The sequence below is a fragment of the Anser brachyrhynchus genome (genome assembly GCF_964034855.1).
Source record: "Anser brachyrhynchus genome assembly, chromosome: Z".
NCBI classification, from domain to species: Eukaryota; Metazoa; Chordata; class Aves; order Anseriformes; family Anatidae; genus Anser; species Anser brachyrhynchus.
The window spans coordinates 17,992,459-18,514,293 of NC_137697.1; the positions used below are offsets into that span (position 1 = coordinate 17,992,459).

The window sequence follows — 521,835 nt, forward strand, 5'->3', positions numbered from 1 at the left end:
TACCTAGCACGTGCTTGATCTTTGATGCACTGTTTTCCTGGGACAAAAAGTGCAAGGGAAGCACTACACATTCAACATGCATAAAAGTCTGATCACTTAGGCCAGAGGCTAAATACAGAAGTAAGTGTGCATATCAGTTTATAATTTGCCTCTAAAATGCTGTTCGTCAATCTCTTCCAACAATCTATTATTTGTTTTTATGACTATAATGCTTTTTTCCACCTTCCCAGCTTTGTGTGTGGCAGAGTTTGCCTTGCACCAAAACCTATTGTTGAGAAAATTATGCCCCTTTCTGATTCAGACTAATTTTGTTCTGGGAACAAAGGACTGGATGGTATGACTACATGACTGGATATTTATGGCCTGTTTGCACAGTTATTATTATTATTGTTAATATTTTCACTGTCACTGGCTTGGGAGCAAGTGGTGGGTTATTAGGAAGGAAAGCACAATAGTGCTCACTTCGAAGGGAGACCCATAGCTTTATTATTATTATTATTGTTATTGTTATTTTCTGTGGAAATAGTTTTTGTAGTATTTTAGTATTCTCCATCTGGGCCTGGAATGCAGGTTCACCCACAACACTTTTAGACTTCCCCTGAAGGGTCCAGTCTGCAGTCCCTGTGCCGTGATTACCAGGGTCAGTTTTCCATTGTTTTTCCTTCTTCATACTGGAACCCAAGGCATTTTTGTGTAGCGGTAGGCATCTCCTGTTTGGACAGTTTTGTACAGTAATCTTCTGACAAGTGTTCAGCTGAAGGTGGGAGAAGAACAGCTGAATGATCCACAGAGCTAACCAAGCTACCTGCGTCTCACCTCAATCCACAGCTCCTCTCTCACCTTGGCAGCTCAGGTGTACACCCCTCACAGCCAGTTTGATGTTTATGCTGATGACTTGCTTCTCTGGAGTCAGCAATAAGTGGCAGATGAGTAGCCTTAGGAATTAACTCCCCAGTAGGTGTTGGTGTGGTGTCTGGATGAAATACCTTACAGACCTCATAGTTTCTTGGAATGCAACTGTTCGTTTCTGCCTAAGGAGACTTCCAATGGGTTTCCTGGAAGCTGGGCATGGGAAGGAGATGCATCTGAAGTGTATTCATCTCCTTACTCTTTGCAGTAGCAGCCTACTCAGAAGAAGGCTGACTGTCCTAAACAGGAAGGCAAGTGAAGACCCAAGAAAACTCCCAGTTAAATAGATGGTCTCTTACAAGGCCGACTCTTTTTTGGGATGATTAAGGTATGGCATACTGAGCTGCTGGAAGATCATGCTATTCCCATATACCTTCTAATGTGTTGGGAGGCATCCAGACTTTCTTCTTTTTTATTTTTCATATTGGGCCTTTTCCTTCTAACAAGATTCAGTGAGATCCTGTAAATTTTCTTTCACTGTTTTACACTGTTTTACACTTATCCTTTAATTATTGGGAAATATAACTAATAGTCCCATGTTTACAGGGAAGATTTTGGGAAGCTCTAAAAAGGAAGAACATGTCCTGAACTGAATTATTTTTTCATTAATTTGAATGAAGAAACACTGCAGGCAGTGGCCTGCTCACAAAGCAGCTAAAGCTCTGCATCTGGTAAACTTCTTGATGGGAAAGGGACCATTTTTCGCCCCTTAACTTCCTCTGGATGCTTCTGTAAGAAAAAGGCAATGCATCCCTCAGAATTGCCTCAGAAACCAAATGAAAATATTTTCTGAGTGTATTAGCTTTGAAGAGAAAATCTTCAGAGCTAGCTGTGCCACAAAGAGAGTGTCTGGATAGAGGCTCAGAGCCAAAGATAGGTCTGTTTTCAGTTACAATAGGGCTAGGGAACACCCCGTTGAGAATACTGCTTGACCTAGAAGGTACTGAGTAAAGTACTGACTTTGGAAGAAGAAAGGGGAGAAGAAAAGAAATAGAAAACAAAAAAGAGAAAGTCCAGAACAAAATATAGGGAAATACATATGTTTGGAGGAAGGTAGAAAGAAGAAATAGACACAAAAACTCCCAAGCAAATCCATTGCATGATCTTTTTAATGGTATGAGCTAATGGCATGACCATGCTAGAACCAAAAAAATAAAGTTACTTTTTTTTTTTCCAAAGAAAAATGCCATTTCTTACCCTTGATTCTATATGCAATATATTAACTGAGGCTTTAACATCGGAGCATATAACATAACTGTGTTATAATTTAGTCTACTAAAAGGCCATACAAGTGCTTGATATATTGAGTAGTATATAAAAACAGGAGCATACTGTTTGTTCTTGATTATGTTTCAATACACCTAAATGGGAAAAACCTTGCTAAAACAGATCAGTCACATCATCTCTTCTTTAATTATTAAACATTTTAGAAAGGAACAGGAATTATAAACAAAATCATTTCTATTTTAATATCAAGCTGACATATAAAGTACTAGTAAAGCATTAAGGTGATTACGTACTGTTAAAATTTAGTTGAAATGTCCTGTTAATGAACAATGCAATTTTGATCACCGTGGTATTGTCAGGAAATTTATGCAAAGGATTTCCTTAACAATCCAAAAAGCAGGCATAAATCTTTGAAATAAAATATTTTCATAGCATGACAAAACATAAAATAAAATCAATATACTAAAACTAGTCCATTTGGCCTGATTCAAACTGATTTGTTGCATACAGACTTTGTGTAGTTTGCTAATAATTTGCTAAATTCCTGTATCTGTGATTTTTTTTTCACAAAAGCTGATCCTTGACATAAATATGCATACTGATATTACTTCAGTATCATTTACTTGACTTCCTAACTGCTAAAAACATATGTTTAAAAGTGAAACACATGAAGGCCTTCAGTTTGATCATTTCAATCTCTAATATTTTCTCATTGCTTCTGCTTTTTACAGTCAGCATTTTGTTTGTGACCCTGCAGAATTAAGCACATTCTCATTACCTTACAGTACCGACTGGACAAATAGCAGCTTGAAAACAGCCTTACAAAAAAGTTTGATCTTCACTATTGGTTGAACAATCATGACAATGTTGCTTTTGTACAAGATTTGTAATCATTGCTGCTGCAGTGGTCAAAATTGGGGCAGTTTCAGCCTGTATGTAGTCCTTTCTATAGCGGAAAAGAATTGCATCAGGAATGAATTTGGCTGAGTAAAATAACTCTCTGTAGATTTAAGGTGAAGATTTACATCTAAGTCCTGATAAATCTATGTAGGGTTAGCTGTTTTTTTTTTAGGATATTTCTGGCATGGTATAGGGAATATCTCATGGTAAGTACTATTCCCATCACTCATCCTGCTGGGGCTCCGTCTGTCCTCTCCCAGTTTCATTCAGTTTGTGTGACTCTTTGCTCTCTAAAAAGTGCTGTTTCTATTGTGGTAATGCAGAGTCAATAAAGAGATGAAATATTTCATAAAATTAGTATCTGTGTCACATTATAAAGTTTGAATGCTGCTGCAGCTACACTTTTCTTGACGTAGAACAGTTGCTGTTTGACTAATTCAGTCAAGACACAGTTGTTATTCTCAAGGTCAGTTTCAGTGTTCCTGAACTGTAACCCATATGTGAGAGCTGGCTTTCTGAGTTAATCATCTCCAAGTCAGCAGTCAAGAGACTTGCAAATGTTTTTAAGTTCATGTGTTACTGCCATGCCAGCTCAAGCTGTAGGAGGAAAGTTGCATATGAACTCATATGTTGCTCTTAGCAGAATTCTGCTGAGACCCTCACATATGCAGTTATGATACTATTTTTACAACTTTGCCAGCTCTTCAATATTTTATCTTCACAAATCACAGACTCCATGCAAGGTTGCCAGAATCCTGTCATATATAAGGGACTTTGATCAGGTTACACTATTTTTGTCAAGCTTGTGCTTGGTCAAAGAATGTATCGACTGCACAGTGTTAGGCTTCCTGCACAAAGAGCATCAAAACAAAGCTCTTGTTAACAGTCAAGGGTTGCCCTGCAAAGCTCAAGTGGCTTGGGAACTACCTGATAATATCATTCTGATAAGCATTAATTGGGTGATACTATTAAGCATGCCTGTTCCGTGATTTTTACAGTAATTGCAATCAGCAAGACAAGTCAGCACATGTCCAAGTACTTCTGAGTTATACCCGTAGTGCACACATTTTATGGCGTAGCAGGTCTTCTTTGTGTTCAGTAAAAGAAGAAAAGCATCACAGAGTAATAAAAATATTGATTTAAGTTAGGTTAAACTCTGTATCTCTCCTGTAATTGATCATATTGTATGATTATAGCTCCATTGTCTAAATTATATACAACAGCAGATTACAAAGCATGTCTAATTTTAACAAGAAAAATAATCTAGGACTCTACATCTATGTGAAATCCAACAAGCTTGCCATAACAAAGGGTTCTGCCCTAAAAAGCTTTCAACAATGATAGCTAAATTTAGGTGAATTTTGAATTTGCAGAACAGGTAGCAGGACCATTCCGAACAGACTATGTAACTTGAAATTCAGCTCAGTTGACTTGTTTCAGCTTTCCACAATGAAACACAGATCCATTCCCTTTCTATTAAGCAATTTTAGTCATGTCTACCTCAGCCTTTGGATTCTTTTCTTAAATACAAAAAGGTAATTACCCATTTTTCCAACGTTGCAGGACTGTAACAAACATATTCCTGGACCTATCAAAATAAAACTTTTGATGCAATGATTTTCACAAAACAAAATGCTCTCATAGTGAAATAGATGCAACTCAGAAAGCAAATGATAATAAAATAACAGCAGGTTGCACATTATAAAATAAAAAATATAAAAAAAAAATAGATGCAACTGTGTAATGTGCCACTTGCTCTTTGGCATCATTTATTAATATAAATTAATAATTTAGCCACATTAGCTTCACAGTCAGTAATTCAAATACACAGAAAAAATTAGCAGGTCTCTTAAATAAAAGCTAAAGAAGTACCAAACATAAAAACATGAAATGTTAAAAGAGATATCAGTTTTAAGCACTAAATAAACATATATACATATACATATTTTGAGGATAAATCAGTATTCTGCAAAGATGACTTTAGAAGATCATGACACCAAGAGCAATGTCTTGCCTTGTCACCAGTCAGAACTCCACAGTGTTCTATTAAACAAAATTAAAGCACTTTATTTTCTTAAGGAAACTTGAGCAACTGGTTGTCAGAGAAAAGATTTATTATAAACAGTAAAGGATTGGGGTTTTTGTTTGTTTGTTAGTGTTTTGTTTTGTTTTGTTTTTAATCAAGTGAACGGCAACTTCAATGTAGTTTAATTTGTATTTTAAATCTTTCTGTCTGAAACAGTCCCCAGCAACTCATCTGAATGCAACCTAAATTACAATTACAATAGAAATACCACCAGAAACATTTGTCTTGGCTAACTGTAATCCAAAAGCTCATTTGGAAGCACCTGCAAGCAGTATTTGTTGCCAAATAGAGAAGGCATGATTATGTTTCATTTGACACAATAAATTTTGTAAAGTATGGAATTTAAAACTTTTGCAGAACAAAGAACTTTTTGTAACCATGGCTGATTATAATTATGAGTAGTTCGGTGCGGCTGAGGTACCTTGGAATGATCATTGTTTAACCTGGAAACAATCTGAATTAAAACATAGTGTTAGCATTGCCTGAGAATATGCACAAAGAAAAAGAGTCTCACTTGCTTAATCACTAAAATTTCACCCTTGGGAATGGGTAAAAGTATTGTGATCAGACAGTTATTGTGCTGAAAGTTTGAAGCAAAATAAATAAATAAGAAAATAAAAAAATCCGTCAAGAAAAAAAAATGCACCAAACACAGTAAAACAAACCAAAATACTGAAAAAAAATTATTTGATCTCAGAAAATACATGGATTGGCTATCTTTAGTGAAGAAATAACTGATAAAAGATGTATTGGAGACTTAAAGTTACCAGCTGCAAGGTAGGAATACCTTCCCTGAATAAGTTTTGTATGATGTTAATTTGAATATTCCTTATGTTGTTTAAAAACAAAACAAAACAATACTTCGAATATAAGATACAGAAAATGTAGTGTTGTTGTAGCAAAATACTACAGAATGTTCTGTTTCAAGGTACACTTATTTTTCAAAATGATATACTATATCAAAATTAACTCTATCCCAGCCAAAACCAGAACAACCATAACAGTTCATTAGTACCACATTTTCTCCCTCAGAAATACAAGCAAAAAGCTCAGGTGTATTTCTGGCTAAACTTCATAGAAACTTTTAAGCCAGTTTTTCAAAACCATGATTCTTTTATCTGCAGCAAAACACAAACAAATACAATGATTAACTCTAATGCCATCATCACAAGTTGAAGAACTGTCCAGAACAATTTAGTTAATTGGGTAGTAAATGATGACAGAAAATTTGTACCAATCAGTCTTTTGAGTTTGTGGGAGCAAATGTGGTCTCTGCTTCCTTGTAATCTTATAATACCTACAAGAAGGTGTTGAAGTTGCTAGATCAATTTCTTTGCTATATGACTAGAAGTATGCATTCTGAAAAGTGAGAAGCCCAGTCCAGAAGAATTATTACTGTAGGATGAGTCATTTTTTCCTCTTCATATGTGCGCCAGTTGGGATCCAATAGGCTGAATGGCAAGAAGCACACCCTCAGGTTGAGAGTTTCTACTGAAACAATTAAAACCTAAAGCATCGTTGTTAGAGTTTTGGCCTCTGACTCAGCAGGTGATCATTTATTTATTCATGAATATATCCTGGATGGTGACAGGGTTGTGACTGACATCCTCTTCTTGACCATGTTAGAGTACAGCCACCAGAACTATACTGGGAGAATATATTGGGTAGATGGAGAAGCCTCTTGCTTACTTGATAATTTTGAAAATATTTGATGATTAGCAGAATCAGAGGTGTGACAGTTTTTAATCAGTGTCAATACTACAGAGATATGGGCCTAATCAAATAAAGTCAGCCAAATACCACACTAAATAGTCAGAAACAATCAAAATCAAAGGAATATGTCCTTACTGCTTGTTGCTATCATGGCATGTATCCTGATCACTATTGGTTACTATAGAAAAGACAAAGATTCATTTTGTTTTACTATGAAGCCCGGTCATTGCATCTCAAGATTGTGCTGTTATGATCAGCCAATTGTCTAGATATGAATCGATAGAAAATGTTTTAATTAAGATCTCAGAATCCAAGGGCAGTTCAATATGTCAGTAAAATTGGCTCAACAGTAAATCACAGGTACACTTCTCAAAGCTTACATGGACAACAACCTCCAAGCCAAAAAGGTGACTCTGAAATGACGGAAGGAAGTACTGCCATTCAGAAGCCATGTTAACACACATCGTGTTCAGTATCCGGTGATCTAGAATGTTATGAATTCCCTCTTCTTCAGAATAAGGATATAGGAATTTCTGCATGCACTTCTGCATGCTGTCTCCTACAACTCCAAATTAAAGCACTTTTTCAGAGCAACCACTTCTTTTATAATAATTTATTTGAAAAGAGTTATTGAAGAGTGAGGTGCAAAAACTGCCACAGGAGCACAGAACGTGTTTGCCTCTGCTGAAAATGCCTACCGCTCACAGTCTCTGACCATGCTGAGTGGAAAACAGCTTTCCAACAGTGAGCGCCGGGAAGGTTTTAATGTGAATCATACTCGTGTCATGAGACTGTAGACAAGACAATCAATTAAGGACAGACAGATGAGACACTGTCCTCAGCTGCAATCCCAGACACTTTTAAATAGGTGTCTGAATTGTGACTCCTGTGGCCAAGGATCAAGCACACTAAGGACTCTTTCATTAGTCAGTGATTCATACAAACACCGAAGAGATGATGATAAAGACACAAATAACCTGAATACATACTCTTGGATCACGACTGCTTTACTTTTAAGCTCTTAATTATTTTCAGGGTCCACTTGTAGAAGATCTGTCGGTTATTGACAGGCTGACAGAGAAAATGCATGCGTCTGAGAAATGGGAGATTTCCTGAAGTGATGGGAAGGAATGAATTTCCTCCTGAGCCACATTTGTCTCCAACAAGATTCCTCTAAACACAGTAAAAACTGAGTAAACGTCACCTGTGGGGGTGGGAAGCACTTTATTTTTTTATTCCCCAATATGTGTGTCAGATCTTCAGTTCAGGACATAAAGAAAGGAAATTCTCAAGGACACCAACAGTTATGGCCATCCACAGGTGGTCTTTGCCATCACTCATGTTTTGGACCTCACTATGGGATTTTTTTTTTTGTGTGTGTGATTACTACTGCCATATCTGCTGTGTGAAGACGGACAAAGTGTTTTCAAAGATACTTTGTTACCAGAAACAACTTATCTAGATCATTATGCTTGGTCTCAACATTGAAACCTTCTTTCTAAATTATTGCCCCTCTCATTTGTTATTGTTTCACAAACATTTTAATGAATTGGCTTGGTTTGTCTTTTCTCTATAGGCTGGATGCATTTGTACTCATTTATAAATATGGCACTAGGTATATGAAACTGAAAAGGTGATCTCTGTGTTGTGGTTTAACCCGGCTGGCAGCTAAACACCACACAGCCGTTCGCTCACCCTCCCCCCTCCCTCTCTGGGATGGGGGGAGAGAAACGGGAAAGTGAAGCCTGTGAGTTGAGATAAAGACAGTTTATTAAGACAGGAAAATAATAATAACAATAATAATAATAATAGTGATAATGGTAATAGTATTAACAATAATAATGTGTAAGAAAACAAGTGATGCACAATGCAATTGCTCACCACCCGCTGACCGATGCCCAGCCTATTCCCGAGCAGCCGGCCCCCCCACCCCGGCCAGCCACCCCTATATATTGTTTAGCATGACGTCAGATGGTATGGAATACCCCTTTGGCCAGTTTGGGTCAGCTGTCCTGGGTCTGTCCCCTCCCAGCTCCTGCTGCACCCCCAGCCTGCTCGCTGGCAGGACAGAGCAAGAAGCCGAAAAGTCCTTGGCCTGGTGTAAACACTGCTCTGCAACAATTAAAACATCAGCATGTTATCAGCGCTCTTCTCATCCTAATCCAAAACATAGCACCCTACCAGCTACTATGAGCTACTTAACTCTGTCCTAACTGGAACCAGGACACTCTGTCACAGGGATGATGCTGTTGAAATTAACATCAAAGTCATAGACTCCAAAGTGCAGCTAATTAAAAGTTGATACATGTTGGTATCAATGGTCACAATGCTTTTCATATTTCCTCCTATTGGAATTACAGATACCTTTGAAGTAATGGTAATTGTTAAAGTTTCCTAAATGTTGGCTGAAGAAAAGTAACAGATCAGCACCTGAGTATTCATGTGGGATGACAGAGAGCAAGAGCAATGGCTGTAATGTTTGTCAGGGATGTGTCTTGGCTTTTGGGATATTTACCTGCTGTGTTTATTGACTGATGATGTAAAACAGTTATGACAGACCAATTCTAGTCATTATCAGTAACTGATGGAGGGGAGAATATCTGTGTCTATGCCTGAGTGTTCTCTAACTTATGGGGGGAGAAAGGATCAAAAAAAAAAGTACTTTTTTCTTCAAAGAAAGTAGTTGAAATTACACTGATCCAGACCACATCCCCTTGCCATGAGTAAGAGTTTCAATGTTATCCTGACATTTCCCTTGTACTAACACATAAGGTATATATATATATAGCCTTCAGAAAAAGCTATTCACAAGTTTATGAACTCTTGGTAAAAAAGGTATGTACAATGGAATCTACACTGAACCATACGCAAAATAGATTTTTTTTTTCCACAAAGCCAGACAGCATACTCAAATGACACATTTAATACTCAGTGATAGATTTAAATCCACTGTGTAGGTCTGCCCTTTCTGCTGAGGTCTCACACCACTGAGACAACTTATCTTAGGAAGCAAGAAATGATGAAAGTAGCCTGGGGAACACTGAGCAGGGAGGAAGAGGGTACGCAGCCTTCTTTACCAGCAGGCCAGAGAAAAGGGGTACCAAAATGCACCTTAAAACAAACCTACTGTGTAGGTCTCTCTACTGCAAGTTGCCTAAGGAATTCACTTAGGTAAAAATGAGCCCTAATATAAAATGTCTATTGGTATTATCTAGGGTAGGTCAGTATTGTACCTGGTAAACAAATGGATATTCTATTTCACACTATAGGTAGTTAAATTATGAAGCTATTTGCCACAGGGCATTCTGGATGTTAAAGAAGCACAGGGATTCAACAAGTGATTCACAAACGTACAGGAACTTCAGGTAAGAACTTTGTATTGATAATTTTAAAAGGTTTGTCTCTCTTCTTGGTCCCTACAGTGGAAATGGAACATAGGTTGGTTTATTTTTGGAAACCCAATGATGGATTGGAAGCTAAGCACTTGCTAAGCTGTTCCAGTCCCTCAGTTGTGCCACGGGTGGAAAGCTCACCTCCTCCCTCTGATCCTTTGTGGCTTTTTCACAGTGCATTTTCTTAACTGCAGCAGTGTGCATTAAGCATGAAGTGTGTATTAATTTCTGCACAGCAGCAGCTGTACTTGATATACTTATGTGAAGAAAGAAAATGCACGTTGCTTGTTGTTGACCCTTGACTGGGCACAAAATAATTATTGTGGAGTGACAGAGGGGTCCAGCTAATTGAACCCACCACGATCTCCCCTCTAAGAATACTATCCTCTAAATGTCCCTGTCAAAAACAGGACTAGTGGCTAGATCAAATTTAATCTTACTCAGGCTGGTAGCTCTGAATGTTCGTCGAACATTTATATCTTTTCTAATGTTGTTGTTTTGGAGCTAAAATTTGAGATTATGATAAACAAATCCTTATTTCATAGAATGTGCATAGGTAGAGTCCCAATATTCACATTTAAAAATATTAAGTCCAGTTAAACAAATGTGAATTAGACAAGCAAGGGGGGAAAAAAAAGACATATTACTCTACTCTGTCTGCAGAACTCCCTAACTTTCCTGAGTGTTGATAAGACTGATGGACAATCCTCTTCCAGGCTTTTCTCATAAGGAAGATCTGTTTTTCATTACTGCCTTGAACTTCTTCAGTTTACTTGCCAGGTTTTGAGAGCTACAGCTTGTTTCAGTCCAAACCAGTTTCCCTCAAAAGCTGGTAATACATTTTAGGCCATGAGAAGAAATGGATTATGGATTTCTGCAGTTTTTCTCTTGCTGTAGTAAATGACTTAACTGAGCCTAAGGAAATAGCTCTACATGGAAGGATGGAGTCCTGAGCACATCTGAAGCTGAAGCACAAGGGTTTTCTGGAGTGACAGTGAGTTCCATAATTTAATTTAAAGTTAAAACACCACTCCAGGTGGGGTCTCACAACAGCAGAGCAGAGGCGCAGAATCACCTCCCTCGCCCTGATGGCCATGAGAATGATGCAGCCCAGGACGCGGCTGGCTTTCTGGGCTGCAGGCACAGATGACCGACTCATGTCAAGCTTGTTTTCAACCAACACCCCCTGGTCCTTCTCCTCAGGGCCTCTCTTGATCCATTCTCCACCCAGCCTGTATTGGTGCTTGGGAAAGCCCCAGCCCAGCTGCAGGACCTTGCACTTGGCCTCGTTGAACCTCATGCGGTCTGCACAAGCCCACCAGATGGCATCCCTTCTCTCCAGCGTGTTGACTGCACTGCTCAGGTTGGTGTTATCAGCAAACTTGCTGAAGGTGCACTCAATAATAGTGCACTTGGTAAAAAAAAAAAAGGTATGTACAATGGAATCTACACTGAACTGTATGCAGATTAGACTTTTTCTCCACAAAGCCAGACAGCATACTCAAATGACGTTTGATACTCAGTGGTTGATTTTAATCCACTGTACAGGTCTGTCCTTTCTATTTATGTTTCACATCTCTGAGATGCAGCATAACCCAAAAAGAGGCAGTTAAGGAAATACACAGTTGTAGAGTTAAATGCTCAACATCATCAGCCCTTTGCACAGAAAGATGTGTCAACTTTCCACAGTGTATATCTTAAAAGCAACATATTTATTTGCAAAGCCTCTAGGCAACAACATGTTGTTCACAAAGGAGTCAAGTTACTTCAGATCTTCACTCTACAGAGTGCAAAGAAATACTAAAGGAAATTGAGAAGAGTTAAAAAGCACAGAATAGTCACATACAAAATATGACTTTTAAGGTAAACAGATTACTAAAATTCTCTACTGATCAAGTTGCTGATACAAACACATACATTCATCATAAAACATAAGTATGTCTTCCCGAGAAGAGGACTGGCGCTGTGCTCTATTTTAAAGAAAAGAAATCTTCACACTATTGGTGAAAGTCTTCTAGGCGTATCCTGTCTGGATCTTCTGGATGTCTCAGGGCAATTCCCCATCGCAGAAGCAGCTCAATATAAGGTGGCCAAAATGAGTCGTTGACTGTTACATAGGGTTCATGCGGTGTCCTCAATAATTTATTTATAAGGATCTGGAAGACCAAAAGTACAAGATTTAGAACATGATGTAAAAATTAGAACTGGAATTCTTTTATCCAGACTAAGTTTTTCACCGTCTATCTAAAATTTTTATTGGATTTTAGATGGTGTAATTGTAAATGCCTAAAAAATATGAACATTAAGACAGTAAAACCTTACATAATTAATCTTTAGCCAGTATCTGTTAATACGGGGTTAAAAGCATCAAGTAAGAGAGAAAGCCAGTTGTTTGGAAATAACTCATATCAAAGCTATAACTGACTACCAACAAATAGTCTTTCTCCACCAGTTCTTCAGATTCTAGAAGAATGTCCATCTTACAATTTTTTTAAATATCTTCTCACTAATAAGCTAAAAAAAGAAATGTCTTCCTAGATTTAAACGACTTTTTTTCCTGTATTTTGTGTCCTACTGTAGGCAGTGTTAGAAACAAAAAACTTTATGCCTATGAGAAGTTAAGCATCACTGTGATCGTTTGACAGTTTCACTGCTTTTACATACCAAAATCCTTCTGCCTATATCATAAGTTGATTATGCAAATTCTTATTATCACTTCTTGTTTGGGCATGGCAAGCATCTTAGAAAAATTCAGCACCTATTCAGCACCTCTAAATAACTCCTTACTTCTCATTCTTTCTTTATCAAAGTATATCGTTAGCTAATAGACTTAAATGCAAACCCCAGTTTTGATGTTCTTTTTGTGTTTTTGAAGACCACATTCTTACCCTTGTAATACTGATCACTTGGAATACATACCTACAGATGATTTAACTTTACCTATCCCATGGTGCTTTCTCTCTTCACCCCAGATATTACATCTTTCTATTAAGATACTGTAAATGTCCTAGCTTTCCCAGTTTTAATAGGTACAAAATATTCTGCCGACCTCTCCTCTTTACTCCTGAAGAAAAAAATGCATCAAAATCCTCACTAACAGACTTTATTTCTCTGCCCAAACACTTAATGCTATTTTCAGAACAAGAAACGCTCCCTTTTTTTCAGAACACTTCAAAGAATTGTCCCAGTTTGTCTTTTATATTCATCTGCTCCAATTCTGAATATTTACTCCAATTACATTGTTTTAGATGTTTTAGTCCTTTCTGACATCTGATACTCCAAAACAGCCTTTTATAGCTGTTTACATACATTTGTATTATAAGCATCTTTCAAATCTTAAATTAGTTTCACTAAATCCTGAATCCAATAGGAAAAATCCTCAAACTGTGTAAAAGGAAAAAAAACCACTACATTTATATATTAAAAATTATAGCTCATTAATGGAACAAAATTATTGAAATAAAAATTCTGAAGCTTAATGATAAATGAGATTACAGCTTGCTGAGGTGTCTTATGCTAATTTAATGAAGCAGATATTAATGTATGTAAATAATTTATATGTATGTACCTAGCCTTTATTAAAAAATGTACACTTCTTATTCAAAAAGCAAACAGAGGGATTAAGGAGACATGGTCAGGAACACATACATTGGTTGCAATTCTGGGAATCCATTACATTCGCACAACAGCAAACCCTAAGTCTGTAATTACAATACAAAGACGACTTTTAATTTGTCTCTTCAAGAAACTATTATCTATATCTAAGCAAACAGTTTTGAAATTTAACAGGCACTTGAAACTAGAACCAAGTTGCTCAAGAGAGAAAAAAAACACAAAACATAAAAGAAAGATAAGGGACATTCACAATTTGGGCCAAAACAGTTAAAATTAAGAATAAATCTGAACTGCTGGAACTATTATGTTCTTCCAGATGGAAATCTGATATTACTTGCTGGAACTATTATGTTCTTCCAAATGGAAATCTGATATTACTTGGATGTGTTCACGTTTTAAAGAGATTAATATTATCAGAAAAATAAGAAGGACAATTTTAAAGCATTAAAAGAGCTTTAAAACTTGATTTCTGTAAGGAACGTGCCTATTTCAAATTCTGATTTGTTTTCAAGGTCTGCCTAATCTGGCATTAATAGGCACACTGAGATACTTGAGGCATGTAAAATGATTTTGATGATATAAGTACCAATTCACTGTCTGGGCTTTAAACTAAAGTACAACAATGTCATAGTGACCGGATCATACCATCTTAACACCAGAATGTTGTTATTCGTCAAGTTTTCCCTCAACAAAACAAAACAAAACAAAAACACCCTTTAAAAATTGTTTTATTTTTATTTTCTAGTTCTAGGGAAGGTTTTACACATAGATGCTTACAAGCATTTGAAGAGTAAGGATGGAGGAGGAATAGGAAATTACATTTAAGACAAGAAGGAACAATGCTAGTGAAAAGATATTTAATGGTCTTTTAGAATTACACTTTCTAATTCAAGATGGTAAGTTACACTGAAATGAAAAATACACATTAATCAGTGTGTATCACACTTAATCCACTAGATTATACATGAATAATATACATTAACACATGAATCAAACTCACCAATTTCCTCATATGAAATATTACAATCTGGTTAATACAAGAGACTATATATTACTTAGTTCTCTAACTGTTACCGTACTACATTTCAGAAATATTTGTATTTACATTGTACAAAACAGAGCATGGAACAAGAGCAAGAAATGGAACTATTTGATTTTTTTTCTTAACCAAAGTATTTCGTTCCCTCACATGAGCCACTAAGGCTCATAAAAGTTCTTTAAGAAAAACATATATATGTATATATAAATATAAAATATTAAAATAAAATAAAATAAAGAAGTAAGGAATAATCAATCATTCTCCAGATCAAACAGAAAATACAGTTACCTAAACTACTGCCAAGATTTTGGTAAAAATTTGAGGGTTTAATTTTATAGGAATTAAAATAGAAATGTAACATTTTTAAACATTCTACTTTTTAAATATCTTAATTGTATGTTGTATACTGTTATCTTATTAATATATTGTGATCAGATCTGAGTAGTAGAAAATCACGTGAATCTCTATATAACAAAATCATCTCACCTCTAAAATTTCATGCAGTGTTATCAGTTGCGCATCTGGCTCTTCAGACTTTTCCTGCAAAGATAACCACACCAGCTAAATTAACAAAGCCCCCAAACTAAATATTCGGGAAATATCATAACTGACAGATTTAATTAATTTAAATTAATGTAGGACAAATAAATCACACAACTATTTTATTGCATAGAACAGAACACTTGAAGATGATATACTTTTTTGTTTAGTTATAATACAATTACAAGGTAGGATTTAAATCATTAATCTATCAGTGCAATATCATAAACTTTAATATTGTTAATCATAGCATCATTGAATCACAGATTCAGTGTTGGAAGGAACCCACAAGGATCATGGAGTCCAACTCCTGGCTCCACACAAGACCACCCAAAAACCAAACCAGATGTCTGAGAGCGTTGTCCAAACGCCCCTTGAACTCCATCAGGCTCGGTACCGTGACCGCTGCCCTGAGGAGCCTGTCCCAGTTCTCAGTGCAGAACCTTTCCCTAACACCCAGCCTGACCCTCCCCTGTCCCAGCTCCATGCCGTTCCCTCGGGCCCTGTCGCTGTCCCCAGAGAGCAGAGCTCAGCGCCTGCCCCTCCGCTCCCCTCGTGAGGGAGCTGCAGGCCGCCATGAGGCCTCCCCTCAGCTGCTCTGCTCTGGGCTGAGCAAACCAAGGGGCCTCAGTCGCTCGAACATCTTCCCCTCTAGATCCTTCACCAGCTTTGTAGCCCTCCTTTAGACACTCTCTAACAGTTTTATGTCTTTCTTATACTGTGGTACCCAAAACTGCACACAGTACTCAAGGTGAGGCCGCACCAGTGCAGAGCAGAGCAGGACAATCCCTTCCCCTGACCAGCTAGCAGTGCTGTGCCTGATGCACCCCAGGGTACAGAGTTAGCCCCTTTTGCTGACAGGGCACACTGCTGTCTCAAGTTCAACTTGCCATCAACCAGCACCCCCGATCCCTTTCTGTGGGACTGCTCTCCAGCCTCTTGTCCCCTAGCCTGTACATATATGCAGGGTAGCCCCGTCCCAGGGGCAGAATCTGGCACTTGCTCTTGTTAAACTTCATATGGTTGGGGATTGCCCAGCTCCCCTAGTCTGTCAAGCTCTCTCTGTAAGGCCTTTCTACCTTTAGCAGAGTCAACAGCTCCTCCTAATTTAGTGCAAACCACAAACTCACTTAGCATACCTTCAAGTCCTGTACCCAAGTTATTCATGAAAACATTAAAGCAAACTCGCCCTAAAATGGAGCCCCATGCAACCCCACTAGTGACTGGCCACCAGCCTAATGAACCCCATTTACTATGGCCCTCAGGCAATTGTTCACCCATCATATTGAAAGCTTTTCTGAAATCCTGAAAATTACATCAACTGTCTTCCCTTGGTCAACTAGGTGGTTGACCTTGTCCTAAAAGAAAATTAAGTTTGTTAAACAGGACCTACCCCTCCTGAACCCATGTTGGTTATGACCAATGACTGCATTGTCTTTCAGGTGTTTTTCTTGCCCTTTGTGGAAAATTGGGACATTTGCTGGCTTCCAGTCAACTGGGACCTCTCCAGATTCTCAGGACCATTGAAAAATAATTAAGAGAGGCCTTGCAATGACATCAGCCAACTCTCTGAGTTTCCTGGGATGAATCCTATTGGGCCCCATACATTTATATGCACCCAGCTGGAGCACCAAATACTGCACAAATTGAGGGCTGGCTGGGAGTTTATTGTTACCACAGTCATGGTCCTCCCACTCAGGGCTCTGGGGGTCCTAGAGCCCACCTTTCGTGTTAAAGACAGAGGCAAAGAAGGCATTAAATGTCTCTGCTTTGTCTACGTCTCTATTTGTTAGCTGACCATCCTCATCAAGTAATGGACTAGTTTTCTCTGGTCTCCCTTTTGCTGTTAACATATTTTAAAAAGCTATTTTAATTGTCACTCACAGTACTGGCCAACTACAACTCTAACTGAGCTCTGACTGCATGAATTTTCTCCCTGTAATGATGAACAGCATCCCTGTAGTCCTCCCACATCACCTGGCCTTGCTTCCTGCGGCCACACTTTATTTTTCCGCCTAATTTCTAGAAGATCCCTGCTCAGCCAACCTGGCCTTCTGCCCCACCTGATTGACTTCTATCATTTTGGAATTGCCTGTTCCTGTGCTCTTAAGAGGTGGTACTTAAAAATTTACTAGCAGTGATGGATCCCCATTGTCTTCAAAAGCAGTTTCCCGTTGGACATTACTAACTAGTTCCCTGAGCAGCCTGAAGTCTGCTCTTCCCATATCCAGGGTTAAAGGTTTGGTGGCAGTTTTTCTCCTATCACCAGAGATTTTAAACTTAACTACTCCATGATCACTATATCCAAGACAAACACCAATTGCCACTTCACCCATGAGACCCTCTCTGTTTAGAAGCAACAAATTTAGAGGGCACCCTTCCTAGTCAGCTTCCTTAGTACCTGTACCAAGAAGTTATCATCAAGGTGTTTTAATTAATGATTACTTTAATAACTTATTATTATTATAGTAACTAAGAATTGCTTTAAAATAGTTACATTTAATCTTAGATAATTAAGTATACCTCCCTATGTCTAAGATTTAAAACACAAGATAATTCTGACTTCAATCCATATCCATACCAAAGGCGTCAGGCTGTGGCAACAAAAGCTAACTGATTCAGTCTCTCTGCCTGCTCCCAGTCCCAGGTGCTGATCTCTGGTAACATGAGGGTGGAACCAGAACAGGTTCACAGCAGCTCACGTTGCTGTCAGCCCCATAAGCACGTTCAGTCACACAGAACTACTGAGAGCACAAGAAGCATCCATGATGCGAAAGAAAACTACTGACAGAGTTAAGAGTTAGGTGCTTCAAGAGCATTGAACCAAGCTGGTAAGAGATGTTATCAATGAGTTCTGAACCCACCTAGCACCATTCTATTGCTAATGCAAACAATTTGTACTTCTGACACATTCAGGCAAATAACATAGGGGAAAATGGCTGTCTCTCCAGCCTTCACAGTTAATCACTTAGATGCAGATTATGGGGGACCAGTAGCTGAGCCAGGGAGATCCAACTGAGTTTAAAGATAAAGCAGCTATGAACTCACAAGGACCAGAAATACAAAAAATGGAGAGAGAGACAGAGAGAGAGACAGAGAGAGAGACAGAGAGAGAGACAGAGAGAGGACTGATCAGAAAATAAACTGTATTTAAGAACTCAAGAAATGTCTAAATAAAATTAAGACAAGATAAGACCTTGTTTATATATCAAAATAAATTTTTACTTTGAAGTAAAATCTTAAAAGGTAGAAGGTGAGCTTCTGTGAGGAGGGAAAGGGCAGACTGATCCTAAAGACCTCGTGTGATCCTTTTTTCTCTACATTTTAATAAGGAAAATTGCATGGAAAAGAGACAAAGGCAGTGTAACCAATAAGTTCTAACAATCTGTATAACAAAGGCTGAGAAAATTCAAGGAGTTGAACTTTGCTCTGGGGTGAGAAATTATAAAATAAAGTCTTCCTCACAATTCTGAAACACACACACAAATTCACTGTTTCACATATTTAAAAATTCACTGGATATAACTATGAGCAACTTAATCCAACCTTGAAACTGGCCATACCTTGATGATTGGGTTGGATTGGAAGAAATCCAGAGGCCACTTCCAGCCTGAATTTTTCTCTGACATCACATATATGGTAGCAAATCAACTAATGTATCTCATACAAAATATATTTTAAAATAAATCATAATGACATCCATGGGAAAAAAATGGACAACTGCTTAAAATGCATCTGGGAAAGTCATTGGCACTTGAAATGTCCTGGAAAAACTATAATAAGAACCAGCAAACAGGGAGATGACAGATGAGGCTGAAATGAGGAAATAATTGATTGAAAGAAGACTGTTAATTAAGTCCCTGAAATTTATTTTCGTAATGGTTTCACAAAATGTAGGCACGATCAATACTTAGTAATAGCAGGATACTGGAAGGCACTGATATATAGAAGAATTGAAATACACTACAGGAACATGTGTATGACTTCAAAGACAATCATTGTGCCTCAAAGGGTGGATTTGGTATTTCTATGTGCTAAGTATGTAGTTCGGAGTGAAACCAAGACTTTTTAATAGAAGCTTAGGGCACATCAGTTAGAAATAACAGCAAGAAAAAAGACAAGGGTTTAATTTGTTGTTTTTGTGGTGATTATGAGCTAGTAATATTTTGTTTATAATACTGGTTTCTACCAGATTCCAACAAAAGATGAATCCTAGAGGAAGCAAATATAGAAAATGGGTATTAGGATAAGCCAAGGAAATGAAAAACTTACAAAAGAACAGGAAAGCTATGTTAGTTCTATTTGCAAAGCAAAGAAAGAGAGGGGATAAGATTGCTGTCTATAAATACATCAGGAGGAGTAAACACAAGAAAGAAAAAGAACTATTCTAAGGACAATACTGGCATAAGAATACATGGATCTGTGTTAGACATGAATAAATTTAAACTGTAAATTAGGAGACAGTTTCTAACCAGTGCATTGAGGCACTAGCACAAACTCCAATAGGAACAGGATTAACAACAACAACAAAATTTTAAATTAAGCTCAATCATAATCTAGAAATTGTATTATGTGGTTGTCTGCAATAACAGGGAACTAGATTCAGAAATCTATTTCTGTGTTCTGAAGTGTGTCTGAAATGCAATTCAACCCCCACTTTTTTGCAGCATTTTGTAACTAGTCTTTCAAATAGTAGTGGTAAAAGGTTTATTTTTACTGCAGACTTTGAATTTGTTATGCAAAATACTCCCTGACTGCCTATTTTCCCTAAAGTTTAAGATAATTTTTGGCCGAGTTTGTCTGAACAGAAACTGATGGTTAACATTCTAAACTATGCTGTAATTATAAACACTTGTCCTTATTATTGTTCCAAAAACATTGTTAGGCAATTAAAATTTGCTTTGCCAAGGAAAATATGAATCCACTTGCCTAGTCCAGTAAAAAAAAAAAAAAAAAAAAGTGTAACGATTTGGAGTGAACCCCTCGCCATTTCCAAATCTGGCACAGACTGCAGTCCAGTAAGAAATACAATACATCACTATGAATCTTATTGGGTAAAGGCTATGTGCATTAAAAAAAGAAAATATCCAGCTGGGAACAGCCTTAGATAAAATAAACCAAGCTGAAAAATGTTGATTAAACATCAAGGATCAGCTGTAAGAATATAATTATTTACCTATTTTAGAATATAGCAGAAGACTCTCTGCCAGTGACTTTTAAAAAGATATTATATCTAATTAAATAAAAATTGAACATTACAAATTCAATACTTAACAAAACAAAACAAAAACACAAAAGAAAACAACCCTCACCGTTTTTTTCTTTTTAGCTCTTCCATCTTCCTCTGGAAGGGGAAAATGTTCTTCTAGGAACACACCCAAAGCATTCAAGAGTTCTTCTTTATATGCCTTTACTTTAAGGATTTCATCTTTCAGTTTTTGGAGTGCTCTAGTATCCAATATAATAGTAAAAACATACCAATAGAATATCAAATTCAACAGAAAAATTAACATTTTTCTCAATTAAAAATTGCTTATTTTCTATTGTGACAAAATCATAATCCTATTATTTGATTTATTTTACAAAATAAGTAGTACGTTTTTTAAGAATTCGTTTGCTCACTTGCTTCTCTTGAAATTTAAATTCTTCAAGACAAAAAAAAACAATATTATAGCAATACCTTTTTTTGGAATGTGATACAACTTCATTTTCCACGTTTTTTTCAATTTCTTTAAGAGCATCTAGTATCTTCTCCTGTTCGTCATGCCACTGCTGTTCTCTTTGAAACATGAAAAATATCAAGTGGCACAACTGATACATAGAGTTTTCCTTAAACAATCAGAAGAATAATTTGTGGTAAAAAAAAAAAAAGCCTTGCAACATTCTCAAGTCCAAATTACTGTATTACCTTTCCAAATCTTCTTTCAGTTTCTTATTCCTTGACTGAACTGCTGACAGCACCATTTCAAGATCTTTCTTTACTTTCTGCAACTGTAAAAAAGTAAAAATAAACCTACAGTTTGCAGATAGTCAAATCCCTATTATTTGTTCTATGTAAGGTTATATCTGTAAAACTGTTTTCATATATTAGGTGTAGAGGGCATATTATCTGTAATTTCTTAAGAAATCAGACTATAGAGTGACATACTATTTTTAAATGTGTTTAGAGCCATTTAAAATGTCTCTAATCCAGACGCTCATTAACATCTTATTGAAGCTCTGTAAAACAACAAAGTTCTTCACAGCACCCGAAGCAGATCATGAAGCACACACATGAACTGCCTACCTGAAGAAACACTGAAAACACCTACAGCAGCAGGGCTGCATTTTTTAACTCACTGAAGCTGTTTGCAAGAATGAATCCATGTTAAATACACTATTATAAAAGGTATAGCATTGAAAAACGAAGATGCTGCAAGAAAGACTAAGTGCTTACATGAATTATATGGTCCTCAATAAGGACCTACACAGGAGAGGAAAGAGGAAGAAACAAAGATACTGCAGCCAGAAGCTATATGTGCTCCCAATGATAGGAAACATACATCTCAGAGGATTGGGTCTTTCAATAATGCGTTATGTTCTAAAATGCAATATTTCTAACATTTTATGTCTTTTAATAAAAACCTATGATTTGGGTGTATTTTGCCTCCACAGACAGTGGAAACTGTTTTATAACCTGCTCAAACAAAAATTCTTCTACAGATGCAAGTGTGCCCTGTGTATGCGATACCTGAAAAAAGATTGGAACCCTCAACAATACAAGCCACAAAATGGAGTATCAGATCAAACATGCTAGAGCAATACAGTCAAATCAGTTTGTAACCAAACAACACGTTAACTCTGGCTCTTAACTGCAGTTGGGTTTTCTGTTGTCAGTGATTCCAGAGGGAAGAAAGCTGCTAGGAGGAAGAAAACCAAAAGGTACTTTTTAAAAAAAAACACACATAGTAACATGCACATTATCAGCTACTGTTGCATAGCAGTGTCCAACTAATATAGTGTAATGCTACCGCTAACATATTCTTGATTTGCCCTTTCTTTCAAGTTTGGTAGAACTCAAAGATATATTTGCAGATTATTTGCACTGAATGCCAGATCTATGAATACCAGCAATTCTTTGTAACATATAATGTTACGCTATTTTATACCAAGTATGAAAAGCAATACATTGAAAACTTTTGCTTAAAAAAGTCATTCATTGCAACTAAGAAATTTCAGTAATTATAATTCAGAGGAAGATAAACATCAGAACAAGCACAATGCCTAAAGAAACATACAAAATAGCTTATCAATAGACCACCACAGGAGCAGTTGTAGTTTTTCATTTTTTCAAAAAAATGATATCTATTAACAAACAAAGAGACTTACCTCTTCTTTTCCTAATGTTAGCAGTACCTCTGGATTAGTCGAAATTACTGAAAAATATAATGAATTGACTTTTATGCACTGTGTGATATAGGTTTGTTCTTACTGAAAAGCAGTCTGTCTAGAGAGAAACTATTGTAGCCTCTAAAATGCTGGGCTAATATTCAGTCACTTTGGAGTGAAAAAAAATGTTAACACTTTTGCATTACTTTTTTATACATGAATGAGCACAGGCACGTAACACTGAAATGTGAAGTATGTACATCAAGGTAAGCAAGCCTGATTTTTCGGTGGAAAAGATTCCATCAATATCAATGTGTGGAATCAAATTGCTCCATTCTTCAAATTCACTGTAACACATGTTCATCAGATAATTAAGGAACCCTGAGAATGATCAGTGTTATCTTAATTTTACTTTAAGAGCTGACACACACTGGTTTTTCCATTGCATACCCAACTCATTTTATGACATTATAAAAACTTACTTCATCTGAATGTTTGGCCACATTTTCTACAGTCTGTATCCCCACACTTTGCAAATATCAAATCTAAGTTATGCAGAGAATGACAGTTTCACAGGGTCACAGACTAGTTAAAGTTGGAAGGGACCTACGGAGATTTTGTAGTCCAACCCTGTAACATAAGGCAATGCCAACTGCAGCAGGACGTCCAACTGCATTTTCTTCGGATCACAAGTGAACTGGATTCCTGTATTGTAGTAATAAACTAAAATGTTTTTTACCTCTTTTCTTTATCTAGCTTGTATTTAAAGGGGTCAAGGAATTCAGTTATTTTAAAACTGCTCTCATGAGACACACTTGAAGTCCTGCATTCCCAGCACAAGAAGGACATGGGCATATTCAAACAAGTCCTGAGGTGAGTCCAAAAGGATGAACAAGGGGCTGGAGCACCTCTCCTGTGAAAACAGGCTGAGGGAGTTGGGGTTGTTCAGCCCGGAGAAGAGAAGGCTCTGGGGAGGCCTGCCAGTACCTAACAGGGGCCTACAGAAAAGCTGGGGAGGGACTCTGCCAAGGAGTGGAGTGATAGGACAAGCGGTAATGGCTTTAAACTACAAGAGGGAAGGTTTAGACTAGATGTAAGGAATAAGCTCTTCACTCAGAGGGTGGTGAGGCACTGGCACAGGTTGCCCAGAGAAGCTGTGGATGCCCCATCCCTGGAAGTGCTCAAGGCCAGGCTGGATGGGGCTTTGAGCAACCTGGTCTGGTGGGAGGTGTCCCTGCCCAGGGCAGGGGGTTGGAACAGGGTGGTCCTTAAGGGTCCTTCTAACCCAAACCATTCTATGATTCTACTTCAATAAAGACTTTTCCAGTAACAAAAATGAAAAATATTAAACCTCCCATAAAAGCATTTTTTCCTAAATACAATACAGTGGATTCCATTAATTTCTAAAGATACATTTTTGATAAAGTAATTTTATAGTAGTTTTACATTCTCTACAAATTTTGAGAAACCTTGTATTAGTAATTTTAAGCAGTATTTGTTCAGTGATGAAAATGTAATCTGCCAAACCAGTGAGCTCAAAATGCAATCAAATTACATCTCAGAATAAAATTTTTACTTTGAAAATTATTGTCTCTAAATCTCAAAACAAAATATGAGTATAGCACTCCCGTATTGAGCTCATGTTTAAGAACTGTAGGAGGCAGCCATCTGTGCTGGTTTTATTAGACCAATATTTTTTTTTAAGGACATGATTATCCTATGTGAGGATGATAACGTTCCATGTTGAGTTACACCCACATTAGAGTTCCTTTCATTGTCATATTTGGAGAAACCTATTCAACGCCTTCCCTTCACCCCCCTATGATTATAGTGAGCATGTATTTGCCAATATTGTGCCCAAAGAAATGTAAAACTGCCAAGTTACAGCCTCTGAAAATAAGGCTCAAAATTGAAATAATGTGACAGGCCCTCATTTACAAGAAATAAGCTAGCCATTACTAAAAACAAAATCCAAAGTAACAAGTCAGCCTGACATTCACACCATATTAGCAATTAGCAATTTCTGTTACTCCTATTTAGATTAATTCAGACAGTGTTTTCAATCAAGTAATTTCTCCTTCAAAACAATCAATAGTTATGCCATGGTGTTGGCTGGGATAGAGTAAATTTTCTCTGTAGCAGCTGGTAGGCGCTTGTCCTCGTGGGGGACTTCAACTTCCCGGACATATCCTGGAAACACAACACGGCACAGAGAAAGCAGTCTAGGAGGTTTCTGGAGAGCGTGGGAGATAGCTTCCTGACGCAGCTGGTCAGTGAACCTACCAGGGGTGGTGCCCCGCTAGACCTTCTCTTCACAAACAGAGAAGGACTGGTGGGAGATGTGGTGGTCGGAAGCTGTCTGGGGCAGAGTGACCACGAAATGGTAGAGTTCTCTATTCTTGGCGAGGCCAGGAAGGGGACCAGTAAAACTGCTGTCTTGGACTTCCGGAGGGCTGACTTTGAGCTGCTCAGGATGCTGGTTGGCCGAGTCCCTTGGGAGGCGGTTCTGAAGGGCAGAGGAGTCCAGGAAGGCTGGGCGCTCCTCAAGAAGGAAATCGTGATGGCACAGGAGCGGTCCGTCCCCACGTGCCCAAAGATGAGCCGGCGTGGAAGAAGACCGGCCTGGCTCAACAGAGAGTTGCGGCTGGAGCTTAGCAGAAAAAAGAGGGTTTATAATCTTTGGAAAAAAGGGCGGGCCACTGAGGAGGACTACAAGGATGTAGCGAGGCTGTGCAGGGAGAAAATTAGAAAGGCCAAAGCTCATCTGGAGCTCAATCTGGCTACTGCCGTTAAAGACAACAAAAAATCCTTTTACAAATACATCAACGCGAAACGGAGGACTAGGGAGAATCTCCATCCTTTACTGGATGCGAGGGGAAACCTAGTTACTAAGGATGAGGAAAAGGCTGAGGTGCTTAATGCCGCCTTTGCCTCAGTCTTTAGCGGCAATACCGGTTGTTCTCCGGACACCCAGTGCCCTGAGCTGGTGGAAGGGGATGGGGAGCAGGATGTGGCCTTCGCTATCCATGAGGAAATGGTTGGCGACCTACTATGGAGCTTGGATGTGCGCAAGTCGATGGGGCCGGATGGGATCCACCCAAGGGTACTGAGAGAACTGGCGGAGGATCTGGCCGAGCCGCTTTCCATCATTTATCGGCAGTCCTGGCTATCGGGGGAGGTCCCAGTTGACTGGCGGCTAGCCAATGTGACGCCCATCTATAAGAAGGGTCGGAGGGCAGACCCGGGGAACTATAGGCCTGTCAGTTTGACCTCAGTGCCGGGGAAGCTCATGGAGCAGATTATCTTGAGGGTCATCACGCGGCACTTGCAGGGCAAGCAGGCGATCAGGCCCAGTCAGCATGGGTTTATGAAAGGCAGGTCCTGCTTGACGAACCTGATCTCCTTCTATGACCAAGTGACGCGCTTGGTGGATGAGGGAAAGGCTGTGGACGTGGCCTACCTTGACCTCAGTAAGGCTTTTGACACCGTTCCCCACAACATTCTCCTCGAGAAACTGGCTGCTCGGGGCTTGGACTGGCGTACGCTTCACTGGGTTAGAAACTGGCTGGATGGCCGGGCCCAGAGAGTTGTGGTGAATGGAGTCAAATCTGGTTGGAGGCCGGTCACTAGTGGAGTCCCCCAGGGCTCGGTACTGGGGCCGGTCCTCTTTAATATCTTTATTGATGATCTGGATGAGGGCGTCCAGTGCACCCTCATTAAGTTTGCAGATGACACCAAGCTAAGTGCGTGTGTCGATCTGCTCGAGGGCAGGAAGGCTCTGCAGGAGGATCTGGATAGGCTGGAGCGATGGGCTGAGGTCAACTGCATGAAGTTCAACAAGGCCAAGTGCCGGGTCCTGCACCTGGGCTGCAACAACCCCAAGCAGAGCTACAGGCTGGGAGATGAGTGGCTGGAAAGCTGCCTGGCCAAGAAGGACCTGGGAGTATTGGTGGACAGTCGGCTGAATATGAGGCAGCAGTGTGCTCAGGTGGCCAAGAAGGCCAACGGCATCCTGGCCTGTATAAGAGGCAGTGTGGCCAGCAGGTCGAGGGAAGTGATTGTGCCCCTGTACTCAGCTCTGGTGAGGCCGCACCTCAAGTACTGTGTTCAGTTTTGGGCCCCTCGCTACAGGAAGGACATGGACGTGCTCGAGCGAGTCCAGAGAAGGGCGACCAAGCTTGTGAGGGGTCTGGAGAACAAGTCTTACGAGGAGCGGCTGAGGGAGCTGGGCTTGTTCAGCCTGGAGAAGAGGAGGCTCAGGGGCGACCTCATCGCTCTCTACAGTTACCTGAAAGGAGGCTGTAGAGAGGTGGGGGTTGGTCTATTCTCCCACGTGCCTAGTGACAGGACGAGGGGGAATGGGCTAAAGTTGCGACAGGGGAGTTTTAGGTTGGATGTTAGGAAGTACTTCTTTACCGAAAGGGTTATTAAGCATTGGAACGGGCTGCCCAGGGAGGTGGTGGAGTCACCATCCCTGGAGGTCTTTAAAAGACGTTTAGATGTAGAGCTTAGGGATATGGTTTAGTGGAGTACTTAGTGTTAGGTCGGAGGTTGGACTCGATGATCTTGAGGTCTCTTCCAACCTAGAGAAATCTGTGAATCTGTGAATCTGTGGTATGATGCAATGTTTTGGATTTGTCCTGAAAAGTGCTGATAACACACTGATGTTTTCAGTTGTTGCAGAGCAGTCCTTAAACAGAGCCAAGGACTTTTCAGCTCCTCGTGCTGCCCTGCCAGCGAGGAGGCTGGGGGTGCACCAGGAGCTGGGAGGGGACACAGCCAGGACAGCTGGCCCAGGCTGGCCAAAGACATGCTTCATACCACACAACACGCTCCAGAATAAAAGCTGGGAAAAAGAAAGAGGGAGGGACGTTCAGAGTAATGGAGTTTGTCTTCCCAAGAAACCTGTATGTCTAATGAGCCCTACTTTCCTTGAAGTGACTGAACACCTGCCTGCTGATAGGCAGTAGTGAACGAATTCCCTGTTCTGCTTTGCTTGCGGACAAGGCTTTTGCTTTACCTAGTATACCATCTGTCTCAACCCATGAGTTCTCACACTTTTACCTTTCTAGTTCTCTCTCCTATCCCACCCAGGGATGTGAGCAAGCAGATGTGTGGTGCTGAGCTGCCTGTCGTAGATAAAGCAGAACAAGGTAGAAAGAAGCCACGAAGAACATGAAAAATTTAAGCACAGTAGACCCTCCATTTTCATATACCCACTGTAACCCTATTTAAATTCTTAGCGGCAGCTTCTTTCTTCAGTCTCTTATAAAAGTAGCCAAAAAGGCAAAGCTCTGACTGCAGAATGATATTATTTGTACTATAATGTGCATAGATCATCTTTCCAGTATAAAATTAAGATTTCTAATAATAAATCTTATCACCTGGGAACAAGTATGAATGGTTGAGTGAAGCAACTCAGCAAGCCAATAAAAACAGGTCAAGCCCCAAGAATATTTTTAAACAAACAGCCTGAAGTTTAAAATAATTGCATGTTTTAGTAAAGAAACCTAACATCTCCAGGTATTTTATCCAGATAAAAATGAAGAGTGTTTTCAGTTCATTTCCTTTCAGCCAGCAGCTTATTCATGAACAGCAGCCAAGAACCAGTATTTCCTAAATTTATTCAATGTCATACTTTTGGTCTACATACCTCTACTCTAAGAAGCATTTGGGACTGACTACTCTCACAGGCTTGCAAAGCACATGAACTATAAATTTATTCCAACAGCAAAACAGCATCTATTTATAAGAAAAGAGAACCATTTGTATTTTTTCTAACTCCTATTACTTGTTCACATGCTATGCAGCAGTTACCTGAGCTTTGAAAGAAGCTAGAGAAGTGACTTTAATGTTCACCCAGAAACGCATTCCAGTGCGACCAAACAGAGTATTGAAAATCACCATTTGCTGTCTACATTGGGTTTCCAAAATGCTAGGTATGTTAGGAAGACCAAGACTCGTCTGGCATTAAAAAATTCAAAAGAGTTGAGCCAATGTACGCATTTAAAGATAAATGAACAGATGTTACTAGGCTGAGAGGTGCTAACAGGTCCTTGACATGGGACATAAAAATGGATGCTAACAAATACTAGTGACGGTGCAGTGTAAACTGTCTTATGAGTCTCTAAACGGGACATCTGAAAGAGCAGATTACTTTACTCACAGTTAGATACTGAATGGTTACTTTCACATTGTCTGGTCACATCAGCCTTAAAACAGAGCAGAGTCAGTTAGCACTGATGCTTACATACAGAAGACATTTGGAAGAACTGAGAAATTTGTTTGTTCTGACAGATATGCTGAACAACTATGAGACCTACCACTTGTCTCAGTGGTTTGTGCTTCTTAGGATCACTAAGTCAGCTCGATTCCTGTACTGTAGCAATAAATTAAAAGGGTTTTTACCTCTTTTTCTTTATCTAGCTTGAATTTAAAGGAGTCAGGCATTTCAGGTATTTTAAAACAGAGTAGTGGGTTTACCACTAAAAGTTCACTTCAAGATTTCAGCTAGTAAATGATAATAAAGCACACTTCTGTACAAAATTAATTGAAAAAAACCAAAACAAAACAACAAAAAAAAAAACAAAGAAGTACAGACAAAAATACATCTGGATAAATTACAATTAGGTATTTAGCCACACTTGCAATGATTAAAAATATATCAGCCTCTTTTATGACAGCAAGAAGACAGAACTAGCCATTTACCAAAGCAGTTCTGTCCTAAAAAGGAAGTACAGATTAAAGAAATGGGGGAGAAATATGAAAGGTGACAGATGTCATCTACCTGAACTTGTGCAAAGCATTTGACGCTGCCCTGGACAATATCCTTGTCTCTAAATTGGAGGGACATGAGTTTGATGTAAGACCACTCTGTGGATAAGTTATTTGCTTGGTCGTCACATTCAAAGAGTTGCAGTCAATGGCTCAATGTCCAGGTGTAGACCCGTAATGAGTGGAGTCCCTCAGCAGTTTGTATAGGGACTGGTATTATTTAACATCTTTGTTGGAGACATGGACAGCAGGCTTGCATGCACCCTTGGCAAATTTGCCGATGACACCAAGCTGTGATGTGGTCGACACACTGGAGGGAAGGGATGCCATCCAGAGGGACCTCAGCAGGCCTGAGAGATGGGCCTGTGTGAACCTTGTGGGGTTCAACAGGGCCAAGTGCAAGGTCCTGCACCTGGGACTGGGCAATCCCAGGCACAAATAAAGGCTGGGCAGAGAATGGATTGAGAGCAGCCCTGAGGAGAAGGACCTGTGGTTCCTTGATGAGAAGCTCACCATAAGCCAGCAATGTGCACCTGCAGCCCAGAAAGCCAGCCGGGTCCTGGGCTGCACCAAAAGCAGCATGACCAGCAGGGCGAGGGAGGTGGTTCTGCCCCTCTGCTCTTGTGAGACCCCACCTGGAGCCCTGTGTTCACCTCTAGGGCCCCCAGCACAAGAAGGATGTGGACATATTCGAATAAGTCCTGAGGGGGACCACGAGGATCACCAAAGGGCTGGAGCACCTCTCCATGAAAACAGGCTGAGGGAGTTGGGGTTGTTCAGCCTGGAGGAGAAAAGCCTCAGGGGAGACCTTATAGTAACCTTCCAGTACCTAAAGGGGGCCTACAGGAAGGCAGGATAAGGACTCTTTGTCAGGGAATGTAGTGATAGGACAAGGGGGAATGGCTTTAAAAGAAAACAGATTTTGATTAGATATATGGAAGAAGTTCTTTACTCAGAGGGTGGTGGGGCATTGGCACAGGTTGCCCAGAGAAGCTGTGGATGTGCCATCTCTCAAGTGTTCAAGGCCAGGTTTCATGAGGTTTTGGGCAACCTGGTCTGGTGGAAGGTGTCCCTGCAGGGGGCTGGAACTTGGTGATCCCTCCCAACACAAACCATGATTCTATGCTTCTGTGAAACAATCACAGAAAGGAAAAAACAAAAAACGGGTGACAGCATAACAAACTTTTGTGATCAGGGGCAAGACATTTTAGGAAATCTGCTAACAACTATTTCCCATTTAACTGACTGATGGTGGTAGGAACTATGCGTTCTTGTCCAGAATCATACGTTACAGTAGACCTTGCTTTGAGAGGAACTGAAATGATAAAAGAACATGGCATAACAACTATAAATTAAACATACATGCTATGGTGGGAAATGTTACATATTAACTAGTTTAGCATGGTAATACAACAAGACATACATGACTTATAATACAATGAGAGAAAAACGTACATGGCATAAGACGCTTAGATAAAAGACCTTTCAAAAGTTAATGTGAGTAAGCCTTACGTGTAAGCAGCTACTTACTTTCAGGACTTTTTTTCTGCCATTGAGTAAACTCCACTGTTAAAGCTTTCATTCGCATCATTAACAAGGTAAGCTGTATAACAAGAAATTAAGGATCTGTTTAAGTGTGTTGAGTTGTTCCAGAGTAAAATAAGATAGATTGGGATAAAAATTCATTTATTAGGTTTATACAGAAAAAAAAAAAACACACAACAAAAGAGCACCTATTGGAATACACAATTTATACCTTCAAAAGGATTAAAAAAGCCAGTTCCAGTGATCAAGAAATGTTTTCATTCTTATTCCAAAAGGTGGAAATCAGAAGTACCCTGAATTGGTATTTTTTCCCTTAACTTCCTCTTCAATATCTGACAATCACCACAACTGAAGATGAGCCACTGCAAGCCACAATAATATTTCACACCCTCGTTACTTCTTAGATGCATGGTTGATACACATGTAAGGTTAAGTAGACTGATATTGATAGGCGTGATGACTAAATAAAAGAATGTCTTCCCCCAAAAAAACCACAGCACAGCCAACCAGTAGTCAAATTATCTATCAAAACTCCATATGTGGACTCAAGAAAAAATGTTTTGGACTACTGCTCTAGCTCACTGTAATCACTGAAAATATAGCAGCAATAAGACTACACATTGGTTCAGAAAAGTTTATGAAAAACAAAACAACAACAACAAAAAAACTAAACAGCCACAGATCCATAAAAAATGTACTTAGTTTAAATTAAATGTATTTAGTTTATTACGCTTTACAGAAAGAATATATGCATTATTACTATTCCATTTCCTGAAGCCGGGGACTGCACCTATTATTTTTCTTCAAATACACCTATATGTAATATGTATTATCATACGTATGTATCATACGATGTCTGATAGGAAGTTGACCTATCATTGAAATGCAGCAAGTACTGCTGATATAGTCAAGCATTCAATGCATTCAGTAAAAGGCACTGCAGATTGCATTTAGCTTTTCCTCAACCGAAGGAAAGAGAAAGAGAAAAAAGTGCTAAGAATCATCAGGCAAGATCTCATAATAAATATATCAAGAATCAAAAATGTAAGTGTTGCTTTTCACCACTCAAAATAAATTTGAAAATAACTTTGAGAACTACATCTCTAAAAGACAACCTTTTAAAGTATTAGGCAGAATTGGGAAAAGCAAAACAACAAAAAACTCAAACCAAAATAAATGAACTACCATACAGATGTTTTTTATTTTGCACATCAGATGGTGTCAATCCCTTTTGTAATACTGGAGCACCACTCTTGACAATATCATCACTCTGCTCTTTCATCTTTTAAACTCAATAAAAAGGATGTACAAAGTGTTCTAGTTGTTCCAGTAACTGGACATCAGATATACAAATAACTTAACACTACCTTTCAGCAGCTGTAAATCAAGCACTCTTCAACAGACAAAGAGATACAGCCGGTCTTCATATCAGGTGTCTCTCTCATAAACTATATATATTCCCAGCAAAATACGCTGCTCAGTAAGGAAACCATGACATTGTAGAACAGAATCATCCCCAAGCTTAAAGAATAAAACTACATGGAGTACATTGCAAGATTATGATCTTGAGGTGATTAAGAAGTGAACATCAGTGACAAGATCAAGAGCAAGAAAAAACCCACAGCTTCTTTGCCAGCTGCAATGAAAATAGAAGTGCCTATATTAGGGATTTAATAAGATCATAACAAAATTGCTGACAGAAGGTCCAACATGACCTTTTCCTCTCCTCCCCATTTTCTGTCATGAAGTACAATATATCCTTGCAACTCCATTTAATCATTGTCTTGCTATAAGGGTTTTTAAGAAAAGCACATCTTCAAAGTTTGAGTATTAATTACAAGGCTTTTACAAGGCACAATTACAAGTATACAAGGTGCACTACAGTAAAGCTGGAAGGAAGCATAAAAACTCTGCGCCTACACCTAATGAAAATTATACAAGAATTATTTCTGCTGTTAGGATTTTATCTAGTCCTGTAAGAAGAAAAAGATTGTATTGTATGGATGTAAATATCCATCTTTACTTACTATTTACTCTGATAACAGTTTAGAACACAGTTTATTAGTAGCAAGAGATAAACATTAGTAATTCAATATCCGAATGTGTTCTACAAATACACCTCTGAAAAAAATACTCTGTTTCTGTTAATCATTCAAATATATTGAATGAACTATCTGAATATACTTACCGAAGTCCTGTAAGATGAAGATTTATAAAAGGTATGTATTTCACTCACCCATCCAATATATTTCCAAATTTACGGTCCACAAACAAATTCCATTTTAAAAGTTTGTATTAAGAATTTACAAGCAACTGAACAGTGAGCCAACAGTGCCTTTTTCTGTGTTCCCCAAAAATTCAGGATATAGAAGCTCATGTTCATGCAGTCAACATCACTCTAATAATTTCTAATTCAAGCATATCAGTTTTCTAACGATATCCACAAATCGAGAACAACTCTAGCTTCCAAAAACAAATTTCCAGAGTAAATCTAAAGGGATATAGTTTTAAAAATACATGTACAATGATTTGCTGCTTATGTCAGTCATACATCAGGTTGTACATATAGGACTGCTCGTAACCTTTTTGTTATACATAAATGCAACTTTTCAGCATTTGCTGGACACTAATATACTTCAAAATAAAGTCTCAAAGTTAATAAGAGTAAAGCTGCCAACTTTAGAGAGTAAGTGAAGATAATTTCCTTTCCTTCTTTTGGAAGCACACCATTTCATTACAGAAAAACAAATATTTTGTGGAGAATAAAAGAAAAATGTCTTACTTTGGCATCTGATTCTCTCAGTGGTTCCGCTCTTATAAGTGTTAGCTTGCTCTGACACTGTGTAAAAAACAAACAAAAGACAGGAAATGTTTACTCACTCATGCCTTTTGCAGCAAAGAAATACGATGTTTAGAAATTCCACCAAAAACTGTTTACTGTAAGAAAAAAAAGCTTTTACTTGGCTCTTACCATGTCCCTTGGAATTTGACCCAAAACAGCAAATAAGAAATAGTTTGAAACCATACTGCAGTAAAAAAGTAGAACTTAATTGAAAAGTAGAAAGCCATCAGCTAAAAAAAAGAGGATGTATGATTTCAGGAAAATGGCAAGTTAAAAGGGAAAAGTTGGTATGGAGAAAGATACTGAACAGATAAAGAGCATGAGAAACTGGGAAAAAATGACAGTCATGGACAAGGCTGAATTGGGGAATCTGCTACAAAGTAATTAGCACACTAAGTGCTACTATTCTAGCTTTCCAAATAGAGATATCACATTATAATACACATTTTGTTTCAAATCATTTAGTAGGGCAATATACTTCAGGTGGTTTTTTTGTTTGTTTGTTTTGTTTTTGTTTTTTGCGTGCAATGTATCAGCTCCCATTGACTGCATTGGGATGTATATCAAGACTGAAGTTCAGGTCACCACAGCTATCCAAGGCTTTAGCATAAGTGACCTGCTAAATAAACTCTTTCTTGTTTTGTAACTGTCAGCAATTTGTTCTGATCCAGGACAGCGCAGGATGCACTCTACTAAGCAGAATTACTAAGTGGTTCTTTGAAATCTTATTGCTAACATTTTGGAACTAAACACAGCATAGGATTTCTCCAGTAAGAGCTGCTAATTGTGACACTATAACTGGAACACTGCATCACAAACCATATAAACTGAGGTACTAATTCAATGATTATCAGTTATTTAAATTTTTTTGCTAAAACATACTTCCATCCAGGATGCAACATCCCTTGCATATAACACACATTATCATCTTCCTGTATTGTTGTGGTCATGCTGGGAATGACATTTTTTTTTCAATGAAATTAAAAATAATAAACATTCTGTTTTTTCCTCTAATTTGAAACTCTCAAAGTTCACAACCTCTGAAACGGTACCAAGCAAAACTTCTGTTGATAACTTATGACAATATTTCAGAAAGCTTCCTAGTACAGGATTCCCTGCCACTTGTTCAGTATTAACATGTGCATTGTTCCAAATTCTTAATAACATGAAAAAGTGTTAGGTTTACACATAAAATCACATTATCCTTTTAAAATCTAATTCTGTGCAATTTATGAACCATGGCTTGTATGTACTTTGTTATACTTTAAGATGAGAAGTATTCTTACATCAGTTTCTGATACTTTAAAGCCTTGAAGTTATAATGTAAAAACACAAGGAAATAAGTGGTACATAAAAACCATGTAAAACTCAAGTGAAGCAATTAAGACACTCAAAATATAATTTAGAACATGAGTTTTCAGTAAACTTAGCAGAATCTTATAGAATGCATAACGTTTGCTCACAACTGTTACAAGTTTATCTTTGCTGGGACTGGCCTAAGTAAAAAAAATGCAAATAAAAACAACTTGCTTTAAAGTGTTATCATTAGCATTTTGGATTGTCTGTCAAGCGAGATAAACTTTATGATTAAGGATGTAACCATCAGTTTGCACAAGTATATGCTAATAGAACCATCCTTCTGAGCCTCTCTTTCTCCTCCCATTGTGTCTTTCCTATAAGACCCTAAGTACTTGTGAACCATAACTGACTCCCACCTTGCATGAGGCTGAAGTAAGAAGGATCTCAGTCTCAGTGTAATCATACTACCAGAATACAACTATTTTTTCTGTTTTCCCTACTTTTAATACATACTCCCATTCTATTAAATATTTAACTCCCACTAAACATTTAGTTAAATCAGCACACTGTAAACAAATATTGACACCACAAAGCATTCTTCATTCCTGCCAGCGTATCTACCTTTGGACTTTTTGAAGGTCTTCTTCCTTATGCTGTTGTTGTTTCTTTGGAGGGGGTGCAGTAAGCATACAATGAAGGAAGAGGAAATAAAAAATGCTCAGTACAGTTAACAACAAATCTGGTCCAATATTCATGATTTACATACCTCTTCCATCTGCTTCCAGATACTCTCACATTCATCCAAGAGTTCATCCTTGGCATCTACAGAACTTGGTTCTTCAGACTATTAACAAGCAAATCTAGTGGTTACTATGCAGATCAACAATAATTATTAATACATTACTGAATCATACCTGCTATGTTAGGTCAAACTCGTACCAGAGCAATCCCTTTTGAGTACAGAAGTTTTTAGTTAACTCCCCAGTATTTCTAGACAGGACCTAATCATTTAGTAACATCAACTAACTTTAATATTGTAGCAAAATTTTGAAAAAGGACACTAAAAACATTTTTAATTGAATCACAAAGACCTGAATTTTGAACACTGCTTTGGATCATCTGCATGTTCTTGCTCTTTTTGTTTTTCCTGACAACTTAAATAAAGAAACAATGAGAGAATAAGTACATATCTTCAAAGCCATAATTTTCTTCATATATCCACAAAGCTCTTAAGGATAGTTACTTCTGCTCTGTCTTACAGTAAGTGTCCTAATCTATTTCTCCTTAGGACACTTCTCAGATGTTAAACAAAAAGACTTGGAATTCAAGTGTCCTGGGGGTTGCTAGAAAAAAACGAACAACAAAAGAACCTGAAAGATATGCAGGCAACTAAATAAAGAGAGCACTTGGATGGCCAACAGAAAAGCATCAAGGGTTAAGTTATAAAGTTTGAGAAACCGTTGGGTTAAATAGAAACATACATATTTAAAAGTGTGATCCCAGTTAAGACTATAGAGAGAGAGACATTAATTGACAATAGCAAGTAAGAGAAAAAACAGAAAGGACAAAATGGCACACAAAGGGAGTTTTTTTTTAAGAGTCAGGACATTTTTTAAAGTATTCAAATGGATCACTGAGCCCACCAAATAGGTAAAGATTAAAAAGAAGCATTAATAAACACACAAAGAAGAAATAAGTGTATTCATCATCTTAATGAGGCAGAAATTCCTAAGTCGACATTTTGTTCTTTTTCAGAATAAAAGTGAGGCATCACAGAAAAATATGCTGAACAAATTAATTTCAAAAGAGTGAAATATTCAACTAGTACTTCCAAAGTTCAAGAATGCCATAGTAGAGTGGTTAAGAAAAAAATGAAATAATCATAATCTCTCCCTGAACACTGACAGCATTCTAGAAAACTGAAAAGTAGCAATACCTCTACTAAGCCTTCCTGGCAAATTTGTTGCATCAATAATTAAAAACAGAACACTAAGAAATCTGGATCACCATGATCTGATAAGGTCTAACGAGTACAGTTTCTACAAAGGAAAATCATTATCTTCTTAACAGTCTTGGAATGTCTCCATAACATGAAAGAGAACTAGCTCATATAATTTATTAAGACTTCTGAAATGCCTCCAGCTAAGTCCCCCCACAGAAAGCTAATAAAGAAGCTAAGCAGTCTTGAGATGTGACTTTTTTTTTCTCTGAGACCAGAAATTGGCAAGGGGACAAACAGAAATAAAGCTTTAATAGATCATATTCACGGCAAAAAGCCAAAGCAGCAGAGCTGAGAGGGCCTGAAGTTAAAGCAAAACGAAACAAACAAAAAATAACATTGGGAAGCTTGAAAGCGGTGTTGAGATCTCATCCCCCAAAAGTCTGATCCCCATTTCACCCTGGACCTCTACTCAGTAATACAGTTCATCAGTGTGAAAATATGATAATGATAATGTGAAAATACGTAGCAAAAGATGTTTAAAAGATTACAATGATTTTAACATTGTTGACCTTCAAAACTTTCCCACCTGCTTTTACAATTACAAAATGTATATATTTTGAGGAGATACTATAGGCCTCTCTCTATACCAGCAACTAAATTCATCTGTGGTCCCTAAAACCCTGCTGTTAATTTTAACTTCTAAAGTACTTACATCAAAGAGTCATGTTTTTGCATACATCTTTCCATGTATCATTCAGTTTCCCCTTTTTCTGTATGGTAAGACAAGGTTTCTGTTTGTACTTCATACCTCAAAAACGGAGGCTTTTTGTCTTGCTTTACCACTCATCTTGGACCTTCGCATTGTTATTCTTGACACGTTATTCTTTCTTGTTATTCAAGCGTTGACATGTTATTCCTTCTTGCCTCGTACACAGGCAACACACAACTAGGTAAAACAGGCAGTACATGACTAGGTAAACTTTTTTTTTTTTTTACTTGGTAAATACACCAATTTCTTCCTTAAAGATTCTTTAAAAAATAAGACCTTCTTAAAAAAGTGTTTAGCTGGTGAAGGAAAATAAATAATGATACCCCCCACCCCCCCAAGGGAAAAATGCTTTTACTTCCAGATTTCACAAGTGCTGCTATTGTCTTTCACATACAGATAAGGAATATCAACAAAAGATGTGCAAACGACACATCTAACTTGTCACGACCCAAAAAGACCACACAGCTGAGATCTCTGTTGAAGGCAAGTGAATTATAGAAATCACAGAATCATAGAGTGACTTGGGTTGGAAGGGACTTTAAGGATCACCCTGTTCCAGCCCCCTGCCATGGGCAGGGACACCTCCCACCAGACCAGGTTGCCCAAAGCCCCATCCAGCCTGGCCTTGAGCACCTCCAGGGATGGGGCACCCACAGCTTCTCTGGGCAACCTGTGCCAGCGCCTCACCACCCTCTGGGCGAAGAATTTCCTCCTTATACCTAATCCAAACCTACCCCCTGCGCGACAAATGCCATTCCCCCTAATCCCGACGCTAGGAACCACAGGAACCACAACTAGGAACCACAACCAACCCTCTGCCTTAGCTGTAAGCCCCATTTAGGCGCTGGAAGGCCACCACAGCCCCCCGCCCCCGAGGCTGAAGGCTGCCCCCATCGCAGCCCCCCATGGCCGAGGGGCGAAGCCCCCCGCCCCACCCCCGGCCGTTACCATGGCGCCGCCGCTCCCTCGGCTGCCCCAGCCCGGCCCGCGCGCGCCCGGCTCCCGTCTGTGCCCGCGCTCCGCGCTGATTGGCTGCGCGCCGCGGCGTCGCTTCGGGGCGCCCGCCGGGGAAGGGGCGGGGGGAAGGGAGGCGGCGCGGCGCGGCGCGGTGACGCAGCGCGGCATGGCGGCCGCGGAGCCGGAGCGCAAGAGGAAGCCCAGCGAGGCGGCGGCGGAGGGCGGGGAGGAGGACGAGGAGGAGGAGGAGGGGGAGGAAGATGGGGAGCGCTGGGTCGGGCCGCTGCCGGGGGAGGCGGCGCAGGCGAAGAAGAGGAGAGGTGAGGGCAGGGGGGTGCGGGGTGGGGGGACCGGGAACAGCTCCAGGGATGGGGCTGCAGCCTCTGTGGGCGGCCCGTGACAGGGCCGCACCGCCTGTCCTGCTGCAGGTGGTGCTGAGAGGAGGCTCAGGGAGACCTCATTGCTCTCTGCAACTCCCTGAGAGGAAGGCGTGGGGAGCTGGGGGTCGGCCTCTTCTCACGGGGAACTAGTGATAGGACTAGAGGGAACGGCCTCAGGTTGTGCCAGGGGAGGTTCAGGTTGGAAATGAGGAGACATTTCTTCTCAGAAAGAGCAGTCGGGTGTTGGGACGGGTTGCCCAGGGAGGTGGTGGAGTCACCGTCCCTGGGGGTGTTTAAGGAAAGGTTGGAGGTAGTGCTTAGGGACATGGTTTAGTGGGTGACATTGGTGGTAGGGTGATGGTTGGACCAGATGATCTTGAAGGTCTCTTCCAACCTTAATGATTCTATGATTCTATGGTTCTTCATTCCCCCAGTCCCCGCTTTTGCCTGCTGCAACTTGGGTGCTGTACCTAGAACACTTGCCAGTGAAGACTGAGGTAAAAAAGTCATTGAGTACCTCAGCCTTCTCCATGTCCCAGCTAACCAGGCCTCCCATTGCCTTCACGAGGGCCCACATTTTTGCTAGCCTGCCATTTATCACTGATGTACTTACAGAAGCCCTTCCTGTAGAGCAAGGCCATTGTCCTTTTGGAAAAAAATGAGCTGTGGTTGATCTTCTGTTTCCTGGCAGGCCCTTAAAAAGTCTTGAAATTCTTTCTAAATATTCAGACAGCCAAGGTAATAGTTACTTTAAAAGGGGGGGCACCTGTATGGGTAAAAGAAGACTTTGGCTTTAGTCTACCAAGAATCAAGAATTCTGAGCACAAAGCCAGAGTGGAAATCCCATTTATGTTTGCACAAAGTCCTAATGTTCTCTTTATTAAAATTGGGAGTAAGGTATTCAAAGGTAATGATGGTGAACAGAAGCTTAACAAAAGTTTTTCTTAAAAACATTCATAAAATACATTTCCTGATTTTCCTTTTATTTTTTTTAGTCCTTGAATTTGAACATGTTTATCTTGAAAATCTACCATGTGCTTCAATGTATGAACGCAGTTACATGCACAGAGATGTCATTACACACGTGGCATGTACCAAGTAAGTCTGTTTGGTTTTTTTCCCCACTGTATGTTGTCATCAGAGATGTGTTCTTGTATATACTGGGAAGTTTTCAGTGCAGAAATTTAATAAAGGAAAGTTATGTGCAGATGTGGCATTTCAAGTTTTTTTGAAAACTTTGAAAACTGAGTGTAAAGGAAAGGACTTATAAGCAAGATAAAAATTGTTTAAATAGATGAAAAGGGGTTCTTAAAATCCATATTGCAAAGTGCAGTATATGCAGCAGTAGGAAGTACTGAATGCAACTGAGTGAAATATGATTCAGCAGAATTGCACAGGTTGAGGAGATCGTTTTCTTGTCTATTGTATGTGTGTATCTATTTTCAAGTGTATGTGGATATACATATATTTTTAATAGTAGCGAATAGTATCTGCTGTAAAACCAGACCTAAATGAGAAGTCAAACTTACATAGTAAAAAACGATAGTATTACATATTTCTTAAATTCAGGCTGTTGACCTTTCATAGATGAATGCAGAGCACATTAAAATAATTATTTCTCTTTCAGGATTAATAGTACCCATTGAGACAGACTGTTACAGTGATTTGTTTAAAGTTCATTTTCTATACTATCTTAGTTCTAGTGTCATAATGCAAATTATCGTCCAAAAGTGGAGTGAAGTATGTGTATTTCTGTAATTCTGTATTTCTGTTTTTCTTCTTTTGTAATTGTAGGACAGATTTTATCATAACAGCCAGTCATGATGGACATGTAAAATTCTGGAAAAAAATAGAAGAAGGGATTGAGTTTGTTAAACACTTTCGTAGCCACTTAGGTAAGAATTTGCTTTTTTTTTATAGAACTTACCCCTGCTGCCCAAGTTTGAAGAGGGAGTGCAAACAAAAAGGAGAGGGGTTCTGGGACCCGCTTACTGCAGTCAGGGATTAAATGATAACTACCTCTCTTCCTTCATTCCCTTCTCCCGTACATTCACCTCCCAAACTGCAGGAGGAATAGGGTGTGAATAAAACAGGTGAGATGACTCCTGCAGAGATCCCCTACATCCTTTGCAATGCCTTGTGCTCTGCTTGTAGGGAGAACGTCTAGGACAGAGAGAAAGTGTCTATTTAAAAAAGACGAGCAGGGTACATAAAATCCAGAGATCTTTAAAAAGATATTACTTTAAGCTATGGTACTGTCATCACCTACCATCTGTACTATGCTAAGCATTAAGGTACTCATTGCTATTACACATGATGATCTGCCTGATGGAAAAAACAGTCTGATAAGCACACTGTCACAATAAGAAAAATAATAGGAAATAGTAAAAGTACTGTTTCTGTTTAGAATTTAAAAAAATGTTATGGCAAATTCTTGATTTTAGCTATCAGCTTCTCATTATGTACAGAAACAAAACATGAGAATGAAGCCTACCAAGTGTAAATAAGTACTGTGAAAAACTTGTTGAAGTCTCAGTTGCAGAGTAATTTCGATTATTATGCATGTTAATGGCAAGATTGTAAGAGTTAGCATTCTGCTGCGTTTTGTGTCTTGAGTGATGCAAGTCTAAGAGCTCATTTATTTCTCATGTAATAATCTTGTTCTCTTTTTTTTTAATGAATATTTTATATTAAAATAATTGTAATCATAATCTCCCCCTTAGGTAGATGGTAACTAGTACATCATCATTACCTGATTGTAAACAGTGATAGCATACAAAATGTGTGGTAGTAAAGAAATAAAGAAAAAGAAAAACAAAAACCCTTAACACAACTTTTTAGTTCAAAAAAGATGGAGAAACAGCTGAAGCAGTTTTAGATGTCTGTATGGTTTTTGTTTTTCTGTGGAGAACTGAAATGAAGAATGTCCCTTTCCTGTGTCTTAATAGTATGTTACGTTGTTTAAACAGGTGTTATTGAGAGTATTGCTGTTAGTTCAGAGGGGGCGTTATTTTGTTCAGTTGGAGATGACAAAGCCATGAAGGTGTTCGATGTAGTCAACTTTGATATGATCAACATGCTGAAACTTGGGTAAGTTGCTTGGTTCTTGAAAATGTTTAGGATTACAAATGGGAATCATTTTACATAAGAGCTAAGTAAATAATTCGTTCTACTTGATTATTTTTTTTTGCCAATCAAATGTAGCTGAGGAAGTTGAGTTATTGAAAATGATGTATCCAGTGAAGACTGCTTGCCTGAGTGTAGAAAAATGTATGACTGTATGTACCCTTCAGATGAGTGTAGTAGGACTACACCTGTCCTCAGCATCTAATGTTAAGCAGAAAGATGTGGTGTTTCCTGAAGTATTTAGCTAGACATCTTTATTTTCTTCTTGTTGTTTGGCACTGAATTTAAAAATTACAGCTAACTAACAGTTCAGCTAGAGAAGAAATCTGGCCTGTATGTATTATTTGTCATCATGTGCTGTGTTAGGGATAGCAATTTCTTCTTCTGTTAAAAAGAATATAGTTTTCCTTAGTCTTGCTATTGTAGAATTGCTGTAGTTACAAAGTATGTAGATAAAGAATTTGGGGGAAACAGGATTGTATGTTACTGCAATTATATCAGTAGCATAGGAAAGCCAGGCACACATCATTGCAGGAATGCATTTGGAAAGTGGGAGGATCAGTGGATGCTGTAATAAGAATGATAGAAATACTGATGTTTCCAAAAGCCTTTTGAAATTTGAAAACATTTATTCCATGTAGTCTGCTATTTGCTGATTAATTGTGACATTGAGTCGAGGTATAAACTCAAAAATGTTCAGTATTGGCATAGTTCTTTTAATTGAAATTAGTGCTAAGATTTCCACTGCTTTGAAGGCTATTGTAACTATATGATATTTGGGTATTTTTCAGAATGTCCATGTAAACACGTATGTTAGCTGTTTTCTGGTTATATTATGAATAACATCATCCAAATAACCTAATTGGCTTATAGGAATTGATTCAGTCTTGTCTGTCTGCTGTGGAAAAATTCAAGTCAGGCGTAGTCATTTGTTTCTGCTGGTGTTTTGTACTTAGCAGCTCTGTATGTCACTAAAAAAACCTGGTAAAACTATACCATGAAATAAAATTAATTTAATATTAAATATATATTTGTTATAATAGTGATTTTTTTTTTGTTTGAGGATTCAAGGGGAATTAAGGTAGATTTTAAATCCATTTTGCATCAAGGATATCCTGAATTATACTTTAAAGTTTGTCTATACTATATCTCTGACATATCTCTAAATAGTTTTTCTCAACAGCAGTAATCCCTTGTATAAGCTTGTATAAACTCCCCTCCCTTGTATACCTTTTCAGAGATAATTGGATTTGACTTAGGGTGAACTTTTTAATGAAGAAGAGAAAAGTATACAACTGTAACACAAGCATTACTGAGAATAGCTTTTTAAATTTAACATTCATTGTTTTATTTTCTGCACTAATGCTTATTGAGTATCTGGTTTCTGTTTACCTGACTGAGAAAATTTTAATGGCTGTTTGCTCAGGCTTGCAGTGGTTAATGTAGAATTCATAAATGCTGTGTGGTCTTTTCACCTTGTATTACCTTGTGTTGTCTGCTGTGATAGGTACATGCCAGTATGTTTCATGGTTGATTAGCTTTGTCTGAAAGTCTTGAGATCCTTTCATTTTTAACTAATTTGTACAGTGTAGCTGTCTGCAGATTCCCATGCTTTATGCTTCCATAAATGGTCTGGAGAAGGATAGGTGTTTCTGCAGGAAGTGTGTGTAACATTGCACAGAACAATGAGACATTGTATTTATTACCCACCACCACCGCTTTTTTTGGTTTTTTTGATTCTGTCCTTTGCAGTGAAAATCCAAGTGATAAGTATCTGTCATTCATCAGGCCTTTGATATCTGTTAGTCTGATAGGATTCTACATATGAGTTTCGTATGGAGACTCATATCATTCCTTCATTGTGCCTATCATTTAGTTCTGGAGTTCCAGTTCTTGGAATCTTTGCTTACGGACATTTTAAAAAAACAGTTTTTATAATGAAACAAAAAAAACCCTTAGATTATTGACCATATTTCTGGTTTGTTTTATTTATAGATTACATTTGCTAGTAGCCAGTGTGTTCCTTCTTAAATACATTCAGAACAGCTACTGAATGTACTGTGATTGTCTTAGTTTTGTTTATATCTGGATAATTAAATTACATTTTTTTTTCAGTTATACTCTTCAGTAGGTACATTGTCTTCATTTGCAGCGAAGCATTAATCACTTAGAGCCGGGAGAGCAATGCTATTGACTCATAAAAATTGAGTAGCAATCTTTAATACTACTCAGTGCTGTTTATTTGGATTTCTATCCTTTTTCTTCTTTTATACCCACCTACCTAACCTGTGCTGGTTTCTGTCACAGCCTCTTTATGAAACAATGCGGAAGCAACACAAATGGGCTGAACCATCCACTGATTCATGTTGCTTGGAAAAGCTTGGTGATAACACTGTTAAATTTTAGCAAGATACGTATTAGCAAGATGAGTAAATAAAGTTCAAAATTTGCTCCAGATATTTGATTTCAAATTTATAGCTTAATTTGATTCTTATATGAGTAAAACCATCTGTTCTTATTTCTTTGTTGTTGTTGTTGTTTGTTTTCCTTCCATTCTTTGTTGCAGCTACTCTCCTGGCCAATGTGAATGGGTATATTGCCCTGGAGATGCCATATCTTCTGTTGCGACATCTGAGAAGAGCACAGGAAAAATATTCATATATGATGGACGAGGAAATAACCAGCCACTTCATGTTTTTGATAAACTCCATACATCCTCTCTTACTCAGATACGGTTGAACCCTGTCTTCAAAGTAGTAGTGTCTGCTGACAAATCTGGAATGATTGAGTACTGGACTGGTACTCCTCATGAATATAAATTTCCCAAGAATGTGAACTGGGAGTATAAAACAGATACTGATCTATATGAATTTGCTAAATGCAAGGCGTACCCATCCAGTATAAGTTTTTCACCAGATGGCAAGAAAATGGCCACTCTTGGGTCTGACAGAAAAGTTAGAATTTTCCGATTTTTGACGGGGAAGCTCATGAGAGTCTTTGATGAATCTCTGAGTGTGAGTTGGGTCTTGCTTCTCTTCTTTGAGACTTTTTCTCTGTTTGACTTCACTAACCAGCACTTTTACCTACATTATCATCTTCATTTAAAGCTGAACTCAATTGTTACGTTTTTCTTGCAGAAGAGGTTTTCCCTGTTCTCTTCCTTGCTTCTTACATTGCTTTGCCCTGAAATTCTCATTGATTTGTTAGCTATTGAGTGATACTGAGTTGTTAATTTTCATTTATGTTTTCATGTTGCTAGATTTCTTTTTATTAGAAAGTAATTAGAAAGAGTAATTAGTGATTACCATTTCAAGTAATAATTGTAATAATGAAACAAATTTATAATCTTCTCAAAGCTCTGCTAGACAGCTACATACTTCTTTTTCTTTGCTTGAGCCTAATACAACAGCATGGCTATAAGGTCATTAAAATAGTATTACTTGTTTTTATTTTAACTCTTCAGGTAGTTTGAGCTGTGTAGTCTTGCTTGGTCTTTGCTTTCTATGCATGTGAATTAGTGTTTAACTGTGTCAGAATTTTGAAGTATGTTAATGTGATTTTTTTTTTTTTCTTTAGATGTTTACTGAACTTCAGCAGATGAGGCAGCAACTACCAGACATGGAGTTTGGCCGACGCATGGCAGTTGAGCGGGAGCTGGAGAAAGTGGATGCAGTAAGATTAATTAATATAATATTTGATGAAACTGGACACTTCGTTCTCTATGGAACAATGTTGGGCATTAAGGTCATAAATGTGGAGACTAACAGGTAAGTTTTAGTGGAGATAGATAAATTTGTTTCAGAGTCCATACTTAATCACTCATATTTAAAACAATATAACTGGATGTTACTAAGCTTTTTGTTGTTATTTGGGATCCTTAAGTTAGACTGTTGATTAAAAATATTCCCATGATTATTACTGGGTCATTTCAGTTCAGAGCTTGGTAAAATGAGAAAATACAGCAAGCATATTCATATTAAAGATGAGAGATGAATTAATCTGTGGCTGACTGGATATAACAAAGTAAATGTGGATCATGCAGTTTGCTTTTTTATAGGGTAGGGAGTCTGACTAGAAAATTACGTAGCAAGTTTGAATAGAGAAGCATTATAATTACAATTAGTAAAAATTGTTTAGAGGGGCTTTTGGTTGCTTTACATTTCTTGCAGTCAGAAAAGAGATACTGTCTGACTGTGAGCAGCTAACAGTTGTTACACTTTTCTTCTTCTCGTACTTCAGGTGTATTCGTATCTTGGGAAAACAAGAGAACATCAGGGTGATGCAACTAGCTTTGTTCCAAGGAGTAGCAAAGAAACATCGTGCTGCAATCACTATAGAGATGAAGGCATCTGAAAATCCTGTTCTGCAGAATATCCAGGCAGATCCAACAGTAATCTGCACAGCATTTAAGAAAAACAGGTTTTACATGGTGTGTGTGGTGTTCATTTAAGTAACTCTATTCTTCTATTGATGTTTTCTCTATATTATTTTTTGATTTTCTACTTGTGCATTTTCCATGCTGGTTGTCTTTAATACTTGCAAACACAACTTTTCTAGAGGTGTCCTTTTAAATTGCAAGTACATTCTAGAATTTTTAGTTTAAGCTAGCCAAAAATTGTCTGGAAATAGCTTCGTTGCCTCTAATTTTGTTTTCACTGTTGCTCAAGTAGTTAAAGAAACTTGAATCCTTTTAGCTGTCTCAGTTACAGTTCTCTGAGAAAGGGTGCAGACTTCTGGTCTAGTTTAAGAAACTTACGTAAGAACATTTATAAAAAAATAACGAGGTATTGTAGTGATAAAGGAACAATGATTAGCTATGTATAAATTATATAACAATAATTAAATTCTGGGTAGCATCAGGACGCAGTAGCAGTAAGTGCTTTATGGGTAAGTGAAAAAGACAGATTCAGAATTTAGATTTTAGTTCAGATGCAGTGAAAAAGACAAGCAGATCTGGAGTAAGTATGTAGTACTTGGTCTGGGATGTGATCAGAGCAAAGGTTAGAGGTCAGTCTGTCTGTTGTTAGTTGTGCTTGAATTTGAATCATGTTTGAATCATGTTTTCAGTTGGAGCAAAATAGTATATTTTCTAAACATTCATGTGGTTAGTATAAAGTATATAATGGAATATACCGCTCTGAACAGTTTAACAAGAAAGGAAGAAAACTTAGAACCCATATGGAAACATCACTCTTTCTGCAGAAAGCATGAGTACATGGCGAGTGAATGCATGCAGAAAATTAGTGATTGTCATTTGGTACGTAATTGTACATACTTCTGTGGATACTTGTGTACTCTGATATTTATTGTATGTCTTGCTTCTTTAAGAGGTGCTATAAAACTTTCAGTTCTGAGGTTTCTCTTAGTTTAAGTTGAATTTGCAGTTTTTCTTATAGTTTTGCATTAATACAGTATTGGGATAAGAGAATTTAGTTTGACTTTGTAATGAAACCAGCAATTTTATGATGAAACCAAAAGTTTTGTCTGAATGTAGTAGAACACAATGATTCTCCATTACTTTCTAAAGAAATGGTGCTGAGCTACTACTGTGGGCTTTATTTGGGAAAGGGGAAGTTTAGAAGATAACAAATTATAAAAAGTTATTTGGACTTACATGTATCCGTACTGGAATTTGTGACTGGAAATGCTGATAATGAATGACGGTCAAATGTAGTCTCTGAATTCTGAAATGAAAACATCTCAAATCTAGTTGGCTGTCTAGGAAGTTAAATCTTCACATTGATGTCTCGGGTGCAGAGTGCTTTGTAAGATAAGGAAAAAACAAAAGAGAAATACAAACTCTTACCTTCAGTTCTTTTGTTTTTCAGTTTACTAAACGTGAACCAGAAGATACAAAGAGTGCAGATTCAGACAGAGACGTCTTTAATGAGAAACCTTCTAAAGAAGAAGTCATGGCAGCTACCCAAGCAGAAGGTCCCAAAAGAGTTTCTGACAGTGCCATTATCCACACAAGCATGGGAGATATTCATATCAAGCTTTTTCCTGTTGAGTATGTATTTGGCAGTTTTCCTGTTGCTCCATTTTGCCTTCCTTCTGTGTTTTTTTGGTGGCAGTACCCAAGATTTAACTTCCAAGCTAGGAATGATTCTTTTCCTCATTTTTTATTGTTCTCATTCCTTGACAGTTTTGTAATACCTCAAGCTACCACAGTGTGGCTCTTGACAAACACTAATAACGTGTGGCAAAAATAGGTCAAAGCATCAGTGGGATTTTTTTTTAATGTTTTTTGCTCTTTTATTTATTGGTTAAGGAAGTTTCTTCCTGAACTTTTGTTTGTTCTCTAAATCTCAGATGTGGCTAGGTCATGATGGTTTGCTGTGGCTGTGCAAGCTACATATTTTTGTAATGCAGTGCTGTTCGATTTCTGGTAACAACAGACAGGGAGAAGGCAGAGGCTGGTGACAACAGGCATGGAGATGGCTGAGATACCCAGCAAGTTCTTTGCATCAGCTTTCAGTGCCGTTCAGGCTTCCCACATCGCATTTCCCTGACCCTCAGGGCAGGGGCTGGGGGAGCAAAGTGCCTCCCACTGTAAGCAAAGAGTGGGTTCAAGACCACCTGGTGAAACTGAACAGGTACTATAGGGCCCAATGCAATGCATGCCAGGGTCCTGAGGGAACTGGCTGGTGGAATTGCCAAGCCTCTCTCCAGCACATTTGAAAAGTCCTGGCAGTCAGGTGAAGTCCCCAGTGACTGGAAAAGGGGAAACATCACTGCAGTTTTTAAAAAGGGTAAATAGTACTGTTTGCAACTTCCAAACGTGGCAATTGTATTACATCTTAGAGTATTGTAGATCCTTCAAGATCAACTTAAAATTATTACTAGCATATAGCGTTAGTGCAGTGTATATCCCAAACTGGGCATATAATTTATTAAGTGTTTTGTGTGTGATTATTGAAGTTTTTGTGTCAGCATTACTCCATGATACTAATACATGCAAAGATTTTTTTTATGCAACAGTAGATTTATATATGATGCCAACTTTGCTATAAATTGAAACCTAGCCTATCTAGGTGTAGTCCATGTTTCTCCAGAAACAACTGCACATTTTGTCATAACCACAGTTAAGGCAACACAACCTTTATTCTAACCTGTAGGGCTGTTAGCCTTCCATTGCTGTATTAACTGATTTCTCCTTCCATCAAAACCTAGTTCCTGTAATTCTTACTTGTAGCATATAGATTGCAGAAAGGGTACAGCATATACTAGTGAGTGACAGGCCAAGCTACGTTATTTATGACTTTTTTTCTAATTCTTATGACAGTATGTCAGTGTATTTGCATGCACAGTATTGTTAAGTTCATTGCAATGTTTTTTTTAGATTGAATACAAGAGTAATATCAGTCTTGGTTATGGTTATGTTTGTCCTTTCTTTTCTGATATTTCCTGTTGTCGGAGCTTTGAAATTAAAATCTCTTCAAGATAAAAGTGATTCAAAAATTAAAGTACAGAATTGAGGATGTGGCTTTGTACGCCCTTTAAATCTCTGCCCATGTGCTCCTAGACTAATATGAATGACTACTTCTGTACTGCTTAGCAGGAGCTGGGAGTGAAGCCTGTCTGTTCCATTAGTTACGTTATTGGTGCTGTTTAACAAGATGCTTTAGAGTATGACTTAAGCCCAACTAATGTTCCTTGTCACAGCTAAAGTAACTCCACAACCATGGACTTAACCTGGCTGTTGTCTGGTTTACTGGGAAAATGTGGGTTACTGTAAATCTGCATATGCAGATCTACTGTGGCTACTAATCCATTTCCTAAAACCAGTGAAAGAACTAGCAGAAAGAACTGCAGCTCTGGTAGCATCTACTCTTGGGAGAATGGGGGGAACACACAACAACAAAAAAATCACAAGGTGAAAGGTTTTGGTTTGGTTTTATTACATCAGTATTGAATACCTTTTCACCCTAGTTCAGAACAGTGTTTGTCAGTAATGCCAAAGGAGGAAAACTGGCTTGGTGTTGACTGCAGAGTTGCTCTGTAATACTAAAACAGTGTGGTTTCAGATTTTACTTTTTGTACACAGCACTGGACACCTTACATACATGGATTAAGAGAATTATAGGGTTAAAAGTAGTAACACCTTTCTGCTTATGGAGCTTATATTCCTTAATTGGTTTTGTGTATCGAAAATATGTAAACAAAAAGCTGGAGAAGGAATATGCAGTCAGTAGTGTCTTGACTTAGGCTTTGAGAAAGATTTGGATCCTGACCATGCTTCTGACTTCCCGTGTAGTCATGCAACCTTATACTCCTCTCAAGTTTTGTTTCCATCTCTGGGTTTGAGAAAGTGGGAGGCTGGTTTATCCTTATTTGATCCCTTTTGTAGTATGCTGAAACAGTGCTCAGCACAACAGCATCTGAGTCTCACCTGAAATCTTTATGGCCTTGCCACAATACGGTTAAATATGTATTGTAGCCTGTATTTTCTGTTACGTGATTTTAGGTGCCCTAAAACCGTGGAAAACTTCTGTGTGCACAGCAGAAATGGCTATTACAATGGACACATATTTCACCGTATTATCAAGGTAACTTGTAAAAGGTTTTTGTTTTTTTTTTTTTTTTTTTTTTAAGTTTTACAGAATGTAACTTTGTGGTCAGCCCTCTCTGCTAGCATTTTTATTTGACCTTTCACACAAGGCTTTCTGGAACGGTTTCATAGTTTGCTGAAAGGTGTCAACAACACTTGAGGTTCTAATGACCTTTATCATCACTTCATGAAGCTTTTTAATAGGTGTCCCGCAACTGACAAGGTGGAAAAAATCTCAAAATTGAGAGAAAGATCAGTTCGGCACTCGTGCTTGAATTATGATTTAGTTTCATCCCAGAATGGCATTTCTTGTAAGGCTTCTTACTTCTATTGCGCTAGAATTAATACAGCCTAAGTCATTGCAGAGGGTAACAGTTATGTTTCTACCCTTCACTAACAAGAACAATGAGTAATCTTGTTTGTTGTTGTTTTTTTTAAACTCAAGTAGTTAATTACCACCTTTAGCCCTTATCCACAGCATTTTAACACTCAATTTTGTTGAAAGATGTAATGCAAGTTTGAAAAAAAGCAAGCTTAGCATAAGCCATTTTTGCTTTTTTGTTCTGTGGGATGATGTAATAACATTTAACTTCTGTGCAGGGTTTCATGATTCAGACTGGTGACCCAACGGGTACAGGCATGGGAGGTGAAAGTATTTGGGGAGGAGAATTTGAAGATGAATTTCATTCAACTTTACGACATGACAGACCATACACACTCAGCATGGCTAATGCAGGACCAAATACTAATGGATCCCAGTTTTTCATAACAGTAGTGCCAACTGTAAGTAATATTAAAAGTTTGGGTTAAGGCCTGAGATGCTAACTGCATAGTAAAAACACAGTAACTTCTCTGATAGAAAAAGCAACACAATACTGTTGAAATAACCTTTTTCTTGTTATTTTGCAAGTGGATGCTGCACACAAAGATGTACAATGTGTAGGCTTCACTGAAATGATCATCTAAAAATAGGAAGGTGCTGTGATCACAAGACCTTTTGACTTGGGGAGTAAGGGCCTTACCCGATTCTTAGTAAAACACTTTTTTGCAATTGTTTATTACTAGAATATTTTAGATTAATGTATGTGTTCAGTTTAATAGTCTTTAGATATAAAATATATCCATGTTCACTTATTCTAGGTCACTTTTCTTCTTTGGTTGGTACCTAACCCACATATATGTCTTTTCTTTCTCCTCCTGTACCTCAGCCTTGGCTTGACAACAAGCACAGCGTGTTTGGACGGGTGACTAAAGGAATGGAAGTTGTTCAAAGAATCTCAAACGTAAAAGTCAATCCCAAAACCGACAAACCCTATGAGGATATCAGCATCATTAATATCACAGTGAAGTAAGCTAAGAGTTGAGGGTTCCAACTTGAAAAGAAAAACCTCAGCATTGTGGGACACAGAAAGGACCTAGAATGAATAAAAAACCTTTTTGATAATTCCTGGATGTAAGAAGTGGCAGGACAAAGCAAACACCAGTTCCACTGTTTTTCATGTACCTGAAGTGCCCTAAGCGTGTATTTCTGGTAACTCTGTCTTTTAAAGTAAAAACATTTGCTTGTTTCTTACAAAGTCTAGTGTTTTTCTTGTCTCTTCTATACAAGATTGAAGATGCAAGTCTATACCATGGCTCATGATAGTGTTTTTAGAATATAATCAAGGTATAGTTTGTACCTTTCTGATATTTATTTGCATCTTCCATGTCTAAACCTTCTTATGCTAGTGACATCTTTGACAGAGGAAGAGGTCAGAACCCTTAGGCTATGTCTGTATTGCCAGCACTTGTCCTCATGGGGGACTTTAACTTCCTGGACATATGCTGGAAATACAGTACAGCCCTGAGGAAGCAGTCTAGAAGGTTCCTGGAGTGCGTGGAAGACAGCTTCCTGAAGCATGAAATGGTGGAGTTCTTGGTGAAGTCAGGAGGGGGGTCAGTATAACTGCTATCTTGGACTTCCAGAGGGCTGACTGAACTGTTCAGGGCACTGGTAGGGAGGGTCCCTTGGGAGTCAGTCCTGAAGGGCAGAGGGGTCCAGGAAGGCAGTCTTAAATGCGCAGAAGCAGGCTGTCATTGTGCGCTGTAAGATGGGCTGGTGGGGAGGAAGACCCATGTGGCTGAACAGGGAACTTTTGCTGGGCGTCTGGGAGAAAAAAAGGGTTTGTCTGGTGGAAGAAGGGACAGGCAACACAGGGAGAGTACAAGGAAGTTGCCAGCATATGCAGAGAGAAAATCAGAAAGCCAAAGCCCAACACAAGCTCAACCTGGCCACTATGGTTAAGGACAACGAAAAATGCTTTTATAAATATATTAACAGCAAGAGGAGGGCCAAGGAGAATTTCCATCCTTTACCGGATGCCGGGGGGAACACGATACTGAGGCAAGGAAAAGGCTGAGGTTCTTCAATGCCTTCTTTTACATCTGCGTTTACTAGCCAGACCACTTATCCTCAGGATACTCAGCCTCCTGACCGGTAAGTCTGTGACAAGGAGCAGAAGAAACCCCTCCCAGTTAAGGTGGAAACAGTTAGGGGCCTGCTGCTCCACCTGGACTCTGACAAGTCCATGGGGCCAGAGGGGATCCACCCGAGGGTGATGAGAGAGTTGATGGATATGATTGCTGGGCTGCTTTCCCTCATCTGTCAGTGGTCATGATCATCTGGAGAGATCCCAGATGACGGGAGACTTGCTTATGTGCTGCCCATCTACAAGAATGGTCATAAGGAGGGCCTGGAGGACTACAGGCGTGTCAGCCTGACCTCGGTGCCAGGGAAGGCGATGGAACAGGTCATCTTGCATGCAGTCACACAGCATCTGGGGGACCACTGGGGGATCAGGCCCAGCCAGCATGGGTTCATGAAAGGCAAGTCCTGCCTGACCAACCTCATCTCCTCCTATGACCAGGTGACCCACCTGGTGGATGAGGGAAAGGCTGTTGATGTAGTCTACCTAGACTTCAGCGAGGTCTTTGACACGGTCTCCCACAGTCTTCTCCTGGAGAAGCTGGCAGCCCAGGGCTTGGACAGGCCAGGGCTTGGACAGGTACACTCTTTGCTGGGTTAAAAACTGGCTGGACGGCCAGGCCCAGAGAGTGGTGGTGAACGGAGTGAAGTCCAGCTGGCGACCGGTCACCAGTGGTGTTCCTCAGGGGTCGGTGTTGGGGCCTGTCCTCTTTAATATCTTTATTGATGATTTGAGTGAGGGAATTGAGTGCACCCTCAGTAAGTCTGCAGATGACACCAAGCTGGGGGGTAGTGTCGATCTGCAGGTGGGTAGGAAGGCCCTGCAGAGGGACCTGGACAGGATGGGTCAATGGGCAGAGGCCAATGGGATGAGGTTCAACATGGCCAAGTGCTGGGTCCTGCACTTTGGCCACAACAACCCCATGCAGCGCTACAGGCTTGGGGCAGATTGGCTGAAAAGCTGTGCAGAGGAAAAGGATCTGGGGGTGCTGATTGATGCTCGCCTGAACACGAGCAGGCAGTGTGCCCAGGTGGCCAAGGCGGCCAACGGCATCCTGGCTTGTATCAGGAATAGTGTAGCCAGCAGGACCAGGGAGGTGATCGCCCCCTGTACTCTCCTCTGGTGAGGCCGCACCTCGAGTACTGTGTTCAGCTTTGGGCCCCTCACTACAGGAAGGACATCGAGGCCCTGGAGCGTGTCTAGAGAAGGGCTACGAAGCTGGTGAAGGGCCTGGAACACAAGTCCTATGGGGAGCAGCTGACAGAAGTGGGGTTGTTTAGTATGGAGAAGAGGAGGCTCAGGGGAGACCTTATTGCTCTCTGCAACTCCCTGAAAGGAAGGTGTGGGGAGCTGGGGGTCAGCCTCTTCTCACAGGTAACTAGTGATAGGCCTAGAGGGAATGGCCTCAAGTTGCACCAGGGGAGGTTCAGGTTGGAAATGAGGAGACATTTCTCCTCAGAAAGAGCAGTCAGGCATTGGGATGGGTTGCCCAGGGAGGTGGTGGAGTCACCGTCCCTGGGGGTGTTCAAGGAAAGGTTGGATGTGGTGCTTAGGGACATGGTTTAGTGGGTGACATTGGTGGTAGGGGGATGGTTGGACCAGATGATCTTGGAGGTTTTTTCCAAACTTAATGATTCTATTATCAACAATTAGAGTGTTGTGAATGTTTTGCTATGACAATACATAATCTACCTCTTCAAAGGTGGTCCACATTCATTTGGACTGAATGAGCAAGTAACCAATTTATTCAACTGCAGTTTATGAAGTGCTGTGCAAAATGTGCCCTTTTTTTCTTTAAATGCTTCCTTTCTCATTATTTTAGCCTTGGGTATCTGTTTTTGGCCTGATTTTTCTCTAAAAGCCTACAACCGTCACCAGATCTGCTGAAAAACTCATTTGAGATAATTGCTACGATTTATTTCAAACTAAGCTCATGTCCAGTGTTTTGATGTGGTCCTTAGTGAAAGCTTAGATGCCTTTTAAAGCTGTTGTGAACCTGTGGCTAAATAGGGTCCTGTATTATAGTGGACAGTTAAGTCTACTGTAAATACTGTATTGTTAACTTTGAGTGTTTATGTTCACATAACACCACAACACTCTGCAGTTTACAACTGTGGCAAGTTCACAAAAACAGATATGTGATAAGCAAATTCAGTCCATTGAAAGCTGTTACCCTGAGGAGGCTTACTTTATTGAGATAAAAGGCTACCTTCAGGCATCAAACAAGAACGTTTTAGTATGTTAGATGTAGCACACCTCTGTTCTTAGATAACTATCAAAAAAGGCAAGTTTATTAAAAGAAAACTAGATCTCCAAAAGTTTTAGATACTTTTATTGAAGAAAACAACTCATTTTTCCAGACAACTCTGCACCTCATGAATTGTTTCCATTAAAAGAGCCCTTTCTTTCCAAAAATAATTATGTAACATCCATCGGTTCAGAATTTGGAACCATCTCAGAAGAAAGCCCTCAAGTACCACCCATTCCACTATAAATTTGAAGGTAACATACAGAAAGACCACATTGTGTGATAAAACATGATTTTTGCAGTTAGCCTAGACATACTATTTTTGAGCCAAGATTATTTAAAGAATGCCACAACACTGTCACTAGATGTTGCATTTACTCAATTTCACAATTAAGTCAAAATCTTATGAAACGTTAATCAGCCTTTTCAAATAATCCTCATAGTTAGTAACACTTGAATAAGTTCTAGTTGAGGAACTACTTCTTTGCATAAGTCAGAACATTAAAACTGAAGTTCAACAGAACTGGTGAAACAAGCTTAAATTTTTAACTGAAGCAGTTTATATATAGTATTAACTTATAATACAAATAAACCTCTCAGTGTACCTGTTTACACTAAAGAGTTCACAGACAAATGCAACACCTTCACAGTTACTTTAAGTCATCTTAAATAAATTCCACTAAAAACACTGTATGGTAGTATTCCACGTATGTCACAAGCAAGCAATCCTTTGTACTCAAAAATATGCACGAGTGAGTGTATTTCCTCTGCCCGCAAATATACTGCCACAAAAAACAAAAACATTCCACCAACTCACGAACTGGTCACCTTGAGCATTTTTTAGCAGTAATTAGAAACGTAACTACGGAGTATGAGGGCACTGTATAACTGACACAGAAACCAACTATAATAAAGTTACAGGTTCAGATTTTTCTTGAGAACAAATGTCTTCCTGGAAAAAGTATCTACCACACTAGCAGACCTTATTAATGTTTTAAAAAGAGCGCTACGAACAGACAGTCAGCACTAACTATATCTGGAACTGCTCTGCGGTACAGGCTGAGCAGATGCTCAAGTCAACAGCAGCCAACTGTGTATCGTGCAAGATGTTGCAGGCTGGGAAGGATGATTATTTTTTTTTAGTTCGGTGGTGCAGAAAAAATGCCCTTCAGCCCAATGTAAACTATTTCTAGATTAATCAGGTAATCTGCAGAAAGAGTAACTACCCCTTCTCAGTACCTATGTAGGCATTGAAGCTTGTTTCACAAACATTACTATTTTAAAGCTTAGTGTTCTTTCAGCTACTATTCAAGTAATTAGACCTGCTTAAACTGAAGCTCCATTTAACATCATTTACATGAAACACATGTAACAAGAGAAAACTATGAACAAGTGTCATTATGAGGAAGTAGTTCTTTAACTACTTCCTCTTGAAAAAAGTGCAAATGTACTAGAATTTTTGCTTATACATTCTTGGCCTTACCTAAAGTATGTAGTTGGAAAACATCATAAAGCTGACAATACAAAAAAGCCACAGCCACAGACCATGCGATTATTCTTCCTCACTGGGTGAGAGTCACAGCCTTCACAGGTTAATGTTTTTCAGTGTGTCAAAAAGATCTGTGCAACAACGCTGCTTGTTTCTGCTGCGTGATTCTTCCTGTTTACCTCTACTGTGGTAAGAAAAGATGCTCTGCAGTTTTGATCTATTGGCTATGCTCTTCCTTGCTCTTTTACTGATGTGAAGAGGGTCGTGGCATGTCTTCTTCAATGGGCAGTGGCTGTGCACTTAGGAGAAGACCAGAAGTTTCTTGTATGCATACCAGTCAGATAAAACTTAACAGAACTGCGTGCGCAGCAGAAAAGGAGATACCACTAAGTGACCACAACCTTTTCTAAACTTAAACAGTGCTACACATATATCACATGGGTTTGTGAATGAGTGACCTTTGAAAACAGAGGCATTGGTGACAGCTGCATGTAGAAGATGTAGTAAGAATTAAAAATCTTAATACAGAAGGTTTACATCACATTTTGCTATCAGCTTTTGTAAGTAAGAGTTATAATTAGTGAACACTGTTTTTACATTATGTTATTTTAAGGCCACTACCTTTATCTGGAAGCTTGGCTTCTACATAAGAGTACATAGGTGGATTGATATTACACCACACTGCTTCTTTGAGGTGGTCTTTTTTTTTTAAGCTTCATTTGACTTCTTGAGGAGCAATCTTAATCTCTAAAGGCAGATTATGTCCTCAAGAATTCACAAAACATTTTCACCTTAATATCACTATAGTCTGTCCATAAATAATTTAGCATGTGTAGACTTTCAAAAAAAAGTAAAATAAAAAATAGAAAACAACCAACTAAACAATGTCACATCCAGTTAGTACTACATTGTTCCCGATTCTCGGTTTTCTTTGCCATTATGCTCCCATCTACTAACAGAGAGGTTAATAAATAACAGGGGAAGCATTTTCCTTTTGCAGTGTATTTGCATGTAATTTCCAATGCCAGCTTTAGCTGAATGCATTTTTTAAGATATTAAAAAGTAGCATAATTTATTTCTGACTAATGACCTCAGCTGACTATTCTAATAACCTAAGATGGATTTTGGAATAGTTTCTTGGGAAAGCATTTCTAAACCGCTCAAAGTTTTTCTGACATTAACTTCCGCAACCTTATTATGATTGTTAGATGAACTCTAATGCATATTTTACCAGGGAAGAACTTTAAGTTTTAACAACCTAATTTCAACAAAAAGAATTTTCAAGGCCCCTGTGTAACTAGCCCATTTCATCACTTGTACATGTATCAAATGTCAAAAACACTAACTGTACAAGTTTACTGAACCAATTATCCAGTCTTGAATAAAGGCTTGTATTTTTCTGTAACCATCAAGTTTAAATAAATTCCCCCCTTCAGAGGGCAGACCTGGTTACAACATCCTAAATCATGCAAACAAAACAGTGAACAACAAACACGACTGTTCTGAAATTAAGCCACATCCAGGACACCAGCAGCCACTAACTGCCTTGAAAGCCAGTCTAATCCTTCAAAAAGTCCTGTACCACTTCGGGCATCACAACCCTGGATATACCAGCTACGGCCACAGCAGAGTTTATGGAGACTCAGCAGTTCCGTAATTTCTTCCACTGAAAGCGCGCCTGCTACATCCTGCAACAGAATCAGATATACAGACTCAATTATTTTTCCGTACTCTGAAGCTTTTTTAACTGATGGCTTAGATTAAGGCTACAGATTACATAAAAGCTTTCCAAACCTCAAAGTCAAATGAAACAGTGACAAGTTCACTACTTGTTATCACAAAAACAAAAACTGACTTAAATCTACTAGGCCCTTTAGCATTATTTTACCAAAATTAAATATTAGGAAAACATCTATATTTTATCCTTTCCATATTACCATTCCCGTTCCTGTAGGGGAGGATTCAGGAAGTTTGAATTTGATACACAAACTCAGGTAAAGAGTAGCAGAATGAAAAAAAAGTCACAAGTACCTGTTTATTAGCAAAGATCAGGAGCAAGGCATCCCGCAATTCCTTCTCTGTTAACAATTTTGCGAGTTCACTGTGTGCTTCACTGACCCTGTCTCTGTGACTGCTATCAATAACAAACACAACCGCTGTGAAAGAAAAAAAAACATTTTACACACATTCACATACAAACTGTCAAGTTAGCTTTCAGCTAACATTTTTTTTCCTAGCAGTCCTTTACATGAAGTTTCTCAGCAGCACACAACTTCAGTTTCAGGAAGACATTGAAACGCCTTACATACCTCTATACTTTTGACAAAAATCTAGAATTCACCTTGAAACAAGGAAGAAGTCTGCAGTTTTAGGCCTAGTTTAACACAAAGGCTGTGCAAGTTTTAACTGCTTTGGTCTAAACCAGATTTACCTTGTGTGGATCGAGTATCCCCGTGCAAATCATTTTTGATCCATTTATGTTCAGACTCACACACAATGGTTTCATTTCCCTTAGCTGGCTGCAGAACGTACAGTTAAGCCAAATCAGCACAGCTTTCCTGAGCTATGGACTACATATTACAGAGAAGACTACAATGGACTCGACACAGAGACAGTAAGTTTTACTATGCACCACAGAAAGTAACCAAGGTACCAGAAAGACCAGAGAGTTAGGTGGACAGAATTCAAACTCACTGTGTTTTAAATACATGGAGAGATAAATAAATAACACCACCAAAACCAAACAAAACTTACTGCAAGGATGCACCAGGTTAATTGCTTAGATTGTTGTCTCCAGCTTACAATTCTTAAAGGCTGACATAACTCTATGCTACTGGTATTTATTGGGTAAGATTTAATAGATCAACAGAAACCCAAGATCAAATTTTTAAAAGTTTGTGAAGATGGGGGTGATTGAAAATGTTAAAGTTTGCAGTGAAGGCTAAATAACGCACAAAATGCATTTGCAAAACTCAAAACTAATGTTTTCTCATTCCTAAGTATTTCAGGCAATCCACAGTGAATTCATGAAGAGAAGCCCCTTTCTAAGTTGGAAAACAACTACAGAGCACTTACAGAAGGGCAGCGTTAATTTCCAAGTCAGCATCATTTATAACAAATTTTACTAATAAAGTGCTTGATTCTGAAATCTAGTCCACAAGTAGATCTAAGACTGCAATGCAAAGTAAGAAATCGCAGAACTTTGTAGAATTTAGAGGCTCCTAAGACTGAGTATTTTAATTTCAAGTGCTATTTAAACTTTGCACCGGACAAGTACTACTTCTCACTACACAAACTTTGGAACACTGCACCTTGACTGTTGTCAGACAAAACCAGATTTAACAGAAATTCTAATTTTGTTTGGCATTTCATGAACTGTCTGATGGATTTATGGAGAAGACACCCTTATCATACAGCAGACACAATGAACAACTAGATTAAAATATGTTAGCTCATGAATCTAGCAGCTGAACTTTGTATTAGATGAAAAATGTTCTACGGTTATACATGATTTCTGTTAATTACCTTTTTGGCTCTGAAATACAAGTCAGAAGACAAAATATGGTTTATAAGTTGTATTAGTCTCACCTTGTGTATTGAGATAATAATGCTTCCACAACGGCCTCAACTTGTGCTTCCCTCCTACATCCCAAATAGTAAACTTCAGATTCTTGTATTCTACTGTTTCAACATTAAAACCTAAATAAAAACATTTGAGTTTTATAATCTTGTCTATGGATATAAGCTAGTCAAATTCTACAGATAAGTCAAACATTCAGAAAATCCTTACATTTAAGTTGTTGCGACTAACCTATTGTTGGAATTGGCTGCATGAATTCGTCTTGCTTTAACTTAAACAAAATAGTTGTTTTGCCAGCTCCATCTAATCCTAGAGTGACAACCCGAATTTCCATTTTTGGTCCAATATGTACTCTGTTGTCCTGGAAGAAACAGCATACACAAACAAGTTTTGGAAATTAATGTTAGAAAACCTGTATTTGTAAGATACTTATGTTCTCACTATTTGTGAAGTCATTAAATGGATGGACTGTAAAAGTGCAAGTCAGTTCTGTCAATAATATGGATCACCACTACAGAAGTTACTGGATGTTAACTTTGGATGTTAACTTGTAACTTCTACCTGTGTTATCACATCTCTTAAAAAGCCATCCAAAGACATCTCATGCTTGTACATCTGTACTTAACATTTCAGATTTTTTTTTTATTATCATTTGTGGCTCAAATACCACAAGTTGCTTATAGCAATTAAAATTCTCTGACCAGCAAACTGTTGGTTTTGTAGCTTTTCCACTACGTTTTGTCACATCAATGTTCCCAGCTACAGTTATTTCATTGCAGAAGGCTCCGCTGCTATACTTCTTCACCTCAACCTATTTCCAGACCTTTGCAACTTGAAAACAGCAACATTAATTGCTTTAAGCAGTAATCTGAAATAGTGATTTTAAAACCAAACATATCACAAAATAAGTCTTGGTTTGAGGCAAGGAAAAGAATCCCTATTTGTAGTTCAGACAAAGCTACCATAAAAACTGAATGAACTGAAGCTCACGTTATGAACTGAAATATACAATAGATTTTTTTGGTTTTTAAATACAGGTTTGCAATATTCAAGAAACATAAGCATTCTGCAAGAGTTATGCTGCCGTCATGAAAAAGCCAAGAGACAGAAGGGGTAATTTCATAGTCTGAGCTAAACATACAGCGAATCAGGGACATTTCCAAAGAAAAGTGCTTCTAGCATTCACAAATACTAACTGAATATTTAAAGGAAAGCAGCTGATGTTCAAGGAAAGCTACTGATGTAGCCAGTCATTAAATGTTAAATTATTATTTCTCACACTAATTATAGCACAGTGGTTTTGTTGCTCAAATACCAGACAGTACTCATCATCGGATAAAGTACTGTGGCTTGATGCTGAACTGCCTGAATTTGCTGCAACAAATACAGTATCATAGTGAAGATATATTATTCCTGCTTTCTTTAAAATACACTTTGGCCTTCATAAAGTGGATAGCTGTTATTTCCATGAGATTAAATATACCTTTGTAAAAGTGACAGGAATGCTAGCATCCAGCTGTACATGATCTGCAAGCTCTGTAAATTGTTGCTGCTGTTTCTGTAATGTCTCGAGCAATCTTGTAATTTCCTGTTTGGCCAACACTACTCTACAGTCATCCTAAACAGACAAAAAAACACAAAACCATGCTTTTCTCTCAGTAACATACTTAGTACAAACAAATCAGGACATAAGTAAATATGATAATTGGAAATGAAGTATTTTAAATAGAAATACTCTAGTTAAAGAAACACCTACAAAAAATGTATTTAAAATCATGATACAAATACATAGGCCGTGTCATTCTTCCTTAATACTAGGAGACACTAAATGGTTCTGTGGTTGTAAAAAAAAAAAACCTTTAACCTTTCTTAGTCCTCTAAGAATAAAGATTAGAAAAGAGAATAATATAATACATAAAGAATATTTATATCATTCACATATCATTCCAGCAGCTGGACTACAGCTGCTGCTTTGCAGCCAACGTACTTAACACAAGATCAAAATCCACTGTTAATAAGAAAACTTGCATAGTTAAAACATACATTTGACTAAGCCACCAGACACTAGTTCTAAACAAATTTTAAAAGTTTGTATAAATATCACATTAATGAAGTGATTTCTCATACTCAATTTACTGTTCACTACATATGCAATTTTGTTATTGTTAAATTAAGAGAATAAAGCACCAACCAGATATTCTTATGTAGCCACTTTTTTCACACATTTAGTATGATACTGAATTGCCCACACTGCAAATGCTAGAGACAGTTATTTAGTCCAAACACAGTTTGTCCTACCAACCTTGCATGACAACTATCTTCAAACATGCATATTAGTAATTACAACTGTAAAATCCTTCCCATTTTTTTTTTTTTTTTTACGTTTTCTTGTTTCACTTTTCTCTCTCCTCCTCCCCACAAACCTCAAAAACATACTACTCTAAAGAGTCATGTCACAAAATTTATAGCAACTGGACAATTTGATGCTGTTGTACTGACTATCCTTGTTTAACACCCCCTTATAAAGAACATTGGCAATCTCATGTTATATAATTATTGTCTTAAGACAAATAGTCTAAAGGAAAATAAATGCAGAGTACCACACACACTTTGTTTGTAGCCTAAACTTAAATCACGGTGCTAGGTGTGTTATGGGATGTTATGGCTCACTTGCCAACTTACCTGTTGTAGAGTCTTTTCACAATGAAGGCAAGCTGTTGAAACCTGTGACAATAGGATGGTCATGTCTTCTTGCTGTTGCCTAAGCCAAATCAATTTCTCTCTCACATGAGCATCAACAACGCTAAGAGCCATTTCCTCCTGACGACAAAGGGTTTCATGAAGATCAGAAAAATAGGCTCGGACACATGAGCGAGCGTTCTCTGCAGTCCCTGGTACCTACAGTGTTACAATCAAAAGAACAAGAGCAATAAGGACACCAGTTGATTGCAGAAGCATATTTTTCATTTCATTCTAATTTCTAAATTATGTTCAGGTCTGCTGAGCTACATCAAAGTTCAAGACCCAGTTATACAGTCTTATCAGCATTAAAACCAAGATCCTCCAAGAACTTACTCCTATAATCAAGTAGCTTATTCATATATATATAAATATTATACACACACCCTACTAGAAATTTTCTACTGACCAGATGTTACTGACCCAGTAATATCACAGCACTCGAGGACAGACATGCAATCTGTCACTGTACTTCAATATTACACTTGTAATTATACAGCTTTTCCTACTGCCTCTCTATTTTCGTGCAGACTAAGAACTACTGTGATGAATTACAAGTTCCCTGCTGTCTCAATAGTGATAGAGAACTTGGTAGAGACAGTAGTCTCATCTCTTGGTAGAGAGAACTTAAGGTCTTGTCTTACTGAGCCTATGTATAATTTTCAAAGCAATTCTTCAAAATGAAAGCATTGTAATAAGGTATGTTATAATTCACTGCTCTGAAAAAAAATTCATTTGTTAGAAGCTTAAGAACAACCTTATAAACCATATTTGAGTTATTATAAACAGCAATTATGTAAAAAAAACCAACAAACAACATAGCATACATGTTCTGTATGGGCCATTCCAACTCCATCTTCAACTATTTGTTCTCCTCCTTCTATATGCTGAACTATTCCAACTAATTTTCTTGAATAATCTGAGATTTCTTCTGTGAAAGTTCGTATGCAGTGGGCCATGTCTAAAATGGATGCACGTATCTGGTTTGCTTCTGGTTCCAAGACAGAATGCTATTAATTAAAAAGCAATGTATCAAAGATCAAGCATAAATATCTTCCTTATTCATCTTCTATATCCTTCTAAATATTAAAATCTACATGTATTATATGCATTAAATAAATTACATAAATGCATTAATCAGGAGTTACAGATTATGCTGACACTAAGATACATATCTAGCAATTACACAAGTACATATATAAATTTGTCTGTTTACAATAATTACTTCTAAAAAAAAACAGGTGGTTGGACCAAACCAGGTTGGGTGAACCTAGTGTTTACACGATGAATAACAACTTTCAGGACAGCTGATTCAATACCATAACATGTTCAGAAAAGCATCAAATAAAGGGACAGTCCACCTTAATATTTAAGTAACTTACTAAGGTCATAAAAATAATGTTTTTTCCTTGTCATTTTTACTATGGAAGTTATCTGAAATGAAGGAAAAAGGAAAGAACAGCATGGTGTTATTTCTATGAAGACATATCAAGAATCTATCCTTCTCTACTGATAATCTTTCATACTTGAACTGGATAAAAAAATTATGCAAGCCATCCCATGGCATGACACAAAACAAATTCTTATTAGTACCTTATGACCTTGATGCTTCCCATATTCTTTGCAGACACAACACATAAGAGGACTGGCCTGACAGCCCTCTTCTAAACAAACAAACTCAATAGCATGCACTTGGTGTTGGGAGCACATGGTCTTCTCATGAGGCTTATCAGCAAGAGGTACACGCTTGTGTTTCGCTAGTGTCTTTGTAGAATGAGTAAGCTGGGAACAGTCTGCACACAGGTGAGTGGCACAAACAGTGCAATAAACAGATGCAACATGGGCTTCATCTTCATCGCAACGAATGATACTCTAAAAAAAACAAAGAAAAAAGTTGTTAATATTTCATGCCAATTACTGGGAAAAACAAACAAAAACAAAGACCTGTCACCAATATAGACTGCTTTGAAAACTTGATTTTAAGTTCCTAATAGATCTTTACAAAATAAAAGTCAGTTTTCTTTACCATAAACTCCAATATATTATTCTCGGAGTGTTCAGTGATTCTATAATATAAACTTCAGTAGAAGTTGTAAAGATTTGAAGGCTAAAATAAATCAGGCTCCAGACATTTCCTTCAGAGAGAAATTTACAGAGAGACAAAACACCAACAGAAAAATATATACGTAGAACTATCACCTACTCCTAGAATACCTTCTGCATACCAGTTGTTAATAATGAGGTGCTAAATCAGTCAATTTTGATAATGAACTGCTATCACATGATGTAGTCATATCAAAAGACTACAGAAGGCAACTATTCGGAACAAGGAGTTGCTGTGAAGTCTTTAGGAAGAGTTTAGAAGAGTTTTCTAGAACTTATTAGAAAATTACTGTAAATAAAATATCTAAATGAGTAAACTTTTAAAAAATCTTAGAAGTCTAAAAAAGGGGGAAATACACATGCTTCATGTAACTACTACCTTTTTGATTTAGTCAGTGCATATTAGAATTGAATTATGAAGGAATTACTTAAAACCTTAATACTAGATACTAAAAGAAAATAGCTTTAGTCGTGAAATTACATTTGCCAAGGAAGTTACTTTTTTTTTTCCTATCTAAAGAATATTTTAAGCAAACTTAACAAAGTTGTTTTTTTTTTTTTTTTTTTTTTCCCAAACTCAGTACCTCTCCAGAGAGACCAATGGCTTCTTCTGCTGTCCCACACTGCCCAGCAGGTCCATTCTGCAAACGTTCCAAGAGTTCCAACAGAGCAAAATTCTTTTTCAAGCCCCAGACACCAGAATCTCCTATTTTTGAGGAAGAATTAAATGAGGGGGAGGAGAGGAAGAATAGAATCAGCATCTCCACAATCCACAGGCAAGATTCTGACAAATACTAGGACATATAATTATGGTGAGATACCACTATCACACTTTCTATCTAAGCTCACACTACCTTTCTATCCTCTTCTTTCCTTCCATCATGGAACTATTTATTGTTTATGCAGATTTTCCCTACTTAAGAAATGCCAAGACTATTAAATGCTTATAAAAACTCAGTAAGAACACTTGTAAAATGATCTGTGAAAGCTAACAACTACGGACTATAAGGAACACAAACTATAATGCATGTTATACAATTTAATAAATTTTGCACATCATTAACATTTCTACTGTACTAACAGAAGCTATGAAGAATTCACACTGACCAACCTCATATTCCCTGATCACAAGATGCAACACCTACTGCAGACCTCATCCCAGTAAAAAAAAAAAGAAAACTAAAACAATGTTTAGAACTATTTGATAGAGAAAAAGATCTACTTTCCTGCAGGGAGCATGAGAGAGAGAAGTCTATGTCTACTGCTGCATCACCCTTATTTTGTAGAGGTTAATAGGAAGCAACACAATGAACATCAAAAACACAATAGCATCCTGGAGACTGCTGCTAAATGCTACCTCAGTAGGCTACGTAGCATATGAAAACCTTAGTGATTACTTCTCCAAGAAAATATCACCCACTGACTTTTTTCAGCAACAGTATCATTAAGACATTTTCTCCGTTGAAGTACCACCTGTGAGCACTACTAGATGTTTACTTTTTAGTCATTACAAAATCACCGAATGGTTAAGGTTAGAAGGGTCCTCTGGAAGTTATCAAGTAAGGCTACCTACAGCAGGTTGGCCAGGACCATGTCCAGATGGCTTTTGAAGATCTCAGAGGAAGGAGACTCCACAACCACTCTGGGTAGTCTGTTCCATTGTTCCATCACCCGCACTGTGAAGAAACACTTCCTGATGTTCAGTGGGAATATCCTGTGTTCCATTTTGTGCCCATTGCCTCTTGTCTTGATGTTGGACACCACTAAAAAAGAGCCTGGCTCTATCTTCTTTGCACCCTCCCTTCATGTATTTATACACACTGATAAGACCACCTATTTCCCCCCACAACCCCATGCCTGAACAGTCCCACCTCTCTTCATCCTCTCCTCATAGGAGAGATACTCCAGTCCCTGCATCATCTTTGTGGCCCTTTGTTGGACCACCTCTGGTAGCTCCATGTCCCTCTTGTACTAGGGGCCCAGAACTGGACACAGCTCTCCAGGTGTCTCACCAGTGCTGAGCAGGGGGAAGGATCACCTCCCTCAGCCTATTGGCAACGCTCCTCCTAACGCAGCCCAAGACACCATTAGCCTTCCTTGCTTCAAGGGCACACCACGATGCCAAAGTCCTTTTCTGCAAAGCTGCCCTCCAGCTGGTTGGCCCATTCTCTTCTGTCATTCTCTTCCTGAGAGAGACATAATTACTTTCTTAAGTGGAAAACCTCTAGCATCTTCCTCACAGCAAAGAGGTTATATATATTAGAAACGTGATAGTACACATTCTAGTAGGATGCCATCAGGTATTCCTCAAATGGGCTGCATGCTATTTTCAAGGACCGAGTTGTCCTTGTTTCAGCTGGGATAGTTAGTTTTCTTCCTAGTGCTGTGTTTTGGATTTAGTATGAGAATAATGCTGGTAACATACCAATGCTTTAATACAAGTATTTCTCAGCCACAACTAATTCGAGGACTTTTCAGCTTCTCAAACCACCCTGTCAGCAAGGAGGCTGGCGGTGCAAAAGCTGCGAGGGGACAGAACCAAGACAGCTGGGCCAGACACAACACTGCTCAGGGTCTGCCTGGGCATCGGTCAGCGAGCAAGTGCATTGTGTATCATTTGTTTCGTATATCCTTTTATCATTAGTATTCCTCTACCTTCCTTTTCTGTCCTATTAAACTGTCTTTATTTCAACCCACATATTTTCGCCCCCTTTTCCCCCTCTGTTTCTCCCCCCCAAACACACTGGGGAGTGTGAGGAGGTGGAGTGAACAAATGGCCACGTGGTGCATAGCTGCCTGCTGGGTTAAACCACAGCACAAGTATACAGAACCCAATGTTTTTGTGATTATACATCTAGAGAGTTATTTTTGATTAGCTACAATAGGCTCACTACCACAGCTGAATCACAACTATATATTTCCAGAAACCTGGATGATCTGACAAGAGTTATTTTTAAAGGAGCTGTGTGTTGAATTCACTCAGGCTCTCCTCACAGAAGAGATATTAGGGTACCATTTCTGTATTCTAGAATATTCTATATTCTATGGTTTCTAGAGTACCAGAACTTGAGTACCATTTCTGTATTCTTGTTGTTTTTAATTTCAGGGGCAGATCAGTTTTTGAGGATATCTACAGCCTGAACTGTGCATTATTACTACACAGTTTGGGATCAGTTTAAGTCCTAATTAACACTAACAAGGCTGTTCATATACAGCACATATAGCCAATCCAGGTACAGGTTGTAATTATTTGTTAATGGTCCCTAATTTGGAAGGGACAAATCAAGAAGCATGTGCTCTTTCTCCAGCCTCCACACTATAATAAACTCAAAGAATATGTCTCCTGCTGTTGGTATATGGACTTTATTATGATCTGTTCACCAAAATTGGTGACATAGATAAATATTGGTCTACAATTACCTTAAAGGAGGGTATAGTGAGGTGGGGATCAGTCTCTTCTCCCAGGCACCAACTGATAAGATGAGGGGAAATGGCCTCAAGTTGTGCTGAGGGGAGGTTTAGATTGGATGCTAGGAAAGATTTCCTTACTGAAAGGGATGTGCAGCATTGGAACAGGCTGCCCAGGGAAGTGGTTGAGTCAGCATCCCTGGAGGTCTTCAACAAATGTGTAGATACAGAGCTTAGGGACGTGGTTTAATGGTGGACTTGGCAGTGCTAGGTTAAAGGTTGGATTAGATGATCCTGGAGGTCTTTCTCAGCCTAAATGATTCTTTGATTCTCAAGCTAATAAGGGAAAACCAATCCCCATTAAACCTCCAAATATCCTGTTTTCCTAAAAAGTATCATAGAATCCATGAATGCTTATGATTTCATAATAAATTATTTTCCCCAGCACTTGAAACCACCTATCTATGATCAAAGACAAGCTTAAAAAGTTACTTAATTATACCCAACATGACTGCTGAATACAAAGAGAGCACTTCTCTGGGCACTGAAAGAAAGGCAAAGTTTTCTCACGTAACATTGATGTTATTCAGATGTTTACTGAAGAACACAGACTGTTTACTGTAGGAAAACAAATATGGGGATTTTGCTAGCTTTGAGTACAATGATAGAAACTACAACACTCGCAATGCTACAGGCAGAGCAAGGGTACTAATGTGCATACTTTTATATAACCAACGACACATCCAGAAGTGCCTTGTTGTATTTGTACATAACCTGTATTAGCTGATATTGACTCATCTATTTTATTACCTTTTGAACTGTGTTCACAAGAAAAGATAGAAGCACTTGTGACTGCCTTAGTTAACTTAAATTTTGCTTCAAGCATGATCTGGAAAATACAATTTTAGAAAGCAATGCCAAATCCAGAAGAAAGCTGGGCTGCCTCTCATAATTCAGATGTAAAGATTAGCAGAACAGCAACTGGAGCCAGAAGTTGGTTCAGAGATCAGGTGGTCTCTAGAAGCTCTTGACATTTTCAGTCCACATATTTCGTGTCTGACAGGAGTCTGCATCTGACATGAACTCTCAGAAACTATATCCCAAGTGTCTACTCAAAGAGAAAGTCCAGGCCACTTGAACTGTCTGGTTCTGCTGAGTGTTTCATCTCTTCTGAATTATGCTGCCCTGTGGTGGCCTGGTAGCTGTACAACCTCTGCATCCTTCAGGAATTCAGATGTCATCTCAATGATCCTATACAGGCATTCGGCCTTTCTCGCTCAGCACTGAGATCTGGCAAACACTCCATAAATTTTGGTGTATAGTACTAGTGAGAGTAATGTTCCAAACAGACACTGACTACCGTGATTTGCATGCAGTTATAGTAACCAGAAGAACCATCCACCCATCCCAAATACTCATGTTTCACTGCTCCTCAGCTTGGTACCCACAGCTAGACAGTAACCAGCATTTTCATCATTGGGATCTCCAGCTCCCAAGCAGTTTGGATTTGCAGCACACAGAGATACAAGTCAAAAAGGATCTTTGTAGAATTACACACATGCTTCAAATATATTCACCACATAAAGGGCAATGCTTTTAAGGGTCAGATGTGTCACAATATTGCTTGCAAGGAAGGGTTCCACAAAGGCGACAACAACAGATCCGCAAGTTCTGTTCAAACCCAAACAATTGCATGATTCTGTGATCAGCAAAAGGCCACACATTTTAGCAAGTATTCTGTTTCTGGAAAAAGGGCCTATCAGGAATTGGCTGGTAACTTTGAAGCTTGGTATAAAGCAAGGGCATGTCACTGATCTCTGCACCTACCAATTCCACAACAGAAGCTTTTTCCACTACAGGTAGCACTACCAACACCCAGTCTAAGCCAAGTGTTCTTCCCAAAACCAAATGTGAAGAAAACCCCTAATTCTTGTTTAAGTTTTTGTCTGCCATAGTTCTTGAAGGAGTTTCCAAAGATTATGTTCTGGTCTTCCACAACTACAGTGAGCACAAGCACAGTCATCTGCTTTGATATATTCTGACTTCAGAGCCTAGTTACATTTTAGCTCCAGTACTCCCACCAGGATCACTGTGTTTTGAAAAACGGAACAAGGAAGAAAGTAATCTCATTACAAGTTGAAGAAATACAGAGTGCAACATCCTTTTTTTAAGACCTAAATTCTTTCAAATAATTTTGTAATGAGAACCTGGATTTTCTGACCCTGTATCTAGAAAGATTTCTGAACACTAACTCCTAAAGAACAAACCAGAGAAAAGTGGCTAGATGGTTCTCTTTGCACTGTTTAGTACAGCACTGTCCCATAGCAAAATGACTGTGCACAACCCTCAGTTACTACAGTATATAATATGCACTGTCAATGTGAATCAATATGATTGCTGATGCAGACCTTAAAGATCCAGATTAGCCATTATTCCAATACTCTTTAATAGCAGAGTATGCTATATACATGCACGCTCACCAAAACAATAAACCTACTTATCAAACAGATATATAGCAAATTAACCCTTAAGTAAACATTGTTTTTAGCCTTTAAGCAAACACTAGATAAGGCTGAGAGAAGACAAAGGTGCAGAATCATTACAGAGCTCCTTATAAAACTACTTCCTCTATGTTTATAAAAAAACAATCTAGCCTTGATAAAAAGTATTCCCCGTGGCTTACATTCTAGTGTCTGATTTTAGTCACATTAGTCTTCTCCTGTTCCATGTCTAACATGAAGAGAAAGCCAAGCCATAATAGGCAAAGCAGAATTAATTTATAGAAACATAACCAACAGAAGAGATCAGAAAAAAACTCTGGAGGTATTCTACCTTACAATCTATTTTCTACTTTGTAATTGAAATAAAAATTAAACTTTGGGAGAAACAAAGTCACACTGATTTTTACAATCTTACTATACTTTTAAAATTATATATCCTGAAATTTGCTAGTATACGTTAAGGATCATCAGTGTACTGTTAATCTTGGGCACAGATGGAAGAACAGGAAAGCTTACAAGTATAAATCTCCACTATTAATCTACTGTAACAGAATTTATAACCAGTAAGCAACTACAAAACATTCTCTGTTATACAGAAAGTCATATCTCATTTCACTAGTATCTACCATAAAGTTTACATGTTTGAGGAAAAGCCACTTTGCTTCTTTTTATACTAAACCTACTATAAAAATGCTGTGTACTCAGCATATATTTTCAACACAATTGATCAAGTATTTATTTTATATTAAAAAAACAACACTAAAACATGAGTTGTGTAAATACATCTGTTTAGTCTCTTAGACTTCAGTTCAAATTCTGCTTTGGTAACAAGTGTAAAAGAGTCTAGTGATCTCATCCTCATGCCTACAAGGGATGTTTGTGCCCATTACAAAACCATCGCACAATCTGACTGCCTCTTTTCCAACGAAGACGATGACATGAATAGCAGGAAGTATGTCAGCCAGGAACGAGATAGCAACAGAGCTGCATGGAGACACTACGATGGAGTCCAGCCAGCAACACAAATGCCGTTTTCAAATGCATGAAGCTTGTCTGGGGAAGGATTATAAATAACACCAGTAATAAAAGAGCGACTGGTGTCTAAATACCTGAACAAAGCAGAGAGAATGGTATCAAAGCAGAGAGAATGTTATGTTATAGCCACATTTTCTTGTACAATGTTTTGAAATTTTATCTTAGCACTCAAACACTAGCAAAAGAATATGTAAGTGTAAACAACAATGGGATGCATTCCCTGAAGTATGCCAAAGTCTGCACACATCAGCTGAACAAGTTTTAATGACAGAAAGTAGTTCAGGTTCTGTAACATGATGATCACAGAAGAGTTTACCTGAGCCGTATTACTAAAGGCCTCCTTAGCAGAGCTGCTTGGCTAAAGTGAAAAGCCAGTCTCCGACATAAGCACACCCTTCCTAACAGTTCTCTGGTCTACGTACTTTGCAAAACAAACAAACAAACCAAAGCACCACCCCACACACACACACACAAAAAAAAAAAGCACAAAAAAATCCAATCCCACATGGGATAGGGAAGAGAAAAAGCAGGTTGCTAGAAATGAATCACCTCTTCTCCCACATAAGAATATTCCGAGGGAAAAAAACTTTCTAAAAGGAGTCTTCTTCTAAAGAGACTGTTACATAGATTATGCTGTGTAAATAAACAATATCCAGAACATACGGCTTCAGACATCTGAAAATTGAAAAATTTTTTCTATTACATCTTTTTTGTTGTTAAAGAATGTTAATTCAGTTGACAGCTCACATACCTTCAACAAGCATACGCTCACTTAAAATTGTCCATTGGAAGATTGGTCACATTAAAAAAACTGTCTCAAACAAAAAATAAATCTATTTGGTCTACTCTGCAAGTAACGTGGTTTGGACAGGCTTCAGTATTACCAGTTCTTTACTAAGTCAAGCCTTTACTAAGCCTTTACTAAGCCTTTTCCATGATGGCAAGATTTTTATGAACTATCAGAATATTTTGCTGAACACGTAAACACATTGCCAGTTCTTAATCGTAGACTTTATGTATCCTGACAAAATACTTCTAATCCTGCCTTCTCAAATGGTGACATACTCATAGAAGAAAGAGGCCAGCAAATTCAAACCAAGCATCCACTTCAGAAGGGGGGGGGGGGGGGGAAAGACAGCCTTCATATAGCTCCCTGCGTACCTCTTAAAGGTAGGATTAAAGGAAGGATTCTCAAGAATCCTTCTGAAAAGCTAGAAAAATGTAAAATTAAATGATTTAGTAATACAATTTAATATTAGTAAGAGCAAGGGAAAAAAAGCAATTCTATCTGCTTAATTATAGCACAGGTTAAATGACTATTAGATTAAAAGCATCCATAAAATCCACAGCTACTGACTAAGGAATTTTGTTCAATGCACATAGCCTTATGCCTCGTTTATAAAACTTCTCTTTTGACAGAACTTTCTTTTGACAGCAGTACTATAAGCTAGGTTTAGATACTACACGGCTGCCTGAGGCTAACTCACTAAAGCGCAGAACATCAATTGCAGAAATGTGCGAAAACAGAGCTTGTTTCCTCACTGGCCATCACATGGACAGGAAGGAAGAACGAGAAGTTGCTTTTATCATATCCAGGGTTGACGTACCTCCCTCCCACCTCCGCTCCTGAGCTCCCTGTTGGAAAAAGAACCACTAGCTCTGCAGGTGTAACTAACAGCAGCAACAATGAGGTGGTTAGGACAAGACAAATGCACAGACTCCTAAAAAAGGGATCACGACAAGATGCCCTCTACAAAGCACATTTTTACATGCTGTAAACAATATTTCATGAGACAATTCTTACAGAGCTGGTGAGCTGCAAAGTAGATGGCCCAATTCTGCCCCAGATCATCAAGCAGAACATGTTTATCCACAGAAGTATTTTTACTCTTGAGCTGTTTTGCTAAAGTTTTTTTGAGCAACTGCTGGTCATAGCATATCATTTGTCTTTTCAGAACTAGCCATTTCTTCCCTCTTCCTCTGTATAGAAGCACTACTAAACTTCTAAGGCTTCTATTTCATCAGAAGCTCCTAATTATTATATAAGATGAAGCTTTTATAAAAACACTATGTTTTTTTCAACTATGTTAAACCTAAAGCTCAAAAAAACAAGACTCTACAGGATACTTTCAGTTGTCTGATAAAACAGACAGTAAAAATTACTCAGTGACAAGTTCCCTATTACAGTAAAAAGAGTGTCTGCTTTTAGTTTACAAGATACAAGCAGAGGTCTTAAACAGAAGTTTCACAAGAGCAAGTTTGATTCTCGTGCACTAACTTATTCCTCATAAAAGCACACTTTCAGCTGTACAATCATAGATAAAATATATGTTGTAACTCTTTTAACCACATACCCTCCTGCTGTCTTCCCCCACACCCCAAACTCCTCTTTCATATGATATATGACCCTGGTAATTCTTTTCCTGACTTCTGTTTCCATGAAAGTGTCCCAGAATGTGCCTTAATATTTCGTCTCACTCTAGCAAATTCTCTCACTTCAAAGTAAATTCTTATTCAAGCTAATTTGATAATTATACATTCCTTTCACAGACTACTGTTCTAGAGATCTCTCACTCTGAGGATTCTCCTCCATCCAACTCTTCTTTTCCCACTCTGGTATTCAAAGCTACTGTAGCCAGTTCTGTAAACAAGTTCATCTTGGTACAAATTCTTCTGATAACTTGTTTTCTCTGTAACCCTATGCTCACTATGCAATTCCTATTCTAAAGGAATTACAAACATGTGTCATCTTTGCCTAAAATAAACTCCAACTGTGGGATAAAAGCTGTTTCTTATGCTTTCAAGTACTCGCTGCATACACTTCTGCAATAATGAAATTCCTGTTCAAAGTATGAGTTTCAACCTTGACAACTCCAGTATGCGTTACTTCATATTTAGAACTACTCTACATTTTAAAAGGAGGTTTGTTATTACTGGTACTTTCCCGTATATCACTTCATCATGAATCTGGACAAAACTGTTTGTCAAAGAAAATCTATTTAATTGCATAGCTTATTTACTATTTAGGATAACAGGAAAACAATGCCCACACAGGAACCTGAAAACGCTAGCTTAAAATAGACTGGCCACTTTGTAAATAGAAGTTTACAAAAATGCTTTAAGGTATGAAGCTTGTAAGCCCAAGTTCAAGAAGAAGATAATGTTCAAAACTTAGGACTTAATTTTTCTGAGATACCTATCTCACTAATGCTTAACAGTGCTACAAGCTTCTCTGAAGGAAAAAGAACATACCACATTTATTAATTGGAAATATTAAAATACATCACTAGGAAGGTCCTCCACTGTAAAAAAAAAAAAGTCAACACATTTAGCTCACCCATATTATTGAGTCCTGTGCACTATCTACATATGCCATCTAGCTATTCATTTTAATGTATATCATCAATTTTCAGCAGAATCAAAGCAAGAAATTGTAGATTCTGACCAAGTATACGACTGTCTGCAGGCAGGCCTGTAACAGAAATCAGTTCTTGTTCTGCTTTTGGTACAACCTCACAGTACTCTAAATATCCTGGGCTGACCGCTTTTAAGAACTTTAGACTTAATTTTCCTTACCTAATTCAGTAACTTGTCGATCAAAAGGACAACGAACTGCTCTGCCATGAAGGGGAAGCCGGGTTAGACAGTCATGGCAGACAGTATGGCCACACAGAAGCAGTCGGGGAACTTTGTCACCTTGCAGAGAAAACACATCTTCACAGACTCCACACTCGAGAACCTACAATTTAAGAAGAGGCCATATTTGTTTTCAAGCTGATGAAGAGGGGAAGACTTCATACAATAAGCCATTTGACACATTTTATTTTATAACAGTTTCTGCAATCACAGCAGATAGGCTGATTCATTAATTTTGACACATAAAGAATGATCATAAGAGTAGCAGAAGAAGAAAAGAGACCAGAACTCTCCAGCATCCTCCTGCAAGATCACCCCTAGTTCACTTCCATTTCATGCACCACCACAAGAAGATCCCACTTGTCAATCAGCACACCTAAGAAAACCGATGCTTCCTTACAGAAAAAAAAAAAGGAAACAAGGGGCAAGACCCTGCCAAAGCAGACAGGCAGCTGGTGGAGGAAGTTTCTATTCACATCTGATCCACGTAAAAAGGTCAGTCATACCGAACCAGCCACTTATGAAGCTACAAACGCAGCATCGAGGTAGCAGGAACAAACAGCGGGGGGGAGAAGAACACCTTAAACGGCTGACAAAAAGAGCAAAATCGATCACCGTGTGGAAAAAAACAAAAACAAGACAACCCGTAATACAACAGCGCCAGCTAACCGCGCGTCTCCCCGCCGGGCCGCCCTCCCCCAGGAATGCGACGCCTGCTCGCTCCGGGACAGCTCCCGGCTTCGGGGCGGCCTCCCCCGTCCTCGCAACCCCCTCACGGCGACCCCGGCCGGCCGCAGGAGGGCACAGCCCGCCTCACCTTCACGGCGGCTCCCGCCGAGCCCCGGCTGCCGCCGCCAACAGTGCTGGAGGCGCGGCCGCCGTCCTGCGCTGCCCCGGCCCTGTTTACAGCCAGCGCCGCCATCTTGAGGGGGCGGGCAGCGGGAAGGGGCCGGCCGCCGCCCTGAGGGCACCGCCCCGCTGTGCGCATGCGCACCGCTCCCCTCCGGCTGGCGCCAGACAACCACAGCTCCCATCGCGCCGCTCTCCTCGAGGACTACACCTCCCGTCATGCACCGCGAGGCGAGGCACTTCCCCGAGCCCCATCCGTGAGCTGGGGGCGGAGCCAATGCCTTCTGGGAGTTGTAGTCCCTCCCCGCAGTGCCGGTGACGGCGGGCCAGGCGTTTCCGGGTTGAGCGGTGCTGGCGCAGGCACTTCCCGGCCTGCGCTGCCCGCGGGGGGACGGTGGGCGCCATGGACGTGGCGCAGCCCAAGCAGGAGCACCTGCTGGCCCTGAAAGGTACCGGCACCGCGCAGCCCGGGGGCACGGGCCCCAAGCCAGGCCCTCGGGGGCCGCCCTCAGCGGCAGGGCCTGGCTCCGAGTGGCGGGCGGGAGGGTTTCAGCCTTTATTTTCTTTCTTTGTGTGCTTTAGAGGTCTCCTTTCCCTAGTTTAGTTATTTTTTTTCCTTATAATTTGAGGCGTTTGGCCTCAACGAGTGGATGTTGGGTTTGTGTCCTTGATTCAAGAGTGATTGGTAGTGAAAATAGAGAAGTGGATGGCCCCCGTGTGCCTCCCAGAATTATTAGTAATAATACTATTATACTAAAATAATGCATGAAAATCATGCTATAAAAATAATCAGCAGAGAAGCTGGTCATACCAACTGGCAGTAGGGATACCAGTACATTAGTAACTCAGACGCCAAAAAACCTGAGTCTAATTGCCCCTTGTTTCAGTCAACAGGAGTAAAATCTACCTTCTGTCTCTTGGACAATGCTTGGCTTGAAAATAAATATTCCTCATTAGGTAGTAGCAATAAATAGTTGCAATCTCAATTTTGTGTGTGTTCTAAACGAGAGGGGCTGCTCGGGTGCATAACGCAGTGCTGGTGCAAAGCGTTCGTCAGCGTCCATTTTCTGCCCGATCTCTACCTTCCAGCATTCCTGGGGACAGTTCTTATGGTGTCAGCGTCTCACGGTGAAATCTGTTAACTAAACGTAATTCAGTGATCAACAACCGCTTTCACACATGTACATGCACACAAAAAATCAACAGCAAACCCCCGAGAACATGAAACAATGTCAGGTGCCATTGCAAGCACATTTTGGTAGTGATTAATACAAAGGAACACGTTCTGTGATGTTTTTGTGAGGTGTCAGTTGAACACTTGGCTTTGTATTGAATTTGGTACAGTGCCCAGGCCGTAGATTTTGCAAATAGAAGTGAGAAAGGTATCTGAATTTCTTTGCATTTTGTCTATTTAAAAATATATATATATGTATATAGACAGTGCAATGACTAAGCAATGCTAGATTTTACTGATTTGATGTTAGTGTATGTTGCTGATGTTTGATAGGGAACCTTAAATGATTGCAAAATTGTTAGGGGGAGGGGAGAAGCTGGAGAGAAAGAGAGGGCATGTTTTAGTGCATATTATATCATGTTTCATAGTAGTATGTGTAGGTGTTTTTTTTTTTTTCTCCCCTGAATTTAATATAGTCATTGTATGAAAGAAAGAAATTACAGACACTTTCAGAGGATAAAGTCTTCAAGAACTTACTGTGTCTGTAAGTTATTCCAAAAGAATACCTGCATGTATCGCTTGGAAGCTTTGAGATCAAAATCGAACGTGCAGTTCTGATATGAGTTGGAAGAAAAGCAGACAACTTTAGCTTGTCCATAACACTTCCCTGTTAGCCTGAGACTTTAAAAACTGCTACATCTGTCTGTACTATTTGAGGAAGAGTTTTTGTAATGCATAGTATATTTGCTAGTTCATTTATATGCCCTGACTTAGCATGTTGAAATTTTTGAAGGAAAATTCTTGGTTAAATAAATAACAGTTTTGATTGATGAGTTTGATAAAATAGGTAGTGGTATATCATATTAAAGAAGATAAGCTTTTAAATGATTTTTTTTTTTTAATTTTACTTCATACCCTGATACATGCTTGTTAGTAAATGGTCTCTGGGATCAGAGAATAGAATCTCTAGGAAAAGAGAATTATTGCTTTAATATGTAGAATTGGACATCTGAGAGAACTTCTGAGGTGTGTGATGGTAAAAAAAAAAAAGAAAAAAAAAAGATGTAGCAAGAATAATGACAGGTGGGATAGGTATGAGAAGGTAACAGTAAAAGGATTAGTCTTGGGAGGGATGCTGTTGAGTAAACTGCTCATACGGGTAATTTTCGGTGTAATGAAGTTATGCTGGCAATGATGAAATACAGTTGCTATAGTCAGCCTGGGTAAAGTAGAAACATTCTCATATATATGTCTATACCTAGACATCTACATCTATCTTTTTTTTTCTTTTCTTTAAAACAAAACAAAACAAAATATCCTAGCACTGTTGTTTGTAATATGGTAGTATCTTATTTTTTTATAATACTTCTGCTTTAGGTCCTGTTTTCCACTGATCTTTGCAGCACGGGGGAAGGAAATTCTTGTAAATAAGATGTTTCAGTCTAGATTTATGAATCCTAATCAAGAGACTGTTCCTTTTATTAAGAATAAGTGGTTTTCTACTGTACAAGCATGGAAGTGGTCTTGCATTATCGACCACATCAGAGAGATCTAATAGAACTGCAGAAAATTGCAGAAGCGGCAGTGAAGGACTTTCCTATTCGTCAGTTACCAAGATTTACACCCTGGTTTCCAACTGATTTGTGCAGACTTCCCCTCAAACCAAAAAAGCAACCACCTGTTATTTCTTCTGAAGAAGCAGAAGAACTAAAACAACTTTCTTCACCTTCAGAATACATTGTAGGATCTCCTAATTATGACTGCACAAAAAATCTTCCTGAGTTTCAGTCTAACACGAATCATGGTCAGACTTTAATCCAAACACAAAATGTTCACAGACCAATTAACTTGGATAATCAAGGAGAACCACCATCTAACGGAAAACAAAAGTTGAAAAGGTCTTGGAGTGTCTCTGTCCATAGCCCTAAGCTTAAAGAAAAGATTCTTCCTTTATCTCGAGAACTGCAAAACAGTTTGGAAAGACTAAAACTGCATGCATTTTATAGAGCAAAGTGGACAATCGAACAGTCTACTTGTAATAATCAGGACTTGGAGGACGTCTGGATAAAATTGAACAGACTCATCAAACATAATGAACTGCCGTCTTGCAATGCTACTATTCAAAGATCTGTGGGAGAGATATGGATTTTCTGTGATATATTATACTGTGAATATGTTAGAAATATTCTTAGGGAGAAGCTGAGTCTTACTGATAAAATGAATTTACTTGTACATAAATTTGGAATTATATTTAGTTTATAAATGTACAGTAGTTTCATAATAATATTGCTGTGTGAAGTACTAGAGTTTTTAAGCAGCTTATAATATATAAACTTTAGAACAACTGATGAATTAACAAGCAGAAAACTATTTAATATTAATTTGCTACAATTTTTAAGCTGTAATAATATATTTGTTTTGCCAGGAAACTCATGAATGGTTCTAATAAGATTAGTACATTTATTTGGTTTAGTACTCTGTTTTGTAGCTTTTTTTTCAGTTGTCTAAAGAAAAAAATTAAGTTTCCACACTTAATTTTTCCAGAAAAGTAAATAATTCCCTTGGAACTTGTGTTTTTCTTGGCATGACAATCATATGTTAGAATAATAATAATTTATTGTAGGCATTACATGCCTTGTTGTAGTTTAAATTCAAGGATATCTCTTAATTTGGGTCATTGACATGTATTATTAAACTTTGACTGAATGCTAAACATCCTGTATTGACATTTGGTGTGTTTGTGTGAGATTTAATATTACCGCTTAGCAAAACTGATACAAAATTATGGCTGGAGTAACTAATGGTCATTATTAGTTTTAAAGTTTGTATAGCCAAGTTATTTCACTGAAATTATTTTTCTGATCTTAAAGACAGTACTAATGAAGTTACTTTGTGCTGTCAGAATTTTAAAAAATATAATGGAGTAGAATGCAGAGTGATTAGGATTTTATTTAATTTTATATTTGTATCTAGGATGTGAGAAGAAAAGCAGGAGATGATAGGTAGTCCTGCAAGGATAAAATACTTCTTAATATTTTCTAATATTATTTTAGTAGTCCCATTAAATACAAAAATGTACGTATCTTGATTTATGTGTTTTGACTTCATTTGTCGCTGATCTCTCTTCCCTGCTGGCCAGGGACAGGACCCGAGGGAACGGCATGGAGCTGGGACAGGGGAGGGTCAGGCTGGGGGTTAGGGAAAGGTTCTGCACCCAGAGGGTGGTCGGGCACTGGGACAGGCTCCCCAGGGCAGTGGTCACGGCACCGAGCCTGACGGAGTTCCAGAAGCATTTGGACAACGCTCTCAGACATCTGGTCTGATTTTGGGGTGGTCTTGTGTGGAGCCAGGAGTTGGACTCGATGATCCTTGTGGGTCCCTTCCAACTCAAGATATTCTGTCATTCTATGATCCTTCTAAACTGGAGCAGAGATCAGTGTCACTGTTCAGTAGTAGCTGTCAGCTTTCTGCTGCTTTGACTTGGCTGGTGTATACAAAGGATAATGATACACACAGTGCTTGCTGGGCACACCTCAGCTGGAAACTGTAATGTACTAAAAGTTGAATGCCACATTTTATTTCTCTATAGAATTACTGGTTTTGGGAGGCACCGACGTACAAGCAATAGTACAATGTGCAGTATAAAACTTTTTTTTGAACTATTCCAGAAATGCTTAGTTAATATGTACATATAATTCAGTATCTCCTTAATTTTCAGTGTTGACAGAGGTTCTCCATTTACTCTGTTCTGTGCGTTTTTATTTACCTCATGGCCTTCAGACTTCACACTTTTCAACTTTTCGCCATATCAATGAGAATGTATTATCATTATTATCATTATTTTTTATGTGAAAACTGAGGTTTCTTCATGTCAATACTAACTTGTGTAGGTTTGCTGGGTGATAGTATAAATTACTGTGAGCCAATACAACCCACTACACCCTAATGTATATCAAAACAATAGAATATTTTATGTAGTTGCAAATAGCAAAAGCTGACTGGACGTATTAGACAGCATATAAGGTGTATGATGAAGGTAAAAGCACCATATTTCGGTGCAAGGTTGTTGATTAACTACTTGCATTCATGAGAAATCCCTTTTTTTATGTTTGTTTTACTTTACAGAAGATAATGTGGTTTTATGTTTCATAAGTTTAGAAGAAAAATGAATTAGTGCCTCTTTCATATTCATATCACATGCAACATCTCAGGTTGCAAATGCTCATATGCAAATAATTTTCATGTGATTGCTTTCATGTGAAGCAATATGCAAGTTTGGGAACATTGATTTATATGAGTAGGGAGGAATTTTTTTTAGAATTCTTTAAGAATATGTAATGCAAATGTAAATCATGCAACTTTAAGTGTTATGAGTTAAAATAGAACCACAGAATGGTTTGTGTTGGAAGGGACCCTAAAGCCCACTAATTCCATGGGCAGGGACACCTCCCACCAGACCAGGTTGCCCAGAGCCCCATCCAGCCTGGCCTTGAGCACCTCCAGGGATGGGGCATCCACAGCTTCTCTGGGCAGCCTGTGCCAGTGCCTCACCAACCTCACAGTAAAGAATTTCTTCCTTATATGCAATCTAAATCTCCCGTTTTAGTTTAAAGTTATTTGCCCTTGTCCTGTCACTCCACTCCCTGACCAAGAGTCCCTCCCCAGCTTTCCCGTAGGCCCCCTTTAGGCACAGGAAGGCTGCTCTAAGGTCTTCCCAGAGCCTTCTCTTCTCCAGGCTGAACAGCCCCAACTCCCTCAGCCCGTCTTCATAGGAGAAATAGCCTTAGAAAATACCACTTTCTTGATATAGAGGTTTTATTTTTGTTTGTTTGTTTTGTTTTGTTTTTTAATAGCAGGGAGTTAGAGTCTTTTTAATAGCAAGATCTCAGTGATTTTGATTTTGGCAGTATTGATAAAAAAGTGTTTTGTAACTAGGTTCCTCTTAAAGTTTGTGATCACAAGAAAAAAAACAGTTGTGTAAATAATCGGGGGTCTCAGACTTGCGTATCTTGTGGAGATTAGTATGTAAATGCTATTCTTTATGTCCTGGAGTATATGGCTGAAAGTGTCCAGGTTAGTCATTTTGTGCAGTTATATAGCAACCAGGATCATAGGACAGACTTTTAGCCTAGAATAGTTCTGTAAACTTCTGTACTGCTTCTGAAGTCCACAAAGCACTTTAACAGATAAGACCTTAAGCAGATCAGATTGCCAAGGGGGGCGTAATAACATCACCGATGCTCTTGGATCTCAGGGTACAAGGGAATTTGTTGTATTAAAAATGACCAGATGATCTATAAAGGTCTTACCATCATTCAAGCTGAGGCTTGGAGTTTGTTGTTGTTGTTTATTTGGTTTTGTTTGTTTTTTTATGTGGGAGGAGAGCAAGACAAAATTATACTTCAAACAAACAAACATTTCGTTGACCTGTGGTTTATTTTCTGATTTTGCAGTGATGAGGCTAACCAAACCTACCTTATTCACTAATATTCCGGTGACTTGTGAAGAGAGAGATTTACCAGGTATGTCTTCTATACTGGCATATTATTGTGTACACATTGCCAGGCTTAACCAATGTGAGTGTCTGAGACTTAGATATCAAAGGAGTCTTAAGACATCCCAGAGAAAGTAGCCTGAAACAGCAATATATATTTTTTTGGCAATAGCTGCAGGAAAATGCCCAGGTACGCTGTGCAACGCTTGACCTACAGCTTTGAAAATTTGGTAATTACATTGCACACGTGAACTCAAAGTCTGAGATACTAAGATTATCCCTATAGATGCTATTGTGACTTAAGGAGCGTGCTGTTATTTTAAAATGGAAAACAACTATAACGGAAACGTGTAATTGTAGAAAACAAAAGCTTGGTGTTAGTATCTGCTTCATCTGGAGAAAGAAAATGCCCTGCTAATTGTAACCAGTGCATTAATGTTTTATGGCAAATGATTTTGCAAGAATCACAGCTTTCGAATGGCATAATGCTTGGGGTATAGTCATGAATTAGAAGTTCCTGGGTTGTTCCTCAGCAGTAGTTGCAAGAAGTAGCTAGAAGCCAAGTAAAGAAAGAAGAAGAAGAAAGATCCAGGAAGGGAGGGCTGTGTGGAAATGCAAAGCAAGCAGGGGAAGAAAAGTAAGCGGGACTGATTAGTTCTGTTATGTAATATGCTCTATTCAGGCAGAATTTCCCTTATAGGTTAATTGTTATTTGAGAATGCCTTTGGGATTAGGCCCTTCCGCATGTGTACAGAATGATTTATTGAACACAAATGCCTGGAAGTAGGTTATAATTTATAAGCAGGTCATATAGATTTGAATAAATAAGTTGCTTGTAAAATAAGTATGCCAAATATAAGTTACATCTAAATAAGTGTGTCATATCTTAAACGTAGGCAAAGCTTTAGGCTTGGCAAATATTTGATACTAGTAATTTGATATTTCTACAGGTAATCTATTTAACCAGCTCATGAAAGATGATCCTTCTACTGTAGAAGGAGCAGAACCTTTGATGCTAGGAGAAATGCTGACTTTGCCTCAAAATTTTGGGTAAGAATGAATTTGTTGTAACATTTAACGCGCAAGTTATAGGATTCATTTAACAGCAATGTAATTATTACTTGTCTTTCTTTTTGAATATCGTTGTTATTCAATAAAATGTTCAATCATTTTAAAAATAGGAACTTGACTATTTATAACTGGAAATGATTGATTTATAACATATAAATGTATATTGCCTAATGCTTGTTGTCTGTAGCCTGACTGAATATAGCAAGTATGCAAAGTTGAAAGAAATTTACAGCTCTGGATGAATTTCTGACATAAAACACTACTATAAACCACGGCTTATACTGACAGATTTTTGTGTGTGCTGATACGTTTTTTTTCTTATGAAATTTTCTCTTAGGATGACATTTAGAAGAATGGGAGTAAAATTGCCAACATACTTAAAGGATTTGATCTGGCAACCTCCTAAGCTCTTCTTATATTTGAATTTTAGTAAGAAGTTGGTTGCCTGCTGTTTACTAGAAATATATAAAAGAAATTAGAATGTTTTTAATTACTGTGTCCGATGCAGCTCTGTAACTACAGCAAATAGGATTCCCATAATAGAGCTTGTTGCAATATAGTTTAAGCACAGTATTTGACTAGGAGTACTCTGAGCAGGGTTTACTGCAACTTCTCTGTAAGTCTCTCTTCTAAGACTTTCACAGACTACCTTTTCGTAGCATTTTAAGAACCGGGTCTAGTAGTTGGCATTGGCAAGGTTGCTGAACAGCTTAGAATAAACAAATAAAAAAGAATTTAAAGGGGCTTTAGTGAAATATTCTTTTGTTGTTGTTGCTAAACATACTCTTTTTTTTTTTTTTTAATCACAGAAATATATTTCTGGGAGAAACGTTTTCCAGTTACATAAGTGTACATAATGACAGTAACCAAGTTGTGAAGGACATACTGGTGAAGGTATGTAGAGATAAATTTATATACTGGGTTTGTTGAAAAATAACACACAAAAGTTAAATAAATTTTCTGATAATATCTGATGCATTTAACGTGTTTTATACACAGACTTTAAGAAATATCCGTCAATTTTTTTTATGACCCAGAAAATATCTCTGGAAACAAAAATACATAAAAACAGAAGTGATGATAGAAATCTTTTAAGATTAAAGTAAAAAGATAGGATTGTTTCAAAAAATGGATAAGTTGTAAAGCTTCTCTGGAGAATTAGTGTAGCAAAACTTCCGCAGCCAAAACAAATTGAATTTGTATTTTTACTTGCACTTTCAATAAGGTAAGCCAATCCTTGACATAAAGTCTCTTTAAGGCATGTATTGACTTGTATTTTGCTTATATTTCAAATGACTTCTTTCCTACTGCATCATTTTTTGCATTTGCTGCTGAACAAATAATCCATTGAGAAGAGAAATTCTAGAATTTGTGGAACTCAAAAGTAAATGGAGATTGTATAAGCTGCGTTTTAAAGGAAATGGTTTTAAACTACAAGAGGGTAGGTTTAGATTAGATATTAGGAATAAGTTGTTCACTCAGAGGGTGGTGAGGCGCTGGAACAGATTGCCCAGGGAAGCTGCAGATGCCCCATCTGTTGAAAGCCAGGCTGGATGGCCTTTGGGCAACCTGGTCTGGTAGGAGGTGTCCCAGTCCATGGCAGGGGGTTGGAACTGGGTGATATTTATGGTTCCTTCCAATCCAAACCATTCTGTAATTCTATGATATGTTTTAGAAATTATCTTTTACTTTGACAAGTGACTTACCTTCATTGTATTTTGTGTATAAAAGCATACAAAACCCTAAGTGAAACCTAATACTTTTCAGCATACCCTGTTTCTTCTTGGATTGCCTTAAGCAGCTATAGTTCTAACTAGTGCTTTGTTTTTTTGTTCCTAGGCTGATCTTCAGACAAGTTCTCAGCGTTTGAACCTTTCAGCTTCTAGTGCTGCAGTGGCAGAACTTAAACCTGACTGTTGTATTGATGATGTGATTCATCATGAAGTGAAGGAAATAGGAACACACATGTAAGGTTTTAAATCTTCTGACTTGCATTTTTATCTGATTATTTATTTATCTATAGCACTACAGAGTTTTAATAAAGCTTAAAAGAAACTGCAGCACACGCATGGTATTTTATTTCTGCTTTGATATAGTGCAAAATTTAAAGTAACTCAAAATTATTTTTTAAAATGTTTCTTTCAGCTTAGTTTGTGCAGTAAGTTACACTACACAGACAGGGGAGAAGATGTACTTCAGAAAGTTCTTCAAATTCCAGGTATTGTACAAAGTATTCTAGTCTACTTGTAATAAGTGGGTAGATATGGAAAATAATTTTAAAACATTTGATCCTTTAAAAGCATTGTTACATACTAATATTTGACATTTGAAATAGAACTGGTAGAACTTTGCATGAACTGAGGATTTCTAATTACCATGCAGATAAACATTTCAGAAAGAAAAATCAATTTAAAAAGATGTTTTCATAGCAGTCAGCTTTATGATTATTTTTAAACAAAACAAGTCAGTCTGACTTTTAATACCTCTAACCTTTGAGTTTAGATTATAAAATTTTGATTTTTCTTTTAGTGTATGTAACCGTTTAAAAATGGAACATAATGGTTTGTTTTTCAAAGGAAAATAAGAAAAGAATTCTAATATATTGTATCTTACGTATATATATATATCAGTAGAAGTAATTGATGGAATTGAAACCCTTTGTTCCACCACACAGGTTTCAAGACTTGATTATAATAACTGATGAAAGCAGGAAAGTACTATCATCTGTGGACTGGTTCTGGCAGGAAAGTGTACTTTAGCTGTATACATAATGGATGTTTATTTTTAGAGAAATAAACTGGGACTTGGATAACTGTGGGATAATAAAGGAGGATTAGGTGATGTGCTTTACTGAATAAATTTTTGGATTCTTTCATAGAGTTCTCATCTTCTCTTCCCTATTTAAACTTCTTGGTAGAACCTAGTTCAAGACTGTCAATTTTAATTCAAAATCCTTTACACTCGATACAATTGCTTATTTGGAAACATTTTTAGGGGTCTACATGCATTTTTAATTTCTATATAATTTATAACTTAATCAAACACAGTCAACTTTAATCTCAGAGTAGCTCAAGCAAGTTATCTGTCAAATTTGAAACTCATCCTTTAAAGAAAGTTATCAGAAAGTGTGTGTGTGTATACATGTATAAATATCACTAGATATATCACTTTATCACTGTTCTGTAAATACTCTCAGATTCATTATAAGAAAAATACGTAATACTTTGGTTGTTATTTTTTGCATTTGGCGTGGAGATGCTAGCTACAAAATGTGAGAAGAAACAAACAAAAATGTTAAACACAACTGATAGTGACATTACAATGGCAACTGATGGCTTCTTGGTGAGAGAGGTGCCACCAGCTACTTTATAACATAAAAATGTTTACTGTTTGACAGAGGCTGACCTTTTTCCATTATATTTCCTAGGCTCTTTTGGGTTGAACTGGTGTTACAATTTGCTTTCAAACAGCATCTTTTTTAGCAGTTATGTGCTTTAATATTGATGAATAATGCCTATTTTTTCTAGAGCTATCACTGATTAATTAAGACCATTACGTTCCTGTGGATTCCTATGATTCTGTTTAGAGTTTTGTTGTTGTTGGGTTTTGTTTTCTTTTAATTGGGAACATTAAAATAATTATTTTATTTTTACTAATACTTCACTTGAAATTTACTGGAATGAACAGAAGGACTTTGTCAGAAAGAGATAGAAAACATCAAAATTTAGAGAAATTAATAATAAGACGAACACTTAAACAAAAAACAACCTCCAAACCTGACAAACATATAAATTAAAATTGTAATTTTTTTTCCTGGCTACAGAGAGAGGTAGTAATTGTTACTGGAAAGATTTGAACAGTTTGCCTTTTATGCAGAACTCTCTGTGAAGACTCTTTTTTAACCTTGAATTCTTCAGGGCTAAAAACTTAGAAACTTCATTCACAACTTGGAACTTTAGGCATCTCTCAGGATGCAGTACACTTACTTGTACATAAAATAATTTTTTCCATATGTGAAGCAGAAAAAATGTCTTCAGCAAGATAATTTAAACTTGCTCCTTACAAGTATAATAGAAGTTTATTTCTTTCAGTTGTATCAACATATATCCACTTCATATATATTAACTATTTTGAGTTAAGTATAGTGGCTTTATGCACGAAGTTCAAGCACTTAAAACACAGCATTTAGTTATCCCTTTTGGTAGTCTATTTTTTTTCTGTAGATCAAATTTTACATGATTAAAATGTGTGTGGTTTTTTTTTTTTCACTTCTTCATAATTTTAACGATTGTACTTTCAAGAAGGAAGTCAAGGCTAGTAATGGTTCATTGCTTAAACTAATCATATGGATAGTTCTCTTTCATTTATTTTTTTAGAAGTCCTCAGCAACATTTGTTTGCTGCAAAATGGTGTGAAGGACTTGTAAATATTATATTGCTCTTGTTCCCACTTGAAAGCAAGCGGAGAGCACTTCAGGATGTGAGGTGGATGTAATGTTATTGTAAAGACATATTCTGCTCACTGCATTGTATTTGTCTCATTTCTTAAGAAGACAGTGGAGCAGTATTTTTTATCAATATGAGAAAGCTACTCAAAGTAACAAAGCAGCCAAGTGTGTTAATAAGAAGCAGAATATAGTTAATTGTGAGATTTTACCAGAGTTGATTCTGTTGTGTCTTCCTTTATGCATCTGTTCTGCTTAAGATCAAAATAACAGAATCAACACAATGGAGATCCTGACACTTATAAACAGTTTATGCTGGAGTTGTCTGAGAAACCAACTGTCGATCTGTCCTTTTTCATTTCATTCAGGTTCTCAAACCACTAGATGTCAAAACCAAATTCTACAATGCGGAGGTAAGTGTGAGCTATTTGTATTTGGGTTTGGGTTTGGTATGCTTGTTTTTTTATTACTTTATGTTAGGTGGTTAGGTGAAATTCAAAGAACTTTTTAAGCACCAGATTTCTTAGCAAGATGATCTGTTCTGAAGTGAAACATTTACGTGGTGGGTTTATGCCATTAGTTTAAAAACAGATATATTTATGATGAAGGGGGAAGGAGATGGTATCTAAGCCAGGACCTTAATGCAATTGACTGTTTTTTTTTTTTCATATTTTCTGCTTTCCCATAATCTCAAATACTTCCATTTATGTCCTGTATTTTTAGTTTGATAGACTACCTACTGTGAGGGAGATTAATTGTATGCAAAACAATCAATAGTTTACCAGACTGGGGAAATTTAAATTTATTTTTCTCCAATGTAAATATGACTTCTCTGTAACATAATTTATTTTTTTAGGTTTGTGACAGTACTGCAAAACGAAATGATAGTAAATATTTATTTGGACATACTTAGGTATAGCTGTCTACAGCTATTTCCAGGAAGAATTGTAAATGAAAGTATTGCTGATAGTGGAAACTCTTACAAATTACATACATCGTTACTTTCAATTTTAGACATTGTCTGCATATATATGTATTGAATTGCCCAGGGAGGTGGTGGAGTCACCATCCCTGGGGGTGCTTAAGGAAAGGTTGGACATGGTTGGACATGGTTTAGTGGGTGATATTCGTGGTAGGAGGACGTTTGGACCAGATGATTTTGGAGGTTTTTCCAACCTTACTGATTCTATGATTCTGTGAACAATTTTGTTGTAGAGTGTACAAAAACTATATTTCTTTCCCTTCCTAACAATATCAACAGAGAAAACAGAAGGGAGAAATAGCAGACAATTTCTGATCTACAAATGAGGATTCCATGTGCAAAGATCTGTCATGTTCAGCATTGCATAGGAAATTCCCCATCAAGATTTTCTCTGTTGAGAGTGAATAGCATGTAGATCATGAGCCATTTAATATAGAGAGATTTATTTAGAGGGAGGTGTAGATCATAAATAATTTAAATATTGAACTACAGAGGAAAAGGAAGGAAATGTTTTCCTAAAAATACCTGGCTACATTAGGCTACAGGCTTCAGTTCTTAGGTTTACTAAGAGTGAGATACCTGAGAGATACCACGTACCAGTAGTTGAGTGCTTCATAGATCTGGTGTTATCCATAAATGCGAACATCTGGAAACATCTTCTGCTGTGATATAAAAACAAGGTAATTCCTTTGGGAACGAGATAAAACTCCATTTTCTCCGTGGATTTTATTGCAGGTGGATAATAGATGGTGGGTGAAAGAGGGACAGGCATCTTAAAGTAAATGTTGCTGTCTCTCTGTACTTTACATGTAGATTTTGTTCTATACTGGAACACTTCCTAAAAAAGTAGAAATAAAAGCCACTTAAAGTAAATTTTGGGCAGACTCGATGTAAATCAAAATTATTCTTTTATTGAAAAGATGTTTTACTGTCTGGCCTTGATAATGGACTGAATAAAGTATCTCCATTCTTCAATTAGCAACCAATTTCTCATGATACAGATTCATGAGAAGCTGTGGCGTTTGAGCTGGTGGTGTTGCGTTTTTTTATTTTTATTATTTTTTTTAATCCATAAAGGTTTAAAAAGGCCGTGTTTTTGCCTTTTGTTCTTTCTGTCTGGTTGTTTATGCTACTGCCATTACCATAGTATTCACATGATTGATTAAAACTTTTTTTTTTTAAAATAAACAACATTGTGGATGATATTAAGTGAGAGATTTTCATTTGCCTAGCAAGCTGATTGTGATTTCACTTCTGAAAGTATATAAAGTGCTGCTGTGTGTTGTGATGGTAGAAGATGAATAAAATAATAATAATAAAGTAATTATGTAAATGTTGTACGTACAATTACACTTCTGTCAGAAGCATCAACACCATGATCCTGAATTTTAAGAATTTAAGAATTTCCTTCCTACTTGGGAATAAGGAAGGGAAACAATCGTATGTGTCAGTTACTGATGTACTAAAGGTCTTTAAAGGTTTTAAACCATTATCATTAACATTACAAATGTGATGCTATCAATTCATAAAATTTGTCACTAAAATTATGGATCACAATTTCTAGTAAATTTTTTTCATCTTTCTAAGACAAAAAATAACGCTGAACTTTAATCTTGCTTGTTGCTCATGATGAAGTAACATCCAAATCATGGTGGTCACTGAAATCCGTGTATAGAATGCATGCCCTGTCATCCTAGCTTGCAGCAATCCTTTGATCGAGTTACCTGCCACAGTCTGTAGAAGGTGCTTCACTGACTTTGGTGTGCCTTCGAAAAGGCTCTATAAAAGGTTCTGTTCTGGCAAACAAGACAAGGGAGACAAATGCACAGCCAATTAAGAAAATAAATTTTGCAATTAATGTTGGTTTCTTTTTGAATGATGGCTATTCCCCCCCAAAAAGTTTTTTTTTTCCCAGTTAAATTACCCCAAATCTTGTTTTAATCTGTAGTATTGTGGCTTTGCTAGAACCCGTTATCACTCAATTTTTATTTTTGAGACCTTAAAAATACAAGTACTTCACATTATCTGTAAAATGACAAGGACTGTTTTTCCATTTCATATACAACTGATTGCATGGATTTAAACTGAGGACAAACTTTAAACTTGCTCCAAAACTAACTGCTTTTTTTTTTTTTCCATCAGTATATTCTACCATGCCTTATGTGTGATTTGTGTGCCCTAGGCTCTATTTTGGATTGGTTTTACAGTTAGTAAAATCTGAAGAAAAGCTAGTAAACCATGTAACAATACTAGCTACAACTTATTAGAAATGTAGTTGTCATCTTTGTTTGCATCCATTTTAATTTACATTTCTGTCTTACTAATGCTCTCTTGTTTAGATGGTGCAAAAAAATGCAGAAATGCATTTTGTTTGAAAGTTAGCCTCCTTTTTCTTTAACATTTAACCCTAATTTCTCTAATGTGTTCTTTTTTATTTTCCCATTAGAGTGACCTCAGTTCTGTGGTAATTTTTATTTATTTTTTTATAAATATATATGCTTTTTTAATTGTCTGTCTGTCTCTGTGCTTGTTGTTGACATTATTTTAAAAACATAATGGAAAAGCAATGTTTGTTCTGCATATCACGAACTGATGTTTTGTCATCTGTCCTGCATATGTGCAGCTAATCATTTAAATGGTTAGCTCTTTCTTTAATACCCATTGTTGAAACTAAAAGTTGATTATTTTGAACTCTTGTTTGTGTGGGCCGTTCTTTAAAACATCTCACCAAAATTTGACGACATAGAAGTTTCCTTTTTAACTGGACAAGGGGATTCATTATTTGAAAGTGGGAGTTAATCCCTTTTAAAAAACCTTATTGGTACTGAACCCTGGAAGTGTAGGTTTAACTACAGCACTGCTTGTGTGAGCTGTGGCAGAACTTTTCCCGTCCAGTTGGTGGAGACAGTGGGTTTGAGGAGAGAGCAGCGGCTGGATGTTCTTCCTTTCCCAGGCTGGAGCTGTGCTTTCCGACTTTTAACTGCATGTAACAGGCGATGAGTTAGTATGGTACTTCAGCAGTCTGATCTCACTTTAAGGTGTGCGTTGTATTAAAGCAAGCTGCATTCTTGTGAAGTACTTAAGTGTGTTTTTTTTTGTTGTTTTCTTTTTAAAAACGTGATATTTAAACAACTTAGGAGTAACATGAAGCTAACTTGCTTTTTCATTATGCTGCTTGTTTTTTCTTTTCCCTTTCAAACTAGCTTTTTCTAAATTTTTGCCTATGGTTGCTGCATTAAAACAACTAAAACTTGGGTTAATGGAGATTTTGAGCAATGGATTTATGGGATATAAACAATACCAATTTAAGTGACAGCTAGGTGGTGTTAGTAGTAATGACTACTAGGAGCCATGTTTTAGCTGGGGGTATTTCCAACTCCTTCTGCAAGTGCGAGGTCTGTCCATAACCTGTTAAGCTTGCACAATTTTCATTCCTATATGTATATACACATGATTAGTGTATAACATGTTTGTAAAGCACAATGTATAGTTCCAGTACCATTCGGTATTTCTCCTTGTGATACAGTGCCTTTTGAGAGTAATAAAATTCAGACTTCTATTTTGTAATTTACAAGCAGGAATTCATTAGCATAATGAGGTCACTTATTTACAATGATTAAAAAGAAACTGTAAGCTTCCTTCCACCTTCTTCATAAAATACATCTTTTGAAATTATCATAATAAAACACCTAAACTGGTTCTAATTGTATTTATCAATAGCTTTTTTGGAAATACAGATTTGGTATTTCCACAAACACTTTTTTTTTTTTTTTAAATAATTGGCACTTCTCCAGGGGCTTATATTTCTAGTAGGCTGAGCCTTCAATAATTATTCTGTCCTGAGGTTTTAAAGCTTCAAAGTGACTTTAATGGTCTGCAATTCCACAGAAGCAATGAGGCAAAAAACACCTCAAGTTTCATGATTTTTCAGTTTATTGAGTTAAAAAGTCCGTACCTCTCATTCCTGTGCTAGAATTGGTTCTTGTATACCATCTTCAGGCACTAGCTTCATTTGCACAGATGTGTCCTATAGGACATTTTGAAGGTAGAGCACCAATTAAACTGATGGATGCATATAATGCTGGTGACCATAGGCATGATGAAGCTGATGAGAGAGGAGGCTGTTTTATTTTTAGCTGGTGCATAAATGTTCCAAAATAATGAGAAAATCTCAGAGCATGTACCTGAACTATTATACTTCAGTTCAAGCAAAACACACATACTTTACATTTTTTTACACAGCTTGAGGCACTAGTAATCTGGCATGGCATGGCATTAATATGCACTGCGATTCCTTTTTTTTTTTCTTTTAATATTTTGTATTAGAACTTGAGTTTTTATTGAGTTGATGAAAGTCTTGGGAAGTGGCAATCTGAAGTGTTACAAATACGCAATAGCTAGAACATAGAAAAATTATCCCACATCCATTGTTTGGCAAGATATCTGTTGACTAACACTTTTGCTCCTATTAATTTTAACTGGGATTAAGGTTTTTCTTGCATTAATTACTTTAATTTGATTTGCAGGCATGAACTAAACACACATGACTTATTTTTTTTTAACAATAGGACTGTCTTCTCTTTTTAATAACATCAATCACATTTTCATGATCTTGGTCTTCTGTTTTTTCAGACAGATGAAGTGTTTCTGGAAGCTCAGATACAGAATATCACTACCTCTCCAATGTTTATGGAGAAGGTTTCTTTAGAGCCATCCATTATGTACAATGTTGCGGAACTGAACACAGTTGACACAGCAGGGGCAAGGTATGTTGATATTCAGAAATTAGTTGGTATTTGGCTTTAAAACTTTGCATTATGATTTCATGAGTTATAAGCATTACAATTAGTGAGTTGTCTGTAACTGTAGGATTGTACTTCTTTGCCTGATTAAAAAGGTGAAATTTCTGTTAGGAATTCAGCTGTAAATGTTTTAATTTTACGGAAACTATTCTTAAAACTTTGTAATTCTACCTAGTATCTACCTAGTATATTTTGCAGTATCACCTTTAAAAAATTCAGCCCCTGTCTGTTTCTGACTCGATCTGTTTATGTATATGTTTAGCAGTAAAACTGTTGAGGACACAAAAGCTTGTAATGTCTGGGTGGAGGTCAACTTTGGCTGTTTGTGCTTTGCAGTTGCTTGTTTTTGTTTTTGTTTTGAGGAGGTGTAGTGTGGGTGCTTTGTAGTGGGGGCTAAAATGAAAATTCTGTCTTCTCCCTGACTGTCAAAGCACTCAGCTGCAGCACAGGGGAGTGCTGTTCATACAAAGTGTTTGTGTCCACTGTAGTGTTTCTTGCCCTGAATTGGAATCATGAGCTTGTGAGACTGTGAGAGTCTGAGATTCACTGGAAAGGATCCAAATAGCAGTTTACGTAGCAGAAGTGTTTAGAAAGACATAGAATTAATTGATTTTTTCATACTGAGATGTAATGAATGTGGTGAATGAGCTACACTTCTGCACTTGTGGATCAAATTTCACATGATGGTCACTGCCATCTAGTATCTAAGCAGTTAAGAAAACCCTATCAAGGCTGGCAGCGGTAGTAGAGAGAAGATTAAAGAACGAGGGAGCCAGGGAGGCTAAACAAAATGTTTTTGTAAGATACTGAGGGGACTGTGAGTCTTGATGGAAAAAACTTGAAGGTCTGTGCTTAAAAAATGGAAGAGCCTATAGCAATTACATGAAATTGCAGTGCGTCAAGTTCTTGTCACAAGTAGCTTTAGATGAAATGAAATTCAACGCCAAAATAAGTTCTATACTTCCTGGCAGTCATAATTATCTGTTTCTTTAAAGATTTAATGCTGAGAAGAACACTGAAATATGAATAAGCTGCTGGTATTAGGTTCATTTGTGGTCTGTGGAAGGGATTGTTTTTCTTAAGAATATCATATTTACACGCCAGCTTTCCTCATGCTCTGAAGCTAAACACCATTGGTTCCCAGCATCTGGAGTACCTTCCTCCCTTTTCCTAATGTGTGAGAAGATGGTTAAACTGCTGTTTGAGTGTGCAGTTGAAAGAACTCTTGAAAAAATAGGAAGCTGAATCTGACTTTAATTAATCTTCGCAGTTGTCCTTCCCTTCAGGTTATATGATAGTATCCTAATCTGTTCATTAAGTAACATTTCAGCACATTTCAAGCAGTAAACTTAGTTTTTTGTAAGTAGCTCCATTATACTACTGGCCTTTTAATGCAAATTTTTCAGCATTTTAACAGCACTTTAATGAATGTATTCAGCTTTGTAAAGCAGACTATATGACCCTTTGCCATAAAACCCATTCCACAAGGGATATACAGTCCTTGGTATATACCTCTTAAGTGCTTGTTTTCTGGATTATTTCATTCCGTGAGTAAGTTCTAAACTCCTTGTCATTATTAAAATGAAGAACTGTTTACTTCAAAATGCTAACACGCCCAGGGAGCCTGAACTACAGCAACTGCTTTTTCTACTCTCATCTGTCTGGGTAAGCTCCAAATTAATGCGAAAATCAGAGTAGGCATCCAGATTCATTTTTGTTTCTGTACCAGTGCTTGCCTCTCCCTAGATTCGATACTCAGTTTACTCAATTTCTGTATAGCTGTTTTTGATTTTTTTAGTGATTTTCTTGATCTTCTTAGTGAGGGTTAAAAATACATGAAATAATGAAGCTGTTTTTGCACTTTGTTTTACCTCAGTCCGTCAGTATCTCAGGCAGAAATAGAAGTTAAGTTTAGTGTATGTGTTTGAGGTAGATGAAGCATTGCTACAGTTGATTTTTTGACATAATTAAATCAATATTCTAACATACTATTCTAAATTACAATTATTGTGGTTTACTTTTTTTTTTTCAGAGATGCATACTAGCCTTGACTAATGAGATTAAATTACTTTTTCAAAATTACAAGCACTGTTGTTCAAATGCTAAGATGCCAGATGATAATAAACTGTAATTTAGCAAAGTGGATTTGTACCTGTTTCCTCTGGCTCAGCTGAGTTGACTTTCTTCTCATCTACAAATGGTCCTTTCGATGTACATAAATTGTATAATTGTTTTCTGTTGTGAAGATACAAAAAATAGAATGTAGACTAGAATGATGTAGAATAAAATACCACACACACAGTAAAACTGGGGAGAATGGAGAAGAAACGTAGGGTTCTTTTTAAGTCCTCTTAAAAATAAGTGTTTAAATTAAGGCACGATGTTTTTTGTTTTAGCGAGTCCACTTTTGGCTCAAGGACTTATTTACAACCTATGGATACACGTCAATACTTATACTGCCTAAAACCAAAGCAGGAATTTGCAGAGAAAGCTGGAGTAATAAAGGGTGTAACAGTGATTGGAAAACTAGACATCGTATGGAAAACGAATCTAGGTGAACGAGGAAGGCTGCAAACTAGCCAACTCCAAAGAATGGTAAGTCTTTAACTTAAGCATTGGTTTAATTTAGCATCTGTTTGTAAGGCAACCTATTGAACAATTCAGTAATGTCTCAAAGGAAAAGTACAAGCTGCTTACTTTGTGAACCTCATTCTGAATTCACGTCTATGTATATTTGGGAAAGTTATTTGATACAAATACTGAGCACACATTTGATCTATGAAGTGTGGCAGAAGCACTACTTGGAGGAACTGTAGCTGAACAAAAGTATTCCTTTTGTTCTTATGAATGGCAACTTTTTATTGTTCTTAAGGATTTATTCTGCAATACATAACATGTCTTTTCCTTTTCTTCACAGCACTGAACAATGTAACTTAGTGGCTTGTACGCTTGAATTGACAGAATCAATAACAAGTGTAGTAAAATATTTCAATTAGAATAAAAATAACTTCTTGGACGCCATTCAGCAGCAAACTGAAAAGCAGTGATAAAAGAACTCCGTTATGTATGCCAACATTTGACATAGAAGTCTGCTCCATAATTCATTCAGATATTTTAGCTTCTTTGAGTAGTAATTTTTGCGTATAGAATATATAGTATATTCAACTTTCATATCTGTAGTTTTGATTCAGTCTATTATACCTGGTTGATTTATGAGTTTATAAATCCAAGGTTGCAATTTCTCCCTCACATTGTTTTATCTTCTGAGTGCTGTCAGATTATTTCATGTCTAGATTCCACTCACCTTCTGTCATTTTCCTCTTAATCCATTTACCAGCCTTACAACCATTATTTCCCTCACAGGCACAGAATTTTAGTGTACTGTTACTTTCTTTCATTACTTTCACTACTTCTTTCATTACCTGTTTCAGTCAGGAATGTACTTTTGAAACAAGTATCTTGAATCTTCTACTTAACGTAATCTGGTTGGTTTTGTGGAGTGCTCTTGGAATTCACGAACTACATTTTTTTGTTGCAAGTTTCCAAACTTACATTGCTCTACTGATAGGAAATTCTTTGTCAGTTTTGATATCCCTCTACTGTCTCTAATGTATAATTTAATATGCTTTTTAAAATGCCATCTGTCTTTAGTATGTAAGGAGCCAAATATAACTAAAAACTGTTCACAAGCTGTCAAATCACTGGTTTTGGGGGGCTCTTTGGCCTTTTAATCAAGTTGTAAATGTAACTTTTACCACAGCATTATTTATCGCTGAATTTGAACATGCTTCACAACTACAGCTTGTCAGGCAGGACAAAATTTTCCCTTGTTTTTGCCTTAGGATCTATTATTTGTGGAGATTGTCAACTATCAAATTTTGTCAAGAGCCAAATACATTCCCTGTTATTTACTAACAAACCCTAGTTACTCTGAACTTGGGCTGGTTCAAGTCAGTAACTTGCTTTAGATTTTCAAAGTGTAATTATCATGCACCATTCTTACTGGTGGCAGCTGATTATTTTGGCAGAGGCTTGAGGGACTGAAATGGTAAGGAGAATGAACAATCTAATTTCTTAGGAACGATGCTTTTTCTAAAGGTAAAGAACAGTGAAGGACTAATGCAGGAAAACTATACTAATATTGTCCATAGTTTCTCTGTTATCCATCTGATAGAGAGGTCTTAGAATGAACACTGATGTTTCCAGGAGCAGTATATAAGTATTTGGACTCTGAAGATGTGAATTATATGAAAAACTTAAGTGTGTATCATTCCCTATAAATAATGTCATCATCCTTGATATGCGGATCATGCTTGTCGAATGAATTGTTACATCTCTCATGGTGATGGTCAGTAGCAGATGGAGCACTGCTGTGATATGGGTATAAGTCAAAAGCACGAAGAGTTATCTCCTGTCTTCACATTCTTGCTATTCTAAGCCTGTTGCAGTAAATGAAAACTTGAGTAGTAACAACTCCAGCTTTGCTAGCCAGCATTTGAGAAATCTGCATTCTTGTACCTCCCCAGGCACCTGGTTATGGTGATGTAAGGCTTTCTCTGGAGACAATACCAGACACCGTAAATCTGGAAGAACCTTTTGATATTACATGTAAAATAACAAATTGCAGGTAATGATGTCACGTGATGCTTATGCTTTTTTCCTGAGTGGGTAAGTTGTGGCCATTACATTTTTGTTGTGGTTTAACCCGGCCGGCTACTAGGCTACTAAGCACCACACAGCCGTTCGCTCACCCCCCCCCCTCCCTCTCTGGGATGGGGGAGAGAAATGGGAAAATGAAGCCTGTGGGTTGAGATAGAGACAGTTTATTAAGACAGGAAAATAATAATAATAATAATAATAATAGTACTACTACTACTAATGTGTACGAAACAAGTGATGCACAATGCAATTGCTCACCACCCGCTGACCGATGCCCAGCCTATCCCCGAGCAGCCGGCCCCCCCACCCCGGCCAGCCACCCCTATATATTGTTTAGCATGACGCCAGATGGTATGGAATACCCCTTTGGCCAGTTTGGGTCAGCTGTCCTGGGTCTGTCCCCTCCCAGCTCCTGCTGCACCCCCAGCCTGCTCGCTGGCAGGACAGAGCGAGAAGCCGAAAAGTCCTTGGCCTGGTGTAAGCACTGCTCTGCAACAATTAAAACATCAGCATGTTATCAGCGCTCTTCTCATCCTAATCCAAAACATAGCACCCTACCAGCTACTAGGAGGAAAATTAACTCTGTCCTAACTGGAACCAGGACAATTTTTCAGTGATTTCTCCTGAAACAATTCAGACCTGGACTTTATTATGAATTCTAGTAACACCAAACTGTTGGTTCATTACTTTAAACATATCTTTTAGATTACAGTGATTCTAAATGAATGAACAAATCTTCCACCATTATATGTTAATACTATTTGAATTAGGAGACTGTCAAAAATCAGTAGTAGAATTCTGTGGAATTGGCTGCAATATCATGCAAGATTTCACGCTTAAATTGCATACTTACATCAAAAGTCCTCTTAGTTCTTAAGTAGTTGTTGGGGCTTTTTGTTTGTTTTTAAACTACAGGTAATTTTTGTTAGAATAAATGCCATTTGTATCCAGTCTGATTTTACTGCTAGTTCTGTACCACTCCTATGTCTGCTGAACGTTGTCAAAGTAGTCTTTTGTGTGTCTTTATCAATGTTTTGACTTTCTTTGTATTTACACTATGATCTACAGTAGTCTGTTATAAAAGGGTTGCAAGAGTGATATTTAAGTAAAGTAATTCTAAATAAAATTTGAAGCCAGGGACTAAAGCAAATACCTGGTCTGCAGTTATTTCTCCCAGAAAATCTTGAAGGCCATCCAAAATGTGACTAGTATTATGGTCTCTGGTATAACTGAATCCATGACAGAAAACTCACATATCAGCCAAAGGTATATGCAAATAAATTGGTGCACATCACAGTATACCTTACTTGCCTTCTTGTAATTATATAAATTATTAAGTGCTTGATTAACAACAACCTGAATAATAAAGTAATCTAGCTGTTACATGTCTGCAGTTCTTGAATGCTTAAAAATAGCCCACAGGTTTATTCTTGTTTTTCTTTTTCCTCTAGCAGTGAAAGGACTATGGATCTGGTTTTAGAAATGTGCAATACGAATTCCATCCACTGGTGTGGAGTTTCAGGAAGACAACTTGGAAAGCTGCACCCAAGTACATCTCTCCATCTTGCACTTACGTTATTGTCTTCAGTGCAGGGATTACAAGTAAGTCTTCATGGCATAGCTTTGTTATAAAATAGCTGTCTTATAAGCTTAGTAATTCTAATAACTCTTATAAATCTTTTCCCTTTCTAGAGTGTTTCTGGCTTAAGACTTACAGACACATTTTTGAAGAGAACATATGAGTATGATGATATTGCACAAGTCTGTGTAGTTTCTTCAAAAGTCAAACAAGAAAGCTGAAGAAAAATCTTATTCCTGCTGGTTTGGGATTTTTTTGGACCAACTTCTTATGTTTTTGCAGTTGAATCATATTAAAAGGTGTAAAGACAAAAACTCCCTATATATTCATCATCATAAGTATGCTTATTTAACGTCTCTCTGAGCATTTTTCTGAATGTTTTAAAATCATTTAAATAGATGCATATTCATTTTATTTACTGAAAATAAAGCCTTTGAAAAAGGTGTGGCTCTAGCAAATTATTTTGCATTAATGTCATGTTGGGTGAGGGGAAAGATTCATAGGCAGTTTCTTTCAAATAGCAGCACTCTGCTGTTATTATTTTAAAAATATGTGAAGTTATTAAATTGTGGTTCTGACAAAACTATTTCAGGGTGAAGGAACTAACCTTTTATGGACAAGTAAATTATTTTAGACTTACCTATATCCCGAATCTTTCAATTTTAAGATATTAGATAAATTTATGACCAGCTAACTAAATTAAGGAGATGAGCTCATACAAAAAAAAATGAAACCATACCTTACACATTTAATAAAATGCATACCAAACAACATAAAAGGTATTAAAAAAAACACACAGTATAATCTGTTATTCTAGTTGTACCAACAGACTAAAACAGTAAAGCTATCAACGCAAAAAATGTAAATAACTTTATTTATAATCTGTTTTCAAGTTAAGTTGACATAAATTGAAGGAGATGTGACCATGTGGTAGTAAGAGGTAGGAGAGATACAGAAATGGTAGCCAAGTTGCATTTTGCCAGTATGACTATCTGTAGCTTCAAACAGTATTATGATGATTTCTTCAGAACTTGCAGATTTAATTCTGTCTCAGGACAAATGAGTCTACTTTATACTCATTACAAAACCAAAACTGCAACTGAAACAAGTTCTACGCTGAGTATTTCATTAGATGTTTCTCTGATCAGGCATACTTAGAATATATATCCATGCAAGCAGGTTACAGGAGTTTACAATTTGAATGCAAAACACTTTCTTTTCTAACCATTATCACACTTAAATATTGATGGAACAGTAATGATACAAAACCAGTTAGGTGATAAATGCATATTTGTTCAGTTAAAATGATGAACTGTAACTGACCTTAAATTAAAGGAGTATTTACTGGGATTGGGATTTACCACTTGATCAAGCAGAATGAAAAATTTTAGTGCAAAACAAAAGTGCAGTTATCACACAGGAAAAGATTCCTTCCTCACCCTGTGATTGAGACGTATTGCGTGACTTTGTGAAACAATTTAACCTATTCAAGGCAAAATAGATTTTAGCATAAATGATCCCTCTGTTCCTGACTTCAATGGAAAAGCACACCATGACAGCTCCTGTTATTGGTTACGCTGTCTTTCTTTTTACTGAGGCTATAAAGCCCTTTTTGTTAATATACAAGAAACAATGAATGTTTACAAGTTAAGTATTATGCTAATTGTAGCACATTCCAAAAGGGTCAGCTAATGCCATCATTGTAGTGAATGTTCTGGTTACATATGATCTGTACTGACTTAAAACCTAAACATGACAGTATTTTAGTATGCAAAATTACATTGAAATCATCTTTAAGTTCAAACAACTAACCAATGCTTCAATTCCATTTTACCTTAGGGATTGTAATCCCATAAATACAGTAAGCTCTAGGGCTGCACATGTGAACAATTACAAAGAAAAAAGTATGTTTATGGAACACAGTACAACTTCTACAGCAGATTTTACGTCTTATAATACAATTATCATTGCAGTTCTTATGGAGCTCTCAAGAGGTTCTTGACACTCTTGCTGTTTTGAATTAGAAAGAAAACTGACTACAGGAAGCTTGCTGTCAAAGCAAGCATAAGCTGAGTGTGAGAGATCTTGATGTGCTGTCCAGTCCATTCTGGATTAACTGGTTTCCCCTCATCAAAGCTAGTAGGACCCATGTTAGTTGAGAATATGAAAGAAAAATAAGAGGAACCAGAAAGGTTAATGCAAAGAGATAGGTGTTAGGAGCAATGCTTCTCTCCTGACACAACACACTACTTCAAGTAATGTCTCTAGAGTAGCTTTATCCTACTTTGCACCTCCACTGACCCTTCTTGTAAATGGTATCCTGGCCTCTTAACTGTGACTGAACTGAAGTCACAGTTATGTTAGATTCAAAATCTGAACTACCTCTGATAAAAGATCATGTTAAGAATAAATTTCTTTGTCATCAGATGTTATAAGTTCTTATTTGGAAATGTATTTAATGTGAAGCTTGAAGATCTCTACAGCCTCAAAAAAGCAGCTACAGCAACACATATGGAAATTAAAAAAGAGAAAGCATCTCAATGCTGTATGTAGGCAAGCCCTGTTGAAACTATGCATGTCTTGAAGTTGCTGTTTTAAGCTTTACATCTTTATTCAAAAGATGATACGAGTTTCCTGGGTTTTGTGTATTCACCAGTTCTGTTCATTTTCCGTTGGACTCAGCTGCACTTTTTCCTTTCTTAATAGCTGAAGGCTCATACAACAGATGCACAACTAGCATTTGAAGTCCTAGACTTAGTCCCCATCTTTTATTTGCCACTACCTGAGGTGTTTTTTTTTTTTTTTTTTTTGACCACACAGTGAGTTGGATATAATGTATAAAGTCTAGGAGTTCCTGTGTACTTCTCCATTTGGGAGTCTCTGTTTTACTCGTCCACATACTGTTTCCAATCTGACTGGCCAGCAGAGGTCACTTTGTCTTAGGAATCAAAGCAGGCTCCTCAAATCAATTTTGATATGCAAAGAAAATTTTGAGTGTTGAGAACTTCCCTGGAGACAAAAATATGTACCTTGTAGCAGAAAGGAATGTGAACACCAGGCAGAATTAAAAAGAAAAGGTAATATAATAAAAATACAGAAAAACAGTGGTCTCTTTCAGAATAAGATGTGCTAAGCAAAAAAAAGATGAAATAGAAATATCAAAGACAGCAAAAATCTTTAGCTTGACCACACACCCATTGCTTAAAGGAGATACATACAATGAAACTGAAAAAAATCCTTAATTGTTCAGGCCAGTGATTTATCACACATGAATAGAAAGAGAATCCTGCTAAAGCAGCTATTTTGGGATAAGTTTTCAATACTAGTTATACAGTCATTGAATCAGTGTTAGCTTATTACAGTTATGACTGTTAAGCTTATGTTAAATCCTGCATACATACAGAATGTAATACAGTTTGACATCCCTACGAAAATAGTGCCACACTGCTAACCTCCAGGGCAACTATGATGATTTGAGAATGTATATGGTAGTAGAGGTACCTGAAACTTCTTAATGCTATTTCCTTTCCCTAGCCAAGTAGCATTTCGATATCTGTGGTATCTACTCAGGATTTCCATCCTTTCCAACTACAATTTATGGTACTCCTTCATTCACAATCATTTCCCTCCCTTCTACCAAATGAAGTTGAAGAGTATTTCATGGTACCAATGACAGCCCCTCCACAGATATAAGCAGACTTCAGACATGCGATTTAAGTACGCTATATACTCCAACACTGATTTATGCTCATTATAGAAGGGCACATCAGATGTACATCAGAAGAGCTGATGCATCTATTGTTTCAATAGCGTATCTGACAGGGAGTTACAGCTGTAACAATTTTCACCATCAGAATAACATGTCTTTTGCACTAGGATTTTAGAATTAAGTTGTTACACAAAGTCAGCCCACTCCAAAACTCCTTGACACTCGACATCTCTGCAGATCAATCTAATGCACATACTGAAAATGACTTGTACATAGGGATTTTAACAGGCCACTGAATGTATTTAGTGTATTAATTTTCAGAGGATTAAGTATACATAAATGATATGTTCCAAGTTATGTGCAATAGATCTGTTTAACAGATTTATTATTGTTTGCAAACACACACAAAGAATTTTCTGTCTTCTATTCAAGCAGAAGAGTTAACAATGGTGCTTTTGCCACTAACTATGGTATGCATTTTGAGGTTATATACCATTCCAATTCACATGCCTTCTTTAAGTCAGGAATGCTCCTCAGTGCTGCCGCTGAAGGATCGGCTCCGGACGTGATTTCTCAGTTGCTCTATGAGCTCTGGATTCTGCTGCTGTATCTGTTGTGCAAACTGCTGCCCCCTGTGTTGAACAGTTGTAAATAAAATCACCAAGTGAAAAAAATTGACATGCAGCTTTTGTAACAAAATAAGACATCCAAATGTAACTGAAAGCTGCACTATATGAAAGTTGAGACTAAAGACACCTTGATTAAGACTATACAGCAAGTTAGTTGTAGTATTATGACTATCTACTTAACGTCTCTCCAAACAGGATCTTAATCATCAGGTCTTAATTCTTTCAGACTACTGCATCTACTTGGTAACATGGAAAGTATTACCTTACTCGCTAAACCTAAAATTTTGCAAGAAATCTATTCCAGTGATTTGCTCCCTTCTCTTTGAGAGGATGCACTCCAGTAGTTAAAGGCAACTACTCTTCTAGTTGAAGTGCAACTTCATGTTAGTTTTTCTAGAAATACAGGATGTGGGTGGCAACTCGTATTTATGAGCCATAGGTCATTAATAGAAAGCATGCATACAGTTACACTGAAGTACACCTGAAGTGTGCTGACTCTTCCAGATGCATCATTGTTATCTTATATTAAAAGATTTGGGTCCTGGCTTTTGTAAAACTCACTCCTATTATACTTAGTTCCCTGAAGCCCTTTTAGTCTAAATGGAGGGATGCCAGAGCACTGTCAGTCAAGAGAAAACTTTAGAACTTGTTGCAACCTGCACTGAGTAGACTCATAGAATACAATTTGAAAGCACATGTATAAGCAACTAAAGGTTTCAAGTAGCACTTCTAATAGGTGACATTTGAAAAATGAACAGTGCATGAGAACTAAAAAGTGAAACTGAGCACACGGTCACTCCAATTGATGGAAATGTACAATGCAAACAAACAAGATGGAAAGTCTTTAAGATCTGTTTTAATAATAATCAGGCATACAATGAGTAAAGGCCACAGTTTAACTGGTCTGACACTATCCCTCTTAAATAGATGATGCACAATAATGTTTCTACGAATGTAACAGTAAACTGTGTGATTCGTAATACTTACGCATGGATCAGGCTGGACAAATCCGACAGGCCACCAACACCTGCAGCAGGGCCACCGATGGCATTTGACATCATCCCCGACATCCTGGAACAGTTAGCACAGTGTTGGCATTGGGGTATGCAGGAACCTTTATAGTAAGCAATAAACTGTAGTTCTTTGTTGAATTGCTGGGAGGAACTAAGCTGTAAGAAGAAGAAACTGCAGTAGTTCTATTTACAGTAAGCAAAAACAAGATTAAATTTTCAGGAATTCAGTACCATCTACCTTTTCTCTTTTAATTCGAAGCCCTGAAGATATTTGTTTTAATGGTACTTCATTTTAATACTTACAGTTGTTGAACTTGGGGATTCTGCATTAAGCTTGCTGCCTAGAATAGATAATATATAGCTGAAATTATAACACATTAACTACTTAGGTATCACTGAAGGAATTCTACAATTTATTACAAAATCAAGCTAAGTTTATGTCCACAGAGATGAATGGTCCCAAACAAAAATAATAATTGCAGGGAAAGGTGTTTTTTTTTTTTTTTAATACGTTAAACAACAAATTTTCACTGGACATGAAAAATATGACAACAAGACAAACATAAAACCCTGTACTCTAAAGCTAAAAAAAGATTAACATAAGACTTCTAGGCACTAAAGTTTTCAGTAGGGCTTTTTAGACAAAAGTCTGTGTTTTGTTGATTGCCAACTGGATAAATCAGTTTTCCAACTGTTATTACTAGTAAGAATAAGCTGTTGAGACTACAGAGACAAACCAGGTCGTGGACTTACTTTGTACTATGATTTTGCCGTAACGTGTATCTTCTTTGATAACTTGTCTATCTTCTTACTTTGTAGTAAGCATGAGGTTATTCATATTTCTCATTCATAAGGTACCTCAAAAATTCTGTTGTGTTTACTGTAGTGTAAGAGTGTATACGGATAGACACTACTGAATATGTCAGGTGATGGTTTAAAGTTAGCAGTGTAATTCCTACAGAAATTAGTGGCTGCAGAAATCAACAGGCATGAAGCTGTATCTGCTCATTCACTATCTTATTAAATGTAGTACAAAAACCAGACATGCATAATATCAGTTGGCCAATATATCTCCATACAACTTCTCGAAAGTCATCTGTTTTCTCTAGTCTACATTTGGATAAATAAAATGCCAAATAAAGATCAATTCTGAGGGAAGTATGGGATTTTTTCTCTCTCCCATCAGTAACAGTTTGATCTGGCTCAAAAGGAGGCCAGAAATAGCTTTCTCGAGGTCAGTAAGTCACTTTTTTTTCCCTTAAAAGAACAACAACAAAACAACAACCACCACCAGCAAAAAAGCCACCCCCACCTCCCATCAGAACCACCACAGGAAAAGTTTGTTAATTAATTCCTGGCTGAATGCCCTGTGTTCTATTCACTTGATCTGGCATCTTCTGGAAATGATACAAACAATCATTTCGTCATAGCTCCACATTAGAGTACATCTTCAACTCTAAACAGATACAGACTGTCTGAGTAAGTCATGTGGCCAGTGAAGCTGTACACAGAGTTCCAGTGTTATTTCATCACTAATGCCATTGGCGAATTCACTTGCTTCTTCCTTTGCTTACCATCTCCATACCACAGTATCAGCTGCATTGATCTGTTTTCCATGTGGGAGCACTGGTTGAAATGTCCTACCCTAGAGAAGCTACCAGAAGGCTAGTAAAGTTTTAACTGGAATCTCAAAGAAAATAAATATTTTTTTGCAGTTTTTTTTCCTTCAAGTTCCATTCTTTGAAGTTAATTCACACAAACTGGGTCAGACAACCATGCATGGAGAAAACTATTGAGGGACAAAATCACAATTTGCCAGCACATTAGAAGTAAAGGAAAGCATTATGAGTTACTTATATTCACTATTTTTGCATTTCTTGAAGTATTAACAATGTCAGGGAGAATTTGAAAAGGTAAGAACAATAAGGTATTCTGGGTAGTTCTCCCCAGGAAGTTACTTAAGCATTTGGTAGACTGCATCTGAAACAACAGCTATTCATTTAAGAAGCTATTACAGCTTCTTAACAGCTATTCTGTAACAGCTATTCATTTATTATCTTTGTATTCACTGTTAATTATTATGTGGCGAATAGAAAAGATATTTCCACCATACTGTTGACAAGTGTTTTGCTGTTCATTCCATCTGTAAAAACAGCATAGCTATCTACACATATCATTGTTCATAAGTAGGACAGAGTCAGTTGGAAATCAGACAGGCATCAGAGCATATTTATCCTCCACTTCTCGGTTTGAGTGTAAAATGCCTTTGAAAAAATTAAATTCAGCATAGTGCAACTATTGCCCATTATAATAAACATTAAAATCCCTTGTGTTATTGAACAAGAGTTGTTGTTAAGAATTCAGTCTTAAAAGCAACGTAAAGCTTGAAATATACTCACCATACTAATGAAGGCAGGATTATTTATCAAGCTTGCCATGTCAAAACTCAGTCCAGTTCCAGTCTAAAAACAAGTAAAAATTGAAGGTAAGTTTACCTCCGAAGTCCCAGTTAAAACAATTGTTAATAAATAGATGCAGAGCTAACTTACAGGACTGGACATGTCTCTTAGTTTCTGTTCTGCTATTTTCAAATTTGACTTGTAAGAGTCATTTTCTGGATCAAGATCCAGTGCTTTTTGGTAACTGGTAATTGCTTCTTCAAACTTATTCACTGAGGTCAGAGCCAACCTAATGTGAAATAAAGAAATCCTGGGTAGAACATACATGACTATCAAAAGATAATGGTAGATTTTTCTGCTCCAAGTAAAACAGTATCTCACAACTAACTCTTCTCTTAAGCACTAAGTTAAAAGAAGTTTTGCTGTTGTGCCACTGCTGCTTAGAGTAAGCCTTTATTATAGTAGAACAGATGATCCCTCAGGAACTCATTTTGCATCCATATGTATGCAAGTTTCATTAAAAAACTTTGGCATTATCAAGTGATTTAGTCTCTGTTTTAGAGCACAAGTTGGATCCAACATGAGCTCAGAAATTCCTCTAAATGTTTCTTCCATTTCTTTTGATCCAATACATTATTCAGAAGGGTATATATTCAGAAGGTAAGTAGGATGAAGATACTCTTAACGTAAGTTGTGCAGTTTCAAGAAACCAAACAGTAGGACCACAAGTTTCAGTCTAACAGCTTTTTGCACTGGATCAGTTGCAAGGTTCTCTTGGACCTTCTGCTTCACCGCTTGACAAATGGGTTACACAGGATGGTAGCAATATCTGTAAGAAACCCACGTGTCAGAGAAGCCTACTTAATCTTTTGAAAAAGATTCTTCTCCAGCGGCTCAGGAGAGCACAGCATGGATTATCTACTACTTTTGAAACAATGTTTGTTTTCAAATTTGATTAGTTACTACATTTAAAGCATTATCTTTCTTTGAGCTATGCCAGAGGTCCATCTGGTTGCAGTTTCAGTTCTGCCTTCTGCTATGTATTCAATTTATGCTGATCTCAAAGCTAACCCAATTTTTTCCACATTTTGTGGAAGATCTGTGTAATCTACATTCAACTTCTATTCAATACTCCAGTTTCCCTTTAGTATGTGCTGAGATAGATACACAGACTGTGTTGATAATAAGCCTGTGCTAATACCCACTAACAGACCTTAGTCTTTTCATGTCAGGCAAGAGAGCTCAGTGTTAGACACATCGGTCACAGTCATTACTCTCAGTGATAACAAACTCAGTAACAGTACGAAAATCCAGGGTTTTCCAATAAAACTTCTGGAGGAACCCATGCAATATTAATGTTTTCTCCCTTAGCACAGTTGCTCTGCAGCATTCTCCCTTTTGGCCCATTAATTTGCCGAAATAGTTTCTGACCAGAGGAGAAATGCAATCAGGTATTTCTGTGATGCAATTGTGTTTATTTATGGGGAAAGTGTGTTAAATTCCGCTTCTTGGAACACACAACTCAGAAGAGCAGGCAAGTTTCTCTGCTCACAATTTCAGACCCACCTCCTACCCAGAAGAGTGCTCTCTCAGAGTCATGCTGGAAGCATATCTTTAACTGTCTATACTGCTCCCATCTCTGCATATTTCTGTGTCACTTCTGTTCCCTTCTGCAACACATACAGAGCTTCCGTGAAGTCCTCAGAAAAGCTGATGTGCCTCTCTAATGCAGTCAGAAATCCTAGCTTTCTCATAAGGATTTTTTCTGAGATGGTTTCTGCACTTTTTTCCCAGTTATTGCTAAACAAGCACTGTTTCCTCATTCAGCCTGTGCCAAATACATTATTCTTTCAAGCTGCTGAATTAAGCAACAACCTGTAGCTAAGAATATATCCTCTGTTAAAGCAGTCAGACAAAAAAGAAGCTTGAGAATACCTGAGAATGATCCCACTTACACTGCTAATCAAAGTGTACACTGCTCTTACACCCAAAACTATAAAATAACCTCCCATTTCCAATTAAATCAACCTGTGGTTTCCCTCTACCTCACTGAAATCTGGGGATCTTGGGTTCTGCTATATATAGAAACAACCTAAAGAGAGTTATATAGGACAAAAATTCAGAAGTCCTTAAAATTTCAAAGTGAATTAGCTACGCAGTAGATGATCTTAAAGGCTACATTTGTAGTATTAAAATAAACTCTGTCTGGGGAGGTTTTCAAATGATGGAATTCCATCATCTTTGATCTTAAATAAATGCCCCCTGGCACGGTCTTGTCCCAGGCCAACTAGCCCAAACAATTTTAGGGCATGGTTCAGAAGTTAACACAGGCCAAGGCAATTTAGCAATAGGCAGTTTGGATGTGGTCACTCCATACTGCAAACAAGATTTTAATAATATAGACACAGGCTATTTTGTGCCAGCTGACCCCAAAGAACAATCCCAAGCATTTTTTTTAATTTACTAGTATAGATAAAACCACAAAAGCCAAAAGCCTGAAGCAGCATTCAGCCTACACCTTCATAATATGCTCGATTATTGACAATGCAAAGCTACACATCTCAGAAGAGTGTCCCATGACTGAAGCAGACATCTCATTTGGGAGAACATTCTTGAGATTTTTAGATAGCACTTCATCAGACCCTCTGCCTAGGAGGACAAACCTGCTAACCGCTCAGACAGGACTGAGGAAAAAACGCTAACTGGACATAGCTTAGTCTTGCCCAAACATCTGCTGCTTGACAGTTACTGAACAGAAAAATCAAGCCTCAAGTGCTAGCACTGAAGGCCCAGTACTCTTAAGGATTCTGTTTTCTAACAGCATCAACAGATTCACTTTTCCAACAGCATAATTTCTATAACTCATGATTAGGTAGGAGATTAAAAAGAAAAACACAGCATGACTTCCTAAATTTACAATGTTGATAAACTGAAATTAAAAAAAAAAAAGCTAACTGAAAAAGTCTGATATGAAAATGTTGAGATCAACCAACGATATAAAACTTAAAGCCGACAGCACGATAGGGTCATCTTTAGAAAATTGCTACACTTTCAGGATAAGAATGTCAGTTAAGCAAAACAACATAGCTCCATTTATTTCAGAAAATGTATGGTGATTTACATGTGGGCCTTCAGCATTTACCCAGATTTCTATTAGCTTACCCCATTCTCCCATATGCTTTGCTGTACTTCGGGTCTATTGCTATGGCTCTCTCACAGTCCTTTATTGCTTCACTGTATTTGTTGAGTTTACTTTGAGCAGCAGCCCTAGGAGGAGAGGTGGAAGGGAAAAGAGAGAGTTTAGTCAAAAAACAGTAACAGCAAGAACAAAAAAGCTTAGGTATTTGCATGTCAGTTACTGACTTTAGACATGTTTTGTCTTACTGACTTATTACTCATTAGTTAGGCAATGCCTCAACTTTCCTCACTCAAGCAGGACAAGCAAATGTTCTGAATTAGGTCCGTGCTTAGGTGCATTGCTAGACTGGGCTTTGGAGAACAAAGACTCACCTTTCAGGACACAAAGGAGAAATTATTCTAAAACTGTTTTACATCTAGTATATGACTATGCACAAAACACATCGCAAAACCTATTGCATGAAGTGAAACTCTGAATTAGTAGTTGACATTATATCCTTATTTAAACAGAAGTATTCTACACAATTGCATTTTTCCCATAAGGACTATACTTTTGTTGCATTTTGAAGGAATACTGTGATTTTTCTATGCTCTTTTTTTTTTTTTTTTTCTCTTAAAGCAGTTAAGTCTGTGCTTCAGAAAGCACAGAATTGCCTTTCAGTATGAACCATCCCACTTGCTTTCTGAAACTGACTTCAGGATAATGATCACAAGGAAAATAACAGCTTCACACCAATTCTGAACTGAAGCAATATTTCTCTTACATACACAACTGTACCTCAGCAAAACTCATGCTTGCAAATAAATTGGGATTACACTTCTTAATCTCTGAATTACTAAATTAAAATTGTATCTCCACACCAGAGAAATACCGAATGCTGTGGTTATTTATACAATAAGGTTAAAAGACTTGCCCCAAACTAAAAAGGCAATTGTAATAACTAATACTCAAAATTTTCCCAGTTTGAAAAGTCTCAAAATACTCTAATTAGTTCTTTGACTAAAAAGCTATAGAAGAAATGATAATATTTCCCTTGCGTGAAGCACTATTTTTTTTAAAATTAGGAACACTAGATGCTACAGTCATCACTGTATTCAATCCCTTCTCCTGTGATAACCTCAAATTGGATGTTTTCTCTGACTTTGATTAAAATCTTTTCTGAATGGACTACTTACAGCTTTTAAATATTTAGGCTATGTAACAGTTGTCTAGCTCTGTAGGTGCCAGTAAGGTTTGTGGATAAGAACTGGGGACAATGCTTAGTGTCTCATGTGTTTGAACAGAAAGTGTTCTTTCCATGTTTAAAAAAATTGTGTGGCCAGTTACCATTTCAATGGCATCTAACCTCTTCTCTTTACCCCACTGCTGTGAGCAAAAAGCAATGCTGTTAAAGGTGGTAATTCTTGATGGATTCCAAGATAGCTCAAATAAGATAAGGCCTATCTTTATTCAGATACTATATCCCTCTGGGAACTCCAAAGAACTGCCTGTCTTCTTTTAAGTAACTTTGTACAATACTGGGCACACTGACATCAAGATTCATTTTGGTGCTCACAAATGTAGTCTGTGATGATGGAGCACAGAAAAGAGTGAAGTATTTTCACTCTTTTGACAAGTATAGATTTGGTTCCAAAGCTCATTCTACTGAGGAATCTTTCAGTTATTTGGGGAGGCTTTTGAATCAGGTTTTATATTAACATCTGATACCTAAAATCACTTATGCAATCATTCTTAAAGATGTAAAACAATATTAGTATGCTGTGCATTCCCTTTCTCTTTATGCCTGCCATGAAACACTGAGTCATATACTTGCATTTATCACAAACTAAACTCTGGAGTAATGGAAGCACAGCCCCCAAAAAGGAAAAATCCATAGAGTACACTGCCACAAGGCCAGGTTGACTGCACTCCATAAGTCCTTCTGGTAACGGATGCACTGAAGGGTGAAGAGCAAAGGAGCTCTAGAGGCATGGCAGTTTCAGCAGGGCTCATAGATTACACTGTTTTTGTTCTTACGTTGGTCCTCAGGGCAGTATACTAAAAGTGCATGCTGCTGCTAGGGTAACATGCCCTTCCAGAATTCATCTGGTCCAATGTCAATACTACACTGAAAAAATATAATTATACAACGAAACTACAACAACACAGTCTTCTTATTTTTCCAACAGGTCATGCATAAAAATGCTGAGTACTTATACAATCTTTGAAATCTCCTAAAAACTTTAACACATTAACACCAGTTTTTCCAAGTGAAGTCAATACTACAGAAGACAGAGATAGCAGCTGAATCACTAGACCATCGAAAGAAAAAAAAAAAAAGGTTCTTACTACTCTCAACAGACTGGGAACCACAGCCTACGTAGTGATTTAATATAGACATCCTAGCTTACAAAAAACTTACATCGTGTTACAAATAATTTTAAGGCCCGTATTACACCTACTGATACAGATACAACGAATTACCTCACATTTGCTTTAGATGTGTTACAAATTTAATACGTTAATATGTTAATTTGTTAACCTCCGCCTCACACTTAACTCACATTAAATAGCCTCACACTATTTTGATCTACATCATATTTTATCTTTAAAATAATGTTTATTAAGTTTGGGAATAAAAAGTGTGTGTTATTCTGCTTTTACCTGTTGCAGTAATAGACTGCATTGTTTGGATCCAGTTCAATAGCCCTAGTGTAACAATCCACTGCTGCAACAAAATTTTCTTCTTTCATATGATTGTTACCTGAAATAAATTATAAGAAGCTCTTAAGTAGTTAAAAGATACATCATTATGTATGAAAAAAGTAGAGAAACTATATTATTCTAAACAAGGCAGTTTTGATGGCACTTTTGCGAGATACGTTCTTTTAAATACAACTGGCATGGAATAAAGCAAATAGAAGTATCTATTATGTCTGTAAAATTCATTATGCACATTGTAGTCCACCACATATGCCTTCCTCTTCTCTTTTTTTCTTTTTTTTTTCCCTATTCCACACTTTCCAGATAGTTTCTGCTGTTAAGTGAAGATCCCTTTGTTGAGAAGTATAACTGTAATTGCAGTTCCACTCTAATACAAATTCATCGGTTTTAACTAACTTTTCAAGCCTCATAGTCCAATAGGCTATATGTTAATTCCCTTCTGGTCTCACATCTACCAAAAATCTCCCTGTAACTACTCATTTAATATGGGAGATAAAAGCAAAAACCAAGCACACAAGCCCCACTTGTGTGATGTTGTCACATAGTTCATTTATTAAGATAATGAAAAGCATATATAGCACAGGCAATCTAAAGTGATTCAGAGGTGAAATTTCTTACCATCAAAGCTCTGATCTTCTACTCAATAATAAAGTTTCATACCTGATATTTTTAAGTCTACTACAGTGAAAAGGCAGAATAAAGTAACTTCTCTTTGCAAAGAAAATTTTGTAGTAAGTTCTTTCAAAACGAAAGATACCTTCCATATTTCTTCCACCCTGACACAAGGAGTTCGTGGTGGTTTCTTTCTTTGTTTCTCTACTTCTTTGTTACAAGAAAAGTCCTAGTTCAAAGTGCCTGAGTCTAAGGTTGTCCCAGGTGCCACTGCTATAGATCCTTGGCTTGCTAGATCCTGCAGAAGTCTTGGTTTCTCAGCAATGTCAAGAAGTTGTCAGGAAACAACAGACTTTCACTGATTTCCTTGTATTTTGGTATAATATTTCAACCCTCTCCAAGAGTAAGCAAGAGAAGGGACAGGTCAACAGGTTACTACAGCTGTAACTTACTACAGTTATAACTGCACAAGCAAATGCTAGAATATTTCAGTCAGATAGAAAGATTGTGGAGCAAGCAGTTCTAGGTGACAATACTAACTGAAAACAATTATACTTGCATTTATTTGTTACTACAGAACACTTAATAAACAAAATCAGATTTATGTAACCAAGTATCATCAATATATTACAAAATCACCTCTTCTAACAGTGATACACTAGATTGTATCCTACTACTGACTACTGACTAAATCCTACTGGCAGTTTAGCATCACGAGGTAGCTGCACTCAACAAGACTGTAGCAGTTAATGTTTCTCTGAAACAAAACTGTTATTGATGATCATCAAAGCTGGAATTTCTGACACTGCTCTGAAACAAAAGTGACCTGAGATACAGGGCTATGTTGGAGCTAGTTTCAGTGGGTACCAATATTGCTCTCTGCAGCTCAAAATTGGCTAAAGGAAAACAGAAGAACAGATAGACCTATTTCTGCTCAGATTAGGCAATCCCAGACAAAAGAAAAAGCAGCAGTAATAGCTTATTTTAACGCTGGACAAAAAAATATTAAGAAAAAAACAACAAATGGTTATACTTTTGAGTGCATGTCCTTTTACAACAGAAGTATTACCTACTGTTATAATTTATACTGTGGTAATACCAAGCAGCTCTGTTTAGGATTAAGCCACAAATCTGCATATAATCTGTACTCTGTATTGCTTACATTAAGCAAAATGTCAAGTGATATACAAGGGCAGGGAAGTAAATTCAAGTATTTGCTAGTCTGGAGGGTATATCACTCAGGTTTCATAACAACCAAGAAAGAAAACTAAGCAATCTGTTTTTGTTTCACCCTTCATTAGCCAATTTCTAGAGGACAAGTTTGAGGGTGGAGGAGGTACAGGCTGATGGCTGAAAAGGTGTGTGAAGTTATTCCGTAAGTAAGGACATACAGACAGAAACCACAAAATGATAGAATTATAGTATTGTAGAAGATAAGGCTCAAATTGATTTCAACAAGTCGATGTAATTTATTTCACTAAGATCAGGCAAACAATACTCAAAACTGACAAACTTGATACCAGTGATAGATAAACTTATGTGAAAATGAAAAGGACTAATATGAGAGAGCAGCATTTAAAAATAGGATATGTTTTAAATTTATTATGTGAGTTAACCAAAAGCATTCCGAGTAGTCCCAAATTGCTTGTTAGTTCTTTTGATGGCCAACACTTTCAAGTGCCCTTTGTCAAAGTTTAGACCCCTTATTTTTTTTCAGTAGAAACACGAATTGCTTTAGTATCACCACACTAACACACAGCACACATTGATTTTGTTTTCTTAGTCCATTTCACACAGCTCTGAGGACTGACAGATGAGAAGATGGAAGACATTAATTTAGACCATGGATTGCTGTAATAACCACACCTAGAAAGGACTGGATATCCCTACAGTCCCATAACCACAGCAAGCGTTGCAGGTATTTTCTTAGACCCTGAATGGCCCAAGTTACTTAGTCCCCTTACAAAATAACAATCAACAGTGGAAAAAATGTGAAGTTTTTGTATGAGTTGTGTTGCCCAGTCCAGCTGCTTTACTACCACTATCCATGATAACCTGAAAAGTCTTACTCAGAGCACAAGATGCTTATTTCTATGTTAATTTACAAACCTTCATCCTTCAGTTGGTCCGCCTTTTCAATATCCTCTGGTAAAGAATCTGAGAGAGGCAGCATGTCGTTCTGTATGTAAACAAAACAATACTTTTTCATTAAAATACAAGCCCTAATTATAGGTTGGACAACATTCCATCAACAAGCAACAAGATCTCCTGTTTTGCAGAGTATAAAACCTAAAACATCACTAAAACACTTAGAAGAGAAAGATAGCTTGCTTTCTACTACCAAAGAAACGGCTCATCACGCATTTTAAGGAAGCCAAGAAGAGGACAGTTGATAAGCCTCTACAATCCCTGGTGGTTTCTGTGCTTCCTGTACTAGAAACTCAGAGATAACACATATTACTAGCATGGATTTTAGAATTTAGCATTTTAAGGTTAGCACTTAGGGGTAGGTTTTTAAAACTGAACAACTAAGTTATTTCCAGAAGGGAATGAGAAGCATCATAAAACAGTTGATGAGCTCAATTAACTGAGGGATAAAATCCTTTAAGTGAGAACTACACAATCCACCATTCAGTAACATCCTACATTGAATTGTCCTTGTCTACTTCAAATTAATTCCTCCCACTGCCCCTAAAGATTCTTGTTCTGCCAGCTTTTATGGAAATTTCAATCTTTTCCCATTTTCCTTAAGTTTTCACATTTTTTGACCTACATAGCACTTCAAGGTTCTGTATACAATATGAAATTTTATCATATGCTGGCAGAGTAAGTCTAGAATTTAAATTAAATTCTTACCTTGTGGAAAGAATTTCTGAACATTTCTATCAAATGCTGTGGAGGTGCAAGATGAGTATCTTCTGGGTTAATCTTAAAAACAGTCTCCAGACACTGAATTGCAACTTACAAGAGAAAAAAAAATTAGGTCACCAGTTTCACAACAGAAGTTTAATTTCATTAATTTATTTATAAAGCTGTGATTCATTTCCTTATTCAGCTAGTAAGAGCAGCAATTTGAAAGACATCGTAAAATAAAGAGGCTACCCGATCCACAGAGAACTGACTATAAGCTATACAAAATCTTATATAGTTCTAACATTATTTTTAAATTAATTTAAAATTTAAAAATTTTAAAAATTTAAAATTTAAAATTAAAAATATTTAATTATTTTTAATATAATTTTAATTTCAATTCTCTCAATCATTTGATTTTTTAAATATAAAAATAAAAGTATTTAACAAAAGCATGACAACTTAAAATACAAGTATGCATCACATGACCCATGCCAAAACACAGCCAAACTGCCTAAAGTTTGTGTGACACAACAGGAGAAAACGGCTTATATTTAATTACAGAATAAATGTGGGATACTTGTTAATTTTATCTTTTTTGAAGTAAAATATATTCATTTGATGACACTGTCTATTAATAAAATGCTTCATTAATCACTAGTCTTTATCCTGTAAGACAATATATCTACAGTATCCTTTCACACATTCTGTTGTGTAAGGATTAAATGGCTCTCCCAATCCTGCAATAATCTACATACACTCACATGAAGCAATTCTAAAAAAAAGTAACCAAGTACCAGAATGAAGTTTTAAATGTCATCACGTTTCCAGACAAAATAAGATGAATGACAATTAGTAATATATAGTCTTGTAAGTCTGATAGTTATACTATCTCAAATTGTATCGATACTTTCCCTATCATCTTGAGAATGCAGTAGAATGCTTCCATTGAGGTATATCATCTAGATGTTTTAGACTGAAAACTGAGGAGGAACAAAGAATCTTCATAAAGCATAGTTTGAGCAGAAAAAAGGATTTTTTGTCTTATTTTATAGATACCACATTTTTAACCTGAACTAGAGATAACTGAGGACAGCTGAATTCAAACTAAGTATCAGTAAAAACTGAATCTTAGAATCTAAAATGAATTTCACTCCAATGTTAATGTAATAAATGTAACTCCAGTAAGAATTCAAATTATAAGGGACCCCAACGCTGATCTCAAATTAAAATTAAAATTACTGAAAGTTAACAACAGTAAGGCCAGTTTGAGGAGCCTGTTTTCTACACCATAGCTGAGCAAAACAGAAAAAAGTAAACTTGTAAAATAAGTAGTTAAACTTTGAACAAGTATTTTTTTAAACTCTCATAACATACAATAGAAATTATTCAGAAAATGTTTAGTACCACAAAATTAAAGTTGATAATATGTAACAGTAGTTGAATACATGGTTAAATACACATACAACTTGCTCCTATAACCTATAAATGTTAAAAATATATCAGTTTGCCCAATTCTAAATTACTCAGTAGAAGTGGTGAAGGATTTGGGTTAAACTCCTTTACCTCCTGCTATGTAGAAAAACTTATAGTAAAGTGAGCACTGATTATCCCAAATTCTGAATGGTATATTAACAGAACTCCTTGTCAGGTCTATCATAAGATCAGTGGAACTGCATGTCTAGTTTTTCATTACATGACCTAATAGGAAGCTAATGCCCAAAATATACCTACCCTTTTTCCCTCAAGCTTATTTTCACCTGAAGACATTCCCTTTCCTGAATGCCTCACTTCATTTGTAGTTTTACGTGAATTTAAAGTACAATCTTTACCTTTCTAAGGCATTGTCTATAACAATAACTCTATCTGACAGGAGATTTTTTGCAAAGTGCAGTAGTGCAAATCATGTTTAAGCAAAAGAATCCAGAATATATTTTCATTACCAGGAAGTATTTCCATTAAATAAATAACCAGTTGTTACAGCGAAGTCTTTAGTTCTCCTTTAACTGAAAAATGGAACTTATAATCCTTATAATATCTCAAAAGTACAACTAAAATAAGAGGTCTTATGGGATGAATCCATAGGTTAGAATAACAGCCACATCTTAACATGTAAGCCAACGATAGAAACCTGTGTAAAAATTCATTGCCAAAGCTGAAACTTTTCCAAATCAGATGATATATTAAGTTGTGAAAAGATCAATAACTACTTTGTTTTAACACACTCAAGTAAAAACCTGGCCCAGTAAAGTCAAAGGGGTGAAGACATGTTTTTGTCAGAAATGTATCTCACTGTCCTGTTACTTAAGTGAGGCACTGTTAGCTGCCACAGGCTCAAAGTCATCAGAAAGTTGTGTAAGACTTACAGCACCATGTGAGCTATTCACCGATGAGGCCAAAGTTATCTGTTCTCCCTGTTACCTCCACCACCACATACACTTTCAGAGACCTAGGCAGTTGCCACAGCTTGTACAGATCACCTTGCAAACCAGTGCAGATCCCTACCTCCCCACTGAACAGCTCAGAGAACACCTGGGGCTCACACAAACACCTACTATGTGACAACAGGAGCACGTGGACTGTGCTGGAGCCCAGCTCAGCATCCCCAGTGCCACACCGCTCCAGGATCTTTTGCTGTCCATGCACAAGCTGTGAACAACATCAAGGCATAACAGCAGACTTGCAAGCTGTTGATCGCTGAATCATGAATATTAACTGGGCTGCTGAGGTATCCTGGCTTTGGCTGGAATAGGGTTAATTTTTTTCAGAGAAGCTCACACCTGCTGTGTTTTGGATTTTTGATGAAAATCAGTGAGTTAACAACACTGTTTTAGCTGTCACAGAGCAGTGCTTGCACAGCGCCCAGGACATTTCAGCTCCTCGTGCTGCCCGGCCAGCGAGGAACTGGGAGGGGACACAGCCAGGACAGCTGGCCCAGGCAGGCAAAAGGGATGTCCCATACCATATGGGGTCACGCTCAGCAATAACAGCTGCGGTAAAGAAGGAGGAAGGGAAGAACATTTGGAGTGATGCTGTTTGTCTTCCCAATAAATCATTATGCATGACAAGCCCTGCTTTCCTGGACGTGGCTGAACACCTGCCTGCTGATGGGAAGTAGTGAATGGATTTCCTGTTTTGCTTTACTCATGTGCATAGCTTTTGTTTTACCTCGTAAGCTGTCTGCATCTCAACCCCTGAGTTCTCATGCTTTTACCTTTCTGATTCTCTCCCCCATCCCCCCTGGGGAGAGTGAGCTATGCGGTGCTGAGCTGCCTGCCAGGGCTAAATCATGACATGAGGCCCCTTTAGTGCTCAGTGTCAGCTTGCTGCATCTTACACATAACTGTCCCCCAACTCTAGTGTTACACGCATACCTCACCTTAAGGGGTACATTCCACAGTTTTGAGAACTCTGCCTTTGAGGACTCACTGCGGTACAATCATCTCTGAAGTCAGAAAAAAAAAAAATCACAGCCTTGTGCACTTCGTAGAGAGTTTCTGCTTTAGTCCCACAGAAACAGGTGCTACAGATAGGAAAAACTTGTAGATACTGCCAATAGGAAAGGGAAACAACTGCTATTTAAATACACTGTCTCAAGTATAACTTGGAAGAAGTCAAGTTGCCAATTCATACAATAGGGTTGAGCGTTAGAACAGAGATCTGTATCACTTCTCTGGATCCTGGACTGCAGAAGAGTATATTTCTCCAGTCTACCTTACGATTACTCTGATTTCTCAAATTAAGTCATTTTTACTCATTATGTAAGCACAAAATTCCTAGAGGAAAATTACAGTATCATTGACATCATTTTGTAATATAAACATGCAGAATGCAGGAGTTTGAATACATGCTAGACTTATATTTTGATAAGGTCTCAATTTTATTTGTGATGTTCTATCTTTTTGTTGTTTTGTGGGGAATGGGAACTACTTAAATTACTTCTTGGCGTAGATACTTATCATACTGTGTTTTATCTTTTCACTAAGATACATAAGGTACCAATGAAAAACAACAGTCAAATTCTTTCATCCCTTATGTCTTCACCTAACATTAGCCAATTCAACGGGTGAGACTCAGACTATTGCTATTCCATAAGCAATAAAGATATTTTGCACAACTAAAATGACTCATTTATTCAGAATGCCTGCCCCGATCCTCTAACACATAGCATATGGTATCAAACTTCTGGCAGGGTACGGCTCTAAAATTAGGATTTCATATCTGTATTAAAATGGTAAGTTCCATATCAGCATTTAAGCACAAGTGAGGTTTTATAATATTTTTGTTCAGAAAATAGAATCTTAAAATTTTTGATTCTTTCAGATAAACATTGGCTAAGGCTGCTCTACAACAGGTAATCAGGTAAACCTTCACAGGCATAACCCAGTGTTTATCAGCATTATTATAAAAACGAAAGGAAAAATTGTTGTCTCCCCTTATATGAAATACTTTCATGATATTAAATCATTGCTTTCTTTCATCAGCTGAACAGAAATTTATTATCGGAGTACCATGATACCCTGATACTGGTTAAATTCATAGATGACTATCATTTTTCAAGTGTACAAACCCAATCTGTGGAATATCCTTTGAATAGCATGCTACAAATGTCAATTTCTTGCTTCCATTGGTAAATAATTAACTACACTGTAAAAGCAACAGACAGCAGAAGGAAGAACATTCCAGGTTTCCCTTTAAATTAAGCTTATGCCTCTCAGACTCAACTCCTTAAATTTCAGGAAACTCAATAATTGACTCCCTGGATGTTGTTTATTGCCCTGGTAGTTCTAGCCTTCCTCTTTATACCTCCAGTTCATCCTCCCATTGAGTCATACAGACAAAGACTACTTAGAACAGTGCACAGGTCTTTTAAATAGATGCTATGAAAAGCTTATTGCAGAATTAAGAATCTTTTGTTCTTCTCTTGCTTAATTCCACATTATCATAATGCCTCCCATGGAGTGTCCAGGAATTAGAGAAAAGGAATGAGAACAACATGAAGGAGGAAGACACTTCAAACGTTAGTGAATGTCTCACTTTCTCTGTTGGTTGGCAGAAGAATACACACAAAAGTCCATCTTCCTGTGGCCATGTCTTCTGTTACTAGAAGGTATATACTAAACTGAAAATATGCGCTACCGTGTGCTCTTTGGAATTGCTATTTATGTGGAAAAGCAATGCAAAGCATTTATTTTATTTTCCCCATTCCTAGGTTCTTTTAGATTTCCGTCATAAACTACCCAGAATTTTTCTAAGTATGAAACAAGAGTTCTTACCATATGCCAAAACCAATATATGGTTATTCACATCACACACACAAAACGCAGGAGGAAATTAAACATAAAAGTAAAATGAAAATGAATCAGTTGGCAAAAAGTTGCAGGATACATACACAAATCATTCCCATGGCTTGCATTATCGCTTTGTCTAACTTGATGTGGTTCAAAGTATTAAGTATCTGTCACTTAAAATTCAGATAATTTCACAACTTAAGAGCATTTTTTAAATTAGAGATGTTTTAAAATTAGTTATCTCAGAAATACTAAGATCATCATTTATTCTCATATAATATGTTGTGGCAGTTTCAGTTAAGTCACCTCAGTTACTTTCTATACACAGTAGAAATATATTTGGCCATATACACCAAATAATTTAACATATGTATGCATAGTACCTACCCATGTATTACTATCTTCATCACTTACCTTCCAGGCTTTCTTGTTCATCTGGAGTGAAAGTATCTATCTGACTCTGCTCTCTCAAGAAATGGATGACAGCATAAACCAAACGCTTCACCGATGACATTTTGAAATTGTTGAATTTCTCCTATGTCTTAAGAAGAATAGGATCTCCTATTTCTGAAAAAAAAAAAGGAAGAAAAGCTTTACAATATGACAGGATGTATGCTTTGGGCCCAGTCGTGAATTCCTAGAGCATTGCAGCCTCCCACCGACCTCAGTAAGAAACGCACCCAAAACACGAAAAATCATCCTTCAGGAGAAAGCCGAATAAAGCAGTGCCTTGAAACGAGCCATTGAATTTTAAGCGTTATAGGCGAATCCTGCAATCCTCTAGTCTATGAGCAAAAGAGGACAGATTTCCTCAGGCTCGTTCCCGCAGGAGAGGTCACTGAGGATCATTCAGCAACTTATTTTTCTGAAGGATGCAGTTTGGCTTTTATTCCTAAGACATACGCACTTCGAAGCGGGAACACACGCGTAACTCGTAATCAATTAACAATCCACGCTGACAGAAAGATGCAATGACGTAAGGAGGCACGCTTCCATACGCGCCCTTCTGTTTTCCGACACGGTGCTGCCGAAAGGTTCGCCTTCGCTGGGCTGTAGCGCCGTGACCTCGGTGCACACTCGCGATCCGTGACACGGGTGGCTCCGTCCCGCTGGTGGAGTTACATAACTTTGAGGAAAACCTCGTCTCCTCCAACTTTCCGAGTTATTTTTCCACAAACCCTTCGGGTCCAGGCTGGCACCACCTCCCCCTGACCTGAGTGGGGAGGGAGGCTACGGGGGAGCCTCAAACGCAGGCTGGCCACAACTGGGCCGAGACCACGGGGGATTATCTCCCACCTCCCCACGCACACTCAGACTCACACTCACGGTCACACTCACACTCACTCACGCCCCTTCCCTGCCACGGCAGGGACGGCTGAAGGCGGCTCCCGCCGAGAAAGGGCTAAGCCAACACCAGCCCCCCCCACACCCCCCGGATCCCCCGGGTCTCCCCGCATCCCCCTGGGCCCCTCTGGACCCCACGGACACCCCCAGACCCCCCGGGCCGAGCCCCCCGCCGCGACCCCCCCCCACCCCGCCTCTGCCCCCCGCACCCCTCGGCCCCTCCGGGCGCCGCCTCGGGCCCTGCCCCACGGCAGAGGGTCTCGGGGGAGGAGGCGCGGCCCGCCCGCACGGCGGAGGGGGGGGATGGCGCTTACCGAGCCGAGCCGCGCCGAGCCGGGCTGAGCCGAGCCGGGCTCGCCGCTGTCAGCGCCGCCGCTGGGCGGGGAGGGGAAAGGCGGCGGCGGAAGCGGATGCTTGGGGCGGCTGTGGCGGTGCCCGCGGCCGGCGGTGGCAGCAGTGACAGCGGGAGGGGAGCCGGCCCTTCCTCCTCCTCCTCCTCCTTCTCCTTCTTCTCCTCCTTCTTCTTCTTCCTCCTCCTCCTTCTCCTCCTTCTTCTTCTTCTCCTCCTTCCTCCTCCTCCTCCTCCTTCTCCTCCTCCTCCTCCTCCTCCTCCTGCGGCCCCGCCCCCCATGCTGGCCCTGCGCGCGGCTCGCAGGTAGGCGCGGTGGCACCGGGGCCGGTGGGGGGGGGGGGGGCTCGTGGGGCACCGCCTCAACATGGGGGGCGTCCAGCCGTGCCCTGTCCCCTCGGGGGCGGATCTGGGGACCGACATGAGGCTCCCCGGCGTATCGTGGGCAGCAGGGTCCTGCGGGGAACGCGGGGCGAGAGGGCTGCGGCGGGGAGCCGAGCGAGCTCCCGTGGGCTTCGGGGGCACGGCAGTTCCCGTCCCACCTCGCTGCCTTTGTTCGGGGGGAGCCAGGGCAAACAGGACTCGTAATCCTCCCTTCCCCTACGGCTGTGAATCAGTTGATCGACTCTCTGCTGTCAGATTAAGTGCACAAAGACTTTATTTCCCCAACGTACATTTGCATCCTTTTTTTTTTTTTTTTCCGTACAGGCATTTTCGCTGTTCTCCATGTTTTGTGTTGACTGCCCATATTTCTCCTGCAGATTTTTCAGACAAAAAGAAAGAAATGGAGTGCTTGAAGGACTGAAGTTATTCCTTCAGAGAAAAATTAAAAGATCAATCTTTCCAATTTGCATTTTGAAACTAAAGATCCCCCCTTCCTAAATACTAAGGAAGTGTTGGGTATTGATTTAGGCATTGATTTTTATTTTTTCACCACGTGTTGTAAGTACATCAGGGAACGATCACTGCAATTTGTTAATTGCATTATTTTTGTCAGTCATCATTTGAGTGTAACCAAGTAATTGTCCCCCTCCACTCCCCCTTAAAAAAAGAGTGACCCTGGATGCCAAATAGAGACCTCTGATCTTCCAAAGCTAAGCAAATGGCTGCAGAAATGTTGAATAGCAAACACACTCACAATGCTAATGTGAGATACAAATGTCAGTTTTTAGGAAGTTTCAAACATATCTTATATTGACTAAACATTTGACTATTTTAGTTAAGATGGGCAGATTTATGGAAGGAGGCTATTTCTAATTGAGCACCTTTCCTATTAGAATCTGAAAGATTCAAGGAGTAACATTTTCAGTAAAGTGCGTAGGAAAAAAGCAGGCTAACACATAGATTAATTAAGTTGTGACAATAATCTATTTACTCTTTGAGGATATTAGTAGTAATGGGAAAAAAATAAAGTGGGAAGTGTGATTTAAATAATTTCATTGTCCTAAAACGATTCTCCAGGATTCAAGAATTCTGAAGACTTTCCTTCAAAATCTTCAAAATAAAGTTTTGAGTAGCAAAATAGATGTATGTGGGCTCTGGAAGAATGAGAATTTCTATTTAAGACCTAATTTTAGATTTTTGTCTCTGGAAAGAGAATCTGAACACATTTTTTTCTCTCGTCAAGGAAGTAAACTGGCAAGAAACAGGGTTGGTGGGAAGAGGCAGGAGGAGGAGCAGGGAATGGGGATGGAGGTCATAGAACTGGGAAGACCTTTTGTAGTTGCTTTCCTGTAGCATACTTATTGCCCTAGTGTGTGTGTGCTTTCCTTAAACTGTCAGGTCCAACACCAGCGATGGCAAGGACCAGACAGGAAGCACAGGACATCTTTCACTTTCCCTGTGCTCCACAGACTGCACAACCCCATCTGTGTACCCCAGCAGCACTGCTCTCCTGTGGACAAAAGCGACAGCCGCCACCTTTCTAACTGCAGCAGGCTCTAGAGAAACAATTTGGCTGCTCAGCAGAGTTTGCAGAGCAAAATGTTCCCTGGACCTACTGAGTCAAAGATGTCAGCCTCATAAGCATTTTGTGGTCTGAGTTTGTCCTGTAGTGCACTGGTTGGAACACACTAAAAAAAGCAATGAAATTAACATCTTTTGAGGAAATAACTGTTTTGACGTTCTCTCTACGAAGACAGAAGGACCTGAGGGAAAGGCATGGGGCAGGGACAGGGGAAGGTCAGGCTGGGTGTGAGGAAAACGTTCTTCACCAAGAGGGTGGTCGGGCACTGGGACAGGCTCCCAAGGGCAATGGTCATGGCATTGAGCCTGTCAGAGTTCCAGAAGCATTTGGACAACGCTCTCAGACATCTGGTCTGATATTTGGGTGGTCCTATGTGGAGCCAGGAGTTGGACTCAATGATTCTTGTGGGTCCTTTCTGATTTGGGTTATTGTATGAGTCTGTGAAATGTCTGGCTTGGAAAAATTTCTTTTCAATGGTTTGGATTATTTCAAAAATCTGTCCTCTTTCCTACAGAACTCAGGATCAGGATGCCTAGGAAAGCACATAAGAGAAGGCAAACATGCAGCAGTAACTTTTCAGAACAGTCCTGTGCCTTGTTGTAGTCTAGGTTCTGGGGACTTCCCTACACAAAAAGTATTTGCCTTAGGATTTTGTACAAAAATTAGTCTACTAGTGCGTTTTTACATTGAACAAGCTTCCTAAGACTGTTTGATCTTTTTCTTAGTTGTGTCAGAAGTAATAGGGGGAACATTCATCACAGTTCATTCTCTCCATGCTCTTCATGATTGTATAAATTTCTTAAATACTTCCTCTGTTTGTTTGTTTTTGTCCAGGCTGAAGAATCCCCATCTAGTTAGTTATTCTTTGGATGGAATTAATTTCTCACTGCAGCTGATCAGTATTGACTCATCATGACTTGGTAGAAGAGGAAAAGGTTTGGGGCAGGTGGGAGAACAGAAGATGAGGAAGTTTATAACTGTTGGGATGAGCAGAACTGCACATAGTGTCTTTGTGCTTCACATGTTACAGACTGGTATAATAAATCTTTGTGTTCTGTTCTCTCTTCCACTTCTGCTCACTCCTGACATTTCATGTGTATTGTCATGAGTAAATGTAACTTCGCTAATCTCTCCATTAGTCTTTGAAAGCCAAACAGACTACACTAGCTGTGTAGACTGATCTCTCTCTGTTTTGAGTCCTTCAAAGAATTCCAATAGATTGAGTCATGGGTTCCTTCTGTAGAAAAGAATGCAGTACACTTTAAATGTATCTAGCTTTTATGTTACAAACCCTGCTTAATACTTTTTTTCTGTCTTGCAGTACCACTTGTTTTTCAGTTGGAATCAACAAACTGTTCTTAATGCTTTGTATGATTTTGTTCAAGTACTGAACTGTCCTTGTAACAGTGTGTGGTGTTAGCACTAAATAGCATGCGTTTGCTGTTTACGTAGCAGGTATGATAGACCTTTGTTAGACGCTTATGCGGCAGTACCAGAGAGAGCTGGAAATATTTTTTTCTATTGTGTTTTGTATGGTTCACCTGATGGTAGAACCAAGCAAGAAGATAACCTTGATCATAGAATCATGACTCATGTCCTGAGTTGGAAGGAACACACAAGGATCATCAAATTAACTCTTGATGAGTGCCTCCTGCATCAAATTCAGTGTAATTTAAGCAGTTCACCTGCAGTCTGCACGTACGTGTTGAAAAGTCTCTCAGCTCCTTTCTAAGATTCTCCAACCGAAATGTCGTATGTTGGAAATTTGCAGTGACACCATAAGGGTTCAGTTCACAGACTGGATTTGTAGCCCAGTTTAGCAGTCCTAGTAAGAGTTTAACAATGATGGGTACCAGAATGCCGTGAATGGGGAGAGAGGAGATGAGGCAGTCTGCAGAAACCCTGACCTTCCGCACGGTCCTCTCCAGACTACTGCATGGAAATCACCTCTTATAAAAGTCAGTCAGAGCAGTTTCCGAATTGCTTTTGTTTAAGGACTGTTGAGGGGACAGGGATAGAGGATGCAAGTACAGGAAGACTGCCTAGGGATTTGCGGCAGACGTAACACATTATGCACCTGTATGAATTCCTGCTTATGGTCTGCATTTTTCATTAGCCAAGAGTTCATTTTTCAATTACTTTACTGTTGATGTTAATTCTACCGGAGAAACCAGTAAACATTTGTTGCCAGATAATAAGATTATAAAAGTAGAACTGAGAGAAATGTATTTTTCGATAAAGGTTTTAAAGTGATCATGTAACTTGCAGCTTTTTTAACTTACATTGATCTTAAGAGCTAAAAGTGTGTATCTATTATAGAAGTGTAATCAACACACAGCTTACAGTGATCTGAGATGCAAAGAATCTTTTCTTTTCTGAAAGATTTAATGACAAAATGAATTATTTAGTGTTAAAAAGTTCTAGATCTTCTATTCCATCAAACATAGCTTAAGAAAAAAAAAGTTTCTCTCAAGAGTTATGGAACTCAAAATTCAGCAATACTAAGCAAACTGTCCTCTTGCCATACTGAGTTCTGTCTGTGTCAAACTCTGTCATGACACAAAGCCAAGTACTTTTCTAAGGAAAAGGGCCCAAGAATTCAAGGCATGTATTCACTGCTCCAGACACTTGTAGTAATGATTTCAAATGTGTTTGTCCAGCAGGAAAAAGTGCTGACTTAAATTCTGGGGTTGTGGTCTCATTCCTTTTGCCAACTTGAAATAATGTGCCCCCCCATCTTCCCCTCCAATTAGCTCAGTCAGCGTTGAGTTGATATAACTCTTGTTCTGTCTTGGACTTTTTTTCTTCCTTTCCCTTTTTCTTCCTTTCCCTTTTTCTGCCATGGTTTACTCAGTGCTCTGCTGACTTTCCTTAATTTTTGTCCTTTCTTTACTCTGGAATAAAAAAAAAATAATTACTTATTGTCTGAAGCTATGAGTCAAAACTGAAACAGTGTGGAGACGTGTTTAGAATTCAAGCAAGAATTTAGGCTGTCTAAATAGTACAAAGATTTTAGTCTACAAAATTTCTGTCTTAAAATCCATGCAGAGAACAGAGGCCAAGTACCATCCTCTACTATATTAGCTGTTGGTGAATACTGACTGTAGTTTGTTTCTGAAATCTTCTTTTTTTAATAATATAGGTCTTCACTCAAAGGAAATAAGAAAGCCTTACGTTCCACTGACTACGAGCCTTAGCTGTTGTAATGGTTTACATACACCATGACTGTCTGTTATTGTTTATATGTGTTTGGTAACGCTCTCAGGGAAATATTATTCAAGTATTAAATAATTGCTCCTGCGGCAAACTGTCAGTTCTTGTATTGCCTTGGAACTTTTTTTTTTTTTCATTTGAACATGACCGCTAGGTGGGGATAAAACACCGAGTGAGGCCGTGAGAATGCTAGTTGCTGTTCCTGATGAAACGGTCTTCACGCCCACAACGCTGGCTTCCAGCATGCGGTGTTGGTTCTCTTGCAGCCTGTAAGATAAGGAAGAGTTTAACTGAGAGCTGCTGTTTCAAAAGAAATAACGATCCTGTTGCTGTTCTCGTTTCTAAATTAAGAGCTTTTACAAAGCGTGATACAGTAAATTATTAATTGAAAAATAAGTTTATTTATTGTGATTACCAAATCTTCTCTCATTTGCATCGTTGGGAATACCCCCCCAAAGTGTACATAAGGTGCAACAAGAAAAACATCTTTGTATTTGTTTTTCCTTAGAATATTCAAAAACTAGAAGATGACATTTTATTTGGTGGTTTTGTGTGTAAGAAACCTTCACATTTTGATAATTTTATGAAGATGAGAACCATCTTTTCTACTTATGGAAGTGCACAGAAAGTGTAATATTCCATTTTGTTTCAAGGTAATATGTACAAACCTTTAGGAGTATATATTCAGTGCTAAATCATCTTAATGCCTCTGTCTTTTTTATTTTTCTTTTTTCCTTCTTTTTTTTTATTTCTTTTTTTTTTTTTAATCTTTTCTGTCTTGGTTTTCCCATTATCGCCGAAGCTGTTATACCAGACCTTTCACCAGCAGAGGATGTAGTTTTCCATCCTACACTAAGCTGATATACTCTTATATTTATATGGCTATACGGAACTGTCAGATCTATGAGTATGTACAATAAACCTGTCTGTATACATGTTTCCCAGAAATACATTTTAAAATATATTTTATTAGTTTGTAAGATCTCATTCATCATTGTAACTAATACTGTTTAGGTAAAGATTGATTTGAAAACTATCATTTAAGAGTCTTGGATGGAATCAAAGCTATCCGTACTTAGAGATAAATGAGACAGAAGACTTAAATCTTGAGTATATTTTAAAGTGATCATCAGTAGTAGGAGCACCTTGTGACCAAGGTTGCAGATTTTTTTATTTGTATTTTCTAAAGCTGATGCTAACATTTGCTGATTCTGCTTCAAAGACTGTGGTTTCTTATTTTGTTATAGTAGTGCTTTATTACAAAGGGTTGTTTGGCATGTTCCAGATGTGGAAAATTGTTTTTAAACAAAAACAGTCTGACATAAATGTTTATTATGTTTAAAGTATTTACTGTACAAGTTTAAAGTCAACCTGTAAGTTTAATTGCATTGATTGTCTTTGCAGCAGTTACATTGGCCACTATATTACTGTAATAGAGTATTCCAATACAGTAATAGAGTAACACAATACTCTAATGCAATAGGGTATTTATATTATAAAGGTCCTCAATCAAGTCAAATCATATTTATATTTTCCAGAAGCAGCAAGTAATCAAATTGTAGATTTGTTGGCAAAATAAAGTACCTGGCATTCTAGCAAAAATAGCAATGATTGTGGTCTGTAACTTAGAAGATCTGTTTTCGTTTTTAAAATCTTGTTTTAGAAGTCACTACTAAGCGTCATCTACTAATAATAACTACTAAGTTATTATTCAACTTGTACAGCTTTTGGTAGAAATTATCATTAATGACAGCAATCATCTCAAGACCTCAAGACTAAACCCATACATTTCACATGTATCCTCTAGCAGGAGTGCAGGCTTAGGTGGCTGTTGGCACTCCTTTGTGCTCCTTAAGCCAGCACAACTGTTTTGAAGTCACACATCAAATATGGGATGGAAGTGATGAGCTGAAACCCCCCACCCCATTCCATTTTTTGGTCCATTTGTGGAGGACAGCAAGCTGTGTGGTGCGATGGACGTGCTGGAGGGAAGGGATGCCATCCGGAGGGACCTGGGCAGGCCTGAGAGGTGGGCCTGTGCGAACCTCATGGGGTTCAACAGGGCCAAGTGCACCTCAGTCAGGGTAATCCTAAACATCAGCACAGGCTGGGCAATGAGGGATTGGAGGGCAGCCCTGAGGAGAGGGACTTGGGAATACTGGTAGCTGAGAAGCTTGACAGGAGCTGGCGGTGCATGCTTGCAGCCCGCAAAGGCAGCTGTGTCTTGGGCTGCACCAAAAGCAGCGTGGCCAGCAGGGCGAGGGAGGTGATTCTGCCCCTCTGCACTGCTTTTGTGAGACCCCACCTCGAGCCCTTTGTTCAGCTCTGGGGCCCCACATGTGAGAAGGACATGGAGCTGTTGGAGTGGGTCTAGAGGACAGCCCCAAAAATGATCGAGTGGCTGGAGCACCTCTCCTATGAGGACAGGCTGAGGGAGTTGGGGTTGTTCAGCGTGGAGAAGAGAAATCTCCAGGGAGATCTTACAGGGGCCTTCCAGTACCTAAGGGGGCCTACAGGAAAGTGGGAGAGAGAAAAAGAGGGTAAATTGAGATTAGATATTAGGAATAAGCTCTTCACTCAGAGAGTGGTGAGGCACTGGCACAGGTTGCCCAGAGAAGCTGTGGATGCCCCATCCCTGGAGGTGCTCAAGGCCAGGCTGGATGGGGCTTTGGGCAACCTGGTCTGGTGGGAGGTGTCCCTGCCCATGGCAGAGGGGTTGGAACAGGGTGATCTTTAAGGTCCCTTCCAATCCAAACCATTCTGTGATTCATTCTTCACCTGTATGGTACCGTGACTCTCTGAGGTACGATCCTACCAGTAGTTACTCTGCCATCAGAGATGCAGGGGTGCACAAAGGCAGAAATGAGCAGCAGGGGGAGGAATAGGAAGGAAGAGGAATGTCTTAAGCCCATCCTGCTGCTGAACACGGACCTTATCCCTAACCCAGGGTTGTCAACAGTCCTACACAGCACTGCAGAAAGTTGAGTGTAATGACTGAAACAGTTTGAACTGGCCACTACAGACTCTAGCAACACTTTACGCAGAATACACATAACCTTATTTATGGACCTACATTTGTTTATTCTTCTGTCTAATTTAAACTGAATTGTTTTCTGATTGCTCAGTCCAAGGAATGGCTGGCTCTTCTGTAATGTTGCTGCCATTAACCGAAACACAAGCCTTTTATATAATAATTGCAGCATGTTGGTTCATTTACTTCTTGAAAAATGCTCTTTGCTATTGCATCTGGTGCCTACCATAATTAATATAATTTATTTAATTTATTTTCCAAGCTATATCTGGGAAGTTAAAATTTTCCTCAGTGGTACAATTTACAGTAATATTTTCTCTCTAATAATATGACAAATATAGTTGCAAATCATTTTTAAACATTCATTATTTTAGCTATGCTCTCATTTCTTGTTTCTTTTTATAGTCTATTTAATTGTTAATTTTGCATCTGACATGTCTTGGCTTTTTTCATGAACAAAACAAATTATCACTTTTATTATATACTTGAAGTTTACTATATATTTGAATTGGTTTACAATTTTATGTAGATAAAGAATATGAAATACTAATCCACTGAAAGACATAGCAAGACTGAGTTTTCACCTGTGTGTATACTTTAGTTGCATTTTGTTTTTCATTAATCTCATGTGAGTCTGCTCAACTAGTAGGAAGGTAACGGCAGGTGTTTTTATATGTTTATTTGAAGTTTCATGTTATTGTTGCATGTCCTGATGGTTTTTACTTGAAATGTTATGTTACTGTTTTTGAAAGCCTCCATTCACTTGGTCAGATGGAAAGACTTGCAGGTCCTTCTGAGTTTATGCTGGCTTTGTTAATCTATATGAATGACTTCTTCATTGTATCAGCAGGAGAAGACAAGGTGTCAGCATTGCAAAACAAAGCTGGTTTTGTTCCATGTTTAGCTGTCTCTAACAGATACAGTCAATCACTTGATGGCATTCATGGCAATTGTTTATGAAGCTATCAATTTTGTATGTGTATTCCTTAATGCAGCTAGCCAATATACTGAGAAAATCAGGTGGTCTCATCTTTTTTGGTGCTTAAAAGGAGTGCTCTGCAGCAATTAGGGACCCTTTATTAATTAAATTTGTCCAACTTTATTAATTATACTTTTTTGACAGCTGAAGTTAATGTAATCTGTTGTTGCTGTGATTATTTTCATGATTGTTTATGATAATATGTTGTTGGTCAGTGGCAGAGCTGCATTTTCTTCATGTCTGTGTGAAGGTAATGAATTATAGAAATCTGTAAGTTCTCTTTAAAGAAGAATATCTGCACTTTAGCTTAATTGTCAACTTCTATGCTTTTGGATTTATTGTTTTCCTTTGATTCTGTTCCACTTCTAGTTTGACCTTAATTTGGCACATTTTATATTCTTTATGATATTTTCTGGCAGGGGGGAGGGAGTTAGAGTTCAGAGCCTTGAAACTACTTTTATGGAGATTCCCCTTCAGCACCCATGAGGTTGTGCCAGAGCTGCACTTGTGATGTGTGAAAGACTAGATATAGCACAGTCCAGTGGGAAGCGGACTTAATTAAGTACTATTCTTTAATAGATTTGTAGATTCAGGATAGAATTCAGTATTTTGGGAGAATGAGAGACTATCGCATTCTGAGAATGCTATTACATACCCTTTTGCTTTTACGAAAGCAGTTTGATCTATCAGAGTCTTCTAAATGAGATTCCAAGTTGCAGTAGTCTGGTGGTGGAGCTAGTAATTCAGTCATGTCACATCTGAATTCATACTGGAGAGAGAAAGCAGAGATGGAAAGAATATTCTTTATTCAGGCTTCATTTTCAGAGTTAAATTGTCAATATGCTGGACACTGATACTTCTGTATGCTGGTAGAAGTGAAAAGTAAGCGTCTTGTCTACATTGGTGTGGGAGGATTTGAAGAAACTGTAGTAACAAGGGAAATAAAATCTCAACATAAAGATAGGAATGTTGTCTTTCATTTATGTCCTGTATGAAAATAATTTTGGCTAGGCTATATCTAGAAAATTCCTGTTAAAGACCAACAAGACTTTTTATTAAAAGTCTTGCCTTCAAATACAAGCTCTGAGTGCGGCTCCTCTCAGATTGTTAGCACTTCACTCTTGTGCTTTGTTTTTCCTTCAGGCTAAAATTGCCTGTCCTTTTATGTATGCTCCCTGTATTGTATGCCAAAACCTATTTGAGCACTTATGCACATACCAGACTGGTTTTGCAATAAAATGAGTTCATGCACAATGACTGGTGTTAACAGGAAAAGGTATTTTATATAAAACAGTGTAAAGTAAGCATTCCTTTTAGTAGTGAGCTCTCTCTGTGTTTTCTTATATTTCTTTAGTTATGGTTGAAAATCATTGTCATTATTACTGTAACTATATATATATATATATATATATGTGTGTATATATATATATAATATGAATGAAATGTGGAGGCAGATAGTCTCTGCCTGCCAGAGCTGACCTTAGTAGCTCGAAGGTCTAGAATCTCCTTGTTGCTTTTCTGAAGGTGTATGTTGATACTAAACACCGCAGCGCTTTACTCCATGAATGCAAGTTTTTAATTACTGTAAAGTTGTAATATCTCTCAGCAAATAATTCATACATAACTGAGATATTACTGTGTTCTAAAGATTAATATGTTGTTGACCATGGGTTTTCATTAGCCCAATTTCAGTCAGCTGCCTAACTCTAAATATCTCCTTCATACAACAAAGCTGAGTGTTGCTTTTCTGGGCCAGGGAGGTGGGAGTGTGGGAGTCAGTATTTCAAAGTCAGTGTCTTCTTAACTTTGATTTGGATTCATTGCTCCTAGGTACATGTTCTTAGTATTGTCACAAAAATTAGTAAAAAGGCAGCCAGGAATTGCACTGCACACTTACGATGAGTTATGTATGTGAACTTTTCTGCTAGCTAAAGCTGAAATATACTTGATTTATATAATCAGCTCAATAGTATGTAAATTCTTGCACTAAAGTGAAGCTATCTATATAAAATCCATGACAATTAAGAGAATAAATTTTCAACAGAATAGCAACTAGAAGTTTCCCTCCCATGGCTGATTATGGGGCAGACATCCAATATAAATATAAAATTGTTTGTTAAGTGAGCACAAACAAATTACTTTTTTTTTCATCTAGTTGTATACATATTTGCAGCCCTTGGTCTTCATAATCTACAAATCACTGTGTGGGTTTTATTCCTAATTTCAAAAATGCAAATACTGATTGTCTCTGTAGAGCTTCAGTAACTGAAATTCTGTTTTTCATAGAAGATTGAGTAGTAACTGAACCTGTCTATTTTATATTTCTATATTTTTATTATTTCTATACCAAAATTTTTATCTCTGTCTACAAACATATTAGATGGCACTTGTTCATCCTCTAGGTGGATAAAGGTAGAAGACAAACCTCTGATTTATCTAAAATTAAACTTAAATGATAAGGGTGTTGGCTATATGTAGTCCCGCTGTGCAAGAAATACATGGCTCTAAAAAAGACTTTGTTCTTTCTTGAATGAAAACATTCTGTGATTATTAAAGGTCAACTGCTTTTCTGATGTTTACTATAAACTACATCTTCAACTAGAGTCTTCCTATATAAAGATCTTTTTTCTCATTTCAGGTCCATTGGGCCACGGCTTGTGTTGAGAATGACATTAGGAGCAGAAATCACTAGCCAGCTCAAGGCTTCTTCATACATCGCATCAGGCCGAAACCTTTTGAGATGGGACCTCTCACCAGAGCAAATTAGATCAAGAACTGAAGAACTAATCAGGAAGACAAAGCATGTATATGACAGCGTTGGGATGCTTGATATTGAAGAAGTAACACATGAAAATACTGTACGGGCCTTGGCAGATATAGAGGTAGAATATGCAGGTTAGTGCATACTTTCATTGATTCTCTCCATAGTGCATTCCATCTGCACATGAAGAAACTATGAGGAAAGATAGTTCTGGCTTACAGTTCAGATCTCAGCTGTCCTTGTGTAGAATGTGTAGAAGTCTCATCTCTTAAGGGTCCTCCAGTCATAGTCATTTTTCAGGATCTCTCTGCAGTGTGTAACATGATCAGCTATGAAGTTCTGCTACTTTAATCTAGAGGCAAAAATAAGGATTAGAAAAACTATGTTGCTGATCTTTTTGATGACTCCAGAGAACTGCAGTGGTCACCTGTTTTATTTTTTGCATGTTAAGCTCTGCGCAGTTGTATTTTATTTTCAAACTGAGTACAACCACTAGGGGACAGAGTGCAACAGTATAGAGTGTCCATGGGATAGGTATTACATTGAAGCTTGTAAGCAGCGCCTTTCTCAAAGGCTGTATAATCAGACTGAAACAAACAATTCAATTAGAGCCGTGGAAAGATTGATATGGTCTTAGTGGAGAAAAGGTGATGGATCGTGTGGTGGCTGCATGGCATCCCCAAAGTAGTCTGTGTAATAAAATGTCAGGTTCTCTTAAATCCTCTCAGAAAATCTGCTGCAGCAACAGAAGTGCTGAAAACAGGCACCTTGGCTTGGAGCTTAGTCTTCACTTAGCAAAAAAGAGCAGCTTGCAGCACAAACGATTGCACTGTAATATTAGTCTGTGGCTTTTACATCACTTAGAATTACTGTTTGGGCATATCAAATTCATTGACTGAAATCAATGCTGGCAAAAAGACTGAGTAATCTTGATTCAAACAGCTTCCTGTCAGATTCAGTTTTAGTTGTACCAGTGTATTTGGTACAATTATTGTATGCCTTTTCACCACATTATAAATTTCTATGCTTTAAATTAAATTAAAAGGCAAATCTGTTTGATTCAGAAAATAGTGGCCATTAGCCTCTAAGCATAGCCATTGAGACTTGCATCTTCCACAACGTACTTTCTACTCTACATGCCATTGCAAAAGTGGGTCATATCTAACTTGTAGTGCCAATCATCGAAGGTGTATGCAAAATTACCAGGACTTACCTGTGAAATACCTCATGGCATATGATAAGGATATATTACCACAGCGAGGATTCCATCAGGAACCTGGATTTTTAAGTCCTGTGTATCCCTTTCACAGGTACATGAAAAACAGTCTTACTCCAGTAACTGAAACTCATGATCTGAAGAAGCACATATGACAGCAGGCCTTAGATTTTACTTGGAAGCTGCTAAAACTCAGTTCGTTGTTTTGAACCACCTTGGCAGAAGGACAGGAGGGGGAAAAAGAGTTTCCAGTGGTTTTTAAGAAGAGCCATATGCCCAAGCTTGCATTCCAGAGGTTTCTAAAGAGCTGAGAATATCTCAGGGCTTCATAAACAACTTCAGAGTAAATAAAATTAAAAAGCTTTACAGCAAATTGTCCTAGGCTATTGTTACTCTAAAACATGTTTTTTCAAGAGGATGGGGGGATAATTAGTTTTTAACTAAGTTAATTCAGTTAGTCATAACAATTCATTTCTGTTTAGTGCTTCTATTCATTACAAAGTTGCAATATTTGTTTAATAAGTAAGGTTTTACTTAATCTCAGAAAAATATTCTATAAAATGTTGTATTAGCTTATGATCTCTAGAAGTTCAGAATACATAACATCTCTTGTGGTTACCAGATTATTTTTCCTTAAACATATGTAAGAATTGGGGATTTTACACTATTCTCTCATACCAATGTAAAAATAACTTCAGGACAGATGGGCATGTTTGGAAGAATCAGAGTATTTCACTTTAAATACTAACATAGAAGCATTTGTGCCAGCTATGAAAAAATGTCAGTCTTCACTTACAAATGGTACATCTTCCAAAAATCACATATCATATTAGTATACCCTTCAATGGACTTTGTAGAAGTATGAAGGTAAGATAATTAGACTTCGGTAATAGATGGTTTCTGTCAAATGTTTATTTGCCATAATGGTACGCAGTTTTGTTCCTTCACCCATTCATTTTTACATTATTTGCATTACATTATTATTACACTTTATTTGCTTCAAGCCTGATCTGATTGTCAGCTTGCTTTGGGTACGTTTTTTCTTGTATCTTCTATAAATATCATAAGAGAGTGGAAGTTCTTTATCTGTGATGTCTCTAGCCTTCTGTGTAAGTGTTCATTGCCTTTTATTTAAACAGTGGAAAGAAGCATGTTGGATTTTCCCCAGCACGTCTCACCGGACAAAGAGGTACGCTTAGCAAGTACAGAAGCTGACAAAAAGCTTTCTAATTTCGATGTGGAGATGAGCATGAGAGACGATGTATTTCAGAAGATCGTTTATTTGCAGGTAAATCACAATGATATCTGCATAACTTGTAGAAATGTAGATAAAATAGATGAAAAAGCTATTTATCTAAAATAGTTGAAAAGCTGTTATATAAAGTGAAAAACTTTTATCTAAAGAAGTTAATATGCACAATGCTTTTGAAGGTCCCCATCACTCTCTTTGTTTCAACTGTTCCCATACCATAAAAACTTGAGTCAATATAACTTGGTGTTCCCACTCTTTGCCTCTCATCTTTAGGTGTGTGTTTCATTCTCTCTCCATTGCAGCAGATTTGTCTAAATTTCCAATGAACTGGTTCAGGAAGCTAAACCCACAGAAGGAAACTCGTCAAGAAAAATAAAAGGAACTGTTTTCTGTTGGCTAATCCCCATGGGCTGGTTTGCCCAAAGCATCACCTAGTAGGGAGGAAGAGGCTATATAGCAATGTATTTAGATTAACTTATACTGCTTTTGAATTTGTATCCAAAACTATGTTAAGTTATTGAGAATTTTAAAATTGAGTTTTAAGTTATAAAAGTTATTGAGAACATGTAACAGGGAGTGACCTCTGAAGTTCTCTCTTTTGATCTGCTAATTATAGGCAACCCCATAGTAGCTTCCTCCTTATATGATGCTTAAGCCTCAAAGTAAAACTAAGTCAAAAGATACTGTTGAACTAGTTTCTATCCCTTTGAGTATCTGTTGTTACCCTTCTAATTGATCATCTCCATGCATCTTGTATTCTTCATTTGTACTGTTTATTTTGTAGTTTGGGCTCCAAGGTATCACTAGCATCATGAAAAGTTCAGCTTTTCATGATGCTAGTGATACCTTGGAGCCCTATTTCTTGAAGTCATTGTTTGTGCTTTTTCCAGTGTAAACCATGAACAAAAATAATATTAGCAACACCTTATTAAAGTGCCTTTCAGTAGCATTGTTTTCTTTTGCTGTGTTTTCTAGGCGTATTTTCAAGTGTTTTCCTCTAACTGAGTACTGTTGTTTAAGTGTGTATGTAGGTATTTCATAGCCCCATTTTGAGGACCTTATGATGCTTAAGGCACAGATAGTGCCTTAAGTTCAGACTTGGGTTCCCTACCCCCAACCAGTTGCTATTAATTACATGGCTTAATATGTATTTATTATTTTTTGTGATTTTCTCACCCCCCCAGTATAGGACACATTTGGGGATAATATCAGTGTATCCATCTAATTTTAATTTACAGGTACTTCTGATAGTAGCTACTGAAGATAATTGCTATTAATAACTAGCATTAGTTTCTATTTTTTTTATATCTTTTTCATTTGAAGCTTTCCTTCTTCGTTTTCCTTTGAAGCAATATTTTACTTTTGTAACAGTTACAATTATTGCTTAAATCTCCAATTAATGTTTTTGAGATTTTACTTGGTTTAACTGCAGCATGTGAGCATGTTTAGTGTTCAATTAATGTTCTAGAAATGCGACCTGCACTAAGATAAGAGCATATATCAACTTCATAATAACTGTAAAAGTAGTAACATTTTCGTTGTAGAACAGATGTGAAATTGCCAACAGTGCTGGACTGATCAACTCTTACTATTTCCAAATACCAATACAAAGCTCTTGTTAGTTTTTGCTAAACTTCTAACACTTTCTCCCGTTAGAAACTCTGCATTGAAAAGTCAGGTTCCTGGAGAGGAGAAAAAAAGGGACTTCAACAAACAGAATGTTTTGCTGAAATCATGTTATCATTTTAAAGAAGCCAGTAAAAACGTTTTGGCTAAATCATGCATTTCATCACCTCAATGAGGATATAATAGTTCTGAAATGAATAGTTCTGAATTCTTTGTGTGAATTCAGTTTCATGGTACTCTACAGGGGCCAGGTTAAAATGCAGTGAGGATTATGAGGCCCCTCACATTCCCATGTTATTTATACTGCAGTCAATCCACTAACAGATGACTAAATGTGCCAAATCTTTGTGATATCCGGGATGTCTTTGTTCCCTTCAGTAAGGACCAAACTTTCATAAGTTCTTTTTCAAACTTTATGTTTATGATTCATCCTAAGTTCCACTTTATTTAAGTAGTGTTGATGGTGGAAGATGTGTGAGGTTTTTGTGTTTATCTTTAAAAAAGTGAAAATAATCTAGCCTTTTTCTGTTCCCCACAAGTAAGGGGAAGGATTTCTGCAAAATTTCTGCAATTTGTGTTGTCAAGTATGCCCTGGATCTTACCCTTTAGAAAACTAATTTTGGCATCCAAAACCTGGAATAAAGGTGAATTTGGTAGTGAAACTATCCTTTTAAATTTTCTTACACCTAACATCTGCACATGTTGGCTAGCAGAGGCATGCTTAAGAATGTTGCCAATCTTCTCCACCCACACACCCTCAGGAAACAGTCTGATGTAAACAGCTGCTGCAGTTTTTGTTCACAATATTCTAAGTTGGTTCTGTTTCTTATTCTGCGTGAAAATTTCTTCATGGAATAGGGTAGCATGCTTGTTCAAAACAAATATGAGATGGCGTATAACATCATTGGTGATGACCATTTTAATACTTCTGGAAAACTCCAAAATTTCATGTGTAGTATATTTAAAATTAGCAGAAAAATAGCAAACTTAGAGGTTGTTCATCAAAGAAACATTGGACTTAGAGAGCATCCTGACCATGCAGAAGTTCAGAGATGTCTGCAGAGCACACTTGGTTCCTTGGTGCTTGTGAGTGCTTATAGACCTGACAGGTCTTTCTGAATGTGAACTATTCTTGACTTAATCATGTCTATGCTGGAAATAAACTTCACAAAGGCTATCGTTAAAATAGAAGCTATTTACAACTGATGTCTGGTGAAGTGTATGGGAGAGAGAGATGTAGTCACCAAGAGAAGGATGAAGAACACTAATTTAGTTTTGACTTCCTTTTTCCCAACATAATGTATTTCTCTTTCCTAGCTTTAAAAGGAGCCAATATTCACTGTCTGTAAGGCCTTAAAATTAGTATTTGTGAATTCCTTCTTCCTGCCTTAAAATTCTGTTGATTTCAGGCCAGGAGATTTTCAGTAGTGTGTCAGTTCCATTTTTCAAACATTTCTGATGTTGAGGCTGAGAAATCCCTCGTAAGGCCTGCATAACTCAGTGAAACTTTTCACAATCCTCTGTCTTTAATCATTACTATAATAAAAGCAGTATCTTTTTACGGAGATTAGACTGCTCCATGGTTTTTTTTTCCTTATGCATTTAATTTCTGAGCCTTCAGCATGGTTAGCACAATTTAAATGTTAATGTAGAGAACAGTATCTGCATTTTTCACTTATACCGTGGTAAAATCTTGCTTTCTCTATCACACTAGTCTTTGCTAAAACCAAAACAAATCAAAACAACAAACACCTGGAATTATGGGTTGTCTATTAAAAAAACAACATGCGAAAATTCTAATTATTACAAATATCAAACATTTTTCTGCTCAATATCACAGCATTGACACTTCTAGATGTAGTGGGTTCCTCTCTTATTTTTCTCGTAAAGTAAGAGAGGTAATTTGCAGATCATTAGTTGACACTTGCACACAGTTGTGTAACTCTTTCATAAAATTTGCATGTTTCAACGTCCTTACTTTTCAGAGATGGTAGTCAAGAATTAATTGTAGGTAGGTAAGCTGACAAGAGGGTTGTTAAGACAAGTCAGAACTAATTCCACCAGCTTGCTACTTTAAAGATGATCTTGAATATGTTCTTTTTAACAAGTACTATAAATTATACCTTGTTAAAATGTTCATTTTTAGATGGTGGAAGATAAAATTATAATGTAAAATAAAATAATACAATAAAATCACGATTTGTGACAAAAATCACAATTTTCTGAATTACGTAGTTATTCCTTTGTCACCTTCCAGGAAGACCCTCACATTATTGGTTCATGTTCTGTTACAAGCAGGATGTTGTCTCTTTGCTTGCTTTGTTCTTGTTGGTTGATTTAGAAAATGACCATTCGAGAATCTTCATAATGGCATAACCTGACATATAGCTATTGTGTTATTTGTTGCCACCGATTGCTTTGTTCTGAAAGAGGAAGATCCAAAAGCTTGAATTTTATGCTATTTGATAACCTTCAGTGAGCCCTAAATACATTAAATCTTGATTTTTTAAAATCCCTTCAAGTTTTGAAGTTTAATATTACCGTAAGGCACTGATTTCTTCTATTTAATGATATATAAGAGAGCTACTTCTACAAAAGAGTTTAAGTGCAGGGCACTAATAACTAAAAGGGCTTGCTATTACGACAACATCTAAATTTGCTACTTCGGTAAAGTAAAGTGTACAGAGAACACGCCTCCGGTTCTTGCTTCTGACTGAGAAATTTAATAAAAGAAAATTGTTTTAAAACCTTGCTACGTCAGTGTGAGAATACTATAGGGTAACTTTTTGGAACATCCTTCACACTAAAGTCTGGGATGTTGTAGTGTTTTTGTGGTGGTGTTCTAAAGAACTCTGTTCAGACCCTTCTAATGCTTAATGTTTCTCTCACTGTGTTGTAAATTAAATTATCCTATATTGTCATTTCAGCAAACCTGTGATCTTGAAAATGTAAAGCCTGAAACAAAACGGTATCTAGAAAAATCAGTTCAAGTGGGAAAAAGAAATGGACTCCATCTTCCTAAAGAAGTGCAGAATGTAAATATATTTCTTAGTTTATAAAGTAACGGGGACAAATTGTTGAAGGGGTAAAATTATGATTGTGTGCTAAGCATATATTTGAACTTTGTGTCTTTGGACCTGCATAATAACCACTCTAATCTTAACTGTTCTTAGTTCCATATCCATCCTTTAAACTTCCATCATTTTAAGTCTTCAAAATTAGTTTGTTAGACTCTGACTGTACTCAGTAGATAGAATTGGAATGCATCACCACTTTTAAGCTTTTTTGTTTTGTTTTGTTTTACTCCAGATGTCTGTCTGGAAGAGAAGACACAGCTATTTTAATTTCAAATATCAACCATTGGTGTAAAATGAGTCCAAGGGTTTTGCATTTTGACTAAAAAAATGAGGTAATTTAGAGGGAGTACTAAGAATCTTGACCCCATTAAGGGAGGATTTACTCGAGTGTATAAAAGCACTTGTCTCTTCTGAAAATGATGAATTAAAATTGTCAGCATTTGAGATGCTGGTGTAATTTTCTTTAAATTCCAAGCTGATGTTATGTAACAATCTAGATTTGTGACTCTTGGATAGACTTCCTTCTTTGCTGAAAATAATCATTCTTAATTCACATTCTAGTGTTAGTAGGAATATTATTTAGTGTGTATTTGCATTACTTAAATGGCAACCAATATCTTTGAAGGAATTTTTAAATACTTTATAAGGAGATAATAGTTGAGCTACATTTAAGTAAAATCTTGACTAATGATGCCAAATTTTTCATTTGTTGTCTGTTCTTGTTAGTGTTGATTACTATGTTCATGTGAACTTACCTGTAAGAGGTAGAGTCGTGCTATAAAATACGTTAAAAGATAGTTCAGGTAGGTCAATATCAGCATTTTTAAAAAGGATTTGGAATACTTTTGTCTTGTATGGCTATTCTCTTTTTTGTCATATCTGTACTCCATTCAAATAAGTGCTTTTCAACAAGTTGCATCCATTTTTAGTCCTTTGATTCTCAGTGATTTTAGAGGTTTTCTTTACACTTAAAATTTCAAATTAAATAAAATAATTGAATGTTAGCACATTCTGCTCAGTGAACTTGTTTACATGCTCAGTCCTCTCAGAGTTGAAAAGAAATCTGAGATGTTGTTAGAGCAACATACCCAACCTAGGATTCATTGGCAACAGGATTGCTCAAGACCAAAATAAAGGTAAAACTGAGCCTGAGGGAGAGTGAAGTATGATACTACCTGCAGTGTATTATTTGGCCAATGCTAGTACTCACTGTAGACTAGTAGAGCAATCTAGAAGAAAAAAAAAATCTAGAAAAAAAGATGTAGAAGATTTTTTAGTTATATAGACTAGTTTTCTACCAGTCTACAGTAGTCTACAATATCTTTCTAGATAACTAGAAAAATTAAATTCTGTTCATATGGAGGGTGGTAATTGTCAATTGATTTTTTTTTCCCACTAAGTTAAGTTTATACCCAATACAGGAAATAAAGACAATGAAGAAAAAGTTGAGCGAGCTGTGTATAGACTTTAACAAGAACCTGAATGAGGAAAACACATATCTTGTATTTTCTAAGGAAGAACTTGGTGAGTACCATGCGTGTTCGTTCCATTTCTTCAGCCTTCCAGTTTTACTTGAGCAATTTTTTTTTGGTCCACTGAAATATCAAATGAAATTCTGGCTGTATTCCAGTCTTTTCTGTTTCTTTTTTAATTCTTCCCCAAAGTAAGCTTAAAATTACTCTTTGCAAGTGTTTAAGATTTCTTCATAGACTTGTGCTTCCTGAAGTGTTTTGCCTTGCATGAAGTGAACATATCTGCCTTACTGTCTTTTCCATACCATTACTCATCACTGCTTCTTTTCTCAGTTCTCCACTATCGTAATACCCCACTGGGTATTATTTCATTAAAATTATTTGAAAAAGTTTTTTGTCATGCAAGAAATTAAGGCACTTAAGTGATTTAAACTGATCTAGAGGTCATAGAATCACAGAATGGTTTGTGTTGGAAGATACCTTAAAGATCTCCCAATAACAAGTCCCTGCCCTGGGCAGGGACGCCTCCCACCAGACCAGGTTGCCCAAAGCCCCATCCAGCCTGGCCTTGAGCACTTCCAGGGATGGGGTGTCCACAGCTTCTCTGGGCAACTTGTTCCAGTGCCTCACCACCCTCTGGGTGAAGAAATATCTAATATTCAATGTCACATTTTTCATGTGACAGAGGATTTAGGGATTCAGTTTCTGGAGGGCATAGCATAAGATGTACTTTAATAACATGATTTTTTTTTCTTTTAAAATTTTAATCTATTCTTGTCTGGTAGCCTTACATTTATTTCTATTTTCTTCACCAATAAAGTGTTTCAAAATGTGTTTTGCTTGGCTTAGCAATCATTAGCAAATAACATTATTTAAAAATTGTTAGCAAAAAGAAGTGTTGTATTTCCGATGCAGGCAGAACAAATACAATAATGTAACAGACAAGGGAGTGGTCTAGTTAATTCTAGTAAACATTGTTTATTAAATTGTATTCTATAGAAGGCCTTCCTGATGACTTTATTAACAGTTTAGAGAAGACTGAGGAAGACAAATACAAAGTTACTTTAAAGTATCCCCACTATTTTCCTGTTATGAAGAAGTGCTGCATTTCAGAAACCAGGAGAAAAATGGAATCTGCCTTTAACACCAGATGCAAAGAGGTACATCATAAATTGACTTTTCTGCAGGGTAATGACAGAGCTGAAAAATGGAGCTGGGCATTCAGATGTTAGATTTGAGCTCTGTATTTTGTCTAGCGCTATGAAATGAAAACTTACCAGTATGATCTGTAATATTTCCTTGCTCCAGTTTATTCTGATGTCTAAAGAGGAAGTTGTGTGCCTATGTATGTATCTTAAAATATCAGTGGTGCTGTTAATAGAAGTAGGATTTTGGCAACCTGCCACACTTTCCTACAGTGTTCTGTAACTACTTGCTGGCACTTTCTTCCCAGAGAAGGCTGGCTGAGTATGGCTTCTATACTACTTCCTATTCTTCAGAATAACAGTGTTTATTTGAGCATATGTTTTAATTATGAAATGCAAGTGATTAAATATAAAATGAATGCACAGCATCTTGAGGACATCTTTAACTAGATGTTAAAAATTTCTAATTTTTATACAAGATTCATTTAGTTATCTGAAAAATAGCTAGTAACGTACCTTATAGAAAAAAGAAATAATTTCACAAATAATTCATTTGATACTGATGATACCTGCTTGGCACCCAGATAGGTACAAAAATAATGAAAAGGCTAGAAAGGATAGAAGAACTGTCATTTAGCAGGCAATTGTACCAACCATTAGAGAATAAAGGCAGATTTGTGCTTTTGTACTTGAAATGCTGGGAAATGTGAAGAGCACAAGATAAGATAAAATGGTACCAAGAACTGAACGCTGTAAGTCAGCAGAATTAAAGGGATATGCTGTTATAACCGTGGGAGAATCTTCAAACCTAGTCAATTATATGTACCCTGAAAAAAAGTTTTCTTCCTTTTTTTTTTTTTCTGAGAAATCTCGCTTTTCTAGAAATGGAAATTAACACAATTACGTTTTAAGCCTCTCAGAGATCCTCCACCTTATCTAGGTCAGTGCCTGGGGCTTTTGTGTTTCAGATCCTTTTCTCTGACTGCTATTGTCAGAATGGCAAAAGAGGGAAATTTGCAAACAAGGTTTGAAGATAGCACAATGGCTTTGCAGTCTGTCTTAACCACTAACAAGCAATTAAGCATTTTGTCCCTGTTATCTTTTACATTTAAATGGTTGATAAAGAAAATAAACTCTTTGCAACAGTCAAAGGTTTGTTACGCTCAGAAGAAATGGTATATTGTTTGATTAATTGAAACAGATTAATTATAGTAAGGAATGTAATGACTCAGATTGACTAGAAAACTGGACATCTAGCTGCTTGCAGTTAAGTGTTGTGACTAAAAAAAATTACAAAGATCTAGCTAAACTTATGATATTCTATATTTATGTCTCAAAGTGTCATTGTAAATGTGTGCTGTTCCTTATGGTTACAAGTATTTTTCATACAGTCATTCAATAAGATAGTTTTCTTGGTTTCACTTCACAAACTTGCCTCCTTTCTTTTTTAGGAGAACACAAAAATTCTTCAGCAATTGCTTCCACTAAGGGCAAAAGTAGCAGAACTGCTTGGTTATAATACACATGCCAACTTTGTCCTGGAGGTAAACACTGCGAAGAGCACAGATAACGTAACAACTTTCTTAGGTTTGTTCTTATTTATAAACAATACTCTTATATTTGGAATGGCAACATGGCTCCTCAGCCAAGATAATTTAAATAAATAATTCGTCATAGTGTCTGTCATATTTAGGTGGAAAAGGAACTCCCTGTTGCCTCTGTTCTGGCCATAGCTGTACAAATAGAATTGCCCCAAGACAGGGAAGCATAAAATAAAAATCTGAAAACATCTTCTTTGTGACAGTCAGTATAGGCAAACTGTAGTGTCTTTCCCTGCCCCCAAATGCAGTTATCCTAGTTTGGAACCAGAATAACATGTGCAGCCTAAGCATATTCTCTCAGTTCAAGAGGCTGCATAACATTTGCAGCTTTTCATTACCTTAGGTTAGCTGCATTTTTTTGTGCCTATGTAGCCTTAGTGTCTCTTTCTGTCCACTGATATAACTGCATTAAGTATAATAAAAGATTCAAGTATATGATGATGCAGCTTCCATGAGCTGTATAAAAAATTATATATCTGCAGTGTCTTGATTTCTTTGAAGACAAAAGCCCTTTACTGCAATTCTATTTGAAACCTGATATATTTTGAAAATTTTAATGGCACAGATATGTATAGTTATCCTGTTCACTTCAGTGGGCCCATTTTGTGCACAGAGTTAACCTCTGCACTCCAGAATTATACAGTTTCACAGAATAGTATGTGTTCCTTTGTTAATGTGTCCTAACACCAGTTAGTCCTTTTGGTGAAGAGGATTGTATTTATATATTGTATAAATCAGCGGCCCCAAAATTATTTAGTACAGCAATAAAGTGTTTGGTGGTATTGTTTTTTGTTTTCCTGTGTGTTTATACAACAATAAAGAGGTTTAAATGCACCTGTTCCTTTACCTGTAATTCTGTCACATTTCTCATGTTATTGTGTGAGTTCAGCTCCATATTTATCAATACCAATTATCTGCATATTTGTCAATGAACCTATGCTTAGTTTTGATTTATAATTGTTAAAATCACTTCTTTTTTAAGTGCAGTGAAAATATTTTGAACTCTTTCTGCTATGTTTTTGTAATTCTAAATGGACGTATGTAGTATTTTTTTTAATTATTTGTTTGGAAGCTGACACACTTCAAAATTTAGTAGTTATTGTTGTAACTTTAACTTATTACAAGATCATGAATATTTCTATTCAAAAATATTGTGTTTCCTGGTTACTGTGGTAGAGGTAGAATGTCCATCAAATTAATTGTCATCTTTAATTTAGCTTTTTTGATATATATTCAGATACAAGCATAACAGCATGGTTTGCTGTGCTTTGTTCATATATATTATCATAGAATCATAGAATCAAATAATATCCCGAGTTGGAAGGGACCCATAAGGATCATCAAGTCCAACTCCTGGCACCGCACAGGTCTGCCCAAAAGTTTAGACCATGTGACTAAGTGCACAGTCCAATTGCTTCTTAAATTCAGACGGGCTTGGTGCAGTGACTACTTCACTGGGGAGCCTGTTCCAGTGTGCGACCACCCTCTCAGTGAAGAACCTCTTCCTGATGTCCAGCCTAAACTTCCCCTGCCTCAGCTTAACACTGTTCCTGTGGGTCCTATCACTGATGTTTACGGAGAATAGGTCACCTGCCTCTCCACTGCCCCTCGCGAGGAGTTGTAGACTGCGATGAGGTCCCCCCTCAGCCTCCTCTTCTCCTGGCTGAACAGGCCCAGTGACCTCAGCCGCTCCTCATATGTCTTCCCCTCTAGGCCCTTCACCATCTTCGTCGCCCTCCTCTGGACACTCTCCAACAGTTTCATGTCCTTTTTGTACTGTGGTGCCCAGAACTGCACACCGTACTCGAGGTGAGGCCGCATCAGCGCAGAGTAGAGCGGGACAATCCCTTCCCTCGACCGACTAGCAATGCCGTGCTTGACGCATCCCAGGGTAAGGTTGGCCCTCCTGGCTGCCAGGGCACACCACTAGCTCATATTCAACTTGCTGTCAACCACAACCCCCAGATCCCTCTCTGCGGGGCTGCTCTCCAGCGTCTCGTCGCCCGGTCTGTACGTATAGCCGGGGTTGCCCAGTCCCAGGTGCAGGACCCGGCACTTGCTTTTGTTAAACTTCATGCGGTTGGTGATCGGCCAGCTCTCCAATCTGTCCAGATCTCTCTGCAAAGCCTTTCCACCCTCATCTGAGTCCACAACTCCTCCAAGTTTGGTGTCGTCGGCAGATTTGCTCAAAACACCTCCCAGTCCTACATCCAAATCGTTTATAAAAACATTGAAGAGGACTGGCCCTAAAATGGAGCCTTAAGGAACCCCACTAGTGACCATCCTCCAGCCAGATGTGGCCCCATTTACCACAACCCTTTGAGCCCTGTCCGTCAGCCAGTTGCTCACCCATCGTATGATGCTTTTGTTTAGCTGTATGCTGGACATTTTGTCCAGTAGGATCCTATGGGAAACTGTGTCACCAGCTTTGCTGAAGTCCAAAAAGATCCCATCAGCTGGTTTCCCTTGATGGACTAGGTGGGTGATCTTATCATAAAAAGAAATCAATTTTGTTAGACAAGACCTACCCCTCATGAACCCATGTTGGCTGGGACCAATGACTGCATTGTCCCCCAGGTGCGCTTCAATAACTTCAAGGATCATCCTCTCCATAATTTTACCAGGCACTGACGTGAGACTGACACGCCTGTAATTGGTAGGGTCTTCTTTCTCACCCTTCTTGAAAATTGGCGCAACATTTGCCAGCTTCCAGTCCAATGGGACCTCTCCAGATTCCCAAGATCATTGAAAAATAATTGAGAGAGGTCCCGCGATGACGCCAGCCAGCTCTTTAACCACCCTGGGATGAATCCCATCCGGACCCATGGACTTGTATGGATCCAAGTGGAGCAGCAAATCCCACACATGTTAAAGGTCGGTTGGGAGTTTGTCATTCCCACCATCATGGCCCTCCAGCTCAGGGTACCCTGGGTCCCGAAGCCCATCATCAGTGTTGAAAACAGAGGCAAAGAAGGCGTTAAACGTTTCTGTTTTGCCTATGTCATTGTCTGTGAGGAGACCCTCCCCATCTAGTAGCGGACCTGTGTTTTCTTTGGTTCTCCTTTTTCTGTTCACATATCTAAAAAAAACTTTTTTATTGTCTCCCACAGACATGGCCAGCTTCAACTCTAGTTGGGCTTTGGCCACACGAATTTTCTCCCTACAAACATGAACAGCATCCCTGTATTCCTTCCTTGTCGCCTGACCCTCCTTCCAGTAGCCGTACACTTTCTTTTTTCGCCTAAGCTCCAGTAGAAGTTCCCTGGTCAGCCAGGCTGGCCTTCTGCCCTGCTTGCCTGACTTCCCATATTTTGGAATCGCCTGATCTTGTGCTTTTAGGAGGCTGTGCTTAAAGATTGACCAGCGCTGATGGATGCCAATGCCTTCAAAAGCAGTTTCCCAGGGGACCTTGCTGACTAGTTCCCTGAGCAGCCTGAAGTCTGCTTTCCCCATATCCAGGGCTGAAGTTTTGGTGACAGTTTTCCTTCTGTCACCATAAAATTCTAAACTCAACCACTTCATGGTCACTATGACTGAGACGGCCACCAATTGCCACGTCTCCCACAAGACCCTCTCTGTTCTCCAGCAACAGATCTAGGAGGGCACCTTTCCTAGTTGGCTCATATTCGTGTTTTCAATCAATGTTCATAAGCTGATCTTATGGCTAGGAGGAAAAACATTCTGTCTTATGACATATTCTGAATTTAGCATAATTTGAGCTGCAAACTGTTAGTATTTATCAATCATGTAAATGCATTTAGCGCTTTAGAGCCTTTCTAGAAATAGGAGAGGCAATACCTAAATTTTACTCTCTATATACCAATAGTGGCCATTAACCCGAATTCTTAAGGAAAAGTGTTCGGTAGTCCAGAAATGCTACGAATAACATAAATATAGATTGTACTGTATGAGAGCTTCAATTAGCTTAATAATTTTATATTAAATATATTGCTTTCATAGTGCTATGACTCTTTCTTGTCCAAGAGAAGCTATATTGGATAAAACTGATACTTGGTAGGAGAGTAGCTAGCTATCATATAGGCAAGAACTCTTTGGTCTCTTGCTTTTTAATAGGACCTTAGCTAGAAATAGGTCAGAATCCATTTTGAAAAGTCCGTGAAAAAATAGTGTTTGAATTTTGTGTTACGCTTCAGTAACTAATAGTAGTTGTAGTCTTTAGCTGCTTCTGCAGAAACACATCAAGAGAACTGAGATTACATGAGGTAAAACACAAGGTTTCTGGCAAATGTGTCAAGTGTTTCTTTCCATTTCTGGTATCTTTGAATAAGTCTAAAATTTCCCCAAACCCTTCACAGTACTGCTAGGCCTATGCAGATTTGTGTATTATTTATAACATGCCTGCACTAAAACTCATTAAGACAAGAAAGCAGCTTGCTTGCTGTTTGTTAATCAACAAATAGAAAACTCTATAATGCACGTTTAGGGCATGTGCTTAAAGTTATACTGTATAAACCTGAGTCTGTTTTGCAGGAATATACATTATGGTAAGGAATGCACAAGTTGATTCAAAGGCAATCTTTTTTTCAGATGATTTGAGTAAAAAGCTAAAGCCATTGGTTGAGAAGGAAAGAGAATTCATTCTAGATTTGAAGAAAAAGGAGTGTAAAGAAAGAAACTTTGATTATGATGGAAGAATCAATGCATGGGATCTTCATTATTATATGAACAAAACAGAAGAGCTGAAGTACTCTATAGATCAAGAGAAGCTGAAAGAATATTTCCCAGTTGAGGCTGTTACAGAAGGCTTACTGAATATTTACCAGAATCTGCTTGGACTTGTATTTGAGCGAGTAGAAAGTGCCCATGTTTGGCACGACAGTGTTACTCTTTATACAGTAAAGGACAACTCAACAGGAGAAATGTTAGGGCAGTTCTATTTGGACCTCTACCCCAGGTAATTATCACCTAGTGTTTTATGTATGTGCTTAAAATGGAATTCAACTTAGTGGGTTACTGGTGTAGGTGAAATTAAATGCATTTGGAAGTAAATATTTGTCCCACTGGTAAGGCTATTACTGTGTTCATAAAGTTGTCCTCTGGACTGTTTTGGACTGTTTTCAGATCGTTTACTTCTTTTTTTTTTTTTTTGCATTACAACTTTGTTCATCTTCTGTAGTATTACTGACTAGTCAGTTCATCATTTTTCCTTTTTTCCTTCATGGACTTTTCTCATTCCCAACTGTAATACCATGTTTGATTTTTCATTTATGCTGAACTATTACTTTAGTCTGTTCAGATCAGTTATACTCCTATCTGCCAAGCATTTAAGTTTCTCCCAGCTCCTCTTTAAACTTTATATGCATATTTTGTAGCCAGTTCTGCCTTCAGACTGCTAACGAAAGCGTCAAATAGCTCAGGACCAAGAACAGATTCCTGTTGAGCACACCTTGAAATGTACTTCCAGCTTGATCACTGTAGCTCTTCTTTAGCTGTTCACAGCATCATTTCTGTTCATAAGAGATTAGGAGACTAGGATAATTGGACAAGATTTATTCTTAGGTATTATTTTTTGACTATTTCTCACTGTTTTTTAATTATTTTTCAGCAATTTTTAAATGTCATTTTTTAATATAAGTTGATTTAAGGCTTCTCTGGGTAAAGAACATTAGGTGAGTGAATACAGTAGTACATAAATTGGTACATTAAAAATAGGCATGGGTTTTCTTCTTCACTTGTTTTTCTGTTCTCCCCTTTATGCATATCGTGAATTTCTGAAGACATTTGTTAATAAGACTTTTCTGCCTTCACTACCCCATTAACCACTTAGGTTTACGGCAGAAGTTTCAAAATCAGTCTTATTTAAACTTGGATCACACTGAAGATACAGTAAACTGTATTCTTTTGTCTTCTGTAATGAAAGAGAAGTTATTGCTTCAGAGGATAGAACATAGTCCTCTCTGTTAAAGAGTTTGTGACTAGTTTAAAATAGAATTGGTGTCTAAAGTGTGTATTCTTCCAGCATTTGAGTAAAAATCAGATTCTTGTAAGTGCTGCTGGGAATCTTAAACTAGTGTGATTTAAACACTTAAGTTTTTTCCCCCTTACGTTCTTAACAGGATCTTAAGCTTAGTTACTCTTAGAAGTCATAAGCCAACTTTTATATGATCATCCTAATGAAAAGACACAATTTTTTCACGTAAAGCTTTAAAGAGACACCAGCTCATTGTCATTGTTCCTGAATAGGCCATTCCATTCTGGTGAGCAGACTTGTGATTTCCAGATATTTTCTGATATATTTTCTTGTACAGAGAAGGAAAGTATGGACATGCAGCATGCTTTGGTCTTCAACCTGGCTGTCTTCTCTCTGATGGAAGCAGAATGATGTCTGTAGCTGCTCTGGTAACCAACTTCACAAAACCAGCATTAGATCGCCCATCATTGCTGCGACATGATGAAGTAAAGACTTACTTCCATGAATTTGGTCATGTAATGCATCAGATATGCGCACAGGTCAGTGGTGATTCAGTTCCAGTATAAGCCTTCCTTCTTTCTGCACTGTCTCTAAGCAAGGTATAAGTTTATTTTGGTGGTTTCTATTTTAGTAAACTGTATGTGCATTTTTTGGTTATTTTTTTAAAGTGACCTTTTTTTTTAAATTTCCATTTAAAACTACAGCAGTGAATATAACTTTTGAAAAACATTTCTAGAAGAATGTATACCTTTGCGTATGCAACATGAGGGTACCAATGACAAGTAGATAGATCCATCCAAAAAATAAAGCGGGTACTTGGTGGTGACTTGTGTTACTACAGCTGTCAGATGACTTTCTGTTACTCCTACTAGCATGCTAGATATTAGAAACAAAAAGCATGCTGTCCCCAAGAGTGTAAATGATTTGTGAATCTGTGTAGTTATGCCCTTAACTCCAGCACTTTTGCATTTAGTACTCTTGAAAGTTATCATTCTTCCTTTCAAAAGCATAAGCAATTCTTGCCTGAGCTATTATATTTTCTGCTCCCCCATGTGACAGTCAGCATTCTCACTGTGACCGGAATTAAGTGAAGCTAGTCAGCAGATTCTGCATCAAGATGCAAATAAAGTTATAAAATACCTGGTTTCATTTTTACTTGCATCTGTCAGATTCAATTTTAAATGTTGAATTTTTTGTAGGCCTAATGAAAATGTTATGTTTCGGAGAGAGAGGCAAGTCTCTTGTGTTCATTCACCAATTCACGTCATTATCCACCAAATCCAAACTGTGTAGTGTTGCAGTGGTCTTTATAAAGTAGTACCAAATCAAAAAATCAGAGGAATACAGTACACATTAAATTTTAATTTATGACCTCAATTCCAGAGCCTAGGACTGCAAAATAAAGAAACAGATATATAAAAATCCCTATATTAAATCTAGAACGAAACAAGTGGTGCTCAAGCAAACTGAGGAACAAGTAGCTATAAATATTTTTGCATCATATTGAAAGTAGGAATTTGAGGAAAACATGATCATCCTCACTCAAAGACAGTTGTTTCTCAGCTCAGAAATTGAGAAATTAAACCAATTCTTTCTTTTTGACTGCCCGGAAGATGTTTATAAATGAGACATGTTCAACACTAGTGCAAAATTTTGGTAGCTAACAAGGAGATGCCTGGGTATTGCAGAGCCCCTTCTTGGCAACCCATCCAACAACTCAAATGCATATGTATTACTCCACTTGCTATGGAATTCCACATAACCCAGCGAGGCTTTTTTTTTTTGATTGTGTCTCTCGCTGCTGTGCTGCCTTGTGTGTGTGCCGCTACTGTGCTTGCTTCTGTTGTATTTTATGTAAATCATTTAATGGACTAGTATAAACACCTGCAGATATCTTCTCAGTCCCACATTTGAACATCCTGTCCTCTGGGATTTGCATGTACAAAGCGGTATCTTGTTTCATATGCTTATTTGTTTAAGCATGTTAAAACTTGACTTTTAAAGGGTAAAGGGGGATCTGGCTGAGTGGGAATCTGTGAGCATCTGATAAAGGTCAGCTTTTGGAGGACATTACTCCTTCTGATGTGTTGGGGTCTGCTAGAAAGTGAGATATCAGGGCAGGGATGGATCTTTTTATGGTGTTAGAAAAAGAGCTAATCAAGAGCCTGAGTCAAATATTTTTTTATTAGCATGGTATGGTTACATATGGGTAAATGAAGGTATCTGGTGTCCAACAAACTCTTGCACTCCTGCCTTTAATCTATCCACTTCTATCACCATTTATTTCTATCTGATGGTTCCTAGCTTTTTTCATAGCTGCTATTCAGCAGATACAGGAAGAAGGGCCATCCTGTTACAACAATGGATTGGAGTAACCAGGAAGTTTAAATGAAGGCAAATGTTTTTCTTCTTTTCTGCTGTTCTTCTGAAGACGTGAGATGATACGCATGTGACAGAGCCATCAGTTCAATGTATGCCCTACATTATACATGCCTTTTTTGGTAGCCCTGCAAGAAAATAAGTTCTAAAGCCACTCCTCTTGTGGGCATCTATTCCCCAGTGGAATATGTACACCCCTTGAGAGTGCAGTTGAGAAACTGAGAGTTCTTTTTTTCTTTTAGCACTTGGAGTGTTTTATTAGAATGTTGCTGAAAAGGAAAAATTGGGTTGGCAAGAGGAGATAGAGTTATTACAAGTCGAGAGCGAGACAAAATAATTTCTGTTGGTATTTGAGCATGTGTCTTTCAAAAGTGACTATCTTTTTTTTAGGAATATTTTGGGTTTAGAACATATTTTTATGAAGATGTTTAACTGCATAAAACCTTTCTTTAAAATTAATATCTGGTGTGTGCTTTAAACATGAAATGATTGACAACAGTAAAGTGAAATAAAATAAATTAAAAAGCTCTAATGTGCTTGGCTTTCAGAATGAAGATTCTTCTGTCAGTAAATAAGTGTCAGATTTGGAGACCTTTCATGACTAAAGCTGCTAGAGTTCATTTATTTCTGGCCATGAATTACTGACTCAAAAACTGCAATAAGTTAACTATATATGCCTTATGAATGAAGACAGTTGTTAGGAAAAAGCTTAAAAGGAAAAGTTGCTCAAGTAAAATCTTTGAATGAGTACATTAGACTGTAATACAATAAACAATTTTACAAGGGTATAATTGGAGTTTATTTTCTACTTTGGGGTAATATAACACAGTTCTTTAACAATTTACAAATTATGTCATTGTCATAATTCAGCATGAAAACATTTGTACTTCTGTCAAAACCTAAGAAGTGAAATGAGTAATACTAAGAAAATTGAAGTAGAGAATCAATAACAGAGAATGCAGTAAATAACTACTGAATAATCTATTTTGTTGCTTTTTAGTAGTCTTGTATATGAATTTATGCCCTCCTTTCTTTAAATACCATTTTTTAAAATGAAATTATTCCTTTTCCTGTGATTAACACTTCAATTTCAGTCTCTGAAAGTTTATATTATTCTAGAAACCCTGGTTTCTGATTTCATTTAATACAACGGCTTTTCCTTTCAGACTGATTTTGCAAGGTTTAGTGGAACTAATGTGGAAACAGACTTTGTAGAAGTACCTTCACAAATGTTTGAGAACTGGGTGTGGGAAAAAGAACCACTACAACAAATGTCAAGACATTATAAAGATGAGAGCCATGTTGCAGATGCTCTCCTTGAGAAACTTGCTGCCTCTAGACTGGCAAATACAGGTATCTCTCCCTTTTCTCTCACCTAGTATATGTATAAAAATATATAATTAAAAAAACTGGTGGGAAATTTAAGACAATATCCTCTGTAAAACGTAACAAACCAGTTACTTTTTTTCTGTGTGTAAGCTATCACTGTCAGTGCCAATAAGAATTAAGTGAGTACTTCAAAAAGTTCTTTGGATTAATAATTTCTGGTTTTATTTGCTTGGGTACAACCATTAATAAAAGCTATGATGACAGATACCACTGTATGCAGGAACAGCAGCAGCTCTGGTTTTCCAGGCTATCCAAAGGACTAAAATATCTGTATGTTTTTGTCCATGTGACTTTTTCTTACCCAGCAAATTCTCTTACTCAATATTTTGGGTTTCCATTGTTTTTCCATTTTTCATTTTCCCAGGGCAGACACTGTGCATTAATACAGAAGTATCAGATTTTCTGCATGTATATTTTACATTTCACTTGCACATGAGACTTGACAGACATGAAAGTTGCTTGCAAGTATACTCAACATGTGTAACATATCCCGTACAAAAGCACTGTGGCCTTTCATTGCTCAAACAGCCTCTGAACTTCTGAATCCAGAACACTTCATTCAGAATCCATCCAGTCTATGGTCCCCACCTTCCCAGTAGGCACGTTGCCTTCCCAAACCAAGGTTCTCATTCTCTTCTGTTTCTACATCTCATACCACCTTACCTCTATCTCCAAATCAAGACCATAATCCAATGTCATTGCCATCATCTCATTGTCATTCTTACCACTCTGTCCCTGTAATGAGGGCTCCCCTGAAATCATGGCCCTCCGTTTGTGGTACAAGATATGTCATCAAGGCACTGCTTCCCTATCCTGAACAAGAAGTGCCTGTCTTTCCGTCTCGTACAGGCACTGTAGCTGCATGAGAATTTTGTCTGGGAGGAGGTTCATATCTTTTAGCTTCTTCAAAATAGCAGAGCCTAAAGCAGCAGCAGTTCTTGCTACTCTTTGAGGTGTCTTAGTTAATGTCCTTAGATATACTTGCCATCATCTGTGCAAGCCCTGAATGAAATGGTATACTGAAATTGAAGACTGCTAAGAACACAATTTTAAATACTGAAATTTGCTTTTAAAGTACCTGCTTGAATTAGTTCTTGATCTGTAAGGAAAGTAACATTTGAAAATATGGAGTTTGTAATGACAATTCCTTTACTAAAAATATCTATTTTTTTTAACTGAAGCATTCAGATGGAAATGTTTTATAGTTAAAATTCTAATAATTTAGAATGTATGTTGAGATCTTTGAACGAAAGGTGCTAAAGAAACTCCAGCTACTTTGACGTTAGATAATCGAATATTCTTATTCAATTAGGTCATTTAACCCTCCGTCAAATTGTTTTGAGCAAGGTCGACCAGGCACTCCACACAAAGCCATCTCTTGACCCAGCAGATGAATATGCCAAATACTGTATAGAGATTCTGGGAATTCCCGCAACTCCAGGTATATCAGTATGAAACTTCTGTACAGCATGTCCTAATGCTTTATTTAAACATGCTTTCCTTTCCCAATAATGCTTGGCATACAAAACAAAACAAAACAAACAAACAAACAAAAACCAACAAACCACCAAGTTGTTGTTTGTAAAAGAAGTTGTTTGTTGATTGTACTTTATGAAGCTGAAATAATTACTTTGAAACTTGGTCTGATCTTAATGATCTCTTCTGAAGGAAGATGAAGGTAAATACAAAGCTATACTTTCTCAGGTTATATTTTAGAGTGGCATGGTGTGAATATCACATTAGATGTTCTGATGTGTTGGGTGTGCAACTAAATTGAAATAAAATTTCCTTTTTAATACCAGAATATGGCAGTATTTCTAGAGGTGTACTCAGACTCTCTATATTAGAAGTTTCAAATTAGTTGATAAAAATTCCTTATTAATTTCTTCTTAAAGTTGATGCACTTTGTACATCAAAAAAGTGACTGCATTTTATTTAAATTAATTAATGTGAATCTACTTTTCAAGGCACAAACATGCCAGCTACTTTTGGACATCTGGCTGGTGGTTATGATGGCCAGTACTATGGATATCTGTGGAGTGAAGTGTTTTCCATGGACATCTTTTACAGCTGCTTTAAGCAAGAAGGCATAATGAATCCAAAGGTACATGGTAAATACTTTCTACTAAAAGACTCTTATTTACTGAAGACTCTTGTTATTCTTGTCTAAAGCCACAATTTATTACAATTATGATCCATTAGGATAACATCTCAAGTACTTCTACTGTACCCATCTGTGGTGGTTTTACCGTGCTAGGCAGCTGAACACCACAACCGCTCTCTCACTCCCCCTCCTTAGATGAGGAGGGGAAGAAGTAAAGGAAAGAACAACTCACGGGTTGAGATAAGGATGATTTAATTAAAGGAAAAAATAAATAATTATTAAGAAAAGATTATTATTAATTAAACAATTTAACTAAACAATTTAACTAAACAATTAACAATTTAACTAAAGGAGGAAAAAAAAAGGGAAAGGGGAAAAGGGAGGGGGAAGGGGAAAACTAAACAAAACAAGTAAAGGCTATGTGGAAGTGCAGAGGAAAGAAATTACTCTCTACTTCCCACAAATGAGCGATGCTTGACCACGTCCTTGAAGCAGGGCCTCAACACATGTAGCCGGTGTTCAGGGGGAGGACAGACATTTTCACAATGAGAGCCCACCCCTCCCCTCGTCTTCCTTTTTCCACCTTTTGTTGCTGAGTGTGACATCATATGGTATGGAATATCCCTTTGGTTGGTTTAGGTCAGCTGCCCTGGTGATGTTCCTTTCTCACTTTTTGCCCGCCCCCTAGAAGGGTTAGAGAGAGTCCTGATGCAGTGCCAGCACTGCTCAGCAGCAGACACAACACTGGTGTGGTACCCCTGCTGTTCTAGCTACAAGTGCAGAGCACAGCACTGTATGGGCTGCTGCAGGGAAAGTTAACATCCCAGCCCGACCCAGTACACCATCAAGTTCAGATCAACAGAAAAAAGTGTTATAGTAATAATTGCTTTTGAACATCATTGAAATTTCGGAGAGAACTTGGATTTTAATACAGTTATTATACAGGGTCGTATTTTTTTATGACTTTTAAGACATTGCATTGCATTGATTGACACATACTTCTTTAATGTCAAAAAGAAAAAACATACTTCTTCATTGTAAGTACAGATGCATATTCTTCTGCTATGCAAGCTGTATGATAATAGTGCTCTATTTCCATGAATGGTGCCTCAAGTGTGTGGTATTTTTATATAGCAATTATTTAGAAAATTGAAGTTATGCCTCTCTTTCACAGCACAGCATAACTCACAATTTTTTTCCTCCTTAGTTTTTCTCCCAAATGACTTTGGAATCATTGATGGGTTTTAGATTTACTGGGCTTTTTTTTTACTGTTTTGTAATTCTTCAGCCTTTTCTGCCTTTGGCATGAAGGAAGGACAGCTAATAATGTGATTAGTTGTCCTGCCAATTCTGGCAATCTTTTTTATTTTTCAGGCATAGTATTAGACTTGTGACTGAAGATGCTGCATCTCTGTTATGGCAAAGACCTTCTGGTTTTCCTGCCTCCCTTACCTGTCTTCTGGATTCAGCAGCCAGCACTAGTTCTTCCCTTCAGTAAATGTACATACGAGAGAAGTAAAGGAGAGAGTAGAAAGTACTCAGCTTCCCTATTCCTCTCTGGAATTTGCTTTGATTCCTTCCTTTCCTAATCACAGCAACCAGTACTTCTAGAAATGTCTCTCCCTCTAGAGGGTGGAGAAAGAAAATAGAATTAGACTGTGAGCTGGACAAAGACGTCCCAAGAGGAGAGATGGGGTAGAGGCCAGAAAACTCTGGCAGTGATTAGGTGAGTAAGGACTGTGGAAAGAGAGGTTTTATGAAGACAGGAAGAAAACTGAAGAGTTTGGGAGGAGAGATGACTAAAGGTTGTCAAGGTTGATTTTGAAGTGCTAGGGATTTATAACGCGCATGTGACAATAAGCACTCCTGCTTATTTGATTGGAAGGGTCTCACTCATAAATAAAAGCATGGCCACACGTGTATGTCTTGCTCCCTCTCTTACATGCATGCACACACACTTTGCTTGGGTGTTCACATAACTTCAGAAGGATCTCTGGAGATTTGCCCTCCCTTTTCAGAACAATACCATCTTCTTAAATTGGTTCTCTTTTAACTTGTTACTTATACTTGCATTCAATGTAAGTGTAATACAGTTCCACAGGATGGGACAGACAATCTTATGTAAACAAATGCTAGACACCAGTAAGATTTTTGTAGTTGTATTTCATTTTATCTAGATTTAGACTAGTTTTTAGAACAGCAGGAAAGGAAAACAGTTACGGTATTATGACGAGCACTCACTCTTAGAAATTTGGCTTACCTCTTCCTGTTAGAATAAACGTCTCTTCCTGTTTTGAGCAACAGTTATAGAAACTAGTTTAAGTGACTGTATCTATAACAATTCTTCAACAAACACTTAACTTTAGCATTGTTAATTGTCATACTCCTCAGTTCTTGCACGTTATCTGAAATTATCTCTGGTCTCTCTAGAATTGAGAATTCTGCTTACCGGAGACACAACAGCAAAGAATCACATTTACTCAAATAACACTTTTAAACTAAAAGGAACAATATATTCCATTCTGCTAATGTTCAGGAAACAAACACAAATACCAAAATATTAGCAATGTTCAGTGACGTATTATCTTTTTTATTTTATTTTTTTCCATGTGTACTCTCAGGCAATGTGATTAGTAATGCAGTTAAGTTATGGAAGTCTGTCAGTTAAAAAGACCTATGCTTTTTACTGTTTTTACAGTAGCAATCAGGAAACAGTGTAGTCCTCTAATCTCATAGCTTTGACGTGTGGGGGAAGTATATGTGTGTGTATACAGTGACTGAAAGGAAGAACATTGTTTTCTTCAATATTAAGAGTATCTAGGACTTTTACATGAAAAAATACGTTTTTCTCATGGATTCTTATGTCCGAGGCCCCAAATTCTCCAGATACTTTCTTCAAAAGATGACTTCTTGTTAAGAATGTCTGAATTTACTGCTGTCTCAGAAGCTTTTAGATCATTCCTTTTAAAGGAATCTTTTCCTTCTGAAGTAATAATGTTTCTTACTGAAAATGTAAGTAAAGTTCCCATTACTTTAATATATTTTAACAGGGAAATTCTATGTGCTTATATATATGTATATATATATTATATATTGCTATGCACATAAAATGTTTATATGTGCCATGTTATTCCTCAGTGTTATGTTTATTTGTCTCTGAAGTATCATCTCTGTTCTTGAAATAGAGATTAAAGAAAGAGAAATCATCAGTTAATAGAGAATGAATGTTAGGTTCTCTTTGCCTGCCGGTCAGTCATGTTATGCCCTTGAAGAATGTCTTCCAGAACTTTGGCAAGTTGTGTGATTTTAACTTCTAGAACAGTGTAAAACCACAAGAAAAAGGATTTCCTAGGGAATAGGCTAAATTTCTCCTGTCTTGAGTTCTTCCAGCAGATCTAAGTTATATTTGTGGTATATTCTGTTTTGGTACTAAGAAAATCTGGAAAGAGAAGACATGTTCAGACTTTTACATACACAACAGATACAGAAAAATGGCAGTTTACAAGATAAGAAATACTAACATTCTGCTTTACCTTTTATCAGGCTGGAATGAAATACAGAAATCTTATTTTGAAACCTGGAGGATCTTTGGATGGGATGGATATGCTTCAAAATTTCTTGGATCGTAAACCAAGCCAGAGAGCTTTCCTGTTGAGTAAGGGACTATGTGTTCAGTAAAATTATGGTTTCTCTGTAATGGCATATAAGTATGGAATGAGCTGGAAATGTCAGTGTGTTTCACATCTTAACTATGTATCACTTTAGGCAAATCGGGTTGCTTTTTCATGATTTTTAAATGTATAAATAAAAATGTGATTTTTAAATTGCACAGGACTACAAAATTCAACACAACAGGGAAAAAAAATAATTCTGAGATGTGCTGAAGCTGAGAAATTTGGATGGTAATTTTTTTCTGGAATTAATGTGAGATAATGCTAATCAGCATGGGGATTTGATGCCTTGTTTCTCTTTTAATAGATGCACTTAAACTGTCTTGTGATTGAATTTCAAAACTGGGGATAAAAAGAACACTACCAGCAATAAAAAAAAAAAAAACATTAATTTATATTCTGTGTTATTCTCTTGTATTTATGGCTCACAAATGTTTTGGATGGAGTGGAACTGTGTTTGATTTCATCATGATTTGGGTTCAGTCTAGCTTTATGAAAAATTTCAAGACTGAGAGCCTGTGCCAGACAGCTTTACAGCAGACATACTTGTGTACTACTTTTACATTTCATTCTGATGCATGCTAAATTCTTGTATTATTTATAAATTTATATAGTATGACTTAAAAAAAAAAGCCAACTATAATCTGAGCTACATAGAGGATAACCATTCAGAATATGACCTTGTCAGTTCTCCCACTGCTTTTTATTTTTTGTTGATGATCTCAAATCAGATCTTTGTTATATCTTTGTTTTCCCAGCTATACCATCACTGGCACTAAAAAGTTATATACTATAGCAATTATAATGGTTTTGGTTGGTTTGTGAAAATTTTTGAGATATGTATAGGGAAAGTTGTGTCCCCAGTGGGAACGGTAAAAGTCAACACAAGATTTTCTTATTCGGCCTTTCCAGTCTGGCATGCAGAAGTGCTACAAAACAACTTCATAGATTTGATGGTTTCAGCTATGGGAGTGGGAAAGCAATCGAGGAATTATTTTGAAGTTTTTCTGCAAGATCATGCCAATTCTTACACCACTAAAACAAAATTGCTAGTTGAACTGCACTTTTCTTGTCTTTAGATGTAATACCTTACTTTGGGTTTGGTATTGCAACATTTTTTATGATCAAACTTTAACTTTGGTTACTAGCTAATATATTTTAGACATTTGATTCATAGCTGTAAACATGGTTGGTATTTTATTTATTTGTTCAAACACAAAGTAAGAAAATATGCCTGGTAAGCTCAAAAGACTCCTTCCTCTTTTTTCTAGCAAAAGAAAACTGAAAGCATTCACTTTAGGTCAAATCTATGTGTTTGAGAAAAATAACAACAGTTGTTAATGTTCACTTGAAACTTTTTTGTGTTTTTCTTTTAAAGCATTTAAGCTGAGAAAAGCAAAAGAACTTCATTGGTTTCTACTTATTTTTTGTTCCAAGATGGAATATTTGACAGGACTTATTTCTGAACCACACTAGTTATGGATGTGAAGAAACACAGAAGTTTTTAGCCAAAACATACTAATTTTGTAGTTTCACCAAAGCACATAATTAAGTCAGTTCTAACTCTCATAATCAGTTTCAGTTTTAGACTCCAGTTCTGCAGTGTCAAGGAAAAGTGATACATGAAAATCACATATATGAGAACCTCTTGAACAGTATTCAGAACAGCTATAGAGGAAAGCTAAAGAAACTGGTGGGTGCAAGATCATAAAACCTGTAAATTTAGCCTATATGAATTTTCTTTACAGTCGGAATGCATTTGGAAGTATTTTACTTTATTTTTAAACAAGCTTTTAAAATTATTGCAAATCCTGTCATCTTTTTTTTTCCATTCACCCTTTAACGATAGTTCCAATGAACTAAAATGTAAGAAGTTGTTTAGAGATACTATCCAAACATGATCTGCAAATCTAAGCAACAGAATTTTTATTAAGACACAAGGCATGGTATTTCTTTGGAGCTGCCAAACTGACTTCCACATGAGGGAGACCTTTCTCTGCATAAACCAGCAGTCTCATGTAAAATAGATAATTGCAAATGCAGTAATTATAAGCAAAAATATGTAGTGCTAACATTTAAAAGTTAAGATAACGTTTAAAAGCTAAATACAGAACAGTACTGATGTTGATTTGGTGGTAATTTGACTTGTTTATTTTTCCGTTCTTTAGAGTGTGTGTTTAACAAAGTACATAGAAGCTATGAGGAAAATATCTGCTCCTACATGTATGTGGAAACACATGCATGATTGTACAGATACACAGTAGCATCAGCCAGATATTTGTGTACAGAAAAGAAAAACTAAAACTACATTGTGCCCCACAAGTATGTGTGGTATGATCTGTACTTGGCCCAAAGAACACAATTTTCTGCAATTTGGTTTTATAGAAGCCAGCTCCAAAGCCCTGCATCAGGTGATAATTAAGGTAGATTGTCTTACGGCTAAAACTGCACTCAGGAAAGCAAATGTGTAATGTTCTGAAATGTTTCTGGAACGTCTTAATGTGGTAATGTATCAAGCTAGTCTGCTAATTTTTATATTGCCTTTTGAGAGCCTTGTAAATCAAATTCAAGTTCACATTGTACAGACCTGATCTTGGAATGGAAGAGATAACCAGGATAAAGACCTCTTTTCTAGTTTTGCATCTCTCCATTGTACTCAAGGATTTTTTTCTGTATATGAAACAGCTTATTCTGACACTATTCCCAGTGTGTGACGTAAAATCCCCAAAGAAAACAGAAAATATGATCTCAATCTTCTGTTTTAGAAACATTCGTTAATCCCTTTAACACTGCACAGAAACAATTACATATGTTCAAACACACAAGGATATAGGTATCTGGAAAATTAAAAACAAAAAAAAACCAGCTTGTTTCAGAATTACTGGTCTCATGCTTCCATTGAATTCAATTTCAAAATATGAAAAGCCTGTGTTAATTCCAACTCAACTTGAAGTATTCACTGTAATAAAAAAGCAACTTAAAATGTTAGTCTAAAAAGCAGCTGCATTTTCAAGTTAGTAATGTATCCTTTAGAATTTCATTTTATTTATAATTATTTTTTCCTTTGTCATCAATTCAAATTGACTTGGCAACAGAAGCTTCAAATGAAAGTGAAAGAGTGAAATGGGAGACACAGGAGAGAGTTGTGGTAAGCACTAAAGAGCCAATTAACAGGTAATGGCTTTCCCACTTTGGTTTTTCACTGCAAAAGATAGAATAGGCTGGCCATGCAACTGGGTCACAAGGTGGCTAGGTGGTGGCCTCACCATCCCTGCTGCTGGTCATCTGATATAGATGCAGCATGAGGGCTGATTTAGGATTGCTTGCAAGCCACGTTGTAAAAAGAATCTGGAGAAAAAGTTTAAATTTTGCTCTCTGAGCTACAGCGGCTGTTGGTTATTATGCTGACTTAATAAAGAATATATTGAGGGAGTCTTTGTAGATATGGAGTATTGACTCTATCACTTGAGCCACTACAATCGGTTTTCATATCTGGAGAGCTCTGTGTTGCATGCTATTAATATAACAACATACTCATTTTAATCAGTAATTGAGGTCACTCAACTGCTGATCTTGCTTGACAAACAATTTTGTTAAATCATGTTTTAATGGATAATCAGGCAGTGACTATTTCTGAAGGCTGTAGACATTTAGTATGGGAGAAGTAAAATTACTGCAACAAGAAATGAATCACAAAGTCAAGATCTTTGCTTTCACTCCGAAAAATGAAATTATTTCCAAATACCTTTAGAGGTGGGAGGAGGTGGGGGTGGTACGTGGCTTATGTGGAGACTCCTGGAGGAATTTTCTAGAAGTGTAGACCTGGTTGCATAAGGAGCAGAAAGGACAGCTGGCAGCTGATAATGTGCTGAGTGGGAGTTAAATGCGTTGGGGTGTTGAGGATTGAATCAATTACTGGGTGGGTTTAGGTAGCGCTGGGCAGAGGTGCTATGCTGCACCTCATTCCCACCAACAAGGATAGGCTGATGGGGAATGTGAAACTCAAGGGCAACCCTGGCTGCGGTGACCATGAAACGGTGCAGTTTTGGATCCAGAGGGCAGAGAGGAGGGAGTCAGTACTGGGACCAGCACTGTTTAACATCTTTGTTGATGACATGGACAGTGTGGGATTGAGTGCACCCTCAGCAAGTTTGCCGACGACACCAAGCTGTGTGGTGCAGTCAACACACTGGAGGGAAGGGATGCCATCCAGAGGGACCTGGGCAGGCCTGAGAGGTGGGCCTGCGTGAACCTCATCAGATTCAACAAGGCCAAGTGCAAGGTCCTGCACCTGGGTCAGGGCAATCCCAAGCACAAACACAGGCTGGGCAGAGAATGGAACTGGGTGATTTTTAAGGTCCCTTCCAAACCAAACGATTCTGTGATATGATTCTACATGTTGAAGGAAAAGGAAGGAATGCAGTAGGTTGAAGGATGAAGTTGGAGCAGGGTGTTCTGACAATAGCTATGAAGGGGTTGGGGTGAATGTTGGGAAGATTTCATGAAAAGGGCATATAGCTTAATGTACGCTGATTTATAAAAGACTATCGATTGCTTTTTGTTGTTTTGTGATTTGGAAACAAGACATGCTCATATTTGTCTCTGAATAAATTTCTTATATTTTTATTTGCATGCCAAAGAACATGAAATTATGCATCATCTTGTTGCTTGAGTGCTTGTGCTTCTTCCTGACATCTGGAGATTTTTTGTTTCACCGGTATTTTATTCATGAATATACTTTAAATTATAGTTTGCCATGGAAGAAGGAAGAACTGTGATGTTATGGGAAAAGTTCAGATTGCAGGGCCTATGTTGGAAGTCTCGTATAGCTAATCATCAATAGCCATTGTAAATAGTACAGATGATATACAAAACCTGGTACCAAACAGCAGTCAATCTGTTTGAGCATAACTAGCATAGATAAAGATAAATGAATTAATTAAATGAATTGGAAGTTAGTGGTTGCCTAGAAACCAATAATCATGACCTAATTTTATTCAGTATTGATTAACAGAGGATAGAATCAACCAATACTTGCTTGCACTATATTCCTAATGGATTAAAATAGCTGAATATATCACTGCTAAGCAGGCTAGTGAGTAAAATTATTTGGAAGAAAAATTGTGAATGAGAAGTGGTATGTCTTTAAAATGTAATTAGCCATAATATTTCAAAACTTAGAACTGTTCTCTTTTTAAGAACCAATCTGTTCACCAGCAAAAACAGCAATTAAAAATAAACAAAACAGAAGTGGGATCAGGAGTAGGAAACAGCTCTAAAATGAGGAATTGTAAAGTGTTAAAAATGTTAAAGAAAACTAAGACCATCAAGAAAAATAACTGTAAAGGATTATAGTCAATAAGATGTAGAATATATTATTTCTAATAAATCCCATTTGTGTGTCTGACCTTTAATAGATGGAGATGCCAATACTGCTAATGACCAAAAAATAACTTTTTATTTATTTATTTACTGTTTCTCTTCTGCATTTACAAAGAAGCAACATGTTGTAATCATATCATATGAGAACAACGGGGTACTTTCCAGTCCATTATTAAGAGAGAAGGATATTAAGCAACACCTACTCAGAATAAACATCTTCAGATTAGTAGGATTGAGTAACTTGCACTCTACAACCTATGAGAATTGGTGGGGGCAGATTTTTTCCCAGGGCTGTTAATCTTGGGATACCAGGCATATGGCATTGTTCTAGAACAGTGCTGATGAGTTCCAGTGTTCAAAAAAAGCAGAGGGGTGACTATTGGCCACACACCCTGAAATCTGTTCTCAGCAAAACAGTTGGAGAGAATTAATATAATTCTGTTGCTGAAGAAATAAACCATGAGTGTCATTAACAGAGTGCAAGTGATGTTACAAAAAACAAGTTGTTCTCACTACAAGCCTGATGAAGGTGACTGTAGTGAGATTTAGGTAAGGGGTATTTGATTTAGTGCTATATGTTTTTGTCTGGAGTAACATGATACAGTATCAGTATGTAAAATGGATTAAGAAGTATCTAACTGTTCTCAGGGAGCAATTCTTGATCAGATTGATCAGGAAGTCCCTGCAAAGCACAGATGAAAATCAGAAGAATAGCATATACAGCAGCCCTATTCATACTCTTCTAAGGCATCTGCTTTTAGCTACTGCTAGAGATGAGATACTGTATGAGATCAACCTGCTGTTTGGTCCAGAGTGGAAACTGGAGAAAGAGCAGAAAAGAACCACAAAACTTACCTGACAGGCTGAGAAAACTTTTTTAAAGAGAAACTTTTAAAAGCTTTATATTTTCAGCTTAGGGAAGAAAAAAAAAAAAGGCAAAAGATTCTGTGAAGACTTAATTATAGTCTGTAGGTATTGTCATTATATGTTAAAAGGTTCTTTAGTCAAAGAATGTCAGATGGAAGCTGAGGCCAGTCATCTGAAAGAGAAAATAACAGCATTTTTAACAATGAAAGGGACTAACGGAACAAACTGTTCAGAAAATTGGTAGAGTTATCAGCTTTTGATGTCTTCACATCTAGACAAATAAAAGCTGTTCTAGGAGATATGCTTTCACCAAACACAATGTATTAGACTTCATTCAGAGTAACTGGGAGAAATGGAATGGCTGGTGAAATAAAAATCAGATTGATCTCCTGGGCCTTTTTCTTAAAACTCTGCGATTCCATAAATCTTATTCTACTCAAAAAAAAGTTTGTTGGATGGATGTTTCCATAAGGCAGAGTTGTAAAAATACACAATGTAATTCACTGCTGAGGAGTTCCAGCCTTCTAAGCCATTTACAGAAAGCAAAGGCAAATGGACAATGTACTTTTAAATCGAGGGAAGAACTTTAAATAAGTAAATGTGAGACTTCACGGCTTTTGTAAGAAAACTGAGCAGATAAGTCATTTTCCACATGACAAAGGTTAAAACTATACTAAAATTTCTTGTTGAAGACAAGGTTTCACCATACTTGGAGATATTCAAAAGACGTGTAGATGTGCTTAGAGACGTGGTTTAGTGGTAGACTTGGCAGCGCTAGGTTAATGGTTGGATTTGATGATCTTAAAGGTATTTTCCAACCTAAATGAAAATGATTCTATGGTTCTAAAAAGGCAGTATTTTTCTCTTTAGAAGGTGGAAAAGTTATTGTTACAAACAGGATTTTTAACTGGGCAAAGTTTCTTAAAAGTTTCCTCGCCTGTTTCTTATGGAACTTAGTGAGCAAAGCAAGGATTTACCAAGTGTGAATCTGCATATAAGCAACAGCCATACATGAAGTTCTTTTGATTCACTGGTAAATCATCATCTTCTTTAGAATCACAGAATCATTTAGGTTGGGAAAGACCATTAGGGTCATCAATTCCAACCATCACCTAACACTACCAATTCCACCATTAAACCATGACCCTCAGTGCCACATCCACACATCTCTTACATATGCGTAGGGGTGGTGACTCCACTGCTTCCCTGGGTAGTCTGTTGCAATGCCTAACCACGCTTTCCATGAATAAATTCTTCCTGATATCCAGTCTAAACCTCCCCTGCCACAACAAGAGGCTGTTTCCTTGTGTCCTGTCTTTTGACACCTGAGAAAAGAAACTGATGCCCAGCTCCCCACAACTTTCTTTCAGGTAGCTGTAGAGAGCAATGAGGTCTTCCCTCAGCCTCCTTTACTCCAGACTAAACAAGCCCAGTTCCCTCAGCCATTCCTCATAAGTCTTATTTTCTGGGCCCTTCACCAGTTTTGTTGCTCTTCTCTGAACATGACAGCAACTCAGTCTCCTTCTTGTAGTGAGGGGCCCAAAACAGAACACAATATTTGAGGTGTGGTCTCACCAGGGCTGAGTACCGAGGGACAAATCACTTCCCTAGCCCTGCTGACCACACTATTTCTGATGCGGGCCAGGATGATATTGGCCTTCTTGACCAGCTGGGCACACTGATGTGTCATGTTTGTGTTTTCCTTCAGGTTGTTTTCTGTGTACATATTTACTCTACTGAAGAAATCAGACAGCACTCCTTAACCTGAAGGAGGAACTTCTGGTCTAGGATGGCTCTCAAGAACCAAACCACATTTTTTTTCAGTAACAGAGTACTCTGTAAAAGCATGGATGAAGTCTAAAGTGGCTGGTTTTCAACTCTCTCATTGTCTAGGGATGACACTGAGTTTGCAAGTCCTGATGGAAATTCATTTTGTTCATGACTTATAATTACACTTGGTTTTTTGTATGTAGTTTTATCAGTAATGTGTTTCTTTCTGTGTTTGAAAACTTTCTGTACATCTCTTGCAAACTGATACCTCAGTGTAAGCAACAGCACACCTTTGAATAATATATGATTCTTTTGATATGTCTTTAATACATGTAAAACAGCCTTCAGAATAGAGAGTAGTTTAAAGTAACACTTTTGTATTCACTTTCAATCCTATTGTCATTAGAGAACCTGAAACGTCTTAAATTGCAAGTCCAGGTTGAGCACAGAGGTTACAAGTTTCCCTGATGCCTTTTCATTAGTTCTGGCTGTGCCTTGTAGTTTAACAGTTGTGCCTGTGCAAAGCTTCTTCACCCATGTTGCAGCTATTTCCACCTTGAAATGTATTTTGTGTTTTTAAGTACTTTGTCCATTCCATGGACAGAAAAGGAGGGAATAAATCTAAATAACCTCGTGACTTTCTAACCTCGAGTACGAAGTATAACTCCTGTATGTGTAAGTTGTATTTATTAGCAGCATTTTATGGCTACATTGTTACATGTTAAAATACAAAGCCCAAGGTTAGTTATTTAAGAAAAGTTGATTTTCGAAGAAAGAGGAACTATTGAGCTCAACAAGAGAAGTTGTTTAGAAAGCTGGAAAATCAAGCTGTGGTAATTTGCCTGAGAAATTTTATATTTTTTTTCCTCCTCTTATTGAACTTTTTTTTTTGTCTTAAAGCATTTTCTAGAATGAAGAACAATATCCTTTTTTATATGTAAGAAAGAAGGTAAGTATTGTGGTGAGCATCAAACAACAAGTCTGTCAGATCTGAAAAAGTAACAAAGGATGCCTACCTCCGTATGCCATACTTACTGGGAATAATGACATTTCCATTTTCTATAGGGAAACCCTATTCAAGTGCTGCAAATGACTTAATTTGGAAAAACAGAGGAATAATGTTCAGCCAGGAAAGTGGAAGATGTTTTGTATGGGTGCAGGAGATAAGAATATGAGTAGGGAGAAATCTGTAACATGGTGATAAAACCTCTTTTCATTGAAAGAACTGTAAAGCTATAACTTTGACACAAGTCACTAATATAAATGCATCAGATATTGTATATTCAAAATTATGAAATTGAGTCAGCATTTAGTATCTATTAAATATACAGGCATATAAAATACTAGAGTAATTTTCATATGGGGTAAGTAGCAATATTTTTAGATTCTTTGGGGTTGACTAATAGAGTTTTGGTGACCAAAGAGGCCCAGAATGAATTGCTGTGAAAATAATTATTTTTGCACACTCTCTGCTTGATTGAACACACAACCCAACAAGTTTTCAAGTCCACCTTTACTTTGAGAGAGCTTGTGAAAATGCTTTGCTGATTAAAAGAGCCTTGATTTGTAAGCCTTGTAATTCATTGCTTTTGGCACTGAATTTTCTAATAACAAAGAGACTGATGAGCTTAGGTTATAAGAGTTGGGGTGCTTTATGCTGAACAATACGGAAGCTAATGCTATTACCTTCACGGATATTTGGTGCTGGTGCTGTTGCAGTTGCCTGTGAAAGAACAGAACATCAGTTTTGGAGAAAAAAATTGTCCCTGGCAGGGAAGAAAATAATATCTGGTTCAAATACATTTCACAAGGACACGATGATTAAGTTACACTAGGAAGCACAGGGCACAAAGTACATTTTGTTTTTAATTATACATGCACAGTCCATTGAGAACATAAAGGAAATAACAAGATACTATCTGGATTATTTTTTTTTCTACAACACTGATTTATGTGCAACAATTTACTGTAGCTTACAATCTACTGTTTGTGTCTTAGATTTAAGGTCTAGAAAAAATTGTTCAGTCAGTCCCCTCACAGTCTGTTCCCCCTGTGCTAGAATCGGGGGGCCCCCTCCCTCCCACCGCCTTATCTCTTGCCAGGAAGTGGGTTGCTGAGAGCAGACGAGGGACAAACTGCGCTTCTACAGTCCTGCCGGTTTATCTTGCTGTAGCCTGAGCTGGTTACTAGCTGTTGTTATAGTCTGCCCAACTTCAGCCCTGTGGCTGAGGCCCAAAGGCACCCTTGCTTGGGACAAAATGGCTTTATTTGCAGTTGAGTCTACTGTAGGAGCTGTGGGAGATTCAAGCCTTTCAAGGGATTTCGGAGGTCTTAAGCTAGATACCTGCAGCAAGTTTTACTGAACTGCATGTTCCTATAGGTATATAGTCCAGGTGAATGTAAGTGTATTTTCATGAGAATAAAAAAAAGGACATTTGAAAACAAAAAGACATTTGAAAACAAAAGTATCTGCCAAATTTCGAATTTTTGCTCTTAAGCATGGGTGCCAAATGTTTTTAATTATTGAAATACAAAATCAAGGATAAGGTATTATATACTTTAAACACAAAAAAATTATTCAGCTGAAGTTTTCCTCAACAAAGCAGACCAAGGAGTAGATTCAGCATGGAAACTTTCAGCTCAAACAGTTATAGTTTGACAAATTTAAAAGCAATTGAAAGCAGGCTATTATAATAGGAAGTGCTGGGCAACCTAAATTGCAGGCAGGTCTGCAGGCCCAACCTGTAATGTACCGCATGAGGAGAGTAACTTGTAAGGGTAAGATTATAATTTATAAAAGTAGGTGGAAAAAGAGTTTCTTGGTATAAATATTTATACCAATATTTATAATAAATATTATAATATACAATATAAATATTTATACATAGATATATAAATATTTAAATATTTTAATGTCAAAGCTCTGAATTTAAACAGATTTTTTTTTTTTACAACATCTATTTCATTAGATAGTTTTGTATCATTTAGATTTTGGTCAATGGTAAGACCTGCTGAAAAATTCCCTCAGACATCTAACTGAAATCTTACTGAAGAAAATTATTACTTTTTAATAAATTATATTACTACTGCAATGCTTACAGAAATATCCCTTTCCATAAAAAGTGGAGGTTTAATAGAACATTCAAATTTAGAGATTAATTTTACTGTGATATGCATAAGATATGTTTTCAGATGACTATTGTATGGAATTAATCATCAGCTGAGATTCATTGACATAGCTCTGCTACAAGTCAGTGGAGCTATGTTACATGAGCTGTCTAGTCAGCTTGGGTTAGCAGGATAAATGAACTGTGAGGATCATCAAATATTTAAATGTCTTCTAAGGTAACTCAGTGGTTAACTTTAAAAAGAGAAAATATAGTGTTTTCATATAATGGCCACATTTACCTTGTCCGTCACATTATCTAATTGATGCATATTAGGACTACCTCTGGTTTCTCAATTACACCTGAAATCTCACACTGTGTGAAGTGCTGTAAAACATAAACTTGAAAGACATACAGATACCCTTTCTCAGTTAGGGAAGCTGCCAAGGCAATTATTTTGAACAATTGTATGCTTACAGATTGATCGAGGTAACAACTGTCTCCCAGAAGCAAACCCACAACATAACACGACGAAGGCAGAGCTGGCAACTCTTGGTGAGAACAACTATTGACAGGGCTGCTGCTGCTGCAACAAAAATGTGCTAGGTATCCTTGTGGCTTCTCCTCTACACATAACACTTGCAGACCTGGGTAGAAGGATGTCGGGCTGACGGATGCAGATACAGATGTCTCCGACTAAGAAAGGAGTAATGCCATGGGCAGGAAAGCAGCTTACCAAATGACAACAGTGCGTACTTCATTGCAAGACGTGTTGAAACTAAAAGTAGAATGACACTTGACTGTGTAGTAATTATAGGAGTAAACAGGAAGGTGATTATAATCTTTAACTTCAGAGTTAATCCTTCATTGGTAATAAAATCTGATACCATGATGTTTAACTTTTGAAAGTGGAAACATGAAATGATATCAGCAGGACTATGAACTAGAGTAAATCAGATATTAGTGTGAAAAGTTAAGTTTGTGTGTGTTTATAAGCAGGATGTATAAGAGGATAAGGTTAAAAATGTTTATTGCTTTGGAAGGGTGGAGGTGGAGACAACTTTATTGGAAGGCTTGTTTTGTTTCCAGATATATAAGATCTTTAATTTTATTTATCCTGGTGTAATATGATATATCAGATAACCTTCTCCAGTTGTTCCAGGGACACTGAGTCATAACAGACCTGGGTTGTCCAGTGTGATTAAAGGAAGGCAAAAGTAGTTCCATTCCTGCTGCCAAAAGTCTTGCTAAGATTTTTTTGGTGGAGCTCGTGGTGCTGAACAAGAATGCCAAGTGGCATGCTGCAGGGAGGCAAGTACCCTCACTGAGATATTGGATGGAGTGGTTTCCCAGGCTGGTCACAGCAAGTTATAAATAAATTAATCCTGAAACCTGTGGTCTCTTCTTCTTTGGACTCCCTTAGTAAGTCTATAGCACTTTTGCATACAGTGCATTTGTCTGTTAGACATGCATATTTTAAATTTATTTTTCGTTTCTTCTGATTGCAGAAGCTAGAAAGTTGTACAGCTAAGTAAACCAAAACAAGGTCTTCATATGCTTCGCTCAGATATTAAATCTTGAATTTTCAAGTACACTTACATTATAGACCAAACTTCATGATTTAGTCATCTAGTTTTACATGATAAAGAGATATATATTTTAATGGTATCTTTTTAAAAATCAGACTTAGGTTAGCTTGTCATTTGGGACTGCACTTTAGTACCACCAGTGTAATTATCATATAGATTATTTACGCTCATTTCAGACAGCCTATGATTATTAATAGCTAAATTTATGTATTGCTATTGCATTAGTTATTTCAAAAGTATCACTGAAACTATGATTTTACAATGCTTCAAAAGTATGGAGATGTTAATAAGCACCAATTAGGAAGGGTTGCTATTTGCTGCTCACAATGTAAATATTTCTTCATGGTGCTGACATGTGAGTGTAAAAGATGAGTGTTCCGTTCAGCTCTTCAGTATGCACATGAAGATTTACCAGGAAGGTCTGAAAAAACAGCTCACTTTTTTAGCATAAGCAACAGCCTTTCATTCTGTCATGCTATATGCATGTATTTGTGATATGAATTGAGAAACAACCCTTGAAGAGCGTTTCTTGTAGGCTTGGCTGAACTGAACAATGCTTTGTTGGAGCTGGGGTGGGTGGAAGATGGAGGAGGAGGGCACAGAAAGGGGTACCAGAGGCATGATCCTGCTCCCATGTTAGTCAATGAGAATTTTACCACAGAAGTAGAAGCTGGGTAAGGCCTTTTTGTGTGAAAAGGTTCAGTCCTGGTAAGTTGCTTCTTATCATATAGTTAAGAAAGCAGCTCATAAAGATGCTGCATATCAGCAGAGATTTATAAATATAGGCTTTAATACACAAGCCAGACATACAGATCTGTAATTGTTTGCAAATCTGCATGAGAATAGTTTGAGTTGGGGAACTCTGACTTCTCATACCTCAGACACCTCTGTCTCGAGTCTAACTTCACACAGAGGCTTATTGTCCTGGACAGAGTATGCTGCTGCATTTTCCAGTGTCCTCAGCAGGATGTTTCATGGCCACTTGGGCAATGCTGCAGCACTGTGCCAGGGGGACAGTCCTGACACAGGCGAAGATCCCATAGGGAAAAGAAGAAAGGAGGTGGTCATGTAATTGAAGACTATATCGTCAAGGACATACACCAGTGGGTGTAATTATGGTTTAACGTAATTATGCACCTCCTAACCTTATGTACCTTAATTATAACACCTCCTAACTCTTTGAGTGCTTGCCTTGGAACTCAGTCTGGTGCAGCTCTGCTGGCCTACAAAACGCACCATGGCTGTATCAGCTGTGACCCTCTTATGCTTAAGACAGTTACACGGTTGACGCAAACATCAGTGGTTTTTTTTGTGTGTGTGTATATTTGTTTTTTGCATGTGTTTAACTTTTTTAAACCAGCTAGTGAAGAAATTTGGCAGTCAGCTTAGAAGGAAGTAAAGCCGTTGCTGGGAGCTTTGGCCATCTTTTTTTCCTGGGGAATGAGAGCTATTCAGGAGGGCTCAGGGTAGCAGCTACAGAGCCCAGGAATCTTGGAAGCTTCTCAGCACATTTGGAGCAGATAGCATCATTTTGGAAATTATCCAAACCAAGCGCAAGAGAAAAGCACAGTCCTCAGCTACATTACCTACTGCTGGAGTCGGGTGGTATGACCATTCCCTTCAGCACCCTGCTTGGATGGTCTCCACCATGCTTGCCCCTACCTACCTTTGTGGGAGAAAACCCTTGGCCTTCTCTGAAATGAGCTAGGAAAAATTGTGTGTGTCTCAAGTGTGCATGTGTCTCAAGGGCTCTCTACTGGAATGAAGCTGCCCAGCCAGTTACGTCTATGTCATCGTTGTGAAAGCAGGGAAGTATTCCACCCACTGCAATGTTTTGCTTTTAATGGGAGAACTTAGCCTAACCCTCACGTTCATTTGCAAGCACTTAAGAGCAGTAGACAGGGAGACAGACTATGACAAATGCATCTGGATGATATAATCTTCCAACAGTGTTTCTACAAAGAATAACAAAAACTATGAGTAAAATGAACCCTTTGGATTCCAGCATCTCTAAGAGAAATTCCTGCAATGAACAAGCAACAGAAGCAACTTTCTACCTCTCCCAGAACATTACTTGTCATCTTAAAGGGTCCTGAAAATCCAGGTACATGAGAAACAGCTGTGCAACAACGCAGCTTGAAGTGAAAAACAACAGTTAGGTAACAGAGTGAAAGAGCACCTAGTGCTGTTGAATCTTGCTACGTTTTGATGGGGGGTGGGAGGCACAAAGGAGCCTTATTTGCTCTGCTGTGCAGTGGTCAGGCTGTGTGAGAGCACTGAAGGAAGGAGAGGATCCAGAGGGAACAGGCAGGGACTGATGCTCTGGTGCATAGGACCTTTCACTTACACAGAGGACGTCCCCAAGGACACAGCATTGCTTCAGATGGGGCTCACTGGAGATCAGCTCTGCAGCCCAGCCCTGCCTATTTGCAGCTCACAGTCTCATGAGGCCCTGAAAGAATAATAAGAGATGAACAGAAGAAATTAATATCATTTTTATTATGTTTTGATATGTGTTTAGACTGTTAAAATCCACTAGTAAACCAAGAACACTGTTACAAAATTGTGGACGCTATCTTCCCCCAGATTTCTTCAGAAAATTCATCAGTTTCTTCCAAAAGTGCATCTTCTTTCTGCTAACCAACCATAGCAAAAACCTGTCAGGTTGTATCCGGCCAAATGTTAACGCTGTTGGAAGCAGGGATAATTATGCAATCACTTCACTGGCCTCTGAAGGTGAGTTTTGCATCCAACCTGAAGACACGCAGGCTATTGTGTTTCTAGCAAAGCGTGAAATTATGTATCAGAAATTAAAATTCCCTTCTAACTTCTCTGTCGGTAAAGGAGATGTTGCTGGGAAACGTGAGAGACCTTTGTTGGCTGTTGAAAAGCTGTAGAAGCTGGTGCAGATCACAGCACGCGAACGGGTGCACTTCCTGCTTGGGTGAGAGGTTCCTGGTGAGCGTGATGGCCGGGCAGCGCTGCTCGGGCGAGCATTTCATTGCTTGATGCATTTCGTTGAGACAATTGCAGCATCATAAGGAAAACGCTGGCACTTAAGATGTAAGAGCGTGGCCGCTGTGCAGCGTGTCTTTTCAGGTTTCTTCCTCTCGAGTGTCCTGAGACTTGTTGCCATAATGACTCCTCTCCCTTCCCCCTCTTCAGTTCCTTCTGCAAACTTTATTGAGCCATCACTGGGAGCTTCTCTTCACGTTAGTGCCCTTTCTTTCGACTCTGAATTAATTAAGGGTGAAACTGGAACAGTGACTCACAGCAAAAGAGAAGAGTTTCTTATTAGTAATAAGCAAAGAAGGCCACAAGAATCCGCTGTTTCACAGCTCCAACAATGCTCCCCTTTCTTGTGTCATTCCAACATTGATCATCTCCGCTGACTTCCCTCCAGACACTAATCGCTATACTGATGAGTCCGAATTGAACAGATTCACTAGCTGGGGGGGTTTGGGGGGAGCTAATCTCCTAAGAGGTTAAAATGCTAATTATATTGGTAATTACTTTAAAGCTCTTATCCTACTTTTGCCAATGTCCATTTCCATGGTAACAGGAGCAGGTACAGCAGCATTCAGCAGCTCGGAGCTCTTGGCTATGCCAGCGGTGGCTGAGGTTGGGAAGACATTATACAAACTGCACTTATGGATTTTACAAGACTCGAGATATTTCTTTGCCACAGAAGAAATGTGGCTACTAACTTTATATATATATATATATATAAAAAAAAATAAAATAAAGAGATTATCTCTTTGTGAGCTGTACAGGCTTTTCTAAAGCTTTGATTTTACCCTTAGGTGAGCTGGCAGGTCTTCTAAAGGCTGGGCTGCAGCCAGAGTCCTCAGGGGAAATTCTGTCTGACTCAGCAACTATTTTTTTTTTCTGCAGCCTCTTGGGCTGAGAACAACAGCTCTGCCACTTCCTGACGCTTGGGCCTTGTCTGCTAGGCAAATTTCAAAAAAGAAATTCCCACTAGTGCTTCAAGCGTGTCTGAAATTGTAAACAGACTGTATCTGGACTGTTCTGTCATTGACCTACTGTCAGTGTTAAACTTATTTCAGCCACCATCAGCTGCAGCAAATTCCTAGGTATTTAAGCTTTTAGTGTGCAGATGTGTTTTTTTTTCCCCCCACATATTGTAAATACAAATTGTTTATGTTTTCTTTATGAAACTGACATGACTTCAGATTGTGGAGACTCATTATTCATGTGCCAGGCAGAACCAGAGCTCTCCCTGACGTTTCTGTGCACTGCAATGGAACTTCTGATCTGATTTTAGTCATAAGCAAGAGAAAATCATAAGGTATTCTACTTTCTGCCTGGGTGAGCTTCAGAGCTCAAAACAAGCTCCAACAAGAGCACACCAACAATGTGAGCAAAAAGTTTTGGCTTTGCAAACAAGTACCTTTATAGGGTGTGTTAAAAATACGGTATCATAATGAAATAAGGATCACAAGGATTCTGCAACACTGATTCCTTTTCCATTTTTCTAGAAATATTAACATCTAGAAATATTTTTTTTCCCTGTGATTAGCACTGGTACACTTTTAAAAGAAAGTTATTTGCTACTTATTACATTTCTTTTTGTTTGATCTAAATTAAGCTTATTCAGTTGTGCAATTGATATTAAATTTCACTCTTAAGCAAGTCTGCTATGCACAGTAAGATGATATCTATCCTGTTTATTCAAAAGAAGTAAATAAGAACAATAGATGAATCACAGATAAAAAAAAAAAAAAAAACAACAGAAAAAAAAAAGAAAAAAAAGAAAAAGGGTGTATGAGAATTTAAGGAGGAACTGGATGGTCATCAGCTTTTAAAATCAGGCACTTATGTCAGAATGTAGGACCTTAAATATTTGCATTCATTATATTTATTTCCTTTTAGTCTTGGCTTTACTTTAATGACACAGCATCACTTTTGTAACTCTACATATCTAAAATTAATTGTAGTTAATGTATGGGTGTGTTTTATCTTTCCTAATTTCAGGAATAAAAAAAAAAAAGAAAAAAGATTGATTTAAATTCAGAGGACTTTTCCAAGCTAAGAATTATGTCAAGACTGTGAGTTATGATGTCCTCTGCCCAGCAAAATCCTTAGCATACTAGCAAGGGATAAAGCTCAAGTGATGGGTCGTGAGAAAAAACAGGAACCTTGGGCTGTCTAGCAAATGTGGGGACAGGAGAAGGAGGAAGAATTGTGGATAAAAGCCTTCATGCAGGGCTCTTCCTATTTTACTGACAAGTTACATAGTTACTAACCACAGCTAGTCCCTGTATGGGAAAGGGAAAGACACACTCTTGTTTGCAGGATGTTATGCTATAGAGCCAGCCTGCTTTCCTTGGCTCCTTCCTCTCAGTGAAACAAACCATGTTATTGAGCATCAAAGTTTGATAGCCTGTGTACATGGAGGCAACAGTATTAGGCTAAGACATCTTGTGCCATCCTCTTGTCCTCGTTTGGCTTCTTGTTATTTTGCTAAATCCCTTACACACAGAGTTAGAGGCTACTCCTGTGCTTTCTGTGTGGTTGCACATTAGCTGCAGACTGCTTTGTCAGGCAGGGCATGTCTGTCTGACAAACGCTCCAGCTCTGTAGGAGTTCAGCTACAGCAGAGGAGGTTTCTCCCTTGGTTGTTTTGGCCATAATGCTTTACAGAGTTGTTTCTTTTTCCTTTTTTCCTGGGAAACAAAACATGGGAAAACTGATTCTTTATAAATCTCCACAACTGCAAAGACAAAAGTCTACTCTGCATCCGAGCAGGCCAGCTGCAGATCCTGATGCTCCATCTCCCAAAAACTCAGAAAGCTCTCTGCAGTTGGAAAACAAGCAGGGTAAATGAGAGCGCATGATGTTATTTTACATCCTCACAGATGGCTGTCATCCAATTTTCCCTCACAGAGAAATTTAGCAGAGCTTTCGGACCCAGTGTCTCGGGTAAACCAGGGATAGCATACTTAAAAATATCTACATAAAGAAATAGCAGAGTTAAGGATGTTTACCTTAATTGGGTTACACAGAAAACAAAAATGATCTGAAAATGAAATCTGAAAGAAAAGCTTTTCTGACTATATAATAATATATAAATATGAGTATAATATATAAGGCTATATAATAAATATAAATAATATATTCTGCTATTCTTCAGTTGTCTTCTATGGAGAAGGAAAACAATTACAGTCTGGAGACACAGTGTCTAACAAAACAAGCTTGCATACAGTTGGGTTGGAGAAATGGATGACTGGTCTGGTTTGACTGACACCTGAAACTTTTGTGCAGAGTATTTGTTAATTTGACAGACTCGACTCTAAGTCTTTGTGTTCAAAAGCAGAACTCTTACTTAGAAGTAGGGGAGGCTGATGGAAAGTGGTGGTAACACAGGATGGAGTGGAGAGAGAAGAGCATGAAAAGCAAACAAAGATGTGCTTTAGTGAGGTGGAAAAGCTTATGGGCCAGGGGGATGGGAGAAGGTAAGACCTCTTCTTAGCACGTGACGCTGAGTTCAGCACTTCAGAGAACAATTTCCTTACACTGGCACTCATGTGTAAGTTCCCTTCACAGACACACACCAATAAATGCTATCTAGACCGATCACAAATGAGTGAGATCCTGCTCTGCCCACACTGCAGCTGGTACCCCAGTGAAACGTGATTCCCCTGTTTGTATTTGCATTCATTTGTACCTCCAGTAATGAGGCCCTGGAGCTGTTGTGTGCTGTTGACAAAACCTGAGCTGCTTCTGTCCATGAGTTCATTCTCACAGAATCCTTTTTCTTCCCTTCTTGCCTCCTTGGATGCATGGCATTTTGTACCTTTTAGAGGAAGCTGTGCAACCACCTGTTCTTATTGGCATGCTGAACTGGCAAAATATTTCTTTCTCATAGGCCTGTAGCTGCTTTACAGGGAAGAAAACAGCAAAACACAGCCGTGTTGTGCCCTTACCTACCCCTGAGCAATGAACTGCATCATTAAAGGCTTTTGGAAGGCAGGTGGCATGCCAAAGTCCATGCAAGGGCTGTGCCAGGCTGGATAGTTTTGAATGGCCAAAGAAAGAGTGTGTGATCCTATTTTTGCAGTTCTGCCAGTAAGCTATTACCATAATGTTTAGATGTCACGAGCCTGCAAGTGTGGAAACATATCCGGTTTATCAAGCTGAACTGCCTTTTTGTTTGATTTATCTCTTCTCGTTTCCCTGCTAGGTGTATGCAGTTTGTGGTTTGCCCGTGGCCTTCGGAAGGGAGGAGGGGAGCAGCACAGCAATGTTGCTATCAGCCAGCAACTCTGGAGGACTCGTTCATCACGTTCCTCGGACCAAAGGTACTACTATTTCTGTCCCCCGAGGCCAGCCACACTCTGCTGGTCACACCGCAGAGGCCACCAGGCAGCACCACCAGCAGAAGCGATGCTTGGACTGGGCTTGCTGCTGCAGCCTGACGCTGCGCTGGGTAACCAAGCGGCTTCTGTCAGCTACGTTTCCTGCAGGGTTTCGTCAGGTGTTGGCACAAGACCAAGGAGAGTTCAACGACTTTGACAGGTTCCTCTTACGCTACAGTATCTATTATTTGTATTACAATGGCGTAGGGAGTGCTGCTGCACTACAAATACCGAATAAGGGAGGTTCCCTGCCCCAGATTAGGTAGGACCCAAAGCTGGAGGGATTTAGTCTGTGGCAGACGGGGATGCAGAGTTCAGAGCTGCTGAACCCTAGGTCAGTGAATTAACAAGATTATCCTTTCACTCTGAGAACAAGATTGAGAGAGATTTTAGTAACATCAGCCCCCTCCCCTCCAACTAAATTACACTGAATTGCCTGGAACTGTAAAACATTTGGATTTCATTCTGCACATACATTTATTCAAAAAAAACCAACAAAACACCTCTGACGGCAAAATGTAAAAACACCTCTGGAAATGCCACCTTGTTTGTACAGATACAGCCATGTGTCATTTGTGAGGCTGAAGGTCATACTACTGACTCGTCTTTTATTTTTAATAGCTTCCGTGACATTATGAATACTTTCATAATTAGAATAACTTGTTCCGTGAAGGAGCAGGTGTCCTGGTACTTAAACACACACTCCTGCCCTCGTGAATTCTTCTGCTTAATGGCATCAGCAACAGCAGTTTGTCCTGATCAACAGCTCTGTTTTTGTTCTAGACACCGCTGAGAGCCAGAACAGGTGTATTTTCCTTAAGCAATGGTTTTACTCAGATGGGTTTCTTACAAAGGGCTGGGTGCAGGCAGCGCTGCAGAGCAGTTGCTGGCATTGGGCACTGATGCTAGTCTCAGGATTTCTATTATAAACTTCCCTGACGTTTACGACCTGTCTATGTGAAGGATTGCTTTACACACAAGCAGTACTTGATGAAGGCGAGCCAAAATAATGAATTGTCTTGGGGAAAGAAAAGGTCACAGACAAACGCTATGCTTAAAATATATCTTTGGCAAAGAAGACCAGAACCCAACAGTCTTTAGCTGATCTCCCACAGAAAAACAGCCACAAGCTTTCACTAGATTCTCTTACAGTAGAGGTGGTCCCCCTACTCCTTCCTGTCACCACCATTCCCAAGAGACCCATTTCTTTCTTCTGTACAATATTCTCACATATACCTGCATCTTCTATATTTTTTTGGGTCTGCTGAGGATGGAGCAACAGAGTGGCCCCTCAAAGACCAGGTTCTGGCTGGTCACAGTGCATGTTTGTCTTTGAGTGGGTGGCTCCTTCCTTCCCATACAGACAGAGCTGCCAGGGCTAACAAATCCCCACATTGTTCCCCTTGCGGCCCCAGAACATGGTGTGTGGGTACCTGTAACTTCATATGACAGCGTGCTTTTCTGGTTGCCTGGCCTGAAGGTGGGGACACATCCTGCCATGGCTACTTCCATACCCTTGGTGGGACCAAAAGTAATCGTCCCCTATCGGTGTGCCTGGATGTGTGCTCAGCATGAGGTGGGGACTACGAGAGGTTTGGTCATGTCAGATTTAAATCCAGTACGTGCCATGACAGCAGCTTTGTCCATGTGTCCCTCTAGTGTCTCCTTAAAAGCCCCTGTGGGCCTGACGTGGTCTCAGAGTGCCTCGTCTCAGCTCTAGACACCAGTTTTTGAGTACATCAGCGGCTGTGTCCAGAAGCTGCCAGGATTGCATAGCACAGCCCTGAGGAGAGAGGGGAGAAAAAAATGACCTAATCGCAATGGGTTTGCTTGAAACTTGCATGTTAAGAATATGAGCTGTAGAAAAAATGTCTTCAACATGTTTGTCGGACTGGATCTGCACCCCCATCAGTATTTGTCACACTGAAGAACATCCATGCTATCCAGTAAAATTAAGTAGTGAGAATAATCTGTCCTACCTCAGCTCTGTACTGCATTGCTGGATCATTTAGCTTATTAGCATGACTTGCATTTAAAGCAAAACTCAGGCAATGAGGATGAGGGAACACAGAGCTGTACTGATGATTAGTGGCCGTCTCCCAGTGTTAACATCTTTCCAGTGTAAGGAACTTCCACTTTCCCTTGGATTTCAAAATCCATTTTTAGTTGCTTGATCTCACACTTAGAGTGTATTATTCCATTATTTTTTCCCTGGTGTTTATAATTTGTCTACATGAAATTCTCTGTAGGTCAAAATCAGGAATATACAACATCTAGACCACCTTCGAAATGCACTTTCTCCCAGAAAAGATTTGACAGATTTGCGGATTATCCTACCTCAGCACATGGCTCTGTACCTCGCAGGACAGGGCTCTGGCGGAGGGGCTGTCAAGCACCAGCACTGCCCTCGGGCTGCTTCATGCCAGTCCCTGCCTGCTGGCTAAGGACAGGGGCAGGTGTCCCTGGTCTGCCGTGCTGCTGCCCAGGCCTTGGTCAGGGTTGGGGTGAAACCTTGCGGCCTGTGCTGGGAGTGGGCAGAAGATGGGCCTGGTGGTCCCGGCCCTGTGATGGTGGAGGCCTTGGGTGCTGCAACACCCCGGCGACACTCACGTCTGCCCCTAGGCCCAGAACCGAGAGGCTGCCCTGGCTGTTGCAACGCCTTTTGTATAAACCCTGCCTGTGCTGGGGGTTGGAAAAGCTCCCCCTTCTTTTCACAGGGAGTTTTAGCTTTGAAAAGTGTGAGTCGGCAGAGAATAAAGTATGCAGATCCTGCTACTGTAGCCAAGATTTCTGATGCCAGCTTTTCTGATAAAGCATATATACCTTTAAAGTCTTGCCTCATTATGCTCGTTATAGAACTATTTGCATGGGGAGACTTTGATTCTGCATGACTGGATAAACTGTTGGCACAAAATTTCTTTTCTTCTTTTCCAAACCATTGTTATAAATGGTATTAGCACTGAATCTTAAATTACCCTGCATATTTGTCTGACAATTCTGTATTGTGTTCTGGACTAAACATGCCTTACTGCCAGACTTTTTTGTTTGTTTGTTTTCAGTCCACTTGTTAAATTCTCTCTGCTTGGAAAATTACACATGAAAAATGGGGAGAAAAGCCTTAGTTATTTTAAATATATAAGTCATTTAAAAATGGAAGATTTTTAGAACACGTGCCAGAACCAAAGTTCAGTGGGAATGCTGTTATTCATATCTATTGGATTAAAAGAAGTTAAAATATGTTTCTGAAATTCTCTAGCACATGGATATACAGAAAAGAATTATTTCAATAAATTCCTACAATGAGAATGTTTAATAACTGAAGGTGGCAAACAACAGGTAGGAGGCAGAGCACTAAAAATATGTGTTTACCGGTTTGATTATGGAAAAATCGCATACTCTTGAGTATTTTAGGAAAACAAAACATCAACGTGCTCAGGAGTTTCATTAGCTACTTCAGTTCAGCCCATTTTACTTATGTGCAGACTGTTCTGCTTATATGATTGGTTGTTTGCTTATTTATTGCTCACTTCTAGCACACACTTCCCTTAAGGTCTTTTTCTCCTCAAAACCAACAAAATACACCAGTGACATTAATGATGTTTCAAAGATCAAAGAAGACCCAGGACTGGGATGAAGGGGAATTTTAAGCATACTAAAAATTAATCTGAGGTTTTGATTGATTTACAGTATGAGTAGTTGCACAAAGCTGTATCCATGTCTGACACGGATAGAACATGGTCAGTGATCCTGGGTGTTTATCCATGCCGTTTGCTTAGCTTCTAAGACCTTTGCAAAACTCTGCTGTTTGCTCCTGGAGGCCAAGTCTAGCATCACTGATATAGGTAATGGTGGAAACTATACAGTAATACGCAGCAGTTAATAAAGCAGAAAAACAGATTTGGAAAAAAATGCAAAAAAAAATCTCACTGCACAAAGACAAAGGAGCAATAAACATAATGGTGACCTATCTACCTTCGTGCTCCAATCCCTCCTGAACCGAAGTCTAAACGTAGTAGTAAAGCATTAATAGATATTTTTTCTCAAGCCAATAAATGTTAAAATGTATTTGCAAGTGAACTTTTAGTATTTCAGTGGAGCTGAATGATTGAGAAAAATATTCTAGTGTCTCAATTAAATCTGCGGTAATGCTGCAGCGTAACAATGCTATTCCTTACAATATTTGTCACAGGTGATACATGGAATGACTGCTGTATAGATTTAAGGTTTGGAACAGGACTCTGCCTGTTTATCGTAATGTTAAACCTGCCTTCCTGTGTCCTAAACACTTTTTTATGAATAACCTATGAAATCAGATTTCTTGCAATTACACACAAATTTAAGTGTATATTCTGCTTTCTTTCTTCTGATGATCAAAAGAGGAATTCCTGTTCTTGCCACGTTACCTAAGTTGCATTAACATACATGCCACAAGCCTGTATTTTAGCCACCATGAAGGACTTATTGATGATTATTGGTGATAAAATGTTGTTCAAATGCTATATGCATCTAGAAAAAAATCTTTTACTGGAGAAAATAGTGCTGGGGCTTGGGTAACAAGACAAACAAATAGAATGGAATTAATGAATTGCTTCTGGCTCTTTTCAACATATCATGTAGCACCCTAACTTCTGAATGACTACCTGGCATTTTACAGTCAAAATGCACCACACAAATGAACTCTAAGCAAATGCAATTATACTTGCACTGCATTATCCTTAGCGTCATTGCACTAAAAAAGCACATTCCTTCTCCATCCTAGCCTAAAGAAAATCAGCTTGTTAAAATCTAAATATCCATTTTCAGTAACAGACCTAAATGAGTCTACCTTTTGCCAACTAGTAATAGGGTTTAGAGATTCATATTATTTATTGCATAGATGCTTATTACTATAATTTTTTAATTTAATTTGAGATCTATGTCAGCAGGAAATTCTCAGCACTAATGGGTTCTCTCAGAATCTCAAGAGCATGGTTTAAATGAGAAAATCCAGCATACCTTTTTTGAAACAAAATCTTAAATTCTGGGAAACGTAAGATAAAACTTTTAAAATCTCATATTTGTTATGAAAAGTTAAGCTAACAATAGTAAAGTCATAATTGTTTGGGGTTTTCTGGATGAACACTAATGTAATATGCATAATAGTGAACTTTTTCATAACTGATAACATTTTTAACTGGAATTTTGGAAATAAGAGAATCTTCTGATGATTTTACTTTGTTCAGAGAGTAGGCTAGTCTGTCACCTTTTCCATATGAAGTTATCTGAGTTGGAGGGATGGTTGTTTTTAATGAGATCTGGCTGCCATTTTTAGAGCTTCTTTTGAGAACATTTTTTTAGAGAAATAAATGTGGACATACAATAAAAGTTCATCTTTGACCTTTGTTCTAGTATGTTCACCAGATATGGTAGTTTTTAAACTTCTGCATTTGCTCCTTTTCCCTACACCATCAATCTGCTGCAAGGCAGTAACTGTTTTCTATAAGCACATGACACATGCAAAACTTTCTCTTTCTCTTTCTGTAAAATAATAATGTATGCTGGAAATAAACAGCAGATTGAATTCACACGGCCACAGAGCCTTAGAAACTCAATGTTTTTACTTAAGACAGTTTTCTGTATTGTATAAAATACACAGATACAATGATTTTTTTTTTATTTTTTTTTTACCGTGGTATGTCCCACATGAAAAATAACGGTGGTATGTTATAGGAAAATTGAAAGGGACAGACAGACTATATTTGTGTGATTAAATCAAGCTAATTTTTTCACTGCTGTGTTTACTTTGTTCTTTTGTAACTGAAATCTGACATCTATGCAAAAATGCCAGTGTCAGGGAGGGAAACAGGAAAGGATTTCTGTGTATTATTCCCCCAAAGCACTAGGAATTCATTTTAATTTAGGTTTATATGACGTAAATTTCTACCAATGGAAATGGAAATTTATATAAAACAAATATGGACTGTTTCAGGTTGTTTTATAACTGCACTGTGACTTGTCAACTTTTAATATTTTGATCAGCAAAGTTCAGCAAGCAGTAGTAGTATATCACAGACTAAGCATAGACGATGGATTTTACAATGGTATGTAGCATTAGCGGCCTCTTTCAAAAAGATACTTCTCTTTAAAAAAGGTTTAACACTGTCAGTTTCAATATTTATGAAAATGTTCCATAAAAAATGAACAAACTGGGTTTGCCAAAATTTCAAACATAAAGGAATATTTCCACTCTTTTTTAGACTTCTTTAAACACAACCAATTAATTAAAAAAAAAAAAGACAGCAAAGCTCACATGAACTGAGTCATTTTTTAATTATTCAGTAGTTAAGTAATGCCAAATGCAAAAGGTGTGCAAACCATAAAAAAATACATGTATCTCTATATATTTACAGTTTAGTACTTCAGTCCCTTACAAGGCTGCAAGTTACATAGAGAAATAAGATTGTGTGCCAAATGATTCATCTGATTGCCTCAGCTTTACACTTTCAGCAAACAGAAATTATACTTAACACCTGGCTAATTAATTTCAAGCATGAGAGAACAACTGAAATATATTCCAGTTTAATTCTTTAAACTGGGCACTTGATTATGAAAGCAATAGTATATGAGTATATCTTACTTATCTTTAAGTAAAGTATCATTAACTTAGGTAGGTTGTGTTTGCTGCACTACGGCACTGGACAATTGGCTCTCCCTGCAGCTGTGATGAGAATTATTAAGTGGGATAAATTAGCAGACTTCTAGGACTTTCATTGCGACTGTCCCTTCTATGAATAAGAAATCCAGCCCACATCAGAAGAAGTATTTAGGAATTTTACTTCCCCTAGAACAAGCGGAATGAAACGCCAAAATACTTTTATTGGACTTAGGTCCCAGCCTTTTATTCACAAGTCTCTAATACATTTTCAGCCTTTAATCCTCAAGTGGCTGTAAACAACCTCAAGGCTCTGACAGAGCAATGTCAGGCCAAAAATGGGGAAGTACTGAAATCTCATTTCAATCTTCTGCCAGAAGTCCAAAGACTTGATTTTATGTATGCATTTATTTCATTAAGTGGAGTAGGATATTTGCATAGGTCTGGGGTTTTCTTTTTGGAGTGATGTGCTAGTTATTACCTCTCCATCTCTTCTGTTCTCTCCTTACTTTTCCCTTCTCTCTGTTCCTTCATTTCGTAAACTCCCTCTCCTTTGTGGTCTTCCTCATACACAGACTTAATGACTTTTCCCTTCTCCCTCTCCTTTATTTATCTTTACCTCCTTTTCCATCAGACCAGCACTTCTGCTCTTCAATAATGTCATAAGAGGAAAACATTAATCTACCTTGAAAAGGGAGCCAGACTACTTGATGAAGGGGTTGCATGACTGCTGCCATTACAGCCAGAAAGTGGACATGGCAGCTTTCTGCCTAGCGTGGAGTTCACCTTAATTGCATTTCCTGGCTTACGCTGCTGAATGATTTTGCAGAGTGCCTGTACGTTCACAGTCCCTGTGCTACAATATTAGTTCACCTCCTTTCATTTCCTTTTTCAACTGCTCCTTTGTTCTCCCAAGACTTCAAGAAGACCACTGGATGTCCTTTTGCTCCATTTGATATTTATTTTCACTTATCTCCTTCATCTCTTCCCAGCCATACATCAAACATACTAACTGTTCACATCCATTTCCTCTGCAGCCACTAACAGGTTTTACTTCCTAAGAATTACTTCTCAATGTCAGCAGCTCCTCCCTACCTTGTAGCCTTCTTAACTGACTTTTTACTTACATTTCTTTCCTAAGGAATCACTCCCACAATGTTCGGAGTGCTGATCCCTCCTTTACAAGAGAACTAACATCTGCTTTTTCTTCTTTTCCAGAAGCCTGCATATACAGACAGCATGACTGGAATTTGCTAGTCCTTTTATCTACGTCATACATAAGAAAGTAAAACAACTGCTGGGGCATCTGCATGATATTTGGATGTGGTAGAACTGGCCTTTTATCCCACTCATTCCACCACGGTCTGCCTGGACTTACTTTCCTTTTCCCAAGGCAGCATCCTTCACCCGAGATCAATGCACCTCTGTTTATCACTCTATTCTTCATCTTTCAAAGGCCGGTCCTTCTCTTAAGGTCAGTAGATAAACTACTTCATTCAGCTCCAAGAGGAGAGGAAGGTCTTCAGTATTCAGTAGTGGTTAAACACTCCCCTTTTAATTGCAGTCCCATAAATAGGAGACAATGCAACACTGCACTCCAGATGATTTCCTTCTTCATGCAAACATTATGGGAAAACAGAATTCACAGGAAAAGAATGGTTTGCATATTTTTTGGGGGGGAGGTATTGTGACAGAAAGGGTGGTAAGAAGCCTCAGATGATTGTTTGCTTTCTGAAACTAATACATCCAACAGTCTTTCATCTTTAAAACACCCCATCTGTCCTTACTAATTTTTGTAGCATCATGCTGATGATTGTAATCCATCAAATGGAAATGCTTTCAATATTGAATAGTGAGTGACAATGAGGATGTTTCCTGTACACGATGGAACAGAAGCAGACTAACCTCTGGAAGCGTGGTCGCATATAGCTGGGAAGGCATAGATTTCCATGTTGGTATGAGGGACCAGAGAGATGTAAAACAGTAGTTCTGGCATTTTAAATTCCACTTTTATTCCCTAAAGAAAAGCTTCAAGTTTCCAGTGAAGCTTGGTTATTCAAAATCACAGTAGCTAACAGGGGCTTGTGCTTCTTATTTAAGCATTACTAAATTCCCATAATTTCCCTGTGTTTCCTAAACAATTTACATGCTGCTAAAGTGCTGTTGGCTTTGCAGGAAAAACACCTAAGACCACCTCAGAAAGTTAACAGAAAAGCTGTTTTTAGTTACAACTTACCTTCCTGACTCTGATGAGGTATTCACAGCTTGGGAAGGGTGGGAAGGCACCATGTGAAGGTTAGCAAAACATTACGTGTCCCATTTCATGAGCTTCAAATAAGTATACAGGCTTTATGTTATTTCAACAGCTTGAGTGCACAGGAACTGGATCACATGAAATTAAGTTGTTTCAGTGTATGTAGATTTAATGTACTTTTCTGACTCAGTGTAAACAAGCCCTTAGGTCACAAATCTAGAGTGTGGTGCACACCTCTGTTTAAGTTAACAGTCACACTGAAGGCAACAAGCTTATTCACGTGAAAAATAATGCCCCTGTATTTGGAAAAGTAGATCCTTATATTTTAAATCTCCCTGGAAGTATCATGCCTGTTAAATTACCTAACTTTCTGGGATATCACTCATGTTTTGCAAAGTTACGTGTGACTAAAAGAGGGTAGGTTTAGGTTAGGTATTAGGAGGAAATTCTTCACTCAGAGGGTGGTGAGGCACTGGCACAGGCTGCCCAGAGAAGCTGTGGATGCCCCATCCCTGGAAGTGCTCAAGGCCAGGCTGGATGGGGCTTTGGGCAACCTGGTCTGGTGGGAGGTGTCCCTGCCCATGGCAGGGGGTTGGAATTGGGTGGTCTTTAAGGTCCCTTCCAACCTGAGCCATTCTGTGATTCTATGATTCCTATACCTTTCATGCCCATACATTTTTATTGACAATTATTTGCCCTGAAACTAAAGAATAATTAACCTTATACTACAGCGGTTTTACATTAGAAGGGCAAATGCTTATCACTTAAATATTTGTGCATATATATGCCATATTGGTGTACATGATTTATATACACACATATCTCATCTAGCATTTTTCAGATTTAGGCTATAGCAGATTTATGATACATATATATATATGCAGAAATCTACTTATTAATAATTGTATTGAAACATAAATACACAGCCAAACTGCAGGCAAATTACCTATATAGTAAGTATAGATGTGTCATGGAAAAGAACACAACCATATCCTGGAAATTTCCTATTTTTTTTTTCAGAGTTAGCAGGAGAAAACGTCTATGAAAATGTCTCCCTCATACCAATATGCCAATTTGTTCATGAACTACTAATGGGAAGGTGTTTGAGATAGCTGTGCCACCAAACTTAATCTGTCCCTAAAATACACACATCTTTATCACCTGAATTTCTCCACAGATTTCTGCTGCAAATTCAGTATTTAATACTCGTCCTGTACTAGCATATGAACGTCATCTTTCTAGATAACATGGCTGACGAAAAAAATGACAGTACAAATTACCCTGTATAGGAAACCACAAATCAACACACTCTTCACAAAATCAGCCACCATGCAAAACACAGTAGAAAAAAGTCTTTTAAAAATGCTCTGCAAGGCACAGGCTATGCTTTTGAATTAGACAACAGAATACCATCTATGAACCTAACAATGCAAAAAGGAAACCCTAACTGACAGCATGTTCCTGCCTATTACATATGTTTTGATGCCGGTATGTGTATAGAAAATTGTTAAATAATTACAGCACCTACTAACAAACGTCCTTGAAGAATTCTTCCTGGAGCCCTTTTCCACCTCCCTTTTCAAACAATACTTCCACTGTTAAACTCCTAATCCAAAGCAAATTTCCCCTCTACTAACAAGCACCCATCAGAACCAAATCTTGCCAGCACAGCAAATGCAAAACTCATGAATACCAACATATTTAACATAATTGATGCCAGTACCCAAAAGAATTTCCATTGGTCTTGTTTATCCCCTTTTTAAAACGTGCTATATTACATCAAGCACATCAAATACCCTCATGAGAATTATGTGTATGAAACTAATTGACCATTATTTGTTACAATGAACTCAGAGAGATAACTGATTAAAGACAAAACACAGCAAATGATACGAGAATATTTTTTAAATAAAAAATAAATTCCATCCCTTGCACAGTCCAGATCCTCACAGGGGACCTACAAATCATTTTCAAAAAATGATCCTGGGAACTAAATTCTTAACAATGGATAAACAAATTGTGGACTCAGTAGTGACATTGTCTCTAAAGCTTACCATTTTCTTGCTGATTCATCCCTGTACATTCATGTTAGCAACTGTTCTCTCTCCCATGGTTTAATTGAGTAAAATGTTTTATTATACTATGAACAATCACATCTAACTTGTATTTTGTTTGGATTTTGCTACTTGTCAGATCTAATTAATGGATGTCAGTCAAGTCCACAAGCTTGTTTGTTTTCTCCAGTTCTATCAGTTCTTCTAATTAAAGATTATTACCTTGTCTACGAAATTTGCCTCACTTGTACTATAGCAAAATAGCGACAGCATCACAACTGCCCTCTCAAAATACACAAAAGTTAGATAAACTTTTAATTTTAATTTTAATTTTAATAAAGTTTAATTTCAGGTAAAGACAAACAACTATAAAAAGGTTGGAAAGCAGTGCCCTAAGGGCTTCATTGCAACAGCTATAGTTTACACTGAATGTTTTTCCATGAATCGAAAGGTTTCTGTGACACCTGCATAAGGATTTAAATGGATTTGTCTCGCCAATGATAACATATGTCTATTTTTTTTTCCTCAATTAAATTTGTTTTTCTGTGCAAATTCAAGGGGGCATCTTCTCACCAAAGCTGTGGGTTTAATCTCAATGCACACTGTCTAATTACAACACTATGAAAAACGGTCATGAAAATACGTTGAGTTGCTGCTGTCACGATGCTCAAATGTAATCTCTACTATTTGCTAATAGCGTGGATAATCAATCTATGCACTTTCTCAACCTTTGTTCAACAAAGCACGATATTTTAAAGATATTATTTATAGAGATCATATTAAAGAGTAATTACAGCTCTAGGCTAAAGTGCTCTTCTCAAAGCACTTGGTAAAGCCACTTTCTCTGTTGAGAGCTTTTGCTTGTTTGCAGGCATGGAAATGAGTTAACACACAACTTTTTCACCTTTGTGGCCTGGAAAGTCAGTATTTTTGTTAGTGATGTAGCATATTAGTCATATCTGCCAGGTAAGACTTGTATTAAAATTTCCTTTTGATGAAGGAAAGTAGAAGATGAAACCTGTGAATTAAAACACTTAAAATGTTACTTTAGTTTTATTGTTTGCAAATATCATGCCTTAGAACTCAGGACTGATATAACTGAAAAAAAATGTTTATTTTAGATTCAAAAAAACTGCTCTAAAACCATTCTTCCCATACAAAAATGAAAAAGTCTGTAATTGTTTTCAGTTATGCTAGTCAAACAAAGACAATGTTTTATATTTTGTTTGCTTGAAGGAGAAGGAATACAATACTGAAAAGAGGACATTTCTTAGCACTTAGAACTATGCCATTTGTATTTTTCAGGTGGAGAGTAGAAAGGGAAAAAACTGAAGAAAGTGATTTGAAGAGTTTGTAAGGCAGTGAGGTGGGGAAAACAAACTGACTCCTGATTGCAGTTAAAAATATCTTACATGATGAAAAAAAATCCACAATTGTTTTAACATATTCTGAAAAAAGTCATTATTTTCCCCCAAAATAAAATTTTTACTTATTGTGCACATATGCTAAAAACTAAGAGGCTTGGATTGTCAATGTTAGCCACACACAAGAACAACTAAAGGTCAGAATAGGGATAAGGAAGCCACAGGATGTAAAATAAATGCAATTCATCCTACGGTTACAGAAACCTGGAGTTATTAATTGCTTAGCATGATAAGTATCATTATCATAAATGTGCCAATATAGAATATTTCTGTAGTGATATCTGTGATACATTTACAACGTCTAGTTATGCATCACCTATTATCCAACTCATTACTATAGAGTTCATTCTCATGGGTGTTCATTAGCTTAAAAACACCATGTTAAATTTTAAATGAACTTGCCACAGAAATTCTTCTTTCCTACCAATGTAGAGAGAGGAATGCTGGTTTTCCTACAGGATGCAGAGCAATATTAACTATCATAAAACTGTCACATGGAGCTACTACAGAGCTAGCATAGTTGATTTCCTATAGAAAAGCTATTTCAGGTATGATTAGAATCAGGACACAAATATCCTCAGCAGCATTAATTGTTACCCTTTTTTGATCCACGAAACTTACCGAGGACAGATGGCAAGGGTGCGAAGGTAAAACACTGAGCAAATAGCTCATTTTAAGCAAATTCATAAGTTGCTTTTTTTGACAACTTCACGTTTAACTCTTTGTCATTAGCGTGTCCAGAAACGGCTCTGCAGGAGCTTGTTAGCAAGGGATTGATGGCTATGATCCACAGAAGTCCATGTCCTCACATGGCATAGCCGCAGCTTTCATTCCTTTCCATTTGTTTTGACCAGCACAAGATTTATGCGAAGGCATCAGCTGTCAAAACAGGCTTTAGGCTAAGAGGCTGCAGCATAGCTTAAAGTCACTGTTAAGGAGACTGTCCAGGAGCAAAGCAGTCCAAATCAGGGAAGAGTAAAGGTGCTTTAACATCACCTTTTTGTCTTTTCTCCTCCTCGCGAAACGCAGTGCCAAGTGTTCCTAAGTCACAGTTCAGGAGCTCACCCATGGTAACCAAGGAAGAGAAATACAAACAAAAAGTCACAATAAAATGTTTAAAAATAACTCTAAAACATTCCTAACCATTTCTGGAACACAGTATATACAAAATAGGTTGTGGTGTTAAAAAGGTTTTCTATCGCTACTTGCATAGTACTCCAAAACTTAGTCACACAATACATTTGATTTTACTATTTGAAAAATCTTGGAACCGAATATAAAGAAAGCCTCTTTCTATGGCATAATGCAGTATTTAATTAATGTAAATTTTGTATTGTTTCAATGTTAAACTGAGCAGAGATCATTCATTTAGCTTCTCTTTAAATATATGAGATAGGTATTACACATTTAGGAAGTTGTAACAATATATTTCTGAGCCTTAACTGCCTCTGAATTGAACCAGTTTTTTGTTGACTTCACCAGCATAAATGTGGTACAAGCCATTTGTGAATCAGATCAATCAGAATCTGTTACACTAAGGCACCCTGAATAGATCACGGGCAAATTTAAATTATGGGGTGTCCAAAATAAATGACAAAACTTCGATACACACTTTTTATAGAAATTATTACTTAATCTCTGTTATATCTTTCAGGCAATTATCACTTCCAGTAATTATTATGTAGTTATTTAATATTGCAATAATGTCCAGAAGCCACAATTCAAATCAAGCTAAAATCCACTGTTCAAGTCGGTACCCAAACATTTATTGAGAAGAAACGTTTAACTTGGAGGCCTTTCAATCTAACTCATAAAAGCTGAAAGGCATGGATGTAACAAGTATTAGTAAGAATAGGGAAAAACAGCAATAAAACAGTTACTCTGAACCACTACATATGTTGTTTAGACCATTTGAACTCTCAAAAGAGACAAATTCAGATGGGGCTGTTTCACTAATCGTTCTTTCAGTTTAGCTTTATATCTACTCATGTTGCTGTTCAAATGTAAAAAGAGGAATTTGAATGAAAGAAGTTTGGGCTTGGTGTCTAATGTGAAATTGCGTGTAAAGAATTTGTTTAAACTATCACTGGGATCACTTGCATAGTCTCACTTGAAAGACTCATTAAGTAACTCTATATTTTGTACTTTGTGCACTTAATCTGTAATTATATGGTAACTGGGATAACAACTCTGGGAATTAATGTTGCTGGGGACTCTGTTGAAGCTGTAATCTAAATACTGTCTTGATATTTATAGCACTTTTAAATCCCTGGGATAACTCATGGTATTCTCTGAATTTGCACAGATAGTTAGTTGTATCTTGTCCATGTAATATGTCTTCAGGAGCTGTGGTCTTGCTATCTATAGTTTCAGTAATCTTTGGCTAGGCTTTTATTTTTGATGGCTAAAACTGTAAGTGAAATGGCGTCTTACATTGAAACTAACGTTACAATTACAGTAGATCCATCATGGGAACAATAGTTGCTATAAATTTCCCACACCCATCTGTTACCCAGCTGCATTAATAAATGCATTAGGCAATTTGCAGTTAACTTTGCCAAAGAACAATTTCACACCAAAAACAGTTACAATAACCTCATGCGTAACACAGGTGCCTTGTAGAGTTCATGATGGAGGACATCTGTGGCAGAAAGGCACTTGTATTAATCACGATCGGGATGCATTATTGGTCGTTCGACAGGAATGATCATGAGTTCATGAGACAAAATACTAGCAACTTTCTTAAAAGCAGCGCTGTAGCGCCTTACAGTGAGAAACTCTAAATTTGTTGTCAGTGCTTTGAACTTTGGGGACGGAAGCTCTCATGCTTGGCCTGAGACCAAAGCTGAGTTATTTGAAAAAAATAGCTTACCCGAGCAACAACAACAAAAAAATAATAAAAGGAAGTTTTGGAATATATATTTATTGGAGTGTATATATATACATATATATATGTATGTATGTATAAAGATGTATTTTTACCAGCTCTGATGGCTATATTTAATTCAGTTTAATTATTTAGACCTAGGCACAGCTGCAGTCCCCGAGGAGGGCTGTATGTAAAGATGGAAGATTCACGGAACAGCAAAGAAGCAGCGAGTGTTGCTGCCCTCACGGAAAGGCACGCCTATTTGCTGTATCTGGGTACAACCCAGTGACTCCAACACACGGCTCCCGCACACAGGCAGTAACTTTGAAGGAAGTAACAGCAGTGTTAAATGCAGTGGGCACACACAGCCCAGCCCAGCCCTGTTTCGGTGCTCGGGGCTGAGGCATTTTCGCCCAAAGCCCCGTCAGGAGCCGAGGGAGGCAGCCGCCGACCCCGAGGAAGGAGCGTTGGATTCGGGGGCTGGTGGGGTTCAGGGGGCTTTTCACTTCAGGCTGGCACCGAGCTGACACGCCACTCCCTGCTGCTGGCCGGCGGCTCGTGTAAAACGCCACTTTTTAGCATTTTACCCCATTTTTCGGCCAGCACCCACCTCCACAACGCCCCACCGGCCGCCCAGCGGGCAGCGAGGCGAGCGGCCCCCCCGCCCCCACCTCAGCCCATTCCTCCACAGCGCGCTCCCGCCCCCCGCGGGGCGCCATTGGCTGCGGGGCCCGTCCCTCACAACCCTTCTGGCCGGGGATTGGCCGCGCCGTCGCCTGCCGCGCTCGGCCCCGCACCGGCTGGGGCCCGGCGGCGGTGGCGGCGGCGCTGCGCATCCCCTCCCCCCGCACCCTCCCCTCCCGCCGCCGCCAGTGGGGGCGCTCCCGCAGCTCCCGCACGGCCCCGGCCTGGGCCTGGGCCTGGGCCTGGGCCTGGGCGGCGGTGGCCTCCCGCCCTCGTACGCCCCGCTCCCGTTGTCCGTGTGTCCCCATCCACCCATCCGTCCGTCCATCCACCCGTCCATCCCGCCCCGGGGCGCCGCCGCCGCCGCCGTCGTCGCCGGGGCGGGCGGGGGGGAGGCGGAGAGCGCGGGGAGCAGGGGGAAGTGTGCGAGAGGAGGCGGGGAGAGGGCGGCGGCGGCGGGCGGGCAGGTGAGGAGGGAGGGCGGCACGGAGCGAGAGGGCGTCCCGCGCCCCTCGTGCCCTTGGCGGCGGGGTGAGGGGCACCGGAGGGGGGGGGCACACAGGGGGACGGGGACCGGGGGACGCCCTCTGTGCGGGGCGGGGACCGCGGGGCACAGCCCGGAGCCGCCGCCGGGAGGAGCCCGGCTCGGCTCGGCTGAGATCGGCTCTCCTCGGCTCTGCCCGGCTCGGCTCGGCTCGGCTCGGCTCGGCCGCCTCCCCCCGCGCTCACGCACACCGCCCCCGTCCTCGCCGAAAGCTGTTGCATCTTTTTTTTTATTTTTTCCCCTCTCTCTCTCTCTTTTTTTTTTAATCTCCCCTCTCTCCTCCCCCTTCTCTCCCCTCCCGAAGGAGCGGGGCAGTCGGTGGGATTTAAGACGTTTCCCCGGGGGGTCGGGAGAAAGCGCTGCCCGCTGGACCCGGCAGAGGAGGTGAGTGACACGGGGAGGGCCGGGGGGGGGGGGGGGGGGGGGGCAGCGGCAGAGCCGCGATCCTTCCCCTGCTGCCGGAGGGGGGTGGGGAGAAAGGAAGGAGTTCACGCTTCGTTTTTATATCCTGTTTTTTGGCCTTTTATTTATTTATTTATTTATTTTCCCTGCGTTTTACCGCCTCGCGTCGTTCGGCAGCCCTTTGTGCCCCTCTCGGCGAGGGGCTGTCGGCGCGGAGGCGGCGGCTGTGTTCCTGGGGGCTCGGGGAGGGGACCTGGGGAGATGGAAAGTTTTTAAGCTCCTCGGGCACAGAAGTTTCTTTGTTCGGCCGGAGGAAGGTATTGAACTGAAACCGCTCGGCTCCGCGGCTGCTGCTCCAAGTCCTTCCCTGCGAAACCGAGCCCTGCCAGCTAATTAAGTTCTCGGGAAATGAGAAAGTCCCGAAGGAGGTAATCCCGTCTTATTTCACCGGCAGATCCCCAGGCTCGGCGCTCCCTGCCTTTCACCTTGTTTTCTGGGGGATCGGCTAGCCTCTGGCCCGTCCTCCTGAAAATAAATAGCTCTTAAATTTCGTCGTAACGATGTGCCCTCGGTAAAGCCTGCCTCAGTTTTTCCCCCTCGACGGCTGCCGCCAACTCTCTTCCTCCCCTCCGCCCCTTCTCTGTCCCCAAGATGACGGGTTTGACTGCATATTTTTCAGCTTGTATAGGGAAGGTCTGTGCTGCTGTGTTTTGATCTTTGCCCGGGTTTATCTTGAGGGACCCCCCCCCCCCCCCATTTAAAAGAAGAAAAGCTTGCTAGCGATCTGACTTCTTAAAAGTACGTGCCGTTGAACTTCCGAGTTAACGTAGCCGTGTTTATTTTCTGCTGGCCGCTTTCTCCTTTATAATCTTTTGAGAATAGTCCCGTGTGAAGCTGCAGGAGGGGAAGCTAATTGCAAAGTTTTGGTGTAAGGTTTTTGTGCTGCTGGTGCTGGGTTCTGTTATACCGGCCGACTAGGTGCATTTAGCGAAAGCAGTATTGCTCACCACAAATTCATTTCACATGCCTCAAAGAGGCAATTATTGGTTAGTCCCTTCGTGATGGTGAACGCTTAAAATGAGCTAGAAGCCATGGCTCTCTGCTTGCTTATTTAAATTGTTGTTCCTGTTTGACGAACTCAAAACCAGCGTATTTGTCAGATAGGATGTTCGTGGTTCAGCCTCTGAAGTCTCTGAGATGTGTTGGTGTATGTAAGAATTGGACAAAGTCAATTTTCTGAAAAATTTTTAAAGCTGCGATATATGTAGTTATTTAACAGCACCAAGTATGTGAGAAAAAAAGTTATCAATCCAACTCTGTTTGATACAGCGTGAGGAAAAATCTTTACGTGTAGCTGACCTAAAGTGGCTTCTGTGGCTGATAACAAGTAAATGATTTGGCTTGCAATTTATGGACTTACCTTTCTAGGCAGTAGAAAGGTTATTCTTAGGCATCTGAAAGGCCCGAACAAAATAGATGGCAGTGAACTTCAGCTTCCTTATATGGCTGATGCTTGGCAGAAAAGCAATGAAGCCTAAATAGAGTAATCCTTTTACAAAGAACGGTCACTTTCCAAAGCAGTGTTTCAGTCCCAATAATGACTTGAGATTCCGTGGGGGGGAGGGAGAAATTGTAGCAATGCATGACAAATTTAGTTGTAAACCACTATGTTCTAATGGATGCAATTTAGTTTCTTTTCAGACCTTTTGTGTTTCTCATGATGCACTTGATATTTTTCAATGCCATGTAGAAGAATAGATCCTTGTAGTGGAGCCACAACTTTTTACACTAGTGTTTTGTCACCATGGTAGCTATGGATAAGGCCCTTTTTAATGATGAAAGTGTAATTCAGTACTGCTTACAGCTAGTGGTTATATCATAGAATGCCATTCATGTCATTAACATAGTTTAGAAGTTATGAAGGAGTGTATTCTTTCTTGAGATCAACCATCTCAACTAAATCGGGCTGACATTGGTATTTGTATTGTGAATAAAATGATGCAAGTACACACGTGGTAGCCGATGTTGTTTGGAACAAAGCTTTCATAGGTACGTGATGATGGCTTGGGGAAATGTTCTTTTTACCTGGCTGTTCTGTGCTTGTGAATTACATTAAGCTCATGTAAACATTGATAATTTTAAGTAGGTATGCTTACAATGACAGAGGTAGAAGTTACGGCAAAAGGCATGCTATGGAATGTGACTGTTGTGAGGACCACTTGTATCTTGTTTCAACAGTCTTGTCAATAGATTAGTCGCTAACAAGCTGCACGGTATATGATATGTGATACAGATGTGGTGTTCTGTAGGATATCCATTTTCACATCACACTGATTTGAATTGATGAGGGGACTCCACAGAGAAAGTATTACTGAACGGAAATTGCCTAGGGTATTAAGCTGGTGGTGTAACGTAGGAGTTACGATTTGTCCTCAGTGAAGTTTGTCCGAGTCTGCAGCCGTACGTGTGGAGAGCCATGCTTGGAGGATCCAAACTAAGGGAAGGCGTGCACGTACGTAACACGCGTTAAACTTCCCATGTTAGCAGCATGTTCTAGAAATAGAAGGGGATGGGAGCAGGATTCTTCAACTCAGCTTTCCTGTAGGGGTGTAATGAATCATTGCCTGTCTGCTTTTTTTTTTTTTCAGTTGTTGTTCTGTTTTTGTTCTTCCTGCTTCCAAACAAAAAGGAAAATCTTCTAGGGAAAATGTTACGTAAAGATCAAATGTTTGGTATGTTGTCTTTTCAGTAGGTTCTCCCTGTGGGATAACCTGATCTGCTAAAGGAGAGTCTGACGTTACTCCACGTAGAGGAATTACAGATCTGACCTCTTCCGAATGAGTAACCAGTCAGGATGACAGGAAAGTTACTCTTTAACGGATATGAAAATTGCACTTTTGTGAGCACACAAGTGATGATGATGACAGTCAGTATAGGTAGTTAATGTGAATTATTTGGAAAGTGAAGATTTAGAGACATCACTATTTTACCTTTGTCAGCTTTTGAGTAACTGAAACAGTATGTCAGGCAACACTTTTCACATCAGAGCGAAAACACTGAACTGATGTGTTTATCACATTTAGTAAACAGTTCATAAATAACTTAATTCTTTATTTTTCAAGTTTATAAAGTGTGTAATTTTGTATAATAAAAGTGTAAATATTATCAAATTGCTATACTGTTAAACTGCTAGTGTCTTTAGAACATCTGTGAAGTCCATGCACACTTTTGAGGTAAAGACTGCCTTTCTACAACCTTTAAAAGTTTAACTGATTTTGGGACTCTTGCCTCATGTTTTGAATGCACAGGGAATATCTTTTTACTCGTTTTGGGGGTAACTTGTGGAGGGTTCGGTGGATACTCGCATGGCAGACTCTGGTTCAGTTTTGGACACAAAGTGTTTTTTTGGTGGGGTAGAATGTGAAGGCTTGTCCAGGCTTCAGACATGGGTTTCCCCCAGTCTTTACTGTTTCTCTTCTCTTGGGGAGCAGCTGCAGTGTGCCACTGCAGTGTACAGCTGCGGAGGTGGCATGATTGACTGGGTGGTTTTTTGTGTTTTTTTTTTTTTTTAGGGAAATTTTGGTTGTGAAAAGAAGACTTTATTGAAATACAACCTTCATTTCTGATTAAAAATTCACTGTTCACATGTAGTGAGTAAAACCTTGTAAATACTGAATTTTGAGAATGAGAATGCTGAGTTGAGGAGATGGACTTGGGTGTGTTGGTTGATGAAAAACTCAGCTTGAGCCAGCCTTGTTCACTTACAGCCCAGTAAGCTAGCCGTACCCTGGGCTACATCAAAAGAAGCGTGGCCCGCAGATCGAGGGAGGTGATTCTGCCCCTCTGCTCTGCTCTTGTGAGACACTACTTGGAGAGCTGTGTTCAGCTCCGGGGCTCCCGGCACAAGAAGGACATGCATGTATTAGAACAAGTCCAGAGAGGGGCCACAAGGATGATCAGAGTGCTGCAACAGCTCTTCCATGAAGAGAGGCTGAGAGAGTTGGGGCTGTTCAGCCTGGAGAAGAGAAGGCTCCAGGGAGACCTTTGTGCTGGGTCTGTCTGGGATGGAATTATAGGAAGGCTGCTGTCAGCAGCCTTCCAGTACCTAAAGGGGGCCTGCAGGAAAGCTGGGGAGGGGCTTTTGGTCAGGGAGTGGAGTGATAGGACAAGGGGGAATGGCTTTAAACTAAAAGAGGAGAGATGTAGATTAGACGTAAGGAAGAAATTCTTCACTCAGGGGGTGGTGAGGCCCTGGCACAGGCTGCCCAGAGAAGCTGTGGGTGCCCCGTCCCTGGAGGTGCTCAAGGCCAGGCTGGATGGGGCTTTGGGCAACCTGGTCTGGTGGGAGGTGTCCCTGCCCATGGCAGGGGGTTGGAACAAGGTGATCTTTAAGGTGGCTTCCAAACCAAACCGTTCTATGATCTTCTGCCTATATATATAAGAAAAATGGGAGCAGTGAATATTGCTATGATTGTTAGTATTTTTTATTATATAGTGATCTTGGGATAATTCTGCTTTTTCTGCCATTCTTCCTCATCAGTTACCTGCTCGTTTTAAGGGTTTTTTTTTTTCCTGTTACTTAAATTTCAATACATATACTTGGTTTATTACTCTTAGTTTCATCTGTACTTCCCTTAAAGATGGTACTGAAGCATGGTGTTTCAACACTAAATCACACCTTCTAACTTTAACAATACATCATGATTTGCATAATTGAGAAATAAAGCTAAACAAACCTCTTTGTTTGGTTTCATTCAGGCTGAAATGGAGGTGTGTTTATGTTGGAAAACATCACCCCTGTGACTAGTTTCCCTAGGGTAGTTTAAGTTGAAAAGTAGATTAGTTCTTTCTGTATCTGGAACTAATTTGTAGATCCCTGATACTAAGCAATCATTATGCACAGGAGCAACAAGTGATGATTAAGCAGAGTCTGAGGACAATATGAACCATCTCTGCTGCTGGCTGTCCTGGAAGTTGTAATACTGTCAGAAGGTACCAATGCCTCTAGATCTGCTTGCATTTGAAAGCTGTTAGATTAGGATAGTACACCCTCTTCTCCCCTGTTTATCCACTTCTTCAGGTAATTAATCGGATGATCTTACTCTTCTATCCTATTAGACACTATTAGGTCACCATTCCTGTACATTAGGGCCAAGACAATGTTAGGTATCAATTTCTGTACACAACTTTGTTGGTGAACAAAGGAGGAAGAACACTTTTTCTTCCCCAGATTTTTATCGATCCGATGATTAGGCCCAGTCTAGACCTTAAGGATTGATGAAGATAGTAAATACAACTTCTGTTCTTGTAAGAGCAAAGCTACATGAAAAATGGTAAATGATTCAAAAAGTACAACTGTTGCATGGTTTCTCAATTTTCAAATATCTGATATTATGAGTCCTTGCTTCTTTTGTTAATAAACTTTTCTCAAACTTTTGTTCCATGCTTTTGTGTAAGTGAATTGTGCAGGCGTAAAGCTTTATTATGTGTTAAGGGAAACAACTACTACAGACAAACTTACTCTTTCTGATTCTCTTACTTAAATCATGAGAATAGTAACTGGAAGAAATTTTAGGTGACTGTCCTCAGAGTGATCCATCCAGAATTCACTAGGTGCATGGACTGCCCTTTCAAACAAACAAACGAAAGTCTTCTAAGCATGGTGAATTCTCCAAGTTTGTGTGGCTCAGTATGTGTGGTGCTGCACTTCTTGCCTTGTGGCCCTGTCACAAAGCTTGCTGGGATGGAATAGACACAGATTCACGACTTGGGTCATGCCTGTTTGACTGTTGTAGGTTAGACTGTTAGGGATTATCACACGCTTCCAGTGGGGAGGTTGCAGCTGCATGAGTAGAATTTCCTTTCTGGGAACAGGTAGTAAGGGAATACGTGTTTCAAATGTTGAGCATTATGTTCTCTTGAAGTTAAAATTCTACCTCTGAAGCGTAAGCTTGGAGTGTAGTTGTCTTCCTGTGAGCTGGTAGTGCTCAGTGACTACGTCTTGTGCCAGCTGTCTGGGGCTAGCTTTAGGAGTAGAAGAAGCTCTGAAGAGGTTTATAGTCTTTATAAAAGTTACAAGTACTTGAATGAAAAATTTCTAGTACAATTCTAATTTGGATTCTCCCTTGGAAGTGGATGGGAACTTGTTCTCCTTGGTGGGATAAGTTCAGTTATTAACACTGAATTCAAAATATCTGAATTTCTGTTAGTTTGTTAAAGGTATGTTTAGAAGGTTGGTTGAAAAAATGGTGTCTGTCTTGACCTCTGAGGTACTGTGCTGTGAGTTGCAGCCTTTGGAGCATTCTCATCAATTTTTTTAATCTAGTTGGCATGGGAAGTTTCTGTAGCAGCTATAGGGGGAACTTGGTCTTCCTAGACACTTCTGGAAGACACGTTTCATGTTCTTCCATAGTCCTTTGTCCCATAGATGTGGGGTCTGAGTTTACTACAGTTACAGAACGTATTTCTTCAGCCTTCCTTGCTCTCCTTGTCCTTGGAGCTTTTCAGTACTTATCTTTCAAAACTTCAAAAGCTGCCTAAGAAGGAAGGGAGAGAGCATAGTTGCATCAGTACTTCTGAGCAATGTCTGAAATACAGTGCCAGAAGCCTGTGAACGTCAGTTGCAGGTTTAGCAAAAATTTTAAGTGTTTGGATGGTAGAAAGTGTTTCTAGGTTCATCGGCAAGGATTCTGGTAGGCTGCTAGGAAACCTTATGAGAGCTTCTGCTTTCTCCGTGCATCTGTAGTGATCTTGGAATTAATCTTATAGAGGGAAGAGGTGATATTTTAAAAGATGAAGCCAATTGTCAGTAATTTGGTCAAATTACTGCAGGTCTTCTGTCTTCACTTACAGATAGCCCTGAAGATATGATGGAGGCTGATATTTGACATGGGGTATCAGAGAACTCTTAAATAACAATATTAATGTAAATCATACTTTCTTTCCTCTGTGGAAATGTTATGCTTAATAATCTGTGTGCTTATGGATAAAGCAAACAAAAAGCTTGGCTACATAAGTATTTACAAGATTGAGGCCTGTATTTTCAGTAAAAGTAAACTGAAAGTATGGCAGCAGAGAAATCTGAAGTCCTCCCTGCCTTAAATGCTGTGTAACTACTGGTTTTCCATGCACATATGGAGTATAACATGCAGGTATTGAATTGACTTAGATTCCACTCGGCCTAATGCATGGTGCACCTGAGGGAGGCCGTGGATGTGCAGACAGCTGTTAATATGCACCCACAGCCTGCTGCTGGTACATTTGTTTGAAGAGGCAAATTATTCTGTGGTGATCTGAATGTCAGCTTGGTAGTGAGTTCTTTTTAGGAGAACATACTCATTTTGGGCTTCTTCTGGTCACATAATCATATGTGATGTTAACCCTGGAGCTGCAGGTCATTTAAATTCTGAGGTACTCTCTATTTTATTTTTTTTTTTGTCTGACTTGGCAATACATTTCATCAGTGAGGGAGAAAATTCAAAAACTCGTATCTCTGATTCATATCCAGACTTTATACCATTTATTTCAGTAGTGCTTTACTGAACTTACATAGGATGTTTTATCCTAAGTAATGGAGAATATTCACGAATTCTTTAGTAGATCTTCTGAGGAAGAACTACAAGCAAAGGGAATTGAATGAGGAACGCTAGTTGATGTTTGGAACAAACACAAGATTTTACTTTAAGGTCACTTTGGTTCACATGTAGATATTAGAAAGCTATGACAAACTAGGTTAAAAATAGTTTCAGGTCTCAACTGTAAGTCAGAAGAAGAGAAGAAGATGGTTAAACCTGTGGGTTCCCGTCCTGTCTGGGAATGTGGCAGGCAGGGGGAATCAATCAAACCTCTGAATTTGGCAAGCCATCTGGCTCTGAATCTGGTAGATAAGATCAGAAATACTGGTATGGGAGAGAGAAACTATTGGAGCTTTGCAGTTCCACTATACTATTGTTTAACTATAGTGTGTCTTGTTTGCGTCTTTTTTTTTAGGAGTCTTTTTTTTTCCTGAACAATGTTTTGTGTGGGAGGGACTTTTCTGTGCCTATTAGAAAATCCTGTTTTTCCAGTGTGTTAATCTTACTGCCGTGCTTCAGATCTCTTACCAGAAGTTTCATTAAAAAAAAAAAGGTAAACAATACAAATAACAGAAAAGTAAGGTAGACATAAAATAGACTTTAATAGACTTAAATGAGAGAAAAAAAATACTTTTCCATTTGTTTTTATCTGGGTGATGTCCTTGTCTTTTCAAGGAGCACTTATTTTGTCTTGCTTTACTGAACAAAGCAGAGGTGCCAAGGATCATGACATTGTTGCGTGTTTTTTTGCAGTTCTGCTGTTACTAGAGAAAGGCGGTAGAGCGGGCAAACGTTTTCATGGGGTTTTCCTGTTCAGTGCTGGTAAAAAGGAAGGAGAGGTATTGTCAGGATTTCCAGCGTCCTGTAGCCTTTCATGACATTAATGATACTGAACTGGTTTTGCAGTAGCAGGCTGTGACCCCCCCATGGGAAAGACCGTGGCCCTGTCAATGGAAAAAGTTAAAGGAAAGTGTTATGGGATGGAAGAGAAATACAACTTTAATCACTACTTTCTTCCAGATACCATTCTTACTTCTCTCTTACATCTGCATTAAAAAAACAAACAAATAAAACCCACAACTGGTCAAGAACGAATAGATTGTTACTTAGATTTCTGAAAACAGTGCACTCTGTTCCATCTCACCAGATGGAGAGAGTCCCTGCCTATTTCTGTTGAATTCTATTATATATTTGCTCATTTTAGGTTCATAGATCACCAGTTATTCCTTTTGTGTTAAACATTGATAAGTGTTAAATTTCAGCTTGTGAATATGAAATCTCTATTGAGGAATAACCCTAAAATCAGAATGCCATTAATTTTCCCAAAACTTGTATTAACTTGTTTTTAATCTTTCAAAGGTCTGATGGGGAAGTACCTGTTGGACAATTCGAACTATTTGAAAACACAGTTAGGAAATTTCTTGAAATACCTGCATTGTGCTATTCAGTTTTCCTGGTCTGAGGAGTAGTAGTTGACATGTTAATAGCAAATAAGCACCACTTCAATAGTGTCATAATAAAGTGCTGCAACTTTTTTCTTCCTCCTGCAAAAAAGCACAGGATTTCAGGAGGTTAAGTAACGCTTTAAGCTGAGTTATTATTAAATCCATTCTGAATTCAGTTTTTAAGCTATAATTTGCACTGTGATGGGAAGGAAGAATCTTAATTCTACTTAAACCTCCTGTCAGGTGAGAAACTTTCTTGACTTTAGCAAATTATTATCTATGTTGATAATAGAGCTTTTAGAGAACTTGTCCTTCAAAATAATTGTCTAAATTCCCAACATTTTTTTTTTTTGTTATAACCTTTAAGCTATCATTTTTTCTCTATCTAAAGAGGCAAAAATACTTTTAGGTATTAAGAAGAAAACATTTAAGAATGTTCTTCCATTAATTTTGTTGTAACAGTTGCTTATCTGATCTCCAGAATGCCTGATGCATTAAAATAAAACTAACATAACAGTTGTGTTTTTTTTTTTCTCCTTTAATCATAGTCCGTTGGCACAGAGGAACACAACACTATCTGAAAAGAAAAATAAGTTAATGCCTTTTGCACTATTACTGTGTTAGGAGTGGAAGAAGGCTATAAATTGGCAAAAATCAAATACATATTGTGAGATTAAAGCTGAATAAATACGGGACAAAATATTGGTGCTTAGCTGCATGAGAGATGTGAAGTCTTGTAGTTAGAAAACCAAGGTTCAGGCAAAGAGGAGCGATTCTTGTATATCACAATTATGAACTACTAATTGGGATGGATGAAGATTTACAGATGAATCAATGTAAAAGAAAAACATAGATAGAATCATAGAATGGCTCAGGTTGGAAGAGGCCTTAAAGATCATCTAACTCCAACCCCCCTGCCATAGGCAGGGATGCCACCCACTAGACCAGGTTGCCCAAAGTCCCATCTGACCTGGTCTTGAGCACTTCCAGGGATGGGGCACCCACAGCTTCTCTGGGCAACCTGTGCCAGTGCCTCACCACCCTCTGAGTGAAGAATTTCCTCCTGACCTCTGATCTAAATCTCCCCTCTTTCAGTTTACAGAATCACAGGTAGGTTGAGGTTGGAAGGGACCTCTGAAGATCATCTGGTCCAACCCCCCCGCCAAGCAGGATCACCCAAAGCACGTTGAGCAGGATGGCACCCAAGCGGGTTTTGAATATCTCTGGAGAAGGAGACTCCACAACCTCTCTGGGCAACCTGTTCCTGTGCTCCATTCCCCCTTGTCCTGTCATTATCTGATTGAGCAAAACGTTGCTCTCTATCTTTTACATAAGCCCTCATTAGACATTCCTTTATTTGTTTAAGACAATGACTTCTAAAACTGCTGAGAGTGATGTTGAGCTCCTACATGTCATAATCATTGTGTAAATCAGAGGGAAAAGGTGCTTGGAATCTGGAAAATGTATTTTTTTTGAGACTTTTACTCATTAATGAAATAGGTAGTGGCTGCTTCGTATTGTAACAGTGAAAAAGATGCGTTTAAGGAAAGTTATTTTTAAAAAGCTTCACTGTAAACGGAAGCTTGCTGTTGTTAGTACTGCATTTCATACTAAGCAGATGCAAAAGCCAAAAAACAGATGAACTTGTCAAGGTGGGTAGCAAAACAAAGACAAATATTCTTTAAGGGGGAAGAATTCTAAAGCAAAATGGAAGTCCAGCTGTATATTCTGTTTCTTTAAGCTGTAACTTTCATTAGGGTACTACACAGTATTCTGTGTGTCAGGATGCACCTATACCTGTATTTTTGGTAGGATTTATTTTTTTGAAGTAGAGCAGTCCGCAGTGGGCGTTGAAGACACACATCCACATGCACTCTGTCTTTTCAGCTCTGTTCTGTGAGTGTGATTCCACTCGTGTTACTCTCACCACAGACTGAGTTGTGTGACCTGTCTAGATTTGGTGCAGCAGTTTTTCTGGTCAGCTTATCGATTTTGTTGCTAGCTCCAAGGTACTGAGTGCGGTGGTTCCTCCTCCCATGTTCCCAACCTTTGATTTCTCAGTTTTTTAAAGTCTCCTGTTGTTTGGGGCCCACTATGTTATTATGACCTTTGTTGTTTGATCATCCTAATTTTAGCTAGGAATTCTGGCAATTACATTGTTGGGGGGGATGGTGCGTGCAAAGCAGGACATCAGCTTTTGGTTTGTTTTAGTATATAGACAACAGAGTGTAGGAAAGAAATTCTCGCTAGGAATCTTCTGATAAGAGTTTCTCTCTCTGTCTGTCTCCTTCTCTCTCCCTCTCTCCTTTAGTTTGTGCTGAAGTGTTATGCATTGCCTGAATTTATCTGCAGGCAATTAGATGGAAAGTCTACTTCACAGATGAGAACTTTTCTTGTGTATTGAAGTACTGCATATTTACAACAGTGCAGCTTGCCTGTTTAAAAACCGTTGCTATCTGCTGCAGATGGCTGCATAGTCTAAGGAGTGGTTTCCTGGTTACATTGTACATGAAGTGCCAAACACCATGAGAGCAGTTTTGTTCTGGAATGCCAAAATATATTAAATCCATTCAGGAAGCAACATATGTCAAATGAATAAAAATACCACGCTCGTGCGAAACAGAATGTGGCAGCTATGTTTTTCAAATCTGTTCCCCTAGCCCTCAAATTAAGGGGTTAAAGGGACTTTGTGTTTTAAGTATTGAAGATAGTATTCAATATTAATTGCTTTCATAAGCTTTTGGCATTTTCACTACTGTTTGTTTCTCTATAGCTTGCTTTTTATTTTGATTAGCATATGTTATATACTGAAACTGAAACAGTGAGGCTATCAATAGGGGTAGTGTATATGGAAAAAAAGTACTGTATTTCCTTCCTTGGATATCTAGGTGTGTGCAAGCATGCAGGACTTTTTCCCTTTTTTTTTAATTTATATTTATTTATTTAGGCTGGCAACTTATGTTTTTCTTTATTTACATCCCTAAGAGAGCTCTATATATTTGCTTGATATTGCAGGTAGAAGGACAGGTTTGTTAACATCCTTCACAGTTTATTTTTATTTTTGTTTCTATCCCAACTGCAATTCCAGCAAGTTCTCAGGGCAAAATTGGAAACATTTTCAATGAATATCTCCAAATATTGGAAGATTTTATTGTGACAGAGAAACAACTGTGGGGTGGAGAGTGTTTTGTTGCATATTACTTCCTTGTTTGCAAAGAAGGTGGTAGTCACTTTGATTCAGTTTCTAATTGTAACTTTATGCATAGATTTTTCTTCTAATCTAAAGTGATTTGAAAACCTTCATTTTATAGCTCTCTTAAACCAACTCGGAGGAATGAAATTAGTATCTTTAAAGCAAATTTGTTTGTCCTTTCTGAATGTATGTCTTTTTTTTTTTCTCTTCTATCATTATGATTAGACATACAGTTAAAAATTAACCTCAGTGAATTATCTTGCATAATGTTCTCAGTGTTCTCCTGTCTTGTGTAAAAAGTGGTAACACCCTGAAAAAAGATAGAATGAGGGCAGATATTTTCTTTTTCTAGCTGAGGAAGGCATGAATTTTTTAAAAAATCAAACATTTAATAATGAGGTATCTTCATCTGAACCATGGCTGTAGCAGGGGCCATAGTTTCTGTGTTCTTTTTTGTTTGTGTGGGGGATTAATAGCTCAGACTTGAGGTAGAGTGCAAGGCTAGTAATCCTGTTTTCTTGGTTGAAAGAGGAAATGCTGGTGGTTCTTTATATGGTTTAAATTCTTCTTTCCTGCTGCCTGAAGTCTTCAGCTGTTCTACGATAATGATGTTACCAAGGAAGTGTTCATGTGCTGAGATGAGGTATACAGTCCAAAAGAACTTCTTCAGTTGTCTGTTTGTGTCTTGATCCACCTCACCTGAGCCAAAGGAAGGCCTGAGCTGCTCAAGCATGATGCATTCCACTGTCTACTCTTCTCCCACTTAACAGTGGCAACAGCTCTGTCCTGTAGCTATTAAATCATAGAAAGTACCAGAAAAAGTGGCATGAAGAAGTGTCCCATTAGGTCCATGTTTTACTTCTGTCCTTTTGTGTTTTAAGAACTTGAATTCTCATCAAAGCCCTTATCATTTTTGGTTTTAATAGGTAAATAAGGCTATGGAACCCACTGACTTGTTTTTTTCCTTTGGAGTTCCTTGCAGATTTTCTACTAGCATTTTTGTGCTATTAATAGCATTGTAGGAACAACTTTTTTAAATATATCCAGTCTCTCTTTCTTTGTCCATTAAACAGTTGTCTTAATACGTATTTTATTCTTTGAAAGGCACTTTGCAGCTTAAGTCTACTCAGTGATTTAATTAACCATGACATATTGATGTGACTTTTAAAAGCATCTTGGTTGTTACACTTTGTTTCATCCTTTCTTGTGGTTTCTTTCAGAAAGTGTCCCTTCTGTTTAGGCTCTCCAACACACTGATAAAGTTGACTTATGAGCAGGCCAGAAGACAACACCATTTTTCTTTTTTAAGGACAAAAAAAAAAAAGAAAAATGCTTTTTCCATTTTTTACTATCAGTATTTGCTGTCAGGTATGCTTTCCTTCTAATGCAGAATAGAAGCTTGTGTGCTCTGCAGATACTGGTTTCATCCATACAAACTATTAGACTTGCTTTACATCCAAATCACTGAAGATTCACAGTAGTTGAAGGACGTCATATGAGATAAATATTTTTTTCTTCTAAACATGAGAAATAGTGTGCATTCTGCTCTAAGTAAGGGGCATTATCTGCTATAGAGTGGCAGCTTCTGATGCAATAGGATGTTTGAGGTTGATCATGTGAATCTACCGTTTATTTAAGAGTAGTGGGGCAGATGAGAGATGGATCTAGATCAGTGCCATATCTCAGCAGTGGCCCCATTGTGTATTTCATGTCTCTTATTTTCTGTTTACAGACTTGTTTAATATTAAAACAAAAAAAGAAAATTTTTGAATTACAAGTTGATATTCATTAAAGAACTTTCTACAAGATTGTTTTAATCTTAGTATTATAACTAGCCCACTCCAACTGACAAGCTGCAGCTCTTAACCACGAACATTTCTTGATGAGACACCTTGCATTGGTTACTTTTGGATTTAAGATTTAAGAGGTTTTTTTTTTTTGTTTTTTGTTTTTTTTTTAGTTAAATGAACATAAATGTGAAAACAACCTAAAAAACAACTTACTGTGGTGGGGATGATGGTCTCTTCTGTGTGGTGTAGTTCCATTCACTCAAGCCTCTAATAAATGTATTGTTTTGTAGGTTAAAAAATTGACTTTTTGTTGCAAAAGTATGTGCAGCGCTTGCAAGGTTGTCTTTCAGTTAAGACCACATCCTGTAGACACTTCTTTCGGTTCTGAACTTCAAATGTAGAACAATAACTGCTGACATATCGTTACCCAGACCATAACTGTTTGCTGACCTTACTGAATGTCTTCACTTCTTCTGGTTGCTTGGAGTATCTGCAGGACTGAGATTTGGCATGGTTAACTCTTCCCCTTTTCTGCATACCTCTTCAAATAGACTTTGCACCACTAACCACTACCCTCTGGGTCTGGCCATTGAGCCAGTTTTTGATCCACCTCATGGTCTGCTCACCCAGTCCGTAATTCAGCATCTTCTCTGTGAGGATCTTACGGGGAAGAGCGTCAAAGGCCTTACTGAAGTTCAGGAAGACAACATCCAATGTTCCCCCTTCATCCATCAGGCTGGTGATTTCATTATAGAAGCTTATCAGGTTGGTCAGGCGTGACTTCCCCTTGGTGAATCCATGCTGACTACTCATAATGATTTTCTTCTTCATGTGACTAGAAACGGTTTCCAAGATTAGCTGCTCCATCACCTTCCCAGGGATCGAGGTAAGGCTGACTGGCCTGTAGTTCCCTGGGTCCTCCTTCTTGTGCTGGTTGTGCAAACCCTAGATTTAACAGAAGGCAGACGTGAGTAGGAAAAGTAAGGCTTGGTCTTCCTTTACCGGTCTGTAGTTTGGTTTAAGTTCAGTGTGACTTGACTTGCTTTTTGAGTTCTAGTTGCTGGTTTAGAATATACTTTTACTCAATCACAGAAAAGTATAAATTTTGCTTTTTTTCCTCTGAATTTATGTCTGATTTGTTCCTCAGTAATCCTCCCGTATAAGACTGAATCCTGTTAAAAATTGCAATACTTAACATTTAAGCTTTTTTGGAGCAGATTTCAAATGTACCACCTCCTATCTTTCCTGCTTTTTTGGCACATGAAGGTTGACTTTATAGACTTCGGTAGTAGGCTTGGAATTTGATGTTTATCTTTCACAGAGCTGAAGATACTTCGACTTCTAGGAATAGGCCTGAAAATATATAGCTTTTAGTTAATTTCCAGAATTATTATCCAGAAAGTAATGGGACAGATGATCTCTGTGAAGTAGGTTGTAATTGCTGTGGTGTTAGGGAAATAACTAGCTATGGTAAGAAGTGGAATTAGAAAAACACTCAGGAGGACTAGAGACCTGTTCAGTTCCTCATTGCTGAGGTCATCAAGTCCTTTTTTTCCTCAAAGCTACCTTCTTGACTACTTGTTGTCAAGACGTATTTAAGCTAGTTTCTTTACTTTCTAGGGATTTCTGATGGCTTGATTTTTTTATTATTTTGTTTTAGTCATCCGGAGGAACCTCTTGATTGAAATCCATAGCTGAACAGTGTTTGAACATGGCATGCTCTGCTTTCAAGTTATACCTAAATGTCAGTGTGAATGGGGAACTGATGGGTATGTCAGTATGATAATTAAACAAGTTGAAACATTAGGCATTATCACTGGTGGAATGATTCTATTAGAAGTATTTGTCAATGATAATTATTTTATTTTACTTTTTCATCTCAGATTACTAGAGTATATCCATCTTCATTCATGGAGGGATTAAAGGTGCAACATGATTATAGCTTCTTAATTCTAAAATCTTTGGGGAAACTGCCTGTCCTGGTGTGAAAGTACTTTGTGACTGTGGCATGGGGCATGTATGCTATAGTAGTCTCACTTGGCTGTCCTGCAGTCATGAATTGTAGGTTACAAAACTTCTGATCTTTCATCTCTCTGCGAAGGGCCAAGCACATACAGCTGAGACGAAGTAGCATTGATGCATGCGAGGTAGACAAAAAGATTTTTCTTGCTTTGATAATGGCTTATTAAGACTCTAGTACTGTGCTTCTCTCTGTTTCTGTAGGGAGATTAGAGTGGGAGTAATGTGGAAAAGCACTAGTGAGTTTTTGTTCTTTTCTAATGGAAGGGGGAAAAGTATCCCTTTTCATATAGTCTCAAGTAAAATTCTTTCTTTGAGATCTGAGTTCATATCTCTCTTCCTTACAGTGCATTTTTTTGGATGAATGGGAAGCATTTCAGTTGAGTTTTGTGTAGTTTTCCATTTTCATCTGTACTAGTATTAGCAACAATTACTTTTGAAACAGACGCTTTGTTGTGTGTTGCTTACTTGAATAGTAATGGGTCAAATGGATAGTTTTGAAAACATCCTTAAGCAGCTAAGAAGCTGTTTCTCATGCTGGTAGTTGTCTGTACATCCTGCTCTTCAATCTGCAAAATAGCCCAACCAGAGGAGATGTGCTGCTGGACCTGTTGCTCACCAGTGCTGAAGAACTTAATGGAGAGGTCAGGACTGGAGGTAGCCTGAAATGCAGTCAGTGATCATGCCCTGGTAGAATTCCCAATTCTGAGGGATGCAGGACAGGCAAAGAGTAGAATCATGACCCTAAGCCTCAGAAAGGCAAACTTTCAGTTGTTTAGGGCACTGGTGCATAGGATCCCTTGGGAAACTGCGCTCAGAGATACGGAATGAATGAGAGGTGGGAGAAATTTAAAGATATTTATCTTAGGGCCCAAGAGCTCTGAATCCTGACATTTAAGAAGTTGGGCAGGGAACACAGGAGTCAAGTTTGGCTAAGTCAAGACCTCTTTGCCAAACTAAAGCACAAAACCAAAATGTATAGGCAGTGGAAGCAAGCATGTACGTCCTGGGAGGGTTATGGGGATGTAGGAGAGCAGGTACAGAACTAGGAAAGCCAAGGCGCAATTGGAGCTGAACTTGGCTAGAGATGTAAAAAAGAGTTACTTCAAGTACACAGGACAGTGAAGGAAGGAGAAAGAACCTGTATACATGCCCCCATCCCTCAGTGAGTGAAACAGGAGACCTAGTTACCTGGAACTTTATGAAGACTGAGGTACTCAATACCTTTTGCTTCTGTCTTCACTGGGAACTGTTCTAGCCGTACTGCCTAAGTCACAGAATCCAAAGGCAGGGACCAGGAGAATGAAGAACTGACGACTGTAGGAGAAGAAGCTTTGAGACCATCTAAGGAACCTGAAGGTGCACAAGTCCATGAACCTAATAAGGTGCATCCGAGGGAACTGGCAGATTCCTGTCTAAGCTACCGTCTGTCATTTGAGAAGTCATGGTAGTCTAGTGAAGTTACAGTGACTAAAAAGGGGACATACAACTCCCATTTTTAAGAAAGGAAAAAAGGAAGACTTGGGGAACTACAGGCCTATCAGTCTTACCTCTGTGCTCCTCAGAACAGGAGCTTGAAATGAAGCTCCTTAGAACATATGGAATCCCAAGCTGTTTGGAATGTTATATTTGAGCAGATTTTTTTTTTTTCCTTTCAAATTGTGCAGTACAAGAATTAACCAAAGCACAATCTGGAGTCAGTGAATTCTTCCCTTACAGTAGTTTCCTAATGGTGATATTTTGCATACTTGAGAGGAATTGTTGTGATGATACTAAGTTCTCTGGGACTGAAACTTCATCTTGTGAAAGAAAGATCAATAAAGGTGTGGTCTTCCCCCCAGCCCCCAAGTTAAAACTTACTGCAATTCAATTAAAAAATATGCAGTCACTGTCTAGTTAGGAATTAAAAATACGAAGCATCTATTGACCTTGCAAATAAGCATGAAACGATCGTGCCGTTTTCCATATTTTTGTCATGTGTATACTTCATTTGTGATAGTCTATCTGTAGTAAGAATCTAGAGCGTGGTAAATTGGAAATGACTGTCAACCTGAGGGCATGCATATCTCATATTGGCATAACTTCACGTTCATGTTCTCCACACATGTCCTCTGAGTGAATATTCGGTGCAAATGTTATGAAGTGTGTTCACTTTTTCTGTTTTTAAAGTTATGTCTTTGCTTTTTTTTCCCCACTTTAAAACATGAAGTAGTAATTCTCTCTGTCACTCTCACTCCCTAGAGATAGTTGTGTGTCTTTTGGGGAAGATTTAGAATGGCATGACTCCACTTTTGAAGGACTAGATTGTAGTTTCAGTGTATCTTGTCTTAATGCTGGGCAGAAAAGGTTCCTAAGAGACAATTACATATGTATTTTAACATCTGTTCTGCTGTATGACTAGAGTACAAGTTGGACATTGTTTTTAGTTATATATATGCCTATATTATATATGTGTATATATATGTATAATATAGACATATATATATATATATAAAATTATCTACCTAAAAATAAGGGAAAAAAGGGATACTTTAACATCCCTTACTTTAACATCTGAAACGGAAATGACTTTGTCTCTGCTAAGATCATTAATTTTCTGGTATCAGTCTTGATACATGGATAGGAATTGAGTCGTGTGCTGAAATTATAGCCGGTGGTGAAGCTGAGCTGAGTGAGATAACGTGCACTGTTGAGCAGGGTTTCCTTCCTCTCCTGCCATCTTCGTCTAGAGAAGAAACTAGGATCCAATGTCAAATTTACCTTGTTCAGGCTGTGTGAAAAACAGCTCGTTCAGCTATTCAGTGGCAAGTACCTATGCTCACATAGAACCTTTGATGTATTTTCCTGTCAATTGCTTACCTTTCAGCAAGGTGGATTTCTGTATAACTAAGTTACCTATTAATATTTTGAAGGATAGTAGTCAAAGATGTTTTAACTCTTCTTACTGATTTTTTGATTGAACGAGGAATGAATATGTCAAAACAAATTCTTGTGATACAGAATAACTAATTTGGGTGTTGTGTGTTATCTGTAATTATATGCATCCTCCATTATCCCCATTTGACAAAAAGAATCTGATACAGAAAGTATTTAGTTGCTTTCAGAAAGTACTTGTAGAGAAGATTTATTTTGTTTATTCTGTTCATATCCAACTGCATTAATGTAGCTGCTAAATTATTGATTTTGTATGTGCACTTCTAGTAATTATGTTAATGAATTAATTCATAAATTCATATTTTTCTTTTATTTTTCCCTTATTTTGAACTATGGGTTCAGCTGAACTATGCTTAAAGAAATCTAAGTATGTTTTTTCCTTTGTTGTGGTAGATGAAGGAAATAGAAAGGGGAAAATCATGTAATAGAATGTTATTTAATTTTTAATTTTTAATTTTTTTTTTGTTCTTGGTGAAAGCAAAATGCTACTTTTTATACATAGATCCACTGATGCAGTAGAACTGACTATCAAATATCTTTGAGTCTTTCTGAGCCTATTAAAACTTGATTAATGGAGTATTTCTAAGGAATTTTGCGACTTTAAGTGATCATTCTGATTGCTTCCTGCTCTCAGTAATTGTGTCTGTATTGCTTTGAGTGGTGTGCTGATGCTTCTTGGCTTTGTGTAATGAAATAAGTAGCGTCTACTATGATATTGGATCTGTCGTCTTTCTCCAGTAAGTTTATTCAAAGTGGTAGACGGACTTGGTTTATGAACTTCCCATTACTACTGATTTAAGCCTGGGCTCCAGGGTATGTTCTTCCAAAGTCTTAAGTGCCTGATAACAGTACTAACCCCACCTTCTTTCTGAAAATACTTGTACAGAACTTCGCATAGCTAGTCAGACCCTCATCTTTCATGTCATAGAGCTGTTGAGAAAAGCAACAACAGTAGCAGAGGACCAGAAGTGAAGTACAACAAATTTTCTTATGGTTTTTAATTCACAACTTTTTTTGAAATGCAGCATAATTTTCACGTGGTGGTAGACGAAAATCCAAGTTGAGTGTTCTCATACTGGGCTTTGCACCTACAAAAATACTCATTCTCTCTCAGATGTTGTCCGCAAGGGATGGTTTTGTGCACTCAACAGCGCAAACTTGTCTAGTTTTGAAGAGCTCTGGTTGCTCATAACTCTTCTGAAATGAGTTTAGCTCAAATGTAAAATGGGTACTTTTTCATAAAGTGACCTGCCCATCAGGGCTTTGAGTTGGAATCAGTTCTTGGTGTTAATTGGGCAGCATGTGCTTTAATTAAAGATGGAAGTATGTGATAATGAAAAAGGATTAGCTAGGATTAGCTGTAGATATTTAATTTCTAAGTTACATTTTAGGAAAAAACTTAAATTGGGGGAAGTGCCTGAGCAGGATATTTCTTGTAAAGATTGGTGAAACGCATATTTTCCCTTAACTTTTGGGGACTAGCTCAGCAATGAGCATTTGTAGCATGTATACCAGACTACTCAAGTTTTTAGTAAGGAAAAAAAAAAAATGAAATACTGAGTCAATCTCAGTAGCAAGAAGGTGGTTAAAGGTCAGAGGGAATACATTGTTATTGACAGTGGGGTTAAACTGATGTCTTTCTTCTGGAGTTGTGTTACAGTGTCTTATTTGTCAGCAGTGGGAGGAGAAGGGTGGATGGAAGAGTGTTCCAGTCCTTAGGTAACGCTTAGATAGCAATCTTTCATGTATTGATCTGTGCAATTGGTCATAGGTTATGTGGCCCTACAGTTACTGTGTGCTTGCTACTTGGGATATAGTGAAAGAGCTGGTGACTGAAGCACTGATGGGGGTACCACAGAATTCAAGACTTGACAGAGGCAGTCACAAACTTGGGCATGTAATGGAGTCTGCATGTTCAATAGTCCACTGCCCCATCTTGAAGGATGCTACATAAATCTCCAGTTGAACTGAAATTTTAACCTTCTGTGGAAGACAGCAAGACAAGGGAGAGGACATTACTCTGATCTTTTTAGTTAAGAGCCAAGAAAGCTGTTTCCATCTTTGTAGATCCAGATATTGTTCAGATATGAACTTGATTTAATACAATACTCTCGTTAGTATTTTTAGTCATACAAAAATCCTGGCTGTAGGTAGAAAGGCAGTAGGAAAAAACAAGAAGGAAAGTTCCAGACCCACCATAATACACACACACACACACACACTATATATATACATATATATATATATATTTTTTTTTTTTTTTTCAACCAAGCTTTCGAATTAACAATATGGTTATGGAACTGGAACCCCTGGATCCTTCAGGGTTTCTAGCTGTGCTGGCTGTAAGATCATGGGCAGCTGATAACATCAGTGTCTTGGAGAAGGTGGCTGAAACGCCAATTATCTGTTAAATAGTTACATCAGTACAGAGGTTTTAGAGTTTGCTAAATCACCATAAGTGTTCTGAAAGTGGCAGAAGCAGTTATTTTAATAATGGCTTGTGTTAGAAATTTTAGGAATCATGAAATTCAGTTTTGTGTCTGTGTATTGAATGCTTTATGGAAATAATACGTTAGTAAGGATCTGACCTGAAAAATCATTTTCTTTTGAGAAAGACTCCACTTATCAACCTACCTAAATGTGTTAGATGTTTTTTTGGTGTGGGATGCCTTTGCTGTTTTGAAAGCAGATGACAAAATCGTCCTTCTGTGTTTTGTCACCTTATTTGAACTGGCCCCAACAAATGTCATCAAGATGAGGCAATGGGTGTGTTCCATATACACCTTGGACTTAGTACATTATTCCATGTTACTGGCCAGGACCACATAATAAAACTTTGTGTCCTCAACATATAGAGTATATGGCAATAGGCCACAAAAGCTCTCCAGGCAGGATAAGCTGTTCAGAAATAGGTCCAACTACTTGTAAGCAACTACCTTGCCAATGGCTGTGGCTGCAGACTTTGAATAAAATCTCATGTTAAGCTAAATGAAAGGCAGCTGGCAGGTCCAATTAAAATAATTGCAGCTTTTTTAAAGCCTCATCTGTTGCTAGGAGTTGTATTTCCCCATAAGGGCTGTGGGAGTAGTTGTGACAGTGTGGGTGGTATAGATTCTCGCCGAGTGTGCTTCAGCTTTGCCAGAATACTAGCATTTTAAGAGGAAGTCGTCTAGTTTAGGTTCTGCACGTAACTTACAGGTTTTGATTGAATTTTGTTAACCTGATAATTACATTAAAAATCCATCCATACAAATAACCAAGGAAGTTGTTTTGAATTTAAGCTTGCTAGCAATGCATATGTTTTGGTTTTTGCCGGAATGAAAGGAGGAAATGATAATCATTTTTACCTTTTTTGTGTTTTGGCACACTGCTTTATCTGTTTGTATTACTTTGAGATTTGGCAGAGGACAAAAATAAGTAATTGTACAATGGTTCTTGTGGTATATCACATATTAGCACTTTGGTGTCTTTGTGTTTAATTCTGATGTTAAAGCAAAGTTAATGTGTGGATTTGAAGCTGCTTTATATTTTGTATAAAATCATTTATACCTGTCATCTTGAAAATGTTTCTTAATTGTTTTTCACAGTTTCATGAGCTGGATGGTTTAGAAAACTCCGTGCTGCATCCTGGTGATTCTGTGATCCGAGTTCAGAAACTGATTCAGACTCCTATGGTGTGAATTGGCAGTGGTGGACTGATTCGGGTAGGTGACCGCCCAGATACGTTGAAGGAGGTAAAGGGAAGGAAATGTTTTGACTGCACTTACTGTTCTAGCTACTCTACGATATACTTTGTTTTAATTGCTGAATTTGTACAGTAGCTTGTAGGGATGATGCGTGAGAACTGACGACTGTGGTTGCTTTCTGGCAAGAAGCACAAGGGATATTCTCTGCCGTGTAATGGTTCTGTTGAATCACAGAACGTGTTTTATGTATCTGAGTGTAACATGTTCCTGTTGGCTCTGTGTGAGCACTTGTGTGTAGGCAATCTGGCTTCCATTGCTTCTCCTTTAATTTTCTGCGTTATTTGTTTATTTAAAATGTTGTCTAAACTACAAAGTAGTTACACATTTTATGGCGGTGTATTCAGATGGCTCAGGAAAAAAAAAACTGCCACCACTACCAAAAAACACTTCTGCCCTGTTATGGCATCCTAGCCGTAGAGAGATTAATATGATTTTTTTTTTCCTTTGCAGTTACAGGCATGTACGTTTTTAGTTTTGTAGGCTTGTTTACATAAAGTTGTTAGTGACATGTATTTTGGGGGCTAAAACTGAAGGGTTTTTTTTGTTTGGTTAGAATTCTTTCTAATCACATAATTCAACAACAGATGTAATTAGCTACTCATAAAGAATTGAAGAGACAACATAAATAAAATGATGAGGAATTTTTTTCGTAAATGTCTGCCCGGTTGAAGTGTTGCAGAAATCTTTAATAGATCACAGTATATTTTGATCTTAGTATATTGCAGTAGGAATCATTGTCTTAGTCCTAATCAAGGCCATTGAACAAAACACACTTTTCACCCTGTTCTCTCAGTCTTTTGTTCTGACTCAAATATGTAGGTAGGATACACTCAAATATTTGCAGCTATCCACAGAAAATGCTTGACTTGTTGGAGAGGAAATATTTTTATAGCAAAAACACTGTTTTAAGTATTGGTAGTATTGTAAAAATGATGTGCTTGGATGTTCAGGTCCCATGTGAGATTTAAATTAGGAACCGTCATGGGAAAAAAAAGTATGGTTGTTGGAACTTCATTTTGAAAAATGGTTTGTGGGGAAAGAGTGCTTTTTAAATAAAGGTTAGAAAAAGGAAAGAATTTTTGTTTTGAGCAGATGTTATCTTTTGGGAAGCAAAACCTTAAATACCTAAAATACCTGATACTCTATGTGAGCACTTCAGAATTATTGTTTCTATACATCTTTGGTTACAGATAATTGCAAGTGCCATATTTCTCAGTTATACTTCTGAGATTTCTTTTGCAGTTCTCTGGCTAGTGAGACTTCAATAAGCTATTATTACTCTCCTGTTTACTACCAAGCTAACATTAACAAAGTGGGAAGTTCAGGCACTATTTCACAGCTTCGATTTAAAGATGGTCCTTTCCTTTGTTACGCTATTCATTTTGTTCAATTACTTGTCCTAATATGCATAAAAGAACAGACTGATACAGATGTTTTAGTGTTAAGAATATTTTTATGTTGAATTAGATTCTTGTTTTATAATTGTAGTTTCAATGCAGATCTGCTTGTTCTGGCATTGGAATGCTTAAATTTTAAATAATTCAAATGGGATGGTTAATCTATAGTTTATTTTTTGTTGCTTTACTTTTGTTTACTTTTATGTATTGCCCTCTGTTTACTCTTAACAGTTGGTTCACTGGCACACTTGACTAATGAGCCTTCACTGGGTGTAGGAAATCTGGGCTAGCTAAAAAGAACAGGGCTGGGAGGCAAATGCTAGCTTTGCAATAGATTTGTGGCTGCAAGAAGATTTTAAATAGTTGATTTCTAAAACATATCATGATGAAGCATTTACTGTAGGTATCATTAGAAACCTAGTAAGCCTCTCTGTTTCAGATAGAGGCTTCGTGCTTCCAACTGAGTGTGTGTTCTTCAGCTTCTTCTCAAAGTTTTGTACTGTTTCTGGGAAAGATGCCATAATTTGCCATGCTGCTAAATCCACAATTAGTATACTGCTAAATGCTTAGGTCTATCATAAAGCTACCTTATTAATATGTATTTACAGGTACTGAAATACATGGTGAGTGTAAATAAGGTCTTACTTGTATATAGCTGAGACAGATTAAACAAAATTTAAGAACAAATATTAAATGCTAAAATTTGTCGGCTCTTTTTTTTTCCCCTTTTGCAATTCTACTCTACCTAGTAGATAAATTTGACAAGTCACTGAAATCTTTTCTTGTATAGAGTACTTCAACTTCATTTGCAGGGGAGTAATATTTTATATTTGGTCCTTTGACTATAGTTAAGTATGTAGTTTCTGAAGCTGTGTGTAATTAGTCACCTAAGGAAAATTGCATTTCATTGTCTTGACATCATGACTTCCACCTGAATAAAGCAAACAGCACTGACTAAAGTGGAGCCACTGTACTCTATCCCTTCAGTATTCCTGTGGTTCCTGTATTTCAATCGTTTTTGGACATGTTCCAGACTTCTTATATAAGCTCTGGTTTGCGTACATACTGTGAGCCCTCTTGACTCGCTGATTCACTTCTGCTTGTAGCAATAAGCACGGGCTGAAATTTCCCCCTTCTTGGTTTTACGGACAGGTTTTGTCTTGAAGCACCTCTTCAAACATATCTCAGGTGGTTCAGCTACGAAGGTTAATCCAGTCAGCCCAAGGCATGTTTTGTCTTGGCGAAGCGTGTTGGGAGCCCATCGTTCTGTCAGCCTGTTGTTCCCTGTAAAGCAGAAGAGCTACAGACGAACTGTCCTGATAGGTGACACGATTCTCTGGCTCGTGAGTGATCAGTACTAAAATATTTTAGGCTGTCTTGCCAAATGTTGAGGATTTATGAAGGATGGCAGTTAGTTTGTCTCCTAAAATGCGTGCACTGCTAACAGAGTCTGCCTAAAACAAGATTAGGTTATCAGAGGGTTGGCTTGTGTGATAAGCTTTCTGATGGCCATGTTGCCAGAAAAGGATACTCTAAGGGAACCACATTCATCCTGATTGTAGGCAAATATGTTTGATTCTGTGCTAATGCTAGGTATTAGGAAACACTCCCCTTGGATTACATAAACAGTTCTAGGATCTATTTGTCAGTTTAGCAACTAGCAAATAAAAAAAGCTTATTATATAGTGCCTTAACTATGTGTGGTGGTTTCAGACGAAAACTATACAGAGAATACTTCTAATTTATTTGAATAACATCGCACATTCTAGCTTCCACTTCCTCTTTCCTCTCCTTTTCCAGCTTGTTTGGTGGGGATAGAATTAAAGTGCTAATAATTTATGCAAGCAAACTTCATTTTGACAGTTGTCCTTGAAGTTCTTGGACTACACACTTTGCTGGTTGAGGAATGTCACAATGTGCACTTTTTCAGTTAAGATGCAGCTTCACTGTCACTCACAGGCTGTTTACTCCTTTTTCCCTGTGGATTTTTTTCTTAATGATGTAATTGTATCAGTTAGGAAATGAAAGTATGTTTTCCTGCTAATGGGAAGAGATGATGGTGAAACAGAAAAATGTAATAAAATGCTTTACTTCCATAAACAACTGGGAGGGGGGGGTTGTAATGGATGTGCTGTAGTTTTTCTGCCAAAATACTCTCTTTTTATGTGAAATATAAATTGTAAAATTTCACAAATATATTCATATAAATTTATATGAAGTGCGGATTTCTTCCAGTACCCTGATGTCTACAGGGTCCTACAGCTGTGGTGCACAGACAGACGTGTTATAAAACTCTATGTCAGTATGAGAAATACTGGCTATCACTGAAGAGGAGTGGAAAATGAAGTAGGCTAGTTTGCTAGCTAGTTTGTAACTAGTTCAGGCCAAAGAAGGTTTGTACACAGCAAGCAGGAAGAAGGAATTGCCTTTGATTTCTAGAGGACTAGTAGTATAGGAAGAGTGCTGTGTATTTACGAATATCCAGTCACCACCAAGTTGTCAGCCTGCATATTTCAGTATCATTAAATGGACAGTGTCTTGAAGTCCAAACTGTCAGGCCAGTCCTGACTGGCTGCCTGCTTGTTGAGTGTGTCCATAGACTTTTAGCTGTCCCAAGACAGGCTGACTGTCCTCTGGAGGATTTTACACCAGGACGATTGGAAGGCTGTGATGTATAAATGGACAAAAGGGAGGTGTCCCATGTTTCTGGAGGTGCAGGTGATCTTCATATATTTCTTCTAGTAGTGATGAGGCAATGAGGACAAAGGAGATGATAAAAGCGTGCTAAATGTCTTAGCTAAAAGTGATGGGTTTTCTTATTATGAAATATTAGCTTGGTTTTAGGCCAAAAAGACTTGATGGATTTTTCTCAGAAGAGAATAAATTTGAAATGAACTTTCATTACAGAGAAAAGGCAAAAAGAATAGTTAGTAAAATGCATACAAGTAAAGCTTTAATGCAAAAAAAAAAAAAAGATTCTGAAAATGCAGGTCATCAAGGACTGATGAGTCCTATTCTAAGGATCTTTATAGAAAAAAGGGCTAGGCACTCAGTTCAAAAAAAAGAAAAGAGGGGGGGAAAAGCTTATGCTTACTCTTTTTAATATCACTGGCCCTTGGTTTGGACAGTGATGTGTTAGATTGTGCTTATTAAATTATTGGCAGCTATTTGAATGAAGTGAGGGGAAAGGATAGACAGTGCGACTTTGATTAAAATAACGTTATTTCGTACTTTTGAGAGGTGGAAAAAAATCATACTTGTTAATCAGTATTCTCTTTGGTAAGCCAGAGGATAACTAGCTAGCTGCTGCTTGCTACAGGTCACTGAATTGCAGCCCTGTACAGGACGATGAACTCAGAAAGTACAGGAAACTTGATTTTTATGTGCAGGTGGTCGCTAATACTAAAGTGTACGTTTTAAAAGATGATGGATGGAATATTCTTAGAAGTCAGTGTAGAGGGATTCAGAGAAGCATCTGATACTGAAAGGAGCCAAGTAACCAGTTGTGTAATTTAAAACCTTTTTTGTGTTTGATGAAGTATAAATGACTATGAATTGATTTTGATTGTATGTAATAAATGCAAAGTTTAATCAGCAGCATTTATTTGTTCCTTTTCAAAGAGACCACTTGGAAGCCATTCAGCCAAATCATCTGTATAGAAATTCCTTTTCTACTCCAGTTTTAAAGGGAAATCAGTTACGGATGTTTTAAATTTGTTGTTTTCTAAGTATGTAGTAAAACACAGTAATGTAGTAGTGTAAAGTGTCCATCTGTTAATTAAATGAAGGAAAAAAAATACAGCAATGAGTTACGGGTTAAAAGCTGAAGACTGCAGAAAGTGAAGGATGCAGGAAGTCTTGGATGCTTGTGTTAGGGCCACCAAGGTGCTTGAGAATGCGATAAGATACCAACCCTTTGTTTCTACTATCCTTAACAGATATGTTTGTTACTTGGCAAAACAGGAAACTGTTTCATAACTGAGAAAATCCAGAACGTGATGATCAAACTTAAATCTGACTACTTTGTAAGCTTGTTCAACAGACAGGTGGCTTACTTTTTAAATTTTTTAATCACTCACTACAATCCTATAATTAATTGTTTCAGCCTATTTTTAGGCTGGAGGATTCATGACTTCCCTAGTGTATCATGTAAAATAATACTTTCTTCTAGTGCTCCTTCCTCTCTCCCTTTGAACTATTTGCATATGTGAGAATGAGGCACTGTTCGTCTTTTGTATGTCACTGTTGCCATTTGAGGACGTGAAACTGCTTCATCTGACTCTCATCCATGGCTAGATGAAGAAGCCTCTGGCAGTTTTTTGCTATGGCCAGACTATTTAGAACTCAGATTATTATTTCAGGTTGGATGCTTCTATGGCTGCTGGTTATCCTTCATTCCTTCCCTACCTTTTGGGCTGAAATACAAGTTTCAAGTAAGAATTATTTCATTCTCATTTTATATCTCAGTTCCCAGTTATAAATATGTTCACATTCATTCAAGAGATGAAATTCCTCCTCTCTAATCCAGAGACAAAACTCTCTGAAAGTGTGGAGGTAACTTCTACAGCTGTAATTTAGATATTCAGAGCATGAAGAAAAAAACTTTCTTTCAGATGTCAAGGAAATTGCTTAACTACTGTTTTCCATCATTGTTCTCAACACATACCAAGGTAGAATTGTGGGGTGATTCCCATAGTTTGTTCACTTCCATGTTGCATAGGACAGCAGACAGGACATGGTGTATTTATTTTCTTGGATTTTGTTCTTACCAAACTTTATTTCACTTGCTATTTCTTGAGAGAGTAGAGAGAAAGACCGGGTAAAGGTCTCCATTTTATATTTTCTAGCTAGAAAGCTTAGAAGATTGTACCAGTCTAATTCTGTTGGTTTTATTATGCATATGTTTTCACAAATTTAATGCGTGTAATGCATTTTAATATTTTTCAGAGGGCTAAAATACTTTTTTTTCCAAACAGTGAGATTGCCCTTTGTGATGATGTAACCCAAAGGAGTTTCAGTAAACAAACTGGAATCACCTATCATGATTCAACATGAGTGTTGGGTGGAAAACAGGTTGTATGTCTTCCAGGACAGGTTAAGGTGACCTAGATGGTTAGAGGAGCACATGATGGGGTGGAGGGGAAGTATTAGTTAGCTTGATGAGCAATGATATTTGCACATCAGTAGCCTGGTGATTGTCAGAACTTTATTTTTAAGTGTTTTTGTGATGGTGAGAGACAAGGAAGAAGAAGAAGGAATTCACTGTATTGTAATTCATGTGAATGAATTGTATGGATGTTGTTTTGAAAAATTGATGGTGAGGGAAGCTAACTTTATTGAGTGATTAGAAGTTTTTCTCCTGACTGTAAATGAGATGATAGTTTAGAGGGGAAAAAAAGTGAAAGGAAGCTGCTTATCTCTCTAAAAGAGATAAGGAAAATGAAAAGAAGGATACTTAGAACAGCAACATAGTCAAGGAGTGTCCTAGAAATGATTTTTGTAGTAAGTGGTACAAGTTCATGTATGAAAGGTTCTGTTTTGGATGTATGGGGTAGGGGAGAGTCACAGAATTATAGAGTGGTTTGGGTTGGAAGGGACCTTAAAGATCACCCAGTTCCACCCCCCTGCCATGGGCAGGGACACCTCCCACCAGACCAGGTTGCCCAAAGCCCCATCCAGCCTGGCCTTGAGCACCTCCAGGGATGGGGCATCCACAGCTTCTCTGGGCAGCCTGTGCCAGTGCCTCACCACCCTCTGGGTGAAAAATTTCCTACTAACATCTAGTCCAAATCTTCCTTCTTTTAGTTTACGTGTGACTTAAAGAGAAATGTGACTACAGGAACTCAAGGATGTGGGTCAGAGTAGTGGGCTGAATAGTGCTTATTTCCACAGAAGTAATTGAAGGTTGTGATAAGAACAGTTGTTGGTGATGGTGGTTAAGATCAAGCCTTGGTTTATTCACACTGAATTTAAGTAAGCAATCCCCAGAGGTGCTCATCATCTGAAGCTTTCTCGTGAAATGGAAGAGCATCAGGGATACTGTCATGTTAGACATGAGATAGCAACTCAGAGTTGGAAAGGATGTACTGAAAAAGAGGAACAAGCAGAAGAGTGGAGGGAAATGGGTAAACCAACAGTACATGAAAACACAGTGGGTTGGATGAGGAAGTGGGATAGATGGAAGAGATGATGCTTTTGGGGCTCTCACTTTTATTTAGAACTTTTTTCATTGGTTGGAATGGTCATCTGCAGAGTACTACAAGGTCTCTGAGAAACCTTGGACTGATAGGAGACATATTAGAAAACCAACCATTTTTTTGTTTTCCCATTTTTATATGTCTTTTCTTATTTTCATTTTTATTCCAATACCTCTGAGCATGAAGGTTCCTCTTAAATTGCACGCTGTTTGAAGCATCTTAGCTGTAGCTTTCCTTAAATATATATTTAAAACAGTAACTGACTGAGTGGAGATAGAGATGTGGCTTATGTGGGGAGTGAGTACCCAGGCCAGTACCTTAATGAATTAAGATTCATTAGTCTTAATTAGCGTTAGATAGATTATTTAAGATTTGTCTTTGTGTTTGATGTTTTTGGTTTAGTCACTGGCCTGCCAGGTCTCATTGAAGCTGTTCAGATGTTTTCTTTATAACTGAAGTGATAATAGCACCACAGCTATCTAACTGCTAGTGCTTATTCTGGTGTCTGTTTTTATAGATCATGCTGTTAGCATTTATTCTCGGCTCAGTCTCTCATTGGTATAAGCACCAGACTGTTGCTAACTTCAAATGCATTATTTTCTATATCTGTGTAGTTTTACGGGAAAACTGGACTATGTGTTTGGTCTTAGAGCATATGCATTATAAATGCATTGAATTTTTTTTTTTCCGTGACATTATCAGTCTGTCTCAGTTCTGATCCCTTAATGGCATTAAAATGAAAGCTGGTATCTAGAATGGAATTAGTCCATTAATCTCACTACTGAGCTTTAATACTGAGATTTTTCCCTGCTAGAAAGAAATGTAGTGCTTTTTCAGCTGCTAGCTGATGACTGATATGTTAAAAATGAACCTGTTGGAACAGTTGAAGTTTAGATGCAGTGTCTTATTGCTAGATGGAATATTGCATAGGAATGCCATTTAATGCAGTTTAGTGAATGTGTGTTTTTCTCTTTAAAAAGTTAGAGTGCAGTAATCTGCAGTTAAACAAGTGATTTGTTTTATTGCTATGCAGACTTAAATTTTTTTGGCGAAAACATATACTGTCTTGTTGGAGAACGTTCAAGAGAATTGCTATGAGATTAGGTTAAACAAACGTCAGGTTGTTTTTAGAGCACACATCCTGTTTCCTTCTTCACTTAGAAGTGAGAATTGAGCTGTGGGTATTTAAAATAAAAAAAATAATGTTTGGCTATCAGCTCTAATAACTCATTTCATATATTACTGGGAGTTACTGTGAACTGAAATAGGCAACAGCAATAAAAGAATGTTTGAGAAGATGCATAAATACAATCTTCAAAATGCATTTCAGGGCTTGTTGGCTGGTACCACTTCTATTAACATGTGAGGGTCATATTCCTTCAGACAGTATATTTCTCCAAGAAGACACTCCAAACAATGAGAAAGATTAAGATTGAGGCGAAACCTACTGGTGATTTTCAGCTGTGTACAAGCAGCAGTTTCTGCGTGTTATACTTATGCTGCGTTGGTTTAGATCAAGTTTAATAAAAAGCCATTAGGAACTGAGGCAAAACAACCCTCACTGTAACCTCATTATTAGAGGGAACACAGCAAACTCATATCCTGTTCTTTTCCAGACACTGTCATCTCCTACCTGAGTTTTAAATAACAATTATTCTTGCTTTTTCAGAATCAAAAGCTATCTCTTTATTGGCTATTTCAATTTCAGTCTGGACAGTAATTTTTTAATACAGGAGAAACTAGGAGGATTTTGCGGTTACTTCAATTCAGCATATTCATTTCCTTAAACTTTCTTGAGAGCTGGGGATTAATTACAGTAGCCATATCACTTCAAATGATAGACACTTTTATTACCTTAATGAACTGTTGGTCCTGGTTTGTTTCCGCATGTTAGGAGAGGATTGTATGGTTCCATTCCATGTGTAAAACCTCTCTCTTCTAGAATAGTTTTTACCTGACTGTGGATTCTCTTTGTAATGAGGGTGCCTTTACATTATATGGTAAAAAGTGACAATCTGCGCTTTTCATCATTGATTCTCAGGCAGATATTGAGGAGATCGGACAACAAGCCAAAGCTTAGTCTGTATAAATTGGCTCAAACCATGAGATTAAGCAGCAGCATTAGCCTTTTCAAGGGTAATGTGATAATGTCAGAGAAAAACAGATCATACCTCAGTGGCAGATGGCACATGCCTGTGTGAAGTGTAACAGAGTAAAAATACATTTTGGTATGATGTTGTGTATGGTTATTCATGATCAGTAGCTGTTGTGGTTAGTTATGAATTTAATACCAGTTCAAACAGGAAACTTCAGCTTCCAGGAAGACACCTGTTCAATTGTTCACAACTTAATAAAAAGTTTTAATTCACCACATCAGTGCATTTTTTAAAAATTTCATCTTTCTGTGATTCTGCTTTGTTCCTGCTCTACTATCTGATTTCTGTTTTGAATATAGAAGTCTTTTTTATTCTTCCAGGTTTCTTCCTTTGTTATTGTTTATGAAGAACTCTGTATAGTGGATCTTCATAATGTGGATGTGGGATGAGTTGTTGAAATATTATTACATCAGTGAATTGATGTGCCCAGTAATCGATGGTTGAAGCTGTAGAAAGTGTCTTAACAGTTCTTTTTTCTTTAACTCACCCAAACAAACAATAACACCCTAATATTTTTGTATCATTTTGTGTATATGAGGCACAGTTGAAGTTAGTTTCCCTCTTAGCATGTTAAGCAATTTTGCAAGCAAGATTTTAGCTTGCTATTTGTATCTATAATCAAACCGGTCAATGATGTCTCCTAAATGAACTTTGTAAAATAGTGAGGAACAAAATAAATGCAGAAGGAAGTAAAAGGTTCATAATCGCAATTGTTAATTGGAAAGTTATGCCTTTACGTGTGTGTGTGTGTGTGGTGGGGGGAAATGACATCTAAAAATAGATTTCAGTGTTACTCAACAAGCACCACTCACCTCTGCCCTGGAAGGAAAGGGAACTCAGGAATTTACATACCCTAACAATGGCTTGGCTGGTAAAGTGAGAGCTATTATTAAGGATACAATTATAGCAACTGCTTGCTGATACTTTCTATTATTTAAAGAATTTTAATTTGAAATCTCTATTATGCTATAAAATTGTGTTTCTGAAATATGGGAAATGCCACATATAGGGAAGTAAATGATTCAAGTTCCTAATATGTATTTTCTAACCTCATTTCAGGCAACTACTAGGTGACTTTTGGTTCTAACAATTTAGTCCAGTGTATTTTATGCACAATTTGATGAGTTTAAAAAGCCTTGGACTGTTCAGGTAATAGTACCTCAAACTATTTTAAATGTAAAGCCTCAGAGTATTCAGTTAACAGCAGCTCAAACTGTTGCACCATTTCCTGGCTGGCAGTAGCAATAAAAGGCCATAGGCACAAGACAAATTCATGTGTTTAATGTGTCACTATCATTCACAGTCTGTAAAATTTGTAGTCTGAATTCTGTGTCTGTTTCTGCTGCTGCACCTGTCCACAGTCTTCTGTATTTTAATAAGCTGAAAGAGTTCTTGGATCCAATTTTCTGTATAAGCTGCGGCATAAGTGGCAAGGTATCCACCTGATGCAGGAAGTACTCTGGTTATAGGTCTAAAATGGAGGGATCTGTACCACCTTTATAGCTCTAATTAATGGGATGTAAGCAGTAGGTTATTCATCTTGGGTGTTGGAAACCTGCACTTAAGAGTACTTCAGTCTAGGTGATCCAATTTTTAGGGCAGTTGTGCTCACTCTGTGATAGTCTTTTGGTCATTCAGATGGGTGACTCATCCTGGGGCTTGTTTGATTGCTTCACTAATTGCTGTTGGAAAACTCAGTATACAGTTAAATGAAGAGCACAAAGTCTTTTCCGAAGGTTCTTATTCCTTAATTTCTCTTTCTTTCATGCTTGGTAGTCGTATTCACTTCAGTATCTAGATTACTTCCATCTTACTCATACAAAGCAGCCAGCAGGTTATCGATATTAGTGAGTCAGCATCTGCTTGATGCAATACCCAGACGATTACTCCTTGCTCACAGAGGTGTGGGTGTTGGGTGCCACCACCACTTTACACACGCCCATGCTCACTATAAAACACGGCGCCCTGTTTCTTAAGTACTGTGCAAATAAACTTAGATATGTCCCTCCCCAGAGTACTTCAGTATTTAATAATACTGAATGTAAAAAATGTAAACAGTATGTGGGCGGCATGAAGTAGAGGAGGGAAGAGGGGTTGTGTGATAAAGGGCAGTGGGTGAAAACAAGACAAGGGTCATGGTAATAACGTCATACAAATTGCCAAATAAATGTAGATGAAATGGTTTAGAGAGTACTACGTGTTCTCGTGGAGTTTAGTGTGGCTCAGTGACTGCTTCACATTTTTAATAACAAATCTTACTACTGAATAAATAAGTATATTCAGTCTCTTAAGTATTCCTATTCTCTTAGTCATTTGTTTCCTAAATTTTTTGCTTTCTTCTTTCCCATCATCAATTTGACCATCTATATCTGTCATTGTCTAGGTTGCATGTGCTGATGGGAGACTTTTAAGAATGAGAGGGGGAGAAAGGTGAAAAGGATGGGGGTGACATAGGTGTGAAGGGTGAGGGCACCAGGTCTAAATAGTTTCCTCATGGATTTGTAACCCCTCTTGTTATCCTGAGTGCTCTTGCCAAATTTTGTGCTGCTAATTGGCCTCCTGATGTGAAGTAGGTACATCCAGTCCTCTGAAGTTGTTGGCATTTCTGTAGCTGCAATGGAAATATTTGAAATGGTTGAAGGTTGGGTAGCAGTAATCATAACTTACATGGAATGTGTTTCTTTTTTTTTTTTTTGTTCTTTCTTTTTAGTTCCTAGACTGAGTTGAGTTGGATTCTTTGTGCTACCACTAGCAGTATGAGTTCCCAGGGTTTAACTAGGCTAGCTGGTGTAGCATGCAGAGTTACTCACTGCCAGCCAGGGAGCTAGCTCAAAAGTCCCTTATAGAAGTGACTTGGTAAATAATTTTTATGGTACATGGGATGCAACTGTAGCTATTCTGAGACCTGCTGGTTTGGTGGTCACTAGGCAGGGCCTGCGAGACCAAGGTCCCAAAAGCTTTGTCATCTTGATTGATGGCCTCACATGGTTTTCTGTTGTGCTTGGTTTGTTTCTCAGTTTTCTTTTTCTTTCTTTCTTTCCTTGTTTTTTAATTTATTTTTTTTAAAGTTCAGATACTACTATATTGTGTACTACAAAGACAAGTAATAAATTGTTGTGAAAACAGATTGGTAAACCTGTTTATTTTGTATAAAAAGACATATTAAATGAGTACAGTGTTTAAGGATGTCAGCCTTATTAATATTCTAGATACTTGTTTAAAAACCTTGCTAAAAATCATTGGTATTAAGTTTAGAGTGTAAAATCACAGCATCATGTCTCTGTTTTCTAATTCTTAATTCCTGGCCTTGTCTCTGGTTATTTGAGCTAATGCAATAGCATTACAGTAACAAAACGAGTGAACATCAGTAAAGCCTAAGCAGAATTGCTGACAGCATATTGGAGTAATTTAATCCTCCTCAGATTTAGTGAAGAGCAACCTTGGTTTACAGAAAGTAATAATTCACAAGTCCGTGAATACTCTCTCTTTGGTGAATGTATTTGTCTGCTCCAGTAAAGTAGTAATAATTTCCAATTAAATAGTGATTTCTCTAATTTATTTTCTGTCCAGTGATATAAAACATCTTGGTTCTGTGAAGGGATGTTCCTGATATTTTCCTTTTCATTGAAGGAAAGGATACTGGAATTGTGGAGAGATGATGCATTGTACATCATAAATTCATAAAAGATTGAATCAATCCATGATAATTCAGCTGCCTTAGTAAGACGTGAAAAATGGTATTTTGGATAGCAATAACATCAACTAGATAATTACGCTAGAATGGAGGCAAGGCTGTTTATGAAAAGTACTGTATCTTAACTTTCTCCACTGGAAATGATTTCAAATAAGCCAGCTGACCTTACTATTTACATATTGACATGGACCTGAACTCAAAGTAACTTTTGACTTTGATGTTGGATCTAATGTTGAAATTAGCCCTGTTGTAATAGCGTTAGTGGGTTGGACTGCATGACATGGAAGGGGCCTGTCCACCCTCCATTATTCTGCGATTCTAACTACTCAGGGCAGTGAAAAATTGTGCTGTATCTTGCCTCTATTAGAGGGAATATTGGGTTTAAATGTAATTAAGTCACAGTACGGCTGCCTATCTGTAACAGCTAGGCCTTTTGTTGGTGTCGTAGATGCAATTGTTTATACTGAATAGCAACATTGTATGTAGTCCTTATTATAGAGGAATTTTTCAGAGCATACCTGTGAGACTTATGCTTTGAGGAACAGGCATCTTTGATGTAAGAAAGGGTCCTTGCAGTTATAAGAACTGAAAAACTCTTCCCTTCTCGTGCATGTGCATTATAGCAGTTTTTCACTGCTGAGATTAAACTCAGCAATACTTACTTCATCGCTAATTGCATTACTGTAAAGGGGGACTTTGAACTCGTGAAAATTTTTATAAATCTAGGCATAGGTATATTTTGTTGCAGAACCACACTGTGCACTTAAAATTTAGGAGGGGTTTTGCATCTATATCCACAGCGGTGTGAGAAATAACTTGAAAATAGCGGGGTTGCTTGTTTGTTTCTTTAAGTTGAGGTCAAATTTTATTTTTTGGCTTTGGAAATCTGTTTGGAGACCCTTTGATTAGCTTACTTAAGAGAAAGCAATCAACAACAAAATCTAGCAGATCTCATTTGTCCGCATACTTGCGGGTATGAATGTATTTTCTTAACCATCTTTTCCAAAAGTGCTGTTATGGTACTGTAAGTAATGAACACATTTTCATTATGCTAGGTGCTGGGCATTTAATTCAGTTTTAAGATAATTAAAAAATATCTCTTACAGAACTGTAGTTGTCCTGGCAGAACCAACTCTAATATTAAAATGTAAATCATAGCAATTCAGCCAGTCATGGACCTATAACAGTTCCTCTTCTATTCCATTGCTGTTGATGGGCATACCCCACATCCCTTGGCAGAACACTTCACAAACGTATGTCCTCTGCAGAACACCAGCAGTGTTGCCAAATACAGGTTATTCTGGGGCACGCTGAAAGCAAATGCGAATCTTAGTGTACCCACTGAGAACGTGCCATCAGCTGTCCTCTTTCCTGTGTTGAAGGATTCTGGCTGTCAACAGCAGTGACACCATTGGTACAAGGAGGTTACAATTCCTAAGCAGGTCAGTCTCTTGCCGCTTAAGGCAGCGTATCAAAATTAACATCATAGACTCTCCACACAAGCCAGATAGCACAGCTTCTGCAGCTTTTTAGGTTTTTGTCAGAGAGGCAATCCGCTCAGCGAGGTTGCTTCTTTACTTTGCTCTGAATGTCTGGCGCCGGTTCAAACGCCCAAGTAATGATAAACAGTGAGACAGAGTGACAACGTCTGCTTCCAGGAAAAACAAGATAGACTTTTCTTGAGAATGGTCTCTGAGACCTTTGTGTCTCCCTCGTCCTCCCTTCCTCTCGCCCCTCCCTCTTCTCCAGTACAGCAGTCTGAGATCAACTAAAAAAAATGGCCTGCAGACCTTCCTGCTACAAGTGTGAAACGTCTGTCTGTTTGATGTCAAAAGGTATGCTGCGTAGAGATAAATATTTTGCCAGCTATGTTTATCTTACATTTTCTCAATCAAAGCATATGTTACTCTTTTTTGAAATCTAACTCACTATAAGGCACAGATTTCACACCAATCTAGCAAGTTGTGACTGATTAGGAATCTTGCCAGTAACCAGTGGCAATAAAACTTCTTTATTATTGGTGTATGTGAAATAGTTGTCTGTATTGCTACATACTCTCCCGATGTTTACTAAAAATATTCTGCTGGTTTTAATGTGACACAATGTAGTCCATAATCATCAAAGTTTACCCTTCTCTGGCATGATTTGGATCATAATATGGTCAAGTCCTAGAAATGATCTAGATTTTTTTTCTTTCTGAGATTATTGTTGTTGGTATAGAGAAATGCAGTGTGGTAGCACATAGAAGTTACCAGACTTTTTTTTTTCTTTCTCTTATTATTTGGTTATTGGTATCCTTGTTTGGGCAAAACCTGCTTCACTGAGGACAGTGGTACTAATTGTGCACAGAGTTGCACTTCTGTGGTCTCATTTGAAACCCCTCATCTTCCTGGTTCCTGTTCAAAGTTTCCCTTTTCAAAGGAAAACAGTGTAACTACTGTCATTGCCCTAAAAGTGTTCCTATTTTTACAAGGTGGATACTAGTGTTAGAGTGTGGGATTTACCTGCTCAATATATGTCTGTGCTATGGATAATCTTGATAAATCTGAATTCTTTTTAGCTAAACATATTGTCTTTTTCTTTTTAGCTAAACATATTGTCTTTGTCATTGAACGTGAATGGATGTTTAAGGACCATATAGATACTCCTGCTTCTGTGATACTCTTCTGGAATTATTTAAAGAAATAATTCACCTTTTTTACTGTTTTGACTATTTTAAATGGAAGATGATTGCCATGGGCTGAAAGGTTGCCTGAAATGTGTCTGAAGCAAGCAATTAAGCTATTTCTTTTCAACTCTGCCTTAGATGAAAAGTGTAACATTGTGATTACCTCCCTCCTCCCCCTCTCTTCTTTTCTCCCAGCAAGTGTGAGAAAGTAAAAACTGCTTATGAGTTATTCATTGCCATTCAGCTGACTCTAAAGTATTACCCTGTGTCCTGATCCGTTGTGTGTAAGTTTGCCCATGGTGTTCTGGGTATATCAATATCCATTCAAAGTCTTCCAATAAGCAATTGAAGAAATTCAAAGCATACTGAGGATTTAAGGTGAAATGTGTTCATGTGAAAGTCGTAGTAAGAAAGAAACATATAAACACAGCTGCTGGGCTCACTTTACTAAAACCAGTGATGTGAGCAGCATGCAGAACACAATGTGGTGGCAAGAAGAGCTGCGCTGAAGCAGAACAGCAGTCCCATCTGGCAAACATTTTCTAATACTGGTTGAATTATTACACACAAGGAAGGGTAGGAAGAGGAAGAACACATGATAGTTCTGCCAGTACATTAAGCGTAGTGCTACTACTCTTATGCAGTGACTTGGTTAGAGGAACCTGACAGATCAATCTGCTGTGGTTGATACAACATGCCGGAGGAGGGTTAAATACAACTTTACAAGGTGTTTTTACCATAAGGTAATTTATCACTAGTCATCTAAAGCCACTGTTACCATTATCTGCAAAATAAGTAGCAAAGTGACTAAGAAAGAGAGCTAGTTGAGATCCTGGTGTGTGGTTACCCTGGGCTCCTCAGAATATCCATGACTGTTTTCATTGGGAATTTATTGCACTTTTCTGTAAAATGGACCTGGACTGTAAAAGCCTAGAGAGTTCCTGCTTACGGAGATTCAACAGCACTTGCAGTTGTAGTTACAGCACTCTCTTGGCCATTCTCTTCTGATTCAGGCACAAGTTTATCTGATTTAGTTTGATTCAAGTGACGTTAGGATAACGTTGTTTGCAGTGAGCTCATTGTTCTCATCTGATTCTGTAACTGCTGTGTTTTGCTCACTCTGTAGTTTCTTCATCTTTAAAGCAAAGCGACTTGGTGTGTATTCCTCCTACCATGCGCACACATCCCAGTTTCTGTATTACCTTCTTGGGACAGTTGGAATTGGATGAGTTCCTTGTGCTTGGTTTTGAAGTCCGCGAACATTTCATGACTTGGTAGTGGCTCCCTACCACTGGAATATATTCTCTTGGGCATTTCAAGAGAGACAGCCTAACAGGTGTCAGGAAATGATGCAAGAGTAATCTCTCTTTGTTTATTGATTTTGTGATGATTATGGAGCAAGTTATTTCTTTGATCATTTTTCTAGTCTGAATGCTCTGCCTGTGAAGTCTGGACATTTTGCCTTTTTCTTTTCAGAGGCACAATCACCTGATGGTCTTACTGTCAGATCCAGGCCTGCACTGCAGTTTTCTCAGGATTAATTCTGTTTATTTTAGTAGAGCTGCTGCAAACCTGCATTTCTTCCACTTGAGAGCTTTGTGTACAGTGCCTCTAAATAAATTTGCAAAGATTAGTTTTTCAGTAGGAGCAAAGCATTATGAAAAGGAGAGAAGCATGCAGTTGTGACTGTTTGACATAGGCTCTCTTCTAGGGTCCCAGGTTTCACAATCTGTTTTGGTCCCTGCTTTCTTTCTCGATCTTTTTAATTGTCTTGAGTGCAGCTGTTACATATTTCTGATGCTGGCTAAACTGATAGATGTTTTTTGATCAGGAAACTCAGTAGACTTGAGGCTTTAATATTACTTTCACCAATATTGTTCTTTTTGCCTTGCTATTTGCATATCCTGGTAATCCTTCTATTGAGAATAAATGAATGTATTTATCCAGTATAGTGCATTGGAATCCATGTGGCACAAATGCACTAAATGGCACCAGTGACTGTTGAGTGAGGAACAGGGCAAGTAATGTGTGAAAGCTGGTTAGAGCAAAATCTTGTTGTGTTGATCCCATTTCCTATGAGTTAATCGTTCTGTGATTGTGCTGCTGCTTGCTGCTTACTCTAGACACTGTAACTTTCATTTCTCCTGGAACAATTTTGATTTTTAAACCTGTTTTAGGATTTTTTTGGGGACACATTTATGATGCTTTTTATAATGGGTTGATTCAGCTGTTTATTGGAAATAAGTAAGTTGTAGATCCATTTATGGGTGAATCCCTTAAATGAGGCTACTACCTGTGCTCCCCACGATTTATTTTTTTCTAGGTACTACAAATTTGACAAATGAAACTCTACCAGACTCAGCTCGTTAGCTGTACATTACTTCATGTTCAGTTAGGTGATCTGTTTATCTATGCTGATATTTAATCCCCCTAAGAGATGTTCTACTTCCATCTGTATTTTTAGGCCGAATTTATTCTTTGCATAGCTCTAGCCTGTAATTTTGAGTATGTTCAGTCGAATGTGCTGAATGTGTTTTTGTTTATAATTGTTCTAATTTAGTGAAGATAGCATTAGCTATCTGCTGTGCCTTATTAAACGTGTTGCAACTTCATAAAGAAATAATCTAAAATTAATGGTGTGGGAGAAGTGTGGATTTCTCATGTTCCATTGATTTCTCGTGTATTTTGTTAACTTTCTTCAGAATTGTCTAAGAGATATCTGATGTAAGCAATTCAATAAATACAGCAATTAAATGTAGAGAAGAAATGAAACAACTTTGTAGGTAAAATATAAAGTCAAAATTAAAACAAAAAAAGCAATGATATTCTCTACTATATATTGCACAAAATAGTTTTTCCCCAAAAGTTGATACTTTTACTATTTTGAGATAGTATCTCAAGTTCTCTGAACTATTAGTAGCACTATAGTAGATTCTGAACTGCTGTAATAGTACTATAGTAGTCTCTGAACTACAATTCACAAACATTCAACTTTTTTTTTTAAACAAACAAATCTGAAAGCAAAATAAATGTACAATACAATGAGATATCAGTTTGTGCTTATCTGGTATGGGTAGGTGTGACTAAAATTTTTGTACCTTTGTTTTAAACAGAATGTTGGCTTTGAAAGCTCAGGGAAGAAGCAGCAGGGAGAAGAAAGTAACACAGTGGTAAGTACCATATTTTTCTTTCTTTTACACTACACAAAACATTAAAACATAGATCCTGTTCTTTATTCATACACCATAATAATCACCTCCTAAGCACTTGTACTTTACTCTGCATGAGCTCTTGTTCTGAATGAAATTTTTTGTTTGTTACAAGTATGGGTTTAAGAGCCAAGTGAATTATGCTTATTTACATGGTATTGTGTGCTTATGCGTATGTATGTATGTGTGAGTGTATATATAGAAAAGAGAATATAAAGGAAGCTAAGCGGCAGGAGAGTAATTTTGTTTTGAAGGTTAAAGTCCATTATTAAATGTTTTGGTTTGTGAAGCATTAGCATTTTATACTGCTTTTTAAAATAAATTTATTTAGTTCTTAGAAAAGATGAGCACATTTTCCCCCTAAAAATGGATAAACAATGCTTGAAAAAAATGCTTTGTTTACTTGTTGGGCCTCTTACCATCCATTTTTCTGGTTTGCATGGGATAATATTGTATCATATAATTTCTCTCTTCTTGGTATATTAACATTCTTTACATAGATATTATACTTGAGAGTATTAAAATTAAGTCAAATACAGTTCATTTATTTTGTTCAAAGCTCTGGAAAGGAGACGTGTTCAGAATCAGTTTCTTTCTTCTTTAAATGATGCCAGTGTAGATGGCACTAAGTTGATTCTTGCCTAATATTTTAAGGGTGGCTAGCTGCAAGTATTTCACATCAATAAAAAGAATACCCAACAGAATATTTTGTCTTCAGAACTTCTGTATGAATGTCTGCAGAGTGCTGCCCTTCCCCTCCCCCAAACCAACCAAACAAAAAACAACCTTCCCCCTTCCCCCGCCCCCTCCCTCCACCAATGTATGACAGCAGCTTCCATCTGCTTTGATTTTATTAATAGTGCTGCTCGGATCATGGAAATGGGAATAAATATTGACACTCCAGTGCCTGTAATTATGGAACTTACTATGAAATACCAATTTTAAACATACAAAACCCGAATTTTATCTGGCATTGCTACAGACAATGCATAACTTAAGGAGACTGTGCACATGCTTCTATCTCGTTTTTTCCTGCTTTTTGTGTAGTCTACAGTGCTGTATGCTTCCTGTGCTTTGACATTCTCTGCTGAGCTAAGAAATTGCTGTTGCTGCGCTGCCTCAGCTGTGCTTACCACTCCATAAGGATCGCTGCTTCCCATGGGCAAGTGACTTGCAGTGCCTTTTCCCTTTTCCTTCCCATATGCTGTTTCATCTCTTTCGACTGTTGTTATAAACGGAGGAATTAAGACAGCATCTCTTCCTCTTTGCTTGAATAGATGTTGACAGTATGTGATACACAGCATTTACTCGTACAGTAGATCCAGACATAATCTCTCAAAGGACTAAACCAGAAGCATAAGCGGTTTAATATGGTTTTATACCTCTTCCAGCAGGCTTACAATCTCTTAGTCTGTTTGCTCTGTGTATTTAATTTTCATTGTTTTCTTTGTATAGAAAGTCAGGAATTTGTTCTGTTTGTTTCTGTGGATCTTTTCCACATCAACAATGAAGGAAAATTGAGTTATTTAATGTAGTAATTAGTGGATTTTGAAACCAAAGTGGTTCTGAGATATCTTAGTACAGCTAGCTGTACCAAGTATCTGTGATTACTAGCTGTACAGCACTGCAGTAGCTGTACAGCAGCTGTATTTATTTGCATTGTGTGTTTAAACAAAATGGGAGAAAGTGGCAAATGGAGGATGGAGTTCTCTTTAATATACTAGTGGAATAAATGAGTCTATTTCCTATTTCTACATATATATGTTATAAATTCAAGAATATGCATTCAAAAACAAGAATGTACATTCAAGAACCATGTGTGTTCCATGTTGTGAAGAAGATCCATTTGTAAACCTCAGTGTTGAAACACTGATATCATGGCTTTAAAAAATCTTGTGTTTTTGAATGTTTCACAAGGCTGTGAGGCGCTAGAGTTTTCTTCATCCTTCAGGTTATGATAGTAGATATCCTTGAATTTGTATAGCTTTTTTGATTTGAGGAGAAATGGATGAAACTCAAAGTGGTTTTTAAAATCAATTTGTTCCTCTTAATGTTCTTAGTAACACTACAAATACCCAAAGAATATGCAATCAAGTCAAACGTCAGAAATGTAGCTTGGATCTATTGCTAATTTCAGCAACATTGTTAGTGGTATACAATTAGAGGCCATTCTTCAGATGAACGACTCACTTGGATAGTTTGACTGTTCAGATGGAAGTTAGTTTCTAGGGCTGGCATGGGAAAAAAACACAAAATGAAATATGTGAGAACTTAAAACTACCTGGGGTGTAGGATATAATAACTTTTTCAGGTGACAGCAATTCGATGGCACAAGTGCAATAAACATTCTATGTACTTGTCTGCTTAATGAGTTAGTGTTCATACAAAAAGTTAAAATTACAATCGTTTAGGTATCTGAATATATTCTGATTTATTTATTTTTTACTCTAAGCTTAACCTGTAATTTTCCTTGTTCTGTTTTTTAAGGTTGTTTCTGTAATGCATCTTGCCTTAAATTATAGGTCTGTATTCTTTTATACCTGTGCCTTACTGATGCATTGGTCTAGGAATATAGCAGAGTACTGACTCAGTTAAAGGCTGTGCTTAAAGCAGAATATATTCTTATTATGCAAGTATTTGTCAAGAGTTTTCTTGCTTCTTTTCTCAGTTTAAAAATATAGTTAGGTTGTTTTATTTTTATGAAGTTGGATCTGTTTTTATCATTGTTAAGCTTTTGACATAAAAAGGTCAAGTGTTGACTGCTTTGTTATATTAATACCTTTTTTTTTACATTTACATAATTAAGCAGAAATAAATGTTCCAAACAAATAAAAACAGTAAATTGAAGTCATTAGAATTTACTCCAAAAAATGAAAGAAACAAGATTTCAGCAAATGTCTGCAGAATTCACACTTGGCATTGATCTTCTGAGAGTTACCTGAAATTCTTGCTGTGCTGCCCTTTGGAGTTGGGTGTACATTTTGTGTTGTGCTGTGTGGGTTTTATTTTTTATGTTGGTTTGGTTTTAAAATACAGTCATTGAGAACTTGGAAAGTAGTTAACTCCAAGAGAAGCTTTGAGTTTTATTACTAGCTTTTGTATTTTAGCAAATCACTGATTTTGTTTGTATCCTTGTAGCTGTTGAATCAGTAATCACAAAACTGATTTCTGCCCTCTCTGTTCCTTTATTTTCTTTAATAACAAAAAAGAAGTGATAAGCATCCCTCATTTTTACGTTTAACAAGTGGTTGTTGTTATACTGTATTTACTGTCATGTTCCTCCTCCTGTTGTTACCATTCACCATTGTTGTTTCATGAGTAATGCCTTTTATTTCATTTGCTCTGAATGCTGTATGCAAGCAAGTACAGTGTGTGTTTGGTGTTCCCTGCCTTTGTGAGGACATGCAGCCGTGAATGCAGTTGAACATTGTTTTCATATCAGGAGCAAGGAGACTCAGACTGTAGCTTCACATTAAAATGGTGAAATGGTTCCAAAAAAACTTTTTATAAGTCTTTTTGCTATTGCTTGTTCTCTCCCCCTACTGCAGAACTTTGTTTCATGGGTTTGTCATTTGCTTGAGTGTTTGCTGGTTTTGTTCAATGAAGCAAATGACAAAAACAGGCTGATTTTGAAAAAAAAATCTTTTTTTTTTTCCTAGAAGAGATGGAAAGAAATAGCACAGATGGGAGGCAAGAGGAAGTGAAAATACCTTAACCTGGTGTTGTCACCAAATGAGGTTTTGAAACCACAACCAGAGCATGCCAGTGGCATTTAACAAGAGGCAGTCTCCTCACAGTACACCCTTTCTTTTGATGTTTCAGTTTCTTGTCAGAGCCCATCAGGCTCCAGAGCCATGCTTTCCTCTCACGAAGAGAACAAGAAGGGTTGCTGTGGAGCAGATGCGCAGGTCAGGGTTTGCGGGTTGCACTGGAATCTCGCCGTCCCCTCCCCGCTGTGAGAGGAGGGGGTGCTTTTGGGGGATGCCTGAGCCAAACCGTCCCCTGCCCAGACCCTGGCTCTTTACTTTCCTGTAAGAGCTGAGGGTGTTCCCAGTTCCTTACAGTATGAAGATGTTTACAGTTTACCCGAATTCTTGAGGGCTAGAGCTCTTGTTGGCTGGAAGAGATTCGTTGTTAGGAGAGAAAAGTTGTGCTGGGAGTTGACACAATAGAGCCTCTTTTAACATCAAGCAGTGAGCCTATATCTGGGCATGTGTTGTGCGTGTTGCTGCCTCAGGATGAGAAAAGCCTGTAACATTTCTAAAGACAAACCAATTCATGTTTTGGTTGCTAGTACCAGAAGCTTTGTTTTTTACTAATTTGCTAGTGTAGAAGTGACGATTTTTTGTTGTGTTTTGTTTAGTGGAGTAAACAGGATTCATAAAAAATATACAAACAACAAGATTTTTTTCTTCATAATTCTGTTTCAGTAATAATTTGTTGGGGCTTCTGTCAGTTGGCCGGATAAGCCATCCTGAGTCTATCAGGCTGCTGTGCGTGCTGCCACTGCCTGCCCCCCCCGGTTTTTTCCTTTCCGGTGTTTACATATCCTCCGCTCTGTAGTTCTGTGCTCATTTGTAGATAATGGACTGGGCTAGAAGGAACCTGAGCAGATATTTTTGAGTCGAGTTGTTCTTGCCTTTCCCTATAAACATCTGATGGCTGGTTTCATTTTCAGCTCTGCTGCTGATGTAACTGGTAAACACCCTACAGAGAGGCTGGGGGGGGAGGCTCCTTTCACCAGCTTACAGCATGAGCGGCCACATCCTGTTAGCATCAGACAGGAAATTTCAGCACCTAATGGCACAGCAAAACTATTGCTTTTAATGCCAATTAACAGGGATTAGGAACAAAATTACTGTGAATTTAGATTCTACTTGTAACAAGCATGAATTCGGAATTCTCAAAGCAACATGCTAACTCTGTGTGTGTGTGTTTTAAAATGTTTATCAAAACACAGCCAGACGTGTTTAAACAAACATGTCCTGTGGTGTGCTGGTGCTGTTGGGCTGCCGGACACTCGGATGACGGGAGTGTGCGGGGAATTGCTGAGGAGCTCCAGGAAAGCATGATGCTCCACTGGCTGACACGCTCCCTGAGTGTCTGAGTTACTAGTTTGTAGTGTGTATCCAAGCCTGCTGTTGGTCTTGTTTTCTTTCATTGATCATGGTCTTTCAAACCAATGCGTTGCTTTTCTGCTTCCACTGATTTTATTCTGTTCAATGAAGATGTCTCACCATTTATGCATTCAACCCACTGCTGTTACAGTGTAGATTTGCCAGAATTACAGCGTTTGCTTTGCCCTAGATTCTCCAGTAATCTTGTCTGGATATTGTATTAATTACGCAGTATTTTCCAGTTGTTCCTTCACTGTTTATTAGCAAGTGTCACTGCTGAAATTCAGTCTCTATTTAACAAGGTTGATGAGACTTAAAGACTAATTCAAGCAGCCTTCAAAGTCTTAGGTGTACTGCAAGTGCATAGAAGATTTTAAATGATGGATGCTATTAAGATGTGATTTGACTTTATAATTTATTTTGGTTGCTCTTATTTTTGCATCACAAAATTAAATGGTGTTTTGATAGCACCTCTTATAATTTTATTGATTCAAATACAATGGGAAAGCAAAATAAGGTAAATGATCTTTTCTGAAAATGGCAAAGCAGCTGAAACTAGTTGCTCTCTTTGTTAGACTTCGCTGCTTTGGTTCTCTTTTTGTGATGGCATGCTTCAAGGGTAACAAGGTGAGCTAATTTCTGGAAATACATTACTATGGGGGAGTTACAGCTTCACTCTTTAAACTGGAAATATTGATACATTAGTTGTATTAATTTCATAGTACGGTAAACTACTAGAAAAAGAGAAACAACTTTCTTCATTTTATTTTTTAATGCAATAAGTACATGCAAAAATGGTAGGAACACAAATGAGTAAAATTCAATGAGCAACAGTAACTTACAATTTTATTTATTTAAAGAAATTGTTCTCTGTATGCAGTTTGGGCATGGCTTCAAAACTGAGAAGTGGTAATTTTTTTTTTAATTTTCAGGCAAAACTTATTCAGATGTGGATATAAAATACTGTCTTTCGGATTTTGGTTATTTTAGCAGCCTCCTAACAAGAACTATATTGCAAACTTTGTTACGCTTTTTGGAGAAAAAGATTGCAGAATTGAGCAAGAGTTGGTTGTTCTATGCCTTTGTGGCTACCATGCCGTTCCATTTAATTTTTTTTAAACTGAATTAAAATATGTGATACTTAGTTTCCTCATACTGTTTGCTTGAGAAGCAGAGTTTTTTTCAAAAGAAATCCTGCACATCTTTTAAATTGCTGTTATCAGTAACCTATCCTACTGTTGTTTTTTTTTTTTTCCAAATGCCATCAAACAACTTACAGCAAATTTTTTTTACCAATTTTTTCCTTCCAACATCTTTTCCTTCCTAAGTACTGGCTATCTTGCGAGTTTACTTGCATATCTAGAGTTTTTGTGATGATGCTGTAAGAATAAATACAGCATGTGTTGTATTTTGAAAATGCATCTCTTTGGAAGACACATCTCCAAGAATATACTGTTGTGGGAAATAAGAAAGATTTCACCCCCCCACCCCAAGAGAAAGTACTGAGATGAAAACTTATGGTAGGAATTTACATATAGATTTAATAGGCAAACTACAAATTGCAACAAAACAAAGAACTTCATTATAAAATTTTGCTGAATGGTTCCTTGTACAGCATGTTCTGTAGAAAGAGAGATGTTAGGCAATATAATTGTATATGTTAGGGTAATTGTTGGAAGTGTGATTTTTTTTTTTCCTTTCCTCCTTCCTCCCGGTAAAACCTTTTATCTATGCAAAGCTTTTAAACATAGACTGTCTTTATATGCCTGCACAGACAGTATAGTTTCATGTGTTGTTTCTGTGCTGTGTTTCATTTACATCAGTACAATGTTAACTTTGTTAGTAGTTTTTTTTGTTTGTTGCAGTGGAGGGTTGATAGATGTAACTAAATCAGAGGCCAGTAATGGCTGTTTCTTGCGTTGTTTGAGCAGTTGGGGGAGGGAGAACATGTTTCTGAATGCTGAGAACCCTCAATTTCAAGGTTAGAGAGTTGATTTTTTTCAAAAAAATATATATTTTTAGATGTTGAATTTTAAGTGTTGAATGAGAAGGGGACACCCTTTGATCTATCTGTTTGGGCTTGCTTCTTTCTCCTGAACCATTAAAGTGGCCACAGTCTCAAACTGGGTAGAGTGTATGAACTGATATCTATCTAGATAAACAGATATAAAGCAGAAAAAATAAGATGAAGCCTTGGCATGGGTTATAGTAAATAAGTTGTGTACAGTTTCACAGCAAAACATCTTTATGTTCTCCCTCTGGTTCTGACCATACTGGTTAGACACTCCCATTTCTTTTCCTCATGTATCATAAAATGCTTGATTTGTCTCACAAATCTGAGACTTGATGGAATAATTAGCCTTTGCCACCGCTGAAACCCTAGAGGAAAACCTGTCTGCACAGTCATCATTACCATCAGGATATAGGCGGGTAAATAGATAACATTTTTCTTTGTCCCAGTTTGTGTAGTTATTGTGGAACTTGTTTCCTATCTATTCTGATTATAGAGTGGTGTCTTTTTCCTCCTACTCCCTCATGAAGTAAAATAACTGTACCAAGACCCTATTTTTTCCTTCTGTTGGCTGCTAACATTGAAGTTTAAGTTAAGTGAAAAAAAAAGTTATTTATATATTTATATGAACCGTATGGTTAACTCTTGTTCTGTAAACCAAATTTTCAGCAGTTGAAGTGACTGTATGAAGCAAAGTTACTGATGGCTGTAGCTAGTTCGATGTGGGCGTGCCGGACTTCTGGTGACCAGCTCACTGGTACCGTCTCTGCTCCCAGTTCTTGCTGTTTGCAAGGCACGTGTTCTTCTGTTGGTAATCCTGTTTGAGGAGGCTGCTGCTGGTGCTTCTTTCTGAAGTTTGTCCACAGCTGTGTAGACCTGTGAAATAATCCGGAACAAAGTGAGATCGTATTTCCTTTCAGTTAAAGGCTTTTTTGTTTGTAAATGTTGGCAGTGGGTTTCCTCTCGTGTCCGCATTTGCAGCCTCTGAGCCCTGGAGAAGGAAGGCGCAGGGGTAGCTCTGGCCCGGTGAGCACATCTGCCCCGGTAGCGCCTTTGGCATCGGGCTGTGCCATGCTGGAGCCCGTTCCTGTGGGAGAAGCAGGAGGAGGTTACGCTGTTCCCCTTGCTGACTCTCCTTCTGCGGGAATCCCCAGCAATGAATTTGCAGCCTCTGAGCTATTTGCATTGGAACGCGGCTACATATTTTTATTTTTAAATCTTTTTCTTTAAACAGCAGGGATGGGGTTTTATGGAGTGTCAAGTCTTTAGTTGCACGATCAACAGTGTAACACAATCCTAGCAACCTTGAAGTATTGTTAAAAAGGGGAAGTCTCGACATCCCACCATCTGATCAAGAGTTGTCTTCTATCCTTTTAATGGGTGGTACGATCATCTGTCTGTATCCAGCCTGAGTGGTGAACTGCACTTATATTTAGTGAAAATACCAAAATGCAGCAGCCCCCCCACTCTGTTGTCATATAAATTAAGCTGAAGTATTTGGCAAGCTGGCTGCTTGTAGGAAAATCTAAATGTATTACCTTGTTTTAGCAAGAACAGGGGTTCTGCAGTCTCTGACTTCATCCTGCACAGTGGCCAGGATATTTTACTGTATTCCTCTATTACTGTTGGCTAACCAAACTGTCTGTATGTTAAAGTGCAGTCTGCTAGATGTGTCTGAAAGACTTTTTTTGCACTTGGAGAAGAAAGCTTTCTGTCACTAACCTAGAAGATGAAATGTGACTTGTGCAGTTCCAAAAAATGGAGTTTAAAGAAAAAAAATGCATATTTTAATTTGGGGTGTTGGCGGTTTGAGAAAACAAGTTTTCATCTCTGTTTTGGAAAATTTTATATTTTTAGACCCATTTCCTGAGGAAATGAAGCTTACACCATCACGTCTATCTGTCTGTACATGTTGGTCTTTCCTGAAAAATCGAGTCTGTCATCTGATTTCAGCCAAACCTGAAAGTGAGGTGACATTTTGAAGATTTCTTCTGAATTTTGTGAAAATTGTTTGCTAATTAGAGGAAAGAAACCTAAACTTATGCTCCCGCTGAGGAGAAAAGAGGCAGAACTTGGCGAGTGTACACAGTCACTAATCAGCTAGCCAGTTTGTACAATTCAGATTTGCCATCTCCTGCTGAGTAGGAATATGTAGAAGCCACGGAGAATAGAGAGACTGTTATAGCAATGAGGTAAGTTAGAGGGAAAAAGATAGGTTTCCATAGCAAAATGAGTTTCGTTAGTTCCAGCATGCACAGCAAGATGAGTTGAAGTTTTCTATACTGATTGAAATTGCAAAAAATTGAAGGAAGTGCTTTATCTGGGTACTTAGAAACCTTTTCTTTTAAATAAATAGGCAGAACATTTGGTGGAAACCATGCTGGCTACTTGTGTAAAATTCTGCCTTTAAATGAGGGATTTGAAATTAAGGTACACAAAAAAAAAGTGTAGCTTTTCTATAGCTAACTTTTAGTTCTCTGTGAAGGGTTGATTTAATTATATTAAGCAAGGTTGTAGAAACATGATTGACATTTAAGAAGTGCTGTTTCAAAATTCTCTGCTTCTGTGTGATGTTGGGCTATGTTGGCAGTTGACAAGTTCCAGGCTAAATTTTGGCTTCATCCATTGGTGTCTGTAGGCGTTTCAACCATATTTAATGCCGTTGCATTCTGTTATGTTTAGAAGAAAATAAAGACATTCTCCCTACCCTCCCGTACCTATACACACACGTATGTATACACTTCTTTCTTTAACTATTTAGCAGCCAGGAGAAGTCTGAGAAGCTGCCCACTTAAGTTTCTGCACTTGTCTGGTTGTTTTTCTCTAAGCTTAGCGATTTCTGTCTTGCAGTGCCTGAAAATGACAACGAAGCGGAATTTGTTTGTGCGGCTGGTGCCATGCCGCTGCCTGCGTGGAGAGGAGGAAACAGTTACCACACTTGATTATTCTCACTGCAGCCTGGAACAGGTACCTAAGGAGATTTTTACTTTTGAGAAGACCTTGGAAGAACTCTACTTAGATGCTAATCAGATTGAAGAGCTTCCAAAGGTATGTTGCACGGTTTTCCTTTTTGTTACATTTATTAATTTCGTTACTTCATCAGCAATGGTAGACGCTGATAGCGTCTAGCTTCCCACTTCAGCTTTTAGGCCGCAGTTTGCCAAATACTTTGAAATAAAGTTTGGTCCTGGGACAGGCAGTCTTGGTAGAAAGAATATTTATGTATTTCAGCTGGACCAGTTCCCTGTGCTGCCTTGGGGTGAAACTGCTTAAACAACTGATCCAGCCCAAGAGGAGAAGCTAGCTGGTGCAAAGTAGAAGAGGCAGGCTAATTTATTTCTGTGGCAGTGTCTGTTTAAACTGACTAACACTACTCAACAAATCGCTGCATTATTTTGAATCTCTGATAATACATGAAGATTAGAAGAAGCAAGATTAATGTTTTATTCAGATCTCTGTGCCCACGAAAGACAGCTAGAGTCCAAAGTATTCACTTGAAGTCCTTGCTTTTTTCTTTGACTGGAGAGACTTTGTGAAGTATCTCAGATTACTTAAGCTCAAACACTATAGAGAGCTGGAATGCCACTTTGATTACATCTTTTTTATAGGAATTAATATTCATTGCTAGTTCTGAAATCTGAAGACAAAATGTGTGCTGAATGAACAGTATACTAGAGGAAAGAGTGAGATTTAGTTCCAGTGAGACTTTCAAGAAGTACAAAGTGGTCATTACAACAGATTTATTTCCATTACTAGATCCTGTCTTGGTGAAGTCAGGTTAAGTACTAAATATTTAAAATTGTTTTGTCCCAATTGTGTGCAAATCATCCTGTTACACAGGATGATTGTGGAATGCTCTGTGAAGTTTTTTGTATGTTTGTCAAAACCACATGAGGCTTTGCTGATTGGATTTTGTGAAAGATAGATGAAATTAATAAGGAAATAAAGCAGTTTCAGGGTAGTAAGTTTGCTATTCATCAAAAGCCCTGGATTCCAGTGAAGCTAACTTAGTTTGGAGCTTCTACTGTTTTGTTCTAATAAAGGTGTTCCTTTATTCTAGACTTAGGCACGGTAGATTTTAAATTTGCTTTTAAGGACCTTTTATCAGCCTTTAGACTTTTTCAGCTGATTTTAGAACTTCAATCTTGTCTCTTATTTTTCTTTATTAAAAGAGTAAAAGTGAATGATTAGAAAAACAGAATAAAATACCTTCCTTAATGGGGAAAAAAAAGTCTTCTGAGATCTTCCTGCATTAAATTTCTGATTTATTTTTGAAATCTTAAGATTTCAATTAAGGAAAGATCTTCGCAAACTGATAATTCTTTATAATAAATATTCTTTTTGTAGTCTTAAAAGAAGAAGAGGGACTGTACTGTAGTGATAAAAGGAATTCATGTTGGAGTTTTAGACCAGAAGAGTCATAGTTTTGGCTATTTTTGTAGTCTCAATTTTGATTAGTTAAGCATTCTTTTCAGCTTTTATGTCATTTTGGTTGCTTTTTTTTTTTGCTACCTTTCCAATTTTCAAAAGAAAATGCAAATTCAAATACTGTAAAAGAAACAAGTCAAGAAATTAGGGAGTAGTAAAGACACATTAAAATTTCATTTAATTATTTTATAGAAATTGTAATCTTAAAACTATCCATAGAAGATTGGTAAGAGAAGGCCTGTAAAGTTTGAAACAATCCTAGCAGATTTGGAGTGAGAGTTTCAAGCTTTGTATACCTTCTCCCTAACCTAAGTTTATTTAGTGTTTCAATTCTGAAACAGGCTTCTAATTAAGCCATCCTCTCAGAAGAAGGGTGAAGTACGTGTTAGGCTGTCTCTAGCTTTCTGAAGCCTGGTTAAGAAATTCACACTCTTCCCTTTCCGTTTGTCCCTGGTGCTGTGTTCTTATTACAGTTTTGCAGTTTGCTGCCCTTTGTATATTATGGCAGAACTGTTTTTGGTCTCTGTTGTCAACCTGATACCCAAAATGATCTGTCAGTCATTTTTGTTTTGCTGCTTTTTTTTAAATCATCCTCAATCCAGTAGTATACTTTCCAGTATACTTTAAAAATTGGTTCTTGCAGTGGGGCTTCTCAATTAAGTTGACCTAATTGAGCTGAGGATACAGTATGAGCAAAGTACACTGAGAAAGGTGCTAGAGAAGGATTTAGCTTTACCTGAAATACTGGTATTTAGTATCAGTTTCAAAAGTAACTGGGTATTTGGAATGTTTTCGCTGTGTGTGGCCAAGTCATGTCTGAAAAGGTGCACTGTCTATTCCAAGTAACACAGCGTATATTTGAGCTGAAAAGCTCAAACTGTAGCAGTTTTAGTTTTCCCACTTGCTTTGCTGGAAGAAGCTGGAGTTCTGTAGTAAAACACTCTCTAGTAATATGATTTCTGGTGCTTACTACCGGTGATGGTGATCTACTTAATTACTGAATCTGCAAATATTAAAATACAAAAACAGAAGAAACAGCTACAAAGTTATCCTGCAGAACTGTCCCACTCTTTTTATTTTCTTCCCTTAGGGATCTTGCAGTTCCTTTTCACCTGACTAATTAGGAAAAATTATGATTCCAGGAGTCCAGATTACTGTTTTTAGGGATGAGTCTTAAGTTTTTCTCTTCTGTGCCACTACTGTTGTCATATTTTGTCAAATTGTAAAGCTTCTGGATAAGAATGTGAAGGCACCTTTCATATAGGAAGAGATCTGGCTCTGAGCTAATATTTGATGCTAATTACAATTACTAGATACAGAAGTTGTTATACAGATTTTCCTTATATCAGACTTTCATTAGTTCTCATTATTTTGTTGGCTTTTGGAGTACTTGAGCTAGGAAGTATGGAAGGGAAATAAAACTCATTGTAAGGTAAAATGGATTAAAATGTAGTTATTTTAGAGAACATCAATGCCTACACAAATGCTGTGTTCCGGAACTATTTGACTTTTAAAAATGGATTTGTTCATTTTTTATTTGTTTCTTTTGAAGAAACTCTGGGGTACCACATGGCACGCTTATGTTAGAAAAAGCTTTTGTGAAGTTTTCAGAACTGTTTGTAAGGTCACAATTTGAGACACTGGAAGGAATTTGTAGGAAGTATTAAGCACAGCTGTCAGCTTGCTGTGGCTGTTTGCTTAGGAAAGCAGAAAAAGTACATTGTAAACTTGGTCAGGTTTGGGGAAAAAATAGTTAAAGTGCCTGTAGTCAAAGACTCTGGCCTTCAAGCTGTGAGGTCAGAAGTTTAAAGGGATTAAAAACAAAAGCTATATAGAAGAAACTAAGAGAAAGTTGCTCTTCACTTTTTTCTTTGTTTCAATAGCAACTTTTTAACTGTCAGTCGCTGCACAAGTTGAGTTTGCCAGACAATGATCTAACCGCATTGCCAGCATCCATTGCAAATCTCATTAATCTCAGGGAACTGGATGTCAGCAAGAATGGTAAGTTACTTCACTTATTATATTGGGGTAGCTAAAAGGCAAATCACCATTGACTGTACAAAGATACCAATATAAGTATAATTTTCAGAAGCTGTACATCTAATACATCTTAAATTATGACCTTAAATCACTGCTAAACATAGAAGATACTCTTTAACGGTCTGTGTTTTTTGTTTTTGATTACATCTGTCGAATGGATTGGTTTATAATTTTAAGATTCATTACTGAAAAATAATAGTGTAAAATGTTTCTGTATTCTCTCAAAAATGCCATTCTTCAAAGTTATTACTTTTAGTGGCTTTTCTCATTCTTCACTATACTGAAGAGAGGTCACAACTTTCAAAATTTTACTGGATTCTTTTTTCTTTTTTTTTGGTAATTGCTTTTAGTTTGTTTTAATGATCTGTCTGAAAATTGTAGTAGGACTCAGCTGCTTTGCTATCCTGATCTGGGGATGGTAACCTCTGTTGCATGGGGATAAAAAGTGAATATGGACAATGACTAGCTTATGTGACTGACTTTCATTCTGTGTGAGTCAGAGCCTTTTGTAAATTATGAAATGTCAGCCATGTATCGTATATATGGTTGGGTTTTTTGATGGTACTGTTTCGGCAAGATGGCATATCTGTTCAAATGTGAGGAAGTTGAAATAATTTATATTGTGTTATCAGGTGGTTTATTTAAAAAAAAAAAAGCTCAATCATTCTAATTAGTGAGAATGTGATAATCTTGCCTTGGTAATTCAAACTGAAGTTAGAAGACCTTTCCTTGAAATTATATTTGGAAATAAGAATGACATAAATTTTACATGAATTACATAAGATTTTATCATATCAAATTCATTGTTTTATTTGGACAGCTAGCTAATTACAACTACAAAATTAAGTAAGTTCTGCTTTATTGTGAAAGTATTCCTATTGTTGAGGTGTTGGCATTCTCCTTTATTATCCGTTGTAGCCCAGTCTCTACTTATACTGTTACTTCATTATTTCTGCATAATGAACGCAGCATTTAGTGTAATAAATTGATCTGATTGTTACTGCTCTGTTCCTGGTACAAGTGGATTAATAGCCTTTCTTAAAGAACACTGTCCTTAAACTTTCATAATGACAAACAACTAAGAAAGAATCATCCTTTTGTCCTTTTCTGGGTGTTAAAAGGATTAAGTGTTTCCAGTACAAGTTCTTGATGAATATGATTTGAAAGCAGTAAAAGGGTTTTTGAGCTCTAGGGTTGGCAAATTCCTTAGTTTATGTACATAAATAGGCAGCTGGTCACTTACTATCTAGAGAGTTAGCTGTCCATCCAAAGCGGTGTAACCTTTAGCTAAGTATTAAAAGAGCTGCTGAAAGAACACTAGTTACTTTGAGGCATATAAAGAGTTTAAAGAGGCAGTGGCTGAAAGATATGTCATCCCTATAAACTGTGCAGCTCTGTGTTTTAGGTGTGGTTTTTTTTCCTCCTGTTGTTTTTGACACCTTTTAGAGAAACAATAGCACACTAATTTAAACAATTATCATGAGCCTGTTCTCAATCTTATCAGTTCAGATAGCTTGCTGCTCAGTGTTGCACATCAAAAATAGTCTTCAGGTCACATGCTTCTTCACTTGGGATGTGTCGTCTAACACCATTCCTGAAAGCTCTTTAAAATTCCAAGAAAACAAATCAGGGTCCCTGTTGGCTGAAGTACTAACAGGTTGTTTATTATTGTTTCTAATAAATGAGATATTATTTGATGTCTCAGTTTGTTGACTTAAGTGCCTTTTCCTTCTCTTTCCTGGTCCACTGTTGCAAGCATTTAACATGTTTCTCTCAACAGCTGCAAACCTATTTTCTTTTATTTCATTTGGTAAGACTTTACAGCTCAATTTCCCCATAGTCCATGATGGCTCTGATGTTCATTCATAGTAGAAAAAAATATATAAGTTTTTGCTAGACTTCAGAATCCCAGAATGGTTGGAAGGGCCCTCTGGAGGCCTTTTGGTCCAACCGCTGCTCAGCAGGGACACTCAGAGCAACGTGGCCCAAGACCACATCCAGGTGACTTTCAAAGATCTCCAAAGCTGGAGGCTGCACAGCCTCTCTGGGCAACCAGTGCCAGTGCTCCGTCACCTGCACAGCGAGGAAGTGCTGCCGGATGTTTGGCTGGAACCTCCTGTGTTCTGTTTTGTGCCCGTTGCCGTCTGTCCTGGCACTGGCCACCACTGGGAAGAGCCTGGCTCAGTCCTCTTTGCACCCTCCCTTCTGGTATTTATACACACTGACAAGATCCCCCTGAGCCTCGCCTGCTCCAGGCTGAACAGTCGCAGCTCTCAGCCTCTCCCCATAGGAGGGATGTTCCAGTCCCTTGGACAATTTTGTAGCCCTCTGCTGGACTGTTTCCAGTATGTCCAGGTCTGTCTTGTACCGGGAACCCAGAACCAGACACAGCACTCCAGGTGCTGCGGTGTCACCAGCGCTGAGTAGCGGGACAGGGTCACCTCTCCTGACCTGCTGGTGATGCTTTGCCTGATGCAGCCAAGAATGCCATCAGCCTTCTTAGCTGCCAGGGCACCTTGCTGGCTCACGTTCAGCTTGGTGCCCACCAGGACCCCCAGGTCCCTTCCTGCAGGGCTGCTTCCCAGCTGGGTGGCCTCCAGCCTGTCCTGGTGCAGGCCTCTGCACTTCTCCTTGATTTTCATGAGATTCTTGTCAGCCCTCCTCTTCAGTCTGTCAGAGTCCTTCTGGATGGCAGCGTGGCCCTCTGGTGAATCAGCTAGGACTTTTCCAGGACTTTTCTTTGTGAGATCCTGAAACAATATAGTGTGGAAATGGTGGGTTTTGTGGGAAGCACAGGAGATGCTTTTTCTTGATTTATCAAAGAAAATACTGGGAATGAATGACCAGTTTTTGTGAAGGATGGTGAGAGGCGCCAAACTCTAGAATAATCTTTTTTTTTTTTGTGAGGTTGCTGTGGTTGTGGCAAATAAAGATGTTTTTAAAAGCTCCAATTTTGAAATGCAGTCAGGCTACTTTATAAATTGCAGTGTCTGGCTCTTCAGCCAGCTTATTTAGGGCAGAGGGAGGGCTATAGCACAGGAGACTTCTCCAGGTTTCTAAGCAGAACAACGTACATATATATTTATTTGTGTGTGCGTTTGTTTTGACATATAGGTGAAAATCAAAATAGCAGAAATTTTTGCTATAAATGCTATACAAAATAGTCTAAGAATGAAGTATTGATGATGTTTCAATAGCTCATAAAAATGTCTTGCCTTGCTTTCATATTTAAACGTCTAATTTCTTATACATACTATATAAAATTATAAGACAGAAGTATGGCAGATGTGTAGATGAGGGTATTTAAAAGCAGCTATATTTAATCAGAACAAAGGTTGACTTCATCTAGTGTCCTGTCTACAACAGTGGCTAAACAGAAGCCTAGAGAAGGTTTAGTGAAGTGCAGAAAGCCAGGACACATGCACATTTCCGCTGTATGTTTCCAGCATCCAGCACCTTTTGTTAGTGAGCCAGACAGGGTGCAACTTTTATCCAGTAGTCTTCATTTGACTACTTCTCTGTCAATTTATCTAGTCCTTGATGTGTGTTTTGAGGTGTATGCTCAGTTACAGAGAACAAGCTGGTAGCAGCTGTGTGTCCTTGAGCACACACAAGTCTTTGTACAACCGTTTGGTTTGCAATATATTCATGGCTGCTGAAGAGTCCATGATATAGATGTAATCTAAAATATCAATCTGCTGCTATGTGTGCAGTAAGAGTTAATTTTTAACTCTGCCTTTAGTCTTGGAATGAGGCAATAAATTCTTTTTTTTATTATTATTTTTTAAGTAGTGAGGACTTCCGTTGTATTTTTATGGCAATTTAATCTGATTCCCAAGGCTATCGTAAGCCCTCAATATCAAAGGACCCATTACTTCTTTCCAGGTATACTTCAACTTTAGAGCTTTTACATGGAAGCTTGATGGCATCCTATTTGTGAAGATAAAATGATACTTGAATAAATGGTATTTAAATAAACGAACTGTGTTCCTATACCAGAAAAATTGCATCCTGGATTGGATAAAGCATGAAGAGATGTCTTTCACCCAATCCTAGCAGGTTATGTTGTAAAAAGAAATTGCAACATACAGAGTTTAAGGCAAAAGTAGAGAAGTGTTTTCTTTACGAAACTAAGGAAAAATTCAAATTTTTTAATCATCTGTGGCTGTTGTTCATGTATCAGCAGTTGTACAGGAAAATAAAAATAAATAAAACAGTAAAAATCAAACTCTAAATCTGCCACTTTCAGGGCTTCTTAACCTCTTGAATTTTTTTTTTTTTTTTTAAAGAGAACAGTCATTTTCTTGTGGCTCTGGAATGCAGACAAGTCCTCTTGGACAATATGAAGAATTCTCATGAAAATATTTCTCTTCTTTAAAGAAGGGGAATGCATTCATGTACAATGTATGATGATGTTACATAAAAATGGGTGGAAGAGTTAACTTTACAGGTTACTAGAAGCAAGTGATATGAAAGACTAAGGCATACGATGAGATGTCTGCCAGGGAAATTAGTCTTCCCTGGAAACCTGAAAATGTGCTTTGAAACCCTTTGTGCCTGTGGAGCTAGTTGAGTGGGAAGTCTTGAGACAGTCTGGTTTTTTCCTACGCACAGGTGGTGAGAGGAAAACATTGAATTTTTAGTTTGTGTGTTATTAGGCCCTTTAGAGGATTAAATAACAAGATCAAAAAATACCTAATAAGGCCAAAAGAAACATGGTGGTTTGGAAATTCAGATCTCTTCAGTAGTCTCTTGTATATTATGGAGTGGTTCTTTTTCACTGCAGTGTTAAGGCAAATTTAAACATGTTACCATGTCAGTCTGTGTTGCAGGGGATTTTCATGGAAAAATACACAAACTGGAAAAAAAAACAACACAAACCTAACTGCCAATAGTACTATTTTAAGTCATTTTAAAGGTTTTTGTTAACAGATGCAAATCTAGATCAAATATGTTTTCTTCAGTGTTTTAAAAAACATCTGCTGATTTGGCAAACAAGCTTTAGTATACTGTGTGCCAGACGTAAGGGAGTTGGAAAACGAGAATTTAGGAGAATGTCTAGTTCTTATGTTGCCCATCTGTGGTGGATTTAGGGGTATGGTTTGTCAATGAATTGAGAATTATTCATAGTTAATAGGGAGATTGATCCAAGTTTTACTTTCCACAGGGAGAAGTAAGAGGGGAAGATCCTGAGTACAAAAATAATTTGCTATAGATTTGCTATTTTTCTCCATATATGAAGGAGGGGGATAAAGGGAGGACTTAGTTTTATATCATCCATGGTAGTGAAATAAAAATATAATTGATCTGCTTCTGATTACTGAGTCTGTAGCTTTGTTATAATACATCATTATATGTATTAAATTTATTCTAAATGTAGCTATTGTATCTAAAGTTCTTTAGACAAGTGTTTAGTGTTTTTTCTCAAATATATTTTCTGTCATATGAAAGATATTAAATAGGATCCATCTTTGCAGAATAAAACTATCTCCGTGTATAGGAGAGGAAGTGAACAAAATGAAATTTCAATACAGTTAAAGCATAAAAAAGGTGTTGAATGTGGAACCTGAGTGTATGTAGTTGAAATTCTGAAATAAGTTTTATACAAATTTCTTCCTGGTTCAAAGACGTTTTCATAACACAGAAAAAACAATGTATAAGTAACTTTTTTAATTTATTTATTTTCTCCCAAATGTGTATTGCATGTAAAGGCTTATTTTTGTAAAGTGATGCACTTTGATAGTCACAGTGTATCAACAAAAAGTGACTGGACAGACAGCATTGAGTTTGCAGCCCTGGGTGGTAAGGGAAAAAGGGAAAAAGCAAAGCATCTTTGTGTGCTACCTTTTGGTTTCAGGTTACTCTGGGGACTCCTGCTATGGAGATATTTCAGAACCACGTGAGTTTTGGTAACCTTCCAAAACAGCATTATGAACAAACCTGCTGTTTACAGCCTTCCTAGTATTCCACATCTGGCAATTTTTCCGTGCCTTGGCACATGTAGGTTTATGGAAATAAGTGTGTCAGTCCTGTCTTCAGGAAGCAGCACTCTTGGTTTTCCTTTTTTTTTTTTTTTTTTTCCCTCCCAGAGAAAAAAACGTTTAGCAATCTGTGGTACTCCTCAAACTCTTTTACATTGATTAAGGAACATAGCTTGAGCAGACCTGGAGGTGTCTTACCCTAAAAGTTTAACCTCTTCCCAATGATCAGAGGATAAATGCTTAGGGGACTCCTGGTGACTTGATTAACTTTCCTAGCTGTGCCAGCACATGTGAGTACAAGGAATTCAAAAAATAAAAATTAAACTGCTGAGACTGTTACCTTGCATTCTCCTCTGTGCATCAGGTTTAACAAGTTGTCAGGCAAGTTACTGTTGAAAGTGATGAGACGTCTTTCACTTAAAAGTATCAAGAGGCATAAAATAGGATTCATTCTTATCTGAACTTTTAAGAATTTGATTTTCAGCTTGCAGATAAAAAAAAATAAAATTTGCAATTTTGAAAGTGCTTTCAAAAAATGAACTTTAGAAATGCTAAACCTGCCTTAACCTTCTAATTGGATCAAAGCAGCATGCAGATGAAAAGGAGAGACAACTCTTAAGTATGGCATGCACATGAGCATAGAATGTTAGTTTTTTCAAAAAAGATGGTAAATACTATAAAAAGTTTACATTTCAATGCTGCTGTTTTTTCCACATGTGGACACTTACTCTGTAAAAGAACCATTTATCTTAATTGTGAGTAAACATATTTTATTGCTACATAAATGTATGTAGTTAAGTACCCACTTCATTAAAAAAGAAGCACTGAATATATTGCTGATACTGTATGTTATTCTGAATCTAATTATGTTGTAAGAGTTTTATGTTGTAAGAGTTATCACAACTAATGAGTACATTTTTCTTTAGAAATCATTAGAAAAGCTTAGTCTCCCTATGGAAGTATTTCCTTTTTTTTTTTTTAAGTGAAAGCACTGTTTAACTTGCTCCTCTCAGATTTTTAGTTCAACTGACATTTTTGCACTAATCATTACATGAACCGTACAAATATTTTGTTTCCCTTCCAAAAATCCTCCAAACAGCCCTCCAACTGAAGATTCAGCTTCCGTTTTCCATTTTTAAATGTAAGAAAGCAGGCCAGTGTAGTTGGAGCTTAAAAACCTGCAAATGACCATAATTAAAGGAAACTTCAAAAATTTGACAGTGTAGAATTGGAGGAAAGCACTTTTTAAAGTGAAGATGGAGAGGCGAACCTGCTTGCTCAGTTGCAAGTAGATAGTCGTCTAGCAAGTTGCTTCAACCAAAAATAAGGAAATCCAGTGGAGAATGTTTTCAGAATTTTGTAAAAATAAATAAATAAACATATTTGTAAGATTTTTAGGTAAGAGATTTCCTTACAGAACAAATGTTTTTCTAGTAAGGGAGCTTTTCTATTTATACAAAATGGAGAGAGTAAAGAAAGTCTAAGCAAATGTATTAAAATATGAGTTTTATTAAATCTACAGAAACTCTAGTAATGATGTTACATTTTTGACAGTTTTATATTTTGAGTTGTACTTCTTGAGAAAGGTAGCTCTTCCAGAGATCTCAAAGATTACATATTTTTGCCTTTAGCAAGAGGTAGGCAGAAAGCCATGAATTCTGTAATGCTTATGTATGAGGAGAACCACCTTGCAAGGAATTTTAGGAGGTTTACTGCTACAGCAATTGTCAGTCTTCGTTATGAGAGGGCAAGAAAAGCAACTGAAAATCAACATGTAGCAGGTTTCAAAAGCTTTGAGTTGAAAACTAGATGAAAATATATTTGCAATAGTTGCTGCTTAGTCTTGAAATGATTGATTTAGGATAGGCTTTCACTAAATAAGCTGGAGGTTCCTAAGCTGCTTGGAGAATACTGGTGTACTGAGTACCACCTTGTGCACAGAGGCCAACATTGTGCACAGTTGCGACTCCAGCTCTGAGCAGGAAGGCGTTACAGCTGCTCTCGTGCCTGATCAGGCATCTCACGGAAACCTGAGCTCCTGGGTGATCTGAAACCCGCTGGGTCAGGGGGTTCTGTAAGAGTTTTGGAAAGATGAAAGCAACAATGGCTGAGTCAGCAGTGTGCGGCAAATTGATTCGTCTTAAAGACTGCTTACATTGTGAATAATGAAAAATCTGTTTTCAATATCAAAGGTATGAAGAAATCCTGAATTTAGGCATATTTTATAAATATATGAATACAGACTGTGACTGAAACTATTTTAAGTTTTCCATTTAAACTCAGCATATACAAACATTTTTCTGTACTCTTTGGGGCAGTTGTGGCATGTATTCCTGAGCTCTGAAAATATTTTGATTTCCATGTTTGTTTCCATGTTCAGCTGGTAGGACAGCTGAAGCAGAGGACTGAGTGGAAGAGCAAACAAAAGTTGTTCTTTTTATGGTGGAGCTGCTTTCAGGCAGGTCCTAATTGCTGCTTGTCCAAAACTTGAGACCAGAATGAATAAATTATCTCAGGGAGCAATGTACATAGTTGAAGTTGCTTTCATAGTCATGCAAACTGAGGCTGTATGTTTGCCTCTGTGCCCTCTACACTTGTAAGAATGCAGAATGGGATGTAAGAATGCAGAATGGGAAGGATGCACAGAGTGCTGTAGTTCCACTTGTGCAGCAAAAGGTCCTTTTGGTGTGGTGCTCTCTGGTGAGGAAAAAAAAATAATAAAAATATTTTCTCATGTTTCACACAAGCTGAGATATTCAGCTGTAAACTCTTTCCTTTGGGGGCATCACCTATATGGCTTGTCCAGGTCTTATGTTTGTTAGTGATTCTCTGTGCTTTTAAGGAATTGAAACAATATATTTTTTCGGCAAGTCTATGCTTAAAATCCTCCTACATGAGAAGAGGTGGAACTTGATTTAGAGGCAGTGCCACTGTTGTCTCTAGCAGTAATAGTTTGAGTAGCAGAAGTTTGGGAATAGTGGTTTTAGTAGTTGCAAAGAAAAATATGACCGCATGTCTAGAGTATGAACAGCAGAGCAAACCCCCATCTGCAGCAGGGCTGAAACAACAGCATGCTAGGATGTCAGCTCTGGACCCCATTGCAGTGAAGGCTTCTGCCAGCGGTGGATTTGACTTGCACAATTCTCTGTAAAACTGGAAATGCCAATATTTCTGAGTGAAAAATATTTTCCAGTGGAGGCAAAGGATGGTTCCAGTTTTCTCTTCTGCTCTGTAAGTAATGCTGGCCCTGGTGATAAGAAAGGATTGTGCTGTGTTGGGGAGGAGATCAGTGTAACTCCAGGTGGTGAGCGAGACCCCAATTATACTTAAAATTGCCTTAATCCAGCCTAAACAAAGAGAGGGAGATTTGTGCACATTTGCTCTATTGAGCTGTGCCAAAATAATCATTGCTCTCTGGGGAGGTAGAGATCAGGCGAAATTCCTTATTTCAGCTGTGCCTTGTGATCCAGAACTGAGGTTGATTACCTACATACTTCTGCCTGTTGACCTTCAATCCTTGTGTGACCTTTCTGGTATCCTATTTGGGCATGTGCTGCAGCTGTTTTGGTGATCCTGATTAACCACCACTCTGTAGGTTGTGCTGGCTAGCTGGTGAATTTTTGCTACATAGAGTTCTGAATGATGAATACTTTCTGCTTTTGTCTCAGTCCAGACAATAATTTTAGATTCTCTTCCTTACTCAACTGCCAAATTTTCCTTTTCAATCTTCCAGCCCCCCCCTTAAAAAAAAAAAAAAAGTCATGTTTGTGGTAGAAATTGGCCAGTGAATTTAAAAATGCCGGAAATTTAGGAAAACGGGGTAGAAGAAATGGAAAAATAAATACTAACTTCTATTACATAAATATTACTTCTGTGAGAAACTGCATTGCAAAAAGAACTTTGCTCTCAGTTCAGTTTGTGGATCTAGTGGTTAGAATTAAAGATTACCAGCTAATGTCTTTTCTCTTGCTGTGCTCTGCAAATGGTCAAAGTCCACAAGTGTGATAGTTTGGTTTTTTTTTTTGTAAAACAGTAAGCATGATCTGTGAATCAACTACAGCACAAAAATGGGATGGGGGTGATGGTTGTTATCACATAAAATAGGAAATAGCAGGTTAAAGAACCTAACCACATGATGCTTCTGAAGGAAAGTGGGATAAGGCTGCAAGAGGCTAGATAACTCCCAAGTAATCTGCTTTATCTTCCTCTTCTGTAACCTTCAGAGTCAGTATATAGAGGAAGCCATAAAAAACCCTGAAGGAAAGTGAGATTTAGAACAGAATGTGGATCTTAATTTGCTGTGCTCGTTGATCAGATCCTCATGGAGGGTGGGAGTAGCTATCAAATTGATTATTATTAATCCAACAGTAACTGCATGTTTTAAGTGTGCAGTAGGGATGTAACTGAGGAAAAATGAGTGTCTGAAGCTTGTTGTATAGGCAGTAAGTGTTACTTTCTGTCACTTGATATAGAGGAGCAGTCTCTGAATTTTTTCCTATCTTCTGGATCGGTACTGAAAACATTACATATATTTTCATACTTTATATATATATTCATACATTATTCACAGTATGAAATATATATAATGGCTGCTGCTATTCATCCGTACTGAAGTGCTGAGTGAGTTTGGTAAAGACCATACCAATCCTGGCTCTAAAAATAAGCAAAATTAAATTTCACGGACTGGCTCATTGTTACCTTTCTCATGTCAGTTTAGTTTTTGTTGTTAATTTGTTGTTAAAACTGTTGTTGCCTCTTGCCTAAGGCATAGTCAATCGAGCCTACTGTAGAGTCCTCTCATGTACAAAAGCATACCGATATGACATGTCTGTATTTGGATAGCTAATATTTTATTTGGCTGTTCTTTTGACAGTAAATTTACAATGACTTTGTCCTCTCTAGAAGATGTGCTGTGGTTTGTTTTCTAGGCAATTATCAGAGATCTGAGACTTCTGTGCTTCCGTAAGTTCTTGACATAGGCAGTGGAAATATTAATATTAACGTGAATTTTAACCTGTTGGATGAGAGCGATCTTTCATCTAAGGACCAAGCCAAAGCCAGTAGTGTGCCCAACTTTCAGAATAACTGAGCTTAGAAAATCTCTGTGATTCAAACAACAAAACTAATGGCATAGAGTGGTCTGAAACACGGCGTTGATCACTGTTGATTATTGTAGACATGATTCATTTTAAAAAGACAATGTTGTATCATCAGCAAAAAAATGGTCTTGACGTGCCTTTTGGATGATAGAAGACCACTTTATATAAATACTCCTTAACTTTATCTAGACAGGCCTTGTGCTAGATTTTTGTGCATCTGCAATGGTTCAGGATTGTGTGTCAGGTTAGATGCTTTACATCTGTATGTTTGGATGTACTTGTTTGGTCAGAAAGGCTTCTTGATACAACAAGAATTAAGATCATAAGTTCTTAAATTCCTTGGAAAAGTTATTCTTACAATACAAAGATTATATGACACCTATAGATAAAATACATCCCTGGTCATTCCATGGTTCTTTTCTAATCTTTCTGTAAAACTACCTTTGGTCCTGAAAACATCATTGTGTTCCAGAAATGGAGCTTCATTACATTACAAGTATTTAGTTTTGGTTTTGAAGAGTGATAAGTGAATTCAGTCAGTAGCCACTGTCTTCTGCTGTGTTGACCCCGTTCTCAGCTCCACCAGAATTTACATGGCTAAAGCTATGTATTTGTTTTCAAGTGTACATGTATACATATGTGTGCACACAGAGTAGTAAACCAGAAGCGTCAGAAATCTTGCTATATATTTCAGTTTATGGTTCAATTCCTCCTGGCCACCTCCACTTCTGTTTTTTAACATTGAGCTGAATAACCTATTTCTCAGAAGGGTCTGTGATACTGAAAGAAGTTTTTAAACACCTGGATTAAATGTGTGGTTTGGTGTGCTTTTTCTTGCCTTCCCCCACTCAATATCAGAGTACAACACCTGGTATAAGTCAAAAGTAAATTTAAGCCACTGGTATGAAAAACAGGTTCCTGTCAAGAAAGACCTAAAAATCTGCTTCAGCAGCACTAGACTTTCTGCTTAAATTTAATTTATGGAAAAGGAGGCATAGTAGCATAGAGAGCAACCAGAGTACAGTTCCCTTTTAGTGGTCTTGTTCTTTAGATTCACTGCCCTCTCCAAGCACATGATGAAGCGTTCTAGAAGCACACGCAATTACAAACATTTAAAGGACAAATAGCTAATATGTACTATCTGAAATAACAGGTGATTGATGCTGACTTTATTCTAGTAGCTTATGGATTTTTCTTGAAAAAAGTGTATTCTTAATCCAAGTTGGAAAATTGCAATATGAATGTTTATTTTGCATGAGTTTATTTAAAAGTTTAATGTTTCTTTAAAATTATTTATATTAATTTTTTTTCAGCTAAACTTAAAATAACAAAGTTTCTTTAAAATAAGACCGGTACTTGTACAGCTCTTTTGTTAGGGATACATTGTGAAAGTAAATGCAGTTGTGATACTATAGTAGATTTTTTTTTTTTTTATGGTATAGTGATGATTGAGGTGAAAGGCTTGGGTAGCAGAATCATTCAGTACTGATTTCTTACTGACATGTTGTATGCATATTTTCTGTTTTCAAGAAGCGTTTTGTCAGCTTCTGACAAATACAAATTTTGGCAGATATTTTGGTCGCAATTTCGTTCTCTGGCATTTCTGGAGGTAATCTTGGAAAAAAGGAGATTCCTTATTATCTTAATTTTCATATAAATATATCTGCAGCATTTTTTCCTTCTTTGCAAATATTTTGAAGCTATCCTGGGAGATCTGTTTTGAACCACGAATACTGTACTTTAATGTTTTAAGCCTTGTCACTTAAGCTGTATGTACAAGCCATGCATTTAACCAGCAAATTCTGTTGGAAACTTTGTTCTACCATGTTTATGAGTGCCTCAGTAAGTAAATAAATAAATTTGTGACTGGGGGCCTGATCTCAGGCACATTACAATTTCTCTAATATTTGGTAATGATCAGTTAGAATTGTTAGTGGACTTTCATGTTGTTTCTTGAACTGCCTGCGAAGTTGCTGTATGAAACGCTCTAGCAATAGAATAGTAATGGAATTGATTTTGCAGAAGAGTATATCTTTTGTAAAAACCTCATCTAAAACAAAACACTTGAGAATCAGTCCACTGGTTTCTAAACGGATTAAGGTTTTTACGTGTAGCAGTTTTATGTTAATCATTTTTATGTCTGTATTGGAGTCTAATAGTTTAACATTTCTCCTCCCTCTCACTGTATTTTGCAGGCATACAGGAGTTTCCAGAAAATATAAAAAACTGCAAAGTCTTGACTGTTGTTGAAGCGAGTGTAAATCCAATTTCAAAGTAAGTTTGTAACTTTTATGATATTTATGATTTTATGCAAAAAATGCTGACTCTCAAACATGCTCCATTCAAATTTTTGTGAACCAACCCTTGTAACTGGATGCAAGGAACAGAGGGTACCTGAGGTATTTTCTGTAGCCTCATTGTGTTGAGATAGAGTATTGCTGTGTTAGTCACGTATTTTGCCCAAGTTAATAGGCTATGTGAGGTATCCTGCATTATTCCATGTGGCTTTGTTAGCTTTTTTTTGGTCCATTAGTTCTCTGTGAAGGTAGAGAAATGTGTTAAGAGTTTTGTTTCTTAATAACTAATTAATTTTACTCCAAATCTACTACCATGTGTTTTCAAACAACCCGTGTGAATTGATTTACTTGTCACCTTCTATAGTAACAAAATTAACTTGACAAAGTAGCACTGCCAGAGATAAAAAACTTCATGTAAGGTAAGTCTGCTGTGGAGGAAAAAAGGTGTTGCATGGGTTTTAATTTATCTTATCGCCTCTAATGAATGCTTCTTCCACAGTAGCTGTCAGGAGATCACAAATACTTAGCAAGACTATGTTTGCTGTTTGTAGTTTTTACTGCCTATAAATATTGTCCTCAATACTTAAAAATAATTTTGAAACGAACCTTGGGTTGTACAGGTATCTAGTGCAGTCTTGTAGAAGTTCTTTTACCACCTATTAATGCTGTTGGTATGTAGGATTTCAGTACTATACTGTTGTTTAAGAAAGTATAACTTAATGCCCTGAGTATAGTTGAAGGCACTATGGTATTTTATTTCTTTGTAGGCTTCCAGATGGATTTTCCCAACTGTTAAACCTAACACAGCTGTACCTGAATGATGCTTTTCTTGAGTTTTTGCCAGCCAATTTTGGCAGGTAAGTTGAATTTGAAACTTAGTATCTACATTTAATTTTAAATTTATGCAGAGAAGTTTCTGCTTCTACTGAAGCAAAGTGTGAACTGGAGGAGGGGAGGAAGTGTGCATTACCTATTCATTTATACCATATTATTTAAAGAAAAAAAAGTCTTTATCACCATTGCTTTATTTGGGGTTTAGGCAGGACAAATAATGCTTATGATAAGCAAAGAAATAAACATGTTTATGCAGTTGCTTCTTTTACAACATAAGTCTGATAATTACAGGTTAAGGAATTAATGGAATTTGTAATTCTACATGTCCTCTCTTGGTTGCACAGATTTCTTCATGCATATAATTTTTGAGTGTCATCAACATTTATGGTTTATTCAGGTATACTGACTAAGCAAAATTGTTCCATATAATAGCTTAAATGTGAGACACATACCAAACCCCTACCACTTCAAAATGGAGTGAGTCTTGGGAACAAAAGTGAAAGGGTATTATTGCTAGAAGGAAAACTCCTAGATGAGAATTGTCTGTCCTGTTGTCCTTACCATGCCGATCAGCAATTTCTGCTTTTCCTCTACTCTTCACTTTTTACGTTAACTTATCTTATGCTGTCTTTGTCACTTTGCTGCCCTATCTCATGTCCAGCAAACCTCTCTTTCAGGAAATATGGCTATTAGTTAACAAGGCATATTGCTGCGTGAATGTATTTGCCTTAGACTATGTAGTTCTAGTTCAGGTCAGCACAGGTTGCAAAAGATCACAAAAGCCTCCAAATAGAGTGCTGCAGAAGTTTGGCAGATCAGGAGATGTGCAGTGAAAGATGAGCACAGGTGCAGTCCTTTAATGACCATTAGTGTTTTAGTCATCTGTGACGAGTTAGTGGCCTATTCTTCTCTGTCCGGTTATATGTCATTGCCTGATGAATGACTAAAAGCACCAGATACATTACACTCTCTGCTAACAGAAAAGCTGTTTATGATGCAGGAATATTAATTATCATGCTAGTTTCTAGTTAACAAAGTGTTCATTTCAAAAGCCTTCATTAAGGTTAAAGAAGGAATTTCTGGAAGATGCGTTGTCTTTTTGTTGGCATTTTAAAGATTGATTGTACGTTTTTCTTCTTTTTTATAGTTTAACCAAATGGCAATGTTTTCTTAGTTAAAAACAAAACAAAAAAAACCAACAAAACAAAAAAACAAACAGAAACAACCAGGCAGTACAGATAAAATTGAACACTTCAGGTTGACATAGTTGGTTTTTGAAGTTAATCTTAAATATCTCAAAAAACTTCATTCACTATCATTTTACTTCATCACTGTCACTTCCTCTTCTGTAATGCTTAGTGTGCTGTAACTTGCTTAATTGTTAGGCAAATGGTGAAGTCATTCAAAATACTTCATGTAAGTTTGCTTGCCTAGTACATTTATTCTGTATTGCACAGAATAAATATTCTATAGGAAAGTAATTTTTAGATGAAATAAATTAGAAAATAATGAATCTGATAAAATGTTAACTGTTGGATATTTGAAAACAGAACTCTAGAACAAATTAGAGATAAAATAAAACCCCAAAATTTCTTTCAAAAGAACTTTTCTGTTTTAACTGATCGATCATCATGTAAAAGAGAGTTGAGGTTTTGTGGAAGAGTTTTTTGTTTGGTTGGTTTTTAAAGTTCTGTAAATTTAACAAAGCTTTTGCTGACAATCCCAACATTGGGACAAAATAAGTATGTATTAGATTTCTGCTCAGAACTACATGAGCTTGAAGGAAGAGGATTGCTGTCTTACTGACCTAGCACACAGAAATTTTCTTTCAGTTGGGGGATTTCTGTTCTGTGTCCTGATGGCATTTTTATTTTTTCTTTTAAAAGCTTTGTGATTTTTTTGTCTTTTTCTTCCACCATCTATTTCTCCTTAAGGTAGTCTTTTTAATATAAGCTACGTTCTATAGAACTGGGACTCAAACTCAGACAAGTCTTTCTGTTTCCTCTTCCACGCTGTATCATGTAGATCATTTGTATGCAGAGGGATTTTCTCCCATTGTAGTGCTTCCTGCAGGAATAAATCTGTCTATCCAATAGAGCTCTTGGTGTTTCTGTGAAGGTCAGGTGATCTTCAGAATTTCACATTTCTCTGTGGTGTACTGCATCTCCTGAAAAATAGGAGATGATGGACTAAGTACATATGAACTGAAACTGCGTGGCCCATACAATGAGAGTGTTTGTATCATGTTATGTCTGAACTGATCAAAATAAAAAATCAGAGGGTGCTAAGTTTTAACAGCTCTATTTCTCTATATAATGCCTATTTCTATACATTTTCAGGACATCAAGTAGAAACTAATTTCACAGGCCTCTGTTTCTAATGTCATCAGTGTTAAAGGCATGTGTTGTATAGTTGTACAGCTGTACCACATTCTATGTAAAATGTTTCTTCTCTCTTTAATAAAAGAACTGTAAATTTCATTGTGCCTGTAAAGTACAGTAAAATTAAAAAAATAAAATTCTGAAAAAAATATATAGTCTGAAAATGTAGAGTAAAAATAGCTAGAATTCAGATGTTTGTGAGTATGCAGTAACTGTTCATATCACTGTTCATTTTTTGTTGTTGTGCATATGGAAGGGAAATAGTGCTTTAATGCTTGCTGAGGCGAACTGAACATTATTTTAACACTTGCTGAGTGTTGTCAGTTATTTACATCCAGGACAAGCCTTCACCTTCTTCCAATTCTGTGCCTCAGTTGTTGTGTATGTGTTCTTAAAGCTTCTACTCTTCACTACATAAGAACACATGAAGGCATAAAGCATAGTAATTGAGTTTTGTTTCCTGCTCTTTCTGGTAACTACAGGCAATAATACCTTTTAAGAATAGTAACTCTCGTTAGATTTTTCTGTTCATGTGCCAGGGTCTCTGTTCCACCAGCTTAGTTTTAAAGTGTGGTTTCCCACATCAGTTTCTCTCTGACTGCTCATACTCATCTGTTCTACAGTTTAATTGCTGTCATCTCTCAGGAGTGTTTTTTTCCCCCATTCTCTCACCTGTTTTTTTTTTTTGTGGTGTTCCCATATCCCTCTCTCAATCTGATAGACTAAACAAAATCCATTTTCCCTCTGATATGACAGGTTTTTCTTTGTGCCTTTATTAATAGATCTTGGAACTAGTTTCAGTTTGAATTTCTATTTTTTTTAATGATGGAGGATGACAGCATCTGTAGCTATATTTAGGATCCAAATTGAGTTCTCTTCATGGCATGTACAATGTCATGATTATCTTCTTGTTTCTCTTTGAAATGTCAGTGGTTACACTCTAGTGTTCCACTAGCCCTTTTTGCAGCTGCTGAATGTTTTTTCCCACATGATCAACTGATGCATTGGACAGCTCAGTTAAAAATGACTGATGACTCGACAAGGAAATAATAAGTACATGATTTGCTACTGTGGCATCCTGTCCCTCTTCCATTCTTTCTGTCCTTAATGTTGTACAGTTTTTTTCCCTCTAAAGTGTTCTAATACTATATTGTACTGTGACTGTCTGTTTAGCCTAATCAAACTTTTCCTGTCTTTTTCTGTTAGAAAACATTGAACAGGATAGTCTCAAAATGGATCTTTGAATATCTCTCAGAAATCTTCAGCCTGATGGTTAGGAAAGAAAACTGTAATGCAAATTACTTCTGGTATATTCATGCATCTTTTTATTGCATTTATCTCCATTTCATTCTCTGCTTCAAAATTTGTGCTCAAACTTTGCATATTATTGAGGTCAAGGTTATCCAGTCTTTTTTCTCCTCCTTTATGAGTACTAGATACTCGCTGTCCTTCGGTGGTGTTGCAGTTGTCTAGCCTGTTAGACTTATTAAAAATCACCAGACTTGTGATCAAGTGTGCTAGTTCCTCTGGAATTCTGGGGTGATTGTGTTTTTTCCTCCATTCCCAAATTGTAATTTGAATACATGAATATTGATCTTGGTCCCAGAGTTAGCCTTCATGCCAATGTGCTGAAGTCTGAAAACTGCTTATGTATACTGAAGAAAACTATACATGTTGTATCTAAATACACCATATATATTCACATTCAGATATAGAAATATATAAGCGGAGTATTCTAAACTCGAAGCTCATTGTATGGTAATGTTTGAACAGGTTTAAAAGAGAGGTGTTATTTATTGTTGGGTGTTTTAAGATAAGCAAGGTGTTATATCTTAAGCATTGTTTTAAAAGCACTGATAATGTTGTCTGTAGTGGGGTATTGTTTCCAGAGACTTTTTATTGTGATTTTGCTATGAAATTACTTCTGCTCTTGTTTCTCAGGAACCTGCAGCAGTAGATGCTTTGAGAAGTTTCTACTTCAGGCTAGCGTTTTACATAAATGTATGATGATGATCAAACTGGGACTTGATATAGTTACACCTAAGCAAGTTTGCAAACTTAAGTAAAATGCAACCCATTATAGGATGCATGTATTTCAGTCCTCTTGTCTTTCTGTTTTAGTTAAGATTCATAAAGAGTGAAGGAGGTTAAAAATCAGGATCTTCTCTCTATGAAATGTACAAACATTATACTGTCTGTCCAAGGAATGACTGCTGTTGAAGAGTGATTTTACATTTTTACAGATTATGTAGTTAAATCAGATTTAGGAAGAACATCTTACCACGTGTAAGGTATTCACATAGAGGTTTTCTCAAGATAAACTACTTTTATAATGTAGCTGAAGTTGTTTCCATAGAAATATTGCAGCAATAATTTTGTTGAGACCATTACTTCAGGTATACTTGAATAATACTCCCCTATACCTTTGTGTTTAGGTGCTGTGTAAGTATTTAATGGTTACGGGTTTTTACAGTCGAGAGATGAAATACTTTCTTATGAATACAACAAATCTTAGTGATAGAATGGCACAGGAAATATATATTCTGCCATTGTGACTTATTTTTCTTTTAATATAGGTGAACTAATCTGTCTGTATTTCTTCTCCAAATTAAAGCTCCATTTTTTCCAATTCCATTGCAGGAATTCAAATGCTTAGCATGGGTGTGTACGGCAGCAATTTAAAGAGCAGCTAGGCTAAGTATTTGATGTGTATGATTACATTAAACTTGAATTAACCCTCCCAGTCAGAATGGAAGAGATGGCAACTGCTTCAGGCCAATATTTCTACTAATTACTGCAAGAAAATTACTAGTTTAGACGCAGCCTGTATCTCCCAGCCAGGAGAAGCTGAAAATATTTGTCCAGTAGCCTCTGCTCTACACATAAGAAATAAGACATTTTGGCTCTTAGGGTTAGCAGAAGAGAGAACAGAACATGAAACAGGGTTACAAACCTGTGAATCTTTCTATCACTGACGACACGCTTTTAATTTCATTGAATAGGCTTATGAAAACTGTAATACAGTGGGTTCTGGCTAAAGTCAACGAAGTGTGGGTGTACATATGTATAGCTTAGCATATGAATGCTTCCACTGCTTTCAACTGAGAAGTTTGACTGCATACATGTGTTGTGAAGAAAAGCTAAAACCTGACTAGTTGTTTTCCCTGTCTTCAAAGCAAAACACCAACTGGAGCCTAAGGCAATGTTTGATTGCGGAAGCCTTCCCAAAATAAAGTGTTTTGGAGTTGATCGTGCTACTTTATTTTTAGTTCAGTGTTTAGAAACAGACTTGTTGTGAATCAGTAAGAATCTGAGCACAGATACTTGAAAGTCATGGGATGCATCAGAAAGATGGTAGTGGGAAATGATTTCTTACTAGTGAGTGAAGAATTGTTGTCTCATTGGGTGGATTGTCCTTGTTCTCCTGTATTCTTGAAGTGTTTGCCTTTTCAGGGGCTGGCCCTAATCAGTGCTGGTAATGGGCATGATCTAATACCAAAGCAGGCCTAGAGCTACAGTTGTGCTGTTGAAGTGATAACTTTATCCTTAGAACTATAAAGAGCAACATCTGCAATCTCCAAAGAGAAAGGATTATTATTTCTCCTTTCTAAAGAAGATTGTTCATTCTCTTTGTCATACTTGGAGAATCTTTAGTAGTCAAGATGTAATAGACCTCATGCTGTTGCATCTGTCCAAGTCTGCAATGAACTGGGGAGGGAGGAGCTTTACAGTGGGTAACAAACATTTAAAGCTTTGGGAAACAGAAGTTATAAGACAATGTGATTAAAATGCAGGAATAAGTCTGTAGAACTTGGTTTGAGTTTTGCAATGTTTTGCTGTGAGGAAAGGCTCCCAGTTCCTGGGCATGTATTGACACATAGGACAAGTGTGGTATCTTCTCAGTATGAAAAAAAGAATTACTTTGATAATAAAACTGAGCAGCTGCTAGCTAAGACTCTTACCTGGTTGCACAAAAGCAAGGAATTGAGAAAGCTGAAGCAGATTAAAATGGTAAATGATTATGGGAAAATGCTTCCTGTATGTCCAATGAACCCTTTGAGCAAAATTTAGGTGCTATGCAAGCCACAAGATGCCACAGAAGTATCTTCTAGGAAAGGCTATTAATCGCTTGAAGTGTGTAACGTGTTTTTTTCTTGGGTTCAGAAATCCAAACTCAAAATGACCATTCAAATCTGAGGGTTTCACCAGTGGTGAAGCTGGTGAAAGGGCTAGAAAACAGGAGTTGAAAGGAGCTACTGAGGGAACTGGAGTTACATAGTCTGGAGAACAGAAAGCTGAGGGCAGACCTCATTGCTTTCCACAACTACCTTGAAAGGATGTTGCAGTGAGGAGGGTGTCAGTCTTCTGGTCTCTTTTCCCAGGTGACAAGTGATGACTCAAGGAAATGGTCTCAAGTTGTGCCAGGGATGTTTAGGTTGGATATCAGGAAGAATTTCTTTGTAGTATTGGTTGCCAGGCATTAGAAAGGAAAGCTGCCCAAGGAAGTGGTGGAGTCCCAATCCCTGGAGCATTTATGAGGTCTGGCTCTAAGAGACATGGTAGGTGCAGCTGATAGCTGGTCTTTGATCTTGAAAGTCTTTTCCAACCTAGATGATTCTTAGGCTAAGAAGTCTTTTCCAATTATGTTCTAGATGAACAGCAGCAATGTTACTATGAGCTGGATTTCAAGTCCTTCAAGTCAGGCAAAGCAAAGAGCTGAGTGGCTTCGAGAAGCTTTTGAGCAAGTTTAAGGAACATCCTCTACTTGCTTTGTTTCTTTAGTAGTTCTATTTTCACATTTTTTGTTTTACCTCATGTTAAGATGAAAAACATAACACTTTCCAGAATACTCCTCTGAAAACAGTCTATTTTGTTGTCCTATTTTAGAACATGGAAAACACTTTCTTTTTTAAAGTAGTAGGGCAAAATCATGTCTCCTGTGCTTTGTAAATCTGAATGCCTGCACAGTTCCCCGTAGGCCTGTCTGAACTGGATTTGAATGCCATTTTGGTATAGGTTTGTTGTGCAGCCACAGTAGTATTAACACAGGTGGGGACAGCATTCAAAGTCAGCAATGAATCTGGGGGGGAGGAGATTTATTTCTTTTGTGCGTTACCTACTGTAAGGTATTCTTTCAGCATCCTTACAAGGTTGTTGTTTCTCTGGGAAGCTGTGGGGGAGGAGGTTCCCCTCCAGCACTAGCTAACAGCTGGCTGCTATTGCTTGCGATGCTGTGCTAGTAGGCTGAGCTGTGCTATATTTCAAGGTGACTGTTATATTCTTAGATTATTCGTAGGTGTGGCAGATCGCTGCTTTCAGATGCATCCAAAAATGAGAGACTGTTTTGAGGAAAAACAAATATTGTTTTCAGGCATTCTATTTTTACTTCGTATATAGTTATCACTGCTTAATAAGAATTAAGGTTTTTGTCTGCGTCCTTACAGCGTACTCAGTTCAGCACAGCACCTTCAGGAAAGACTGGTCTGTCTGTTCACTGAGCTCCTTTTTCAGTCGTGGAGCTTACTGCCCTATTTTGTGTAGTATGAGGCCTGTTGATGGGTCACGTGTAGAATTCTTGTCTTTACAACCCCGTCTATATTTAAACCAAATTCAGTTTCTGCGTTTCACTTAATAAAGAATCTTGTCACTTCTGAACTAATGCAAAAAAAAATCTGCTGGGGACGCTACATTGCTTGAATGTCAAGACTGCTTTGAACTTACCTGGGCCTAACAGTTGAGTGTGGAATTTAGAGGTTATTTATCTTGCACCAAGGATTTACTCAGAGAAAGGTCAAAAAAAAAAAAAGTGTCCTCTAATAGAAATATCAAAATAGATTAAGAAGTTGACTAAAAAGAATATGGAATGAAATCAAATATGAATGTAAAGGCTGTTTTTACCATGTGGAAAACCACGAGTATTCCACTAATGAGTCCTTTCATATGAAATATTCTGATAAATTTCCTGTATTAGAAATTCATCATCATAACTTGTGCAGACTGATCTGCCTTTCTTATTTTGTGTGTACCTCTATATGCGAGGATGGCATAGACTCCTAATGAATCCAATGAAATACTTTAAAATCTGTAAGTTGAGGGAAAACAACTGTGTTCCAGCAGGTGCAGAAAAGAAGGTTTGCTGCTTCTTGAAAACCAAACCTTAATGAGTAAATTAATTTGACAAGCAGATTTCTGCATGAAACATTTGCATTCTTACAAGAAAATATTTCAGACTTGTAGATCTCTTTTGAAATGTAAATTTAGCAATATAAATAAGTTCGGAGATTGCTTTTGTCATAAAATACAGTATATTGTGATAATTTGTTATGCCTTTCTGTTACAGATTAACTAAACTACAGATATTGGAACTTAGAGAAAACCAGTTAAAAATATTGCCAAAGTAAGTATGTATGAATCTTTATATAAAGTACTTTGGAGGTTTTTTTCTGTAGTTATACTAATAGAGTAATGCATATGGAAAAGTAGATTACAACTTATAATTTGTAGCTAAGTAACCGAAGTAACTTCTCAAGAGAATTTCTCCTCATACTGCCGAAATCAGATACCCTTGCAGAGTGGTTGGTTTTCCTATAGAGGTTTGCATGAATTTTTCTTGGTACCCCTTTCTGTACTTGAAGTTTTCTGTCCATGTCCAGCTCTGTGGATTTCTGACCCACCTCTGGATCTTTTAAGTCAGGATGTGAGCAATTCAGGAAGATCATTCTAAGGTGTCTGAAGGTTTTTTGCACACATTCTGTCAGTGCACAGATGCCTGACTGGGTACATCTCAGATGGCTGAGCACCTGAAACAAGACATTGGTAGTTAAGATCATTATCTCTAAATCAAGTGATGGGTTCAAGATGCTTATTCTGAATGACTGAGGAAGCGTGATTCACATGATGTGAACGTTTTTTTTCATAGAATCATAGAATATCCCGAGTTGGAAGGGACCCATAAGGATCATCAAGTCCAACTCCTGGCACCGCACAGGTCGCCCCAAAAGTTTAGACCATGTGACTCAGTGCACAGTCCAATTGCTTCTTAAATTCAGACAGGCTTGGTGCAGTGACTACTTCCCCGGGGAGCCTGTTCCAGTGTGCGACCACCCTCTCAGTGAAGAACCTCTTCGTGATGTCCAGCCTAAACTTCCCCTGCCTCAGCTTAACACCGTTCCCGCGGGTCCTATCACTGGTGATAACAGAGAATAGGTCAGCGCTTCCTCTCCACTCCCCCTCACGAGGAAGTTGTAGACTGCGATGAGGTCCCCCCTCAGCCTCCTCTTCTCCAGGCTGAACAGGCCCAGTGCCCTCAGCCGCTCCTCATATGTCTTCCTCTCTAGACCCCTCACCATCTTCGTCGCCCTCCTCTGGACACTCTCCAGCAGTTTCACATCCTTTTTGTACTGTGGTGCCCAGAACTGCACACAGTACTCGAGGTGAGGCCGCACCAGCGCAGAGTAGAGCGGGAGTGGAGAATGTGGGCATTTTCATTTAAAGCACTTCATTGCTGAAGAACATAACAACCTGTTACTGTATTGCACAGTCTGCTATACAGGTTCTACAATGCATTTGGCTTGTTTAATGTAGTGGAAGCATATATCTCAACCATATTTTCTTTAATTGTAAAATAGTTCTGGAAATCACTATAGCGCTTGTTCTAACCTGTACCTGTCAGTTAAAATCTAGCATCTTTCTCCTTGCAAACTCTCATTTCGTCAGACCTGCCCATGCTGGCAGTGTTGCAGTTCCTGTCGTTTCAGTGAGCAAATGCTCTGTCTTTTCTGACTCGGACCCAGCAGGTCTAAGTAGGTTAGTGGAAGTATAAAAGGTCAGTAAAGTGAGAAACAGATTCCAAAGATGGGCTATGAAGAGCCAGTTGTGGAGTCCTGAGCAGGTTGAGGTGTGCAATAAAAAGGTCCTCCTCTGGCAGCAGAAACTGGTAAAGGGTACTTGTTTCAAATGGTACAACTGTTTCAGATGTTTTGGTTGAGAAGAGAAGGTGCTAACAATTGAATATTTTCATTCTGTTCAGCTCATATGCTAGTAGAAATTTGCATGCTGTAGGCTGAAATGTGAATTGCCAGCCTTTCAAGTACACAGCCAGTTTTCCTAGTGACTAAAGTATATGCTTAAGATGTGAACAAGGGGTATGTTCTCTTGGAATTCCCTTTTTGTCTGTCGAGATACCATACTGTGGTGTCTGCTGTGTATAAATGCCAAAACTCAAATCTGGAATAAAATATATAGCATCAGAAAGTGTGAATATAATTTTAAAGCATGAAGCATTCTACTCGTTCATGTGATATAAATGCTCTTTTCTTCTTTCTGATATCACTAATTTTCAGTAGAAAAAAAATAAGGATGTAATTTGGGATAGTAGCTATGTAAATTAAGTTACTCCCGACTGAGGAACAGTAACTATAATTAAAAAACATAGCTAATACAGATTTTGTTTACAAAATTACTCTGACCTTAATTGCCATAATTAACACTAATAGCATGAATTACATGCAATATTTTAAAAAGAGTAGTTTAGAGAGGTTTTTGTTTTTTTGTAGTGATAAGAGGCATTTAAATAAATGTTATAATGTATTTAGGCTAAATGCCACTTCTGTTGAAGCTGCTGGGAGCTTTTTGTTGACTTCAGTGTATTTAGGGTTTCATCCTTGCTGGAAAACTGAACAGCAGCTGTCATGAGGATGTCCTATGCAGCACCTCCTTAATGATCTACAGTACCTGCTGAGCTGTCACCTTTATTATTCTCTTCTGGTACTCTTGTGGTTCAATTAAGGGAGATTAAAGCTTTGGAGACTGCTTTAATTTCAACACATAATTACTTATTTTGCTATGGTGAGGAACTAGAAAAATATATTGTTTGTGTGATGTACACTGCAGAGAAAAAATTTATTGTGGTGCCCATAGTCTACAAGAGGTGAATCAGCCTTTTAGGGTGGTACAACTGTGCAGCAGTTGACCTAACCAACAAACTCATCTGTGGCCTGGTTGAACTATTATGTCAGAACAGAAAGTGATGTGAAATTACAACTTACATTGTTTTCCAAACCTGAGTATATGTTCTGAAAGGAACATACTTAAGAGTTTTAAACAGTGTGTAAATTTCACTTTTTTAAAAAAAATAATAAGATGTAGCAGTATATACTAACATTTTTTTGCTAGATAATTCCTTTTTTTTCCTGATCCCTGTCACATTCTCCTTTTTAATATTTTCATTTTTCTTCTGTATTTGTAATGAAAGATGTATTAGGATAAACTTCTACCAAATCAGCTAGCCCTCTTGCTGAATTAACATGCGTATAATTTTTAACACTAAAGCATAAAACACTCAAAAGAGTGTTAATCAAAATAGCTAGCTAATGCCAACACACTAAATCAGACTTGCTTTGTGCCAAATGCATCGTTTTGCTTGGAGCTTATCCACATCCAGAGACTGCAAAACTGGCAGTATTAAAAGGCAAACCAGCTCAATAAAAATATATCTGCTGAAAGGAAAGCAAAAACGTATTGAGAATATTTTAGATGCATTTTTCTGATAGGTAGCTGAAAGTTTTGAGAAAGTGACTTAATGCAAATACTAAAACATGAAATTGGAAAGTGTTTTTTTTTCTTCTGGAAAATTTTAAGCTTCTGTCTGTTGTGTAATTATGAATAAAAAGAGCAACTTTTCTAGAAGCACAGGTTTTGATAGGGTGAATATGATGATTCAGGGCCCAACCTCGCTATCACTCTAACCTCTTGATTTGTATGGTACGTGAAATATGTGGGTTTGTTTATCTTAGTGAAATTGACTATTTACAGCATTAGAATCTGAGGCATAATTCAGACTATCTGCTCCATTAGTGTTGAACTGATTTGACAGCAAACTCAGTAATATGAATTAGGAATTAGATTTTTTAGTTTGTCATAGCATTATGCAATCCCATTCATAGAGGTAAAATTAAATGTAACTCAGTGATCTAATTTTTTTGTTTGCAATTCTGAATTCCTCTTTTCCTTTAGAATTAAATTTTTCTGTTATTTTAACATTCTCAGAGTATCTGAAGCTTTGTGTGCATTTTGTTTCAAAGTATAGTTACTCCATGAAAAATATAGAAAAGCAAATACCTATTTTATGATAATATTTCCTTAAACCAGTGAGTGTTATAAATTAGGAAAGCAATGGGGAAAGGGAGGAAAATAATTGACACCTTGCTCTTGCAAACACGTTTGTATGTTTTACAGTTGAGTGGATATATTTGCTAAATTAGGGATGTTTTGGAAAAAAACAAACCCACAAAATCAATAAAGTTATTTTATTATACTGCCAATGCTATGTAAAATATTTGAGAAAGACTTATATTTCTAAATGGTAAGACTGGGACACTTGGTGAGAGATTTTTTTCTTAAATGTAAAAGTGAAGGTAAAGCATTATTGCTTAGAGGCTCAGAATCTGGTGATGTTAGGTGTGTAGACAGTTTGGCATCAAAGTCAAATGGTGTACAGGAGGAAGAAAAAAAAATCACACGCATCTTAGAGTTTATTAGTTTTGGATTTTTTTTTTGTTTCTTTACCAAACCATTAAAAAGGAAAAGAGTTCATGTTGAACTCTTCTTAAATTGCAGGAAGATACTGTAGCCAGCTTTGTTTAAATTCACTTAAACCAGATCAAATTCTTTTCCTTTTGTCAGTGTTGCCTGTATTTTCCTTTGTTTTCAATGTGAGCAGCTAAACTTCACCCCAACTGCTCTCTCACTCGCCCTTCTCAAACAGGAGGAGAAAATACGGTGGAAAAGGCTCGAGGGTTGAGATAAGGACAGGGAGATCACTCAACAATTATTGTCATGGGAAGAACAGACTCAGTTTGGAAGATTAATGTAATTTACTGCCTGTTACTAAGAGACTAGAGCAGCAAGAACTAAAAGCAAATAAAAGACAACTTTCTCTCATCCACCCTCTTCCACCTCCACCCCCCCGAGCGGCGCAGGGGAACAGGGATTTGGGGCTGTGGTCTCAGTCCCTGACGCTTTGTCTCCGCTGCTCCTTCTTGGTCACTCTGTGCCCCCGCTCCATGTGGGGTCCCTCCCACGGGATGCCGTCCTTCCCGAACTGAGCCTGCGGGGGCTGCCCACAGGCAGCAGCTCTTCAAGACCTGCTCCCACACGGCTCCGTACCACGGGGTCCATCCCCCAGGAGCAAACTGCTCCAGCACGGGTCCCCCACGGGCGGCAGCTCCCCCCAGACCCCCTGCTCCTGCGTGGGCTCCTCTCCACGGGCTGCAGCTCCGGCCCGGGGCCTGCTCCTGCGGGGGCTCTCCATGGGCCGCAGCCTCCTCCAGGCCACATCCACCTGCTCCACCGGGGGCTCCTCCACGGGCTGCAGCGTGGAGATCTGCTCCGTGTGGGACCCGTGGGCTGCAGGGGGACAGCCTGCTGCACCAGGGGCCTCTGCACAGGCCGCAGGGGAACTGCTGCTGCCTGCCTGGAGCACCTCCTGCCCTCCTGCCGCACTGACCTGTGGATCTGCGGGGCTGCTTCGCTCACACTTTCTCACTCCTCTCTCCCAGCTGCTGTAGCACAGCAGTTTTTTTTCCCCTTTCTTCAATCTACTCTCCCAGATGCCCAACCAGTGTCTCTCCCTGGCTCGGCTCTGGCCAGCAGCAGGTGCCTTTGGAGCCAGCTGGAGCTGGCTTTGATCGGACATGGGGCAGCTGCTGCGCTCTGCTCACAAATGCCACCCCTGCAGCAAGCCCGCTACCAAAATCTTGACATATAAACCCAATACAGATGAAAATTCAGTTGAAATAAAAATCAAGACACTGTCTTAAAACTGTTGAAATGAATTGCCAAATAAAATGTTAAAAAATAAACCTTTTTCCAAATAATCTTTATTAAAACTGGTTTGACAAATTCTATTCTATGATTTCCTTTAATTTGCTTTTTGAGGCTGAAATTTAGTTTTTCAGTGAAATTTTGGACTGTTATCACTAGTAGCCCACATAGTAGTGAACAGCTGGAAAACAGTAGATACCTAGAAGCTTTGTAAACAGAATACATCAGAAAAAAAGAGTATGGTGATTCCCATGAAGTTTTGAATAATGCAGAATCATCTGCTAGATCATTTAAGTGAGCCTTCAGCAGTGCTTTAGGGAGATGTTGGTGTAAATTAGTTTGCAAGCTATGGTGCTAAAGTCAGTTCAGTCTCAAAGCTTTGAGAAATTCAGCTTACACAGCCTTTCAGAGGGTCTTAAAAAACTTGTTACAATTTGGAAAATGAATTTTAGCAGCTGGTTCACTGATAATCTTGTATACCAGCTTGGAGAAATGAGGAAGAATGTTTCTCAGGTTCTTCTGAAGGTAGCCTTTTCATTTATTTTTTTCTTTAGTTCATTGAGCAAGTGGTAGTGTGAATTAAAGGCTGTCTTCTAAAGGATGTGTATGTGACTACTTGAGCAATGAAGTAAAAATGGCTGCTTCTTTCAACAAGTAAAGAAATTTTCAACAGAATTTAGTTTTTGAAAGGTGTGCTCAGAACAACTGTAATACGTAATGTAAGATACTTGAAGAACAACTGAAACTGAACATCTGCATAGAGTATCTTGTGCTCACCCAGAGTGTTCTTTGAATGTTTTGGTGTTTAATACTTTAATATTCTGGTAATACAAAAAACTTTCAATTTGGGCGCTCTTATGTTTAACTTTTCCAGAATTTTATAGGAAGTACACATTTATATTTGAAGTTTTTACATTCTAACTGTTCCAATGAAAGCTATTATCAAATAAATACGAAACATAATGTCATACGAGAAACTCACAGTCCCTTTGAAAAGTGTTAGGTAGTACTGCTGTTGACTAAAGTTCTGATTGTGTAGGTCACCACATGCAGTGGCAGATGCTATCTGAATTGCAAACCACTTAGCAGTGACTTGCTTGCTGGTGGTGATCTAGTCTGTTGTTTGGGAACCCTGGAACTACCATGTTGACAACTTGTATTGTTTCCTCAGACCTTTTTATAAGCTTGAAATAAAAATAATTGCCAGTAGATTGCACGTGTATGGAAAATTTTAATTTCATGATAGTTGCTAAAATTTTCGCTCAGGAGTGTAGTGATCGATCTCATGTGTTAAAGTGGAATAGAAAAAGCACAACTCACTGTCTTGTAAGGAAATAATGCATGAATTAATTATTCGTATAGTAATTTTGAGCAGATATTCTCTGTGGAGTCCCTACAGTAAACATAAAGAGAAAATTTTGTCAAAACACAGCTTGAAAGAAGGTATCTTACCCAATGTCAGCCATTGATTTAGTCTTTGCTGTAAGTTGGCTTAAAGAGTATCGATGTGTCATGAAATCCAATTTTAATCTGAACCATTTTGGGACTAAAGGAATAATTAGGATTCCAGACCATATCATATTGAAGCAACTTTGTCAGCAGCCTGGAAGGGAGGAAGTGTTGGTTGTTACTATGATGCAGCAGTCATCTTGTCTGTTTTTGTTAATCATTAGGAAGTGGTCTGTCTTTAGGAGGAAAACATGTTTTAGGAAGAAAACACGTTGTGGTGATTATGACAGTAGGTGAAAAGCTGAGGCAGTTGAAGAGTGATTTCACTGAGTTGTTTTTTTATCATTTAGACAACTCAACAACTCTAATGGTCTTTAATTTTTGTAAACTTTTTTGTAAACTAATCTACAGATAAACTGTTCTTTGTGTGACAGTCACAGTATGATCATTGATGTACGGCTAGTAACAGGATGAAAATTCAACTTTATTTAGGTATCAGTCCAGTTACAGTGTAACATCGCTATTCAATACTGATTAAAATATTTGTGTGAATACAGAAAGACTGGATATCATTATTTTCTTAAATCTAACTCTTATTAATCCCCTTCCTCTGTAGAACCATGTCCAGACTGACTCAGCTGGAGAGACTGGATTTAGGAAGTAATGAATTCACAGAAGTGGTGAGTATTACCTAGATAACAAAGCTTATACCTTATACTACTTTATGGAGCTTGTTTTCAAAATTGTGCATTTTCTTCTGCTTATATATTCTTCCTCAATTTGAAATAGAACACTGTAGTATATTGGGGTTAATGTGCCAGTTAAAGTTTATTGGTAATATGTATGTGAATTATAAACACAGTGATTTGGCTTATAGTAAATTCTAACTGTTATTGTTTAGCATGTATTTAATGTAGCAGTTTTGTGTAAGCTGTGTATGACTTGCTTTTATTAGCGAGCATAACCTATTTAGATGCAAGGGAAATTATATTAATTTAGTTGTAAGTTTGTATATCGTTCAAAAAACAGCAAAACACAATCGAGGTGTTCAGGTTTTTCCTTTGTTGTGCTCAGTGTGCTTCTTGTTCTTGATGTCACAGACATACATCTATATAGAAGCACAGAATCGCAGAATAGTTTGTGTTGGAAGGGACCTTAAAGATCACCCGGTTCCAACCCCCTGTCATAGGCAGAGACACCTCCCACCAGACCAGGTTGCTCAAGGCCCCATCCAGCCTGGCCTTGAGCACCTCCAGGGATGGGGCATCCACAGCTTCACTGGGCAACCTGTAAATCATTTAATGTCCATCTGCTTCTACGAGTACTTTTCTGTATAAGGGAATTGAAATAGTTAGAAGTATAGTGGAACATCCTGGCCTACCATATGATAAAGTCAAGCCTCTGTGTGCTACCAACAGGTACTTCATTAGCCACAGATCACGAAGGGCCAAACACTCACCTAGCTATGTGGTTTGTTAGATATGGAAGTGTATTTAAGGAAATGTACATGCCATATGCTCATTACAATGTAGATACGCCTGTGGGAGCCTTAAATTAATATGCTTGGGCCCATGTTATGCCATAAGAGCTGGGAAGTAATTATAGGCTCTGAAAATACCTATTTGGATATATTTTTGGCTGATCGCTTCATCTCTCCAAGCCTTTTATCTGGAAAAGTCAACTACTGAGAACTTAACTGCATTTCCATTAATAATTTCCATAAATCCATTTGTAAAAGTACAAAAATGGTTGGAACTGCTTTTTGGGGGGGGTCAAGATCTGTCTAAAATGTAGTCTTCACTCATTAAAAAAAAAAAAGTCATCTCTTGGAAAATTAATTATTAGAGCCAGGACTGCAGGAATTTGTAGAGCAGTATTATCTATTTACAACATAAAGAAATTAAGTTCTGAATTTAACCAGACTTGATTGTAGCTGTTATGGTACAGTAGCACATGTTTTATGTTTCTTTCTCAGGAGGAAGTTTAAATGGTAAAAATCCACTCATCCTTGCTGCAAATGCTTTCCTAAGAAGTGGTCTTTCTCAGATATAATAAGTTGTAATGAGAGTTTATCTTGTGCTTCATTGTATGAAATGTTTTGCCTATATTTTGCTTTGTTTTCTACCAGAAAACTAAAATTTGTTTCCTAGTTTTCTCAGTCAATATCTTGTCAACTTCATACTATTTGAAAAACCAGCTCTTCTCAGTTGACGGAATTTAAGGTTTTTTAGACCTTTTCCAGGAGAAAGAACTATACACAAGATTTATCAATTGTGTGTTCCAGTTGAAAAATAATAGTTCCTGTAAAAATAGTACTTTTTGTAAAGATTTAGTTCTGTGATCAAGTTCTTACCACATTTTTTATATCTAGTATATATATGCATTTCAAAAAGTAAATTAATCTGTTTTTTGATAACATGATGAAAAAAGTGAATATAACAACTATAATAAGACATTACTTAAATTTGTCATATATGAATCACTGAAGTTGTTTTTGAATTTCAATACTTTCTATATGAAATTTTTAAAAATGTTTCCCTTTTCAGCCTGAAGTACTTGAACAATTGAGCGGATTAAAGGAATTTTGGATGGATGGTAATAGACTAACACTTATTCCAGGGGTAAGTCCTTTTACTATATCAAATATTTAGTGTTTTAATTTACAGTGGTATTTGCTTTGTCAGCTAGCATATGTGTATATTACAGTTGATGTATAATTTTAGTGTTACTCAAAGCCAAAAATCTTAAGTGCTGCTTAAGCCTTTACTGGCCTACTTAGAAATTGTCACTGACCTTCAGAGTTGGGAGCAGAGCTTTCCTTTCATTGAAAGTTCTGTTATCTAAAAATAATGTTCCAAATAAGGAAAGGGGTGAAAATCCTAGATCAAATCCTGTATCAAATTTAGAGCTGCCCAGTCTTTCCAAAAAGGAATTACTTTGTGTTAGAGAGCAAGCAGGAATATACAGGGTAAATGTTCTGTGACTTTTTACAGGTAAAGGCTGTAAAACAAGCAATGAGTGTTAAGGACCTCATGCAGCGTGTACAATAGCAAATTCCCAATAAAGCATTCTCCTGATTTCATGAAGGTTTCTGACATCTCTTGGAATTACATGGGGTCAAGGATGACCTATTATTACAGTACTTGTGAACCTGTGTTTATGTTCTAGTAAACTAGTATTTAAAATCTGGGAAGCAGCTGGTCTGTTTTCAGAGTTAAAATCATTAGTGACCATCTGATGTGAGGCTTTCTTGCTTGATTAACAGTCTTCTGTACTGCCTTTCCTCACTTCAGCTAAGAGTTCCTTGAGAAGAGTTGAGTGGATGTTAAACTTTTCTACTTTATTATAAAAGTAAAACTGTATGTTTGGAAGCAATTGCTTCTCACCTCTGAAGATCTTAAAGACTAGTGTGTATAAAGTGTGTATAAATCTTCAAGTTTATTCTTGGTTCATATGAAAATGTAATACATGCTATACTTGTTTTGTTCTTCAGCACAGGTTAGTAGTACACTCATGTTGCTTTTGAGGTTAAGTAGAATGCAATTTAACACAAAATGCAAAAAATAAGCATTAAAAGACTTTAGATGAGTCTGATTATGTCCTTACATTATACTGTGCACCTCTGTTCTTCTGTTCTAAGGCTTCTATCACTTGATCCATGGTAATTGATCAAACACTTGAATTTACAGCAGACTGACTTCAGAGAGATCTTCAGAATAACTGTAGTGCCTGTGTCTCTAGCAACATGTTAACTGTATGTGTCAGCCCAAAATATTTCGTTATAAGTTTTGGGTATTCAACGTAAAGTTGTATTTCAGCATTGTAACTAGGTTTTCACTTTTTCCTGTGGCATTATATTTCAGAAACAGTTTGTCAAAACTGCTGGCTTTTTTTGTTGTTGAACTTGCACCTCCTAGAATACATTTTCTCTTTCTTTTAGTTCATAGGCACTTTGAAACAACTGACCTACTTGGATGTTTCTAAAAACAACATTGAAGTGGTTGAAGAAGGTATTTCAGGTTGTGAAAGCCTACAAGACCTATTGTTATCCAGTAATTCACTTCAGCAACTGCCAGAGTCTATTGGTTTGTATTTTCATTTAATTCAAGCTCTAAAAAGGTTATAAGTTAAACACAGAATACTTGAAAATACACAAATGGTATTTTAGATCCAAGTTTTGATTGATTTAAAGCTCCAGTTTTGGATAAAGCTAAATAAAATAAAATTAAATAAAAATTCATATTTGTTCTGGAGCATTTTTAATTTTATACCGTAGTTTGTAAATGGATGAGTAATTGCTGACTGTAACAGAGTTTTTTGTTTGTTTTTAAAAAAGATACTTATTTCCTCTGACTGCCTTGTGGTAAACTGATAAATGAGTTCTGTAAACTCACCTGCTCACTTTTAGTAGATGTGTAGCACTATGGGAATGCCAGGGAATACAGATGATTTTCCCCTAATTAAAGATCAAAACTTGATTTAATAATCTCCAATGTGTTTTTGACTCAATTACTCATTTTTCTACAGGTTCCTTGAAGAAGGTAACAACACTTAAAATTGATGAAAACCAGTTAATTTATTTGCCAGACTCCATAGGAGGGTATGTATTTCACTGGAATAAAACATTGCATTGCCTTTCTGCAAGTTAGTCTGTAAAAATGGTCTCTGTATTGAATGTTTGTACGCTTCTCTACCTGATTTAATTTATTCTGCATATTTGTGTTTGAATAAAACTGATAGCAATTACTTCATATCTTCTGTTTTTCGGCATGTGTGATCTTTACATTTTATTTGATATCAAGACCTATGTTACTCACTCATTAATGTAGCCACCAGTCTATAAAAGAAAAATTTAATGTGAAAGGAAATATGTATTGACAAAGGCATGCAGCTGCCTCAAAGTGTTTCTGTCAGTATCATAGCAGTAGCCGTGTTAAGTATTGCAGGTCATTGAACCAGTATCAAAAAGCTTGTAAAAAGTGAATCTGAACATGCACAATCATCTGTTTTGTATATTTTAAGGAGAATTTTTACTTCTTAATCAGCAAGATTTTTTTTACCAAGTTGATATTCACAAATGATGGTAAAAATAACTGGTTCAGAATTAAGTGCTATACAGATGAAGGATATTTGTTGCAATCCATTTTCTCCTATTATGATTAATGTACATTATATTTTGTTGTCAGAATTTACAAAATACTTTTTCACTGTTAATGTGTTGTATGTTCACTGTCTCCAACTGTAAATTCTTACACTCAGCAACTGCTTGGCTATGATTTGTCTCATTCTGAAAATTTTCAGTACCTTGACCCTCCTGTTTTCACTGAAAGCTCTCTTCTGAGGACAATGTAAAGGAGATTAAGAAAAGATAAGAATTTAGGCAACTAGTAAAGGACTTTCTTGGGTTTGAATTTCATTTGGGTGCCAGAGTTTCATTTTGAATTTCATTTGTAATTGTTACTGGTATTAATGTAATTTAAACTTAGTGCCCGATTAATGTTGGGTGAATTAACCTGTATAGCAGAGTAATATTTTTTTCAGGTTAGTGTCAGTAGAAGAGCTGGACTGTAGTTTCAATGAGATTGAAACTTTGCCTTCATCTGTTGGGCAACTCTCTAACATAAGGACATTTGCTGCAGATCATAACTTCTTAACACAGCTGCCACCAGAGGTATGTTTGTACTTACAAAACTGTAAACTGAAATATTTTCATGGATATTAAACTGCCTTTTCTGTACAAATTTTATTTGGTTAGCAAGTTGAGAATTCTTGAGTAGGTTTTGCGTGTGTGTGTGTGAAGGAGGACATTATGAATATACAAGTTTTCAAATAATGAAATTAAATCTGAAAAATTTTTGAAGCAAGAATTATAATTCAGTTGCTATTGTATGGAACTAACAGGAATATATAAGAATAATCCTAATTATACTTAACAAGGAAAAATAGCTGCAGTCTAGTTGTTTTAAAATAATAACTCATATATTAGAGCTGTGAAAGTGAATTAATTCTTTTTTTTTTCCAGATAGGAAATTGGAAGTATGTAACAGTGTTGTTTCTGCATTCTAATAAGCTTGAATTTCTCCCTGAAGAGATGGGTGATATGCAGAAATTAAAGGTCATCAATCTGAGTGACAATAGGTTTGTGAACACACAATTTAAGTAAAAGTAGTGTAAAGAGCCATAGCATTGCAAATGTTTTATTGTATCTTATGTCTATCCTCCAAATGTAAGTAGAGTTATTTTTATGAATATATCACGCTCTTTTTCATTATATCTCACCCACAGTTTATAAGCTGACCGAAATGTATGTATTTTACTGTTGCTATGTTGTATTTTATTTATTATTGGTCCATTGTATGAAGATGTATTTCTTCAAATTAGGCACATACTTGATGACTTAAGCATCTGCATTGATGCACAGCTTAGATACACCCATGGTTGTTAGCATGCATTTTTCTAGGGAATTAATTTGTTCTCTTCTTAACATTTCTATTTGATTCTTAGGTAAAAATTAATAGCTTCCTGTATTGCATATGGAGGACATAAAACCGTATCACAGTATATTGTAGAACACTTGAGTGTGCTCGAGAGTGGGGAAGGAGTTGTGTTTCATTAGAGCTGGTCATTAAAAACTGGCAAAACCCTTCTCATTGAGGAACTGCCAATTCACAGAAATGAAATATATTGGAGAGAGAAGTCTGAGCTCTCCCTCCTGTTATCCAATCCTGCTTCTCTGTACTCTACCCATAGCCTGATACCTCCATTAATGCCAGAGCTCTTATTATTCAGGGCAACCCCATTCACATACATTTTCTTTTTTTAGGAAAAATAAAAAAAACAGTATTTCAGGTGTGAAATTTTTCTTTTCTTTTTCTTCTTTTTTTTTTAATTTTTCTTAGTTGGAGCACGTTTGTATTGAAAATTGCTGAGAATCCAAATTAAAGTATAAAAAGAAATAGTCCTGACTTTAAGTCAGATAGTTGATTTACATGCCATGATAATGATTGTCTTAACAATAGTATTCATATCACTGAACTGAGTTAAATTCAAGTTACCTGTCTCACTTTTTAAGCTGCTTGCTAAATTGGGTAGAAGTTCACATTTAAAAGAAGATTCTAGGTACAACTTTTAATATAAATTAAGTGCTATTACCTTTCAACAGTGAATAGTTATTAATTTAACAATATCTGTAGATGTTTATTATAAGCATTTTTTGCAGGCTAATGCAGCACTGTTCCTTAGCAGTCTTAGTATTGATAAGTGTGCTTACATAAACTTTTCTTCTTCTAATTTACAGACTGAAGAATTTGCCATTTACCTTCACAAAACTGCAACAGCTCACTGCTATGTGGCTATCAGATAATCAGGTGAATTTTTTGGGGGGAAAACATATATAGACAGATGATTTACTTTATTTTTAATGGCGTTGACAAGTACAGAGCAAACCATAATATAATGAGAAGTGATACTGTGTATCTGCATCAGTAATTCCTTGACTTCATTTTGTCTGTTCTCCTAAAATAAACAACATTGAGCATACACTACTTCAGAGCTTTGCATAGTTCTGGCAAAGTTCTGCATTGTTAAGAAATCTAATTTAACACAATTTAGATTATTTTTTGTTGTTGTTACTTTAGGCTTACAGGAATGGTAGTGCTTGATATGTAGCTAGTACTTGAATATGTAGCATGTTGTTTCTTCCACAGATATACCATTGGGGAAACTTAGTAAAATAAATGATAAATGATTTAATAGAAAGCAGAGCAGTTTTCAAAGTAATGGGATGTATTACATATATCATATTTACTTTTTACATCTGTATATTGTCTTAACGGTTCCTTCTTTGATTGCTTCTTAGTCTAAACCACTTATTCCACTTCAAAAAGAAGCTGACCCCGACACACAGAAAACAGTTCTTACTAATTACATGTTCCCCCAGCAACCAAGGACTGAGGATGGTAAGAATTTCTGAAATACTCTGTCTGAATGTTCCCTTTTTGAAAATAAAAATGGGAAGACAATCCAACTAACATGATTTTCACTTGATAATACTTAAATAAAAGTTTTAAGTAAAACTCTAAGTGATGAAAAGTCTGATGAATGAGATATGCAGTTTAAACACATGATCCACATATTAGTAAATTCTAGGTGAAAATATGTTTCTGTTGGAAGTGTGCATGTGAGGAAGAGTGAGGTGAGGAATAGACTGGTAAGATTATGTTCTGTGATGGATGCCCCTTCCTAATGTGACATCCTTTTTCATTCGGGCAGAGTTTAATGCTTTGGGTTGAAATTCTCCTTGCCAGGTGTCTGCTTTAGACTGACTATTTGGCAAAATGTCAGACTCCATTACTGAGTACATAACTCTGGAAAGTTTTATAGCATTCTGTAGCTTATTGTAAGTATAAAAAACAAAACAAACAAAAAAAGGAAAATGCTTTTTGCTTACATGTAATTCAAACTGTTTTATAAAAGGTTAGTCACAGAATATGAAGACCTTGCCAAAAAGTTATTTCTGCACTCTTGTGAAATAGTTAGGAAAATGAGTAACATTCCATGAGTAAACCCACTGGGAGTTAGGGTAAGAGTGTAAAGTCTGTATGTTTCTCCACTTTCCTTCCCCTACAGGCAAACGGAAAAACCTTGTACCTCTTTCAGAGAAGTCAGGCTATTTTTGAGATACATGAAGTAGAGTATGCTTGGATTGGGTGGGTGGATGGGTGTGGGTGTGGGGAGGGGGGTTACTCAATGGGAATAATTGAAAACTCTCAATTGGCAACATTTTATGTTCCATGGCACAAACGTCTAGTACATTGAGAGGAGTAATCAAAAACATCTACAAAAACAGTAAATTATGCATCACTTTTAGTGCCCTCTAATGCAGATAATGAATCTGCAATCCCTGTGACAGAACGTGAGAGTTAAAAAAAAAAATCATTTGGAGGTTGTCAGTGAAGTTGAAGGTAGTTCCTGAAAGCATTATGTCCATTTGAATTTTATTTTACCCAGGTGCTGGGTTTCTTTCTGTAGACAAAGAAAGGGCCAATTGTTTGGCTTAGGTTGACAGAAGACCTCCTTCTGAACAGTCATGCCAAACAGAAGGTTTAAAGTTCAATAGATAACCTTTTATAAATTTCAATTAAAATAAATAAATAAATAAAATAATTCTTTATAAAATTCTTTTTTGGGTATGTCAGGAATTATTTCAGGCATAAAGAAGTCTATTAGAATATTTTCAGATATGTTAAAATAGAAAATTTATCCAATAAACAGAGTAACAAATAATTATATGTGTATTATATATGTATACTATTGTATATATTTTTATATTATAAATGTCTATAATTAAGCATTTTCCTATTTCAGGTATAGAAATATCTAGAAACATTTAATATGAACAATATTGGCATTTCTAGAGAAGTATATAGTTTAGTATATAGTGGTGATTGCAGACTTATTAGACTTGCACACTAAAATAGAACCTAATCCATGTCACACAAGGCATAGAAGCATGCTAGAATAAGACAGTGGGTAAACAAAAGATTTTTTTTCTCTTGTAAAATTAGTCAAGAAATACTCTGTAAAGCTCCACATTTGTATACCTGTTATATTTTGTGTTAAGTTTTAGAAGCTTTTTGTTTATTTCAGGATTGGTAATACTGAAAGTTCTTGTCAGAAAGTCACTTTTCTGTTTCCGTTATCATTAAGTGAAATCAGGTGAATTCTCTTAAATGTGCATAGTAAGACCATACCACTGAAGTCACTTTATATTAATCTAAGTATCATTTACTTTGTTTTGTACAAATACATATTTTATTAATTTATATAAGTATTTTGCAGAGAGTTATGCTGAAAATTTGCAAATGTGAGCGTTCAGGCTAGAGTACAGCTGCATCTATGAAGTGTTTAGCCTTACAGATAGGGATGTTACTATTATCAAAATACAGCCAAGTTCATACAGCAGTGAGAGCTCAGTTAGTTTTCAGCTTACTAATCACTATCTCTTACCTTTTCCAGTATACATATAAAAATTCACCAATGCCATACAAGAAAAAGAAGATTTTTATTTTGTATAATGTATCCTATTCTTATAAGAGTCTTTTTTTTATTTAGTTATGTTCATATCTGACAATGAAAGTTTCAATCCATCTCTGTGGGAGGAACAGAGGAAACAGCGTGCTCAGGTGGCATTTGAGTGTGATGAAGACAAAGATGAGAGAGAGGCACCACCTCGGGTTAGTATTAATTTTTTTTTTAAACAGTGGATGCTTCCCTCCCTATCACTCCCATCCACACTCCCAAGTCCCATGCTTTTTCTTCATCTGGCTGTAGATTTAGGTCTTCTGAAGAAATCATAGAATCATAGAATCACAGAATGGCTCGGGTTGGAAGGGACCTTAAAGATCATCTAATTCCAACCCCCCTGCCATAGGCAGGGACGCCACCCACTAGATCAGGTTGGCCAAGGCCCCATCCAGCCTGGCCTTGAACACTTCTGGGGATGGGGCATCCACAGCTTCTCTGGGGAACCTGTGCCAGTACCTCACTATCCTTACAGTGAAGAATTTCCTCCTAAAGTCTACTATAAATCTATCCTTTTTTAGTTTAAGACCATTCCCCCTTGTCCTATCACTATCTACCCAAGTAAAGAGTCCTTCCTAATCCTTTTTATAAGACCCCTCTAAGTATTGAAAGGTCACAGTGAGGTCTCCCTGGAGCCTTCTCTTCTGTTGGCTGAACAGCCCCAGCTCTCTCAGACTTTCTTCACAGGAGAGGTGCTCCAATGAAGGACTTTGTTTATTAGCTTAAGAGTATCTAACTGGAAAAACTCTTCTCCCCCTCAGATCACTTAAAAAGGAGCACCAGGGAAAAAGTCTTAGCTGGTTTAGGGTGTAATTAGGAGACTACAGAACTGGTTCTTCTGTGGAGGAGGGGTAGTGGGGAAAAAATGGTTAATCCTAATTTTCCTTTAAGTACATTACATCTGTTATGTTTCTTCCTGCTTGCATTCGATGGACAAATTAAAAAAAAAAAGTGATTTGTAATCTTGCTGGGTTTTATAAAATTGTTTTTAATCCAGGTAGACTCAGCTAAATGGAAATCCTACATTTCTCTGCTGAAAGTTTTGTCCTAATTCATTGCCTGTTTGAAAGCTAATACTTAAATTATGGCATTTAATTAAATTCAGAACGTTCCTGCTCTTTTATTACACAGGAAGGCAATCTGAAGAGATATCCAACTCCATATCCTGATGAACTGAAGAATATGGTCAAAACTGTCCAGACAATTGTACATAGACTAAAGGATGAAGAGTCTACCGAAGATGTTGCCAAGGAATCAAAACGGGAAAGCCAGGCAGTTTCTGTAAAAGATGTGGGGGTAAAGGTTAGATAAAGTATTCTCTTTTGACTTCACTAGAACATCCAAATATCTAGAGTATCATTGATTCATTTTCATTCTTCTTCTCTACATTAATGCTTTAGTGTTAGTTAAAGAACAGAATTTACCTTTTCATCATCTTAACAAGTCTGTAATAAATGTCTGTTTTGCAGTAGTAATTTTCCCCTAACACTAAGAACAAAGGAGATGGCTTGATTCTCAGGAAAATACAAAATGCTGATGTGCTGCCAAGCTGTTTACTCCAGTTTCTGGAGGATGGCATCCTTGTCGTTACCTGATTCTCTTTTATCCGTGAAACTTCAAAAGGAAAATCAGGATTATCTCTAAAAATGTTACTGCTGCCCTTATAACTGAAGGTTTAATACAATAAGCTGGGAAGGCACACAAGTGGCTAAGAGGTTGATGTAGCCTGATGTGATAAGTGATAGGACTATTTGGCATCTGTTTGCTGCTGAGGTGATATTGTACGTATTCTTGGCCTTTTTTTAGTCTGTTTAACTGGAAGTTTAATGGTATGAATTGACCCCAGCAGTGAAGGGAGTAAAACCAATTGGAAAAGGGTGGGGAATATAATTTAGTAATCTACAGAGATTTCTCTCTACCTTGTGTATTTTGCGCTTGATAATTTCAAAGGTCAGATTTTCCATTTTATAGTTTCCCAAAATATTCAGTGCTAAGTCTTAGTATCAATCATATGATACTGAAAAACCTTTCAGGATGTTTTTTCTACAAATGTTCTTAATCCTGTAGACTTCAGAAATTGTTCCAATAAAGAACAAAGCTGATGAGAGAAAGCAATATTCAGCCGGAAGCTCTGTGCAGAAGCCTACTGAACCAGAAGCTGAGCACTGCACTGCAAATTCACAGATGGCTGCACTTGTTAAAACCTTGCAGAACACAAAAACAATTGTCAACCATGAGGACACGCTTGAGGTATGGCATTGTGATGAATATCATAACAGTCAAAGAATTGTGCTGGTGTTGCATTGAACTAGTTACTATGAAAGACAAAAATTTATGTTGACAGAAGCAGAAAATTGCCATCCGTAAGTGCTGTAAGTACAAATGGGTTGGTAATGTAATATTGTTTTTACTTCACACTATATGAAGTACAAGTTGAAATACCTAGTAAAAAGTTCGTAATGAAAGATATATGCATGTAAAGAACAATAAAGCAAACTTGATTAAAACTTTAAGTATCAAGCTGTGGAAAGACTCAAATATGATTTTTCCATTTTTTTACTTGACTTTCAGTACTTCGGTACATAATAGTAATTGTCACTGAAATGTCAAAATGTCGTAGCAGTGTGAGCAATCAAAAACCTGTGTATCCAAGTGACTACCCGTTCATTGCAAATAAAAAATGGAAGGTGTGTTTAAGAATATGTATTCATCTATATTTAGTAGTAAATTGTCATGAATGACTTGAATTGTATTTACCTCTTATAAAAGTCAGACACTTCTACTTTCTGAACTCTTTGTAGACAAACAACCATATATTCTTTTTTTATTTAGAATATGTTTCAGACTTATGACAAAATTTGGAACTTCCCAGTTAATCAATTGACAGTCACAACCTGTAAAATGCTTCTTTTCATAGTTTCACAAGCAGATTATTTTTGTCTGTGTTTTGCAAGCAGTAGAGCATGCATATATAATACATTGAAGAGGCTTTGTGACAAGGAGTTGTGCCTGTTGCTGGCTCTTTTCCCCCCTTAACGTGTTCTTGCTGTTACCCACTTTCTGAAAATATTGGATTTTATTTTTTAGTTTAAAAACATAATTTCTGAACGGTTGTATTAGTTGTCTAACAGTGGAAGCATGTCTTTGAAGCTGGCTGTGGGCCTGTTAAGGAAATGCAGCAGCAGTATGTAGTCAGTGAGGGATACTGAATTCTTTGTCCTTGTAGTAACTTGCTAGTAGTTTTGTTACAGCTCAGTCCAGATATCTAAACCTTACATGCATACAAGTTTTTCATTTCAACATTAATTGCACTTGTTATATGTCTCACCCAAAGCTGAAGGGCAATGTGATGGAGGCAGTGATGAGGATCTCTGTTCTGATTGCAGAGGAATAGATTTGATTTTTATTTACTTATTTAATGAAGGCTGTCACACCATGTTTGCTACTTCTCACTCAGGTTTATTCTCCTGTACTGCAGTCCAAAGAACTCATCAGGTTGTTGGTATCATGGAAGCGGTGGTACTCTAGAAGGTTCTACACATTAAATGTTCTGAAACTTTTAAGAAAAAATTGACATTAACAGACTTGTTTTGCAATCTGCGACATGTTTTGTAGCATTTTTAAGAGGAAGCATGCTTACTAGAAAGAAATCTTCACAGTAGGGAAGGAAGGTTTTTTTTCCCCTCAGAATATTTCTGAAAACCTGGCAGTAGGATACTGAATCTGTTGCCTGGCTCCTGTTGCAGGCAACTGTGTCAGTTAATCTCTTTCATATAGTGCACTGAGCTCCATCTTATGGTTAGGAACTAGTGATTCCTAGCCTAAATCTATTCGGCATCTATTGTTCTTGAAGTTAAATAACTTCTCTTCCATTTGGAATTACACACGGTGTAAATTTCAAGATAAAAACACAAGCTATACTTCCTTTTTTCTTTTTTTTTTTAATTAGACTGTGCAAACTAAAATCAAACTTTTCTCACAGCGTAACTCTCTGTTCCTAAGATCACCTAGTTTGAGCTGTTTTCTGCTGAACTGATACCCAGATCATCAGTCTGGGGCGTTTGCTAGTTCAGTGGTAACTTAAAGGCAGTCAACATTGTAGGCAGCTGGAAAAAGAGTAGAAGCAAACATCATTGACGTGTCTTATCAGGAGTGAACAGGTAAATTCTGTAGGACATTTAAGACCTCAGCTAGAGCAACATGTGCAGTTTTGAGTACTGAAATTCAATGAAGGTGTCAAGCAATTACAGAGTCCAAAGAGAGCAATAAAAAGCATTAAAGATCTAGAGAACTTCTAAGGAAATCTGAAAGTATTGATGTCCTTTACTCTAAAAAATGTGAAGTTCCTCGGGCAGGAAGCAAGGGAGGGGTTAGGCATTAGCAGCTTTACAACACATTGAAAGCGACTGCAGAGAGAAAAGGAATCATTTGTTACTAGTTCCACTGGCAGTGCTGGGGGGGGTGGGGTGGGGGAAGGAGTTGTAATGCAATAGCATAGATACTTCCCTATCTGTTGCTGGAAACTTAAAGTTTGTATGTGCCACTTCATGTTAATGTCTATTACCGTGTTACTGAATGATGACATCATGATTGTTTCTTTTCTGACTTAAACTCAACCAGAGGTTCTTCCAGCAGGGGAAGAATATTTCATCTGCTTGCTCTGAGCAGGTTCTTGCAACTGAAGTTACCCACCAGTTTGATTAGCATTTCCACAGAGTTAATCACTGACAAAGCAAGTCTGTATATACTGCTGATTTAGGATAATTCAGTGGAAAAAAAGTTATTAAAATCAATTGACATGCACTACAAAATGCACTACACAGTTGCGATGTTATACCTATGTGATGTTGCTTATCTTCCCCTTTATTGTTCAACGTGTGACAGTTTAGATAGCATTTACTTAACCTTTAAGCTCTTACGTTAAGCTCTTACGTTAAATGCACAACATAAAGCTGTTTTTCCTTTAACAGGAGTCAGAAGAGCTGTCCTCTGATGAAGAGATGAAAATGGCAGAAATGCGACCACCACTGATTGAAACCTCCATAAATCAACCAAAAGTGGTAGCTCTTAGCAACAGCAAAAAAGGTGAGATGCTCTAAAAAGCAAATAGTTCTCATAGTTCCTTGACTCAAAATCGCTAGTTTTTCTAGTTAAATTAGGTGTTTTAATTTGTGTGTTAAAAGAAAGATGATCAATTGCCTAGTTAAGCAATGAAAACAGAAAAGAATTCTGTAGAATCTTATACTTGAGTGTACAGTAGAGAAAGCTGTACTGACCTCCTGATTTTCTTTTTTTTTTTTTTTTGTCATCAGTATAAAAGCAGAGGGAAAAAGGACTATTTTCTGGCTTGGGGGACTGTTAGCTTGAAACACTCTCAATATGTTGAAAGAGGATTGCAGAAAATGGTATTTACCTTGAAAACATTCCATATTTCCTCCCTCTCCCAGGTTTTGTGGGCTTGTTTAAATTTCTCAAAGAAGTTGTGCACTCTTCCTAAGGTTTAAGAATAAACTTCTCTTGTGTCAACTCTTTCTACACTCACTTTACTCTTTGATCTGGGGTGAGAGGAAATAAGAATAAGAATTGTTTTTGTTAGCTAAGTTCTATATTACTTCTCTGGAAGATAATTTGAGTCTGGATAACCGTTTCCTTAAGAGTAAGGAATGACCTAAGATTCAGAGAAAACAAAATTAAGTCAAAGAGCAGATTGTATTTTGCTTCATGTGATGTCCTTGTCCAGGAAAAAAAAGGCTCTTCTAGCTACTATATGTAAGAGGGAAAGATTTTGAGGATGGAGGAAAAGCGCACTGAGGTAGCTGGAAGAGTCTTCTGAGGATTACCTGGAGGTGAAAAAAAACCTGATGTTTATCAGTGTTGTTGTTGGACTTTTATGCCTGGCTAAAGTTAGTAAGTCAAAACTTTTCTCATCTCTGGAGCTAGAAATTAGATTCACAAATTTATGCTTTTGGTGCCTATAACTGTCTCTTGAAGCAAAAATTTAAATGTATTGATTTGTGCACTTTGTGTGCACAAATTGTGTTTGCTCATGTCAAAATCATGGCTGGCTTGAAGTCCTGCAGATCAATGATTTTTATATGGATGTGGTATGTAAGTGTGCATACATTATGCAAGAATAAATATGGAAAGATATAAATAACTCTGATCACTCTTAGGTGATCTGCGAAGGATGGGAATGCATTGGGTTCCAGTTGCTCAGAAGAATATTTTTCTTTCGTATGTTTTACATTCATAAAACTCTATACAGTTCTAGCGATCCAGTTCTTTCCAGACTGTTTGTTGTAATAAGTAGCTATTTATCAATTATATAATATTCAAAAACAACAACTGTGCGCTTTCGAAGTTCTGCATGTCAAGCAGTGTACTTTGTTTTCATAGTGGCTAATAGACTCACACAACTGAAAACTTTGGAGTCGCTGCAAAAATAAAAACATCATTTGTTGGATAAGTTTGGGAAATATTACATAATGTAACACTTAGATTATGCCAAGGAAACTTGGAATAAAGCAACAATTTAAATTGCATTAACAGGGGAGGGCTATTTACATTGAACCAAATATTTCAGAAAAATTGGAACTATTACAAGCAGTCTTCTGTGAATTTATTAAAAAAAAAAAAACCACACAACAAAAAACAAGTTTGTGAAGGTGATAGCTTATATATTAGTTTCCAGTAATGTGTCACTAAGAAAAACATATGATTTCTAAACACCTTAACATGAACACTCTGGCTATTAAACACATGTATGTATCTATAACTAAATTGGCTTTTTTTTGTTTCAGATGATTCAAAAGATGCTGATTCGTTATCAGATGAAGCTACCCATAATAGCAATCAAAATAACAGCAACTGTTCCTCTCCTTCTCGAATGTCAGATTCTGTTTCCTTAAATACTGATAGTAGCCAAGATATTTCTCTCTGCTCTCCAGACAAAGAAACACATGCTGCTGTTTTATCCAAGATCAGGTTTGTAAAATACTGTATACAACTGAGCAAGTATAATAGCAAAATGTTACTTAATCTTTCATATGCAATTTCCATTCCTTTAATTCATTAATCATTCATTAAATAATCTAAATTGTAATGTTTTAAAGTAATGTTGACTAATGAAATGGTGCTTTAAAAAAAAAAACACACAAAACTTAGTACAAATTCAAAGACCAATTCTAGTATACAAGACGTGGTTCCATTTCTTCTTATAATAAGGTATAATAATTTCATTCTTAATTTGTGTTATCCCTGCTAAATACTTCCAGTATATCATTTTAAAAACTCCTGTTTTTGTTTGTGTAATGTTGAAGATCCATGTGATTACTAACATAATTATTAAGTAGCTTTTAGAAAATTTTAATGAAAGGAGTTGAAGCTTACTACTTCTTGTGGGTTTAATTAAAATGTGCCTTTAAAAAAAAAAGCCAATGAAAACAAGACTTCTGTCTAGAATTGTGATGGAACTCGGAAGTGTTTTTTTTTAATTAAATTACTTTCACTTCATACTTTTTGACGTTTTAAGCTGTCTTTAATCATTCCTGTTCATTTTAAGTAACCATAACATGATCATGTAATTGATGACAGAAAGCCAAGTTGCTGAAGTAAGCCCTCTGTGTAATGTACTTTCATAATGGTAAAGTAGCAAATAATAAATTTGTTTGTATATTGCTCTTTGTCCTCTATTGTGTACACAGCATGACTGTGGTGCACATTACAATTAATTTTTCTGAAATTTCTTAAAGGAATATATTGGTCCTTTGGGTATTTCTTCTAAGAACTGTCTTTTCTTACAGGCGAGAAGATGAAAATTTGAATAATCTTTTGCAAAATGGAGGTGAATTGAGCATTACAGTAGAAGAAAAAATAAATGTGCAAGAGAAGGTTACAGATCTGTCTGAATATGAACTAAGCCTTGAAGAAAGAATAGGCCTGATAGGAAAAGGTGTTGATCTAAGCACTCCTACAGAAGAGTCTCACAAGTTAGACCAAATAAATATGAATATCAATAAACTAGCTAGTGAAGAGGCAGTGCCAGTTCCTGTAGAAAGGTTAAAACCGCAGGAAATAGCGTCAGTAAAGGGCTTTTTGAACAATATTGTAAGAGAAGAAGGTGAACAGTTGGAAAATGGAAATAAATATCCTATAAATAAAGTAAATGGACATCCTGAGGAAGCAGTACAGTCTCCCAATAAAGAAGAACTAATGAGAAGCAGTAGAGCTGATGGTGATTCTTCTGCTGAGCTGTCTATTTCACGGAGCACTGAAGACTTGTCACCACAGAGAAGTGGTCCTGTGATGAAGTCTCACAGCATCACCAGTATGGACCCTGGTGGTCTTAAAATCTATGATATTGTCAATGACAATGGATCTCCCCAGGCAAACTCAGTGGTAAAATCTGCATCTGGTAGTGCAGATGGGAAAAACATAGTCCGAAGTAAATCTGCTACCCTTCTGTACGATCAGCCTTTGCAAGTTTTTCCTGGGTCGTCATCATCATCTGATTTAGTATCTTCTACAAAAGCTGCATTCAAGTTTGACTCAAATCACAATCCTGAAGGTGCTAATGTAGTGAGAGGATCAGTGACAGGTGGTGCACAGATGTTTTGCACTCCCCAGTATAATATTCAGTACAGCAGCAGTGCAACAGCAAAAGACACTTTGTGGTCCCAGAAACAAAACACCCAAGTCGAACAAAGCAGCTTACCTCCTTCACGTCTGCTAAGGTCTGACAGCACAGAAACCCCCAGCTATGTAAAGCATTCTGCCAATATGAATTTCTCTAATCATAACAATGTCCGAGCCAGTGCTGCATATAACACTCATCAACGGATGTCTGGGAGACATGTAGATATGTGGGCTGTTCCACCAAATGATAGACTGCTCCCTGGAGCAACCAGACACACTCTTCAAAGACAGAGTAGTGTTTCTTCTACAGCTTCTATAAATGTTGGTGATACTGGACCTTCAAGGCGGGCCCAGATTCCTGAAGGGGATTATTTAACATACAGAGATTTGCATTCAATGGGAAGAGCTCCACCAATAATGTCAGGGCAACAGAGACCTCTTTCTGCCAGGACATACAGCATTGATGGTCCAAATGTACCGCGACCACAGAGTGCTCGGCCATCAGTGAATGAAATACCAGAAAGAACTATGTCAGTTAGTGACTTTAATTACTCACGGACTAGCCCTTCAAAGAGATCAAATTCAAGGGTTAACTCAGAACACTCTTTATTAGACCCTACAGGAAAAAGTAAAGTCCCTCATGACTGGAGGGAACAGGTGCTGCGACATATTGAGGCTAAAAAGCTAGAAAAGGTAAAATAATTTTTAAAATTTTCTACCTTTCTGTCATCTGGGTATGGAATAAGTTAAATAATATGTTTTGAACTGCTTTTAATTGCCAGTGAAAATATACTTCTGTACTTCTACTAAAAAAGGATGTTTGTGCTGAATATCTGAGAAACAAATGATAGTCCATAAATGAACTTTACCCTGAAGAAAAAAGTCCCTCTTGATTTTACATCATACTTGCCAGCTTAGTCCAGTTACTTTAGAATACATTAAATGTCCTCTTGACCATCTGAAGTACAAGGCCAGCTCTTTTAGGCCAGGTAGTTTTTATTGCTGTTATTAGCATTATATTCATATTCTACTAAAATATTCCCTTACCCTTCTTGATCTTTCTCTTCTGCCTTTCCCCCCTGTTTCTTCTTCACTTCAAGAGCAAGGAGAAGAAAATCAGTAAAATCTATTTAAAAGTATAGGCCTACAGCTTCAGTTTCTGAGGAATTCAAAATCCATAATTAACATACATTTGCCTCCAAGCCAGTTGTCTTTTGAAGTTGGATATTTGACAGATTGTTGAATGAATATTTATTGCTGTGAGATGAGAACACTTAAAAATCTTGTTCATTTCAGGAAATCACAGGAGGTTTTGATATAACTAGACATGATGAACAGGATTCTTCATGTACTTTAAATGCTATCAAAAATTTGAGCTGATATGTAGAGCTAAACAATTATATATCTTCAAAGAATTCAGGTAGAGACTGGAAGAGTATATTCTGTTATGCTGTCCAGCTAAACCAACTATAAAATCACTAAACATTGGGCAGGATATCATTAGCCTGATCCTGTTTCCTTGGAGGGGAAGTGAGTAAAGTAGCCAAAATACATTTTGATTAGGCAGCTAGATGGATTTTTTTTTTTTAATTTCTTTTGAAAGAACTTAGTTCATACGTTTGTGATTATTATGCCAAGCATTTCAATCTTGTTGATAGGTGAAGTAATTTATTTAGGGATGGATGAAAAAAATAATTTCAACTATATTTTTTCTCTGGATATCCAAGTATTTGGAGGATTGGGTATGGTTTTGTTTAAGTTGCAGAAATGCTAGTGATTGAAAGGGTCTTTTGTTCTTGTTTTCAAAGAGGTCTGCACAACTGCCCCACCTGTTCTTATGGTCTAGTTTGAGTCACATAGAACATAAAATATTTTAAGGCTTTCATAGTATTGTGTTCTAGCATGGAGGACGCTATGTCCCACAAGGCTGTCACAAACATCACCGTGTTCCAATCCTAATTAAAGGTGTATTGTCTCATCTTCCATTCTTCTGGATGTATATATCAAATCTTACATGAAACAATGGAAAGGGAAAAATTTGAGCAATGTTTGAGTGCAAGAAACAGAAGTTCGGTGCACCGACACAATTTGTTTTTATCTCTTTCTTGTATTGTCTATATCTGACATGTTAGGAACGATGTTTAATGCATGGTTGAAATCCTTTCTGGTACTGTAGCAGTGTAGTCACCTTGACTGAAAGGAAATTGATTCACTGACTTTAAACTTTATATCTGTCCATACTTTCTTTCATGCTTTCTATGTAAACCTTAATTTTTGTTTCCTGCTAGAGGGATATGGAATAGCTGCTATTGGGTTCTTGGCTATGCATCTTATCTAACATATCTTAGCAGTCTGTTTTTTGTGTGCATGTTTCTTTTGTTCTGGCCTTGAAGCATTTTAAAGTGGCTCTTACTTAGCAGTCTAAGATTTTTATGAATTTAAAAGTGAATGTGTATGTAATTCTCTACTTCATATTCTCTGGGATATGATTAACTATTAAATTATGAAAAATGCAGATATGATCCTATATGGCAGCTGGCAAATATGATAATGTGGAAATTCTAAGAATTCACTATATGTTTCTTCTTCTAAAATAATGGTTTCACGTATTCGTTTGTTCTTAAAAAGTAACTTTTTAATGGGGGTGCTTAGTCTATGAACCAGACTGCTGAAGTGTTTTGAAGTCAAAAAAAAATAAAAAAATCAATATTTACTTAACAGAACTCGTTTAAGGAACAAGCGTTTATTGGGAACTGCTTTGACAAAACTTTCATGGATTTATAATGGCATTTCTTTTTTTAAGTATAAGACATAGCTCTGACAAAAACAGGTATACAAAATGAAGCCTTATGATGAATATTTAATTCGTATGTTCTTGCCTGTTGTTATACACAACAGTATGGGTTATAGATTAATAGTCTTACCTTTGCTATGACTCTTCCAAGACTATTACTGAATTAATCACACTTTTAATTTCTATCCTGTAGTTCTTAGGAAACAGTATGTGTGGTGGTTTTGACTTCTTGAGGGTTTTTTTTGTTGTGGTGATGGTGTTCTTTTATTACTATTATTTGGGGGTGGGGGTGGGGGAAGTGAGGCTTCTGAAATAACGTTTTGCTTGGTTTCTATAAAATTTAGTAACTGGAGGGAGTTAGCAGAGGGTCAACCTGCTGAAATAAACATTGTCTTGTTGGGCAAAATTAGAGAGACTGATTCTTTTTATTTCTTAGACCTTTTCACCTGATGCAGGTGAAAAAAATATTCAAGAGTTTAGTTTGCATGAGGAGGAGAGAGATAGGATTGTTTTAAGTCCTGTAATAATGATTAACAGTGGATTCCAGCCAAGTTAACCAGCATCTGTCATTCCTTTGACAGGATGTAAGGGCCCATATTCCAAAGAGCTAAAATTATCCATCTGGTTGCATGGAAGGGAATATAGGTCATAAGAGCATTTATAAGTTGATATTCTGCATATATTCTGCAGAAACATTTGGCTTATTTTATGTAAAACATATTTTATTCTGAGATAGAGAAAAGGGTTTATTTAAATGTCAAGCTGCTCTCTAGTGGTTGGATATGTAAGCTGTTGGAAAGTATGCAACAAATTCTGCCCCTGCCCCACCCCACCTTCCCCCACCGCCAAACCTCTTAAATTTAGTGTACAGGTGAGTTTCTACAGTAATATTTTTCATCATATCTTCTTTTCAAGCATGAATTGCCAATTTATCTACATAATATGTGATGATAATCATAGAACCACAGAATGGTTCAGGTTGGAAGGAACCTTAAAGATAATCTTATTCCACCCCCCTGCCATGGGCAGGGACACCTCCCACCAGACCAGGTTGCCCAAAGCCCCATCCAGCCTGGCCTTGAGCACCTCCAGGGATGGGGCACCCACAGCTTCTCTGGGCAGCCTGTGCCACTGCCTTACCGCTCTCTGAGTAAATGCCTCCCCTTCTAATATCTTCCCTCCTTTAGTTTAAAACTATTCTCCTTCATCCTATCATTATCTGCCTGAGTAAAAAGCCCCTCTCCATCTTTTTTATAAGCCCCCTTTAATTATTGAAAGGCCACAACGAGGTCTTCTCGGAGCCTTTTCTTCCCCATGCTGAACATCCCCAGCTCTCTGTCTTTCTTCATGGGACAGGTGCTCCACACCTATCATAATAAGCTGTAAATATATATAAATATGGATGGTAAATTAATAACTTTCTAGACTTGTTGAAAGTTTTCATTTAGGAATTAAACGATGATATTGTCTGTTTAAAACACTAGAATCCCATGTTTTACTGTGTGGTAGAGGAATTTCTCATCCTTTAACTGCAATAATAGATATCTTTAGGAGTTAAGTGCAAATACCTTTTATATGTCAAGGAAAGTAACTTCAGTAGGCCTGTGCACAAATAAAACTAAGTTCTTAAATGTTTATAAGAACACAGCTTTAACAATATTTGGACACTGATAAATTAAAGGAATGGTACCCATTCAGTAGCATTCAGAACCCATTAGTTATAAATTTTGATTTCAGATTTTTTTCTGTTTCTCTGTTTTGAACAGACTACTGAATCACCAATGAATTAGAATGATGTTTTATGGAGTTTAGTAATCAATAAATAACACTTTCAAAATAAGAAAATTATTGACCATTTTGAAAATAAACTAGTCTTGACCCTGCAAATGTTTGACCAGTACCATTTAAACTGCATGTAATACCCCGTACGTAACTCTGCTATAGGTATATTATTAATGATACATTTTTTGGATGTTCAGAAACCTAGATTTGTGCCCTTTTTTTTCCCCTCTCTCATGACTGAAGGAGAATAGTTTTGTAATGTTTAGGTTCCTCTTTTTAGGATAAACTGGTATCTTATTTCTATAAGATTTCAAACAACACTATTTTCCTAACATGCTTTTATTTAGCAAGGCTTCAAGCATTGATTTCAGGTGTTCCTGAATACTTACAGCAAACTTTGTCCAATTACATTTAACTATAGGAATCTAGATAGCTGAGGTGAGAATGACAAGTGAAGGGTTTTCAACCTTCAGCTGGCAACTAAGTCCTGTTTAAAAAGAAAAAAAGGAAAGAAAAGGAAAAAGAGGCTAGTACTTAGGCTTACGTGTTAAGTCAGCAGTTAAGCCCAAGATAAGTAGAGTGAAGAGTCTTGTTCCCTGAACATATTTGAGTATTATTAGTTCCTGTTCTATACCAAAAATGTATTTATTATTACGAGCTACAGCTACATCAAACTGGTGTCAGTGACTTTTGGGACACACTGGAGACTGAGGATATACTTTTTGTAGTATATAATATTGTAGAGCTTGGAACAGTTGCAATGGTATATATTGTGCAAACAAGCCATAAGGAATTTGCAAATAAGGTGTCAGATGCAAAACTGTGGAGTGTGTAGACAAACGTAGGGAGGTACTTTGAGGCACTACGGAGTTGAAGAAAACTGGCATCCACATTACTGAGTGTTTGGACTGAAATTCAGAGGAGCAGTAAGTTCACATTTGACATTTAGTAAAGAGAGACTTTAAGGACAAACACTGTTTTCTCCTCCTAAGAGGGAAGAAATTCTGGAGTTTTGTCTGGAAGCTTGAAACATCCATTGGCTATAGAACAGTCGAAGTATAGAAGAGGAAAATAAAGAAAGCTCACTACATCATTGTGTGAGAGGTTATTCAAGAGCCTTGACCAAGAAATATCATGTATTGCCAGTAAATACTGTTTTCCAAGGGGGATTCCAATGACTGTGCTACCAGAACATCTGAGGAGTATGAATATGCAGAGGCATGAGACTTTGATTATTAACTTGTTTTAGTTTCACAAGATAAAGTAGTATGAAAGCAAATGTCTGCTTCAAGACCTCAGACTTCTCAAAATCAGGTTTATATGCATAGTCAGCAGACAAACCCCTAAATCTATTTATTCTTGTAAGAATTATTGCAGTCTTCTAGTTATATATATATATATTTTTTATTGATACTTTTTTCTTTTTTTAATTGAAAAATTAGAAACTTTATAAAAACAAATAACTTTAAATTTGCTCGGTTTTGATTTTTTTTTTATGATGGATCTTGTATTATTGTCATTTTTTTTGTGAGTTCATGTCACTGTTTTAATATTACTTCATTTGAAAGGTGGGACATGGGTGTGATTTGCTTTTTCTTCCGTGCCATCTTTTTATTTTGTTACATTCTTGCAACTACAAAAGTCCACGGTGGCAAGAAAATAATGCCCACTGCATTCTCTCTATTAACCTTGCCAATACTGTGGAGGTCAGGTTTGCAAGGTGATGCAGCTCAAGACCAAGCCACTATCACTTGTGCTCTTGGAACTTGTGGCATGCTTTGTCGCCTACAGTGGCACAGGGATATGCTCATAAGGTTTCTTGCAGGCCTCCTTTTTTAATTTAAATGAGAATTAGAATATCTTTAAATATTCATATTCTTGAATGAAGTGTTATTAGAATGTGTTGTAGACATTGCCATCACTGCAAGAGCGAAAATGCTCAACCAGACTGTTAGATCTCTGTGTGTATGTAAGTTATTATTTGTACTGTACCAGTAACAGGGAAAACATGGGACAAAATAGTAACAACTGGTAATTAAATGTTTTTCCACAGGTGTGTACTTTGTCAGCTATTCTTCCCACAATGTACTTGATAATGTTGCAAATTGACTGAAACCTTAGGAATTTTGACGAGCTGTGCACCAATGTTCTTTTTCCAGACACAAACATTTGAATGACTTTATTTACATGTAACTCTGCATGTAAACTGTTGATTGCGTGCTGATTTACGGTAAATAAAGGTTAAGTAGGGCTCACTGAGTTGTGTTTTATACATCACAGTGGTCCTGTTCTTGCATGGTTTTTATCTTGCATGACAATGGAATATGTCTGTATTAGTCTATGTGTAACATGTCTTGTGGTTTATGCATGCTGCACTAATCTCTGTGTTAAATCTGTCCCCTCTTTATTCAGAGCATGCTGTCTAGGTCCTTTAATTCCAATTATGCTGCAGTTAGCAGCTTTCACTATGGCAGCTCTAGGGATCTGCATGGCAGCCAGGGTAGTGTTGCCTTGAGTGTTGCAGACGGAAGAGGTTCTGGTGTGCACGTTGTTCGAGTGAGTACCTACAGGAGGCTATTGCAATTTATAGAGGGGGAAAGAATAAAATGTGAGAGATGCCCTTTAAATTGATAGTTACCCTTCTAGAAATGAACAGTGCTTTCAACGAAAAATACGATTTGTGCTGGATTTTTAATAGGTGTTAAAATACTTTGCTTTTACTTCATATGCCTTGACTTATTGTAAGGTTTTTCAGATTAATGGCATGAGGTTGAGTTTTCTAATTATTTTTTGTATATTATTGAATATAAAAATGTCTGGTTTTGCTGTACATGTTGTGAACCAGAGATTACCATTCTGAATTTGACCTGTGTTGAAAGTGATTGAACAAAATGTTGTTATGCTGCTTTTTTTTTTTTTTACCAAACAAATGATATAAACTGTATTGCAAGATACTTTAGACATTCAAGGAAATGAGTGCTTTGGTTTGTAAGAAAATGAGAGGAAACAACTCCTTAACTCTGAGCATCTTGAATGATGCTATGGTACCCATAGTGAGCAGGATAAAGTCACCAGAAAACTTTTAACCATGTAAATCCTTGAATGAGCAATCTTCACTGTTGACTTTTCTTAATATGCGGGTGATCAAAGACACCTCTGCAGTTGCTGTTTTTTGTAAATATCCAGCAATATCTTCTGGGTATAGTATCTTACCTATTAAGGTTTGTTTTCTACATAAATACAAGGAATGTGCTAGTTTTTTTTTTTTTTTAAGATAAAGAATAATAAAACCCTTAAAATGTTTTGTTTTGGGCATCTTATGAGAACTTTTTAGTTGTTTGAATAATACAAAGACATTCATACTGTTGCATTCTGTGTAAAGTATCCCCAGGCTTCAACTCCAGGAGACCAATGTCCAGATGAAGTGTTCATTTCAGGAAAGCAGAATTATGCGTCTGCCACACTTAGTCTCAAAGATGTTCCTCCAGACAGCCTGAAGAAAGTAGCTGTGCAGGTAATTATCTACATGATATCATGGATAGGATATATTTATTATTGTTTGTATAAACTTATGCTGAGATAGCAGTTGTAACTGGGGCTTCTCTGAAACATAAAACAGGATTACACCCAGGTATTTAGTAGTATAAGGATATTTAGTAGTATAAGGAAAATAGCATCCTGGTTCTGGAAAACAAAGTTTTTAACTGTATAAAGGGGGTTAATTTTTATTTTCCTTCATTGAGGGCTTAGAAAGAAAAAATGTGCAGAAAAAGAAGTAATTGCAAGTGGAAATTGGAATATGGCAAATGATATCAGGGAAGCAGATTGAAGCTGATTAAACCATTTAAAGAACAAGCTTGAAGTCTGCTGTGATGAAATTGCAGTGGTAAACTAGAATTCATAGAAGGCATTCTGTATTCATGTCAGAGGATCATCTATATGAGCAGGACTTACTGCAGTGAAACTAAGTGGGTATGTGTAACTTATGATGCAGCAATTCACTTTCTTTTTATAATCTGTGTTCTTGGTTGCATTTCTATAGACATTAGATATTGGAATAATGATATAGATATATCATTATTGATATATGTTGCATCTGTAAACTCTCTACCTCTGATAATGCACCAGTTTTCCCATCATGCTTTAGATTTTCAGGAAAGACAGTAGAAAATCTTGTAAATTGAATATGTCTGACCTGTACATAACCTAAGATATGCACACATATGCATACCCATTTTTCAGAATCACTTTGACAAAGGAACTCTTCTTAACAGAATAGGCTCTCTCTGTCCATTCACCTAGTATGGTTAAAGGTTGAAATTTGCATGCTTCAGTTATAACTTTGAAAAACAGAGTATCTTAGTATCCTTGTATCCTCTAACTAGTGGGATAACAGTCGTAGGCAGAAAAATATGCAACTCAAGACTGTGGCATTTCTGGAGTGTGGGAATCCTACAGAGGGATGACTGACTATTTAGGCTTCGTAAGAGTGGGAAGAAAGAAAAGGCTTCCCATCTCAATGTGGAGCTGCAGAGCCCCCTGTAGCTCTGGGGCTTCAGTAAGAAATGTGACCAACGTCATCCTTAGTGAAATGGTTAGTGAATTGCATGTCTTTACAGTTGAGTACCTTACTGCCATGATTATACCTATCAAATCAGTAACAGATGGCTTAAGAAAAGAATAACGTTTATTGGAAATACCATCATTACGGTTTTGATATTAAAATCTTGAGCTTATATGTGAATTTGTTTGGAAGGTCTTTGAGTGAAGTGGTCACCAAAAGATGCTCAGAGAGCAGATAACTTCTGTATCGTAGTTGTGTGGGGTTTTGTATCTTGTGTATGATCTACTGGGAATTGTTGTGGAAAATTTTACGTGATAAAAGTGCAATCTCCAAGATCAACCACGTGCCAGTACTGTCAATTATGCTGCCAGAAAATAATAGTCTAGGTAACTCAGTGAAAAAAGCATTTATCTAGTGTGCTCTGGTAGATTACCACACGTACTAAGTTTTTGTTTTTAAAACTTATTCTCATGGTGTCAGAGCAGATGACTCTCATGAAAACTGAGTGCAGTTGTGCATGATTCATAACAGTAGTTTTAGTAATGTTACTAAAATTAAAAGCAAACTTGAGAAATATTGAAATGATTAAGGAAGAATTGAGGATTGTTACTTACAGAATGTATGACAGTAAGAGTATTCATGTTTTATTCAGATACCTTTGACAAATGGGCAAATGTGCCAGCCTCAAAGACCTCAGGCAAACTACAGCCAAGTCCATCATCTCCCTCCTCAGTCATCAGTTGCAAGACATCCATCTAGAGAACAGCTAATTGATTACTTGATGTTGAAAGTTGCCCACCAACCTCCCTATGCCCAGTCACAGTGTTCTCCCAGACAAAGCCATGAAATGGTAAAGCAAGAGGTAAGAGTGAAATCTAATTTGAATGCATGACATCTGTCTGTTATAAAGAAAAATGTGGTAGATTTTTAAGAGGATGTACCAACAACTTACGCTTGCATCTTTTTACTGAGATAGAAATTTACTTCTTGACTACATTTATTGATCACCAACTCGTTATTTATGAGTAACTGAAAATCTCAAAGTACCAGTACAACTTCTAGTACTTTGCAGCTATTCATTGCTCTCTGTAATGGTTCAAAAATCTGCAAATGTAGAAGTATACAGCTGTGAACAAAAGTCAGGATTTAAAAAAAAAAGTGTGAGCATCTGATGCATGCTTGATAATAATAATTAGTTTTATTTAAGTTAGACGTTAGATAGTGTAAGACTGGGTAAGAAATTCTCATAACCATTTGTTATAATCTCATAACCAATTATTTGTTTGGACCAATGTTTCTTGCATTGTGGGCAACCTTCTTTCTGCTCTTGCACATAAGATGTTTCCTTTGTATTGTTTTGTTATTTGAGAAAATACTGAGAGCTTTTCTTTCTGTCTTTCTTTGCTAGAATGAGTATGTCCGCTTTTTGTGCAAAATTTTGTTTTCTAATCAACTCCTCTGGCAAGAGAAAGGATAGACATTGTTGGTTATGTAGAACTGAGAATGAAAGTAGGAGCTAGGTTTAATTTAAAATTCAGCTAGAAGTAGCAAAGAAATAGGAGGAGCAAATTATTCTATATGAACATGTGCATTTGCTCGGGTCATTAAATTCTTTTACATAATATCTAAATATCTCTGAATTTAAAATCTACATAGATTACTATGGTTATAATAGCAGTGATATTAGGATAAAACTTATGTACAATGATATAACATGCTGTTGTACTGAAATCTTGGTTTGAATTAATATTATGAGATACAATATCGTCTCAAATTGTCATAAATGCTTTTGAGTTTTTTTCTTTTTAAAAGCTTCTGTTCATATAAATTCCATAGTAATAAATTCATGACAGTAGAATTGAATGGAAATTTCAGCTGCTACTTCTAACTTTGCTTGTAACTAATTAGATTCGAGTGAGGATTGACAAGGATCCTGAACTTGGATTTAGTATATCAGGAGGAGTCGGTGGTAGAGGGAATCCATTCAGACCTGAAGATGATGTGAGTATTTTATAGTTATGTATCTTAAAATCATTCTGATTAGGAAATGTTTCCAGTGTTTACCAAAGGAGATTAAAAAATACAAATATATATATATATATATATCCTCCATATATATATATCCTCCAAATACAAATCACTCCAGGACTTGGTGGGAGAAAAGTGAGGAAAAAAGTTATTTACAAAAAATAAGGGTAGTAGGTGACCACTGTGTAGGCACATGGCAACACAAAGGATTGTTCTGACTGAATGTCACTTACAGTGTTCCAGATATCAGTCCACGGATTTGAGGTAATGAATCATGGAGTTTACACTTAGGAATTCTCTGAAAAGAGAATATGATTTAGCCTACAGCATTATTTCCGGTGGTTGTTAATTCGTCTTGACATACACATCTGCCAAATTAAACAAAGGCTTGAGTTACACATCAGGCAGATCAGAATTTGCCCTTCAATATTCCTTTAAAGGCAGTTTTCCTGGATTTAACATCAGAAGAGGACAGCAGCCACTAAAGCCTATAAAATAGTATTGCATTCTCTTCTGTTTAGGGTGGAAAATTGAAATAATGTTTTGAATTACATCTTTACACCATACTTTATGAAATAAGTTTTCAAAAATGTTTTACGCTTCTCTTTTTCAAGGGTATCTTTGTAACCAGAGTACAGCCGGAAGGACCAGCATCTATGTTGCTGCAGCCTGGGGATAAAATAATTCAGGTACTGTAGTCGTATAATTAACTATCATGTATAATATATCAGTTGATTTTTAATTTGCTTCTTTTCTAAGAGTAGAATGGTTAATTTTTGTGTAGATTGCCAGTATCTTTCCAGAAGCATATCAGTATTCTGTAATGATCCTTTTTTCTTCCACCTAGCATTAGGATAAGTGATACAGGCTGAAGCATTAATCAGTTGGATCATTTTTCAAATTCTGAACATTTTTCATAATTTTGATAATTGTCCTCATGGATTGTAATAATAGTCCTTATGTCATTCAATATGGAATATGGGTGAGTTCATTTGGCTTTAGCATCATTCAGGTATTTAATTTGTAGTCATTCATATGCAGTATTCTGAATAATAAGTTGTCTGAACACTAGCAGTAGCTCCTCATGCCCTCCTTTCCCCAGCTGCATACATCTGTTGCATCCTGCCCCTCCCGCCCCCAGTCTACAGTTCCTGCCAGCCTTTGCTTCCTCTCCCCGAGCTGACAGGGGTTGGACAAGTGCAAGCACTGGCAGAAGCCGCTTCCTTGATGACTGATACCTGCACATACCTCCTGGCTACCCCATCTGCCACAAGAGAGCCCCGAATAGTTTTTTTCAACAGCCATGGCTTCTGGGCTGCAGCTGTGTAGCTTTTTCTATAGGAATTTAGTACCTTTCAGACCACTTCTGTATCAGATTTGTATGAAATTGTCTAATGAACTTACAGGTTATTTGTGGAAGGGTCGAGGAAGTAGACAATGGGATTATATGAGCCTTACTGTTTTAGAGAAACGGGCTAACAGGACACTTCAGCTGTGCTGTAGCCACACTTTAAGTTGCAGAGCTAGTCTTCTGATAAAAAAATATTTTTACTACTACACAATTACAAGTTTGAGAGTGTTTATAGAGTTACTCGAAATGACCGGTGTCTAGATAATTGTGTGCAAGTCTTAAGATACTGTTCCATACTAGGTTAGGACATTCTGTACAGATAATGGCTTGGAATGGTTACTGCTCTTACTGCTCTCTGAACAGACTGTACACTAAACTTCCTTTGCAGCCCTAGACAGATTTAAAAATTACTGCCTTTATAACAAAGAGTCCAGCTGGTAGCAACAGCATGTATTAGATAATGGGATGAGCACGCACAGCTCCAAAACGAGTAGCTAAGGCTCATGACTGTCCTTAGCTGGCACCTCTGTCATCTCTCTGGTGACACCATAGCTGGCCTCTCTGTCACCGTGTAAGGGGCAGCACCTCTGGGAGAAAGGTGGGATGCACAGCTGGCAGCAGCAGTAGTTCAAACTGGACAAAATGAACTGTCATTCGGCAAGATTTTACTGCACAGACTGAATACGAATTTGCAGCAATACGCCCTGAGAAGTTGAACCATAGCCATGTTTTCCCTCTTTTCTGTGGGCTGCTTAGGATTGCCTGTGTTTGCCAAGCCAAGCCTGTTTTAGGAATGACAAAGGTACTTAGTCATAGGAAAATTGCAGCTGGGGGTGATCTCAGGAGGTCTCAAGCACAACATCCTGTTGAAAACAGTCAGCTCAGAGACTGGAATGTGTTACGTGGGGATTTATCCAGTCAGGTCCTGAAAAACATCCATGTGTAGAGACTGTATAACCTCACAGAGCAACCTGACTGACTGCTGGACTCTGCTCAGAACAGAAAAAAAAAAGTTCGCTGCATCCAGTCTGAACTGTGAGCAAGGGGAAGAAAATCCTAAAAGGGCCTAAAATGCCCCATGAATATTTTTTGTTCAAGGCTTCAGTACTTCTTTATCTATCAGAAACGCCATTTCTAGTGTTTTAACTGAGATGTATCATCTATTCTTCATTTGCTTTTTTTAGCATAGCTATATTCAGACTGAAGAATAAGATAGATGCCTGCTGCTAATGGTTTAAAGTTCATTTTTTTTCTTTTGGTTATGTGCAAATGTATTCAGTACCTTTGGGGCAAAATTCTTCCAAGGCTAACACAACTGTTTAATTCCTTGTAGTGTACACCGAAATGTTCTACCGGCATCAGCAATGTAATCTGAGAATCAGCAGTGTTTTGCTGTGTGCGTTCATATAAGATGTTTTTTTATTTAAAACTTAGTTCAAGCTTAAGTAAACTAACATGAAATATGAGACTGCCATTCTTAATTCTAGATATTTCTTTTTAGGCTAATGGATACAGCTTCATAAATATTGACCATGGACAAGCAGTATCTTTGCTAAAGACTTTTCAGAATGCGGTGGAACTCATCATTGTGCGAGAAGTTTCTTCATAAATACTGTGGATAGCGGGGAAAAAGCCAGCAGGATTCATTGAAGGACTTATGGAAACTGAATATTTTGCCTATTTTTATATGTGAAAGGAACTTGAAAAGAATTATGATCAAAATTTGTACAGGAAATGAAATACTGAACTTGTGGTCAAAGGGGAATAAACCACTGTATAGAACATACAGGAAATCATTTTGGAAATGCATATGCTGAAAAAACTTGTTTTTAAGCATTATAGCAATCTAAGGATCACTCCTCCAAGAACAAACCTGTGTTGTTGTTTTGTACAGATGGTAGGTTTATTTTTGGATAATTCATACACATTACTAAACTTTGTGCAAGGCTTTGAGAAGCCTAGGTTGTAGCCAATGGACAGATGGCAGGGCTGTCTGTCCTGTAGCTGTTTATTGCCTTTATTTTTATTCACCAGATATTAATGTGTTTTGCTGAAACCACTTCTGTAGATATGAACAGGGGATATGAAATGTTGGCTTTGATATGTGCACATTGTATAGATGAATGGGTAGATGGAAGGTGGTGCTGTTTGGACAGAATAAAGGTCAGGTAAAACTGCTATCTGCTATCTAAATCTGGAATCAAGAAAGAAGTAAAAGTGTTTAGTTCTGGAATGTACGTCTACCAATAGAAAATGCAATATAAGATAATGGTGTTTTTTAGGAAGACTGTAATTACAAATTTGTGATATTCTACAGGATTTGTTCCTTATGTAGTCATTGAATATTCATTTGCCACGTGTGATTCATGTTTAGTTGGGTTTTCTTGAATACACAATTTTTTTCAACTGTGCTGTGGAAATGTGCCCAGAGGTTTTTCTGTGCTGTGGAAATCCCCAGTTTTGTGCAAATGGTGATACTTTTATCTTTATAAAAAGTACTCCATTTTAACCTTACAGATTTTTAAAATGAAACCGAAATGGCCAGTTTTTAAGGTTGTTGCCTGTAATACACATTTGAACACACACAAAGTAAATGATGCAGGAAGGATTCTGAAAGTCATCTTGATTTAGTTTGGCCTTTGCATTGCCTTGTTAATCAAAAAGGAAACCATACACATGGCGCTAGGTAACCAAAGCAAGTTTGTGAAACTTTGAACAGTGACGGAGAATTGCTGTGGTGAGATGGAGAGCAAAGGGAGGGTGTACTTACAACCCACCAGTTCGTAATGATGTTTCTTAAAGGGCTGTTCCTACAGGTAACATTAAATGTGAACTAGACACTTCAGAGTCATTAAAGGGTTTCTAACTATATTAATGTAATAGTGATTTACCACAGGCTGCCTTTGTTCCTTATTACTGTATAAAATATTCAATTATGCTTGTATTAATTTTGTTTACCAGAAACATTAACTTTATTTTTCTTTCTCCTTTGTAATTGAATAAAGACTGCATAATCTGCAGTGATAATTAATACACGGTTGTTATGGACCAGGGAAAAGTGCCATAGAAGACCAGTAACTGTTTTTAATCAGGGCTAATGATTAGCCTGTCATTGGAGCAATATTCAGTTATTGCAGTTCATTTTTATTTGCATATAAGTTGGTAGTTTGAAACAGATATGTTACTTTTTTCCACCCATGTGTACAAAAGTAAATTCTTTTAATAAAGCTAGCAAAAACACCAGCCTCCTTTAGTTTTGGGGAAAAGATCTGAAAGAGAGGAAATATTTAGCTAGCAGAAATAGGCAGTACTTCTTAAGTAAGTGAACTCAAATATTATTGCACTTCTTTCAAAGATGTTAACTATTGCTTATTGTACTGTGTATAGTTCTAATAATTTTAATTGAAACCCTTTAACAACTCTTTGTATATTTTAATTCTTTTTAGTTGATTTTCAGTAATATTTACATAGGAAATAATTTTTTTGATATATTAGCAGAAATGTGCTGTATTTTGATAAAAATTCACTTATTTTCTGTGTGCTGTTAATCTTTAAAAAAAAGAATGAGAAACATAGCTATATAATGGCAGGCTTCAGCGTTCCCTTTCTGAGATGTTTTGTTGTTGTTTATTTTTTTATTGAAAAAAGATGATGTTCACATCACATGTTCATTACTTTTAATCATGTTATTTTTATCACACACTGCCTTTTAAAGGGAATGCATACAGACAAGTCCTAAATTAACTTGGTCTTCTACATAACCTGTATCTTTTGGAAGGGAAAGTACAAAAAGCAGAACTGATTCTTTACTGATCTTGTGTACATTGTGACTTTGTATACGTTTTACAGTACATTTGAGTATATCACTGAAGAATTGTACCGTGTTGTATTTTGCTTTAATGTTAACAGAGTTTTAAAATATATTATGTCACTTAATTTTCAGATTTACGTATCACATGACAATTCTACCAGGAAGTGTTTCGCTATGGTAGAACTGTAGTAATGGGGATTTATAGCAAGAAGTTTAGTACTTCTTGTGGAAACAGTTGGCCAAAGCTTGTCTTTGTTAAATTAGCAAATTAACCGTGAAATAAAACATGAATTATACTGATTTTACTCAGTAAACTTTGGAGTTTTTAATGGATTGATATGTGTTTGTTCCTTCTGTGTCTGTGTGTAAAGGTCAATACATGTCAAGCTAGATGACTTTGCAGAGTGGGAGAAAGATGTCTCCTGAACTAGTCCAGCCAGGATTCAGCAGAAGAGACAATATCAGCACTTTTCATTTTGAATGCATCTTAAACTACATTTTGAACAGGAAAAAAAAATCCATCAACAGCAGCAGTCACTCAGCATGGCAGTGAGTTGATGCAAACTGTTAATTCATTCTATTCTGAACAGTTCATTAAAGAATCAGTTCAACTGATGTAATGAAAAGATGAAGTCTCCCACATATTTATTATGTAAATATTTTTGAGTTACTTTTTTGGACTGGAGTTTAAAAAATGTGTATATACTTGAAAGCATTCTATGGACACAAACATAGCAATAAGCAACACACAGAATCAAACCTTTATCATTTGGGGGTTTTCGTTTGTTTCTTTAGAAATTTTCCCTTGTCAACAGCTATGAAATGTTTTTATCGATCAGCATTTATTCAACATTCCAAATTTTTGTATATAATTAGACTGTTTCTGAGGTAACACATGGAGAATAGATAATAAACTAATGCTCTTTAAAGCTGTGCGTAATTGACTTATTTAACTTCTAGGAAATTCTCCATGACACAAGTTTATTCTTCTGTAGTTTCTGTAGACCCTAATCCTCTATCAATATCCATTAATGCTCCGTGCATCTCAGTGCGACAGGAGTCTGCTCAAATTGATTTAATTGCAAGACTAGATTATTCACAAACAAACAACAACAACAACAAAAAACCTATCTGAAAAAAGTAGTCTTGCAGTGAAATCATCTGTGTTAGCCAGTGGCTCCTCTTCTGAAGAGATGAGTAGTCTTTTTATGTCTGATGTAAATGAATTAGTTTCAATAGCAAAGAGGGTTGACTAAGTCAAGAAGCAGGGATAAAATGAGTCACTTTGGAGTGCTCTAATAAGATGTATGAGGGCTATTGAGTAAAGAAAGGGAAAAGTTTATCACAAAACTTCACAGGAGAGGCAAATGCAGATTACAGCTGGACAACTAGTTTTCTTGGAAACTACCTAACAATGTAATAACGCAGTTGTTTTTTTTCTATATGTGGAACTGGCATACCAATCTCATGTCTTGACTTTTCCTACTTTGTCCATAGAGAAAACAGACTCTAGCTGTAGCAGGTTACAGCCCTGATGTTGGTTACAACAGTGTTGGGCCCCCTCTGTATTTAAACTTTTCTGCATTTGTTGCCTGCTTTGAGTTTGGAATTTTTTCCCCCTTAATTTTGTCCTTGTTGGTACTCATCTGTAGGATTTTGTTGTCTTTTCTGCCTTTTATGCGTCAGACTTCAAATCTATTCTTTTCCATGTCACAGGTATTACTTGTTAGTATGCCAAGTTCCTGTGCAAGTCAGCCTTTGGTCTCCTATTTGATTTCACAACTGAACAGTTTACTTTTTCATCGGCCATGTGAATGCTGGATCATTCATGAGAATGCTGGATCCATCCTATCAATGTATATAAATACCTGAAGGGAAGTTGCCCAAAGAAGTTGTGGAACCTTTTTCTTGGAGACCTTCAAAAGCCGCCTGGACCTGGTCCTGGGCAACCTGCTCTAGGTGTCCCCGCTTGAGCAGGGGAATTGGTCCAGGCAACCTACAGAGGTCCCTGCCAACTTCAACTGTTCTGTGATGCTGTGACATCTTTTGTATGTTCTCATTCCTGTTGAGAAATTTTAAGAGTACGTTCATACTTGTCAGGAATGGAGGAACCAAATGTGCCATTCTATGAACGTATCAGTGCATACCCATCACAGCAGAGATCATTTAGGAAGTTCTTTCTTTGTCCATATAATTTAAAAGTTCCTTATTTTAACACAGTTTCCTGAAATACTTAGTGCTGGTGTTTCACTAGGCTGGGTGGTCTCCAGTGTACAGAAGTGCTACTTCATCAAGCTGATAAAAGCACTTTATATTGACAAGGCAGTTGCTTCTAGGCTTGGGAACCCACTGTTTTTAATTCACATTCCTATTCATCCTTAACAAGTTAACAATAAAATATGTGATTTAATTTTCTTTGACATTAATTCATCTGATTCTTCTTACAATTTAGAAGATTTGTGACTAGAAAACTAATGACTGTTGGAAGGTAGAGGAAGTTTTCATAATGATGAGCTAAGAAAAAAGCCACTGGAAATTGACAAAAATGAATCTCATAGCACATTTCACATTATATCCCTGTAGTTTGTTTTTGAAATTAAGCTTTCTACAGCTACTGTGTTACTCAGTAACTGGGGCTTCCAGGTTACACCAGGGATGTACACACCCGGTCTCTGCACAGACTTATGTTCAAACAGTGAAAAGATTTTTGATTTTTAGATTTGACACATTTTTAAAAGTGATGGCTCAAGATGATGCAATTACTTGACTGTGTATCTTGAGTGTTACTACATCCACCACCACCTGTCCCATCTCTCCAAGCAGACAATGATCCTCAAAGAGGTTTCCACGGTCATGGAAACAAAACCCCTGTTGCTGACAGTTCTGCAACAATTTGTTGTAGTGCAGTGAGGAGTCCTCCTCCTCTGCCCTCATGGGGGTCCTTGAGGAGGACAGCATGTGGATCCCGTGCCCCTGCTGGGGAATGTGACCTATGGTGCATCACCATCACACCTGAGAACATTTAGGCTGGTCAGAACTCAGATGAGGACCTCTGCTTCACAGCTGCTGCATGAACTGCTGCATCTGCTGGCCGTGCTCCTGGCCTGGCTCTCATATAGGTCTCGTAGTGCCAGCTTCAAGGTGGGTGCCTCACCCTCCCAAAGCAAGGGCAGGTGCAAGCAAGGTGCCATCCAGGCACCCTGGGTCAAGGGCAGCTGACCACATTTGCCAGAGCTTCCACGGGCCCAAAACCCTGTGGCAGCAGCTACCCTCAAGTTTCTCAGGTGGCTCCCAGGAATCCTCCCTCCTCTTTTGCTATTTTCTAAGAGCCTCGTTTCAAGCATGGCATCTCGCCTGATTTCTGGCTCTCTGTGTTCTTGCATCTGCTTTTTCCTGACACTGTCTACATGATCACAACTGTATTTCTGTATTGCAAGTTCGAGATACTGCTTTGTGTTAAGGATAAGAGTTAAGTATAAAAAAAAAATGCTGCTATTTTGGCTAAAGGAGGAGAAAATGAGAAATAAACATTACAACCTCCATATTTTAGAATTACAACGTACACCACAAATACTCTGCAGGATTTTGTACATTGGAAAAGTAGGTTGCAGTTAGCTCATTAAAGAGAAAATCTGTTAAGTAGTTACGGATAAACATTACTGAGCTGTGAAATACTCAGTTAACTTGTAGCTGCTGTCTCTCAATGGCTGAGTGAGGACATTTTTGGCAAACAATTTGCATGAATACCTGATCAAAAGTTTTAGAGACATAATAAGAAGAAACAGAACAAGTATGTGACTCTGCTGGCAATGAGATGGGCAGGAACATATTGAAGTTTCTGTTGCTGAAATGACATAGTTTTTTCTGCATGGCCTAAACTTTTGAGCATAAAGAATAAAATTTTCAATAACAGGAATTTTTAACTTTTTTTTTTTTGCAGATGCATAACACAAAGGGGAGTATGGCTCTGCACTTAATGCATTTCATGAGGCATGGATGCAAATTGCTGAGCTATTTCTGTTTCAGTATTTTCCATATTAATGAAGAAACTGTGACAGAATATTCAATCTTGTTTGCCAGACATGTAGAAATAATAATTTGGATAAAATTCCTAAGGAATGTCTCTTAATAGAGAAATTCATAGCAGATGAACCAGATGCTCTTCAGAGAAAACCTCATTCAATTGCTAATGCTGATGATTGAAACTTTGGAGGGAAAAAAAAAAAAAGTGGAAAAAAGCATTCTAATGAATTATAAATATGCACTGGCAAAATACATGATTTGAAAGTATTATGCCAAGGCTCCTAACATCATTTTAGCATATTTGATTGATTTTTGTCTGCAACAGCTTTCTCTCACAATAGAATAATCAACAACTGGTTTTGAATATGGAGAAAGTATTTTTGCTGAGAATATTTTTGCCAGAAGTACTTCAATTGAAAGCCATTGCTCCTGTACTGTGAGGTTTTCTAACAAATATTGAAACAAATTATAACAGCTGGTTAGCTGATGTGGTATTATGTCCTGGGAAAAATGAAATAATCATGTAAATTTTTTTTATTTGCTAATTATATTGGGAAATGACTGATGGAGTTGGTGTTGATATATGCAGGGGCTAGAAAATACTCTGTTAGGCCTCCAGACAGATGAAACCTCTAAACATTTTTTTTCTATTGCATTTTAATTCAAAAAGCTATGAAAATACACTTGGTAATTTGAATAATGGGACAGACTCTGTAATAGGTGACTTGCAGTGCTTGTTTGTTTGTTTTTAAAATTGTAGGTTTTAATTATTTGATTATAGCATTAATATTGATATGCTAATTTTAAGGCATCTTAATATACTAAAACAATGAAAGACTTCTCAGCATTAGTACTGAACTTCAGCTGCTTTTCAATAATGTAAATTTTATACAACTTTCAAGTAAGAGTTATAAATTAAATGGTAGTATTTATTAGCAAAATTTTTATGAGGCCAGTAGTGATAATAGACAAATAAAATAACATTCATAATTAAATTTAGAATACAAAATTGTGTCCCGTATATTTTTGAATATAGTGGTAGCCATTTTTTGATGCTTTGTAAAAATAATTTCAGTATATTCGACTTCTTCACTGTGATCATAAGAGTTTTAAAAAATCTTACAGGTTTCAGGATTTTTTTTCAAGTTAACTTGTTTACCAGCAACCTAATTAATTCCTAGGAAGATTGTCATGACTAGAATAAATATTTAATTTTACCTGTTATTTGTTCAAAACTGTTTTAATTGCCCAAATATTCACCTTGAATCAAGGACATTGCATAAAAATTGGTATGAAGAGAAAGCTAGCTAGAAGCCATTAGAAATGATCACAGACTCAAAGTTGGAGGGTGTCCACAGAGTTTTGTAGTTGCAACTCAACACTTATTAATAAACAATAACTATATACATCCAAATTAATTGCCCAAACTACCAACATATTTATTCCCTTCATTTTAAAATTATTTAGAATGCACAAGCCTGAAATTTTCATGAAGGAACATGTCCATACCATTTCTTAAGAGAACATTTACTTTCGTCTATGTGCATTTGACAGCAGGTGGTATGATTAAATAGCAATAATAATAATGTATTTTAAGAATTTGTGTGGGAGGTATAAAGCGTAGTATAAAGTCCTTTGCCTGAGACATGCAAGGCACCAAGCAGATTCTGAGCTATGCTCTGTACAGGAACAGGTGGAGGTGCCTTTGTCCCTTAAACAGTCATTGTTCTCTGGTTGAGAGAAAGACTCTTGGACACATAGGTAGGAACGCCAACACCCCCTACCCCCTCCCCCCTTTTTTGGGGGGGAAGCAAATTGATATGTTTTTCACTTCTTGTTGCCATTTCTGTTGCCATTTCCTGGATGAGTGCTCTAAACAAGCACGGTATCATGTGAAAGGGAGACACACTTTCTTTGAAAAGAAAGTGGTGACCCAATTCCCTCAGGAGGAGCGTGTGGAGGTTGTCTGGATTCTTGCACACTGGGATAAAAGAAATTTATCCTTTTTATCTTCTTTGTGGGGACAGGACAAGGGGCAATGGCCACAAAATTGAGCACAGGAAGTTCCGCACCAGCATGCGAAAGAACTTCTTCACGGTGAGGGTGATGGAGCACTGGAACAGGCTGCCCAGGGAGGCTGTGGAGTCTCCTCTGGAGATATCCAAGGCCCATCTGGACGCCTACCTGGGCAGCCTGCTCTAAAGAACCTGCTTTGGCAGGGGGGTTGGACACAATGATCTCTTGAGGTCCCTTCCAACCCCTACAATTCTGTAAGGAAAAACAAAACAAAACAAAACAAAACACCTGTGAAGGTCAGGCACCTCTAGAGTTAGGGTGGTTGTCTGTTGGATACAATTTCTTTACTATATTTTGCAGTAACATCCTGTTATATTCTGGTATATTTTCAATCTTCACAATTATAAAGATTATAATCCTTTTATTTTCCGTAAAAGCCTTTATTTTTGTGCCAAGAAGGAGTCTGGGAACTAAAGCTACTGGCAAAGGGTTATTGTGTCCAAACCTCTTCATCTTGACATGCCGCATGACATGCATGATCGGATTTGAAGTGTGTACTGTACCATTATTCATACCATTTTTCTTCGAGTCTCAGATGAGAATTTGGTAAACTGATGTGATCAATATTGATATTATATTTCCCTGTATAAACCAGCAAAAAATTTCTTTGACATTAAGAATCTGTGAGCAAATTAAAGCAGCCACTTCAGCTGTGACAATACCCAAATTATAGTCTTTCAAAACAATCACCCCAAACCAAAATCTCACTACTAAGGTGAATTTTCAATTTCAGGTGATATTAGCCAACTGAAGATCATAGAATCATAGAATATCCCAAGTTGGCAGGGACCCTCAAAGATCATCGAGTCCAACTCCTGGGTCACCAAAAGACCACCCAAAACTCAGACCATGTGTCTGAGAGCGTTGTCCAAACACTTCTTGAACTCTGTCAGGCTTGGGACCGTGACAGCTGCCCTGGGGAGCCTGTCCCAGTTCTCAGTGCAGAACCTTTCCCTAACACCCATCCCGACCCTCCCCTGTCCCAGCTCCATGCCGTTCCCTCGGGCCCTGTCGCTGTCCCCAGAGAGCAGAGCTCAGCGCCTGCCCCTCCGCTCCCCTCGTGAGGGAGCTGCAGGCCGCCATGAGGCCTCCCCTCAGCCTGCTCTGCTCTGGGCTGAGCAAACCAAGGGGCCTCAGCTGCTCCTCAAACATCTTGCCCTCTAGAGCCTTCACCATCCTCGGAGCCCTCCTTTAGACACTTTCAAACAGCTTTATGTCCTTCTTATACTGTGGTGCCCAAAACTGCAAACAGTGCTCAAGGAGAGGCCACACCAGCGCAGGGCAGAACGGGACAATCCCTTCCCCTGACCAGCTAGCAGTGCTGTGCCTGATGCGCCCCAGGGTACAGAGCTGGCCCTTTTAGCTGACAGGGCACACTGCTGGTTTGTATTCAACTTGTCATCAACCAGAACCCCCAGTTCCCTTTCCGCAGCCTATCATCCCCCAGTCTGTCCCTATAGCAAGGATTGCCCCTTCCCAGGTGCAAAATCTGGCACTTGCTCTTTTTAAACTTCATGCAGCTGGGGATAGCCCAAAGGTGATGCTCTAAGAACTCAGGTTTATCAAACCAATATCTATGATGACAGTGATTCATTTTAAAGTATATTCATAAAAAATTTAGTTTCATACACACATAATTGATGTGTGGGAATTTATATGTGCTAAAACAGGGTCATCTAAAAAACCCTTTTGAAGAGCATGTGCTTCTGTAATCCATTGTTGTCTGGAAAATACTAGATTTCATAAATGACTGAAGAAATACTAGCCTGAAATGATAATTGCATGCAGAGTTTATTCTCAGTTCTATCTTTATGCAGTTTATTCTCAAATCTACCTTTTACCTCGTTTGTCTCATTTTTGCAGTCTGTAAATGGTGGAGATAATTTGTTGATATGCACTTGGAAATCCAGAGATAAAAGCGCTATCTAGATGCTATTAGTCATCAGCTAATTTTGGAGTAAGATTTAAAAAACCTAAAAGCTAAAAAAAATCTATTCCATCTTTGACTATGTAAGCAATTTTATAAGGAGAAAAGGGGCTTTATTATAAAACACACTCAATTAGCTGCTGATGTGTCTCTTACAACTGTTACTACTGTGCTAAATACAACAATCCTCTTCTTCACGTGCTTGCAGTAACAGAGAGACAAAGCAGGTGCAGAAATCTCACAGTTGTTTCAGTTTACCAATGCTTGTTTGTTTAGATGACTGCTAAACAGAGGTAGGGTGTTTGACAAGGTTTTACCTCCTAGTATTGAGTATGTTGAGGTTGTCCATTACTCTCAATGTGGGCAGGATTTTAAGAAATCTAGTTCAGGCTTCATCCTTCGGGGATGGAGGGAGGAAGTCACTACTACAGAAATATTATGTTAAAAAAATTTCCTATAGTTTTGCTGAGTAGGGATATAAAATTGTTCTCATGCTTTGTTGAAAAATAAGTATTGTTAAATGTGTTTTTATTTTATTTTTGAGACTGCAGAACTGGTGGGTTATGGATTATTTCTTAGAATCAAGGGTTTGAGCTCTGTAAAATGGGTATATACCCATTATGTATAAAAATGTATATATAGTAAAATACGTATTTTACATCTCTCTATATATCTATCTAAATAGTATGGCATACACTAAAATGAGAACAGCTACCTGATAAATCTGAAAGGTATGGGAATGGAAAGGGGTGTGAAAACAATTTCTAGCATTTGGGAAGAACCGTGGATTTGTAGGGGTTTAGAACCAAGTCTGCGGTCTGTGAAACGCTACAAAGTTAACCTTTTCTAGTTTTTCTGTATTTGAAACTTAGCTACACTGGAACTGACCTGTTAGTCTGAATTGCATTAGTTATATCAAAAGTTCTACTTCATGTGCATTTATTCCAAAGTAAAATACACTGAGAGAACTGTAGATGTAGGCACAATATGTGTTGCTGTTTTCTGATTTCATGTTAACCACACACTTTGACAAGAAGCAGCTCATGCTGTCAGAACTGAGGTTTTGGCCACATGCAGATCTTGGCAAGCATCTCTGCATTAATTTATACATTGAGTAAAATTCCTGACTGATTATAGGAGGCAGAAAAATATCCTGACCTGGAGCATGTGTCTAAGGAAAAACAAAACAAAAACACAACAGATAATAAAGAGTATTATCTGCTGATAGCTTCAATAGGAAGCCTACTATGAATAGCAGGTGGAGACTGGCATTTGAAGTTCATACCTGTTTCTTAACTCACAAGAGAAGAGAATATTTGTATTGTAAAAGATACATTTGTCCCCTGTGTTCTGTATCCCCCATCTATGCAAAACCTTGGAATTTTGGTCATATAGTAATACAAATGGTGTAAAGTTACTGTTTATGGAAACAAACTTAAGCAGCCAAAGCAATACAAATATACTTGCTCCTTGTGTTGCTCATGAAAGAACATGCAGGAAAAAGAAAGCTTTATTTGGATCTCTACAACAAATCAATACATTCCTATTTCAATCACTCTTACATGCTGAAAGATAAAAATTGAACACAAATACAAAATCTTAATAAAAGTAATAATAGTAAAAAATACACAACTTGTATGCTTTAGTGAGAACCAAAGGTGCTAGCCTTGGTTAGATGATGGCAGTATTTTAAACATTTGTACCATTCACTTGAACGTTTCTTGAAGTCCCAATTACAGGTCAGAAGTTCTTTAAATTCAAACTGTGTTACACAATGGTTGTTTTAATCTTTGGACATTTTTCCCCTAAGGACTGTTGGCTTTTTTTTTCTTTCTGAGTTCAGCTCATAACTGCAGAACTATGAAAGCTCGACTGAATAACAGAACAAAGAATGTATTGTTAGCATCCTGCAAGAGTATTAATGTGATCTGATGTATAAATAGCCTACACTGAAACACCCAGTTATTTTACAACTAAACTCAGTTGAGAAATGCCTGCTGAAAGGAATATCAGTCATACGGCCACCCTACCACTCTGTGTGTGGCTCTTCCCCAAACAATGTACCTGTCAGTCATTTTTCTTTGTTTAATTGAGCATTACAGTAAGTCAGGTGAGTAACAGGTGTTACAATGCCATTCAAAGAACTGGTAAATCAGAAAAATATGATGAGTAGGAATAGCTGTTTTGACATAAGGACAAATACTTTGACAGATATAAATGTCTGAGATCAGCTGTTTCTGCTGGCAGTGATGCAAATTCATTGAGGTTTTCCAGTACCCATGGAAGGTTTTTCAGACAAAGCTCTATGTAGACTGTCTTACAGTTGTACTTGAGTTGACAGTAATAGGCTTGATGTTCTGTGTGCTCCCTGCCCAATGTAAAGTATTACTTCACATGGTTGACTGAGCAATTCCAAACATTGTTTGCTACAACATTAACTAGGCAACTGGGAACTAGGCCTTCCATACAGAAATGCTGTTTGTAATTAATCACATCTTCATGGAGGTCAGGCGTCGTTCCTTTCTGTTACAGAAGAACAGAAAAAACAAATACATGGTTCATATTTGTTCTGCTATTTGAGCTAGTAACACCCCTCTTGCTTTTTGATCATATTGTTTCAAACCCTGTACAATGCAGTTGTATTTGAGCAAAGCATTGCTGACTCTACTCAACAGTTTTGACAATGACAGTAAGAATTATAGTCTGTTAGGTTCTGTCTCCTTGAAGAAGACAGATGATTATGGAAAACATTAATGAAATTGCTCAAGAATATTGTAAGGAAGAATTTATGTAAAATAATAAGAAGAATGAAAGAATGAACCATTCAACCAGCTATAATTAGTGATCTGCATTGACTATAGGCATGGATATTCAAAGATTTCCTGAATTATTAAAGAACATTTCTGCTATTATAGAAAGCTAAGTGAAAAGCATTCTTCCAGATTTCTTACCAAGCAAGAATGGATTCCAGGATTCCAGATGTGGCTGCACCAGTACTAAATAGAGGAGGAAAATCACCTTATTCAACCTGTTGGTGATGCTCTTCCTAATGAAACCCGGGGCCTTCTTTGCAACAAGGGTGCACTGCTTGCTCAAGTAAAACTTGTTCAACAGGGTTTGCAGGTTCTTTCTGCCAGTCAGCTTTCCAGCCAGTTAGCCCCCAGCATGTCCTGGTGCATGGGATTATTCCTGCCCAGGTGCAGGACTTTGCATTTCTCTTTGCTTAACAACAAGAGATGTGCGTCAGTCCATTTCTCCCGTTTGCTGAGGTCCCTCAGAATGGCAGCACATATTCTATTGTATCAGCTTCTCCTTCCAGTTCTACATCTCCTGCAACCCTGCTGAGGGTACACTCCGTCCCACTGTCCAGGTCATTAATGAAGATATTCAGCAGTATTGGACTCTGTACTGACCCCTGGGGTACACTACTGTAGACTCATCTCCAGCTGGATTTTGTGACACTGATCACAAACAACCCTTTGAGCACGGCAGTTTGGCCAGTTTTCAATCCACCCAATTTCCCTTTTATCTGGTCTGTACTTCACTGTTTTTTTTATGAGGATGTTATGGTATGGAGTGATAAAAGCCTTACTAAAGTTGAGATAAATGCTATCAGCTGCTCTCCTTTTTTTTTTTTTTTTTTTTTTTTTTTCCACAGAGCCAGTCCTTTTACTGCAGAAGGCAATTGGGCTGGTCAGGCATGATTTCCCTTTCACAAATCCATGCTGACTACTCCCGATCATCTTCTTTCTCTTACTATGTTTGAAAATGGCGTCCAGGTGGATTTGCTCTGTTTCTTTCCCAGGGATTAAGGTGAGGCTGACTGACCTGTAGGTTTCCAGATACTCCTTACTGCCCATAGAGAATTTAGGGGCAATATTCACTTTTTTCCCCAGTCCTCTTCTAGCTCCCCCAATCACCAGAATCTATCAAAGATGAACAATAGCAGCCTTATAATGACATTGGCTCATTGTTCATGGGAACATCCCATCAGGTCTCATGGGCTTGTGCATGTCCACTTTGTCCAATGTTCTCTTACCAGACTCTACCTTGTGTATGTTTCTTTTTTGTGTTTGACTTTTGTCACAAACTCCTTGTTTATCGCTGCAGGCTTCTTAACAGCTATGCTTGACTTCCTGCAGAGTTCTTCAGGAAGAAAAGTTCTTGAGCTTGGAGGGGTGAATCAAAAAAAGATAGCTGTCTTGGGCCCTTCTTTTCAGACCATTTTCCATGGAATTCTTCCAGGCCAGAACATAAGCAAGTTAAAGTCTGCTCTCAAAAAGTCCAGGGTTGTGATCCTGATACTTGCTTTTATCCCTCCTCTCAGGATCCCAAACTCCACAATCTAGTGAACTCCATTGCAGCCAACTCTGTCCTTGATCTTCATGTCTCTGCCCAGTTCTTTGTTGTTGGTATGAGATCCAGTAAAGCGTCCCCCTCTTATCAGCTTCATGATCACCTGTGTTAGGAAGTTATAACACTGCTGGTATCTTCTGGATTGTTTGTAACCTGCTGTTACAAACAATCTATTACAAAAAAAATCTGTTACAAAAAATCTGTTATCCTTCCAGCAGATTTTGGGGTCATTAAAGTCTCCCATGAGGACCAGGGCCTGCTAACAAGAAGCTTCTTCCAGCTGTCTGAAGAAGGTCTCATCTGCTTCTTTCTCTTGACTGGGTGGTCTGTAGGAGACACCCACAGAATTGACAGTGTTGGTCTGCCCACTGATCCTAACCCATAAACGCTCAGCTGGCTCATCTCTCCAGCACAACTCCATATATTCCACCTGCTCTTCCATGTAAAGGGCAATCTTCCCTCCCCATCTTCCCAGCTTGTCCATCACAAAGAGCCTGCAACCTTGCAGACCTTCAGGTCTGTGAGCTGTTCCACCACATCCATGTGATCCCTGTAACATATCAGCCCTGCAACTGCATGTGGATATCTAATTCGTTGTTTGTTCACTGTGCTCTGTGCATTAGTGTCCAGGTACTTCAGACTGGCATCCGGTTTTGCTGATTTCCCAGGAAAGATAATGAGGGCTTTCACCATAATGCTGTCCTCTTGGCATCTGTACATGCTCCATTAGGATCACACACAAGTTTCTAGTATAAATGCAAAACAGCGTAGTTCCAGCCACTGTACACTTCCAAAGCTTGGTGTTGTGAAAGAAAGCCCCTAGTTATTCATTATATTAGAAAAGCACAGACTGTAAGTGCCGCAGAGGGAACATGCACTGCCCGTTATGTCTGCTCTCCTTAACAGAGCACTATGGACAGCTGCCCACCACGCTTTCAAAGATGGTTGTGTTTATTCTATGGCAGGTAATTATCACAAGCTAATTACAAAATAAGCCTATATTTAGGCTGCACAGCCCTAAGTGCCGCAGGAATAGTTGAATCTGAAGCTAAATTTTACCTCATGTAAATTGCCCAAGACTTAGAATTGTCTCATTTCAGTGAAAGATTTTCTCATTTGCTTCTACTTGCAATTAATGTTCCCCAGTAATTGTTTTTTAAACCTTGTGGAAAGACTGAGAAGTACAGTCTTAGACAAAAGTAAAATAGTTACTTTTGTTTAAAGACTTTATCATTTTATGTGTGGTTATTGCTGTTTAGTATAGTTCAGTCGGAGGGGACCTTCAGAGATCATGAACTGCCTGACCCCTTCAGGGCTAACCACAACTTACAGCACATTACTGAGGATGTTATCCACATGTCTCTGAGCACGGACAGGCACAGGGCGTCAGCCACCTCTCTAGGAAGCTTTTTCCAGCGTTTGACCACCTTCATGGGAAAGACATTTTTGATCATGTCCAGTCTGAACCTCCCCTGGTGCAGCTTTGTGCTGTTCTCTTGTGTCCTGTCATCGGTGAGGCCAGCACCTCCCTCTGCACGCCCCCTCCTCAGGAGGTCACAGAGAGCGGTGAGGCCGCCTCTTGGCCTCCTCAGCTCCAGACAGGACAAGCCCGGTGTCCTCAGCCTTCCAGCCCTGTTACCAACTTTGTTGCCCTTCTCTAGATGCTTTGAAGCAACTTGCCATCCTTTTTGTATTGGAAGCCATACTGCACACAGTGCTCAAGGTGAGGCTGCACCAACACTACACTCAGCAGGAGAATCGCCTCCTCTGACCAGCTGGCTGTGCTGCGTTGTGTTCAATACACTCAGAAATGTGGTTTGCACTCCTGGCTGCCAGGGCACACTGCATGTTAATCCTGCTGTTGTCAATCATCTCCAGATCATTTCAGAAGCTAAAAGAACGAGGGCAGGGCAGGATGCACTTTTAGAGATTGTTCTCTATATTCAGGAAAAACTAAGTTGATTATTAAGACAAATGCTGTAAATTGTAGCAGAGGTAAGCAAGTAATCCGTATTCAGAGATCTGTTCCATAACTCTAAAAAACCCTCACTCTTCTGTTTTAAGAAAGTATTGCTTATTTGTCCTTGTGAACACAAGCTGGTTTATCATCTATTATTTGCCTTCACTTTACCTGAAAACTGTTCATACCAGAAGAACTTACGAATTACAAAGTCCCACCTAGTCTAATTGCCAGAGCAACTTTGAAGGAGAGTTGAAGAAAGGGAATGTGCATATTTTGACTGCTCAATTGCTGATAAACCAGCTCCCTTTGAAGCATAGTTTGCATCTGTTTTATGTATTAATAATAGGAATTATGGAGTAATAACTTCCCTCTCCTAGGAAAGGTGTAAATGCATATTTTTGAGAATTAGGATAATGAGTGTAAAGCTGTTCTCCAGAGCACCCGATCAACTCTGGGTAACTCTGCAATTACAAAGGGTTTTCTGAAACCGCATTTAGAGTGCCAGGACTGGAGCTCAGTAAAAAGCCATTGTTTGGGTTGTCAGGAGATTGATGTTGAGATCTGCAGCTGGGAGAAGTTTAAGGACTGCTGCACTGTGGGAATGGAATGACTTGGTCTTTGAGAGCTCACCTGACTTCATTGCTCAAACACATAAGGTAAAATGAAATAATTTATTTACTTAATTTAAGCACAAAAATCCAGTTACTAAGAAGTATAAAAACAGGTGAGAAAAAATGAAAAGAAGCCTCTACATGTATTAATCCAGCACGTAGACCACAGCTGAGTTTTTCTTTTGTCCTTCAACATCCTGCTGTAGAAGAAGGTATTCGGGCTGTTTTTCTTCTGACTGATGAGGTCTTGGAAAAATGATTTTGTCCTTCATTTATTTATCCAGAAGAATATTCAGACTGGGAAACCCCTCTTCTTTTTGTACTCTGTCCTCAAAATGTTGTGATCCCCAGGTACAAATCTTTCCCTCCCTTATTATCTATTCCAATAGTAAAAAAAAAAAGGTCAGAAAACTACTGTTCCAGCACCTTTAATAATTTACTTACTGTTAGTCAGAATCTTCTTTAAATTGTATATTATATTCAGACTATATATTTAAATTCCAGTGATCTTTTTTTTTTTTATATGCTTTGTAATATTGTCTTGTAAAATAATTTACTTCATGCAATTGTTTAAGTAATAACTGTACATAAACTATTACTGACTTTCATTTGTGATCAGGCAATGGTAACTGCTTTAGGCCTAATAATGGTTTGGAGTTGGCTGACTCTTTGTAGTTTGGTTGATGAACATGATGACAGATAGTCTAAGCATCATTTTTAGGACTTAAAGAAAAAAGTCTGTTGAATTCATAGAGCCTCAGTGTGGAGTGTTCTTCATTGAGTACATAGAGCAGGGCGGATACAACAGATTTAAACCTTTGACACCAAGGGCTTTTAAGAATTCAGAATTCCCTGAAGACAGGAAAGCAGACAGGAGTTAGTGATCAATTTTCACAATGCTATGCTACATGGACCTCATAGCAGTCTCTTCAAAAAGTCTGACCTACTCACCCCATTTTCAAGGTATTATTGAGTGGGGAGGTATAACATTCATTGACAACACTAAAGTATTCAAGCAAAACAAAAGCCAGCTACAAAAACTTGCAAAATGATCTGGTATTAAGTAATTATAAACTATCATATAAAACTCAGTGCTGAAAAATGCAAAGTTGTATGGGAGAAAACAGCAAACTTCACTGCACGTACAGATGATAAACTAAAATAAGCTACTAGCACTCATAAGGATGAGATAGCTTAGAGCTGCTGCTGACAGATTTCTGAAAAATATCATCTTAGTGCTCAGTGGTGGTAAATGAAAAACAAACTGAAGCTTATGAAAGAGATGGAGAAAAACAAACAAACAGAAAGCAACATGCTAACATGTAAGTGTATTGCTCCTGTGTATTGAACACAGTGTGTATAGTTCGAACTACCCTTCCTACAAGCTCAAAGAAAACCACAATAAAACTAAAAATACACAGAGAAGAGACTAGTAACAATAATGAGGCATAATGAAAAGCTGCAAAATCAAAGTCAACTGTGTCATTAGTCTCTTCCTATATATGAGTGAGGGAAAAGTGGCAAGAGAAGGTAAACAAGCGTATTCACTATTTCTCTCTGAAGGACAGTGAATGAAATTACACTACAGCAAGTACAAACAAGAGCAGAAACAGAATGCTTTTTTGTTTTTTTTTTAATGAAATATGTAATTATATTCCAGACATCTTGTGGTTTTCAAATGTTTATGTAGGTATAAAATGTGATTACAGAAATAAGTGATGAAAAAACAACAACAACAACAAAGCAAGCTATCGTGTGCTGTTTAAATACTGATACACCCTTTGGCATCGGAAGTCCTTCAGCATCACATTGCTGGAAGCTGGAAAGATACACTAGGGACTGTGTAGCTCTTACTTCTAAGCATCCAGTCTCTTTGAATGCTTGGGAAAACAAATCAGGAATTTTCAGGTCTTTCTTGAGAGAAGAACTTTCCCAGTAACAGGGGTAGAGAGATGCAAACGAGTAAGGTGAAGAGCGTTATTAGTTCAAAGTGAAAAAACCAGAAAGACTTGGCCCACTGTTCCCTGAAAATTTCTGAAGGTCAATGTGTCAGCCTTGGCTGTGCTGTTGAGCTTAGGATTTGTATAAATGTTGTTGTGCTCTTATTTTTCTTAGATGATAATCAAATTCATATTAGACATCTAGATTTAAAGTCAGAATCAACGTGACATCTATGACATGCTATGGATTTTTCTTTCTAAGATGAATCTCTTCTAAGTCTAAAATATAACATGGTTATTGTGTAATCAAAAATATACAATCTAGCAAATAGTTCACATGCCCGATCAGCAGCCTAAGCATGTGTTTTCACAAAGAAACTGGGCTGACTTCATAGTTCCTTACATCTAAAGGGGGCAGACATTCTTGTCAATCTTCTTTGCTCCTGACCATTTGTTCCCACTTACTTCCTTATGTTGGTTCTGATAGTACTCTTGTATGTTAATAAACTGGTTCAGGTGGCTAAAAAACAACCATTCAAAAAATTTAAAAAAAAAGAGAAACTAAAAAACAACAACAACAAAACCAACCCACAAATAGTTAAATAGTTTTCTACTAATATAATGAGCTGTGCTAGCTCATCAGCAGATGAAACAAGGGCCCAATATGAAGGAGAAGGTGAAAAAACAGGTCTTGTAACGTGACTGCTCCTTCTGGGAAAAGCAGAGCTCGGATTCTGGCCTCTCATAAAACCACATCCTGTTTCAGCTACCATCTATGGATACCTCTCTTCTCCACAGCAAACTGCTTTTCATAGGAAGATTTGCAGAGTGGCTTGGTGCCTAGGTTTTCACCTAAGCTCTACTGATACTCAGAAACATTCTTGGGGCTAAGGCTCCTGTTTCCAGCCACTTGTCAGAGCATCAGCAGTTCAGATTAAAGGTTAGAGAACTTGTTCTGTTATATGAGGACCTGCATTCAATTCCCTCATATCAGCTTTGGAGCTGAATAACAGCACCTCCTGGTAAACTACACACTGTAGCTGAAGGCATTCAATTTTACAGTAAGCACTAAAAAATCCATTTTGCAGGAAAGTAAGAGTGCGAGGCTGATGTGCAATTGTGTCCTGGCTTTGGCTTGGATAGAGTTAATTGTTTTCATAGCGACACATATGATGCTGTGTTTTGGATTTGTGATGAAACAGCGTTGTTAATGCTCAAAAGTTTCATTTGTTGCAGAGCAGTGACTACACAGAGCCAAGGACATTTCAGCTTCTCATGGTGCCCTGTCAGCCAGGAGGCTGGGGGTGCACCAGGAGCAGGGATGGGACAGGACCAGGACAGCTGGCCCGAACTGGCCAAAGGGATGTCCCACACCATATGGCATCATGCTCAGCAATAAATCTGGGGTAAAGAAGGAGGAAGGGGGAACATTCAGAGTGATGGCACTTTTCTTCCCAAGAAACCATTACGTGTGATGAGCCCTGCTGTCCTGGAACGGCTGGACACCTGCCTGCTGATGGGAAGCAGCGAATGGATTCCTTGTTTTGTTGTGCTTGCATGTGTGGCTTTTGCTTTACCTAGTGAACTGTCTTTATCTCAACCCATAAGTTTTTTCTCTTTTCCCTTTTGATCCTATCCCCCATCCCACCAGTAGGAGTCTGTGAGTGGCTGTGTGGTGCTTAGCTGTCTACCAGGATTGAACCTCAAAATTCTTCTTGGTGCCCAGTGTGGGGCTCGAAGGATTTGAGACGATGACAAATTTCATTGGAGTGTGCTAGACCGAGTTTATAGATGCTATAGCTGTTTAGCTGCTAACTGGCAGGTTCCTTTACTTACCATGGGGCTTGCTTTCCTTACTGTATAAGGAAATATACTGTTAGAGTCTAGTGCTTGTTAGAGGCTGCTTTTGCTCCTTGCTGTACTTTTAATCATCTTCCTCTGCTGTGCCTGGGGACATTTTGATAACAGCTATGGCCGCGAGCCTGGACTGGCAGATGGCCATGGCATCACTGCTGTCCCCGTGCTGCTGGACTGGACAGGCTGGGACTTCAGACTGAACTCGAGTCAGGGGGACTGTGACCTGTGAAGAAGTCCACGTGGGAGAACGTACAGCCCAAAACGTCTGCGGCCACAGGTAAGTCCACTTCAGAGCAGGTACACCTCAAAGCATCTGTGTCCATGGACCAGCCCATGCTGCAGCAGGTACACCTTGCAGCGTCCATGTCTGTGGACAAGGCCATGCCAGACTACATCGAAGCACCTGTGTCTGTGGATGAGGCCACGGCACAGCAGGTAGACCTTGTAAGGGACTGGGGATAATGTACCAGCTCAGGGTGAAGCAGGGGTGAGGGAAGGAGTTTACTGTAACGCTAAACCCTATGTCCTGGTCTGTGAGGACAAAGGGTACAGATTGTAATGGGTATGCTTTTGAACTGTTGTAACCCCATATTTGAGTTGCACGTTACAGGAAGTGCAATAGCAGGAACCCCTTGCTGCTAGCCAGGCCAGGGGCAAGGAGAGGGGTTCATTGCAATGCTTTGCCTCAGCATTTATTAGTAAGACTAATTGTTCCTGGGGCACCCAGTCCACTGAGCTGGAAGACAGGGAGCATAATGAAGCCCCTATAATCCAAGGGGAAATGGTTAGTACACCACTTGAACACACACAAATCTAGGGGCTCGGATGGGATACACCCATGGGTACTGAAGGAGCTGGCAGAAGTGCTCATCGAGACACTTTCCGCAATTTACCAGCAGCCCTGGCTAACTGGGGAGGTCCCAGTTGACCGGAGGTTAGCAAATGTGATGCCCATCTACAGGAAGGAGGATCCAGGGAATGACAGGCCTGTCAGCCTGACCTTGGTGCCAGGGAAGGTCATGGAGCAGATCCTCTCGAGTGCCATCACGCAGCAGGTACAGGACAACCAAGTCATCAGACCCAGTCAGCGCAGGTTTATGGAAGTCAGGTCCTGCTTGACTGACCTGATCTCCTTCTGTGAGAAGGTAATCCACTTAGTGGATGAGGGAAATGCTGTGGGCGTTGTTTGCTTTATGAAATCATTTGATTCTGTTTCCCACAGCCATCTCCTGCAGAAACTGGCTGCCCATAGGCTGGACAGACATGCTGTTTGCTGGGTAAAACTGGCTGGCTGGACAGGCCCAAAGGGTCGCTGTGAATGGAGTTAAATCCAGCTGGTGGACAGTCACAGGTGACATTCACCTGGGCTCAGTTTTCGGGCCGGTCCTTAACATTTTTATCAATGATCTTGATGAGGGGGATCGAGTGCACCCCCAGTAAGTTTGCACATGACACCAAGTCGGGCAGAGTGTTGATCTGCCTGAGGAAGGCCCTGCAGGGGGACCAGGATAGGCTAGGGGGTGCATCCAGTTGCACAGCATTCAACAATTAAACACCAGGTGCTACACTTGGGGCATAACGACCCCATTCAGCAGTATAGGTTTGGGGAAGATGGTTTAGTGGTGGACTTGGTAGCATTAGGTGATGGTTGGACTAGATGAACTTAAGGGTCTTTTTCTACCTCAATGGTTCTAACCTGTCTTTATCACAACCCACAAATTCTCACTTTTGTCTGACTTTCTTCCCCATCCCACTGGGGGAGGAATAAGCAAGCACCTGTGTGGTGACTACCTGCCTACCAGGGTTAAACCTCAACAAATTGACCATCTGCGGATTACATACATACCTGGGAGAAGAAAACAAAACAAAACTCATTCCTAGGCCTCATTCCAGTCAGTAACATGAAATGTTTGTACACTGATTCTCCTTCTGCATTTCTATCTATGTTATTTAACTTCTTTACACTATAGCTTTGTTTTTTATTAACAGGAGAGAGTGACTAGTACATATTTTTAAGCTTTGAAAAGTTTGGCTAAAACAGACTCATTGTTTGCTTCTGGCATTTTGATGGCAGCCTGCGTGAACCAAGGTTGCTGGCTGTTTTTTTCTTGCTATTCTTCTGAAATCTAATTATTATTTTTCATCTTTTTTCAAGCTAAGTTTGTCTTGTGGTAGGGACTGACAAACACCAAATGTAAATAGTATTTTGCTTCGGTTCTGTTTTTTTTTTTTTTTTTGGGGGGGGGGGGGACCTAGAACAGTAGATCGGAATTTCGTATTTATTGTTAAAGGATTTACCTGAGGGAAGATGTCCCAGTCAGTTCTGATGTTACAGAATTCTTCTCTCAGTGAGTTCTAGAGTTTGTTTTTCTTGTACCTTCCACCGAGACATGCAGGACAAAGGCATGAATGTTCAGAGCTGTAATAGTTTCCACATGTCTGCTCACCAACTGAATGGTTATTGGTCACAACACAGGAAAATTTTATGTAAGATTTCTACAGATAAAATAATCCTAAGAGACCTAAAACATAACAAAGGACCTTGAATTCTCCAGCTGAACTCCTCTAAGCTATAAGAATGCCTGAAAATAAGGATTTAAGAAGAATCTTGTTATTTTAGAACCAGGACTCCACTCAGAAAAAGCACATGACTGCGGTGAGTATTATTTTCAACTAAATGCTACCTGAAACACATACATTTTTAAGGAATTCCAAGCAATTGTCCAAGACTTACTTTATTTAAAATTCTGTAACATATCCTTCCTAGAGTACTGGTTTACCTTCAGTAGAATTATACAAGTAAATACATGAAGCACTACCCAGACTTACAGACGCGGAGATTCCTGCTGACCTACATGCTCACGGAAGTATCACAAATCTGCAGTCTTTTTTTTCGGCAGAGATGGCTTCCAGAGTGCTTCAGTCCTTTCTCGGTTTAGGTTTGGGGTACGGAAGGCCCAAGAGGTTAGAACATCCACGTTTGAAGCCTTAGCTTTGTAGCGCCAAGACACGCAATTATCACCTAGGAAAGACTGCAGTTAGATCCTAAAATACTGAGCAATCAGACCCACGTTCTCCAGGCAATTTAACGTTTAAAGGGAACTTAAAGCCTAATTCTAGGCAAAATCAACGTCTTTGGGACCGATTCCCGGTCGAGTTAAAACAAAAACGTTAACAACCGATTCCTTCACAGCCCTTCCTGCCCAAAGGCAGCGAGGCCACGCGTTTTCACGGGTATATATGTTCCCCAGGGTAATTAACCCGTCTCTCCCTGAAAAGCCTCGGTAGCAGCCGACCTCTCGGCCACCGGCAGCGCACTTCGCCGGGAATTACTTTCCATTTTCCCCTCATTTTCTATCCCCGCCCCCCGCGGGACCCGCCGGGGCGGCGCTCCCGTTATCGCCTAACGACCGCCCCCGCCGCTAACGGCCGGCCCCAGCAGCCATTGCCAGGGGCTCCCGGCGGCGGCGGAGGCACCGCCTCCAGGGAGCAGTCGAGTCGGGGAGCTAGAGCGTCCGCATCGCCGGGACGCTCCGCCCGCCCGGCGCCGCGCGCTGCTCTCTGCGTTGGGCAGGCCCGCCCCCGGCTCCGGCGTGTGGCGGTGCGGCGCGGTGCGGTGCGGCGCGGCGCGGTGCGGGCTGCGCCATGATGAACAGCGGCGGCATCGGGGTGCCGCTCGGCTTCCCCCTGGGCCCCACGTCCGTCATCCAGGTCACCAACCTCTCCTCGGCGGTAACCAGCGAGCAGATGCGGACGCTCTTCGGCTTCCTGGGAGATATCGAGGAGCTGCGCCTCTACCCCCCGGAGTAAGCGGCGGCGGCGGGGACCCGGGGGAGTTGGGGTGTGTGTGTGTGGGGGGGGGAGGCCCCCCGCGCCATCTTGAGTGCGGGCACCGGAGAGTGCCGCAGCGGGCGCGGGGTCACGTGGTGCCGGCCCTTTGTACAGCGGCGGAGGCTAGCTTCGCCCGCACTTAAGATGGCGGCCCCGAGCCCTCGGCGGGGCAGCGGCGGCGCTTCGTGGCCTCTCCTCGCCAGCCCCGCGCCTCAGGGGCCGGGGGTAGCCTGTCCCGGGTGCCCGCCTCACGCCTCCCGTTGTTGAAAATCCCCTCCTCTGCCCGCCTCGCGAGTCCCGGCTGGCGGGGCCGGCGCCTTGTTGTCTGAACGTGAGGCGGCGGGGCTGCTCGGAGAGGGGCGGCAGCTGCCTTGTTCTCCGGAGGCTCTCCGCAGGGCGCCCGCGGCGGGTAAAAGTTAGCAGCGGGCACGAAACCTGCCCCCAAATCGCGGCTGCCGTCGTTCGGCAGCTGCGTGCGATGGATCTAGGTACTATTTTGCTGACCCCAGTGTTTCACCCAAGCAGATCGCGGCCAGCAGAGCAGGGGAGGAAAAACAATAATCCTACTAATACATCTAATAATTTTTATAAACACGTCTGTGATACCAGTGTGTGAATGACAGACGTGCCCTTTTGAACAATATATTCTTTCTTTTCCCCTTACAAAAGTAAAATAGGGGTAGCAGAAAGGGGGGGGGGGGGTCATTTCGCATCCAGATATTTTGATCTTTATAATAATAAGAGGTTCAGAGAGATAAAAGGTCTTCTAAAACTTAATAGCAAAAACAGTTGGTGTTTGTCCACTTTTATCTTTTACTAGATACTTGCCTAGGTTTGAAAGAGGACCATTCAGAGAAATTAAATATGACTTAACATTTATATAGAATTTATGTAATCATTCCTGCAAAGATGAGCTTTAAACAATTCTAAACACTCTTTAGTAGGTTTCTGGTGATTTTCATAGAGCTTCTAGGTTACTTTGGACTGTTCCTACGGATGCTTCTTAATACACTTTTCTCTTGACTAAATGTATTTTTTGTTATAGCTGTTGCTTTTATTTTTTTACCACCAATATAGTAAATTTTAAGGCAAATAAATATTTTCTTGGTTTTTGCAATTAATCTTTGTGTCTTTGTATATAATGTTGCTCATGCATATATATATACACATATATATATGTACGTATATATATGCATATACACATATATACATACGTGTATATATATACGCATGAGCAACATTTTATATATATGGGTACATATATATGTGAAAAAAAACCATATATATACACGTGAAATACTAAAAAACAATACTGTAGTAGGTTTTGACTTGGAAATGTCAGGGTTACAATGCTTTAAACACCAGTTCTAAATAATTCTGTTTTCCCAAGATAGGTTACAGAATTGTGATTAGTTATTTTAATGTTGATCTTATTTACAATTTTTAAGCATAACTTTTAGAAATATGCATTTCCTTGTCAAATACTCCAGAACATTTGATCTGACTTTAATATCACAATGCTAGAAAACAATTAAGGGTTTCTGTTTCTTCATGTGAAACAGAAAAGATGTGCTGCTTATTGACTATCTAAAAATATCTTTTAATAATATTAGGATAAATTCAGAAGACTGTGTTTCATTGTCAAATTTATGGAAAGCAAAGGATTCCCAAGCAAAAACATGCCATAATTTTAGCAAACTGTAGAAATGTTTTGTTTTGCTACTGCTTTTTCCTTGAAGGCCTGGATTTTTAAAAATCAATTCTTTCTATTCGTTAAGGGAGGTTTGCCTTTTACATTATAGTTGACATCGGACAAAAATTCATGCCATACCCAGCATAACTTTAAAACATTTCTGTAAGAAACCCAAACTTTCAGTGTATTTTGGAGCATGAGTTTTGTGACCTTCATGAAACAGTGGGAAGCTAACTTTTCAGTCAGGTTTTCGTCTGAAAAATGTGATTTAGTAAGTTGAATTTAGTGAGCTACAGGACTTATGGATATTGGCTACTCAATGACAAATATTAATATGCAATTTTTGATTTATTTTACAGTGAGGAGTAAAAGTACAGAGGCATGGAAGCTTTCAGTAATTCCAGAATATTTAGGTTATGTAAATAGTATAAATAGAGACTAAACAGTAGTAAAAGCTTTGATTATAAATAGTTAAGCAAAAGCTCTCACTGAGATTGGGACTTCATTTACCAGCCCTTGTACGGAAACAGGTAGTTATAAAACAGTTCTTGTTTAAAGATAATAATATATGATGTGATAGTAAAAGAGTAATATCCTTTTTTATAGACAAAGCAGCAGTGAAAGAAAATTACATATTGCGTTGCATAGAACTGTAACCTGTTTTTTTTTCTAATTCTGTATTGCAGATACTCAGTGTACATACAAAACATTTTTTTCTCGTCTATCGAGCATGAGTTTGCAGAACAGAGATGAACATTTCTCTTCATACAGAACATTTCTGTATCCATCACAGAATGGTTTGGGTTGGAAGATCACCCTGTTCCAAGCCCCTGCCATGGGCAGGGACACCTCCCACCAGACCAGGTTGCCCAAAGCCCCATCCAGCCTGGCCTTGAGCACCTCCAGGGATGGGGCACCCACAGCTTCTCTGGGCAGCCTGTGCCAGTGCCTCACTACCCTCTGGGTGAAGAATTTCTTCCCTATATCTGATCTAACTCTCCCCCCTTGTAGTTTAAAGCCATTCCCCCTTGCCCTATCACTGTACTCCGTAACCAAGAGTCCCTCCCTAGCTTTCCTGTAGGCCCCTTTAGGTACTGGAAGGCTGCTGTAAGGTCTTCCCAGAGCCTTCTCTTCCCCAGGCTGAACAACCCCAACTCCCCCAGCCTGTCTTCACAGGAGAATTGCTCTAGTCCTCTGGTCATTCTTGTGGCCCTCCTCTGGACCCACTACAACAGCTCCATGTCCTTCTTGTGCTGGAGGCCCCAGAGCTGAACGCAGCACTCCAGGTAGTGTCTCACAAGAGCAGAGCAGAGGGGCAGAACCACCTCCCTCACCCTGCTGGCCATGCTGCTTTTGATGTAGCCCAGCACATGGCTGCCTTTCTGGGCTGCAAGCACACATTGTTGGCTCATGGTGAGCTCTCAAATTCTCAGGTCCTTCTCCTCAGTACTGTTCTCAATCCATTCTCTACCCAGCTTGTATTGATGCTTGGGATTGCCCCGATCCAGGTGCAGGGCCTTGCACTTGGCCCTGTTGAACCCCATGAGGTTCACACAGGCCCACCTCTCAGGCCTGCCCAGGTCCCTCTGGATGGCATCCCGTCTCTCCAGCGTGTCGACCACACCACATCTTGGTGTCATCTGCAAACTTGCCAAGGGTGCACTCGATCCCACTGTCCGTTTCACCCACAAAAATGTTAAACAGCGCCCATCCCAATACTGACCCTTGAGGAACACCAGTTGTCACTGATCTCAACCTGGACATTGAGTCATTGACTGCAGCTCTTTCAGTGCCACCATCCACCTTCAGGTTCCCTAGAAGATCTTGAACCATCTCCTGTTTAAGAAAAAAAAAAGACATTTGAGTTAAGAGATTCACTGTAATTTTTTAAATCCCATCGCCTTTGCTGGGTGTGTTTATTTATAATGGATATGAACTGCATATGATTGTAACAGTTAAGAGAATATAAAAGGGAATGTATTTGTCATATATGTGCCATACACATGCACGCACTTCATAAAGCGTATATACTCCCTTTTTTCTAATCACGTATTATGGTCTTTCTGAGTTAAAATATAAGTCATTCTTCACCTCTTTGATGTCAGTCATGTTTGTCAGCTTTCTATTTTTCCCTTAATCTGCTGAAATCTGAAACAAAAAATCTGATTGTATAAAATATTCACATTTTTCATTAAGAAAGCTGCTTTTTATAACAAAAATATAGTAGTTTCATTCTGTTACTTGTATATTAATTTGATCAAGGGCATGTAGCATATTGGAGCATGGCTCTTGACAATTATTTTTTTTAAATATTTTCCCCTTCTTTGAAGTTGCAGCATTACATGTTAATTTTGACTTTTTTTTTTTTTTCCCTAATCCTCTGATATTTTGCTGTCAGAGTAATTCAAGAAGTGTGTAGAAGTGGTGAATTTGACTAGGTGATCACTTGTACTCTACAGGAAATTCCTTATATAGCCCTGTTCCACTGTAATTCACTGCGCACCACCCTACTGCTGAGTTGAACGAAAAAGAGGGTACATAACTTAGTAGGGAGCAAGGATAGTATATCTGGTACCTATACATTTTCCATTTCAATGACTGTAGAGCAAAGGATAAGGCTATGCTATGTTTTTTTGACCTCTTATTATTAGAAGTATTCTATTCCTTTTTACTATTTTTCTACATTTCTCCTGTCACTTACAATTAGCGTCCCTTGCTTTTCTAGGGTGCAACAGAGAATTTCTTTAAGAAACTGAAAGGAAGGCTCCAGTGCTGAATACAATCATTTACCGATTACATTAAATAGCATCTTAGTGTTAGAGTAATTGATTTAAAGTTCTTGTAACCATACAGATAGTGGAGGGGAAGAGGGAGAAACCACCTTGCTTTTTTAAAGCATTGAATAAAATTGAAGTTCTTCAAGATTACGCTTTAGTATTTGCAGTGAGCTTCCTGATACTAGTGACTTTTCCCAGTCAGTATCTTAAGACTGTTTTTTAAAATAATGGGTTCTGTTTGGGTCTGTTATTTTGTATCCCAAAAGAGGACTTTCCCTAGGATTGTAGAGTTGAATCATGCTACGCTGTTTTGTACTTTGTCACTTCGTGTTTCATTTTCATTGATAAAAGCCCTTCAGTTCTCCAGTCACTGCTGATCAGACAGCCCTTTAAGAAGGAAGGGTTTCATATCTGTCATGTATCTGAAAGGCCGGTACTCAGTGGGGAAGTTTCTATCCTGTATTTCAGAGGATTTCACGTTTTATTCAGGTAGCAGTAGATGCTACTTGATTATTACTCTTATTTTCCGAAGAGGCATATGTGAACTATGAGTAGTCTACCTTCGCATTCGGTGTTGAGGGCACTTGAGACTCTTGGCACTGAACAAGGTGTTTCCATATGGTCATCACCCTAATTTTAGCTACTGGTCAATGAAGCTTCCTTGGCACTAAAAGCATTTTTTTTTTTTTAATTTTTATTTTACTGAAAAGCTATTAACATGAGTCATCTTTCGGTGGGTTGTTACTGGTAGTCCTCGTTTGTGTTTACCTATTTTCTTACAAGTAACTTTCAAATTTTACATGATTATAGAACTGCATGCTGTTCTGGTCTCTGGAAGGCTTTCCACTGAAACTTCAGTCTTAAAAAAATGGTGGATCTTGAATAGCATCAGTAAACAAATATAAGCCACACGGAAGTGGGAAAAGATGTATTTTTTTACCCACTTATTTCACTCTTCATTTGTTTTTTTGATTATCAGATCTTAGAGAGACTAGCAGAGTTTATCTGTCTGCTGTACTCGTTTAATGTTCTTAGTCACTGGTGCCAAGAAACGTTGACTTAATGAGATTTTTAACAATTTCCTTGTAAGACTTGTCTCTTAAGGACTGATGCTGGTAGATTTCAGTGCCTAAAACCCCCTTTTATTCCACTTCATTCCCAAGCCTTTTGGTAATCTCTTTGTCCCTCCCCTTTCTCATAAACAAAGCTATAGCCTTGAGAAGAAGGAAATTCAGAGACCCTTTGAGATTTTTCTTTTTAACCAGCTTTTTATAAAAAAATGCACGGAAGTGAAAGTAAGGGATGATTATAAAATCCTTTCTGGAAACACACTTTCTTTTTTTTTTCTTTTTAATCTACTGGTATGGATACTATTTTCTCTTCTGCTTGTATCTTGAGGAAAATAGGATGGGTGAATTGCAGGTTACTGATTTTTACCAAATGAGATCTGGGTTTCTTCCTGAATCTAAAGACTTCTTATTGTAAAGAAAAATTGCAGTGCATTTGAAAGTGGTGTGGAAAATCAGACGGTGAAGAAGACTGAAAGGAAGGAAAATGGTATGATGACAGCCCGTGTAAGAGAATTAGTTCATGTAGTAAGAGTTGTTGGTTACTACTTCAGGGCCTCTGTGGGTTTGCCACCTCTGTGTAGAAGGAGAGTGTCTTCAGTAGAAGTGCTCCGTCAGCTTTGGTGGTACTTTGTCACAGAATTCTGAGGAGAAGCTACTGAGGTTTTGAATTATGTGTGCATGGTCCTGATTTGGCTACAGATCTGAATTCCTATGTTGAGAATGGAGAACTGCTATCATTGTTTTGCACATCAATTTACCGTTTGCAAAACTTGCGGTACTTATTGAGTTTCCTCAAGTGGGAATACACAGAGGCCGTGGAGGACATAGGAGGGAGGCATCCTGCAAGTGCGTGTGTGTGAAAAGTCCCTGAGAAACCACACTTGTGTTAAGCGATGCCAGTGTTCAAATATACAGGGGAGTGAGAGCGAACGCTCTGTTCACTGCTTTGTAGAGTACTGCCTGAAATTTTTGTCTGTTTGCTGCACGGTGGTGGTTTTTGTTGTTGTAGTGTGTTTTTTAAACATCCTAAAGTTATTTATGTTTAAATCTACAAAATGTGCTGTTCAGTGAAGTATTAATTTGGTATCTTTCTTTTGGCTGTTTAAATAGACTTCATTGAGAGCAGGAAGTGTGGCTTATCTTTCATAGCTCTAAACAAGACAGAGTTTCAGTTTGCAGTACAGGTACAGTTGAAATCTGATGCTATTTTTGCAGGGTATGACAGGTTTTTTTTTTTTTTTTTGCCTTGGCTATTTACTCTAGTATACAGACTGCTCCTACAGTTTAGGATTGTATTTCAACGTCCTAGGAGATCAGTTATGTCTGAGGTTCTTAGTTCCAGTCATGCTTTTATGTTACACTCATCACCCAGTTGAAGTCTGTTTCAGAAGCCTTCAAAATTCCATTTGTAGTGCTAAGCCTGCAAATGTGGCTGTAAGATGATTTTCAAGCAGTTAAGTATTGAAAGTCTTTATTGATTAACAATTGGATTTTTGCAGACTGAATTGTTTGAGAGCAGGAAGACGCAACTGTCTGCATGAGGCATTGGAAGCCCTGCTATAACGCTGCTTGCTTCTGGGTGACCTGGAGTGTCTCTTTCTTAGACTTCACTGTGTCCTGCAGTGACTGCAGCGTAGATAAGACCTTTGAGATGAAGCATGCAGAGCCTTATTTGAATATGATCTGTGCACAATTACTCCAGAACATCTTATTTCAATAGATTATTTATTTATGTTATTTTCTCCTCCACCGCCACCACCTTGAGAAAATCTGGAACCTTAGATAGATGTTCTGCAGCCTTTTATTTGATTCTTTCTTTTTACGGTAGTTTTCTGAAAGGGTCAGTTATATATAATGGTTTTGTTTGCTTGTTAATCTATTGGGAAATTGATGTTCCTGTCTCACTAGAAAGGAAAATTAAGTGGCAGAAATGTTCAAATGTCATTCAGATCTATATTTCATTTTTGAGTTTTCTTGCGTTTTCATAACAATTGTCCTATATATAGTAACCCTAAATGTAAGGTGTAGGACTTGCTTTTTACATCATTGCTTTGTGAGGCTGTAAAGAATACTATGACTCTGCCTGAGTTCTGCCTCCAAAAATATTGGCAGAACAAAAGGAATTAAAACAGAATAAGACCCTTCCCAGCTCTGTTCTTAAGAAGTCTACTGAGGAGGTTTAGGAGGTCCACTTCTCATTCAGTCACTGTAAAATTAAAAACTTAGAGAATTTTAGGTCTCCATTGTTTCTCAGGACATAGATGCTGCGTTGATATGTTTTGTGCAGAGGTGGTCTCCTTACAAGAGAATTTTTCCTTAACCCTCAGAAAAGAGTTTATACCAAGACTTCATTTTAGAGTCTTTTTTAAGCAGTATTCTGATGTTAATATTTTAACATAATTCCAAATACCTTTTGAGACTGAAATCCAGAAAATACAGGGGAAAAATATTATAAAAATTACAATTTACTTAGCTGGCTCTGTAGACATTTAAGTTTTTAAGGATTATGTACAGGGGCTGGAGTTGTCTTGTTCACAGAATTACATTCTTCAGTTAGCAATGATATTAAAAACAAAAAAAAAGGAGGCAAAAGCCAAGAGATGTTAGAAGTTTTGAACAGTCTGGACCACAGAATCTTCACTGGAGACGTTAGCCATTTGGGCTGTAACAGTAGCATGTGTATTAAATAAATAAATAAACCAAGCCAACCAACAAACAAACAAAACCAACCCCACCCCCAAAGAAAACCCTAAAGCCACACAGAAAAGATCACACCCCTCACCCAAGAAAAACACACAAAAAAACAAACTACAGCAAACATCTTCACAGTGAGCAATGTCTACCTGAGAAAGTCAAAGCTCCCTGACGGCTCTGATGTTGGAAAACGTTCTGAACCAAGACCTTACAGGTGGTTCAGAGGTCTTCCTATAATTTTATTTCCTTCCTAAATACAAAAACTTAAAACTGTGAAAACATTGGCCACCACAGACAAAATGAATGGGGTAAAGAAATGTAGTCATCTTGCAGTGTTTTTCTCAATTGTAAAATCTTGACTTCCATACATGTTTTATGTCTCTCCCACTACCTTAAAATACGTTTTGAAAAACAAATGTTTTTGGTTTTGCTTATGATTAAAATCCTTACATATGGTGCTTTCTGACATGTCTGTCCGTATACTGTTTAATGGATAAACACATTACCCAACATGTGTATTTGTACTTTTCTTATTCTGACTTAATGCAGTGAGTGAATTCCTCCTACCTCCTCTAGTATTATCCTGTTCTATATTATGCCAGACTAAGGTGAGGGATAAAAACGATTTTTGTTACATTAGTGAACCCAGACCAAACATTTGAAAGAATGCCCAAGATTTTTTTAATATTAAGAATTAACAAAATTTCCTCAGTGAAGATAGAAGAAGGTTTATCAGTTATTATGGGCTAATATTTGAAGGACACATTGAAAAATGAGTGGACTTACTTATTGGATTTCCTAAAAAGGACTATACAGAGGAAGAAAAAAGATTTATTGTAAATTATTTACTAGGTGAATGTAGTTTGATTTGTGGTAGTTACCATAGCGAAGTTGTCCTGGTTTCAGAACATTGTATAGCAAGATTTGTAAAGAAAATAAGACTTGTAGATTTGGGGTTTTAGCTTTTGTAAGTTTTCATTAAAAAGGAGGAGGTGATATGCTTTTTTTAGTGACATAGGACAGAAATTAATAAATTTCTATAGTTTTGTCTTTTGGGTAACTTTTCCAGGAAGTCTATTTTTTTAATTAAGAAATAATGGTTAAAAATGCATGCATACCTTTATTCAGTATAACTGATTGTTTTTTCCTTTTTATCTTGCAGCAACGCACCTCTTGCTTTTTCCTCCAAAGTATGTTATATTAAGTTTCGTGAAGCATCGAGTGTTGGTGTGGCCCAGCATCTAACTAACACGGTTTTTATTGACAGAGCTTTGATAGTTGTGCCCTGTGCAGAAGGTTGGTATTCTAAATGTTTTTCTGTAATGTTGGTCTTTGTCCTGTCTGCTAATTGTTTTAAGCTTTTCATGTAAGGAGGTGGTGCTCTATTGTTATTTTATTTTATTGCTTTTTGGGAAAAAAAAAAAAGACTTGAAACAACATTGAGAATAGAATTAAGGAACATAGCTATAGAGATTTAATTTAAATTCATCATTAGAAAAAATAATTTGATTTAAATTAGGCTAATTCAGTTTTCCATTGTTAGATATTTTTTGGGGGAAAATAAGGTAAATTTTTCTCCTTCAGTATGATCTTTGTCTTTGCAAGCTTATACCTACACAAAGCTCTCACTGAAGTCAATGGAGCACTGAAAATATTAGGTAATTGCCTTGCACAGTTAACAGTGCAGTTTGGATCTTAATGTGTGACTTCTCTTGGGGGGGGGGGGGGGGGGGAGGAGGGATTGTTTTTTTTCTTTTGATGATGCTCATTACTTCTGTTTTTTTTTTTTGTACTGAGTCTCCATTTGTCTTGTCAACATGCAATGTATGCATTTAGCCATTGTAGATTTATCTAATTTAAAATATTTTGTATGTATGGTGATAACTACTATTTGAATATAAAGTATAAATAGTTTACCTCCTTATGCAATAACAAGATTTCAGTTTTCCCTTCTTACTGTTGAACGTATTATTTCGTTTGCATTAAAAATGCTTTCTTACATACTGGTACTCCTTTTTGATGTTAGATATCTCTTGAAAAATGCAATTAACTGCACAGAATGCTTCCAGAGTAAAGTGTTTTTATAACTGTTAGTAAAGAAAAGATGTTTCTTTTAAGTAGCTCTTAGTAAAGATGTTTCTTTGAAGTAGCTCTGAGCCCGTAATTTACAGATGTGTTGAATACAAGGGAATTCTTACTTCTAATATTCCAAATCTGAATACAGTTTTATGAAACATGGCCCTATTGTTGCTGAATTGTGCATAGGCAGATAACGGGATTTAGGCAGAGCCCCATTGACTTCACTGGGATCATTGTGGAATTGAGCACCTGCCCATTTGAATCTGGAGTTTTTGCCTCCCTGGAGTGGAAACATTCCAGCTGGTGGACTGAAGCTAACTTCACTTTGAGCATGGTAGCTGTTTTGCCATGAAAAACAGTGTATTGAATGGTGGAACCATATGCTGCAGCAAGTCCAGAAACACCTGCTGCTAATGTGACTTACTGCAAGAGTCAGGTTTTGGTTAAAAAATGCTGCTGACTTCCTGGAGTTTGTTAACAATGATCCCAGGGTACCATTTTTTTGGCTTGCTTGCCATATTGTAATCTGGATAGTATGAGATTAGTACTGTTGTAATAATGGTCTGGGATATTCTAGCAAACTCTGGCAAGTCTCCAAAATTTCATGGACTCTAAAAGTACTTTAACTGAAGGTTATATTGACCTACAATATACTGCCTGTTTCATAGCCTTGTTATATTTTTGTCTTTGTGAAGCCTAGATTTTTAGTAACTCTTACAACAAAAGAGCTTTTTTTGATTTATTCTTTGAACTTATTCGTAAACCATGAAGAGGATATTGCTGTATCAACTTGAAGGTCTGGGTAGGCAAAATATATCCGATGAGAGCCCGGACAACTGAAAAGTTGTCCCTAAATAATTGACTATAAATTATTCAGGATCTTAGTTTTATGTTTCATCCAAACGACCTTAACACTGGTTCAGTACTGCCAGAGAGGGAAGATTGCTGCCTAATGAATGAACAACACTTCCTGGTGTTTTTCTTGTGATGAGATCACTGCCTGACGTGGTATGGCAACAGGCAGGTAAAGCTACATTTTCCTGTGTCTCTTTGACGGTAGACAGTGAGTGGAAGGAGAATAAAATCGAAGTTCTAAGAAACCTTGTCCCCACCCCATTTGCAGATGACTTATTAGACATTTCTAAGAAAATGCATTACAGATAAATTGTCACTGTTCTAAGTCATTCTGAATCCCCCAGTTTCATGCATAATTAGCTGAACAAGTGATTGGGTTGTGAGGACATTTTTTTTTTCTTAATGTCAGAATACTGTTTCTGTGTAATTTTCTAACAGAATCACACGTTTTAGTTTGTAAAGATGTGAATTCATATAAGTTTAACTTCCTAAGGAGTATATTGTGTGGAATAAGCATGGCTTTGGAGATCACAGTACAACATTTTGAATCACCTATGTATCATATAATGCATTGTTAATGGAGTCAGTTGAGTGTATCACAAGCTTTAAAAGTAGCAATGGCTATACTTTACTGGAAGATTAAATTATATTGGTGGCCAGTGGTGCCAGTAATGAAATGTTTCATGCGTCGAATTGAACATAGAGGAGAGGTAAAAAACTTTGAAAACTTGGTTTTAAAAACCACAATAAAATCTGAAATTTAGAGTGCATTTAAACAGTGGTAAATCAAGGAAATATGAGGTGGGGATCACTATGCAATGAAAACAATGTTAATTTTGTGTCATTTAATAAACAATTTAACAGAAAATGTAATTGTAAATGAAGTAATATTATCAAGCTGTTAAAATGTGATTTTCTTTTGTGTGTATGGGTAGGTTTTTCTTTAAATGTTATGCTTTGAGAACACAAAGGTTGAAAGATAACAAAGATGCCACCCTAATCATTCTAAATTTTATGTCCACATTATCTGGTAGATGGATTTTGACTATTAATTTGGTTTTGTATGTTTTCTCTGTGTGATATTTGTGCATTATTAGATGACTAGACTGGCCAAGGCAGACCTGTTACACTTGCCTGAGTTAGGCATTGTTTGCCATGCCACTAAACCTGCCGTCAAGTGAAACCTTCATGGGGGAAATGAGATCGAAGTCTGGCCTGCTGAAGATGGACGCCCTGTCTCTGTTTTTATTTTATTTTGCTTTCTTTCCTTTGTTTTTTTTTTCTTTATTTTTTTTTTTAATTTATTTTTATTTTATTTTGTCCCTTTTTGTTTTGTTTTGTTAAATCTCTTTCCCTTGTACTTGTGAACTGGTACTTCAGTTCTGTAAAAATGGTGTTTTGTAAAGGGTTCGCAGTGCTTCATTTTGAAGTTGACCTGAAGCTGCTTATGAATGGTGGATGGTATACACAGAGTATGATTAACTTATTTTTATGCTGTGAGTCATGGATAAATTTGGTTTTGAATACATGTAAGCATCTAAATTCAACAGATGAGCATATTGTGTCAGAAGGCTGGAATAGTGAAAAATAGTTTTAAGATACGTTCTTTCATATGTTATACGTTACGAGTTCACCTTGGAAAAGGACACTTAAAACTCTTACTTTCTGGAGACATTAACTTTGCAAAATACAGTCATGATCTTTCTCTGCTATTTGCCCCACTTCTCAGCAGAGTAGTTTTTATTTTAGGTTGCATGGTCTGTTTAAAAGAAGGCTTTCTATTTATGTCTAATATAAAGAGTTTAAAATATAATTATTTCTGAAATTGCAATTTCATGGATAGTGAATGTCATGAAATACTTGTTTCTGATGAAATCTTGCTCCAGTGAGGTCAGTGGCAGTAAAATTTCATCCTTTTGTTTTTACAATTTTTAGAAAGACTGTATACCACTCATAAGTACAAACGCAGCCCGAGGTTTAGATTGGAATGTGTTATATGAGGCACATTGTCTTTTAACATTGTTATTTGTGTGAAGATTGAATCAGTTCTGTATGCGTGTGTGTGTGTATGTATGTGTATGTGTTGCACTTTTACATGCTCCAGTGGTGGTTATGTGAAGAAGTTTAAAAAAAAAAAAAGTCATCTTAGTTATCTCAAGCCCTGGTAGTTGATGCTGGAGTGACTGAGAAGGTTATCTTTAGATATGTTCTTTCTTGTGGAATGGAACCTCTACAGCAGAAATGGTGGGCCAGGTGGTATGTTTCATCCTCAGGCATTTCTCTTCCCAGCTAAGTGCATTGAGATCAGTTGGTTTCAGTTTGGTAATGCACTAGGCTGTGAGCTGCAGCTGGGAAGAGCTTTGCCTCATACTCTTTGTTTCATTTATTTTGAAACCTCGGCAGTTGAGGTTGTTGCCATTAGTTCTAATCTGTTTAATCACTGCTGTTAAATCCAATAACAATCATGAATTGGATCACACAGAAATTATTTTATTTCAAAGTGTGCGTTTGCCACTGACTTAAAATAGCAGGAAAATAACAATACCTCTAATTATGTTTAAAGCAGATATGAAAATATTTTAAAACAAACTCACTTATTGCTGAAGCAGTTTTGAGGGGAGGATTAAACGTGTAGTTTAAGTATGAAAAACAGGAAGTTAATTTGTTCTGAGCATTTGGAAGGAGATAATACTGTGATTACTACCTGCTTAATACAAATATTTTTGTTCATCATTTAGCAAAGTGGATTCTGGTACGGACTCAGTTGGCTAGGACTCTTAAGCACTTCGATGATACAAAAAAAAAACAGTTATATATATTTAGGACAACAGTACATCTTCTAAGGAGCATAAGGTATTTTTAGTCAGTGCAGAACTAATCTACATGTGCTTCCAAATTCCATCACAAAGCAAAGAGTAATTAAGTAAATGATCGTAGAATCTGTGATTTGCTAAACAATCAAAAGCTTCTAAGAAATATTACTAATATGAGGTATATATGACATTTATTCTGTTTCCCTTATTAGAAAATCAGTATCTTTACCTCATTTCCATTAAGCCCAAGTTTAAAAAACAAATCTGTTATTCTTAAATAATTCTTAAAGTATCCTAACTTACTGTATCATAACCAACATGTTTTGTTGTATATCTGTGTGGGCTTATATTCTTTTATAAACTTAGGGAGATAAAGCTCTAAAAACTTAGTCTGTTTTTAATTCGTGAGGTTAGTTGGTCTCTCATACTCATTTGTTCAGTAAACTAGATGTGCAAAGTTTTCTTCCCCTGTCCCAGTTTATTTTCTATGGAATTATTTAAAAATTTGACCTGATCTTAAAAACTGGAGGGTGAACCTGTGAAAATACAGTGTCTCTGAAAATACAGGCAAATTTTCAGGGTTCTGTTTGTAGAGTTAGACCCTTCTACAATAAAATGAACCAGCAGATCTTTGTTTGTGGCGTGGAACTGACCGAATGGATTTTCTATTAAAACGAAACGTTACACTATTTAGAACCCTAAGTATTCTGGACATAATGCTGCTAATTTGTAATTAATATATGCATACTCTGCATTCTTTTAACTGCTATAATAGTTGACTTAACTGAAAAGTGCTCAGCTGGTTCCTTAAGCAACATTTGAGCAAATGAATAATTCCTATTATTTCAGTAAGGTGTCCCATACGCTTAAAGTTTAGGCTTGAATATAAGTAACTTTCTGAACTTAACTCGCTGTATGTTTAATTGTGTGCCTAACTCGGTTCCTGTTTATATTGAATTGGCTGTATGTAAGTGCATATTTAAATTAGGCATATGCTTATGTACATTACAGACCAAGGATCAAAAGTAGCACGCAGACACACAATTTTCGGAGCCCTTTCTGTTACTGAATTTACTTGAGCCATGTGTGTTGATCATGTGGAATCCTGCTTAAGTATCCTGTTAATTGCAAGAAGCTCTCTGCTCAGGATTAGGTCTGATAGTTAGTGGTCTGGTTCATTAGTTATCTGAAAACACTTAAGTATTTTGATCTTTCAGAAGAACTAGTATGTAATTGTATGCCTAATTTGCATGCACAGTTACTGGAACTGTATATTGGAAAGACTGTTTAGTTAGCTACCTCGTAGGCAGGATATGCACCAAAGTACATGATTCTTGTGAGCAGTCAGGCAGATCAGGTACAGCAGGTCAGGTACACCTCTCCTTGCATGCCTGACTTCAAAATGAGTGCTGAACATTGTGGTGATTACTCAGATTCATGCATGTTTTCTAAAAAGCCCTGGAAGACATGACTGCAGAGTTAATTCTTGAGTGCTAATAATTTTCCTATTTTTTTCCTATAGATAGCAAAATCAAGTGGTTTGTTACATGTTAAAGAGCAAGGTGCCTCAAAACTTAAAATAAATGTAAATAGGAGGCATGAGAAAAAGATGGGTACTGTTACTTTATCTTTTCTATTCCACACATGCTGCATATAAATTAATTTTCATTTAGATTTGTTTTGTCCTTTGGTCACATCCAGTTGTAACCCAGTCCATGCTGCAGATCTGTATTACTGTTTTGCAGTACCTTTTTCATCTTTTTTTTTTTTTTTAATAGTATAATTCTTGCAGGGTATATTGGAACTCGTGTAGCTAAAACTACACAGTGTTTTAAAACTTATCTAATATTCTTCTTTTTGATAAGAATATTAATATTTTCATTTTCAAATCTTGTAGTTAGGGGTTTATAGCTAAGAAATACAGTTTCAATCAGTACAGTTTTCGTAGACATCTTGGCTATTAAAAAAAGTTTAAATAAAAACATTTGGTTTATTAAAGTGCATGTGGTAGTACCAAAAGGCTCAGTGGCTTAGCATATATACAGTTATGCCAGCAATTTTGAATAAATCTTAGATGTGTAGTATAATTAGAACTGCGTTCTGTAGTTTTTCTTTTGATTGTTTAGTGTTTGTATCAGTTAAAATCCCTTTGCATTTCAAACTTAATAGGCACGTTTAATTGTTCAGCTATTGCATCTTTTAATTTTTGAAGATTTTTGGGGTTAATTTAGCAGTCTAATTGTATCTAACTTTTTAATGAAACCTATGTTTAGTATCTAAATTATGATTACATATATTTAAACGGTTATAATGACAGGGAGAAGATAATCTGGTTGAAATAGTATAAAATGCATATTTTAGGAACATATGGCTTTCTTAGCTGATTTTTTATGATTTTCTTCAATCTCAGTAAATTTACAGCTAATCTATCAAAGTTTCAGATAAACTGAGATGACCTAGAATATAAGACAGTACAAATCTAAATTTTTCTGCGCTCCCCTTTCCTTCCCCCAGCTTTACTTGTAGTGTGTATTGTGTGGAGTCACAGTAGTTTTTATTTTATTTATTTTTACATCAGGAGTAGGTAGCTTCAGAGAGAAAAAAGCACAAATTTCAGTTAGCACATACATGTTTTTTCTTTTTTTTTTTCTTTTACTGATTTGGTTATTTGCCATTTCTGGGGATTAAACTTTAAAAAATGTTCTTCTTTTCTGTATCTGATGTTCTGTGTGCTATTAGTGATGCAGCCAACACGAACGGTTGTCATGTGTAAAACAACTTTCGATCACCGCGAAAACACCGCCCTGGGAAAGCGTCCATGCTTGATATCGTTTGGTTCATGAACATTAAGTTTCCAGTACAGGTGACCCATAGCTCAAAGTGTTAAATAATTGTGTACATATTCAGTTTTTAAAATAATAATCCATTAATGAGATTGCTAGTCTTTGAAGTTTTTCTCACTTTTGTTTTTCCTAGTAGGGCAGGGTAAAAGGAAAAACTTAAGTTCTTATTTGTTTCTTTGTAAGGATCTGGTAGATAGATTCATTCTTATTTATTACCTTTTTAAATGCAAGGGTAATTGTAAAATCATAGAAAGAATAACATCTGTGTAGTGTGCAAACTCTGTATAATGCTTTCATTTGCTTCTTCAGGTAAAATCCCAGATGAAGCCAAAGCCCTTTCTTTATTGGCACCTGCTCCTACTATGACAAGCCTGATGCCTGGTGCAGGGTTGCTTCCTATACCTACACCAACACCTTTGACTACAGTAAGTAAAATTCAGTTGCTGTTTGATTCCTGGCTTCATCTATATCTAATAGCCTTTTCTGCATTCAGAGACCAAGAATGATCTGATCCATGGATGTTGTCCTCTTCTGTGTCAAATCAGTGAGAATCTAGTTGTGATTCCTTGTTTGAGGGTGGATCATGAGATACATGTGCACTACCTTTCCTGGTTTTTTTTTTTTTTTTTGGATTTTTAATTTTCAAACTAGTGGGTAAATACTGGTTTTGGTTGTGTCCATGTTAATTGTCCCTTTCTAGACCCATTAATTTGATCCAGTGGCAATGCTATCCATCTCCTAAAAATCATTTAAAACATAATGTTTAAATTGGCACAGACCTTTATAATGTTGAAATGTTGCATTAGGATGCTTCTATTTAATATCTCAGTGGTAGGACTTTTGACTGTTTGCCTAGCAATGTTTTCACTGGAAATAGCACAAGAGCTAGCTGCTGCTACTTCTGTACTGTTCCCATCTACCCCTGTAAGCTTTTCTTGAAATCAGCAGGCAACTGTGCCCTGTTCAGACACAATTCTGGAAATAGCAAAACCTACTTCAGAAAAAATTGGACTTAGTGTCACCGCCCCTATGTTATTTGAAGATGAAAGTCCTCAGTCTTCCAAATGTGTTGCAGCTGTGTGTTTACTGATGCTCCTGATACCATCCTGGATTTTTTGTTTTTGTGTTAAGGGTGTCCTGCAGACTCTGACTTACCTGTTTTTATAATGATTCCTCATTTGTCTCGATTACCAGAAGCATTATTCCCACTTTTATATACTTAGCTGATAATTACAAGCATCCTAAAAGAAATGAGTATCAATTAATTCCTTTCTTTCATCCCTTCCATAAAAACCTTGCTTGAAAATGCAACATTGTTTTCTGCTGCAGTATTTCACAAATCTGCACAAAAGTTTCCATCCTTTTCAAAGCTTCTACTCCAGCAGCTGTTTTAGAGTGCACAACTTCTATACAGAAACAGTGGGACCAAGGTCACCAGTTATAACTGTCATTGCATAAGAGGCAATGTTTGGCTTTGAAAATCATTTTTATTTCACAAGAATGTTGGCTTTTTTTTCTATTAAGATCGGTGATATTATGCTCACTGATATATGAAGTAATAGTTTAGGCATTTCATAAATCAAAAGTGTGCTTACTCATGGTTCAACTGCTTAATTGCTGCTAATTAAGCATAATTAATAGCAGGATTTAGAGACATTTGTTTCTAAAATAACTTTCTTAAGTGACTTTGTTTTCATACCCATCTTTTAATAACATAATTTATTATAAAGTTCTGCCAGTCTGTTCAGATGTTAGGATGACAGCAAATAGTAAATGCCCCCCTTATTCTCCAGGAGTTAATTTAATGCACATGTTCAGTATCATATGAATAATTTATCTTGTTCTGTGAATGAAAGTTTTCAAAACAAAACCTCAGTATTTTATTCCATCAATCCAGAATTCATTGTTAGTTACAAAGTGGCATTTTTGGGGCTTGTTCTACTGCTGCATCAATGGTTGCTAACTGTTGGTTTCTTGGACCGATGGGCTCCACTGGGTAAATGTAGACAACACAAGGAGATGGAATGCAGAGGTACTATCCGTGGAATTTCCCTTTTTCTCACGTACAGTATTAATTAGTCATGTCATCTTGCCAATATTCTCTTTTCCTTAGATTTTAGCAGAAGCAGTAAATTTGCTATGCTTGTGAATGCAGAAAGTTGTTCTTTGGTGAACAGGTTATGCCTGTTACATAGCTTAAAAACTCTTTTTTTACTTTCTGTATTTGTCAATAGTGATGACCAATGGCTTTTCTTTAGATGTTGGAATTATAAGTAACCAAGCAGAACCCACAAGATGAACTAGAAAATAGTCAAGCATGATATGCTCTTGTACATGCATAATAGCATTGTGTATACAGATATGATTTCTCACACATTCTGTTAGTGAGGTAGGACTTAAAAATTAAAAGTTTTATTTCATACTTCATCAGATGAGCGTACTTAATAACAAAATCACACTTCCTGAATGCTCTGTAGTCCTGATTGTCTCTTCCTTGGTCTTAAGTACTTGAAGAATGAAAATGTGCAGGAAATTACACCACCGAATAATTTCTTTTGACGTCCGGATATTAACTACAGGGCTTTTTTGGTGCAGCAGTACTTGCAAAATATTGTAATATATTTTCTTCATAAGTCAGAAGAAGATTAAGATTTTGTTGATTTCTGCAAGGCAAAGATGTTTGTGTGGTGTTAGATTGATTAACTTTGTGCATGTTTGATGGTCCATTTCCAGTGGTCATGGCATTCTGAATGCATGTTTTGTCTTGATGCTTCTTCTTTCTTGGTTCTTAGCAGTTGCAAGGTGAAATTCTTTATAACCAAACTTAGATCAGTCCTTAGCGATTCCTCATCTTTAATACTTGCTGTGGCAAAAAAAAAATAACAGTAATAGCAATGCTTGAAGACATCCTAATCAATTTGATTGACTACTAGCATTAGAAATTCACGCCTCCATGTTTTCTGATTGATACACTGCATCTCTGGTCAGATGCCTTTAATAAGATGGTAACTAGTAGCCCACAGAAAATCTTAACTGTACCAGGTCATTTGTGGGTAGATTTTTATTCTTTAAAAAAAAAAAAAAAAGTAGGGATCTTGAAGTTTAAAATACTGCCACTGTTCTTAGATTGATTTTCAGGGAAATGCACAACACAGAGGAACACTAGCAAGTATTTCCCACCAATGCTAGATCAAAAGCATATGTTGTTTTTGTGTTTTTCAGCTTGGTGTTTCACTTGGCACTTTGGGAGCAATACCAGCGGCAGCACTGGACCCTAACATAACAGCACTTGGGGAAATACCACAGCCACCAATAATGGGGAATGTGGACCCATCCAAAATCGATGAAATCAGGAGAACAGTATATGTTGGAAACTTAAATTCCCAGGTAACTTCTTCTTTTTTTTCTTTTTTTTTTTTTTTTGGTATGAGAAACTCTAGTGGAAGATATAAAGTTGTAATTTATGGATTGTAGTCTTAAGAGCTTTTTGTAGCTGATGACAATAGGAATTTAAGAAAAACAAACAAAAAAAACCTCACTCTTTTTGGTTACTAGTATTATTTTAAATTTTGAATGCTCTTGCACTAATCAGATCAGATCCTGCACCAGACTGTGTAATTCAGATTAGCAGGACACCAGAGGAATAACAGTGTGACTGAATTCAAGCAACAGAAATAAGATTGTATGTTTTGATCCAACTGGGCTGTATTAATTGAGTGATTCCTTAGAAGCCAGTAGATCATGATAGCTGTCCCTCTCTAATACTGTGCAGCTGCTTAAGTACAGCAAGAAGGAATTCACCTTCTGAATCACAATAAATTAACTATAGCAGAAGGTTAATGATTTGTCCTAGTAAAAGTTGCAAAATTAGCCTGAGCATTTCTGAGTTTCAATGACAGAAAAGCTAGGTCTGTCAGAAATCTGTTTTTTCAGCAGTTACTGATTTATTTGTTTGAAAAATGATTTGTTTTTGACTGATGGCAATATGAGTATTTGTTTTGGGGGGTTATTTGATTGCCAAAGTAGCTACAAGAGTATAAAAGTGCCGTTGATTGCAAGAAAATAAAACAAGCTGGAAGCTAGTAGAAAAAATAAAACCAAAGTCTTGTAATGTTGTTCTGGTTTTTGTTGTTGCTGTTTTTAACTGATCAAAAATCATAATAGCAGAAATAGCTTTGACATAGGTGTATAAGGAAATTCCTCATCAGTTACTTCAAATGGGTTGCCTGAAATGTGCAAAATCCTGTGCAAGTTTATAACTTAAATGTAGGACTTCAGGACTTGTGGTTGCACTATTTTAAACTGTAATTTATTCTTTAGATTAGTGGAAGAAAAAATAATGCCTGTCTTTCCTATAGTGTAACTTACCAAACCTATGTCACCTGTGTAGTAATGGTGAAATTTCTTAGCAAAATCTATAGTTTTTATGTTACCTGATATGTTGGATAATTTTTTCATTATATATTTTACTTCAGCCAAGCTCTTTGACTCTTTCTAGACTACCACAGCGGATCAGCTGCTTGAGTTCTTTAAGCAAGTTGGAGAAGTCAAATTTGTGCGAATGGCGGGTGATGAGACTCAACCAACACGGTTTGCTTTTGTGGAATTTGCAGACCAAAATTCTGTACCTCGAGCTCTTGCCTTTAATGGAGTTATGTTTGGAGACAGGCCACTGAAGTAAGAAATGAATTATCCATATGAATATTGAATGAGAGATTTCATAGCATCCTCATACATTCATGACTCTGATCTGTAGGAATATACTGTGATGAATATTTTTTCGATATAATGATCTGTTGTTAGTTAACTGGAACAGTCTTGTAAACTCCAGTTTCAAGATTGGGTATAACTTCGTCTAAGATGAATGTGAATGGCATAGAGTAAAGTACATTTACATTTAATATTGAGGCAATGGAAGCCATAAAAGGGAGAGAATCCGCAAAGTCCTTCGTCCAAAGTTTTATATATGAAGTATGTGTAAAATAGGGCTTAACTTTGAGATTTGATCTAAACCAGAGGAACAGATTTCTAGACTTAAACCTCCATTTGTTTAGAGTAAAACAGAAACATTGTGCCTCACTTATTTAAAAGTGGTAACATTAGAAAGGAATAAAAGATACATTTCAGATATTTAGGCAACAGATAAATGCTGTGAAAAATCTGCAGTTTTACTGAACTTTGAAAATTTTAATCGTATGTTGAAGTTAAAGTATTTTCCTTTCTTATGTTTCATTTTCTGTTTTCAACTGTTTGTGTGTTAAAGGTTTTATTTTTCCTTAATTTAGAATAAATCACTCCAATAATGCAATAGTGAAGCCTCCTGAAATGACACCACAAGCTGCTGCCAAGGAACTGGAAGAAGTGATGAAGAGAGTAAGGGAGGCCCAGTCTTTTATATCTGCTGCTATTGAGCCAGGTAGGTATATTATATTCACTGTGTAACAGACATGTTCTGTGTGCACCTGGTACATGATTTTAAGAGCATTTTGAGACACAGGAAAAAGTTACTCAGAGCTGTACAATATCTGTGGAAGAACATTAAAATAATCAAAATTGTCTTCATGCAACAGAGCAGTTGACTGTTTATTTCCATCATTTTTTTTTTTTTTATCTTTGCATACATGTTCACTGAATGTTTTCAAAAATAGGAAAACAGTGCTAAACTGAATAGTATTAATTGTTGGTGCTTTTAAAATTCAAAGTACTTACAAACGTTTACATGAAGTTACTATATGTTTTGTTTTGTTCTTCTAGCACACATTAGTGTTGTAGTTTCCTGATTGGAGGAGCTAGCATTCTGGTGAAAGCATCAATATTATGCTTTATTTACTGTTAGCAGATTAATTTTGTCCCTGTGCTCTTTTTCATGCTGGCTGAAGATTGTACATATTCAAACCAAATGGGATCAGAGAATGAATCTGGGGTGAAACTTAACATATTGTAATGGACTTTTTTCATCCAAATCATTTTACTGATCCCTGTTAACAATGAAATGTCAGGTCAAGGAGGAAGATGTTAATGGGTTGAGAGGTTAGATGCACATTTCCGTGCTGATGATTTAAAGCACAGCATAAAAAAATCTCACTTTGTTCAACTACTGAGTAAGTTCCTCCTTTTCCTTTTTATTTGTGAGATTTAGACATTTTATTAACAATCTCAGATTTTGGCTTATGTAGGTTAGATAGCTGGTAGTATTGAGATTTTGGGGAGAGATGAGGGGTTTTTTTCTGTTTTTCTTTCGGGTTGGAATTAAAACAGCTGTAATATTTCCTTTATGTAAAGTGGTCTCTTATAGAGGCTGAACCAAAGTTTGCTGAGATTGCTGATAGGCTTAACCACTGACTTCGTGGCTTTTGGATCAAACTTCTCAGCCCCTTTTCTCCATCCCTTCCTCCCCAAAATAATGCATGAGGAATAAAAGCTCAACGTTTGTACAGTTGTTCAAATGTCTAAAAGTATTGAAAGTATTAACTGCTTTATTATTTATTTTTTTACCATTTTATGCTTGTTTTCAAATTTTGCCCTCTATTCTAATTTACTCTATTCTTCTCAGGTTATTAAAAACAAAAAGAAATAGTAGTTACATTAATAATATACCAACAGGAGAACATGTTGTAATCTTGTGCATTGTGGCAGCAACATAAATCCCTTTCCTAATAGAGCTAGCTGTTTATAATTATCTGGTTTATGTGTACTGCTGCAGGATGGCTGCACTCAACGAGTATATGCAATGACTTTCTTGGATGTTTCTGAAGGATATTTGCAAAGAAGGAAGATGTGCAAAGAGTAGGCCCCTTGCACTATATGTGGTACATTCCACTTGTGCCAGATTGTTAACTGGGATCTTTAAATGTTCTGAGCTTACACTGCAAAGTGGTTTTTTCCTCTCAGAGTCTGGAAAGAGCAGTGAAAGAAAAGGCGGTCGATCTCGTTCCCATTCTCGTTCAGAATCCAGGTCTAGCTCAAAATCCCGATCTAGAAGGAAAAGATCACATTCAAAACACAGGTAGGTATGTTTTTGTTTTGGACTAAGGTGATACTGTTTTTCTTGAATGATGGTGGTTACTTAGATTTCTTAATTATGAGACAAGTGTCAGTGTAGAGATTAGTAGTTTATACTAACCAGATCAGGGTAACTGGGATCTTTATCTGATCAGATACTCTTTCCCTTTAAATGCTAATGTTTTCAAGATTACTTTCAATGTAAACACACTGTAAGGTACTTTCTGTGCGGTGTAGCATGACCTTATTTCATTTTGTGACTTCTGTATTTAAAAACAAATGAACAATTATCTGTGCTTTGTGGCTGGAACACTTACAGTTTTAACACCCCGAACTGATAAGGTGGCTGATTTTGCTAGTAGAAAGTCCCTGCTGTCCTGAACTTCTAAACACACAGTTAATAAAAACAGATTTTCTATTTATTGTACTGTAAAGTTAAATCTTTGAGAAGCCAGAAGAAAAATATAAGGGCAGTTTTTCATTCTTCAGTTTGTTTGCTTTTGCTAAATTTGTTAATTTCTGAAACAGGCTTTGAAATATAGGAGGAAATGAAATCTCTAGATCGCTGTTAAAGTTTGTCCATTAACATTTTTTCCAAGAATGAGACAGTATGTTCATGTGACACTCGCAGACACTTTCTGAAATCGTTCATATTTTTTCAATTTCTTGTGAGTATTTATGTAGTCAGTCTGAAGGTATTTGGTTACATTAAGTATCAAAAAACAAAGCATTCAAGTGTGTTTTATAGCTTACACTTTAGAAAGGTGAGTGTTGTCAGTGTTGCAGAAACAATTATGTTGCATCCTTTCTTACATTTTTTGTGTACATAGAATTCCTTTACACATAAAGGCTGGATAGAGGGGCATAGCACATCATTTATATTAACAATGCAATATCATCTAAGTGCAGGCTTCAGCTTTGTAAAAGCAAGACACCGCAGCACATATTCTCTGACATCAAACCATTGGGTTTTTATGCAAGAACTTTTTAATGCAAAAACAATGATGTGGTCACTTCCTTATTGCATGCTTCCCTGCTGTTTCTCTAACTCAGGACATAACTGATAATAAGTCTTCATTTTGTGTAACATCTGAGCCATTTCTGTGCTGTTTTGTATTTACATAAACCAAACTGAGTTCTAGAAGATAAATTTGCATTTTTCACTTGCAGAAAACCTAGGCTTTAAACATGTTAACAAGTTGATAGTTAATTTTCTTTTTAAAAATCATTTACCACTGTTAAAGTTTTGAGTATGTGCTAAAGAAGTCAGTATCATCCATTGAAGCAAATTTATCCCTAAGAATAAACTATCCTTACCACTTTCCTGTTTTTGTATTTAATAAACCACCTAAATCCTTTTCTTCTTTATAATATAAATCTTGATGAAGGGCTTATTTTGACTAAATTGTAATTAATTTATTCTGTAATTAGTTGTATTTCTACACTGATACATGGCGTGAAGCTGTAGGTAAAAAATGGTTGCCTCTCCTCTTCTCTTGGTGTATCTTACTCTGTGTGTCTTGAGCTGCAGAAGACAGGTGAAGCTGGTATTTTTTGTGTCTTCATATTCTTCAGAATTTACTGAGTAATATATGTATGGCCTTTCTGTCTTTGGTAAGTTTAACTTCATGGCACATGAACCTCTCAGGCAAAGTATCCAGTGATTGTTTTTTGAAACATAATATTCCAATTCAGCTTTTTATTTTAAGCTTCCTAGACAATGCGATCATCCAAAAATAAATGTTTTGGAAAAAAAGAGTATATTCATTTTTAAAAGTCTTGTTTTTGTCATCAAATCTGAGACTATGCTGTGTATTTTTATCAGAAGACTGGAATTGAATTTCTATTGGACTTATCTGCACATTATTTGTATTCCTTATATATCACATAGTAAGTGCTCATTCATTTTCTTGATAATTCTTTAAAATCAAATCCATACTTACAAATCCTTCCAGCTGAAAAGGTACTTTCAGTAAATGCTGAAACACAGATAGTGGAAGTTTCATTTTTTTTATTTGGAGATCCAACCAAGTGACCAAGACTGCAATAAGTGACTGGGCATGGAGAAGAAGAAGAAAAATGCAACTAATGGCTTTTTACAAGTTGATTTTAGATTTTATGCACTGAGGTTTATTAAGAAAAGCTATCCTAATATGATAAGAATTTATATTTTCTGGAATATTCATAGAGGTTGTAATAAAATATGAATGTTACTTGAATATTACTTAAATGGTGCATTGTTTCAAAGGAAAGCACGTATACCTGGTGAAACTTAAAGTAAGCATATTTGCTAAACTGATGGCAGGTACTGTATTACTGAGGTGTAACTATATAACTCTCTGTAGTGAGGCAAGATTTTTGTATTTTTTTTCCTGTTTTGGTTGACCTATTTTTTTTGAAGTTTCAATATTAAAGTATTTTTCTTGTGGTATCATTTATATAGAAGTAGGTCTGGCAACAGATCACTCTCAAGACACAAGGACAGACGTAGATCCAGAAGTCCCCTAAAAAAACGGTCTAGATCTAGAGAAAGGCGGAAATCAAGAAGTCGATCACGTTCTCGGTGAGTTTACATTCATAAGAAATGTAATGTAAACTGTAAAAAGAAATACTGTTCTTCTTAGCATATAGTACAAGGTGTTTTTTTTGTTGTTGTTTGTTTGAAAAAATGTAACAAATGTTTTAGGTGATGGTGAAGGATGAAGTCTAAATGCTTTGTCTTGTTCCTAGGGTTTGTCTATGAAGCAAAAGTATAGAAAGTAGATTTTTATACTGAGGTATCTGAACTTCAGTACAGAAATCAGTTTTATGTTTATACCTACGTAGAATCATACAATCACTTGGGTTAGAAATTACCTTTAATGATCATCTGATTCCAACCACCCTGACAGTGACACCTTCCACTAGACCAGGTTGCCCAAAGCTCCATTCAACTTCGCCTTTGACACTTCTGGGGATGGGGCATCCACAGCTTCTCTGGGCAACCTGTGCCACTGCCTCGCCACTCACACAGCAAAGAATTTATTCCTATCGTGTAATCTAACTCTCTCCTCTTGTAGTTTAAAGCCATTCCCACTTGTCCTATCACTCCACTCCTTGACAGGATCCCTTCCCAGCTTTCCTGTAGGCCCTCTTTAGGTACTAGAAGATCTCTCTAAGGTCTCACCAGAGCCTTTTCTTCTCCAGGTTGAACAGCCCCAACTCCTTCAGCCTGTCTTTGTAGGAGAGGTGCTTCATCCCTCTGATAATTTTTGTGGCCCTCTTCTGCATCCACTCAAACAGATCTTTCTTATGCTGGGGCCCCCAGTATAAAGGCAGTACTCTAGGTGGGTTCTCATGAGAGCAGAGTACAGGAGGAGAATGATCTTCTGGCCACACTGCTTTTTATGCAGCCCAGAATATGATTAGCTTTCTGGCTGCAAGTGCACATTGCAGGCTCATTGTAACCCTGTTGCAGAAGGCCACCAGATCTATAAGGCATGTACTGCCCTTAGTGAACATGTTGGATGTTGCCAGTCACCTTTCTGTTTTCCATGTGCCTTGACATAGTTTCCAGGAGGATCTGCTCCACAATCTTACTGGGCACAGAGGTGAGACTGACTGGCCTGTAGTTCCCTGGGTCTTCCTTTTTTCCTTTTTAAAAAAATTGATGTTACGCTTCCCCTTTTCTGATCACTAGGAAATTCACTGGACTACCATGACTTTTCAAATAGGATGGATAGAGCCTTAGCGACTTTTTCTGGCGGTTCCCTCAGGACTCTTGGGTGTATCTCATCAAGTCCTGTGGACTTGTGTACATTCAGGTTCCTTAGATGATCTTGAAACCGATCTTCTACAGCAGGTGGTTCTTCATCCTCCTAGTCCCTGCCTTTGCCTTCTGTGTGGCTAGAGCACTTGCTGGTGAAGAATGAGGCAAAAAAGTCACTGAGTACCTCAGCCTTCTCCATATCCCAGGTAACCAGGTGTCCTGTGTCATACTGGAGTCCTTTGGTATGTCTCAGACTGCTCCTGGCTGTACGTATCGTGGTTGCCTCCACACCTCTCAGAAAAGAGGTGTCTCACCTACAACTATCCCCAGTCACCTTTTTGTGGTTGCAATATGACGACAGGTCCTTCCTCTTCAGTCTGCAGAGCAGTGAAGCAATTCTTTAAGGGTACCTCAGGCTTCAGGGGTACCTCTTCCTCCTGCTGATCCTTTCCATTGCAGGCTTCCATTCTCCCACAGTGCTGGCATCCCTTCCTTCTGTGTGTGCTGGTGGGGGATTTTTTGGCTGTTCTGCCGTGGGTCCACCACACACTGCACTTGGAAGCAGCTATCTAGCTCCTTCTCAGCCTCCCTGATGTTGCACAGCCTTCTCACTGCCTCCTGCAGCTCAGCCACCTGCTGCAGGATATCCTCCACCTGGGCACACCTTCTGTAGGCAGGTCTGTCACCTGTCCCTCTCCCAGGAGTCCCTCTCCCTGCGGTCTGAGTTCTGCACTGCAGCCTGTCTCTTCTGCAGCTCCACCTGGCTGGAGGCATCGGACAGCACTGGGGGAGATGGTGCAGCCCCCCCAGCTGGAGCTGCAGTGTTTGCTCTCAGAGTGCCCACCCTTCTGCCTTGAGGGTCTGGTAGGATGGGTGCTCTTGACCAGTGCAAGTGGTCCTGGAACAGGCCTTTTTGTTGGGTTATGTGTACTCCGAGTCTCCCACTTGGCCAGCGAGAAGTCCTCTTTTGAAAAAGCGCCCTCCCGTGCAAAATGCTGCTCTGTGCCCGGTCCCAGTGCCAAACTCTTCTTCCAGTGAAGAAGGATGGGGGCTGTGCCTGGAGCCTCTCAGGTCTGAATTAGTCCTTCTGAGAATCTTTAAAAATATTAGAATAAGTACTAATACCAAAAGACACAAACTTCTATCAGTCTGGTTCTTGTGGACCTGAAAATGCCTGTTAATCAATCCTTCGTATCATGCTTTCTCCCATTTCTCTGAATAATTGTTCGTTTTAATATGTTTTAGAGGCAGCTCATGTGCATGTCTACTAGGAAAGATGGTCAGGGGTCTCCCACTTCCAAATAATCCTATACTGAAATGTAATTTTCCAGCCAAAGCTGTGATCTAATCAGTTTTTATTTGGTTTTACTATAATATCCATTGGAGTGTTTCTCACTGTTTTTCTTCTTATGAACAGGTATCATTCTGCCTGTCCTATAGAAGTTGGCTTGTTCTGTTTACCTTGCTTCTGTTTTTACTGTCTTACCAGTTTTCTTACAGTTCAATTATTTTCAAATTCGTAATTACATTACAGAAGACTGAATTGTCTTGAATGAGTTTTGACCTTACGTTTGCCTTTTAAGAGAATTGTTTGGTGAAATTTTACCCATTTTTTGTTTTTGTGTATACACTGGTATTGGATTTCCAAGAAATTCCAAGCATATCCAGGATATTAGTACAAGAGAATGCTGCAGAATAAAGACTTCTGTCCAGTCAGCTGTCATTGTTCATACACGGCTAGTTAATCTGCAGTCCATTTTATATGGACCCAACTTTAGTGAAAAGCTATTGTCTCAGTCTTGAGAAAATGTAGAGTATCTATGTATGTTTAGTAACAACTGTGAGGTAAAGAAACATGTTCTCCAAACAAAAAGTACAGTAACTTCACTCTGAAGAGTGGGTTGGATACTTGGTTTCCAAATTTTCCTAACTATATAGCGTCTCCTGCATGGTAAACATAGGTGGAGAAGTAAAATTTTGCATAAAAATTATTTTTCAGCAGAGAGACATACTTTCTCTTTAGCATTTAATGTAAGCTAAGACTAAGTTGTAATTTTTATTAGAAAGATCAAAGATGAATTAATGGATTTTTGTTTGACTTTTCACAGGGACAAGAAAAGAGACAAAGAAAAGGTCAAGGAAAAAGAAAAGACCAAGGAAAAGGAGAAAGAGAGAGACCGAGACAAGGAAAAGGAAAGAGACCGGGACAGAGACAAAGAAAGGGAAAGAGATCGAGATAAAGAGAGAAACAGGGATAAGGACCGGGATAAAGATAAAGAGCGTAACAAAGATCGAGAGAGAGTCAAAGACAAGGATAGGGATAGAGACAGGGACAAGGATAAGGACAGGGACAAAGAAAGGGAAAAGGAAAAAGATAAGGATAAGGAGAAAGACAGGGAAGAGGTAGATCAGAACAAGGAAAAAGAAGATGTTGAGAAAGATGGGGAAAAGGACAGAGAGAAGATGAAAGACAAGGAGGGAGATAAAGACAAAGGAGGGGACAGAGAAAAAGAAAAGGAAAAAGATGGGGATAAGGAAAAAGAGCGAGAAAAAGAGAGGGATGATAAAAAGAAGAAAGAGAAGAGATCCAGAACACCCCCAAGAAGCTATAGCTCTTCAAGAAGATCTCGTAGCTCCAGCAGGTTTGTTTAGAATTTTTTCATGCTTTTTTTGGACTTGTCAGCAAAACGAAATACATCCTAATTTTTATTTTTCAATATCATGGTCTTGGTAATTCCATTTGTATTCGTTCTGTTTTTGTAGATTTCCTTACAAAGGTAAATGAATTACAGAGAGCTCTGTATCATACCTGATAGAACACGCAGTCTCTTGTTGGGCTGCTGGTGCTTGCCTTTCACTTTATAGCATATACAGTCTTTAAGAACAGTAAGTAGATGGCTCTTGTGCCATTTTGTTATGTTGGAGCCATCCAAAAGTTTCGATAGAGGGACATAACACGTTGTCCTGATGAAAGTTTGAGTCATTCTTAACAAAATTCCTTGATTACTGAAATACTGTATGGTGTTCATCTGTAGAGCAATTTGTTGGGCTTGTAAACACTTGGGTGGTAGTATTTGTCAATTGGCTGTCTTAGGAATGGCAAGCAATTAATTTTCTTGGCTGGATGGCTGACTGCAGGAGGCTAGCATGTCACTTTGACTGGTTAGCCTTTCAGAAAGTGAATATATCTCAGTTGGAAGATAAAGGTATGTTTCTAAGCTGGTTAGATGGCCTGGTAAAGTGAAAAAGTAACACTCCTTAACCATGCTGGTAGTAAACAGGAAAGCAGTCAAGAATTAACCTACCTGTTTTTGCTTCTAAGAGAGGGTAAAGTGGGTGGATGTCTAGATAAATTCAGTACAGGAAGAGGAGGCTGTGAGACTGATGATAAGCTCTCTAAGTGGACCAACTGTAGCAAAAAGTATTGCTTCTGAATTAAGGTCAGGAAAAAATCCTTTCTGAGTACCTCAACAATTACATAGTTCAATAAGATCTCGTGTAAAATTTAAATACGAAATTTCATCTGCTGTCTTGAGAGAATGTAATACTGGATGAGCTGGGAAAAGTTCTACATGTTGTTAGGGGATCCTGTTGTTTCCCCAGCAGCATTGGTCACCCCAGGCATCTACGATTCATTCAGAGAGTCAACTCTTATTTAAAGCAAAGAGTACCCATATATCAGCTCTAGCTGGATGCCTCAAAGGAAGGGACCATGCTCAAGAATTTCCTTGGGTTCTTATACCCATACAATCTTAATTTTGTCAGCTATAGTGCAATCAGTTCTTGACACATACATGTGATGTTCCTTCATATTGTCAGTTCTTCATTGCAGCGCAGGATGCCTTCTGTTACCTAGCAGAGCAGGCTCTCATCCAATGCTGTCCTTGGTCAGCACATCCCCCCCCTTTCCCCGTCTGTGCCACCCAAACACAATGCCACTCACTACTGCTCAATCACCACTACATACCAAGTTCCCTTACACAGAGCTCATTCTGTGGCCTAAGGCTTCACTACATTTACTCTACTAATGTCAAACAATAGCTACTTGAGTTCATAACATACCAGAAGCTTGTTTCCTTTTTAACTGTGATAGCTCTTCACTGGAAAAAAAGCAGAACTCCCTTGGCCTGCAAAATTCAGGATTCCAGGATTCATATAATGCAGAGAAGTCTGTAAAGGTTTCTGTACATTCTGCTTGTTTTTGTGAAATGTCCATGTTGTTTGGGAGGTTTATGGGCAAACTACTCTAACTTCTTCCTGAAAAGAAGTTGTGGGGAGCTGGGGGTCAGCCTCTTCTCGCAAGTAACTAGTGATAGGACGAGAGGGCAGTGGCCTCAAACTGTGCCAGGGGAGGTTCAGGTTGGAAATGAGGAGACATTTCTTCTCAGAAAGAGCAGTCAGGCACTGGAACGGGTTGCCCAGGGAAGTGGTGGTCACCGTCCCTGGGGGTGTTTAAGGAAAGGTTGGACGTGGTGCTTAGGGACATGGTTTAGTGGGTGACGTTGGTGGTAGGGGGATGGTTGGACCAGATGATCTTGGAGGTCTTTTCCAACCTTAATGATTCTGTGAGTCTGTGATTCTTTGTGGCATATGCAGAGTCCTGTTTTAGTGCATTTTTAACGTGCCCTTAGCATAGTCTCCAGGAGGATCTGTTCCTCAATCTTGCTGGGCACAGAGGTGAGACTGACTGGCCTGTAGTTACCCAGATCTTCCTTTTTTCCCTTTTTAAGTTGAGCATGGACTGATAGGAAAATAATAAATATAACCTTTGCCATTTTGATCTTTACAACAGCTTGGGCTTCATTTTGCACTGTTTGCTTCTAAGCTTCAGTCATGCTGAACTGAAGTTTATATTGCTCAAGTTATAAGGTGGCTACTCATTCAATTGAAATATTTTCCTGATTGAAGAAACTCTTATTTTCTACAGTGTTAGTGAATTCTGTGTTGCTGTTGTTACCAGGTTTCAGTACAAACCAGGTTTAAGTACAAGCATGTAAAGATAACCACAATGATTTTTTTCTACTTCCTGCTTCCATTCTCTTTTTTCCCACCGAAATGAAACATAAAAAAACCCTCTTTTGCTTTGTACACTTCAGATATTGTTGGTCATACATAAATATCCCTGAGTTTAACATTATGTAGTTGTTATGTCAAATAAGAGATTTTGTCATTCCTGAGCGTATTATTTGTATTCTTTGCTGATCTTGAATTGCTTGGTCCCACAGAGAAAGGCGTAAAAGGAAGAGTAGAAGTCCCTCCAAGTCTCCTAAGACATCCAAAACAACAAAAAGAAAGTCTTCACGAACTCCTTCTCCAAGAAGGTCAGTTTGGCGTAAACATAAAAGTTAATGAGCAGTAAAGGAGGAAAATGGTATAATATTTTGTCAAATTGAAATGTGGCATAGAGATCATTATGAAAGGAACCAAGACAATTTGTGTTTCTGCTCTTTGTTTTTTAATGCAAGGAGATCTTTAATAATCATTCTCTGTTGTAAGGAAAAGGTCGGTGTTTTTCAATAAACATTCAAAAATGGATACAAGGACTTTTATAGAAAACAAGTAGGAAAGTATTTTCATTGATTTAATGCCTTTGCATCATTTCAGATGATCTCTGTTGGTCAATATGATTCGGTTTTAATTAAAAAAAAAAAATAAAAACACACAACTTCATGGGCTCAAGCTTTGTAATGCTTTAAACTATCACCTGTCAGTGATACAAATTTGCTTCAAATAATAAAAATCCTTCCTTGGAGACAATTTATTTTGCTTTTCTCTTTGCAAATACCGTTCATTCTAAACACATGCATTCTTCTTAAGTCAAAAAAATCCACTTGTCTTTATGAAGGGTTTTTTGTTACATTTTGAGATTTTCTGGAAACCCCCCAGATGAGAGTGGAGTTTGCAGTTAAATGGTTCAAAGATGGCTGTCCATTTCTGAAACAAACAAGGATACCAACATTCTTAGCTACTGTGCTGTGCATATTACTATACAATGCACTTGATGCAAGCATTGGTAGTACATTTGTTGCTTTTGGACCAAATTCTGATTTGAGTAATAATTTTCGTAAACAGAAACAAGAAAGAAAAAAAAAGAGAAAGGGATACAAATAATGAAAGAAGAGAAAGAGAACGTTCCACCTCCAAGAAAAAAAGTAGTAAAGAAAAAGAGGGAAAGGAGAAATCTGACAAAAGCTCCACTACTTTGAAGGTAAGCTTTGTGACCAAGTGATAAACAGCTGAATGTTTCCAAGTGCTCCAAGATTATTGAAATTTCCTCCCTTTTTTCTTTTTCTCCTCCCTTATTTCCTCTCTTTTTTCCTTACCAATTTAGTGCAGCTTGAAACGCATGGGTTTATCTTTCGTCAAAAGGAGACATGAAAGTCATTCTCTGCTTGATGTTAGTAGCTCGGTTTGATCAGTCTTTGTGTTTGAACTTTACCAGACTGGTGGGAGCTTGTATGTATAGACTACAGAAGCACTTTGTTTTGGTTTCTCTCTTTTCTGTTCTGTGCCATATGTTAGGAGTTAGCTGACTGCATCTGTATAAAGATGCAGGAAGCTTATTGTGAAGCAGGCTTCAGAAACAGCTTGGCTATCAAACTCAAAATACGTTTTTTTTTTTGTTTGTTTGTTTGTTTTTTTTAATACATTTTCACTCTGTAATGGTGCAGCCTATCCCAGTTAGCTTTTGTCCCGGGCTGCATGTTCAACTGTGCAGCAAGTAACGTTGAAGATTTGAGGGAGGATAGTATGGGGTTTTACCTTGCAAAATAGAAGGTGGTATGATTAAGAAAAGAATAATGAAATATCTTTAAATTCAAATCTTGTAATTTGAAAAACCATATGCATTTAAAGAGTAGTTGTATTCAGAATGTTTCAGCTCATAGAATCATAGAATATCCGAAGTTGGAAGGGACCTACAAGGATCCTCAATTCCAACTCCTGGCTTCACACAGAACCACCTAAACATCAGACCAGATGTCTGAGAGCATTGTTCAAATGCTTCTTGAGCTCCAGCAGCTCGGTGCCACGACCACTGCCCTGGGGAGCCTGTCCCAGTGCCCGACCACCCCCTGGGTGCAGAACCTTTCCCTAACACCCAGCCTGACCCTCCCCTGTCCCAGCTCCATGCCGTTCCCTCGGGCCCTGTCGCTGTCCCCAGAGAGCAGAGCTCAGCGCCTGCCCCTCCGCTCCCCTCGTGAGGGAGCTGCAGGCCGCCATGAGGCCTCCCCTCAGCTGCTCTGCTCTGGGCTGAGCAAACCAAGGGACCTCAGTCGCTCAAACATCTTCCCCTCTAGACCCTTCACCATCCTGGTTGCCCTCCTTTGGACGCTGTAGTAGTTTTACGTCCTTTTATACCGTGGTTCCCCAGAACTGCGCACGGTGCTTGAAGTGAGGCCATACCAGCGCAGGGCAGAGCAGGACAATCCCTTGACCAGCTAGCAGTGCTGTGCCTGCTGATGCACCCTAGGGTACAGAGTTGGCCCTTTTGGCTGCCAGGGCTCACTGCTGACTCAAAACCCCCCAGATTGCCTTCCGTGGGGCTGTTCTCCAGCCTCTTGTCCCCGTCCCCCAGTCTTTATGTATAGCTGGGGTTTGCCGTGTCTGAGGCGCAGAATCCAGTGCTTGCTCTTGTTAAACTTCATATTGTTGGTGCCAACTGCTTTTATAAACATCAGATTTGTATAACTTAGTGCACTGTTTGCTTCAGTAATTCTCTTATGTAAAATGCATTAGTAATGTGACAAAATATATGATACAAAAATCAAAAATCCTGTTTTGTTTAGAAAATATGGTTGTCTTAACTTCTAGAGCTGTTTCTCGTAGGTTCCGTGATACTGTTTGTTCTGTTTTATCTGAATATTTATGGTAAAGACAGATCACTTTACAACAATGATTTCTTGGCTGACACTTTGTCATGATGCCTTGACTTCAGCTACTTGAAAAGAAAGCTGTTTAAAAAAAAAAAAATCACACAAAAAAACCAGTGCATCTATTCTAGAAATTGCTGACACAAGGTAGGCATGTAAAAATAGAGGCAATCAAAATACCAAGAGTTAGTTGGGAGTCATGTCCTGTAATGCTGAGTGTGTGTTTTTTTTGTAAAATAATTTTCTCTTTGGTAGGACAAAGATTACACTAAGGAGGATCAGAATTCAGAAACTGACAAGGATATTGACAACAGAGATATGCAAAGGACAGATGAAGTCAAACTACAACAGAATGGGAACTGTCAACCAAATGAAGATAACCTCTCAATTAAAATGGAAGAGGTTTAAAGCAAAGAATGAACCTCTAACTCAACTAAGGAATGAAATCCAAAGCTTTTTATTTCCCAGAATGAGGAAGAAAATGTCAAAGCAATCAACCTGAACATGTTGATAGTAATAGTAGCTCTACCAATTCTCGTGATAGCTTTGTTGTCTTCTTTCTGTAAAGCAAGAAGGCATGGATAAGTAAGTAGTTAAACCATGAAAATGCAGATGCCATCAGAACTATTCATCTCTGAAAATCCATGCGTTTCCATGATGGCTGTACTTATTGGTAAAACGATTTATGTTAAGTTTTGTCATAGGCTGTTACAAATAAGTAGAACTGAAAGATGTAAACCTGTACTATCTTTTTAAAAAAAAAAAAAAGCTGAAGATATGCATTGAAGGTTGTTTAAAATATTGCTTGTTGATGACTTTTGTGTTTTACCTTGTGGGTTAAAAAATCCACAAAAACTTCAATGTGTACTGTTTGATGTGCTTGGAAATGGTGCATAAATATACACTTTTGTTGTAAAAGGCAACTATAGGAAAGGTTTTTTGGTTCTTATGTTAAAACGCTCACTGACTAGTATGTTTCTCATTTGCTCACTGCTTGAGATTTTTGGGTTTTATTATTTAAAATAATTTCTTACTAATATCCCTAAGCTCAATATTTCCTTTAAAGTATTTGAACAATGCATGCTACTTTTCTGTTCCTAAAAGGAACATTGCCATGTATAATGATAATAGGTTAGCTTATTGGGTTATTTTGGGGGTTGTTTTGTTGTTTTCTTTTGTCGTTTCGGAAGTGAGCACATCTGTATGATATCATTAGAAATTACAGCTTTGTTTTGAGATGTACTGCAGTGTGTCTGTTCAGCTGCAAATAGTACAGGTGCCATTATGAAAACAATTTTTTCTTATTTGTTTAAAAAATATGGGAGCACAAGCAGAAGCTTTAGTGCCTTCTTAAAATGTGGTATTTTCGAGAAATGTATATGTGCTATTACTCATTTTCAGCTAAATTTTACATCATCTCTATTGCTGTTTTGCCACCACCATACTGTAGACAAGAATGCAAGTGATTTGTCAGAATGGATGTTTAATTCACTTCTTTAAATACTAAGGCTCCATTTTTACATTTATTTTTTATTTTTAGAAAATATATAGGTGAAAGCAAAGATACATTTTGGGGACCACCACTGTACAAGTATAGTAGCTGAATAAAAAACATTTTCTGATCACCTGCATCAAAGGCAGCCCTTTAGATATTTAATTACATTTGGATGGCCTTAATTGTTACCTCTCCATTTTCTCTGTTATACGTTGGGTGATATAAAAGGAATTGTATGCAAAGCTGGGGGGATAAATAATTTGGGAGAAAATGTTTTAATTTACACAAGAGTTATATGGCAGAGATTCTTTTTTCATTCTTTGGGGAGAAAGCATATAGGAAGATAATGACAAAGCAGATATTTTTGTCAAGTAAAAACCTGATTTGTGCTCTCTGAACTAATGTAATCAGTTTCATCATTGTGAGATTTTGTAAGAGTCATACTTATAAACTTACTTATACCTAAAATCAGGTAGATTATTTTTAATACAACTTATTACAATCAAATGACTTAATTGCCTTACCTCATGGAAAGAGTTTCTTTCAGTTAAAACAAATAGCATATTAGCAATTTGCTTTCAATTTGTTTTTCTTTTCCTTTGTGTAGTTAATTTTTATGAAAAAAAAAAAAAACATATTACAGGGAATGAAGAATTTGCCCAATTCCTAAGGTAATGAAACCCAGTTTGATTGTGAAGCTGCTTAATCACTCTTCATTTTTGATAGGATTTACCGTTCTTGCCACTGTGTACATTTAAGACTATAGAAAATGCTTTACCATGTAAAGTATAGACAGTCATTTTTGTGATGTTTAAGCCACATGCTGTTGGCTGGTAAACAGCTTATTCTGATAAAAAGAATGACAAATCTGTACGCTTATAGGAAGACTGTGAAAGATTGTGTCTTGCAACAACAGCTGTCTTATTTATGATGTGTAAGTAGCATAGAGCAAAGAGATTGTTTGTATACTTGTTATCTTTGGTACCATTTCACTAATAAAATTAAGTATTTTAGAGGGAAGTTTCTGCTGTTACATACTTATTAAAGGAATATTTTCAGTTGATCATCTGGTCTTATTCAGGAAGTTTCTTTTGATGTGACAAGTGGATGTAAGTTAAAATATACGTTTAGTATTTACAATATCTTTGAAAAACTAAGTTTCTTCTTCTCTGGGATAAATTAGAATTCTCTTAGTATATCATGTTTCAGTTGTTGCTAGTTTGATTTCCAGAGTTTGTTATCCTGAAGTTGCATAGCTCTATTATATAGCAATTACAGAATATGTAAAGGTTTGTGCACTCTTAGCTAAGAAATATGGCTTTGAAAATTCATAGTTCAGGATGGCAGTTTTACTAGCTAATTTATAACGTGGAAGTCTGTATGCAGCATATTGTGTTATATTGTATGTGAATTAATGGTCCCCTTAGAAAAGTTTAAAGTAAGAATGGAAAAACACAAAACAAAACAAAAACAACAACAACAAAAAAAACAACCACCACCAAATACACGCATTTCCTCCCCAGCCCAAGCTGTATTTTCTTACAAATACTGTATTTTCTGGTTTTGCTTCATAAATACTGTGTAGATCTATGAGGATAGCTGTATCTATTTGTATTAGGTGTTCGATGGTTTTGTTACATTTGTCAAAAGCTGCCATTAGAAAGCTAAGGTTGTGCAAAATACCCATCTCTGCAGAGGGGGCAGATCATTTTTTAAACCAATAGTGTAGCACAGTAATGAAGTTCCTGCTTGCTCTGCCGTGTTTGTGTGCGTAACCCATTAAAGGTGTCCATCGTCCAGTGGAAATCTGTTGCCTTCATTGTAACAAGTTTGCATGCTGAGATGAGGCATCAGGTTATTTGTTTTTGCACGTTTTGAGTTAAATAAAATTGAGTGAAGGTTGTGAGAACAGCATAGTTCATGATAGCTGTATTGTTTTAAATGTGATTTCATTCGACTTGGCCTTTGAAAACACGACTCGTAGTTGCTCAGAAAAAAGACAATATGGTGCCATATTGCTAAGAATGTTTAAAGCATGTATACAGAAGCTTCCATTTCTGACCAGAGTTATTTCAAAACCATTTCTGGAAAACAGATAAGATTTTTGTTTGGATTTTTAAAAGGGGAAGGTAGCAGAAGACAACTGTTCACAGATAAAACAGGATCCCAATCTCAAAATAGAAGTGGCTGTCAGTTAAGTCAATAGATTTACACAGGTGTGAGAGCTGAAATTTTGTTTGCAAATATTAATGATAATATGCGTAAAGAAACTTGTTTTTCAGATTTTGGAATTAAAATGGAGGAGGTCATTTCATTTGGAAAGTGGTAACATCTAAAAAATGCCTGTAATCTGTGAGACATGGGTTCTGCCTACCCGTTAAGTCACCTGCTAACTTTTTATTGCAATTTTCAATGGATTTATCTGAACTAGCTTTAAATTAGCCAGCTGGCTAACAGCAGCAACCAACACACAGCCTGGTTTCTGAAATGAGCTGACCATTTGAGTTCATTTACTCTGCTGCTAAGAAGGTAAATTCTGTAACGTGCTCTGTATTACTTGCAAGTCGTTTGCTAGTGTTTTCCAGCCTAGTTATGTGTAAGGCAATATCTGACATTAATTTTGAACTCTGTAAGGCTGTTTACTACATGGTAGCTTCTTTGTGTTGCCTTTACTTTGTACTGTTATTTTGTAATAGTAATAAGATTTAGGGATTTCTGTGATTTTCTTTTGGTCTAAGCAAAAGTTAAAAAGTAGAGACTGCTATGATTGTAAGATGCAAATTGTTATATACTGCATACGTGTCCTTATTACTGTTTTCAGTTACTTTTTTTTCATTAACATGTATAACCATCAAAAGCAGTAATGCCATAGTGACGTATGTATCTTCTACTCTTAAATCTGAAGCATCTCTGCATCGCTATCTTTTTGTTAGTTTGTAATGAAACAAGATTACAGCTCATGCATTTTAATTTTGTAAAATATTCACTTAGAGGAAGAAAATAAGACCAATCATCTTGAGTTCAGTTAGTCTGGAAATGGAATTCTAATAGTAAATTTGAAATAAATAAATTCTGCACAATGGAGTATTGCAAGTTGGGGCATATTATGAGTCCAACGTGCTACTTGGTGATACCTATAGTTTTATATCAATGAATTATTGCCTTTGGTGTCATAGTTTTAAAAGTGAAAATTGAACGTAGTGACACAAATGCTGAGATCTGTAAGTGGCTAAAATAATTCAAATCTGTCGGTGCTTAGTTCAGAGAGACTTAGTTTTCTCACCAAAGAATAGTGTGGACAGTTGAAATTTGTAGATATTGTTAGTGTTATTGCCTAAAGAGAATCTAAAACCTAATTTTGTTTGCTAATATATAAACAGAAAAACAGTTTTCAGCCTGTATGTTAGGTTTATTTTTATATGGTGAAAAGTGTAATTAAAATAATAATGAAAACTAAAAGAACTGTTCAAAAGTTTTTTTTTCTAATGTAAGATACATTCAGTTGCTTATTTTTAAACTTCTTGAAGATCTCTGTGTATGTAGTTTTTATTTAAAATTCAAGAATGCTTCATTTGTAGGTAAGCACCATTGCAGGGTCTGAGTGTATTAGTATGGAATTTCCTCTGCAATCTCTTAAGTATAAAACAGCTTAGGGAACTTGTCTGATAGTATGTGGAGGCAGCTACATTCCCCATAGTTAGAGTACACCTCTCTAATGCTTCAATTCTATATTCTTTGAGTAAATAAGACTGTTGAGAAGTTATCTATGAACTCCATTTTTCATGACGTTTTCTGAAACCACAAACTCTTTATTATCCAAGAAGGCATAAGAAAAAATTGTCATGGCAGTTTTATGATTTTTGAGCAGAACAACTGACAGCAAAAATGAGGGTTTGGCTGTTTATTTATTTTCTCTTGAGAGCTTCAGCTTACACTTTATTTTGATTCATTGCATTTTTTTAATGTAAGATAATCTAGTGCCAAATTTGATGCAAGACTTAAAATTGGTGTATAAAGTATGTTCTATACTAGCCATGCTACTGACATTTTTCTTCTCACATTGAGAAAGTTACCTGTCTTTTTTGATTTGAAAGACTGTTATCAGCTACTGAAAAAGAGTCATTCCATCTTCCTTTCACTTAGTCCTTGATGTCCTGAATGGAGAAATAGCTCTTACAGTGCCGATGCACCTAGTTGGTGCGCTAGGTAAAAAATCTGTGATGATTCCTAAAGGATAAGGTCGTGTTTTCATCTAAGGACTAATCTTTTAGTTTTGAACTACTGAGAAGGTTAATGCAATGATAAAACGCTCAGATCTGTTTTATCATACCCGTTTTCATTTGTAATGCAGTTATACAAATTACTTTTTGTCCTTGTGTTCTTTGATTGTTAAATGCCAGTGATGGAGGGTGGGGGTTAGGGATGGAGGTAGGGGAAGGGAGTTGTTAAAAGATGTTTGGTGGGAAATGAGCAGGTTTCTTAGAAGAATAGGTAGCTCTATTCAAACCTGTAGTGCACAGGCTTAAAACTAGTGCTATGGTGGTGGGTAGAGCATGGTCTACTTAGAAATTGGTACTTCATAAATACATAATTTTCATAATAATTTGATCAAAGGAATGAGTGATCTGCTTTGGAAATCAAGAGAGTAGTTCGATGTGCACAGTTCCTGTAGCTTATCAGTAGATCATTTCTGGTGTTTTTCTCCATGATGCAGGAGCCATGATCACTTTGTTTTACACAATACCTGTCACAACCTGGGCTCAAATATACCTGGGGATCCTCTGCACTACAGCAGCAAAAAAACATTTTTGTCCCTTCGCTAAATCAGATATTTCTGGTAATAAAGAAGGCCTTTTAAGCTTAATAAATATATATCCAAACTTGTTCCATGTTGGCAAAATATATTTTTGCATTAATGAAGCAACTAGGAAATGGTACAAGTAAAGAAATATCAGATGTTACTACTATGTTGTTATTTTCTTTGTAAATAAACAATGTCCCAAAGTTTTATTGGCATTAAAAAGTGGCTGGACGGCCGGGCCCAGAGAATGGTGGTGAGCAGAGTGAAATCCAACTGGCGACTGGTCACCAGTGGTGTTCCTCAGGGGTCGGTGTTGGGGCCTGTCCTCTTTAATGTCTTTATTGATGATTTGGGTGAGGGAATTGAGTGCACCCTCAGTAAGTCTGCAGATGACACCAAGCTGGGGGGAAGTGTCAATCTGCAGGTGGGTAGGAAGGCCCTGCAGAGGGACCTGGATAGGGTGGGTCAATGGACAGAGGCCAATGGGATGAGGTTCAACATGGCCAAGTGCTGGGTCCTGCACTTTGGCCACAACAACCCCATGCAGCGCTACAGACCTGGGGGAGAGTGGCTGGAAAGCTGTGCAGAGCAAAAGGAATCACAGAATCATCTAGGTTGGAAGAGACCTCCAAGATCATCTAGTCCAACCTCTGTCCTAACACTAACAAGTCCTCCACTAAACCATATCACTAAGGGCTACATCTAAACATCTTTTAAAGACCTCCAGGGATGGCGACTCAACCACCTCCCTGGGCAGTCCATTCCAATGCCTAACAACCCTTTCAGTAAAGAAGTTCTTCCTAATATCCAACCTAAACCTCCCCTGGCGCAACTTTAGCCCATTCCCCCTTGTCCTGTCACCAGGCACATGGGAGAATAGACCAACCCCCACCTCGCTACAGCCTCCTTTAAGGTACCTGTAGAGAGCAATGAGATCTCCCCTGAGCCTCCTCTTCTCGAGGCTAAACAACCCCAGGATGGACCTGGGGGTGTTGGTCAATGCTCACCTGAACATGAGCCGGCAGTGCCCAGGTGGCCAAGAATTCCAAGGGCATCCTGGCTTGTATCAGGCATAGTGTAGCCAGCAGGACCAGGAGGTGACTGTCCCCCTGTACTCTGCTCTGGTGAGGCCGCACCTTGAGTACTGTGTTCAGTTTTGGGCCCCTCACTACAGGAAGGACATCGAGGCCCTGGAGCGAGTCCAGAGAAGGGCTACGAAGCTGGTGAAGGGCCTGGAACACAAGTCCTATGGGGAGCGGCTGAGGGCACTGGGGTTGTTTAGTCTGGAGAAGAGGAGGCTCAGGGGAGACCTTACTGCTCTCTACAGCTACCTGAAAGGAAGGTGTGGGGAGCTGGGGGTCGGCCTCTTCTCACAGGTAACTAGTGATAGGCCTAGAGGGAATGGCCTCAAGTTGTGCCAGGGGAGGTTCAGGTTGGAAATGAGGAGACATTTCTTGTCAGAAAGAGCAGTCAGGCATTGGGATGGGTTGCCCAGGGAGGTGGTGGAGTCACCGTCCCTGGGGGTGTTCAAGGAAAGGTTGGAGGTAGTGCTTAGGGACATGGTTTAGTGGGTGACATTGGTGGTGGTAGGGGGATGGTTGGACCAGATGGTCTTGGAGAGCTTTTCCACCCTTGGTGAGTCTATGATTAATAACCTCACTTCCACTAAATTCAGAAGAAAAGCAGCAAATGGCTGTGAAGCAATTCTATCTTTTGCTTGATTTATTTTTTTTATTTTTAAATCTCTGCCCCAGGAGAGTTGAATTCTTTGTTGGACTGAAGTTGGCAAGGATGTTACAGGAATGGTGGTGGGGGGTTAGTTACTTGAATGTGTCCTCATTCTTCAGTTACAGGAAAGTCTTTCTGAACACCTCCTGCACCCCCTCACCACCACACCCTGAGTGTACAGGGCATTTTCTTCTCCAGAGAAAACTACCATAGTTCCAGCAGGCAGAGTTTGTCATTTTAAAACAGTAAGTTAATAAATGTGCCTGTGTAAGGGTATGTCAAAATTTCTTTTATTTAAGTAGTATCAGGGGTTCATGCAGAATTTTTTCTTTTTAACATCACTATATGTCACGTTATTGCCGTGGATATTTTCATACTAAAATTCACTTTTCAGTGCTTAAACTTGTCTATCACTTTGTATAATTTTTAAGAATTTAAATAAACATAACAATCATTAAGGTGCTAAGGTTTGTGATGTGCTTCTCAACACATTAAACATTTACTTGGTCAATAGGGATCTTGTGATTTTGAGAGCTGTCATGTTTATAACGAATCTGGTTCAACTCCTACTGGTCAGATGATTTAGTCAACACATCTGTGATATGGATAACTGCACTTGATGTTTCTCCTCTGAATGTGAAAGCAGGGAAAAACAGAGCTGAGAAAGGTTATTGAGGTATCTTAGCAATCGTTCAAAATTATATATTGCCTTTTTGTATACTTCATAATTTCCTTAAATAATTTACTCCCTGAAGCAGAAAATATAAATAAAAATATATATTTTAGAGGAGGTGGCTGAAAATTAACTAAGAAAGGCTGTCTTTTAGAACAAAACTTTTGTGCATACATGACTTGTTTTGCCTTGTTGTTTTAAGAAACGAAGAAGACATGAATGTCAGTACTAGTCTTTCATTAAATGTCCTGTTTCACTTTCAGATATTGGGAAGACTGTGTTTCTTTCTCTTCTGTTTTTCTCTCTAGAAAAAATCTTTAATTTCTTTTTAAAGATAGAGCCTAAAGAAAAGCTTTAATTAAAGTAATATTTTAAAAGGTTGATTCAGATTACTGGATTTAGAAGTTCAAAGCAAATTCATTGGTTCACGTGCAATGTGAACTCTGAATGTATAATCACTATTGCAATGATTATAATAATTTTATTATGCTAGCATTTTCTATAATTGCTTCTCTGCTTTGTTCAGTTTTAAAAGGATACTCTTTATTATTTTACAAAGACTCATTTAATAAGACTTTAAAGCTGTACAAATCTTGTCTTTCCACTAGTTTGTTGTTTTCACCGCAAGTGTGCAACTTGCTTGCAACCCAGTTATCCTGCCTAGTTTAGTCTGGACTAGGTATGTAGGAATAGATACCATGCTGCAAGTCATATAAATCTATGTTGTAGGTGAGCATGAAGGCCAGAAGCAAACTGATCTGTGTTTTTGAATGAAATATAGAATAGAGAGATGTTATGAAATGGTATATATTAAACAGGGAAAAAGAGGCTTTTTATTTTTATTTATTTATTTATTTTTATTTTGGTTTGCATTCTTGTCAGAAGATATTTGGGGTAGATTTGTTATTAAAGAATTTGTTGGAATGCAGAGGAGAGGCGCCAACCTCCACAAAAGATGTTGATTGGATATTTATTATGATAATTGTAAAACATGATTTGATTTGGCCAAACATTATTTGTATCAGCAAGGAGATCCCCTGATCAGTTAAAGATCCTGAGAACCTTGGTATGTTTGTTCTGTTGCTTAACCTCCAAGGAGAATGGAAAGACAACAGCTATACATTTATGGTGTCAGCCTTGGGAGAGCAGGAGGCTGCTTTATAGTGCTATTTCTCAGATAATCTGGAATACGCATTAAGTCACTGAAATATTTTCTTCACTCTTCTAATTTTGTAACAGGACTTACAATAATTGCTTTGTTCAACCAAAGTGTAGCAATGCTGAATTTATTATTTGAAAGCACAGTTTAGAATCTTTGGTGGAAAAAAAAAAGTGGTAGAACTAGGTCATTGCATTGCACTGAATGTACTAGAAATAGGCATTTAATGTTTTTACACCTAGATGAAAAGAACCACATATTGCATGTTAATTCATTCTAATAAATCACATTCCCTTTGATCATTTTTACTTGGTAATTTATAGTTGCAAGGAATGTGGTAATTCAACAGTTATAAACATAGAAACATAAAACATAGAAATCGTGCTTTTATTTAAGAACTTTCTGTTCTATCAGATGTGTAGCTCTAGTCCAACAGTAGCTCATAATAGCAATTGTAATATATCCCTTTTCAAGTGATCTTATTTCCTGGCATCTGTGTCATCCTCGGCCAGTAAGGTAAGAATTTATGCCTTTATGCTTTTTATAAGACAGCTGAATAAAGTTCTAGAAAGACCATAAAGGCAAGAATTATTTCTGAGGCCATAGCAGCTTTCTATATCATAGTTCTCAAGAGCTGTATAAAAGCAGTCAAACAGCATTCCTCTCCCCTGCCTCCCACAAGTTTAGAATAGCGCAAAGTGGGACGTAAACATTGTGACATGCTGATTCTACTGTTAATTCTAACCTTCTAACAGGTATGCTTGAGGTGTGAAATTATAGAATCAGAGAATCATTAGGATTGGAAAACTATTAGGGTTGAAAAATCACCTCCCTTTTCCTGCTGGCTACACTGTTCCTGATACAAGCCAGGATGCCATTGGCCTTCTTGGCCACCTGGGCACACTGCTGGCTCATGTTCAGGTGAGCATCAATCAGCACTCCCAGATCCTTTTCCTCTGCACAGCTTTCCAGCCACCCTCCCCCAAGCCTGTAGCGCTGCATGGGGTTGTTGTGGCCAAAGTGCAGGACCCAGCACTTAGCCATGTTGAACCTCATCCCATTGGCCTCTGCCCATCGACCCAACCTGTCCAGGTCCCTCTGCAGGGCCTTCCTACCCTCCTGCAGATCGACGCTACCCCCAGCTTCGTGTCATCGCAAACTTACTGAGGGTGCACTCTATCTCCTTACCCAAATCATCAATAAAGATATTAAAGAGGACAGGCCCCAACACCGACCCCTGGGGAACACCACTGGTGACCGGTCGCCAGCTGGATTTCACTCCGTTCACCACCACTCTCTGGACCTGGCTGTCCAGCCAGTTTTTAACCCAGCAAAGAGTGTACCTGTCCAAGCCATGGGCTGCCAGCTTCTCCAGGGAATACTGTGGGAGACTGTGTCAAAGACCTTGCTGAAGTCTAGGTAGACTACATCAACAGCCTTTCCCTCATCCACCAGGTGGGTCACCTGGTCATAGGAGGAGATGAGGTTGGTCAGGCAGGACTTGCCTTTCATGAACCCATGCTGGCTGGGCCTGATCCCCCAGTGGTCTCACAGATGCTGTGTGATTGCATGCAAGGCAACCTGTTCCACCACCTTCCCTGGCACCGAGGTCAGGCTGATAGGCCTGTGGTTCCCCAGCTCATCCTTACGACCCGTCTTATAGATGGGCAGCACATTAGCAAGTCTCCAGTCACCCGGGACCTTTCCAGATGACCGTAATCGCTGATAGATGAAGGAGAGCAGTCCAGTAATCACAGAATCACAGAATGTGAGGGATTGGAAGGGACCTTGAAGATCATGTAGTCCAATCCTCCTGCTGGAGCAGGAACACCTAGATCAGGTCACACAGGAACGCATCCAGGTGGGTTTTGAAAGTCTCTGGAGAACGAGACTCCACAGCCCCCCTGGGCAGCCTGTTCCGGTGCTCTGTTACCCTCACGGTAAAAAAGTTTTGTCCCATATTTAAGTGGAAGCTCCTATGTTCCACCTGGCACCCATTGCCCATTGTCCTGTCATTAGGTGTCAACTGAGACCAGTGCAGCCCAGTTGAGCCCACTGCAGCCCAATTTCACCCACTGCAGCCCAGCACAGCCCCAATTAGCCTAGTTTAGCCCAATACAGCCCAGTAGAGCCCATTATATCAGAGCCAAGTAAGCCTAATTTAGCCCTGTGCAGCCCACAGCAGCCCAGGATAACAGATCCAGTGGAGCCCAGTGCAGCACAGTTTAGCTCAGTGCTACCCACTTTAACCCAGCAGAGCCCAGTTTAGCCCAGTCCGGCCCTGTGCATCCCAATTTGGCCCAGTGCAGCCCAGCACAGCCCTGATTAGCCCAGTTTAGCCTAGTGCACCCCAGTAGAGCCCAATTTGGCCTGGTACAGCCCACTGCAGCCCAGGATAACAGGTCCAGCTGAGCCCAGCACAGCCCCATTTAGCCCAGTGGTTCCCAGAGCAGCCCCGATTAGCCTAGTTTAGCCCCATTTAGCCTAGTTTAGCTCAGTGCAGCCCACTGCAGCCCAGTATAACAGGTCCAACTGAGCCCAGTATAGCCCAGTGCAGCCCCATTTAGCTCAGTGCTGCCCATTTTAGCCCAGCAGAGCCCAGTTTAGCCCACTGCAGCCCAGTTTGGCCCAGTGTAGCCCAGCACAGCCCCAACTAGCCTAGTTTATCCTAGTTCAGCCCTGTTTAGCTCAGTGCAGCCTAGTAGAGCCCATTATAACAAAGCCAAGTAAGCCCAATTTAGCCAAGTGGAGCCCCCTGCAGCCCAGGATAAGATGTCCAGTTGAGCTCAGCTTAGCCCAGTGGAGACCACTTTAGCCCAGTGAAGCCCTGTTTAGCCCACTGCAGCCCCATTTAGTCCAGTGCTGACCACTTTAGCCCAATCACATCTGGCAACTCCCTCAGCACCCTCCGGTGGATCCCATCTGGCCCCATGGACTTGTGAGAGTCCAGGTGGAGCAGCAGGTCTCTTAACTGTTTCCACCTGAACTGCGGGTGGTTTCTTCTGTTCCTCATTCCAGACTTCCACTATGGGAGGCTGAGTACCCCGAGGGTAAGTAGTCTGGCTAGTAAAGACAGATGTAAAGAAGGCATTGAAGAACCTCAGCCTTTTCCTTACCTCAGTATCACAGATTTCACAGATTTCTAGGTTGGAAGAGACCTCAAGATCATCGAGTCCAACCTCTGACCTAACACTAAGTACTCCACTAAACCATATCGCTAAGCTCTACATCTAAACGTCTTTTAAAGACCTCCAGGGATGGTGACTCCACCACCTCCCTGGGCAGCCCGTTCCAATGCTTAATAACCCTTTCAGTAAAGAAGTACTTCCTAACATCCAACCTAAAACTCCCCTGTCGCAACTTACGCCCATTCCCCCTCGTCCTGTCACCAGGCACGTAGGAGAACAGACCAACCCCCACCTCTTTACAGCCTCCTTTAAGGTAACTGTAGAGAGCGATGAGGTCGCCCCTGAGCCTCCTCTTCTCCAGGCTGAACAAGCCCAGCTCCCTCAGCAGCTCCTCATAAGACTTGTTCTCCAGACCCCTCACCAGCTTGGTCGCCCTTCTCTGGACTCGCTCGAGCACGTCCATGTCCTTCCTGTAGCGAGGGGCCCAAAACTGAACACAGTACTCGAGGTGCGGCCTCACCAGAGCCGAGTACAGGGGCACAATCACTTCCCTAGACCTGCTGGCCACACTGCTTCTTATGCAGGCCAGGATGCTGTTGGCCTTCTTGGCCACCTGGGCACACTGCTGGCTCATATTCAGCCGACTATCAACCAATACTCCCAGGTCCCTCTCGGCCAGGCAGCTTTCCAGCCACTCATCTCCCAGCCTGTAGCGCTGCTTGGGGTTGTTGCGCCCCAGGTGCAGGACCCGGCACTTGGCCTTGTTGAACTTCATACAGTTGACCTCAGCCCATCGCTCCAGCCTATCCAGATCCTCCTGCAGAGCCTTCCTGCCCTCGAGCAGATCGACACACGCACTTAGCTTGGTGTCATCTGCAAACTTACTGAGGGTGCACTGGACGCCCTCATCCAGATCATCGATAAAGATATTAAAGAGGACCGGCCCCAGTACCGAGCCCTGGGGGACACCACTAGTGACCGGCCTCCAACCAGATTTGACTCCATTCACCACAACTCTCTGGGCCTGGTTATCCAGCCAGTTTCTAACCCAGCGAAGCGTACGCCAGTCCAAGCCCCGAGCAGCCAGTTTCTTGAGGAGAATGTTGTGGGGAACTGTGTCAAAAGCCTTACTGAGGTCAAGGTAAACCACATCCACAGCCTTTCCCTCATCCACCAAGCGCGTCACTTGGTCATAGAAGGAGATCAGGTTCGTCAAGCAGGACCTGCCTTTCATAAACCCATGCTGACTGGGCCTGATCGCCTGCTTGCCCTGCAAGTGCCGCGTGATGACCCTCAAGATAATCTGCTTCATGAGCTTTCCTGGCACTGAGGTCAAACTGACAGGCCTATAGTTCCCCGGGTCTGCCCTGCGGCCCTTCTTATAGATGGGCGTCACATTGGCTAGCCGCCAGTCAACCGGGACCTCCCCCGATAGCCAGGACTGCCGATAAATGATGGAAAGCGGCTCGGCCAGCTCCTCCGCCAGTTCTTTCAGTACCCTCGGGTGCATCCCATCCGGCCCCATCGACTTCCGCACATCCAAGCTCCGTAGCAGGTCGCCAACCATTTCCTCATGGATAGCGAAGGCCACGTCCTGCTCCCCATCCCCTTCCACCAGCTCAAGGCACTGGGTATCCAGAGAACAACCGGTATTGCCGCTAAAGACTGAGGCAAAGGCGGCATTAAGCACCTCAGCCTTTTCCTCATCCTTAGTAACTAGGTTTCCCCTCGCATCCAGTAAAGGATGGAGATTCTCCCTAGTCCTCCGTTTCGCGTTGATATATTTGTAAAAGGATTTTTTGTTGTCTTTAACGGCAGTAGCCAGGTTGAGCTCCAGATGAGCTTTGGCCTTTCTAATTTTCTCCCTGCACAGCCTCGCTACATCCTTGTAGTCCTCCTCAGTGGCCCGCCCTTTTTTCCAAAGATTATAAACCCTCTTTTTTCTGCTAAGCACAAGCCGCAACTCTCTGTTGAGCCAGGCCGGTCTTCTTCCACGCCGGCTCAGTAGTCGTGTTCCCCCCTGCATCCAGTAAAGGATGAAGATTCTCCTTGGCCCTCCTCTTGCTGTTAATATATTTATAAAACATTTTTTGTTGTCCTTAACCATAGCGGCCAGCTTGAGCTCGTGCTCAGCTTTGGCCTTCTGATTTTCTCTCTGCGTATGCTGGCAACTTCCTTGTACTCTCCCTGTGTTGCCTGTCCCTTCTTCCACCGGATATAAACTCTCTTTTTCTCCCAGACACTCAGCAAAAGTTCCCTGTTCAGCCACGTTGGTCTTCTTCCCCACCAGCCCATCTTATGGCACACAGGGACAGCCTGCTTCTATGCATTTAGGCTTCCTTCTTGAGGAGCATCTGGCTTTCCTGGACCCCTCAGTGAACAGTCACCTCTGCCTATAACAACATAATTATTTTATATACCACCTAAACTGTTGCTGATGCTTTTTGCTTAGCTGATTGGAAGCCTTATTAATGTTTGCGCGGAGGAGGAGATTTTTGTTTGCTTTATTTTTATTTGTTGTTGCTCTTTCCCTTTGGAGAACTGTGTATGATTCAGCCTCCTCATTCTTTTTTGTATTATGAGGAGGTTAATTTCTCTTTATTTATTCATTTGTTTTTTCCTAGGGAATAGGACAAAATGTGATTTGTGTACTAGGAACTGTGAATTGAGATAAGTTTGAAATAAGAGTGAAAGATCAGATGCATAAATCACGGAGGATTAATGGCGATACTTACTGGTTGATGTGGACTGCATTCGTGGAAGTGGATTAGCTGCAATGTGAGACAGAGGAATACAAGTAGTTTGCAATGAGACCCTACCATTACAGGGCTGCTTAGGCAGGAAGCTGATTTGAATTTTTTACAGGATCTTGGCTTTACCACTGTGATTTGAACTTTGAACACAATAGACGACTGCCAGCTCTCTGGAATTACTTTCAGATAACTGGGTTGCTGTTGAGAATACGCCCTTTCCATCACAATACTTTGAATTAATAAACAGGAACCTTGATTTTTAATATGATTCTGTGCATATCAAGGTTTTGCAAACTGCAGTCAGGGTTTGGCTGTAGCAATACCTTATTTTGACAATGCTGCCATTTGTTGCTGCAAACATATGCTGATTCTAAGTCCTGAGAGAGAAATGTCCAAGAAAGATTCATGCTCCTTAACTTTTGCTGAGGGAATTACAGTGGTGAAACTGAAATGTTAAAGCCAGTCTGTACTGAAAGTTCAAAAAATAGAAGTGTAATAGTGTAGGAAGAGCGTCTTCAAGAAGTTATGCTATGCTCCACTGTAGTATAAAATCCAGTGCTACAATACCCCCTTTTGAGCTATCACAGTAACTTTTTGGGTATCATCTGAAATTCTGCAAATTTCTACATATAGTGTGCTAGAGACTGTTACAAACCAAACCAAACCAAACCAGTTCTCATATGTCTCTTTCCAGTTGAGGCCTATTTCTTACACTGTTTATTTGAGATGACTGAGTCTGGCCTTAGACTAAATCTGGATGCTTTCAGCTCATCATCTTCCAATTAATAGAATTGGTGTTTGCACACCTCAACTGAGATGAAACTCTTCATCAGGCTTTTCTGGCCTTCACATGTTCCTGCTGCAATACAAGCTCAGTGCTAATATGTAGGAACTACCTTTTTCTAGCAATTTACACGTGCCTGTGGCATGGCAGACAGCACAGAACTGCATGCATCTTTATTACTTAATCCTCTTACCCTCCCAAAAGGGTGCCTGCATGCAAATTGCCTGGAGGAAACAGTCTTTCTTACTCTAACTTTCAGATGGACAACTGGAAAAATTTTAGGAGAACATTAGCTGACTTGGCCCCACAACACTTCCAACAACAGACTGAGGTTTGAGTGGCAGGGAGTGTTTCCAGGAACTGTTTCTAGCACAAATGGAGTCTCACAAGACAGCTGTATGAGCTATTGGTGGCTTGCTTCCTTTGGCAGTCACCCATGAAAGTGTAATTTTTGGTAGTCAAGATGTGTCCAGAAAAACAGGAAATTTCTGAAGTGTGGCAGATCCCCCATTTTTGGTGTCTTCTCAGTGATATATGATCTTAGATTTCTCCTCAATGTTTTTCAAGTTCTAAAATATAACGTTACCTGATTTCTGTCAAAATTCTACTCCTCCAAGGCTGAAATCACTCTTCAATTTATGTCCAACTTAGGCCAGCTATTTGAGCCTTTCAATGTGGTGGCCCACCAAACACACAGCTACAGATATCATAGCAGAAAAGAATCATAATTCTGGCAATTTCCATCAACCATTCACTTAAAGTGAATACCAGAATAGTTATTTAATGGCCATTCACAAGAAAAGGTGAATGTTTCTGAGAGCTGTGGATGTTGGCTTGAGTCACTGTGAGTGAAGTTCAACAGTAGCAATTAGTGTTTGGGAAAGGTCAGGTAATACTTATAAGAGCTTTATTGTTCTGCTATCCATTTCCATTCTAACCATATATCAAAAACGGGCTGCAGCCTGCAATTCTTCAGGAAAAATAGTGGGTCTAATATCCTCCAGCCTAACTAGACTCCGGCATCTTCAGAAAAGACCTGAACCTGTGTCATCACAAGTTCCCTGGCCTGTACTGTCTACTGCTGTGGTAGTCAACATTTTTCTTTGTCATGCCCATGTCTACCACTTCAACAAATCCAGATTTCTTCTTCGGTTAGTTTCTTTCTGTAAAATTTCTGCCCTGGCCCAAGCAGGGATGGCTTTGTGAAAGGAAGAAGGAGTCTTTGAGGAAGGGTGATATGAATGACAGTTTCTAGCACAGCGTGTTGTTTTCAGTTCTATCAGTCAACCTGATGCTTCTGCTGTAGAAATAAAATACATACAAGGATGAAATTATTCTCCCAATAAGCACTGAGTAATTCACCTTTGTGGCAATCTTCTGTAAGCCGTGTTTCAAAGTGACTGATGAAAACAGTCCAGAGTCCATAACCCACCTTCATACAGTGCTCATCAACACATTAACTAAAACACAGTTAACATAATCCAGGCAGTTGACTCACAGCTCTTTAAGAAAACAAAAATGGAGAGAGACGGAAAAAAAAAGCAGCTCAAGAGCGTGCAACACAAATCAGGAAGTTCTGAGACAAGTTATCTTGTAAGTAAATGGCTTTAATTAAATGGTTCATTATTTTACAGTTTTTGTAACAATTTTGTTACAATCTGGGGTTGACTCGGATTGTTAGGCTTCTCCTGTACTCTCTGCTTTTAGAAGGACTATGTTCAAGTGCAGATGCCATTGTGCTATAAGGTGGCTTTTAAGGTTGTCAAAGTACTCCTAAGAGCTTAGGTTTTTAGGGGATTTATAGATATTCTTTAGTTCCTATTATTCTATTTGATAGTTAATACAGAAGGAAAAAGGCTCTGTAACCTACTGTTCCAGGCCGAGTAGCTATATATCTTCTATCTGAAACACTGTAATAATTTTAAGTGCTGTCTAATTACTGTACTGTAGTCTCACCTTAGGCGTAAAAAAGTGTGGAAAAAATATATCGCTGTGTCCGTACTATATAAGAGTATGCCAGAAAAAAATTGATCTAATCTTGTTACCAGAAAAAAAAACCCCACGACATATATTTACACTTTGCTCTTTGCTGGTGCTAGTTTAATCACTACCATGACTATACTCTTTTTGGTGTCACAGCTGGCTCACAATGGGCCACGACTTTGCATCCACAAATCTCTTTTTCTGGGTTACCTACCTAATTTTTGACTGTGTCTTACTAGATGCACTTTTTATTTTCAGGAATGTAGGTATGGAAGCTATTCTGTCATGGAACAGGTTTTGCACCGTTGCCTTGTTCTTCCTCTCGCATCATGCACTATTCTGCTGGCAATTAAGGTGATTATTTAGCCATAGGCCTTATCTAGGCTCTGTGCATATCTTGCATATTCAAATGGTGACACACAGCCAGATGTTACTCTTTGTTATATGAATATAGTGAGAATTCGCTTACCTTCTGTGCTCAACTGTTTTACCTCATTCTTTTTTATTGTCCTATACTATGATGTTGGATTTTTTTTTAACCCTCCTCTACTGCTCAATACACAGGCTATACTAGAGACTGAATATTACATTCATTTCTCTGTGAATATAAAAATGCTGAAACACTGTAACCCTGCAGTATATTATCCTATGCTATGAATCACTATGCTTAATGTACCTCTAGGCCTACAGTCAAGTGTCTAAAATTTCATAAAGTCTAAATTCTCACTAATGCTAACATGGTCATCTGGAGTTATTACTATATGCTGCTTAAAAAAAAAAGAAGTATTCAAATGCCTTGGGATTTATGATCCTCTCTAGTTTTAATTTCCCTCTTAATGCAATTGACAATACTGAAGCTAAGAACATGACTGAAAACACTTGAACAGTAATACACCCAATAAAATGAAATATCTTGCACATCTACTAGTAGAGGCAGCCTTCTGTAGTCAATACACATACACACATTTTTAAACAAGTTGCCCCTAATTTTAAGACCACAACACTCTGTGTCTCTGAGTCTGTGTCCCTTTTGACTGGATGAGAATAGCAAGCATAGTCTTCGATTTCTCTCCACACACAAGCTTCATTCTTTGTTCTCGAAGGATACCTCACGATGAAGTTATTTGTTTATAAGTAATCTCCATACCAGGATTTTTCATGTATCTTTCATTCTTCCAAATGTATGATTTACATCCATAATATAAGTATTGGATGTGGTATTGCTCTGAGATCAATAAAGAATTACATATACCGTGAGCTTTATAACTGAGAGTGAAATACACCCTTCACTTACATTACAAGCAAATAGGTCCATGTGTACTTCTAATGAAATTCTCCTACCCTGATAAATGGATTTTCTTTAGCAAGATGTCAGTCTATGGTTAATATCATTAAGGCAATACTCAGTGGGTCAAAAGCCCAGACTGTCTTTTGAGTTTCATATATAAAGGCCACTTCATATACTGAAAGTGTTCACAAGTCATTAGTTCGATTCTATTTGGTTACCTTATACTTTCTACATTATATAATAATATGTACTGTTTTAGTAGGTACAAAGTAAGAAAGAATGAATTCAACATTTACAGGGGCGAGTGAATTATTGATGGTATTAACTGCACCAGGAAAATAAGTAGTTCTGCCCATAAATGAAAGAAACATTACTGGTCAGGGACATGGAAATTTCTTAGGTTTGGGAAATAGGCAATTTAGGCTGCATTCAGGTGACTACATGATAATAATTGTGCATGACTGGAGGAATTTATTGTCCATAATAGTTATTCATTTCAGCCCCTCTACTAGAAATCGCAAGTACCAACTGCCTTGCTAAAAGCAGGATCAAATGAATTCTCCTAAATTCAAATGAGGCAAAGTCATCTGATCAACATTAAACAAATGATGAAAGACATTTAAAAAATGATTATTTAAACTTTTGTGATGGTCTGGGGAGTGTTGCTGTTATCCATTCTTTGAATAAGCAGAAGTAACAAGGGTGGGTGGTAACAGGTACATTGCTTTGTGACATAACAATGCATTTTATGTGCTAAGAAAGAATGATGCAAAACTCACAGTCAAGTGCAGATTGGTAAAAACTGTGAATTAAAAAATTTTTCCTGTGGGCCTCATTGAACTAGTCAAGTGGGGGACTTGCAATTTCTCTGATCTTTTTGCAAACATGGTTATTCTAGAATTCATAATGCCTAATATGCCTTGAAACATTTGAGTGAATGCAAACCATCCTTCACTTATAATGAGAGAATTTTAAAAGATACCAGTCTTGGGAACATCCAGTGCTTAGTGTAGAGTTGATCAACTGCTTTCTCCACAAAAATAATCTCAATAATATTTTTTCAATAAATCTCAATAAAGTCTCATAAACTAGAGTAGACAGTAATAAACTGGGTCTTCTACAATAACTGCAAACCATTAATGCCTACAGAGTTTATGGGTAAGAACCATGAACTGGAAAAGCTGGAAAGCCAGTTCAGACTCATTGTGTTGTGCAGATACATAATGCGGTCACATATAGATCAGAAAGAGGAGACCCTTATAGTCCCTATATTTCAATGACACCTTCTCTATGCAAACTTTCGTGGATGACTAACTGAACTACCTATACAGCTCTCAAAGTCTGTTCTACAGATTTCGTTACTGCGTACAAGGTGAAATTTTATCTGCAGCTACCTCTCGCAAGAGAACAAGAATGTATTTCTATGTCTTTATAGGAAGAAATATCCTTAATTTAATGCAACTAGAACTCCAGTAGTAATAATTATGCTTATTATCATCTTCACTTACACAGCACTATTCATCTAAGATTAAGTGCTTTAAATAGGTGGAAAAGCATCGTTTTCCATTCCTAAATTCAAGGCTTCTCACAGTTTTGTTCACCCATCTTTGACCAGCTGGAGAGGATCTTTGTCATGGTAGGCATTTTTGGTAGAATTTTTACTAAAGAGCTAAACAACCTTTAAAAATCAGATCTTATACTGGTCACACTAATTAGTGAACTCCTCTGAAGACTGGAACAACACTGTTTTTAGACCAGAAGACTTGAAATGGCTTCTTCAGTGTGCTCAGACTAAGGAATTAGCAAGGAGATGCACCTTATTGGAAGGTTTTTCATACAGTTCCCTAAAAATTTTTCCAGTGTGAAGACAGTAGGAGTTGCCCAAAATGACCACGGTGAAATAGCTAATCTAATTATATAGTCAATCTATTTCACCAAGGAGCTTATTAAGTAGAACATAACCATTGTCACAAGCTCACTGTCCTAATGCCTCCATTCAATGATCAGAGGTTTTGGAAATTGAATTTTTGATAAGGAAAAGTATGCAAATTCCTCAGTCCAAGTTGACTTGTCCCATCAAAGTTGGTACAGATGGCAAAAATACTACCTGGCTTTGTTTGAGGTAGTCTTGGGGAGCAAACAATACCTGATGCTCAGTTTGTGCTGGCTTACTCCTTAGTTCCATTTCCAGGTTAGGATGAGCAGCTATTGCAGGCAGCTTCACTGTTAGACTCATCAGGGCTTTCTGGCTGAACTCCATGCTGGTGTAGTCGCTCAAGAGTGGTACCGTAATGGAAATGATTCCTTCTTTTTCACTTGTTACTGTTTTTTCAGGGATTTCTTTGTGTCTTATGTTTATGTCTATGTTATTCCTAGGTTCTTCTGACTGACAAGTGTCATACTTCCTGACTTCTACACCATCTGTAAAGTGCTCTAACTTCAAGGGAACCTTTGCCTCATGCTCTATGACATAAAGGCTGGTAGTATCATTGTCTGTCAGGGCCTGAAGCAGTGACTTTGAAATGGGTTTCCAATTCGTCTGCAAGGCAAAAGGAGAAAATATAATTTCAATATAATACCTTAGCAAAGTGCAATTGGCTATTTACTGAAATAAATATCAGAAGAATTAAAGCTAAGAGATGGTCTGGTCCTGCCTATATAATATGGCTAACTAATATGTTTTATCTCATCTACATTGGTTTTATAAACATGAGTGAGAATATTTATTGCCCTAATCCTGGTCTCTAAATTGGAGAGTTATATATTTGATGGGTGGACTATTCAGTGGATAAGGAATTGGCTTGAAGGTCACACCCAGAGAGTGGTGATCAATGGATCTATGTCCAAATGGAGACTAGTGGCAGGTGGTATACCTCAGGGGTACCTCAGGGGTCTGTCCTTGGGCCAGTACTGTTTAATATCTTCGCCAGTACTGTTTAATATCTTCATCAACGACATAGACAGTGGGATAGAGTGCACCCTCAGCAAGTTTGCAGATGACACCAAGCTGAGTGGTACAGTTGATATACCAGAAGGAAGGGATGCCATCCAAAGGGACCTGGACAGGCTTGAGAAGTGGGCTCACATGAACCTAATGAAGTTCAACAAGCCTAAAGCAGGGTGCTGCACCTGGACTGGGGTAACCCGAGACGTGAATAAAGACTGGGACAAGAACGCATTGAGAGCAGCCCTGCAGAGAAGGACTTGGGGTTTCTGGTGGATGAAAAGCTTGGCATGAGTCGAGAGTGTGAGCTTGTAGCCCGGAAGGCCAACTGCATCCTGGGCTGCATCAACAGAGGAGTGGCCAGCAGGTGGAGGGAGGGGATTGTGCCCTGCTGCTCTGCCCTTGTGAGGGCCCACTTGGAGTGCTGCAGCCAGGTCTGGGGTCCCCAGCACAAGAAGGATGTGGGGCTGTTAGAGCAGATCCAGAGGAGGGACATGAAGTTGGTCAGAGGACTGGAGCACCTCTCCTATGAAAAAAGGCTGAGAGAGCTGGGGCTGTTCAGCCTACAGAAAAGAAGGCTCTGGGATGACCTCACTGCAGCCTTTCAATACTTTCAAAATACTTTCAAAGGGCTGTTATATAAAGGATGGAGAAGGACTCTTTACTTGGGTAGATAATGACAAGACAAGGGGGAATGGTTTTAAACTAAAAGAAGAGAGATTTAGATTAGAGGTTAGGAAGAAATTTTTTACTCAGAGAGTGGTGAGGCACTGAAACAGGTTGCCCAGAGAGGTTGTGGATGCCCCATCCCTGGAGGTGTTCTAGACAAAGTTAGACGAGGCCCTGAGCAACCTAGTGGGTGGTGTGCCTGCCCATGGCAGGGGGGTTGGAGCTAGACGATCTCTGGGGTCCCTTCCAACCCAAGCCATTCTGTGATTCTATGATTAATATTTCGGCAAAGTTTTTCTTGCTTTTCTGTATGCTAGAGAGAAAATGCAGTGCTGATAAAATGTAGGTTTCAGGATGTGCTGTTCTGAGACACAGATTTCAAAAAGTTTTACCAATGTGCTACTACAAAAAGGCAGCAGCTTGAACAGCAGCGAAACCAACTTTTGCTGTAAGCCTCAGCATACAGTTTGTTACTCATCTTAATGCCATGATGCAATCTAAGTATACCTTGAATTACAAGCTTTTGCAAATTCTGGATCGTTAAATGGAGAACCATTTGTAATGCCAAGCATCTTTGTTTTCCACTTAGATTGTTTTTCTGGGCTTTCCCACCCTTGCTGTAATATTTTAAATACTTTATTTTTATTTTATTTTATTTTATTTTTTAAATATTTTAAATACTTTAACAATTATGGCCAGGTTTGTATGTTCTCTGACACTGTAAAGCCTCTGCTTTTGTTTCTAACTCCTCAGTTGCCCTAAACTTGTTTAAACTCTTACAGTTCTTTTGCAAGATACAAATAGGGATGTATTTTTTATTTACTTTCTTCCTATAATTCCTGTTCTGACCTGGAAAAAGAGTGCACTGTTCTTTGAAGTCTCAGCAATCTTGCATAAAATATCAGTTTTTTTTTTCTAACTGGAACTTGTAATGGGATGAGCAGACCCCCTCTGCATGGTAAGCATTTGTCTTGTTTCGAATAAAGACCTGTGTGATATGTACCTTCACTATCATGTTCATTATGAACAGCATCCCTAATGCTATACCTAACAAATCTAAAATAAGCTCTGTGTGAGCTTTTGTCTTTTTTAATCATGGGTAAGAAGAAAAAGCATCAGTGATAGACTTTCCATCTCCCAGGACCAACATGGGCTGACAAAGCAGGACAAGATTCTGCTCCCACCTCTGATACCCTGAGTAATTGCAATACCAAAGCATATTCTGTGCCAGCCTTTGCATGCATACAGGAATCTTCTTGACTCCTGCTGCCTTGGGCTCATGTCCTCAAATTACATCTGAGGCCCCTTTCATCTACTTCTCCTTATCCATTACAACACAGCACTATGCCCTCACTGTGCCTGCAGTCTCACTAATGTGTACAAGAGTGATTACAGCTCCTACTAGAAAACAGACTGTTTCTACACAATTAAATGTGAAAAATGAAAGAGGACAGATTTCAGATTTTTTGTTTGTTATACAAAGGAAGAAAGCAATGCTGATCTGCAACTAACCTTTTGATTACCAGCTGCCTGTCAGCACCTTCTTAAATTTCCTAGCTAATGGTTTACCTCTGGTGTCCTATATTTGGATTGTGTCTGGCTGTAGATACCTTCCAGCTTCTGGTATGATCTTAAATTGTGCTCTTGCCTTTTGCTATCTGAATATGTAACTTTAAACTCTCCAGACCTTGACTTCAGCTTAGCTTGACAATAGCATATGTTTCCTGTTACCAGTTTAATGCTTGAGAACAAGGAATTGATGCATTTCTACCTCTACCTATCAGGATCCACAGAGAAATGTGTATTTCACTTGGTCATTTATCGAGGCTAGCTTTTCTCTGCCATGCTTTTGTCCTAAATAGATAGATGTCTGCTTCGCTAAAGCTCACATTGTTTTCTTGAGAAACTAGATCTAGAAGTGTGAAACTAAGTTCAGGTCTGCCAGGAAAGTCAAAAAGATGTTAAAAGGAAAGCAGCACAGGTTCCTGTTCTAAATACATGATGGTTGGCAGTCTGAGACTTGGAAGATAAACTGAGGAGTCCTAAAACTGGAGCAGAAGCACTTATTTAAAAAGGAGGAGGTAAGCGGAGGAAGATGGAAGGAAGGTCACTAATTGGCAAAGATGATTAACGTGGTTTCTAGCTAACTTCCAGGCACTTTGTCAGTCCTGAAATTCAGGTAGCCTTACTAAAACACATAGGAAATCAATGGGTACGGCAAGGTTTGAACATGCTACTGAACTATAATGCCTCTTGACTAATCGATGCCTCCTCAGACAGCTACCAGCTGACAAGCCAGAGCCCTGGATTGCTCCAGAAGCATGTAAAGACTGAAGGGTGAAGACTGGATTCCAGAAAATACCTTATACATTACCTCCTGTGACACTTTTGTGGAATTAGGCCACAATGTGTTATTTATTCTCTATTTTGAGCAATGTGCTCAATTCCAGTTCCAGTTGTCGAAAAGTGACTGGATATTAGAACTGAACATCTCCCTTTGCATTACCACTCCCCCAGTTCAACTTTTTCTTATTCTTTTAACAACCATACCTTTAAGTATGCTGTATTATGTTTTCAAATAAATCTGAGAACCTTTATAAAACTAAAAGTCTCTGTCTGAACAACCTCCTAGTGTCATGTATTTCTAATGTTACCCTCGTTTCCCAATTGTTGAAACTAGATTTATTAGGTTGTAGTGTGAAAAAAACACACTAGTGTTACTGATTAATAAGTCAGAAAGATCTCCCTTGTGCATTTTTTCACACCATTGGAATAGTACTTGCCATATCTTGTATTGCACTGCTGTTTCTTGGATTCGGTACACTTGGCCAGCATGATATTTTCAACCTGTAAATAAATATTTTAAGTTTACTGTCAGGTTAATTGACTTGCATTTCCTATACATTTAAATTAACTGCCATTCCTACCTACATTTTATTGGTATTTTCATGACCATCAAAGATGTTCTACAATGATTATTAACCACAATGCCAATTAAGAAACGAAGGCCAAGCTTGTTAGTCTGCATTGAACTGCTGAATTGGTGAAGTAAACAACACCCAACAAACAAACAAGAAAACAACAAAGCAAAAACAAAACAAACAAACAAAAATATATGTTTCTAGCTTTCATGCAGTGATCCTGCTGTTCTGGAGGAGACTGTCCCTGAGACCTGCATGCTGGGATGGGGATGGCAATGAGGCTTCTACTCTTCCTTCACAGTCTGAGGTGAGCTCTTTCTGGGACAGATTACACTGTCTTACCATTTCATCTGATACAAGCATAAACATAACTCTACTAAACTGTTTCTGCCACAGCTGTAGATGAAGGGATAATTCTCCACAACCTGCTGCAAAATCAAAATCAACCATGTTTGTTTCAGAGCTTCAACCTCCCGGGGTGGGGGTTGTAAAGCATAGCAGGGTTCAGAATGGAGCCGTTCAAATTGGTTTCATCTGGCTGCTTTTCCACAGCCCTCTGGTCAGAGGGTTGGACTTTTCAGCTCCTTCCTTGAACCCAGGGGCTCAGAAGCAACAATACTTGCAGCATGCCGCTAGGCTCTTCAGACTCCCATGGCTGTCCACCATGGGGGTACGTGCAGGGGAGGCCCCGGGGCTGCTCCCCCTGTGCTGCTGCTGAGAGCTTGGGCGAGAAGAAGCTGCCTTTCATCTCCCACACCAGAGGCACGAAGCAGGGGCTGCTTGTGAAGGAGTGTCTGGAAAGCAGTGACACTGGGCAGCCATAGTAGTGGCAAGGCCCAGCTGGCTCCCTCACCACTGATCAGGCTGAAGTGAGGGGCTGTGTCCTCCGTGCCCCTTTCTGAGAGGAGAGGCCACAATGGCACTGTGCCCATCACTCCTGCCACCCTGGGGTGCTGGAGAGCATTGCTCAGCATTTTCCAGCTGAGCTTCTCCCTGCCAGCAGCTGCTGTCAGAGCTGCACCATGGGACCTTTGGGCAATGACTCATATCCATACAAAAAAAATCAACACATTGTGAGAGACTGCATGAGGTTATCTAGGCCATCATCCTGCCTCTGTGCTGACTTCAGTGTTGTCTGGTCTTAGAGTCAAATCTAGACTTTATTAGAGGTCAGGTACTACGTCTTTGTTTAGGTGAAGCTTGCTGTGATGCCTGAGGCAGTAGATTTATCTGATCTCTTCTCTGATCCTATGAAGATGGGTTTTTGTGTAGCTGGTTAGTCCCTTCTTAACAGCTTCAAATTCAGCATCTGAGGCTGGTGTTTTTTAAAGGGAGAAAAAAGGCAGGTGGCATTCTAGGATATCATAATAGTGATATGAACGGTTGTATGCAAGTAGGCTTATGAGTAAATGAGCATTAAAACCAATTACTATGTGAGACATTTTTCTCTCAGTGTTAGTGCATACGCCTAATATTGCACCTGCACCTCATATTAATTTGAGGGGAAGAGGACATCTTCCCTTGTCCATATCTTGCAGGTGCCCTTATTACTCTCTCCTCTTCCTACTCATCCATTTGTTTCTCCTTCCCATTATGGGTTATGTGCATAATTTGTACAGTTAACATCAAAATGGGCTTGCAGGAAAATGCTCAGATGGCAACAGTTTCAGTATGCTGGTGGAATTTACCTTTGTATTTCAATGGAAAATACATGATCATCATTTGGGAATGCAAGAGTAAAATAATGAAATGCACTCTTCTGATTTCCTTATACATAGCCTATTTTCTACTGGGAGAAATGATCCATGCTCTTTTCAAGAGTGTTTGAGACAGGAAGTAGTCAGGTAACTCTATAAAAAATAAAAGATTATAGGTTTTTGACAGTATTTTAATCAGCTTGTTACTGGTTTGTAAATATTCTCATTGTGTAAATGAGTAGGGTGGCCTTTTTGTCTTGCTCTTTTGATTTGAGTTGCTTGCAATGGCAAAAAAAGGCCAGTGCTATGAAACTTAGGGTTAAGTAAAAGGGAGGTACTGCTAATAGCGTCATTCAGTGTTCACTTCTTACCTTTTAAACACCAGAGAACAACTCACATGTGCAAAAACCAAAACAAACACCATGCTGAAGAAAATGCCAATCATAAAACCTTCAAATTCTCCTTTATCTGATGGGAAACAACAGAAAGATTGAATCAAACTTATGGTATCAAGTATGGAGAGGCCTTATTGCCTTCACTAGAGAAATACTTCAAACATATGTGAAATGTAACACGTTCTGGGATTCCTGTAACTGAAATTTAGTTTAAACAAAATATGGGATTTCTCAGACTGAGGCTTCCAAGTTTTTATTTTTAAGAGATCTTGATACATGCCAAGCTCTTAAATACACAATTCAAAGATAAACACTGTATAGTAAAAGAAGTATACCTACTTCCCACGTAAGTGAACTCTGGCTTGTTTAACAGGTCAAGTCTCTGCCACAGGTCTGACTTGGTAGGAAACTATTTGATTGAAATTGACATTTAACGTTTCAGGATTTTATTTTTTTTTTTGTGGTCAAACTCCACCTGGTCATGCTAATAGTAACATTTATTTATTTAGTAGATGACATGCTTCACCCATTTGGAATATTAAAATAATTTTATCCTCAGTCAGCCATTTGTCAGACTTCACTGTAAACCTACATCTACTATCGCCCATGTTAACAGATCTGCTTATGTTATAGATCTCTCCACCAGCCACCCCAAGACAAAAGTTTCAAAATAACATCAGGAAGGTGTGGTCAGTGCATGGTTGTGTTGCTGATACTGACAAACTATATTTGCAAAATGACTGCTTGCTTTTTCTTTTCCCATATACTCTCCAGCAAAAAGTTCTCTTTTAAAATTGAACAGCTACTTAATTTTGCTTAAAAACGTATTTGAAAAGTTACAAATTGCTTTGTTGCTGAAAAAGACTTTTATGACCAAGAAACCTGAGATTAAGTAACCTGTGAAATACTGGGGAAAAGTGGAAATAGTAAGTGTAATCTTTAAATTCGTTGTAATTACTTACATTTTTAAAATATTGCATTAAATTAACTCTGAAAGTTTTATCTTAATATATGTTCAATATCATGGATGGAATAGAAGTACTGCAGATAAGCTCCAATGAAAACACTGATTTACTGTGCTGTCAGGAGAAAGGATTTATGTGGGGAAAAAAAATGCTGATTTCAAATAAGGTTTTTAATTTCTTTCCTGTTTCTTTCTTCATCAAATTTTTGACTCTTCAGTTGTTTGTATTAAATGAAGGGGCTATAAATACAAAAATGCTGTAATGGTAAGAAACCATTAGAATCTCTGAATACCTCAAGGTACTTTTCCTGTGACAGATACCATTTTAGCCTGCTTTTTTGTTATTGTTTTGGGCTTTTCTTGTAGAAAGCTTCACTTGAGTGAAGCTGTGGTCAAAATTAAAAAGGGTCTACTGTGGTGTTAGATTGTCTAATTGATAATGTGTTAAAAATATTTGAGAGTCTATGTTTTAGCTAACCCCAAAGTTACTCAAAACACCTTCTAGTCCTACAATCCAAATCATTTATGAAAACATTGAAAAGAACTGGCCCTAAAATGTTGCCTTGGGGGACCCCACTGGTGACTAGCTGATAGCCTGATGTAGCCCCATTTACCATAACACTTTGAGCCCTACCTATCAGCCAATTGTTCACCCATCGTATGATGTTTTTGTCTAGCTGTATGCTGGACATTTTGTCCAGTAGGATCCTTCGAGAAACCGTATCAAAAGCTTTACTGAAATCCCAAAAGATCACATCAGCTGGTTTCCCTTGATAACTAGATGGGTGATCTTATCATAAAAGGAAATTAAATTTGTTAGGCAGGACCTACCCCTCGTGAACCCATGTTGGCTGGGACCTATGACTGCATTGTCCCCCAGGTGCACTTCAATAACTCCCAGAATAATCTTAGCATAATTTTACCAGGGACTGATGTGAGACTGACAGGCCTGTAGTTACCAGGCCTGGTAAAAGTAAAAAAGTACTTTAGTTATTAGAAAACAAAAGATCTTATCAACTGTCACGCACAGTAAGAACAACTGAAAGAGGGACTTTTTTATTGTTAATGGCTCAGAGGACTAACTGGAAATCAGCTCTATTCGATTGCTCAGGATTTTGTCAAGAACAAAGACTACTGAACTTAACCAGTCACAGACAGAATATTTAAACTGGCAAAATCTGTGATGGGAGTCAGCAGTAAATAACATTCTGTGAATAGTTAACTTAAAAAAGGGCAGAAAATGTTTCAGAGATGAGAAACTCTAGCTAAGTCTTCTCTGCCTGTTAGGTAAAGAAATATAAGAGTTACATAATATATAGTATGTCTGTAAGAAAGGGACAATTTTGCATTTGCTATCAGTAAAGCAAGGATTGGGTAAGAGACCCTGTGCATGAGCACTTTGTTACTCCTTGAAAAGTAGGGAAAAGAGAAGGGGTAGAGAATAATTATTTATATATTGGTGTATAAAATCAAGATTGATGATGGGCAACACAGTATCATAGGGCTTCTACAGTACCGTATTTTAGAGTACTGAAAGGTTGTGAAAGAGTCGGCAGTCCTTCTCCAGCATTAGTGAATCCTGAAATCTGTATGCGGTAGATGGTCTTTCCCTTAAGTCCAGTAAGGTGGTAACTTGTGGTAGAAGAGTTGACACTAGCAGCTGAAAACACAATAGGGGTTAGGGTGTGAGGCAATTAGGTGATCTCTGTTGGCTGAGTCTGTAACAGTGCAGCTGACTGGGGAGAAGGCAAAATTTTTATGCCCTGATCCATATCTGGAGGAGGCCACTCTACACAGGTTTTCTTTGGATGATTATAAGAGGTTATTATTCTCCAAAATACTTGCATGCATTTTGATTCCAGGTATAAAAAGCATGATTTTCTAACACACCACGATGCCTAGGTGATATGTGCAGTAGACTGTGTATAATAGGCAATAGGCCTGATTTGCTGAACAGTGGTTTTAATGAATACTCCTGGCTGTAACAGTTGAAATAAGGACAGGTTCTCATAGCAGTAAGGGAATAATGTGTGTGTTAAGTCCTGTCTTTGATCATGGAGAGAGAAAAGCATCTGAACTGCCTGTAAATAATGACTGAACAAGATTTGCAAGACTAGACCTTTGCTTTACTCTCACTACTGTAATCAGTAGTTATTCACCTTGATCAATATCAGTGATATTACTTTAGTTTCTGTACAGAAAAATGGCCATGTATTCTGCTTTATCTGCATTTTAGGCCTTTTAGCTCAACCTTTCTTTCCAGATGGAGCAGTTTCCTCTAGTTAGAATTATTTAACCAACCAATGCAGTAGAATACCTTTAACATGGCAGAATTTAGTTTTCAAGTTTGCTACTGAGAATTTGAGATCTTCACAGAAGTAGAGATGGTGCTGTAGCCTACAGGTTTCCCCAAATTCTCAAGTAAAATTATTCTTCCTTTCTGGAAAACATGGCAATCTGTTGTTGGGTCAGTATTTTATTGACTGATTCGGAGAGAGGAAAAAAATGAAGCTCAGTCCTGGACACTCCCGTCTGTCTCCTCTTCCACTCTCTGATAGGTACCTGGGGAGGAATAGAGCTCCCTGAAGTCACTGTCAAGTCCCCTGCTAACTTAGGGGACCCAGGGCTGCATACTTGAAGCTTTTTTTACCTTTTATGGTTCTCTAAAGGCATATGCCACCACGAATTATAGAACCCTTGTTTTTCTCCTTTGTCAGACCCTAGGTCTTGGGTTCTATTAGTCTTTCATAACGTCTTTAATTTTTTTGAAAGTCAATATGTGCAAAGTTAATGCATTATTATTTACCACAAGAAAAGACTTCTTGCTGCAAACCAGAAGAAAAATGTTTATAAAATAGATACTTTTTTTTTTTTCAAACTTAAGAGTTTGAAATCATAGCTATTCATTTATTTCAATGTGTATAAATTTAAACCTTGGAAGTTAAACAAAAAAGCTATAATTAAAAAAAAAAAAGTTTCTAAAAATGAAGTAATAACCAGGTATTTCAAACCAGGTAAGAAATACAAATTACTTTCACTACTAATTGAATTCTTAGAAGAAATGTAATGCACAGATTGAAACCTGGCTGAGTTGCAATGAAATATAAAAGTATTGTGACTGAAATCATAATACCTCAGTTACTGAAAGTATACATATTCCTTTCAGTGTTATTGAAGAATTCTACTGTATTCTTAGAACTGTAAGTTTTAAGGCAACTTTTCTTATCAATATTTAATGTGAGGTAGTCCTAGGAATACCTAGAATTTTCTCGATATCATCTAAAGCATTAAAACTCTAACAAGGAGATGATTTTTGAAAGCACTCAGTTCCCAGGGAAATCTAATTCAGTAGTGCATTGTGAAAGCACTATCACAGTGCAATACTGTATGAATGTAATGTCTCTGTATGAAACTTTTTTTGTCATGGCTCCGATTTACGCCCTTGTTCTGAGCAATGGACACTTACCCAGCCACTTTTTCCCTGATGAATCTTTGTAGCTGATTCTGTACCCCTGGAGAAAACCCAAACAGTCTTCGGCAGCTATTTCAGTCCACTTCACAAGTGCAGAATGCTTTGTGATATTCAGAATTGTCACATTAGTGGGGCCTGCCCTAGGAACTTAAAATTCAGAAAATAATTTAAGTTCTGCATTAGTATTTACACAGCAGACATACGAGACTGAAACCTAGCTGCGGCCTAGAGAGATGCTTGTCTGATTCTAATTGTCATAAATATTACATCAAGGTTGGAAGAGAAAAGAGAAATCCCATAAAGTAAAACAACCTCATTAACCTCTTGTGGCATCCCTGCCCATGGCAGGGGGGATGGAACTAGATGAACTTTAAGGTCCCTTCCAACCCAATCCATTCTATGATTCTATGTTTAAGCAGTGCCCAAGTAGGTAGAAAATACGTCTGACTCATTACAAACACTTTTACTCCAACAGTCACAGCTGTATTCATTTCAAGTTGCAATAGAAGACATCATTGAATTTGAATTGGAAAATCTGACTTTTGCTACAGTTAAAGTTGAGCTACAAGGAGCAGAAACTCAGGGACCCTCTTTCAGTTATTTTGGTAATGTCATGTGTAATAATATCATTTCTATGGACTTGTCAGTAAGAAACAGCATGCAGGTCATTCACTGCCAGTGCATAGCCGCTTAGGACCAAAGGCAATGCTGACTGGAGAATGCCGTTAAGTCACCTGGAAAAGAAACATTGTGTAGGACTTTTTTTTTTTTTTTCTTTTCTGCAGATAGGAAATAAAAAGAAATATAAGGGATGAGGTTATATAAAAGGGAGTAATACCTCCTTCAACTGAGTAAAAGTGGGTCACTCCAAAAGTCTTTTCATGTCTTGTGAAATTTTCACACTGACACACATCAGATGCATGTACCATTATTTTGTACAGCTTATGTGGCTGAAAATTGTCTGGAAAACAAATAAACATATAACAGGTTTTACTGAAAAGTTATAAATGAAAAAAAAGGGGAGGAGAGACAAGAAGTTTATAGTTTTTCTATACAGCTCTTACTTTCTGAGCCTCAAAACATAGTATATATTTACAGTGCATTACACCAAGTACAAAGTATATACATAGTTTCTCATTTCCTCTGAACCCTTTATTAAAACTACTTCAGAATCAGAATAAGAGGTAACGCAGTTTTGCTTTTAAAAGATGTCATACTTATAATCCAGCTCTGGAAGGCTTAAGCTGCTGAATGTAAAGTATGAAACTAAAATGGCTGTAGACTTCTTAGTTCAAGGACAGATATTTCCCCCCATATACTAGCATATTTAAAAGCAAGCAAAACAAATAGAGGTAACATGGTGTAGATGTTGCAGGAGGACCAAGGAAAACATTACATTTATTAACATGAAACTGGAGTAAAATGTTCTCTGCTGTACATAAAAGACAGTTCCGAATGGTCTTTGCATTAGTCAACTATGTGATTTTAATCAAGATTTTGGATGACTGTCCTTTAAACTGACCTCTGCCTGCAGATCTTCATGCCCGATTTGGTAATCAGAGTACTGGAGTTGAGAATTTGTGCTCTGACAAGTACAATTATGGGGAAGAAAAATAATATAGGGGAAAGTCTGTAACAGAGCAGTTTATATTTGAGGTTAAGTTTACCAAGGGGCTAGGGAAGCTTTTTTTGTTCTCATACCACAGTGTTATCCAGCAGGTAGTGTACAGGTCTGTCCGACATTTGGGGAAGGAGAGACCTCTTACCAACAACAGCAGCTTAGCTGCATTTCTTGCCCAACTGTGACTGGAAGAATCCTACTGAGGACTCTCTCAGGACTCTTTCTACTTGGTTGTTTTGTAAAACTAGATGTTGCCTCAGTGCTGGACAAAGACACAAGGCATGCTTACCTGGATCCTCAGTTTGTTCTTAAAAACAGGATGAAAATTCTTCCCTCCCCAGCCAAAAATAACCAGTAAATGAAATGGTTCCTCCATTAGGAGATGTGGTTGTTGCCGTTACCTAGTGTGAAATTTCCAGCAGGTGTAGTTACTATTTTCATGCGCATATCCTCTCCACCAGTGCCCCAGTCAACCACAAAACATTTTGGACTGTATTCTGGAGTCCAGGTGACAACTGCATCAGTTCCCTGAGGTTTAACATTGATTTGGCCAGGCAAGTCTGTGAACAAATGTACCATTAGAGTTGAATGAACAGGAAAGCAGTCTGTCCCTCCCCACTTCACTTTTTTTCTGTCTTTTGCTCTGAGTCATTTCGAGATTCTTCATTAAGTAGCTATTGTGAGGATGACCTGTATATAGTAATATCTACACCTTTATGTCAATAAAAAAAATTTAGCAGCTAATACTTTGCAGTGGTCTCTGGGAACACCAGTGTTAATTGATGGTCATGACCTTTAATTTCTTACAATTGGATATGTGGAAATGGTTGCTCCACATCTCAAGAAGAAGCAGCCTGACATTGCTAAACAGCCTTCTGAGGACCGCTATTGACTGCTACATATAGAGCAAATGCGAGACTGCTTTTACCTGGGGGAGGAGAAGGGGCAAATTATAGATTGTAAATATGTAATTTCATATTTCATATTCTTCCAGAAAAATGCAAAATGCTTTAAAAGTTCTGCTGTCTTCTAAGATAGATTATCAAGCTAGGGAACACCTTCTGAGTGAAACTAATGGGGAAAAGAAACAACTTGTCATGTAGTGTAAGAGGTGAATATTATGGCAGACAGACAAAGTTCTCCATTTTATCTCCTATCTGAAAACCAATAAGAAGAATTAAAGAAAATATCTTTACTAGCCAAGAAAACTTTGTGCATGCAGAGAAGGAATTTATCCTGGGAGCAGAGTTCATGCAATTATCTTCCCAGTAATTCATCATAGGTATAGAGAACCTGCCTGTAAGTAAAACCAAATCTAGAACAGATGTCTGGAGAGAGCCATGAAGAACAGGCAGCAATTTAGTAAACAGGTAGCTGTCAGATGAAAGATGGCTTGAGGTGAGAGTATGTATTACATCAGAAGAAAGAGAAGCAGTCAAATGTAACGACCAAAATGAATTGTTATGCATTTGCAGGGCAAAGGAGAACGTAATGAGGGGTGTGTATTAGAAAATTCTAGAAAACTAATTGTTTGCAGATATCTGGTGCTTGCACCCTTGTTCACCAGCACATTCTGTAGCTTGTTTAAAAAAGAAAAAAGGGAAGAAGAGTCATAGAATCATAGAATACCCTGAGTTGGAAGGGGGACCCACAAGGATCACGGACTCCACACAGGACCACCCCAAAATCAGACCAGATGTCTGAGAGCATTGTCCAAACACTTCTTGAACTCTGTCAGGCTCGGTGCCGTGACCACTGCCCTGGGGAGCCTGTCCCAGTGCCCGACCACCCTCTGGGTGCAGAACCTTTCCCTGACACCCAGCCTGACCCTCCCCTGTCCCAGCTCCATGCCGTTCCCTTGGGTCCTGTCGCTGTCCCCAGAGAGCAGAGCTCAGCGCCTGCCCCTCCGCTCCCCTCGTGAGGGAGCTGCAGGCCGCCATGAGGCCTCCCCTCAGCTGCTCTGCTCTGGGCTGAGCAAACCAAGGGGCCTCTTCCTCTCTAGACCCTTCACCATCCTGGTTGACCTCCTTTGGACACTTCTTATATTGTGGGGCCCAAAACCGCACACAGTGTTTGAGGTGAGGCCATACCAGCGCAGAGCAGAGCAGGACAACCCCTTCCCTTGACCAGCTGGCAGTGCTGTGCCTGATGCACCCCAGGGTACGTCTGGCCCTTTTGGCTGCCAGGGCACACTGCTGGCTCATGTTCAACTTGCTGTCAACCGGAACCCCCAGATCCCTTTCTCCAGCCTCCAGTACCCCAGTCTGTATGTATAGCAAGGTTTGCTTTGTCCCACGTGCAGCACTTGCTCTTGTTAAACTTCATGTGGTTGATGATTGCCCAGGCCTTTAATTTGCCAAGATATCTCTTCAAGGCCTCTCTGCCCTTGATGTGGAGTCAACAGCTCCTCCTAATTTAGTGTCGACCACCAACTCACTTAGTGTACCTTCAAGTTATGTTAAATACAAGGAATAATAAATTGCTTGGTGATGTTAACAAGGAATGTTAAATTGCTTGGTCTGTTAGTTAATTTATATCAAAATCATAAAACTTCTCCACCACTTAATTGAGTAAATGTTAAGTACCTGTTGCAGAGGAATCTGGGACAATGTAGGTGGTTTGTGGAGATTCTCCTTCTTTGTTATAGGCAGAAATATTAACCCTATAAGAAGCCATAGAGAGATTTAGAAGAACATTTCTGTCCTTTAGAATGATGCGATTTTGCGAGTCCATGCAGCTGTTGGGTATTCTTTCAACATCAACATAGTATCCAAGGATGTTCTCACTTTGCATTACCTACAAAGAGGAAAAAGATTATTTCAGGAAAAGGTTCTTCGCTGAGAGGATGGTTGGGCACTGGAACAGCCTCCCCAGGGACATAGTCATGGTACCAAGCCTGCTGGAGTTCAAGAAGCGTTTGGACAACACTTTCAGACACATGGTCTGATTTTTTTTTTTTTGGGTGGTCCTTTGGGTACCCAAGGAGTTGGACTTGATGATCCATGTGGGTCCCTTCCAACTCAAATATTCTATGATTCTATGATCTTATAAATGTTATGTCCTGTGTAGAAAATCAAGAGCAATGGAATTGGATAAACAAAATGTCAGATTTAATAATGGAGATAAAATAATAGTATTTCAGTTAGGTTCTCAGTAATCAATTAAGCAAAGTATTTTCTTAATATTAACAGCATTCTTAAATTGAGAGGACTTAAGCACCGTTTTAAGTGTTTTGCTTAACTGGGATCTTAGTTATGTGCATCCAACTAGCAATAGCAGCAGTGTAGCGGCCATAACATTCTCTACATTTCACTGGAACATATACCCCTCATAATTAGGAATCTGAAAGTTAACAAGAGGTGTTGAATTGAAGTTTATGCCTCTGGGAATATTCATCTACTAGACTCTGTTAGACATCCAGTCTCTTTGAGGATAAATGCTGATAATTATGCTACAACTTTGGAACATGTTATATATCTATTGATACAAATTTTTAGGTGGTGATGGTTCACTCATTATTTTATTGTATTAATCTTAATGACAGATCAGAAAATGAGTGGACAGAAATTCAAACCACTGCAGTCTAGATAGAAACTGAAAGAAATACAAGGAAATCTGGGAATTGTGCAAGAATTGCTTCTGATGTCCAGTGTGTCTATTATTTCTTAGTCAACTTGGCAGTGAATTAGTAATATAAAGAAAACACTAAGCTAGGAGGTCAAGTTATCTTAGTGAAATAATTGTATAATTTTGGACTAACATAGATGGGATGATGGTCAGCAAATTTAAAAGGCAAAGACATACATGCTGATAGGGATTTCTGCTAAAGGTGGAAGTTTTTAAAATGGAAACGAAGTTTATCCCAGCATATGGAGGGACAAACCAGTGGCACCAGTGGCCTTATCTGAAGCTCTGATGAAGCTGCTGCGGGAATAGCATTATGCTTCTCTCACCAGACTTTGAAAGTGGAAAATATTTTTGTGTAGGAGAAATAATTCCTAGAATATGTTGCATATGAGGTCTATTACACAAGAAGAAACGAGCAGAACATAACTTTCTTAAATTAACAACATGAGACTGGAAAAGCCAAGCACTGTGCAGTGCAGCAGGAGGTCTTATGTTATTTCCAGTGAGGAAAGCAATATGTAATGCCTGGTTGGATGTTCAGAGCCGAAGCCATCTATCTTGTGTCTTTTGGTCCAAACTCTGTAGAGCTTACACATGGAACATTAACGAGAACAGAGAAGCTATGGCTAGTCTCTACCATTTCAAAGCTGTTTTGTTTGTTTGTTTATTTCAAATTGGCTTAAACGAGTAAGGCAGCAGATTTTTTTTTTCTCTATTTACCATGTTAATTATTGAGTATACTCCTTCCCTCTGCCTCTTCGATGTTTGCTGAAGCCATCTGGACTTGAATCTTATTTGATATACTAGATTAGTGCAAGAGATTTCCTGAAAGAAGGTGCTAGCCTTGATCTCGTATTTAATGTACATATTTTTTACTTAAAGCACTTTAGTGGAGAATACTTTCTTAACATTTAAATTGGCATGTACAATCCACTTCTTTATCTCAAAATGAATCATTTACTTTGCAGCTTTGCCTTCTTCTCAGGATATAAAGGAAAAGAAGGGATATCTCATCCCAATCAGAAGCGTAGGTGTCTACTTCCTCTGCTATTTTTTCTTTCCCTTACAAAAAGCCACAGGGGGTAATTACAAAACTTTCCAGATTTTCTTGATATTTCAAAACTCTGCCAGTCTCTGTCTTTTCTGCTTTAGACATTCCCTATGGCAAGCTTCTGGGAGTTTGTAGATGTTTCTTCTCTCAGCATCTAGTTAGACTTAGTTTCCACGTGAAAACCTGCAGGTACACTTTGCTCAACAAAATTGGCTATGGGCCCCTTAAATGTGAATTCAAGACTGTCAATTATCCATTTCTTGCCAAGAGAATTTCAGCTCATTTAATTGACTGATAAACTGTAGTCAGTCTGCTGGTAATGCCACCTGCTACAGAAGGGAGGAAGCCTCTCACTTGTAAAGTCAATTTTAAATATCATTAGGGGAAACACGAAGCTAGATGTTTTTGTAAGCCAGAACAACTTTTCTTTCCTTTTCTCTCCTGATTATAATGTATTTGCACTTCTGAATTAGCAGATTAGTAGACTTACTAAGTGCTTTTCTGAAAAGTTTTGGTCCCTATTGAGAATATGAATGTTCCTTAGGAACATGTCAAACACAATGTATGTTGCTTGAACATGTTAAGGCTTACAAGGACCTTTCAAGAAAAGATTAATTCTAAAACAAGCCTAAGGCACACCAATTCTTGATGTTAGCTGGAAAGAATATTAATTCTAGTCAATGATTTGATTCTAGAAATTGCTGTTTTAATAATTTTAAGTAAAAAAATAAATAGTTTATAAAAAGGTATAGTTTTTGCCTGCTAATTTCTAGCACCGGGCACAGAACCAGACAAATTCAGTGAATCCTGAAGCACAAGTTCAATATTCAGTGCTTTTTCTTTGTACATTGTAGCCTCAATAAAATGAGAAAGACTCTTTTCTTCCTATAAAGTAATGAATGAATAGCATGGATATAACAGAAGGGACCCATACTCAAGAGAACATTACCTCCCACTTAAGAAGAACACTTCTTCTGCCTGGAGAGATTTCTGTAGTTGCATTATATGATATTCTTGGCTTGCTCATGAGCTCTGGTAAACATGGGAAAATAGGAAGACATGCACTCATATAAATCAGTTTGATCTTCATCTTTTCAATAGTATCTGACAATGCTATTTCCTATGATATAAAATTGGAAAAGGCTTTTACACTCATGCTTATTGACATGAAACCATCTTTCACTTACTGTGAGGGACCAAAATCTCTCTACTCCAAATGCAAACACAGTGAAGACCATCCTTGGCTATGCATCTGAGCTGAACAATGTACGAAGATGTAGCATTTAAATTTGAAACAGTGATGTTGACAGCATTGCTTTCTATGGGCACCTAAAAACAAATGATATTTAATGTATGTGGCAGCAATAAAACATAAGACATAGTCTTATAAACATAATAAAACATAGTCTTATATTAACTGTTTACTCAGTCAAGGACCATTATTCTGACTGCAGAATAAAGTAGCAGTCCCCATCATAAAAGAAGAACTGCTACATATCTTAGCCAATTTCTTTTCGTTCTTTCAAGATTATATTTTCTTCTTCATGATCTAACTCTGTTCAGCCAGGACATGTAAGCAGTAGTGTAGGTCTAAACATTGTTTTTTAAAATTGATTAGGCATATATGCTGAAAAATTATCAGTTACTTAGCTTTGATACTTGCTGGTGTTCTGAAGAACAATATCAGAGCTACCTGGTCTCTGATAAGTCTGAAAATGTAATGATACCAGCAAAGTAAGTAATATGGCCCATCACTTAATGTATAACCAGGAGTTGGGATTATATCTAATTTCTGATATCCTCTGTAGATCCTCAGCTTTTCCACTGTTGATTGTTGTGTCTTATTGTCTGGTTAATTTACCAGCTAACACAGTGTTCTTCCTTTTTTTTTTTTTTTTCCCTTTCTGTATTAAACTATTAATTTGTCTCTCCCATACAGCTCAGGATCTGTCAGAACAAAACTAAGAGATCTTTGTGAGATTTGCCTTCAAACTGAAAGCTATGCTTTCTCGCTATCCCTATTTCTGTGCTCTTCAGTAGCATCCTGTTTACATCCTGCCTTATGTGCTATGTACTGCTGAGCTGATGGTAAGTCACCTTATGTTCTCAAGTAATTGGCATCTGGAAATACTTACCAGCGTCCACTGAGTGGTTTCTGTGAGTGCCTCTCTGTATCTCAGTTCATATTGTGTAGGAGTTGCAGGCATGTCCCATTTTATTATCAGTTGGTTTGTGATCTGATGAGCATTTATGTTAGATGGTGTCAAGCACTTCCCTAAAATGGGAAATATGCAGATGTTATCAATACAAGAGAAGCAGGAAAGCTTTGGTAATTATGTGCCAGGTGTGTTGGTGTGTTTCACTGAAAATAAAATATAAGACTTGGCTTAGAATACTGAAGAAGACTTTTAAAAGACTGGAAATAAATTATTACTAAATCTTTATGGCATCAACAAAATAGGATTGTTCCCCTTGCAATTATTTTGTGAATGGTTCTCCTGATATCAGGAAGACCCTTTTTCTAAACAGGTGCTATTCTGAGTGAGTCTGAATGGCAAAATCAAAATGTCAATAGTACCTAAAATTGTGTTCTGTAGAAAAGTTTACAGAACTTAATGGCTTCCAGTTTCAGCACCTGTGTTTAGCTATGTAATTTTAAATGTAAATACATTTTGTTTCCCCTCCAATAAAAGCAAGGTGGCCAAAAGTCTCCCAAGGAGGTCATAGTGATAATTTGGTTGTACTGGTCAGTGGTGAGAAGCACTGTTTTACTTGGAAAGAAGGTGGGGCTTTGGGAAGATCTTGAAGTTATCTCAGTGATTTGGTACTCTAGAGAATCTGTGAACAAATATCTAAACTGCATAGTTCATAGGATTTCTTTTTTCATACATCCCCTGAAGTACTGTGTAATAGGCAAGTAGCCTGAGAAAACAGCTGAAACTTGAAAAGATTTCTTAAAACTTTAATGCTCTATAGCAAGAATTCCTTAAATGCCTGCTACTGAGTCAGCCTGCTCTTTTTATACCCCTAAAGAAGTTAGGAAAACCACCAGAGAGCAGAGGAAGCTGGTGGAGTATGGTACACAAAGATATTATCAGTATATATTTTTGGGGATATAAGTATTTTATAATCAAGCAAATGTTTTAAAGTCCTGCTCCCATTAAAAAAAAAAAAAAAAAAAAAGAAGACTTCTGCAATTGACTTCAATGAAGAATGAAGATTTCATCCAAAGAAGCTGAACTGTAAGACTTTGAATTAGTGAAAAGAACGTGTATATCAGGAGTTACGATTTTGAAAATAATTTTGAAGAAAATGCTACCACTGTTTCAGCTGGATGCTGAAGTAATACAAATCATGAAGATGTTGTACCTGCTTTGCTTGGTGTAACTGAGATGTTCTTTCCTTTCACACAGCTGTCATGGGCATAATTCACTTCTATCCAAATAGATGCAGAGCGTTGCATGTAGAGATTCCTTCGTTCTATTGTGATGGAAGGTGACGACGTATTTGCTTTGAAAAGTTTATTGATTCTTTCCCTTCACAAAAGAGGAATCAGAATGAAGACCAAACTTTTCTGAGCAACTTGAAACAGCAAACGTAATTCCAGTACCCCAGTAATTCTAGCTAAATTAAACTTGCAAATCTGTGTTGTGTGGTGGAAAACTGTTAAATTCTGTAAATTTATAATGCACAGAGTGATACAAGACAAAATCTGTATAGCCTTCTTGTACTTAAAATTGAATGTAAATAGCATTTAGAAGGTATAACTTTAGGTTAGAAATTACTTCATAAAATCTACTTGCCACCTACAATGGAGATACACAAATTCCTGGAATGAATCTAAATTACCACAAAGGTATGAAAAACGTAGTGTGTTATGGTGTTATGCCTGTCTTCTGACTAAAGTCTGATGCTTTACAGGAACAAGACATAGATAATTAAATGCCATCTCAGTCCTCAGACCTGTAGATTTCTCCTAAATATACCTAAGTATGAAAATGGCCCAGGAAGTCTGAGAAATTTCATTGTTTTCACCCACAGTTGCTGGTGCCTGATGCTTCAGTGTGTTTGTAGTTCCAACATTCATCCAGGAAGAGGATTTCTCTGCTTGAAGGTTAATAAAAGTTGGACCTCCTAGACAAACACCCTATTCCTCAGATTTTACATTAGTGTTCAATACTCCTGTAGGTACTGCAATATCTACATGGGAGGTGCCTAAGCAGGTACTCCTCTCATCCTCAGTTACTTGCCTTCAAGAATGCTCTTTCAAGAACAATACTAAAGCAAAAATTCAGTACCCCTTGTTCTTTGACTTTGTTTACAAATTCCTTATTTTACTGAATTCATTAGCAGCAGAAAATACCTCCAGTTTTTTCAAATAAATCTTCAAGTCTTCCCCCTCCGCAGCCTTGTGTAATGGTTGAAGATTCAACAGAAAATGTAAGTTAACAGGGTAAGTCTACCATGTACAGAATATATTTGCAAGATACAAAGTGCCTCCAACTCATGGTGACTGTGCAGTAAAGCTTTTTTATATAAATGACTTCCGTAATTACTATGTGCTTCGGATTAGTTAATGGAAAGATATTTTATGCCACCTTGACTCTCACCCAAATCCAATAGCTGGCCAATTCTCTGTTATAAATTTAAACAAATTCAGTGGCCATAAGGTATGTGGACTGTCCAGAACTATTTGGAGCCCTTTAGGCACTTTACACTGTTTTGGCCAAAACCATTTAATGCAGATAGGAGTCCACAGTTCACAGAATCACAAAACAGCTGAGGTCGTATTGGACCTCTGGAAATCATCTTGTCCAATATTACTGCTCAAAGGAGGATCATCTGGGGCAGTTAACAGCAGGGGGAATAGCACGTGTTAGAGCCAGTCCTGTATACATTGTCCTTGTAGTTCCATTAGAGAGGAAACCGCTTGCTATCTGGACTGGCTGAAGCCAGCTGAGATTTTGGCCTTTTCCAGTGATCTGTACTGAAAACTGAAGTTCTGACAATGTCCTACATGTAACCAATTGCCATAAAAACATTATCTTGGGTAGTGGAGGGTTTAGGACTAGAACGTGAGTGTAAAGAATATGTAAAGAACAGCAGGGATGGGGATAATGAATAAACACTTAAAGGGGAAAGATTTAACGTTATTCTGGTGTTTCTTCACCACTCAGTCGTGTTTTCTTCATGAAAAGGACTTAAATGGCAGGCTGTTCCTGTTCTGTCTAGGCTTTCCCTCACAACCCCCCTCTACAATTTACTCTCTGACACACACAGAACAGATTTTTCAAGGCTAAAGCTGTGCCAATTCAATGTTCTTAAAAAGAAATGTGTAGGTATACTAATTACCTACCTACATATTTCAAGTGTTAAATGTGCTGATCACAATAGAATATTAAATAACTGGAAAAAAAACCACAACACACACACACACACAAAAACAAAACAACAACAACAAAACAACAACAACAAAAAAAACTTGAAGGTTCCCCCATCTTCTGCTCCATCCGTGTTGTGAATCAGGCATTAATATTTCAAACTATGGTTTTGAGTGCTTGGTTTGAACATCTGTGTGGGATAGTTTTTCTTTGATCCTTTTTTTCCTGACAATTAAATCAAAAGCAAGGATAAGGAAAAAATTCAGAGTCAAACTAATGTTATTTGTAGATTGGGGTGATGTCCTCTTCTAGGCAAGCAAAAAATCCTTTCAAATGCATTTTGTTTTCCTTCTAGCCCAATGAATAGGGAAAAAAAAGATTTTCTTGAAGATTACTAGGCTGAAGCCTAGGAGACTGAGGTTCAGGTCCTGGCTCTGGCTTGGGAAAATCTCTGACTCTGTGAGGCAGTTGTTTCCCTCCTTGTCCACCTTCTCTTTCACTATTTTACTGCCAGTTCTCCATTCATAACATCAACTCTGCAGCCTAGGAAAAGCACAGTCTGAGTTTGGCTGGAGAGTTAAGAGCAATGACATTACAAATACTCTGGCTGATAGCATCTCCGTAGAAGGAGAGCTGTTTCACAGGTGATTCTCCCCTTCCCAGGAATCAGTGCTCCTGGAAGACACAGGAGATGAGACAGCAAATTCAGTGAAGTTTGGTACTTATTGCAAATTGGCACCTGCTGCTACCTCTAGTGGGAAAGTATTGATGGAGCCAGGGAGAGTAATCACACCCTGAGGTGGCTGCCTTGCTAGTCTGCAGTGTGCAGATCACCCTGGGGAATTTGCCAGGGTAGTGACATTTTCTTAGCTTCAGGAGATGCTCCTAACCACAGCTCTTTTTTTTTTTTCTTTTTTTTAAATGCAAAGAGCAAAGAGCAGTGTGTTATGTGGTAACATAATCAGCTGTAAGTATCAGAATTTGCCAACAGCATACAGTATTGTAACCTGTGTACCCCATGACGTGGCCTCATGGCATAGATTGTGCCTTCTGATCTCAGTTCTCTCTTTCTAAACATGCCCTTAATCTCGTGGGAGATCCCAAATATGTAGATATAAAATGAGGAAAATCCCTTTTGTAATGAAGGTACTGAGACGGCAACCTACATTGTTCTTTTTAAAAAAGCACTGTGCAGATGTTGATTTAATCTGCCTATCTACATTTTACATGGGTTTTGTTTTAACTTCCTCAAAAATTGGAGCATGAAAACTGAAGATACCCATATTATGAGATTAAGACCTACAAATTAATTCCGGCTATTAAACTTGATAATTCAAAATTGCAGTAAAATACTTCAAAATCTATGTTTCATACATGCCACATCCAATATCTCATTTGATATGTGGCTTAATATAATATATAATGTATAATGTGTGTATTAGTGTTGAATATTCAGTGCAAATCAATAGACAAAAATAGAAACAATTAATGTGATCTGTGGAAATAGTTTTTCAAACAGACATGTTGGAAGCATTAAAAGATGTCTAATGACCAGCAAACTATAGAAAGAAGAAATAATTGCTTCTCAGATAAACATGATATACTGGGTGGGAAGAGGGTTCTTGCAAGACCATTTGCATGTTCTCAGTGGACAGTGAAGAAAATTACTGGTATGAAGAGCTTGTTTCACTTCTCTGCAATAGGGCTACCGACTTACAAAGTTGCTCTGTTATCTTTTTTTTTTTTTTTTTTTTAAACAGGGAGGGAAGATAGGGGTCTAATCTTGATCAAAGTTTAATGAATCAGTGAAAAAGAGAGGTAAGCACAGTTGCTGCTGAGGTCTGAGCTAGAGTAGCTTTGCCAGGCACCTTTCATGAAATTAGGAAGAGGTAAATCACTCTTCCTCAAATTGGACAGAGCAATTGTTGAATCTATGCACCTATTTCAGATTTTTCTGTATATATTTTCCATTCAAGCAGAGGTTCTAGCTGTTTCTGCATTGACAATTAAGCTAATCTAAGCTTCTGCTTGGCACTGTGTGTGCTTGCCAATGTCAACCTCCTTACAGTTTGGAATGTGCAGGTCTTACCAAATCAATATGAGGTGTGAGGAAAGATTTTGATCAGTATTGTATAACAACCTATAATGGGATGAAATGCAACAGAACACATCTCAGGCAGGTAAGAATAATGCCAAACAGTGATGAGAGCTTTTCATTTTCTGAAGTAACTTTTAGACTTACCATTTTAAGAATAAATTGTAAATAACAGTATTTGGAGCACTGGGTGCTGGCAACCAGGTGCAAGTTAGATCCTCACTTATTTCTTTGTAGCACATCAATTCATTGTCCCAGTCTGCAAAATGAAAATATGCAGATTGGAAAACACCCATCACAAACAACTATTTACCATCAAAAAAGTACAAGATGGCTAGGAGAATCAAAAGAAAAAAAAAAAAGATAAAACCAGTTACATTCTTTGTGCAATGAAATAAGTACTAGCTGTGTGATCCCTTATACCGTGTTTATTCTCAAGGCAAGCAGCTCACTAATGCTCAGAACAAGGGACAGAAACGTTTAGAGAGATTAAACATTATGCATTGCAATGTTTCCAAGGAAAAACTAGTTTTCCTACATGGCAGTAAAAACCAAGAATTGTTCCAATGTTTTGCATTCCCTTTACCAGCTATTATATGAGAAATAATGTAGTACTGAAATGCTTGCCATGGTTTTTCTTGTGGCTTTGGTGTTTTTACACCTTTGAACTGTGTTTCTCTCCTACAACACTGACATCTTGCTTGCAGTTTGCCTCTGCACTTATTTAAAGCTTAAACTGGTTAAACTGGTTGTTGTTGTTGTTGATTTGTTTTTGTTGTTGTTTAGTTTTGTCAATTCTGACTGGAATATCTTTATCCTATTGGAAGCACTCTCTGGCAGAACTAATTCCATGCGTACAAGGAAGCACTTCCAGATGCTGATAATCTGTTTTGCTAACTTTGAGGAAAGTTATTGCAAGATAATTTCCCTACAGCAGATGACAATACTGTTAGTACCTCTCTGCTAACAGACCTTAGATTTTTATCTCCCACCTCTGCTCTGCTCTGGTTTCACACCTTCCTGATCTGGCAGTTAGTGCCTTTTCTGCTCTCAGTGTCTCTGCAGATGCAGCGGGCTCAGAGCAGCAGCTGTGCGCCTCTGCTCAAATGTTTTCTGGAATTTGTGCAAGGCAGTGGCTTCTGATGGGTCACTCCAGATCCATGGTGCAAAACACATCCCCCAGGGGAGTCACTATGGCTTGGAAATCTTGCAGAACACGGAGCATCAGCCTTGCATGGAGGGGAGGCACAGTTCCTCAGCAGAATTACAAACTGGAGCTGGCAACAGCTTTGCTTGGAGCAGATTATTGACAGCTAAACAGAATTTTGTAGACATTTTGGAAATCATAGGCCAGAACTGAGGATCTCGTAGACCTCACACATCCCTGTGAAACATCTTAGAAAGTCATGCAAGAATTAATTTCTTGCATAATTAATTTTAAGGAGGGGTCGGGAGGAGAGAGTGGCTTCCTTTTGGTGATTATCACTGAGGGCAAATGTGATATTTCCACAGTTTCCAAACTGAAAGAATTACTGGGGAGTTTCTTGCAAAGCATTATATCACCATAGCACAGGAATAATTATCAACAACAGAACTGATTGACTAGACTCCAGAATTACTCTAAAACTGTCAGTCATCTCTATCTGGGGATCCAGAGTTCAGAATAATTGCTGGAGAACAACAGAATAATGTATACTACCAGATTCAAAAAGATCACATTACAAAGCAGGAATACAAACTTATATACAAAACAACTTGTGTTTATTTTTTGGATTTTTTTTTCAAATATTTTTTTTTTCACCCGAAGAGAAATTAACAACTGATGATGTTCTTAAAGGATCTCATCTTTTAGTTTCTGGTGGTAAAGCTAATTTCAGTATTTCAGAAATCTCTTGTCAGAAACTTTAATCATAAAATCTGACTGTTCTCCTTTTGCTTTGTGTCTTACCGTCTGAACTATTAGTTCAGAAGAATCAGCCATTGTGTCTCGAACCCCCACCCACACTTTTTAAAAAAGATACAGAAATAAAATGTGTTGGTTTTTCTTCTCTTCAGAAAAGTAGATAAGGATCTCAAAATGTACAGGATATTTAACGTGATAATGATTTTTTTTCCTAATAAGTAGAGCCACGTGTTCCTTACATCTAAGAGGTTTAATAAGATGCCAGTAGACCTATTAGTCTTCAACAATAAAGGTTTGCTCTTTGATAAGTAAATATGTGTGTCTCTGGACTTGGTAACACGGGATGGTTGTGGTTCAGAGATTCACCCAGGTTCATAGAATCATGAAATTGGTTGGGTTGGAACCCAGACCCAGACCCAGGGTCACAAGCCCCTGCCATGGGCAGGGACACCACCCACCAGACCAAGTTGCCCAAAGCCCCATCCAGCCTGGCCTTGAGCACCTCCAGGGATGGGGCATCCACAGCTTCTCTGGGCAGCCTGTGCCACTGCCTCACCAACCTCTGAGTTAAGAATTTCGTCCTAACATCTAATCTATCTCTCCACTCTTGTAGTTTAAAACTGTTCCCCTTTATCCTGTCATTATCTGCCCAAGCAAAAAGTTGCTCTCCACCTTTTTTATAAGCCCCCTTTAAGTATTTTAAAGCTGCTATAAGGTCACCCCAGAGCCTTCTTCAGGCTGAACAGTCCCAACTCTCTCAGCCTTTCTCATAGGAGAGAGATCATCCTTGTGGCCCTCCTCTGGACCCACTCTAACAGATCCACATCCTTCTTGTGCTGGGGGCCCCAGACCTGGATACAGCACTCCAAGTGGGGCCTCACAAGAGCAGAAGGGCAGAATCACCTCCCTCAGCCTGCTGGCCACTCATCTATTGATGCAGCCCAAGATCAGAGAATCACAGAATGACCAAGGTTGGAAGGGACCTCTAAAGATCATCTAATCCAATGCCCCTGCCAAGCAGGATCACCTAGAGCACATTGTGTAGGATGGCATCCAGGCTGGTTTTGAGTATCTCCAGAGAAGAAGACTCCACAAGCTCTCTGGGCAACCTGTGCCAGTGCTCTGTCACCCTCACAGCACAGAAGTGCCCTGTCATATTCATCCGGAACCTCCTGTGCTTCAGTTTGTGCCCGTTGCCTCTTGTCCTGTCGCTGGGCACAACTGAAAAGAGACTGGCTCCATCCTCTCAACACCCTCCCCTCAGATATTTATACACATTGTTGAGGTCTCCCCTCAGTCTCTCTTTTCCAGACTAAACAGGCCCAGCTCTCTCAGCCTGTCCTCGTATGACAGGTGCTCCAGTCCTCTCATCATCTTCGTAGCCCTCCTCTGGACTCACTCCAGTAGCTCCATGTCCCTCTTGTGCCGGGGAGCCCAGAACTGGACACAGCACTCCAGGTGGGGCCTCACCAGGGCTGAGTAGAGGGGGAGGATCACCTCCCTTGACCTGCTGGCAACACTCTTCCAAATGCAGCCCAGGATCCCTTTGGCCTTCTTGGCCACAAGGGCACATCGCTGGCTCATGGTCAGCCTGCTGTCCACCAGGACTCCCAGGTCTCTCTCTGCAGAGCTGCTCTCCAGCAGGTCAGCCCCAGCCTGTACTGGTGCTTGGGGTTATTCCTCCCTAGGTGCAGGACCCTGCACTTGCCCTCGTTGAACTTTATAAGGTTCCTCTCCATCCTACCCTCCAGCCTGTCGAGGTCCCTCTGAATGGCAGCACAGCCCTCTGGGGTATCAGCCACTCCTCCCAGCTTAGTGTCATCAACAAACTTGCTGAGGGTGCACTCCATTCCACCATCCAGGTTGTTGATGAATAAGCTGAACAACACTGGACCCAGTACTGACCCCAGAGGAACACCGCTAGCTACAGGCCTCCAAATAGACTCTGCACCACTAAGCACAACTCTCTGAAAATGCAGGACATAGTTGGCCTTCTGGGCTGCAGGTGTGCCCTACTGGCTCATGTCGAGCTTTTTGTCCACCAGAACCCCCAGGTCGTTCTCTGCAGAGCTGCTCTTAATGAGTTGTTCTCCCAGTCTGTGCTCATGTCTGGGATTGCCCCAAACCAGGTGCAGCATCTTGCATTTGCACTTGTTGAACCTCATGTGGTTTACATGGGCACATTTCTCCAGCCTGTCCAGGTCCCTTTGGATGGCATCCCTTCCTTCTGATGTATCAGCTGCAGCACTCAGCTTGGTGTCATCTGCAAACTTGCTGAGGGTGCACTCAATCCCACTGTCCATGTTGTTGATAAAGACATTAAACAGCACCAGCCTCAGGACAGACTCCTGAGGGACACCACTCATCAGCATGTTCCACCTGGACATAGAGCCGTTGACCACCACACTCTGGGTGTGACTTTCAAGCCAATTCCTTTCCACTGAATGGTCTACCCTTCAAATCCACCTCTCTCCAATATGGAGATCAGGTTGTCATGTAGGACCAGGTCAAAGGGCTTGCAGAAGTCCAGGTAGATGACATCTGTTGGTCTTCCCTTGTCAACTGATGCAGTCACTCTATCACAGAAGGCCACAAGATTGGTCAGGCACAATTTACCTTTGGTGAGGCCATGCTGGCTCTCTCAGATCACCTTATTGTCCTGCATGTGCCTTGACATTGCTTCCAGGAGGATCTGTTCCACGATTTTCCCAGGCACAGAGTAGAGACTCTGTAGTTCCCCATGTCTTCCTTTCCATCCTTTTTAAAAATGGGATCCCAGTTTTCTGCCCTCCCTGCTTGCTTTCTTAGACAGGGGGATGGAGAGAACTTGTGCTCTAAGAAAAACATCCTTAAAGAGTTGCCAGTTCTGTTCAGCTCCTTAGTCCCTACAGATGGTGTTCCAGGGTATCTCAGCCTTTAAACAGCTGGAAGTTCACTTGTTGGAAATTCAGGGTCCTAACTTTGCTGTTTGCTAGGCCCATATTTCTTGAGATCACAAACCCAACCAAGTCATGGTCACTACATCCCAGACTGCCTCCAATCTTAACCTCTTTAAATAGTTTGCCTGCATTGGTGAGCAGCAGGTTCAGTAACGCTTCACAGGTTGGTTTGTCTAATACCTGGATGAAGAATTTATTTTCAGTGCACTCTGTGAGGGTCCAGGATTACTCACAGCCTGCTGTGCTGCTTCCCCAGCAGACATCCAGGTGGTTGAAGTCCCCCATCAGGGTAAGAGTGTGCAAATGTGATGCTTGTAGTAGCTGAAGCTACTAGAACCTCATCCACAGGTTCTTCTTAATCAGGCAGCCTGTAGTAGACACCATCCACAAGCTGTCCTTTTTTTTTTGGTGTGGTCCTTAACTTTTACCCACAAACTCTCAACCTATCCATGGCTGTTTCTCAGAGGCATCTCTTCACAATCAATCCCTTCCCTAACATAGAGGGCAACACCCCTACCACTCCTTCCTTGTCCATCTCTTCTGAAGAGCTTGTAGCTCTTCAGAACAGAGCCCCCTCTGTTCCAGTGTTCCAGTTATGTGATCCATCCCACCACATTTCAGTGATAACAGTCAGGTCATATTTTACTAATTGCACCACAATTTCCAACTCCTCCTGCTTGTTTCCTCAGAACACCCTTGCCAAATTATGCTGTAAAAGAGCAGTCCTCTTTTCCTCACTCAGAGTGATTTCTTCCTATAACCTGAATTACAGAGTGTCCTTGGTATGCCTATCATCACTTGGATGGAAGCTGTATATTTAAATTAACAGTTGGTTTGGACCAGAAAGTATATTAGTATGGCTCAGACTTAAGACCTCCATCCCATGACACCTCCTTTCTCCTACCAAAAGAAATATGCATTTCTAATTAAAGTCTGCTGCATCAGTCTAGGTGTGTGCAGCTTCCTTTTGGGAAGGTGGAGATCAGGTCTTTCTTGTTTCTACAGCAAATGTGAATAATTATTTAGTTCTTTGCTTTCCTAGTCCAATCACCAAACCAAACCTTGGCCACCTGCACTCTTGATGTGGTACTCTAAGAACTGGAGAAAGTAGCAACTGCTCTCACATTATTCTCCTCATTTACTCTGAAATGAGCCTTTCGTTGACTTGGTAATTCTTCTTTTCTTTTAAATTAACAACTGGAAAGAAAACCTTTTTGGAACTGCTATAACACTTCACATCAGTATGTTTGTAACATACAGCTCCTGAAACTGTGAAATAACAGTTCTGGAGAGATGAAATCAAATGGAAACATTTCCCCCTTCTAATGAATTCCTTATAACTTCTTCCCCAAACCATTTCTGTTAACTGAGACCCATGTGGTGACCACAGTGCTGCAGACCTGTTTCTCCTTACAGAAGCACAGGGGCTTGTATTGTTCTTCATGCTCTTGGTCTTACAAAAAAAAAAAATAAATAAAATAAATGTCTTTCTCTATAAAATGGCTTTCTCTATGAGACCGTTTAAAAACAGCCAAGGCAAAAATAGTAGCTTCTATGTGTGGAAACAGTGTATTAACATACCCCACCCTCACTGCCCTGGCCGATATACTAAAAAAGTCCTACAAAGTCCCATAAAGTCCTGTAAAGTCCTATACTACACTCTTCAGCTGAACATATTATGTTACCCACGGTTTTTTCACTTGTCCTATATTTGTGGGTACACATGTGCATACTGTTTTTATCCCATTCCATTTTGGTTTTACTGTACGGCTTCCTTTTAAATAATGTATGTATTATTAGTTCTTCTTCACCTTAGAATATTAGCCCTGTGCCAAGACTGCACTCTGAGATGTGCAAACAAACAAAAAACTTCCCCTGTACCAAAAAATCACAATCCAGTTTCCTCTTTAAAACAAACAAACAAACAAACAAGGCTCAATTTTTGCACTCCTGTACGTATTGTTTTTCTTCTAATTTTTTTCTGGTATTCTCAGTAATGCTTTAGTCCAATGGAGTAATAGCAAGAACTAGATAATTATGCATAGCTAATTTCAGAAAAATGCAGTCATATCGATGTTGTTTCATCCAGTGCCACTGTGTAGTAAAAAACTGTTTTCCCTGCTGTGGCTCCTAGCAAGAAAAAATCCTAGCACGTAGGATTTTTTTCTGCCTACAATAAATCCAGCATGACCACCAGCTGCTGTGAAATTGACATCCATTGGTAAGTGTTTGACTGCTCTTTTTTACCATTAACTGTAATGTATTAGTTAAATCTAAACCATAAATGTTTGTCAATATAAACATCATATATTCTATTGTCATTTGACTAGGCCACTAGGAGGCCCGTAGAAACAAGAAATAGTGACAGACCCTGTGCCTGCAGCCCTGTAATGAGTATCTGGGCCTTGGGAAAGGGTCAGAAATTCACAGCTTCTACGTGCTGGATTTCAGCCAAACAACCCTATGCCAATATTTCAAACCCAAATCACTTCAGCTGGTAGATTTCCTTCAGCAATTATAGGAAATCTGAATGTTTATCTTTACAATTAAGTAGATATTATGTGAAATATATTTACCCACCTGGAAGCTGCTTGCACAATTGAAAATCCAAGTTTAAGCAGTTACAGGAATCTAGGGTATAAAAAAGAATGCATTTAACTGAAATAAAATAAAATATAAAATAAAATAAAATAAAATAAAATAAAATAAAAAATAAAATAAATAAAATAAAATAAAATAAAATAAAATAAAATAAAATAAAATAAAATAAAATAAAATAAAATAAAATAAAATAAAATAAAATAAAATAAATAAACTGTTGCTGAGTGCAGTTTCTCCTACCCAGAGAACTTAATTCAGTCATGACTTTGGTCATACATCCTTGCCTTTGAGTAGTGTTAAGAATTTTTAGTATTTATAAACAGCAGTAAGTCATGCATCAAATGAAAACTCACCTGTTGCAAATAAAAAGATAGCTGCGAGCAGAGAGTTCTTCATCTTCTCTGAAAAGAAGCATAATGATTATCGTCAATGTTACACTGTCTTTAGTCTATTTTTCATACTTCCTCTTCAACTTTCCTATCCATTCCACTCCCTATACTTTTGCTGGCTGAATACAACTAACCCACTTGTTAATGACAACGTGATGGACATTTGGGCTCCAAGTTAATAAATATATTTAGGAAATTCTAATTTCACCTGTATGAAAAACAGAAGCTTTCCTCCTTGGTGTGTACAAGAAGTCAAAATGAGATTGTTAAAGGTGTCTAAGATATCAGCAGTGTAAACCCAGTTAAGCTTAGGTTAAGCTTAATCTTCTTTGAAAATCTATGCTAAATGTCAATGTGCAAAAAAGCAAGGCAAAGTATTTGACTTACTCTAAAATGAATGATTAGACACTGTAGAAATAATTGCAACAGCAAACCCTGCCTGTCTTCTCTTTCTGCCTTCTTTTTCCATTTAAAATAAATTCACCACTGTAGAGGTGCTGTATCTGCATTTTTGGTAGCAAAATGGGGAGCCCTAATGTAGACAAAAGTCACCATAGCTGTAAATCAGGTCCACATCCATAAAGTCTGATCAGAGAACATACAAAATAACTCTGAGCACTCCAGAACCACCATAGCTCTTGCGGCTACACCAGTAAAGGGAAATTTTCAGAAAATTTCATTACTGTAGGAAATTTCCCTTCTGTACTCAAATAGCTGCAAGCAGAGTCTGGATTCAAACCCACCTGGTGATAGGCAAATTATTAACTTATCTTGGCAACTATGGCATATTTCAGGTTGAGTATTGAATAGCAACAAAAAATTCTATTTTAAATGAATCATCTTAAAGAGAGAGTTATGGGCATGAGTCTAGCCTACAGTGGGAGCATGTGACTAATCCACCAGCTATATCTTATCAGATTTTTGAAGGGCACATTCATAAAATAGAAATGGAATTCTACTGGGTGTTACAGGGGGTTTCCTGGTAATTAGGTTGCTTGGGCTTGGGAGTAAGCTTCAAAATGCTGAGGGGCGGTAGATACAGTTTGTGCATGGAGGGTCGAAGTCCCTCTTATCTGATTGATCCAAATATCAGCCTTGACAACACTTCCCACAAAGAACAGAGTGAGGATAGTAGTAATTTATGAGCAGGAAGGAAAAAGTGACAGACACAAAGCAAGTCATACGTGAGGGAGGTTTTGATAGCGCTTTGCAGAGTTACAGACTCAGAGCAAACTGGAGGTCAAGAGACAGAGAACGCTACTTGAACTATGTACCTTGATTCGAAGTGATCAGGATAATCACACTTGAAGTAACCTATCCCAGATGAAAACCATGTAAGTCAGTGCAACAGCAGGAAATTGAATTCAGCATGCATAGAATTAGGGAAGAACACACTGTAGGGAAAGAAATGCAATAAAGCAAGTCCATACGAGTGTTGCTGGATCTCTAGGTCTCAGTATGGATGTTACTTCCATTTAAAGAAAAAAAAATCAACTGTAAGAAGTACAGAAAATGCATCGTCAATCAAAATAGATGAAAGAATCTCAAAAACTGAAATTTGTCATAGGAATAAGAACCTATTTTTGATTATAGATCAGGTACCCAGTTGCCATAGTAACCTTTGTAATATAAAACAAAAGCTGAACTACTACTTTTAAGGTAAACTTTGCATAGGAACACTTTTTCATGTGTTTAATATTTCAGCTCTTTTACTGCCATGGACTTGTCTGAGAATTGTAAATGCCTTAAATTTTCCTGTTATTCAGACCAGGATAAATTATGCTGTCTCCTGTGATATGTTCAAAAGTGCAGTAATGACTAGAAGAGACCACCAACTTTGTTCCGTTTGTGGCTTAAATGGTTTCTCAGACCTAGACTTATACCTTACTGTAGATGTGGTACTGGATTTCTCTCAGTGTTTTTCCTGACTTGTCATTTGCTTATTTAAGTTCTGCTGTAAAAGACAACGCAGGCTCCCGGTCTCCCCTGAATGCAATCTTAACCTCTTCCATTTAGCCTGGATTACATCATGTGAATTAATAGAAAACCCCACAGAATCCTTCCCTGCACTCTGTCCAACTTCAGCTGTTAACTGTTACACTTCAAAGGAAAAAGAATTTCCCAAGACACAGAACCACAGTCAGGAACACCCTGCTGACCCCTCATCCTGCTTTATACCTGTGAAACTCTCTTGTACCCTTGCACATCAAAGGGAGAACGGGGCAGGCTATGAGCCTGTGAGTACATTTTTGCAACCAGTGCCCATGGATCCTAATGAAATAGAAGGGGTCTGAAATCTTGTTTGTTCATATGGGACGGGCAACCCCATTCAAGCACACTCAGAATCCAGCAGGCAGCTGAAGCAGAATGTAGGCTGCAGAAATATTGCACCAGCAAAGGAATATTTCATTTGTATTCAAAGTCTTACCTTCTCTGAACTGCAAGCAGTCGTTGAGGTCTTCATTTTCATCTGGTTGAGTATGTGTATTTTTGGTGTAAATTAGCTTGCCATTTCTCCAATAAAAAGGTCAGTTTCAGTTGACTGCAGTTGCTCTGTTTCATGCATACTGCAAAAAATTCAATATTGTCACAAATACAAGTTCATTTTTGGCCTATTATTACTACATGCTGAAGTCCCGTATCTTTCCTCTGGATCTAAAATAGAGCTACACTATTTTTCACAAGTAACTTCTTGAATAACTCTGCTTCCGATAAGCAAACCTGCAAGTCTGCAAAAGATTTGACTGTTGCAGTGCTTTTTGCCAGAGAAATACACCAGTATCTGAATTCAAAAAGCAGTTTTGATATGGTCTTTGAAAAAAAATCCCACCCAGTCTTCAGCCACACCCCCTGGGGGAAATTCGCTGTGATAGGAAAGGTCTCCGCCACACACTCTTTCATCCTGTCTGAGTTCAAGTTGCATTGTGAAACAGCTAATTTTTCAAACAGTTCTGCCTTCTCTTAATGAAAATGACAATATTCACCCCAACACATTGGCTGATAGACCTTCAAAAGAGGTCTTCCCTGGAGGTATAAAAAATGTAAGTACAGATGAAGCACAGATATTGCTAAATAAACTAGGCAGTCAATACAGAGTGTAGAAGAACCAGCAATTTGTATATTTGCGTGAAGATTATTTGGAAGAGAAGATGAAGGAGGAAACAAAGTTGATTTTGTTAAAAAAAGTGTGGATCAAATTCTGCTTGTGCCAGAGCAGGTCCAGGGTCTCACCACTCTTAGTGCTGTGATGGTAGATCTCCCTAAGTCTGAATGCAGAGTTCTTCCTAGTATGTTAGATAGAATATTTATAAGAATTGAGGCAGTATGACCTGATGAGACAGGCAACTTCTTTTTGCTACAACATCACAGTTACTGCTAGTGGCTTGTTTCTATGATAACTGGAGGACGTCCTCCCTGGCATATTTCAGACCTGTGCTATGAAAACTGCATTCAACAGACACAAGTCGTCTGAGCTGTGTATGGCCAAGGTATGGCCAAAGGGATGTCCCTCGCCTCGCCTCGCCTCGCCTCGCCTCGCCTCGCCTCGCCTCGCCTCGCCTCCCCTTGCCTCGCCTTTCCACTGCCTTTCCACTGTCTTTACCTCAACCCACAAGTTTTCTAAATTTTCCCCTCCTGATTCTCTTCCTCCCCACCATGCTTTGGTTGTCAGGAGAGAGGAGTGAGCAAGTGGCTGTGTGGCACTCTGCTGCTTACGAGGGTTAAACCACAACACGAGTTGTACAACTATGTTGTAGCCTCTGACTGTTCTGCCAATATAGTATAAAAGTCTTCTGAGATTTGCATTCATTATGTTTTCTTGTGTAGCCAGAGGAATTAAGGATCATTCTTAGCTTTCTCCATCACATATAAGACTTTACTGAAGGAAACTTAGTACCTTTTCTACACAATGAAAATGGCAAGCCTTCTTCCTTGCCATCCTGCTTGGCTTATCCAGTAGGCCTGCATCTGCTAGAGGGAGTTATTTTGGGATATGTGGTGTGGAAACAAAAAGAATTTGACAAAAGTTTGTCTACAGTCTCCCAATGCGCACTTGTGGGAGTAAGATTCAGCAAAGGTTTTTGAAAAAGAATTTTATTTTTAAATGTCTTTCTTTTTTCATCCCTGGGACAAGTGGGAGGAGATATAACAATCTGATTCATGCTTTTTCTCTCCCTCCCCCCCCCCCCCCTTGCTCCTGGGCAGAGAAACATTTTCTCTGTGAAAACCAACTACTGTAGAAAGCATAAGTTTGGGGAAATCCTAAGAAAGGACTAGGAAGTAACTCAGTACAGGGCAGTAGCTGAACTTTTTACATATTATTCTGCGCTCCTTGTATATCGTCCTGCCTTTCCCACTTCAGTAACAGTGCATGTGTTTGTGCTAGTTTGTGCTAGTGTAACATTTTCACAATCCTTTTCAAGGATTTTTTCACAATCCTTTTCAAGGATCCTTTTCAAGGATTGTGAAACAAACATTTTCACAAACTTTTCTCTGTAGTAATATTTCTTTCAGAATACTGTCCAGCATTAGAATGGTCTCTGAGCTGAAAAGTCATTACCTTTTCTTAGTCCAAATCTTTTCAAGTGTCTTTCCTGTTTTGGAACAAAGTGATTTAAACATAGTAATTATAATTAATGGAGTCATCAAGAACTGTTTACATACTCACTTGTGACTTAATTGTTTTTGACCATTTTCTTTTTCCTTCCCATTATTATTCAATAGATAACCTGGGGGAAATATTTTTGAGAGATCATTTAATTAGCTTTATTTTATGTTACTTTGATTATCTTAAAATAATTCACAGGTTGGTCTTTGCCACTTTTGTATAGAACAGAAAGCCAGGGAGGGGCTAGATTTGTCCAACTGGAGTGACAATGTCATGATTTTAATTATCCTGCATATCTTCCAAAGCTCATCGACTGGAACAACTGCTCAGAAGATACAATTGGTTGAACTTTGACTGCACAAGGGCTTTGCATATGAGACTAACTACCATGCTTTATGACATCCTGGCATGGCCTATATTGAATCTCCCCATCTAGATTATTCTGCTTTATGTCATTGCTAATTTAGAAAAACCCTTTAAGCAAGGTGTCTGGTGAGTCATGTCCCATTCTAGTATCTTAAACCATAAACCTGCAGCACCTGTTTATAGCAAGAGTGACCAAATCGTGCCCCTACCCGAAATATCCAGCCACCCTAGTGGTTAGGGTACTGTTCTGACAACTGAGAAATCCAAACTCGTTGCATGGCTGGATAAGGATATAGATCTGAACCAAACATTTTTGCAGCTTTTGTTTTGATTTGACCTCCAATGGATTACTCACACAGCCCTGATAATGGCTTCTTCAGGATTAAAGTCTGTCTATCCATAAACTCTGTGAACTTCTATTTCTCACACAGCTGTAAACAGTATTTATTGGCTTTCTTAGACACAGCATGAATGTTCACAATCCATCTTAGCTCCCAGTTTAGTTTGGCTGCCTTTAACACAGGAGTACCAGGGGTGTTGTGGCTGCCTGAATTTAGTGCCCTGCTATCACAGGTAACCAGTTCTTGCAGTCTGTGTCATGAACTGAAATAGCTCCATCTTAAAAATAGTGGGGTTTTTTGGTCCTCACCGTTCATACTGGAGGCTGTTCCTGAATTTAGAAATCCTTGGTGAGGCTTCCTTCTAGCTTCCAGCATCATATTTCTTCCTGGCTGGGTTATATTTGTAAGTTTTTCTGCCAACTTCACTCTAAATATTTTCTTTCCTCCCTCACACTGATTTTTTCCTGGGTTATGTGTTTTCCTAGGTTATACAACTCATACTTTCCTAGTCTATTATTACATGATATATATTTTATTTTACTGATTATCTCATTATCCTGTCTCAGTGCAGTCTGATTCTCTGAGATTTGTCTGCTAATTAAATAGTACTAAAGAATAAGGCTTGCTTAGGCTGTTTTTGTCTCTATTTATCTCCCTTTGGCTTGGGGAGTTGTCATGGTGAGGTCTCTTCCTGCTGACCGCAGAGGATCATGCTTTCATTTCTGCGTTGGTTAAGTGTGGTTCAGCGGTCAGTCGTGGCATGTGGCAGTCTGGGTTCGAAGGGGCATTTCTCTCAGTTCGATGACATCCCAGCACAGTGAGGAAGCTGATTTGGATGCTGGAGGGTGCACGATGCACTTCCGTGGCACAGTCACAGAAGGCACCTTAACGAATGGGTGCAGGCATGGCCCTGCTATGTAACCAATGCATATAAAGTCCATTTTGGTTAAAAATAAATAAATAAATAAATAAAAAATAAAAAAACTGGTGATATCTTTGATAAAAAAAAAAAAGAAACATTTCAAGCAAAGTTACCAAAGTACTTCTTTTTCTTTACAATAAAGCAATGCCAAACTGCTCCATGCAGACATCTCATTTTGAAGAACACAGAACCTCCTTAGCTCTCTCCAGTTAAAAAAATTTACACTGAAAATTTTCAAATTATTTTCTTCTGCTTTCTGAAGAAAAACAAAAACAAACAGCAACAACAACAACAACAACAAAAACAACATGGATTTAGATCTGTCAAATGTTGGTGGGTTAACTTATTAAGTTCTGAGCAAGAGCCTTAAAACAATGTAATAGGGGACATGAGGTGAAAGTGTCTGCATGAAGCAGTGAAACTCTGTGTAATTGTCATAATTGCAAGCTCTTTTTTCCATAAACAGAGGGGAAGGCTGTGGAGAGAGCATGACAGGAAAAAAGGAATCATATTAAGAGTGAAATGACATGCCAAAGAGTAAACCTGAACTGTAGAGGATATAAGCAACCTTGAAATTGGGGAAGTTTGGATCTAATCTTTGTGGCTTTTTCTCATTTACATAACGAATGGTTTAGTGCTCAGTTTCCTCCTCAAACGCAGATTCTCGGCAACAAAATAGTATCTCTAGTCAATATGTAGACTCCAGCGCCCGGCTAGATGCAAGAAATATGTGAAAGACAGGCCTTCAAGGTTACAGAAAGGGTCACTGCAAGATAAGGTGGAACTGCAGTCAAGAGAAAATGCGTCATCATACTTTGTTGGCCACAGAACAGGACTACTGGCAAGGCAAGAGCTAAGAGGAGAGCTGGACTGCTTGTCCAGCTTAATAGGTCTTTCAGTCCTTTCTGAAAGCTCAGAGGAAGATGGATATAAAACATGGGGTTTAAGCACAGAAAATAATTTATTTTTATTTATTTCCTGTAAAATAATGCAGGAAATAAAGGATCCAGTTCACAATGATGTATGGCCGTATATACAGACAAAGCAAGTGCTACCACTCTGGGACAACATACTTTGCAGTGGTTCAGGGCAAGAGACAATCACACTGAAGATGTATTTGTTTGAGAGGTTTCCTTTTGGCTATGTGGTTATAAGAGGATGTGAATGTAATCTGATATCTATACATACCACCCAGTTTTCACAAAAGCAGGAGCTGGACAAACAGGGGTGCTTGCCTGACAGCTATGTAAAGTGGTCTCTGACCAACAGTTAATGCTGGGTCCTGTGAACAGCCTTGCCGTGTCCTGCATCACCCAGTGCGGGAGCTTTTCCTGCCATGGGAGTGAGACAGATCAACTCTGAATGGAGGAAAGCTGGAGATGGATTTTCAAAGCTATGCTTCTTTGCTATTAAAAGACAAAAGCTATGGCCTGGCTTGTATAACTGAACTTTCTGTGAACATCACTTCAGCTTTAAAAGAGGGTGGAGAACTAAGTCCATGCTCAGCCATAAATTCAGCTTTCTAGAAGTGAAACCAAGTGAAGAAGTTCTCCCTTACAGGAAGAAACAGCACTGCAACAAACTGAGAACAATTTTTTTTCCTTTTTTATCCCTTCTGCCTCAGGTTCTTAAATGAAGTAAGGGAACTTCTGAGTCATCAGCTTCACTTCTATTGAAGGTGTTCACTTTCAGCCTGTTTGTAAATTGGTCAGGCTTCAAATTAAAATTGGTTGTTTCTTATTCCCATTACTCCTTACAGAAAGCTGTTCCAGAACTGTGTGTCTCTGAGAGATCATTGGGAAAAAAAAAATCTGAGTTTCTAGTTTGTTTTCCATTTTGGAATAATTTGGAGGCAGAATTATAAAGGAATATTGCAAATCACTTTTCTTTCTTCCTTTCCAGTATTGATTAGAGGGGAGTACACTCTTAGGAGACACTGCAATGTTTATGTCTTTTGAGTGATTTTGGCAGTAGCTCTTCACACCATGTTTAACGATAGTTTAGGGGGGTTGCAATACACAACAGACCCTTTATAAAATAAAAGGGACATGAAGCATCCTTTAATGTAAACATTCTATTGCTCAGTGAAAAGGGTCTGGATTTCTTTAATTTTGTTATACAATACCAGAACTGGCATCACAAAAGCACAGCACAAGATGCAGTCACAATTCAATAATTTTACTAGATGGAATAGTCTTTAACAGTATCTCTTAATCAGTAACATGGGTAGGTAGTGAAAGGAAGAATCTAACTTATATCTAACATTTCATACTAGCTCTTGATGGCTTCACTGTTTTCTTCTGTCCCTCCTACCCTTCTTTAGCAGTAATCAAAGTAGAATTTTCCACTGAGTAGGCAATTACTAACATATAAACCAAATATGATTCAAGCAATGACCATGGTCCTGTGTAAGGCATGATGAACGGAATGGAGCATTGTCAGCTGGTCTAAAAAGCCATGCTCCAAGCACCACACAGAGGACGGTTGTAGAGCTGGGGCTGTTGCTCACAGGCCAAAGATGAAATAAACACGTGGCTGTAAGCCCTTTTGCAGTGGTCTCTCCTTGATTGGGAAGAAGAAGTCCTCATCCCGTTGTCTCCCTGTCATCAGTTTTCCATATAAAATCTGACTGTGAGTTATGTGAAGACTGCTTAAACTTGGCAGTGTTGCACTGTGACACAAATCCAGTAATGCCTTTTTGCTAAACTGAGTTTCTGAATCATGAAGAGTAAGAAAAAAATAAGACACACATCACAGATATGAAACTTTGATAAGTTTCTAAGTAGTGTTGTGTAGGCTTTGTACATCTATGTATGATCAAGTTCTCACTCATGGTACTGAATAAGTTTTGCACAAGAAAAGAAGCAATTAATGGAGGGAAAAATCCAAGAAAGGTCACACTTCTTTACATTACACTCTTACAACTTACTTAAATGAAAGGTTTTTTTTTTCATTAAAAGTAATTCAAAAAGTGAAAATTACAGTGCAGGACAGAAGCAATTAATGTGCATCCTGTACTAGTTAAGCTGCTCACCTCAAGGAAGTTTATCTTCAGAGATCAAAAGACAAAAGTCAGACAGAAATATGTTCTCTCACGTCACCTTGAGTGCTTTAAATAGCAAAACTTAAAGCTGAAGTACAATCTGTTGCTTGTGTTGAAATATTTCTTCAGGGGATCTATGAACTCAGCGTTGTCTTTGAAAAAGTATGTTTTGTAGGATACTGGGGCTGAAACTCAGAATAGCTTCAAATTTCCAAATAATTCCAAGAAAGTTTTCTTATTTTTTATTAACTTATGGTAACAGGGCAAAATCTAATGGGCCTTTTCTAAATTACTGACAAAACAGAAAATTGTTTAAGAACACCTTTTCAGAGTACTGCACAATAGAAGTACATGATTTCAACTACTGTTAGTAAATAAAGACACTTGATTTCCACTGCAGTGGGAATCAACATTGTTTAGAATTATCAAGTTACATTTAACACCATGTGCTGATCAGAAATTATCTGTGAAAGTCTTGCTTGTGTAACCCTTATAACCACATAATGCATATCAATCACATATCAATCATGGGCAAGCAAAGTAGGTTAAGCTTCTTGAGAATAGTTATTTTTTGATAGGAAAAGGCAAAATTAGGCTTCTCTTTCTATAGCGAGTATTAGAAAATCATGTATTGAAATAGAATAAAACAAAATCCTTTTCTAATGCATACTTCCTGAAATAAAAGAACATTTGCTTTCTAAGTAGAGGTGAATGGGATTTATTTTATGTTCACAGAAACATTCTCTCTCTCTCTTCTTTTTTTTTTTTAATTATTTTTAATCAAGACAAGGTGAACAGCATTTGAAAATTCTTATGAAAAACTTACAATGAGAGGATGCTCCAGCACAGTGGATTTTTATTGTCCTGGCACTCTAAAAAGCATCTGCCAAGAAACAGAAACAAGCATGATTTGGAATATAGCAGGTCACTTTGGAGCCCAGCAGAGTGCCCTCCTCATCAGCTTTTGGACGCTCTTGATTTCTGTCCTTCTATCCTGCTTTGTTACCTTCTAAAGGAAGATTAGTCAAAGCTGGTGTGGTTCCACAAAATGTTCTTGTTCACCAACATTTTTCAGAGAATACATGCTTTCAGAAAACTTCCTCACCCATTTCTTTGTCTAAATCTACTTGTGGTGTATTTTGTATAACAGGAATGAAATAAATTATGTAAATGAACTGCTCGTAAAAGCTATTACAAGTGAATTAGCTAATTTCCCAGACATGTAGATCTTGAATTTTTATAACAGCAAAAGTTCAAAACCACTATGAAGATTAAAAAGCTAACAAGCCTGAACTGGAGTTCTGCAGACAACAGAGTTTTTTACTTTGACCACAATCAAACAAAAAAGTTATGGTGACATTTTCAAGTCTGGCTTCTTAAAGATAGTTCTTAGGTAGGCAGCTGTACAGTCACAGTTTTAAAAGACTTCTAAAACCTCGTCCCATTCTACAGATGTCAAATAAAGGGCTTTATAAAGCCCAAGCTTGAAAATTCAGGATCCGCTACGTATGCCTGCAGGAATTCAACCTGCACAGGACTTTAGATACTTCATACACAGAAGTAGACGCTCTGGAACAGCCCAACCCATGGGCACCTCAGGCAGAGGCATGCTGCCCAGAGATGATGGCATGACCCAGATGAAGTGAAGTCTACAATCCTTCTTTGCCAAACACTAGACGAAACCTGTGACTTCCTCTGAGACTTTCTTGGCAGCCTCTTGGCAGTTTTAGGGTTAGGAATCAGCCTGTGCTTGCTGCCCGCTTGGGGAGCGCTGGCACAGAGCCCACTGGTGGCCAGGCCCATGGGGGTCCTGCTTCCCACCCAGCTCCTGGCATGACAGGGCGGTGGGGTGTGTGTGTGTGTGTGTGTGGATTTTGCATTCATTACCTGACAGGGACACCTGCAGGAAAAGGTCTCACACTTAGACAGGTAATGCCTTAGACAGGTATTTTTAGTACGAATTGCACACAAACTGGATGCCAGGTTCTTGTCAAGTTTGGAAAAGGACATAGAAAAGTTAAGTCAAAAACAAACAAACAAACAAACAAACAAACAAAAAACAAACAAAAAACCACACAACCAAAATGTGTAAGTCAGAAATACCAGAACATTAAAAAAGTTATGAGAACCACCACAACCCCATAAAGTTTCCTGTTGCGTATTCCTAAAGACATGAAATATTTGACTGTGGTCCTGCACCATGTAGGTCTTATTCCAGCAATGCATCATGTTTCTCTCTGTTGTGATTTCTGAGCACACTGAAATACAATCCCAGACATATGGGTCTGATATGAAGAGAGAGCAATCATTTTTCTCCCATTCCTGTATTTTATGAAACTGTTCTTTCATTTATAGGGTGTGTGGTGCTTTTTGGCAATCCTTATGGACTCTCCTACCTTCCCGTACGATTCTGAAAGCAGCACGGAAGCAAAGAGGAAATCTTCCCCAGAGCATTCAGAGAAGCCACTCGTTTAACAAAAACGTCCAGCGTTCAGAAAGACCGAACGTGGCTTGTCCTCTCAAGAAAACACCACTGGGTGTCACTAAATGCCAGGGATTGTCAATTCTGGTCTCGGGACGTATATGAAAGTGCTAGCACTGTGCATACTCCATACATAGAACCGGTTTATAACTATGGCTTTTCACAGTGACCAACGTTTGAGGTCATTTTAGCTTTTAGCAGGATTTGAGTTACACACAAACATTCACCTTTCACTCTAATTTTAATGGGAAAAGCTTATCTTACTTAAATGGCTGAAATAACCATGGTCTGTAGAAGCCATTAAATCACACATTTGCATTTGAGAGAAGCTACGCAATCCTCAGGATTAATATAATGCTGGCATTTCACATGTGGTTTTCCTGCTATGTTTGCTCTGTGAGGCTGCACTGTGTGTAACTCTCCCTGTCATCTCACGCAGACCAAGCAGAAGCTGCCCCAACTGTACTTGTATTAAGAATATTTTTGTACATACATATTCAGCCCATATATGAGTGCCAGGACTGAGGCTGGTAATCTGGCCTCATGGTAAGCTTTGTGTAACCTCTATAATTCGTAGAACAAACACCTTATGGACCGTTTCTTTCTAAATGAGGTTTCTGTGTCAGGCTGAGTCATCTTTTCTTTTGGGGGGTGTGGGAGGTCACTGAGAGGAAGGTTTGGGGTACAGTGGCTGATCTGTTTTTGAGAAGTGTATCAGAAGTCTTCTGACAACCTCTTAAAGCAACTCTGATTCCTCCCCTTCCCCAGTCTCTTCTTCTTTCCTGAGAAAAGAAGGATGCAATAGTGCACACCTGGAGGTTAAGACTGAGGGTTGTGCCACCAAGCTCTTCTGCACCGTAGTAGGGAGGTAGCCACAGAGTATGTGGCTACTTCTGCCTTTAACATCTGCAAAGAGACCCAAGTGACAGAAGTATTTGCAGCACCTATTCATGCTGGGCTCTGACTGATGACCCTGATGCCTCTGGCAGTGTTGAGGACCTGCTGGAGAAAACCTCGAAGATATTTGTATTTCTGTAGTTGAATATTTTGCACCAAAAAGGGGTTGGAAGTGTATGTTGGTTAAGGAAAAGACAAACTGAATGCTGAATAACCTTTCATTCCACTGAAGGAATAGAAGCTCAGCAGAACAAAAAGTAGCACTCGTGCCTATTAGTAATGACTGTTTCATAATGCATGCAAGGAAACTGAGCTAAGACTACCTGCTCAAGTTTCATTCTTGTCACATGATAGGAATATCATGTGAATTTTTCCTTTGCCATGTGTAATCTCCTTTTATTATTATTTTTTTTTGTCCCCCAATATAAATTTATTTTACAATTTAACCTCTTTTCCCCTAAGGGAAAAAAAAATCCCTCTAGCACCCCAAATTTTAGAATTAAAATTTTCACTGACAGGGAATGAGAGAAGAAAAAACCTCTAATTGCTCTGATTATACACCTTGCTTGGACTTCTCTTCCATACCCAGACAAACTGTCATTGATTCTGATCTACGGTGTATTCTCCTCATGCACAGAGCAGTAAAATTCTCTCTGACAGCTTTTTTCCACATAGAAAATGGAGATGACCTTATCTTACGTACTTCACAAGAACGTTTTAAGGTTTAATACATGCATGTTTGCAGAGCATACTGAAGAAAAGCAATATATGATAAATATATTACTACTTTGATCATAAAGGACACATCAGTGCTTTTTCTCATCTCTCAAGCTAGAAAAATGCTGTCCTCTCCCAGACATCCCCCAAAATATATGTATAAAACTGAAGTAAGAATAATTGTAAGATAAAGAATATAAAGAGTTATAAATAAACAAATACAGAAATAATTTATTTTAAGATGACAATTGGAATCTGTCTCACTTGCTTCTTTTGATCTCCTTGAGGCTCATTAAATTGTGGGTGGCAGACCCCACTTCCATGTTTGAGAAAGAAGCTGGAGTGCTGTTTAAGCGCAAGCAAAAGTTTCAAAGGTAATGAGGCTTGGGACCTATGGACCAGAAAGTATAGGTTGATTTGCATGCATTTTCCACCTCCCCTGCTGCTTATTTGCATTGTTCTTCGTTCTCCAGCCAGCTCAGAAATTCTCAGTTGATTTGTTAACATTTGCACAGTGCCCATAAGCATTACCAATACTCTTCAGTTAGGCAAGGAGGAAAAGTACTGTCCCACTGAGCTTCCAGTCAAATGACTTGAGTTGTGACACTCACTTTTACCTGCTGCCTACCCTGAAGAGGCATTATGTATTTTCCATAGAAACTGTGACTACTGAATTCATGAAAATAGGCTCTGAGTTTAAATCCTATAACTGAAAAATTAAAAAAAAAAAAAAAGTGAAAAAACATTTCTTTGATTCCACCTGTAAAGGATGTATTCATCCTCTATTTTTCTGAACACACCCTGTTCTGTTTTATTATTATCTTGGATTTGTTGCCTTTGTTGCTGTGGCTTCTTTTTCTTTATGTTCCTTTGTTGGTTTGAGTTGAAGTATGCTACAAAACAAAGGTCTGTGTTAGGAGTGATGTGGAAGTGCCTCACCAACAGAGATGCTAACAGCAAAAAGGCTCTTGGTCTCCTGACTGACTGCCTTTGCCCATCTTACACTACATGGTGTGCTAGTTAGCTGTGTAGGCCAGTGTGACACAAGAACACAGAGAGAAGTGAGATTCTCTGCACCAAGAATGGATTCGCATGACAGGAAAGGCTGGCAAAGCTGAATCCTGTAATATGGAAAAGAAGTACTGTCCTAATGCATTACAAAAAAAAAAAAAAAAAAAGCGCACAGTATTGTAAGAAGGGAAGAAAAGAGTTTCAAACATCTTACATAAAATAAAACAGACAAATGAATTCCAAGCCCAGAAACAGCCTACATTGCAACCAAGTTTATTACCTATATGCTGTGCAATATGTTCTTTCCTTTGTGCTGATGTGCAATGGTTCTCCCTTTTTTTAACACGTTGCCTTAGGCAAGGATAACCCAAACAAGTAAGCCTAGGTGTAATGAATGAATATTTGCAAAGTGCTTGTAGGATGAGCTACAGAAGCAGACGTACATCCACCAGTGGCTACTGTGTGTTCATGACACCATCAAGCACAGAGCAGAAGAACTTGCCGCTGCAGTGAGCAGCTGCACCTGGGTCGTGCCACTGCTGTCTGGCATCAGGACGGCTCTCACTTACACAGCAAGAGACTCTGAATTCTGCAACCGAAAATGTGGTGTTGCCAAGCAGATTTGTTATTTTGGCCTATTAAAAAGATCAAGATACGTGGCAGCGGAGATAAAGTCAGTGCTTGTTTTCATTGTGTCTGACCTTTCACACACTGTTGAAAGTCTCTGAAGAAGTTATAAAGGCAAAGGGAGTTACAGCAAGACAGAAAAGAGCGTTCACCCTTAGATAGCAATACTAGTATGGAATATTATTTGTGTGCAACATGCATCATCTCTTTGAACATAAGCCCCTGCTGAGGCTGAGTCCTGACTGGGACAAAAGCATAGCACAAAGAAGCTGATATTGCTTAAATATGCACTAGATTATTTTCTGCCTCTGTCCTGCATGGTTTAAGGAGTGAAGAGGAAGCATACCATGTTCCCAGTAAGCAACACTTCTATAGTGCAAAGTTTTCTTTAAAGCTAGAAAGAAGCTCCTGCACATATGTTGCCATCAACAAAGTTTTTGAAAACAGACTGGAAAAAAATAGAAAATACAATTTTGAGTAGCATTCCTATAGGTTCATTGAATGTTTGTGAAACTACAACACTTCTTATTAAGCCAAATTACGAAGAAACTATGAAATCAAAGGCACAGCTATGAAACATATAATCAGCTGTTAAAACAGAAAAAGTAAACCATGAGCAGAGAAGAACATTTTGAACTATAAAGGCGTCAACCAGCAGCAACAAATAGGGAAGCAAAAAGGCATTCTCTTCTGTTTCCAAACAATAGCGGTGATCAAAGGTCAGAGATGTAAAAAGACAACTTCCCTTTTTATGTCAAAACTGCTATGTTTTGATGCAAAGATTAAAACTAATATAAGGATAATGGCTTGAAGAATTTAACAGTGAGATGTTATGACCGTGTCCTAACCTCCTCGACAGTACCTAAAGATGAGCACGAGGTTTGCTGAATGACATTGTGGGATGTCAGCTCATTTTGTCTTCAGCGTTAGCCTCCTCAGTGATGAGCCAGGGCAATCAGAAGCCTGTTTGAACAGAGAAAAAGAAGAATATCAAAGGACAGATTAGAATTGGTGCCAAAATGAATAGTCTGAAATCTCAAAGTGAGATTACTGAGGTAATGATAACCGAGTCATCTCACAAAGAGGGCTGTTATTTTAAGAAATGGAATTTCACCAAAAAAGAAAAAAGAAAAAAAAAGAAAAGAAAAAGAGAAAAGAGAATAAAGAGATCAGCATGACTGAAAGTATAACTGTCAGATGAGAGATAAATCTTTAATATGAAACACTTCTTTACCTACTGATGTGACATTGGAAAATATGTTTATATTGCAAATTTCTATCTTCATCCAAACAATACTATTCTAAAATAAACAGAATTACAAGTTTATGTATTCCCCAGAATCTGAGAAAAAGAAAACAAAGAGAATTTTTTAATTAATCATGTTGCTTATGATAATTTTAGCTTTATACTGGCAAAATAAAAACTACAAGAAGTAGTAACCAAGCAATATGGTGGGTTTACTATCTTTGCTATTTGGTTACTTATTTGTATTTATTTTTAATAAGGTCCTGTATATTCCCCTGTCATTTGCAACAAAGACTAGGTGACTCTGGAGGGAGAGTGGGAGAACAAGTGCAGAGAGGTGATGTTCCCTAATGGAACTACTTTGAGGCTTCTTGGACGCTGTGAAGCTTACCAGAATATAAGGACCCATATGGAACTGAAATTTATGGAACCAATCTGCATTATTCCTTCTCCACAGTGTTGGTACCATGCTGTTTCACAGGCAAAAGTACTGAGCCAATGAGATCATTTCCTTTTGTACAAGTCCCTATAACTTAACCTTTCCTATAGACACTGTAAGTGCGCTTTTACTTGATTTCAACATGATTTTTTTTTTCTTGATGGATGATTAATTTTGAAAGGACCTTTGTCCCACAGTTTTATATTTCAGTGGAAAATTGGGAGGCTACTTTTGAATATTCAGTGGTGAGCTGAACCACAGCAAATACCTTAATTGCAGGAGAGAGCTGGCCATTTACTATGCCTTCCAGTAGGCTCCATCACATGCCTGCTGCATGGGAAAATGCGTACACAGTGTTAGTTTGTTTTTGGTTTTGTTTCTGCTTTTTTCATAAAAGAAAATGATGAATTGTGTGATACTCTAGGGCACTGCTGGTCTACAGACTGCAGGTTGACTGTGGGATCTTTAAAAGGCATTTATTTTTGTTTGTTTATTTTGTTTGTTTGTTTCTTTGAAATGATGCATATGCCTGTCAGGTGGCATTCAGTGAAAGCTTCCACGCACAGAAGTAAATCAGCCACAGGAGGCTGGTGCTGTGCTGTGGGCAGGCAGGTGGTGTGTTTCCTCCAGGACTACTCTCCCTGCTGGCTCTGCCGCTGCACACCCTGCTCTGCCGGGACAGGCCGGCCTGTGCACCCGCTCCTGGTCCCAGGCCCCGACATGCAGACGCTTTGTGCCAAAACTGAAGAAGCACATATTTTTCAACAGGAGTCTTTGTTTCCCCAGATATCCCTGTGTTGTCAGAGCATTCTTTCTCTGGCAGGAAGCTCAGCCTTTTTTCTGTTTTAACCAGTCTCTTTTACTGAAAACAACAACAACAAAACCACAAAACATCTTTGCTCCTTTTGAAGTTGGCCTCAGAGCTCAGTGCCACCTCCCACTGCTGTATCATTCACACAGGCGACTGCCCTTCATGGGCAGACCATCTGATGAGCCTTTGCCTTTGATGTTAGAGCAGAAAGCACATCCCAGTGACCAGATGAGCTGCCTCAGACTGACACTTATTTCTCTTTCTGTGTGTGAACTATTCCCCGTTTATATTCCTTATCAGCATCTATACCTTTCATAGCTCACATATTATTTTCTGTTCCACAGCAAAGACACCTCTGCTGCAGCACTCCATTCCTGACAAGCGACACATCCACCTGAAAAGCCTGGCCTGTCAGACCGCCACATGCCCACACCCTACAAATTCCAAGGCTGGATAAGAGATGAGCAGGATCCTCATTTATTCTAAAAGAGGAAATCCATGTACACCTGAGCAACGTTTTGCATTGCAAACAGAGCGCAGGACGGGCAGGGTGGCCTCTGTGCACCTGTGGAAGGGCTGACTGTCTGCACCTGCCTTGCTCTGAAACAGAATGAAGGCAGCAAAAATTTCTGTGGAAATCCAGCAGCTCTCACAGACTAACTTGTGTTTCATTTGGTAGATGAGAAATACACGTGTAACTGTAAAGGAAAGGTAAGTGAAAGGACAATAGCAACAAAACCACAATCACTTCACTTGTTTAATTGCACAAATTTTGATCAGGTGCTGACAGAACTCAGGAATCCATTCTTCACCATGCTTACCAGCAGTCTCTGTTGAAAAAGAGTGAACTACCTGGGGATGTGGACCTGTATGTTCTGGAGGCTCTTCTAACCAAGGCATACAGCTCTGCATCATCTGGTTTGCTGCAAAGGGGCAGCAGGTGACAGGGCCGTGAGACGCAGGGCATTACAGAGCTCGGAGTGATGTGATCTTGAGGAAGCACCTGTGTTCCTGCACTCAGTGACTCTCTCTCCTATACAAACAGATTTTGGAACTTGTGCTAGCGATGTCTCTGTTTTCATTATCTTGTTGCTTGTGGGTTATTTCTGTGAATCCAGCGACTTCAGTATCATATTACATGTTTGCAAGCTAGTGAGCACCCAGACCTTAGCAAGAATAGATGAAAAAAAAGTGCTACAAACAAGTAAATGGGCCTACAGAGATGGCTGCTATTGGCAGTTGTGTTCAGTGTATAACATTATTGTACAAAATACACATTGTGAAAAACCCTGTCAAGACAGTACCCTGCCAGAATGATTTGAATGGATCAGCTTTGTTTGTTCCTGCCAGCTGATACAGTTAACACAAGCAAATGGACTGAAAACCCAGCTTCGAAATGCAACCAGGATATCGACAACTGCTTGAATAAAGCAAGAGACAGACTGCAATCATTAGACTTTCAGAAAGATGCAGCTAATTTGCATCACAGTTACCGAATATTAGTCCTGCCTTCTTCGTGTAGTATTAAATCAACAGCTTGCTCAGAAATAATAGCTGAGACGGGGAATGAGTAAGTCCCTTGTGTGCACCGGGTGCTGGTTACCTGAGTGATGCTGAGACTAATGCATATCTCATGGTACAGAACATTTTGCTTTCTTTTGCTGAAGACAAAAAAGCGTCTTCATCTTAATCCTTTGGGGGTCATAGTTTTTTTTTTTTCTTTTTTTTTTTTTTCCTGACTTTCATCCAGTCAGAGAACTATGGTTAAAAATCAGATTTATTAATTTGAATCAGATTAATCAGATGAAGAACTTGCTGTCTAACTGCTCTGTATTCTATAAATGCCATGATTATTCCTTCCAGTACAAACAATACTGGAAGGCAACTTTCCTCTTTGAACCTTGTAACTCTGACAAACCTTGCAGTGCCATCTAAATAAATAAATTATATTACACCTTACTTGCAGACTGTTTTGAAAATCCAAAAATATATCTTTGGTCTGCTGTGGCTTATACCTTTCATGGGATACTTGGCAACAAAGCAATTTATAACAAGAAACCACTAAAATGTTAGTACAGTGACACATATTAGAAAAATATCACCAAGTATGTAGCAGGTAGGCATCAATCACTAATTCTTAATTGCTACCTAGGAAAAGAATCCCAGTTTTTGTTAAAGTTCAATAAACCTGCTGTCTAACCACATGCGAATTCTAATTAAATAATTATACAAGCAAATGAGTGCTCCAGAAGTGCTGATGCTGTCGTCTGCACTGCTTATGTCAGGAAGTGTGAGTGCTGAAGTTGCTGGAAGTACTGCACCCGACACCTTGGAAAAAAAAGCAGCCCTTCTGAGCCCTTCCAGGGAGACACGGTCCTGCACCTCCGATCTGGTGGTAGCTCACCAGTGAGATTTTCCAGGTAGACACTGTTACTGGTGGGGCTTGCTCCCATTGCCATGCCATGCTCTGCCTTTGGAGGTTTCACACTACTGACCGCTCTGAGCCATGGTCTGTGGATGTGGCGTGAGCAGAAATGGGAGGGCTGGCCACAGCTCAGAGACATGTGAGCAGATGCTTGGGTCCTTCTGAAGTCAGTAGAATTTCAGTGCCTGTTAAAATGCTTTGTAGAATAGGTGTGGAATTAATTCTGCAATTAAAGTTCATTACTGAATCATTAAAAGGGGCCTCTGTAAGCAGACTCTTTACGTTAAGTGCAAGCTGAGGTAGCCTTGACAGTAAGACATGCATAAGGATTTTATCAATAGTCCAAAGATGAGGTCTGTGCAACCACTGCTCAGTTGATTTTAGTACCTGAAGTGGATGCAGTCACAGCTTTGACTGCACAGGAAAAGATCGGTAAGGCGACAGAAAAGCTCTGTAGCAGTATATACAACTGTATTGAACAATTACTGGCTACTTCTGCTGAATGAATCTAGAAATCATGCTACGTGCATGTCCCCAGAAAGGTAAAAAAGTTGGGAAACTCCACAATATTTGCTTTATGAAACTAGGATAATATCTGCCACCCTGGAGAAGGAAGATATGTCACTATATGAGTCTCTGCCAGTATGATGGTATAGTATTTGATTTCATCAGAAGGGGTTTGTCCTGTTTCAGATTCTAGGTCAGTAAGACTAAATGAAAACTGTGCTTTAGCACTGCCAACAATTTAGTGACACTCAAAGATGTCCCAAGCCTCTCTGTTCTTTGCTACCAGCCTTACTTTAACTCTCGAACGACGATTATTCTGTTTAGTACATTCTCAAGTGTAAATAGTATTAATTCTATCTCTAATTTATGTACACTTGGCATAATGTTTTTTTCTTTCTTGCCCTTGAATGGATTTCCCTGAATGATCTCGTGGAGCAGAGATTACTCCTTAGTAGACCTCTCCTTCTCCACCATTATCATGAATAAATTGAAGGGAATGACTGGGATACTCTGCTGATTATTAATGAAGGAAAGGAGTTTTATTGGCAAATCTAATTTTGAAAGCTGTGTCTTCTAAGAGCAGAATATTCAACAGGATAGAGTTTTACATAAATAATGTGTTGAATTCATTACATATACTTTGAGAGAGCCATAGGGGATTTCCCACTTAGAATCACAATGCAAGTTATGAGATACGGAGAGCTGCAATATGCTAGCATTTCTGTCTGGAAGAGCAATTTTCCAGGGCTCTTCAATGTGAGCTGGTGTGATTCTGTGTGTATTATTATGTGTTAGTCTTCAGCTGCAAAAAAAAAAAGTTAAAATATCTTGTGATCTGGCAGTTATCCTGGAACTTGTTATGTTAGTTAATTTTGAAAATGGGTTGAAGTAGGAAATCTCATACCAAGGACGTAGAATAGCTTGTATGTGACTCACAGTGCTGAAGAAAAAAGACTAACCTATTGTACCAAGCATATACGTATATTTTCAAGGATACATGTTATAAAAAGATAGTTTTGATTTGTTTGTTTTTAACAAAAGAGTAGACAAGTCTCTCCTAGGTCTGTTTAAAAAATGGCCTTTCATTGCAAATGTTATTCCTGTGCACCTGTGAATCAACATCCCCTTGTTTTCATCCCCTTACAATATTTACTTTTTACAAAAGTGGTCATAAGGTAGCGATTGCTTCTGCTCTCAATTACAATTTGTGCAACTCTCTTCATGGTAGAGTCTAGTCTTTGGTGTGGGCTCCTCTGTGCTTCACCCATACTGGTAATTTCCAATGTGAAACTGAAGCAACATTTGCTGCATTGGTGCAGGAGCTTTTAGGCCTGTGTTGCTTTGTCAAATGCACTGACTGCAGTTCTACATTTCCTTTCCAAGCTGCTGATTTCCATGTTCTTGACAAGATTTGCTGCTGCTGTGCTTTATACCACCAGGCAAGGATCATGAGATGTTTGCAATGGCATTCTCAATGTACTGATAACTGCAAATGCTCTTTAAAAGAGGTAACTCACCAGGCAGTTGGCTATCTGACCCTCTTCGGCTAAGAGAAAAACTGCAAATAGCTCCAACCTTCCTGTTCAAAAGCCTGTTTTCTGTTTGAATCAGCATAGAGGGCAAATATCTGCACAAAGTGCTCATGAACTGTGGCGGGTTTGTGCATCAGAACTTCTGTGAACAGTGATTTTTGCGGAACAGTGTTGGAGTATTCAAATCCTCATTATCTTATGATTTTGGAATATAAGCCCTCCCAGCAGAACAAATGGTGTGGACTATCTCCAGAATGGAAGAAGAAGGGACATTATCTCTGGACAAAAATAACTCTTTTAGTTGTGCATAATGCCATACTGCTAAACCATATCCATATACCTTAAACTAAACCATATTGCTTCAGGCTGTGTGGCATAGTCTCACACACTATTTTTTTTTAACCGTAGGACTATAATTTGCTGGTGTCCTTCACCCACATATGGTCAGTTGCACAATGTATTCAAGTGACCTACAAGCCTTTTCAAGGTAATGACCTGCTTTGCATTAAAGAAAGATGAAAGTATAGCCTTCAGAGAATTAGGGAAGGACAGCCCAATGGGGAGGAAACTGCAGCACAGCAGCACGATGTGAACAAAGGAGTTTAAGCATATGCGTTACAGGGCAGCAAGAACTGCTAATGCTGACACAAGCTGGCTGGGGAGGACTTAGTACATCTACTACTAAACCTGTCTTCTGTATTATTAATGTCATGGACGGTCTGTAGCAACAGGTAGAGGTGACCAAGAGATTGCAAGATTAATAAGCAAATGTACAGTGAATACAGTTTATCAAATTTGATGTATAAAATATTGTGACAGCCTTGAAAATGTTGCAATCCCAAGAGAGTCTGTGTAAACTAGAAATACAAAATACGGTAGGACTGCAACCTCAGAAAAGCCCTTAGGAGAAGCAAAGGACCCTACTAGCTACAATCACATTTTGCATCTCAACCCAGAGAAACATGCACAGGAAGAAGCTAAATTTCAGAAAGTAAGGAAAGGAGGAAGAGTGGGTTGTCATAGCTGCATTGGGTGAGTGACCTTCATACTCCTAAGGCAGAGGGCCATAAACAGAGGATGATGTTGCCATGTCCTCCATTTGTTATTGAGTTATGAAAAGTCCTTGGGACTGCATTTCCTGCTGAGCTAGAAGCAATCTGAGGACTGATATCGTCAAGCATCAGGACATGGGGGAAATCTCATTAAATTGGTATCCTGTTTGCAGGTGCTGAGCAATGCAGAGACAGCTCATGAATTTTGGAAGCTCTGTTTTGTCACAGTAACTTTAAACTTGGTGCTCAATACTAAGCACCAAAAGCTTGTCTATAGAGTACGGTATATAGAGGCACGAACATGCATAAAGTTACACAACTGTTTAGGGAACCTAAAATCCTGATCTGCCTGTAATCTAGCAAGACAGATGTAGGATTTAGACACCACATATCCACCCATCACAAGACCAGACAGGTTGCACACAACTGATGCAAGGTCTGTAATTGCTTCTGTGACTGCATTACAGCACAGACATACCCAAGATAGCTTTAAACTAATGAGTTCAAGAAGTGCTAGCAATATTAATAATCATCCAAGTGCTTCTCTGATTTCATAGGTAGGTTTATACCCTTCACTGAGCTCTCTGCTACAAGAACCTGAATTATCTGTTATAAAACTGATTTAGACAAGACTGCACTCTGAGTTGTATTGTGGTGCAGACTTGTTCACAACACTGCTGCTTAAAGAGCCTTTTAAAACTGTGAAATCATTCTTCCTCTCAGTCCAAGTTTGCATAGTGAGGAATCACCAATTCATTTACCAGCTCTAAGAGCAACACTTCAGCTATCCTGAATTGAGGCGTACTTTGTATCTCTCTGTTATACCAGCTAGTGGTTAATAATTACATTCGTACAGCTTTACTCTTGTTCAGAACAGCCATCCAGCAGCCTGCAAGATTGATTGATTGATTGATTGATTGCACATATGCCAGCGTGCAGCCAGCAGGGACTGGCAGGACAGGGTACACTTGCAGGAGCACGACAACCAGCAGTGAGCAGCAGCAGGGCTGCAGGGAGACAGAAGCAACTTTTCTAAAAACCTTTACGGAGCCACAGCAATGGTCACTGCTGTGAGAGTTCCCCGGATCTAGCTGCAAGGGAACATGCAGTGTCCACAAGTGGTCAGGTAACAGCTAAACAGCTTCTGGCTGAGAGATCAGCTCCTGGGCTTATTGTGCCATTAAAAGCTTGCTGCATCACCATGCTTTCCCATCCCACCTTTTGCAACACTGTTCCCAGCTCCTTTCAAAGCTTACTTTTTTCCTTGGGTCATCGCTATCACAGGCTTCCTGTACCAAAGGCTGTATGTTTAAAGCTGGAGCTGTATTTATTTTTAGCATGGGGTGGCCAGTGGATTTGCAGGAATCTAATGTGCCTGTATTTTACACAACCATGTTATGCAGGTCAGTGACCTGATCCAGACCAGACTAGAGCTAGATACAGCAGCTGCTGCCAAGGAAACACAGTTAGGGCTGTGAAGCACGGAGATATGCTGTGTTACCCCTCAGGTTCCCCAAGAGGCACATGAGGGGAAGGAAATCCTGGCCACAGAAGCAGGTCTAAGTGCATTGCTTTGCTATACAAGTGCATGCCTTAGTCAAAAGTCTGTCTTTGCTCTGATTCCTTTCATAGGATACTTATAAATCAGCATAAAGAGAACTGCAAAATTAAGAGAATTCTGTAGCAATTGTTAAAGAGGCAAGTACATAATCTTGCCTTAAAAGAGCCAAGATTTCTGAAATGTCTCCATAGCCTGATTTGAGCTATTTATCTCTTGAAATCTCAACTTCAGGGAAGGCTGAGTGCACTCTCAAAGCTGTGTGTTAGGGTATCATGTCTGTCGGTCTCCTAGCTTTCTGAAGCTGAATGGGAAATGCACAATGTGTGTCTTTGTGTCGAGGTATGGAGACCTGATTGCCTTCTATTTTTTAACCACTCTGGTGCCAGCATGCTGCACCTCATATGGAACCTGCCAAGGTGAGAAAGGGCAGCAAGATAAGAGTAAACCAGGAGGAACTGGTTGACAAGTGCAGGCAGTGGTCATGGGGTTTCACAGCACAGAGAACTTCAGGGCCTACAACGAGTCTGTTGTGGGAAGGGAGGTCAGTGACAGAGGCAGAGAGAAACTCTCAGTTCTGCCACACTTTGATTAGGACAACCTGGGCACTTCCTTCCCTCCTTGTTTTGTAAGATGATGGGCAACACTGTGCTCCAAGCTGATGTGGCTGTTCTCACAGAGATTTAGAGCAGGACCTGGGTCTCTGGCATATGAATTTGTTGGTTCTTCTAATGATTCCCCATCTAATGAAATCCCATAAAACACTTAACATGAGAAATGTAGCTCCTGGGGGAAAAGGTTTGAATATGATGTGTCTTCCAGGAGGCTAGCTTTCTCCCTCTTCATGCTGGAGGCATCTTTTGCAAAAATCAAAGTTCAGTTTGCTGTAGTATCAACAGACTGGGGACTCTTTTTACCATTCATTGCATATTGCATGGGCCAGGATGCCTCTGTCCTGGGCCCTGGGTGAATTGTGAGCGCTGCTGCTTTACTTTGCTTTGTCACTGCCTTTTAAAGACCCAGGTCTCATGCCTCTTCTCACACTAAGGCTGAATACAAAGTACACGATAAAGGCCAGGTCCTCTGCCTGGGACTATGGAGCCAAAATGTTTATTCCTGAAATGGGCGCTTTTGGCTATCCACTGTGACCAGACTGGGGATAACCAGTCAGGATAACTCCACAACCAAGAATCAATCCAATTAAGAACAAAATGAATGTGGACAAATGACACTTTTCAAGCAAATTAACTGCTGCTATAGCCTGGCAAACTGGCTTGGGTGATCTTACTGGCCCTGGCTAGCAACTAGAACTGTCCTTCCATATCTTAAAAGTGTATTTTTAAAATCGTTGGTCCTAAGTGCTCTGTTGCAACACTCCAATGTTATTTTTCTGAAATAGTTATTCTCTAGCCCCACAGCCAGTGAGATTTATTGGACATTTATTTCTAATTCTGGAAGCTGGTGAGTGATCTTTCCATCAAGTTATATTAACTGGTCTCCAAATACTGCTCAGGGTACGAAGCCAGCAATTATATCCTAGAACCACAATTTACCTCAAATAATCTATTTCTATTGAATATGACTACTCTTATTCCAGCATCTCCTGCATGAAAAGGAAGCATCCCTCCAGCCCTGATATGGGATGTAACAGTTTCATCTAGATGAAAATGTAAGTGCAAAACGCTAGCCAGAGTGAAACTCTAACTCATGCAAGTTTAAATGAAGAGGTATCCTGCAGGGTGCCAGGCTGTCTTTTCCCTCAGTTCACAAGGTCTCTGCTGTCATTGATTTCAGGAGAAGCAAGGAAACTACACTGTGTATAAGAACATTGATTGGTCCGATGATTTTTTAAATTTTTTTTTTATTATGCTTAAGAGCTGCTGACATGTGCAAAAAACATTTTACAAAGTGTGATCAGGAAGTAAATTGTCCCTACCCTCCAGCATGCTCCAGTAATTACCTTCAATAGCAAACCTGTAAGTTAATCACAGTATTTGCAAACTCAATCTCATTGTTCATATGCTGAATCTTTTCCTGCAGAGTGTTATCCATTGAAATTGAGAACTTACAGGAAGTTCATTTGAGGCAGGCATTTCTTACTGGTAAGAATACTCTAATTATTATTTTCTAATTAAATTAGGCTTTTTAAAAAGGTTAACCATGACATTTTAATAGCTTCAGCTCATATTGATATTCTGAGGACACTCTTCAGCTCAGCCACTTGTGATTGAAAAGGATGTTTTTCCAATTAAGCAATCTTTTTTTAAGAGCTTCTCCTGAATGACATCTATTTTACTGAGGGATGTGGACTAGAATATAATTTGTTTCCCTAGATACACAGTCTTGTAGTTCAGAAGGTAGCTCTTTCAAATATATATTTTTTACAAAATTCAAACCTCAGTCCCACAATGAGTTTACAATGTCAAACACTTGAAAATAAAAAATAATAATAATAAAAAAGGATTAATAACAGCTAGTTGTAGTCACTCCATACAATATTGTTTCTAATGCACTAGGGTACATCCTGAAGAAATCCACTTAAAATCTGTAGACATACTGGATTCATTAGCAGCGTATCTGATGCTTCAAAATACTCCATGCATCACGAGCAATGCTGCTGGATTAAAGTAAGGCTTTTCTTTCATCTCTCTTTATTCTACAAATTATACTTGGGGACCCCTACATGGATTTGGACTTCATTTTGTTAAGTATTGTAGAGTCAGAAGAAAAAAGGCAGTAACTATCCCAAGTGGCCTACAAGTATAGAAGTCAAAATTGTGCATGAATACAGCCAGATAAGGTGGTAAAAATAAGTAATGAAACAACATTAGTCAGACTGATAGCCAGTGACCTCAACACAACAAAAGCCAAATCACTATCACTCTTTGAGTGTTTCTCAGCAAAGGTGGACTTGAAAAAGGAATTTGAATGGGAATTATTTGATACTTTTGCAAATGTGTCCAGGGAATTCCTATCAAGGACAAGAGGCATAAAAAGAAAAGGAAGAAAACATTTTAAATGAGAGTGGGAGGAAGCTGATGGTCTGAGCTATGTGGTGACAGGAGTTAACTTCTCAGCAGCACAGAATGGCAATAGCGCTGTGATAGTCCACAAGGGGCCTTGAAGATGAAGGCAAATAATTTATCTTTGGTGAAACAGTGAAAAAGTATTGGAGAAATGCAAAGCAAACAGTGATGTTAACAAGTGTCAGACCAAAATTAAACAGGTGGTCTTATGGCTGTATTTCACTCTTCACTTGGCAATTAGTAATTGCTGGCCATTATCAGGCCAAAAATAAATTCAATAATATTAATTCCAAAGAAACTTCAAAAGTCAAAATCAGAAAGAAGCATTTGATTTCACTGATTTTTTTCCATTTGAAGCTGTATTTTTGTTAGCTTCATTGTGTAAGAGACCTTGAAGATTTTTGTCTTCATTCCAGTTCACAGCAAAAATGAATGACCACAGATGAGATTTCCTGCACAACAGAAATACCATGCAGGTGTTATCAGAAAAATACTGTCTCTACATTCAGATAAGAAAAACTCTAAGAACTGTGTCTCATCATAGGACGAAGGGCTTCCCTATCTAAAATGGTCCTGCAGAGCAGACCTGTAATGTACTACCAGATAGTAGAGGGACCTTGGACTGTGGCTGCCCTGGTTGTATCCCATGCATTTTTCTGTGTATACCTCTCACTTGGGAAATTTTCATGAACACTGGGTTTGACAGGAAAAGACAAATGACTCATATCACTTTCATTAAGTACCCTACCTTGACTATAAACCACCAAATACCTTGTTTTTCTAACCAAGGTTAAGGAAAACTGATATTGTATTTACATGATTTTGTCTTACTTTTGAAATGTTTTAAGCAACAAATTGTTCCATATTCAAACATTCTAAAACACTACTGTGTTTTGGAGGAAATGTTTTAAGAGAGTTTAACTAGTATTAGGAACAACAAACCAGCTGAGAGTTTTATTTTGTCAAATCTGTCTGTGATTTGGCTTTGTAACACTTCTCAAGCTGTATTTCAGTAGAGAGCAAAGAAGAAGTAACTCTTTGACAGGACAAAGGCAAAAGAAATGCTATCCAAAAGTCTCCAGTAACCTAAAAGGCACAGAATGGTCAGAATCATGAGATACTCGTTAGCTGACTTTGGAATCAGCTGTGCCTAGAGCTGATTATTTCTTGCTCTGTCAGAAGGTTTAGCAGTAGTGAACTGAATTATTGTAGATGGTTTCAAGGGATAAGGAAAGATAAATGAGCCAAACAAAAAAGGCCTGCAGAAAATTAAATGAAACACAGCTTGTATGTTCTAATAAAAGATCACTGCTAAAACAGCAAAGTAAATAATGAATTTCTTAGAACAAACACGGAGGCAATAAATGTTATTGCATCCAAATAATGTTTACATAATTTTCTTCTATGGAATAAAAAGAGGTGGTTACACCATACATGCAAACTACGCCCTGTTTCAAGTTTGAAGGGTATTTAATCTTTTGTTTTGCTTATCAGACAAGTTTTAAGCAATGGCACATCATACTGCAAAGACATACAACGACCTCTGTTATCTCAATATGATCTCTCAATTATGTAGCTGTTTATTACTTTTTGCAATGAGGTATGGCAATTTTTTTCCTAGTTTATACTAACAACAAGTCTCTAAGTACATATTCCTGTAAAGCATGGAAGTAGATATTGTTGAAAATACTGGTAATGGTAGAATTTGTGAATCCAAGACAAGATATGCATAAAAAAAATACTAGGAATAAAAGACCCATCAGCTCAAAATATATTGCTAGAATGATAAAGAACATATGAGCCAGAGAATATAAAGCACACCATCTGCTGTAAAATCAATATAAAAAGAGTTGGAGGTCAATATACCTAGTGTAACTAAGCCTTCTGCAACCAGGCAGTATGAGATGAGCAGGGAAAGCTTGGTCACACCCCAATATATTCATTTAAAGTACTAGTTTTGCTCACTTGTTAACAGGCCTGATGCATGCAATACATGGTAAGCTCCTCTCAGAGCTCAATATTTAATCTATTGGGCAGCCAGGTACCCCAGACTTTATAATGTACTCATTAACATCCTTACCAGTGGTTCAGCTTTTACTGGAAATAAGCACATGCATACATATTTTACACACGTTATTGGAAATAAGCATATTTACAAACTTATCACTCTTCTCACTCAGCCCTCCTGCATTCAGTGTGCCCCAGTGACTGAAGGGAGAAGGGAGGATTTCACAGGTAGCAGCAAGTGGGTGAGAATAGTCTGTGGAGTTGCCCTCCTTCTCTCTCAGCTGGCTGATGCCCAGCTGTCTGCACTGTACAGAGGACACAGAGCAAAGAGAATCTTAAGCTACATGATACAGGAGGGATGAATAAATGTCTCTCCTTTTTCATCATTATCTTTATATCTTTATATCTTTACCTGTAAAGAACAGAATGATTGCCTCAAGCATGCATTTTATCTATCTATCTATCTATCTATCTATCTATCTATCTATCTATCTATCATCTATCTATCTGTGCTGTTTCATTGCCTTCAAGCAGCAAGAACATGGGGATCTGATCCAGGACACTGGACAAAGATGACCCACCGAGGTCTCCTCCCACCTCAGCTGTTCTGTGAGCCCGTGGCTTTCTCTAGCGTGGAGAAACTGCAGTGTTGTGTTGTGGTTCCAGGTAGAGGGATATAGGAAAGCAAAAATGCCATGACTGAGCGTCACTTTGGGCATGCAACCTCTGATGTATTTCAGGTGTAATGATACAGAAGTGACCCAGACCAGTGAGCTGTATAGCACTCATTTGTACATACTCTACATCTCTTGCAAGCTGGGTAAAGATGAAGTAGATAGAGTAGAGAATGGTTAAGCTCATGTAATGAAAATATGATGGGAAATTTATCCAGCGTCAGAAAAAAAATTGTAAATGGGAGATGTGGGTGAAGGGAAGGAGAAGACAAACACAGAGATAAAATATTTTCTCCTTGGAGTTTCAGCACCCACAAGAGTTCTTTTTCAGTTTCTTTCAATGACTGAGCCTTTACAGTGCTGTAATTTTAAAGGCAAAATAGGCTTTTTTTTTCTTTTTCTTTTTTTTTTTCTTAGCCTAAGCCTAAGGAAAAGTAAAAATAATTGTCCAGATCTCCCATGGGCATCTTATGTCTCCTACCAGGCATAAAGTGGGTCTCCTGCATTCAACACTTGACAATATTGCTCTTTCTTTCTGTGAGTAATTGAGGGAAGTAGTAATTAGGATCTCTTGGTGAAACTGTGATGATGATAAATGATGATCACTAACTGTGATGGGGCTTTCCATGAACAGATCTATTAATACTAATATGACTTCCCTCTAGTTGCAGCAAAGAAAATCCATCTCCTTCATCAGAAAGTCATCTGCTAATTTTCTATACCAGTAACCTAACAAGAATCTCCTGTTCTTCCCCTTGGTGTAAGTGTGAGAGAGTTATTCTGACCCTTAACATTACTCAGTTGATTAACTGGAAGATGAAAGAAGTAGATGTACTCTTAAGTGCCTAATTAGCTTCTCCTCCTCATCAATTTTGAACAAGTCTTTTCACAGCACATTTAGCATATACCGCTGTTGTTCAACAATATTTGTTTGAATGTTGAGCAAATCTATACTTTATTCACTTTGTTTATTGAGGTGTTTTTTCTCAACAAGTGCTAGCAAGATATTTTAGTATGCATGATACCCACTGTGGTGTTGAAGTTTATAGAAATCTGTCAGATAAAGTGTTTATTTTACATTTTGTGGGTAGATTCTCCTGTATGAAGTAGATGAAGGAGCTGGAGGTGTTGGGAAGAATTGCGAACATGCTATATAGAAATAAAGGTGTCTGTTTCTTTTTTTTTCTTTTTTTTTTCCAAATAAACAGAAACTGAAGACAATAGGCACAAACATCTAAATAAAATAGACAGTTTTTGATGAGTTAAATTCCATTTCTGATCACATTTCGCTAAATTTAGGAATCATATGAGCTGAAGAAGCATTTCCACCTCCAGAAGCAGAGGGAATAGGATTTAACAATACTCAGGTCACCTGTAGAACTGAGCAGTTATGGTAATCAGCACCTGAGGGCCTAAAAAGCTGGTGTTTCTATGCAGAATGATCTTAAGACAGTATATCGTTGAAACTGATTGATTCTCCATCGCTATGCTTGGGGGGTCAGGGGAAAAGTCACTGCTGGCAGGGCTTGTTCCAGCTATTGCTTTCTGCCAGGGCTGGTGACAGGCTGGGTCTGTAGCTTGCTGCTGTAGTTACAACCAGATGAAATTTTAATAAGGAGTGTAGGAGTGCTTCAGAGAATTGCAGGCTCTGGTTGCTCCTGGCAGGGAGCCTGGGCTCCCGAATGGGTCGTGTCTGGGGCCTTTTGGCCGTCTCCATTGATGGCAGACATCTGCAACCCTTTCCATGGTGCAGGGCCAATGTCCTCAAATTCTCGTGCTCTGTTATGGGTTTAGCTCTCCAGAGGTAACATGTCAGAATGGCCAGACCCTCTCCATTTTGAGAAAGCCTTTGTAAAGGGGATGCAAAGTAGCTGGCATATTGCATGAATGGAAACCATGGGTTAGCTCCCTGCACGTGTCCTTCTAGTGGGACCTTACCAGTTTGATAAGAGGGTGTTGGGCTGCTGGGGCTGCTTGGGCCTGTGGGAGAGGCTGTGCACAAAACCTTGGTACTGGTGTTGGGATTTCCTTGAAGGCAGTTTGGGCATACCCCATCTTCCTGGAGACCTGCACTGAATTCTTGAGGACAAACATCCTCAAAGTTCATTTGTTTGTTGCTGTTTTAAAGTGTTGCAGAAAAGCATGTATCTTATCCCAACAATTTAGCAAGGTCATAAGGGCTCAGGGGCCTCCAAAAATGAAAGAAATGACATCATGCTTATTAGATTTGCTAATGCCACAGATCTGCAGGGGACTGTGAGTATGTTGGAGGACAGGACTAGAATATAAAGCGATATTGACAAATTGAAGGTATGGTCTGAAATAAATGGGATGCTATTCACTGGTGATAGATGTAAGGAACTGTGTTTAGGCAGGAGTAATCACCTGCACAAATAAAAAGGGAACAACTATTTAAGTAGCAGGTCCTTATTTGCAGGTTGTATGGCTCAGAAACCGAGTGCAAGTCAACAATATCATCCCTTGCCTTTCCCCTTCTGCCAAACAAACCCAAGAATGATACCCCACAATGGTACATAATGTGAACTTCAGCCTGAAGAAACATGCAGCTATCTTCCCTTTTTCCTTGGGACCCCCAAGGCCTCAGCTGGGCTGTTGTGCCCCATTGAAGTATTGCCTCAGTCCAACAAAACTTCTCAGTTGAGAGTAGAGGGGATGCAAAAGGATTCAAATGTTGGCAGGTCTAGAAAACATTACTTATGAGGAAACAAGTTAAATTGTTTTTAGTTTTCAAGTATGTCTAAAGTTGCTATGTGGATTGTCTTCAAAAGATTTGTGAGAAGTAGTTGATAAAAAACAAGCTGTGGTGTGTGGCTTCATCTGACTAGATCCTGCACTTGCAATTGGCTATGTCTAAAGGCACAGTAATCTTGCAAGGGAAGGTTTTTAACTATGAAGTTAGAGATTAGAAGCTGTTTGTTATAGTTTGGAGCAGGCTTGCTGGGGCTGATGTGTAGTTTTGATCTGGTAACAACTTTAAGAACAAGTTAGATGAACATCTGCAAGGAATTAGGCAGATACAGATGTAGCTCATCTTTGTTCAGTTGGAGGGGTGATCTGAATGGTTTCCTGAAATTTCTTACAGCCCCCAGCATGAGCCATGAATCTAGGAGATGAAGGAAAGAAGAGAACAGCACTGAGACAGCAAGAGCAACTGAGCTACTCATTCTTAATGTTGCTTTGAGATATACTGACTATAGATGAATTTTCTTCCCACTTTTCTTTCACAGTTTCTTCTGCATCTTCCCGCTGTCCATAAGTCTTCTTTCCCTACCCTTTTTATCATTTCCACCTTTGCCTTCTTTCTTTCCTTTTTCTCTCCTCCCTCAGTGCGCAGAAGCAAATGAGGTTGTCCCTCAGTTGAGAATAAATTCAAAATGGTGACTTCACTGCTGCTCTAGCAGGTATTGCATTGACCCTCACCTTGACCCTCCTTTAACTACTGACTCTTCAGGGATGCTTCACTAGGCTGCTCAGTCTGTTCTCATCTTGGTGTTTGAGGAGACATGCAAGTATTTCAGCTGTACAGGCAAATCAATCAGAGATTGATCGTAGATAAACCATTTTGACCTGATGCAGAATTTATCTGAATATTCAATTACAAAATACTGTCATTGTTAATAAAGCATATATAGTTCAGGAAGATACAATCTGAAGAACAACAGTGTGCAGCTGCACACATGCAGCTCTTATTTTGCCAGAGATTGAATTTTGCACAGAAAAAAATTGGAGCTGAGTTGCACACAAAATTGGGAGTGCAGGTAAGAATAACCCCATGAGACAAACACAGAAGATTAGTACCTGGTGCAGAATCATGGCATTTCTTCAAAAGGGGAACCTTCCCCTATACCGTCACATAAACAGAAAGCACATCATTTTGTTAAGCCAGGGATCTTGAGTCAGTTTGGAGCTTTAACACTTAATTGATGTATGGCCCTGGGCAAATTGCTTCTTCACTTTGACCTTTCCAGACTTCTGTTTCCCTTATTTATACTGCAAATTCTTCGATTTGGACAAAGCCCCATACTATATGCTCGTATGCACTTTCAATGGACTCTCTCTCACCAGTTTCAGCCCTGCTATATATAACTCCAATTGTACTGATGGAAAGAAAATTTGAGGTTTGATACCTTTTGTCAGCTCACTAATTATGTGGTAAAAAATCCTGTGTTTCAAAGGCATTTATGCTTGCACTGAACATTTCTTATAGAACATTTATCTAGTTTCTATTTTGGTCTGATATTTAGGGTCCTAATTTCAGTGAGCTCACTGAAAGATAAAATCATTCTTTTAGGCATATAATGTATATAGGAATTAAAATATATATTAGTGGTACTTGTGCTCGATATTATCTGTGTATGTATTTTTGTGAAGAAAAAAACAAATTGACATGACCTTAATGATGATGATTAAAGTATGTTTTTGTTAACAATACTACTGCAAGCTGTATTAGCAGAAAATGCCACCTACAGCACTGGGGATTGTAGCCAGAAACAATATACTCCATCTTCATTTTATCTTTCAACACTGAGTCCTTTTTAAATTATTCAGCTGTGCAAACTGTAGGCAAGAAAAGCAAAACCAACACCCGCCCTCTTGAGAAATAAACCCCAGACCCTCTAGGTAGGGATCTAGCTGACATTTACCCAGATGGTGCATAGTAGCTCAACATATTTCTTTTATTTATCTGCATATGAAAAACAGAGCAAGAGGATTCCATCACGGGAAGATTTATTTAATACACAAAACAATTTTAATATACATTAATTTATTCTAAAGTGTGTAATATTAATACATATAAACACATAGGTGTCCTAAATGCATACTCCCTTGATTGCAAAGAACGGACAGACTTTTAAGGCAGCAGCCGTCATACAAAAACAGAAATGGGATGCATTATTTAAACACACTAGTTGTGAGTGTAAGTTGTACAGTGAGCTAATTAGATTTCAGTGTTGAGCAATATTTGGGAGCTCATTTTCATAAACTTCCCTCCCCACTAATTACTGGTGAAGAAAAAAAAAAAAAAGCAGGCTAATTGCAGATTAGTCTAAAAATTGGTCTAAAAATCGTAGATTCATTTAGTACTGTGCACACAATAAGAAACAAGTATGTGAAGAGCTGGTAGACCTAGCTTGTCACTCAGGGCAATCTTCCCTCCAACATGCAATTTTCCTGTGTATAGTTGTCTTGGACATATATGTTAACTGAGGATAAATTAAAGACTTTTTTACTCTGCTAACATGCAGGAATTTCTTGCCAGTACATCTATGATTGGAGTTCTGCACTAGTCTTACCGTGTAGTGTTCTTTGTTACTGTCTTTGTATATGCCGCTTTATGATGTCTCTGGCATGTTTTAGTCTGCTGTATTTCTTATGGCCTCTGAATAGGTAGAGTGAAAACATGGCTTGGAAGGAGTCTGAAAAAATCAATGGGAAAGCAAACTAAAATGGTGTGAGAGAGGTTTATACAATAAACAAATAATGAGCAAGCTATGACAAGCTTCTTGTGTGCATACTTAGGCATGTGGATCCTAGTAAATTCATATGTCTCCTCTGTGCTCTGCTTTTAAGTTCTTTGACAATGAGAAAAGTTTTTTTCTGGTGAATTGTGACTTGCAGGTGTTTGCTGAAATGAGCCCTGGCAGTGACCTACATAATAAAGAGCTCTTTTCACTGATAGCTGACTCAGGTTATCATCAGCACTGTGTCTCAACTGATGCATAGCCTTTGATGAAGATAGAGCAGTCTAGTCTGCAATGTTATTAGTGCTACTGGTAACATAGGTGATAATGCTACATCTCTTGACATTTACAAGTGAAACAAAGTATTATGTCCTTCATTTATGACTGTGAGGACAATCTGACTTAAAATAGGATATGGAGCAGAGCCAAAAATGGTTTAGATGTCAGTGCAGAGGAATTATAGTTGATCTTGTATAGAAAGCTGAAAAAAAACAAGTAAATGTTGATCTACCCTGACTTAAAACTGCAATCTTTGCAACTAATAGACCTGTTTATACAGGCGTCTATAGAAATTCTTGGTGTTGTTAGTGCTTAAAGCTTTGAGATGTGGGAAATGCTTGTATTCTGACCCAAATGTAAGACCTTTAAAATAATAAAATAGAATCACAGAATCACAGAATCATTAGGGTTAGAGAAGACCTTCAAGATCACCTTGTCCAACCATCCCCCTACTACCAATGTCACCCACTACACCATGTCCCTAAGCACCATGTCCAACCTTTCCTTGAACACCCCCAGGGACGGTGACTCCACCACCTCCCTGGGCAACCCATCCCAATGCCTGACTGCTCTTTCTGACAAGAAATGTCTCCTCATTTCCAACCTGAACCTCCCCTGGTGCAACTTGAGGGCATTCCCTCTAGGCTTATCACTGGTTATCTGCGAGAAGAGGCCGACCCCCAGCTCCCCACACCTTCCTTTCAGGTAGCTGTAGAGAGCAATGAGGTCTCCCCTGAGCCTCCTCTTCTCCAGACTAAACAACCCCAGTGCCCTCAGCCGCTCCCCATAGGACTTGTGTTCCAGGCCCTTCTCCAGCTTCGTAGCCCTTCTCTGGACACGCTCCAGGGCCTCGATGTCCTTCTTGTACTGAGGGGCCCAAACTGAACACAGTACTCGAGGTGCGGCCTCATCAGAGCCGAGTACAGAGGGACAATCACTCCGCTAGCCCTGCTGGCCACACTGTTTTTTATACAAGCCAGGATGCCATTGGCCTTCTTGGCCACCTGGGCACACTGCCGGCTCATGTTCAGGCGAGCATCAATCAACACCCCCAGGTCCTTTTCCTCTGCACAGCTTTCCAGCAACTCTCCCCCAAGCCTGTAGTGGTATGTGGGGTTGTCGTGGCCAAAGTGCAGGACCCAGCACTTAGCCATGTTGAACCTCATCCCATTGGCCTCTGTCCATTGACCCACCCTATCCAGGTCCCTCTGCACGGCCTTCCTACCCACCTGCAGATTGACACTTCCCCCCAGCTTGGTGTTGTCTGCAGACTTACTGAGGGTGCACTCAATTCCCTCATCCAAATCATCAATAAAGATATTAAAGAGGACAGGCCCCAAAACCAACCCCTGAGCAACACCACTGGTGACCAGTCGCCAGCTGGATTTCATTCCGCTCACCACCATTCTCTGGGCCCGGCTGTCCAGCCAGTTTTTAACCCAGCAAAGAGTGTACCTGTCCAAGCCCTGGGCTGCCAGCTTCTCCAGGGAATACTGTGGGAGACTGTGTCAAAGACCTTGCTGTAATCTAGGTAGACTACATCAACAGCCTTTCCCTCATCACCCGGCGGGTCACCTGGTCATAGAAGGAGATGAGGTTGGTCAGGCAGGACTTGTCTTTCACGAACCCACTCTGACTGGACCTGATCCCCTGGTTGTCTTGCACATGTTGTGTGATTGCACAATAGGGCCTGCAGGGCAAGCAGGCGATCAGGCCCAGTCAGCATGGGTTTATGAAAGGCAGGTCCTGCTTGACGAACCTGATCTCCTTCTATGACCAAGTGACGCGCTTGGTGGATGAGGGAAAGGCTGTGGATGTGGTTTACCTTGACCTCAGTAAGGCTTTTGACACCGTTCCCCACAACATTCTCCTCAAGAAACTGGCTGCTCGGGGCTTGGACTGGTGTACGCTTCGCTGGGTTAGGAACTGGCTGGATGGCCGGGCCCAGAGAGTTGTGGTGAATGGAGTCAAACCTGGTTGGAGGCCGGTCACTAGTGGTGTCCCCCAGGGCTCGGTACTGGGGCCGGTCCTCTTTAATATCTTTATCGATGATCTGGATGAGGGCGTCCAGTGCACCCTCAGTAAGTTTGCAGATGACACCAAGCTAAGTGCGTGTGTCGATCTGCTCGAGGGCAGGAAGGCTCTGCAGGAGGATCTGGATAGGCTGGAGCGATGGGCTGAGGTCAACTGTATGAAGTTCAACAAGGCCAAGTGCCGGGTCCTGCACCTGGGGCGCAACAAACCCAAGCAGAGCTACAGGCTGGGAGATGAGTGGCTGGAAAGCTGCCTGGCAGAGAAGGACCTGGGAGTATTGGTTGACAGTCGGCTGAATACGAGCCAGCAGTGTGCCCAGGTGGCCAAGAAGGCCAACAGCATCCTGGCTTGTATAAGAAGCAGTGTGGCCAGCAGGTCTAGGGAAGTGATTGTGCCCCTGTACTCGGCTCTGGTGAGGTCGCACCTTGAGTACTGTGTTCAGTTTTGGGCCCCTCGCTACAGGAAGGACATGGACGTGCTCGAGCGAGTCCAGAGAAGGGCGACCAAGCTGGTGAGGGGTCTGGAGAACAAGTCTTACGAGGAGCGGCTGAGGGAGCTGGGCTTGTTCAGCCTGGAGAAGAGGAGGCTCGGGGCGACCTTATCGCTCTCTACAGGTACCTTAAAGGAGGCTGTAAAGAGGTGGGGGTTGGTCTGTTCTCCTACGTGCCTGGTGACAGGATGAGGGGGAATGGGCGAAAGTTGCGACAGGGGAATTTTAGGTTGGATGTTAGGAAGTACTTCTTTACCGAAAGGGTTACTAAGCATTGGAACGGGCTGCCCAGGGAGGTGGTGGAGTCACCATCCCTGGAGGTCTTTAAAAGACGTTTAGATGTAGAGCTTAGCGATATGGTTTAGTGGAGTACTTAGTGTTAGGTCGGAGGTTGGACTCGATGATCTTGAGGTCTCTTCCAACCTAGAAATCTGTGATACTGTGATACTGTGATAGACTGACTGTGAAAAAAGTTCACACAAACAGAAACTGGATAATTAAGATGCTGCTAGGATATGCTGGGTTGTTAAAGTTGGGGAAATGGTGATAAAATGAAATTACATAGGCTACTTCCACTGCATGATAGCACAGGTTTGGGATTTTTCTCTCCTACCTTTTAGCTATCCACGATCAAGACATTGACATCTGGTGGGCCACCTAAGTTCTATTATAGAAAAGGGAGAGAAATAGATCGTTTAAGTCTTGATTCATCTGACCTAGTTTAGATGCCTACTCTAGGACTAGATGAATCATGCTCTCAAAATACCTCTGGGGCAAGATGAATTGCACTCTCAGAATTCAGACTCAGTCTTCCAAAGATGCATCGTCATAAAAATGTAATAAGCCACTTGCAATATTGGCTCTGAGGGATGGAGCTAGCTCCAAGAGACTTTATCTATGGATTAAAAAAAAAAAAAAGATTTTTGAGGACAAATAAAGGTGTCTGCCACATGCTAAATCCACAAAAACACTCATCTAAGTCCTTTGGGTTGAATGCTCAATAGTTGGTGTTGAGTTCCTGAGTTGCTGGGTTTTGTTTCTGAAAGTAATTTGGGTTGTGCTTTGCTTTAACTCCTAACGTCTCTTCTTGTCCTGTTTTCAGCTGGACTCAGAGGTTAGCAAGCTGACTGACTATAAAAGTTGATGACCAAAGTTTCAGAATGGTCAGTTCTGATGTCTCTGCTCTTGGTTCTCCAGTTTGAAGCATTTTCAGTGGGATTGATTTCTAGAGAGCGCTGACCTTCCCCCTGGTCCCCATCAACTCTTCTAATGCAACTGGTTGAACGCTGATCTGGCAATTGTCCATTTTCTGATAATTATAGGCAAAGTTTAAATTTGCATAGCTCAATACAGGTAAAATCACAAGGCTGATGATAATACAAAATGAATGCTTATGCAGAGCACATCTTGAATGCAGCTGCTTCAATGACACTGTTCACAAAGCATAAACACAAGAATGAAATACAAAACAAAACACATCAGCAGGAGGATGTGTGTTTTCTCTAATTTGTTAAAGTATTGTAACCACTGCCAATTACATCCAAACTAATCTTGGTCTGCACCTCATATAACTGATGGAGCTGTGACAAGTTGTTTCATATGAATAATTGTTTACTAGAGAATATGTCTGACAGCTCAATTACTTTTTTGTTTTACCTCATTTTGAGCCTACTTCAAAACTTGAAGCTGGTGTCTGGAAACACTGCAGTGCCTACCATCTGTTCTAACTGGGCAAAAATTCAGGTTTTTTTCTATATTTTTAAAAGTAATTTTGATAAATCTGTTGCAAATCTGTTACTCCACAAAATTTTATCTATTAAAACCATATGCTGCCTCTCGAGTAGATCTTCCTCTCCTGCATTTATCCTGCTTATTGCACTTGCCCCCTTAGACTCTTGGCAAAACATCATTATTCTGTCTATCTTCTGGAATTTCCTGGGAAGCCCAAAATTTAATAAATGTTAAGGTAAGTGAGACAAAGAGTTCCTCAAATGGTGCTTCTAGGAATTACATGCAGGTTTTCCCAGCCTATTCATTTAAAAAATGATTACATGCAGTAGCTGTTTAATGTCCTTTGTCATGAATAGCCTATAAAGTTCTTCATCATGCAAGAATCATCCTTCTGTGATCTCTCATCATTTCAAATACAGAATGGAAATGTTTAATAAACACCTCTACTTCTGCACCATTGAGAATAAATCTACCATCTCTGCTGAACAATGAGCCTATACCATTGTAAGAATTTCACTTGCTCAAAATAGAGTTCAAGGGCAACTTCTTATTGGACTCAGTCCTGCCATCCACAGACTATTCTGTCATCTTTGCTTCCCTTATCAAATTTCTACATTTTAAACCTTCTGCTATATACTGTTTGGTAACTACTTCTCTCCCCCGCTCCCCTCCCCATTTGCAATATTTTTTCATTTAACACAAGTTGAATGCAGCTTAAACTTCTCTGCTACTTATACAGGTATGCCAAGTACTTCAGATTCCCAAGACACTGTGGAGCCTAGATAAAAAACAACAGCAAACACAATAGGTGTGAGGGTAGGAAACTCCATTGTGGGAAAAGAATCACAATTTGGGAATCACAATCCATTGCAAGGGCTTCACCCAGGCTTTGCATTTTGTTTTGAACCAATTATAGTCTGATGTTTTCAGTTAGATATTACTTGTATTTCCTTCAATGACAGGAAAACGTGTAGTGGACCAAGGGCATGTATGCATCCTATATCCTTCATTTTAGAAAGACTTCTAGCATTCTCCAATGATAATCTTATATGCTAGCTAAATAAACATGATCTGTGTGAATATTGATTCAGAAATGGTTTGCAAACCATACTGAGAGAGTATTTATCAATCGGTTGCTGTCACAAAAGAAGAATGTATAGAGTAGCATCTGTTTCTAATCCATATGGTGTTCAATAGTTTCATTAATAACTGGGATGATGGAGTAGAGAGTATGGTTATTAAATTTGCAGATGGAGCAAAGCTGGGGAGGAATATACTGAGAATGGTATAACAATTTTAAGCGATTTTGACAAATTGTAGGTATGATCTGAAAACAATAAGATACTAGTCAATGGGAAAACATACATTAGGCAGGAGTTGTCTGTTTCATAGACAGGATGGGTAAAACTAATTTAAAGAGCAGTTCTGCAGAAAGGGACATAGGGGTTAAAGCTGGCCATACAGTGGGGCTAACTCAACATGATTTAGCAATGTCATATTGATGGAAAAAAGACCACGGCTCTTTGGGATCAAATGGAATTTATAACCCTAAGTGTAGCCTGCAAGACATGAAGGAATCTTTCCTATTGATTCAGCATTTAAAGGCTTCACTCAGAGTAATTTGCCAATTATACATGGACCACTTGGAAAGAATGCAGTAGAGAAAAATGAGAATGTTCTGGTGTCTAAAAATGTGACCTGTGAAAAATGATTGAACAAATTGGGTTATTTAACCTGGAAAAGAGAGGACTGCAGAACACAACAATCTTCAAATACATAAAAGATGGTTGCAAAAAAAAGGGAATAATCCATTCTTCATGTTCTCTGCCTAGAAATAATGGGTATAAACTGCAGTTTAATTGGAAGGAGAGTGAAGCACTGAAATAAATTGCCTGGAGAATTGGTGGAATCTCCATCTTTTAGAGCCCTTAAGAACCAACTAGTAAAATATCTGTCAGAAATGACATTGGTATAATTGTTCTTTCTGGGGCAAAGCAATAATATATTTAATGACATCTTGAGGTTCTCTCCAGTCCTGTGCCTCCAGAGAGTTACTGGATATAACATATGTACCAATGGAAGCATGTGAAAAGTTCTACGGTTCTGATTTCAGTAACCAAATAACCAAAGACATAAGAAATAGAAAATCAAGTCTACTACATCTAATTTTGAGAGGTGAATTACAAGAGACTTCTTGGCCCTTATTCTTGAGTTTTGGTTATGGGTCCTAGGTTATCTGTGCATAACATGAAATAGAAAACATAGAGGTAGTACTTGTTACTATATCAAAACTCAAGTCGTAGTATTACTAGAAGTCAAATCACTGTTACTTTTTTGCAAAATATTTAAAAACAGAATATAGGCATGTGGTGGTTTTACCCAGCTGTGCAGGTGAGCTCTACCACAACAGCTCTCTCACTCCCCGTCCTCAAAGGGAAAGGGGGAGAAAATTCAATGGAAGAGGGCTCAAGGGTTGAGATAAGGACAGGGCGATCACTCAACTACTATCATCGTAGGGAAAACAGTTTCAGCATAGGGAAATTAATATCATTTATTGCTTATCACTGCCAGACTTGAGCAGTGAGAAGCTAAAAGCAAATTAAAAATATCTTCCCCTCATCCAAGCAGTGCAGAGGAACAGGGAATGCGGCTGTGGTCAGTCACGGGCACTTTGTCTCTGCCGCTCCTTCACGGTCACTCTGTGCCCCCGCTCCACGCGGGGTCCCTCCCACGGGATGCCGTCCTTCCCGAACTGAGCCTGCGGGGGCTGCCCACAGGCAGCAGCTCTTCAAGACCTGCTCCCACACGGCTCCGTACCACGGGGTCCATCCCCCAGGAGCAAACTGCTCCAGCACGGGTCCCCCACGGGCGGCAGCTCCCCCCAGGCCCCTGCTCCTGCGTGGGCTCCTCTCCACGGGCTGCAGCTCCGGCCCGGGGCCTGCTCCTGCGGGGGCTCTCCATGGGCCGCAGCCTCCTCCAGGCCACATCCACCTGCTCCACCGGGGGCTCCTCCACGGGCTGCAGCGTGGAGATCTGCTCCGTGTGGGACCCGTGGGCTGCAGGGGGACAGCCTGCTGCACCAGGGGCCTCTCCACAGGCCGCAGGGGAACTGCTGCTGCCTGCCTGGAGCACCTCCTGCCCTCCTCTGCACTGACCTGGGGTCTGCAGGGCTGCTTCTCACTCCTCTCTCCAGGCTGCTGTAGCACAGCAGGTTTTTCTCTTTCTTCAATCTGCTCTCCCAGAGGCCCAACCAGCGCTGCTCCCTGGCTTGGCTCTGGCCAGCAGTGGGTCCCTTTTGGAGCTGGCTGGAGCTGGCTCTGGTCTGACATGGGGCAGCTGCTGGGCCCTTCTCACAGACGCCATCCCTGTAATCCCAATGTTTCCAAACCCTTGCCAAGTGAACCCGATACAAGGCAGCTTTATAAAAAGAAAAATCTTCTGGTGACATCATTCACCAAATAATTTAGTAACAGAACGTGAGAGAGAGATCCAAGTGCCAGTGAGAAGAATTTGAAATATTGGAAAACTTTTCCTAATTTGCTAGATTGCAGTATGTCAATCCATTTTAACTAAATCTAGACAAGGTTTGCAGGCAACTTGATTGCACTGTGTAAATACTTATAGGCAACACAGCAATAGGATAATAGGGAGCTTGTCAGTCCGTCAGACAGATTTATGGTGAGATCAAATAGCTGGAAGCTGAAGTAAGACAGTTCAAACTGGTAATAGATCTATTATTATTTCTTTAAATGAAGAATTATTAATTAAGGAATGTTTGGAAAGATTATACTGTGATATGACCTATCACTGAAACTTTTAATTAATACTTCAATGTTTTTCTGGGAGAGGTATTATAATTAAACAAGTTTTTTTTTTAAAAAAATATTTTATTTAATCATGCAATCTGTGCTGTGGAACTCAAGAGAAAAAACATAGATCGATCCATTCTAGTTCGATAATTTAAGCCTCTATCATATAAACATGTCTGTAGTCTCAGCAAACAGGAAAAATATTATTTTTCAGTGTCGAAAATACATATTCCAAATTTTACATCACATCACTGGAAAGTAGCAGCATTTCTGCTGTTGAATCAAAATGGTTTTTGTGGAGTATGATCTGCAGAGTCCTATTGTGCTTTAAATTTAGAGGGTTTTGTTTGTTAGTTTGCTTGTTTGTTTCGTTTTCTGAATGAAAATGTTTCTGTTCCTGCAGGATTGTTTGGGCTTAGCTAAGAAAACAAAACCCACTGTGGACAACTCTGCTGTGGATGCATTACATCAGGCTTTGTTTCTCTGTTCCATTACCTTGATTTTAATGAAACCTGTTTTTGTGCTTCTGCTCACTTTGAATTAGCTATTCTTTACCCAGTCAGACTGATTGACTTTTTTGTCTCATGACTACCCAGGTATGGAACAAACTTCTTTCACAACCATCTATATCACTTACAGATTGTGTTCTTTTTTATTTCAATTTCCTCTTGTAAGTATTGAAGCACGAGAGACTGGACACTTCAAATTTTACTATCATTTATTTAAGAAAACTCTGCTGAATCCCATGTTTGCTCCCTCAGTCAAGATCCTGCTTTTTCACTGTACTGCTTCAACTATATAATAACTATAATAACAGCTATATACAATATAACAACTAACAATAAGATGTAGGATCAGCTTTGGGCTAACTTGGTAAAATATGCTGGAGGATTGTTCTACTTTGTTTCTTTCATTACATTCCATTCTTGGGGAAAATATTCTGTAATCATTTTAAATCACAGAAAGTGTACTTTTTTTTTTTTTTTTGCTTAATGTAAGCAAATGCAGGGTATTTTTTTGTGGATTATTTAGAAATCTGTTAAAACATTATGCCCCGTATTGGGTTTACATGACAAGGTTTTGGTAGCAGGGGAGCTGCAGGGGTGGCCTCTGTGAGCAGAGCCCAGCAGCTGCCCCATGTCAGAGCAGAGCCAGCTCCAGCTGGCTCCAAAAAGGACCCACTGCTGGCCAGAGCCGAGCCAGGGAGCAGCGCTGGTTGGGCCTCTGGGAAAGAAGATTGAAGAAAGAGAAAAAAAAAAAAAAGTGCTGTGCAACAGCAGCTGGGAGAGAGGAATGAGAAGACAACCCCCATTTCCTTTTAGTTCTCAGTGCTTTAGTCTGTTAGTAGTTGCCAATAAATTACATTAATTTCCCTATGCTGAGTCTGTTTTGCCTGTGACAGTAATTGGTGATTGATCTCCCTGTCCTTATCTCAACCCATGAATGACCCATGAGAAACCTTCTTCTCATAGTATTTTCTCGCCTTGTCTGTCTGAGGAGGGGGAGTGAGCGAGTGGCATGTTGGAGCTGAGCTAACTCTTGGTGTTAAACCACCACTGTCCTTCCTGGCACCCAACATGGGGATTTTGAGGAGTTTGAGGTAAGGACGATAACTGGGAAAGGTAACAGGCAAAACATGGACTGGGTATTTCCATGAGAACTCTTTGTGATTCTATGCTTGTACATAATCTTTACATAACAAGCAACCACTCAAATTTGTGTTTGTAACTTTATTAACATTATAGAGTGTGACTTTAATTATTCAGCTCCTGTTACATCTGATCAGTTACTACAGTCTAACTGTATATTGAGTCAAGATTTATTGCCTGCCCCCATCAAAATGATCCTTAAATTGCTGAAGAAACAACTACAACACAAAGACCTGTGTCAATTGCTAGAATGTATCTGAAATGATGCAAATCTAATCAGCATTCATCTTACTATAGAAGAGATATACCATGTCTTGGAAGGATGGTGAACACCATTGGTGGGAAACTCTTTTTGGATTGTCACTGACAGTAACAGAAACGTTTAATTTCGTGCTCCACCCGGTTGTAATTACACTAACTCTAACTCTATTATGTCTATTGCTTATAATAGTATTGTATATAAAGGGTTGGTACATAATAAAACAAATAACTCAACTCCAACCACCCCAAACACACAAACTGATACATAACGAATAGCAATACTTCACTATCTATGTATTTTGGATCTGTAAGTGCACGAACTATCAACATACTATGTATGACACCAAGGCACGAGGTGACCATACCACTCTGTGAGAGTGAGTTGGCTATAGTCACAGGGTGTAGAGTGCAATGTGTGTGGGGTGTGACAGTGTGCTCCCTGCCCCTTTTCAGCTTTATTTCCTGTAACCCTGTTTAAGCTGATAACTGTCAGTGGCACTTGTGATGGATGCCATCTGGTTGTGATGGCTGTATCCGGCTCACTGTGTATTTGGGAGAGAGACAACAATAGCCAAGGGGCTAGTTGAGCAATGTGCCCACCTAATCACAGTGCTGGTCAATGTCTGACTCAAGCCAAATCTGGAAGAAACTAACATCTTCAGTCGGAAGGTAAATATGACTATTAGTCAATCATTTTACTCCATAAATAGTGAGCAGCCCAAGAGCCCTGCACAGCAGCAGGCTGAATGCCAGGATCTCTCCTTGGAGTAGGGACACTTCTCAAGGTCTACTCCTTGAGGCTGAGTGACTTTACAATTGAGAGATTCCTCATCTGTAGCAGATACTCAGTAAGTAACTAGCAGCTTGCTAAACTTTGCAAGATTCACTATTATTATATCTTAGATTGACGGTGCACATATAATCCTCACAGACAAACTGCTGGCCAAGTCTGAGACTAAGTTTGGAACCAGCTGCACCTATGCTCCTCTCTGAGTTTGGAAAACAAGGGGGTCCACTCTGAACTTGAGACTCAATGGGAGGGTCTCCTGACTGTTTGTCCAACCCTGTCCTCTATGCAGTAAATATTGAAACATACCTTGCCGTCTTGATTCTTGTTGAGTTGCTGTCTTATTCACAATTAGGCTTTGTGAGATTACTACATGATATCAATAAAATACATTTCTGCTTCTCTTTTATGAGTGATGTGCAATTCATTTCCATCTGTGACAACACTGTCAGAGTGTAATAGTTGTGAGGAATTTATATTGCTCTAATGTGGTGAAGTCACCAGAGGAGGACACCAGTGTGTGTAAACTGTCCACCTTTGTCAGTGTTGTGATGATGTTATGTTGACTTCGGTGTGGGGAATTTGTTTCACTGATGTAAGTGAAGTCTGTAAAAGATTATGTGATGAATGTTGATGAATGGGTATTTTAATTATAATACTTACATACAATTTTCATAGAGGTGAGGGTTGGAATGAATTATGTAAATAAAAATAAATACTAAGTAATACATATATGAAATAAAACAAAATATGTGAATAAAATGTGGAAATGTATTTTCTTGTATTTCTAACTCTGGAATGAACTCATAAAGCTAAATGGAACTGACACTGCTATGTTTTATGGTGTTGGGCACTGCAAAATATGTATCATCATGGTCTGAGAAACTGAATGTCTGTGTATTGAGCAGACACCAACCTTCAGCCATGCTAAAGGCATGAGGAAATGCAAGAATTTGTTTATAAAATCCCTGATAGATAATTAAATTACAGGTATCAGAAATGAGACAGCAATACAGTCTCTGCTTATTCTAAGGCCAGCCCTAAAATCGTTCTCTCCTTCTTTGTGCCTGGCAAACAATGTGACCTGACCCCAAGATAAGAGTCTCTTGTTTTGTTCACCTCCAACAACAACAGGTCAAAGTAACTAAAGCTGTAGGGAAACTATACACCATCACCCTTGCTTTGAATAACTGATCATTTCACATCCTAATTGATAGGCCAGTCACTGATGTCTCTCAGCATGACCTTACCATGACCTCTTAATGAGTGCCCCCAGGTAAATCACTGCTTGAGCTCCTTCTAGTTGAGTAGCCTTGCATTCCAGTTCTGCATAAAGCCTTCCACGCACTGGCTCTGTAAGACTTAGAAAACCTGTCTTCTGTCAGTCACACCTTCCAGAACTATAGGAATGGCTTGGTAATGGCTGTTGTTTGAAACCTGAAAATGATAGAATGTAATCACTTTGGGGTGATAATGGGCACAGAGATCAATCATCAATCACTACTTGTACACTGCGTGACTTTACATTTAGCTTTATTAAATGTACTTTCTGTGCCTAGCTTCCAGGCATTAAAATTACATGGGGTTAAGGACCTGTTCTCTCATGTGGCCCTCCATCAGTCTTTGTGACCACTGGAAATGTTATATGTAATGACTTTGTTTTTTTTTCCAACTCATTGATTAAAAAATGGCCTGTCATAGGGCCAGAGGTTCCACAGGGAAGGAACCGCATTAGTAACTTGTCCATTCAGTGATGGTTCCCCAGCTGCATGCTGAGAGATAGCTGCAAGCTCCACACCTATTGACGAAAATGCTGTGGACATGGACATGGGTAGCCCAGAACAAATGTTATACCTTTGCTACCTCTAACCTGTTTTTAATCTTCCAGAGCTGATGGGCCTTGAAAGTAATGTACCTTAATGGCTCCAAACTTCCAGGGAATTGCTGCTCAGTCAACAAACTGTGCTGCTGATAATTTACCAGGAAACAACAATACTTCAGTTACAGATATCGACACACTGCCATGTCAATCCTCTGGAGCCTCACCAGCCATCATGATTTATCTGTGATTGATGAAGCAGTGAAAGAAGCTAGAGCACTACTGTCAAAAGATAGCTGGATTTGATTAATTTTAGCATAGAACGTGTTTATTTTCCTGTGTGGTGGCATTGAAAATGGGTGAAGAAGTCAAACCTAATACAATAATACTTCTGATTGAAAATCCCTTAAGGTATTTTTGAACCCCAGGATCTGGAGATAAGGTAAATACTTGTGAAAATGTTGGAAAAATGAAATGTATCTCCATGACTTTCACCGGAACTACAGTAAGGGAGGATGAGATGTGACATGTTAGGGCTGATCCTGAAAATCTAGTAAGGTGAAAATTAGGTGACGTGAATAATGTTATTTATCTGGGAATGATACTAGGGTGTCTGACAGGACTACTGTGGTTAATCAAATGAAGTATTTTTACAAACAAGCTTTTGATGTATGCATTAGTGCAGAAGTTATTAATATGTTTGCATTCGTTAGGTTTCATTTTAATCAATTATACGAAAGTTTGCATTTTTGAGGGCATTTTTCAGTAGAAAATAACCTAAATATTCTGTCTGTCCTTGGAAGCTGAATATATGTTGATGTTTTAGAGCTGTGGGACTCCTTTTTATGTGTCCAAAAATGTCTTTGGCTATCTTTTCTGGTACCAAATATTACAAAAAGGCTTAAGAACTCATTTTAGATGACCAGACTAAATGAGAATAAACCTAATTAGCGTTGCTAAATGACTTTTAATAGAAAGAATAGAGGATCAAGAAAGAGCTTTCCTGTGTTTATTCAGTTATTTACACACAGATGTGTACATGACATAACCTCGATAATACCACGAATGGAATTATTTGTCTCAGCATGGTGGTGAAAAGGAACAAGCCAGCGTTATATACCCTTTCAAGCTCACCACCCATGGGACTGCAAACTCAACTGTTGTCATTCTGAAACTGAAAGCTTCCTATTGTTGGGGTTATGTATTTAACCTGAATTATTTTGTGTTGTGAAATCTATTCATGTGTATTACATATTTACATTACAAATACATGAAAAGATTGCTATCAGGGCTTACAGACTAAAAGCTAGAAATGCCAGAACTAAGATTGCCAGTGGGGAACATGGTGTGTGATTGGATAATTAGAGTGCATATGCCTTAGGAGACAAAATAATTTTGAACAAACAGCCACCATTCTGGAAATTCCTTCATCTTCTGTTAAATAACTTCTGTGCTAAAGCACATTTGCTTGTTTTTCAGTAGTTTCATCAACAGTTCCTGAAAATGTACCATTCTGTTTTGAGGATGATTGACTGGGCCTAAAATGCTTATTTTAGTGGTAAATGTACTGTGCAGAACATGTAATTTAGTTCATATATATGACAGATACATCAAGTGCCTTTTGAAATCATGATGAAAAGATCTAATAAAAAATATCTTTATCAGTCAAATTCACTTTTTGAATAAAGTTTAATGCCAGATTTGACTGAAGTCTGTAGTGGAGAATTAAGAAAAGTATGCATTATCCCCTGTTGCAGGGTTACATTTCCCCTCAGCTCACTCAAACCATGCTCTATACTTCTGGTTTGAACCCAGTAGATGTCCCTAGCCTTGGCTTCATTTAGTATTTTGTTAAGAGTAGTTGAGATTTCCAATAGTTATTTGACTATATTCACACTAAAATCTACCAGAGGTGTATTACTTTTCCCTTTCCATCATATTCTAAAAATGATTTTTGTTTTACATATCCATTAACATTGAGTTAAAATATGTACCCAATACTGGTTATACACCTTGAATTTATGGTATTGTTGCTGTTGGTTAGTTGCTATGGTTGTTGTAGCCCATGTAAAACTGTACTGCATGAACGGATTAAGTCCTACCTTACTACTTATTAACATAAGCTTGGAAAGAAGAAAGGAGAAAAAGTCTTTAGAGAAGAAAAGTGTGAATTCTTAAAAATATGTTTCTAGATATCCTGAAATTGGATTCCACGGGATACATCTTACAAAAATACTAAAAAGGAAATACAATTATTTCATCTGTCACATTAGGCATAGCATGTGTGATTTATTGTACTTGGGGATTTATTTGACTTTTAATGTTTCATTAATCCAAAGCAGTAAACAGTAAACTCCAGATGGGTTTTTGTACACTCACTTTACATTTGCACACTTTAAAACCTATCCTGGTAATTAGCCATGGATAGGCAGGTCTACAGTAATTAAATTATTCCTAGTGATACTCTACCTAAAAGCTTTGTGCATGTTTGAGTGTTTTATTAGCCAGGATCTCAATGGTACAATGCCCAGCATTGGTTTAGATCCAGCAAAACCATATTATTGTTGGTTGTGTTTGTAGCAATAGCTCAAAGAATGATGCTTTCTGTACAAACACAATCTGTGTCCCGTTGAGCTTGCAGACTGAAAAAGAATAAGTAGAGATGCAGGGATACAGAACGATAAGACAAATTTGGGGGGGTCTTTGTAGAATATTTTAAGCCTGAGAGAATTAGTTTTATTATCAGATGAGAGGATGCAAAACAGCAGAAGGATGAGGCTGGGGTGAAAGGAAATGAAATGAAAAGAAAGGATTTATTGGCAAACAGTATGAAGGCTGGTATGGGGAGGGAGTTACTGGTATCACTATTTGATGCAAACAGTCAACCAGAAGAAAGACTTGGTAAAATTTATCACCACAAAAAGTTAACCAAGTTTTTACAAGAGTCTGTGAGTATGAACTTGAATCAGAAAGCTAACCAAGCTGAATTTTTAAGGGAAAGAGAAAAGATGCAATCTGCAAACCAAGCTCCGAGGTGTGGGGAGTCATCTCAGGCCAGGTTCTGAGGGTACCAGACAAATAATGGGGATTGCAGTTTAGAGAAAGCAAAGCCCATTTCTGCCATCTCTGCAAATAGAAAGATGATTCTTTCAGTCTTTAGGATTTAATTAGTCGCATTACTATTGCTTTGCAACTTAGAATTAAACATCTAGTATTTCTGTATAAAACTAGTTTTCCCTAACTTACAGAAAGTTATCAGCCAGCTTTCCTGTTTGAATGGAAATCTCTGAATTCACCAGAACTTGGTTTACAATGAGATTGTGTGTCCATGTGTTGGTGCAAAAGTGTAGATACTTTAGTACCTGCAGTTCTATGTGTGCACACACCACGTAAGTTTAAAAAGCTGGTTGTGTCTGTAGCTCATCCTGCAGACTAGATTTTTTTCCACTTGTGTATTCAACTTCAATTCAATTCAGATAAAATGGTATTTGTTTGGTTAGTTGATTTTTAACATCAGCTTTGTTTGCAGTCCAGCCAATATTTCAATCCCAGATTCTGCAGGGATCACAGTAAACCTACATGCAAAATGAGAGGCTTCTTTTTGTTCCTAAACTGAGATCACTGAAACTTGGATCAGCTGTTTCAAATTTTTATTGGCCAGGAACTACTAAGAGGGAAGAGTAAACTAAGCTGATAACTAGAGCTCTCCTATAAACCTTCTGAAAGTCGAAATTCTTATTTATCTGAAAACAAATACTAAAATCATAATAGATACTATGCAGAGGCAGAAGTGTCTGGCTCCTAGTGAAGTAACAAAAACTTACCAGCTATGGTGCTGATTCATATTCATCCCTATGTAATTTCACCTGATTAAAAATACTGAGAATTATATAAATTAACAAGCCTTTTATGCAATCAATTACACCTGGGTAAAGTGTATGTAAAATGCTATCATTCTGATTTGACATTGTTTTAACCCCATTTTGCAAAAGTTTAGAAGGTTATACAAAGCACAGGACCATGTTTGGTCCCTGTGTGTTTAGGGGAAGAGCTGTCAGATGACAAACTTCAGAGTGACCTGCACTACAGGGAATAGAGAGCTTCTCTGATTTCTCTGTCTTTCCAGGTGGGAATATTTACCATCTTCATGCCAGTCTATTTTTTTCGGAGAACTAACAGATATGCATCCATATTTTATCTCCATCTGTTACAAAATCATAAAAATATTTTATGCTCATAAATGGGAAGCACGTACCTTCAGCGTGTTTTTTATCAAAAACTTAAAGACAGCACTGAAGGAGATGCTGGGTGAAAGAGGACCCAGTGCTCTCCTATGCAAGTGTATCTCCTATGCAAGCTACTTTACAACTGCATCCAAATACCACACAGCCTGCTCCTCAGCCAGCTCTTTCTAGTTCTTGGGAGATGGATGGGGGTGGTGGGGAAGAGGGAAAAGCAGTTTCTTTGAAGTGTGATGCTTTGTTTTGGGTATATACTTAGCATAACGTTTTACATTGCTTTAAGTTGCTTGTCACGATTTGGGGGGGAGGGTTCCACTGGCAGAGTGCCACAGCCTGCTGGGCTATGCTGTGTTTGCATAACGAGCCTCATAAGCTTTCATTAATGTTACATGGAACAGTGCATGCAAAGATGCTGCGGAGGGTCTGTCAGAGCTGGTACGTGCCTCAGGGGAAGTGGTGTTTAAAACAAACTTTGTACAATAAAGTCCCATTTGGGATATCTTTTGGCATTCTTGAGGTGGACTGTATGTGCACGTATGCATTATTAGCTCATTCTGTGCTCATGCCTGCTTGTGCCAGAGGCAAAGCAGTGCAAAGAAAAGGTCATAGTCAGCCCGTATGGGAGATTTTTTACATAAATGTGTGTGTGTACGTGTGTGTGTATTTTTACAACACAAGACATAGGTCTGGGGGTATAGAAATGCTTGGCTGCAGGAGCACCGAGAGGCTTCCACATTAGTGATTCAACAGCACAAAAATAAAAATAAAAAAACCTATTGTAACAGTGTGGATGCATCCATTTGCAAATGCTGAGCAAGCAGCATAAAATGGAGGAATTGTAGGGCTTTGAGTGAATGGCTAGGGAGGTTTATACCCAATTATTTTGCTCTTGGTCCAGTACTAGCAAGTGTACAGCTGCTGCTCGCCCCTGTCTTGCCTCTTGGTGGCTCCACAGAAATTCTGGGGTTTGGCATGGCACCAGTCCATGCTTGCACGGGAAGCATTAAAGGCCCCCATGGCCTGCTGCAAGAGGAGCTGTAGCTGGCAGCTCTGCTGTGTGTGCCACTGCTTGCAACATGGTGATTCTCTCTGGTCCCTCTATACTCAAGGACTCCAGTTTTGAGGCAGATGGGACCTCAAAGGAGTGCAATGGTGAGGAAAAGGAGGCCTGTTCCAGGCTTTCCACAACAGTAAAGAAATTTTTCATCATGTCCAGTCTGAACCTCCCCTGGCACAGCTTTGTGTCATTCCCTTGTGTCTTGTCATCAGCGACCAGGGAGCACAAACCAGCACCTCCCTCTACACAGTCCCCTCCTCAAGAAGCTGTAAAGAGTTTTGCAGCTCTTAAAGGTCAGGGGAGATCTCGGGTCCCACGTTTTTCAGTTTCCATGTCCCAGTTCTACAACAGGGACCAGGAAGCTCAGAGAGATGAAGCAGGTCAGGAGCAAGATTTCATTCCTGCCCTAGCTGGCTATAGACACCACATCTAGCTATTGCATCCAGATCTGGGGGCCATATACCAAATTAGAAATTGGTAGATTTCTGAAGTGGGCACAAGCACACCTCTGGTCATGCATAGCGACTTAGTGACAGCGACCATGTGATATAACCAATATAACCAGTCACAGTGCCAGATAGCCCGTAATCTTCCTTGGGATTACAGTCTGATGCACTGACACCTGTATTATTCTATCTTGACTGCTGCTGTATCAGTTTGCGAACACAGTTAGGAAAGAAAAGCATTTAAAGAAAATATAGAACAGATTTAATGACCAGGATCCTTCCTAGCTGCACCAGTGACTTAGCTTAGGAAATGGGCATCTTAGCCCCTGGCTGTTAGGGCTGACCTGCCCTAAATCAGCTTCAATGCACGTGTCTCCTCTGTTCCTTTGTTAGCAATGGCTCCCTTTAGGGCTGTTGAGATTTGCTTGCTCTCTCTCCTCTCTCCTCGTTAAACCTTCCTTCTTGTTCTCACTCAGATTTATATCTCTAAGGCCTAAGCCTTTTTTCCCTTCCCTTCCCAACCCCCCTTCCAGAGCTGGATTTTAAAAGTGCAAGTGTCTGTAAGCAGCTTTGATTTCTCTATTCCCTTTATTCCCATTCCCTCTATCTTCTTTTTGAGTCTGCTTCCACTGTGTATTTTGGTTAACACTTCTCACATTTATAACAGAAAGTGTGATGAAACACTGAAGTGCATGGAATTTATTGGCCTCGACTATTCTTAACTGTGATCTTTGTGTATAGACTAAAGAACCTGTTAACAATACAGATGCTGAACTTAGGCTCAAAAGTGTTTTTTCGAGGACCCTATTTCTTCTATTGTCTTCTCCCAGCTCTAGGAAACTGCGGGTCTCTATGGCTTTCTAGAAACTCCGCACTTTCTTTTCTCTCTCAGTGCAGCACAGCACTTTTCCTCCCATTCTGTGGTCACAGACCAGGCAGCATGAGGGCAAGGAGATTGGGGTGTTGTATTTCAAATTCATGAAGTACAGGACTGCCTGGGAGAGGACAATGCTCTGAAAGCCTGTTGTGCTTCTTCTCAAATTGCAAGAACTTGACAGTTTGCTCTGTGGACTCCATGGATGAGTAAAAAGGCTAGATTCCTGTCAGAGGTTGTAGGCTGTGTATTGAGTATGTAGTGTGTGTATGTATGTGTATATATTTGATATATATTTGAGTTACGTATTGTCATGTCTGTATTGAGAGCACCATCTACCTGTCCCTGTGGTGCAGCTGGAGGTGAGGCCCCTCTGATCACATCCCTTCTTGCTGAACATCAGGAGCACCCTCAGATCTCTGCAGAAGAAGGAAATTGCAGCCTATGTCATGATGTTTATCATTTCAAACCAGGTGTGCAACAGCTCTTAGTAAATCAGCCCTGCCATTATTTAGCCTCTTGCTATGAGAATTAATCATCTGTCTTGGTCATGATGAATTTCCAGCTACTGTCAAAGCTAGCAGGGCCACCTCCAGATGGGTAATGCTTTCTGAGTACTGAGTCTTTTTGCTTGGAATAGCTAGTCCTGTAATATACATACATCCAAACTTCCCTCTGGCTATTTAAGAAGAAGATCAATAGTTCTTAAAAGTGCCTCAGCTTTTTACTTCAAAATACACTTTTTAAAGAATTACCATTGGATGGAGAGTATCCCCTTGCTTCAGGCTACTGGCACATCAATATTTATTTTATCCCTGCTTTGGAACTAAATAAGTACATACCACTTCACACTGACAGAAAAACAGGGCCAAGGGAAAAAAGAAGAAAAGAAAGAAAAGAAAAGAAAAGAAAAGAAAAGAAAAGAAAAGAAAAGAAAAGAAAAGAAAAGAAAAGAAAAGAAAAGAAAAGAAAAGAAAAGAAAAGAAAAGAAAAGAAAAGAAAAGAAAAGAAAAGAAAAGAAAAGAAAAGAAAAGAAAAGAAAAGAAAAGAAAAGAAAAGAAAAGAAAAGAAAAGAAAAGAAAAGAAAAGAAAAGAAAAGAAAAGAAAAGAAAAGAAAAGAAAAAAGAATAAGAAAAAAGAATAAGAAAACAGTAGAAATTCAATTCAATTTGCTTTCAAAAAACTTGATGGTCAAGTTCCTAAATATCAGACCACCCAATATTATTACGAGCACTGAAATGAATGCCTGTCATTTGAACAGAAAGGTAATGTGTTCTCATTAATATTATCCAGTCAGTGGCACCTCAAAATATTGCCTATCGAAGTATTCACAATGCAAACAGAAAAGCAGAATATATTCTTAGATATGAATTCAGTGAATTAAAATAAAATCAATTTCAGTCCATCAATGTATATAATTAATTTTCATTTAAAGGCTTATCAAATGGTATTTAGACTGAATAAGTCTAGTAAGGCCAGGTGCTCTAGTAGCTGAATTGCAGTAGATACTTGAGATCCTATTTTCAAGAGAAAAATTGCCTGGCTAAAAGAATAATTACTTTGCTAAATATTACTTCTCTTCCTGCTTACTGCAAACAAAGCTGGGTAGCAAAGCGCTTAGTATCTAAAATGTGTGTGCATATGAGAATAAAGAACTGAAACATTGGCAATAGGAAAACTTTGTGTTCAGTATGTAGTGTGAAAAGACATTAAAATACTGCAAATTGAAACACTCAGCTAAGATGCTATCTTTTACTTTCCTAAGAGCCATAGTACGTTAGTCAGCTTTGTTGGGAATTACAAATGTGATTTAAAAGTTATACACTTCATCAGTACATAATAAGGTTTACAAGTCAGAATATAACTTTTTTCTTTCCTTTTTTTTTTTTTCCCTTGCTGTTTTACTGTGAACTCTCTGCACTGGCAGTTGTCCTTCCCAGAACTTTCCAGCTGACCTTCTTTAAGGTTAAACATGCTCCAGCATTTATATGTGGGCTAGGAGGAATCTGCTCTGAGGAGTTTAAAAAATTTCCAGCTTTATAACTGTTCTCTTAGGGATGAGCTGAGATGGAAGAAAACTATTTTAGAGTTACTTATGAAAATCCTTTGAAACTCAGCCTGAAGAGAAGTCAGTGTTCGCTCTTAAGTCAGGCATGGAGCTGTGGATGGCTAGTTCATCTCTCCAGGCTGGTTAAGCCTCACAATGATTGTGCAGAGTTATCAGGTAGCATGGTATGCAGAGCACCTGTCCTAGCAAGGAAAAGAGTCTGTGTTCTAATAGCTGTCTGGCCTGACGTACAACTCATGTAGGCATCACTGTGGGACATATTTTTTAAAAAGTTCTTCACTGCAATCAGAATCTTCATCCTCAGAAAACAGAACAGGTCTAATCCCTCTAAACTCCATTAACTTCAGGATTATCTGGAGACACGCAGGCATTCAGCAATTAAGCCCCATATGACACACATTTTATTTATTAGAGCAATATGTTAACATTTTTATTATTTATCAAATCCTATCTGTAACTAAGCATGTCTGCATTATGAAACCCTTCTGTGATATGTTGTTAACATGCAGAAACAAGACTTCCAATATGTTATAGGTAACCTTTACCTATAGTGCCTCATGCTGTTGAACATAACAGCTGGAGCATGGATTAAATCATGCCAAAATCAACCCACACAGCTTGCAATTATTCACAAACCTTTTGTGATGCCAGGGAGAAAAAGGTCACTAAATACTAGAGGTCTAATTCTGAGTAAGTCCGTTCCACCAGGAAAAAGAAACTGCACATCTGCTTGGGTTTTCCATGCTTATCTGTAACTTTTATGGCTTTATCTCTACCACACTGCTTTAAATACTGCTGACCAGATTCTGGCTGTTTATGCTCCACTATGAGACAAGAGAGCAAGGGACAGACGGGCTCCTGATGCTTGTATTCTGCCAAAACACTTCCAAACCAAAATTTTGGTAAGAAGTAGAGTCACATTTCAGCCTATAGATTCCAGGGTCAACAAGGGCTCCTGCTCCTATGTCCCCTTCCACACTTCCAGCCCCTACTAGCAGGGGAGTGTGTACTGGAGTACTTCCTCCAGCGAGCTGCAGCACAAGAACAACCCCTTCTTGCAGCTGACCAGTAATCTGACTTCCATAGTTTTGCTGGGGTTGAAGACTACTGGACTCGGAGAGTTGTTGAACAAAAAAGTTGCGTTGCATTTATTAAAAAAAAAAAAAAAAGAAAAGAAAACCTACAAAATTTTCAGCACAATTGAATTTGTATTCCATCCGTTTGTAAGTAGCAATGACAAATAAAGGGATCTTCAAGAGCTTAGGTGGAAAAAGAAAGTGTATTGTTGCTGAAAGCAAGTTCAGGCAATATGGGAGGACTACGGGGATGCTGCTTGCCTTTATAGGGAGAGAATTAATGTGGCCAAGGCTCAGTTAGAGTTGGAGCTGGCCAGCAGTGTGGGGAACAATAAAAAAAAGGCTTTTTAAAGTACATTAACAGGAAAAGGAGGACCACAGCAACCACTGGTCTGATACTTAATGAAGACTGTCACCTAACACACAGAGACATAGACAAAGCAGAGACATTTAGCTAATTTTTCGCCTGCCTTCAACACCAGTGATGGTCTCTGGGACCCCAGCTGCCCTGAGTTGGACAGTGAGTGAGGGAACGATAAACTCCCAGTCAACCCCAAACTCATGTGGGGTTTGCTGCTCCACCTGGATGCATATAAGTCCATGGGGCCTGTTGGGATTCATCCCAGTGTATTTGGAGTGCCGGCTGATGCCATTGTGGGACCTCTCTCAATTATTTTTCAATGGTCTTGGGAATCTGGAGAGGTCCTAGCTGACTGGAAGCTGGCAAATGTGGCCCCAATTTTCAAGAAACATCCTGGCAATTACAGGCCTGTCAGTCCAACTTCAGTGCCTGCTAAAATTATGGAGATTATTCTGGGAGTTATTGAAAAACACCTAAAGGACAACACAGACATTGGTAGCAGCCAAAATGAGTTCACAAGGGGAAGGTCATGTTTAACAAACTTCATTTCCTTTTATGACAAGATCACCCATCTAGTAGACAAGGGAAGCCAGTCAATGTAATCTTTCTGGATTTCAATGAAGCTTTTGATACTGTCTCTCACAGTATCCTTCTGGACAAAATGACCAGAATACAGTTAGATAAAAGCATAAGATGGGTGAACAATTGGCTGATGGGTCAGGCCCAAAGGGTTCTTGTAAATGGGGTTACATCAGGATTGCGACCTGTCACTAGTGAGGTTTCCTGGGGCTCCACTTTAGGACCAGTCCTCATTTTCATAAATGATTTGGATGTAGGACTTGAAGGTTTTTCGAGACAGTTCGCAGACGATGCCAAATTGGGTGGAGCTGTTGACTCTGTCAAGGGTGGTGAGGCCTTGCAGAGATCTAGACAAATTAGAGAGCTGGGCACTCACCAACAATATGAAGTTTAACAGGAGCAAGTACTGTATTCTGCACCTGAGAAGGGGCAACCCTGGATATATGTACAGACTGGGGGATGAGGGGCTGGAGAGCAGCCCTGCAGAAATGGATCTGGGGGTTTTGGTGAACAGCAAGCTGAACATGATCCAGCAGTGTGCCTTCATGGCCAGGAGGGCCAACCATATCCTGGGGTGCATCAAGCACGGCATTGCTAGCCGGTTGAGGGAAGGGATTGTCCCGCTCTACTCTGTGCTTGTGCGGCCTCACCTTAAGTACTTTGTGCAGTTTTGGGCACCACAGTGTAAGAAAGACATAAAACTGCCAGAGAGTATTGAAAGGAGGGCTACGAAGATAGTACAACGTCTAGAGGGCAAGACGTATGAGGAGCATCTGAGGTCCCTTGGTTTGCTCAGCCCCGAGCAGAGCAGGCCGAGGGGAGGCCTCATGGCGGCCTGCAGCTCCCTCACGAGGGGAGCGGAGGGGCAGGCGCTGAGCTCTGCTCTCTGGGGACAGCGACAGGACCCGAGGGAACGGCATGGAGCTGGGACAGGGGAGGGTCAGGCTGGGTGTTAGGGAAAGGTTCTGCACCCAGGGGGTGCTTGGGCACTGGGACAGGCTCCCCAGGGCAGTGGTCACAACACCGAGCTGCCGAAGTTCAAGAAGCGTTTGGACAACGCTCTCAGACACATGGTCTGAGTTTTGGGTGGTCTTTTGGTGACCCAGGATTTGGACTTGATGATCCTTGTGGGTCCCTTCCAACTTGGGATATTGTATTATTCTGTGATTCTATGACTCTATTCTGCCTCAAATTTCTGCAGGATAAGTCATTTGTATTTGATGATCGAGAGTTTCTGACATGCTTCCTTCCTGTCTTTGAGTAATGTTTCATTTCAGCAATATGCTTAATCAATGTTTGCTGATGTTTATGGTTTAATGCTTACTAACAGCAGGTGCAGAAAAAGTAAATTCCATCTGCATAGTGAAATTCAGCAGCATGCTGTTTTGCTGTAATTTTCGTAGACAGGTGATTTTTCATGGTATCTCCAGAAGGTTCCTCCCAGCTCCCTGCTGTTTCCTCTATTTTCCTACCTGCTGCTATCTCAAGTTACGGCTTTGTGTGTAGCCTTACATGAGGTGCCGTTTTTATGTATATCTATTTGTTTTGTTTGATGGATTCTCCTTTGGATTCAGTTCAGGTAAATGCATAGCTTGTGTCAGGACTTTGACTGATCCGGTAGACAAGTGGCCTCCTTCAAAATGCTCCTGCTGTTCACTGAGACAAAGCGATGTCATGACAAGGAGTTAAAGCAGGCATGAAGATACTGCATCCTGGGGAGCACCTGACTGTTTCATATGGCTGCTGGCAAAATATGGTCACTGATGATTCTGGGGGAGAATTATTAATTTTTTTTTCATTGCTGTTGGGTAGTAGTATACCAATAAAATGTGGTTAGGTAAAATTCTACACGCTGCTGCCAAAAGGTGGTGTTCTAAAACTTGGATTAGTGATTTGATGATTAGGGACCCACAAAAATTTTAACAATTTGTTTCTAAAAATGGATATATTTATGTAGTTGCTTATTTTACTGTTTTTAAGGGACAGCTTTGCTCTCATGTCCCTTTTAATATACCCTCGGGAGGTAGGATGGCTTCCTTGCTTTGCCTGGATTTGTTGTTTTTTTTTTTTTTTTTTTTTGCTTCTGATGAAACAGAAAAGGATATTGTTTGTATTGGCTAATTTATGGGCACAAATGGCTAGAACGTTTTCATCTTTTTGCTAAATTATTTTGAATAATTTGTCCTAGTGTTTTTAGAGGTTTTAGAGATTTGCAGGGGGATCTGAACCATGTTGTACTTGTACATGATCTTTCCTAAAATTTCTTAACCAAAAAGGAAAAAGGAAAATAAAAGGAACAACATTATCCACTATGATAATGAAATAGAGCACTTGATTCCTAGCCTGGTACAATTTACTAGACCATTTTATCACCTTGTATTCTATTTCTTAAGATTAAACAATCTGACACCCTTCAAGAAGAACAAGAAAAAGCGAAACATAAGGAGATTCAAGAGAACACTTTAAGAGGAAAGCTACCTAGGGTGCTGATCAAGGGGCTGGAGCACCTCTCCTACAAAAAAAGGCTGAGAGAGCTGAGGCTGTTCAGCCTAAAGAAGAGAAAGCTCCAGGGTGATCTCATTGTGGCTTTTCAGTACTTAAAGGGGACTTTTAATAAAGATGGAGAGCAACTCTTTGCTCAACCAGATAATGACAGGACAAGGAGGAATGATTTTAAACTAAAAGAGAGGAGATTTAGATTAGATCCCATCCCTGGAGGTGTTCCAAGGCCAGGTTAGATGAGGCTCTGAGCAACCTGATCTCATGGGTGGTGTCCCTGCCTATGGCAGGGAGGTTGGAACTAGATGATCTTTAAGGTCCCTTCAAACCCAAGCCATTCTATGGTTCTGTGGTTCTATGATTCTATGATAGGGTCATAATTATAGAGTAAGTAAATAATGCGAAATTGTACCAGATGAGATATGGGGAAAAAATCCATTTAGAATGTGAAAGCTCCAAATTCCATATTAAAATGAAACCAAACCAAACAAAAATACCCACCAAAAGAAGACAAAAGAAAGTACATTTCAGAACTGCAAAGAACAAGAGAAAGAACAATTACTGTTTGGGGTATTTTTTGGTTGGTTGAAGAGCTGGATTTTTAATTGTATAACTGTATAATTCCACATACAGTTTTGAAAATCTTGAGCTATTTTATCTGATTTTCAGGTAGAAAAGCTAGGGAAAATTAGATAAGCTGAGCTACTGGTTCAAAGATGTAAAATGAAAATCAGAAAATAATTAAACCAGGCCACGTGAGAATAATCTCAAAGCAAGTTGAAGCTAAGCCAATAGTAACTTGGGCTCAGCTGTGCCTATACAACAAAGGCAAAATGCAATACAGCAGGGAAAAGCTGTGGGAAGAAATGCATTAGAACATTATCCATTACAGTATGGCAGAGAAAAATGAGACTGTGCTACTAGGTTTGTCAGAAAAGCTTTTGGGTAAAAATCAGCAACTAGCAAAATCAAATGTCTTAGTGTCATTGTTATCCAACTGTTTTGAAGATAAAGGTAACTATAAATTGTGCGTGAGAAACGTGGGATTGAATGCCAGCTATAAGTGAGGCTTTACTTATCAGTTAGCAGTCTAGTTAAAGAAAATAAATGGAAGGATTATATTGCCAAGCAAGCTGGGGAGAAGATATAGAATAGCTGGTATTCACTAAATGTTAAGACAGTTGTTTTAGAGTACTTATACTGGATGAAGATACCTGGAAATTAAATGAAATGTGAATATAAAATATTTTCAGTCCTTTTGCACAAGCAGCCAGAAAATTGTCCTAATTCACAAGAAAGTAGAGGGCTATAGAGGTAAAGCCAATCACTAACCTGGCCAAAATTAAAATGAGATGCAGCTCCAAAAAATAAATATTATGAAAACTATTTGGAGAAACAGATTGACAAGTCAAAACTACTCTCAATAATTGATTGGTTTGTTTATTATCCCTCAAAATGTGGAGGACTTTCTGGCAGCAAAATAAACAAGATAATTTGTTACAGTACAGACAGACTTTGTATTCTTAGCCAGGGAGCTGGAAGCCAGAATTTGTCTCAAAGAATATTCATCTGAAAGCTCTACACCAGGTTTCATTTTTCCCATTTAAATTGCAGGGGAATGAAGGATTATGTTGTGATGCACATTTATCTTATTCTAAACAGAAGGGTTATAAATGCTTGCTAATTATATGACATAGGTCAAAATTTCCTGACTCCAGTTGCCACTGTTAAGGTAATTGTATGCATAAAACTTTGCAGAATAAAACCAAAATTAGAAATCAGAGACATCCAGTATAGTTCTCTCCTTCACTGTGTTTTTAATACAAGTAAATTTTAAGAACAGACTTAAACAACTGAAAACATTATCTACATCTGTTGTATCTAAATCTCTAGCCTAAGTATTCAATAAATTGCATTTCTTTCAGCATCTCCTATTGCTGCCATTGTTAATTTCTCCTTTTATATCTCCTTCTTCAATATCGTTGATGTTAAAAGTTTGCCTGGTCCCCTTCTCGTTATTCCAGAATCATTAAAGGGCTTTTCTACAGCCATCAACTGTGATGTCATAATGAAAAAATGTTATGAATTTGAATGAAGAATAAATTATAGGGGAAAAAACACAAAACAAACAAACAAACAAAAAACCACAACACCTCAGGATCCCTAAACAAGGCAAGCTAAGAAGAATATTAAGAACTTTTGCTTTTAAGCTTTGATATTTGTTTTTATAAGTCATTTCCATTAAATTAAATGCCATTACTGGCGGCATATTATTTGCACTGTCATTTGGGGAAGAATATAGCACAGCAGGGGGAGAAAATATAAGCAAGAATTTCTGTTAATCTGTTTGTAAGTAAAAGCAAAAAATATGCCTGTACAGATGAAAATCTGTATTTTGATATGTATGTTGTATGATTCTTATTAAGCAAAATGTCTGACAGTCAATGCTTTTGCTAGAAGACACCCACTGAAATTCTCTAAAGACCTGGCTTCAATACAGTGGCATGTAAGAAACTGTCTAATGCAACTCCTGCAATCTACAAGGTTTCTGAGATTTCTTGCTTGCAAAGGCATCCTTCTGAGTGTGAACTGAAAATGGGTGCCCTTAATTGTGGCATAAGGCAGTCTGCACCTTGACCTTCCTCTGCAATCTCTTCTAATCTTCTGGATTGCTCTGGGTCACACAACACTGTGGATCAGCCACACGTGCCCCAGCAGATCTGACTCCTCCAGGTATGTGTGCTTCTTCCTTTTAGGTATTGTAGCCACACATAAGGGAGCTACAAAAAACTTTGTTTGAAATATGACTTAATTTTAATTTGACAACAAAGGATAACAGAAAATAGGCTTGCTGAGTTAATTTACTAATTGTTCTTTTGATTTTTAGTCAATATTGATCTGTACCTATAAACTCTGTCTTGCATTTTATCTGTCCTAGTTGCCTGCTCAGTTGACCCTTTGACACCAGCCATAAATGCTGTGCTGAAATTGTGTTCTGATGTGGTTTCTAAGGCTGGGTTAAACCGGTTTGGGTAGTTTAGCAGAATCAACATGTGTTACCCCAAAGTCAATGATCCGGAATGTTTGCTGATAGCTGGATATTTCTGCAATTGTTCCTTCCTCTCTTCATTTCCTGACAAGTTAGCAACTGAAGTAATTTGTATGCACATAGTAAACAGGTTTGTAATAATATAATGTAATTCAGATTATTTAATTATTACAAATCAGACCTTTCTCTCTCTTACACAGTCATACACACCTTCTTCTGTAGCCTTCCCAAGAAACATGTTCAGAGGGAAGTTAAAAGGATATGGTTAATTTTGCTTCTTGTATTTAATTGCTTCCTAGAAGCAGCAATCAAAATGAGGAGTTGTAACCAACTTTACAAAGCTGCTGCTTCATTAGTGGGTACCAGTGGTTTGTTTGTGTGCATGGAGCAGTTAGGGGGAAGGAGGGAGTAGGGCATGTTGTGCATTTGGGAATTCATCCTTTCACTAATTGCAGTCTGCTACTGAAAATGCCAGAAGCTGAGAAGTGGTAAGGAGCAGAACTTTTTAAGAAAGGTTGCCTCTGACTCTGTCAGTTCCCTTTTGGCCCCATGATATTTTTAATATATCTCTCTATTTTTAATATGTGTCTTTAGTTATTACTGCTTGATATCCAGTAACTTTCTCAAGGCTTTTTTAGAGGTTGCTTACCTGTGTGAGGTACTGACTGCACTTGGTCCAAACTGCTTGAGCTGTAGAGATTACATCTGTATATGAAAGAAGTGCATGACAGGTATTCTAGTTGTGGCTATTTATGCATATAAAATCAGTTTACCTTATACCTGATTTAAATGCAAATAATTCAATACCTTTTCTACAAAAGGATCTTGCTGAAATGTAGATGCTGCTTCTGTCCTGAACAAGACAACCAACATGCACTTTCTTCCTTTGGGCTACTATGGCGTTTTTTTACCTTGCGGGGCAGCTGAATTCTACCGCACCGCTCTCTCACTCCCCTCCCTCAAAGGGAAAGGGGAAGAAAATACAATGAAAAGGCTCAAGGGTTGAGATAAGGCCAGGGAAATCACTCAACTATTGCAATAGGCAAAACAGACTCAGCTTAGAGAGACTAGAGAAGTCTATTAACTGTTAATAACAAGCTAGAGAAGTGAGAAACAAACAAAAACAAAAACAAAAGACACCTTCCACCCACCCACCCTTTTCCACCTCCTTCCCCTGATTAGCGCAGGGGAAGGGGTAATGGGGGCTGCGGTCAGTCCCTGACACTTCATCTCTCTGGTCACGGTCACTCTGTGCCCCTGCTCCATGTGGGGTCCCTCCCACGGGATGCCGTCCTTCCCTAACTGAGCTCTTCAAGAACTGCTCCCACACGGCTCCGTACCACGGGGTTCATCCCCCAGGAGCAAACTGCTCCAGCACGGGTCCCCCACGGGCGGCAGCTCCCCCCAGACCCCTGCCCCTGCGTGGGCTCCTCTCCACGGGCTGCAGCTCCGGCCCGGGGCCTGCTCCTGCGGGGGCTCTCCATGGGCCGCAGCCTCCTCCAGGCCACATCCACCTGCTCCACCGGGGGCTCCTCCACGGGCTGCAGCGTGGAGATCTGCTCCGTGTGGGACCCGTGGGCTGCAGGGGGACAGCCTGCTCCACCAGGGGCCTCTCCACAGGCCGCAGGGGAACTGCTGCTGCCTGCCTGGAGCACCTCCTGCCCTCCTGCTGCACTCACCTGGGGGCAGCAGGGCTGCTTCTTACTCCTCTCTCCCAGCTGCTGTGCCAGAGGCCCAACCAGCGCTGCTCCCTGGCTTGGCTCCGGCCAGCAGTGGGTCCCTTTTGGAGCCGGCTGGAGCTGGCTCTGGTCTGACACGGGGCAGATGCTGGGCTCTGCTCACAGACAACACTCCACAGCACCCTGCTACCAAATCCTTGTCACATAAACACAAGACAGCTAATAAACCTGATAATGGGAATCATAACATGCTTAGGCTTCCTCAGTCCAGAAAGACACAGTATTTCCCGATTCAACATTCTGACATCAATTCTTTCATAGTCCACAGTTATTTAACTGTTACCAGAAAACCACTGATACCAGGTAACAGTGATCTGTTGTCAGTCATACATAATGCTGACATGTCTGAAAAAGGTCTCATCCCTTTTGTGCTAAATATGATATACAAATACCACATTTCAACAATGTTTTAAGCCCAAGGCTGAGGGTCTACATAAAACTAATTTCACTCTGTTTCCAAAGGGTTGTAAATCCTGTCAAGGTGACTTTCAGAGAAGGCCATGGAGAAAATTTAGACCCCCACTATCCCTTAGGATGCACCACAACAGTATTATATTTGCAAGTGCCATCAGAGATGCCACCTATCCTTGGCCATGGACTCCTGAACTTTCTGGCCATAAGGGTAAAGGAGATTTGTTGGTGGTCTGACCACAAGGTGTGTTTGTGGTAGATGGATGCTTCTAGCCAAGCCAGAGGCACCCTGTGGCAACAATATGTGTGTGTGCACAGGCGTGTGTTTGTTTGTATGAAGCTGAGCTGGCAAAGTGCCAGAGTCTAGCCCACTGCCTCAAGGTACTGTACAGGTACACAACCTGATCTAGTGAGCTTTCAGCCCAACTGTTTGATGAGAGACTTCAGGCAGTCCGGGCAGGATATGCTGAGATAACTTCTGGGTATGTAAGATGGTGGCCACACAATCAGTTATTTAGTTTACTGCAAACATGACAGAGATGGATTTTAATGACTCTATTAAACAAAACGGTGATTTCAGTTTAGTTTCTTGTGGCCAAAACTATTAATCAGAACCAGCACTTTTGTTTATAATTCCAGAGGTGAAATGGAGACCTAAAAAGAAATGACAGTGTGGGAATTAAAGTTAAACAATGTTGGTTGATTGGTTTGCACCCTATGCTGTATATCCTGTGGACCTTGGCTGTATACTTTTTTTGGAAGGAGGCAATCTAACTCCATTAGCAGACATTAATTCAGTGTTTGAACAATGTTGACAAAGAATAAGGGTCACGTATTTACCCTGGGCTAGTGCCAAAGATATAGACTTTTCAAAGGTAGGTGTTACAATGTCCTACATCATTGCCTTACTAAACCATCTTCTATATCACGTTTCAAAAAGAGAAGATGGAAAAGTACTGACCAGTTTTCTATGGAAAGGAAAATAAAGATCTGAAATATTGTGCACAGAAGTGCAATCTGTATTCCACTGGATCCACTAATCTGTGCTCTGCTGATTTAGATGCATTGCTTCCCCATACAGTGCCTAGTAACGTAAGGCACTTCCCATAAAGACCTTCTGGACATGGCATCAGCTGTGGTGGTGAGGTGTGTCCCACTGGCAGCAGGCAGAAGGAGACTCTCTTGTGACCTAAAAACATAGAATCACAGAATGGTTTGGGTTGGAAGGGAACCTAAAGATCATTTAATTCCAATCCCTGCCATAGGCAGGGAAACCTCCCACCAGACCAGGTTGCTCAAAGCCCCATCCAGCCTGGCCTTCCAGGGATGGGGCATCCACAGCTTCTCTGGGCAACCTGTACCAGTGCCTCACCACCCTCTGAGTGAAGAACTTCCTTCTAATATCTAATCTAAATGTACAAATGTATATTTATCTCCCATCCGATTGAGGTAGTAATGTTTCTTTCTTGATTTCAAAGTGAATGTTTTAGGTTTCTAGCTTTCAATCAAAGGATCAGGGAGAGGGAGAGATTCTGCAGCTGCATTTGGGAAGAAAGCTGCAATAACTGCATTTTATGGGAGCCTGAGCCTATCTGCACATTAAATAAGCTGAGAAAACCTCTACCAAATTTAGCTCTCCAGGAGATGTAGGCTAGTGTTAAAATTCCAGTCAGGTTTGTGTGAAAGAGGTAGAGGAAATAGGACTTGGGTAGAAACACTACATCCAAAAGCAAGATGCAAACCCTTTGTTCACCTAAGCTCGTTACCCACTGCCCTACTCTGCTCAGTACCAGTTCCCCCCTTTTTATAACACATGCTTAACACTTGCTATGCAAAAGCTACTTGCCACTTACTTAACTGGCAAATTCATAAAAAACATGTATTTTGTTGTCAATAGTTGCTGCATGCCACTTTGTCTTGTAGAAAACTAAGATTGTTCTTGCACACTATGGGATGTAGATAATTTATTTGCATGAACTATAGCTACTACCCACTGCATGTATAGTTCAGCCTGCCATGTATAAAGCAAGCAAGGATAATTATTGATCACACTTTACTTAACTCAAATAGGTTACGTGGGAACTATATATTAAAATGTTTCATTTCTACTAAAAGCTGTATACGGTACCAGTATTACTACTGTTGCATCATTCAATAGGCAAACATAAGCGCACATTTCAAGGCAAGCAGGATCACAATCCTTCTACCACAATTTCTGGTTACAGAAACATTCATTGGCTGATACTTTATTTTCCACAATGATGTTACTTTGCCTAGCTGGGCTTTGACTTCGGAAGAAATGAAACACTGCATGGAGACGTAATGTACCTGGGGCCACATGCATCTCTCCATCTCAGGCAGTAAGACTTGGAAAGCACTTACCCATCTCTGCATTTCTACACAGTCTCACACAGAGTAAAATTCAGCACTTGTTAGTGATGGCACTGAATCTGCTTGGTCCAGCTACGCTGCAGTGTGACTGTCAAATTATAAGAGAAGCCAAAAAGTTGCATATTTGTCATGGTTCTTTGGAGTTAATGACAAACCATTAGTTATGCCCCACAAGCTAATAAGTATTCTAGCAATTGTGGGTTTTGAAAAGTGTTTTATTTACATTCCCCTTTTTGAAGATACTGAATAACTTAGCATTTTGATTGTTGTTTCACATTTTTGACAGTTTAAAATCTCCTTATGGAAGAAGAGTTTACTTCCCTGCAGTATGTACACCAAACACCATGTTTCTGCTGAGCCTGCTGTGAATCAAATTAAACTCTGCATGCTGTATAGTCTGAACTAGTAACCTTCACTTCTTAATCTTCATATGGTCCTTCAATTCTTTGTGGCACTGTGGTTATTAAAGTGCAGGACTAGAAGTATTTTGCCCCCATGCATGATGACAAGTATAAACACGTAGTACAATCAGTGTCAAGAAATGGATGGATATTCCTTTTTTTTTTTTTTTTTTTCTAGAAAAGCTTATGGGCTTATTGTAACACATTTTGAAATATGTTGTGGAATAGAGCCTCTCTACCCTCTTCCAGTTACCATGCTTTCTCACTAGTACTGTAAAAACACATGAATGACTTATTAGTCTTAACACTCAAAAGAATTTTAGCTCTAAATTAAATTACTTTTGTAAACAAAAAGGAAACTAGAAGGACATGCGCAGTACAATGACCTGAGCAAATAGTGAAAAACTTTAGTATTTCCCTTGCCCCAGCAATCTTTTCTGCCCTTTAAGCTTTTGGTAGGTGTACTGATTTATACAGGATGCCACATCACAGAACAATAAAAGCACCACTTATGCCAGTAAAGCTGGTGAAATAAGTAACAGTAATAGAATTAACTCAAAAAAGCCATGAAATTATGGTAAAAAAATACACTTTTTCAGCTTAAAACAGGAAGATTTTTGGATAAGGGTTTAGCTGGAAAGCAGCTTAATTCTCTTCCCTTTTATATGGTCTATTCTATGCACAGCACTTATTTCTAAATGGTTTTAAACCAGGAAAAATGGTTTAAAAACGGGAAAACAAAAACTCAGATTCTTCCTGAAGACACAGATGCAGAGATACAAAAATAAAACCTCATTGCTGAACTAAGCCCTGAGCTGGCCCAAATGTCTCTCTCTGATCATAGAATCATAGAATCATAGAATTACAGAATATCCCGAGTTGGAAGGGACCCGTAAGGATCATTGAGTCCAAGTCCTGGCACCACACAGGTCTACCCAAAATTTTAGACCATGTGACTAAGTGCACAGTCCAAACACTTCTTAAATTCAGACGGGCTTGGTGCAGTGACTACTTCACTGGGGAGCCTGTTCCAGTGTGCGACCACCCTCTCGGTGAAGAACCTCTTCCTGATGTCCAGCCTAAACCTCCCCTGCATCAGCTTGACACCATTCCCACGGGTCCTATCACTGGTGATTAAGGAGAACAGGTCAGTGCCTGCCCCTCCACTCCCCCTTGTGAGGAAGATGTAGACTGATTAAGTCAGTCATGTTCATACAATGCATTTGCCCAGAGAAGAAGTTGAGGATGCCTCAACCTTGGAGATGTTAAGACCAGGTTGGGTGAAGCCCAGGGCAACCTGATCTGGTGGGAGGTGTCCCTGCCCATGGCAGGGGGGTTGGAACTGGGTGATCTTTAAGGTCCCTTCCAATACAAGCTGTTCTACGATTGATTCTATGATCATAAAATCTGCAAACTCAAAGTGTGTGTCAAAACAGTTTTATCATCTACATCTGCTCATGTTTAAGAAAAATAGCACAACATTGTATGAATTTCAGTGGAAAAGGGGTCAATTTCTAAAATAAGAACTTAGAACAGTGAGTTCCGTTTGTGTTTTGGTGTAAGTAACTTTGACTCAGAAACCCTTGTCAGGAGAACTGTTATTAGTGAAAGAGGATAGAAGCTGCCAACTTTGGGCGATAATTTCTGGATTTCTCTGGATGCATATTTGGAAGAAACAGACAATTTAGTGCTGTATGTTTCTCAAAATATGAATGGCAACACACTGAAAGCAGTCAAATTATTTATTTAGTTAGTTAGTTAGTTTACTCTGTGCTTGCTGCATGCAAAGAAGAGGAACTGTGCTGCTACTGGTTAGAAAGGTTGTTTTGCAGAGGAATGCTTTCTGATCTGCATGCCCCTAGAGAAATCCTACTCGTTAAAAAACAAATATTGCTGAAAAATAGGTAAAATTTTTTCACTGGACTCAATAATGCTCATTTTAGGTAGGTTGGATGAGCAACTGTCATTCATTGAAAGAAGATTTTACCATAAGCACCAGGTTGCAAGGTTCCTTTGCCAAGATCACCCTTTAAAACTGAGATGTTGCTATGCAGATTTCAGTATGAAATAACATGACAACTGTGAGCCTTCATTCTTTGTTTTCTCTTAGTCATTAGTAGTGTTAGTTAGTGGTGTTAAAAATACCGCTTTGATACCGCTGCAACTCCCAGCCTTTAGCTGAGGGTTGCTTGAGGGATTAGGCTATGATTTAAAGTGTTATGCACTGTCTCTTACCACTTGAGTCAGTTTACTGCCAGCTTGCGAAGATCTGCCTCTAGGGTGCATTGAGGTTGTGAAATGCTAGCAGGAATCGCTCATATTCTTGCAAAGCAGCCTGCTGAAATGACAGCCTGCCCGGCTTAAGCTGGATTCTGTGTTCATCTTTTATACTTTGGTTTTGGTTCTCAACCCTTCCAGGACACAAGGAGACACAACGGTATGAGACAATCCATTGTTTTCAGGGCGATGCCTAAAGTTAGCTCCGTGACACTATAATTTTCCCAAGTTTGATCACCTGCAAAGAATGATAGGTTAAAAATAGATATTGCCAGGAAGTAGAGGCCTTGACGTCTGTTCAAATAGCTAGGAAAAAAGGCTGATACTTGAGACACCTGAATCTGAGCTATACAACAGGCATGGATATTCTAGATGGAGTGGTGACCTAGTATTAAAAATAAAAGAAAGAAAAGGAAAAAAAAAAAAAAGGCAACAGCAACAAGGAATGGTCAATATATGTAGGAATTTCAGAAGACTCTTCTTCTTTTGATTTCTTCCTTCTTCCTTATTTTGTCTTTTTTTCCTTTTCTTGACTCCTGTACTACATATGCAGTTACTTTTTTGGTACGCATGCAAAACCTGATGATTTTAAACACATTACATTGCCATTGAAATTTCTTACACAAATGTGTATTTGTATATAACATTTGTGACACCCATTTTGCCTCCTACCATGGAAACAATGTCAAAATACACTCTTTTAAACACGAGTAACGCAGACATGATAAACCTAATCTGAAACACGGTCTAGCTTCAACCACTCTGTCTCTGCAAGCGTGTACCATAATGGCCTGAAACAATCTAATCTTCATAGATACAACATTTCACTTAACCTTCAGATCTCTTTCTAGTTTATGAGGAGAACAAGATCTAATCATTAAACTGTTTTTTAGGATATCAGAAATGAATGATTCTCTCACCCTCTACTTTGTAACACTGAGACCCGACAAGTAATAAATGAAGAAGGTCTGTAAAATTTATAAAACTTTGCAACATATATACATACATTTATGTTTTTATGCATATTATATGCAACATACTTACGATTCTATTCTTTGAATTTTTGCTAAAGAACTCAAATCTGGCAGGAAAGTTGAACCATCCACTCTTGTCCTTGACCATAATACTGTCTCCTCTTTCTAGCATAATGCATGGAAATAGAGCCTATACTCATGGAGGCCCTTAGGTGTAACTGATATTAAGGCTACTGTGGGAGCTGATAGCAGTTTCTAGTTCCCAGGTACAGGAGTGTGCTCTGGATCTGTCCCAGCTGTATGTTTGGGTGAGATCACTGTGTACACCCATGTTTCTTCACACCCGAGAAACCTGTTATGGCTTCTGCTGCAAAGAATCCTGGGTGCTTGATCCAAAAAAAATCTGGAGTGTAGTCATTCAAGTTCACAAACTGGACAGTTGGAGAATTTAGACTTTGAATCTAATACTCAATTTAGATGTAGCTATTTGGAAATGTAGAGAATAAATGCTGTTCTCTGAGGTATTGGGACCTGACAGCCATCTGAAAAATGGTCTGCTTTCTTCTAGATGGTTGACCACCTTGCAGCCCTCTCCTGGACTTGAGCACTTTAACCTTGCCTATTTAATTTTGTTTCTCTTTTAGAATCTCCTTAAGGAACTAGGCTTCTGTGGCACAATAACTTATACCTTGTTTGAGATCTGTGTTTTCAAAGTTGTATTATGCATTTCTGTGATATAACACTGAGTACTTAAAAATCAATGGTCTAATGTATATGTTTTACAGTATTCAGAACTGAATTTTGTCTGAAAATATGTTAATATTTAAATGTACATAATGGCATATTAAATGTCCATAAAATATAAAGAAAAACAAACTATAAGCTTAGTGCACATACTGGCTCATTTGCGGAGCCAAAATAGATTGGCAAATAAAATTTTAACTGTTATTTCAAGTTAGGCAAATGGTTATTACATATATTTTAAGTATTTATGCAATCTGGATAAATACTCTGACTGTAAAAAAAAAATAATGTTTATAACCTAAAATACTATTCACCCACTTGAAGGTATTATTTTGTAGATAAAAACACTGCTTATGCATTGAAATTATTTTTTTACAGATGTGTAAGTTTTTCTTTGAACCTTCAGTTCTTTGTATTAGTGTATTACTTAAATGTCTGTCACAATAGGCTTACCTATATATTTATCTCTCTCCCCCTTGCTTCCAGTGAGACTTGTCACAGGGAACAATGTGTGGTGTCACAGCTGGCCAGTCTGGATTCCTGCTGAAATTTTCCCAAGGTGCCAGCCTCCCACACACACTCAGTGAAGGGCAGGCACTCCCTTCTGGTTCCCAATGAACTTTCTGACCTCAGTTTTCTAAGGCAGAAAAGTTAAAGTATTACTTTACGTTACTTATCTCACTTAAAATTTGTGTTCATTTAATGAATTATGCTTTAGTTACACAACACTATAGGGTGTTTGCATTAACTGCACTACATAAAATATAATAGTGGGTTAATAGCAGAATAATTTCCCTATGGAAAATAATTATGGTTTTAATCCTCCTGGAGTTGGAATAAGATGCTGCGGGGATAAGAGAACTTATTATTGTTAACTCCCTAAATCCAACCATAACAACTGAACTGAAAAATTGGGTAAGTTTTTCATTCAACAAAATTATCATGACATAGAGTTGAGAGATATATACATATTATCCTTTCCAAGACTTCTATACTTTTTATGTCATTGGCAACATTTTTTTTTTGACTGGATCAAGCATTTAATTGTTTGATTTGTCTAGAATTTTATTTTAGAAGTCATTATTAAATCCATCAGGACCTAGAGCTGTGTTAGAATGATTTAATATCCCTATAAAGCTCCCCTGTATTTGCTAGGAGTTCTAATTATCATATTAAATGCACTGCAATGACAGAAAAAATGTAACACATCAAAATGATTATAAATGGTTTTGAGAACTTGAAAACATTCTTTATGAAAGGATAAAGTACGTCTGTTGAAAATGCCTTTTAAACTAATATTTAAAAGTCATCGAACCTCTTTTCATTCAGTTGTTGATTGCATTATTGGAAATAACTGCTTATTTCCATTTTAAAGGGATGGCTAAGACAGTTTACTCACTTTCTGCAGAGTATAATGTTTTGTATACCTACAATGTTAAAAAGATTTTAAAATCACTAAATAAACTAATGAATTTTAAAGAGGTCAGAAACAAAATTTCCAGAGTAGTTGCACAAAATCATAACCATATGCATTATGACTATTAAAAACATATTCATGTTATAGCTTATATGTCAAATGCTTGTTGAGTAGGCATCTTTTTTATATTCTTTTATATTTGCTTGCCTCGTGGATGACCTCAAACCTGACACATGTCATAAAACCCAATCCTTAAAATGAACATAGCATTATTAATTTCTGCCTGGCATTTTCTGTGAGATTTACTGTTTTAAGACAAGAATGTTTTGTAAATGAATTAATTTCTTCTTGCAATAGTTCTGAGAATGAAGTAGATCTCATCTTTATTCAGGGAGAACAGGCATTTCAGCTGCTAAGGACACACTCATGTGGTGAGCTTTGGTGAAAATGCAACAGGCCAGTTTTTCGAAGAGCTTGGTAAGGCTTACTTAATTTTTTTCTGGTAGATTTTTCCTATCTAATTTCTCTTATAGTAAAGAATCTTTACAGGAAAGAACTATCTTATACTGAAGCACAGCATAATAATAATTAAAAAAAAGTACAGATTTTTACAGTTTAAGTAATGCGAAGGAGTTAAGTAATATGAAGTAGTTAAGTGACATAAAGCAAAGCATGTTTTAACTGTTACATGGGCATTTCTGATCTTCTCCTTCTGTATAATTTCAGTTCTTGCTGAGCTCTCTGAGTTTTCATTAGATAGCTTCATTAGATTGCTTTTTTTCTTTCCCTATAGCACTCTGTTTCATGGTCCCCTTATCATTCTGGACACATTTTCCAGCTTCTGTTACAAGTAAAAGAGGCACCTATGTGATTGTCTCATTCCCTACCTAAGTCCAATTAATTCCTGGATTATCGCCTCTCTGTGCATTGAATAGGACAGAGTCTTTTTGAAAAGGCTGGATGCTGAACACATCATTAAAGATCACCGTAAAGCATATGCATGCTGACAGAGGCAAGCTAAAGTTACCAGGGAAACCTCAGTTCTGCTGTTTCCTAAAATTTGGGGTGCTTAACTATGCAGCCATACAGTTCTTCTGTCTGCAGAAAACCAAACCAAACCAAACCACCCTGGCGCCCTCTCTTTCACAGAGTTTCAACCTCCATCTAAATCTTCACAGAAACATAGAATCACAGAATGGTTTGGGTTCCACGGGACCTTAAAGATCTCCCCAGTTCCAACCCCCTGCCATGGGCAGGGACACCTCCCACCAGACCAGGTTGCCCAAAGCCCCATCCAGCCTGGCCTTGAACACCTCCAGGGATGGGGCACCCACACCTTCTCTGGGCAGCCTGTGCCAGTGCCTCACCACCCTCTGAGTGATGAATTTCCTCCTAACATCTAATATAAATCTCCCCTCTTTTAGTTTAAAACCATCCCCCCTTTTCTTATCATTTTATGCCTGTGTAAAAATTGTGTTGTTGAACTAGTTTGACCATCACCAGGCCCCACAATACAGCCTTCAGCCACCTGAATTCGTGCACTAAGCACAAGTAGGAGTGCTGAGTGTCTGTGTCATGGTGTTGGCAGCACAGGGGCTGCAGGGGGGCCTCTGTGAGGAGAGGCCGGGGCTGGCCTGGGTGATCACAGCCAGACACAACCAGTTCCAGCTGGCTCTGCAATGGACCCACCGTGAGACACACCTGAGCCCACTGGCCAAGCTGGTGGCAATACTGGCAAAAAGGCTTTCAAGAAAGGGTAGAAAACACCACAGAGGAAGAGGAGGGGGGAAAAAGAGAGTGAGAAGCACCAGAGGGAACAGAGAGGTGGATGGTGGAGGAAGAGTGTTTTCCCTCAGTCTTTTAATGTTTGCTATCTTCCTTTGGTTTTGTTTACCCAACCCAAGTCTGTAGTTAATGAATGTTAGGCAATAAATTAGGTTAAATCCCCCAAAGTCAAGACTATTTTGCCCTTGACAGTAATTGGCAAGCAATTTCCTGTCATCTTGATCCACAAGCTTTTTCCTCCCATTCTGCCGAGGGTCAGGAGAGAGCAAGCAGCTGAGGGTGACAGGGCAACTCACCACGAGCAGAAGCTTGTTACCTTTCACGTGGCTGAACCACTAGCAGGGAAGAAACTCTCTCCCTACACAAAGGAATCACCTTAGCTCTTTTGTCTCCACCCAACTGTAAGGTTTCACCACAGTCATTTGACAGAACTATTAATAGTGAGTTTGAGATCTGGAGATGCATGCAGGTTATGCCCAAAGGATATGCCCTGGTGCCCCGGTGCCTGTCTCCTATGACTTGTAGCTTTTTTCTTTTTTTTTCTTTTTTTTTTTTTTTAATCTCCTGAGATCATGCTGTGCTTTCTTTCCAATAGTTTCTGCATATACGCATTCCACCTGAATCACATGGGTTGGAAGAGACCTTAAAGGTCATCTAGTACCAAGACCCCTGCCATAGGCAGGGACACCTCCCACTAGATCAGGTTACCCAAAGCCCCATCCAGCTTGACCTTGAACACCACCAGGGAGGGGGCATCCACAACCTCTCTGGAGAACCTGTTCTACTGCCTCACCACCCTCTGAGTGATGAATTTCCTCCTAACATCTAATCTAAATCTCCCCTCTTTTAGTTTAAAACCATTCACCCTTGTGCTCTCATTATCTGATTGAGCAAATGGTTGCTCTCCATCTTTTTCATATGCCCCCTTTAAGTACTGAAAAGCCACGGTGAGATCTCCCTGGAGCGTCCCCTTTTAAGGCTGAACAGCCCCAGCTCTCTCAGTCTTTCTTTGTAGGAGAGGTGCTCCAGCCCTCTGATCATCTTTGTGGCCCTACCTGCCGCACTTTCTTCCATGTTCTTGCTCTGACCTACCTTGTGCTCTTCTTGCAGTGTCTTACTTCCACTCGTCTTCTTTTCCTACTCCTTTTGCTTCCCTCCAGTCTGTATCTGCATGCTCTTTGCTACATGGATTCAGTAGCAAAGACACGGAAAGCACAGGAAAGACATCCCACAACAATGTTCAGCATTTTGAAAAGGAGTGCCAGTAAAATCTTCTCCTAGCCTTTATGACTCTCATATACATGTGTGAATAGCACAGTTATTTCAGACAAACTTTGTGTGAATTATCTGTCATACACAAAGATGTTTCTGCTGGTCCTGAATGAACTAAGGTAGGTCTATTGTCAAATTTGGCTATATTCTCATAGTGATGCCAAAATCGCATCCCTGACAGCTAGGTGATCCTCCCACCAAATTTTGTTTCTGTCTTTAAAACATAAAAGCATAGGAGCTTTGTACTGAATGGCTGTAAGAATTTTTATAGTAATTAAGTAGTGTATTAAATGGTACGTTGTGCTTGGAAAATGGCTGAATAATTTTGTTTGAAAATTCCACAATTAAAAGTGATAATAAAAAAATAGCCACAACAGAAAAAACAACAACAACAACAACAAAAAAAAACAAACACCAAAATGTATGGATTATAAACTCAGTTAAATTCTCGTCGTAGAAAACTTTAGCTTGAATGGATGAAATTTTGCAAAGTTGTAAACAACCCAAGACAGGCTTTTATGATATTGAAAGTGTTGGGCAACCGCACTAACACATTTCAATCTGGTATAAAGAATGAATCATTATTTCAGTATATGTCCCTATTTTTGATATACCGCTTAAATTGTTTGCATTGGAAAAGCTTAGTCTAAGACAGTGATTCATACAGACAGCTTTTTCATTAACGCGCAAGATCATATTTTCCGATCTGAATAGCTTTACCATATCTCGGAGCTCTGGTAATCAGTGCATCCGCTACCGTACTCATTAACTGCAACAGATAAAAACTGTCACTAGAGAAGCATAAACCCTCAACAGTTAATAAATGAAGACAAGTTTGCTTAAGTATTTCAACTTTATTACATAGTTGTTTCCATGAACAGGTTAGAAAGACGAAATGTCACATATGCAAAGATAATCTGGAGTATTAAAACCAAAATGTAGAGACAGTTGCTTAGAAAATAAAAGAGAGAGAATAACACATTGAGAAGATGCAAATTTGATGCATATGAATCTTGCATTACTTCATCATCATTATAATAATTATTACTAATATTAGTTTATCTCTTTTTGAAGCTCTTACTAATTTTTGTCTGGGAGAAAAATTTGTTGCCTTAGTACATTTGACAGTTTGGTTGGACTTCCAAATCTGGAATGATCTCCTTGACTATGAAGCCATCTGGCACTGGCCCTTAAGTTTTTCCACAATTCATACAGGCCAAATGCACAATGAAGTGTAATACTTTCACAGCTAGCTGCCTCAGATTAGCTCCCTACATAAAGTCAACCTGGTTTCAGAAGATTTGTAAGTGGCTTTTAAGAATTTTTGTAGGGGTTTAAGAATCTGACTTCAAGCATTGGCTTTTTTTAAGTGTTGACCACTACGTCCAATTTGTAACACACACACACACAAAATAGAATGTTTGAATTTTGAACATGTGATCTATGCATATAGATCTATGCATAAGCTGAGAGTTTTCTACATTCCTGTTAATTAGAATTTTTTTTTAAACTGGCAGTTCTGATATAAAATAGAATTGAAATTTTGGCAGTAAGTGAATCTAAGAATATGGATTTGTCAACTTCAGCTCCCAAGACACTACTTTATTTTTAGACCTAACTGTCATAGTATGAAACTGCTAATCAGGCAAATACAACACAGAAAAACAAGTTGAAAAAATTATTTTTTAGGTAATATTTTCGGCAAAGTATACCAGTAGTCACAGAATAGTACTACTGATATAATTAATCCATCAAAACACAGATCAAAAACGACTAGATTTGGCCTAGCATCCATTGAGTTAGTACTTACTTCTATTTTATACCTTGCATAAAACCTGGGCAAAGATACATAAGATCTGGATATAAAGCATATCTCCTGGCAGTAATAAGCTTCCAGTTCAGATAATCTAAGTAGAGAATCTGCTCATCTTTAGAAAACCTCAGGAAAAGTGCATATATGATGGTTTCAACAATGAATTTCATCCCTACTCAGTCTCCCCTACAAATACAGAACTGAGTTTTGATATGTGGTATGACACAAATACTGTCAACCAAAATACGAATGATAGAATAAAAAAAAATAAATCCCTCTGCCATATGATTTTACTTTGAAAATGGGAAGCAGGCCATGAAAGATGTCATTTTTATTATTAAAATCTTATGCCAAAGAAAAGTAAAGCAATATATGGGGGGGGGGAGAGGGGGGAAGTAAAACAAAGCTGTTTTCTAATTCTGGTAATTAGAATTTTTCTAATTCTGGTAAAAGACTGAGCAAGTAAAAATCAGCTTTTAAATATATTACTTATATATTAAATTCTGGTAATTAGAATTTTTCTAATTCTGGTAAAAGACTGAGCAAGTAAAAATCAACTTTTAAATATATTACTTATATATTTATATATAAGTTACATATATATATAATATATATAACATATATATATATTTAAATATATTACTTTACACATAAGGTATATGCACTAAAAATTGAATGCATCTTCTTAAGCATGTAATGTTTTCCTAGCTTTTGTGTCATGACATTTTACATTTGGGAGAAGATTGCCCTAGTTATCAATGGAAGAGAGAGCAGAACAGACTGAAACTCAGAATATTCATCCTATTTGTATTTTCGATAGGGACTTAGCTTTTATTCTTTCTGTAAGCAAGACTGTCTGAACAAACAAAACTATAGTGTGCACATACTGTGGCACCATTTTTAGGGCTCCCACACAAGAGTTGATTTCTGTGAGAAAATCACAGCTTTTCCCCAAGCACAGTACTTGCTCTATTTAGGAATTGTGAGGCCTGGGATGAGGGCAGGCAGAGCTTAGAAAAACCTCGTGGGCTGCCTCAAACCTGCTTCTGCCTCAGTTGTTGCCATGGAGCTTTGGAGAGTTTGACAATTCAGGGCAATCACTGGATCTAATATTCGCTCCCCATTTTCATGCTGTTTTTTAAAGAGGCTCTGGCTAACATTTGCTGAGGAGGATTTCTGTCCACAAACTCAGCAACCTGTACTAATACTGTCAACTAGGGTCTTGACATTTAAGAAAGGGATGCTGAGTAGAAAGCTGAGGACATCTAAATCTGCCCAGGGGAGTCCATCAGATCTGGGAGCCTAGAAAATCCAGCATTGCTCCGTGTACAGGTGTAAATTAGGTTTACATTATTTCTGTTGAGCTAGAAGTTAAAACATGGTTTTGCAGCTCTCAAGGTAGTGATCAGAATACACAACGGGATGCAGCTGTGCAGGTCTAATTTATATTTAGCAGTCCACAGCTGATTACACCTCTCAACCTGACCATGTAGCCATAGCACAGCAAGGCTCTCAAGAACTCCTCGCTTCTCCCTACTCTATCTGCAGCAAGAGTTTCGGTTATCTCTGGTTTCCATCCTGAGTCTGAACCATATCTGAACCATCTATCTGTTCATTTTAAGAGCTCTTGACTGGACACTAGGATACTGTACAGTAAGATGAGAGATTAGCATTTCCTTCCTGCATGGTACGATGAGAAATTTTCATTTCCTTCATACTTCTCTGATTGTAGCACTCTGAAGGAATTGATAACCTTTGTTAAAATGTGTTGTGAGAAGCAATAGTTTCTCAATAGTTTGACGAGAGTCATAATATTGAATTTCATATAAAATCCAGACTTCATAAAGCAGAATGTGAATTTGGGAACGGGGCTCCTAGACTGAGTAACCTTGCTGTCGTATGCCAGTTGGTAACAGGCCTGTGCCAGGCTCATGCTGCTCTTCCCTGCTGTTGATGTATCACTGTATGCCTCTGCTACACATATGTTGTGAAGGGGAAAGAGAATTTGTGGAAGGCTCCTTGCTGAAAGGTTATCCATCAATAAGAATAGTGCCACGGTCAGCAGGACTTGTGCAAAATATCCATTCCAACTTGGGATATTCTATGATTCTGTTCAGACACATGGTCTGATTTTTGGGTGGTTCTGTGTGGAGCCAGGAGTTGGACTCGGTGATCCTTGTGGGTCCCTTCCAACTCAGGATATTCCACGATTCTATTCTATGAAAAGCTCTGCAGGGTTTGCTGCTGGCACATTTCTGTGTCTCAACTCCAATGAAGATGGTATCAATTCTATTGGTCCCTGCTGGCACACAGCCTGACAGCCTCTCTGAACCTGCCTGAAACTGAGAGCAGGGTTTTCTGATGTTTACTCACAGTGGTATGACCCCACAGAAATGCCTTGAAGGAGACCTGAAGAGTGAACTGATGGGGTTGGCTTCCCTCTCTTTCCATATAACCTCCTGACGCTTTGCAGTACAAAAAGGCCTAAAGAATGTTGGGCAGAATTCTTGTTTTTTTTCCCTGAAGGTATCAGAACTGTAAATGTCAGAGTGTAAACATTTGCAAGAGGTTTCCTCTAAGCATGATTTTCTGCAGTTCTCCTGACAGTGATTCATGCACTGCTCATACAGCTCCTCAAGTACCAGTAATCAGGGAAGTGTCTTTAGCAATTATGCTGTTTAGGCCTGATCACATCATCTCTAGCTGACAAGACAGTGGCACTGCTTGGACTTGATAAAAGCACCTGCAGCAGGTGGAGGCCTCCAGCAGCTATTTTTCTTCCCTTGGCAGGGACATCTTACATCTGGTAACATGTTCAATTAATATACAATACGTGATATTTTTCTCAGGTTTATCACATGTTCCGCTGACTTGAATGGGCTATTTCTGTTCAAGCATGTACCTATTGTTGCAAGGATTTACAATGTAGCATGACCAGCCTGTTAATGCTTCTTGAGATGATCTGCGGCTAATCAGCATGTTCAAATGCCCTTGCTTCATGCTCTGCAAGTGATACAGAAAGTAAATTGTGCTTCACATTCCTTTTCTCTTTAAAGGAGAAAGAGACTCTGAACTGATTTTTCGGGAAAGGAATGAAGTGGGTTCTGCTTACTCTGAAGTAGGAAGCTCACCTTCTCCTAAGATCTAAGGATACCCTCGGATATAAGAAGAAAGGACTTCCACGCCATGCTGTATGCTTGGCAGTGCCTGCCCCCAGCCGTGAGACAGAAGTTGCCACTGCATTGTATTTATTACCTGCCTCCAACCTACTGCAGTGGTTGGCATCCATGCCATGTATTCCTACCACCGATGCCAATAGGTTGTACTCCACCAAATAAAAACTTCTGAATTCATCATCTTGGATACTGCTTAAGAGAGAAAGTATGAAGATAGAACATATCAGGTAAAAATTTAAGGTGGTCTTCAAGGCACCATAATATTGGTTTTCAGTAGATCTGGATTCCCAAGAAAAGAACTCTGATTTGAGAGTTTGATGCTAGGGCTGGGAGGAGCACACTGAAGTGCATGTTCTTGTCAGCCTACTCTTTGCTAGTACTTCAGGTAGACAGCTTTTTTTTTTATTATTATTATTTTTTCTCCAAAGGTAAGTCAGGAATAGAAGTGAATGAACAACCTCTTATAGGAAAAAAAAAAAAAAAGTGTGCTAATGAAACATTTATACACCACCAGTGCAAAAGTCTGGAATTAAAAATTGAAAAGCCTATTCATATTACAATTTGCTTTCAGGATTGGCACTAATTGGCAATACTTTTGGCAGTCTCAACAGGGAGGGCAAGAACTGAATAAGCGTGGAGGCTTATTCATCCAAAGAAGTGGTGATCCCAGGTCAGGTTTGATGCATGTTTACTATGCAGAGAGGGAAGCAGTGCGCTGTTGTTGCCAGTAGCATAACAGGAGAGGCCTGCATTTGCCAGAGCTCCCAGTCTTGTCTAGGGATTTCCTCAGGTGCTAACCCCACCCACTCAGTGTGTTTTGATTTTTTTTTTTTTGTAGATGTGAACCTTTGTCTAACTACACAGAGTTAAAGCAAAAGGAGAATATTCTGAGAAGTATAAAAAGAGTTTGATGGAACATTGCCTAGTTCTAACAGGCAATGATTTGAAGAGGATTAATGTCATAAAACTATGTGATAGCTATTTCAAAGCTCTACATTTTGCATTTGACACATTAAAGCTATACCATGGGACAGTTGTTTTCTTTGCTACAGGTCTCATTCTATTGATTCTAAATTCTTCCTGAGTTGCACACACTTTCTCTGTGGCTTTTCTCTGGTTTACTCAATACACTAGCCTAATAAACTGCTACTATCTTCTGTTTCTTTGCCTGTCACTTTTACCGTTGTGGTGGTTTTACTCAGGTAGGCAGCCGAGCTCAACCCCACCGCTCTCTCACTCCCCCTCCTCAAAGGGAAGGGGGAGAAAATACGATGCAAAGGGCTCAAGGGTTGAGATAAAGATGGGGAGATCGCTCAACAGTTATTGTGACGAGCAAACAGACTCAGGGTAGGGAGATCATAAGATTTATTGCCTATTAATAACAAGCTAAAGAAGTGAGAAACAAAGGAAAGAAACCAAAAACACCTTCCCCCCATCCACCCTCTCCTACCTTCATCCCCTGAGTGGCGCTGGGAAATGGGGAACGGGGCCTGCAGTCAGTCCCTAACTTCATCTGCGCAGCTCCTTCATGGTCACTCTCTGCCCCTGCTCCACGTGGCGCCACATGCTGCCACGGGCGGCAGCTCCCCCCAGACCCCTGCTCCTGCGTGGGCTCCTCTCCACGGGCTGCAGCTCCGGCCCGGGGCCTGCTCCTGCGGGGGCTCTCCATGGGCCGCAGCCTCCTCCAGGCCACATCCACCTGCTCCACCGGGGGCTCCTCCACGGGCTGCAGCGTGGAGATCTGCTCCGTGTGGGACCCGTGGGCTGCAGGGGGACAGCCTGCTCCACCAGGGGCCTCTCCACAGGCCGCAGGGGAACTGCTGCTGCCTGCCTGGAGCACCTCCTGCCCTCCTCCTGCACCGACCTGCAGGTCTGCAAGGCTGTTTCTCACTACTATCTCTCTCCCAGCTGATATTCCCCAGCTGATATTCCCCATTCTTTTCTTTTTTCTTTTTTCTTAAATCTGCTCCCATGGAGGCACAAACACCATTGCTTATTGGCCCGGCTCTGGGCACTGGTGGGATCTTTATCTAACCTGGCGCAGCCCCTGGATTCTTCTCGCAGAAGCCACCCCTGTGGCCCCCTGCTACCAAAACCTTGCTGCGCAAACCCACTACAACTGTACATCTACTTCTCTGAGGCCCTGCTATCATTTATTGGGAAAGACCCTGATCCTTACCTTTGAGGCCCAGTAACAAAATCAATAGATATTTCTCTACGTCTTTTCATGTTGTCTCATGTATAGCTAAGATTTACTGACCATTCTTCTATACCTTCTCGTGCTTTTTGCAGTGTTTCCCTTACACCTTGTCACCTTGTGCCAAACTTGTCAATGAATATCTATTAGCCAGTCACTGTTCCAGTTCTTCAAGGCCACAAACAACTTAACTATTTGCCAAGCATTAACAGCTGAGTATATGTATGTCATTCAGAGGGGAGGGCGAGTTGCGTTTTATTTCTCTTGTATTTTTTTTTTTCAGTTAGCTGACTTAAGATCATTGTGCAGCACACACTGTGAACAGTTGCACAAAACCTTGGAACTGTTTTCCTTAATTATAAATGATGTGATGATTGTCTTTTACTTCCAGTTTGTGTGGTGCTGACCACAACTTGTGGGGAGGGGGCATGATTCTGCTGGAAGGGAGGAGGGGGAGGAAAGGAGCAGTGGTGGTGTAGAAGTAGTCCGCTGCTGATGGGAGATGAGAAGTGGGAGGCTGCTGTGTGTGCTAGGGCAGGACAGAAGGCGAAAGCTGGGCAGGACTGCCCCACCAAATGTACGTAATGCCTGACAAGAGGTGCCCAAAGCTTACAAAAGCTTGGCCGTCTTCTTAAAAATGTTTTCAAAATGAGCTTCTCAAGCCGTGGCAGATATGCAGTGTTTTGCCGTGGAGTATATCACTGATTTGTGACAGCGAAGCGTAAGCAACATTTCCACCAGGACAGAAAATGTTGTAAACTTCTATTTTTGCAGCTTCTGGCTTTAGCTAGAACTACGGGCAGCACGGCAACCCTCTCCTGTCAGCGTAAGATAATGCTACCAGAGCACATGATCTGGCACAGTCTATAGGCCAGAGCAGAACAATACTCTCACTTGTCTTCAGTAACTCTGGGGTGATATTAAAAATCTTGAGTGCTTTCTCAGATTTCAATTTATGGCATAAATTAGAGCAGTTCGGTGACTATTCTAATATACGCCTTGCTGTCCCCAGATTACAGGGGCTGTTCTGGCAGCTATAATAGCTGTGTAGAAGCACTTTGTCTAACCTCTATTTTTTCCAGTCTAGTCTCATGCGGTAAGAGAAAGAAAAAGGAAGTGACAAAGATCTGCAGCATTGCTTTTCACCACCTGGCAATTTTCTTACACATTGAAAATTCCCAGTTAGGAAATTAAGCCAGTTATTCTGCTACAGGAATGACACTAAACCAGAGGCTGAATCTGACTGGAGGAGGGTTGGCTTTAAAGTCTGGGGACTCAAGAATTACAAGTAAGTCCAGGTTTCGGAGGTGCAGAAGCCGGTGTACAGAACCTGGTGTACTAGAGAGGAACTCTTCTATCTGGTTAGCTAAAGTTGTTATGGTTAGGTTTAGAGAAGTATATATGTATAATTTATTCAACCATTATGTTTTTTGTGTGTGTGTGTGTGTGTGTGTGTGTGTGTTTCCTGCATATAGCTCATTTTTTCTTATCACTAAATGCAGGTATAGACAAATTTCTGGGTCAAATACTCTAGGGACTATTTTAATCCTCTTCCCCAACAAATTAATTTCTAGGCATTTTAAGGACTTGATCAAAGTTCTGTCAAGAAACCATAGAGAACTATCAGTATGGTTACAACCGACTATCCTGCTTAAATATCTCATTCAAAGCAGAGAAAGACTGAGATCTGGAGCATTTTATGGAGTCATTTTTCCTTCCACTATCAATCTGATAATCCACAAAGTCATCATAACATTAAAAAACATTTTTTTTTTTCATTTACCATCTGGGAATACTGGATAACTGGTCAGATCACAAATCTGAAAAGAGGAGAATACTTTCATTCTCTTCCTACTTTCATTATCTATGTACTTCGTTAATTAGAGCACATCAATTTCTTCTACAAAATGAAGATGATATCTACTCTATAGTGATGCTGTGAGACTTTATTCATTACCAAAGCGCTTAATCTGTTTTGATTCCACAATTGGATTAGCCCAGGGGACCCTGGGCTGCACAAGCATGGGCAAATAAGACTCTGGCATCTGTGTATGTACAAGTGTATAGATATATATATATATAAATATAATATTGGCACATGAGATTAGGACCTATGTTATGATTACAGACATCTCAGGACAAAAAAAAAAAAAGAAAAAAAAAGGAGAGTGTTTTAAAGGAGTGTTGTTTTAAAAATTGTAAAGGCAATCAGGTTTAAAAGCCATTTAGGTCCTTAAAGATGAAGGAGTTCCCTAGGAGGATTTGCAAAAGCTTTCGGGCGCCTAACTCCTATGATCT

General features: G+C 38.5%; 9 protein-coding genes and 5 long non-coding RNA genes across 47 annotated transcripts; 6 read left to right on the forward strand and 8 right to left on the reverse strand.

The window, feature by feature from the left end:
* Positions 1-11,920: 11,920 nt before the first annotated feature.
* Positions 11,921-39,046, reverse strand: CENPK (centromere protein K). 4 transcript variants are annotated; one of them, XM_080574692.1, is made up of 11 exons: positions 38,909-39,046; positions 38,000-38,137; positions 36,016-36,093; positions 33,891-33,947; positions 31,094-31,166; positions 22,790-22,836; positions 21,330-21,412; positions 21,102-21,200; positions 20,734-20,869; positions 15,368-15,421; positions 11,921-12,383 (listed from the first exon to the last, which is right to left on the reverse strand). In XM_080574692.1, the coding sequence occupies exons 2-11, from the start codon at positions 38,051-38,053 to the stop codon at positions 12,225-12,227; spliced, it is 840 nt and encodes a 279-aa protein (XP_080430818.1). In that variant the 5' UTR covers positions 38,054-38,137; positions 38,909-39,046; the 3' UTR covers positions 11,921-12,224. The 4 variants fall into 4 exon arrangements, with proteins under 4 accessions (XP_080430818.1, XP_080430819.1, XP_080430820.1 ...); XM_080574693.1 differs by lacking the exon at positions 38,909-39,046 and adding an exon at positions 38,695-38,838; XM_080574694.1 differs by lacking the exon at positions 38,909-39,046 and adding an exon at positions 38,316-38,516.
* Positions 39,047-39,064: 18 nt separating this feature from the next.
* On the forward strand, positions 39,065-52,551 carry PPWD1 (peptidylprolyl isomerase domain and WD repeat containing 1). The gene is made up of 11 exons (XM_080574684.1): positions 39,065-39,237; positions 40,293-40,395; positions 41,092-41,192; positions 42,267-42,387; positions 44,990-45,437; positions 46,000-46,190; positions 46,663-46,852; positions 48,252-48,433; positions 50,891-50,972; positions 51,575-51,757; positions 52,183-52,551. Exons 1-11 carry the CDS (start codon positions 39,084-39,086, stop codon positions 52,324-52,326), a joined length of 1,899 nt encoding a protein of 632 aa, XP_080430810.1. The 5' UTR covers positions 39,065-39,083; the 3' UTR covers positions 52,327-52,551.
* Positions 52,552-55,754: 3,203 nt separating this feature from the next.
* On the reverse strand, positions 55,755-77,162 carry TRIM23 (tripartite motif containing 23). The gene is made up of 11 exons (XM_080574683.1): positions 76,996-77,162; positions 76,119-76,281; positions 66,183-66,304; positions 65,089-65,367; positions 64,323-64,505; positions 63,439-63,654; positions 62,240-62,374; positions 60,988-61,117; positions 60,765-60,875; positions 59,208-59,332; positions 55,755-58,864 (listed from the first exon to the last, which is right to left on the reverse strand). Exons 1-11 carry the CDS (start codon positions 77,098-77,100, stop codon positions 58,685-58,687), a joined length of 1,749 nt encoding a protein of 582 aa, XP_080430809.1. The 5' UTR covers positions 77,101-77,162; the 3' UTR covers positions 55,755-58,684.
* Positions 77,163-77,318: 156 nt separating this feature from the next.
* Positions 77,319-101,675, forward strand: TRAPPC13 (trafficking protein particle complex subunit 13). 4 transcript variants are annotated; one of them, XM_080574685.1, is made up of 13 exons: positions 77,319-77,476; positions 83,655-83,723; positions 84,646-84,745; positions 85,576-85,660; positions 86,606-86,733; positions 86,912-86,984; positions 89,579-89,623; positions 92,639-92,656; positions 94,825-94,958; positions 97,391-97,589; positions 99,521-99,621; positions 101,105-101,255; positions 101,346-101,675. In XM_080574685.1, the coding sequence occupies exons 1-13, from the start codon at positions 77,431-77,433 to the stop codon at positions 101,451-101,453; spliced, it is 1,257 nt and encodes a 418-aa protein (XP_080430811.1). In that variant the 5' UTR covers positions 77,319-77,430; the 3' UTR covers positions 101,454-101,675. The 4 variants fall into 4 exon arrangements, with proteins under 4 accessions (XP_080430811.1, XP_080430812.1, XP_080430813.1 ...); XM_080574686.1 differs by having other exon boundaries at positions 101,108-101,255; XM_080574687.1 differs by lacking the exon at positions 92,639-92,656.
* A 402-nt stretch (positions 101,676-102,077) lies between these two features.
* On the reverse strand, positions 102,078-125,376 carry SGTB (small glutamine rich tetratricopeptide repeat co-chaperone beta). Of its 4 annotated transcripts, none has more exons than XR_013943840.1 (11): positions 125,236-125,376; positions 123,992-124,144; positions 118,293-118,396; positions 117,546-117,615; positions 114,765-114,864; positions 112,145-112,249; positions 109,133-109,271; positions 108,983-109,045; positions 106,887-106,924; positions 106,558-106,739; positions 102,078-105,573 (listed from the first exon to the last, which is right to left on the reverse strand). XR_013943840.1 is itself a non-coding variant. In XM_080574689.1 (11 exons), the coding sequence occupies exons 2-11, from the start codon at positions 124,089-124,091 to the stop codon at positions 105,462-105,464; spliced, it is 915 nt and encodes a 304-aa protein (XP_080430815.1). In that variant the 5' UTR covers positions 124,092-124,144; positions 125,236-125,376; the 3' UTR covers positions 102,078-105,461. The 4 variants fall into 4 exon arrangements, 3 of the variants coding, with proteins under 3 accessions (XP_080430815.1, XP_080430816.1, XP_080430817.1); XM_080574689.1 differs by having other exon boundaries at positions 106,558-106,641; XM_080574690.1 differs by lacking the exon at positions 125,236-125,376 and adding an exon at positions 124,485-124,917 and having other exon boundaries at positions 106,558-106,641.
* Positions 125,332-164,475, forward strand: NLN (neurolysin; the record flags this gene model as incomplete). 5 transcript variants are annotated; one of them, XM_080574678.1, is made up of 14 exons in its annotated part: positions 125,556-125,576; positions 128,071-128,270; positions 137,098-137,354; positions 139,576-139,724; positions 144,242-144,349; positions 145,813-145,915; positions 146,863-147,023; positions 148,460-148,595; positions 153,158-153,524; positions 154,879-155,080; positions 158,087-158,273; positions 159,622-159,750; positions 160,277-160,420; positions 163,957-164,475. In XM_080574678.1, the coding sequence occupies 12 exons, from the start codon at positions 137,126-137,128 to the stop codon at positions 164,040-164,042; spliced, it is 2,001 nt and encodes a 666-aa protein (XP_080430804.1). In that variant the 3' UTR covers positions 164,043-164,475. The 5 variants fall into 5 exon arrangements, with proteins under 5 accessions (XP_080430800.1, XP_080430804.1, XP_080430803.1 ...); XM_080574677.1 differs by having other exon boundaries at positions 160,277-160,413; XM_080574674.1 differs by lacking the exon at positions 128,071-128,270 and having other exon boundaries at positions 125,332-125,576; positions 160,277-160,413.
* A 143-nt stretch (positions 164,476-164,618) lies between these two features.
* LOC308185950 lies at positions 164,619-197,593 on the reverse strand. The gene is made up of 3 exons (XR_013943841.1): positions 197,163-197,593; positions 173,790-179,251; positions 164,619-170,505 (listed from the first exon to the last, which is right to left on the reverse strand). It is a non-coding gene; the product is annotated as an uncharacterized lncRNA (long non-coding RNA).
* On the forward strand, positions 175,795-195,345 carry LOC308185951. 2 transcript variants are annotated; one of them, XR_013943842.1, is made up of 3 exons: positions 175,795-175,816; positions 184,004-184,121; positions 192,028-195,345. It is a non-coding gene; the product is annotated as an uncharacterized lncRNA (long non-coding RNA). The 2 variants fall into 2 exon arrangements; XR_013943843.1 differs by lacking the exon at positions 175,795-175,816 and adding an exon at positions 182,974-183,888.
* Positions 197,594-200,522: 2,929 nt separating the features above from the next.
* On the forward strand, positions 200,523-321,900 carry ERBIN (erbb2 interacting protein). Of its 12 annotated transcripts, none has more exons than XM_080573088.1 (29): positions 200,523-200,561; positions 200,943-201,022; positions 223,583-223,699; positions 242,967-243,023; positions 253,041-253,238; positions 256,502-256,619; positions 269,934-270,012; positions 270,803-270,892; positions 279,591-279,647; positions 287,139-287,202; positions 289,069-289,143; positions 290,463-290,607; positions 291,050-291,122; positions 292,064-292,193; positions 292,545-292,660; positions 293,820-293,889; positions 294,381-294,480; positions 296,636-296,757; positions 297,737-297,907; positions 298,673-298,855; positions 301,576-301,690; positions 303,406-303,589; positions 304,408-305,932; positions 312,228-312,371; positions 313,198-313,329; positions 315,032-315,241; positions 316,288-316,380; positions 317,022-317,096; positions 319,260-321,900. In XM_080573088.1, exons 5-29 carry the CDS (start codon positions 253,050-253,052, stop codon positions 319,365-319,367), a joined length of 4,368 nt encoding a protein of 1,455 aa, XP_080429214.1. In that variant the 5' UTR covers positions 200,523-200,561; positions 200,943-201,022; positions 223,583-223,699; positions 242,967-243,023; positions 253,041-253,049; the 3' UTR covers positions 319,368-321,900. The 12 variants fall into 12 exon arrangements, with proteins under 12 accessions (XP_080429214.1, XP_080429213.1, XP_080429208.1 ...); XM_080573087.1 differs by lacking the exon at positions 200,523-200,561 and adding an exon at positions 200,562-200,625; XM_080573082.1 differs by lacking the exon at positions 200,523-200,561 and having other exon boundaries at positions 200,641-201,022; positions 223,583-223,729.
* Positions 201,786-222,193, reverse strand: LOC308185257. The gene is made up of 2 exons (XR_013943223.1): positions 211,030-222,193; positions 201,786-210,158 (listed from the first exon to the last, which is right to left on the reverse strand). It is a non-coding gene; the product is annotated as an uncharacterized lncRNA (long non-coding RNA).
* Positions 321,901-342,401: 20,501 nt separating the features above from the next.
* On the reverse strand, positions 342,402-353,543 carry LOC308185255. The gene is made up of 2 exons (XR_013943221.1): positions 344,043-353,543; positions 342,402-343,344 (listed from the first exon to the last, which is right to left on the reverse strand). It is a non-coding gene; the product is annotated as an uncharacterized lncRNA (long non-coding RNA).
* SREK1 (splicing regulatory glutamic acid and lysine rich protein 1) lies at positions 343,762-382,156 on the forward strand. 7 transcript variants are annotated; one of them, XM_080573120.1, is made up of 14 exons: positions 344,075-344,128; positions 353,550-353,577; positions 353,655-353,683; positions 360,874-360,997; positions 361,287-361,402; positions 364,200-364,364; positions 365,476-365,654; positions 366,263-366,393; positions 367,869-367,983; positions 370,423-370,542; positions 373,836-374,369; positions 376,953-377,048; positions 377,800-377,935; positions 379,854-382,156. In XM_080573120.1, exons 5-14 carry the CDS (start codon positions 361,340-361,342, stop codon positions 380,004-380,006), a joined length of 1,692 nt encoding a protein of 563 aa, XP_080429246.1. In that variant the 5' UTR covers positions 344,075-344,128; positions 353,550-353,577; positions 353,655-353,683; positions 360,874-360,997; positions 361,287-361,339; the 3' UTR covers positions 380,007-382,156. The 7 variants fall into 7 exon arrangements, with proteins under 7 accessions (XP_080429241.1, XP_080429246.1, XP_080429244.1 ...); XM_080573118.1 differs by lacking the exon at positions 344,075-344,128 and adding an exon at positions 356,419-358,174 and having other exon boundaries at positions 353,550-353,683; XM_080573117.1 differs by lacking the exon at positions 344,075-344,128 and having other exon boundaries at positions 356,419-360,997.
* A 14,439-nt stretch (positions 382,157-396,595) lies between these two features.
* LOC308186008 (interleukin-6 receptor subunit beta-like) lies at positions 396,596-438,756 on the reverse strand. 2 transcript variants are annotated; one of them, XM_080574800.1, is made up of 17 exons: positions 438,726-438,756; positions 436,488-436,626; positions 434,024-434,071; positions 433,650-433,700; positions 426,375-426,486; positions 422,121-422,287; positions 420,887-421,026; positions 419,939-420,080; positions 419,701-419,783; positions 416,659-416,869; positions 414,475-414,633; positions 413,291-413,413; positions 412,447-412,599; positions 410,497-410,640; positions 407,993-408,089; positions 405,787-405,850; positions 396,596-401,929 (listed from the first exon to the last, which is right to left on the reverse strand). In XM_080574800.1, the coding sequence occupies exons 3-17, from the start codon at positions 434,064-434,066 to the stop codon at positions 401,444-401,446; spliced, it is 2,175 nt and encodes a 724-aa protein (XP_080430926.1). In that variant the 5' UTR covers positions 434,067-434,071; positions 436,488-436,626; positions 438,726-438,756; the 3' UTR covers positions 396,596-401,443. The 2 variants fall into 2 exon arrangements, with proteins under 2 accessions (XP_080430926.1, XP_080430925.1); XM_080574799.1 differs by lacking the exon at positions 438,726-438,756 and having other exon boundaries at positions 436,488-436,821.
* A 39,719-nt stretch (positions 438,757-478,475) lies between these two features.
* Positions 478,476-507,663, reverse strand: LOC308185259. Of its 2 annotated transcripts, XR_013943227.1 has the most exons (6): positions 507,204-507,663; positions 506,118-506,397; positions 500,620-502,279; positions 499,590-499,645; positions 489,648-489,727; positions 485,422-485,816 (listed from the first exon to the last, which is right to left on the reverse strand). It is a non-coding gene; the product is annotated as an uncharacterized lncRNA (long non-coding RNA). The 2 variants fall into 2 exon arrangements; XR_013943226.1 differs by lacking the exon at positions 485,422-485,816 and adding an exon at positions 478,476-482,308 and having other exon boundaries at positions 499,590-502,279.
* Positions 507,664-521,835: the final 14,172 nt, after the last annotated feature.

Bases quoted from the DNA above. Each gene is read 5' to 3' on its own strand.
- CENPK (XM_080574692.1), bottom strand. From the start codon at position 38,053: ATGCGAAGGTCCAAGATGAGTGGTAAAGCAAGACAAAAAGCCTCCGTT. The intron at 36,094-37,999 runs GTATGAAGTACA...GCTTGTTAATAG, and splicing joins AAAAAGCCTCCGTTTTTGAG to TCTGAAGAACCAAGTTCTGT. The intron at 15,422-20,733 runs GTGAGGGTTGTT...TTATCTTTGCAG, and splicing joins GAGCTAAAAAGAAAAAAACG to GAAAAGTCTGAAGAGCCAGA.
- PPWD1 (XM_080574684.1), top strand. From the start codon at position 39,084: ATGGCGGCCGCGGAGCCGGAGCGCAAGAGGAAGCCCAGCGAGGCGGCG. The intron at 46,191-46,662 runs GTAAGTTTTAGT...CTCGTACTTCAG, and splicing joins ATAAATGTGGAGACTAACAG to GTGTATTCGTATCTTGGGAA. The intron at 51,758-52,182 runs GTAAGTAATATT...CCTGTACCTCAG, and splicing joins TCATAACAGTAGTGCCAACT to CCTTGGCTTGACAACAAGCA.
- TRIM23 (XM_080574683.1), bottom strand. From the start codon at position 77,100: ATGGCGGCGCTGGCTGTAAACAGGGCCGGGGCAGCGCAGGACGGCGGC. The intron at 66,305-76,118 runs GTAAGGAAAATT...CCTCAAAAATAG, and splicing joins TCGACAAGTTACTGAATTAG to GAGATTCTGGTGTCTGGGGC. The intron at 61,118-62,239 runs GTATATTTAATC...TGTTTCTTCCAG, and splicing joins TTCCTGTCACTTTTACAAAG to GACAACAGAGTACATATTGG.
- TRAPPC13 (XM_080574685.1), top strand. From the start codon at position 77,431: ATGGACGTGGCGCAGCCCAAGCAGGAGCACCTGCTGGCCCTGAAAG. The intron at 86,985-89,578 runs GTATTGTACAAA...CATTTCATTCAG, and splicing joins GAAAGTTCTTCAAATTCCAG to GTTCTCAAACCACTAGATGT. The intron at 94,959-97,390 runs GTATGTTGATAT...TTTTTGTTTTAG, and splicing joins GTTGACACAGCAGGGGCAAG to CGAGTCCACTTTTGGCTCAA.
- SGTB (XM_080574689.1), bottom strand. From the start codon at position 124,091: ATGTCATCGGTGAAGCGTTTGGTTTATGCTGTCATCCATTTCTTGAGA. The intron at 112,250-114,764 runs GTAAAAGCAGAA...CTCTCCTCCTAG, and splicing joins GCAGTCTATTACTGCAACAG to GGCTGCTGCTCAAAGTAAAC. The intron at 109,046-109,132 runs GTAAGTTAGCTC...ACTTGTTTTTAG, and splicing joins TAAGAGACATGTCCAGTCCT to ACTGGAACTGGACTGAGTTT.
- ERBIN (XM_080573088.1), top strand. From the start codon at position 253,050: ATGACAACGAAGCGGAATTTGTTTGTGCGGCTGGTGCCATGCCGCTGC. The intron at 256,620-269,933 runs GTAAGTTACTTC...TGTATTTTGCAG, and splicing joins ACTGGATGTCAGCAAGAATG to GCATACAGGAGTTTCCAGAA. The intron at 298,856-301,575 runs GTATGGCATTGT...TTCCTTTAACAG, and splicing joins ACCATGAGGACACGCTTGAG to GAGTCAGAAGAGCTGTCCTC.
- SREK1 (XM_080573115.1), top strand. From the start codon at position 343,968: ATGATGAACAGCGGCGGCATCGGGGTGCCGCTCGGCTTCCCCCTGGGC. The intron at 344,129-353,549 runs GTAAGCGGCGGC...TTTATCTTGCAG, and splicing joins CTGCGCCTCTACCCCCCGGA to CAACGCACCTCTTGCTTTTT. The intron at 374,370-376,952 runs GTTTGTTTAGAA...TTGGTCCCACAG, and splicing joins AGATCTCGTAGCTCCAGCAG to AGAAAGGCGTAAAAGGAAGA.
- LOC308186008 (XM_080574800.1), bottom strand. From the start codon at position 434,066: ATGAAGAACTCTCTGCTCGCAGCTATCTTTTTATTTGCAACAG. The intron at 413,414-414,474 runs GTAACGGCAACA...TTTGTTTTCCAG, and splicing joins TGCTGGAAATTTCACACTAG to ACAATTTTCAGCCACATAAG. The intron at 405,851-407,992 runs GTAAGAAGTGAA...ATTTATTTACAG, and splicing joins TGTTCTCTGGTGTTTAAAAG to GTTGAAAATATCATGCTGGC.